This window comes from Trachypithecus francoisi, unplaced genomic scaffold (genome assembly GCF_009764315.1).
Source record: "Trachypithecus francoisi isolate TF-2019V2 unplaced genomic scaffold, Tfra_2.0 Lachesis_group10, whole genome shotgun sequence".
Lineage (NCBI taxonomy): Eukaryota > Metazoa > Chordata > Mammalia > Primates > Cercopithecidae > Trachypithecus > Trachypithecus francoisi.
In genome coordinates this window covers 53,952,366-54,522,820 of record NW_022681455.1, presented here as the reverse complement: position 1 = coordinate 54,522,820, position 570,455 = coordinate 53,952,366, and the positions used below count along the sequence as shown (strand labels likewise).

General features: G+C 36.7%; 2 protein-coding genes, 1 long non-coding RNA gene and 2 pseudogenes across 17 annotated transcripts; 2 read left to right on the top strand and 3 right to left on the bottom strand.

Moving 5' to 3' along the window:
• Positions 1-102,485: 102,485 nt before the first annotated feature.
• Positions 102,486-187,552, bottom strand: TINAG (tubulointerstitial nephritis antigen). Of its 4 annotated transcripts, XM_033217489.1 has the most exons (12): positions 187,359-187,552; positions 186,420-186,728; positions 175,086-175,149; positions 174,339-174,428; positions 168,736-168,850; positions 151,687-151,810; positions 147,355-147,505; positions 144,375-144,555; positions 142,871-142,916; positions 139,300-139,423; positions 111,671-111,716; positions 102,486-102,845 (listed from the first exon to the last, which is right to left on the bottom strand). In XM_033217489.1, the coding sequence occupies exons 2-12, from the start codon at positions 186,718-186,720 to the stop codon at positions 102,711-102,713; spliced, it is 1,377 nt and encodes a 458-aa protein (XP_033073380.1). In that variant the 5' UTR covers positions 186,721-186,728; positions 187,359-187,552; the 3' UTR covers positions 102,486-102,710. The 4 variants fall into 4 exon arrangements, with proteins under 4 accessions (XP_033073380.1, XP_033073379.1, XP_033073382.1 ...); XM_033217488.1 differs by lacking the exon at positions 187,359-187,552 and having other exon boundaries at positions 186,420-186,962; XM_033217491.1 differs by lacking the exon at positions 187,359-187,552 and having other exon boundaries at positions 186,645-186,962.
• LOC117087381 lies at positions 145,670-146,227 on the top strand (annotated as a pseudogene).
• Positions 187,553-233,977: 46,425 nt separating the features above from the next.
• Positions 233,978-496,934, bottom strand: MLIP (muscular LMNA interacting protein). Of its 12 annotated transcripts, none has more exons than XM_033217478.1 (14): positions 488,911-489,078; positions 382,614-382,769; positions 379,643-380,035; positions 366,232-367,803; positions 355,445-355,516; positions 344,050-344,115; positions 343,883-343,966; positions 343,688-343,747; positions 334,593-334,637; positions 313,748-313,792; positions 300,861-300,989; positions 269,027-269,230; positions 243,225-243,278; positions 233,978-234,302 (listed from the first exon to the last, which is right to left on the bottom strand). In XM_033217478.1, exons 1-14 carry the CDS (start codon positions 488,971-488,973, stop codon positions 234,300-234,302), a joined length of 2,946 nt encoding a protein of 981 aa, XP_033073369.1. In that variant the 5' UTR covers positions 488,974-489,078; the 3' UTR covers positions 233,978-234,299. The 12 variants fall into 12 exon arrangements, with proteins under 12 accessions (XP_033073369.1, XP_033073376.1, XP_033073378.1 ...); XM_033217477.1 differs by lacking the exons at positions 233,978-234,302; positions 488,911-489,078 and adding exons at positions 241,621-241,803; positions 496,855-496,934; XM_033217479.1 differs by lacking the exons at positions 233,978-234,302; positions 488,911-489,078 and adding exons at positions 241,622-241,803; positions 420,560-420,725.
• Positions 496,935-500,352: 3,418 nt separating this feature from the next.
• On the bottom strand, positions 500,353-511,120 carry LOC117087378. Its single transcript, XR_004438784.1, has 4 exons — positions 510,963-511,120; positions 508,608-508,792; positions 506,980-507,085; positions 500,353-500,534 (listed from the first exon to the last, which is right to left on the bottom strand). It is a non-coding gene; the product is annotated as an uncharacterized LOC117087378 (long non-coding RNA).
• LOC117087377 lies at positions 501,147-503,206 on the top strand (annotated as a pseudogene).
• Positions 511,121-570,455: the final 59,335 nt, after the last annotated feature.

Below are 570,455 nucleotides of genomic sequence, written 5' to 3'. Positions count from 1 at the left end.
ATGTATACCCTGGTTACAACACTGTTTACTTCAAAGCAAATGAGATTATGAGTAAATCATTTTCCTGCTTTTAAGTAAATCATTTTTCTGCTTTTCACTTTTGCATATTTCAAAACGTTCTTCATTGAATCTATATATTTTTATTATCATAAGTGAATATTGTGGCAGGATAAGCTATCTTCATCCCATTTATAGACAAGGAAAAGACAAAAGAATGAGTGTTTTTAACAATATAAACTTGGGAAGAGGAACAGATAACTCTGTACCGTAATTTCAAGAAGCTATGGAAATACGGAGAGGTTAACTCTGCGGTGTAAGATGCTTTAATTTTTTAATAAAAATATTTAGATTTCCCATGAAAGAAAGGCAAGCTGCCATTCAGGATCAAGCTGACATTATTGACCTTCATTTTTCTTGCTCCCCGGACTGTAAACACCCTCACTCCTACCTGCATTCTACACAAGGGTCAAAAAAATAAAAAATAAAAAATAAAAAAATAAATCATGGCTGTGACAAAGTCTTCAAGGTTTTTATTTCTAAAGAGAATAGGGGAAAGTTGACAGGGAATTGGGACATAGGTTGGGGGATATTTGTGGAGGAAGCAAGGAAAAAATGGAAGGAATCAAATGTTTCAGCATCGGGGAAAGGGAACAGATGTTCTCATTGGAGGTGGGGAAATGATTGCTGCCATTTTAGAGGAGTATCTTTAAGAGATGGCTGAATGGCCTTGTTTTTGATGACTTAGCTGGACATCATTTACTCTAACTAGAATTTTACCCAGCATCCCGTTTGACTTTGGTTAAAGGGGGCAGGGAGGCAGATTTTGCCTGTGTTTGTGTTTTAGAGCTATAACAACGAAATACCAAAAACTTAGTGACCTAATACAATACAAATTCATTCTGAGTTACAGAGGCAGAAGTAAAATAAAACAAAACAAAAAAATCAAAGTGTGGGACAGGACTGCCCTTCTCAAGGGAAGAATTCTTCCCTGCCTCTTTCTAGTGTCTGGTGGCTCCCAGCAACCCTTTGTGTTCCTTGGTTTGTAGCTGCATCACTCCTATCCCTGTCTCTATGGTCACATGTCTTTCTCTGTGTATCTTTGTGTCCTCTGTTCTTCACATAAGGATACTAACATTCATTGGATATAGGGCCCACCCTAATCCAATATGAGACATAATTGAACCCACTACAGACCAGAAAAAGAAACAGGGTATGGCCTCTACCTAAAGTTGGACCATCAGAAGCATGAGGATAAAATCAGGTAGCTTAAGCAGGGAAATCTACTGTGCTCAGTTTCTACAGCAGCTCTTTTCCTAATTCCTTGATGAAGGTGATGAGGTAACAAATACTTTGACTTGTTGCCCACCTGAACACATCATCAGAAAATCCATAGCCACCTTCTAGAGTATCCTTTAGGTCAGTGGTTTTCAAACTTGAGCATGCATTAGAATCACCAGAAGGGCTTATTAGAACACAAATTGTTGGGCTCCACCTCAGAGTTTGATTCAGTAGGTCTGTAGTGAGGTTCCATGATTTGCATATCTAACAAATGTTTAAGTGATAATGCTACCAGGAACCATATTTTTGGGGCCGGAACTTCCCAAATTGTAAAGTGTATATTTATTATGTTGAATTTATGTTAAAATAATCCACGTGATTTTTTAGGAAGTGGCAACAACTATCAATGATGAATATGGATTAATTTAATCCTACATTTAATCATATTGATGGAAAATACAAAATTAACTTGAGGAAAAAATCTACATGAGAGAATAGTAAGATGCTAAATTTTTAAAATATACTTCCTTCAGAAAATAGAGGATATGCAGAAAAAAGGATATGACTTCTTTTTATCTGTATTTGTTACCCACAGAATGATATGCAAAGCAATTTGCATCCATGAAATAAGTAATTTACTAGGTAGAGAGAAGATTCAGAACAAAAACATTAAATATGTTTATAAAAAAACCGAGGGACAAAATAACAATAAAAACTCCACTCAAATTAGTTATCTGAAATGACAAGTTGAATTATTTATGAATGTAAAAAAAAAAAAAGAAAAAGAAAAAGGAATTAGTGAAAATGTGACATGGAAGTGTGATCCAAGGGTATATTTATAAAATTTAATATGTAAAGGCAAAAATGTGAAAGAAGCAACAATCAAGAAAATAAAATGAATTTTTCCTTAAGGTGACTGAAGAATCAAGTTTTAAGATTATAAGAGGGCAAAAGAAGAAGACATGAAAAGAATATTTCTTTTTTAGAAAAAGTAATTTTATTAAATTTCAGGAGGGCAACTGTTATATAAGTTTCCAGAGAGCAAACAAGTTAACGACAAACCAAATAAAATTAGATTATCTTCAAAATAGAATATATTAAAATTCATACCTGTTATTGATACAGGAATGCTGGGAAGGGAAGAGCATGGTCCTTTAAATAATATGGAAGCAAGGGAAGGGAAATGCTGGCTATAGGAGAGCATGGTTCCTGGGTAGGACTCCACCCCCACAGACCTAGGTGAGGATAGGCATTTCCTCCCCAAATGTTGCATTTCCCAAGACCACCCTGGCCCACCATACTCCCATCCTGGGCCTATAAAAACCCAAAACCCTAGTTGGCAGACACACAAGTGGCCAGACATCCATAGAAATACATCGTCGGAAGAAGAAAAGCTGCTAGTCGTGGAGAGTAGCACCCCAGCAGAAGAGCACACCAACACCACCAGCACTCCCGCAGGCCATTGACCAGGTGGAGTTTGGCCAGGGCAGTTGGAGGAGAGCCAGGGCTGTGGGGCTGCTGAGAGGCCCAACTCCAGAGGAAGACCTTCTCCATTCTGGCTCCCCCATCAGCTGAGAGCTACTTCAACTCAATAAAACTTGGCGCTCATTCTCCAAGCCCATGTGGGATCTGATTCTTCTGGTATACCAAGGCAAGAACCTGGGACACAGAAAGCCCTCTGCCCTTGTGACAAGGTGGAGACTGTAATTGAGCTAGTTAACACAAGCCACCTAGGCCGGGCGCGGTGGCTCAAGCCTGTAATCCCAGCACTTTGGGAGGCCGAGACGGGTGGATCACGAGGTCAGGAGATCGAGACCATCCTGGCTAACACGGTGAAACCCCGTCTCTACTAAAAAAAATACAAAAAAATTAGCCGGGCGAGATGGTGGGCACCTGTGGTCCCAGCTACTCGGGAGGCTGAGGCAGGAGAATGGCGTAAACCCGGGAGGCGGAGCTTGCAGTGAGCCGAGATCGCGCCACTGCACTCCAGCCTGGGTGACAGAGCAAGACTCCATCTCAAAAAAAAAAAAAAAAAAAAAAACACAAGCCACCTATAGATGGCAAACTAAGAGTACCCTGTAACACACGCCCACTGGGGCTTCAGGAGCTGTAAACATTCATTCCTAGAACCTGCTGTGGGGTCAGAGCTGGAGCCCCACAGCCTGCCTGTCTGTATGCTCCCCTAGAGGTTTGAGCAGCCGGGCACTGAAGAAGCAAGTCACACCCCCATTGCACACCCTGCAAGCAAGGGGAACAAGGGAACTTTTCCCATTTCATTATCAAGAGACAAGAATTGTGATGTAAGAAATCCCATTACTGGGTATATACCCAAAGGATTATAAATCATTCTACTATAAAGACACATGCACATGTGTGTTTATTACAGCACTGTTCACAATAGCAATGACTTGGAACCAACCCAAATGCCCATCAATGATAGACTGGATAAAGAAAATGTGGCATGTATACACCATGGAATACTATGCAGCCATAAAAAAGGATGGGTTCACATCCTTTTCGGGAACATGGGTGAAGCTGGAAACCATCATTCTAAGCAACTAACACCAGAACAGAAAACCAAACACCTCATGTTCTCATTCATAAGTGGGAGTTGAACAATGAGAATACATGGACACAGAGGGAAACATCACACTAGGGCCTGTCAAGGGATGGGAGGCTAGGGGAAGGATAGAATTAGGAGAAATACTTAATGTAGATGATGGGTTGATGGGTGCAGCAAATTACCATGGCACATGTACACCTATGTAACAAACCTGCACATTCTGCACATGTACCCCAGATCTTAAAGTTTAATTAAAAACAAAAAATTATATTCAAACAAGTAAATAAACAAAAATCACTGAAGTGTGAGAACCAATTAGCTAAATTATTAAATGAGGAAAGAATCAAGTATATAACACTGAAATGTACTTTAAGGGAAAAAAAATTTTGAAAGACTCAGGACAATAAGAAATCATAGTATTTTTAAATGGGAAATAATGACAAAAAGCTGGGATAAGAAAAGAAGTTAGTAAAGCGTTTTTATGTATCATTGTTAATGTAAAATATGTATTAGTAAATAAAACTATTTTGAAGGGAATTATAAAATGAAAAAATGTGGTATAATAAAATCAACTATTATCTGAAATAAAACTCCAATTATTTCAAGACATCTTAGGATATGAGAAATGAAGCAACCATAAAAACATGAAAAATGCAAGTGAACTGAAAGTGAACTGAAGTCATAGTTGATGAGCCACACACAAAAATCTACAAATGTATTATGGCTGAAATAGTACTCACTAGAAAAATTGTAGTCTCAAGAAATTTCATAAGAGAGGGAATGGAGAGAATGCATTAACTATGCATTTAACCAAATTCAGAGGAATATAGATTTAAAAATGGGGTTAAAATATGTGTTAAAATTTATGAGTAACTAGACATAAAATTTAAATAGGTTATGGAATTTCCAATCCAACAGAGGAAGAAACAACAACAAATTAGTCATCTATTGCTGCATAACAAATTACCTCAAAAGTCTGCAGCTTAAAATAACAATCTCTCAGATTCCATGGCTCATAAATCCAGGTATGGTTTAGTTGAGTGGTTCTGGCTCAGAAGCTCTGAGGTTGTAGTCAAACTGTCAACCAGTGCTGAATCACCTCATATGGGACAGAAGCTCCATTTCCAGGCTCACCAACTTGGTTGCTTGGAAGCCTCAGTTATTCACTGGCTGTTGGACAGATATTTCAATTGTTTGTCATATCTACTGCATTGACTGCCTGCGTGTCTTTAGCACATGACATTTGGATTCTTCCAGTGAGTGATAAGAGAGAAAGAACAAAGATCGGGGTCTGGGGAGAGAGAGAGAGAAGAGTGCCCAACCTATTATTGGAGGTGATATGCTGTCTATTCTCCCTTGTTCTGTTCACCCCACAGACTGATCCTGGTTCACTGTGGGAAGGAACCAAACAAGGTTGTAAACACCAGGAGGAATCATTGGGATCTTATAGGTTTACTACCACAATAAGCAACCACAGAAGTTTAGTAATTACTGTAAAAATGGGAAATAATGAAAAGGAGACAATAGACCTAAGACACGGAAAGCAAAAAGGAAGGAAAGAAGGGAGGGAGGGAGGGGAAAATAAAATGTTAATTAACCACAGAATATGTGAATAATTGAATTTTTCCAATGAAAGACAAACATTTCCTAATGGATTAAAAAAGAACATTCAGCTATGGGTTGCTTACAATAGAAACATTGAAACTAAAACGACACAGAAAAGTCGTAAATGAAAGGATAAATCTACGTATGCCAGGCATATGTTAAGCAAGCAAATAAAAAAGACAGGAAAATGTAAACATTAGGCCTTTAGACAAGGCTGAACTTGAAGCATTAAAAAAGATAACATTTTATATTGGTAAAAGGTTTAGTCCTCAGATCATATATAATAATGGTAATATTAAACTGAATACATAGAATTCACATAAATACTACTCCTAATATAATAGTTCTTCTTGATACTTCTACCATAAATCTTATAAGTACAAAGAGAGCCAGATGAAGGCATAGAGTGAAAAATATTAATGCACTTCTCCCAGTGTAGAGCTAGACCTCAATAACAAATGACACCAATATCTAACACCTTAGAAAGTTAAAGCAGTCATGTAAACTGAAAGTGAACTGAAATCATAGTTCATGAACCACACACAAAAATCTGCACATGTATTATGGCTGAAATAGTACTCACTAGAAAAATTGTAGTCTCAAGACATTTCATTAGAGAGGGAATAGAGAGAATGGATTAACCATGCATTTAACATAATTTTGAATGCAAACAGTAGAGAGAAAACTGTAAAATAAACAAAAGAGGGTAGATTTTAACCTCTATGAGGACAGGGATTTATTCTCTATCTTATTTGTTACTATATCTCCCGCACCTAGAACTATGTCCAGCACACTCAAAATAGATGGAATAATGAAACACATAGAAATTAATTAGTTTTAAAAGTTTACCTTAATAGAATCAACCAGAAACCAATATAATAAACAATCTTTCTGCAAAGGAAAGAATCCAAATATCAAAGGTGTAAATAAGAATTGAATACATATAAACATATCACAATCAACTTTTAAATTTTAAAAAACATTATGTGAAACAAACATGTACAAGAAAATAGAGGCTGTTATGTTTAAAGTTTGTTTGTAAAACATCTGTATTCAGAATCATTAGGAGAGCTTGTAAATCTCTTCCTGAAGATTCTTATTCACTGGGTGTATGGTGGGACTTAGGATTCAGTATTTCAATAAACTTGCCTTCTACCCCAAGAAATTCCTATGCACATTTAAGTTTAGGAATGTTTAAATCTGTGTGGATGTTGAAAACCTGAAAGGGAGAGGAACAACCACCACAAGAATGGAAAATAATCTACTGTGATGATGTTCAGTCCAAGAGGAGTCAACAAATGTCAGCATAGGCAAGAGATTGCTCACAAAAGGGGAAAGAAAGATATGTAAATTGGCTGTAAACATGGAAAGATACTCAACATCATTAGTCATAAAGAAAAATGCAAACTGAATCATAGTGAAATACTGCCACCAACCAGAATGGCAAAAACTGACAAAACCAAGTGTTGGTAAATATATAAAATATTTGGAATGCTCATACATTACTGGTGGGACTATAAAATGTTTATAAGCACTTTAGAAAACTGTCAGTATCTAATAAAGCTAAATATATGCCTGCTATACAACTAAAAAAACTAATTCTAAAGATATACTCAAAAGAAATGAATCTATATCCCATAAAAGGCACAAAAAATATTCAAAGTTTCATTCATAACATTCAAACATTGAAAATAGCCATCTAGAAAGAAAAGGATAAAGTGTGGTGTATTTATACAACCGACAATTAGAGTAACTTTTTTTAAATGAACAACTGCTGCATGCAATACAGATGAATCTCAGACATGTTGGACAAAAGCCGCATACAAGGACATGTATATGAAGTTCATATACAAGCAAAACTAATCTCTAGTGATTAGTGTATAGTCTGGGTACAGTGTATAGTGTATAGTCTGGGTGTAAAATTATCTTATATATAGTACTTAAGATTTATATACCTTACTATAGATATGATATATACTTCAATGAAAAATATATTTTAATCCACAAATAGTACATGTATTAACTAAAAATTTCTTGTTAATGCTGTTTCAAGATACTTAATTTGTATTGCCATTAAGTAGTTTTCTATCTATATTTAACAAACACTGCCAGTTTCTTCTCTTTCTAGCCAGGTAAGTGTAGGAAACCTACTTACTAATTATCTGCTATTTCACTACCTTGATCTATTTTCTCTGGGAATTTTTCTCTGATTCTCAGCAGCTTAATGAGCATTTAGAGTTTTAAGTAGTCTGAATAAATTTGTCTAAACCAAGGCATCACTTTGAAGTTCAAAAATCCATTGAATGACTAAGCATTTCTATGTCATCCAAAGAGTGTGATTTAAATTGTAGCAGAAATGGCAATCAAATCTAGTAAAGCAATGTGACAGACAGAAAACTAATCTAATAATATCTTCTCATCACTTTCTAGCAGTGCCAGATTAAAGTGATCTCCAATGCCTTCATTACACAAGACTCTCCCATACTCTGAGGAGCCCAGGAAACCAAGGATGTTGGCCTAATCTTTTGTTCTAAGTGAGAACGTTGTGTGCCCTTTGCCATTACTTCACTGAAGACAAATATACAGAAAAAAATACACTAATTTCATTCAAGAAGATTGCCAAAAATATAATTTGTATGATAGATTCCCCTGTAATATACATTTTAGGATAAAACAGTCGTTTTACTTAGACTGCCGTAACACTACCATAGACTCAGTGACTTAAACAGATTTTTTTTTCTGAAGGCTGAAAGTTTGAGATCAGAGTGCCAGCAAGGTGGGATTCTCTGCCTCCTTGCTGTCTACCCACATAGTCTTTCCTAGATGCATGTGGGGAGACAGATCTCTTTCCCTCTACCTTCTTATAAGGGCCACCAATTCTATTAGATTGGTACCCCACCCTTATGGCCTAATTTAACCTTAATTACCTCCCCAAAGCCTTTTCTCCAAGTACACTCACTCCAATATATGAATGGATTTTAAGGAGACATATTCAGTCCATAGCAACAGTGTAGTAGTTGAAAGAGGGAGCTCTGGAGTTAACCAGATTCAGACCACCAATCTACCATCTCTTAACTGTAGGACCCTAAATTCTCTATGATACACTTTTCTCACCTGTAAAGTAAGATAATAGTACCAGCCTCATAGAATTATTGTAATTAAATGAATACATATACAACTACATAGCACATGGTAATTATTTTTATTTAAAAAAATTTAAAAATCTCAAAAGCTTTTGGCATATCAGTGGTTTTTTTCGTTACATGAATAAATTATACAGTGGTGAATTCTGAGATTTCAGTGTACCCATCATCAGACTGATGGATGTTGTACCAAATGTGTAGCATTTTATCCCTAGCCTCCCTCTCACTTTCCCCTTTCTGAGTCTCTAAAGTCCATTATATCACTCTGCATGCCTTTGCATACTCATAGCCTGTCTCCCACTTGTGAGAACAGTTTTTGATTTTCCACTCCTGTGTTACTTCACTTAGAATAATAGCCTCCAGCTGCATCCAAGTTGCTGCAAAAGACATTTCATTCCTTTTAATGGCTGAGTAGTAATCTATGGTGTATATATGCCACATTTTCTTTATCCACTCATTAACTGCTGGGCACTTAAGTTGGTTCCACATCTTTGCAATTGTGAATCAGGCTGCGATAAATATACATAGCAGGTGGTACTTTTTCAATAAATATTAGCTTGTATTATTAGGGTAATCTACATCATGTAGGAAAATCTCTTACAAATATATTTGAGGTGTCAGATAGACTTGATTGTATTGTTAGGTTAAACTTGTTTTAAAAATATGACCTTGTAGCAATGCAGTGAAGTTAATATAGCAATGGTTTTCATTTTTATGTCAAATCAGCAGCATCTGTAAATATGTTATAAATGCAAATTATTGAGTCCCACCCAGACCTATTTAAGCAGCTCTCTGGGGGTGAGGTCCAACAGTCAGCATTTTAACAAGCCCTCTGGGTAATTGTGTTGCACACCAATATTTGAGAAACACAGTAAAAATGTGAGGCAGTCTTCATAGAGAAGCACTATTTGGTAAATCCTTGGCATAGAACATTGAGCTTCCTATGACTTAGCAACTTGATGTATTATTCGAATTAAAATGAATACAGGAAGGATACAGAAATGATAAACCATGAAATAACTGGAACATAATTTCATGCTACTGATGAATAATGAAGAAACAGACATCTATATGCAAATAAATAAAGCAAATTTGCTTAAAATAAAGGCTTTTGTTTTGGTTCCCAGCAATTTAAAAGTGAAATCTACTTCAGAGATGATAGTGTAACTTCTGGTATCTCCCTCAAATCTTTAGAGTTTATTATTTAAAAAAGGAAATGTCACATGAAAACTGTACCTCTACAAGATTTTTGCAAGCCATTTATGTTTCAGGCTAACCTCTCACTTAAGGGCAACCGCATTTGATAATATAGTTGTGCAAAGCACTTAAGAACTAAAACCTACTTTTGCACGATCCTACTTTATCTCTGTATTTGGCTTTGTAAATGTGCTTCGCTTTGTTTTCAAATGGCATTATGTCATTTTTCACTTGGAGAGTTGATAGTGATTGATGGAAAGCATTAAATTAGAAAGACCTGGCTAGAGTCCAAGTTGTCATCCACAGCAGCATCTCCAAGGCACTAAAAAATGAATTTTAAAAAAGTCAAAGCCATGAGTCTGTTTCATAGATAAAATGAAATGGATCAAAGATTTCAATGGCCTATGGCTTGCCACAATTCAGCATGAAAGTAAAGAAGTGATTCATTGTTCATATTAATCATATCAAGTTATTCATCAAAAGACCCTCTTATGACCAGCATATCAAGAGGCTTCATTGTTTTTTATTGTTTTTCTCACTTAATATACTGGAGAAAACTCCTCACCATTAATTCAAGATTTCTTAGTTATTCACACCTAACCTAGGGCCCTGGTAGTAAAAAGACTTTTCAAAATTAGGGGCGGGGATAAATGAGTGAGTGGGTAAAGGGGTATAAGAAAAGTGAGGGAGCAAAAGAAGAGTGAAGGTGGGTGGAAACCTTGATGTGAACCATCTTTAATATTCTACAATTCCGGAGAATAATTTATTCTGTGCAAATGCGATAGAATCTTCTTGCCATAAACGAATGGAGATACCAGTTTATGCACTTTCCACCCATCCAATGAGTCTTTGCCAAAAAGAAGCAAAATATTGTGATATGCAAAGAGTGGATATTCAAAAAAAGGCTTGGTTATGAATTCAGTAAGCAAGAGACCAGGAAAAAACTCTTACCTCCCTCTACTGATGTCTGAAGAGATATCTTACATATCTCAATTGGGTTTCTATAGTATTGTAAAGGGTTTCCTAAGTGTTTGAGTTACTGTCTTATTACTACAGTACATTTGGTGACTTGTAATAAGCACTTCATTTACATAGGAAACAAGATATCCTACAAATGTTTAATTAAAATTTTATTGCAAATGGAACTGAGGTTAGTGGTTTATCAAAAATGTATTAAGTTAGTAGTTAACTAGATTATGGCTTTAAACACATGTGCATTATATAACGACATTTGTACCAGGATTTCGGAGTTACTGTGTCATGCTAATGGATTGATCATCCTAACCATTCTAATTCTAAAGTCCAGTGGTTGAAACATCAGTTTGATTTTAAATAAAATTCACTAACCATAAATATCACATATAAATCAAAATGGTTTGCTTTAGTTAACAACTTAACACAAAAACATTACTGAGATATTAAACTCACAAGAAAGAAATTCATAGTGGAAGTAAAACTGCTCACAGCCTATCATTTTACAATAGATCATTTAATTTTAATCAACTAAGACTTTCACTAATATGTCAAAAGACATAAAGATGGGTCTTTCAATTTTTAAATATGAGGGGATTTAAAATGTCCGGAACAATCCTTTGTGAAACTCAACTTCCCTTGAAAACTTTACAATTTAAAAATACTGCGGTAGTAGTTAACTCTTTCATTCCCAAAGAAACCTCTTTCTTAACCTTGAAGTTTTTGCCACAAATATTTCTATTTGAAAAAATAAAATTGTTATTCCATTATATAAAACATAGTTTTAAACAAAGCATGTACTAATTTTACTAAAACTGTCCAAATGAGATTCTATATATAGAAAGAAAGTATTCTGAGAAAATGAAGGTCTAAGAATACAATTTAATTAGCAACAGGTAATGTACAGAATATTCTAAGTCACAATAATTTGCAATCAGGAAAACCTTGATTATAGTGCTCAAATCAGATTTTTAGATGATTTCTTACTCCTCAAAATAATTTCCCATGGAGGCTTTACTATTTGACGTAAAAATTTTAAGTATGCATTATACATTCAATATTGTAGGTTTCACATTGCTGCTGATGTTGCCTTTTGAGTCCTCAACCAATTTTCCAATAAGTAATAAAAGTGATTATCCACGCAGCTTTGAATTCAGGCTGCCTGGGATTGAATCATGTTTTTTTTCCCAATGAACCAGCTACACTGCAGTGCAGGTTATTTCTTTAGTTTCTTTATCTGAAAAGTAGGGGCATATTGGTTATCTATTACTATATAACAAGTTACCATAAACATAATCGCTTAAAACAATGCACATTTATTATCTCATAGTTTCAGTGGGTCAGTAGTCTGGGCACGGTTTACCAAGATCTTCTGCTTAGGGTCCTATTACGCTAAAATGAAGGCACTGGCTAGGCTTCATTCTCTCCTGGAGCTCACAGTCCTCTTTGAAGCTTACTTAAGTTATTGGCAAAATTTTGTTTTTGGGGGTTGTATTAGCTTGTTTTCACAGTCCTAAAGAGATACCACTGTATAAAGGAAAGAGGTTTAATTGACTCACAGTTACGCATGACTTGAGGCAGGCCTCAGGAAACTTACAATCACGGCAGAAGGCACCCTCTTCGCAAGGTGGCAGGAGGGAGAATGAACGCAAGAGGAACTACCAAACACTTATAAAACCATCAGATCTCGTGAGAACTCACTATCGGGAGACCAGCATGGGAGAAACTGCTACCATGATTCCATTACGTACACCTGACTTCTCCCTTGACATGTGGGGATTATCGGGGTTAATGGGGATTACAATTCAAGGTGAGATTTTGGATGGGGACACAGCCAAACCATATCAGAGGTTGTAGGACTGAAATCCTCAGCATCTATAGACTGCCCCCCACATAGGCAGTACACAGTGGCTATTTGTTTCAAGGCCAGCATAAGAGCATATCTCCTACTTCCAGTTTCTTCTCTCAGGGACAGCGTAAGTCCTCTTTTAAAGGACTCACCTGATAAAAGTCAGGACCACCCAAAATATTCTTCTTTTTTATTAACTCAGAGTCAATTGATTAGAGACCTTAATTGCCTCCTGAAAATCCTTTCACCTTTGCCATATTCTATTGGTTTGTTGACAAAAAAGTCAAAAAAGTAAAATATTTGAAGAGATTTATTCTGAGCCAAATATGAGTTACCATGGTCCATGACACAGCTTTCAGGAGACCATGAGAATATGTGCCCAAGGTGGTTGGGGAACAGCCTAGTTTTATACAGTTTAGGAAGACATGAGACATCGATCATGTAAGTTGTACATTGTTTTGGTCTGGAAAGGCAGGACAACTTGAAGCAGGGGCTTCCAGATTTAAGTAGATTTAAACATTTTCTGATTAAATCTAAATGGCCATTGGTTGAGCTAAACTGTTGTCTAAGACCTGTAATGAATAGAAAGGAATGTCTGGGATGGTAAAGGGATATGGAGACCAAAGTTTTATCATGCACATGAAGCCTCCAAGTAGCAGGCTTCTGAGAGAATAGATTGTAAATGTTTCCCTTCAGACTTAAGGTCTGCATTAATGTTAATGTTTGTCAGCTTTTCCTGAACTCCAAAAGGGAGGAGGCTATAATGAATCATTTCTGACCCTCCTTTCATGACCCGAACCAGTTTTTCAGGTTAGCTTTGGAATGCCTTGGCCAAAAGGAGGGGTTCATTCGAATGGTTGCAGGAAGCTTAGAATTTTATTTTTGGTTTACAGGTTAAAAGTTATAGATTCTAGGTTGGGCGCAGTGGCTCACACCTATAATCCTAGCACTTTGGGAGGCCAAGGCAGGCAGATTACCTGCAGTCAGGAGTTCGAGACCAGCCTGGCCACCATGGTGAAATCCTGTCTCTACTAAAAATTTTTAAAATTAGCTGGGTGTGGTGGCATGTGCCTGTAATCTCAGTTACCTGGGAGGTTGAGGCAGGCGAACTGCTGGAACTAGGGAGGCAGAGGCTGCAGTGAGCCAAGATCACATTATTGCACTCCAGCCTGGGTGAGAGAGTGAGACCCCATCTCAAAAAGAAAAAAAAAAAAAAAAAAGAAGGACAAAAAAGTTACAGGTTCTACCTGCAATCAATGAGAAGGGGGTTACACAAAAGTGTGGATACCAGAAAGCAGAAATTACAGGGGGCATCTTATAATTCTGCCTATCGCTGTCAATAAAAACAATACATTCCTCTTTGGGCTGATTTTTTAAAAAGCTTATTTGTATAAAGTAAGTAGAATAGTTCATGATGCATAATAAATATTACTTATTACTCTTTTTAGTTTGCTAGTCATTTTTTCAGAAGCTTTGAGTGACTAAAATGGTGGTGTTACTGGGGGAGAATATAAGCTGAGTGGAAAGTATAGGTTGTGAGAGAGCCTCCAGTATTCACTATACTCCATTTGCAACTTGATAGTAAGTGTGTTCTGTTACCTTGCTCATAGAAGTAGTGGAAACAACTGTCAAATTCCCATAGCCTTGTTGCCAAAACTTGTGATGTTCCATGGTCTATCATATCTTGAATATTATAAATATTTTGCCTACCAAATATTGAGATATTCAGCGAAAGTTGAAGATAGGTAGGTTATAATATGGGTTATTCTATATCCTTCACATCTATGTTTTTCTCATTGTTTTTATGTAGGATTCAGAAAATTTTTCTAAGGAAATAATTGCTGATAATATGAATAATAAACAATACTTTATTAAAGAAAGTGTACTAAAAGCAACAACAGTATTTCTGATTATCTTGCTTTTCTTCCTACATATTCCTCAGAAAAATCTTCTAATTATTTACACAAATGCATCATTTAACTGGCATAGAATAAACAAGCTACGGTGATGTCAATTTTTGCTTTGAACAAAACGAAAGTGTTTTTCTTTCACTGAAGGCCACAGACAAGTGAGGTGGAGATAGAGGGGGAGTGGATGTCACATTCTCATGTTACATGAATTAAGTATAATTTTTTTTTTTTTTTCAGACGGAGTCTCGCTCTGCCGCCCAGGCTGGAGTGCAGTGGCCGGATCTCAGCTCACTGCAAGCTCCGCCTCCCGGGTTCACGCCATTCTCCTGCCTCAGCCTCCCGAGTAGCTGGGACTACAGGCGCCCGCCACCTCGCCCGGCTAGTTTTTTGTATTTTTTAGTAGAGACGGGGTTTCACCGTGTTAGCCAGGATGGTCTCGATCTCCTGACCTCGTGATCCGCCCGTCTCGGCCTCCCAAAGTGCTGGGATTACAGGCTTGAGCCACCGCGCCCGGCCAATCCTACCTCTTTGACTTCAGCTCCTACCACTTTTTGCCACATTCACTATGCTGTCAACATTCTGTTTCTCATTTATCTGAACGGTCCCCAGGCCTCCAATCAAATGTTACTGCTTCAGAGAGGTCCTTTGTTATCACTCTATTCAAAATTGACCAGCTCCCTCTCTTCTCTCACCAGCGCTTTCTATCAACTTACCTTTTTTTTCTTTTTCCTTGTTTATTATTCATCTCTCCCTGCTAAAATTTAAGATCCATGAAAATGAGACCCTTTCTCTCTCACTCACTGTGGCATCTCTTAATCTCCAACAGCCAGACCAGTGCCTGGTATGTAGTGATTGCTACTCAGTAAGAGACCAGAAAAAATAGAATACAAACTATAAGTAAATATACAGTTAAGAAAACTTTCCAGAGTTGAAAAATAATCTGGTTATTCAGACTGAAATTTCTAGAGAGAGAGAGAGAAAGAGAAGGAAAGAAGGAAGGAAGGAAGGAAGGAAAGAAGGAAGGAAGAAGGAAGGAAAGAAGGAAGGAAAGAAGGAAGGAAGGAAGGAAGGAAGGAAGGAAGGAAGGAAGGAAGGAAGGAAGAAGGAAGGAAAGAGAGAGAGAGAAGGAAAGAAGAAAGAAAGAAAGAAAGAAAGAAAGAAAGAAAGAAAGAAAGAAAGAAAGAAAGAAAGAAAGAAAGAAAGAAAGAAAAGAAGGAAGGAAAGAAAGAAAGAAAGAAAGAAAAGAAAGAAAGAAAGAAAGAAAGAAAGAAAAGAAAGAAAGAAAGAAAAGAGAGTGAGAAAGATCAGCAAAGAATAAAGACAGGCTTTTCTCAGTCTTTTCAACTGCAATAGGAGCCCAACAACTGTGGAACACTATGGATAGACTAAAAAGAGATGGTGGTGTTTTAAGGAATTTATAATGAGCTTAATTTTCTTTAATATATCAAGGCTACTGAAAGAAACTCTCAAATATGTAGTGGCTCAGGCAGGTTACCACGATTTCTCTTTAAATGAAAAAAATAAAATAAAATGAATGACTAAAAAATCAGAACCTAAAAATAAAAAAAAGACTTATTTTTAGTTTTTAATTTTTTAACTTAAGAAACCCTGTTGAACTACATGTTGTAATGTACATTTTGTGGCTTCCTAAAATATGACCTAAAGTACTTTTCTCAGTATTTTATCTTTTCCTGCAACTTCTTTTGCAACCAAGAATTTCTCATTATATAAACTTTGTTTCAAATGCAATATATTGCCAACCATGGCAACCAATTAAAACAATAATTGGTTGTATATAGTTCCAAACTTGAACTATTTTTGCCATTGCAACCTTAGTGGAGGGAATAAAATCTGTTTCTCTCTTTCTTCTTCCTCCACATTAAGAAGAGATAGATAGAGCTCAGTAATGGCAATTTTCATTATCTAAAACTTTAAGTGATAATTTTCATTATCTTTGAATGACTTCAAACACAAAGATTTTTCATTTTAACTCAGGAAGACTTATGAATTACACTGTGACAGACTCTTTGTGTCATCAACAAGCCTTTGCAAGGAAATTCACCAAAATGTTAGTGTTACTGCTAAATGACAAAATTATTCATGTTTTCCCCCTTTACAAATTGTTGAATTTTTATACTCTGTGATTATCATTGCATTTATGTTCAGTTGAAAGGCCTTATAAATGGTATAATTTTATAGATACTATTTTATCATCGTTAGGTAGAAAATGCACCACAAGAGACTTGATAGAAAAGGTACCAACGTGTTAACAGTAGTCAACTCTGGTTGTATAGATAAGTGACTTTTTTCTTTCTTTTAATCTAATTTTTTTTACATTTGTTTTCTTCATGAACGCATGTGTTAACTTTATATTAAGAATGATTAAACCTTGATTTTAAAATCCAGGCATCACTGGAAAAGTTAACATAGCAATCTGCAATCAGCTGCTTTATATCCCAGTGAAAATGAAGAAACCAATAATGGAATTAATAAGGGCAGAGGTGGGGGAGTAGCAAGGAAGGTAACTATAAGGGAGAGAAGGACATTAACCCACAGGAAGTTTCTATAAGTTAGGGAAAAGGATAGGGAGTGCAAATAATAAATATTTGCATATTTACCATAACCCCATCCCCCAGAGACATTTTTCTTTGCATTATTTTAAACATGATTGAGCTATTTGCTATTAAATACTTTTCAATTTTGGTTAAGGCTGACTTGATTTTTCTGTAAGTCAAAACAACATGAGCTGCAACCACTGTCAGATTAATATTTTAGAAATAAATGCATTTTATAAATAAATATCCATAAATGAATGAATGAATGGACAGTTGTTAAAGAGATTTCACAGTTCATTCATTTATACCCCAGCCATTTAATACTTACTATTTGGCACTGGAGTACAATATTAAACAATATAGATGCATATTTTAAATACTAGTATAAGTGTTTGAGTGGAGGACCAGATAATAAAAGATAAGCAAATAATGATAATTTTATATATTGATAAACTCTATGAAGAAAATAAAAAAGATTAATACAAGATGCAAAATGGAGGAAATTGGAATTTGATAGGAATCTAGGGGCCATCTACATGACTCCTGAGTTACATGTTTAGTAAATACTGATTTGGTGAGAATTGATCATGTTCAATGCAGCATACTAGGTGAGAGGAGGGTTGATGAGAGAAAGTTACTGCTCTGTGAGGGCCCACAACCTAATAATCTAGTGGATTCACAGAGCATGTATTTTTTAATGCGGTGGTTCCTAAAGTGTGGGTCTCCAGACCAACACAATCAGAATCACCTGGTGCTTATTACAAATGCAAATTCTTGAGCCTCACCCTAGAACCACTGAATCAGAAATTCTAGGGATGGCCCAGTTGTCTGTATTTTAACAGCCCTCCAGGTGATTCTGATGCACACTAATGTTTGAAAACCACAGCCTAGCCGGGCGCGGTGGCTCAAGCCTGTAATCCCAGCACTTTGGGAGGCCGAGACGGGCGGATCACGAGGTCAGGAGATCGAGACCATCCTGGCTAACACGGTGAAACCCCGTCTCTACTAAAAAAAAATGCAAAAAAAACTAGCCGGGCGAGGTGGCGGGTGCCTGTAGTCCCAGCTACTCGGGAGGCTGAGGCAGGAGAATGGCGTAAACCCGGGAGGCGGAGCTTGCGGTGAGCTGAGATCCGGCCACTGCACTCCAGCCTGGGCGACAGAGCGAGACTCTCTCTCAAAAAAAAAAAGAAAGAAAGAAAGAAAGAAAGAAAGAAAGAAAACCACAGCCTACTCCCCACTCAGCTGAACTTGTTAATTAGAACCAATATTCTCACCCCAGCTAACTGAAAATTAATTACAATGGAAATATGTTCCCTTTTCTCCCTCCTTATCTAGGACTTCTCAGAAAGTCATGGAAAACGCATATTGGCTCCAGTAGTCTATAAAAGCATAGTCTCTTCTCCTAATCTGTAGGGAAAAGCACAGATTTCCTTTCACAAATAACTGCAAAGTGACTGATTACCATGCTGCAAGAGAGGCCGTGCAGGAGAGGTGAGAAAACTCACTTAGTCTCAGCACACTGGCTGCTCAAAGAAAAAAGAAAGAATTGTTTCTTAAAAAAAACCCAAACCAAAAGTAGAATTATATGCTTTGTGTTGCTTAGAAAAAGCATGGCTCTTTATATGATGTAGATGAATTCATCTCAAGACAAATCACTCATTCTGGTAGTTGTTCGTGCTTACTGAATAGCTATTTGATGAAAAATATATGGTAGAATATAATTTTTTTACTACAAGTAACTATATCAGAAAAATTACTAAAATGTTGGCAAAGCAAACTCAAATAGTCAATATTTATTATACAACTTACACTTTGTCTAAAGAAACTTCTGCATTCTTGCTACTGTTATGGTTGGACTATGTGTAAAGCTGCTAGTTTCTCTCTTCAATTGTAGACATTCTCTTTACAACCACTGAGTTATTAGTAGTGCTAGCAACAACTCTCTAGATAAATAAAGGTAGAAAGGTATTTCATTCTCCCCAGTGATAGGTCTTTCCTATTTTAAGGAACGAGGGAGAGGAAGTGAGAGGAAGGAAAGACAGAACAGGAAAGTATCCTGTCAGATACAGGGGCTAATAAAACACCATATTTCAAAGCAAAATAAAATTCCAATTAAATGTTTCTCAGTGAATAAAATAAGGACCAATGTCAGGATTTTCTTATTTTAGGTTTTCAGATTCAGAAAGACATTTAAACTCAAATGATTACAAATAAAATGCTAGGAAGTTATATTCACAAATATAACCACCCTTATTGAATTTTCAAATCACGATTTCAAACAAAATCCAACCAAATTTTCAATTATGATTTCAAAATGATCATTTGTCATTCAGAATAATACTTAAAAGTTATCTATAAATTAGGCTCGATATTACTATAGTCTTACTCTGTTATTTTCAGCATCCAAATAGTTCTAAGATTTTGTGTTAGATTCTAGTTTTAAATATTATACCTGCTATGCTTCCAAGCAGTCCAGAAGAGGACACTTAACCAGAATTATCACCGTCTGTCCAACTGATAGGCCTATCGTGAGCTTATTATTACTCTCGGTGAGCTGTATTCTTTCATGTCTAAAACGTGTTTGTGCAGAAGCCAAACCAATTACACAATTTCAATCCCAAATTGTTCCAAATTTCTGGTAAATTAGAGTGTAGAGCAGGTACACGTTTTATTCATTCACTCACAGAGGTACAATATTCTGGTAATGCTATATGAAATCTAGTTTAACAAAAAACATAGTTATTCAATCAAAATAATATGCAGATAATAAAAGTCCTTTGATGTATAAAATACACGCATAATATAAAAGACATTTCAATCCTTTTGGGGAAAGCACTTGTAAAATAATACATTCATATACACAGCAATTTGGGACAAATTAACAATATATTTTCATATTTTATAACATCTCATTGAAATACCTTGATTCTCTAATAAAACTAACAGAAAATGGAACCTGGTACAGAAAACACAAAATTATAAAAGATAGAATTTCAGCAGCATATACAATAACCAAAAATAATTGTCAATGAGGTCTCAAAGGAGTATAAAAAGGACAATGTAATTAAAGCTTGTTTGAGGAGTTAATCAGTTAAATAGGTATTTTGTTAAAAAAATGCAAATAAAATACATATTGAAACAATGAGAGATACAGGGAGATCACTACTAAGTTAGAAACATTGTGCATTCATGCTTTTGGAAAAAAATATCTTTTGCACCTCTGTCACTAACGTACCCTGGCAAAGCATCATTTTGGTTACCAGCAATATGACTAAGACCATCTAATGTGCACCCTAACACTTCTAGAGGAAGGAGAACAAGGGAAGAAGCTTATTTTGTATCTCTTAGCAAGGAATATTCAAGGCAGGCTAAAGCTTGAGAAAAAGCAAGAATTATTTCATGGGTTTTAGGGGGTATTGCTGAAATGGTAAAGGAGCTATATCAGATTGTCAAATGTCCGTCCATAATGAAAAACATAATTAAATAGAACAAGTAAAATCTCTGAAAATCCACAAGTCTAAAATAGGAAAATAAATATAAAGCATATAAATAGTTATTATAATGCAAAAGAATGGCAACTCAAATAATATATAGACTCATTAATTTTAATTAGTATGGGAGCATTTGAGTATTGTGTTTCTACTATTAAGTACATTTTCACTCATCAAGTAGAAACCTTTCTCTACCAATTGAATAAATAAATGATAACAGGAAACTCTATGGTAAATACTCCTGAGAAATGTGGCAACTGTATGAAAAACGTGTCATTGTACACACAAAGACCAGACAAAAAGGAGTTAGCAAGGTGTTCCCAAATAATGGCTTAAAAATGTTCTCAAGAGGAGAAGTAATTATGCAGACTCAATCCTTTGTCTCCTGGTTAAATTATTGGTAATGACATATTAATAGGTCAAACATTAATTTTCCATTATACTAACAATCCGAATTAATAGAAGAGGACCAAACAGTGGGGATGTAATACTGGCAGAGTAAAATTTCTCTAAACAATTTTGGGAAAGGGAACAGGATCTACAAAGCTAAAACTCAGTGGAAATGTCTGGGCTCAGGTAGTTCTGTGGATGTAGCAAGTAAAGATGAGAAATTAAACAATGCCCAGCCTGGAGCATTACTGTCAAGGTTTGGAAAATACAACTAAGTCCATATGCCAACAAAGAATCAGTTGATCATCCAGAACTTGCGACTTCAGCTGCAATGAGACAATAATCTTTTATTTTCAGCTTGGAAGATGGCTACATCCTTAGGAAATAAACAATATGACTGATGAAGTTATTGTAACCCCAAGAGGACCCAAGAAGAAATTTAAGAGTGAACATGTTAACAAGAATGAGAATAATAATAAAAATATAATGAAAACAAGTCTACATCCACTGTATTGATAATTTTGTAACTGGGTTAAGTATAAATCTTTAAAAATTTTGAGATAATTTCAAGTGTTTTCCTGCTTTATTTAAGTGACTGAAAGTCTTACATGTGATATAATGTACTTATTATTTTAATTACATGTTTGAGAAATCTAATTAAAGTGTTAATATTTAAATAACTGGATAATTTTGCTTTTTACAACTTTTGATATTTTTTTCTGAATTTAAGCATCAAAAGAATACCATTTAATAGCTATATAATATTAAGACATTGAGCATTAAGTAAAGTAAAAATAGTTTCAAATATATCTCACCATACATAAGATAACCTAGTGGACATTAAAGTGAATACTTACATGTGATAGGTACTGTTTTTGATGACTTCTCATATTTTCTCTCTCAGTTTATCCTTAACCTTATCACAGTTCTATGAGTTTTACAGTGTTGTATTTAATAGATGAGGAAACCACAGCACAAACAGATTAGGTGATTTGTCCTAGGTTACACATCATGCAATCCCAGGCTTCACTTGTTCCTGGACTTAGCCGATGGTGCCCACTAGTTACACTGCATGTAATGAACTGTACTGAGTCACTGTTACATTTAAGCTTGAATTCTTCTCTGTAAAGTTGAATTTATGTATACTGCACCTTTTTCAGTCTATATCAAAACAAGACATTTACACAAGTGACAAGTGGGCCTTGTATTCTATTTAGTGGATCTCCCCTTCACTCTGTTGAAAAGAATAAAGCAAGACATCACTTAAAATTAAAATTTTTGAAAGAAAGTCTCTGAAGAAAATGTGTTTGCCTGATCCCGTAATTCATATTTTGATGATAGTAATAATGTATAAAGTAGGCAATGTTTTGAGTTTAAAATCATTTCAAAACATTAAAAATGTTTTTGCCCTTATTCAAAAGATGAAGAAATACAGAGACATAGTTGTTCTGAATCATTTAATATTCTTTCCAGAGTTTCTCCATTTATTTGTATTTTTACAGTTGCAAACAAGGTGAAGAGGAGGATGCAATGAGTCAGGCTGACAGTTTTGGACAGGATAAGTTCTGTCCTGCCTTGCAGCAATCGCCACAAGCACAGGTTTCCATCTTACTGTTAACGTCCCACTAGAATTTAATGATCACCCACTACAAAACTCACTCAGGACTTGGATAATGATGAATAACTAGAAAGTATGCTTAAATATTTCCTAAATATCTGGACTGCTACACAACAAAGGCATTTCATTACCTCTAAAAGTAGAAATACGGTATTAAAGATAAATTCAAAAACAAAATGGCTTTAAAATCTAAGCCAGTCTCCTGAATTAATGATTTCATAACACAGTCACTTTGACAGGTATGTTTAAATTCCACATAATGAACCTGAAATACGCTCTAGAATAAATGAGGATAGCAATGTCTCCATTTCTACTCTTATATTCTCAAATTACCCTCCAGTCCCAGAGAAAATAGTCATCTTTCTTTACAATGCTGCTCTCAATTTCTATTTATATTCCTTGATGTCATCCAGTATCCTTTTTGACCTTGTTTTTTCAATTGCTTCCTCTCTGTATTTTATTAACTTATGTAAGAGAAGTAATCCACTGCTGGCAAAATGTTTTCACATATACTGAGTCCTCATAACAATCCTAAAGTTACAAATAATACCAGTCCCCTATATACAATATCAGGCTTAACTGTATGTTTCCTATCATCCAAGCTCTGTGGACACCAGAAACCAATAAAGAGGAAATTCAGTTATTTTCTTGCCCCTCATTACCATTTCCAAATCTCCATCAGGGTTCTTGTCTGGTAAAATCACTATTGTTTCCTTCTTTTCTTTTTTTTGCACTATCATCTGCCAAACACAGGGACTTACGGTCTACATATGGCCAAGAGTCATTTATTCCATCTCTAGTTTCACAAGTGTTTTGGGTGATGTCAAAGACTATGATGAGGGCTTATTCAGCAGCCTATCTTTATGTCCAATGACCTTCCCCAAATCCACTTACACAGCCACACCCTGGAACTTATCACAACTCAAATCTGCTACACTCCTGAAATTTTTCACAGAGATACAATTGTCTCTATACAGCCTCTTCTCTTCCTTAGTCATTCTACACCGCAGTCACAGCAGAGCTATATCATTTGTTACAAATCTATCAATGTAGTTCTGTGTTCACTCCCTTCACTATGCAGTCTTGGTCCAAGACCTAGCTCTTTAAGCTTCATAACCCTATTCTTCATTCTACCCACCATACCAACCTTGCAATCCCCAGAGAAGACCACTTTCTAGTGATTAAAGTTTCTTCTGGAGAAAAGAACCTATTAGGGAGAATTGATGCTACAAAAAATAATAAATAAATCATAGCTAGGTCTTAAAAGCCTCCTGGGCAACCCTCTACACATCTTTAGGTAGTATCTACTCCATTCCCCTCCGTTGCTATTCCAAATTTTCACATTTCTCAGAAAATCTTCACACCGCCACATCCTCCCTTAACCTCAGCAGGTGAAATTGCATTCTATTTTGCCAAAAATATTTAGGCAGAACCAAAATTTTTTTATTCCTCACTAATATGATTTGCCTATGTCCCCACCCAAATCTCATCTACAATTCCCACTTGTCATGGGAGGAGGAACCCAGTGGGAGGTAATTGAATCATGGGGGTGGCTCTTACCCATTCTGTTCTTATGATAGTGAATAAATCTCATGAGATCTGATTTTTTTTTTTTTTTGAAACGGAGGTTTGCTCTTGTTGCCCAGGCTGGAACGCAGTGGTGCCATCTCAGCTCACTGCAAACTCCGCCTCCCAGGTTCAAGTGATTCTCCTGCCTCAGGCCTCCCAAGTAGCTCAAGTAGCTAGGATTACAGGTGCCCACCACCACACCTGGTTAACTTGTGTGTGTGTGTGTTTTTTTAGTAGAGATGGGGTTTCATCATGTTGGCCAGGTTGGTCTCAAACTCCTGAGCTCAGGAGATCCACCCGCCTTGGCCTCCCAAAGCACAGGGACTACAGGCATGAGCCACTGTACCTGGCAGATCTGATGGTTTTAAAAATGGGAGTTTCCCTGCACAAACTTTCTCTTTTTGCCTGCTGCCATCCATGTAAGATGTGACTTGCTCCTCCTTGCCTTCTGCCACAATTGTGAGGCTTCCCGAGCCATGTGGAACTGTAAATCCATTAAACCTCTTTCTTTTGTAAATTGCCCAGTCTCTGGTATGTCTTTATTAGCAGTGTGAAAACAAACTAATACACTTACAAAAATCATCTATGGCTATATCCATTATTTTCACCTATGTATTGAAAGACATATCCTCTGCTCCTGCTTCAAGCTAATTATCCCATCTACACATCCAATTCCATCTCTGCATTAACTTATTCTTTGTCTTAACCTGGATTCTCCCAAAAGCAGAGCTTGAAATAAAGGATTTTGTACAGATCGTTTCTTGGGATTATGCCCAGAGAGAGACAGGATATGAGAAACAGAAGAATGAAACAGAGAATAAGGAAAAACAAGTGCAAAGATATAATTTTAAATTGGTCACCCCAACAAGCAACTGTTTCTTGTTCATGTGCAATATTCTCAGAAGTCTTGAGAAATACAAGAACTGTCCACCCAGGGGACAAAAGTTAAAAGTATTTGTCTACCAACTTCCATCTCCTATTGGTCAAAGGTGGTCCCACAAACATCAGTTCCCTAATATATATTTCTGAAATTTTTCCAGTATCAGACTAGATGGTCAAGAGTCTACTGAAGATTGCCTTGTGAAATTTCCACAGGTATTTGAATAATATTCATTATGTGGTCTCTACTAATAAGCACACATATACATACACATACATGTTCCTCTTGTGGTTCCCCCATTACTCATCCAACTAATTGCCTAAGCCATAAAACTAGGATTATCCCTGATTCTTCCTCCCTTGTCAGTATTTCACTCCAATATTTCACAATTTCTCACTGATCCTTACCTCCTTGATATCTTTAAATTAATCCCTTCCTTGTATTTCTTCTACCACTGTATTATTTCAGGTTCTCATCACTTTTCACTCTGATTACTCTAATTTCTATAGTTTTGCTGGCTTCTGCTCAATTATCTTTTAATTACTTTCAGTATGAGGTCGTTAAAGGTCCAAAGCTGAGCTCCTGAGACAAAGATATAAGTGCAAATAGTTTATTGGTGAATTATTCCTGAAGGCAGAGTAAGGGAGTAAGAAAAGTAAAAGAGGAAGACAGTTATTAAAGGATGCATTTATGGCTGTGGGTAACTGAGGATCCCTGAGATTTTCCACTGTGAACTTCTGAGGAACCATGTATAACATATTTTTGAATTCTTCCTACCAAAGGATGTAGAAGGTGATGATTGCTCTTGGATTGTGCTGTGTGTAGGGTAAACATGTGATCAGGAAAAAAAAAAAAACTCTTGGGCAAAAAAGACTTACTTTTGTCATTTTGCTATTTGTTTCCTATTTGCCCTGCAGCTTTTTTGTCCCCATTTCCCACATTACTAGCTCATTTTGTGTTTAGTTGTTTCGGTAATAAAACATTTAAATTTCTTTCTAATTTACTTTAATAAATATTCTATAGCTATTGTCTTTGTGGTTATCATGGGTATTACATTTAACATCCTGGAGATATAACACTGTAACTTGAATTTATACCAGCTTAACTTCAACAAAATACAAAAACTCTACTCCTTTAAAAGCTCTGTCCCCTTTATTGCAGCGCTATTCACAATAGTAAAGACTCGGAACCAACCCAAATGTCCATCAGTGATAGACTGGATTAAGAAAATGTGGCACATATAAACCATGGAATACTATGCAGCCATAAAAAGGGATGAGTTCATGTCCTTTGTAGGGACATGGATGAAGCTGGAAACCATCATTCTCAGCAAACTATCACAAGGACAAAAAACCAAACACTTCATGTTCTTTCTCGTAGGTGGGAATTGAACAATGAGAACACTTGGACACAGGAAGGGGAACATCACACACTTCGGCCTATTGTGGGGTGGGGGGAGAGGGGAGGGATAGCATTAGGAGATATACCTAATGTAAATGATGAGCTAATGGGTGCAGTACACCAACAAGGCACATGTATACATATGTAACAAACCTGCACATTGTGCACATGTATCCTAGAACTTAAAGTATAATAATAAAAGAAAGCTCTTTAAATGTTTTAATCTTTTAAATCACATAGAAAATGAAAAGTGAAGTTATAAACCATTATTACAATACTACTTGCTTTTATAATTGTTCATGTATTTACTTTTATTAAGATTGTTATTTCTCTATATGCCTTCTAGTTACTGTCTAGTGTCCTTTCAGTTCAACTTGCTAGGCTCCCGTAAGCATTTCTTATGGGACAAGTCTAGTGGTAACAAACTTCTTCAGCTTTTGTTTATCTGCAAATGCCTTAATTTCTCCCCCACTTTTGAAGGACAGTCTTACTATATATGGGGTTTATATATATATATATATATATGTCTTACTTTTTTTCTTTTTGCACTTTGAATAAATTGACCCACTGACCTCCTGACCTTTAAAGTTTCTGATGAGAAATATGTAGATAATCTCATTAAGAATATCTTGCTTCTCTGTTTTTAAGACTCTGTCTTCATTTTTCAAATAATTAATTATTATAGGTCTTGGTGTGGGTTTTCTTTTTTGAGTTCATCTTGCTTGGAGGTTGTTAAGCTTATTGGATGATTATATCAATGTCTTCTATCAAATTTGGGGAGTTTTCAGTCATTATTTCTTCAAATATTCTCTCTGCCCACTTCTCCCTTCTCCTTCTGGAATTCTCAAAATATATATATTGTTCCATTAGGTCTGTTAGATGGTATTCCACAGGTCTCTTAGGCTCTGTTCATTTTTCTTCAAATAATTTTTGACATGGGCTCCAAAACCATTCAATGGGACAAAGACAGTCTTCAATAAATGGTGCTAGAGACACTAGATATTCACATGCAAAATAATCAAATTGGGCCCTTACCTAAAATCATATAGAAAAATTAGCTCAAAATGCATCAAAGGCCTAAATGTAATATCTAAAACATACAGTAAAAGCTTCATGAGTTTGGATGTGGCAGTGATTTCTTGGATATGATACCAAAGACACAGACAACAATAGAAAAAATAAACAAATTGAACTTCATGAACATTTTTAAAAATTATGCATCAAAGACACTATTGACAGAATAAAAGGTGATCCACAGAAAGGGAGAAAATATTTGCTAATCATATATGTGATAAGGAATAAATAACCAGAGTATACAGAGAACTCCTAAAACTCAACAACAACAACAACAACAAAACAAACAACCTGATTCAAAAATAGGCGAAGGATTTATGTAGTCATTTCTCCAAAAAAGATATACAAATGGCTAATAAGCACATGAAAGGATACTTAGCATTACTAATCACTAGAAAAATGCAAATTAAAACTACAATAAGATAGCACCTCACATTATGATAATGAGACTAATGATAAGAGCCTCATCAGAATGGCTACAAAAAAAAAAAAAAAATCCCAGAAAACAACTAATGTTGGCAAGAATGTGGAGAAGTCAGAACCCTGTGCACTACTGGTGAAAAGGTAAAATGGTACCACTGCTTGGAAAACAATATGGTGATTCCTCCAGAAATTAAAAATAGAATTATCAGATGATGCAGCAGTTTCACCTCTGGGTAGATATCCAAAAAAATAGAAGACAGGGTCTCAAAGAGATAACTGTATACCCATGTGTATAGTAGCAATTTTTACAATAGCCAAGACATGGAAGTGACCCAAGTCATTATCAACAGATAAACTGGTAAGCAAAATGTAGTATATGCATAAGATGAAATATTATTGAACCTTAAAGAGGAAGAAAATTCAAACATATGCTACAACATGGATGAACCTTGAGGACATTATGCTAAGTGAAAGAAACCAGTCACAAAAAGACAAATACTGTATGATTCCACTTCTACGAGGTACGTAGAACAGTCAAAATCATAAAAACAGAAAGTAGAATGATGGCTGTCCAGGGTTGGGTGGATGTAAGAGAATGGGCACTCATTGTTTAATGGGTATAGAGTATCAGTTTTACAAGATGAACGTGTTAGAGAAATGGATGATGCCAATGGTTGCACAGCATTATGAGTCTATTTAATACCACTGATCTGCATACTTAAAATAGTTAAGATGGTAAATTTTATGTTATGTATGTTTTACTAAAATAAGAACATTTAAAAACACACTTATTATGTACAATAGAAGCTGTAAAAGTTTCTGTTAGGATTTTGGCAATGTTTAGCTGAATACTGGGCTTCAGGGTATCTCACAAGGCTGCAATCAAAGTTCAACTGGGGCAGAATTTTCTTCCAAGAGCATTCATTACAGGCAAGATTCAGTTCAATGTGAATTGTTGTATTAAAGATCTCAGTTCTTCGCCTGTAGTTCGCCAGAGGCTACCCTCAAATTTTGCTCTGTGGACCTCTCTAACACGGCAACTTGTTTCATGAAACATGGAAAGATACTCTGCTAACAAGATAGAAGTTGGGCCGGGCGCGGTGGCTCAAGCCTGTAATCCCAGCACTTTGGGAGGCTGAGACGGGCGGATCACGAGGTCAGGAGATCGAGACCATCCTGGCTAACACGGTGAGACCCCGTCTCTACTAAAAAATACAAAAATCTAGCCGGGCGAGGTGGCGGGCGCCTGTAGTCCCAGCTACTCGGGAGGCTGAGGCAGGAGAATGGCGTAAACCCGGGAGGCGGAGCTTGCAGTGAGCTGAGATCCCGGCCACTGCACTCCAGCCCGGGCGACAGAGCGAGACTCCGTCTCAAAAAAAAAAAAAAAAAGCAGAAGTTAAAATTCTCTGTAATCGAATAACGAAAGTGACATCTCATCACTTTTGCTGTATCGTATAGGTTAGAAGCAAGTCACTAAATCAACCCGCACTCATGGAGAGAATATTACATGAATGTGTGAACCCTAGGAGGTAGGATTATTGAGGGCCTCTTAGAAACTACCTATCACACTTTTCTAAATTCCCACCACATCTCTAACAGGTGGTTTTCAGTGTCATCATCCAGTGTACATGTTTGTATTTTAAAAAAAGAATCATGTTATTTCTTTTTTTTTTAATACTTTATATTCTAGGGCACATGTGCACAACGTGCAGGTTTGTTACATATGTATACATGTGCCATATTGGTGTGCTGCACCCATTAACTCGTCATTTATATTAGGTATATCTCCTAATGCTATCCCTCCCCACTTCCCACACCCCATGACAGGCCCTGGTGTGTGATGTTCCCCTTCCTGTGTCAAAGTATTCTCATTGTTCAGTTCCCACCTATGAGTGAGAACATGCTATGTTTGGTTTTTTGTCCTTGCAGTAGTTTGCTGATAGTTTTCCCTTCAGAAACTGGCAGAAGACAGGGATGCCCTCTCTCACCACTCCTATTCAACATAGTGTTGGAAGTTCTGGTCTGGGCAATCAGGCAAAATAAGGAAATAAAGGGTATTCAATTAGGAAAAGAAGAAGTCAAATTGTCCTTGTTTGCAGATGACATGATTGTCTATTTAGAAAATCCCATCGTCTCAGCCCCAAATCTCCTCAAGCTGATAAGCAACTTCAGCAAAGGATCATGTTATTTCAAACCTTTGTGTCTTTGTAAACTTGCCTTCTGTCTTGAGTGGCCCCCTAATCTGATCACTTGACTAACCTCTCTATTTTTTTCTTCATTTAATTACACTAGTTAAATTTAAATGCACTGCCTTTGTGTTCTCATAGCACCTTGTTCAAATCATACTGTTGCTCTTAACCCTGGAATCTAGTTGTTTATTTACTCATCTCATTCCCTAAACTATTCATCTCCTGAAGCTCATATTCTTACTACAGTGTTTGAACCTTAGCACAGTGTCTGAAACATTATGATTGCTTAATTAATATATCTGGGGCAAATGAATGAGTGAGTAATATTTTCATCTTATAGATTAGGGAATTAAGACAAAATAAATCAGGGGGTTATTCAATATCTCAGAGCTTATAAATTAGAAAGCCAATTTTCAAATAGACACTCTTTATTCTATACAGAGAAAGATGGATCCTGACTCAGTTTGATATTTGTATTATAGTCCCTATTGTTATTATTACTATTAATATTCTATTTTATGTCAACTGACTTCTTTTCCTTTGCACATAAGCAAGCTAGGGTCTCCTATAATTAAAGTAAGTTGGAGGTAGGAAGAAGATATTTTCTTGACCTCGATGTTCTTCTAGGTTACATTTTAATTTGTTTTCTTATTCTCAAACATCCTCAGATTTATCATTATAGTTTTCCAAGTTTCATTGCAACTCCTATTTTTTGAGCTTCATCCTCACCATTTTGTTAACAGCTGTACTAAGTTGTCTAGTGGTTATATGCATGTGTGTATGTGTGTGTGTTATTGTTGTTATAGCTGTTGTTGATACTTGCTTGTATGTTTTCACTGAATTCAGTTTAACTCTGGTTATTATTGACATTCCTTCTTGAAATACTTTTTTCTGTGGCATTAAGATTAGTATTTCTCCCACCCATCCAACCACCCCCTTCCTCTCCTACCATTTAATACCTCTCACTTAACTTGGAGGCCTTTTCCAAAACTCAATAATCATGTTGCTTTCATCTCATCTCAATGCTTCAAGTAGATATTTTATGATAATTTCTCAATTTATATTTCAAATAATACCTCATTTCAAAATTATACTGTGTATAATTTCATAAAAGACCTTTTTACTTGAATATTATATTATCAGCTGAAACTCCTTAATTCTATTTTTTTCAGCTTCCATTCTACCAGTAAGCATACCTCTTTTCCATACTACTCAACACTTGTTTATGCCCTTTTTTGAGTCTGGTCTTTTAAATCCTACAATGCTACCTTGTATAACACTCTGAGAAACTGATGACAGACAACTCATCCTAAATTATTTATCATTCTCCTTTTTATAACCTTCAGTGGTTATCAGTTTGTACATGATTACATCCACTTTTCTTCATTCCTTAAAATCTCAGTGTTTTCATCTGCAAAGGAGGGGAGTGATATACTCTAATTCCTGAGATAGAAGACTAGATTGATATAAAATAGACATCTGGCTCATAGTAAATGCACAATAATACATAAACTATTTTTAGTTTCTAAAATGCAGTTTCTACTTCAGCAGTCAAGTCTATTTACTGTCTTATAAATTTGCCTGGCACACTTAGGCTTCAGTGACTTTCCCTACATAATTACTTCTATGACATTTTATAGTCCCCTTAAATAATCAAATTCCAGTTATTCTTCAAAGTAATGATCTCATTCTGCCTCCTCCTTAAAGCCTTATCCATTTTGCAGTGAATGAGCTCTTCTTCCTCTGTAACCATTTAACAGGTAAAGGTATTGTCTGTAGCACTCAGTTGACTCTTAGCAGATTCTGTGCTTTGTTACAAATGGTTCCAGAGTATGCAATTTGTCTCTCTACCTAAGCTTCAAGAGCCTAAGCTTCTTGAAGGCAGGAGGAAATGTGTATTCTCTTTATTATCTCCTGTTCTTTAGAACAGAACAATTATCTGGCTTATCTGTCACTTGTCCCTACATGCCCCAAATGCTCTAGTCATCCTAGTCTCTTTGGCAAATCTGCCATGACATACTTACATATTCAGTCATGATGTTCCTACAATGTCTTTCCTTCTGTATTCATTTGAACTCTTTCTTTCAAGTCTCATCTTCTCCATGAAGTCTACTTAAATATTTCAATCCCCATATTCTTTCTCTAATAAAATCCTACAGTTACATGGTCACTACAAGGGACATGACATGTACTTCTGAATCCTGTGTGGCATTTGACACTCTGTCTAGGACTTAATAATGAATATTTATTGGTTGGTTGATTGATCAATAAGCATAATTTTCCTTTTATTTTATCATACTTTTATTTTATAAAAATATAGCCTAACAACATGTAAACTATTATTACCATAAAGAGTAGTCAGAGAGAAGACTATGTTCTAGGCCTATGGTTAAAAGGTGTAACACATCCGTTTTCTCATAAGGATGCCAAATTAACATATACTTTCTTAAAAGATGTTAAGTCAAAATATATCTTACGTGGGTAAAACATTTCATTAATGTGATATAAATTATTTCCCCTACAAATATACCAAACACCTAAGTTTTATATATGTGGATTTTACTTTATAAGGACAATGTTTTCCCGAACTGCACTGTTACAGAGATTTGCTTTCCTTCTAGGTGAGTCATCTTTTCATAATGATTCATAATCTTTTACAGAGTCCCTTAAAATCAGAATCTCTTTCATAAAAACAAATTTAAGGGGAAAAACACTTTTGTGCATTTCCCATCAATTGTAAATAGATTCAAAGTGGTTGTTGAGATACATGAGTTTGACATCATCCTTAGAGACAGAAGGATAAGGGAAAAATATGAAACAAACTTTTGTGTGCCAATGGTCTTGCTATTCATTTACTCATTTAACACCACATGAATCTTAATATAAACCGCTTCTGAAGGTTCTCATTTATAGGAAAACACCTTAGAACCCATTAGAAAGGAAAGAGTTATCTAGCCAATAATGAGATATGCAGAAAAGTGTCAGGAATGTCTAATTCTTTGTTTGCAATAGCAGCAAGACTATGTCAAATCTATTGTTATTCTAATCTAGAGCCATGTTGTATAAAGCAAGGTTTGGCCAACTATAACCGATGGACCAAATTCCTCTCTTTCACCTGTTTTTGTAAGTAGTTTTATTGGTACACAGACACATCCATGCATTTATATATTGTCTACAGCCATTTTCACAATACAGAAGCAGAGGTGAGTGTGTTCAACAGACTCAACAACATCTAAAATACTTACTGTCTGGCCCTTTATACAAAAGGTTTACCAAACTGTACTTTAAAATATATTATGCAAAATTCTTAATCTGGGGATTACCTGATGAATGCACGCTATATCTATCCTTATCAAGAAATGTGGAGAATCAGTGAAAAGGACAATGGGACTGAAAATGTCCATTTGTAATGAATTAACTAGTAATGCTTATCAAACATACATGGCTACTGTTGTAATTTCTGGTATTATCATTATTGGTCAAATTTATTAAGCTTCTATTATGCGCCAAGACCTTATATGCAGTATCTCATTTATTCCACAAAAAAATCTTTGTAACATGGATACTATTTATTATAATGTCAATTTTTGAAATGATGAAACTGAAGAGCAAAGAGCTAAAGTAACTTGCCCAGAGTTACACACTAAGGACAGGCAGGAGTCAAAAAACGAATCTATTCAAATCTACAATTCATATTTTAAACTCTATGTTCAGTAGACACCCTGCAAACTGGGGAAAGAAACAAAGGACTGTAGAAAACTCAATTTCTGCCTGATCCTGAAGTAAGCTGTCTAAACAGTTGTTTATATTGCAGACAAAACAAATATATTTGGAGAGTAAACATATCTGATAACAATAACTTAAGCATACCCTTAAAATAACCCTGTATGGTAGATGCACCTGAATATGTGATCTGAGCTAAGGAATCAGGAGTGGCCAACCTGGAGATTTGTTCCTTGTCCATGAGGAGCATCTGAGCCTTCAATCCAACCTGTGGAACACAGGCCATACAGAGGATTAGGGCCCTGAGTTTTGGGTTAAATGAAGGCTGTCAGTTGGAGGTCATTAAAGGGAAGGTATTAAGTGAAAATGCTACACAAACTGCATGCTGTTTGTAAGTGGTTGTCATTTTCCTGCCCAGCCCGCTGCCACTCGGCTGTGCCATTATCTTGTACAGCCCACTACCACTGGACTGCAGGAAGGCAGATACATAAGTCCCACCACCAGTGGACTGTATATAAGGTGGATATCTTGTCCAGTCTGCTACCACTGGACTGTTTCTTTATGTAAGACAGTTCTCATATCCTGCTGTCTGCTACTGGACTATCTTCCCTGTATATAATCCCTTAATGAAACCCCATGTCTTGTTAGCTCGCTTTGGGTCTCTTCTTGGGTGTCTTGAACCTGATGCCTTCCTTATTGAGGTTAATAGGGATTCGACACATCATCATACATTGACTGTGGGAGGCACTTGAGGCATTGTAAATTTATTATCCTATCTAATTTCCATATCAACCTCAGAACTGAGCTCCATTATCCACCACTTTTTACAAATGAAAAGAGAAAAGATTAGGTCACTTGTTGAAGGTCACACAGAAAATAACAACAGGTTCTCTGTTAAATCACTCTATAGTGTTCTACCCAATAGTCAATAAACAATACCTACACAACCAAAGCTTCAAACAACTTTTAAGCTTCTCACTCGTAAATATTAGTAGATATCCAAGAAACATTAGACATTAAGGAAATATTCTAACACAAAAACAAGAAAACAAAAAGGAAGTAATCAAAGAGAATGAGGGAGCAAGATGGGGAATAGAAGTCTCACTGATTGTCTTCCATCCCACAAGGACACCAAGTTAACAACTATATACAAAGCGAAAAACACTTTCCTAAGAATCAAAAAATAGATGAGTATGCATCACCAAAAATCAGGTGAGTGCCTGGTTTTAACTCTGTATCCCTGAAAGAGGCACTGAAGAGATAGAAAAAACAGTTTCAAATTGTCAACACCACCACTCCCCCACTCCATCAGTAGTGGCAGTGTGGTATGCAGAGTATCTCTGGGTACTGGGGGAGGGCACAGTAATGGTGAGGCATTGGACTCAGTGCTGCTGTCCTGTTAGAGCAAAAAGGAAAAGTGGACCATACTCTGTTGATGCCTGCCCATGGAGAAAGCATTTAAACCAGCCCTAGCCAGAGGGGATCGCTGATCCCAGAGAACCAAACTTGAGTTTCTGAAAACTTTATTACCGTGGGCTAAGTGCTTTGTGCTCTAAATAAACTGGAAAGGCAGGCTAGGCCATAAGAACTGTAACTCATAGTAAAGTCCTAGTACTAAACTGGACTCAGAGACAGTGGATTTGGGGGGCATATTACCTACTAAGATATCACCTAGGATGGCTAAGAGAGTGCTGGCATCACCCCTCCCATAACCCTAGTCTGTACAACTCATGGCTACAAAAGAGAACCAGTCCTTGTGTTTGAGGAGAGGAGATGGAAGAGTGGGAAGAACTAGTCTTACATCTTAAATACTACCTCAGCCACAGCAGGAGAGGGCACCAGTCAGGGTTGTGAGAACCACAATCCAGGATCCAGCTCCTGGATGACATTTCTAGACATACCCTGGGCCATTGCCTTGGATGAAAAGGCCCAGTACTGGCATCACCTATTAGCTAAAGAGCCTTTGGGCCCTAAATAATCAGCAGTGATAACCAGGTACTAAGTTGAAGGCCTTGGGTGAGCCTCTGAGACTTGCTGGCTTCAGGTGAGACTCAGCACATTTCTAGCTATGGTGGTTATGGGGCAGAACTCCTTCTGCTTGAGAAAAGTAGAGTGCAAAGTAAAGGGGACTTTGTTTTGCACCTTAGGTACTGATGCAGAAGCAGGGCAGGGAGGTGCTGGGAGGAGAAGGGCTAGTGCCTGGCAAGGGCTCAACCCCCGGGCCTGTGCCCATGGACCTAGGTGAAGATGGACGCTCCTGCCTTGGTGCCCAAATGTTGCATTTCCCAAGGCCACCTGGCCTGCCATGCTCTCATGATGTGCCTATAACAACCCTGAGACCCTAGCAGGCACACACACAGGCAGCTGGACATCAAGAGGAGCATATCAGCGGAGGAACACATGGGCAGCTGAATATCAAGAGGAACACAGCGGCATAGGAACACGCCGGCATAGGAACACACCAGCATAGGAGCACACCACCACAGGAGCACATCACCACGTCGGCAGGTCATGTGGTGTCGACAGGCGGAATGACATGGAGTTTGGCTGGGGCAGTCGGAGGAGAGCCTGGGCTGCCAAGTGGCCTGACCCCAGGGGAAAACATGTACCTTCTGGCTCCACAGTCTGCTGAGAGCTAATTCCACTCACGAAAACCTTGCAGTCATTCTCCAAGCCCACATGTGATCCAATTCTTCCCATACACCAAGCCAAGAACCCTGTGATACAGAAAGCCCTCTATCCTTGCAATAAGACAGGGGTCTAATTGAGTTGACTAACAGAAGTTGCTGATGGACAGCTAAACTAAAAGAGCACCCTGTAACACATGCCCACTGGGGCTTCAGCTGTAAACATTCACCCCTAGACACTGCCATGGGGTCAGAGCCCCAGAGCCTGCCCGTCTGTATGCTCCCCTAGAGGTCTGAACAGTGGGACACTGAAGAAGTGAGCCATACTCTCATCACACACCCTGCAAGGGGGACAAGGGAACTTTTCCCATTTCAATACTAGCATGGCCACAGGGGAGTAGAGCACCAAGTGGGCTCTTTGGATCCCTGATTTCAGGACTTGAATCTTGGACAGCATCTTTGGACCTGCCCAGGGCCAGAAGGGAGCCCAATGCCCTGAAGAGTGACTTCCAGGCCAGACAATATTCACCACAAGCTGACTTCAGAGCCCTTGGGTAGCATCTTGGGTTGTGCCCTCGGCCAGAAGGGAGCTCACTGTCCTTGGGCCTTAAGGGAACATCAGCAGTAGTGTGGCAGTATTCCATGTGACCTGGGTGGCAGTGGCTACAAGGTGAGGCTCCTCTGCCTTTGGAAAGGGTGGGGAACAGTGCGAAAGATTGTGTCTTGTGGATTGAGTGCCAGTTCAGCCACAGTACAATAGAACACCAAGTAGATTTCTAAGGTTTTTGACCCTAGTCCCTGTCTTCCAGATGGCACCTTGGACCTCGGACCCACCTGGGTCTTGGGGGAACTTGTCACCCTAAAGGGAAGGACAGTTCACAGTTTTGGCAGGTTTTTCCACCTGCTGATTGCAGAGCCCCATGGCCTTGAGCAAACATAGGCTGTAGCCAGGGAGTGGTTACAGTAGACCTTGAGGGAGACCCAGTGCTGTGCTGGCTTCAGGTATGACTCAACATAGTCATAGGGGTGGTGGCCACAGGGGTGTTTGTGTCACTCCACCCCAGCTTTAGGTGGCTCAGAATAGAAAAAGACTCCATTTGTTTGGAAGAAGTGGAAGAAAGAGACCAAGGGTCTCTGTCTAGTAATCCAGAGAATTCTCCTGAATCTTGTCCGAGAACATCAAAGCAATTTCTCTACAGGCCTGCAAGAACCAGTGTTACCAGGTTTGCGGTACTCCCTAAAGCAAATGCAGCTTCGATCACAACACCCAAGTTTTTTAGAATATATGGAAAGCATTCCCAAGAGATACAGGTACAAACAAGCCCTAACAGTGAAGACTGCAGTAAATCCATAACTTATCAATGTCCATTCACCAAAGAACATCTACTAGCATCAACATCATCCAGGAAAATGACCTCACCACATAAACTAACTAAGCCATTAGTAACCAATCCTGAAGAAACAGAAATATGTAATCTTTTGAACAGAGAATTCAAAATACCTGTGTTGAGGAAACTCAAAAAAATTCAAGGTAACACACAGAAGGAATTAAGAATTCTATCAGAAAAAAATAAACAAAGATATTGAAACAACTAAAAAGAAGCAGAAATTCTGGAGTTGAAAAATGCATCAGAGTCCTTTAAAAGAATAATTGATCAAGCACAAGAAAGAATTAGTGAGCTTGAATACAATCTATTTGGAAATACACAGTCAGAGGAGACAAAAGACAAAAGAATAAAAAACAATGATGGACACTTACAGGATCTAGAAAATTACTTCAAAAGGACAAATCTGAGTTATGGGCCTTAAAGAGAAGGTAGAGAAAAAGATAGAAGCACAAAGTTTATTCAAAGAGATAGTAATAGAGAACTTCCCAAACCTAGAGAAAGATATCAATATCCAAATACAAGAAGGTTATAGAACACCAAGCAGACTTAACCCAAAGAACATTATCTCAAGGCACTTAATAATCAAACTTCCAAAATCAAGCATAAGGAAAGAATCCTAAAAGCAACAAGAGAAGAAAAACAAATAACATACAATGGAGTTCCAATATCTCTGGCAGGAAACTTTTCAGTGGAAATATTACAGTCCAGGAGAAATAATATGTCATATTTAAAGTGCGGAAAGAAAAAAATACTTTAGAATAGTATATCCAACAAAAATATCCTTCAAACATGAAAGACAAATAAAGACTTTCCCACGCAAACAAAAGCTGAGATATTTCATTAACACCAGACCTGTCCTACAAGAAATGCTAAAGACAGTACTTCAATCAGAAAGGAAAGAATGTTAATTAGCAATAGGTAATCACTTGAAGGTACAAAACTTACTGGTAATAGTAAGTTCACAGGAAAACACAGAAACATTATAACATTGTAACTGTGGTGTATAAACTACTCATCCTAGGTAGAAAGACTAAATGACCTGATCAAAAATAATAACTACAATGATTTTTCAAGATGGGTAGTACAATAACATATAAATGGAAACAACAAAAAGTTATACAGCAGGACAATATTAAGGCATTGAGTTTTTATTAGGCTTCTTTTTGCTTGTTTGTTTATTCAAACAGCATTAAGTAGTTATCAGGTTAAAATAATGAGCTATAAGATAGCATTTGCAAATCTTGTGGTAACCTGAAACCAAAATACAACGGATATACAAAAAATAAAAAGCAAGAAACGGAATCATATCACCAGAGAAAATAATCTTCACTAAAGGAAGACAAAAAGGAAAGAGGAAGAGAAGGCCACAAAACAATGAGAAAACAAATAACAAAATGGCAGGAGTAAGTCCATACTTATCATTAATAACATTGAGTGTAAATGGACTAAACTCTCCAATCAAAAGACATAGGGCCGGGCGCGGTGGCTCATGCCTGTAATCCCAGCACTTTGGGAGGCCAAGGTGGGTGGATCACCTGAGGTCAGGAGTAAAACAAAAGAAAAGAAAAGAAAACAAACAAATAAAAAAGACATAGAGCGGCAAAATGGATAAAAAAACCAGATCCATTGTTCAATTGCCTACAAGAAATATCTTACACCTAAAATTGCACACATAGACTAAAAATAAACGGATGGAAAATCATATTCCAGGCCAATAGAAACCACAAAAAGAGCTGGAGTAGCTATACTTATATCAGACAAAATATATTAAAATATACATTATAGCGGCCGGGCGCGGTGGCTCAAGCCTGTAATCCCAGCACTTTGGGAGGCCGAGACGGGCGGATCACGAGGTCAGGAGATCGAGACCATCCTGGCTAATATGGTGAAACCCCGTCTCTACTAAAAAATACAAAAAACTAGCCGGGCGACGAGGCGGGTGCCTGTAGTCCCAGCTACTCGGGAGGCTGAGACAGGAGAATGGCGTGAACCCGGGAGGCGGAGCTTGCAGTGAGCTGAGAGCCGGCCACTGCACTCCAGCCTGGGCGGCAGAGCAAGACTCCGTCTCAAAAAAAAAAAATAAAAAAAAAATAAATAAATAAATAAATAAATAAATAAAATAAAATAAAATAAAATATACATTATATATAAACATGTATATCATAATAATATGAAAATATATAATATGTTATTTCAAGACTAAAACTGTAAGAAGAGACAAAGAAGGTCACTACATAATAATAAATGGGCCAATTTAGCAAGAGGACATAACGATTCTAAATATATATGTACCCAACATGGAGCACTCAGATAAAGAAAGCAAATATTACTAGAGCTAAAGAGAGAGACAGGTTTCAATACAATAATAGCTGGAGATTTCAACATCCCACTTTCAGCATTGGACATATCTTTCAGATAGAAAAAACAATAAAGAAACATCAGGCTTAATCTGCACTACAGAACAAAAGGACCTAATAAATATTTACAGAACATTTTATCCAAGAGCTGCAGAATACACATGCTTTTCCTCAGCACATGGATTATTCTCAAGGATAGACCATATGTTAGGTCTCAAAAAAGTCTTAAAAATCCAAAAAATTGAAATAATATCAAGCATATTCTCTGGTAATAATAGAATAAAGCTAGAAGTTAACAAGAGGAATTCTGGAAATTATACAAACACATGGAAATTAAAAATATGCTCCTGAGGCCGGGCGCGGTGGCTCAAGCCTGTAATCCCAGTACTTTGGGAGGCCGAGGCGGGCGGATCACGAGGTCAGGAGATCAAGACCATCCTGGCTAACCCGGTGAAACCCTGTCTCTACTAAAAAAAAAAAAAAAATACAAAAAAACTAGCCGGGCGAGGTGGCGGGCGCCTGTAGTCCCAGCTACTCGGGAGGCTGAGGCAGGAGAATGGCGTAAACCCGGGAGGCGGAGCTTGCAGTGAGCTGAGATCCGGCCACTGCACTCCAGCCCGGGCGACAGAGCGAGACTCCATCTCAAAAAAAAAAAAAAAATGCTCCTGAATGATCAATAAGTCAGTGAAAAAATTAAAAAGGACATTAAAATTTTTTTGAAACAAATAATAATGGAAACATAACAGACCAAAACCTATTGGGATACAGCAAAAGCAGTACTAAGAGGAAAATTTATAGCAATAACGTCCTTGCACCAAAAACAGAGAAAAACTCCAAGTAAACAATCTAACAATGCACCTTAAAGAACTAGAAAAACAAGAGCAAACCAAATCCAAAATTAGTAGAAAAAAAGAAATAATAAAGATTAGAGTAGAAATATATGAAATTGAAGTGAAGCAAACAATACAAAAAGACCAGTGAAAGAAAAAGTTGGTTCTTTAAAAGGTTAAAGAAAATTGGCAAAACTTAGCCAAACTAAGAAAAAAGAGAAAATATCCAAATGAATAAAATCAGAGATGAAAAAGCAGACATTACAACAGATACTGCCTAAATTCAAAGGATCCTTTGTGGCTAGAGCAACTATGCGCCAATAAATTGGAAAATCTAGAATAAATAAACAAATTCCTAGACACATAAACTCTTCCAAGGTTGAACCAGAAGAAATCCAAAACCTGAACTGACCAACATCAAGTAATGAGATAAAAGCTGTATTAAACATTATTCCAGGAAAGAAAATCTCAGGACCTGATGGCTTCACTGCTGAATTCTATCAAACATTAAAAAAAGAACTAATACCAATCTTATTCAAACTATCCTGGAAAATAGAGGAGGAAGGAAGATTTCCAAACTCATTCTATGAGGTCAGTATTACCCTGATACCAAAACCAAAGACACATCAAAGAAAGAAAACTATAGGCCAACATCTCTGATGAATATTGACACAAAAATCCTCAAATAATAGCAGCAAATTAAATTCCACCATACACTAAAATGATCATTCATCATGGCCAAGTGGGATTTATCCCAGGGATGCAAGCATGGTTCAACATACAGAAATCAATCAATATGATACATCATATCAAGAGAATGAAGGATAAAAACTGTAAGACCATTTCAATTGATGCTGAAAACCATTTGCTAAAATTCAACATTGCTTCATGACAAAAAAAAAAAAGCCCTCACAAAACTGGTTATACAAGGAATATACCTCAACATAATGAAAGCTATATATGACAAACCCACAGCTGCTATCATCCTGAATGGGGAAAAGATGAAATCCTTTTCTCTAAAATCTAGAAGACAACAAGAATGCCCACTTTCACCACTGTTCAGTGTAGGACTGGAAGTCTTAGCTACAGCAATCAAACAAAAGAGAAAAAAATAAAAGACATCCAGATTGGAATGGAAGAAGCCAAATTATCCTTGTTTGAAGATAATATGATCTTATATTGGAAAAACCTAGACTGCACCAAAAAACAATTAGAACTGTTAAGCAAATTCATAAAGTTGCAGGATACAAAATCAACACAAAAAAATCAATAGCATTTCTATATGCCAACAGTGAATAATGTGAAAAATAAATTTAAAAAAATCTCATTTCCAATAGCCACACATGAAACTAAATGCCTAGAAATTAATCAAAGAAGTGAAACATTTCTATAATAAGAACTATAAAATGCCAATGAAAGAAATTGAAGAAGACACGAAGAAATGGAAAAATATTTTATGTTCATGGATTGGAAGAATCATTATTATTAAAATGTCCATACTACCCAAAGTGATCTACCCAAAGTAAGATTCAGTGCAATCCTTATTGAAACACCAATGACATTTTTCATAGAAATAGAAAAAAGAATCATAAAATTTACATGAAAGCACAAAAGACCCTGAAAATCCAAAGCTATCCTAAGCAAAAAGAACAAGACCGGAAAAAAAAAAAAAATCACATTACCTGACATCAAATTATACTATACAACTATAGTAACCCAAACAGCATAGTACTAACATGAAAACAGACATATAAACCAATGAAACAGAACGGAGAACCCAGAAACAAATCCACACACCTATAGTGAACTGATTTTTGGCAATGGTGCCAAGAGCATGCACTGGGGAAAAGATATTCTCTCCAATAAATGGTACTGGAAAAACTGGATATCCATATGCATAAGAATGAAACTAGAACCTTATCTCTTACCATATACAAAAATCAAATTGAAATGGATTAATGACTAAAGGCCTCAAACTCTGAAGCTACTATAAGAAAACATTGGGAAAATTCTCCAGGACATTTGTCTGGGCAAAAAATATATTAAGCAGGACCCCATAAGCACAGGCAGCCAGAGCAAAAATATACACATAGGATCTCATCAAGTTAAAAAGATTGTGCACAGAACAGGATACAATCAACTGAAAGAAGAGACAACCCACAGAATGGGAGAAAATATTTGCAAACTACCCGACTAGCAAGGGATTAATAACCAGAATATATAAGAAACTCAAACAACTCTATAAGAAAAAGCATAAAAATCTGATCAAAAATGGGCATAAGATTTGAATAGCCATTTCTCAAAGGAAGACATACAAATGGCAAACAGGCATATGAAAAGATGCTCAACAGAGGAATGCAAATCAGAACTATAATGAAATATCATCTCACCCCAGTTAAAATGGCTTATATCCAAAAGACAAGCAATAACAAATGCTGGCAAGGATATAGAGAAAGAAAACATTTGTATACTGTTGGTGAGAATGTAAATTAGTACAAACACTATGGAGAACAGTTTGAAGGTTCCTTAAAAGACTCAAAAAGAGTTACCATATGATCCAACTTTCCCACTACTGGGTATATACCCCCAAAGCAAGGAAATCAGTATATTGAAGAGATACCTGCACTCCCACGTTGAAGCACTGTTCACAATAGCTATGATTGGGAAGTGACTTAAGTGTCCATCAACAGATGAATGGGTAAAGAAGATGTAGTACATACAGACAATGGAGTACTATTAAGTCAGAAAAAGAAATGAGATTCAGTCATTTTCAACAACATAGATGGAACTGGAGATCATTATGTTAAGTGAAATAAGCCAGGCACAGAAAGACAAACATCACATGTTCTCACTTATTTGTGGGATCTGAAAATCAAAACAATTTAACTCATGGATGTAGAAAGAAGAATGGTAACCAGAGTTGGGGAGGGTAGTTGGGGTTGGCTGGGAGGCAGGAATTATTAATCGGTGTGAGAACACAGGATAATAAGACCTGCTACTGATAGCACAACAGGGTGACTTTAGTCAATAAGATCTTAATCATACATAAAATAGCTAAAGTAATGTAACTGGATTGTTTGTAACACAAAGGATAAATGCTAGAGGGGATGGATAATCCATTCTCCATGCTGTGCTTATGTCACATTGCATGCCTGTATCAAAACATCTCATGCACCCCATAATTATATATACCTACTATGTACCCACACAAATTAAAACTTCAAAAATTTTTTTAAAACAGACAGTGATGAAAAATTTTAAAGTACCAATAATTACTATACAGGGAAAGTAAGAAAAGATGTTTTATCTATGAAACACAAACAGGATGTTAATTTTTCAAAGGGGGGTATCCAAATCACAAGAACTAGGTTCTGGAAAATAAAATGTGAGAGAACAAGTTCAATAGGAGAAGTAGAACAAATAAATAATAACAGAAATAGGGGAATGAAAATAACAGAGAAAAGTAATATTACAAGATTAGAGACACTCAACATGCATTAGTATTGCCAGAAATTATCAAAGAAATAATTTAAGACAGTTTTTCAGAACTGATGGATATGTTTCCAAAATGAATAGGGCCCACTGAGTGACCAGCAGTGAAAAAAGACCCACATTAATAGACATGATCACTAAAATTAATAGGATTAAACATAAATAAAACTGGAATACTTCCACAGAGAGAGAGAAAAAAGTGAGTTCACATTTAAAATACTTTAAAACGGAATAACACAATTTCTCAGCAACATCAGAAGCTTAAAGAAAACTGAACAAGGTATTCTTTATTTTCTGCATGAATTGTAAATTCTGAGAGTTATGTTAAAAATTTCCACTAGGATTTTCATGTAGCTAGCTTCTCTTTGTGTAGCTAACAGTTTTGCCTTGACTGTTTTGATCCTATTTTCTCAGTTATATAAAGTTTTATCTGTCATTTTTTCATGGTTTGTTGTACCTTAGCTTTTTCATTATATTATGTATTCTTCTTGTCCTTTTTAAATCATCGCACATTGAATTCAACGTTAATATTAGTAAGGTCACCTCTATTCTGCAAGTTAGTACATTTTTTAGAAGTTTTGCCACTTCATAATTTTCAACAGCCTGATTTATTTTTAGAAATGTATTAAGAATACTAAAAATATTTAAATATATTTGACCATATATTTCTCTGGCAATATCAAAAACTGAAAAGTGTCCATGATAGTTCTCATATTCCCCAACACTCACCAAAAATTAATGAGAGCTTTAATTTTAAGTTTCATAATAAAGTGTTCCTATTGACTTATTAAAAAAATAAGAACTGTGAAAATATTTCAGCAAGTGGGAAAAAGATCTTATTATTGTTTTAGAATAATGATTCTGGAACTAATGAATGTACATTGTACATTTGAGAATTGTTTTTGGAGGGTGTGGCAATTCTTGCTAAGTGATTGTAATAGTTACGGGAGAGATGATAATTACTTGATCTAAGACTGTTCGAGTGGGAATTGAGAGATGATTAATCGGATAATAGGCCAAAGAAGGTGGAGGTGGGAGGCTGTCTAAGATGATGTTGGGATTTCTATCTTGGTTAACTACGGGATGATAATGGCATTAATTATCGTAGAAAATAATAGCAAAAGATAATGTTGTTCATATGCTGATTTGAAGTGTCTCAGGAACCAGCACTTTACCTTACAGATTCAAATAGAGGCTAGTAAAGTAATGAATCAGTCTGAATGTAAAACTTTCCTCTAGTCCTCCTTTGACCTAGTACCTGGATTCAGTAACTAGACTTTTACCCAACTGATCCTGTTACTAAGTACCCATTAGACTTTCCTCCAATTTCGAAGATTAAGGTGCTTCCTCTAATCTTCACAGTTCATTGAAAATATGCTACCTATTAATCTCCACTGTGGTCTGAGTGTTTGTGTGTCCTCCAACTTCATTTTGAATCCCTAACCTCTTAGGTGATAGGGTTAAACAACCAAAATATAGTGATAGTATTAAGGTGAGAGTATTAAGAGTGGGCCTTTGGGAGGTGATCAGAGGGATCTACCCTCAGGAGTGGGATTATTGCCCTTATAAAGAACCCTGAGAGAGCTTGTTTGCCACTTTCATCATGTGAAGACACAGTGAAAAAGTACTATCTGTGAATCAGGAAATGGGCTTCACCTAACAACAAATCTGCCAGTGACTTGGTCTTGGGTTTTCCAGCCTCTAGAACTGTGAAAAATAAATTTTTGTTGTTCAGAAGCTACACAGTCTAGGATGTTTTCTTATAGAAGCTGAAATGGACTAAGACAGTATCCTAATCCTAACTCCTCATTTTTATCAATCTCTTGTTATCTCCTGACCAGTATCAGTTAAGATTCTTGCATGTAAGCAACAGAAGCCAACTTGAGCTAACATGTGGTATTCAGTAACATAATAATAATAGGTACCATAAAGACTAAGTAGGAAAGCCAGAAAATCAGACTTAGGAAAGGGTCGGACCCCAACGGAGGCCGTGCAATGAGAACCACACCGTAGAGCCAATAAAGCGTTGATTAGAAACCAGCTTCTGTCCTGCTGCCATGATGCTTCAGAACACTGCAGCCACTGACGCAGAGACTTGGAACCCCTGCTCCAGGGGGCAGATGCCAATATTGCTCTGTGAATATTATCTAAACAGACTTGCATCTTTCCCTCCAGGTCCAAATGCCCTGACAGGTGTGTGTTGTGGCTATGCCTAGGCCACATATTCGTGTCTTTGATGTCTGGTATGGAAATAGAGATGACTATCCCTCTTTCACTTCCTTAGTGAAAGGAGCACACTGTGTCCCACTAAATTATTCAACAAGTACTTATTGAGTATACACGGTGCACCAGTTCTAAGCACTGGGATACAGTAGTGAACAAAATAAACCAAAATCCCTGTCCTCATAGACTTGTAGGATGACAATGAAAGGAAGTTTTTGCCATATGATTGCCCAAAGCTTGTTTTCTAATCTGCTATGAATTAGTGTTTGCAAAGATTCAAACTCCAAACAAATGACTGATTTCTGAACTCCATGTTTCCTAAAAATTGGGGTTGGCTGCAAGGTTTGAGACACTATCTAATAATGGATAAGTCCTAAAAGTTTGGAAAACCTAAAAACCAGCCATTTAACTCCTCAGCTTGGCACTTAAAACAAGTTTAGTCCGTTTGACTCCGACACAATGTCTCATGTCAATCCTATGCTTCTGTTTAACTTGTATGATATGATTACAGTTTGAACTAGCCAGACGTATTTCTTTTGAATCTTTGACAATTTTTCAGTTCTTATTTTATATGTACAGGCAAATTAAATCAAATATTCTACAAACTGATCCTTACCTACGGAAGTTCAATCCTAGAGCTTTCTGTGAGAGAAGCTCTCAGCCATCCCTCACTCAATCTTCCAACTGGAAAGAAAAGTGCAGTTGGTTTGTTAATCTCTTCAGAATATTTAGGGTCCTTTACACAGTTATAAGAGATATGAACCCTTAAATATTATGTGCAAGGGTTTCTAATCCCAGTCCCCTGCAACACAAAAAGAGGGAAGCTGAGGGGCTTGATGCTGAAATCCATAATTAGCAATGAAGTATTCCACAAAAAAAAAGATACAAAGAAGGAGAGTCAACTATAGACTTAGTTATAGTATAGACTTAGTCATAGTAATAATACTTCAATAATGCTTAAGGGGTGAGTGGCCTCTGGAGACTGGACTATGAGCCTAACCAGCATGGATACTATGATGGTTAATACTGAGTGTCAACTTGGTTGAGTTGAAGGATGCAAAGTATTGATCCTGGGTGTGTCTGTGAGGGTGTTGCCAAAGGAGATTAACATTTGAATCAGTGGGCTGGGGAAAGCAGACTCACCCTTAATCTGGAGGGCACCAACTAATCAGCTGCCAGCGAATATGATGTAGGCAGAAAAATGTGAAAAGGCAAGACTGCCCTAGCTTCCCAGCCTACATTTTTCTCCCATGCTGGATGCTTCCTTCCCTCAAACACAGGACTCCAAGTTCTTCAATTTTGAGACTTGAACTGGCTCTCCTTGCTCTTCAAGCTTGCAGATGGCCTATTGTGAGACCTTGTGACCATGCCGGTTACTACTTAATAAATTCACCTTTATAGGTGTGTGTGTGTGTGTGTGTGTGTGTATTATTATTTCTGTCCCTCTAGGGAACCCTGACTAGTACAGATACCTTGTCTACGTGGGGAAAAGCATTCCAACTTTGAAGCAACTCAATTTACGAATGAATTTCTGGAAGACAGTCTTTCACCATTCTTCTTTTCAAGACTGGTCTTACAAAAGTTCTTGCCTTTACAAAACAACCAAACCCTTCAAAAGGAGAAAATAAGTGTTTCTCAGGTCCAGATGTCAAAATAACAGCAAGGTCTCATTTTTTTGCTTTTTTTTTTTTTTTTATTATACTTTAAGTTCTAGGGTACATGTGCATGACGTTTATATCATGTATAACTCCCCAATGCAATCCCTCCCTCCTCCCCCCTCCCCATGATAGGCCCCAGTGTGTGATGTTCCCCTTCCCGAGTCCAAGTGATCTCATTGTTCAGTTCCCACCTATGAGTGAGAACATGCGGTGTTTGGTTTTCTCTTCTTGTGATAGTTTGCTAAGAAGGTCTCAAACTGTGACTAAACCTCATCGCAGAAGAAAATATCAGTCTCCTAGGAAACCTACGTGAGCCAGAATTGTCATCACTCTTTAACTGCTGAAGATTTTTCTATACAGCTCACAAATTTTCACCTGCAGTAAAATATTACTTTGAAAACCTTTATAAGCTACTAAAAAACAAGGTAAAATTTAAAGCGAGTGCATTAATTTATTAAACAATTAATTATGGAGAGCCAACTACAGGCTAAGAACTGTTCTGGCTGAGTGTACAGCACTAATGATACTGACCAAGCCTTTGCTTTCTAGAGCTAACAGTAAATGGAGAAAACAATAAAGCAGACTTCAAGAATGAGGAGGCATAAGTTGGGGGTGCCACATTAGATAAGGGGGAAAGAGAAGGTGTCTCAGAGATGACACTGGAGCAGAGACTTGTGAAATGAAGGAGGAAGCCAAGGAGTCCAGTCAAACAGATATTGTAAGGGGATGGAGAGAGTAAGCCATGCGAAAGCTTTGTAGCATCCACACCTTGGTGCATATGATGCTGGTAGTTATTGAGAGTCACCTGGTGTAGCTCTAGCACCGTGAGTGAGCAGGAGGAGGCAGACATCTCACCTAGGGATGTAACAGGGCCAGAGCATTCAGGGCTGTGTAGACACAGTAAGAATTTGGGATTCAATCTAAGTGAAATGGAAAGTATGGCAGTGGAGTTTCAACAGGTAAGTAATAGAATCTGACTTTCTTTCAAAAGGCACCACTCTGTTACCTCTGTGCAGAGATGTGAAAGATCTCCTAAGATGTGAGAACATTCCTGTAAAACAATGCTATTATTTGCTAGTTAGTTATCATGATTAATTAGTTAATTAATTTTGTGGATCTTCCCTTTTGTACATTTTTGGCATGAGGGATCCTAAAGCTTACATGATGTTCTGTTGATGCCAACAATAAGGTAAAGTATCTTGGTTTTTTTCTAAACTGTCATTGATGTAATTATTTTTTATTCTCCCAAAATTCTTGTGTTTGAACTCTAGACCTGATCGGATTTTAAATAAGTTAACAGGAAAAAAACCCACAAAATTCTGTTGTATGAATACATTCCCTCTAAATACTAGATGTCTCTTATAAATCCTGATGCAACAAAGCACTTTTCTTTGTATTCAACTCTGAAAAAAGCATCAAAAATTTTGCTGACTTGTGATCTGAAAAGGAAAGAATAACAGATCAATAGATAAAGAAGAGATACTTTCTAAAAACTTCAGTAGACATGGGAGGGGCACCTCTATCTTTTGTGTGTGGCTCTGCTCTTCAACAATCAGTTCATCAGATGCTCTGACCGAAACTCTTAGAGCTCAGTTCCCGGGATGGATCATAAAACACAGGTCTAAACTTGTTAGCCTTAGCATTCTACTGGCCACAGTGATTGGTCCAGAGGAGGTCACATGACTCCAGCCAGGCCAACCAAAACAGATCTCAGGAATTATGGGCAGCTGAGAGAAAGTGTGCCTTTGCTTCCACTGAACATGAAGATGCAAATTGACTAGAGTTGCTGCACTAAGGCAAAGCCTCTTTACAAAAAAAAAAAAAAAAAACAACTCAGAAGTGGAGCTGGAAAACTGAAAGAGAGAGATATCAGACCTTGGTGTTATCATTTGAAACTTTGCTTTGAGTTATACCTAAAGGTAGTCTTCTCAGCATCTCACTTTGTGTGACCCATAAAATATATATTCTTGAAGCTACACTGGGCTAGGTTTTCTGTCACTTGAAACTGAAAATATGGTAATCGATGTATATTGAGTGCAAATAATCTTGAATGTGAATGATAAATTCAATAATACGTAACACTAGATTTCAGATGTTTTTCTGTTAATATTACGACCTGTCTTTTAATCTAGCGAATGGAAAAAATATTCTAAGATTTATCTAAATACGGAGAGAAATAAGAACTTAGAGACCTAGTCTTATAGTGGAGTACTGGGAAGTGAACAGGAAGAAGTGAAATGGGATTGATATGGGCTTCATGGAACAGAAAAAAGGGGAAAACTGAAATTTTCAAGCTAACCAGAAAGTCCAATAAGCATCAAATTATAGAGCACAGTAAGTCAGAATATAAACAGGAAGCAAAAATCCAAACAGACCCTTAAACCAGTACGAGAAGGTTTAAAACTTGTATTAAAAGGGCCAGACTTGAAAAAGGTGCCCAGGGACTTGGGGATTAGCTGAAGCGATTTTTATAGGTAACCTTTGGAGTCAGCATAGGTGGAGAGGGAGTTAGTGAAGGCAGTGAATAGACAAGAATATACATGACAAAATAAAATATTCAGTTATGTATCCAGGCCAAGTAAAATACTCAGAATTCAGTAGACCTTCAAATCCCCAAGGCAACATGACTTTGAAAGGAGAAATATCTTCCTGTGGAAAAACATTCCGTGTTAATGGCATGGTAATTCTCTATGACCTGCAACTGAATCACTGAAAGCCATCAAAGTACAAGATGAAAGTTGTATTTCTCTGCTTCTCTCCCACGTATCCCCTCCTACCCTAACATAAATGTGTTCGGCATCGACTGGTTCACAGTGAAAAATGAAGACATGAACTAAATTTACTGTAAATGTGCATGAGATAAAGGAAAAAGGTGAATACTCAGAAGGTATTGCTACATAGAAAGAACCTTGAAGCTGTGAAAAGAGCTACAGCTACAGGTCAAAATAGACTCAGACACAATTGTGAGATGAAGGTGCTTAGCAAAGTCGTTCTTATAGTGCATCCTTGGACCAGCAGCATCAATATTACCAGGAATTTATCAGGCAGAACTACCAACTTAGAAACTCCAGGGAGGGGGCTCAGCACTCTGGTTTAACAAGGCCCTCAGATGATTCTGAGTTACACTAAAGTTTGCCACCTACTGCCTTTTCCCAGGCTCCCTCAGCAGAAGTCACTGAAGCCCTCCCTCTAACAACTCAAGCATAACCATTTTCTGAGCACATAATGACCCCAGGAGAGAGAACAGTAGTAACCCCAAACCAAAACATGATGAAGTAAGTCTTCAGTTATTTTTGGCTTCATAAATCCTGGACTTTCTGTAACACCAACCTGTCTACATGACAGTCCCTTGGATCAAGACAGGTAAAAATAGGCAAGTAAGTAAATACGGTATTGATACAAATTTTATAAAATTGGACTACTGCATAGAATTTCGTTAATATATTAAAACTTGGTCTCACTAGCCTATGTTCTATACACCTAGAGAAGAACTAATAATATAAAGTACCTATAAGAGCACCACCTCACTATATCAGGAACACAACAAAACAATAGATAATAGATTCAAAATACCTTCAAAAGGTAAATTTTGATTCATCCAAAATACTTAAGATAGTTCATTATGCTACATATTATTTATTGAAATGTTTATACCTGTTTCTGTCTTTCAGATTTAAAATACACCAAAACGCACTCATAGAAAAAAATGATTCAAGTTGAAAGAGAGTGAAACTTCTTGTGTTCTTGTGATCATAGCAAATGCCCTCAAGCAAAAAAAAAAAAAAAAAAAAAAGTTAAAAAGGTTTACAAATGAAAAAGCAAGAAGAAGAAAAAAAGATGAATAGAGTCATACTAAAGGAAGAAAGAGTCTTCAAGGAAGAGGTAAGAAAACTAAAATTAAGTTTCTTCTTGGGTATATTTTATTTTCATGAAAAACAAATGTTACTGACAACCACCACAAAAATATTTGGCAGTGTGGTTGATACATACGTAACTGTCTGCATTGTATAAAGATTAAGACGGGCATGTGTTAAAAATTTTTATTTATTTTTAATTCTAAGTAGCAGTATATGTTGGAAACATGTTAGAGATTTAAACTAGAAACAATACTAACTACACTGAAAGCCACAACAGTCATCATAGACTTTTGTTTTGTGAAGGATATTAATGGACATGGATTCAAATCTTTACACCAACGCAGAAACTCCTTTTCCAGCCTCCACGGTAAGTGATCCCAAAGCCTCTGGTTGAACATAGTCAGAAGAGGCAGTGTGACCTCTTTTTAGTAATACAAATCATCATAAAATTTTGTTTTAATTTGATAAAAATGCCTTGTCATATCACTTGTCAACAATATACCCATTTTAGGCACCTCTTACAGTTTGATCATAAGCTGACTGTCCTATAAGATGATACATAGAATTAAAAGAAATATTCTGTTTGCAAATATTTTATTCCTATGATTCATTTTATTTTCATGCAATTCAGCCATAAATGGCCATAACTTTGGGGTATATATGTGACTACCCAAGGGTTGCTGGTATTTTAAAAGCACTAATAAATATGTTCAAACTAACATTCTCTTTCCTGAAACCATATTTTAGTTCAGTATTCACCCAGCATCATGAAATATAAAATGTTATTCATATATTACGTTTCCAGATAAATAAAAATACCCTTATTGATAATAACACTAAATAACTTTAATGGCACTCTTTATGAATGTAACAGTCATAACTATGACTTTGAAATGTCTGCTAAGTCAGCAAAGAAACAGCCTACCCTATGAAGGTGAGATAAACTGCTAGCTGCCTCCCCATAAAAACAAGAACAAGCCATCATTTTAAAGCAGAATTTCTCTTTCTTAAGAAGAATACATTAATAAATAATGTCTATTTAATGAGAGTAAGGAGCGTTTTTGTCCAATAGGAAGAATGTAATGTTAACTTTTACAGCCTGAAATACTATAATCACTTTGGTATGTAGAACTAATCTTGGAGGAAGGGCTAGAACAATTTGCTTAAATAATTTTGGAAGAGAAAAGGTCCAAGACTTCCAGTCATGCTTCATGAGATCCAACATCAGGGGGCTAACTGTGTGAATGCATTCATTCATTCATTCATTCATCCATCCATCTATCCATTAAGGGCCAAACAAAATCTAGATGCTAGGAACACAGCAGGAAACAATGCCCCTGCCCTCATGGCTCCCAGCTAAGTCTGCTGATACAGAAGGACGCCAATGATGCACTTGAATGGAAGTAAGTCTGGCGCTCAACCTAAGGTCCAGAGTGTACAGGAGGAGAGATGATGTTAGCACACCAGCCTCCCTGGCATAGAGGCTGTGTTTTGTGGAGCAATAACTGGTATATCTTAACAATTCAGTGCTACCTCTTATTAAATCAAGAGCTTTATACTGATGTAGTGCAGTCCAATTAAATAGAGGCTATTAAAAGAAATGGAAATCTTTTTTTAATGACTTAGGTCATCATTGTAAAAATTATAAATATTATAGCAGCATAATATTATCACCTGGAGTCCTGATACTTAAAGATATTTGAAACTGTTTATGTTGGTGGGCAACATAAACCTTCTCCCCCTAAAATAATTTTCTGATTTCTGTGTCTTAGGAATCTACAAGAAATGGAATAGACAAGGATGACCCATCATTTGCATAATGACCTTCTTTGGTTCCACCACATTCTACATTTCTTCTTATTCACAATGTTTACTGCTCTCTGGAGAAGGAACCTAATTTTCCTCTAGTAATTTTGATGAATGGCTACTGGCTGTTGGGGAAGACATACATAAAATTAAAATATAAAGTAAAGGAAGCTTGAACTATTGGGAGACATCTGTAATCCACATGATTTTCCTTTTACGCTATAGTTCTGAAATGTCAGAAAGGAGGCAGGGCCTCCAAATGACAACATTAGAAGCCGACTTTATGGCTTTTTGTCCCAATAAATCTACTCAAATTTTGGAATGCTATCATTTCTGGTAATGGTAGAGAACACGGAGAAATATTTACATAGGACGGAGATCATGTCTAAGAGTCTTAGTAAAATACTATTTCCTTGAATTAGCCTTGAAGCAGTAAAATCTATTCTTTTGCTTGTTTGGGGTTTTGTGAGGAATTTTTGTTTGTTTTTCAGATTTATTGAGGTATAGTTGACAAAAATTGTATATATTCAATGTGTACAATGTGGTGTTTTGATATAGGTATACATTGTGAAATGATAATTATGATCAAGTTAATTAACATATCCATTATCTCACATAGTTACCTTTTTTGTATGGTAAGAATATTTAAGATGTATTCTTTTAACAAATTTCAAGTATACATGTATTATTATTAGCTATAGTCACAAAGCTGTTCATGGTATCTCCAGAACTTATTCATCTTGAAACTGCAAGTTTACACACTTTGACTAACATCTCCCTAACATCTCCCCATTTCCTCCATCACTTGACTCCTGGAAACCATCTTTCTTCTCTCTGTTTCTATGAGTTCAACTTTTTTAGATTCCACATGTAAGCATGTGAAATCATGCAGTATTTGTCTTTCTGTGTCTGGTTTATTTCACTTAGCGTAATATCCTCCAGATATATCCATGTGGTTGCAAAGGCAGGATTTCTTTCTTTTATTAAAGCTAAATAGTATTCCATTGCATACCACATTTTCTTTACCATTCTTCTGCTCAGAGATACATAGGTTGATTTTGTATCTTGTTTATTGTGAATAATGCTGCAAGAAATGGGATTGCAGATATATCTTCTATATACTGATTTAATTTTCTTTGGATATATACCCAGAAGTGGGATTGTTGGATAATATGATAGTTCTGTTTTTAATTTTTTGAGGAACTCTCATATTCCTTTTTATAATGACTCTACCAGTTTACATTCCTATCAACAATGTATAAAGTTTCCCTTTTCTCAATATCCTTGCCAACATTTATCTTTTGACTTTTTGATAATAGTACTGCTAAGGGTTATGAGCTGATATCTCATTGTGGTTTTAATCTGCATTTTCCTGATGATTAGTGATGTTGAGCACTTTTTCATATACAATATCTGTTGGTTATTTGTGCATCTTCTTTTGAGAAATGTCAGTTCAGGTCCTTTGCCCATTTTCAAATCAGGTTTTTTGGTTTTTGTTTGCTATTGAGTTGCATGAGTTCCTCACATATTGTGGATATTAACTCCTAATTAAATATATAGTTTGCAAATATTTTCTGACATTCCATGAGTTGCCTTTTAACTATGTTGATTGATTTATTTACTGTGCAGAAACTTTTTAGTTTGATGTAGTACAATGTATTTATTTTTGCTTCTATTGCCTATGCTTTTCATGTCATATCCAAAAAGTCACTGCCAAGACCAATGTCATGAAACTTTTCCCCTATGTTTTTGTCCAGGAGTTTTATGGTTTTAGATCTTACATTTAAGTTTTCAACACATTTTGAGTTGATTCTGTGTATGATGTAAAATAAACATTCTTGTGTTTTTGTTTGTTTTGTTTTGTTTATTTGTGGGTTTTTTTTCTTTTCTTTTCTTTTCTTTTTTTTTTTTTTTTGCATGCAATTATCCAGTTTCCTCAACTCCATTTACTAATGATACTATTCTTTCCCTATTGTGTATTCTAGGTAACTCTGTCAAAGATTAGTTGACCATGTGCATGTGGGTTTATTTCTGGGCTTTCTATTCTGACCGTCAGCCTATGTATCTATTTTTATGCCAGGACCATAGTGTTTTGTGTACTAAGCTTTGTAGTATATTTTAAAGTTAGGCAATGTAATATCTACAACTTTGTTCTTCTTCCTTTAGCTATTTGGGGTCTTTTGTAGTTCTATATCTATCTTAGAATTATTTTTTTCTATTTCCATGTAAAATGACAATAGAACTTTGATAGCAATTACTTTAAATCTGTAGATCATTTGGGGTAGTATGCACATTTTGACAATATTAATTCTTCTGATCCATGAACATAGGATACTTTTTCACTATTGGTGTCTTTTTCAATATCATTCATCAACATTCCATCGTTTTCAGTGTATGGAACTTCTACCTCCTTGGTTAAGTTTATTCCCAAGTATTTTATTCTTTTAGATGCTATTGTAAATAGGATTATTTTCTTAGTTTCTTTTTCAAGTAGTTTCTAGTGAGGGTACAGAAAAACAATTGATTTTTATGTGTTAATTTTGTATCCTGCAACTTAACTTGTGTATTAGTTCTAACGGTTTTTTGGTGGAATCTTTAGAATTTTCTATATATGTAGTCTATGATCTAAATTTAAAATGATGTCATCTTCAAACAGAGACAAATTTACTTCTTTATTTTCTATTTGGATGCCTTGATTAATTTATTTCTTGTGCCTAATTGCTCTGACTAGAACTTCCAGTACAATGTTGAATAGAAGTGATGAGAGTGGCCATCCTTGTCTTTTTCCTGATCTTAGAGGAAAAGTTTCAATTTTTCAGGCATATTGACTTGCACTTTTATTTATTATTATTATTATTATTATTATTATCATCATCATCATCATCATCATCATCATCATTGTATCATTGCCTCGCTTTGGTGTCAGGGTAATCCCATACTCTTAAAATTAGTTTGGAAGTGCTTCCTCTTCAATAATTTTTTGAAAAAATTTGGGAGGGATTGACCTTAATTCTTCTTAAAACTTTTGATAGAATTTACTCATAAAGCCACCCAGTCTGGGCTTTGCTTTGATGGAAGATTTTCAATTGCTGATCTAATTTCCTTACTAGTTATTAATCCTTTCAGATTTTATATTTCATCATGCTTCAGCCTTGGTAGGTTGTAAGTTTCTGTGAATTTATCTATAGTAAAATGTATTCCTAGGATGTAGCTGAACATCATTAGGATAACGAGGTCAAGACTTTAGAATTTAGAAACACCTCTGCATTTGTTTTCTACTTCAGTATCCTATTAAACAAAAAACAACATCAACCCCACCCCAAACACCTCCAACCTTTGTGCTAGACTTTCGGATATACAAGCTCTTAATTTTTCTTTGATATTTCTCTTTTTCTTCAAAATTATCAGACATTGCTGAATATTTCCTATGTTCCCCTCTTGCATTAGTGCCTTCTTGTCTGAATTCACCTCTCACTTCTTCCAGATAAATCAACAATTTATTTAATGTAGGATTCTAAGTCAAACTATTTAGGCAAAATCTTCAACTAACTTCATACTTGAAGTTATTTAAACTTTAAGAGCTGCATAACAGCTGTTTTAGTTTTTTAAATCCATTCTGAGAACCCAAAGGACAGAGGCTGAGAATTTTTAAATTTCAACCACCAGCTAGATGATGTGCTCCTAAAAGGTGGACCATTAACACTTCACATCAAGGCCTATTCTGGTGAAAATCTAAAGTGGGACTATTAAACTAGATCACTCAAATATCTAATACTGACACCTGAATCAGCAAGCTGCATTTCTATAAATGCTAAGAATTTATATTTTAGTAAATTCAGCTGATCTAATTGAGATATATTACCTTAGGGTCTTAGGAGGCTTTAGCTAAACAAATTATTAAAAAGTTGGTAAACAATAATAACATATATGTGTAATAAATAAAACTGATTTAATAATTTTATTAATTTCATAAATATTTACAGAAAACCTAGTTTGTACAAGTCATTGTTTATGGTTCTGAGGGTACAGAATGACCTAGAAAATGTTTTTGATTTCAAAAAACTGACATTCTTGTAGGAGAAAATTCAATAAAATAAATTAAAAATTTTTTAGATTGTGATAAGGTTTAAGAAGTATATAAAAAATGGATAGCAATATAGACAGGAAGTAGACCTAAGAGTAAAGGGCTCTATGAATAAAGCTATTGAGGAAGGCATCTCTTAGGAAGTAAACTTTAACTCAGACCTGATTAAATTTTAAACTTTGTACCAGCATTTGGTTTAAACCAGAAACATTTTGGTAAAGAAAAGGTTTAGAAAAAACAGAGTATATAAGTGAGAGTAATAAAATTAAAAGAAAATGAAAGCAATTTATAGGATACATTTGTGCTATGGTATAAAGAAAGTTGAGAATGTGTTTTTTAAAGCAGACTTTATTATATTGGTAAGTATTCACTGGATATGATTGAAAGCTCTAGTGAGTAAGTTATTACAGGAAGATACACTCTGTGCACTCTAAAATGATAGAAGGAAGATAAAAAGCAGAAGTCTTATTAAAAATCACCTATCTATATTTTCACCCAGCATGACCCACATTTTCTGTTCAAATCACCTCCACAGAGGAAAATAGGATTTGTCATGCTGGATTAGATCATTGCTCTATTACATGTGCAATGCTGATTCCAGCATGAGTCAAATATTTGTTGCATCAGACGAAACTAAAAACTTCTAAAACAAGTTGTCATACTTGCCGTGCTTTCAGCTGCAGGCAAAATTCCATGTAGAGCTATACTTCAATCATTGAGCTCCTATTTTAGATATAAGCCTTTTTTTCAAGAAGTTTAAGACACTATATTTTATAGAGACCTCAATAAATATGAAATATGGTCACATCTTCCAGCTTCAATTCTCCTGCTCCAAACACTTCTCTTTATCTCCCATCTATATTCATTTTGTGCCATGGAAGACGGGAGAAAAAGAGGCAGTAAACAACTATATAGTTCCATAGGATATGGTTGAAGCAACAACCATGTTCATCTTTTAGGCTGCTGCATAGAAATTTTCTTTCTACTTCAAAGAAACCTCTGGATGTTAGCTTTACTCTATTTTACAAATGATACATTGTATGAATTGTTATGGTCCATGAACCTGCAGGAATAACTCATTGTAATGCTTTAAAACTTTTTCTAGCTAATGTGCTTAAGAGTCAGTATAGAGCCTACTCATATAAAGAGATGGTTAATTATGCATAGAATATTTTCATGCTGCATGTAGGGATTGTATCTTATATATTTGTCCCAACTAGGCTTGCTTTATATTCCATATTCCCTTGCACATTGTAGGTGCTCAATAAATGATTAGCCTGTCAAATTTGTCTTCCTAATTAAAGAGTTTAGGCCATTTACATTTATTAGGATAACAAATATATTTGGTTTTGTTATATTGTGTTATGGTGCACTTTCTATTTTTACTATGCTTTTTTATTCCTATTTTTCTTTTTCTATATTGATATTTCTTGTTATTTTTCCTTTTACAGGTTTGCAAATTATAAAATACATTACTATATTTCAGTGTTATCTTAAAATTTTAAACATACATTTAACTTAACAAAATGTACAGTTAGTCAACATTCTTACTAACAGTGCAAACAATATATGGACAGTAGAATGCTTTAACTCTTGTCATCCATTCTCCATTATATCCTAACAGCTAATCGTTTAGATTTAACATTTTTAGTCTTAACTCCAGAAATTAGGAACAATTACTAATTTATACAGTCAATAATTATTCACATTTACCCACAAAGATTTCAGTTTTTGTTAACCATTCCTTCTTGCATTTTAGGCCTTCCTTCTGGCACTATTTTTATTCTTCCTGAGGTACATCTTTTAGCATTTCCTTTAGTCTGCATATGCAGGTGACAAAGCCATTTTTATTTGTCTGGAAATATCTTTATTTTACTTCTATTTTTAACTATAGTTTAATTTGTAATAGAACTCTAGCATTTCTAGATTATAAGTGTTTTTGCTCAAGGTTTGAAGTTATTTCATAACTTCATTTTTTGGGGCTTCTAATACTTTAAAGAGGTATCTTTTAAAAAGATAGCTCCTCCATCAGTCTAATTGCTTTTCCTTTGTAGATAGCCTACTTTTTCTCTCTGCAGCCAGATATCATTTCCTCCACATCTCTACTTGTTTATTCTGGAATTTAGATTAAATAATCACCAAAATTTGTCATTCTATTATCCATGTGATTTACCGCTTTTGGACATTTCCCATCTCTTTTTCTAGCTTTTCTGGATTTCTTTTCAGATATTTTATCCAATTTAGCCTGGGTACGGTGGCTCATGCCTGTAATCCTAGCACTTTGGGAGGCTGAGGAGGGTGGATCACGAGGTCAGCAGTTCAAGACCAGCCTGATCAACATGGTGAAACCCCATCGGTACTAAAAATGCAAAAATTAGCCAGGTATGGTGGCACGTTCCTGTAATCCCAACTACTCAGGAGGCTGAGGGAGGAGAATCGCTTGAACTCGGGGGGTGGAGGTTCCAGTCAGCCTAGACTGCGCCATTGCACTCCAGCCTGGGCAACAGAGTGAGACTCTGTCTCAAAAAAAAAAAAAAAAAGATATTCTATCCAATTTATTAATACCTTCAATTGTGTCTAACTTGCTATTTAACTTATTCACTATTCTCTATTATATCAAAATTGTATATTTAATATTTTAACTATTTTTCAAAATTATCAGGGTAATTTTGATAACTTCATACTTGTATCATATGTTCAATATTAATCTTTATTTGGGGCTATCTTATTTCTTCTGATAATTATCTTAATATTATCTAATTATAATCTTTTTCTTTTATTTTAGATTTTTAGGCTTCTAAGGTTAGGGTTTGATTCTTTTGTTTGATGTTTTTGATGTCTCGTTCATTTGGATTTGTGTGGCTTGTGTAAATATACAGCACAGAATGCTGTGCAACCATGAAAAAGAATGAGGTCATGTTCTTTGCAGGGGCATAGATAGGGATGGAGACCATTATCCTTAGCAAACTAACATAGGAACAGAAAAACCAAATACTGCATTTTCTCACTTATAAGTGGGAGCTAAATGATGAGAATACATAGGCACATAGAAGGGAACAACACACACTGGGGCTTATTGGAGGGTGAAGGTTGGGAGGAGGGAGAGAATCAAGAAAAATAATTAATGGGTAGTAGGCTTAATACCTGGGTGATGAAATAATCTGTACAACAAACCTCCATGATACAAGTTTACCTATATAACAATCCTGCACTTGTACCCTTGAACTTAAAATAAAAGTTTTAAGGAAAAAAAAAGGAGATCCTCATTAAAAAAAAAAAAAAAAAAAGTTTATTCTCCTATTCAAAAACAAGGACAAATGGGCAGTCTCATCATTGCCCTCTGAAAGGCAGCTTTTTAAGCCACTGCAGTTGTCATCTTCTGTGGGTCAGGTATGATACAATGTGCAGAGATGTTTCCTATTTGACTGCCTGGAGTTTGTCACCTGTGTCCAACCCAGCAGGCACATCACTGGATCTCTACATGCTCTTGGCATTACTTTACCTCTCTGGGTTTAAGTTTTCTCTTTGTTCCAAACATCCAAGTATTTCCCGTACTCTCCTGCTAGTTGAGATATTTTTTTCTAAACAATTGTTTTCTAAAAATATGTTATACCTGTGTATGTGTATATACCTATATATGTATATGTGTGTGTATATATATGTATGCACATAGATATAAAAATCTGTATTTTTTCCTACATGATTTGGTCAATAGGAAACAAAGAGCCAATGTTCCAATTACGAGCTTAAGCCTCATGTGGCATTGTCCATCTCTACTTTTTTTCTTGGACTCCAAAAACTACCATGTGAAGAATCTTGAGCTAGCCTGCTGAAGCACCAACAACCACATGGATCTGAGTAGTGAATTCATGCTAGCCAAGCTGCAGGTGTCTGAGAGAACACAGCCAAGATGAGCAAGCTAAGCCACAGATGACCTGCTGGCTGAGTACAGATACCTGAGTGAGGCATCGTGGGTCTTCAGCAATTTTATTATTATGTGCTATTATGCGATTTTCTTTGTGTTTATTTTGCTTGGGGTTTGTCAGTCTTCTGAGTATGATGAATTTACATTGTTCATAAAATTTAGAAAATTTCCAGCCAGTATTTCTTCAGCGTTTTTGGCTTCTACCTTTTTCTCCTCTCCTTTTGTACTTTGAATTCCACAGATATTAGCCCACTTAATATCAAATCACTGAGGCACTATTTTTTTATTCTCATTTATTTGCTTAATTTTGAATAGACTCTTCTCATGTCCACTGACCTTTTATTCTGTAGAGTCTAGTGTGCAGTTAAAACCACCCGGTGATTTTTTTTCTTTATATATTTTGACTTTCATCTCCAGAAATTCCATTTGGTTGTTTTTATTATCATACATTTCTTTCTTCATTATGTTTATATTTTTCTTTCAATGCTTTAATTTATGGATGGCATTAATAATAACTATGTTAAAGGCCATGTCTATTAATTCCACCCTCTCTGTCATTTCTAGGTTGTTTATATTAACTAAATTTTTTCTCAGTTTTGAATCACAGTTTACTACCTCTTAAAATATTTAAAATGTATTTATTGAATATCAAACATAGCAAATACCACCTTGCTGAGTGTTTACATATATCTGTGTTTCTTTAAAGAGTATAGAAGTTTGTTTTGGCAGAAAGTTATTTGTAGATAAGATTAATGCTTAAGAGTCTTGTGTTTTCAGTCCCAATAAAACGTGGATAAAGAACACGAACAGACACTTCTCAAAAGAAGACATACATGTGGCCAAAATGCATATGAAAAAAGCTTAACATCACTATTCATTAGAGAAATGCAAATCAAAACCACAGTGAAATACCATCTCACACTGGTCAGAATAGATGTTATTAAGAAGTCAAAAAAGAATGGGTGCTGGCAAGGTTGTGGAGAAAAAGCAATGCTGTGCACTGTTGGTGGGCGTGCAAATTAATTCAACCATTGTGGAAAATAGTATGGAGATTCCTCAAAGACCTAAAAATGGAACTACCATTCAAACCAGCTATCCCATTACTGGTTATATATCCAAAGGAATATAAATCATTCTATCACAGAAGCATGTGCACACATATGTTAATTGCAGCAGTATTCACAATAGCAAAGACTTAGAATCAACCTAAAAATCCCATCAATGGTAGACTGCATTTTTAAAATGAGATACATATATACACCATGGAATACTACACAGTCACTAATAAGAATAAGATCATGACCTTTGCAGGAACATGATAGAGCTGCAGGCCATTATTTGTAGCAAACTAATGCAGGAGCAGAAAACCAAATGTTCTCACTTGTAGATGGGAGCTACATGATGAGACCACATGCACACATAGAGGTGAACAACACACAATGGGACCTATTGGAGGGTGAATGATGGGAGGAGGGAGAGGATCAGAAAAATAACTAATGGATACTAGGCTTGATACCTAGATGGCAAAATAATCTGTACACTAAACCCCCATGACACACAATTTACCTACATAAAAAACCTGCACATGTACCCCTGAACTTAAAATAAGTGTTTTTTTAAAAGACTTGTTTTTTAAGTACTGTAGTCTGAGTAGTCTTTATTCTAGGGAAAATTTATACCCACTAAAACATGACACTTCCATGACCTCTACTGATTGCCTAAGTTTTCAGTGAGCTTTCTCTATTTTGATTGGATTAAATTTAAGTATCTCCTAATTCTGTATAAACTTGAGAAACCGATCATCTTATAACTTCCCGACATTTGTTCTTGCCAAGTCTCCTGAACTTTTACCCTAAGTATGCACAGATTAGTGTTCAATCAAAGATTCAAGAAGACTGGCATGTAGATTTCTGGAGGTCTTAGTATGTATAACTACCTCATTTCTGTTTCTCTACCTTATAAACTCTAGCTGGTCCAGCTTCTTTAACTTTACTCTCTGTCTCCTCACTTCAGCAAGAGCCTCATGCTCTGCTTGGACTTTCCCCAACACACACACACACACACACACACACACACACACTCTTTCTCTCTTCAAGAAATTGCCTTCAGACATAAAGTTAAAGAGATAATAGAATTAATTTTGTTTTTCTTTTCAAGAGAAATATTCTTATACCATCTGTTGTCTCAATATCTGAAAACAATTATTTTGTATATTTCGTGTAATGCTTTATTTGTTCTGGATTAGGAGGTAGGTTCATACCAGTTTCCTTCTGTGCTAGAATTAGACAGCTTCTTGATGCTGGGCTCTTCTGCTAGATAAGCGCTTACCTGAGATTGAGTACACACAAGTGAATCCACGTTCACCTATTTTCCTATATTTACCGTCCTCAAGTAAATATCTGAAAAATCTCAAGTCCTTGGCATGCTGAACACCAAGAGTCAAAGTGATTCCACCATCACTTCCTCTTGCTCAGACCATCATTTCTGTTCAATGACCTGTTTACATCTTTAAGGAGTCATGAAACTCAATATGGTAAGGCATGTCAACAATCAGGCATTACTATAGAATAACAAGACAGGAAGTTGGTTATCATGCTATGGGTTTCCAAAATACTACAATGGTCAAGGAGTTACATTTGAAACCAAGTTCCCCCCAGGTGTTTGCACATTTTCTCTGGGGACTCCAATATTCATTTATTGAATAAACAAACTTACATTAATCACCTCTTTTTAGCCTCACATCTCTCTCACTGTGTGTTGATTTTTACCTCCCAAAATGCCAGAGTTTCACTCACGCTTGGCTCCCATCTCTTTTATAGTTTCTTACGGCATATTCTCAGTAGCTGTTTGCTCTGCTTGTTTCATTGGTCATTGTATTATTCTCACTTAATATTCTGGTCATTTTAATTTAATATTCTGGTAATCACTTATTCACTGATGATTTTCAACTTATCATTTTCTCATTGCCTTTATGAGTTAATTTCTTTTGTGTATCTTTACATTGGTGTGTGAGGATAGTGAGGGCAAAAGGCAGATATTTTCACTTAAACATCTTCTGAAGTGTTCTCATTGCATACTAAATTCTTTTTTTATAATCGATTTATCTGCCTTACAGTCTATGTAAGTATAGTATATGTTATAAATCTGTTAAGTTGTCAATGATTGTTTCATATTTTATGAATATTTCTAATGAACATGTCTGGATTGAAAGTAGGAACACATTTTATCCAGATTTCTAGAAATAAAAATTATGGCCCTGATTTTTTTCACAGTATAACTACACAATTTTTTACCCCTATGGAATGTTGATTCTTTACCTGTAAAGAGAACTTAGACCATATTCTCTTGATTAAATTTTCTCTAAAAAGTCTTCAAATTTTATAAGTATCTGAAAAGTTTGTTTAAAAAACCTATCGATATAGGCATAGGAAATTGTAGGTAGTTTATATATATATTTTTTTCTGTCTGTTTTGGAAGCTTTTATGGAACATTGTGGGGTTTTGTACACATATTTTTTACGTCAAGACTTCATATGCAAGGAGTTAAATCTCTGGCTAATTGTGGACTTGTCAGAGTGGAAGCCAGACTGCAGCAAACTGAAGACTGAATAGTTTGATACAGTGGAAGCCATGAATATAGATAAGTCTTTCAAGAAATTTGATTATGAAGAAAATGTAAGAATAAAGAGAAGTAGATGGAAGGGGATGTTGAACTTTTTTTTTTTTTTAGAACAAAGCATACTTGAGCATGTTGATATGCTAATATTAATTCACCACAAAAATGGAGAGATTGAAGATGCACAAGAAATTATTATAACAGCTAGAACAAAGTCCCTGAGAAGGTTAAAGAAAATAAGATCTAGTTTACAAATGGAAAGATAAAACTTAGAAGAAAGGAGACATATCTCATTAATTTTAATAGAAATCTAATAGCAAAAAATGATGAAAGGATTAATCATTGACTGACTGATTGATTTCGATAACTGGAAATTGAGAAAATGCAGGCCATAGCTTAATAGCTTTAAAAAACTTGCACTTGTTCCCCTAGTCAACTTGCAGATTGACCAGGAGTTGGCTGGGATTAAGCTAAAAACCGTTAGAAATTATTTCAAACCAAATCTACAGAGCAATATTTGTAAAATGAAACTAAAATACTTTTTTTTTTTATTATTATACTTTAAGTTCTAGGGTACATTTGCATAACGTGCAGGTTTGTTACATATGTATACTTGTGCCATGTTGGTGTGCTGCACCCATCAACTCGTCAGCACCCATCAATTCGTCATTTATATCAGGTATAACTCCCAATGCAATCCCTCCCCCCTTCCCCTTCCCCATGATAGGCCCCGATGTGTGATGTTCCCCTTCCCGAGTCCAAGTGATCTCAGTGTTCGGTTCCCACCTATGAGTGAGAACATGCGGTGTTTGGTTTTCTGTTCTTGTGATAGTTTGCTAAGAATGATGGTTTCCAGCTGCATCCATGTCCCTACAAAGGGCGCAAACTCATCCTTTTTTATGGCTGCATAATATTCCATGGTGTATATGTGCCACATTTTCTTAATCCAGTCTGTCACAGATGGACATTTGGGTTGATTCCAAGTCTTTGCTATTGTGAATAGTGCCGCAATACACATACGTGTGCATGTGTCTTTGTAGTAGAGTAATTTATAATCCTTTGGGTATATACCCAGTAGTGGGATGGCTGGGTCATATGGTACATCTAGTTCTAGATCCTTGAGGAATTGCCATACTGTTTTCCATAATGGTTGAACTAGTTTACAATCCCACCAACAGTGTAAAAGTGTTCCTATTTCTCCACATCCTCTCCAGCACCTGTTGTTTCCTGACTTTTGAATGATTGCCATTCTAACTGGTGTGAGATGGTATCTCATTGTAGTTTTGATTTGCATTTCTCTGATGGCGAGTGATGATGAGCATTTTTTCATGTGTCTGTTGGCTGTATGAATGTCTTCTTTTGAGAAATGTCTGTTCATATCGTTTGCCCACTTTTTGATGGGGTTGTTTGTTTTTTTCTTGTAGATTTGTTTGAGTTCTTTGTAGGTTCTGGATATTAGCCCTTTGTCAGATGAGTAGATTGCAAAAATTTTCTCCCATTCTGTAGGTTGCCTGTTCACTCTGATGGTAGTTTCTTTTGCTGTGCAAAAGCTCTTTAGTTTAATTAGATCCCATTTGTCAATTTTTGCTTTTGCTGCCATTGCTTTTGGTGTTTTAGACATGAAGTCCTTGCCCATGCCAATGTCCTGAATGGTACTACCTAGGTTTTCTTCTAGGGTTTTATGGTATTAGGTCTAACATTTAAGTCTCTAATCCATCTTGAATTAATTTTCATATAAGGAGTAAGGAAAGGATCCAGTTTCAGCTTTCTACTTATGGCTAGCCAATTTTCCCAGCACCATTTATTAAATAGGGAATCCTTTCCCCATTTCTTGTTTCTCTCAGGTTTGTCAAAGATCAGATGGCTGTAGATGTGTGGTATTATTTCTGAGGACTCTGTTCTGTTCCATTGGTCTAGATCTCTGTTTTGGTACCAGTACCATGCGGTTTTGGTTACTGTAGCCCTGCAGTCTAGTTTGAAGTCAGGTAGCGTGATGCCTCCAGCTTTGTTCTTTTGACTTAGGATTGTCTTGGCAATGCGGGCTCTTTTTTGGTTCCATATGAACTTTAAAGCCGTTTTTTTCCAATTCTGTGAAGAAAGTCATTGGTAGCTTGATGGGGATGGCATTGAATCTATAAATAACCTTGGGCAGTATGGCCATTTTCACGATATTGATTCTTCCTATCCATGAGCATGGTATGTTCTTCCATTTGTTTGTGTCCTCTTTTATTTCACTGAGCAGTGGTTTGTAATTCTCCTTGAAGAGGTCCTTGACATCCCTTGTAAGTTGGATTCCTAGGTATTTTATTCTCTTTGAAGCAATTGTGAATGGAAGTTCATTCCTGATTTGGCTCTCTGTTTGTCTCTTACTGGTGTATAAGAATGTTTGTGATTTTTGCACATTAATTTTGTATCCTGAGACTTTGCTGAAGTTGCTTATCAGCTTAAGGAGATTTTGGGCTGAGACAATGGGGTTTTCTAAATATACAATTACTAAAATACTTTTTAAAGATAAGTTATAACTGTAAGTGCTTATTTTATAAAAACAAAGTTTTATAATTATCGATCACGCTTCTACCCTAGGAAACTAAGAAATAGTACAAATTTAACCAAAAATAAGTGTAAGGAAACAAAAATGAATGAAAGTAAATTATATAGAAAATGACAATATTAAAAAAAACAGTGAAACATAAACTTGTTTATAAAGATCTGTAAAATTTATTAAACTCTAAATAAGATGTATTATAAAAAAAGGCACAATGCCAAGTTATGAATGATACCAATATTAAGAATGAATGAATCAAGTTATGTCACTAAGATTGTGGAGAAGGAAGCCTTGAACTCTCTCCTTCCCCGACAAACATACTGGTTCCACAGCAATTCACAGATATAGTCTTGTTATGAGAAAACAGAAACCAATTTAAAGGCTCTTGTACCCCAGGAGAATGTGAAACCAGACTCACTGTAGCTAGCAGGGAGATTTATGACATCTTCTTCTAGAATCCCTACTCCCTGCATAGCACCATACAATCAGGAAGAGACCTCCTAGTGCCCAGCTTCACCCAGGAGAATGAACATGTCAGTATGTGTGTCTGGTTCCCCATATTTCCTAAGGGGCCTCCCCAGAGGATTGGCTTTTGTCTTGCCAGTCTTGGAGCTCTGATAGGTGTGGCATAGTCTAGTCACTCAGGGTAGGGTAGAGATAGCAACTTGAGTTGATAAATACAGTTGATCCTCCCTTCTGCTCAGCACAGAGAAGGGAGATGAGAAATTCCAGCTCTCAGCTTCCCTTTGAGGAGGAAAAAGTTAAACTCTTTGTCTAGCACCTCAAGTTTCTCAATGACTGTCCAAATAATTAGCAACTGTCTCACCAGTCCTGGAGCTCTGATGGGTCCAGCACAATGTAGCTAGCCAGGGAGAATGTAGATAATGGCTTGAGATAGTAGATAATCTTCATCCTTGCCACTGCTCAGCACCGAGAAAGTGGATAAAAAAATCTCAGCTCTCAGTCTTCTCTTGGGTAGGAAAGAGTTTATCAGTACATAGAGTATGCCAATTTATCTGAGGCTATCCATGAACTAGCATCTATCTCACCAGTCTTGAAGCTCAGATGAGCCACTACAGTCTAGCTTCTCAGGGAAGACTGGAGATAGAGGTTTGGGCTGCTACATGCTATAGCTCCCCTTCTGGCTCAGCAGAGTGAGTGTACAAAAACCATAGCCACATACTTCTTCCTAGGGAGGGAAACAGATGGTAGAGTCCCCCAGAATCTCTGACAAGGCGTACTGATAGGGTTTCTTCTGTACAAAGCCAGTTCATAAAGACTTGGAGAGGGGCCTGTTTTGGTAATGCACAGAAACTAGTAAAGAAAAAAAGAAGAGTCAAGAAAAATGAAAACTTAGGGAGAAATGTTCCAAAGAAAAGAACAAAATGACCTCCAAAAATAGGTCTTAATGAAAGGAAGTTATATTGTTTACTTGAAAGATAATTAAAAATAACTCATAAATATGTTCACCAAGGTTAAAAGAACAATGCATAAGCAAAGTGTGTAAGATGACATATTAAAAGAGCTGATAGAAAAAGCTGCCAATCAATAATACTATAACAATACTATATTAGGCAAACTGTCCTTCAAAAATGAATGAGAGATGAAGACTTTCCCAATCAAACAAAACCTGAGAAGTTCATCATCTCTGACCCTGCCTTTAAAAATGTTATAAGGAGTTTTTCACTTGAAACAGAAAAATGCTAGACAGCAACATGATAGCACAGAAAAGTATGAAACTCATTGGTAAATATAAATATATAGACAAATACTGAATATTATATTACTGTAATGATGGGAGGTAACTCACTTTTAATTCAAATGTAAACATTAAATACAAAAGTTGTTTAAAAAACTATAAATAAAAATATGGTAAAAGATATACAATATGAATAAATAAAAATAGTGCCAACATTAATATAAAGTATAGGGAGAAAATAAGTTAGAGTTACTGGATATAATTGAACATAAGCTGTTATCTGCTTCATATGAACTATTATAAAATATTTTACTTAAGTGCCAAGGTAACCATTAAAAAAAACCTATAGAAGGTACACACATACATAGACACACACACACACACACACACACACACACACAGAAATCAAAGCATTTCAGATACAAAAAAATCAACAAAATACAAAGAGATCGAAAGAGAGAAAAAGAGAAACAAAAGAACTACAAGACTAACATAAAACACCTCACGAAATGGCAATAGTTACTTTTTTTCCTATCAATAGTTACTTTAAAGGTAAATGGAATAAATTCCCAATAAAAAGTCATAGAGTGGATGAATGGATTTAAAAAAGACTCAATTGTGTGCTGCCTACAAGAAAAATTACTTTAGCCTTACGGACATAAGTATGCTAAAAGGGAATGGGTGAGAAAAGACATTTTATTTAAATTGTAATGAAAATAGAGGTAGGGTGGCTATACTTAAATCAAATAAAATAGACTTTGTGCCAAAAACTGTCATAAGAGATAAGAAAGGATGTTTTACAATGATAAAAAGGTCAATCCACCAGGAAGTTCTATAAATTATAAATAGATATGTATCCGACAGCAGAGCATCTAAATATGTAAAGCAAATGCTGACAAAACTGAAGAGAGAAATAGAAAACAACACAGTAATAGTAGGAAATTTCAATATCCTGCTTTTAATAATTGCCAGAACATCAAGACAAAAAATCAATAAGGAAAAAGAGAGTGTAAATAAAACTATAGACCTATGAAACTAACAAACATATACAGAATTTTGAAAAATAAAAAATTCACAAACATATGGAAATTCATAATGCTCTTGAAGGACCAATGAGTCAAAGAAGAAATTAAAAAGAGAAATCAGAAAATATCTTGAGATAAACAAAAATTAAAATACAACAACCAAAACTTATGGGATGCAGCAAAAGTTGTACTAAGAGGGAAATTTATAGTGGTACACGCCTATATTAAAAAAATAAGAAAGATCTCAAATATACAACCAAATTCTAAATCTTATAGAACTAGAAGAAAAAAGCAAACCAAGCTCAAAGTTAGCAGAAGGAAGGAAATATAAAGATTAAAGCAGAAATTAATATTTCAGTCAAGCTAGTTGAATAAGCTCTAGAGATCTGCTCTACAACATTGTACCTACAGTTAACAATAATGTATTATACACTTAAAAATTTATTGAGAAAGTAGATTTCATGCTATATGTTCATATCACAGTAAAAAAATAAATGAAGCAAAGCAACTTGGATATAGAAACTAAAAATATTAAAATAATAAAAGGAAATGTCACTAACAACTTTGAACCAATAAAATTGATATAATAATTTAGTTGAAATAAATAAATCCTTTCAAAGACACAAATTTCCAAAACTGACATAAAAAGAAATAGAACATCTGAATCACCCTATATCATTGAAGAAATTGAATTATAATCTAGCTTCTTCTCAAAAAGAAAATGAGGCCCAGATGGTCTCACTATTAATTCTATCAAAAATCTCAGAAAGTTACAACAACTAACAAACTCTTAGAAAATAGAGAAGGAAGGAATACTTCTCAATTTATTTTGTGAGTCCAGTATTACTCTGATATTAAAACCACACAAAATCACTACAAGATATCACAGATCTTATTAATACTCCTTATTGTTACTATGCCCCTTTTTCCTAATAAAGGAAACTATGGCTTAGAGTAATTTGCCCAAGGTCACACAGCAGGTCACTGGCAAATTTGGGGCTAAAACTCAAACAGTCCATGTTATTAATTCAACCCTTCAGCCACTAAGCAGCTGCCCATATTCTACTAGGTATGATTTCTAATTCCTATCAGATTCCAAATTTGATACCCTATAAAATTACTATTTCTAAAACTATCTAGCATCTTGATGCACTTCACAGGATAATTGTTTTGATTGGGTATATAAGTGATAGGAATTCCTTAAAAAGTCAGAAATTTTACCATAAACATATATTTTATTGCAGCTATAAATACTAGCAACTCTTATTTTGGTTATAAATCTTTAAAGAAATTAAAGGATTACAACATTTTTAAGAGTAAAACTTTGTCTCATTCTCCAAACTCTTAACCAATACTTGGCAAGAATAATAGAAACTAGAGTTGGAGAAAAATTTCAAGAGCAATTAGCTCATCTATTCCATTCAATAATTCCTTCAGACAATCTGGCTAGGACATTTACAGTGGTAGTTTTTTTTATTACTATTGATTCTGAAATTTTAATAAGTCAAAATTTCAATCAAAAAGTAAAGATTATCTGAAGTATGACACTTATCCCATGTTCTCAATCTAGCAACATGAACCTTACCACATCACCTACACACATGAATAATGAGGATGTGAAAAAGAAACTTAACTTTGTAAAATAATTGCAATTCATAATGTGTTTCTATGCATATTATGTTATTTGACACCATGCTTTGTGAGCTAGGTATCTGTTTCCTTCAAGAAAAAAAGCAGAGACTTGACCAAGATCATATTAGAAGTAGAATTCTCTTGCACCACAGTCATCAAGGAGCTACTGCTGAGGGAAATGACATATAAGCTGAGTCTTGCAAGATAATCAGATTTTACTAGTAAAAGAAAGTGAATTGGGGGAATAGTATTTTTAAAAGATGATCTTAAGTACTGGGGAGAACATAGGCATTTTTGAAGAATGATCAGTATAATATTGCCTGGACAGGTCTTAAGGAGCTAATAAATGTACCTAACATATGTGATGATAAAATTGTTGTTAGCCCTCTGGGTGTGTTCACATGTAATGATTTATTAAAATGTATGATTCACTTTAAAAAATAACGATTTTGTGGTAAGTTTTACAATTTAAACATCCCGACCCAAATTTTGCTAGCAGGGAAATTAAAAATGTGTTTGAGAAATGCAATTATAATTTTAATTATAAAGTTTTACTAAAATACAATATGGATCAGTATTGATGCTTTATGAATATGTAATCCGATGTGTCAGATTACTGTCTTTCTACTAGTCACATTTCTAACAGAACGTATTTAAAACTGTGAAAGCTTTCAATTTCCTTATAAATGTGATCAAAGGAGAAGTATTTCAATAAAAGCAGAAATTTTATCAGTAACAAATTAAGACGAATCACGACACACTGGGTCTTCAAGCAACATAAATCAAATATTTATCTTGATTATTGAGAATCAACTGTTGTAGCCTATTTGTATAGGGAAATAAATATTAATATACACTTTGACATTAAAGGAAATTTTAAAAGTATCAGGCACAATTTCTAGTCCTAATGTGGAACATGGACTAGTTTAGTACTGAAATCTCTCCACAATTCTCTTAGTACTGCCTAATGCTGGAGGATACCTCTCCCCACCCAGCGCTGGGATACAGCACTGGTCCCATGCAGACCTGCCCTGGCTCCAGGTCTCTCCTTTTTTTCTTTTTTTAAATCAGATTTATGAAGCTAGGGCCCTACCTCAAGACTCGACATTCCCCCTTTCCTACACTTTCTCTTTTTCCCTACTAGGAGAAAATGGTTAATGAGAATTGTTACACAGCCTTCACTCTCCTAAGTTATTCACCCCATCTCAAAAAAAAAAATCAGATCCTGGCTAACACGGTGAAACCCCCATCTCTACTAAAACTACAAAAAAATTAGCCGGCCGTGGTGGCGGGCGCCTGTAGTCCCAGCTACTCAGGAGGCTGAGGCAGGAGAATGGCGTGAACCCGGGAGGCGGAGCTTGCAGTGCGCCAAGATCAAGCCACTGCACTCCAGCCTGGGTGGCAGAGCGAGAGTCCGTCTAAAAAAAAAAAAAAAAAAAAAAAAAAAAAATTTAAAAAATTCAGAAAATTGAATAAAATAAATGCCTTTGCCCATGAGTTCAACTTTTTGTGCAATGGACGCCTTTGGTATTCTAGTGAAGACCATGGACCTCTTCTCAGGATGAGGTTTTTAAACGTACATAATATAATTCTGAGTATGATGAGGAAGCTAGTTATATTGAAATTTTATTATTGAAATAAAAGTATAATATAATTATATATGTATTTCTTCATTAATATATTAAATGGCATATCTAGTGAGAGATCTAATAAGGCCATATTTTCAAAGTAGTGATGAACATAAATGATATTTTTAAGTACAGCAATAACTTTAATGAGCTATCAGGATACCCACGCTTCTTTGGGTGACAAAGTCACAAGCATTGCTTAATTTTAAACAAGAAGTTTGTTGTTTATATTCAAAATTAATGAAGTGGCTAAATTCGAGGTAGATGCTAGTGAAAATGAGGATGCAATTTTTTTCCCTTATCTAAGTTCCTGGACTCCATTAATTATCTCTATGCACCCAGGTAAGAGCCCTTGTTAGCATGTTTGCGTGACATAAAAATTAGAAATTTATACATCACAACTGCTGGGAATCAGCAAAATGTCCTTTTAAAAACAGAAATTTTATAATCTGCCTTTAATCCAGGATATAAAAGTTACCTTGTCCCAAACTCTGAAAAAGTTGCTTAAATTTTCAGCCCACCTTCCTGTAAAGTACAATCATAACTATCTTGCAAGACTACAAAGAGCTTGTCACCTTGTCACCTAGTGACAGCTTCTCCTGGTGAAGCTGACGCCTGGGACTAGGAGTCCATCAGGACTTCTAGAATCTCCTTGTACTGCCTGATGTAGACCACACCTACATTTAGAACTGTCTAAGCTATGGTCTAAAGAACATTACTTACTTTTGTGCTCCCCTGATATAGTACCTTATTTATATTTCTCCCCTGGCACTTACCATCTATAACTTGTATATGTCCTTTGAAGTCAGCTTGTCCTTTACAATGTAAAGAAAGTTGATATGTTTGTCATTCCACATTCAGTGTGTAGTCTGACAACTCCATCACAGAAACTCCTGTGTGTTTACCTAGGGTTTAATCTCTTATGGCTACTTCTGCCCAGTCTCTGTTTTAGATGAAGTTTTAGCTTCATATGCATCCCATCCTCTTTCCTTCCTTTCAGTGCTGACTTCAGTGAGGAATTTGCTCACTTTTTTGTGATCCTGTTCTTTTGTCTACCCTTCTCAAAAAGGGATACCAACTGCACACAGAGCATTTTGTAGGTACATTGGCTGATACTTTAGGGCAACAAAGGAGTTCCATAGCTACGTGTTGCATAACCCCCTCTTCTTATCAATCTTCTCCTCATATCTCTGTTTTTCCATGCCTTAACACCCTTGGGCTCTGCTAGAAAACTCAATTCCTTTCCATGTTACAGGTGAGGAATTTAATTCTTCATCAACTAATGAGTGCAGGGTTCACTTTTGTAGAGACAAAGACTCATTAATGGCTTCTCTAGCAAAGGACCTACTTTTTCCTTTATCAGCAAAGAATAACTGGCAGATACATTTCTTTATCCCTTTCTTCATCAGCTTCTGCCTAAGAAAAAAGAAGAACAGGTACATGTGGTTTTCCACTGTCATAAATCCTGCTACTCATCTCAAAAGGCAGAAAGTGGTAGGGTGAGTTTTGATTTTCAATGAAGTGTTCCTCTACTGTGCTTGCATGACAGTTGCTTGGTGGACGATCTCTGTCAATACAGTCCTAGCTCCTTGAGGACAGTCAGGGACTTTGCAACACATAAGTTCCTCTCTGCATAGAAAGGTACTTTGCAGATAATGTTTCTTGAGAGGAAAATGAAGGAATGGGCGAATGGATAAATAATGAGGGAAGATTTTGTAGTATTGCATGTTCTGTGCATATATGTTTGATACATGTGGTCTGTGTCAGTGCTAGTTTGTGAGATGGTCAAGGTCCAAGTGAATCACAGGCCAGTAATGTGGTCTGGATGAGCTCTTCAGTGTAAACACCTCCTAAGTTAATATACATAAATGGTAAATACGTATAGAGAACTATTAGGAGAAATAACAAAGATGCATAATCATACCAAGCTCTCGTAATACAAAAGATCTAGAGTTTCCTAGTATATCAAAATGATTAGGCATATGAGATTTAAAACAAAGGAAACCCAGGTGCAAATCCTGACCTGTCACATACAAGTCATGTCAAATGTGTTAAATCACTTAGCCCCATGTTTCTCATCAGTAAAATAGTTATCATTAAGGAAGAGGTGTTGTGAGAATTAATAGAGATGTATCAAGTCCCTTATCTTACTTAACATAGTGCTGGCTACATTACCAAAACATATAATAATAACCTTCTTATAATATTTGCCATGGCAATTGTTATTAAATCTGAATAATAACAACTAAGTTACTTGAAGATAAGAAATGTGCTGGCACTAATCTAAGATTTTCTTCAGCTTCAACTTGGAGAACTTGTTAAGTCTCCTGATAATCTTTGAAGTCAAATGAAATTTTGTAACTGACTCTCATCCCAGTTCTTCTCAGTTGTGTTCAGGAGGTACAAACTAAGCCATCTGAAACATCTGTATTTCAATGACATCGAAAGAAAAAAAGTCCACCATGTCATTAGCAAAAAAAAAAAAAAAAAAAAGTCTGATTAATCCTAATGTAATCCAATCCATGGCACATTTATACAGATTTTATTCTAAATTGTGAAAAGGAGCTGATTGTACAGTTCAGTATAACTTTTTTATGCCAACCTTGGGAAAATGCATAAATCATTTCAATAAATCACATGTCTTAAAATTATATCAGAAAAATATTGAAACTTTTTCAAGACTGTTAAATTAAAAAATATTGAATTCATTGAGTGGACTGTGCTTTGATAAGGTACTCGCCAAAACTGTGATATGACTTTCGACACTTTTGCACACTGCTGTGCAAATTTTAACTGGGACTCAGCCGTCTTTTCTGTCTCAGAGTTAGTGAATGCCAAACCCATAGTGATGAGTATTTTTGGTCCTGATTGAGATTTCTTTGGTCTACAGGGTGCTGTGTCCACTTTGTTCTTTTGTGCTGAAGGCCATATCAACAACTGTGTGGACCTTTTAGCTCTATATAAATCCTGAACCCTGTGAGAAATAGAACTTCATCAAAGGGCAAACAGGAGCCCATGCTGTTCTCTCTCCTCATGTTTACGGGTAATCAATGTCCATTTAGTTGCGTTTTCTAATGCATGGTGTCCACCTAGTTGCGTAAAATGAAGAATATTTTGTATGTATGTTAGTAACATTTATTGAACTCTTTCTGGTTTCTGAAAGTTGGAAAGGCAATCTTTAAACATAGAAACTGAAAAAATTTGTAATTGTCAATAAATAAAATCTTTTTCATATCAGGAACACATAAAAAGCTGTATGCCTAAATAAATACAATTTAAGTGTGTCAAGTCCCCAGGAAATCTCTGTATCATAGTTGAAGTGTAGAATATATCAAACATAGGAAAGAAACTACATTGGATGGTAAATGAAAAGCACTGCAGGCAACTAGCAACTACTCCTTGTTCACAGTATATCTGAAGGGAGAGACATCTATATTATTTCCCCTACAGAAACAAGGTTGAAACATTATTTTCTAGTCCAATAAGCATCCATACATCCAATAAATACCTGTTTGAAGAGAAAAAGTAGAGAGATCCAGGACAGGATTTGAGAGATGGATGATAGAGAACGTGGGAAGAAATTTGTCTATCCCCTAAAATAGAAGATAGTGGTTATTAGTCAAAACACAAGAACAGATAATAACATTAAAAAATGAGAAGTAATGTGAGTTTACATATCTGTTCACATGCTCTTCTATTAAATATTCACCTTAGTGTGAACAAACAGGAAATGGCAAGCGGGAACAGATGACACTGTGTATGGCCTGAACATTAACATGGGTAATCTTAGTAACCAATAGAGTTACATTTGATAATATGTAACATATTTATGAAGAAATACATAATGATACCATGGTATATCACTAAATATAAATATTTTTATAAGAACAACACATGTTAGTTTCACCTGTGCCATGAATATTTTCGAAAACCAAATCTACATTGGTTGTTGAAAGAGTTCCTATCCACCCATCCCTACATGGCCTAACAATAATGTATTTAAATATCAAAATGAGGTCCTTAGGGGCTAAGGAGTGATGAAAATTAATGCATTTTGAGGATCAATTCAGAGTTTTTTGAAAAAGGCTCAATTTCAAATATTTAATCTGTAGTCTCCTTAGGTATGTCTATTTGACTTGGCAAAATGTAGTAGAATGCAGCATAGACACAGAAATTAGGTGGATTAGGTAGAGGTGAAAAGAGTCAAATAGTTTATTGATTGTTCTTTTATTTTTTCTTTCTGCTACATTCTTCATTTGCGGGTCCTCCTCCATTCCATTTCTCAATCTGTAGGACTCCAACCTTTTTAATCAATGCCTAGTTTGCATGTCTTCTCCATAGTGAGACTGTCCTTGATGAACCTCATTCCGCCCTAAATGATAATCATTTTTTTACTTTGTGGAGCCAAATAATTTTGTTCTGAATACTTATTTGAGTTATTATTTTCCCATCTTCACTTTCACAAAGTCTTTGTACACCCAATATTTAGAGTTATCGCTGAATCAATGTTTACTGAATAGGCTGGATAAAAATCAGTGGAAGGACTTATAGCTGAGCAGCAGAAAATTTGAGCTATTCCCCATCACCATATTTATTTTCCATTCCACACTCACTCAGCTCCCTTTTCTTCACTCTTACTCCTTTCTTCTTTTTTCATCCTTACCATCTGTCATTTTTTTTCTCTGTTTTATTCTGCTTTTTATTGGAGTTTTTCTTTTTTTTTTTATTATACTTTAAGTTCTAGGGTACATGTGCATGACGTTTATATCATGTATAACTCCCCAATGCAATCCCTCCCTCCTCCCCCCTCCCCATGATAGGCCCCAGTGTGTGATGTTCCCCTTCCCGAGTCCAAGTGATCTCATTGTTCAGTTCCCACCTATGAGTGAGAACATGCGGTGTTTGGTTTCTCTTCTTGTGATAGTTTGCTAAGAATGATGGTTTCCAGCTGCATCCATGTCCCTACAAAGGATGCAAATTCATCCTTTTTTATGGCTGCATAGTATTCCATGGTGTATATGTGCCACATTTTCTTAATCCAGTCTGTCACAGATGGACATTTGGGTTGATTCCAAGTCTTTGCTATTGTGAATAGTGCCGCAATAAACATACGTGTGCATGTGTCTTTGTAGTAGAGTAATTTATAATCCTTTGGGTATATACCCAGTAGTGGGATGGCTGGGTCATATGGTACATCTAGTTCTAGATCCTTGAGGAATGCCATACTGTTTTCCATAATGGTTGAACTAGTTTACAATCCCACCAACAGTGTAAAAGTGTTCCTATTTCTCCACATCCTCTCCAACACCTGTTGTTTCCTGACTTCTTAATGATTGCCATTCTAACTGGTGTGAGATGGTATCTCATTGTAGTTTTGATTTGCATTTCTCTGATGGCGAGTGATGATGAGCATTTTTTCATGTGTCTGTTGGCTGTATGGATGTCTTCTTTTGAGAAATGTCTGTTCATATCCTTTCCCCACTTTTTGATGGGGTTGTTTGTTTTTTTCTTGTATATTTGTTTGAGTTCTTTGTAGATTCTGGATATTAGCCCTTTGTCAGATGAGTAGGTTGCAAAAATTTTTTCCATTCTGTAGGTTGCCTGTTCACTCTGATGGTAGTTTCTTTTGCTGTGCAAAAGCTCTTTAGTTTAATTAGATCCCATGTGTCAATTTTTGCTTTTGCTGCCGTTGCTTTTGGTGTTTTAGACATGAAGTCCTTGCCCATGCCTATGTCCTGAATGGTACTACCTAGATTTTCTTCTAGGGTTTTTATGGTATTAGGTCTAACATTTAAGTCTCTAATCCATCTTGAATTAATTTTCGTATAAGGGGTAAGGAAAGGATCCAGTTTCAGCTTTCTACTTATGGCTAGCCAATTTTCCCAGCACCATTTATTAAATAGGGAATCCTTTCCCCATTTCTTGTTTCTCTCAGGTTTGTCAAAGATCAGATGGCTGTAGATGTGTGGTATTATTTCTGAGGACTCTGTTCTGTTCCATTGGTCTATATCTCTGTTGTGGTACCAGTACCATGCTGTTTTGGTTACTGTAGCCTTGTAGTATAGTTTGAAGTCAGGTAGCGTGACGCCTCCAGCTTTGTCCTTTTGACTTAGGATTGTCTTGGCAATGCGGGCTCTTTTTTGGTTCCATATGAACTTTAAAGCAGTTTTTCCAATTCTGTGAAGAAAGTCATTGGTAGCTTGATGGGGATGGCATTGAATCTATAAATCACCTTGGGCAGTATGGCCATTTTCACGATATTGATTCTTCCTATCCATGAGCATGGTATGTTCTTCCATTTGTTTGTGTCCTCTTTGATTTCACTGAGCAGTGGTTTGTAGTTCTCCTTGAAGAGGTCCTTTACATCCCTTGTAAGCTGGATTCCTAGGTATTTTATTCTCTTTGAAGCAATTGTGAATGGAAGTTCATTCCTGATTTGGCTCTCTGCTTGTCTGTTACTGGTGTATAAGAATGCTTGTGATTTTTGCACATTAATTTTGTATCCTGAGACTTTGCTGAAGTTGCTTATCAGCTTAAGGAGATTTTGGGCTGAGACAATGGGGTTTTCTAAATATACAATCATGTCATCTGCAAACAGGGACAATTTGACTTCTTCTTTTCCTAACTGGATACCCTTGATTTCTTTCTCTTGCCTGATTGCCCTAGCCAGAACTTCCAACACTATGTTGAATAGGAGTGGTGAGAGAGGGCATCCCTGTCTTGTGCCAGTTTTCAAAGGGAATTTTTCCAGTTTTTGCCCATTCAGTATGATATTAGCTGTGGGTTTGTCATAAATAGCTCTTATTATTTTGAGGTACGTTCCATCAATACCAATTTATTGAGCGTTTTTAGCATAAAGGCTGTTGAATTTTGTCAAAAGCCTTTTCTGCATCTATTGAGATAATCATGTGGTTCTTGTCTTTGGTTCTGTTTATATGCTGGATTAGTTTATTGATTTGCGAATGTTGAACCAGCCTTGCATCCCAGGGATGAAGCCCACTTGATCATGGTGGATAAGCTTTTTGATGTGCTGCTGAATCCGGTTTGCCAGTATTTTATTGAGGATTTTTGCATCGATGTTCATCAGGGATATTGGTCTAAAATTCTCTTTTTTTGTTGTGTCTCTGCCAGGCTTTGGTATCAGGATGATGTTGGCCTCATAAAAAGAGTTAGGGAGGATTCCCTCTTTTTCTATTGATTGAAATAGTTTCAGAAGGAATGGTACCAGCTCCTCCTTGTACCTCTGGTAGAATTCAGCTGTGAATCCATCTGGTCCTGGACTTTTTTTGGTGGGTAGGCTATTAATTGTTGCCTCAATTTCAGAGCCTGCTATTGGTCTATTCAGGGATTCAACTTCTTCCTGGTTTAGTCTTGGAGAGTGTAAGTGTCCAGGAAATTATCCATTTCTTCTAGATTTTCTAGTTGATTTGCGTAGAGGCATTTATAGTATTCTCTGATGGTTGTTTGTATTTCTGTGGGGTCTGTGGTGATATCCCCTTTATCATTTTTTATTGCGTCTATTTGATTCTTCTCTCTTTTCTTCTTTATTAGTCTAGCTAGCGGTCTGTCAATTTTGTTGATCTTTTCAAAAAACCAACTCCTGGATTCATTGATTTTTTGGAGGGTTTTTTGTGTCTCTATCTCCTTCAGTTCTGCTCTGATCTTAGTTATTTCTTGCCTTCTGCTAGCTTTTGAATGTGTTTGCTCTTGCCTCTCTAGTTCTTTTAATTGTGATGTTAGAGTGTCAATTTTAGATCTCTCCTGCTTTCTCTTGTGGGCATTTAGTGCTATAAATTTCCCTCTACACACTGCTTTAAATGTGTCCCAGAGATTCTGGTATGTTGTATCTTTGTTCTCATTGGTTTCAAAGAACATCTTTATTTCTGCTTTCATTTCGTTATGTACCCAGTAGTCATTCAGGAGCAGGTTGTTCAGTTTCCATGTAGTTGAGCGGTTTTGATTGAGTTTCTTAGTCCTGAGTTCTAGTTTGATTGCACTGTGGTCTGAGAGACAGTTTGTTATAATTTCAGTTCTTGTACATTTGCTGAGGAGTGCTTTACTTCCAATTATGTGGTCAATTTTGGAATAAGTGCGATGTGGTGCTGAGAAGAATGTATATTCTGTTGATTTGGGGTGGAGAGTTCTATAGATGTCTATTAGGTCCGCTTGGTGCAGAGATGAGTTCAATTCCTGGATATCCTTGTTAACTTTCTGTCTCGTTGATCTGTCTAATGTTGACAGTGGAGTGTTGAAGTCTCCCATTATTATTGTATGGGAGTCTAAGTCTCTTTGTAGGTCTCTAAGGACTTGCTTTATGAATCTGGGTGCTCCTGTATTGGGTGCATATATATTTAGGAGAGTTAGCTCTTCCTGTTGAATTGATCCCTTTACCATTATGTAATGGCCTTCTTTGTCTCTTTTGATCTTTGATGGTTTAAAGTCTGTTTTATCAGAGACTAGGATTGCAACCCCTGCTTTTTTTTGTTCTCCATTTGCTTGGTAGATCTTCCTCCATCCCTTTATTTTGAGCCTATGTATGTCTCTGCATGTGAGATGGGTCTCCTGAATACAGCAGACTGATGGGTCTTGACTCTTTATCCAGTTTGCCAGTCTGTGTCTTTTAATTGGAGCATTTAGTCCATTGACATTTAAGGTTAATATTGTTATGTGTGAACTTGATCCTGTCATTATGATATTAACTGGTTATTTTGCTCGTTAGTTGATGCAGTTTCTTCCTAGCCTCGATGGTCTTTACATTTTGGCATGTTTTTGCAATGGCTGGTACCGGTTGTTCCTTTCCATGTTTAGGGCTTCCTTCAGGGTCTCTTGTAAGGCAGGCCTGGTGGTGACAAAATCTCTAAGCATTTGCTTATCTGTAAAGGATTTTATTTCTCCTTCACTGATGAAGCTTAGTTTGGCTGGATATGAAATTCTCGGTTGAAAATTCTTTTCTTTAAGAACGTTGAATATTGGCCCCCACTCTCTTCTGGCTTGTAGAGTTTCTGCCGAGAGGTCTGCTGTTATTCTGATGGGCTTCCCTTTGTGGGTAACCCGACCTTTCTCTCTGGCTGCCCTTAAGATTTTTTCCTTCATTTCAACTTTGGTGAATCTGGCAATTATGTGTCTTGGAGTTGCTCTTCTGGAGGAGTATCTTTGTGGCGTTCTCTGTATTTCTGAATTTGAATGTTGGCCTGCCCTACTAGGTTGGGGAAGTTCTCCTGGATGATATCCTGAAGAGTGTTTTCCAACTTGGTTCCATTTTCCCCCTCACTTTCAGGCACCCCAATCAGACGTAGATTTGGTCTTTTTACATAATCCCATACTTCTTGCAGGCTTTGTTCATTTCTTTTTCTTCTTTTTTCATTTGGTTTCTCTTCTCGCTTCATTTCATTCATTTGATCCTCAATCGCTGATACTCTTTCTTCCAGTTGATCGAGTCGGTTACCGAAGCTTGTGCATTTGTCACGTATTTCTCGTGTCATGGTTTTCATCTCTGTCATTTCGTTTATGATCTTCTCTGCATTAATTAGTCTAGCTGTCAATTCTTCCACTTTTTTTTCAAGATTTTTAGTTTCTTTGCGCTGGGTACGTAATTCCTCCTTTAGCTCTGAGAGGTTTGATGGACTGAAGCCTTCTTCTCTCATCTCGTCAAAGTCATTCTCTGACCAGCTTTGATCCGTTGCTGGCGATGGGCTGCGCTCCTTTGCAGGGGGAGATGCGCTCTTATTTTTTGAATTTCCAGCTTTTCTGCCCTGCTTCTTCCCCATCTTTGTGGTTTTATCTGTCTCTGGACTTTGATGATGGTGACGTACTGATGGGGTTTTGGTATAGGTGTCCTTCCTGTTTGATAGTTTTCCGTCTGACAGTCAGAAGGACTGTCTGTTGGTCTGTTAGAGATTGCTTGAGGTCCACTCTAGACCCTGTTTGCCTGGGTATCAGCAGCAGAGGTTGCCGAAGATAGAATATTGCTGAACAGCGAGTGTACCTGTCTGATTCTTTCTTTGGAAGTTTCCTCTCAGGGGTGACGCCACCCTGTGAGGTGTGGGGTATCAGACTGCCCCTAGTGGGGGATGTCTCCCAGCTAGGCTACTCAGGGGTCAGGGACCCACCTGAGCAGGCAGTCTGTCCGTTCTCAGATCTCAACCTCCGCGTTAGGAGATCCACGGCTCTCCCCAAAGCTGTCAGACAGAGTCGTTCGGGTCTGCAGCGGCCCTGCTCTTTCCCCTAATGGACTGCAGCTGTGCGCTGTCCGCAGAGGTAGAGTCTACAGAGACAGGCAGGCTTCCTTGAGCTGCTGTGAGCTCCACCCAGTTCGAGCTTCCCAGCGGCTTTGTTTACCTACTTAAGCCTCAGCAATGGCGGGCGCCCCTCCCCCAGCCTTGCTGCTGCCTTGCGGATAGATCGCCGCAGACGGCTGTGTTAGCAGTGAGGGAGGCTCCGTGGGCGTGGGACCCTCCCGGCCAGGTGTGGGATATATTCTCCTGGTGTGCCTGTTTCCTTAAAGCGCAGTATTGGGGTGGGAGTTACCCGATTTTCCAGGTGTTATGTGTCTCAGTTCCCCTGGCTAGGAAAAGGGATTTCCTTCCCCCTTGCGCTTCCAGGTGAGGCGATGCCTCGCCCTGCTTCAGCTCACGCTGGTCAGGCTGCAGCAGCTGACCCGCACCGATTGTCCGGCACTCCCTAGAGAGATGACCCCAGTACCTCAGTTGAAAATGCAGAAATCACCGGTCTTCTGTGTCGCTCGCGCTGGGAGTTGGAGACTGGAGCTGTTCCTATTCGGCCATCTTGCTCCGCCCCCGGAGTTTTTCCTTTTTTATGATATCTTAGAAATAAGTTTCAAATTTAGTATTAATATAACTTAGCCTTCAATATTTGGCTATTATAACAGAGTTTTCTCTTTCTTCTTAAATTTTTAAGGAATATAGAAAATAAATGTTTAATATTTTTTCTCTATTCTCACTTTTCCTGATCAACCTCATAATTCCAAGACTTACAGTAACGTGTAACTCAGGTTATTTTAGTTTTACGTTAAGTGTAGCTAATTTTTTTCTATTTATTCATAAGTGGCCATCAGAATCTATGCACACTTTTTTTTTTTTTTTTTTGAGATAGTCTCTCACTCGCTCTGTTACCCAGGCTGGAGTGCAGCATGATCTTGGCCCACTGCAACCCCCTCCACCTCCCAGGTTCAAGTGATTCTCCTGCTCAGCCTCCCGATTAGCTTGAACCACAGGTGCATGCCACCATGCCTGGTTAATTTTTGTGTTTTTAGTAGAGATGGTGTTTCACCATGTTGTCCAGGCTGGTCTCGAACTGCTGAACTCAAGTCATCTGCTCACCTCAGCTTCTCAAAATGCTGGTTTTACAGGCATGAGCCACCACACCAATTCAGATCTACATATACTCTCAGTTAATCCTGAGTAATTATCATTCCTTGTAGATGAATTGTATCTCTAAACATAAATTACCTTGAGCCATGTGTATAAGTCTGAAGATTTTAATCTTTATGGAAGAAGAATAAATAAGTAAATGGAAGATTGTTGATTTACATTTTTACATTAGCTTAAGATTTCGAAATTGAAATCAAATAAAAGCATTCAAGAAACTCTAGGTTTTTTTTTGTTCTTATAGACTAAATGATTTGGCTCTACTCAGTTCTTACATTCAAATACATTTCAAAATAATTTTTACTTTTTTCCATTGGAAATAGATTATTTTCTCCTTATTTATAACAATTATTTACATTTCAAAAGACAATATGGGGTAGTGACCTATAATTTTCTTTTTGAACCATCAATTTGCTTGTTTTTGAGAAAGAGACTTTTGTTTTATGGAGGACACATTGCTTAGACACAAGCATAAGTCATATTTCTTTTCAACGCCAAATATTTTGAAAGTCATTTTTTATCACAATGTTCCAATATGATAGAAAAATGAATTATTTTCCTTATTTTATAGAAGAGCACACTAACTCCCAGAGAATAAAGTGACCCCACCAAAATCATGTAGTAGGGAATGCGATAAGGAACTTTATAATTCCTAAACAAACATTTTATGATATCTCATTTCTTTTTAGCCCTTAAAAGCAATGTTAAACATATATGACTATAATACTTTGTTTTTTCCCTTCTAACATAGTTCCCTTTGATCCCTACCTGTGATAAAATAAGCATTAAGAAATATTACACCAGTCCAATAGAAGAGGAAAGAAAAATACACAATATATTTCTTCTTGGTAGAGTAGAGGTAAGTTTCTTCTAGTAGGATACATTGAAAAACATGAGTCACCTGGATATCCTTGCTAATGTTCAATCCAATTAATCTCAACATATGCACTTACAGAGTATTGGAGAAGGTAAAAATTAATTCCAGTACAGTTACATCTGCAACTATCTTTTAGAATGCCTTATTTTTTTGGATTGTTCAGGGTCCTTGGTTTCTGGACCCTTACCTAGTTTAAGTAGAAAAGAATTGATTAAGCCATACTGGATGCTCACAGAATCATTGAGCTTCATACTCCATTGCCAGGAGCACTTCTTACCACAGAACTGGGCTGAGGAGGATTCTCCTGACCCTAATGGCACCAGAACAACTTTGATTCTGCCACAGTTGAGATTTGTAATTCAAGAAGCTGTCACATTACCTACTACCAGCCCCAGAAATACCATGCTGAACTGATTTGATTAGGAATTTGTCACTGCTGTCAACCATGCAAACAGGAGTCTCTGATTCTACTCAGACCAGCAAAGTACATTTTCCATGTTGAGCCTGTTTCTTCATATAGCTGAATTACAAATCAAACTTCAAGGAAGTTGCATCTCATTGAAGGAACCTAAAGCATTTGTCTGGGAAGGGAAATTGGGGAATACAGTTTTATTAATTTTACCTTTATTGAATGAATGCAGCATTCAATCCAGTATGTTTACATATAGAGACCTCTTAAAACGTGAAGTGAATTTTCCAAAGATTTTGGACCTCTCTGAATGATAGATGATTACTACACCTTTGCGAAAATATCACTCTTATTTGTAAAAATCTATAGAGCAAGTAAGGAGAAAAAAATAAATCCTAACCATCCTCTAAGTTTTTTGCATGGAGATGTCTCATAGCTTATTGATTTTTAGGCAGTTTCCTGTAAAGAAGTTCTCAGGCAAGCTTTATTTTTTAACTGTAAAGTTAAAAGTGTTCATATATCTTAGTTATAGTTGTTTGGAAAGGTAATCAAAGTAGATTTCTGAGATTATGTTCTTCAAAGAGTTAAAGTATCATTGGAATTAGTTGAAATACATCTGTTTGACAGTGACATGATTAATGAAGCCTGCTACTCTCTGTGCTTCTTTCAGAGTTGAACTTTCATTAGACTTAAGGTACGTTTATAAACATTGTTTGTTTTCTTTTAATGTAGGCTTTCTAGCTTTTGGGGTTTTTGTGGTACAACTTTTTCAAAGGATGTTATTGCCAGGTGGCTTCAATAGCTTCAAGTTTTAGGAGATATTCTTCATCAATAAAAACATACTCTTTTGCCTTGGCTAATCAATCTAACCTGTAATCTATTCTCTTTTCTACATATTTTGTTTGAGTTACATAAAGTTAAATAACCAGGCAGAGAATGTTATCATCCAGATGTTATCAACCATAGGATCACACTAGCAAAACTACTAGCAAAACTTTGTTTTGCTAAAATTACAAAACTATACACTAGCAAAATATTGAGCAACAGAGTACATTTCCCAGCTTGCCCATTTGTACAATTTAGTCTAGTTTTGCCTTTATAATTAGATGAATAACCTTGAACAAGTCATTTAACCTTTATATGTTGTAATTTTCCACAGTGGTAAAAGGTAACATTAATAATACATGACTCTTGTTTCCCAAGAATGTTAGTAATATATAATTAGTAGCATCTGTACCTGTTCTGTGTTTCTTGCAAGAAATGTTATGGAATAAATATTAAACTGTGGTCATTTTTGAGTTGGTGAAGGTCTACTGTGTTTTGATCAATCCTGCACACTTTCCCCCTTTATTACGTAACAACACTGCCTGACTTTGAGAATAGTTTCTACTCTTGCTTTACCCATGTGATTCAGAAGGGTTTTCTAAACACAGCATGTCATTCTCCTGTCCAGAGTTGTGAACATACGCTTTGGGCCAACACTGCTACCATTTTCTACTTTTCTGCATCTAGTCATTCGCTCAAAAGTTTGAACATGATTGAAGCCACACCAATAAGAATCCTACTCTGAGACTGCTGCATGCTGAAAGAAGAGACACTCATTCTTTTCTCTAGGGCAATGTTTCTGAAATTTTAGAATCCTTCAGAATCACCTGGAATGTATGTTAAGACACAGACTTGGGTGAGGTGCCCCAGATCCAGAGTTTCAGAGCAGATCTGATGTGATCCTGGGATTTACATTTCTAATAAGTTTCTAGGTTGCTGTTGCTGCTAGTCCAAGGACCACACTTTGAGAATTATTCCACTGTGATCACTAAGTTAGAAGGCTGAAACCCTGAAGCCACGAGTGACTAATTCCCCTGCAATATGTATAAAGCCTGCTTATTATTATTTTCATCATCATCATTATTATTTGTTGTCTGTAATGAGGCCAAAGCTCAAAGAGTTGCAGAGAAAGACAGCAATAAAGAGGTGAGTGAGAGAGGGTATGACAATGTCAGCACTTAGGTTCTGCATCCAACTGACCCAGGCACAGGCCTGGCTCCACCTCTATTTTTCCCAGTTACATGAATCAATAACTGTCCTAGCTAGCTTACCCTAATTTGAGATAGCTTTCTGGTTTTTGAGAGCAAAAAAATTTACTTTTACCCAGTTTTCAAAAAATAAAGGAAAATTTAATTTAATAACAGTATCATTAAATGATACAAATTTCATTCAAGAAAGGTCCCAGAAAAATGCATCGCATTTGGCCTGTTTGATTCTTCAGGAAGATGATGTTCAGGCATATCTACCTATCTATCTATCTATCTAAAATATTATTTAATATAAATATAAAATACTGTTTTATATATAAAACAATATATATTGTTATGACAGTATTTTATATTTATATAAAACAATATTAAATATATATACAATATTTTATACCAAAGTCATTTGTCATTTTTCAAATAGGCTCATCATTTTCATGTGTCACACTCTAGAATATATGAGATAGTACAGAGTATCAGTTCACTGATGATTGGTTTCTTAAGAAATAGATACACATAATTATTTTGAATTACCATTAAAGATGGTATTTAATTGCAGCACAGCTTTTTCTATGCACATGACTCTCAATTGTGTTTTGAAATAGCTCATCAAGGAGTTCAAATTATAATAATATAGGAGCAGCATAATATCTCACTTACTTATAAACATACTTCCAGCACTCTTGCTTGGGCAATACCCATACTGGGGAGAAACTGTCATTTCTGTGTTTGTACTATTTATTTTACTAACTATTGAGTGACTCCAACAACAGAAGCTATTCACAGGTTTAAATTTGTTTCCAGAAAATGAAGTAGGAAGACATAGAGTAATGCTGAGAAGGTGCAGGAGAAGAATTCTGATGATCCCGCTAGGTAATTAACACAATAAGTAATGCCTTCTTTGCATGAGCTCTCAATTCCCCCATAGAGCCAAAATCAAAGTCTTTTCATCTTTTATTTCGCTCCCATTTCTAAGGATCTTTTCTTTACACTTCACTGAAAAGTCCTTCATTTCTCATTAATGCTTTAAGTACAAAGCTAGTTCTGGTGATGATATAATCTTTCCCAAGTCTAAATTAGGTTTCATACAGAGCATTACAAAGTCAAAAGGCAGAGCTCATACTGTTCTGCTATTTTACTTAGTGTTTATATGAACGAAGAAGCATGGCGTTTCAGAAGTTTGATTTTTTGTCTTTTCTTTTTTTAAAATCAACCTTTTATAGTTGATTTAGCACTTTTTAGACCAAAAATAGCAGAAGTGGTCAGTTTTGATTATTTATGTCATTAGATGTTTTATTCTTGCACAAATTTCAAAAGAATACATAGTTTCATCAACATGAAATATTTATAATATTTATATATGTAGCCAAGGAATGGGCCATCTAAATTTCAGTAAGAATTGTCTGTGTATTTATTTGCATCATATTGGGCTTAAATTCCTGGTGTATTAAAACCCAATGTTTTTGTTTTCTTGGTATTTTTATTAATTATAATTATTTCATTCTACAGATATTACTGATATTAAACTTGGCCAAACACTGGAAGCTCACCACAACCTTGCAGCAGCTCATTTACCTTGTCTGTGATTAAAAATACTGGTTATTTATCAGCAAGCATATATTAAATATCTGTTGAGAACAATCACTCAATTAAGCATTATTGAGGATGCAAGTATCCTTTCTCCAGAAGATTTCAAACAACAATGTTAATATACACACACACATGTATTTGTGTGTGTATGTGTGTATAGATATACACATGTCCATATCTACATACACATATGCACACAAATACATACATATAACGTATGTTTTCATATTTTTATAATATGATTTAATTTCTATTTTAATTGTCCATTCAGTATTATAAGCAAAAATATATGATCTTAGATAATTCTTGGTTAAACATTGCCATTTCTATTTCAAAATGAGCTAACTGAAGTTTTATTTCTTCCCTGATTGCATTCTAGGAGGCAGCTAATTCCTTGGACTTATTTAGCATTCACTGGATCCTAGCAGGGCAGGGGGAGCTCATTATCTATACCCAGTCATACTGGCATCTGCGAACATGATGCTACTTCTCCTGTCTGGTTTAGGGCAGAACCATCCTTAATCCATTGCAATTGTCAATCTCTAGTCTATTTTACTTTGTCAAATTCATTCAAGCTTAGAGGCCACTCTTACCGTTTATTTGTCTGTGTTTGGTAAATAGCAGCCTTTCAACCTCTTATGTCACTTTAGGACTGTGGAAAACTTGAAATCATATCGACTTAGCACGTCCAAATGTGATCTCTTAGTTTCATACTTATTACCTGCTTTTCCTTATTCTTCTCCATCTCCATAAATGACAGCATCATCAACCTATTTCATCAAGGAAAAACCTAAAATCTTTCTTAATTATGTCCCCATTCTTCCTAGTTTCTTCATCGCTCCTTCCTTAGTTACTGTGCTGATCTGCGTCCATTACCTCTTATTTAGACTAATGAAATAGCTTGCATACTGGTTTTTGCCTTCTCTTTAGTCCCCTAGAACCTATTTTCCACATAGCAGTCACTAAGATAATAGTTGTTCAATGGCTTCTCATTGCCTGAGAATAAAAGCCAAGTTCCTCACCATGGCCTTTATGGTTGGCATGGACCTGTCCTCTGCCACTTCTCTAAACTTACCTTAGTCCTTTCCTCCTCCCACCCCATGACACCATATGTCACCCCATTGTGCTCCTTAGTAGTCTCTCATTTCTTTTAGGATAAAGGCAAAACTCCTTAACACAGTCGATACAGCCCTCTACAATTGGTCCATTGCCCACATTTCTAGCCCCCTCCCTGCCACTCCCTCTCACTCACTTATGAATGAATCTGTATTTGATTTCTTTCAGATAACTCCTCCAGCCAGACCTCCCGAAAACGTTATTAATTGCTCACTATGCCTTGCTTTCTCTGGCCTACTCCTACCTTTCTTTCAGGTATCAATCTAAGCATTCTTCCTGAAAGGGCCTCCACCAACTCTCTGAACCATACCAATTCCTCCTGCTACAGCTACATGTAGTCCTGTGAACTTCTTCCATCATAATATCCCTAAAATTTATTATAATTATTTGTTTAATATCTATTTTCTCATGCCAGACCAAAAGCTACGTAAGAGTAGGGCCGAATTCTGACTTTTCGTCCAAAATATCCCCAGTACCTAGCAGAGAATGTAACACAGAACAGGCCCTTGATAAATTCCAACTTCAGTAAAATTCCAGACGTACACATGAAAAAGATTTCTACCTCAAAAGTTCCAAAAAAGACTGTGTGTGAGCATGGGCACACAGATGTATGCACATGTGTGCACATGCATATGTGTGTTCTCACCATAAAAGATACTGAATTATTAAAACCATTGGCAGCAAATTAAAGCTCAGTCCCTCTTGCTCACTGCAACAAGCCTGAGAATCCTGGAAGACAGGCACTCCCACTGCCATCTCCTAAAATAAGATCATAAATAATTACTTCCAGATTTTGTCTGGCAATTGGGAACCCTCATTCTCTACCCCACCTCCCTGCCACTGGCATTCCTTAGTGAATTACTTAAAAACCAGAGGAAAGTAGATCTCTCTCTCTTTAGAGACCTCTATGTACACAGTACTCATGGGTCCTAGATCTTCCAGAGCAGTCGTAATGTCAACTAGAACAACTTCCTATCTCCCTAAGTACATTTGTACATATCCAACCAGGCATCCTGATGGTTGGTTCAGAAAATGTGGACGCTGGCCTCACACAGGATGACTTGGAGGGCGAACTGCTTGCTCTTAAGCCACCTACAGGATGTGATTGTAGGGAGTGAAAGAACAGATTCTAAGACTTATTTGAAACATCTTGTTCTCTTCCTTCTGCCTTCACTGCATTTACCATCATGCTAGGATGAGGAGAAAAGTCCAAGGTTAGTAAAGGAGCTATTTACTCCTTTACTGTTTAAATTATATTGTATTCAGCTGCAGGAATGCCTCCTAAATTAAGCGAGAGACTGTATGAACAGCTCTTAACATACCGGTCAGTATACAGCAAAAGTTCAGTAAATGTTAGTATGATTAATATAATAATTTAACTGCATATGAATAAATAAAGGCATAGAGGTTTAGCAACTTCCATAAGGTTTCAAAGCTACTGTACCTGGTAATTTAGTATTCATAAAGAAGATTGTAGCCCAGTTTTATGTGTTTCACAAGTGTCTTTCACTACTGCATTAAAGTAGGAAAAATGTTCTTATTACTTCAACTATGTCATCATCTTAAGCATTAATCATTTTAAGCATATAATCTTTTTAAGCATTGTTTGTATGTATGTCAACATATAAAATATTCTATCAAATAATAAAAATGAGATCTTGTCTACCTGTGGAACTATTTCAAATCTAAACTAATATTTATATCCTAAGAAAGATACCTCATGCCATATTAAGTCATAAACCAAAAGCATAAATTAGACTGATTTGGTTAAATGCTAAAAAGATTGTAAATGGCAATTACCCACATTATTACAATGATATGACTAAACCTTATATTTTAGGCAAATATCTCTTCACTAGTAACATACTTGTTAATTAACATCCCAAAATACTAAAAATCCTTAAAGAGAAATATAACATGCTATAGAATTTGAAACAGAATTTTAAATGGGAAAGTCATTTACATCTTGGGTAACATTTTGCTACTCTATTTCCTTTGTCTCTGTGGGAACCTGGTTTGCTAAGAAAAAAAATCTGTATCTTGCAGTTCTTGAAAAAAAGAATGTTTTTACCTAAAATTAATGAACTACCACTTAGCAGTCTGGACACAGTGAGTGACCCGTCATTTAAAACATCGCTTGTATGAGTAAACTAGCCCCTGAAGTAGCCTATTGTGAATTTTTCAGTTTCAAATAGATATCAGAGACCTAAACAAATAAAATATGCTTCTTGCAACACAAAGTACATCAGTGTAGTTAGGTAATCAAATCACATAGTTTGCATTTATACTATTAAATTATTTCTACATTGTATTTGGAAACTTACTGAGCAGAGATGATCTGAGAGAGTACATGAGAAATCAAATGTAACTAGAACTGACACAACTTTTCTCCAGGCTTAGCTATTCAGAAAATATGCTTTCTTTTATTAAAAATTGAGTAATGACAATTATAAAGAGCTACAGGAAGCAGTGATTATACTGAGGAGATCATTTAGAGAGCAACCTACATAAATGTCTAGACTAGAAAATAAGAAAAGCTAAGGATTAATGAGCCAAGAGTCCAACTTATGAAGCTTGAAAAAATTGTCAGAATAGATTCTAAGGAATTTGAAAGATGATAAAAATAAGTCATTAATTAAACTGAAAACAAAGATACAATAGAGAGTATCAATAAAACTAAAACTTATTTCATTGAAAAGAAAAATGAATGGACAAATCTCCAATGAGCTTGTTCAGAAATTAAGAAAAAGAAGGAGAATTCCCAAATTAAAGAATAAATAACATTAGAAGTAAGGGCGAGAAACAAATTTAGATCCAGCAAGATTAAAACAATATTAATAATACTATGATATAATTATGTACAATATATGATCTTAATATATTCTAATAATATGAAAACTTACATGAAATGGGCAAATTTATATATCTAATATATATATTACATGTGTGTAAATATGTGTGTATATACATATATGTGTGTATATATATATGCCTTCTCACTAAAGAAGAAAAGATAGCCCGGCAAGACTTATGTAAAGATATTTAGTAAGGAATTTAAGATTTTTACTTTCAGGAAACACCACGTCTTGGTGGTTTAATGGGCTATTGAGTATGCTATCAATAAACAAATTATTATGACCTTACATAATCTCTCCAAAATAATTAAACAAAAGAGATAAAATTCCCCCAGCTCCTTCAAATAATCTTACTATCAAAATCTGGCAAGGAAAGGATAAAGAAAAAAAATCTTTAGGAACAACGTGTAGCGTAACTACTTGACTCAAGAAAAACTCACTTGCCAAAATTGAACACTCATTAATCAATTTTTTGTTTGTTTGTTTGTTTTTTCAGACGGAGTCTCGCTCTGTTGCCCAGGCTGGAGTGCAGCGGCACCATCTCGGCTCACTGCATGCTCTGCCTCCCGGGTTCACGCCATTCTCCTGCCTCAGCCTCCTGAGTAGCTGGGACTACAGGCGCCCGCCACCACGCCCGGCTAATTTTTTTTGTAGTTTTAGTAGAAATGGGGTTTCACCGTGTTAGCCAGGATATCCTGCCTTAGTGATCCGTCTGCCTTGGCCTCCAAAAGTGCTGGGATTACAGGCGTAAGCCACCGCACCCCGCCTCCATTAATTATTTTTAAAAAGAAGAAGAAAAAAGTCCCTAGCCATGGGATGACTGGTCTTGTCTCTTAACAATTAATGTCATTTTAAAAAGGTGGCCTAAAGTGATATAACTATCAGTGAAATGTATCATTCTGGTTTTGATCTGAGTTTGGATAAAGCAACTAGAAGAGAGAGCTTGAAATGTTCTCCGTAGGTAGAAATGATAAATGTTCAAGGAAGTTGATACTCTAAATAACCTGACTTGATCATTACACGTTCTATGCATGTAAGAAAATATCACGTGTACTCTATATGTACAAATATTATATACCAACAAGAAAGGAATAGTTAAAAATTAAAGAATAAAGAAGACAGGGAGATTTAAATATGAAGTAAGTATAAGATAGAAGACTATTGATGTAAGATAGAGATTATTAAGTAAAAAATAACAGATTTCAAAAATGTGCAATAAGATCTTCCAAAATAGTGCTTGATTTCTTGTCTCTGTCTCTTTCTGTTTCATTTTGTGTCTCCCCACTAAAAGCATAATAAAATATCATTTTATACCTGAGAGAAGGGAAAACATTGAGAGATTGGGAAATATCCATTGTTAGAATGAGAATTAATTGGAACAAATGTATTACTGGTACCCATACAAATTCGTTAGCAATTTGTCATTATTTTACAAAAGTCAACATCTAGATATGGTATAACACAACAATTTTATTATATGCATATATTATACATATTAATATATGTATATATGTCATGCAGTAATGATTGTTAAATGTTGTTATGCATCAAAATCACTCAGAGGGCTTATTAAAGTTTTCTGTACCCCTTCCCAGAGATTTTTATTTATTAGTTCAGGTTGGGACCCATGAATTTGATTTCTGATAGCTCATGGGTGGTTGGCATCAATGCTTCTGATCCCAGAAACATACTTGTAGAACCACCACACTCAAGAAACGTATTCATTTGCCAAGAGATACATATGAATGTTCATAACAGCTTTGTTCGTAATAGAAAATAAATCTAGCAGCAAGCTAAATGTTCCCTGACATGGAATACCATAACAAATAAACCATAGTTATATGCAATGACAAGGGTAAATCTTGGACAGTTAAAGAATATTATATGCAGAATGACTGCAATTTTGAAGAACTAAAACCAAGTAAAATTAAACAATAGATTGTTTAGGTACTATAAATATATAATAAATCTACTTAAAATGATAAGCAAAAATTTTGGATGGTGTTTCTCTCTAACTGAAGCAAAGCAATGGAATAGGTAAAGAGAACCCAGGTAGGTAAAACTGTATCTATAGTGTTTTATCTTTTATTTGCCAAGTGTTCCTTTTATTATTATGCTTCATTAGGCATGCATTTGTTAAAAATATTCTATTATATACAATAGAATAAAATCATTTTAGAAGATTGCTACAGAAGATACTATGAAATACTAAATATTGGCCAGTATGAGGCTCTCTCAATCAGTCACTAATACAATAAGACAAGCTTTTACAGATAAAGTGAATTTTTCTTTTAAACCACTTTGTTGAGGTATGATTGACATACACAAAGCTGTACATATATAATGTATGCAACTTGGTAAGTTTGGAGATAAGTATATACCCCTAAAATCATCACCATAAACTTATCCATCACATCCAAAATTTTCTCCTGCCCTCTTATTTAATGGACAGGAACATTGGACCCACTGGAAATGATTATCCATGGAACTATAGCTGAATTACCTATCTGCTATGGCTCAACAAAAGCTGGCAAGTCAGGGATCATTACTCACAATAGCCTGTGTTGAACAAAGACTGAAACCTTGAGGTAACTTATTTACATAAATGAGTCCTGGGACAAAGTGGAAAATGTTCTCTCTCATACTTTCATGGCATTAACATGGCAGAGCATTTGACTTTATAAACCAGTGCCCTGTCACAAGAAATTTCAAACGGGCTCAGATCTAAGTTATAGCCAGCCTAAGGTTACATTCTGATAGTGGCACCAAAGGTGATTTACAGATAAGGATAAATGCATACTGCTATATTAAAACTCAGAGTACTCCAGCTTCTCTCTAAAAGCTCATTATGTAACTTTCTATTTAAAACTATATCTAGGCCAGTATCTCCCAAAATGCATTTTATAAAAGAGTAGTTTGTGAGTTAAGAGAGGGCAGAGATTGTCTGCCTTGGGGGTCTCCTGTTATATTTCAAATACCTAGCACAGTAACTAACACCCTGCAGGCATATAATAATATTGACTAGATAGTGTGTGATGTTACAGGAATTTTTAGGAGAAAAGAGTCTGCAGTCATATGTGGAGCCATTGTGTATAATTGAACATGGTGACCACCACAAAGGATGCATGGTTGATGTGCGTGAGGACTGAAATCCAGCCGTGCTAGACTTGCCGAATTGCCCAACAGCCTACCTGTGAACTGTGCATCTTTCAAGTAGAGAATACAATACAAATACAACATGTATAGCTTAAATTCAATATAACTAGACATTTTTCCCCTTATGATCTCAGAAGACAAGTGTATTAGTCTGTTTTCATACTGCTTATAAAGAACTGCCAGGGACTGGGTAATTTATAGAGGAAAGAGGTTTAATTGACTCACAGTTCCAAATGGCTGGGGAGGCCTCAGGAAACTTGAAATCATGGCAGAAGGTGAAGGGAAAGCAAGGCACCTTCCTCACAAGATGGCAAGAAGGAGAGGTGCCAAGCAAAGTGGGGAGAGCTCCCTATAAAACCATCAGATCTCATGAGAACTTACTATAAAATAGCATGGGGGAAACCACCTCCATGATTCAGCTACCTCCACCTGGTCTCACCCTTGACACATGGGAGTTATGGGGATTAAAATTCAAGATGCGACTTGGGTGGGGACACAGAGTCTAATCATATCAACAAGTCTTTCACGGAATAACTTGAGAAGCATGGAGCTAAACTGCTTGCCAGAGGGTGGAGGTTATACAGAGGAGATGTATAGAGAGGCGAGAGTTTTTGCCATTTTTTTCTAACTAATGGGGCTCTTACTGGTGATGTCTTTGAGGAGAAATCTCACTCTATTGAATTTACCTATCAATTACTTTCTAAACATTTCTATCACATATAATATCAAAATAATCACAATAGTATTCTTGGCTAGAAATGGAGAAGCCTTTTCCCTTCATTCAGTCTTCCATTCTTGACAGTGTTGGGCTGGTACTTTTTTCCTTTCTCATTGACGTCTCTGGGAAAGAAATGTCTGTGTGTTCTTTAGAAGTTTCCTTTCTGATATGGTGACACCTGAGGTATTAATGCTCTTCTCTCTTGACACATTTCATAAAATGATCGTTTGTGAGATACTACTCTCTTTTCCTTCCCTTTTTTCCCTTTGAAATTAAATCAACTTCCACCCAAAGAAAAATAAATGTCCTGAGATGAGATTATCATAATTGTTTTGATAGGCAATTGATGTAGGAGTTAAGAAGAAATTACTTAGGCACATAGTGAGGATATGGAAGTCCTCAGTAAGGTTTTCCTTTAAATGAAAAGCAGCCCCAAATCATTTTCCTTTCTAACAAAGAGCAGCCTATAAAATCGAGCTGCAGACATAGATGTTGTGCCAATCATGTTCAAAATGGTGGCTCCATCTTTCCCTCTTATCAGCCATGTGTATGCACCTGTAATCCCAGCTACTCAGGAGACTGAGGCAGGAGAATCACTTGAACCGAGGAGAGGGAGGTTGCAGTGAGCCAAGATTGCACCATTGCACTCCAGCCTGGGAGACAGAGCAAGACTCTGTCTGAAAAAAAAAAAAAAATTAGGATGGGGTGGCCAGCCTTCCCCACATGCTATGTAAACATTACACCTGATCAAACCAATTTGTGGGCCCTATGTAAATCAGACACCGCCTCCTCAAGCCTGACTGTAAAATCTAGTGAAAAACTCTGCCACCTGCTGACGTTTTCCCTTTCGGAAGCCACCGTCTCTCACCAGAGAGAGCGCTGTTCTCCTTTCTCTTTTTTCTGCCTGGTAAACCTCTGCTTTTAAACTTCTCATATGTGTGTCTACGTCCTAAGTTTTCTTGGTGCGAGACAACAAACCCCAGGTATTTACCCCAGACAACGTAGCCACTTCACAATGATAGTAAACTTCAGACAGATCTCTATGAACTATTGTGAAGAAAGTGGAAAAATACCTTTTCTTGCATAGATTGATATATTATCTATAAGTCAAGAGAGATTAACCAAACGAGATGTGTAATAGCAAGCATTATAGTACTTAAGACATAGGCATTAACTAAGGGGCCAAGTCCATAAACTATTATTTATAAAGCAACTTTTGATATAATATTCTTTTTTGTAATCTTTAATTTCCAATATCTACATGAGATGAGTCAAAAATTCATTTTCTACATTTACCCTTTACTTTATACCTCACCCTTATCCTATTTTCCCGTGTATCTGGTGAAGGGTTGGGGTTGACCCTGACAGCTCAATTTTAGAACCTCTGATACCAGTTGTCTTTCAGCTGAGTCAGCCAATGGGAAGTATTGATGAGCATTTGGATGGCATGAGAGAGGGGGAGGCCACAATGTTTCTCCAATTTCCTCTCTGCTTCAGCTGGCAAATTTGGCAGCGCCATGTCTTTTCATGGCTCCAGTTTCCATCAGTCATGCTTACAGCTACTGGTGGGATAACACCAGCCCCTAGATTCCAGTTACAGACCTTTGAATTTGCTTTGTCCCTCAGTCTAGAGGTGATGGCAGCTTTCTACTGTTGCTCAGCTCTGGGTTGGCTCACCATTCCCCATTGCCCCCCAGATTCCCCACTGCCTAGGTAAGCAATTTCTTTCACTACATTCCTTCTGTTCAAAACACTTACAGAGGTTTCCTTTTTAATGATTGAACTGCAACTAATAAACTTCATTCCATTTTATGTATTTTTAAGATAATTTTTGATTATTCGTTTTAAAACAACTGGGGAAGCTTATCTGTTATTTAGAATAAAATGAGATCATACAAACTTCATGAAGTAGAGGAGGCCATACACCCTTATCTTCAAGGTTTTTCATACTTCAGTTTGTGGGAGGAAACCATCTATGCATCAGTTAAATTAATTCTGCAAATGTTTACTCAATCCCTAGGGTGGGGCAAGGAATATACTAATCATTAGTTTCTGAAAGTTGACTCGGAGCCCTTGAATAATAAGTAAAACTAAACAAGCTCTTTAAAGTTGTAAAAATGATAACACTATTCAAGGGAAGACACTGATTCAACAAACCTCAATAATAATATTTTCCCTATTTCATTGATACACTTCTGTCCCAACTAGTTTCTTTATCTTCTTTAGGTCTGTAATTGCTAGATGAACACACTGTGTGCTTTCCTATGGGTCTTACTAATGTGGTATTTTCTTTTTCTTTTTTCTTTCCCTTTGGATTTAATTTCCTCACCATTTGGTATCATTAGAAAGTCAGGACTTTTTGAAACAGCAGAACCTAAGCTCACAAACCACAAAGTGAAAAATTAATTCCAATATCTATCATCCATTTGCACAACAAAGGTAAAAGGGCATCAACGTAATCCCATGTTTTTTATAGGCATGTTAGTCATCTGGCATTTTAGTGCATTAGAATTTATTACTTCAGCAGTCTTCAGCATTAAAAGCATTTTAAAAGTATTTTAACATCCACTGTAGACACTGTTGGTGCCCTGCCCATATTACCTCATCTGTACCATTTCAGTGGACATCAAACTACCAGAACCTGCCTTTCTTTGCTTGTGAGTTTTTTCTGACACTGGAACCTGTTATTCCCCCTCTTTTGCCAGACTAGAAAGAACAAGAAATCCATGGACCCCAGGAACAGTCCTCAACCAAAGAACACTTCTTTCCTCAGGTGTTATGGATCTGAAGAACGTAGAAAGAGTCCTCAGTGGGATAAGAACTAGGTCAATATACCCTTGACTGTCCACCATCACTAGCCCATATCATTCCTCACTGCTTTCTCAGTGTTCTCTTCATGGCCTAAACAAATTGTTCATGCTCAAAACTTTGTCTTATGGGCTGCTTCTAGAGGACCCCAAACATAGAAAAAAATAAATTATTTCTCAACTCTTTGGGGAAATGTCAGCCATCCCCAACAAGGTGACTCACCTTCATGCATATTTTCTAGGGGAGAACCAAGTGACTAAATGCTGCTTCTGATAAAGCTACAGTGATTAATGAAGAAGTCAACAATTGTAACAACACTTCACCTTTCTGTGCTCCATTCCCTCACATTTTCATCATGTCTAGCTTCTCTAATCAGTGTATCTTTGGACACAATAACAGAATAAATATCCCAATGATCAAAATTAAGACGATAGTGACCAGAAATTCAGGCCATGGAGAGCTCACCCTTATAATTATAATCAATTGTGTTCACTTACTGATCAGCTTTGCTTCTGCGTTTATTAGTTTTCCATTTAAGATGTCAGTGAGTTATTAAAAGATTATCTCCTTTCTCAACCATTGCTATGATGCTATTTTTGTTTCTCTGACTATACAGAACTAAAAATTACATGCAAATGAGTGCCAATTTAGCTTACTTTTTAGGATTTCAAGCAGTGAACTGTGATAGAAGTATATTTATGATAAAAGTGTATATACACTCTTTCTGAATCATGGCATCATGTTGCTGTTTTGGGGTGGTAAATCTTTTGTTATCTTTCCAAATACTGTTTTGCAGCTGATTTTAATAGACTTTACATAAAATATACCAGCTTCCAAAAACAGGGCTGTGTGTATGTCAGAACTGTACTTCTATTGTTAGCCTCCAAGCTTTTCCATTACTTAACATCTCCACCTCACAGGCCATTGCAGAGTACAGCAGAGAGCAGTTATCTCCTGTGGAGAGTTGCTTTTCATTTTGTGAACAGATTACAAGGTAGGTTTAGGCAAATGAGAGGAAACAAAATGTTAAGTTATTGAGATAAACAACTTATAATCTATCTCCACTGCTTAAACAAAACATAAGCAAGGCTTGAACTAAGAAAGTGTTATTTGGATGAAAAGAAAGTTATAAAGATGGCAGATTGCTGAAATTCTAATTTGCTTTTTGTTGTCTAAGATCCTTATTGATCAAAGAGAGAAACCGCACCATTTCTACAAATGAGTGCTAAAAACTGTTAAGACATATGCCATCACACTGTTTGTGAACAATTAAAGGCAAAAGAGACGCCATCATGACAGAAAAATGAGGCAACCTGGCAACTTTAAAGGCACTTAGGCACTCTGCTGTCCTTTATTGGTGTTTTTTATGCTCAGTAATATGAAGGAAGCAGAAGCATAGACCGGGGGGAAAATAAGAAAATAGATAGATTATGTTAACACGGTGAAGAGACAAAGATTCCACTGTCACCAAGAATGTCATATTGCTAAACTTCAATTTAGGGGGTTACTTAAAGGCATGGCCTTATGGAAATTTAATGATACGTTATGGTTCATCGGAACTTGTCAGTTGGCCCCAAGCTGCGATAATCAACTTTTCAATGTCAGACTCATTTACTCCTCGAAGAATCCTGAAATAGCCATTCTCTCCCCATGACTTTCCCCAGGAATTGGCAGCAATCTGCAGAAAAACAAACAAAAATGTTGAGAAACATATTTAGGTATTAAAAAAAAAAAAAGCCATAGGAAACTCATTTGTCACTTTAAATGTCTTTGATTTATCATAGACTATAATTATCAAGAACCTACCTATTTTTAAATAATGGTTGTATTATGTATCAGTTACACTAATATGCAGGCATGTTGGCAATAGCCAGAATTGATATGACTCTTCTGAGTTTCCCAGAGTACTAAGGTAACATATGCATGAGCTTTTGAAATGCCACATCAGAAGATGTCATGCAAGCTGCAGTTAATGGAGTGTCTACTATGTGAACAACAGCCTGTGCTAGGTGCTGGAAGACCAAAGATAAATAACACATTAACTTATGTTCAGGAAGTTTCTAATCTAATGAAGAATGACCAACATAAGGCAAGTGCTAAGGTGGAAATAGGTACAGGGTATTTTTGAGGTCAGAGAAAGGGCATCTCATTTACTTGGATGGTTCAGGGAAGACACTGTTGAAGCAGTGTCACATGGGATGCATATTAAAGCCTGAAAATAAATTCACCAGATATAAAAGGAGGAAGGGAGATCCAAGTAAAGGGAAACAGTAAAAGCATAAACACCAAAGCATGAAATAGCATGAAGTAGTGAAATGAAGCAATAAAACTGTTATAATTAGATCATGAGACAGAAGCAGAATGGTAGGTTATGAGGCTGGAAGGGGAGGAAAGAACATCCATAATGAGACAATAATGGGAAAGACGATGACAAGCCATTGAGTTGATTCCAGCAGGAAAGAGAGGTGGGCAAATTCATGCTGTAATTACATTATCCTATATGATATGAAGTGGATAGATTTAAGAGGGTAGAGACAAGAGGCAGAGTGACTAGCTAGTAGACTCCTGTAATAATTCAACTGGATAAGAGAAAATAAAATACTTGAGAAATCTTCAGAAAGTAAAATCAAAAGGAATTAGATTTGTTTTTAAATTCCTCTTTCTAAAATGCAAAATGGTTGGATGTTTGGAGTAAGTCCAAAATGACTCCTGGTTTAAAAGCTTGAATGAGTAAGTGTGTGATGGATCTAAAATATCAATGGAGTACATGGAAAATATCATAAAGGCCAAAGGACACACAGAAGGGAGTTAGTTCCACAACCAAATGCAGCAGAAAAGCCCAGTAAATTAGCGGTTTCATCTCAACAGCTCTCACATTCACCTCCCATTTACCTTACACTGTGACTAAGAAAATATCTCAAGGCATAAGGTGTCGAATTGAGCTTTCACTGTTTTCTACAATGTAAGAGAGGGGCAGATTGACTCAGCATCAGAAATTGTCATGACATCAACCTTAAGAAATAGTCAACTTTTAATCAGCATTTCTTTTTAAGATTTGGCTCTTTGCCTCCTTAATCAACCCTGACAGTTTAAAGGAGCACTCTCAAAACTACATCTAAAATTATAAATTCAATTTATTAATTCAAAGATGAAATGGACTTTGAATAGCTGAGACAGAAACAGCATCAATGTGCATGAGAGTTCTAGCACTAGTGAAATACACTAAATGCCAATTTTCATATTTTTTAGTCAGTTCATATATCTATATCTATATATCAAATAAAATTAGTCACAACCTAACAAATGGCTAGGAATAGTAATATTTGCAAATTCTTGCAAATATGATATATAACACTGTGCCCATTCTCACTGGAATGTCTGAAGATTATTATTATCCAAAATTTCATAATTACATTCTTGGTAAATATGGGAAAGGTATATAAAGATTGTATAAGCAAATATGAATTTATGTGCTAATGAGAGCCAACCATAGGTTTGCATCTTCCTACTCTCATTTTTTCTATTTTAGCATTTATTTTGTTTGTTTCTTCCAAATGCCTACATTTGTTTGTATTTCATTATAAAGGAAATGATGGCAATGCAGGGGAGAAAATTTCTAAAGATTTAACTTTTTATCTTTTGCATTGAGATACATGATTACAGTCACATGTGTAAAGTGTATTAATCTTAAGTATACAATTTAGTAAATTTATACATGTGTTGATGAAGTTTATGTTCATGTAATCTCCTCTTAGATTAAGATCTTAACCATTTATAGCACCCCAGAAAGTCCACCATGTTGCCTTCCTGTCAACATCCATCCACCCTCCCCTCCCCATCAGGTTTTCCTATAATTGATCTTTACAACAATGGAATAATGCAAAATATATTGAGGTTGACTTTTTTTTTTAGCTCAAAATAATGTTTCTGGGATTCATCTATGTTTGGCATATGTAAGAAATTAATTCATCTTATTACTGTTTACTTTCATTGTGTGACTATACCACAGTTTATTCACTCTCCTGGTGATAAACATGATGAACATAAGTAGCTGCTCCATTTACACATGTATCAGTAGTGTAAGATTCTATTTATTCCAAATCCTCATCTATGCTGGATATTATCAATCCTTTTAATTTTAGCTCACTTAGTGTATATGAAGTGATATTTCATTGTGGTCTTAATTTGCATTTCCTTGATAATTAGTAACATTGACCACCTTTTCACATGGCTGTTCAGGCCATTTGGATATCCCCTTTATCTAAAGTTTCTGTTTAAGAGTTTTGTTTTATTGAGTTACCTTGGTCTTCCTATGTATTTGTAAGAATGTCTATGTATTGTATATGTGAGGACTTGTCAGATATCTTTCCAGATACATAGATAGTTATAGATACATTTTTCTTTTTCTTATAATACTGTCTTTTAAATAGTTGTTCTTATTTTAATGTAGTCTGATAATTCATTCTTAAAAAGTTGATTTTGTGCCCGATTTAAGAAAGAGTTTTCTAATAGATATCACTGTCTTTTAAATAGTTGTTCTTATTTTAATATAGTCTGATAATTTATTCTTAAAAAGTTGATTTTGTGCCCTATTTAAGAAAGAGTTTTCTAATAGATATCACAAAACATATTTGTCTATGTTTTCTTTGAGAAACTTTATTGTTTTGCAATGACATTTAGGTCTCTGCTCCATCTCAAATTGTTTTTGTCTGTATTTAGTAACGAAGGGATCTAGGTTTTTTTTTTTTTCATATGTATACAAAGTTTCTGTGACCTATGCATTGCCAAACCATAGCTCGTGAACCAAATATGGCTCACAGAGCCCCTTAAAAGCGGATTTAGAAGTCAGAAATTTTGTTTTCCCTAATGATCTTGAAGATGTAAGGTACTCTGTTGAGAGAGGATCTGTAAAACTCTGTGTGAGGGAGCTACATGGATGGAACTTCAGGCATCCTCTAAGATCTGAGAATATCCTCAGTCAGCAAGAAAACGGGGACTTGGACCTACAACCAAAAAAACAAATCTACCAACAACCACGTGACCCTAGAAGAGGGTCGTAAGCTCCAGAAAGGAACACAACTCAGACAACACTTTGATGGCATCCTTGTGAGATCATGAGCAGAGGATCCAGCTGGGTTCGCTAGATTTCTGACCCACAGAAACGCTGCGATAATAAATGTATGTTGTTTCAATCTGCTAAATCTGTGATAGTTCGTTACACATTAATAGAACAGTTAAGTGCTGAATTTTATTAATGCATTTTCTGCGCCAATTAAGATATTCAAGCCGGGTTCGGTGGCTCACGTCTGCAATCCCAGCACTTTGGGAGGCAGAGGTGGGTGGATCACCGGAAGTCAGGAGTTTAAGACCAGCCTGGACAACATGGTGAAACCAGTCCCTAACAAAAAATACAAAAATTAGCCAGGTGTGGTGTTTTTTGCTCCTTAACTCTCATAATTTGATGAACTATATTGGTTGATTTTAGTACTTGAAACCAACTTTGCATTCCTAATCTAAGTTTCACTTATGGAGTGTTATCCCTTTTATATATTTCTTAATTATAATATTTTGTTTGGAATTTTATGCTCATGAGAGATATTAGCCTACAATTTTTCCTTTTTGTCTCATCTTAAACAAGTTTTGGTATTGGTGTTACTGCTTCATAAAATAAGTTTGGAAGTAACTGTTCCTTATTTCCTATTCCCTGAAAGGATTTGTTGTAAAATTCGTTTCATTTATTCCTTAAATATTTGGAAAAATTCACCAGTGAAGCCTTTTGAGCCTGAGTTCCTCTGTGAGAATAATTTAAATAGGCTCAATTATTTTTCAAATTGTTCCACAACTGTTTAGGACACTTTCATACTGTGTGGGGTTTTGATGAGTTTTGTTTTCTGATAAATTTATCAATTTCATCTATATTTTCAATTGTATTGGTATAACTTTTTAATAATATCCTCTTATTACCTACTTAATATCTATTGAATCTGCAGCAACGTTCTCTTTTTTCATTTCTATGGTAATTTGTCTCTACTCATTTCTTTTTCAGTCTTCCTAGACATTTAATCTTTCTCTGCAAAGAATCAACTCTTTGTTTTGTTGATTTTCATATATTATAATATGTCTGTTTTCTTTTACTTTTTTTTTTTTGCTCTTCTGTTTATTATTTCTTTCATTTTATCATTGGTTTAAATTTTTCAGCTTATTGAATTATTCTTTTCAACCTTTTAAAAAATACGTGCATCAATTTCAAACTTTCTTCTTTTTCAATGCATGCATTTTCTGTTACATTCAGTACTGCTTTAGCTAAATAACAAAAGTTACATCGTGGTATATTCTGTACAATTTCAATTTTTAAAATTTATTGAAAGTGCGCTATGGACCAGTATGTGGTCAATATTGGCAAATAATTTCATATGTACTTAAAGAGAATGTATATTCATCAATATTTATATGTAATAATCTATGAATTTCAATGACATAAAGCTGGCTAATAGTTTTTTTCAATCTTTCATACCTTTACTTATTTTTAGCTGCTATTTCTATGAGATACTGAGACGTGTTTAAATATTTGCCTACTTTTTTTTCTGTAACTTTTGGTGTATGTTTTTTTGGAACTGTGTTATTTGAGCTTTTGTTTGTCTAAAAATGTCTTAATTTTGTATTTATTTTGAAGAAAAATGTCACCATGTATGAAATTCCATGTTGGCACGTTATCTTCATCATCATTATCAATATTATTATTTTATCCAGCACTTTAACAATGTCATTTTGTAGTCTTCTACTTTCCTTTTATATTGTTCTTGTTGAAATGCCAGCTGTCAGTCAGTGCTGCTTTTTTTGAGAGTAATGTCTCATTTTAAATAGTGACTGTTTTTAAATTTATGGTTTTTTTATCTTCAACTGTTTGATCATGAAATGTTGGAGTGTGATTTTCTTGCCATGTTTGCATTCATGAATTCAGGAACTCATTTTTTATTATAATTTAAGTTCTGGGATACATGTGCAGAATGTGCAAGTCTGTTACGTAGGTATACACGTGCCATGGTGGTTGGTTGCACCCATCAACCAGTCATCTACATTAGGTATTTCTCCTAATGCTATCCCTCCCCTAGTCACCCACCCCCCAACAGGCCTCAGTGTGTGATGTTCCCCTCCCTGTGTCCATGTGTTCTCACTGTTCAACTCTCACTTATGAGTGAGAACATGCAGTATTTGTTTTTCTGTTCCTGTGTTAGTTTGCTGAGAATGACGGTTTCCAGCTTCATTCATGTCCCTGTCAAGTATATAAACTCATCTTTTTTTATGGCTGCATAGTATTCTATAGTGCATATGTGCCACATTTTCTTTATCCAGTCTATCATTGATGAGCATATGGATTGGTTCCAAGTCTTCGCTACTGTGGACAGTGCTGCAATAAACATGTGTGTGCATGTGTCCTTATAGTGAAATGATTTATAATCCTTTGGGTGTATACCCAGTAATGAGATTGCTGGGTCAAATGTTATTTCTGGTTCTAGATTCTTGAGGAATTGCCACACTCTTTCACAATGGTTGAACTAATTATAGATTGAAATTCTCCATCTAGATTTTTCTTAATTTTTTAAAATAATGGTTATTTTAAAGCCTGCATCTAAAGTATCATCTATTGCTTCTATTGATAATATTTTTCCCTTGGTTGCTGGTCACATCTTTGTGCTTCACTTGTCTCATTTAACTCAAACAAATCATAGCATGCCTATTACAAACCCAGTCCTCACTTTATGCCCAAACCTACCAAATACTCCTAGGCCAAAAAATTTTCTCCAGATTTAGCACTCTCATTTTTTTAAAAACAAAATTTTGGAAAAATCCTGATACTTTCTACTTATGTAGTAGAATCTGTGGCTTGCTCCTATCTATTACATTTTACTTAGTAGTGAGAGACATCCAGTATTTTTATAATAAAAATAGGTTTATGTCATAGGACTATTTGTAAATACTTTGAAACATCCATATATAATTGTGAGGAAATAAAACTTTCCTAGATTTCTCAGTGCTCTTGAATAAAGTTTCTGCTTCCCTGACCCACAAAACATTGTATATAATATAAAGATAGGGAACGTTTTCTTTCACTTCTCCTAAAAATATTCTACTCTTCGCATACCTTGAGAATTAGATATGTAGCCGTTCATTTAGCTTAATGATCTGATCTGAAAGGATAACAAAACTTCTTTTATCTCTTCTAGAGGTTCAAAGAGAGCAGAGACAAGGTCCTAAAGTAAGCTGTAAGGTGTCAGAAGTATGGGGACATTATCTCCTTCGGTATTTACATCTCAAAAGAGATGCAGCCCATCATCTGGAGACTTTATCTGCTGTTTATCCGGCCCTTGGAAAGATATGTTTATGTTCCTAAAGTTTATGATGAGAACATAGAATCCTCTTCAACTCATCATAATGGAATGAAAGATTTTTCCTTCCTGTTGGGAAAGGAGGAATCTGCTTGTCTCTCTCCTGTAAACAAATGGAGAAAATCTATTGTTCCTTGTCTCTCATTTATGAGATATAAACTGCTACCTGTGTAGACAAATTTTATTGAGTCTTATCACATCATTGTAGGACTAAGGTGTGGGGGATGCATGCTGCTATATTACTCTGGTAGTCGATCTAGTTATGAGTATCTGTTAAGAATTCTTTACTTCTGACCCAGGTGTTACATCTCTAGCTACGTCTGTATCTATATCTATATCATCGATATCTGTGGGATAATATCTCAGACCTTTCACAATTCTTTACAAAATGGTACAAGAGTACTTAAAGATTTCATATTTTAATTAAACCACTAGTATGTTTTATAAAAAATAAAATTATTTTAATTACTTGATTAGTTTTTCCTGAATGCATAAAGTTATTCATTTGCTCATTCAATGAGTATTGTTTATATTCTCACTATGTGCCAGTCACAATACTTTACCCTTGACATATATTGGTAAATAAGTCAAATATGATCCTGACTCATGAGGAGAACACAGTTTAGTAGAGAAAAAAGCCTCAACTAATGTGCAAAATATTATAAATTTTAGTCTGATTCTTGTATTTCTACTGCTCACATTCAACAATTTATCAAACAAATCACAACAAAAAGAAATATTACCCCTAGCCCCATGAAATAAAATTTTCTTTGAAGATGTTTGATAAGTAGTAAATTCAGAATTGACAGTAAGTACAACAATGTACTTAAAAGAGATAGTGTACATGTATGGGTTAAATATATGAAAATGAGTGAGTACATAATCATACTCAGTGAGTGTGTGTGTGTGTACACATGTACACTACTTAGAGGTATGGCTCTAGGGTGGGAATGATCAGGTTGAGGATGAAAGGATCACAAAACGTTTTCCTCTGCGCATTCGTTCATATTCACTCAGCAAATGACCATCAAGTGCTATATGCTAAGAACTGTTGTGAGTTAAATACATTAATCAAAGAACTTGGTTTTGTCTCTAAATATTACATTGTTATAAGATTAAATAACTGTTCAAATTTATTTAATAAAAATCCTATGCAGCAACTTAATAATAGGTATTCAAATAACATATCCTAGTATATAACTTATTTGTTTTAACTATTGGACATTAATGTTGATTGTTGGCTACTAATTATTTTATTTTAATGAGAAAAAATAATTTTTAAAAGCTCAGTTTAACTATAAAGAAGAACCCTTCTACTTAAAAGCATAATACCTCCATATATCAACAACACAAATATAAGGTATGAACACATAATTGAGTGATTGAATTCTGTGATTGCCTTATGAAAAAATATACCAAGAGTCATTCTGCTGAGTACAAGTTCTAGCACCTAGTGTTTTGCAAGCCAAAATATGCCCTCTAGTGCGTACATTTAAATTTAAATTCCATGGTAAGTATTGCCATCTAGACTTTATTCTATCTGCATAAAAAGGTATATAATATTAGGACTTTGGACAATTGACCAGCCGGTTGCAATAAACCGAATATTTGATGTAATATGTTCCAATCTTCTTCAAATAGTTTCTTGCCTGAAACTTTCTGTTATTTTGAGACTAGATATTGGTTCTTTCTTAGTAAAGACACATGTGTATGTTATAATTGGCAAAAAGAAAAAAAAGCCTTAACTTATAGGATGTATATACTAACATAACAAAAGCATCAAGTTCATTGCCATATAAATATATATGAGGGAAGTTTAATCAATACTTTAAGTTTAATATAGAAGATAATAGAACAAAAAGTTACCCTGTTGATTCTCAACTTGGGGAAAAATAAACACTGATTTTTCTTTTATAATTTGAAATACTAGGAGTTGAGGAAAACTATACATACAATATAAATGTTTATAATGAGTTTTGTGTTGGTGAAAACACTGATGTTATCAACAATATTACACAACTGAGGATGTGACTAAATAATACAAAGCAGGCAGAGGAACAGAAGATTCAAACATATTCACTTCAGAGCAGGAATTCAACTGGAAAGAGATACATACCCAAAATTTTTCTTTCCGCCCTTGTGCTCCTCTCAGTGTGCCCCATCTACAATTAATAACAATAATAAAGATTGGTATGGTTAAAATATTTGGTTTGCTTCTTGAGAGAATGCAGATTAGTGTCATTCCTACATATTTTGTGTTTTCTCTCTGTCCCATCCTGTTTCACAATGGAAATATCACTATTGCCCTACAGAAATGTGCTTGTATAGTTTTCTTCTTTACCATAACATTATTTATGTGCACAGAACAGACTCATCTATATATAAATGGCTTGAAATCAAACTCATTGATCACAGGAGAGAAAGACTAAGGCAACTGGGGTACAAAATTTTTAAAAGAACTTAAAAGATACTTATCCTCAATGATAGACTGGATAAAGAAAATGTGGCACATATACACCATAGAATACTATGCAGCCATAAAAAAGATAAGTGCATGTCCTTTGCAGGGACATGGATGAAGCTGGAAATCATCATTCTCAGCAAACTAACACAGGAACAGAAAACCAAACACTACATGTTCTCACTCATAAGTGAGAATTGAACAATGAGAACACATGGACACAGGGAAGGGACCATCACACATCAGGGTCTGTTTGGGGTTGGGGGCTAGGGGAGGGATATCATTAGAAGAAATACCTAATGTAGATAACTGGTTGATGGGTGCAGCAAACCACCGTGGCACGTGTATACCTATGTAACAAACCTGCACATTCCGCACATGTACCCCAGTACTTAAAGTATAATAATAAAAAAAGAAAAATTAAGATTAAATTAAAAAAATAAAAAAGAAGGTACAACCATATTACAGGAGAAATTAAAAGTCATACATTGATAAAAATATTTGTCCTCTTTATGTCTAGTCCCTTGAAACTCTACCAAACAAATCTACCACTCTACCTTAAATGGCATAAACTTAACATTTCTAGGACTACTGTTATAAACCATAATGGAAACACAGACAATTTTGTAGAAGACGAAGTTTATGTCAAAATATTTATATATACATATTATTTTATAAGGTGGCTTTGTGCCTAACGTAGAATTTTTGTAAACACATGTGTGTATGAATACAGAAGCTTATATTCCCACTACTGGTCCATTCTGAATATAGCACTTAACAGCTCATAAAAGACCTAAACCTGCATGATTTCATTTTTCCTCATGATTAAATCCAGCGAAGTAGGTATTATTAACCTGTTTTATTTACCGAGATAATGGAGACTTGTCCAATATCATACACTGGGAAGTGTTGAGCCAAGACTCCAAGTCTCACATTCTTCTTAATACATTATATTGATTTTCTTTTACAGACATATAGGCCCCATTTGCAGTGTGTACTTACTTTCATGTAATTTGGTGAATTATGAGTGCATAATTAATTCTGCCTACATATTACCCCATTAACCTAAACTTAATATTCAAACTTCCAACAGCTGGGTTCCTTTAAGCGAAACTATGGTCTGCCATTACAAAACAAACATACCTAGGAGAGATACAAATTTTCAACATGGTCAGTTTGCAGAAGGCTATTTTTAATAGGGTACAGAATAGAATGATGGCATCACAGCATGGCGGTATTGCCTAAAGATGACAAGTTTATGGTAGGGCTCTTGTGACACACACACACACACACACACACAAACACAAATCATATAATCATATAATGTATTTGGATCCTTTGGCATGAGGGTGAGGGAAGAAAAAGTGATTTGGGGTGTGCAAAAACACTAAAGAAAAATTTTGCTTTCTCCTGTTTCCGATAGAGACTAGGAGTGGTATTTGCACTGACTGCCATCTCATTTTATTCTCTGCTGCATACAAGGGTACAGTGCTCCAAATGTTCTGGGTGGTTAACTATGTAAGTTGAAACTGGTTCAATTTCCAAAGACATTTTCCAGTTTTATAATTGCATTTATGTTCTTGTAACTTTTCTTTAAACAGCCATCATCACTGAAAAAACTTTACCAATCCTAAGTGCCCCAAAATATTCAAAGTCCATTACCTTCTTCAAGTAGTAGATCACATCTGATATCTTCAAGCATTCATTTTCTACCCATTTATAAAAGCTGTCATAACAATTTCAGAAAGACTTTACCACTCAATCAAACTTCCTTGTGGGTGGTCTGGTTATCATTTATGTTAGCTATTCATGCAAAATACAAAATCCAAGACTAAATCAGAAGAATCTAAGGGATCATTTAACTCTAAGATTAGAGGCACAGGAGGGACCCAATATCTGAGATCCCACCAGTATGGTGAGAAGGTAGAGACAGTCCTGCTTAAGCCACCATGGAGCCTCCTACAAAAGAACTCCCAATCAAGAAGGAAGGGTTCAGGCATGACAAGCTGGACTCAGTAACGAAGCCTTGAACAAAACAGACAAGTAGCAGTTGAGTATAATTTGTTCTCTCTCCCTTGGGTCTGTCCAAGCTCAACTACTACACTGGACTCAGCTGAGGCTGGAGATGGGAAAGGGGCAAGTCAGGCTTGTCATTAAAACCTCAAAGAGCTATTTTAGAAAAAGTTTGTATATTCTATAAAACACTTTAAGAGTACTTAAAAAGAGGATAAAGCAAAGTGATAAAGGTTTCTTTCCTACTTTATAAGATCTTTCAGACTTCTTGAGCTCAGTGCATTGAGGATGGTGCATGGGAAGAAGAAGAAATAGAAAAGTCATACAAAGTAAAAGAGGAACTTCAGAATGTAGTGTATACTTTTTATTATTTTAGTATTACTGAATAAATGAAAAGTGAAATAAAATCCCTTAATATGGAAACTTTCAAGAAGTACGAACTATTACTTTTACTTTTGTTCAACTGCCATTATTTTTCATTATGTTTCTATATATTTTGTTACAATTTTCCAAACAATAATTTCAATGATGTAAAAGACAACAACAATCCTTGCAAGTCTTTCAGCTCTTTAGAGTTTTTCTAAGTTTCTTTTCAAGAAACGTGTTTATTATGTATAATTTTAAGATACTCATTTAAAACATCAGTCATTCTAAACCCAGAGAGAATAGCAGCGTTCAGATTGCTATATGCTTTCTCAAAATGGGCAGCCAAACCAATTATCCAAGTCATTGACTGGAGGTGACAGAGGAAAAGGAAAGTAAGGTAACTGAGTCTAATAGTTTCAGAGACTAAAGTGCGGTATAAAAAAATTAACAAAAGGTGTTAAACTTTATGAAAAATTCAAATGAAAAGAAAATATCACACATGGAAAATACCACCACAGAAGCTATTGTGCAGTTAGTTCACCTATGTTACAGCCTCTGTGTCAAATGATGAGCAAAGTCCATTCATCACAGGATTTAACATTTGCACTGCAACCTTCAGCTATCTCTTCTCTCCTCTATCTTTTCTAGACAGTTTCTAAGATGGCAATCACATATTTCATAGAGTTGCAATAATGGGATCTTCCATTAAAAAAAAAAAAAAAAAGATTTGTGGGTTGTTCCCCAATGACCTTATAGCAAATTCCTGTGCTTAAAACCTTTATTTAAACTAAAATAAAGGTTAACTAGTGCAAAACAAGAGGGCTACTCATTTTATTCACTTACAGGAAAGAGTTCCCATCTTGAGGGCATTTTTTTCCTAATATATGTATGTTCCTAAATTGTAGTACTATTCCTTTGCTTGCTATTATACCAACAGGTTGAAAATTCTACAAATATGCATATATTTTCACAAATGTTCTCCTATAAGTCAGTGGCTGTCTCTGAGGATGAGGATCTTCATTATATTCATATTTGCTCTAAATGTAACTATGTGTACTCTATTTCCTTTTACATTTACCTCTTCATTTGAAGATTACTTACAAACATTTGTTTAGACAGACCAGAATCTTACTTTACTGAGGTTATTTATTTATTTATTTATTTTTGAGACACAGTCTCACTCTGTTGCCCAGGCTGGAGTGCAGTGGCATGATATTGGCTCACAGCAACCTTTGCCTCCCAGGTTCAAGTGATTCTCCTACCTCAGCTTCCCGAATAGCTGGGATTACAGGCAATTGCTACTGCACCTAGCTAATTTTGGTATTTTTAGTAGAATACTAAAAATTTTATTTTTTATTTTATTTTTATATTTATATTTATATTATTTTTTACTTTTATTAATTTTATTTTTATTTTAGAGACGGAGTTTCACCATGTTGGCCAGGCTGGTCTTGAACTCCTGACCTCAAGTGATCCTCTGGCCTTGGCCTCCCAAAGTGCTGGGATTACAGGTGTGAGCCACTGTGCCCGGCCTACCGAGGTTATTTCTATACCTTTGTGAGTATAGTGGGTTCACAAGTTTGAGAGATCTTAATACTGGCTATTTCTTTTTTTTGTTTTTGTTTTTGTTTTTCCTCAAGGAAATCAACTTAATACGGTTCTTTGGAATTGTTTCTACTTCATTAAATTGTTTCAATTATTTGTTAAGACCCATTAATACCATTTTCCCTCAAAATTTAGTAATATCTGGGAATACGCTGGTTTTGAAAAAAAATCTGGGCAGCCCTTAGCCCATCTACCACATTCCCTAAGGATGCATGAGTGCTGCCTGAGCCTTTCTGTCTCCCTGAATTGAGACTGGGTTTCCATCTCTCACTCAACGCACATAATTATTTAAGCTCTTCCTTCAGGACAGATTTTATATGCCTACTTTTCATGAGTTCCAGAAACACTACTTTTTTATATATAATATGAAAAGTCTTTATGGAAAGACCATAAAGTTCCTGCGGAGTAAGGTATTAAAACCCATAAAACAGTGATTTAAGATCTTATACTTCTACGGTTATTAATATTTCCATGCATGTTCCTTTTAAAAGGGATATTGTTCTTTTTAGATAAGTGTGCTAAACACTAAACTTCCCTAAACCCTATTTTAAGTTATGCCTAGATAGTAAAATTATTGGAACAGAATAATTTGCGTATGACTTTAAATGATTTTTTTTCTTTTCCTTGGTTTTGGAAGATTTTGCCAATGAGGCCCATACACCCAGTGAAGTCAGATTAGATGTCATAAATAAGAGAGGGTTGAAAATATAACTTTATTAAAGCAATATTTATATTCCCATAAGTAACCCTTTTAAGATAAGCACAGAATCTCTCCTGTGTACTACAGCTGTTAATTTCTACTTTTTTTCAACAAGTTACTGGTTAGCCAAAAAAAGACACATCTTTTGCTTTCAAGAAACTGTCAATCTAATGGGAGTGATATTGAGGAATGAAAAACAAGAATATAAATAAATAGAATTATATAAGTGTCACTTTAAAAAAGAAGCATATTTTGAAAATTACTACAAGTTAACAGATGAAAACATTAACTCTGTGCCAGAGGCAAAGATGACTTTCTTCAGAGTAGAGTAGAAATTTCTTCTTGACATGGGAGTGTAGAATTTACAGCAAAATCAGCAGGTGCAGTCATAGAGCCATGAAAACTTCACCTCTGCCTATTCCAAGAGCAGCACTTGGTCCAATGTGACTGAAGGAAAGGGATGGGAGTGGTGGGGAATGAAGTTAGGCAGGTGTGGCTCAGGCCTCCAAGAGTATTCATGGTTACCAGACTTGGCATTTACAAAGTTGGTGATAAAGAGCCATTTGAATATGGAATGTGACATGATCTAGCTCTGGTGTTAGCGTAGGATATAGTCTCCAGGGAGAGCAGGCTCTAAACAAAAGATTAATTTTGCAGTTCAAGAAAGAAATAATGAAATTCTGAATAAGAATGTGAGACCCATAAAGTAATGATGTTTGTTCTTTTAACAGTTGTATCCTCAACATCTAGGACAATGACTTTCACATAGTTGACCATAAATAGATATTTGTTGAGCCAGTGAATTGAAGTACCTTGGCAGAGGGAATGAATAAGAGGGAACAAGTCTGAGAGCTACTTAGAAGATAAAAGTGATGATTTGTTGGCCAATTTATATGGAAAGAAAGGGATGAGAAAGAGTCGAGGTTAGCAACAGCATTTCAAAGTTGAATGAATAGGTACATCAAATGTGCACTACTTGAGGTACACATTTGTACACTTCAAGTAGTAATGTACTTGTACAATTACACATTTGTATAATATTCCATATTTTACAGAGATGTGTTTCTGATTATCAGGTTAGTTTATCATTGCCTAAGACAGTGGTTACAGAATTGCTTCACCTTCTTTTGGATTTTCTCTGCTGATATGGCTCTACACATAAACGTTTAAATTAATGGGTTTTCTGTGTTTCTGACAAACAATAAGGCTAAGAACGAAGAAAAACTAATTTCCAAAGAAATTCTGAAACAATCTTTCACTACAGGAATTCGTCTGTGATGAGAATAATTATTTCCTAACTCACATGGTAAGAACACATTTGCTTAGGGATTGGATTCCTTAAAGCCAGCCTCACAACCATGTAAGAATCTGGAGTTAGAAGAAAAAGAAAAATAGTTTTATTTTATTATGATGGTAGGTATATTACACTGTAGCAGAATGACCCAGACCAAAATGTTGCAATATTTTGGAAGATTTGCTATTTCTGGGATCTCTGCATGTACCCAATAGACTGATACTAGGGATTCAAATTCATGTTTTCTGAGCAGACAAACTCTGTAGTAGTGAATATAGATCCAGACAGATTTAAAAAAAACAGTTTTAAAACAGTGGACATGTAAAGACATTTTATGCGGGACACCATACTTGGACAGGAAATTTTGGAGCAAAACAAGGAGCAAATATATCATATAACCTGATACAGAACTCCAAACCTTCTTATTAAGGAAATGAAAGTCAGATAGGCTACCAGGATAAAGAAACCACTAGATGGGCTTCAAGTCAATAACAATGATATGACTACACTGGATATAGGATTTTGCTTTTAGAGGTAAGACTGCAGATAGAGTCTTAGTTCCCATTACACAAAGATTTGAAAGATAACTACAGGAAGAATAAGGCAAAGATATGCAGGCTTTTATTTTTTTTTTTATAAATGTTCTACCTGAGATCTTTAGGAACTTCATTTTTAAGAAAAGCTCATGCCTAGTAAATGAAGTGGTATTGAATATGAGAAAGTGCTAATTAATGCTACATTAAAGATGGATAAAAATAGACTCCATGGGAAAGCAAAATGAAATGTGGGTATTCCCTACCACCCCTTAATTTTCTACTTGAGCCAAATGTTAATCAACCTAGGATTCAATATATCTAAGATCAGGTACTTTTATCGATATGTTCTGCCAGGAAGCTACAAATTTTATCACAGATTGACGAGCAGATGATGGTTCATGAAATCGCATTTTTTGCATGAAAATATTAATATCATACATGATCCTGTGTACCTAATGTTAATTATCTAAACAACACTATACCATGCCTACCATATTCCTTATATCCTGATGTATCAGGAAGCAAGAAGATTACAAGTGTAGTATCACATGTAATTTGACCTATGAAAAGAAGTATGGAGAAAATTGATAAATGTGTGTGCCCAGTTCATACTCTGGTCAGAATGACCTGCTGTAGAACTGAGAGAACTGTCCTTCTGTATTTACTATGCTGACAGAATATGCATTAAAACATCTACACATCTACAGCATTGTGACATGTGCTGAGCAAAGAGAGAGCAAAGACCAAAATCATATATCATGATCAATGATAATTGACTAGGGCAATATCTTATGAAGAGAAACTTTAAGGGAAAACTTTATCCCTTTGATATTAGGAATAGAAATGACTTTTTACCTTCTCATAGAATCTTAGTACTGGACGGAGACTCAGAAATTATAGCATACTCTAAGGGTTGGCCAGCTATGGTTTACAGGCAAAATCTAGCCTGGGACGCCCGTTTTTGTTAATAAAATTTTATGGAATATCCATGATCATTTATTTGCATATTGTCCATGTCAGCTAATGGTAGAGTTGAGTAGCCAACACCACATGGCTCACAAAACCAATCAGGCTCTAATTCAATTTATATATTTCATAGATAAAGTGACTGAGACTCAGAAGGTTAAATAACATTTCAAGATTATATGCTTAAGTGGCTAAATTATCGCTAGTGTCTTAGAAGCAGATAATAACACAAGCAATAAAAATTAGGACTAGAAAAAGGCAGAAAAGAGTAGAATCATTTCTAGCTGTGGTGAAGAGGAAAGGCATAACAGGCCTTCGATAATCTGTAGAAGATGCCAGGGGAAATGAATGTATATCTGAAAGAGAAGAGCATCAAATAATGTAAGGAGCCGGTTTTCATGCATTCACAGAGAAACCATGAAAGTTTTGGAAGAAAGAGGGATTGTAGGCAGCCATAGGAAGATAAAACTAGTGATAGTGAGCAAGATATATTAATAAATGGAAAAGTGTGGGATTGGACGTAGGGAAAACACTTGGGTCATTATAGCAATATTCTAACCAGGGTTTCATTTATCACATCCAAGTTTCATTTGTATCAAGAAATGTAATGAACACAATTGTTACATTGATGGGAATGGAGAAGAGTAATATTTAATGCATTTATCTTAAGGATCAAAATAAATCAAAGTTGTCACTTAATGCCACAGTTAGTACTCATGAATCATGCAAAATTTGTTTTTTCTGCAACTGTTTCCTTTTTATTGTAGCACAGACTTGGGCTGACTTTCTCTTTGGTCTTATTGAAGTAATCAGTAATATCCTAGATATTTCTATGCAGAGAAGACATTGCAAATTGCCATAGCAACATATGCTTTTTAACAAAACTCTTGGTTCATTCATTCATCAGAATTCTCTCTCTCTCTCTCTCTCTCTCTCTCTCTCTCTCTCTATATATATATATATATGTATGTATATAAATAACCCAGCAAGTGCTCTCTTTTTCATGGGACAACCAATCCATGTTTCAGCTGACAGAGGGAAGTCAGAAGCCACTTTACTCTTAGCCCTGATGTCCTCTCCCTCCACCCCCACATCTCTGGAAATTCACAAACATAAACTTTCTGAATCGCTATGTGAATTCTATTGTATTTGATAATTTGAGAGCAACACCTATGACAGAGGTATTAGATTATAAAATAAAATCAACCAAAAAGTATTTAATAGCTAACTTTGGAAGGTAGCACTGTACCAGGGCCTGATAACATTTTATTTCACAGGCATCCCCAAATCTGAAGCCTATAGACATTAAAACTAGTTGAGGCCAGGCGCAGTGGCTCATGCCTGTAATCCCAGCACTTTGGGAGGCCAAGGTAGGCGAATCACCTGAGGTCAGGAGTTCGAGACCAGCCTGGCCAACATGAGGAAACCCCATCTCTACTAAAAATACAAAAATTAGCCAGACATGGTGGCAGGTGTCTGTAATCCCAGCTACTCAGGAGGCTGAGGCAGGAGAATCATTTTAACCCAGGAGGCGGAGGTTGCAGTGAGCCTAGATCATGCCATTGTACTCCAATCTCAGCAACAAGAGCAAAACTCCGTCTCAGACAAAACAAAACAAAACAAAACAAAAACAAAAAAACACCAGTTGAAAGCCATTTTATAAACCTGCTAAAGCATAATCTCAAACTTTGTATAATCCATTGCTCCCAGATCTCTATAAATCTAATGAACTGCCTAAAATTCCCTTCCTTAATTGAACAATTGTTCATGTACCACATCTGTCTTTGATATTTCCGAACTAAAAAAGTTTTGTTTTCTACCACAGTGATTAATGCAATCCAGTAGAAGTTAAGTGTAAATGACCCAATTCCTACCACTTATGTGGCTTTCTTAGAATAAGTAGAATCACATTATCTAAGATCATAAAAAATTTTATCGCATTTACCAAAGAAATTGTTTCTTCCTGTCATTACATTTCTCTTTTCTTTACTGTCTTTATTCATCTACCTGTGAAATCAAGGTAAGGTGGGTCAAAAATTAAATAAATAAATAATACATTTAAAAAATAAATGTAAAAATTTTATCACATCATAGATAAGTATTCATTAATACCATAATTGGAATCAATGTAAATTCTAATTTTTAATCTGAAAATACATTCAGAGTAACAAAAAAGTTAAAGAATCTTTGAATTTTAAAAATTAAAGAAAGTATAAAGTGAGCATAAGGGGGCAGACATACTGTTTCATTTAATCCTCACAATAAGACAGAGGGAAACTTATTATCCCTGTGCAACAAATGAGAAAACTCTGATGCAGAGAGATCATACGACCTGCCTGAGATCACCCAGCGAGGACAGAACTATCACTGGAACCTAAGCTTGACCCCAGTATCCTCATTCTTTATACTATAAGGCGTTCCTTCACAATCAAGACTAGTCCTACACTTGACCTCAAGTCAAGAGAGTCTCTCTCTCTCTCTCTCTCTCTCTCTCTCTCTCACACACACACACACACACACACACACACATACAGGTTTTGTAAGTGACATTTTTTTGGAATGTAAAGATAGCTTTCTAAGAATTCTTTTAAAAACAACACTCCTACAATGCGTTTGCCTGAATAAAAGGAAAGCTCTTCCTTCTTACTGTTGTTTTTCACCTTGTCTTGCTTTGTTTTGTAATAAGTCAGTTCATAGCAATAGCACTTACAGAGTGGAACGGACCTGATCAGTGTTTGAGATGATGAATCAATGAAGGACCAGTGTCAAACAAGACAAAACAAATGGAGCACAAACTGTTCTGTCAAGTTGATTCAGTACTGACAGACAAGGCAACATGATTCAATCAGCACTGAAAACAGAAAAAAAATAAAGCCCATCTATCAGTTTCAACATCCCCAGGGTCCTCTGCACCTCTGCTCTTCTGACAGTGAGTTCAGCTCAAAAGTTCCCAACAGTCCTGTGGGACCTCTCAGTGGCTTCCTTGAGTGACTGATTGATGGCTGCAACAAATCCGAGGGTCATAATTTATTTTATTTTATTTATCAAGGCTCTCCATGTTATTCATCTCCATATCTCCAGAACTAACAGGATGCCTGGTACACAACCATCACTGAGTAAAATTTGTTGAAAGTTTGAATTAAGAATAAATTTGAGAGTATAAAAATAAATGAAATAATTTATATTTCATATTATATATTTCATGATTTATAATTTATATTAGTTGCATTTTTTTCACTTTGTAGTAAGGTTCAAATATTTTTGGAAGTCATTCAACGTAACAGCCAAAGGATTTTCTTAGCCTTCATATAATTTTTGCTTTTCACCACCTTTAGTACATACACAATATAGAAATGTATTAATGCCAAATAAACCCACATAACAGAAATCATATTTGTCAGGGCTTAAGGCAGGCATAAAATAATATTGTTATGAAACTTGTGCATGCAATTGTAACAGCAGACACGAATTCAAAGATTCAGCAAGAAGAACCAACTGTCATTTATTATTTTCTTTTTCTTCAGACTTCAATGGGCATTTTTTCAGTCCTGGTTTTATTTGACATCTCAGCAACATTCCACACTACAGGCCATTCCTGCCTTCTTAGGACTCTCTTTCCCCTAGGTCTGTGTGACATCATATTCTCCTTCTTTTCCTCTTCCCTGTTTGGCCATTTCATTTTCATTTTCTGATAATCTTCAGTAACTTAAAAACTTCTGGAGGCAATTATAAGGCAATTGTCATTGAAAAAATTCTGATTAAACTATCTGGCCCTAAAGCTATATGGGGTAGTATTATTTTATTTCCTCAATGGTTTACCCTATAATCATTTACTTAATCTAATTTTCAACTCAGATTAAATTTATGTGCTTCCAGAAAATTAAATCATAAGGATTGGTGAGTTGGTTTTAATAATATCATGATGGCAATAATTATAATGATGATATTTATATAGTAATAGTTGTTGTTAACTCTGTGTATAGTGCTTCAATTATTTAACGCTGTTCTGACTGCTTTCCATACACTAACTCAACACCATACTCCTAGTCCTAACACAGCCAAAAATATTCCTAAAGATAAAATTTATAATTTTAAAATGTACTTTAATAGCAAGATTCTAATGTTTTAGCTCAAAAATCCTGGATTACGTTCTAAGTTTTGAAATGTATTTATATAGTATACATATAGAGATTATCATATATATGTGTGTTCCTACATTCTAAAAGTTCCAGACAATTTAGTGAGCATGAAACAAGCTTCTGGATTTCTTTTGAGTTGTTTTAATGTGTATAACGGTGCATTTCTTTCCATATCGATAGACCAAAGTTCTTTTCCTTTCTAAATTTTACTAATTTTCTCTCTCACTGAATGTCATCTATTTGCAAGCAAAAGGTGATGTTCTAAAAATTATGTGAGAGTTACTACATATGGGAAGATGAGTAAGCTCATGAGGAGCAAGCATATTAAGTGACTTACTTTCAAACACCAGCCTTACAGCTCATGTTTCAAATTTGTCTTACAAACATTACATATTGAAATAGCTCTTGAATTCTGGGGCTATCTTGCAAGTCGTAAGAACCAGGAATGTTCAATTCAAAAATGTCAAATATCTACTTTATTACTTTTGTGATCAGAAAACAGTAAACATTATTTAAAAATATATGAATATATTTCATATATTGTATATCATATACCCACATGTAGGCTTCAAATGTGTAATAAAAAATGTACAAGCCTTCAAAATTTCTATTTAAGAATCCTTGAAAATTAGCATTTCTCTAAAGAAAACAAAATGCAGGGTACTTAATAGTAGTTTTTGAAAAGTAAAACTATTTATATTATCTTCTTTATAAATTAAAAATATATATTCAATTTAAGTTGTTCTGAGGTTTTTGTTTTGTTTTTAATCTCACTTGGAAAAATAAACAAGAAAATCACTACATAAATTTGAAAAAAATGAGAGCAACGAGGCAATGCGTGTAATACCTAATAGTAAAACTAAGTGGAAGATGTTGAATTATAATAGTGAGTATTTTGAACAAGATACCCCAGAATCAAACCCTAATAAATTTATGTAAGAATTTAAGAAGCAATAAAATGCATTAAAAGAGTGAGGAAGAAGTACATTATTAATTATGCCGTATTGAAGCTTTTAGTTCAGAGTTTGAAGAAAAAAAAATTAGGGTTTCACCACACATCATATGCCCAAGTATCTTTCAGGCACACTTTTGACATAATTACATAATAATTTAATAATGTATAATAATAATAATTTAATAACTATATTTAATATTTTAATTATTTGATTATTATTACTTAATAATTACTTTAATATACAACTTATAATTATATGTTATATATAATACATTATAATATATGTTATATATTATAACACATATGTGACATAATATTTAGTATAATATATAACTTTCAAAAATCTAGAATAAAAGTTAAAATATTATACAGGTCAAAACCATAAGAAATAAAATTATGAAATTGAACAATAATGGAATTTAGTCAATATTCTAAAGGGATATTTCTTCTCTGTGGACTCAATGTTTGTGTCCCCTCAAAATTCATATGTTGAAATCTTAACTCCCAATGCAACGGTATTAGGAGATGGGACCTTTGGGAGTGATTACTTGATGAAGGTAGAATTCTCATGAATAGGATTAGCCCCTAAAAAGGACCCCACAGAGAGCTCCCCTGGTCCTTTTGCCATGTGAGGACACAGTAGGACAGTCATCTATGAACAAGAAAGCAGGCCCTTCATCAAACACCAAATATGCTGATATGACAATCTTAGACTTTCCATCCTCCAACACTGTGAGAAACAAATGTTGTGTAGGTCACACAGTGTATGATATTTTTGTTACAGCAGTCTGAAGGAACTAAGACAGCTTCCAATGCATAATGAGTTCATACACAAGTTTTTAAAGCTAGTACTCTACTAGAAAAATTAACAAAGAACAACAATAAAGAGTTCACAGTAGAGAATATTCAAATGAATAATTGACATGTTCGCCTTGAATTCTAGGGCCATTTTCTACTCCAGATTTCACTTGTACCATCTCTACAGCACCTGCACACGCTCAGGTAGGGTTCTTCTCTTTGCTTGTATATACCTTTATGCCATTCATTTCTAAACCAATGAATTTACAATATTACATGTCTATGTAGCTGCCTCCACTATTAGACGATGTGCACTTCAAGGTCAGGCAAATTTATGTATGTATTTCCTGGAGCTCATCTCTGCCAAAGTGCATCGGGAAAATATTCCTTTTACTTTTTAAATACTATTCAGCTTCTGCTACTAGCCTTGCGGTTTACTGAAATCCTCTTTCTTTTCTTTGGTCACAGTTTCTGGATTCAAATTTATCTCAAAGTAGAATGACTCAGAACTAGGATGCTGAACTGAACTGCTTGCAAATGTGAAAGAAATATTGTTCTGTTTATCGGGAACATCATTTCACAGGATATAGGGAAAAGAGATGTCACATGAACATATCTTAGAATTTACACTGTAAACCAAACAATGTTGCTACAAAGGCATGTAAGTTAATATAGAAATAATGGAAGAATGTGAAGAAAACTCAGAGACAGTGAAGAAAGCCAGGATAGGCTCCAAGATCAATAAGTAGTCATCATTAAATAGAAGAATATCCCCCTGTCTTAGCTACCTCTTAGTATCATTTTTTATTGATTCCTCTTTGCTCTACACTTACCCATAAGTTCCTTCAGATTCCTTTCATATGTCATATTCTATCTCACTGTGAGATTAGGCATTTCCTGCTCATATTTCCTGGAGCAGGCTTCTGTTTTCATATATCATTTATACTTTCTATTTGCCCTACCACATTGCACAGTAGGTGCCACTTTTTCCTGGCAACCTTTCCTGGTCCCCAGATTTGGAATTATGTGCCTTCTTAGATAATGCACGTCTTCACTGCTCAATGTATGTTCCTATCCTATCTCCATCTACACACTTAAGACATTAGACATTGGCACTTGCTTCTCTCTCTCTCTCTCTCTCTCTCTCTCTCTCTCTCTCTCTCTCTCTCTTCTCTCTCTCTCTCTCTCTCCATGCTGAGGACAGAGGCACTATTCTATTGATATTTGTATTCTTAAAGCCTACCATAGTACTTGACATATATTATGTGTTTTTAAAGAGTTTCTTGTTGAAGAAGAAAAAAGCAAAAATGTTTTAATCTATATATTAAACACATAGTTCAAAGCAAGTAAGAATAGAATTTTAGATATTAAAAAAGCTGCATTTGTTTTTATCATAAAGAATTTTCTAGTAAAAGCGGGAATACAGCAATTGCTTGAGAAAACCTCAGAGGTGACCAGATTTTGAGGAATATTGACACTGGATTGTACATACACACACACGTACGCATACATATACGCGTATAAATACAGTATTCATAGACCATTAATTTTGAAGTCAGATAACCTAAAGAGTTGTCTTAACATTCTCAGTCTCTTATTTCTGGCAAAATGAAATAATTCCCATCTCATAAGGGTTTTAAAAGTATGAGGGTTGTATTTTGTGACAGTTCTAATACACTTGTTTAGTTTTAGTTCTACTGCAGTGATTATGGGTATAGTTGGTATCAAAAGCATGTATTACTTTATTCATAATTTTGAGACAAGGTCTCTATGTTGCCCAGTCTGCTCTTGAACTCCTAGGCTCAAACAAGATTTTTGCCTCAACTTCCTAAGTAGCTGGTACTACAGACACACACCATTGCACCTTGCTGTTCAAGCTTATAAAGCAGGGATTCTCTAAATTTCTCTGTGAAGACTCTCTAAAGACAGAACATATAATCTCAGAGACCCTGAGAGATATACACCAAGGTAACTCTCTATAAACTTAAAATTTGAATCTCTAATGGTTTTTTTCATTTAAAATTTATGCAAATTTGGAATTCTACTCTAAAATATAACTCTATTAAAATGTTCCTATCAAATCTTTTCATTTTCCAGTCACCTTTGCATTTGGGCAGAGCCACTGAATGAGTTCTAGCCAAGGGAATATGAATGGAGTTGTGGATTGTTTCTGAGTTAAGGCTTTAAGAAGTGCATTTAAGAAGCCTTCCTTATGCTCTTCTTCATTGTCCCTATGCTGGATGAGATCACAACATGTGACCCTCACAGATGATAGATCAAGAAAATGGAAAGAGCTTCAAAGCCCTGAAACCATATAATGAAGAGTCACCCAACAACTAAAATCACCCATCTTAAACTATTATGTGAACAAGAAATAAACTTCTATTCATATGTTTGAATTATCAAATATTTTGAGTCTATTTATGGTAGCTGCTACTGTTATTCAAACCAGTGCACCCCACCAAAAAAGAAAAGTGCAAGGAAGAGAGAAGTCTTTTGCAATCGAAAGACATTCTAACACCTGAATTAAATGTTTTTGCAAAGTCTATACTAATTATCGCACATTTATTTGCATTTGCTAAATAAGCATAGTAGAAATGTTCATTTAACTGTCTTAGACTTCCCCATGCATTAAGAACCTCTAATTAAAACATCTGCTCCGAATTGATCAATTTGCCAGGAGTTAAACATAACATAGCATGAAAATTCAGACTTAGCATTCAGTTGTTATTCAAAAAGACAGAGGAAAAAGAAAAGATAAATGGGGTAAAACAAGTGGTGGCCCCAATAAAACTATGTCAAATAATTTGTAATTGCCCCAAATAATAATTTATGATCTTGGATTTCTTAAAATTTATTCGCATGGCAAATATGGTAAAATACATTAAAATTCAATACTAATGCATTATTTTATGCTCTCCTAAAAGGCAAATATATTCAATCGAAGCTAGATAGACAGATGACAGGTAGATAGACAGATAGATAGACAGATAGATAGATAGACAGATAGATAGATAGATAGATATCAATGGTTTATGACTACAAAGTATGGCAATGTATTGAGGCACCTACTGTAGAAAATCACGGCTTTTAATACTTTATAAAACTGTATTCTTAACCTGTAAAATGTTATTTCCTTATTATTACATAATTACTTTTTTATTTTCTCATAATGATTTTAAAAATCTAATAAATAAAAAAGAAACTAAAGAATCCTAAAATCGGCTGGGCGCGGTGGCTCAAGCCTGTAATCCCAGCACTTTGGGAGGCCGAGACGGGCGGATCACAAGGTCAGGAGATCGAGATCATCCTGGCTAACACGGTGAAACCCCGTCTCTACTAAAAAAAAAAAAAAATACAAAAACTAGCCGGGTGAGGTGGCGGGCGCCTGTAGTCCCAGCTACTCGGGAGGCTGAGGCAGGAGAATGGCGTAAACCCGGGAGGCGGAGCTTGCAGTGAGCTGAGATCCGGCCACTGCACTCCAGCCTGGGCGACAGAGCGAGACTCCGTCTCAAAAAAAAAAAAAAAAAAAAAATCCTAAAATCATTGAGATCAAAATTACCATGACAAATGATTATGTGAACAAAAAATAAACTTCCATTAATATACTTGAATTACTAAATATTTTGAATCTATTTTGGTTCAATCATTTTTCTATCATCTCCAAATTCCTCAATTCTCTCCTTTTATCAGTCTTATGTCATTTGTCACTCTTTCTGTCATTTTAGTAACATAACAATATTTGAGTTGATGTGTTATGCATATCCTAAACTCTTTTTTCTTTTCTGATTCTTTATTGCACCCATTTGGAGAATCATTAGTCTTGGATGAACTCATTTTCCCATTTCTCTTTGCATACAGCTGAGCAGTTGACCACAATTGCAGAAAGCACACACAAGAGAGCAGAATGGTATCATTACTAATGCCTAATGATCTCTTTGGGTTCCCCTGGTCATCTTCCCCTCCTAAACACCTAGATGACCATGGCAAACCATCTAATTTTCCTCACATTTCTAAATATACATTCCTCTCCTCCCACCACATCTTTTTTCTACAGATAACCCAAACTTCTAGTTCCTAAAGATGAAAGAGGCAATCCAACAGAAAATTTTCTAAACTCACTACTACTCTAAACACCAAAATATATCCAACTAACCTTATTTTCTCTCCAGATATAATAGAATTACCACTTGGTCCCCTCTCTAAGACCAACCTCTATGCATGCTCTTTAAATCCCAACCCTTCCAGGCTTCCAGCTTTCTAAGAAACCCTACACTAGCAACTCTCTCCTACTTTTTTCTTTTTAAACCTCACTGGCCTCTCCTACTCTGTCTCTGTAAATTCATATTTTTTCTAGTCAGTAAATAAATATTGAATTTTCCCATGGCTTAGTCTCAATCAGTCTGTCTTCCTTCTTTTTCTGGGTAGCCCTATCCATGCTCAACTTTTCTCTCTCCTGTGAGATCAGCAAATCGGCTTGTTTTCTCTGATATCCATTGGCACTTTTACGTTTCAAAAACATCTCAAAACTATGAAGTCCTACAGTAGACTTTTTATCCATCTCATTGTATGTCACCATTCCCCATCAAGCCATAATTCTAAAGGTGGATCACTCTTGACTTCTCCCTCCCCATACCCCATTACAAACTCACATCATGTCTTACAGCTTTTCTCCCTAAATATGTCTTTATCCATTCATGTCTTCCAGCTCTTCAACCATCTTACCCAAGTCCAAACTCTTATCTTTTACTTGTAATACTGAAATCTGCCTCTATGTCTCACTCCATACACTCAGAGCAATCTAAATAATGCAAACAAAGATTGTGCCACTTTTCTACTTAAAAAACTTCAATTACTTTCCTTTGCTCTTTGTATCTTTAACCACATACTTAACATCCTTAACAAAAATCTGTGATATGGTCTGCAAGTCCTGCCTTTTGTGATTCAGCAAATACAATCGTCCTTGTGTCCACACAGTGTTGTGTAGTCTTCTATGCAAAGGGACTTCACACAAGTTGCTCCCTTTGCATGTTTCTATACAATCCATAAATCTCAGCGCAGACTACTTCCTCAGTGACATTTCTCAGATCTTCAAAATTGGGCCAAATCTATCATATGTCCTCTTACCACTTTCTACCCTCCTTTATAAAATAAAATTGCAAAAATTCACTCACAACTTCAGGCTCTACTTCAATTTCTAGTTCTTTTTCTATTTCCACCACATCTGCAGTTTCTTTCTCCACTGAAGTCTTGGAATCCACCCACAGTAATCCCTGAGGATTGGAATCAACTTCTTCCAAACTCCTGTGAATGTTGATATGTTGAACTTCCATGAATCACACGTTTTCTTTTTTTTTTTTTTTTTTTTTTTTTTTTTGAGACGGAGTCTCGCTCTGTCGCCCGGGCTGGAGTGCGGTGGACGGATCTCAGCTCACTGCAAGCTCCGCCTCCTGGGTTTACGCCATTCTCCTGCCTCAGCCTCCCGAGTAGCTGGGACTACAGGCGCCCGCCACCTCGCCCGGCTAGTTTTTTGTATTTTTTTAGTAGAGACGGGGTTTCACCGTGTTAGCCAGGATGGTCTCGATCTTCTGACCTCGTGATCCGCCCGTCTCGGCCTCCCAAAGTGCTGGGATTACAGGCTTGAGCCACCGCGCCCGGCCGAATCACACGTTTTCTTAATGGCATCTAGAATACAGAACACCTTCCAGAAGTTTTCAATTGACTCTGCCAAGATCCATCAGAGAAATAATTATCTATGGCAGGTATAGCCTTATGAAATGCATTTTTGAGTAACAACACTTGAAAGTAGAAATTACTTCTTGTTTCATGGGCTGCAGAATGGGTATTGTGTTAGCACACATGAAGACAACATTAATCTCCTTGTACATCTCCATCAGGGCTCTTAGGTGATTAGGTGCATTTTCAATGACAAGTAATATTTTAAAAGGAATCTTTTTCTTTTTGAGTAGCAGATCTCAACAGTGGGCTTACAATATTCAATGAACCACGTTATAAACAAATTTGCTGTCATCCAGGTTTTATTGTTCCACTTCTAGAATGCACGCAGAGTTGATTTAGCATAACTCTTAAGGGCCCTGGGGTTTTTGGAAGGTAAATAAGCATTGGCTTCAACTTCAAGTCACCAGCTGCCTTAGACCCTAAAAAGAGAGTCAGCCTGTCCTTTGAAACTTTTATACCAGGCATTGATGTCTCATCTTTAGCTATAGAAGTCCTGGATGGAATCTTCTTCCAGTAGAAGACTGTTTCACCCACATTGAAAGTGTGTTATTTAGTGTAGCCACCTTCATCAATTATCTTAGTTAGATCTTCTGGATAACTTGCTGCAGTTTCTCCATCAGTACTTGCTGCTTCACTTTGTACTTTTATATTATGAAGATGGTCGCCTTCCTTAAGCCTTATGAACCAATCTCTGCTAACTGCAAGGCTTTCTTCAGAGGCTTACTCATCTTTGTCAGCCTTCCTTGAATTAAAGAGAGTTAGGGCCTTGCTGTGAATTAGGGTTTGGCTTAAGGACATGTTGTGGCTTGTTTGATTTTCTTTCCAGTCCACTAAAACTTTTTCCATTTCAACAATAAGACTGTTTTGCTTTCTTAATATTTGTATACTTGTTGGATTAGCACTTTTAATTTCCTTCAAAGTTTTTTCCTTTGTATTCACAATTTGGCCAACATTTTAGTACAGGAGGGCTAACTTTCGGCCAGTCTCCAACAACATGCCTTCCTCACTAAGCTTAATCATTTCTAGCTTTTGATTTAAAGTGAGAGATGTGTGACTACTCTGATATGGTTTGGCTCTGTGTCCCCACCTAAATCTCATGCTGAATTACAATCCCCAGTTTTGAGGAGGGGCCTAGTGGGAGGTGACTGGATCAGGAGTGGATCTCCCCCTTACTGTTCTTGTAATAGTGAGTTCTCATGAGATTTGTTTGTTGAAAAAGTGTGTAGCACTTGCCTCTTCTCTCTCTCTTTCTCCTATCGCCATGTTAAGATATGGCTTCTCCTTTGCCCTTTGGCCACGATTGTAAGTTTCCTGAAGCCTCTCCAGTCATACCTCCTGCATAGTCTATGGAACTGTGAGTCAATTAAACCTCTTTTATTTATAAATTACCCATTCTCAGGTAGTTCTTTATAGCAGTGTAAGAACGGACTAATACATCTTCCTTTCACTTGAACCCTTAGAGGCCTTTATAGGAGTATTAATTACCATAATTTTAATATTGTTGTATCTGAGGGAATATATAGGCCTAAGGAAAGGAGAGAGATGGGAGAACGCCCCTTTGGTAGAAGAGTTAGAACATACACAATATTTAACAATCAAGTTTGCCATCTTATATGGGTGGTTTTGTGGCACCCCAAAACAATTACTATAACAACACCAAAGATCACCAATCACAGGTCACCATAACACATGTAATAATCAAAAAGTGGGAAATATTGTGAGAATTACCAAAATGTAACACAGAGACTCAAGCAAGCACATGCTGTTGGAAAAAAAATGGTACCTTTAGATTTTCTCCATGTAGGGTTGCCACAAACTTTCAATTTGTAAAAAAAAAACATAGTATCTGTGAAGCACAAGAAACCAAAGCACAGTAAGATGAGGTAGGACTGTATACCTTCAGTAAAATTCTGCTCCACAAACAGGAATGACAAGATGAAAAAAGGTCAATGTTTATACTAATTCTTTCCTGTAGTTTTCTAAAAATTTTGCTGTTGAATTTATTCATTTAAGTTATTGCACTAATTCCTAAAATTTATAAGCAAAAGTAAATGGCATTAAGGCATTACAACCAACTTGAGACTTGGGGATTAAATAAAACTTAAACCCTCAGTGGAAAGGGACGCAGAGCAAATTCTAATGGGCATAGAGATGTGGAATAGGACCATAATATGGAGAATACTGGCTGGGATAAAAATCTAAAATACCATATTTTGTTGATTGTAAAACACAATTTTTTGACATTTTGACATCTCTAAAATTGGGATTCATACCGTAATCAATGGAGTTTCTTAGTTTAATCAGGAATATTTTCCTCTTTTTATTGGTATATAAAATAAGGCCATATTTCAAAATAAATGGTGTTATTTACTCAATTAAATGCATTTATAGCCACAGCATCAAAGATGAGGATGACAGGGTTTTTGAAAAGAGAAGAGAGAGGAGGGAAATAAGGCTATTAGGAGTAAATATATGTGTTACAGGTTTGTATCTACCTCCCACAGTCCTGTGAGTTACATGTATGCGAATATACAGCCTTTATCACCCTATGCTAGAATCAATTGTGAATGTATCTGCCTCACCTGCTAAACTCCTTAAGAGGAGGACTACAAATCAGTCCTCCTTGTATTTCCTAGTTCTGAGCACTTGATAGAAGATCAAATTCATTTGTTCAATAAGTTAAATCTAATTCACCTTCTACAGAAAGTGCAGCAAACAGAATTTGCTGTGATACATTAGTTAGGTAATTCTTAGGAGTATATTAAGTTCTCTGATAAGGAATATTTACTCACTTGAGCTATTTGATGACTCTAATTCATTAATGCATTAATTTATTGAATGTAGTAATCACCAAATCAGGAAATCTTAATGGAGAAATGAATTAAAATCTAACTTCTCCAGGGCACCTACCAACACTCAGGTGACCTAAGATATTTGTAAAATTAAAAAGTATATATTTTCCAAAACTAATTTGCCTACTAGCAGACTTAGCCTTAATTGTTACATGAGTAAAGTAAATTTATAAAGATCCCAATTTTCTAGGAGTTTATAGAAGTGAATTCACTATTGCAACTGACACACTAAATGTGAATATACGATAGAGGATTAAATGTAAACACATTTACATGTTGTTCAAACTGAGCATGAGTGAATATAATATTAGAGAAAAGAAAACATGACCAGTATGATAAATAGGTGGTAGAAATTATAAATGATCAGTTCTAATAAATCAAGGGAGACTCCAAACAGTGAATGCAATTTTAGTTCTATGAATAATAGAAAAGTATAGATCAATCACTTAGTGTGTGTTAGAAAATTTTTTCTAGATCAAGGATGCCCCTAGACTGGGCAAAAATTGATAATGAAACATATATAGGAAGAAGTTTAGAAGGAATTAGACTTTTGAATTTATTGGAAATGGAACTTAGGTAGAGCTGAATTTTCAGTTACAGTGACACTGTTAAGACATTTTATTCCATTTACCTTCCTGAAAAGTCCCTGAACAATTAAGAATGGAAAGGCACAATAAAATGGAATGAATATTAAGACTTTAGTGATTTCTATCTTTAATACATTCAAACAAATGGCCGTAATTTCAAAACACGACTTTGAAGAATAAGAAAAAAACCTTTTGTTCTGTACCAAAGTTAAGAACGGATGCTGAGACGGCACTCACCACAACCATCCCCCTGCACCACTGGACCTGAATAGGAAAAACTTCCCCTTAGAAGTACATAACACAGTCTAGAAACACCCCTTAAGATTTTTGTAATGAGGACCATCTGCAAGCTAATGCAATCAGATGTCAATCCCTTCCCGCACTACCCACTGGAGGTCAGCTGAAAAAGAAATCCCCTACTAGAAGTCAATTGGGTTGTCAAAGTCCAGGCCAGCCCTTCGGGGCTGATGGCTAAATGATGCAGCAGGGTGAAGTTAAAAAAAAAAAAAAAAAGGAAAAGAGTAGTAGTAAGGGATTCATTATAAGTCCCATGAAACTATCTGAGCTGTGAACTAAGGGCAGAACTCCCAGGATAACAGAAAAGTTTGATTTGACGAGCACAGGTTCAACATTTACAAACTTTAATCAAAGCTGAAGAGTGTCTCAACTCTCTCCTCTAATTTCTCCCTAATCTTTTTTTTTTTTTTTTGACAAATAACTTCTCCATGTAAAGATAAGTAACAGCAAAGGAAAACTAGTCCACAACATAAGGAAAAACTCATTGATTCATTGAAAAGAGAAAACATTAAGTGCATTACTGATCAGCAGATCAGTACCATATTAGGTGGTTTGGCTACATCAGTAAATAATACAGACACCTGCTCTCGTGGAATTTCATTCTAGTAAAGAAGACAGACAATACACAATCAACATGAAAAAACTAATTAAATTATACATTATGTTAAAAAGTGATAATTGTATAAAATTTTTAAAAATAAAGCAGGTAGGGGGATCAGGATTGCTGGAGCAGAGGGCAAGTCACAAATTAAATAGGGCAGCCAGGGAGGACGTATTAAGAAGGTGAGACCTGAGCAGAGACTGGGTGGAGACACAGACACTAAAGAACTGGATAAACAGTACAAGAGCATTTTAGGCAGAGGAAAAGGCACTGGGGTACATGTTGCTGAAACATTAAATAATCACTAGAGCAGGAAATCAAGGTACAGATGGGTAGGAGTTGAGATCAGAAAGTTAATGGGAGTGGGAGTCGGCGAGAAGGTGAGTCCTAAGAAAATACTGGCCCTTATAAGTCATTGTGAGAAATTCGGCTTTTAATCTGATGGAATTGGGAATATATTGTAGGATTCTGAACAAAGAATAACAAGATCTAAAGTTCTAAAAGGAAAACCCTATTTTCTATGTTGAGACTAGACTGTCAAGGAGCAAAGATAAATGCAGTAAAATCTGTTAGAAGCTACTTCAGTAATCCAGGGACAAAATAATAGGTAATGGTGGCTTAGGCAAGGGTGATGGTAGTTCAGATAGTGAACAGTGGTTGAGTTCTGGATATAGGTTGAAAGGGCCAAGAGAGGTTGTGACATATTGAAAGTAAGTTGTGAAGTAAAGGAATAAAGGATGACTCCAAGGCTTCCAGCAGAGAATATGGAAGAACAGAGCTGCCATTAATTAAGACAGAAAAGACTGATGCTGTTTAGCAAGAATAAATGGAGAAGATCAGGAGTTTGGTTTTGGAAGTGCTGAATTTGAAGCATTTACCTCCCTAATAAGGTATCCAGGTGAGGATGTCAAATAGCCCATAGAATGTATTAGTCTGGAGTTCAGGAAAGAGGTCTGAGCTGAGATATAAATTCAGTTGATGTCAGCTTTTAGATGGCACTTAAAGCCAGGATGAACTCAGAGAATGATGAGCTCACCAGAGACAGAGTGAGACTAGAAGCAAGAGAATAACCAAGACCTGAGACTGGGGCATGTCAACATTAAGAAGTGTAGAAGTACAGAGGAAAAATACAGCAAAGTACACTGCAAATTTGTGGCCAATTAGAAAAAAATCAGATGAAGAGGATGAGTAGGTCTGGGATCTGACCAATGAATTTAGCAATGTGGATGCCTTTGATAACCTTGAAATAAATATTTTTTGTGAAGAGTATGGGGGTAAAGAAAACATGATTGATGTAGTGTAAGAAAGATTGGAAAGAGAACTGCAAGTGATTCCAGGCATATCTTGTAAGGAGTTTGCTGTAAAGAGTGAACACAAATGGAGTGTGGAGGAAGCAGAGTCCAAAAAAGTGTTGAGCTTTTTTTTTCTTAATCTGAGAGATAACAACACTATTTCTATGGTGGTAGAAATAAAAATGATTATAGAGAAGAAAAAGGAAAAATTGCTTCTTCATGTCCTTGAATAGTTAAGAGGGCCTAGAGTCTAAAATAAATGAAGAGAGATTTAGACTAGAGCGTATCCTTTGTTGAAGAATCAAAAATATCTCATTTTATTGAATTGTATTAAATTCAAGTAAAGTTAGCCTGAATACCAATATTTTTAAATGCCATATCCTATACTGTCTTTCTATTTTTGTTTGTCAAACTTTTCACTGAGAGAGAAAGAGAAGACTTACCTGACATGTTTTTTTACCAAATATGATAATAATGATCTTTGAGCATTAATATGACATAATTTGGGAATTTTTTTTGAGACAGAGTCTCACTCTGTTGCCCAGACTAGAATGCAGATTTAAGCTCATTGCAACCTCCACTTCTAGGGTTCAAGCAATTCTCGTGCCTCAGCCTCCTGAGTAGCTGGGATTACAGTCTTCTACCACCATGCCCAGCTAATTTTTGTATTTTTTTAAAGAAATGGGGTTTCACCATGTTGGCCAGGCTTGTCTTAAATGCATGGCCTCAAGCAATCCACTCACCTTGGCCTCCCAAAGTGATGAGATTACAAGCATGAGCCACCACACCTGGCCTGATTTGGTATTTTTTTACTATCTTCTTTTTAAGTTGTTAATTTTAGTAGAGAGTATATCTTCATTTTATTAAAAATGACACATTTTTTAAAAATTGAGGCAAGCACCTTGTTCCACATAACCTTAAAAAGTAGGGTAATAGGAAGCTACCATACCATAGGCTTCTAAAGACAAGTGATGCTGAGTAATTGAAACTATTCAGTTTTATAACCCTACTGTAACGGAAAAGTGTTTCTTTCAAACCTAGTGTTTGAAAGAATGTTGAGAAACTGGCATTTTTATATACTGCTAGTGAAAATATTAGCAAAATTTTCCTTTTCAAAAAATTTGAAGTACTGCACTATCTTGTTTTCCTGTAAAATCTTTTTTCTTCCTACCTTCCTTCCTTCCTTCTTTCCTTTCTTCTTTCTTTCTTTCTTTCTTTGTTTCTCAATAGTTATATACCTAGGAGATTCATTAAAAATACTCCAAGATTTCAACTGAAGTTATTGTCTAGGAATGGTGAAAACATTTACAAATACACACACACACACACACACACACACACACGCATGTTACATTTTTTCCAATTTGTAGATTCAGTATCCTACATTAACATGAAACATCACATTCTTCAATCCTAAGATACACGTATTTTCACATTCATGAAATCAACATGTCACAAAATTAGTATTATCTTAGCTTCGGAGAAATGTGATAATTTTGTAATTGAAATATTAGAGTATTTAAGATAAAGGAGGGACAACGATTAAGCAGGCATCACACAGGATAGCTTGTCTACATAGCTTAGAACTGAAAGGTGTTTCAAAGATCAGTAAGGAGAAGATAACAATTTGATTGTAGGTGAGGTTGTTTTGTGTAGGCTCAGTAAAATTCAGTCATTAAAGACATGTTCAATGGGAATGAAGTTATTTACCATAATATGCAATATGAGAAGACTGAGAGTTTTAGATGGAAAAGAAAACTTTGTAGCATTTCATTAGGATTAGAGTGAGACATTATGAGATGTTTTAGTCAGAATAAAATTGAGAAGGCACTGGGAAAGTGGTCTCATAACCACACTGTCTTTCAGAGTACAGCCTATCTATAACATTACTCTTGAAATGCCACCACCAAATTTTGAACTTCTTTCTTGCCCTTGCATAGATTAATATATTAGCCGGGCGCGGTTGCGGGCGCCTGTAGTCCCAGCTACTCAGGAGGCTGAGGCAGGAGAATGGCGTGAACCCGGGAGGCGGAGCTTGCAGTGAGCCGAGATACTCCGCCTCAAAAAAAAAAAAAAAAAAAAAAAAATTGATCAATCTAATTTCTACAATTCTCACATAAATATAAAATAACCTTACATTGAATTATAGGTGACCTTACTTCTCTTCCTGCTTAATCTTTGCTATTTGCAATTCTATTCAAAACCATCTCCCCAAGCCGTAATACGCCTTGGATTTGCTCTCTTCCCTTGATTATGCCACATGTAGAATTATTTCGATAATATATTTTCCTTGCCCTTAGAACAGATTCTTAAGGACATAGTCACAAGAAGTGAGAGATAGGAAATGATCATTTTTTCCTAGAATGCTGAATTAGCCTTTTACTGGACTTTAAAATAATGACTAAACAGTGGCAAGGTTTAGATCGTTTTTCAGTTGTATCACAATCTCTCCTACAAAGGGGATTCTACATTGAAAACACTGCATATTCTTATTTTCAGTTTCATTTACCAAAAGAATTAAATGAATTTTTTTAATTGCCTTACCCAGTAAGTTTGACTGCATGTGTCTGAAGCTTTCGATATTTTTCTGACTCTTTGTTTGTGCTGGTAACATGCCTGTATATCCCTGTCTTATAATGGAAGAAATCCTCATGGACTTGCATTATGGCTAAAATAAAATCCAACAGAACAAATGGCACAGTATTAAAATACCATCTTTAAAAACCACCAGAAAATTTCATGGAACAACCAATGGGTAAATTGCAAGGAGCTGAAGCTAAGAACGGGCTGTGCAATTCAGCCTAATTTTCCTTTCCTATTTAATTTAATTAGTTGCAATATTTTTTGTCATCCTATAAAAACAAGTTTTAGCTATTTAGAATATTAAGTACACACTATGCTTTTAAAACGCCATCTAGTCTTAATCAGCAGAGACACTACTACCAAAAATTAAGCTCTTGCAACAAAAGTACACTATACCTGGTCAGTGATTACTATTTCTCCGTTAACCTTGTGCTTTACCACAAGCCTCTTAAAACCCCAATTAAGCTAGCAGAGCCTAGCAAACTGGGCTTAAAGCTATTGTCATTAATCCTTATAAGTAAATACAAATATTTCTTTTGTGAGTTGGAATAAAAAAGCAAACTCCTGGCAAAATAAAACTTTGACAGAATTTCATCCTCCCAGCTCTGGAGAGATAAGCAATGTTGTATACTTTAAAAAGTAGAGCTTATACTTTAGAAAGTTCTCCTTCATTCCCTCACCTAGATTACTTCATCTCTCCATTGTGTGCTGCTTTGTTGAAGGGCTTTGGCAATTCAGGGTGAAGACTTTAAACTTCCCTTGTAGAAGATATGAATTTAAAAAGTTTTAATTGGGCTTATATATGTATAGCTTGACAACTGTGTACAATACCTACTTGTCTTAATTTGACAAGCATTTTAAATAAAACAGGAAGTAAGGTAACTAGTGTTTGACAGATCCTTTAAAAAAGCTTATACTCCAAAGTTAAATATAACTTTTCAATGTTCCTGTTTTTGTTTCATTTTTTAATGTTCCATGCCCTTTCTGATGCTGTACAAATAGTCGCAAAAGAGGTTAAAACTTCTTTATCTACTCTAAAACACATTCCTATAGGGTTTTAAGAATTTATGTAACTGTACTCTATGGAGATCTCTGCTTTTGTTCTCTATCCATCACCTATACTTACTTTTAATCCTACAGATTTTAGAAGAATGTACACAAAGTTATTCATTCGGGGTTCTACTGGCTTTTACATTCTTTCGTACTGAGACAGGGGAAATGCTGTATGCCAGACCAGGCAATAACAAGCAGGCAATCATGTAACATTTATAGCAAAAAGAGTCAACCAGCATTCTATCCATTTATAAAAATGTGAAGATATTGCTACTGGCTTTTCTTTTCTGTAGAACCATTCACTCTTTTAGGTCTTATGATTCAACTTTCCTCTAAGCATCATGAATAAAATTTACTCATTATTCCTGAAAAACACTGCCAACTAAAGAAAAAGGATGAGAAGCCATCATAATTACCTGAAAGGTGGCTTCTTTCTGAAGTTTCTGAAACCAAACAGGCTTGATAAATTCATGAATATATAACTATGTAAGTTATGATCATGCAATTTTACTTTTGGAAAAGTGCAGCAAACTCATGATACAGAATTATAACACGGATGAGAGGCTTGGTTGTTGCTCATTTCTTGCTCCTGGCTTAGGCTGGTGGGAAGCAGGTTCTCAAGAAACCTTTGTTACATGAATGTTGAATAACTAGCATTTTTGTTTTATTGCTTTGAGATGTTACGCCTTTATTGTTGATTCATTCTGTGAAATTTATGAGTATTTCAGTAATAGCCATAAAATAAACCTAAGGTATTTAAATTTTCTCAATTTTAAATAATTACAATTCAAAATTGTTTGACTGATTAGAAAAAGAAGGAGAGAGAGAGAGGGAAAAAGGAAAAAAAACACTTGAAACAATAATACAATGACTTGAAGATTCTGAAAGGTTAAGTAAATTGCCCAAAGTTATTGAAATAGCAAATGCCAAATTTGGGATATTTTAGCGTAACCTTGACTCCAAATGCCTGTGATCTTTTAAATTTGTCACACAAGCACCACTTAATGGAGCATGCATTGAAATTAGAGATTAATTCCCTCACTCTTCAAATTACCAACAAATTACACAGCTGTAAGGGGGAACAGAAAATTTCTCTTCATTTGTTTCAGGTTTTGGGTAACATCCCATAATTTTTAAAAATTCAATTCAGGACATGTTTATGTAGGCTGTGGTTTCTCAATAAATGCTAAGTGGTAATAATGATCAATAAAAATTCATCCAATACAATTATAAAATCCATGATTCCTGCATATATATATTTAACCAATACTAACTAGATCAGTGTTCAGAAAAATTAAAATTGGCAACAGTTCCTTAAGTATGTACCAAATGTTTTACATTTAATTTTGGCCTATTTTTTATTCCACTGCATTGATAATATATTCCAGGCCCTTCAGTATTCACAACCTAAATTTTCATTTTAGGCTTCGTTGGATTGATTCTTCCATGCACTTCAAGCCAATGTTTGCACAGGGAATACACTTTGTTAATTTACCCTTATTCAGGCCATTGATGCAAAATAAAATTCAACAGGCAAGCAGAATAAATTATTACAAGAGATGAGATAAATCAAAGGCAATGTACAAGTGACTATATGATTTCATTATTTACTGTTACTCTAAATAAAACATTTACAAAATTGATCAAAATTGAAAACCTTTTGTAAAATGCAAAATTACACTAGTTTACTCAATTTATTTTGAGATAATAGAAGGAAAATATTAATCCTCAATTTTTTCAATCCACTACCTAATCCACTTAAACTGAAGATAAGAAAACTGTATGTATGATTCTTAAATATGACTGAATAAATAAAGCAAGCTTCATTACAAATTAGTCAGTTGGCACTTCATGTTGGACTTTTGTTGGTCCATGATCATTTTGGAAAAACTTCGGAGTCATTCATCAAATGCGTCATTAATATTTAAGAGTTCAGTTTATAAATGAGTCTATCTTCTGAAAATAAAATGGCAGCTAATTAAGATATAGGTAGGCATACTTCTCATAACTGCACTCATTTTAGAACTATTGAAGCCTTTCGGATACTCTTTTTTTTTTTTTTTTTTTTTTTTTTTTTTGAGACGGAGTCTCGCTCTGTCGCCCGGGCTGGAGTGCAGTGGCCGGATCTCAGCTCACTGCAAGCTCCGCCTCCCGGGTTCACGCCATTCTCCTGCCTCAGCCTCCGGAGTAGCTGGGACTACAGGCGCCCGCCACCTCGCCCGGCTAGCTTTTTGTATTTTTTTAGTAGAGACGGGGTTTCACCGTGTTAGCCAGGATGGTCTCGATCTCCTGACCTCGTGATCCGCCCGCCTCGGCCTCCCAAAGTACTGGGATTACAGGCTTGAGCCACCGCGCCCGGCCGGGATACTCTTTAAGTAAAAGTTTTCTTTCTTTTATTGAACTCCTATTACATGAGCTCAATGTAATGTTGTTTATTAAAGGAATGAATAAGAAAAAAACATATTTCATCCAAGCTCACCTTGAACTGGTCCGTTTTGCATGATTTCTTTCATTATCCCAGTTTCCTGGATGGAAAAATATGAATGAGCAATATCATTGTTATCAGAGCATACTAAACCTATTGACTGGTGTACAATGTTAAGTGTTTGCAATTTACTCTCAATCGTACTTTGACAAACTCACGTATATTACACTACATTAATGAAATTGTTAAAGATGAGATGCACTCAGTTGTTTTAATGACATTTATCACTAAACAGTAAATTTGGAGTGGAGAGAAAATACAATAGCCTTTCATGATTATCAAGAAAAAAATAAACAAGGTAAGTTAAAACAGTATTTAATTAGTGGAGATTAATAGTACCTCTAATTTTTTTCTCACAAGAGCTATCCCAAATGATTGTTTAGTTAGATGTCTCAGTAACCTTAGTACAAATATTTCTATGATATCTCCTAATGTATAATGCACCCCTCTGTAGGGAGGCAGGGCACTATTTCATCCATTTTTCTGTGCCTTTGAACACAAAGTACATGCCAGAAACTATGACAGGAACAAATATTGACCCTGAACCTATACTCAATTTATTTACATTTTGGTTGAATGACACTACTAATTTCATTATTATATAATAAGATCCATTGTAGAGACAAGCACAAAGTGTTATTATTGCAAACATAAAAGGGAAATTAATTCTGCATGGAAATCAAGGAAAATTTCACAGATATGAAGTTTTTACCTGGGCCTTGACATTTGTTTGGCATTCTAGATGGAAAGACTTAATCACCATTTGCATCAGAGGAATTATCACCTAGCTAAGTGGAAAAGTATAACAGAGCATGGTGTACCTGGGGAACAGAGACTAGTTTTACATATTAGGAGCATTATGGCTGGGTAGAGTGGCAGATGTTGGCAGGACATGAGTGTATAAAAGTAGTACGTCAAAACCAACTCATGAAAGGCCAGTGGCTATGGTTAGAACACTGAATTGTACTCTGGAGATAATTAGGAGGACTGGAGATTCACAGATTCTGAAAACGAGAAGGCTTGGGGAACATTGATATGATGAAGTAAATTTGCCTAGGCTTTTAACAGACAAACTAGAATCCAAGGGAGTCTTTTTTATATCAGACCCATGACCTCTTAAATTATTTTGTTGAGTGAGGCAAAGGATTGATAAAATGAGCTAATAACACAAAAAAGTCAGTAAAGCAGAGTTTAACTTAGCTTTTAATTGTCAAGTTCAAATATATTTATATACAGATATTATGAAACATAATTTTAAAACCCTATTTCCTTGGACGTTTTTTTAATTTCAGCCAATTCTTTACACTGCTAATATTACAAAGATAAGACATCATACCCAAATCTAAAGTCCTTAAAAATATTAAAAATTATACATGAAAATATAACATTTATTTTAAAATATAATAGTTTTAAGTAGTTTTTAAATTGTTTTAGCTACAACAGAGCTATATACGTTCAAGAAAGTCAACTATTCTTGATTCTTGCCATTTTTACTTACACTGGAAGAGACTCTGTATGGAGGAGAACATTGGTAGATCCTGTTAGATTTTTCTACGTTGTTGGGACATGGCTTTGTGGCATGCCGTTTTCCTCGCCCATCAGACCTGCTTGCCATGGCACATCCATTGTTGGTAGCATTTTGGTCTTTGAAAAGTGGATAGCATGCATGGGATACCAGTCTATGAGGAATAAGCAAAGAAGCAAAGGTAATATTTAGGAGAATGTTATAATTTCCTGTTTATATTTAATCTTACTGAATTAAACATTTATAAATTATTCTGGTTACTTATATGCATAATTTTCAAAATAGTGACTGGCTCCAACACAGAAGCTCAGTGACGTTATACTCTTCCCTACCTTCCTCTTATTTCTTCATTATAATTTTAAAAATCTCACTTTGATCAACTTTTAATAAATAATTCTACCTGTAGTATAGAATTTCCTGAAGATAAAAAGTGGTTGTCAATATTAAGTATGTGGTAATATTAATAGGGGAAGGACCCCATTCAACCTGTATATATAATTATAATTTGGAAGAGCTCAATTTAATATAAACAAGACATTGAATCTGACTACTCCCAGATGGAATATTAAAATTATGTAAGCTGTAGCTTTGAAGTTTTTATTTTGTTTTGTTTTTGTATTTTTATAATTTTATTAAGTTATAGATATGTTCACATAATACAAACTATTACATATCTGTAGCTTGTGGTACTTTGGGGGAAAATAGTATAATATTAATATAATATTAAAAGTTAATAAAGTAGAAAACTATCAGACATGTATTATCTAAAAGATAGAGAAAATGATTTTGATTTCCGATTTTGAAACTAAACATAGCAAAGTACAAATTATTTGGCACCAATTCAAACATAATAATATTGAATAAAAAGGTAAATTGTAAGGGAAATAAAATCATGGTAATGGCATTGTAGATACTCTGTGCTGAAATGACCTTAGAAGTATCCACTAGGATTGGCTCATGAAAATGTAATAGTTTCCAACACAGTATGAGAAACTGAGGAAAGAACAAGACAAAAGCAAAACCATTGAAAACACTCAAACAACCTAAAAAATATTACATTAAATGCGTTACATTTGTATTAAATGATGAGTGCTGTGGACTGAATGGTGTCACTTTAAAATTCATATGTTGAAGCACTTATATCCAATGTAATGATATTTGGAGGTAGGCCTTTGGGAGATAATTAACTTTAAAGGATGTCATGAGGGTAGGGCCATCATAGATGTGATTAATGACCTTATAAGAAAAGGAAGAGCCTTTTTTCCTTTCGGCCGGAACCGCCATCTTCCAGTAATTCGCCAAAATGACGAACACAAACGGAAAGAGGAGAGGCACCCGATATATGTTCTCTAGGCTTTTTAGAAAACATGGAGTTGTTCCTTTGGCCACGTATATGAGAATCTATAAGAAAGGTGATATTGTAGACATCAAGGGAATGGGTACTGTTCAAAAAGGAATGCCCCACAAGTGTTACCATGGCAAAACTGGGAGAGTCTACAACGTTACCCAGCATGCTGTTGGCATTGTTGTAAACAAACAAGTTAAGGGCAAGATTCTTGCCAAGAGAATTAATGTGCATATTGAGCACATTAAGCACTCTAAGAGCCGAGATAGCTTCCTGAAACGCGTGAAGGAAAATGATCAGAAAAAGAAAGGAGCCAAAGAGAAAGGTACCTGGGTTTAACTGAAGCGCCAGCCTGCTCCACCCAGAGAAGCACACTTTGTGAGAACCAATGGGAAGGAGCCTGAGCTGCTGGAACCTATTCCCTATGAATTCATGGCATAATAGGTGTTAAAAAAAATAAATAAATAAAAGACCTCTGGGCAAAAAAAAAAGAAAAGGAAGAAACCAGAGCTCTCTTTCATCATGTGAGGACACTGTGAGAAGGTGTCCATCTGAAAGCCAGAAAGAGAGCTCTCACCAAGAACCAGATCAGCCTGGTCCTGGATTTTGCAGCCTCCAAAACATCAGTGTTTGCTGCTGAAGCCACTCAGTCTACGGAATTTTGTTACAGCACACCAAGCAGTCCAATACAATGAGATTTAGTTGGGTCTCAATGATAATTTACATTTTCAAGCTCTTAAAGGGCTGTTATTTTTTATCATAATGTAAAATGCAAGCCAACCAAGTACTAGTACACAAGGAAAGTATCAGCCCAAGTTGCCCGTTCGAAGTACCACATTTTAGGCAAAACATATGAAAAAATTTAAAGCAATTTATTGCAATCCATCAGAATCTGACATCCACTATTTTCTATAGCATCTACCTGGTCCTATAGCAGACCCAGAGCACTGAGTGGATGATGAAGAGCAAGTGAGCGGTACGTGAGCGGTACATATATACACCACTGTTTATCAGCTGCAGCTTCTTTAGCTGAATAACTCAGCTTTTTAGTAGATCAGCTCTTACAGCGGACACAAGGATGTTATATGGGATCAGCCTACCTGAAAGTAAGAAAATGCAGCCTTCCATTTTTCATCAAATGAGGTGCAGACAATGAACCATACTGATGAGTTGAAACAACTGTAAATTATTTTCTTATATTATTATTCTTATTTTTAGCCTAATTTTACCTGATATTATCTATTCCTCAATCTGGTAACTGAAAAGCACAGCAGAGAGATCAGCAACCGTGATTACTTTATTCTGTCTGTGGGGACTCGGCTCAGAGCAACAAGAAAAAAATATTTACTTGAGTCTTCAAAAGTAAAATTCATATTAATTTAGCTAGAAACGTACACATTCTTCAAGTGTTTCTAATAGCTCCTAATCTCAATACATAACAAATATAGTATATATTTAAATGTAGCATAATATTTATATTCATGTAGATGTAGTATATATATTTTTAAGTACATTTTTGTAAAAATCTTGGGATTAATTATTTTCCTTGTTCTAACACAATGCACCACTCATAAAAATCCTAGAAACACATGTTGAGCAGCTATTTACCCACGTTTTCTCAGGTACCACCAAGCCCTATCGATGCTTCCACTATTGCATCCATGACGGTTCTTGGCACAGCAAGAGATCAAATTCTGAGGGGATAGATTGGCCGTGTATCGGCCCTTAGACTGAATTGCTATTCGGTCAGCAGCCACACCTGTTTCAAATAGAATATCAATTAATATTCAAATGGTACACGGTATTTCTAATAAGATACATAACTCTTTTTGTTTGAACCCTAACGTAGTTTTTAAAACTGTGTGTAATTTATAATTAAAGCCAAAGAGCATTAATGTATTTATGTGTTCTAGCCAGTTGAACTGTGTCATACTTTCAGTCATAATTTTTGTCCTATTTTGATATTACTCAATTGTCCTATTGACTTCAAAGATTTTTCCAGTTTCTTGTTCCTTTGATGTTCTATATATTCCTGAACACTCCTCATTAGGTAATCTGTCAAGTGAAACTCTTGGAGGGCAAGAGCCATATGTTCCTTATATTTCTATTTCTTGTACCTAAAATAGTATCTTGCATATAGTCATGGGAAAAAACATATTTTCTTTCTTTCTTTTTTTTTTGAGACGGAGTCTCGCTGTCTCCCAGGCTGGAGTGCAGTGGCCGGATCTCAGCTCACTGCAAGCTCCGCCTCCCGGGTTTACGCCATTCTCCTGCCTCAGCCTCCCGAGTAGCTGGGACTACAGGCGCCCGCCACCTCGCCCAGGAAAATACATATTTTCTAAATGAATTTAACTAAACTGGGGCAATCAAGAAAACTAACCATAGAAATATTCATTGGAAATTCATCCACAGTCATCTGATATATTGGAATAAAACTGAATCCTTTGTTTTTAAACTGGTATCTAATTTAACTACCCAGGAGACCATACTTAAGCTAATCCAGACTAACATGAATCAATCTTATACAGTATCTAAAGGCCACGTAGCACACTTTTGTGTTCATAACATAAATGAAAATTATTATCTTAATCTTGTTTTAGCAGACATGGAATTCAGCTTGATTATATATATATATATAAAATGAAGTGAATATATTTATTCAGTTACAATTATTAACTGTTGTAACTACTATTAACTAATACCACTAGTTACATATAATATAGTTCATTATATATAGCTATATATGTAATTATGTATATACAATCTAATAGCTATATATGTAACTGATGATATGTAATGTCATATACAACTAATAATATAGTTATGACTATCATATTATTAACTAATATCATTAGTTATATATATACACACACTTTTTATTATTAAAACTTCTATTCATTTGTTATATGATTCCCTAGAATTGTAATTGTTATTGCTTCATTCCTTTCCTCAACACATTTATTAAACACCTACTAACTGACAGGCACTGTAGCACTGGAAATTACAATGATGAACAAGAAACAAGGGAGACATAGTTCTGCCCTCTTAGAATAACAGACCAGGGAAACTAATCAACCAGTAGCAAAATCCTACAGATGCCATCATTTTGATCATGGTACCAAAATAAACTAATGTGAGTGATTAGATTATGAAAAAATTGGGGTGGTACCATTTTAGTACAGACTTTTTAGTTAAAAATCTGGTACAGTCTTGTTGAATATCTGGTACAGTCTTGTTCAGTCTTGTTCTAAGTGAGTTTCTTACTCACTTTTAATTAAAGGCAACAAAATAATAACCTTTCTTATATTCATTCACTTTTCTTAGTGAAAGTTTTAGCCTTTTTTCTCATCAAAATTGTCAGTGTCCTGACATCCCTCAAGGTGCTAATTTAAAATTTTTCTAAAATAATTCATTTAATTCATTTACATATGTATCTTTGTATACACATGGTTTTAATGTAACTACGGCATATTACAATGCTGTAGGGCAATTGCTGGCATTCTTTAGTTGCTCAATATGTGTTAAATCTATAACCTCCAACTCCCTACTAAATTCCAATCTACTATTGCAAATAGTAGGATATATTTCATAGGAGGAAATGGCATTATACGACTTCTGATAGTCTCAAGAAAATAATTCCCCATTTCATTAAAGAAAGGAGAAATTCTTTGATGCTTTGACATTCAGCACAGGGGTTTAGAATGAAATTGAAATTTTAAAAAATGGTATAACTGTGTTTTCATTCAGAAAATACTTTTATAGTGTAGAGAAAACAGTAATCCAGAAGTTAGAAGCCTGGTCTTCAGGATTATTTCTGATATTTCTCATCTTTTGGCCTCAGATAAGCCACTTTACCTATATGGGCCTCCTTTATAATACTAGAGGCTTGAAAAAGGTGACCTTTAAAATCTCTTCCAGCCTCACAAATCTGTAGATTTCAAATAAAGGATAAGTGTTTTAAATCATCATGTTACGCAATATGTTGCTCTTATACTGACATTTCTGAATCTCAATGATGGTTTAGCCAAAATTCACTTGAAATATTTAGAAAAGGTCAGAAGATTTAAGAATGACTCAGTGCAACCAATTGTTTTCCACTCTCTTCTTAAAAACTCTCAATGGACAGTACCTCTGAGACACACTCTATTCTTTCCCCTGCTTATTTTATTCCGTCTTCAAATGTATGTGAAACACATCACTCCCACTATGCCAAACACCTTTATCTCTTCGGCCTCTGAAAAATAGCTTGAATTTGATTGGATTACACAACTTTTAAAAATAGATGTGCCTATTTTTAAGAGTCTTATTTATTCCATTTTATAGCTTTTAGTTTCTCTGAGAGATAATCTTTTTTAGTAACTAATACTTCTCGACACAATTTCTTAGATCTTTACGATAATTTAGTTCATATTTTTCTTTATTTAACACAAAAAATTGCCCTAATTTATCATACTGAATTCACAGGATACAAAACTATGTCCTTTGGAATCACAAAAGGAAACCTCTCTCTGGTGTTCCGTGAATTAGGTAGGGGAACAATCCTGACTTGGTGCAGTGCAGAGGCTATCTGCGGGGTTGAGACCTGGGAACACCAAAATATATCCTCCACTCTAGCGAGTTGCTTTCAGTATTTCACCATGAATGTTTTTCCTTATACATCTTCAGAAATACTGGCAGAATGTAAATTTTAAGCAAAATTCTTATAGATCACCCACTAGGTGTAACACATTAACCACATGAACACAAAATGGCAAACGGTTTATTATATTAAACCTTTCTCCACCCATTTGAAAGAACCTTAATCTTCTTTTTATTATCTGGCCTTAGCTATCAATAGACAAACAAATTTTAGCTCAGAAAGGTCTGCATGTGGGTCCCTGACACATCAAGTACAGCATAAGATAGCCAGAGAGGAGTGTGGACAGCAGTGAATTAACAAATGTAGCCACTTGGGGTGAGCTTGGCTACCATTTGATTCTATCAAAGGCATTTCTGGAGTTGTCTGATTGATACCCTGGAGCAATGATACTTAGACACAAATGTCAGCATTTCTCTGTCCCAGGCTATGCTGCCTTTCACAGCTGGCTTCTCGAAGAGGCTATGTACTTGTTCACAATCCTTCAATGGCTTTAAACTGTCTTTGAACACTGTTGAAATTACCTGCAAACCCTAGAGCGTGGTTTTATTAAGATAATTGAATGACAGCCAATCATCATGTTAAGTTTCATTTAATTGCTAAAATATATTCAGCATTCCTTTGAGGATAATTTTGGAGACCTAATTTGAGGGTTAGCCTGTAACTAATTTATTGGATTTGTGAATTTATATGAAAGTAACTATGAAAGAGTCATTGCTTATACTTTATGAGTAACAGTAGACTTAATTTGGAAGCTATTCTTATTAAAAGATCAGTTACATTACTTTTGAGTCAGAACCTATATATTTGCTTAAATTTATTTAAAATGAAATAAAATCCATTTGATCCATTATTATTTAGGTTTAAAGTCTTACTTTACATCAAATTAGATTAAAAACTGTTTTTGCAAATCGTATAAAGAGTAAAGAATATGAGGATTATGTGGGTGTGTCTACATGTATATTAGAATTATAAATAATATATGAATGAAGAAGAACCTTAATCCTTTTATTATTATCTGGTCTTAACTCTGAATAGACAAACACATTTTAGCAACTTTATTTTGTCACTCTTTTGATTCACTCTCTATTTAAAATTGCACCCTAAAAATAAAAAACAACTTTTAGACTAAAAATGGGATTTTTATATAATCTTTAGGTTGCATTCTTCAGTCACAATGAGATTTTATTTGATCATATGCTAATATTTAAATATTCTAATTGTTAAAATTGTTTAATTATTATCTCAGTCTCTAGAGCCAAAAGGAGTAGCTTATAAGAAAGGAATTAAAATGACTTTATTACTTGCAGTGGAAAATGCCCAGGATGCAGCACAATTTTTTTGATCCAATGGGCCGTGAGTCCATCCAGGCCATTTATAAGAAGCAACAAAAAACTCTGGAAGGTCAGTTGTTGCAAGTAAAGGAGCCTAAAGAGGAAGAAGAGGTACATTTATGAGATTTTCTCAAATATGTCTCAATAGGAAAATGTCATGCCCTTTTATAAAGTTATAATTACTTTTTAAATTATTTTATACATCCAAGTTTCCAGATGAACTATAGCTACGTGGGATTTATATTTCACTATATGGTTAAAAATAACAATTCAATATGGGGACTCATAACCTAATACAAAGTCATGAGAAAAACACATAGAATGGTTTTTCTGGGTTACTACTCAGTGCAGTAATATCAGCCAATGTTTCTATTACCTTGAATCAGAGTTTTGCTCATCCGTAGGAAAACCACATGGTGTTATTCAAATTTGTCCTCATAAGGAACATTTACTTCTCTGTCTCTCCTATTTTAAATAGTGTATGTGATTCTGAGATGAAATTAATTTTGAAAAAGTACATTTATGATAATTATTTATGATAATTATATATTGTATGTTCCCCGAGGAACACATCAATTTTACACCAGCTATTAGGAAATAAAACTGGATGAATTGGTTGATATTTATAAAATACTTGAAGACTAAAAAGGACTTCAGGGCCTGGCATGGTGGCTCATGTCTGTAATCCCGGCACTTTGGGAGGCTGAAGCGGGTGGATCACAAGGTCAGGAGTTCGAGACTAGCCTGACCAACATGGTGAAAACCTGTCTTTACTAAAAATACAAAAAATTAGCTGGGCGTGGTGGCGGGCACCTGTAATCCCAGCTAGTCAGGAGGCTGAGGTGAGACAATTGCTTGAACCTGGGAGGCAGAGGTTGCAGGAGGTTGCACTGAGCCGAGATTGCGCCACTGCACTCCAGCCTGGGCAACAGTGCGAGATTCCATCTCAAAAAATAAATAAATAAATAAGAAAGAAAAAAAGGACTTCTGGAAGTGTGTAAGAGCAACTGTGCAAAAGTGTGATGTCTTAGGAGTCCAGGTTAAAGCCCTGGCAAAGTCAGTTTTGGCTGCCATCTTTCCAAGAAGTCAATTAAATTGTATGAAACTTGTTCTGTTCATTTCATTAAAAAAAATCTAGAACCCAATAACCTGTTATTTCCCAAACTTTCTAAAGAGATGACTTTCACTTCCAAAAATAATCAGGCTTAAATCAAATAACGATTTGTTTATTAATGTTTCATCAGTTGTTTATATATGTTCACACGCACACACCAATCACTTCTGAGCATTCTTTAAAGTTTTGAAAGTGTTTTAATGTTTTAATACTCATTATTTTATTTTGTCTTCTCAATATTCCTGTGTGATATACTCGCGGACAAATATTATTAACTCTTTTTTATGAATGAGAAAACTAACTTTTAACAGTTAAAAGGCATGTTGAGTCCCTCAGTTAAACAAGAAATGCTCCTAGGACTACACTCAGGCTTCAAAATTCTTAACTTGCATCATTTCTGTTGTTTCCCTGCTTTATCAGAAATAAATGGCTAATTTGCAGCAGAAGTAAAATGTTAAAAATCTTTACCAATGTAAAAGTTTTATGATTGTGCCTTGAACCAATCATATTGCTGATCTGGTTGGTATCTTGCATAAAAAAAAAATTACTTCTGATAAGTACATAATAGCTTCCAGGACTAAAACAAGGAACGTTTAGAATTTACACATCTGCTTGAAAAGGTTTTCATCCAAAATAATTTATAAATTTGTATTTTACTAGGGGAGTTCAGTTTTGACTTCAAAAACTATTACCACCTGATAAGAAAATTATTATATCCTGAGGTCCATTACTGCTATTTAGATGATGGAAGAAAGTGCCCAAAACACCAAGCAGATCATTGTGAAGTGCTTGCATGATAACTTCAAGTATGGTATCATAGACAGCTAAGTGATTTGGGGGTTTTGATGTCATTAGATGGACTGCATTGCAGAATCTTAGGGTTGGGGCAGAATACATTTATTGCTCTGGGTAGATAATTTGAGAGATACAGACTCACTTTTGAAAGGTGCCTTCCTAGCTGGGGCAGAAATATACATATCTTAAAACTCATACTCTCCAATTTTGTATTATTTGTTTGTCAGTGTGCCTTTAAGTATTTATAATACTAAGTTGCCTCATGTTTTCAGAAAAATAGGTGGAGTGTCAATTGTTATTTTATCACTTTAAAATTTCAATTTAATGACAAAGCTAGGATATTTTCCTTCTATTCTACTGATACAATAAACATGTAACTATTACTTTAAACACAATTCAGCAGGGTTCGGTTATTTAGAAATTGACCTCCACATTTGAAAACCTACCAGAGTTCTTTGCATATGGGAGATTCTCAATAAATTTTTAATAATAGTAATGAAATACATATCTATCAGGTAAAAGTATGTTTTCCTCCATAGGCACATTAAGTTAAATTATAATACCAGCATGCATTTGTTGCTTTTATGATTTATTCTTTAAAAATGAAAAAATATAAATGGTGAATCCTTCTCAATAAGACAATAGTGAAACAACAAGCAAAATAACATTTTTATTAAAAACTTATTTACCAATCCACTAAGCCAGATCAATTTATGAAGATCATCTGTTGGATTTTCAAGACTTTTACCATTTATTTATTACTGTTTTTACTAAAAATGAGCTCCTAGGATTTGAGGCCCAGCAGGTATGTATTTTTTTATTTGCCTCATGATATCAGCTAATCTGATACTATAAAACCACAGAAAATTTTCTATTTCATTATTTCATAATTACTATATTTCTCTGTAAAGTAAATTGTTTAGAGTTTGTAAATAAAGGTAAGCATCACAGAATAACAACTGTAAGGAATTGGTAATAGAAGTTTGGCTTTAATGAATGATACATTTGTTTTTAATTTATTTTGCTTAGTAAAGCAAAAGAATCAAGAAGATCAGCTGATAGTGACAGAAATTCCAAAATGACACTGGCTTAAGTAGATAGAAATTCATTTTTAAGAAAGACTTACATGATTTCATATAGATATACTTAATTCTTTTAATTGTAATGTTGAAAAATATTTTAATCAGGATCTAACTGTATTTCCAAATCAGTATTAGCCAAATTTGATGTTCAGTGTGAACAGTCTCCCTGCTTCAGTATTTCCATTTAAAAATGAGAAATTAAAGACATTGTGGGCAAATTTGAGAATTAAATACAACAATAAACACTGGAGAATTGTAAAACATTTGCATTTAATTAAATTAAAATCTCTAAAAGAGTGGTGGAAATGTAATCATAGCATAGCTTGAGATAAACTGATCAATTTTCTCAGGAACCTCAGAATAAATTCTAAACATTCTTACAATTGAGTCTATATCTACACAATATCCTCTGCGTGCATCAGCCCCTCTATTTGTAGTTGTATTTCCCCCCACCCATTTAAACTTGGATGCTCACAGTGACCTGATAACCAAATGAAGCAACAGAGAATGAAATTCTGTTATGACTTTTACAATCTAAGGTCAGTGGCCATGAATACCAAGAAATTTTGGAACTATTTGATACTGGGGATGAAAGGGCTAATTTTCTATTTGCTAATGACTAAATGAATTTCTCATCTTCAACAATATTTGTCTTTATGCCTTACCTTTAAAAGAGGTATTCTTTGATAAGTCTCTAGTTTTTTATTATATATTATATATATGAGTAATATTTTAATAATCTACTTCTTATAAAGATCAATATGTACAGTAATTGCCTATTTCCCAGCCCCACCCCGCACCCCCCTCAACCCCCCTACCCAGGCTGCTATCACTAAGTTCTACCCTGTGAAATGTAAGGAGAAGCATCATTTGGCAGCTTCTGAGATCTTTCCTTAAGAGACAGCTGGCACTTGACTTTTGCTCCTTTGTCTTGATCTTTTGTATTTTTCTGCTGGCAGAAATGTAGGCATTACAGATGGGCATAGAGCAGTCCTGTTGAACCATTACATGACCTTGGAAATAAAGGTGCTGAGCAATGGAGCAACAAGAAGAATGAAGTGTGGGTATCCAACACCACAGAGTACAATTCCAGCACAGGGCTATCCACTTACAGATTTACTGGTGAGAATTCAGTTTCTATCTCATTTAAGCAACTGTCATTTTGAATTTTTGTCACTCTCAGTTGAGCCTAATCATAACTAAAACAGCACACATAATTGCCATTGAAGTTGCTAGGGCAATGTCGTATTTCATTGAACCCAAGGCATCATCTAATGTAAGAAAGCATCTCAATTTCAGATGTGTTAACGAGTGAAAAAAAAATGCATCTGAAAATGGATGAACTGTGATATTTCCTTAAAAGAGTTCATTAGAACACTAGTTCTGAGGAATTTTAACAGGTAATTACAAAAGGAGTGAATAAAATCGTTCTGAGAAACACCAGTTTTGAAAATTAGATTTTTGTCTTCACTGCATTATTTTTTACAAACTGCTAATGTATATGAGCTCTAAAACATGATAATAATGTTCATGATGTTAAATGTTCAGGATTTGGTCCAATGCAAAATATTTTATTTCATTTACTTCATATCATTTTTATTGTGAAGCAGATCAATTAACTAATCTTTTTTTGTTTTTTCTTTTTTGAGACAGAGTCTTGCTCTGTCGCCCAGGAGTGCAGTGGCAGGATCTAGGCTCACTGCAACCTCCACCTCCCGGGTTCAAATGGTTCTCCTGCCTCAGCCTCCCGAGTAGCTGGGACTACAGGTGCGCACCACCATGCCTGGCTAATTTTTGTTTTAGTAGAGACGGGGTTTCACTGTGTTAACTGGGATCTTCTCAATCTCCTGACCTTGTGATCCACCCACCTAGGCCTCCCAAAGTGCTGAGATTACAGGCGTGAGCCACTGCGCCCGGCCGAACTAGTGTTTTATGGAACATACTTTAGGACAAGACAGAGTCAGACATGGAGAGGCCAGAGAATAGGTGCCTGTACTATGAACACACCAAATGATTTTAGGAATCTACTTTTTAACAGCCTAAAATATTTATTCATAGAGAAGAAAATAATACATTTTTACATTTATTTTTGAAGATCTGTCCTCCAGTGAACAATTAGGTTCCACTGTGTTGTTCAAGCCATACTCAATTTTACCACAGTGTTATTCATCAGACTGTGACTAGTACAGAAATACCAAATTGAAAACGTGAAAACTGATTTGAGCGATAAAACATTCATTCTGCTACAAGTGCGCGTGAATAAGGAGTGAGGCCAGGTGTATATTTTCTGAAGTTTACCGAAGGGCGTGAGGTTCGATTCTGAGAGGCACAGAAATAGTAAGAAGAAAGAAACACAAGTTTGACGCTCTTTGAATTTTAAAATTCTTAGTTCAATGACAGCAAGAACAACTATCATCCTACTGTGTCCTCAGCTTTTCCCTACATGGATGAAAAAATTCTGAGATGAGCTGAAGGAAACATGTACAAACACAGACTGCACCATAACATCTGGTCCTGCCCCTTTTCCTCTCTTCTACTGCACCATCAGCCCTTCCTGTATTCCAGAAGCCTGATGCCATTTGCCTTACAGTCATGTGTGTGGGAGCTAAACATCAATTTTATGGAGAAAATCGTCATTGTTGCTCAATATTATATAAAGCATATAACTATATAACTGTGTTTTTCCCTTTTATGCTCAACGTTTTGGTTTCTACAGAGGCTTCTGTTTATATATGACATATGGTATTGCAATCAAGTAGAAGATTTTTTCAGACAGGGTTATTCCCAGTCAAATCAAAAATTTCAAATCCCAGCCGGGCACCGTGACTCACATCTGTAATCCCAACATTTGGGAAGCTGAAGCGGGTGGATCACCTGAGGGCAGGAGTTCCAGACCAGCCTGGCCAACATGACATAAACCCTGTCTCTACTAAAAATACAAAGATTAGCCGGGCTTGGTGGCAGGTGCCTGTAATCCCAGCTACTCAGGAGGCTGAGGCAGGGAGAATTGCCTCAGAAATCAGGAGGCAGAGGTTGCAGGGAGCAGAGATGGCAGCACTGCACTCCAGAGTGGGCAACAGAGCAAGACTCTGTCGCAAAAAAAAAAATATAGATAGATAGATAGATAGATAGATAGATAGATAGATAGATATAGATAGATATATACACACACAAAATATATATATATATCTAGATAGATATATACACACAAACATACACACACACATATTCAAATATAATCAAATATATATATATATATTCAAATCCCATGAACAATAAAAACTAAACTTGGAAAATTACTTTAATATTTTCAAAGATATTTCTTATGCCTCAGTACTTGGCCGTCATTGAAATATATTTCTGAAAGGAAAAAAAACTCCTTATATTATTACTAATGACTAGAGAAAAAAATCCAGGCTGTCAACTGCTATGTGTTATCTAGAGAATAATAAAGTATCCAGATGATTAAAAAATTTTTCCATTTCTCACCTCAAAAATCATTGGTTTTAAAACACTTTTTATTGGCCGGGCGCGGTGGCTCAAGCCTGTAATGCCAGCACTTTGGGAGGCCGAGACGGGCGGATCACGAGGTCAGGAGATCTAGACCATCCTGGCTAACACGGTGAAACCCTGTCTCTACTAAAAATACAAAAAACTAGCCGGGCGAGGTGGTGGGCGCCTGTAGTCCCAGCTACTGGGGAGGCTGAGGCAGGAGAATGGCGTAAATCCGAGAGGCGGAGCTTGCAGTGAGCTGAGATCCGGCCACTGCACTCCAGCCTGGGAGACAGAGCAAGACTCTGTCTCAAAAAATAAATAAATAAATAAATAAATAAAACACTTTTTATTATAAAATAAAGTATTATTTTACTGTAACTTCCAACAAACTATAGAAAGTATAACACTTTTTTCTTTGTTAGTTAATGCCAACATATTCATATATATTGGATGACTGAGAAAGGATGCTGTTCTGGTTAGCTATGAGGTTGACTCAATAAATTTTAGAACATTTTACTTACAGCAATTTGATATTATATAATATAGTACACCAATAGGTTTTAAATGCCATACTAGCCTTCTTAATATTTTAGTTGTTTCCAAATAGTTCCACCTTACACATAATACCTGTAATAGCTTTAGTAACCTAATTAGTCTCCTTGGGGAGTAATAAAAATTTCAAAATTGTTAAAGAAAAAAATTTTAATGGAGCCAAGCATACAAATGAAGTCTTAATTTTCATATTTATATGTGAAAATAGTATTTTTTCACAACATTTTTAATATTTATAATAAGATAGAACACAGTGAAGCTTCTTGGTGCTATCTCCACCCCACAATTCACAAGCACTTGAACATTATGTCTGGAAAAACAATCAGGTACAGAGTTGATTTGATTTGATATAAGAGCATCATAGAACTCTCAGTTCACCAGAAATATATAAACTCTATCAGAGCCAATAAATCCAGGCCTACACCTTTCTTTATAAAAGAAAATGCTCCAAATAATGAAGGTGTTACTAACTTAGTCCTTACAACATTAACTTGTCTCAGAACACTGCTATTCTCCCAAGGTCAATACAAGGGAGAAAGAACATCTTTATATATTACATAATAACATTTATCTAATACTTTACTGTATCTAAGTACTGTGCGAAGCATTTCGCATCCAGTATTTCATGGGACTTATGCAGCCCTGTGAACTAGATACTACAACCATTGCCATTTTGTGCAGAAGGAGACTGAGGTAATAAGTGAAGGAGCCAGTAGACACGTTACGAGAATAATGACTTAAGCTAAGGAATGAAGACTGGAAACAGCCAGGGAAGGAAAAAGCTTTCCCAGGAATTCAGGATGACTCATGGCTTATTTTTCCCATCCAGGGAAAATAATTTCCCGAATCTAAACTCTTACCCAAGCAATATGGCCAAGGAGATGTTTATGGATGGAGGTGCATGGAAATTTTCAGTATGCTTGAAATCATACCACTGTTGGCTACTGCCCACCCTAGCTGTATGTATAGTCTATCATACATTGAAAATGATTTTTTTAAAGTTGGGGAAAAGTGTGTGTGGGGGGTGAGGGGGATGCACCAGTAATCGAGAAGAATTCCCACAAAAAGAAATTCATTGTCATGGTAATTAGAGGCAGTTTGATATCATATATTGGGCTTTTCTATGTAGTCAACAGCCTAAGAACTAGTTATAAAACTAACTGGTAGCTATAGCTTTCCAAAGCTTCCAGTTCAACTCAGTTCATACTTACTTCACGTTCTTCCTGGAAACACTTGCTATTATTCCTGATTCTATTCTACCTGGCCTCATATTAAAACATCTCTAACACTCAGAAATGTAGTCCTAACTCCTATGCCCTAGAAATAAGATGCATTTCCTTGACTTACATCGTAAGTGTAATAGAACTCTTACTGGTTCAGCTGAATTTTTCTTATTGCTTTCCTGGAATTACTCGGCAATTCCAGGCATTGTAACTTTTGCTGTAATTCAAAGCACTAGGTAATTAAAATTTTTCCCAACTCATCATTAAGAGTTTTAATTTAAATATCACCACAGTGACTTTTATGCAAACAAATCCCAGGAGCCAATAAATGATTTTGAATTAAATTTCCTTTTCTTTGCTATGGTGAGTCGAAACTTGAGAGAGAAATGTAACTCATTTTCTCTAGAACATATGATATTCCAACCTGCGGAAATTAGTTTACAAAGGATGTATTAGAAATACTTTTCAGGAAATATATAGAGACACATAAATGAGTGTGTGGCCCACCGTGGCCCTCAATAAAAGCAAGTGAAAGAGCAAACCTTATAAAGGTCTGTCCTCTTTTCTTAAATAATGCTGCCTATTATTTTTTCTCACTCGGTAGGAACAAAAATGAGAAATAAAACAGAAAAAAAAACCTTTTTTTCAGTTCATCATACAGTTAGGTCACTCAGAATCATAAATCAGAGCCACATCTCTAAAGATTTAAGTCTTATGATTGTAGGGGAGACCCAGAAGTATATCAAAGCTGAATATTTCAGAAAGTTAGCTTTGGTTAAGAGATTAAAAGTCTTTTTACTACTTTGAACCTGAATTGGCCAACGCTATATTGGAACTCTACTAACTGGAGTAAGTAGAGTTAGTGGTTCCATTTACCATTGGCCAATTCAGGAACTCTAATAACTTTTAGGGGAACGGATTTTTTAGATGTCCTGTCTATGCAATGTAAATAATTCTGTGGTGGCTCTTAACCTCTCTCAATCTTGGCGTGACTTAACTTCTTGACCTCAATTTGCCTGTCTTTAAAATGTGAGTAATGATAGTATCCACTACATCATGTTGCTGGGGAAATTAAATGAGATCATGTATGAAACTGTAAGTGCTTTAACACACAACTACTTAATAAACACCTGTTATTATGTTCTCTGATACTAGTTATAATTTAGAGGGCCCTGCTACTGGAATCTGAATTGTAACAATAACTCAGGTGATCACATCACTCAAAAGCAAAGTACATTAAACATTTGAAGAGAAACCTGTGCATTTACAACTCATCCAACAGCAAACAACAATCTTGCTTGCTAAAGCTGCTGAGAGCTTCCAGGTAGCTGAGACTGGATGTCTTCATTGGAGGGTGGAGAGGCTACACTCCAGCAGCCTGGAAGCTCCACTCTACCCTGGGCATTCACAACAAGCCTTAAATACAATCAGCATCTCAACTGGAAAGTGTATGTGCCTGGAGAACACCACACATTGGGTGGTAACACTGCAGATTTGTAAGAGGTTGGTAAAAACAAGAGAGGTAGCAACCTGTTTGTACAAGATACCTATTAGCAGATGATAACACCTCTTAAAAATGAAAGGGAAAACCCAACAAGATAGTTCAAAGCATAAGAATGTTAGAAAACATGAGGTAATTTTACAAAGAAGTTTGCCAGGTCATCAGGCAAAATTTGAAGATATTCTTTTAACAGAAATCTTGAGGATTTTTGAGGATCAACCTTTACTAATCATCAAAGCATATATGTCTAAAGATACCAACATTTATTTTATTCCACTATGATAATGGATATTCCTATAGACAGGACAAAATAACTGTGTTTAGGTAAAAAAGAAAAATTGGAACAATGACCTGCTGAAGCATTGGCACACTGAATAAACAATAATCTGAAATTTGTATTTGTGTGAAGTCATTAGCAACGTAAATGAACATTCAATTGTTCTTTTTCTGGATTATCAATTTTATTTTATTATTATACTTCAAGTTCTGGGATACATGTGTAGAACGTGTAGGTTTGTGACATAGTTATACATGTGCCATGGTGGTTTGCTGCACCCATCAACCCATCATCTACATTAGATATTTCTCCCAATGCTATCCCTCCCCTAGCCCCCAATCCACTGACAGGCTCCAGTGCATGATGTTCCCCTCCCTGTGCCCATATGTTCTCATTGTTCAACTCCCACTTATAAGTGAGAACATGTAGTGTTTGGTTTTCTGTTCCTGGGTTAGTTTGCTGAGAATAATGGTTTCCAGCTTCATCCATGTCCCTGCAAAAGACATGAACTCGTCCTTTTTTATGGCTGCATAGTATTCAACAGTGTATATGTACCACATTTTCTTTACCCAGTCCATTATTGATGGGCGTTTGGGTTGGTTCCAAGTCTTTGCTATTTTGAATAGTGCTACAATAAATATATGTGTGCATGTGTCTTTATAGTAGAATGATTTGTAATCCTTTGGGTATATACCCAGTAACAAGATTGCTGGGTCAAATGGTATTTCTAGTTCTAGATCCTTGAGGAACTGCTCCACTGCCTCCCACAATGGTTGAGCTAATTTACACTCCCACTAACAATAAAAAAGCATTCCTATTTCTCCACATCCTCTCCAGCATCTGCTATTTCCTGACTTTTTAATGATTGCCATTAACTGGCATGAGATGGTATCTCACTGTGGTTTTGATTTGCATTTCTCTAATGACCAGTGATGATGAGCTTTTCTTTTTTTTTTTTTTTTGGCTACATAAATGTCTTCTTTTGAGAAGTGTCTGTTCATATCCTTTGCCCACTTTTTGATGGGGTTGTTTGTTTTTTTCCTGAAAATTTGTTTAAGTTCCTTATAGATTCTGGATATTAGCCCTTTGTCAGATAGATAGATTGCAAAAATTTTCTCCCATTCTGTAGGTTGCCTGTTCACTCTTATGACAGTTTCTTTTGCTGTGCAGAAGCTCTTTAGTTTAATTAGATCCCATTTATCTATTTTGGCTTTTGTTGCCATTGCTTTTGGTGTTTTAGTTATGAAGTCTTTGCCCATGCCTATGTCCTGAATGGTATTGCCTAGGTTTTCTACTAGGGTTTTTATGGTTTTAGGTCTTATGTTCAAGTCTTTAACTCATCTTGAGTTGATTTTTGTATAAGGTGTAAGTAAGGGGTCCAGTTTCAGTTTTCTGCCTGTGGCTAGCCAGTTTTTCCAGCATCATTTATTAAATAGGGAATCCTTTCCCTATTGCTTGTTTTTGTCAGGTTTGTCAAAGATCAGATGGTTGTAAATGTGTGGTGCTATTTCTGAGGCCTCTGTTCTGTTCCATTGGTCTATATATCTGTTTTGGTACAAGTACCATGTTATTTTAGTTACAGTAGCCTTGTAGTATAGTTTGAAGTCAGGTAGCATGATGCCTCCATCTTTGTTCTTTTTGCTTAGGATTGTCTTGGCTATATGGGCTCTCTCTTCATTCCATATAAGATTTAAAGTAGTATTTTCTAATTCTGTGAAGAAAGTCCATGGTAGCTTGATGGGAAGAGCATGGAATCTATAAATTACTTTGGGCAGTATGGTCATTTTCACAATATTGATTCTTCCTATCCATGAGCAAGGAATGTTTTTGCATTTGTTTGTGTCTTCTCTTATTTCCTTGAGCAGTGGTTTGTAGTTCTCCTTGAAGAGATCCTTCACATCCATTGTAGGTTGTACTCCTAGGTATCTTATTCTCTTTGTAGCAATTGTGAATGAGAGTTCACTATGATTTGGCTCTCTGTTTGTCTGTTATTGGTGAATAGGAATGTCTGTGATTTTTTCACATTGATTTTGTATCCTGAGACTTTGCTGAAGTTGCTTATCAGCTTAAAGAGATTTTGGGCTGAAACGATGTGGTTTTCTAAACATACAATCATGTCATCTGCAAACAGAGACAATTTGACTTCCTCTCTTACTGTATGAATACACTTTATTTTGTTCTCTTTCCTGATTGTCCTGGTCAGAACTTCCAATACTATGTTGAATAATAGTGGTGAGAGAGGGCATCCTTGTCTTGGGCCGGTTTTCAAAGGGAATGCTTCCAGCTTTTGCCCATTCAGTATGTTATTGGCTGTGGGTTTATCATAAATAGTTCTTATTATTTTGAGATATGTTTCATCAATACCTAGTTTATTGAGTGTTTTTAGCATGAAGGGCTGTTGAATTTTGTCAAAGGCGTTTTCTGCATCTATTGAGATAATCATGTGGTTTTTGTCATTGGTTCTGTTTATGTGATGTTTGGATATGTTGAAGCAGACTTGCATCTCAGGGATGAAGCCAACTTCATCATGGTGGATACGCTTTTTAATGTGCTGCTGGATTCGGTTTGCCAGTATTTTATTGAGGATTTTCACATCGATGTTCATCAGGGATATTGGCCTGAAATTTTCGTTTTTTGTTGTGTCTCTGCCAGGTTTTGGTATCAGGATGACGCTGGCCTCATAAAATGAGTTAGGGAGGAGTCACTCTTTTTCTATTGTTTGGAATAGTTTCAGAAGAAATGGTACCAGCTCCTCTTTGTACCTCTGGAAGAATTTGGCTGTGAATTTGTCTGGTCCTAGACTTTTTTTGGTTGGTAAGCCATTAATTACTGCCTCAATTTCAGAACTGGTTATTGGTCTTTTCAGGGATTCAACTTCTTCCTGGTTTAGTCTTGGGAGGGTGCATGTGTCCAGGAATTCATCATTTCTTCTAGATTTTCTAGTTTATTTGCATAGAGGTATTTATAGTATTTTCTGATGGTAGTTTGTATTTCTGTGGTATCATTGATGTTATCCCTTTACCATTTTTTATTGTGTCTATTTGGTTCTTCTCTCTTTTCTTCTATATTAGCCTGACTAGTGGTCTATCTATTTTGTTAATCTTTTCAAAAAACCAGCTCCTGGATTCACTGATGTTTGAAGGGTTTATCATGTCTCTATCTCCTTCAATTCTGCTCTGATCTTAGTTATTTCTTGTTTCTGCTAGCTTTTGAATTTGTTTGCTCTTGCTTCTCTAATTCTAATTGTGAGATTAGGGTGTCAGTTTTAGATCTTTCTCATTTTCTCCAGTGGGCATTAAGTGCTATAAATTTCCCTCTAGACACTGCTTTAGCTGTGTCCCAGAGATTCTGGTATATTGTGTCTTTGTTCTCATTCATTTCAAAGAACTTATTTCTGCCTTAATTTTGTTATTTACCCAGTAGTCATTCAGGAATCGGTTGTTCAGTTTACATGTAGTTGTGCAGTTTTGAGTGAGTTTTGTATTCCAGAATTCTAATCTGATAGACAGTTTGTTATGATTTCCGTTCTTTTGCATATGCCGAGGAGTGTTTTACTTCCAATTACATGCTCAATTTTAGAATAAATGCTATGTGGTGCTGAGAAGAATGTATATTCTGTTGATTTTGGGTGGAGAATTCTGTAGATGTCTATTAAGTCCGCCTCGTCCAGAACTGAGTTCAAGTCCTGAATCTCCTCGTTAATTTTCTGTCTCATTGGTTTGTCTCATACTGGCCGTGAGGTGTTGAAATCTTCAAGTATTATTATGTGACAGTCTAAGTCTCTTTGTAGGTCTTTAAGAACTTGCTTTATGAATCTGGGTGCTCCTGTATTGGGTGCACATATATTCATGTTAGTTAGTTCTTCTTGTTGCCTTGATCTCCTTATCATTATGTAATGCCCTTCTCGGTCTTTTTGATCTTTCTTTGTTTAAACTCTGCTTTATCAGAGATCAGGATTGCAACCTCTGCTTTTTTTATCTTTCCATTTACTTGGTAAATATTCCTCCATCCCTTTATTTTGAGCCTATGTGTGTCTTTGCATGTGAGATGGGTCTCCTGAATACAGCACACCAATGGGTCTTGACTCTTTATTCAATCTGCCAGTCTGTGTCTTTTAATTGGGGCATTTAGCCCATTTACATTTAAAGTTAATAGTGCTATGTGTGAATTTGATCCTGACATTATGATACTAGTTGGTTATTTTGCCCATTAGTTGATGCAGTTTCGTCATAGTGTCAATGGTCTTTAAATTTTGGTATGTTTTTGCAGTGGCTGGTATCAATTTTTCCTTTCTATATTTAGTGCTTTCTTCAGGAGCTCTTATAAGGCAAGCCTGGTGGTGACTAAATCCCTGAGCATTTGCTTGTCTATAAAGGATTTTATTTCTTCTTCTCTTATGAAGGTTAGTTTGGCTGGATATGAAGTTCTGACCTGAAAATTCTTTTCTTTAAGAATGTTGAATATTGGCCCCCACTCTCTTCTGGCTTTTCGAGTTTCTGCAGAGAGATCTGCTGTTAGTCTGATGGGCTTCCCTTTGTGGGTAACTTGATCTTTCTCTCTGTCTGTCCTTAACACTTTTTCCTTCATTTTAACCTTGGTGAATCTAACAATTATGTGCCTTGGGGTTGCTCTTCTCGAGGAGTATCTTTGTGGTATTCTCTGTATTTCCTGAATTTGAATGTTGGCCTGTCTTGGTAGATTGGGGAAGTTTTCCTGGATAATATCCTGAAGTATTTTTTCCAACTTGGTTCTATTTGCCCCATCACTTTTAGGTACACCAATCAAATGTAGGTTTGGTCTTTTCACATAGTCGCATATTTCTTAGAGGCTTTGTTTATTCCTTTCCATTTGCTTTTCTCTAATCTTGTCTTCATGCTTTATTTCATTAAGTTGATCTTCAGTCTCTGATATCCTTTCTTCTGCTTGATTGAATCAGCTATTGATACTTGTGTATGCTTCATGAAGCTCACATGCTGTATTTTTCAGCTCCATCAGGTCATTTATGTTCTTCTCTCAACTGGTTATTCTGGTTAGTAGTTCCCGTAACCTTTTATCAAGGTTCTTAGCTTTCTTACATTCGGTTAGAACATGCTCCCTTAGCTTGGAGGAGTTTGTTATTATCCACTTTCTGAAGCCTACTTCTAGCAATTAGTCAAATTCATTCTCCGTCCAATTTTGTTCCCTTGCTTGCAAGGAGTTGTGATCCTTTGGAGGAGAAAAGGCATACTGGTTTTTGGAATTTTCAGCTTTTTTGTGCTGGTTTTTCCTCACCTTTGTGGATTTATCTACTTTTGGCCTTTGATGTTGGTGACCTTTGGATGGGGTTTTTGCGTGGGCATCCTTTTTTTGATGTTGATGCTATTGCTTTTTGTTTGTTAGTTTTTTTTCCTACCAGTCAGGCTACTTTTCTGCAGGTCTGCTGGAGTTTGCTGGAGGTCTACTCCAGACCCTGTTTGCCTGGGTATCACCAGCAGGGGCTTCAGAACAGCAAAGATTGCTGCCTGTTCCTTCCTCTGGAAACTTCATCCCAGAGCAGCATCCACCAGATGCCAGTCAGAGCTCTCCTGTATGAGGTGTCTGTTGACCCCTGCTGGGAGGTGTCTGCCAGTCAAGAGGCACTGGGAGAAAGTCTGTCCCTTAACAGAGTCCCTCTGGAAGCTTCATCCCAGAGCAGCACCCACCAGATGACAGTCAGAGCTCTCCTGTATGAGGTGTCTGTTGACCCCCACTGGGAGGTGTCTCCCAGTCAGGAACCCACTTGAGGAGGCAGTCTGTCCCTTAACAGAGCTAGAGCACCATGCTGGGATATCCACTGCTCTCTTCAGATCTGGCAGGCAGGAACATTTAAGTCTGCTGAAGCTGTTCCCTCAGCTGCCCCTTCCCCTAGGTGCACCTGTCTCAGGGAGATGGGAGTTTTGTCTATAAGCCACTGCCTGGAGCTGCTGCCTTTCTTTCAAAGATGCCCTCCTCAGAGAGGAGGAATGTAGAGAGGCAGTCTGACTACAGTGGTTTTGTTGTGCTGTGGTGAGCTCCACCCTGACTGAACTTCCAAGTGGCTTTGTTTACACTGTAAGGGGAAAACTGCCTACTCAAGCCTCAGTAATGGCCAACACTCCTTAACCCACCAAGCTCCAGTGTCCCAGGTCAACTTCAGACTGCTGTGCTGGCAGTGAGAATTTCAAGCTGGTGAATCTTAGCTTGCTGGGCTCTGTAGGGGTGGGATATGCTGAACAAAACCACTCAGTTCCCTGGCATCATCCCCCTTTCCAGGACAGTGAATAGTTCTGTCTCACTGGCATTCCAGGCTCTACTGGGGTATCAAAAAAAAAAAAAAAAAAAAACTCCTGCAGCTAGCTCAGTGTCTGCCCAAATGGCCACCCAGTTTGGTGCTTGAAACCCAGGGTCCTGGTAGTGTAGGCACCTGAGGGAATCTCCTGGTCTGTGGACTGTGAAGACTATGGGAAAAGCATAGTATCTGGGCCAGAATGCACCATCCCTCACAGCACAGTCCTTCATGGCTTCCCTTGACTGGGGGAGGGAGTTCCCAGACTCCTTGCTTTTCCTGGGTGAGGTGACACCCTATCCTGCTTCTGCTGACCCACGGTGGGTTGCACCCACTGTCTAACCAGTCCCAATGAGATGAACCAGGTACCTCAGTTGGTAATGCAGAAATCACCCACCTTTTGCGTTGGTCTCGCTGGGAGCTGCCAACCAGCTGTTCTTATTCCACCATCTTGCCAGACTATTCAATCATTCCTAAAGGAGACTATGTCTAATTGGTAACAGTAAACTTGCAAAGCCCACATGAAACTTTTGAGGGGTTTAACAACCATTTGGGGAAAGGACTTTTTATTTTTGTGACAAAATTATGACTCTGAAAGCTCAAAACATTATTTTAGTGATTTATAATTGCTTTTAATGCACACATGAACACACTTACACAAATACGTGCACATACATGAATCAGAAGGAACACTTACTGTCATTTCATTCATGCTCAGGAGCATGGGACTAGGTGGCAAAGTGCCAAGGCGAAATTTGAAACCATCTTCTAAAGTCATTCCCCAAAATTGGCTGTAGTTCTGTGCTGTCCATCTGCCTTACAAATGAAGAAGAAAAATATATACAGGTTATGTGACATCATTTTTACAAATACATGTTCCTTTGTATTTCTGAAATTCAACAGCAGCAAATCTCACAATATGAGAATTATTGCAGGCTATTGTTTATATAAATGATGCATTCTTGATTATTTTAATAATCAAGGGTATGAGATACTCTTCCTAAATAAGGTACATTTCAAGTATTTTAATGATTCATATGAGGAACATAAGACCATATTAATGTAAGTTAATGCTAAGAATATGAAATGTTTACATACTACAAAGGGATTAAGTGTTAATAAGGCCAATATATGTAGTTTGCTTTAAATGCCATTAAATGCATCTTAGAAAGAAGCTTAAATATACAGAAATGTACTGATACATTAAATAGGTTAATACATTTTCTTTAAAATTTATATTTGAAAAGAAATTGACAAAGTAAAAAAGTATGCATGAATAATGAAGGACAAAATAATTATAATTTTTAAAAATGACATCAGTGCTAATTTTTAGATATTGAAATATTCTATTATGTATTAAATGAGTTCATTTGTGTTAAGTGCTCCTTCATCTTAGTTATTAATAATAATAGAAAATCAGTTGATGTGAAATTAGGTAACAAAAGTGCATATTTTCGTAGAGACGTATTTTGTGCTCTTAATTAGAAAAAAAAATTCTCTTCAAAATTTAATATTGAAATTTGAAGACAAACAAAATTTTTTTACTAGATGATAGTAGATAAAAAATTAGAAAGATGCAAGTAATTTAATCATTGCCTATTCTGAATTATCTACCACTTGAGGTCAATATATTTTCTGTACTTATGTCAAATTTAAACCCTGTCCTACTATGTTTATCACCAAAATCGTTTATAATGTGATAGGCTCCTATGAATCATTGAAAACACAACTTAATTTTTAATAATATACCTCACAAGTTAATGCTTTTCTTTAGTATAAGATGTGTTAGTTCATAAAATCCTTAGAAACTTAGCTACAATTTAAAGTGCAATCTTCATTACCCAAGGAATCTTAATAAGAGAACCTCTGAATATAAGAGATATTGTAGTATAATTCAAAAGGCTAACAGGGCAAAATTGGGCAAAACTGTGACATCAGTAAAGTATGTTTTTGTTGCCGTATGTTAGTAGTTTTCAAACATCAGGTCAGAGATGTTCATAGGCTATTTAATTAAGCACTCAATTTGGTTAGTAGGGTGATAGTTTAAGAAAATAAAATAGAAGATAGGAGAAATAATAGGAAATAGAGTTTATTACAAATACTAAGGGTAATAAACTCTGTGCGTGTGTCTGTGTGTGTGTGTTGATGCTTGTGCATGAGTGTGTGTACTAGATCACAAAGTAAGATGTATGTTCTACTGTGAGATATGCTCAAAAGTGTGAAAGGTATGACTAATTTATAACATCCTTCTTGACTTAGATTCATAATTTTCACTTTAATCCAATTTAGCATTTATTGAACTTTCTTAATTGATCTGTCATATTCTCTAATAAACACTGAGAACATAGATATGAATAAAGTTTTCTACATTTAAGAAGCTCATACCTTAAGTAAAAATACAAAGATAGAAATGACTTCGGCGTGTGTCATCTATCAGCAGTAGATCAAAAGATGATCAAAAGATTCAAACATAACTGAAAGAGTTGGCAAATTTTTTACATAAAGCAAATTTAGTTCTCTATTTGGAAGGATGAGAATGAGTTTGGTGACCACATATGAAAGAAGAGAGCATTTGTTTAAAGTAAAGGTAACTCTTGAGCAAAGCATACAGGTTTCAAGTTGGGTGGCATGTGTAGGGAATGACAGATAAGTTAAATGCTTAAACTAGGAGAGAGGATAGGGACACAGGGGCTGAAAATGGTATAAAAGATACGGTAGTAAAAAAGTTTTTGGGCCAACATATTATTTATGCTAAGGGCAATATATGTTTCACAAGCAACAGGGTTCCATTGAGAATTTCTGGAAACAGAGACAAGTTAGATAATTCAAACTAGGCTTGATAAAGAATGCATTCGAATATAGTCTAGAATGGAAGAAGTAAATATCTAAGAGAAACTTTTAGTGTGGGAGTTAGCAATACCTACTGACTGAGAATAAAAGGAAGGAAGAATTAAACTAACTTCAAATTTTCAAGTTGACCAGATATAGCAAGATGCCAGTAACTAAGAATAGGTAGAAGTTGATCACTGCAGTTTGGGGTGAGCGGGTTTTGAGAAAACAGTGAAAAATGAAAGCCAACTTATCCAGTAAACCAAATTTTGAGTTCATAAGAAAGAATCTGTTTCTCTAGCCTTTGAACGTAGGCTGGCCTAGTAACTTGCTTTACCCAATAGAAAGCAGTAGAATTGTGATCTTGAAACTTTCAAGCATAAGCTTCAAGGGAGGACTGGGGCAGCTTCCACATATGCCCCATCAGAATAGTAATTATGAGAAGAGGCCAAAGCTAGCCTGCTGGAGAAACGTGGCCCAATCAACAATCAGCACCAACCACAAGATGTAGTGTAAGGCCATTACAGACAATTCAACCTCAGTTGAGGCTCTATTGACACGGGAGTAATTCCAGAAGAGAGCAGCAAAAGAGCCTCAGTTGAACCTATTCCAAATTCTGATGTGAAAAGATGAAAAGTTTATGGTTTTAAAATGTTGAATCTTGGAATGATTTGTTACGCAGCAGCAGGTAATTGAAACACTTATATATCTCCCTTTATTCCACTAACTTGCTGATTATTACTTGTGCCACTAATGTAGCACTTATATTCTCCCCTATTATTAGAAATCCTTTTATAAAGGTATGGCAGTGTTGGCTCCTCAACTAGATGGTAAATTCCCTTAACATAGAAATTATTTGTTTTTTTGTTTTGTTTTGTTTGAGACAGAATCTCACTCTGTTTCCTAGGCTGGAGTGCAGTGGCATGATCTCAGCTCATTGCAACCTTCACCTCCTGGGTTCAAGCAATTCTAGTGCCTCCACCTAACGAGTAGCTGGGACTACAGGCCCATGCCATCACACCCCGCTAATTTTTGCATTTATGGTGGAGATGGGGTTTCACCATGTTGGCCAGGCTGATCTCAAACTCCTGATATCAAGTGATCTGCTTGCCTCGGCCTCCCAAAGTGCTGGGATTACAGGCATAAGCCACTTTGCCAGGCCAAAATTATTTATGTGTATCCTCAGCCATGCCACCAGTAGAACATATGTTTTATTAATATCAACTGATTACATTAAAAAATAATACAGAGAATAAATAAGCACTGAAGTACATTGCATAGAATAAATAAAGACTTAGATCTAAAATACTGTCAAGATATGGGAAAGAAATATTTTAAAGCCAAGATTGCATATTTGGTGTAGGCTATTTTTAAAAGCACTTAATAAATACTGAATGATATAATATGATTATATTTTTACACGTAAAAACAATTTGAGCATCATGAAGAGAGAATAGCTGAGAATTAGAACTTTCTTTTAAATTTAAAGACTTCCCCCCTTTTTTGCTCTGGTAAATTAATTTTAGTTTTATTTCTTGTCTTTATAGCTTGTTCCTTTCACTTAACTTTTTTTCCTTTGGTTTTTGTATGTTTCCTTTTGCTCCAATTATACTTCATTTTCTACTCTTTGAAAGTTATGTGATGTCTAATACTTGCTACTAAAATACAAAGCCCATGCCTCTTAAGTAGCCCTAGGGTATGCTCAAAATAAATAAATCATGGAAAGAACATTCTTCCTTCCAAGGAAGATATTAGGTTGATGCAAAAGTAATGGTAGTTTTGGCCAAAACCACCATACACTTTTGCACCAACCTGATAGCATTCCCAACAACCTCTGTACTCCTAAGTGTGTTTTATTAAGTGTATCACATTGATTTAGACTGTGGTTTCTCATGTACTTTTAATAGTGGAAAACTAGGCTCCTCTATTTTGGTTTCTTGGAAGCGTATGTTAATTAGGTCTAGCATTTGAACACTTTTAGGAATCTGATTCAATTTTTCAAGATGGCACATACTCTCATGTTCTTTGAATAATTTAAATATGATTTGCCACAGAAAATTATAATTGGTTTTCCCTAGAAATACTTAAAATGTCATCAAGTTATCTTCTAAAATATTGATTTCACACAAACACACACACTCACACACACACAGAGGAACTGAGAATGGTTTTAGGATATTAATATCAACAAATGTGACTTTCTATATGTTTTGTATCTTCCAAGAAAAAACTTTGAATACGTTGAAATTTAGTATCCCCATTATGCTGAGAAACAACATGTTATATGTGGAAGGAGATTATACTTCCATTTTATAAAAATACATCTGCAGATTATTTCACTTTTCTAATTGCTCAATAATAGATCTTTTTATGTGAAGTCTTTTCCAGAAATGTGGAAGATGTTATCAAGGATATATCGAGATTTGATCAATGGCAGGGGAGAAATCCTGAAGCAGATACCAGCTGGCCTGTTCTTCTTCCTTTTAATTCTATAATAAAAGTCAGTGTTGGTGCCTGTATCATTTTCTTTTTCTTTTTCTTTTTTTTCTTTTTTGACAGGGTTTCACCCCCGATGCCCATGCTGGAGCGCAATGACGCAATCTCGGCTCACTGCAACCTCCGCCTCCCAGTCTTCAGTGATTCTCACACTTCAGCCTCCTGAGTAACTGGAATTACTGGCATGCATCACCATGCCCAGCTAATATTTTCTGTGTTTTCAGTAGAAATGGGGTTTCACTATGTTGTCCAGGCAGGCTGGTCTTGAACTCCTGGCCTCAAGTGATCTTCCCACGCGCCTCGGCCTCCCAAAGTGCTGGGATTACAGGCATAAGCCACCTTGCCAGGCCAGTGCCTACACCTTAATTTCCTCTGTGTAAATGAAGAAGCCATCTAATTTTTCAATCTGTACGAGAGCATCAGTTATTTCCAATGTTTCAGTGTCAATCATCCCTATCTTTAGTGTACTATTAAAGTAAAGTAGCTCAATCTGTCTTTTGATTCAACTGTAAGTGACATTGGCTAGATACCCATCATTTCAGTGAAATTATTTAGATTGGCTTGTTATTTGAATATCATCCTTGTAAGGTCAGATTCTACCCATGATAGCTAAGCATGTGATTGACTTGGTGAGGGCAGCAGCAGAGGAAGAGATGGTTAGTATGAATAAATGAATTTTGCTGACTTCCTGATTTTGCCTAAATACTTATCCAAAGTAGCTTTACTCCACTTCCCTTACCTACACCATGACACTGCTCTTTCCTAACTATGCTCTAGATTTCTTATTTGATCATTTTAATTACTTAATGTTTACCTTTGCATTCCAGTTTTACATGCTTTCTATCTCCCTTTCTATTTCTCTCCCACTCTTTCTCTTCAAACAATGAATGACCATTTATAGAAACCAAGCAATACATTGAAACCTGCATAGTAAATGGCAGTGTCAAGAAGCATATAAAGCAAGATTTCTCTCACCCATAGTCTCCTTTATTGACCTTTTCAATTAATTCTGGACGAACAAGGCATACATGCTGGGAACATTTCCATTGCTGTCCTGAGCATGTGCTGTAAAGATATGATGATTACAAAAGTGGCTTGGTCTTTATGAAGTATATTTCAATTAGTAAAAAGAGTTATACATTGTTAAGGCATAAAACATAATGTCTTGATTAATGTTAGCCATATGGTTATTTGATTCTTGGCAAAAATAAATTGTAAAACATACGTTAGCTACCATTCAATATGCTGTAATCCTCTACTCCAGGCAATTAACAAATGATATGATCACACATCCATTGAAGTTTGAAAACATAAGCCAAATTGGACAGTAGATTCCATGTACTTGTGTTTGGAAACTTTCTGCAGACTAGTCCTTTCAAAGCATCCTGTTTTTATATAGTTATTGTGCTCAAAAAACACAATTTGTCCGTAGGGTATCAGAATATTATAATTAAGAGGTACATTTAATGAAGACCTGTTGTATGATGAAGACCTATTGTCAAGAACATCAACCTCAAACATTAAAAGATATTCATGATTAAATTTTCAAAATCCCTTAAAATTAAATATACTTATACAAAGTTACAGGTATATGATGTCTTATGACATATGATTCTGTCTATACATACATAAATACATGCTTTGTTACACAAATATTTCTTTTATTTGAAGAAAACATACACACACAGTAGAACTCAGTTCTGCATCACTTAAATTTATTACCAGGAGTTGCAGTTTTCTTTAATTACTGATCCCTCTTCATAATGTTGACCATCTTTGAAGCAACCTGTCAAAGTAACGTGTAAAGAAATGAAAATCCTAAACTAAGTAATAAAGTGCATTAACATAAAATGTAATCAAAAATCATAGTTAGCTTTCCAAATATGCAGACATGTTTGGTGCCAAAAAAGCTGACAGAAATCCATGTCTGGTTTGTGTTAAGGTTTGTATATCGAAATCTTCTGGGCTTGTTTCAACGCTTTTATCTTTAAACTGCATATTATGTTCCAACAGGGAGGATTTGCAAAGTATGAAAACAAGATTACCAAGGAATTAATCACTATGCTTAAAAAATAATTAATGCTTTTAAGTAAGTAAGCAATATAATAGTATTTGAATTGATTTATGGCATTTCTCATTTAAAAAAACAACTAATTAAGTCTCACAAGTGCTTATAATTAATTGGATATGACTGGAGCAAGTAGCCCATAGCTTTGGACTCAAAATACCAGGTCACTTCATTGGATTTACCTTACAAAGACAAATTCTATTTTTTTCTTTAAGATCTGAATAAGAGAAAAAATTCATGAAATCACTAAGATTGTAGCCATTTGCCTTCCAAATCCAAATGTTTTTTAACTATTAACTGAAACTGGTTATTAACTGCTTTATGAGATTATATGAACTACTCAAAAGAGATGACTGATGAATCATTATCATATAAAAACCATTAGTAACATATTGTAAAAATAGTGCTCTGCTTAAAAATTTAAATTCCTTTTGAAAATATAATCTGCTTAAATTCAAAATTAACACTAAATTTGCAAAAGGGACTCAGCATTGTCTGGTGAAATTGTTTTTGATAGAAACATGTAATTGATATTTTATGCCAATGGCCTCTAATTAAACAAAATGAATTTTAACCTTTTATTCATAAAAGCATAGGGCAAACTATAGGTTTAGAAAGATTTCCAAGGGACCTTGTTAACTTCCAGCCACAATGTTACAAAGCTAATATTTTAATAGAAAATATTTCACAACTGCCCCTCCCCTGGATGTTTTGCAGTCCAATATTCTACTTAATGAATCTAATTATTTATGTATTTGCATCTATGCATCCCTTTCACATGGAATTTTCATACTTTACAATCATGGGGGTAAGAAAAGGAAACCACCTGTCTCCTGACCACAGTTTTCCTAATACACAAACCCGAGATGTGGGAAGATTGAACTTTACATCAAATGCATGGTTTTAATTGCTGCATAAGATTAGACTCCTTTCATAACTGAATCCAGAGTATGTTTCTAATTTAAAGAGATCCTAAAATTGTTCATCACCCAGAAACTACAGAAAATCCATACAACAATCAAAGTTTTCATTCAAAGCCAAGAGAAGTACTTCCCTGACCATTCTTAAAAACTGAGCATGTGGAATAAAAACAAAGCTGATTTATAATCATACCTCATGAATCTTGAGTGTTCAACATATGGATTCCATGGATAAATGGAACAGAGGTCTCAAGCATCCTTAAGGAAAAAAGACTGTCCCTTCTCTGACTTACACTCAGCTAATAATTTTGAAGTCAGGAGAATGCCGTCACCAAGCCACCCCAAATCACTAAATTTAATGTTGACAAAATTCAACACTAAATTTAACGTTAATAAAAACTCCATTTCTTGGTTATCTTTCCTTAATGTCATGTAAGAGATAACTATGAGACACTGTATTCACTTTAATCTTGCATGATAATTAATCTCTTTAACAAAAGGCATAATCGGTTACTTCAGACCCTGGTCAAGGTGTTGACACAGTAAAGCATGAGCCTATATACAATACCCAGAAGCAGTCCACTCACTCCTTTGCTACAATCCTTCCGAACTCCAACGGATCCCTCATTTCTCACACAGCATTTACAGAGATCTTCAAAAAATACACATCATGTCATTTCCTACTTAAAGTCTTCAAGTCATTTCCCATCAAATTGAGAATAAGACCAAACTTCTTACTGTAACCTGTAAGGCCTTATCCAAAATGTCTCCACCCTAATCTCTGCACTTATCACTCCTGTTGAGCTGACTGGAGTGGAGGTTCCCAGAGGGATGAAGGATTAGCATAATAGTAGTGAGGATAGAGAGAAGTAGGTGGATATAATTTGGAGGTAACTCAAAGGGAATCACTCATGGATTGAGTTTGGTGAATGAGGGAAAAGAGGAATCAAAGATATCTCATCAGGACTTTGGCTTGAGTAATAAAGAAATGGTACAGCTACCACTAAAATAAGAAACAGACTTGTGTCAAGAAATGAAGACTGCTACCGTGTATATTTTAGATTTAGATAAAACCTAGGCTAGACAACCTAACAGAGATATCAAGTAGACAGTAGTTTATAAAAGACCAGAGTTAAACCAAGGCTGGAGCATGAATTTGGGAGACACAAACATCCATATCTACTTTTTCAAACCCAAGACTAAATAAGGGTCTTTTGGAGAGAGTGTATGTAGGGAAGAGAAAGTGGTCCAGGACTGAGCTCAAAACACTGTGTCTGACAGACATTCAGAAGAGGAAACTGGGAAGGAGTGACCTGTGAGGGAGAATAGAATTGAGGAGAGGGTGGTGTCATGAAAAACAGGGTTAAGAAAGTGTTTCATATGCTCTAGGTGGTCAGCTGCATACAGTACTGTCAAGAGGCCAAGAACAAGAAAACAGACATCTGAATATTGCATTTAGCAATGTAGGAACTGCCAATAACCGTGCCAAGAGAAATTTCAGTGAAGTAGCAGTGAGTTGACATCCTGTAGGAATGGGTTGATGAGAGACTTGGAATAAGAAAGTAAATTTTTCTTTCAGATATTTTGTCATAAAGGAAAGAAGGGAATGAAATGGTAGCTGTTTAAAGACATCCAGTTAAGGGAGAGCTTTTTCAAAGTTGGGAAAGGCAAAAACACATTTTGGAAATTAATGGTTAATCCACATGTATTAGCCTGTTCTCACACTGCTAATGAAGACATACCCGAGACTGAGTAATTTGTAAAGGAAAGAGGTTTAATGGACTCACGGTTCCACATAACTGAGGAGGCCTCACAATCATTGCCACAGACGAAGGAAAAGCAAAGGGACATTTTGTACAGTGGCAGGCAAGAGAAAGCTTGTACAGGGCAACTCCCATTTATAAAACCATCAGATCTCATGAGACTTATTCACTACCACGAGAACAGCATGTGAAATACCTGCCCCCATTATTCAATTACCTCTCACCGGGTCCCTCCCAAGGCAGGTGAGAATTATGGGAGCTACAATCCAAGATGAGATTTGGGTGGTGACACAGCCAAACCATATCACCAGGAGAAAAGAAAACAAAAAAATGATGCTTGAGGAGAAAGAGAGAGCAAGAAAGCGAGAGAGAATGGTAGATATGGAGGTATTGAAAGACAAAAGATGGGATTCAGAACTCAAAAGGGGGAATCAATTCAAGGTAAGCAGTAACCCAGATTACTGTAGGTTGAAGACTGTGATTGTGGTGATGTGAAAGAATTCCTGTCTGGTAGCTATACTTTCTCAGTAAAATATGTCTAGAGCTCCTAAGAGTGAGTTAATTAATTGGTTACACACACAGCATCTTGACCAACAGAACAAAACAAAACAAAGCCAAAACTAATGACTGTTGAAATTAAGGCAGTTTTTGCAACTTTAACAGCATTTAAAGCAATATTAGGCAAATCATATATTTGGAGAATGAAATAGTTTATCTTCTTGAATTGAGAAAAGATGATAATACATTGTCTATAATTTATTTTAAAATAATTCATTATAGTATATTATAAGTATCTGTGCTGGTCTAAACTTCATTTCTTTTTTTTTTTTTTTTCTTTTTCTTTTGAGACAGAGTCTTGCTCTGTCGCCCAGGCTGGAGTGCAGTCGCGCAATCTCTGTTCACTGCAAGCTCCGCCTCCCGGGTTCATGCCATTCTTCTGCCTCAGCCTCCTGAGTAGCTGGGACTACAGGCACCCACCACCGTGGCGGCTAATTTTTTGTATTTTTAGTAGAGATGGGGTTTCACCATGGTCTCGATCTCCTGACCTTGTGATCCACCTGCCTCAGCCTCCCAAAGTGCTGGGATTACAGGTGTGAGCCACCGCACCTGGCCAACTTCACTTCTTGAACTGCAAAAAGATAATGATATGTTGTCTATAATTTATTTTAAAATAGTTCATCATAGTGTATTATAAGTATCTGTGCCGGTCTAAACTTCACTTCTTGAATTGTGAAAAGAGAATGATAGGTTGTCTATAATTTATTTTAAAATAGTTCACCACAGTGTATTATAAATATCTGTGCTGGTCTAAACTGTCGGAAAGGCAGTTGCTTGCTCTAATCAGGAATCCACCCCCCAGGGCTGTTCAGTGGCATTCATTCTGAAAGACCAGACTTTGAAGCAACTGCTACAAGTTCTTTCATTACCCATATTTTGATCAACCCTGGAGTATTAGTAAAATAAATGTCAGAAATGGGTTTTATTGTTAAAATTCATGACTTGTTAATCAGCATAATTGTGATAAATAATTAATTCCCATTGGTTAAATTCTAATTTTTTTTTTTTACCTATGAAGCTAACCCAAAATATTTAAAAGTTACATCCCACTCTTGTATCCCATAGTTTATATGTATCTCTTAAACTCAAAAGCACCTGTACTCTTAGACTTGGTGCTCTAAGACTGATATTTGTCCTGTGTACTGTGTCCAGCCAAGTAGAAAGGAAGAATTGTCATTCTCTGATAGCCACTGTACAGGTAACAGAATCCTACCTCTGTAATGTTATCACATGTGCCTCTAATAAATTTTTCATGCAGCGTAGATGTGGGAACACCTAAAAGGACCAGAACTGAAGACTTTCTGAAGCTTATAGAGGTTTAATGAATTGGTCTGTGTCATATTTTTGTAACTGTCAGTATACGTAGCAAAGTATGGACTGTGATTTATCTTCATTGTAACATAGTTAAGGAGGTTGTGAAGAAGTAAATAAACTTCACCGAATTCAAACATGTCAGTGACTCACACACATTTTTTTACCATTGTGAACGTATTGTGCATAATCAAATTAGCTTAGGTCTGTTTACAACAGATGGTCTACTAGACTTTCTCCTTAAAATCCACTACACCAAAAGGTTATGTCTAGAAAAATCCACTCGAGCTCTGTTTTCAACTCTATCGTTGGTTCTCCATATCTGACATTTGAAATTTTTTACGGTTTTTTTTTTTTTTACTTTGACAGGGTCTTACTCTGTCATCCAGGCTAGAGTGCATTGGTGGGATGATAGCTCACAGCAGCCTCAAACTCCTGTGCTTAAGGGATCCTCCCGCCTCAGCCTCCCATGTACCTGGGACTACAGTGCATGCCACCATGATTGGCTAATTTTTATTTATTTTTTTATTTTGTTGGTAGAGATGAGGTCTTATTGTACTGCCAGGCTGGTCTTAAACTCTTGACCTCAAGACACCCTCCCACCTTGACCTCCAAAGTGCTGGGATTACAGGTGTGAGCCCCCACACCCAGCCTGACATTTGAAATCATTTACTGGAAGTTACCATCAGGTATGGCAAAGAAAACACAGGAAGAAGATATTTACCAGTATGTTTTACTTCCAATTTGTACAAAATGGATATATTTATGTTTTTAATCCTGAAGATAATGTACATAGTTTTAAATCCTTGATTTAAAGAGCTCTTAGAACAGGCACAATAAGAAGAACTGAACAATACCCATGTAACTAAATCTCTGAAAAATAATATCTAATAGGTCAGTGAGTGATCATAGAATCTCAGAGGAGAGTTGCTTTATACGTGCAAACAATAGTATAAATAATATACATTGTATTTTTATCTTAACTAATTTTGCACATTTTTTCAATATTGTGTAGTACTATTTTCTTTTCAAATAGCTACTTTCAAAAGCAAGATAAAAGAAAAAAATTATCTGTATTGGAGCACTTACAGTCTAATATGAACTTTTTGCTACAAAATAAAATGATTAATTACTTCCTTTCATAGTGAATAGAGTAAAAACTATACCTGGAATATAAGTTCTACATAAACTATGACCCTAAATTAAAGTCTTGGCAAAATTCTACCTCTCAAGCAAAAACGGATATTGAAGAAGTAGCAACTACTTTTTGTATGAGCTGTATGTCTCAAATAAGAAAAGCTCGAGTACATTTCAGCACATTAAAAACATTACAACTCATACTTTTAAACTGAGACTTGAAAAAATTTAAATTGCACATTACTACACAGCTAAGCAAAACCTCTCTTTGATGGTTGGCATGGCCATGTGACTATATTCTGGCCAAAGAGATAAAACAGAGGTGCTCGTCTATGCTTTAGAATGTCTTCTCAAAATGTGGAAACTGTAACTTTATTGTCCAATTTTTTATTGGTACTCAAATATTACTTTTGGAGCGTGAAGAGCCAAACTAGCTCATGACTACAAGGGCCATTTTCTAGCAATGATGAAGCAGAAGGCTGCATGCAGCCTCATCACTAATGACAAAGTGAATCCAGGCAAAATATCTTATGTGTTAAAAATATTTACTTTAGTTAGGGTTGCCATCAATCTGACATATTCTTATATAGTACACAGTTTTAATCAAATAAACGTTAACCATTTTAATATACTCAACTTTCCTGGGTTATATTCTTGTCTACATATGGCATACAAGTCACACAATGCTTCCTAATTGTTTCATATACCTAAGTCTCCTTACCCATGTAGAGCCTAAGTTTCTCAAGGCCTGGGACTTTATAATACTCTTTTCTTATGACCCTCAATGCTTACTACAATCTTGGATATATAAAAAGTTTTAAATACTATCAATTACTCCTGTTAATATTCCAACATCCAAAATAATATAGAAATTGCACATTTAAACCATAAATAATAATACTTTGATACTTTCTAAATCTTTTAAAACTACTTTATGTATGAAAAAGTATACTTATGAAAATATTTTATTTTAAATCCTATGAGGAAATTATTATTTAATTCAACAAATACAAAATTTGAAATAAAATTAAAATCCTCTAAATACCAATTAATCTAAATTCAACCAATATTTACTAGGCCTCCCACTTCATGGCACCATAATTAGTATATGATAAGTTAATCACCATGTTTACTCTCAAGAAGTTGCTGTTTAATTAAAATAAAGTAATATTCTATTAAACAATGTAGAATTAAATGATGAATGAGTTAATACCTGAAAGGTGCTTAGAAGAGTTGTTGGCTCCACAGTAAGTATTCAATAAATCTTAGTTTGTAAGGAGGAAGAGTATGTTCAGTAAGACAAGAAAAAACATGCTACTCAGGGTATGTTACAGAAGGGTCTGTTAATTAAATATGTAGTGTGTGCAGGTTCTATGAGGGGTGAATTTCCCTTGACTGCCCAATCTTGTCACTATTAGAAACTATTGAATAACAGGAATATGATCCCTAACTAATCCTGGGCACAGGGCTCCTTATGATGTCTTATGTTTTCTCATCATGTTACTAATATATATTAACTTCACCTATTATTTTAAGGTTCATACCAACACGACAAAATAGAGAAGTTAAAATTAGCATTTTAAAGGTGTATTTTCTATTAAACATGTATTTCCTATTTTTAAACATGTATTTTCTATTTTTCAATGAAAATATACCTTCCATTTTCAAATAAATTACCTTCTTTCAATCCCAAAATACCGGCAATAGCAATGGCCCAAGGGTCCATGTACAGTTGTGTAAGTTGTATATTGAGCAAAACTGAGGTAAGTTTCACTTACAGAAACTACAGACATATTCACCCCTGGCAGAAATGAGAGAAGTGGGTCAGAGAGAAAATAGTAAGGGGTAAGGTATGTTGGAAAATGGAAAATACACATGTTACCAAAAGTGGCATCCACCACTCATCTCTCTAACTAATGACAACCTCATGCAAGACCCTGGACCCAGAATTGTCAGATTTTTCAATTTTTCAAGAGTAGCTAAACATCTGGATTTTTTAATAAAAAATCCTGGTTTTTAAATATTTCTAACTCATATTAATGCTATTTTCTGTTGGTTTTATTTTTTCTATGTAGATTACCACATTATCTACAAATAATACAAGTTTTACTTTTTATCTTCAGATTGTTTTACTTCATTTTTTCTCTTAAAGCATAACAAATATCTCCCTGTTAAATGTAGCAAAAACAGTAGAAATCCATGTTTTATTACTAGTCTTAAAGGGAACATATCTACATTTCTTCATTATGTATGATGTTTACTTTGGAGTTTCGGTGTAGACATCTTTACTGTGATAAATACATTTTTGTTTCTAATAACAGAACTGAGAAAAAATTGCCACATAGGATATGAGCTCTCATGAATAAATAGCATTTATTCATAACAACAGTCAACCAACTATAAAATATATTTTTAAAATATGCAATACAATGTTTGAGCTCTGGAGTTTGAAACAGCCTGGGAAACATGGAGAAACCCCATCTCTATTAAAAATGCAAAAAAAAAAAAAAAATAGCCAGGCATGGTGGTAGGCACTTGTAGTCCCAGCTACTAGCTGAAGTTTTTTGAGGAACTAGAAAAACTTATTCAAAAACTGTTTATGGAAGATTAATGTCTATGTGACCTAAGTCATCTTCAAAAAAGGGGTTGGTGAATAAGCTGACTTGCGGTACCGGATATTAAGTTGTATTACAAGGTTGTGGACAGGAAAAAGTAAGTCACAGAAAGAAGAAAGACAAACATTAATGAGCCTATGAAGAGAAGTTCAAACCTACTAAAAATTAGAGAAATACAAATTAAAATGACAATGAGAAATCATGTTTTACTGATTATATAAATAAAGGTTACTTCTCTGCATAATATTAATTGTTAGAGGTGTGTCCCCATATAGTACTAGGGGACCATAAACTAATGCAGCTACTTCTGAGAGCCATCTGGCAGGTTACCTGCATACCTGGGACCCAGCAATTCAAGTCTTGTTGTATCATGCAAGTCGATAAGAAGGCATGCATGAGGCTGTCCATCATGGACTTCTTTATGATAGCAAAGAGCTGTCGACAACCTAGGTGTCCACCCACCGTGGAGGGAACAGGGAGTTAGATGAGATGAAGGGACATCACAGAGAATTAAGCATCAGTCGGAAGCCACAGACTAGTCCTAGTAGTCCGTGGAGACATGGAGACAGTCTTAAAACATGCTGCTGTCTGAGAAAGTCAAGAAAGAGAATGAGGTCTGTAGCATAATATGGTCTATATAAATTAATAATTCAAGCACACAAAACAAGACTATCTGCTGTAAAAGGGTACACAAACTTTTTTTAAAAGGAGGTTACCATTGGAGAAAGATGGGAATGGCTCATAAAAAATAAAGGAAAGGAAAGGAAAAGAAAGGAAAGGGAGAGGGAGAAGGAGAGGGGAGAAATGAAAGAAAGAGAAAGACAGAGAGAGAAAAAAAGGAAAGAAAGGAAGGAAGGAAGGAAGGAAGGAAGGAAGGAAGGAGAGAAAGAAGAGAGAGAGAGAAAGAAAGAAAGAGAGAGAGAGAGAAAGAAGAAAGAAAGAAAGAAAGAAGAAAGAAGAAAGAAAGAAAGAAAGAAAGAAGGAAAGAAAGAAAGAAAGAGGAAAGAACAAAAAGAAAAGAGGAAAGGAAAGGAAAGGAAAGGAAAGGAAGGAGGAACTGAGACAGGAAGAAAGAAAGGAAGGAAAGTCTGGGCGCAGTGGTTCATTCCTGTAATCCTAGCACTTTGGGAGGTCAAGGTGGGAGGACAGCTTGAGGCCAGGAGTTTTAAGACAAGCCTAGGAAACATAGCAAGAACCCATCTTTACAAAAAGAAAAGAAAAGAAATTAGCTGGGTGTGGTGGCACACATCTGTAGTCCTAGCTACTCAGGAGGCTGAGGGAGGAGGATTGTTTGAGCTCAGGAGTTCGAGGCTACAGTGAGACATGATCCTGCCACTGCACTCCAGTCTGGGTGACAGAGCAAGACTCTGTTTCTCTCTCTCTCTCTCTCTCTCTCTCTGTCTCTCTCTCTCTGTCTGTCTCTCTCTCTCACACACACACACACACACATACACACAAAAGAGAAAAAAGGAAGGATAAAAGAAAGGGAGAGAAGGATGGAGGGAGGGAAGAAGGGAACGCTGTTTATAGGTAAAATGTAAAGACTGAGGATTAATAATCATTACGTGGAAAATTTAAAATAATACATATGTAAACACATAAAGAGACATTTCCTCAATTTTACAAGCAAGATGGCATTATTGAGAATGAAGGCTACGGCATCTGATTTTTTTTTTTTAACAGAGTCTTGCTCTGATTTTTTAAATGACGTCTGGGTATTGAAATAAGAATTCCAAGCCCCTAGTTTACCCTAAAATGTCTTCTAACTGGGATTTCTAGTCACCATCACCCATTTACAGTAGTGTGACGGAGAAGCCTGATTAACCCTGAAGTTCTGCTGAGGAGATTTCATACAATGAGAGACAGAAAAATAAAGCCTCATCTAAGTGTACTTGTAGAATTTTGTTTTGTTTTTGTTGCAGAGTTTGATTGTATCAAATGCTCAAAATCTATAGTCATTCTCCTCCAATTAGATAAATATAATGAATACCATCATCCTCCTTATGTTGTATTTATCCATTTAACCTTAGACTTTTTCAACTACTCTATGTGAATTCCTCCTTTCTTTTTAATAATTCTAAAAGTCCCAGACTGGAAAAACAAATGAAGCAAAACAAAAATACACATGAAGAATATATTTGGTATGACTTAGGCAGAGCGAGTGACTGACTTTATTTTATTTTGTCCTGGTTTTAATAGCATTACTAATACCACAGTTTCTAATGCTCGTGCATCCATTAGCCCCTTGAAATAACAACTAAAATCTACGGATAGTAGATTTGTGACTTTGTACTTACTATCACAAGATAGTAAATCTTGTGACTTTCTTGAGACTCTCTAAGAGGTTACACACAAAAAGTCTTGAGAAAGCTGATGTCAATACAAAGGAGAGAGAGAGAAGAGTTTTAAGTAATCCTTATATAAGTTGAGTGAGTGTTCAAAACTCACTGGTCAGGATTCTGATCAGCACTCAGGACTGTCAAATCAGAACTTTCCTGAAGGTGCTTGTATTACACAGGAACCCCACATCCAAACCAAAGCACTTTAACAATCCAAAGAAATGTATTTTCTCAATTGCAATAATCATTTTTATTTCATTGAAAGAAGGAAAAAAAAAGAGAGAAAGTTTGTCAGATCTTGTTGTTATGAACAAGGATAATGTCGAAACACATTCCCAAGCCTACCTTCTAGATACCAAGGCTGTGTGTGAGGAGGCCATTCTTTCTCTTCATGGCAAAAGGACTTGTAGTCAGGACAGCAATCAGAATTTTCTCTGTCACAGAATTTATCGCAGTAGCACAATGCATTCGCCTCATAGAACTCAGTGACACAGCCATCATCTCTGTCTTCACAACAGCCAAAATTTCTACAGTACTGCCCTTGGAAAATGGCTCTTTTGAATCGAGTACCTTGAAAAACGGTGTGATTCCTAGTGAAATAAGCTTCTAGGTCCACTTCTCTTTGAGGTAAATACTGCTTCTCCATCCAGATTTCTGTAGTAAGATAAGAGAAGATTAAGATCTTATATCCAGTCCACATTCTCTGGAAGTCAGGTATAGCTTCCACTTTCCGTTATATCTAGTACCCTTAGCCTTATGGGCTTCTCCTTGGAACCTGAATTCTTGTCATCAAGACACTTCAGCCTGAAGCCTGAAACTGATCCTTTACTTGAAATGAGTATACTTGTAGTTAAACATTAATCAAGAATTTCAATGTTTGACCAGGATAATGTATGTTAGAAATAAACTATTGTTAGTCCCCCAAAGTTAAAAAAAACTTATATTTCATATAATGTAGAAATTTTGCATCATCAAAATATCTACATAAAATCTTATGCATAGAGACACATTGAATATTGCATGCCTCTCAAAAAATCTAGGTTCTTAAATCAAAAGCCTCCTTAGAATATACATGACCCAGATTATGGCTAAAATAAACACTGGCAAGGTGCAGGAAATTCAAAAGTCAAAAATGCAATTATTCATTTTATCCGCTTGCATTGCAATGAAAATGCAGGCTGTCATGAGGTTGCCTGCTAGGATCTGTCACATCAATAACAGTTGTTCTAAATCATGCCCAGTCACACACTGGTTTGATTTCCCATCTGCACCCTATTTACCTACCAGAAGCATTTTGATTTCAAGGCTTAGCGGAACCTAATTCAGCAAGAAATTCCCTGAGGGTGACCTTAGTTCTCTCCACCTGAGTCCCTGCTTAGCGTAAATACTGGGAACTTTCAGTATCTTGAAGGAAGCTTATACTCAAGAAAAGTCAGTATTCAGTGTGAATGAGCCATGCGGGGAGGGTGTTGTGAAGGAAACTGGAAGGACAAGGTGTCATTAGTGTTTTTATAGAGCTGTGTATTTACACTGGTTTTTGGCTACACTGTATTTATTCATTAACTACAATAACTTCCTTTGGATTGGGGATAAGTAATCAGTAGAGGATGATTCAGCAAGAGTTGCTGGGTGGACTAGTGGAAAGCACCTGCCTTGGCAATCAGAAAACCCGGACTCTGGTCCCTGAGCTACTGTTTAATTGGTTCTGTAACCTTGGGTTCACCATTTACTTCTCTGGTCTTCAGTTATATGTCTATGAAATGGGGTATTCCTTTCCCAGGCTATTTCATAACTCCAACCCTACAAACTTGCTCCTTGACCTTGCTCTATATTTTATTTAACTCACACTTTTGTCTTCATTGTGTCGTTTTCTTCTGGACCTTCCTCTCGGGCTTTAAACCAATTGAGTCTCTCTTTCTTAAAAAAAAAAAAATTCTACATTATCTTGATGTCACTATCCATAATGACCCTGTCTCTTCAATCCAACACCTGCTGCCTCCACTTCCTTGCCATCTACTGAGTCACTAAATTACTGCAAAATACTGCCTCCATTCCCACCTGCTTTCACCAATGACCTCCTACCAGCCACTCCCCCATGGGTCTGTGTTTATCCTTGTCATACAGGTGTCTTATGCAGCATTCAAAGATAGTAGATGTTAAGTGTGCTCACCAAAAAAAAAAGAAAGAACAAAAAGGATGAAAGAGAGAAGGAGGGAGGGAAAAGAGAGAGAGAAAGAAGAAAATTGAAACTATGTGAGGTGATGGATATGTCCATGAGCTTGATTGGGGTGATTATTTTACAATGTATACACATATCAAAACATCAAGTAGTTCACTTTAAATATATACAATCTTTATTTGTCTATTATACCTCAGCAAAACTGCAGGGAAAAGAAAGGAAGGCAGCATAAAAGTTAGACTGATGGAATTCAAATGCTAGTTCTGCCACTGACTAGCAGCATGTCTTTGGGTATGTGGTTTACTCTACACTGCAATTTGCTCATCTGCACATTTGGATAATAATATATATTACCACATCAGATGGGTGGGAAATTTAAATGCGATAACAACACAAAGTACTTAGCACATCACACATGGTAAATAAATGTTAATTTTCATTAATAAGCATACCCACTACCTAGAAACTCTTCCTCCCTTGCTTTCTATGCTTTCATTCTCTTCTGATTCTCTTCCCATTCTTCACAATGCTACCAATATACCTGCCCACTCTTGGATTCATTTCCTGCCCTTCTCAATGATCATTTGAAATTTACTTTCACTGACATTCTCAACACTCCTGCTTCCAGTCCTCACACCTCATATTCCCTCAAACTTCCAACATGAATCTGTTTAAAAGCTATGGGCCACAAGATCATATTCAAGGTGGACCTCCAACTTTATCTCTCTGAACTTAATTTATATCATTTATACCTTGCACACATTGATCCTGTCCTCATACTGGATTTCTTGCCCATTCCTCAAACATACCATGGACACTTCTGTCTCAGTGCCTTTGCATTTGCTGCTTCCTCTGTCTGAATCATGCTTTCCCAGATAACCGAATAGCTGTATCTCTTTCGACCTCTCAGGGAGGTCTTTCCCACACACTCTATACAAAATGACAAACCCTCTTCCACCTCAACATCCTCTATCCCTTTCTCCGTACTTATCACATTATACTATAATTTTATTCATTGGCTTTATTTTCTGCATTTCCCCTCCAAAATGTAAGGTCTACAAGATCAGATAATTTTGTCTATTCTGTCATGGTTTTATCTCAAGCTCCTAAGACAGTGTCTAACACATAGTAGATGCTCAATAAATATTTATTCAATAAATAAATAAATTCTGCAATTTGCATTTTTCCCCTCTACCTTCTCTACTGAGGGCTGCTGGAGATGATCTACTAGACCATAAAATTGGTGACACCATAAATTTTGGGCTATTTACCTTAGCAGAGCTCTTACATGCTGCTTATATTTCTTTAATTTGTCTCTTCTTTCCCTTAGTGACTACTACAAATCTCTTTGCCTAACTCATTCTCTCATTTTCTAGAGCTGACCGTTTCCCACAGGTTGCCAAGAAAACAAAAATAGCAAATGTTAATCCCACACTTTCCTGTCATAAAAACCATAAACCTGTCTACATTTGCAGCCATCTTCCTTTCTTCCTTCCAGACTCTGAAGATAAGGTATCAGGGTTCCCAGATAATTCTTCCATCTATGATTTTCAGTCTGACACCATTTATCTCTTCCTTCCCTTACCTCTTAGGTCCCATACATCATCAACCTCCCTCCCAGCCAGTTCCTTCAGTCCATTAGTAGGATAGTAGCAGACACCATTGTCACCCCACTCATATTCTCACCATTCTTACTGCTTTAGTACAAGCTAGTTAGAACTACAGCTATATGAAGTATTTATTGGCCAAAGCCCACTCCTCCTTCTCCCTCCCCTACTCCCAGAATAACAAGCTAGATATGTTGAGGAATTAAAACCCTCCCCCAACCCAGAATCAAACTTTATTTTATTTTTAATTGAAAATTAAAAATTGTATAATTTGTGGCATACAATTTGATGCTTGTATGTATGTATACATTGTGAAAAGACTAAATCAAGCTAATTAAAATATACAGTAGGACACATACTTATCTTTTTCAAGCATACAGTTGTCTCTGGGTATCCATGGAGGATTGGTTCCAGGACCTCCCTACAGATACCCAAATCTGCAGACACTCAAGTCTCATATGTTAACTAGCAAAGCATCTGCATATAACCTACTGTATATCCTCTTGTATAATTTAAATCATCTCTAAATTACTTACAATACCTATTACAATGTAAATGTTACATAAATAATTGTTACACTGTATTTTTTAATGTGTATACATTTTTTACTGTTGTATTGCTCTCTTTTGTAGCTCTTAAAAATATTTTCAATTTGAGATTGGTTGAATCCATTGATGCAAAACCCACAGATACAGAACACCAACTATATATTATTATTATCTATAGTCACCGTAATTTACAATGGAGCTCTGAAACTTACTCCTCCTAACTGAAATTTTGCATCCCTTGATTGACATTTCCCCAATTCCCTTGTCACCCAGCCTCTGGTAACCTCCATTGTACTCTCTTCTTCTACCAATTCAACTTTTATAGATTCCACATATAAACGAGATCATTTAGTGTTTGTCTTATGTGTCTGGTTTCTTTTATTTTACATCATGTTCTTCAGGTTCATTCATGTTGTCACCAATGAAAATATTTCCTTCTTTTTAAGGCTAAATTTCGTATATATACCACATTTTCTTTATCCATTCATTCACCAGCAAACACTTAAGTCAATTCCACATTTTGGCTATACTACTGCAATGAACATGGGAGTGCAAATATCTCTTCAATATATTGATTTCATATCATTTGTAAATATAGTAATTAGTAGAACTGCTAGATCATACGTTAGTTCTATTTTTAACTTTTTGAGGAACTTCCATACTGTTTTCCATAATGGCTGAACTACTTTACATTCCTACTAATAATGTGTAAGCATCCTCTTTTCTCCACTTTCTTGCCAAAACTTGTTATCTTTTGTTTCTTTGATAATAACCATTCTAATACATGTGAGGTGATATCTCATTGTGATTTTAATTTGCATTATCCAGATGATTAGTGATACTGAACATTTTTGCATGTATCTGTTGGCCATTTGAGTGTCTTGTTTTGAGAAATGTTGATTCAGGCCATTTGCCTATTTTTTAATGGGACTGTTTTCATGCTATTAAATTGTTTTGAGTTCCTGATATATTTTGGATTTGAACCCCTTATCAGATGTGTGGTTTGTAAATATGTTTGCCCAATCCATTGGTTGTCTTGTCACACTGTTGATTGTTTTCTTTGCTGTTGCAGAAGCTTTTTAGTTTATATAATCCCACTTGCCTATTTTTACTTTGGTTGCCTGTTTCTGGGGTCATATCAAAAAAATTGTTGCCTTGACTAATGTCACCGAGCTTTCAGAAGCAACCTTTGAATAATACCTAAAGGATCTGGCATATAAACATGCCCATCCCCCATCCTTGGTTGAGCAATCTCTGCTATCCGCATCTACATAATCCATGTTTTGAGATAAGAATAGGAGTTCTATAGTGAGAGGGATTGACAATTGTACCCTCACCAGTTTATTTATATGATTAAATACGGCAGTTTATCAGTGTCTGGTAGGTATATCTACTGATTATAGTATCTTGCTTTAACTCATTCACCCACTCTAAATTGACAAAAGCTTTTAAAAATTTCTGCAAAGAAACTTCACATTGAAAGTGACAAATCTGACACAAATTCTACAAATAATGTATTGCTTTAAACCAGTGGTTTTCAACAAGGGGTTGAGTTCACACCTTAAGAGAAATTTAGCATGTCTGGAGACAGTTTCATTGTTCAGACTGGAGAGATGCCACTGGAGGCAAATGGGTAGAGGATAGGAATGCTGCTAAACATTCTAGAATACACAGGACAGAACCCATAACAAAGAATCATATGGCCCAAAATGGCAGTAATATCATTGTTGATAAATGCCGATTTAGATATATCAAAAAAAATTTTGTTTAATTAACAAGACATCAGATAAAAGCTAAAATTATCAAACTTATTTGCTATTCTGATTTATATAAAGGTTCATAAGATGGGCCTCCAATAAGTGGTTGCTTTGAGATATTAACTAATGATAGCAATACATATATACTGGGGCTGCTCCCTCAAAAATTTTGTGTGCAGTACATACATGACTGAAAATATTAGAGTCCATCATGCCACAACCTCCTCCAATTTGATCATTCTCCTTGGGTGAGGTACATTTTAGGGGAGAAGAAAAGTGCTGCAGTCTCTCTTATGATTACTTTTACTACCTCCATTGCACAAGAAAGAATGGAGGAGATCAGCAGCCTCCTGATTTTATGTTGGGAAGAATGAAGCTTATCAAATTACCTTCCTGACATAAGATCTTAGCTAGATGCTGCGAAAATGGACTGAAAATTGGAAATTACAGTCATGCTTATAATTGGCAGTTTTCAGGTATGTTTAAATATATAAAAATGTAAACCTTAAAGAGGAAATACTATGTTCTGCCAAACCACTCTCTCTGATCTGTGTTTTTTGGGGGACATAGTACAGTCCCTTTTTCAATGTAGAGCAAAGTGGTGTGTGTGTGTGTGTGTGTGTGTGTGAGAGAGAGAGAGAGACAGAGACAGAGACAGAGACAGAGACACAGAGAGAACAGGAAGATAGGCTTTTTAAAAGCAATTCATTGGATTGGCTTAATCTCCATCACAAGAAATTTATTACTTTAAATTATGGAGTGTGCCAAAATTTTATTCGGTAGCAAGTATTACTTGGTAAGATAGATTAAGTAATATTAACTCACTTATAAAGGTCAAGGCTTGATCTCTTCAATGTCACAAGAGATCTAGGATGGTTTCATGAAGCAGTGAGATTTGGTGGGCAAAAAAAGAGTAGGGAAAATGCTTGCTGAACACCAAGTGCTCATTCCTCATACATGGGGCCATCCATTAATTATTTGAAGCTACCTTCTTATTTCTATTCAACTGAGTTAATTCAAATTTTAGAATAAATAATTTTAATAAGACATAAAAACAGTCTCTGACTATAGGATGCATTTATCTTTGAATTAAGCTGCTGTGGGAGACTGAAAGATTATGCACATTACAGTTACAATATACATCTATATGTAGACATATAAATGCCTATATTATACACAATACACATTATATATTAGTGTGTATATATAATCTCATGTGATCGTTGCAACAGTCTGTGATGGCAAACAGTATGGATACTATTCTTATTTTAGGTTTTACAGATGAAGGGCTGGCTCAAGTGACTAAGCAGTGTCAAACAACCAGTAATGATGTGCTTGACAGCAAGCTCAGTGAGCATTTCCCTGCCCCCTCCTGCATTTGTTTCTGTCTACAAATTTACCCTGGCCTTTTGTCTGAAGTCTGGTCTTAGCCCATGACAAGAATAAATTTTCCAGAACCTTTTCAAATCCAGGTATTACTCAGGTAGAGGGAGTATGGGAAGGGAAGTGGGGGGCAAAGGTAAGGTCTAGGTAAAGATTGTGGAGCTTTTCACTGATTGGTTGTGTGTTATGCACTCAAGTGAAACTCCACTCTTCTCTGGAAGTTTAGTAGTTAATGCAAATTTGATCTCTAATTATACATGGCTGAGAAAATTGAAAATAAAATGAAGAACTTAACAGACTCGTGAAATGGAAAAGAGGATCTTGCAATAGCTCCCAATTGACAATAGTTCAGGATGCTGGGCCTAGGTCCAGGCTTTTTGCAATTTTGCTCAAGGCCTTCTAACCTCTCATTATAACTAAACGGGTACTTTGGGTTCTACTTTCGTCTTGTTTTTGACTTTTTTTTGCAATAGCAATTTCAACATCTTTTTCCACTTTTTATTTCCCAACACAGAACTGCACAGTATGGTGATTTATGTAGTGTGCATTTGCAAATTAAGACAGCCTGGAGAGGACATTTGGTTTAGACCATCAAGCACCAAAGAAAACTTCTAATGGGCCAAGATGATGCATCCATTTAAGTCTGGAAGGAAGAGAAAGAGAGGCCCTGATAAAAACCTCATTTCACTGCCCACCTGATCAATCTCCACTCTGGCTCAAGGGCCTCCCACAGAGATTATGTTGCCAATTCTTTGCCTCAATGTAGACAGAGGAGGAACCATTCAAACTTGCTAGTGACAAAACCCCAAAGAAACCAAAAAGTAACAAATAAAAAATGAAGGAAAATGCATGAAGGCAAAGAAACTAGCAACAGACTAAAATGGAGAAAAAGCTAACAGAAAAAAAAGTTGTTATGGGGAAAAAATCTGTGCATATAAGTAAGAATATTTATTTTCACATCAAAAGTCTAATTTTAATATGCTTAAACAGGAAACATTACAGGAAATACAAAAACATTACTTCTAGAGCTAATAACAATTTTTAATTAGTGCTTTATTTCACAAGAGGCACTTGAAAATAAGACATAGGCCTGCTATGTCATTCTCTTAACGTGCTCCTAGTAGTATAATGTTTTCAGGAAAGAAGTTTATTTCATTTACTCATTCGTTTATTCAAAAAGCATGTGTTGAACTCCAAATGTATTTCACGCCCTATGCTATATTCTGGGAATATAATGATTAATGAAACCTGATTCTAATCCTTAAAGACCAAGCCAGTACAGCCAGAGATGCCAACTTACAAAAAAAATCATTGCATTGAGCCTTGACAAGTGTTATTACTGGCCTATGTAGAGGGCAAACAAGGGCACAAAGAAGAGTAGTCAGTGCTTCCTGGTAGCATTAGGGAATACAACACTAAAGAAATGACATTTCAGTTGAATCTTAAAGAGTAAGTAGGATATTTGCCATGTAAAGTAGACAGAATTTCTAGACAAGAAACAGAATATAACATGTAGCATATTTGAAAAGGTGGGAGGGGCCAGATCATTTTGGGCCTTGAATGACAAGGATATAGTATAAAGTATATAGACTTTACTCTAAAAATGGAAAAAAATGTGAGTCATTTGTTTTTGCTCTCCCTTTTTCTTTAAATAACAGCACATGGCTTTATTTGGGGATCTGTTCTTCTCCCACTTTGCCAAAGTCCTGGTGAGACCATCAGTAATCAGTCCTTACCTTTATCACTTCCCAGAAGTGTCTGCACATGACATAAGCTAAGCCAATCACTCTTTCCTGACCATTTGAATCTTCAGTGGAGTGACTAGTATACAAAGCAGAAGGAGCTGGGTCATTCAGACACCAGCACTTCCAAAATTGATCATGAGTTATAGACCAAGATCCTTGATCATTCAACTTTTCCTTAATTTCTATGAGTACTAGTATTCTTCTAACAAGTTCCTTTTTTTTCTTTTGGTTTAAATTGACCAGAGTTTGAGTCTGCTTTTTGCAACCAAAGAATACTTGAAATAGAAAGTTATCTCAGATTCATAACGAGACAGGGATATGGTCAGAATGGCATTTTTCAGTGGATCATTATGTTACCAGAATAAAAGACACATTGGATGATAGTGAGATCGAAGGCTAAGAGATGAGTCAGAAAACTATGCAATAGTCTAGGCAAAAGATGATGATAACTTGTCCTTGAGAAGTGGTTCTGGAATAGAAAGTTAAATAAGAAAAATATTAAGTGGGTCATACTTCCATAATGTCAAATTGGCTATGGAGATAAAGGAATAAGAGTTGCCTAGGGTGAGTTTCATTTTTCTTTCTTGAATGACTACATAGTAACTTTAGCTTAGGAGAAGCAGTTTAAGGCACAGATGAGCTCAGTTTGAAACCTATTAGGTTTGATATTCTAGTGGGTTGCTCAGATGGATATGTCTAATGAAAAACTGACTTCTGTCATTGCTATAGTTTAGATTTGGAAGTCATCAACACATAGCTGATGGTAAAAGCCATGGAAATGAATGATATTACCCATCATCAGCCAGGACTGAAGCATGACTTTGTCAGTAAGATGGTTGAATAGTCTAAATGCCCTTGTAAGTCTTCAATAAAGAGTTTTATTTTAATTTTAGAACTTTATGGGCTCTATCATAAGTTTGGTTTTAAGAAATAATTTCTCTCATAAACTATTTGAAAATTGCAACCATCCTTGTGTATTTGTCTTATGACAGACATCGTGGTATAATGGAATGATCCTTAGCTTTGGATTCAAATCAAATCAGATTGAAATCCCTTCCTAGCCATGTGACATTGGTCAAGTTAGTTATTTTCATATTGGCTTGGTTAACTCAAATAGCAAAATTGGAAGTATAATACCAAACTTAGATAGTTGCTTTGCGGATTAAATAACATAATGGATGAGAAAGTACTGGAATCATGCAGAAGCTCCTTTACTTGCAAAGGAATATTTTCCCAAAGGTTGATTTTAAATTAATGAGCTTCAAAGTCTGAAGGGACTTGGAAGGTTTTTGTGTCACATGTTTTGGCATGTGACCTCTAGAAGCATTTACCCTAAAAGGACTTAAAACCAACCATAAGCTTCACCTCTTTGCTGATATATGTTCAATTAGGAATAAGGAATCTTTTGCAAAACATGACTGTTTTATCTACATACAAAGATGTGCCAGGCAAAATGGCTGACTACATGCAGCCAAGAGGAACATCTGCCACTGAGGGATGGGAGACTGGTGCACTCTGAGCAGATCTTTGGAGGGGAGACCTTGAGAATTGATGGGGGGTGGACACAGATGCCAGGCTTAAAAGGGAGAGAACTGGGAACCTGCATGGGGCTACCACGCTCTGAGACTCATTCCTGGCCCCCAGTGACTCCTGGGGAAAGAATGAGTTGGAAAGGCAAGGAAGGACCCACTCTCACCATGGACTTCTGGAATCCTGGCAGCGAGAGACCCCCACACCCTCCATAGACTCTTGAGCTGCCAGATAGAGCTATTTAGAATGGTGGTAAGGGCAGGACTCCAGCCTGTGCAAAGCCCAGAAGGTTTGGTATGGGAACATCTACAGGGAGAATGTTCAAGGATGTCCTTCCCCCAAGGCTCACCATGCAGACTTCAGTCTTAGTGGAACTTTTGGACCTGAACAGAGCAGGGTGATCTTGCCCATGAGATGGCAACCAGTCTAACCTGAGGCCCTACTGTCTGCTGGCCCCTCCTGGGATCCTAGCCTGGCTGAGCCTACTTACAGTGCAGCCTCAAATGCCCAATCAGGGTGCCTCCCAGAGGCCCACCACATCATAGCTCTTGTGCTGGCAGACCATACCTGACCTTGAAGAGTTCCAGCACAATGGCCCCCATCTATGTGCACCAGCCCACTGGCAGCCTCCCCCAACTGAAGCCTCCCCCGTGCTGCTTTGCCAGCACACACTTGCCCACAGTCACCCCCCACAGCAATTTGTCAGCACACATGGGTGTGGGAGGATCTCACCTCCCCTTCCCTACCAGGATGCATGGGCATGCTCACCTTGCAATGCCATTATTGCCAACATGAGCACACCTTGCCCTCTCCCAGCCTTGCTGTCATTACCAGCATCAATGCATGCACACACGCAAAGACCAGTGGCCTGCCCCTGCCCTGCACCACCATTGCCACCAGTGCAGACATGCACACGGACAGCAACAGCCCGGCCCCTCAACTCTGTACCACCACCACCACCACTGGGGTGAACGCAGGCATGGAGGCCACTAATGATCCACGCTTTGCACCAACACTGCTGCTGGTGCAAATGCACACATGGATGCCAGCAGCCCTGCCTTCCTATGCTGCTGCTGATGCCTCCGTGAACACTAGCATGGAGGATGGTGACTTCTGAACCAGCTAGGCCCTGCCCTAGCAGGTGAGCGAGCTGCCCACCACATCGCTGCTGCTGCTGCTGGTATGTGTGAAAGAGCATGGATCCTATTGCTACCACCCAATGAAGCACTTCACCTGGCACTACCCATCAGAGGATTATGGTCAATGGTCGAGGAACACTTTGGCCCCTCTAGCACAGCAGGTTCCTAAACTTAAGGGACCTTGAGAACAAAGCCACAGGCCCAATACAAGTCCCCCAGAGTTAGGGTATGCAGTCCAAGAGTGCTAATCTGAACCTTTTCCCCCTAACATCTTCTAGAAATCAAGCCACTTGACTGAACCCACTTAATACCACAAGCAAATCCCCAAGGAAATCAAATAAGATAAAAACATTGATAAACCCACCCAAAGGATAGGAACTTCAAAGGCTGAAAGAACATCAGCCCACTAAGATGAGAAAAAAAATCACATGAATTCCGGAAACTTAAAAAGCCAGAGTGTCTTCTTATCTCAAAACAAGTTCCCCAGAACTAATTCCCTAGCAATAGTTCTTAACCAGGCCAAAATCATTGAAATGACAGAAATAGAATTCAGAATGTGGGTAAGAAGGAAGATCAAGATTCAGGAGAAAGTCAAAACACAATCCAAGGATTCTAAGCAATATAATAAAACGATATAGAGTTGAAAGATAACGTGGCCATTTTTGTAAAGAACCAAACTGATCTGATAGAGTTGAAAAACTCACTTCAAGAATTTCAGAATATAATTGTGAGTATTAACGGTAGAATCAACCATGCTGAAGAAGGAATCTCAGAGCTTGAAGGTCAATTCTCTAAAATAGCTGTCAGATAAAAATAATGAAAAAACAATAAAGAAGAATGAACAAAACCTTCCAGAAATATGGGACTATGTAAAGATACTAAATCTATGACTCACTGGCATACCTGAAAGACAGGGAGATAAACTAGACAGCTTGGAAAACATATTTCAGGATTTCATTCATGAAAATTTTCCCAACGTTGCTAGAGAGGCCAACATTCAAATTCAGGAAATGCAGAGAACCCCTGTGAAATACTACATAAGAAGACCATCTTCAAGACACATAGTCATCAGATTCTTCAAACCTGAAATGAGAGAAAAAATTTTAAAGGCATCTAGGGAGAAGGGGCAGGTCACCTACAAAGGGAACCCCATCAGGCTAACAGTGGACCTTTCAGTCATAATCTAAAAGCCAGAAAAGATTGTGGGCCTATATTCAACATTCTTAAAGGAAAGAAGTCCCAACCAATAATGTCATATCCGGGCAAACTAAGCTTCATAAACTAAGCAGAAATATTTCAGACAAGCAAATGCTAAGGAAATTTGTTACCTCCATAACTACCTTACAAGAAGTCTTGAAGGGAGTGCTAAATATAGAAAGGAAATACTGTTACCAGCCACTACAAAAACACTGAAGTGCAGAGACCAGTGACACTATAAAACAACCTCCAAAACAAATCTGCAAAATAACCAGCTAACAACATGACAATAGGATCAAATCCGCATATATTAATACTAACTTTCAATGTAAATGGGCTAAATGCACCAATTAAAAAGCACAGAGTGGCGAGTTGGATAGAGAAACAAGACCCATGGGTATGTTGTCTTCAACAGCCTCTCTCATATACACTGACACCCATAGGCTCAAAGTGAAGGGATGGAGAAAAATCTACCAAGAAAATGTAAAATAGATAAAAAGCAGAGATTGTTATTTTAATCTTTAAAAGTGGAGTTTCTTATTTTAAACCAAGAAAAATCAAAAAAAAAAAAGGAAGGACATTACATAATGGTAAAGGACTCCATTCAACAAGAAGACCTAACTATCCTAAATATGTACACACCTAACACAGGAGCACTCACATTCATAACACAAGTTCTTAGAGACCTATGAAGAGACTTAGATAACTATACAATGATAGTGGGAAGACTTTAATACCCTACTGACAGTATTAGGCAGATGATTGAGGCAGGAAACTAACAGATATCCATAACTTGAACTCGACACTTGACCAAATAGACCTACTAGGTGTCCACAGAACTCTACACCCCAAAACAAAAGAATGTACATTCTTCTCATGTGCACATGGCACATACTCTAAAATTGATCACACAATTGTACATAAAATAATCCTCAGCAAATTCAAAAAAACATAGGAACAGAAAACTAAACACCACCTGTTCTCACTTATAAGTGGGAGCTAAACATTGAGTGCATAGGACACAAAGTAGGGAACAACAGACACCAGGGTCGGCTTGAGGGTGGAAGAAGGGAGGAGGGTGAAGATCGAAAAACTACTCATCAGGGACTATGCTTATCACCTGGGTGATGAAATAATCTGTACACCAAACCCCAATTACATGCAATTTATATAACAAACCTGTACATGTACCCCCGAACCTAAAATGAACTTAAAAAAGAAAAAAGAAAATTAATGTAATTCACCACATTAACAGAATAAAGAAGAACAAATGTGTAAATAAGATCAGACACTTTCTCAATGATCTCTACACAAGTGAAAGGGAACTCATGGACATATGATAACAGCATTTATTGCCTTGTCACTGGTTTTAATGTGAGAATTTGAAGGGGCTTTGAACCTGTGGAATCATCACTAACTTGGGGAAATCATCCACATGTGTGTCATTAGCACACTCATAATCTCACTCCAGTACTCCTAATCCAGTGTTTTTCATGCTGGCTGAAGATTAGAATCACCTGGAAGTAAAAATTGTAAAAAAATAAAAATTCAACTCTTCTCTGTATCTCATCTTAAGAATCTGTGATTTCATTTGTATAGAACAAGATGAAATAGGTTGAAAAGCAACTATTGCAGTTACTCAAAAATTTCATTATTCCAGTCACTTTTTCCTCATCTCTTCCCTATTAATTTCAATAGTACAGACATAGGGCCTTCATGTATTATTTCATGATTTGTGATATGTCATTTGGATTTATTCTTATTGAAAAATGAGTTATCCCATACACTTGTACAATAGCTATTCATTTCCTCACCACTTTTAACTTATAAAAATTATCACTATTTTTCATCCCACCATGCCTTTTCTTCCTGGCACTTATTTTGTACTTATCAAGCACGGAGTCATAGAAGGTGTTTCTTGAGTCATAGGAAGAAGCTGCTCTCCATGTGTCAATTTTAAGGTCATTTGTGTTAAATCACCTTAACTATCCTGAAACTAACACATGGAGAACAGCTTCCTGTAACTCAAGAAACACAATGACTAAAATGACCTAACATTATTAGTAACCCATTTATTGGTGGTGAGCACTTTTAATTGCCATCTAATTTTACTCAAATAGTGAGACTTCATAAATTGAAAATATATAAGTTGAAAAGCTTCCATACCAGATACACAATAGGCACTCAATATATATTAGTTTACTCTTCAAATTAGTTCCTTGATTTGCCCCTCCCTTTCCTATCATTCACCTTTGGATAATAAGTGCATTAAACAGATCTTGTGTAATCTTAAATTCTAATTCCCAGAGGGCTATTAATATTCAGTAATCATATTTCTTTCTTTTGTAGAATAAAAAATCATTTGTATTCATGAGTGGGAATTCTCAGGGTATTTTCATCCCATGTGCTCACAGAGATGATGATAACAACCCATTAAAAAATGTTGATGTTCAATCAGAACAGAATGAGGAAAATGAGATGGAATACACTACATGAGACGGATGCACCTGGGTTAAGGAAAGCATGATGGTCTGGACAAGGACAGGGCCTCTTGTTTCTCACCAGAAGCAGGCACCTTTGGGCATGTTATTACAGAGATGGCATGTCCTTTCCTCCCCTCCATGAGGCGGGAACCATAGCTGACTAGAAAAGCTGAGTCATTTTGAGCAACTGTCCTAGTGAACACCAGAAGAGAGAAAGGAGAAGTGTTTCCACTCTCACAAGCAAACAAAGGGAGAATGAAGACTAATACCTTTTCTGAAATGTTTCAGAGTTCCAAGGACCAAAAAAATAGGGATGCGGTGCAAAGTGCATTCCTTACACAATACAGAGGGATGTAAATAACATGTCTGAAATGATCTCATTTAAAACAGTGTGGTCAAGAAGAGAGAGTTTGGGATTTGGAATCCGAAAATTGAATGTGGGTTCTGGCATTAGCCTTATCTTTTGACGTACTTTTTTTAGAGGTTATTTAATCTTTCTTTGACTCAGTTTATGGGTGAAATTATAATGAGTATACTGGTTGAGTATATTTTCTCACATTTAGGTTATTCGTATGAAGGACATCCACAGTCTAGACCACATTAGTTTGAGCCAAGCACAACATATTTCCTTATTTCTGCATCTCTTTCACCATGGTGCAAACCTCGTGCTGCTGAACTCAGAGTCTTAGTTTAGGCATCTAACAACTAACTGTTAAGCAGTAACACACACATTTATCTGAACAAGAATAGGAAACAGCTCAAGCACACTGCAAGTTGAATTCATATTATATTCTGTCATATTTTACCCCCCCCAAAACAACAGAATCTGCAGAATATGAAGTCTGATTCAATCTCGTAAAATTTCCATTACCAAATACCTTTTTCATCTTCTGTTTCCAAAGTAACAACATTCAGATTCATACAATAATGTACTATTTATTTTACATTTGTGTAACCAAAAAGCCCCTTTAGATTAACTTTTGAAAACAACTCTTAATTTGAGTTTGAGAGATCACTTTAAGGGAGACAGAAGCTGGGTGCAGATTTTTAGTATTTGTTTGGCTTCTCTGCTCTTCTACGAGGTTGAACTTGGCTCCTCTACTTTTCAGGCAGGGAACCGTGATGCCTCACAATATCAGGAGGTGGGGGGAAAAAGAAAGTGGCTTTATAATGTATGGTGATATTTAGGTTCACTTGCATAGTAAATGCAATTTTTAAAGCAAAGGGCAAAGCTTCCTGGAATTCCATTGCTTTCTTAAAAAATAAATAAATAAAATAAACCATTACCAGGAAAACAAATATTCCCAGATCTTTTTACATCTGAGTGTTTAGAATCATCCGTCACATGGCTTCACTTATGGACTATATTTTTTAAAATTTTTGGCTCTAGTCTAGATTTTGCTTAGAATTCTTCACACATATTTTTAACTACATACTGGACATGTCCACTTAAATATTTTTCAGTTATCTTAAATTCAACATTTCTGAAACTGAATTCACATTTTGCCCTTTCCAGTCCCCTTCTTCTTTGTCCACACACAGACACACACACACACACACATACACACACGACATGCACACAAATTCCTTCTATGTTTCAGCATTTCTTGGAATAGGCTAACTTTATTCTGCAGGAACAAATAACTCTAAAATCTCAAAAGCATAGCATATAAAGTTTATTTCTAGCTCATACAAGGTCTTCTCTTGACTGGGCAACAATTCAAAGCAGCTGTGCTCCATGGGGTTACTCAGGGTTCCCAGCCGTTTTGATTCTGTGACTCTACAATCTGAACACATGGTCTCCCTGCTTCTTGCCAAAGAAGAAGAAAAAGACAGAAGAATGGTATAGGAATTTCCATCGCTTCTTCCCAGAAGTAACATGTGTCACTTCCACTTCCACTGAGTGGTTTCTCCCAACTGCCAGGGTGTTGCCAAGTATCGTTTTTCCATGTGCCAGAAAGAAAGACTAGGAAACAAAAACTACACAGCATTGTATTTGGCCAAGTTTCCTATTTCAGATTCCTGGTTCACAATCTGTGATTTTTATCCGTCTTTCTTATCAATCCACATCCAATAAAATACCATTGATAAGTGGATACCATTAATTCCGCTTTTACCACATCTCCTTAATTAGTTCATCTTTCTTCATTCCCACCTTCACTTAAATTCATACTGTCATCATGTCTCTCTTTGATGATTGCAACAACTTTTACCGGGTCTCCCTTCTTTCCCTAGAATCAATTATCTACACATCAGTAATAGCGATCTCTTAAAAGTACAATCGTGCTGATTTAACCTCCTTCTTAAAACCCTTCAGGAACTCCCCTTTGCTTTTTAAAAAAAAATGTCAAAACCTGTAACTGTGATTTATAAGACCTTTTATTCCCTGTTATATCCCTCCTTCTCTAACTTCATCTATTGCAAATGTATACATTGTAGTGGGTGGTGTGCTGTGCCACCCAGACTCCCATCCTAGTCAGGTCTACATGTCGCCAGCCACCAGATGTTGCTAGTGGCTGATGGCTTATAGCTGAAACCCTTTTCTGAGAAGTACCATCAACAAAAAGAAACTGTCACACCCATGATTACTTCATCTTGGACTTTTATCCAAGGTCAGTGGAGGATAAAAAGGACTTCTTCTCACCTCAATTTGGGATAAATGTGAAAGGCCATCCCAGCTCCAGAACTCACTATAGGGTTTTCTGAGATCTCTATTGTAACTGCATCCCAGGCCAACTTCTACCACTGTCCAACCCTGTCTTCTTTACTCCCTGATGAGTGTTGTCCTTGGAAGAACTTCCAGATAATCTTCTTCACTGAAATCTCTGTCCTAGAGTCTGTTTGCTGGGGAACCCAAGGGGTGCCTCCCTCTCCATGCTACAGCCATTTGAAATACACCATCTAATCATGTTTGTGTGTTTGTTCCTGTCCAGACATTTGCATGCGTGGTATCTGAGGCCTGGAAGGCCAATCCCACCTTCCTAACTTCATTTAGGTCATTCCTACTTATCCTTTAGGACTGGGTTTAAACATGACATCCACAAAGAAGCCCTCTCATCAATCCCATATTAGGCACTGCATGTATATCCTGTCTCCCTCATCCCTACTCAGACTCAGAGAAAGTCATTCTTCTTATCAAACCACATTAGAACTTTCTGTGTAGTGGAATCATGAATATCCTCAGATATGCAATGAAAATTCATTTAGGGTGATATGATGGACACATGATTAAAATCTATGACCCCAGTTATTTGGCTGAGGCTCAAAGCCCAGAATGCTTAGCCCCTTCTTTCTGGACACAGGCCTTTTCCTACTCTCCAAGCTCATTGACACCACTGATTGACCTAAGAAACTTTGGGTCACCTGAATTCTGAATGTTGACCTTGGGAGTCTAGAGGGCTACCTGGCTTCCTTCTGCTGCTCCCTCATCCACCCATAAGGGAGTCCGTTTGGGTGTGGCAGCAAACCAAAGGCTAAGATTCTTCCAGGAGTCTTCATCTCCTACATTACATCTTTCTCTCCTGTCACCAAGCTCAAGACTGCAATGGCTGGTTTTCCATGCTCTTTCCTTATATTCTGAGAATTCCCTAGCCCTGGCACTACCTCTTCAATCCAGCCTTTTACTTAGCTCTTGGTGTTCTAAGGAAGGACAAAGTAATTTAGAAAATTATTTTCTGTCTCATGACCTATTTTAGAGTTACTGACTCCCCAAACAGGTCACAAAAGTCAGCTTTAATATTTAAGACAAATTAGTGACCTCTTTCCTGAGCAGTATCTTTCTTCTCCTTCTTGTGGGAAAAAAAAAAAACCCTGGTGGCTCAGCTTAGGAGAAGGCTGCAAGAAAACACACTTAGGAAGGTCATGACAACATGTGAGTTTAATATTTGCAAAGAATTGTCCTTCATTTCTCATTGTAGCTATTCACGTATCCGCTACTCTAGAGTGGGTTTTCTGTCAGTAATAAGCATTTTTATTTATCTTTGCAAACTCAGTGATGAATATAGTGCATAGCACGTCAAAAGAGCTCAAACATTATTTGTTGAAAGACACTCAAAACATCTTTACCTCCTACACCAGATCTATTAAGATTCTTCTCCTTTGCTAAAGAGCTCCATCTGGTTCATCTCTTTTAACTCATACCTCTACTCACTTTTAGTTTCAACAAAAATTTATTTCCTGAGACACCTTTCTTCTCTGTGTTCACCAGTAATCCATACATTTGTATATTTACTAGAAGAAAAATAGGCTAGATCCTCAAATATACTATTATTTTTGGTATTGATCTGATATGTGGTATATATTCTAATTGCTTTTTTGATATTTATTGATTATTTTTCATCTTCTTTAAGGATTGTTCCAGCTCTTTCATTAAACTTTAAACTACAAAAAATACGAAATAAAATTATTTCTTCTATGACTTGTCTTTGTCATATATAAAAATTTCTGCACATAATTAAAAATGTAATACTAACTAGCGTGCAAAAATGTGTAAGTAAAAGAATGAGATTTTAGAATTATACATAATTTCAGGATATTGATTTCAATTAGGGATTGACACACACAATAATTTTTTAATTGGGCTAAGGCTAAACAGCTATAATAATAAAAATAACAGCTAACTTTTATCGAGCTATTACTCCAAGCCAGACAACTTGTTTTATATGTACTACGTCATTTAACCTTCACAGCATCTTACAAGGTTTCCACTAATTTTGTTCCCTTTTAACAGGTTTACAACTGAGACACAGTGAGTTTAAATAACTTGCCCAAAGTCACACAGTTGCTAAGTGTCGGAATCATGATTTAAACTTAAGAGAGTTTCATCTAGAATTCATGTTTTTACCTATGGACAGTACTTCCAACTTTCTAAATAGCTGAGTAATCTTTTGGTTGTTGCCTTGAAACACTATTTCTACTATATATACTAATTGTCTAATGTCACCAAAGAGTTATGACTGTCACACTGAGATTGTTTAAATTGATCCTAAGAGTTGAATACTTGATCCCCATCTGGAATCCTCTACTTTAATCCTAGCCAAACACTTCTTATACTGTGCATTCACAGAAGTTCCCACAAAATGTTCCAATTACTCTAATGAATCACACTTTTCAATATGTCCAAGCAAGCTAAAAGTGAACTGGAAAGCCCATGTATACACATCATTAGAACATGAACAGGCTTGTCAGGAGTAAAAAATGCTGCAGGAAACAGACACAACAAAAGCTTTGCAAAGAAATTCTTTGTCTCTAAGTGCTACAGTGGCCAATCAGATTTGCATGCTGTAAGCTTTAATATCCTATCAGTCTGTTAAGCTTCATTTAGTTATATATGCAAAATCCAACTCATACTATTTTCAGCAAAAATGAGCAAATTTATTGGAAGGGTGTGTGAAGGCAGGGAAGCAAGTGACCCTTTAGAACTAATGGAATGAGTGACTTCAGGCCCTTCAGTTTAGGCCGTCTCATCTCTATTTCCCTCCATGCATTTCCCTCATTTGTCTCTCTCACTGCACATCACACCTCTCAGTTTACCTATATCTGCTGTGGAAGATAGCTATGAAAGCTTCTGTGATTATTCAATATCCAGCCACCTATTTAGAGAGATGGAATTAATTATCTCAAATCAAATCCAAATTTCTAGGGGAAAAGCTTATTGGTTCAGCCTGAGTTATATGCTCATCATGACCAATTAAATGTTGACCAGGCTAGATTTTTGAGCTAGGGTTTCATTTCTGCACAGTTTCACTGTGGCCTGTGGGCTGCATAAGAAGTGTGCCTACACCATAGCTCTCATAATGGCTATGTAGATGGTAAATCAGTGTGCAGGTGGACTAGTTGGAGGAATTTCTAGAAAAGTTAGTATGTGATAAATGATCAGATGTTCACCTCAAACAGGGAAGAAAGAAAGTATAGCTATAATTTTTTTAACATACGCTGAGTATGTCATAGGTCTTGAAGGCAAAAAAAAAAAAAAAAAAAAAAACATATTTCTAAATCACAATCTCAAACACCCAGTTGAATTGAGCATGAATGGGTATATATGTGATATACTCCTTCCTTCACTTGGACCCACAGTTTGGCTGAGTATGAGTAAGGCAAAAGAAAAATAAAGGATAAAGACACATTTGGGGCTTATTCTTAGTAATATAAAGGAAGAAACAGAAAACTAATATTTATTGTGTATGATGTTACATAAGCTCTTTTCACTTACTATCTCATTTAATTCTCACTGCAACACTGTAAAGTAGGTATTATATCTCCATTTCTCAGATGTGAAAACAAAGGCTCTAAAAGATAATTTTCCCCAAATAAATTCTAATAAGTCGAAAAGAGTATTTAAATCTAAGTCTATCTTATTCCAAAGCTTGGGCTCTTTTGTTTTCACCACAGAAAAGCATTTTAGAATATGAAAAAAAAAAAACAAAACTCAAGCACAGAAGAAGTTTGACAGCAAAATATAAAACGTAAGTAACATAGTAAATCATATAGATGAAGAAAATATTAATGGTATCTGGACAAAGAACAAAAGGGGAAAGCTCCAGATAATAAAGCTCATAAACCAGTAGAGGAAAAACAAGATTTATCACATAGGTAACTGTGTGCATTGATGAAATCTGGAAAATATACTTTTTTCACAGCTGAAAAATTCCATTGCCCATTTTCTAGGAAAATAGTATCATATAAATCAGGACTTGAAGGTTTTGGTTAATGAATGGTTTGTCAGTGAACTGTGAAGTCCTGACTACAATTCCTTGGGCCTACAGGTCAGGGTCAACAAACTCACTCAATCGTTTTTACTTAGTTTAATATTGGTTGGTACTTATTAATCAGAGAATCTAAGAGTGTAAATGCCAAAAGGGTTTCTGAAAGATCATTGGTAGGGAGGTTGGGGGAATCCTCATTTTATAGACGAGAAAACTGAGGCCCAAGGAGGGGCAGTGACTGTGACAGAAGAGGATGAAGCTGTCAAGTGTTGGGAAATGAGGTCCAGAGAGTCAGGGCTGAGCTTAGGGCAAGGCCAGTATGGCCCCAAATAGAGGCCAGTGCTAGCAAGCAAGGGGCCTCTTGAACCCATGGGCCTTCATATGGTCAAAGAGGACTTTCCTCATATCATCGGCTGTGGGTTTAAAGTCAGTTATCAAAACATAGCTCAGAGCCTCCAGATGTACTCAGACCTAATAATATAGTCATGTTCAATTGTTGTTCAGGTCTGAGAATAGTTTAATATTCTTATTAAAAACACACACATACACACACACAATTAGAAAGTTTGAGTTCACCAAGGCCAACCTCCTCCTCAACACAGACATCATTGCCACATTAGTAATCTAGTCTCTCAAACCCTTCTCCTGATGGAAAGTTGTTACTCCTATTTTCTGAAACTTTGATAATGCAACAAAACATGATACCTTGAACTCTCTCACACTGGCACTAATTCAGCCTTCTAATTCTACGGTGAACAAACCTAGATGTAGTTTAATTTTAGTTCACATTGGTTCAGAGCCACCTACCCATTCTTCCTTAAATTTATTAACTCTGTATGTAATCCAATTAAAACGAGAACGAGAGAAAGAGAGATTTGTTCATTGTAAATTCAATTCATTCTAGCTTTACTTGGGATGCAAATGTTTGGATTTAGTGTTGGTCTGCTTTGGTTTGGTTGTTCTAATATCACTCATCCTTATATAGGATCTGTGTGAATTGAGATGAGGTTTAAATACTGGAAAAACTCAGAAACCCTTTTCCACGTTTCTGATATGTACCCTCCTCGTTAGCAATCACAAGGCCTTCTTCACAGATGCAGTTCTCTCTCTGCTAAGCCTTCCATCCTCCTCAGCCTGGAGAACTTGTCTTCACCCTTCTGTCTCAGCTTCAACCTCCATTCCTCACTAAAATCACACCCATCTCATTGCTAACCACTCCTGTGGTGTCTTCTGTCTTGCAGCAGTGTGAAAGCACATGGGGTCACTGATAGTAATGCCCCCAAGTGCCACTGCAGCACAGTGCCTGGCACAGAGTAGATGCTCAACTACAACAACCACAAATTTGTGAAATGAATCCTTGCAAAATTAATTAATAAACCCAAAACAATCTTTCTGCAGCATCCCCATTGAAAGCCACTTCTGCTACCTGAGTCAGCCAGAAGTTTTTCTTAAGTAAATAACATTCAACTCCAAGGTGGCTTAGTATCTGTGTGAACTTAGGTCATGTTACTTAACATCTTTGTGCCTTAGTTTTCTCACCTGTGAAATGAAATAAATAAATAAATAAATAAAATAATTTTTAAAACCCATAGTAAATAGCGAGATAATATAATTAAATAGACAACTTAGCGTAATGTATGGCACAAATAAAGAATTCAATTAGCATTAACTGTTATTATTACTGTGGTAGTGGTAATATTACTCTTATGAATGTGTGATATACTTAGAATTTACAATGTGTTTAACATTTCCTTTTTTCCAAGCTTACAGAATTATTATAAGATGAATACCCTTGTAAACACCCAGGCCAAAAATCAGAACTTTGACAGCCACACTAGACTGCTCTGTACATGTTCCATTCTAATCACAGCCTCCTGTCTCCCTCCAGGAGTAACCTGACTTCCGTAGTCATTGCTTCCTTGTGTTTCTTCATGCTTTTGTCATCTAATTTTTTATTTATACGTCCTATTATTATCTTTTTAAAAACGTTTTTATAGTCTATTTTAATCTATAGACTCCTTCTCCATCTCTTTCTCTGTCTCTTTTTATTACAATAAATATGCTGAAGAGCTCAAGTTTTTTGTCCTATACAGTTTCCCACTGCCTGCATTTTGTTAATTGCATCCTCATGGAACCATTCAGCTCCTTCCTCTATCCCGTTTGGCTTGGAAACTGGCAGCTACTTGCAGAAGCTTGATCAGACTCAGCACCTATCCATTCAATGAGACTCTAGGGTTATGGTGTGTTTTTGAATCAGGAGGCACATTATGTCCATTTTTCTTCCTTTTTTTCTTTTTTACTATTGCCTAAACTTTAGACTTTATTTGGATTTTCTTCCATTTTGAAGTTTGTTGCCAATTATGCTCAATTTCTAGATCCCCCCATTCATTCAGAATTGCAAAAATGATAATATTCTATTATTTTATGTATTACCTGAAATAAGTTTATAAGGAGATGCTTTTCTTAATTATCCATGTTACAAATCACATAGGAAAGACAGGATAGGGCTCTTATTCTTTCATTTTATTTACCCAGTTTTCAAGATACCTAATTCAAAACTAATTCAAGATAATAAGTTAGTTTTCTGACATATTCTGACATGATAAATGTACTTTTTAATATTTTTATAAATGCATGGGTTTCCTTCCATTTCAGTTTCATCCTTATGGAAACTTAAGTTGTTCCATCTTTGGTGAGTGAAAGTCTCTTCAAGTTGGCTTCTGCGTCCTTTGACATGACTCTGGTGGTCTTTGATAGCTTTCTTGCTCGTCATGTACACCTTTGCCCCAGAATGCAAATCAGCCATTTTGTCCAGAAATCCCTGTTCTCTTTTGATGGGATATCGTATTTGAAAACTGAAATCAGGGTATGTAGATACGAATTGATATTGGGTCAGCCATCGTTTCTTGGCATCTTCAGTGGACAAATCTTGGTATTTGTACTAATATTCCAATACAAACTCAGAATTGCAAGGTTTTTCGTTTTCTGTGTTGCATTTATATATCCTGTCTCTCACACTGAGAATCTGAACCTCTAAGATCCAGGGGATAATAGAATTAAAATATTCTACACTTACTCACTTGCTTTATCCCACATTACACACAGATAAAGTTTCAGAGTAACAATACCAATAATACTGTTTTCTAATGTGATTATTAAAATAGTTAAAAATACTAAAACTTCTACAACTAATATTATTATTAAAAACAGCTAAAACAAGTTTTTCACATGCACTCCCCCTTCTTCTGCCATTTTGTAAATGATTTGCTACATCTGCATTCTCAAAGGATAAAGCCACTTCAAGTTTCATATGGCCTTAATCATACACCTAACTACACATGCAATACTTAACCACTTCCATGTTCTTAATCCCACATCACTCTAGTCATTTCTGGCTGTCTGAAGCTCATTCACTAACACATTGCATTCAAAAGGGAACCTAGTAACAATATCTCCTGAGTTATTGCATGTTGACCAGTTTGTGGATGCCATTTATACTTGAAGGACAGTTTTGTTGAATATAAGTTTCTTGAGTCACATTTTCTTTCCTTGAGTATGTTTTATATGGTACTACATTTTCTTCTGGAATTCGAAATTTTCCAACATGAATGTTGAAAGCTCAGAAGATAATCTAATTTCCTTTTTCCCACAAGCTATGTGTTTTTCTTGCCCAGACATACAAAGAGATTCTTGGTGGGCATTTTCCTTTGAGTTGTTTTTATTTCTTTAGTTTCTTTCATTACAACTTGACTAAGATATAATTCATGTACCATAAAATTCACCCCTTCAAAGAGTATGACTCAGTGGTATTTTAGTGCATTCACAAAGTTTTACAGCCATCATTACTACCTAATTTTTTGATATCTTAATCACCCCAAAAAGAAACCTCATAAGCATTAATAATCACTCTTCTTCCTCAAGTCCCTGGCAACCACTAATTTACTTTCTATCTCTCTCTTTGGCTATTCTACACTTTCATATAAATAGAATCATACAATATGGGCCTTTTGGGATTTCCTTCTTTCACTAAACATGTTTCCAAAGTTTATCTAGGCATATATTAGCACTTTATTCCTTTTCGTTGTCAAATAATATTGCAGTGGATTGATCAACTACATATTGTTGAGTCATATATCAGTTTATAGATATTTGGATTTTTTCCATCTTTGGCAATTATAATAGTTTAATAATGCTACAATTAAAACGTATGTATGAATTTTTTATGTATACATGATTTCTTTTCTCTTTATTATATATATAGAACTGGAATTGCTGGATCAAATGTTAACTATATGTTTAATATTTTTTCTTCATGTTTTTAATTTTAAAATTGCTTTCTCTAAGTCATTTACTGGCATTTCTCATTAGCTAGGGACAAATCTTTACAAATGGTTTATATAAGATACTTTAGGATGCAAGTAGCAGAAACTCAACATAAAATGGCTTAAGCAAAAACAGATATGGTGGCTCTAAGGACAGTTAATTGAGAAACTTAAAAACATTATCAATAATCAAAGTTGTCTCTATAGTTCCACTTTGTCACTGATTTCTCAATGCTACAAAGTGACTGCAATATCTCAGGTAATCTTGCATCAATGTAAAAAGGAAGAAAAGTGAGCTATTATTTTGCTGTATCTCTATTTTTTATTGTGGTTTTAAAAGTCACACATATCATGAGACCTACCTTCAACAAATTTTAAGTTCTACAGTACATGTGCACATGCAGGTTTGTTACGTATGTATACATGTGCCTTGTTGGTGTGCTGCCCCCATTAACTCGTGATTTACATTAGGTATTTCTCCTAATCCTATCCCTCCCCCCTCCCCCCACCTCATGACAGGCCCTGGTCTGTGATGTTCCCCACCCTGTGTCCAAGTGTTCTCATTATTCAATTCCCACCTATGAGTGAGAACATGCGGTGTTTGGTTTTCTGTCCTTGCAATAGTTTTCTAAGAATGATGGTTTCCAGCTTCATCCATGTCCCTACAAAGGACATGAACTCATCCTTTTTTATGGCTGCATAGTATTCCATGGTGTATATGTGCCACATTTTCTTAATCCAGTCTATCATTGATGGACTTTTGGGTTGGTTCCAAGTCTTTGCTATTGTGAATAGTACCACAATAAACATACATGTGCATGTGTCTTTAGAGCAGCATGATTTATAATTCTTTGGGTATATGCCCAGCAATGGGATGGCTGGGTCAAATGGTATTTCTAGTTATAGATCCTTGAGGAATCACCACACTGTCTTCTACAATGGTTGAACTAGTTTACAGTCCCACCAACAATGTAAAAGTGTTCCTATTTCTCCACATCCTCTCCAGCACCTGGTATTCCTGACTTTTTAATGATCACCATTCTTACTGGTGTGAGATGGTATCTCATTGTGGTTTTAGTTTGCATTTCTCTGATGGCCAGTGATGATGAGCATTTTTTTCATGTGTCTGCTGGCTGCATAAATATCTGCTTTTGAGAAGTGTCTGTTTAGATCCTTTGCCCACTTTTTGATGGGGTTGTTTTATTTTTTCTTGTAAATTTGTCTAAGTTCTTTGTAGATTCTGGATACTAGCCTTTTGTCAGATGGGTAGATTGCAAAATTTTTCTCCCATTCTGTAGGTTGTCTTCCTCAAGATTGTTTTGGCTATTCAGGGTCCTTTGTGACTCCACATGAATTTTAAGATTTTTTTCTGTCTTTGTAGAATGTGTTATTGGAATTCTGTTAAGGATTGAATTGAATCTGTAGATTTATTTGAGTAGTATGGACATTTTAGCATTATTGTCTTCCAGTTTATGAACACAGATGCCTTCCTATTTATTTTTATCTTTTAAAATTTATTTTCCAATGTTTTATAGTTTTCTGTGTCCAAATCAATGTTGAATAGAAGTGGCAAGAGTGGGCATTCTTGCCCTAATCTAAGAGGAAAACCCTTGTTTTTAATTGAAGAGGAAAAATTTGTATTTTTGTACCATTTAGTATGACAGTAGCTGTGGGGTTTACATATATGACCTTTTGTTGTGTTTCGGCAAATTCCTTCTATTTGTTGAGTGTTTTAATCATGAAAAGGGTTTGAATTTTATCAAGTAATTTATCTGAACCTATTGAGATGATTACCTAATTTTTAATCCTTCCTTCTGTTAATGTGATGTATCATATTGAATGAATTTTGTGTGTTGAAACATCCTTGCAATCCGGAGTTAAATTTCACTTGGTTGTGGTATATAACCTTTCTTCTTTCTTTTCTTTTTTTTTTTTTTTTTGAGATGGCACCTTGCCCTGTCCTCACCCAGGCTGGAGTGCAGTAAGGCTATCTCTGCTCACTGCAACATCCTCATCCTCCTGGGTTCAAACGATTCTCCTGCCTCAGCCTCCCGAGTAGCTGGGACTACAGGCGCTCGCCCCCAGCCTGGCTAATTTTTTGTATTTTTAATAGAGACAGGGTTTCACCATGTTAGACAGGATGGTTTCTATCTCCTGAACTCGTGATTCGCCCGCCTCCGCCTCCCAAAGTGCTGAGATTACAGGCTTGAGCCACTGCGGGTAATCTTTTTAACGTGCCATTTAATTCAGTTTGCTAGCATTTTTTTTGATGATTTTTGCATCTGTATTTATCAGGTAGATTGGACTCTAAATTTATCTTCTTGTAATGTCTTTGTGTAGATTTGACATCAGGATAAGGTTGGCCTTATAAAATAAGTTTGGAAGTGTTTCATCTTTAATTTACAGAAAAATTTGAGAATGATCGGCACTAATTCTTTAGATGTTTGTGAAATTCATCATTGAAGCCACTTGGTTCTAGGTTTCTCTTTCTTGGGAAGTTTTTGATTACTGATTAATCTTCTTAGGAGTTACAGGTCTATTCAGACTTTATATTTCTCTGGATTCAGTCTTAATAGTTTGTATATTTTATGAATTTATTCATTTTCTCTAGGTTGTCTAATTTGTTGGCATGTTATGATCATTTGTATTTTTGTAGGATCAGCTGTAAGGTCTCCTTTTTCATTTCTGGTTTTATTTATTTGAGTTTTTTTTTCTCTCTCTCTGTCTTTTTTTTTTTCTTCTTCTTTATTTAGCCTGGCTAAAGTTTTAATGATGTTGAAGCTTGGGGACGGGGGGTCGGAGCAAGATGGCCGAATAGGAACAGCTCCAGTCTCCAACTCCCAGCGCAAGCGACACAGAAGACCGGTGATTTCTGCATTTTCAACTAAGGTACTGGGGTCATCTCACTGGGGAGTGCCGGACAATCGGTGCTGGTCAGCTGCTGCAGCCCGACCAGCGAGAGCTGAAGCAGGGCGAGGCATCGCCTCACCTGGGAAGCGCAAGGGGGAAGGGAATCCCTTTACCTAGCCAGGGGAACTGAGACACACAACGCCTGGAAAATCGGGTAACTCCCACCCCAATACTGCGCTTTAAGCAAACGGGCACACCAGGAGAATATATCCCACACCTGGCTGGGAGGGTCCCACGCCCACGGAGCCTCCCTCATTGCTAACACAGCAGTCTGCCATCTAACCCCAAGTCAGTAGCGAGGCTGGGGGAGGGTTGCCCGCCATTGCTGAGGCTTAAGTAGGTAAACAAAGCCGCTGGGAAGCTCAAACTGGGTGGAGCTCCCAGCAGCTCAAGGAAACCTGCCTGTCTCTGTAGACTCCACCTCTGGGGACAGGGCACAGATAAATAACAACAACAAAAAAGCAGCAGAACCTCTGCAGACGCAAAAAACTCTGTCTGACAGCTTTGAAGAGAGCAGTGGATCTCCCAACATGGAGGTTGAGATCTGCGAACGGACAGACTGCCTGCTCAAGTGGGTCCCTGACCCCTGAGTAGCCTAGCTGGGAGACATGCCCCACTAGGGGCAGTCTGACACCCCACACCTCACAGGGTGGAGTACACCCCTGAGAGGAAGCTTCCAAAGTAAGAATCAGATAGGTACACTCGCTGTTCAGCAATATTCTATCTTCTGCAACCTCTGCTGCTGATACCCAGGCAAACAGGGTCTGGAGTGGGCCTCAAGCAATCTCCAACAGACCTACAGCTGAGGGTCCTGACTGTCAGAAGGAAAACTATCAAACAGGAAGGACACCTATACCAAAACCCCATCAGTACGTCACCATCATCAAAGACCAGAGACAGATAAACCACAAAGATGGGGAAAAAGCAGGGCAGAAAAGCTGGAAATTCAAAAAATAAGAGCACATCTCCCCCTGCAAAGGAGCGCAGCCCATCGCCAGCAACAGATCAAAGCTGGTCAGAGAATGACTTTGGCGAGATGAGAGAAGAAGGCTTCAGTCCATCAAACTTCTCAAAGCTAAAGGAGGAATTATGTACCCAGCGCAAAGAAACTAAAAATCTTGAAAAAAGAGTGGAAGAATTGACAGCTAGACTAATTAATGCAGAGAAGGTCATAAACGAAATGACAGAGATGAAAACCATGACACGAGAAATACGTGACAAATGCACAAGCTTCAGTAACTGACTCGATCAACTGGAAGAAAGAGTATCAGCGATTGAGGATCAAATGAATGAAATGAAGCGAGAAGAGAAACCAAATGAAAAAAGAAGAAAAAGAAATGAACAAAGCCTGCAAGAAGTATGGGATTATGTAAAAAGACCAAATCTACGTCTGATTGGGGTGCCTGAAAGTGAGGGGGAAAATGGAAGCAAGTTGGAAAACACTCTTCAAGATATCATCCAGGAGAACTTCCCCAACCTAGTAGGGCAGGCCAACATTCAAATTCAGGAAATACAGAGAACACCACAAAGATACTCCTCGAGAAGAGCAACTCCGAGACACATAATTGCCAGATTCACCAAAGTTGAAATGAAGGAAAAACTCTTAAGGGCAGCCAGAGAGAAAGGTCGGGTTACCCACAAAGGGAAGCCTATCAGACTAACAGCAGATCTCTCGGCAGAAACTCTACAAGCCAGAAGAGAGTGGGGGCCAATATTCAACGTTCTTAAAGAAAAGAATTTTAAACCCAGAATTTCATATCCAGCCAAACTAAGTTTCATAAGTGAAGGAGAAATAAAATCCTTTACAGATAAGCAAATGCTTAGAGATTTTGTCACCACCAGGCCTGCCTTACAAGAGACCCTGAAGGAAGCCCTAAACATGGAAAGGAACAACCGGTACCAGCCATTGCAAAAACATGCCAAAATGTAAAGACCATCGAGGCTAGGAAGAAACTGCATCAACTAGTGAGCAAAATAACCAGTTAATATCATAATGGCAGGATCAAGTTCACACATAACAATATTAACCTTAAATGTAAATGGACTAAATGCTCCAATTAAAAGACACAGACTAGCAAACTGGATAAAGAGTCAAGACCCATCAGTCTGCTGTATTCAGGAGACCCATCTCACATGCAGAGACATACATAGGCTCAAAATAAAGGGATGGAGGAAGATCTACCAAGCAAATGGAGAACAAAAAAGGAAGGGGTTGCAATCCTAGTCTCTGATAAAACAGACTTTAAACCATCAAAGATCAAAAGAGACAAAGAAGGCCATTACATAATGGTAAGAGGATCAATTCAACAGGAAGAGCTAACTATCCTAAATATATATGCACCCAATACAGGAGCACCCAGATTCATAAAGCAAGTCCTTAGAGACTTACAAAGAGACTTAGACTCCCATACAATAATAATGGGAGACTTCAACACTCCACTGTCAACATTAGACAGATCAACGAGACAAAAGTTAACAAGGATATCCAGGAATTGAACTCATCTCTGCACCAAGCGGACCTAATAGACATCTATAGAACTCTCCACCTCAAATCAACAGAATATACATTCTTCTCAGCACCACATCGCACTTATTCCAAAATTGACCACATAATTGGAAGTAAAGCACTCCTCAGCAAATGTACAAGAACAGAAATTATAACAAACTGTCTCTCAGACCACAGTGCAATCAAACTAGAACTCAGGACTAAGAAACTCAATCAAAACCGCTCAACTACATGGAAACTGAACAACCTGCTCCTGAATGACTACTGGGTACATAACGAAATGAAAGCAGAAATAAAGATGTTCTTTGAAACCAATGAGAACAAAGATACAACATCCTAGAATCTTTGAGACACATTTAAAGCAGTGTGTAGAGGGAAATTTATAGCACTAAATGCCCACAAGAGAAAGCAGGAAAGATCTAAAATTGACACTCTAACATCACAATTAAAAGAACTAGAGAGGCAAGAGCAAACACATTCAAAAGCTAGCAGAAGGCAAGAAATAACTAAGATCAGAGCAGAACTGAAGGAGATAGAGACACAAAAAACCCTCCAAAAAATCAATGAATCCAGGAGTTGGTTTTTTGAAAAGATCAATAAAATTGACAGACCGCTAGCAAGACTAATAAAGAAGAAAAGAGAGAGGAATCAAATAGACGCAATAAAAATGATAAAGGGGATATCACCACCGACCCCACAGAAATACAAACGACCATCAGAGAATACTATAAACGCCTCTATGCAAATCAACTAGAAAATCTAGAAGAAATGGATAATTTCCTGGACACTTACACTCTCCCAAGACTAAACCAGGAAGAAGTTGAATCCCTGAATAGACCAATAGCAGGCTCTGAAATTGAGGCAACAATTAATAGCCTACCAACCAAAAAAAGTCCAGGGCCAGATGGATTCACAGCTGAATTCTACCAGAGGTACAAGGAGGAGCTGGTACCATTCCTTCTGAAACTATTCCAATCAATAGAAAAAGAGGGAATCCTCCCTAACTCAGTTTATGAGGCCAACATCATCCTGATACCAAAGCCTGGCAGAGACACAACAAAAAAAGAGAATTTTAGACCAATATCCCTGATGAACATTGATGCAAAAATCCTCAATAAAATATTGGCAAACCGGATTCAGCAGCACATTAAAAAGCTTTTCCACCATGATCAAGTGGGCTTCATCCCTGGGATGCAAGGCTGGTTCAACATTCGCAAATCAATAAACGTAATCCAGCATATAAACAGAACCAAAGACAAGAACCACATGATTATCTCAATAGATGCAGAAAAGGCTTTTGACAAAATCAACAGCCCTTCATGCTAAAAATGCTCAATAAATTCGGTATTGATGGAACGTACCTCAAAATAATAAGAGCTATTTATGACAAACCCACAGCTAATATCATACTGAATGGGCAAAAACTGGAAAAATTCCCTTTGAAAACTGGCACAAGACAGGGATGCCCTCTCTCACAACTCCTATTCAACATAGTGTTGGAAGTTCTGGCTAGGGCCATCAGGCAAGAGAAAGAAATCAAGGGTATTCAGTTAGGAAAAGAAGAAGTCAAATTGTCCCTGTTTGCAGATGACATGATTGTATGTTTAGAAAACCCCATTGTCTAAGCCCAAAATCTCCTTAAGCTGATAAGCAACTTCAGCAAAGTCTCAGGATACAAAATTAATGTGCAAAAATCACAAGCATTCTTATACACCAGTAACAGACAAACAGAGAGCCAAATCACGAATGAACTTCCATTCACAATTGCTTCAAAGAGAATAAAATACCTAGGAATCCAACTTACAAGGGATGTAAAGGACCTCTTCAAGGAGAACTACAAACCACTGCCCAGTGAAATAAAAGAGGACACACACAAATGGAAGAACATACCATGCTCATAGCTAGGAAGAATCAATATCGTGAAAATGGCCATACTGCCCAAGGTTATTTATAGATTCAATGCCATCCCCATCAAGCTACCAACGACTTTCTTCACAGAATTGGAAAAAACTGCTTTAAAGTTCATATGGAACCAAAAAAGAGCCTGCATTGCCAAGACAATCCTAAGTCAAAAGGACAAAGCTGGAGGCGTCGCGCTACCTGACTTCAAACTATACTACAAGGCTACAGTAACCAAAACAGCATGGTACTGGTACCACAACAGAGATATAGACCAATGGAACAGAACAGAGTCCTCAGAAATAATACCACACATCTACAGCCATCTGATCTTTGACAAACCTGAGAGAAACAAGAATTGGGGAAAGGATTCCCTATTTAAGAAATGGTGCTGGGAAAATTGGCTAGCCATAAGTAGAAAGCTGAAACTGGATCCTTTCCTTACTCCTTATACGAAGATTAATTCAAGATGGATTAGAGACTTAAATGTTAGACCTAATACCATAAAAACCCTAGAAGAAACTCTAGGTAGTACCATTCAGGACATAGGCATGGGCAAGGACTTCATGTCTAAAACACCAAAAGCAACGGCAGCAAAAGCCAAAATTGACAAATGGGATCTGATTAGACTAAAGAGCTTCTGCACAGCAAAAGAAACTACCATCAGAGTGAACAGGCAACCTACAGAATGGGAAAAAATTTTTGCAATCTACTCATCTGACAAAGGGCTAATATCCAGAATCGACAAAGAACTCAAACAAATATACAAGAAAAAAACAAACAACCCCATCAAAAAGTGGGCAAACGATATGAACAGACATTTCTCAAAAGAAGACTTTCATACAGCCAACAGACACATGAAAAAATGCTCATCATCACTCGCCATCAGAGAAATGCAAATCAAAACCACAATGAGATACCATCTCACACCAGTTAGAATGGCAATCATTAAAAAGTCAGGAAACAACAGGTGTTGGAGAGGATGTGGAGAAATAGGAACACTTTTACACTGTTGGTGGGATTGTAAACTAGTTCAACCATTGTGGAAAACAGTATGGCAATTCCTCAAGGATCTAGAACTAGATGTACCATATGACCCAGCCATCCCACTACTGGGTATATATACCCAAAGGATTATAAATTACTCTACTACAAAGACACATGCACACGTATGTTTATTGCGGCACTATTCACAATAGCAAAGACTTGGAATCAACCCAAATGTCCATCTGTGACAGACTGGATGAAGAAAATGTGGCACATGTGCACCATGGAATACTATGCAGCCATAAAAAAGGATGAGTTTGCATCCTTTGTAGAGACATGGATGCAGCTGGAAACCATCATTCTTAGCAAACTATCACAAGAACAGAAAACCAAACACCGCATGTTCTCACTCATAGGTGGGAACTGAACAATGAGATCACTTGGACTCGGGAAGGGGAACATCACACACTGGGGCCTATCTTGGGGAGGGGGGAGGGGGGAGGGATTGTATTGGGGAGTTATACATGATAAAAGTGATGAATTGATGGGTGCTGACGAGTTGATGGGTGCAGCACACCAACATGGCACAAGTATACATATGTAACAAACCTGCACGTTATGCACATGTACCCTAGAACTTAAAGTATAATAAAAATAAATAAATAAATAAATAAGTTTTAATGATGTTGTTCATCTTTTCAAAACATTAACTTAGTTTCATCTTTTTTTTCCTTTTTTTTCTGTTCTGCACTTTATTTATTCCTGCTCTAATCATTATTTACTTCTTTCTGCTAAGTTCAGACTTTGTTGTTTGTTCTTCTTTTCCTAGTTTCTTGAGGTGTAAAGTTATTATTGGAGATATTTCTTTTTTAATATAGATATTTATCACTATAATTTCCCTTTTAGTACTGTTTTTGATGCATCTCATAAGTTTCAATATTTTCTGTTTTCCTTTTCATTTGTCTCAAAATATTCTTCAATTTTCCTTTTGATTTTTTTCTTTGATCCATTGGTGGTTCAAGAGGTGATTTTTTTTTCACCTCCACGTATTTGTAAGTTTTTTCAATATTCCTTCTGCTATTGACTTCTAGTTTCATTCCTTTTGTTGGAAGAAAATATTTGGAATGATTTAAATCTCCTTAAATTAGTTAACACTTGTTTTTGGATGTAACATATGATCCATCCTGGAAAATGTTTCATGTGCACTTGAGAAGAATGGGTATTCTGCTATTTGAGGGTAGAATGTTCTGTATATGTCTGTTAGTTCCATTTGGATTATAGTGTTATCCAGATATTCCATTTCCTTATTGATCTGTCTGTATGTTCTATCCATTATTAAAAATGGGAAATTGAAGTCTCCTACTATTATTGTGTTTCTGCCCATTTCTTCAGTTCTGTCAGTGTTCACTTCATCTATTTAGGTATTCTTATATTTGGTACCTGTATAATTATAATTGTTATAATTATAATTGTTATAATTCTCCCTGGGGAATTGATGCTTAAATCATTATATGATGATCTTCTCTGTTTCTTGTGAATATTTTTTTTGACTGAAACTCTATTTTGTCTCATGTAAGTACCATCACCCCTTCTTTCTTTTGATTACCACTTGAAATTAATATATTCTTTCATATTTTTGTCTTAAGCCTATCTGTGTTCTTTAATCTAAAGTAAGTCTGTTATAGATAGTATATAGCTGACACTTATGTTTGTTTGTTGCTTGTTTGCTTTTATCAAGTAAGCCCCTCTATGCCATTTGATTAGAATGTTTAATCCCTTTATATTTAAGGTAATTATTGATAAGGAAGGAGTTAGTATTTCGATTTTGTTGTTTTCTATGTCTTTTAGCTCTTTGCCCCTCTTTTCCTCTGTTGCTCACTTCCTTTGCATTTTGTTGATTTTTATTGTTGTGACATACTTTGATTTCTTTTGTATTTTTCTTTGTGTGTCTTCTATAGTTATTTTTTGTAGTTACCACAGGGTTTACATAAAACATAATTTTTTCATGCGTTTTATTATTTATTTATTTGATGATCTGACAAGATAATTTCAAATGATCTGACTTTGAGTTCATCATTCTTTCTTCTGCTTCATCAAGTCTCTTGTTGATCACCTCTAATTCATTTTTCAATTCAGTTATTGCTTCAACTCCAAAATTTCTCTTTTGTCTTTTTTTATACTTTCTTTTTGTTATCTAATTGTTACCTTTCTATCAAATTGTGTTCATATATCCTTCTCCTGAACTTATTTAGCATCTTTATGATGGCTATTTTGAATTACTTGTCTGGTAACTTATATACCTCCATTTTCTTAGGGTCAGTTTTTATGGATTTACTTTATTCTTTTTACTGGGCCACTTTTTTTCTATTTCTTCATGTTTCTTATAACTTTGAATTGATACCCATACATTTGGGGAAAAAAATCCACCTCTCTTAGTCTTTACAAACTGGCTTCATACGGGAAAATACTTTTACCACTCACATTGGCTAGAGATTTTGAGACCTTTCAGACTTTTTCTGTAAACATATCTTCTCTTGACTTGTGCATGTATATTCCTAATTAGAGGAATGTGCCAGCTTCTTTTATTTTCAGGATCTTATAATCTCTTGTTCCTGTTGGTGTCCATCTGCTGGACACAGGCTCTCTGAAGAAGTAGCATGCTGGCCAATTCTTTTTGTTGTTGTTGTTCCAAGTGTCCCCAAGGCATTCCAGGTCCCATCCATACTCTTACACTGAAGAGACAGAAATCAGCTCCTTAGACAATTTCTTTAAAAGTTGGAATGTTGAATGTACATTCTCCTCTTCTCTATTCTGCTAAGGGAGAGATTGTCATGCTGTGTCAGGCTCTGTCTACTCTGTAATAGACCCTCAGGACCAGTAGCACCCTGTATAACTCTTTTTTTATTCCCACTGACCCCCAAATATCTGGATTATGCTAGGTGCCATCAGTGCTCCAAGACAGAAAAGAAAGTTTCAGCCCCTTGAACACTCCCACAAAAAGTCAGAACATAGTACATAAAGCAATAAAGCAGAGTCTTCTCTCTTTCTCCACCCAGAGGAGCTAATAGCTTAGAGTTTTCTCCTGATTGCATAATGCTGGGCTAGGGAAAGGAACTATGACAAAAGACTGCCACAAGTTTTTCTGTTATCTTTGATGAGACTTATTCTATGCTTGTCAGGGTGCAGGAACCTATTAACTGGCTTCTTGATTTCTCATAAAAGGAATTGGTTCATGTATTGTTCTTAAATTTGTGTTTCCATGGGAGTAAAGAGAATATGGACCTTTCTATTCCACTATCTTGCCTACATCACTGTCCTATTATGTCTCTTTTTAAGAGCTACGAAATCCTTCCTAGAAACCCCTAAGTAGGCTTTCTCTTAAATCTCATTGACCAAAATTAGGTCTCTCAGACAGCCCCCTTGTTAGGTAAATCAATGACATTGTGTCCCACTGGCACTAGGAACTAGGACAACTAAATTTTAATTTTGCAAATATTGCAAGGATATTTATTTCTTTTGTATCATAAAATAAATGAGTTCTGAGAAATTGGCAGGAAGGAAAGATAAATAGAACACTAATGGTGTTAACATTGCAGCAAGGCTGTATTTTGTGGAATTTCTGTCTATATAAGCAAAAATTCTTAAGTTGGCAAGAATTGACATATCAGGACTATGTGGAGGTCCAACCTTGCGTGAAAGAAATAATACAGTGCAGCTAGTGTGGTCTGCTCACCAGACCATTCTTCTGGTACTGGGGCCTGACTTTGGGACATCCCTCTAGGCATGGATCTCTGAGCGTCTTAGAGTACCTGGTTGACCCAAGCAAAAAATAAAGAGTCAAGATACTCTGCATGGGAGAAATGGGGACAAGGGCCCATGCAGTTCCTTGTGCCAACTCAGGATGCCCCATTTGGGTAACACTGCCAATTCTGGCTCATTGCAGTAATCAAAGGGGATTTTAGACACTTTACAGAAGGCACTCCAAAGCTAAGGGCCCCTTGAAGTACAGAACCCTGAGCATAAACACTACTTGCCTGAGGATAGAAGGAGTACTGAGAATCTGAATTGGTTCAGATTTCCAGAGAGAATGATAAATGGGGAGGAAAAATAAGAGCACAAAGGAAAGTGTTGTCAAAGGGCCAAACTGCAACACTTCAGGACAGGGGTGGTAACAGGTTTCAGCTGGAACATAAGCTACTACCTTCTGATTATGGCTGCCTAGAACTCTGTGTGGAGGATTCTGAAGCCAAAGCTAGACTCCATAGCTCAAGACCATGATCAGAAAAATATTTTAGCATGAGTATGGGATAAAGGGTAGGGAAGACTGATATTAAATGCTTGCCATTCTGACTGAGAAGAGTTGTCTTAGCCCCTAACACCTTGAGTTTCTGTAAAAGCAGGCATATCCCACCACACTGGTGTTCATTAGTCTGTGTTAAAATATTCAAAAGGTTAGATCATTCTGGAGCTATCAGAAGGAAAAGAGCATGCTTATAATTCACCTGGTAGTTATCAGGTACAGGAAGGTGTCTATTTGTGTGAAGGTGTATGTATGTGAGGAAGGAAAAGTAGTTGTGCAGTGTGTGTGGTGTGTGTGTGTAAAAGTATGTGTGTGTCGGGAGGGTGTATGTATTAGGAAGTATGTTGGGAAGCTCAGAGCCTGGGGAAATGTGACTGGATTAAAACGAAAGAATGATTTGACAACCCATCTATTTTCATTTCCTTGCCCAACCCCTAGCCCTGAATCAGGGAAGTTGCTAGCAGACTGTGACACTTCCAAAGCCAGAAGCCTGAAATGACTGCCTAATCAGCTGTCATGTCCGAGAGTTGACTAGGAAGTGTTTTCCAGGAAAGCCTTCTCTGAGATTGTGTCTAGCTGGCTCTGACAGCAAAAGGAAGCTCTCTTTGTTGCAAATATCTGAAATTATTTTCCCAGGGGAGTACAATAAAGCAGAAGCTTATCAGGTGTACAAAGCATATTTTTTAAGTTAAATTCCGGCTCTAGGCATAAATGGAAATACAATGTGAACTGAAAGGACAATTCAGCCAGCTGCAGGTTTCCATTTATATCTTTTATTAATTGTAGAGATAAAGCCTTCACTTAGGAAATGGCCTGACATGTAAAATTTTTGTAAGCCTAAAAATGTATCTTATGTAACCAAAATGACTTTGGGTTTTAGAGCTGATTTGCAACCTTGGCCTCATATATTCTGCTCTATTTAAGTCCTCTCAAGTAAGTACAACTTTCACATAGCCAATAGAAACTAAACATTTTTCTAGTCATTTTCCCAGAAAGTCAAGCTTACTTTTAGTGAACTGCACATTTCAGTGTTTCTCTGAATGTTACTGTCTACCGCTAAGAGTAGTAAGTATTGATTACCTTCACGATAGCTTATTAATAAATACATGACGGCCAACTGAGACTCCAAAGCAGTTCCAGTCTAGTGAACACCCACTCCTTTCATGTATAGGCTGGCCCTCAGATCTGAGACCTCCACAGCTGTACCAGAGACTTGAACAGGATAGAGGACCATCAAGATGAGGGATCAGTCCCTCAGGGGAGTGTCATATCAGAGCTCAGGATGTGGTCCAAACTCAAGTTGTTGATATGAAAGGGTCCTGGCAATGAGGGAGAGTCCAAGTATGTTCGTGGCCAGGAGTAGCTGAGAAGATAGAAGATCTGAGTAGGTGAAAGGGGCTAAAGAGTAGCCCATCGTGGGAACTCTGTTTCCAGTTGTCTCACCTTGGGCAGGGAAGGCCTGAGGAGCAACTCCAGAAGGGACCAACACAACTGTTTTTTGGGTTGGGTTTTGGGGATTCTTTTGTTGTTTGTTTTACTGTGGTGATTCCAATTTACTGAAGTTTTGTTATATTTTCACTTTCTTTAAAGTAAGAAGGCAAAAAAAGTTGTGGTAGATTTTTAGCTGAAAATTTTGGCTACTACTTTCTGAGGACTAATGGCACTACTTATTATTATTGTACTTCTTGATGCGGCTCTGAGGAAAAGAAGCTTTCTATTTAGAAAAATCAATAAGCTATTTAGATGGATAGAAGATTTAAGAAAGAGATATTAAAACAGTTGCATAAAAATTAAGAAGCAATTTGTGTACAGAATGAAGCTAAGGAGAGAGAAGATGAGAGAAGAACTCCAAACAACAAGGTGGATATGGAAGATGCCAATTTGTCATAAATGACTCATTCCTTTGTAAGAACTAGGAAGTCTAAAATCCAATTTAAATAGTCTGTCATTTGTTACCATGTAATAAGTCTTCATCTCTCAGTTATCACCATAGCTCACAAATCGCCAGTAAAACTCTAGCTTATACCTTGGTGGAGGGGACTTGTAGGTAGGGATTCTCAAGTAAAGGGAATGTGATCCACACTTTGGACATGCTAAGAGTGTTTCAGCATGATACGAAGTAGGACATGAATGTTCCATAGAAGCTAGAAATTTGCTCTGGAGAATGTTAAGAAAAATATAATCCTTGGGAATTCACTTAAATCTTGGAGAGGACATTGAATTTATCTTAGCAAGCAGGGATGTGTTAAGCCAGTCTTAACTAGAGGCAGTATTCTACATGTTACTATTGAGAATGATTTAGGAAGTGTATTCTGAAGTGGTGAACAAATCACATTAGGTTTTCTCGATTCTTCAGGGAATAGGGTGATATAACAGAAGTGTTCAATATTAGAGTGGTAAAGCACTATCACTTACAGAAGAAGAGGGGAAGAGCAGCTGGCATGCCACTGAAATGGATGTAATCTCTAAATCCTCTTCTATTGTGATGGAGTGTCAAGTAAGGCAGAAGTTTGAAAAGAGAAATCAAAAATACAGAACTATGTCCATAGTTCAAGAAACAGTCTCCTTAAAGCAGATTTTGTTAATTTAGGAAGAATTGCTTGAGTAGTGTGGTGCCCATCAAGACTGTCTGAGAGAAGTGGAGCCTAGTTCCCCAAAAGGAGTTTTGTCTTGCATAAAGGAGGCTTGGGCAAGGGGATTCAGAGGATAATATCCAAACGTAGTTATTCAGAATTCCTGCTTGTTGGGCAAGTGGAAACTTGAACCGTTAATCTGAAAAATCAGACTTGAAGCTATTTGCAGCCCGAGCTGGTAAAGAGGCTCCCACCTGTCACAATCTCCATTCATAGCTCTTACTGATGTACCCTTAGAGAAGGGAATGTGATTTCCAAGGGAGTGTTAAAGGTTTGACTCATGGCAGAAGAAAAATGGGAAAACACTTGTAGAGGAAAAAGACCTTTGGAGCAAAAAAGACCAAAATTCTAATCCAATTCTGCCACATCTTAACTTTAACATTTAATCTCCCTTATTATTACTCCTGAGACAATAATGCAAGCAAAATCTGTGAGCAGTGATAGGACTGGAAACTTAGAAGAAAGTATACATTTTTGTTTGCTCCCTTTTATGGAAATATTATTAGTTGTGTGCAAAAACAAATTTTGAAAAATAGAATTTTCTCTCTAAGATTACTGCCTTAGCATAGAATAATGAATGCAGGCTTCAGTCATTGTTGGTATACTTTCCTAAATTCTGTTGAACCTACCTAATATTAACTGAACACCATTTCTTAAAAGTTCAGAGCCTGGCCTACCACACATTCTTCAAAATCTACTTCTTTCTCTAATCTTAAATGACTTAAGTAAAAGGTTTTACAAACTTTATCTGATCATTGGAAAAGAGAAGTAAGCTGCTAACTTTAATTTCTCCACAACTTCTGCTATTTTTAACTAAACTAGTATTGATTTAAAAAGAAAAACAAAAAGACTGAACTGTGACTCAAAAGCAGAGTTGACAAAATCTCTAGAATTTCTACTCCCTTAAGTGACTTAACTCAGCTCAAAGTTGAAAAGGCTTCTAAGCCTGTGAGAAATATTATCCAGTTCTATTCACATTATTATCAGAACCTTTTGTCTCTCTCTTAGTACTTCCACAGAACATATTCTTGGTTAAACTTATTTTTTAATTGAGTTTTCCATTGTTTTAATTTAGATATTCTGTTCAGTGTTTTTAAATCACAATCTATAGCCCCCTGAAAAAATCTGTCTTTTTTATTTTCCTTCTCTTTTTTTAGCATTTATGAGTCTTCCTCTGCCTGTCGTGTGGGTTTATTTTTTGAATTTATCCCCAGAGTTTCCAATTAAGGAAAATATGGACTCAGGTGCTTAAGTGATGTTGAGCAATTGCATATACATCTGTTAGAAAACTTTTATAAGAAATGAAAGTCTTTTTATTAAACTATAAAATGAAGAGAAAAGCCTATTTCTAGTCAGATAAATTGAAAATAATACATTTTAAAGTATGAAGGGAATATAACATTTAATTTTACAACCTACCACAGGAAAATATGAAAGTTTCCCTAAATGTACTATCTATTTTAAACAAATCCAGAAATATTGTCTAACTACTAGTTGATTATTCTAAGACCTCTGGATTTACTCTAAGCAAAACAATCTTTTCTTATAAATCAAGTTATCATCTCACACCGTTGATTTAATTTCTAATTGATTCACATGTAGAAATCTGCAGCAGTCTAGTTAAAGTATAATTTTTATTCCCTGTCCTAATTGCAGATTTTTCTGCTTGCCCAATAGATAAATTCTGAGAATATTCTGAGAATATTCCCTTGTTACTTAAGCTTTCAATTCTCTCTTTGTTTCTGCACTTTACTTCAGAGACTAGGAAGAACAATATTCAAAAGACCTTCCATTTTCACCAAATTAAAATTTCACAAGAAAATAATGGGTCCCACTGGTGATGTGTAATAAAAAGTCCGAAAAAAACAAAAGCTCTATAAAGAAGGAAGTCACAGCCATAGTCACGTAAAGGTTAATAGTCAGGCTTTAGAATTACTACTCCAGTTTCCTTTCCTTTAAATTGAATGAAGTCTGAGGACTGTTCAGCCTTGTGTCCTCAAATTTCTTAGCGGAAATAAACTACAGTTGTTGCCCAATGTAATAATAACTGGCTTCCCTACTTACTTCCTCACTTCCTTATCAGTGTTTCTGATGATCATCTCCCAAATAAACTACTTATACTAAATCCTTGCCTTAGAGTTCACTTCTGGGAGAACCCAAATAAATATTTAGTCTCAGTACCTGGCGATTCCACATCATCTGTCCTCATCTCCTTCCTCTTCAGAAACATACATAGTGCCCCCAAGTGCCTCCTTAGTGCACTGAATGCACTGCTCACCGACCTGAAAAATCACTAATTCATGTTCCATGTTCTCCACACAATCAACATAAAGACTCTGTTTTTTACTGAGAAACTGAGCAAATAAATTAGAACATGATGTTCAGATGCAGCAATTTGTAGAAATAACAGAGTAGGTAAATCAAAAGACCTTGTGCTAGGTTTGTCATTTACTAATTTGGTGACCTCAGTCAAATAACCTGTTGAGCTCAAATGTTTCAGCAATATGTGAAAGTTTCAGAATCAAAATGGAGCCACAAACATTTAAAAACAAAAATCTGACAGAGCCAGAAATGGCCATGAAGAGAGGGTTCTCCTGCTACTATGCCTGATAAAAGCTATTACAGAAAACTATACAAAATCACAGTTTTGTGAAAAAGCCATGGGAACGTTATACAAAAAAAATATATTTCTACAAGGACAGCAACTGCCTATCCAACCTTGAACTAGTGTCACTGTTATTACTGATATTTGTAGCTAAGGATAATTATTTCAAAATTATCACGTAATTCTCATTTTTTTCATTTCAAAATCTTTGTTGTCCTTTACTTCCTTTAATATGCATGCAAATGGTTTACTATAGCATATATATACCCATTGCAATACTCTATTCTCAAATAAATTTCTTTTTCTTTTAGGGACCTCTCTCTGTTATTTAGGTTGACAAATGAAATGAAGATAATAATACTTGACTGAAAATTGCTATGAGTTAAAGGGTATACAAGACTTAGAGAATTAGAAAACATAGGATGAATAGGACACCACATCAAGCAACCTTCCCATTTTAAAAGTTGCCTCCGATGACATTGGAGCCTAATGTTTCAAAGCTCAGACCTTCAAAGGTGGAGAGATACTTGGGGATATAAGAGACCTAATGCATTGCTGATGGGAATAAAAATTGGTGCAGTTATTCTAGAAAGCAATCTGGAAGGATTTCATCAAATTAAGTACATGGGAACTTTAGATTTAAACAATTCTAGTCTTGTGTATATATTCCAGAGAAATTCTCACAAAGCTCCACAAGGGGCCACATGCAAGAATGTGCATCACAACAGTCGGTACAGGAAGGCAACCTGAGAGACCAAGGCTGGGCAGGTAGATAAATAAAATGTGATGAGACTCCACCACGCAGTTGTAAGAACACAATATAATATATGTCTATAGAGCAATGTGTATAAAGCTTTAAAAACAGAGCTGAGTGGAAAAAAAAAAACAGAATATAAACATTACCATTTACATTTATTAAGTATGTATGCAGACAAAACAGTGTACATCTTCAAAACATATATGAGCAAAAGATATACATTAAATAAATAAGAATGTGTGCCTGTTGTGCGAAGTCAGAGAACCCAAATGGAGGGACCAGCTGAAGCCATGGCAGAAGAAGATAAACTGTGAAGATTTCATGGACATTTATTAGTACCCCAAATTAATACTTTTATAATTTCTTACACCTGTCTTTACTGCAATCTCTGAACATAAATTGTGAAGATTTCGTGGACATTTATCACTTCCACAGTCAATACTCTTATAATTTCCTATGCCTGTCTTTACTTTAATCTCTTAATCCTGTCATCTTTGTAAGCTGAGGATGTATGTCACCTCAGGACCCTGTGATGATTGCGTTATCTGCACAAATTGTTTGTAAAGCATGTGTGTTTGAACAATATGAAATCTGGGCACCTTGAAAAGAACAGGATAACAGTGATTTTCAGAGAACAAGGGAGATAACCATAAAGTCTGATTGCCTGCAGGGCCAGGCAGAAGAACAGAGTCATATTTCTCTTCTTGCAAAAGCGAATAGGAGAAATATCACTGAATTCTTTTTCTCAGCAAGGAACAGCCCTGGGAAAAGAATGCATTCCCAGGGGGAGGCCTCTAAAATGGCCACTCTGGGAGTGTCTGTCTTATGTAGTTGAAGATAAGGGATAAAATACTCCCTGGTCTCCTGCAGCTTGCTAGGATTAGGAAATTCCAGCCTGAATTCTAGTCAGACCAGTTCTCTGCTCTTGAACCTTGTTTCCTGTTAAGATGTTTATCAATGACAATGCATGCACAGTGGGACATGGAACCTCATTAGTAATTCTAATTTCACCCTGGCCTTGTTATCTTGCTCTGCCCCCATTTGCCTTGTAATATTTTATTGCCTTTGAAGCATGTGATTTCTGTGACCCACACCCTATTCATACACTCCCTCCCTTTTGAAAATCGCTAATAAAAACTTGCTGGTTTTGCGGCTCTGGGTCATCACAGAACCTGCTGACATGTGATGTCACCTTGGGAGACACAGCTGTAAAATTTCTTTCTTTTGTGCTCTTTCTCTTTATTTCTCAGACCGGCTGACAGTTGGGGAAAATAGAAAAGAACCTACATTGAAATATTGGGGGCTGGTTACCTGATATGTGCCTACAGCACGGAAGGGAAGATAGAAATTATTATAAATGATGAACATTAATCAACAAGCATACATAAGGGGGGGCTTGCCCAAATTTATGATAGAAATCTGCCATGAGCTGAGAAGTGTAATCATGTCACCCTTTTACACTGGAGATCCAAAACTGACGGCATAAATGACTACACAAATGATTACGTAAATCGCTTCATCTTAGAATCAGATTACTTGGACTTGAATTCTGCTGCTGCCACTTACTAGCTTAATTTAACCACTTGGAGGAGGCTGTTCTCACAAAAATAAAATATGGAAAATAATATTACCAGCCACACAGGTTCATTGTGGAGGTTAAATTAAATTCATGTAAAGCACTTGGTGTGGTGCATTGCTCATAATAAGAGCACAGTGAATGTTAGAGATCATTATTAATAATCTACAGTGATGCTTCATACCATTTAGCAGGTTGATGGAGAAATGTTTTTTGCTGGGGGAAGGAGAGATGAGCAGATGGCTTTATTAAGTCTCCTTTGCTTCTCTAACACCAACAAAGGAGACATTGAGAAGTTTATATTTCCAGTTGTCAAATAATAGCTGAAAATGGAACATTCTAAAATGGCTATTGGAGAATGAAGGAGCCTAGTTGCTCCTCTATAGGCCACTCTCCCTGCTTGGGTTTGAGTGATGGGATTGGGTGAGGAAGCTTGGTTTAGGGACACTGGCTCACAGCTGGCTCCACTGAGAACATGGACAATGTGCAGAGTGAATGAAGCAGGTTTTCCCAAGACTTCTTTACCATCAGGGGCTCACTGTCCAGACTGCTGTTCTTTCTTAATGTGTGTTATCTTAGGCTTCCCAGATGAGCAGAAGGAAATCACTCAGAGGGTGCTAAGACAGACTGCTGGGGATGACAACTGGGAAATAAATAGAAGATGGCCAACATGGTGGACACACAGTGTGCCTCTAGGGGGCTCTCAGGACTGTCATCAAGTATGGGTTTGCTCTATGGCCTCTGCTGCTCTCAGAATTTTTTATACAAACCAACTCTAAAGTAGTTTTCACAAGAATCATGTGGTGACAGGCAGAGAGACAATGGTATCCCAGGCACTCCAGTAACATGATGTTCATCAGAACTGGGCTGCTCCTGGCACACAGTCTGTCCCAGCAGCACCGAACCCCAACAGAACAGGAAAGTAATGTGTGTCATACAAAATACCAACTATCTCATGTTCAAGATCTCACCAGTGAACCTCTGAATATCAGCATCTTCTGAAAGCTAATTAGTTACTTTAAAAGTTGTGATTATTTTCATGTAAAAAGGTTAAGAAAAAGGGGAATAAAAACCTGACACAGTTAGTAATGTATGCATTAAATAAAATACGTATTGAAAAATAGTCACAGCCATTCTTCTATTTACCCATGATTCTTCTTTATTTGGCTGCCAAATATAGGGGCACGTTAGTATTGCTGTCAGCTTAATATTAAGTAGAAGGCATTAAAGGCTTGAACAGTGGTGCAAAAAGCTGTAGGTAAATCTCTCTTATGCTGGCTGTTAGCAGAGCACTGTGATGCTATATAACTGCAGCAAACTTTTTTTGGTTCTGCTGCACTGCAGCTCATAAAGGGAGCACTAATTCTGGAAAAAAAAGAAGTTAAATCTAGCAAGTGTTAGCACCAGCATTCCAAAAAACTTCAGCAGCCTGTGTTTTCAGCCTCTGCTCCAACTTCATTACTGTAAAATAAGAGAATATAGTAGTCAGGTTAAGATGAATAAATGTTAAAAAATATGACTGAAAATTATACATTAATATTTGGTCATAGCATCTCCTACAAAAAAAAATGGTTTATACTACAATAAGAAAAGCTTATTTTTATGCCTTAAGTAGATCCTTCCTTGTTTCACTATTAATGGCATAATAAAGACACACAGCTGTACCTTTACATCAGACTCCAATCTCTCGACAGTTCAGCAGAGCAGTTCTGGCCTCCTACAAAGTACCATGATGGTTTTGAGGGGCTGGGGCTGCCTTAAGGAAGAGCACTGCTATATCTCACTCACACCCTCACCCTTCCATTACTTGACTGATGACTTAACTTCACTTTAGCATTGACTGCATCATTCCCTAAAATGCATCATCTAACAAGGAGGTTAAGTGAATAGAGATTGAATTAAGTCCCAGCTTTTGCAAAAGGGAAAATTACAAAAGACCAAGACCAATTAACCTGTTGCTTTTTTTCATATATTGATTTGCTTGATCTTACAATTTTGCTATGTGATAGAGGAGTGATTCCAATAATTTCTTTACCCATTCAATCTCTCTGTTCCTATGTGATAGGTTTGGACCATCTGGAAAAGATAAGATAAACTTAATTGAGTGGAAGATGGCTACTGGCAATTGTGAAGGCAGATTATACAAAAGAAAGTATAAAAGAAAGCATTAGAGATGAAGCAAGAAGAGAAATTTAGTTCTAAGACATAACCGATAGAACAATGTGATGGAATAACACCAATGGAGGAACTGACCAGAACTTTCTATTTCCAGGTTCCAACTCATGACTAATATGGGAGCCTTTCTACAGGCAACTGTCTGTGTTTTGCCCTCAGCCAGATCATGAGGTGAAGAAGCAGTGGTGACTTAGAGTTGGCTCCTATGTGCAAGCATATGTCTTGGCCAAGCAGCTAAACAGGATTGTGAAACGTGGTTACAATCTGCATTATTAGGAGAAAGTACATTTTAGACTAGAAGAAGGAGACAGATAAAAAAGTGCTAACAAAGGGGGTGGCTCATGACTGCTCTGGTTTGTTCTGGTCATAGAAAATCAACAGGCAAAAAAGTAAGAAGTAAACTGTAGCTTTCATTATCTGAAATTCTCTGAAGCCCTAGAATGAAGGGAGGAAATGATTCAAGTACATCTCCTCATTAATATTTCTAACAAATGAAAATTATCATTATTTTGCTTTTTCTGAAAGCACTAACATGATTTTTCTTAAAGTACCAGCATTTAGTAGTAGTTAATTTTACAAGATGTTTAAGGAAATTATCATCATTTGGCTAATACTTTTTAAGTGCCATGTATTTTATACACTAAGCACTTTACATACATTTAGGCAGATCTTCACAATCATTTGATTCCATTTTACAAAGAATAAAATTGAAGCTCAGAAAGATTCAATATCACATCCAAGGTCATAGTGCTCCAAATTAAGCCCCAGTTTATTCCATGCTTTCTATTTGCTTTTGTTGTTCACATAGCCATTACTTAGTTTGTCTTAGTCAAACTAAAACATACACTGAGTCTGGCTTGTGAAATGGTGTACTCTGTTACCAGGAGAGGTTCAATAGAAGATATATGAGCATATATTATGTAGATGGGATTATAACATTAAATAAAATATTGGAATAAATGCCTTCTAAGTTCCCTCTCGAATATAAAATTTTATTATAATAGGAATCATTAAATCAGATTGAAGCACCATAGGCAGATCATCTTCTGACACCATGCCGGCAAGTTTAGCACTATGTCTCAGCTCTTCCCGAACGCACCAGCACATCAAATAAATGTTTGGCCCCACGATTTAGAAGTCAGTTGGAAAAGATGTACTATGCTATGACAGCTACAGCCATCATTTTAGACACTTTGTGAAGTTTGTACTGTGGTTTTTTGTTTTGTTTTGTTTTTTTGCCAATCTCAGTATAGGTAAAGAGCTAAAAAAAAAAAAAAAAAAAAAAAAAAAACTTGGGAATAACGAAGGTGGACATGTAAGAAAAATGAGAATCATCAACAAATACATCAATTCTATTTTCAAACTAGCACCTTGGCAGTTAAGGCTCAGTATTTTGTTATATTGCCAATGAAACAACACACTTATTTTGGATATAAGAAAACATAAGTAAGAAAGAACTTAAGATGCTTTGGAAGTCATAATCCTGGAACACAGTCAAACTCAAAATCTTGTTTTTTTTTTAATTCAGAGTTAACTGTGGGTAATAAGTAATATATTCTTGTGAAACATTAAGCCAATGTTACAGAAAGCATTTTTTAAAGGAATGTGCTGTGTGAGTTGCTTTTTCATTCCCATTAAATGCAAAACCAAATATGCATATTCTTTACTGCAAAATGAAAACAAAATAACCTACATATGTGTTCTTGTGAATATGAAATCAGGATGCATGTATTGAGAACGAAAAGCCATTTCCAAGAAATGTGTATCATAATATGATTAAATGCTGCATGTTCATTTTTTTCCTGAAAGATTTCAAATGTTTTGTGCATTTATGTAACACAATTGTTACATAATTGTTGAAAAAAAGACAAAATCTGGTATCAGAGTTTATTATCCATAAGCCAGAAGGTATAAAACGTTCAGTAATTAAGGTCCTATAAAGGCAACCTCATAGATAAGGGATGCAGGTACAATGGATTCTAGAGAGTACGATGTTGAATCTGGGGTCAAAATCATGTGATGTCTGGATGATGTGAGTTCCAAATAATTATTAACCCTGATCTTATTGTTTTGTTTGTTTCTCTTGGAAACTAGAAATAGTCTTCCCAAGCTACCACACAGAGGAGTTGTAGGTCCTTTTAGTTCCTGACTTCTGCTCAACTTGACGACTCACTACAGTATCAAACCTAACTTGAATCTATTGAGATGACTTTGAAGGAGAGACCCCAAAATAGTCAAACAACCACTTCTATAGTAGATTTAACTGAGTTTCTAGAAATGAAAAATAAATGAGAGCTGTTTCTTTTTATTGGCTACTTCAGAGCCAGACTCTCCCTGATTTTAATTCTGGTTCTTGCCAACCAAGTGTAAGAACAATTGGAAATTCAAAAAGAAAGGCTTAATTCTTGCTGCTGAGCATAATGGGAGAGATTTCCCTCTCCCTTCTTTTTCTTAAAGCATTTACTTTAGAAAAGTCATCATTGTAAGTACTTTCTCCTCTCTTTGAAAGGTATATAAGTTCTTTTGAAAACAGGTGGGCCTTTTATCAGGCCCTGAAAAGTTTCTTTCAAGGACTTGAGAACCATTTCCTTTAAATGTAAACAGTCAAGAAAGACAGCATCCCTATCTGCCAGTTTCCAGGGAGGGTAAGACTCTAACTTTAGTACAAGCCTGGCTCAAAGTTATAAAACGACCCCATGTCGTAAAGATATGCGAAGTTTACTTTGCCTTGTAAAGCCAGACACAGATTGTCATCCCAAATTCCAGGTGAATTTAGGATGAACTATGTATAATTAATGATGCTTTCATTTTTCTTACTTAAGGACCCACTTAACTATTGTTGATCTTGAGAATATGTATGTAATGGGGTCTATCTCCTTGGTGATATGAAGTCTGAGATTTCTTCTTGTCTCTGCAATCTCTTAGCAGATTGCCTATGATGCACATCACATTCTGGTTCAATGTTTATTCAATAACAAAAAGGGTTTTATTTCTCTACTACCCTTGTGAAGGGAACTTCTGGGTTAGCAGAAAGGTTTTGTTTTGTTTTTAAATTACATTTCCTCAACACAGGTTGGAGGCTTACAACACAAGAAAGTCATTTTGATGGATCCATTGCTACCAAATCTGAATATAGGAATATCCTTTCCTTTATTATTTCCCTGACCACCTGATGCCTGGGAAAGGTGGCTATCTACTCAGGTACCTGTATCAGGTGTCTTTATTTTTACAAGACAAAGTTACCCTGGCCCTGTAGCCATTTGTGTAACAATGCATAGGAATCTTCTTTTAATCAACTGGTAATAATATCCAGATTCCAAATTCTCTCCTGAGATTACAACCTTCAACTCTCAGCAATCCAAGATGTATCAAAGCTTCATTTTGAGAAATAATGTTTTGGAAAATTGCCTGAAAAGAAGAGAGTGGGCCTTTTCTCTTGATAATTTTATTTTTACCCTTAAATCAAACCAGAAAATGAGAGTGGTTTCCACAGGCAAGTAATTTATTTTCTCTTTTCTATGTTCTCACCCGGAGAATAAAGTCAGAGGAATGGGATGGCTGCTTTATACTATTAGAACCTTAGACATCAGTGGTGGTTCTGAAATTCAAAATAAAACAAACTCAGAAAGCTTATATACTACCAAAGTGGCAAATCAGTGATAGTCACCTCTCTAACAGAATTGCTATCTTGTAAACCCTTAAATGTTTATCAAAAATCTGCAAAGAGAAGGAATAAGAAAACACAGGAATTTGCCTAGTATGTGTTTTATGGGCAGCTAGTGAATGATTAGTTCTCAAGTTGTGTTAATAACAAATGAACCTGAAAGGTCAGAACCAAATGAATCTAATCATGTTTTGGGAAATCAATTGATCTTCAATTTGAAAATAAAATGCAGGAGTCATAGGGCTGTATGTAGCAGGTAATACAAAAAGGAGCAGTCTGTTTATATCTCATTCTGCAGTATGACATTCACAAATAAGTCTGCAGAAGGAGAAGCAGGTTATGGAGTTGTTGTGGATAAAAGAGTTGCTGAACTCACAAGATGAGAAATACAATAAAAAAAATTGTCAGTACTAGAATTTAATTTTCTCCTAAGTAACTCAACTCAGAAATCATTTATCTTAGTCAACAAGTATGCTCTGCCTGTATGGTGTTAAATATTCACTTACTTAGAAATTACTGCACTGGTGTGAACAGTAAAAATCTCTGAAAGTATTCTTCTTTGAAAATCAGTTAGATAACACAATGGTCAAATCAATTATTTACAGATCTCATCTGCTTGTATGGAGGTTCATCAGTGACCATGTATTTTAAGTGTTATATAAAGTACAAATAAAACATTGTTTGGAATGCACTAAGCCTCCAGACTCAGCTTGCACCAAATACTATGTCAGCCCCATCCTAAGCAATTTTCAAACCTTGTATGGAATGTGAAGGCAAACAAAAATAAAGTATTAAATTTTGCTAATGAAATTACAGTGAATCTCAACATAGAACAGATCTCTTAAAATTAATCTATCACAAATTAAAGCACATGTTATTCCTTTAAGCCATTGGACAAGAATTGTTGTCACCCAAGTTTTTAGCAATTGAAATCATTCACTGGAACATATTCTTTTATGATCCTCCTACTTTTACTTTCTATTTTGTGTTTTCAAGGTTGAATGACCGATTTATTTGATTGGCCTTCTTAGACTGCCAATGAAGGAGCTATAATTTGAAGATCTCAACCTTTAGTGCATATTTGAATAATCTGAAGAGATTTAAAAATATACCAATACCTTTGTAACCTGTAAAGTTTCTTGATTTATTAATTTGTCTGGAGTGGATCCCTGTCATATGACAAGGAAGTATATTTGTCATTGGTGTGTTTCAAAAGCCAATTACAGGTGATTGTAATGTTCAGCCTGGGTTGAGAACCACTGAGCTAGATGATAAGTGGAATTGTTTTTTTGTTTGTTTGTTTGTTTTTTGAGTTCGTTCCTTTTAAATGAACTTTAGAAATGATGTGAGTTATAAAAATGATGGGTAAATCAAATCAGATATATCTAACATCTGTTTGTATTTAAATGAATTACTGAGTTAATTTTAAAAAGGTAGTATCTACAAATAGCCTGAGTTGATTCAAGAAATGACAATCTGGTAGCAAGCAAGACAAACTAATGTCTTTAGGAAATGAAAGAAAAACCAAGGGGAAAATTCTGAGATACCATCAAGGGCTCTTCCATAATTCTTGATTTGCACTGTGTTTGTAACTGAAATGGTTTATTCCTTTAGGTCATATACTCATAAGAACAGAATTGCTTTATAAAACTGATGTTTCTTGGTTGTGGTTGAAGGTAAATAAATAACAGAGAAAAGATTTGGGGAAAATATCCGGGTCAATACGAGTCTGACCACATATCATAAGAAGTTGTAAAAAGTTGATAAATTGCTCCAAAATGTGCCAATATTACTAAGAAGTGAAATACAGCACACTGGAAGCACAAAATGGCCTTTTGCTTAATTATTTACATTTTTTTACAACTATCCCTCACAAAGTTAAACATCCTAGCTATTTGACTTTAGGCAATAGATTAAGTTCCTGCAGCTTTAGTTTCCTCATCTCTAAAAAGAATAACAATAGTACTTAAGAATGTTTTATGAAAATTAAGTAAAACAAAGTGCATAACACTGTTTGTAATGCATAGTAACCTCTCAATAGATTGGGAATTATAATAATTCTCAATGCTGCCAAGACTGCATGGAGGCAGATATTATCAGAACACACTCCTCATAGAGTAAACTACTACAATTTTCCAGAACAGCAATTTGGCTACATGTGTTGAGAGTCTTCTCTCACAAAGTTAAAGTTCAAACTCTAAATGACATTTTTCATATATTCCAAACCTGAATCAAAATCATTTTATGGCAATCTTATCCACTATCTTAATTTTAAGTTTTGTCTCCAGGGTTGTGATAATCGGTGTGAAAAAATGCAAATACTACATCTATACCATTCTCTTTGGCTCACAAAGGCTTTTCCATTACCTAGCATTCAGTAGTTCTCAATTTGTTATCTGAACTGACTGTTTTTGTAATTTAATAACCAATTGATTTTCTTTTTTTGTGTGTAGAAACACTCTTATTGTGTAGATATAGCCTATGTGAACTTGAACCAAAATTATTGTATTTGAAAGAAATACAAAGTTTCCTATTTTTTATATTCATCTGAAATGTGCAAAATTGATTTAATCATTCTTATATTTCTGAACATATATATTTTTCTAAATTTTCACTATTATACAATTTGTCACCATCATACTGAAAGAGCTAACACATTTGACAAAAAGTTATTAACTTTAATATATAAAAAGGGAGTTTACTACTCAACAAAAATATATCACCATACCAATAAATGCGTAAGATAGTGCAAAAACAAAATAGACAAAAAATAAAGACAAAAATAGTAAGAAATACAGAATTTTAACATGCAAGTTAATATTAAAAAGTAACTTTCCCTTTTAATTTGATAAGTATTTTAAAAGGTGATTTTAAAAGAGAAAGAATTAGATCATGTAGATAGAAATATAAATTAAAAATAGAGAAATTTGGATAAATATCTTTATCTAAATTAAAAATCCTAATTTAGATTAATTTAGACACTAGACAGAGAATAATAGAGTGCTCAAGAGGCACAGACTGTAGGCCGTCAGATTTGGATTCAATTTCTGATTTTAGAGACACTTCGTAGCTATTTGACTTTAGGCAATAGATTAAGTTCCTGCAGCTTTAGTTTCCTCATCTCTAAAAAAGATAATAATAGTACTTAACTTAGGAATGTTTTATGAAAATTAAGTAAAACAAAGTGCATAACACTGTTTGTAATGTATAGTAACCTCTCAATAGATTGGGAATTATAGTAATTCTCAATGCTGCCAAGACTGCATGGAGGCAGATATTATTAGAACACACTCCTCATAGGGTGAATTACTACAACTTTCCAGAACAGCAATTTGGCTACATGTGTTGAGAGTCTTCCATATGTTCATATTCATAAAACTAATAATCCTATTTTTACAATATTATCTTAAAAAGTAACCAGAGATGCGGTCAATGATATAAATGCATACCTATTTATAACACAACTTTATATTTTAATGACTAATGCTACAGCCAAAAGTCACATCAGTCTTATATTATGACAGAGCTTTTTAAATTTGCAGAAATAGGGATGCCAATTTAGGAAAAGTAGATAATACGCCTTAAATTACGAAAAATATGGCTTGGAAAAGAAAATTCAAATTATACGTGGAATTTTATTATTCTTACTTCTCTTTTATGTTATGCTTGTTTCTTCCTAAACTTGGAGGCTGCAAAATTAAGCATACTTCTTTTGTAAGGGTATTTTAAATGAATGTATGAGCTCACCCAGTCCCTTCTCAGAGATGAGTTTTTTAAAATCACTTTTTTTCTCCCATTTTCCACTTTATCCGAGGGGATGTAGAAGAAGAAAACACCATTCAGTTAGTCTTGCTCTTGATGAATACAAAAGCAAACCATGAAGAAAACATATCTTTACAGAATTTTTGCCTTTGTTTCTATGGTATAGCATTTTAAAAAAAAAAAAAAAAAAAGAAGGTTGTTTGAACTTACTTTTTACTTATCAGCTCAAAACATTAAAATAGATAAACATTTACATGAAATGTAGAGGCTACGATTGAGCTGATATGCCTTTGTCTAAAAGCTGCATGCCATATATAAAATTCACTTGGGGAAGGTGGGGTTGGTGGTGCTCGGTAAGTCTAGCACTCACCTTCCTATGAACTGAAACTGAGATACCATGAGATACTGTGAGTCTGACCCTGAAAACAAACCATATGGATTATGGGACATCCATTACCCTCTAGAGAAAGAAGATAACAGTGATTTCACACATGAACCCAAAAAGGGAATCACAAAGACAGACACTCGAGGCAGGATTTGGTTTGTTGGTCCAGGTATATCACACACGGGGAACTCTAGTGCTAATTTCTACGTTGAGAGTCAGCAAGAATTTACTTATTTCACTATCAAATCCTTCTGACCGACAGAGTGGAACAGTTAGTAATAATTTTTTCTTTTTTTATAAAAGCACAATTTTGTTAACATTAAAAAAATTAGATTGGTTTATTTCTACAATCACACAGAAATGGATAACTAGATGTCCAGTCCTATCTTACATTTACCTCTTTGGAATCAAGAGCTTCATGTTCAGGAATAGCCGTCATTGGATGACTCAGCTTCACAGAAAAGATGCCCAGGATATGATCAGGTGTAGAAGTGATAAAAAAAAAAAAGTTAAAAAATTTCATTTAAATAGATTGACAATGACATAAATATTTTATTGCAGATAATAGTGGATTCTACCAAGTATAAACATTAAGATTCAATTGTCACTAAAAGACAAAGGAAGATATTTTGGCAGAGAGTGAGCACTTTCAGTATAAGACCACATCTTATTTATTTTTGTGTCACACATCAACTCTAACAGTGCTTAGCATATAGCATAGGCCCTCATTAATTATGTATCTAATGAAGGAACTGTCAAAATGCACTAACAGATTTCACAGAGAGGAAACAAAGTTAAATTTATGTTTCACCCCTCACATATAGGCCTCTAATTGAAAAGCTCCAAAGCAACAGCAACAAATCATGTTCAGACCCACAGTAAATGTAGATGCATCTATAGACAGTACTTACTGGAAATGTAAAATATTGTGCTTTATTGTGACTATTAATAATCTCAATACACACGAACTTCATAAACATTGCAATCTCACTGGGTGATGTTATTATAATGTAATTTATATCATAGTGACACTTTTAACAGAAGAGAAGTTCTCTTTTTATGTGGGAATTTTTATTACTGCATGGGTCTTCTGAGAGCTACATGTAAACTTCATAAGATAGAAGAATGTCATCGATATGCAAGAAAGAGAGAGACAAACTAAGAGACACACACAAAGAGAAGGGGAGAGCAAACATTTATAATGAAATCTCTTTACCCTCTTTTGGTATTAACCATTTATCCTAACTCCAGCTTTAGAATAACCACAGATCCAGTTTGACAGTAACATTTCTTATTTCTGCCATCATTCTGGGCAAACCAGGGTTGTTGAAATGATTGGACCCCTTTCACTTTCAACAGGGTCTTGCTTTGGGTAAAAAGTCTACGGACAGAGACCAGCTCTTAATCCCCTAGAGCAATTTGGAGGAGGCCAGTAATTTAGCCTGCCCTGGGGAAGACTCTAACTGTGGCTGCTAGAGAGGGTAAGGAGTTCTCCACCTGACATTTCCTCAGGTTTGCCTTCGTCCCAACAGATATTCAAGGATGGAACCAATTTTTGTTTAAAGTTATAGCTTCACCAAATCCAAGCCCTTACATTGTATTCCCAACTATAAAATCCTTTGGGTATCATAGCAACAGGACTCCTTCTAGCTGCCTGAGACCATTGCTTTAAATAGAAGCATGATCTGGCCCTAGAGCCAACTAGAAATCTAAATAGCATTCCAGAAAGCAGCTGGAAGCACCTACTTTTTCCTGTTCATCAGAGTCTCCTGAGATCCTACGTATGGCTTAGGATCAGACTCTAGGTACTGCTTCAAACTTCAAACTCAAGTGATTTATCCTGGAAATAGCACCGTCATTGGTATACCTAGGTTAAGTAGTACAATATCTATATGAATCATCAGAGTTTGTACAATGTCAAATGTCCAACCTCCTAATCTCCTAAAACAGAAAAGAAGAATCATCTTGAAATTTTAAAATCTTGGTAATATCCCAATAAAGCATTCAACTGAGATTAGAAAAGCAATTGAGTAATTATGTGATGCCTACTGTTATATTCTATTCTTCCTTTCCAATACAGGTATTCAGTAATTTTAATCCATTTTATTTTAATCTTGAATTTCAAAAACTATATGTTGATTATCCTAGTCAATGAAAGAGAACAGAAAATGATCCTAATTAACTGGTAATCCTCAAATCATTTATATTTAGCTTTGGAATGCTTTCTTCTGTTTATGATCTTTCATCACAAAAGGTTTGCCTTTTTAGTATTCTTAAGCTGACTAAAAATGTGATATTAATGTGTTGTGAAGAGTTATGGATTTAGTCATAATTTATTACATACTCACATAATAAATTCTTTATATGGGTTTGTTCGTTTAGTTTTCACAACAACCTGGTAAGGTGAGCACTGGTAATACCCTGTTTCACAGATGAGGAAATGAAATCACTGAGAGGTAGGATAAGTTGTTCAAGGCCCAAAACTAGTAAGTGGAACACCCATGCTGGAATCTAGCCTGAGAGTGAGCAGAGACTGTGCTCTCAAAGCAAGTGTGATGTGGCAATATGCCTGTGGGAAGATATGCAGGAAAAAGAAGTGGGGAAGACAGAGAGACAGGGGAAGGGAATGGAGTATGACATTTAGCAAAGGGAAAAGCCAGACACTAAAGTCAAGGGGGTCCCATTCAGAGACCAGCAGAATCTCAGGGGTGGCTGGTATAGCTATGAAAGGCCACACAAGAGACACAGTATAATGGAGCTTATATGTCAGATGAGGAGTCTGAGCTTAATTTTCTTAGGCAGTGAGAAGTCATTCAAGTACTTTAAGTTGGGGACATGTGTGGTCATGCGGTCAGATTTCTCATTTAAAAAAAGTCACTGTGGCTGATGTGCAAAATATAAAAATACGTGGATTGGAAGATATTTAAATAATGCATGAGAGATATGGCAGCAGGGCAGGAAAGTGGGGAGGGGAGGGAGGGAGCGAGGGAGAGAAGGAAGGAAAGGAGGGAGGGAGGGAGAGAGAGAAGAAAAAAAGAAGAATTTATTAAAAATATCATCTCAGAAAATACAATTGACTCAAGTTTTCTGGGTAACTCTAGCCTTCCTACTTTCTAGAATGAACAAAGAAGCAGAAGGTAGATATGCTGCTATTTTGTTGATTAAGGAAGAAAAACTGGGAACAGAGAGAAATATTGAATGCTAAAACCTCTGCCGAATGCAGAGACTTTGTAATGCATGAGGACTAGAAATGTCAAATGGGGGGGACAATAACACATAGTATGAACATTTTGCCAGTCAGAATGGAAACAGTGAAACTAAGCATTAAAACAAGTTCTGGCTGGGCGTGGTGGCTCACACCTGTAACCCCAACACTTTGGGAGGCCTAGGCGGGTTTATCACAAGATCAGGAGTTTGAGACCAGCCTGGCCAACATGGTAAAACTGTGTCTCCACTAAAAATACAAAAATTCGCTGGGCATGGTGGTGTATGTCTGTAATCCCAGCTACTCAGGAGGCTGAGGCAGGAGAATTGCTTGAACCCAGGAGACGGAGGTTGCAGTGAGCCAAGATCGTGCCACCGCACCCCAACCTGGGCAACAGAGCAACACTCCATGAAAAAAAAAAAAAAAAAAAAACAAACTAGTTCTATGTAGGTGAATGGCTTGCTATGCAGAGAGTAGATGAATATTACAGGGCAGAGAGTCATCCAAGATGGCATACTTGATGGTAAACGAACGACATGGAAAACAAACTATTATGTTTCCTCAAAGAAAAAAATAACTAAAAAGTTACTAATATTAGCATCAGAGCATTATTCAGCATGGAAAGATGAATGAAATGGGAAGTTCAAGTGAAATGAGACAAAGCATACTTCTATCCTGGATAGAAAATCCTGTCCTAGATATTGTATAACAGATTAACTCAACCTTTGTTCCCTCACCACTGTTGGAAAAACACATTTGAATAAAACGTTCAGTTGATTTTTATTACACTTTTGGTCACAGCTGCCACCAAACTAACATAAAGCCTTGTGAAGAGTTTGTTACCAGTGTGGGGCTTTCTCAAAAATATCACTGCCTCTCCCGAGGAAATATAAACTATACCCCCAAAGAGATAAAATCCCCTCAGACCAACTGAAGAAATGAGAATGTAACAACTAGAAAAAAATATGCAAAATGTGGTTAAATCAGTCAATTAAGTCTTTAATGTACACAAGAAATGGAGTTCAGAGCTTTAGCTTTTGTGAAACAGTTCTCCCTTCTTGAGTGGAGATAAAGTATGTTTTCTGTAGTGCCAGAAATTATGAAGCTGAGGGAGTGTTACAGGAAGTCTTAACATTTTAAAATCACCATGGGTGCCATACATTCCATCCAGAATTCACTTCTTTGGGATTGCTTTTGTGTTCAACTACATCCTCTTGTCAACCTCCTTCACACCATTTGTCTTCAGTCATCTGTACCTTCTGCTTCTGTCTCTCCACTTAGATTTGTGAACTACTAAGATCGAGCATAACCTTCTCAATACTATCCCTCAAAAGCAGACATTACAAATTATTGTAGCAATACCCACATCAAATCTGTTTCATAAGTATAATGTTGTCATTACGAGACTAGATGCCATTGGAAGTCATAGATTATAACTAAAACTAACTTATTGTTAGTTGTTCTGTACTTAGCATAGGACCCAACCACCACAGGGTAGACACTGAATGAGTATTGAATAAATAAATTAATAAGAGAAAGGGAGAATTAGATGGCTAAAGAAAAGAAACAGTTTCCTGACTTGTAAAATTAAAGAATTCTGAATTAGTGAAGCCTTAGGAAGTATTAACTGAATGCCTAAAAGATATGCTTCTTTGTATGAGATTTTGAAAACTGAAGATCCTTCAAGTAGAGTTATCACACAGGTGAGTTCTATTTGATCCTCATATTTCTTTTGCTTTAAAAAGAATTAAATTTAGTTATCAGTGTCTAAGTCCACAGATTATACATGCAGGTTTGTATTTCTGGTTTCTCTTGAACTATTCAAAGATCTTCCAACACTAACCTTGCAGTTTTGTGACTCTGGACAGTAGCTTGTGCCTTTTAGATGAAGCTAAAGATCTCCATGTAAATACAGTCCCCACCACTCCTATGAGGAGGCCAAAGGTCAGGGGTTACCTATTATCATGATTATGTACATAATCATGATTATATACATATCTTGATAATATGTTATAGGTTATATTTATTATCATTATATACATTATATATTTGTTTCCTTCACTTTGGAGATATGCCTAGCCCAATAAAGTATTTGTGTTTTTAATCCCTGATTTACAGCATAGCACAATGCGCTAGAGGAACCCAGGAAATCTTGTAAATTTCAGATTCTGGCAGGGTAAGTGTGGAGAGGGGCCTGAGATTCTGCATTTCTGACAGGCTGTCAGCTGGTGCTGATGCTACCACAGGTTGAATAGTAAAGCCATTGCCAATATCTTTGTATGAATTGATGAAATGAATTTGTTTCAAATATTTATCTATTTACAACTAAAATTAGCTATACTCAAAATGTCCTAATCAATTCTGATACATTGGAGTTGTATAGTTAGATCATTTACCACATATCTGATTATTAAGTACCTGCTAATAGGTCAGGCACTTGGCTAGATGTTAGGGATGTCACAATCAGTGAACAGACATTGTCACCTGCCTTGAAGACCACAGTCTAGCAGGAGAGACAGATAGTAATTATATAATCAGGAATATATAGGTACAAACACAAAATAATATGTTAGGAAGTAAAATTACTGAGTCTTATCAGGGTTCATAATAGATGAATCTAACCTAAACTAAAAGGATGAAGGCATATTTTTCCCAGAGGCTGAAATTTCAGGGATGCTACCTCATAGGAATAAGAAGCATGAGGAGTATATATGGAATTAGTTGCTGAGAGGAAATTACTCACAATTGGGATGATTGAAAAACAGGGAGAAAATTCTAGTGGATGGATAAAATGAGTGAGAGAGCGATGTCAGAAATGGAGGATAGAGAATTACTGCGAGGAATTTGTATGCATCAACTTCACTTCAGTGTCATCTGTAAGCCCTTGAAAATGCTTATTAAATGAATGAACACTATTAAATATAAGTTTTCCTGCAAAGTACATGATCTCATTCCTTGTTATGACTGCGTAGTATTCCATGATGTATATGTACCAAATTTTCTTCATCCAGTCTATCATTGATGGACATTTGGGTTAATTCCACGTCTTTGCCATTGTGAATAGTGCTGCAGTGAACATACACATGCATGTGTCTTTATAATAGAATGATTTATATTCCTTTGGGTATATACCCAGTAATGAGGTTGCTGGGTCTAAAGGTATTTCTGCCTCTAGGTCTTTGAGGAATCTCCACACTGTCTTCCACGTGGTTGAACTAATTTGCACTCCCACCAACAATGTGTAAGTGTTTCTTTTTCTCCACAACCTTGCCAGCATCTATTATTTTTTGACTTTTTACTAATACCCATTCTGACTGGTGTGAGATGGTATCTCATTGTGGTTTTGATTTGCAGTTCTCTAGTGATCAGTGATGCTGGGCTTTTTATCATGTGATTGTTGGCCGCATCATCCTTAGTGAGCTAACACAGGAACAGACAACCAAATACTGCATGTTCTCACTTGTAAGTGGGAGCTAAATGATGAGGGCACATGGACACATGAAGGGGAACAGACACTAGGGCCTATCAGAAGGTGGAGGGTGGGAGGATGGAGACAGGCAAGAGAAACAACTAAAGAATACTAGGCTTAGTACCTGGCTGAGGAAATAATCTGTATGAAAAATCTCCTTAAAATACATTTACTTATGTAACAAACCTGCACATGGACCCCCAAACTTAAAATAAAAGTAAATAAACGTATTTACTTTTATAAACATATATATAACATATAAACACATATATAAACATATAGATATATATGTTTTCCTCATTTCCCCAAAAGATCGCAAGCTGCTTGAGAATAGGTCTCATCATATTCTAGCAGTTGTGCACCAAACACTAGTTGATTGGTTTTACTGCTCACAGTTCTATACCCTGGAATAAAACATAGGCAATGCTCTGAGTTTTTTCTTTATTGAGACCAGTTCATAATACTTGCTATGTGGAGAAAGCTCCTCTCTATGATAGTTAGAAATATACCTCTCATATCAGAAAAAGAATTGGCTGTATGTCTTAAAGATTTAAGCTGTATTAGGCCAAATACAAAAAATTTATTACAACATTTATTAATATTTATTTTTAGGATTTAAATATTTACTTTTAGAATTTAAAAGTAGAGCATCTATTTGTGGCGATGCCCAAAGGTTCCCAAGTTTTTCTATCTAATTAATTCCCTTTGTGACATGGGGAAAATCACTTTGTGTCTGGGCTTTAGTTTTTCATCTTTAAAGTCTGGGCCCTAAATAGATGAGTTTCAGTTCCTCTTTTACTTGGATAATTCATTGGTTCCATGAGGCTTAAGCAAAAAATCTACTGATTAATAAATGATGCTATCTCAGAAATAAAGGTCTTCTTTATGGCATCTCCTGCACCGAGCCATAGCTGAAGTAGAAGTTATGCCGATGGGGATAGTAAAATGAACTCCCCAACCTTAACCGGAATCCTTAATGTTGGTTCTTAGTTCTGCTCATTTATTCCTTGTATGAACTGTTACAAACTATTAAGTTCACAACATTCTTTTGTGTATTCCCTTGGTTATTATATGTTCACTTGATAATAATGTTAGTTGATATATTCTATTGAAATGCATGGTAATTGTTTCTTAAGCCCACCAAACACTCACTGCTGAATGTTGGGCATTAATATTGTTATACTGGAGTCTCAATTCTAATACTAATAAGACAACATAGGAATTTTCTGTCCTGATCTTTGTAATAGATCTGAAATATAGCTGAAAATTCCCAAATTATACTATTTTAATTCTTGGCCTTTCCTCTTCCATCCCGAGAGATAAAGACTTAGGACATGTTAGAATTTCTTCTTCCAAACACCACTTTCTAGACAGCAGTGTAAGGGAATTTTTGTCTGTCCATTATTGTATATCCAGTCTGTTTAAAAACAAATACCACATCCTATTGTTGACTTACATTTTTCATCTAGACTTGTTTCTTTCTCAACTAGAAAACCACTTCCCTAAGGGGATTAACTACACCATTCACTTTTTTCAGTGCACAGCTCCCAGGTTATAATGAAAACAGAGTAAAACGTGTATTCCAACACCATTTTAGGTCTCAAAACAAATCCCAGAAGTTGAAATTGGAATTGACAAGGAAGCATATTTGTTGTTCTTTTTGTTTATCCTTTAAGAGAACACTTTGTTACTTAGCACCACAGGCAAAACATCATTTTCAATTGTTTTCAATATCATACCAGTCTAGTACAATCATAAATGAAATGCCTATTTCTTCACAAAGTAAAATATTGGTGGAATATTTTTCTCTCTCCATTTTTTGTCTTCTATAGATTATAAGGCATACTGTACCTTTTATTCCAGTGTGACATAACATCGAATATAAACAGCTATGTATTAATACTCTTGACTTCATAAATATTTTTGGAATCCTGTCCCTGCCTTATTCACATCCAAGGTCTTCCTAATTTGCTACCAGTTACCTCTAAGTTGCAGGAAATCTATCCCAGATCCCAGGTGTAATATCAACAGATGTCAATCAATGTGTTGCAAGGATTTGGAAGAATATTTAAGAAAAGAAATAGGTATGACTGTGATAGGGTCAAGCCATCCCCTCTCACCTTAGACCCCCTACCAGATCCCATTCCACTCTCCTCTAACAGTACACCCCCAAGAGCATCACTAAGGATGTGGGGGCTGAAAGTTGGATGAGGAGGGAAAGGGTATGTGGTTGGTGGGCAGGCAGATGAGCTAAGGACTGTATGTCAATAGGTAACAGAAGGATTTATTTCTATATGGTGCCTGCCAGCCACGTCTTCCTGGCATTGGGCCACATTCCTCCATTCCCACACCTTCCTATGCATTGTTTCAAACCACACTTTAAAATTATGTAAGCTTTTCCTAACCCTTTTACCATCTCTTTTATATATAATGCCTTCAAACTGTCAGTACACCCAGTGTTTTCCTTCCACTTCCACTCCTTGCCCTACATGGTCTAACTGTATGGTCCTGCCAGGCACTCTAACTTGGTCTTAGATTGTGGCCATTCCTGAGCCACCTGATGAAGTCTAAAATCTTTCTTCTGAAGAATCTGTCTTCTTTTACTTCCAGCTATGTTCTTGCTAGAACCACAAACTAACAGCTATGATCGTTTTTTATTCAAACTTCAAACGATAAAATAAGTGAGGTATTTACTGATTGCTAAGAAGCCCTTAAAAAAAAACTCTGCACCATCAGTCAGTTTCAGCCATCCCAGAGTGAGATCTTTTGAGAATTAGAAGAAAAATGCTCATAGTACTGCCAAATTTGCCTTCGATATCACCTGGGATTTTATAAACTGTCAAAAGGTCATTCAAATATGGGATCATTAAAATATATTCTCAGGCATTCAAGGCCTTGGAATATTTGCTAAATAAAAACCTATCTCAAAAACTTTCTTGGGTCAAGGACTTAAAGAAAAAGAAAAAGACACGCAGGAGGATGCTACAGGAAATAAGGGAAGAAAGGGTAATAAAGCAATCTGATTAAGTGTGCTGTTGCCATAAAAACAAAACAAAACAAACCATGAACTACTATGAAAAAGAAAGAGAGAAACTATAACCATAATATGCCAGAAATAAACACCTAGAATTGAACACTATCCATATGATGGGAGGCAATGGAAGGGACCAAATGGACTTGTCTTACTAAAAGAAGATACAGATATTGATACAGGCATATAAATACGAATACAGACCTTAAGTTAAGGACCATCAACAACAAAACAAGGTTGAATACATTTTAAACTAGTAAATTAAAACTACACTTTTCCAATAAAAAACTGAAAAGCAGAAATAACAGATAAGTTACGAAAAATGTGATAATATGGCAGAATTAAGGTTATGTAATGAGATAATCTCAGGTATGAAGAGAAATCTCTCAAGATAAAAAAAAAATCAAGATCAGAAAATATCTGGACAAGAGAAATACACACAAACAAAAGTTATACAAATTTGAAAATCAAAGTAGGAAAAAGATTTGTCTCTCCAATATGAACCAAACTACAACTTGAATAGTAATTTTATTATCTTAAAAGTGGAATTCAAGAAGAAATGCTATAAGGGACAGGAAAAAGATATTATATACTGATAATAAAATCAATGAACCAGAAAATATGACTATCATAAACATATATTCCTAAAAATAGAGCCTCAAAGTATTAAGATTTTCCAGTGTTGGACTTCTAATGCTTTGAAAGCAAGTTGTGGTCTTACACTTCATTTGAATGCCTTAATAAAGCTAAGAAAGTGTTTGATGTCTAATGGTGACTAGATAAATATTTTTATAAAACCTGAAGAAGGGCTCAACCTCACAGTCATATCCTTGCTCCCCAAAAAGAGATTTCCATTTGATTCACAGAACTTATGGAACATATGGCTTATATGAAGGCAAATGGGTATCATTACTTGATGGCTGTAAGTTAAATGTCTGAGTTGTGCTTTCATTAGTCACACATCGGCAAACTTCAACAAATTTAGCAATCTGAAAGAATTTTATGCTCATATTCTGGTGAAAGGACTAAAACAGTGGTCACATTAGGCAAGATAAAGCAATACAGAAAAATTTTGCCCTGAAGTTTCAAAACAAGAGACTCCTTGGCTATGCAAATATTACATGGTGAAAATAGATTTTGTTGCATGGGATACGTAAAAGGATCATAAAACACATTAAGGCAATGAGACAATTAGGTTGAACTATATGAAACTGATAAAATTGATATTTGTGTAGGCAAAAAATGATTGAATAATGGCAATTTCATGTGATGCAACCTAAAGAAACTTTTTAAAAAAAAACAAATAATAGCTTTTCAAGAAGGTTAGACAAGCAATTTTGTTCAAAGGTAGACTAAATATATATTTTTAAAACTCAATTTGCAAAGATAAAATGCTTCTATCCAGGTTTTCATTCTATTTCAGGGTTAATAATGCATGGGTCACAGCTGCCTTCTCCTACCGCGCATTTGCTCAGCTGAGACTATTGTCCTAACCCTGAGTTACTTGACTCTCTCCCACCCTACCGCCCACAGTCAATGTCTGACTGGTAAAGGGCATAAAAGGGTAGCTCATTTGCATCAGGTGTGGATAACTTTGCAATTTATTCTCTAGAACCTTCTTCCTATGAATTAAGCCAAGACTGGCCTTGTATGGAAGCCATTTGCTCAGCTCTTTGCCCCTCTCAATTTGAATCCACTCCTTTCTTTACATGAAGCTTTTCTGAAGAACCCTCCCTCAACAAATAACCAATATCTGAACCCCTGTCTCAGGCTCTGCTTTAAGGAACCTGATTTAAAATATCACACGAAGGAGAAGGGACAGGTGGCAGATGTGCGTGGTGAAATACAGAGAGCTCATTATCCCTTAGTGCCTCCATCGGAACAAGGTGCAAATGGATGGCAGTTTATTTTCTCTGTGTCCATAAAATACAAGCATAGTCAGTACATTCCAAAGGCCAGCATGTTATTTTACAAGAGCTTTAAAAATCATGTTTCTCAAAGTATACTTTTCTTCACTAAAAATGTTATCCTGCCTATGTGCAACAATACATCTCTTTCCAATTATCAAATTCCTAATTTCTTAAATGATTTTATTTTAAAATGTTACAATGAAAAATTTCAGCTAGATACTACATGTCCAATGCCAGACAACACATGAGCTCAGGGCAGGTGTTCTTGCTACTAAGATTAAGCCAAAAAGAGAAATATGAATAAGAAATTGATTGCTCTCAGTTTCCTGGAAAAAAAAATTAAAAGTCAACTGTTTTAGGATTAAATTAAGCATACTTTAAGACTGGCAATTAGATAACCAGAAACATGCCCAGTTTCAAATTCCAGCCTGTCATTAAGGCATGTATTCGGTTGAAATGCTCTTTTTGCCCTCTAGTGGAGAACTTAGCTAAAAATGATTGATACTTCATTTTGCAAAATCACTTCTCTTAAAATATCTGCTCATTGACATTCATTTTTTAATGTTAAAAATCCAATTAATTTGCATTTAGTCATTTTGAACAGAATGTTCTTTGTGAATGTATTAAACACATTCATTCATTTTGAAAACAATTTGGCGTCATCTAATCTTAAAACATTTTTAAAAACCCATTCTAAGTTCAATAAAGTCTTTTTTCCAATTCCAACAATCTCAAATATTTTATATTTTAAATCATTCTTAATAGCTATCTAATCTCCATTATCTTTAAAACTTGTCAGAAAAGTTTTAGCATTGAGAGCAAAGCTCTTTATTTCTATGATGATTGAAAATAAATCACCCTGGTCTATTCACACAGACTTCTAATCATACATACAGGAACAAACATTATTAATGAGGAGGTTTGAGGGATGTTTTTGCCTCCAAAATTCAAGATTACTTTTTTCAATAAATGTGGCTGCCTCAGTACAATTTTGTCAGAGTATTTGATGTTTAGTGGTTCTCTTAGCCACTAACCTTTGCAAAGTGGACAGTTCTGCCAAAAGAATGTTGGGGCCTGGAGATGAAATGTGAAAAGCATTATGGAATTCATCAACCCAGGCTCTGCCAGTAACTCATGCCAAGGCCTTGGGTATGTCACTTTGCATCTTTGGGCTTCAGTTTTCTTATCCGTAGACTGAAGGAAGTCAGATGGCCTCAACAGTCAGTTCTAGACCTGATTTACATATGTAGTGCTACGTTTGACCAAATGGAAGCCTGTGCGTGATTCCGGGGTGGTGGTGATGGTGAAGGTGGTAATGCTGCTTTATTGATAGATGTTAGGGAGGTGTCTCAAAGAAAATTAATCAAGCATCAGCTTTTAAGCTATTCTGCAAAATTTTGTGCAAATTATACTTTCCGAACCTCAGTTTCTTCATATGGAAAAGAAACAGTAAACCCTACTTTATGATTGTTTTTAAATCTAAACAAAATGCTGCATGTGAAGAAAGCGGCATGTTGCCCACTTTTTCTAAATATGTCCCTTATAAAATTTCAGTGACTCCTCAACTCACTCACTGCTTTTTTTTCCCCAGTTCAGATAACTCATTATGCTTGGGAATGTGGAAGCTATCTAGTAATCTTAATTATTGCTAACTTCACATTATAGTTTCTGATTCCAGTTGCTTCTTCAGTGCTCTGGCCTGCTTTCATTTTCTCAAATTTGCCCTGCTCCTTTTCTTTCTGTCTATGCTTGCTGCCCTCCTCTAGCTGGAATGCCCAGCCCATCCCCAACCTTCACTTCTTTTCAGGCCTCAGATTCAACACCATTTTCTCATTAAGTCATTCCTGATTCATCAGACTGGATCAGGACCTCTGACATATATACTCATACCTGCCCAAATGTCTTTTGCATGGCAGTTGTAACAGTTACCAGTAAGTATTGAATTTTTTTCTTCTTTAATTTCTGTTTTCCCTATGTAGAAAATAAGGACCTAGAAAAGGCCCCCATGTCTCTGTCTGCTGGCTTTCCAGTGCATGGCCAGCACAAACACAGCGCTTTGCACATAACAGATACTCAATACATCTTTATGAAACGAATAAATGTGTTTCGTCAACTTCCAGACTCCTGAGTTCCTAGACTTTATGTTGGAATAAAAAGGTTGCAAAGTCTATGCTTTTTGTTTTTAGTGAGAAATTAGGCTATTAGTTAGTCAAGGTTTTGATAACCTTGAACCAAATCACTTAATGTTCTTTTCTAATTTTGAAGCTGTGTACAATTGTAGACTGCTTATCTCAAAGAGCTGTTTCTTTAGTCTTAACGCATACTCATAAAAGATTTTTCACATCTTTAGATTTAAATATTTACAGCATATATTAGAAAAATAAATTGTTATTTCAAAACCCTCTCAGCCTTTGAAGCAGTAGGGGAAGGTTAGACTTACTTTAGATTTTCCTTTCTCCAGATAAGTTATAATCTCTATTAACTCTTGGTGATTGATCTTTGTTTAAAACATCAGAAGAAACTTCTGGCAAAAAATATGTCAGAGGAGCTACTAAAAAAAATCAACCCATGCTTGAAAATATGCCTATAATATTAATATTTTGGTTTTTATTGGATTTCTGCAGATTTACAAGGTCAATTCTCTGAGTAGCAATGCAGTGATAACACCAATTTACAGGTTCTCAAAAATGTTAACAATATAAACTTTACACATGTACTAAATTTGAAAATAAAAAAGTAGAAGAAAAAATGTACAAAGAAAGTCAACCTTCAATGTTTACAGGGTGAAATATCCAAGGAGTTTAAGGAAAGAATGCTGCTGGCCTAGGAAGCAGGCTAAATCCAGCTTGTGAAGGGGCCTCTCCCACCTACCCACTCTGGACATGAAAGTTTCTTTCCTTTCTCTGTCCTCCTACCTCATTCACATACCATCAGACCACCATGAAAACTCACCAGAGGTTCCAGAGTAGGTATGCCAACCCCTAATCCTCTATGATGGGAAAACAAAAGGAGTTAGCTGTCTATTGCTATTGTTTTTCATTTTGCCTATTTCCTACATGTGAATTTCTCATTCAGAATACATTTTGCTAGGTTGGCTCCCTCATTATTCTAATAGATGATTCACCCTTGCCTTATTATAAGTGGAGTGATTCTTTACATAGAGAAGACAGAAATAATGCACATAACTGAACTGAAAAGACATCCATTTGCTCACTCTCCTCCCCTTTTCTCATTTCAGACAAGTTATATTCCTTCTTTATTCTTAATCTACAATCTCAAGAGCAGTTGCTTAGAAAAAAGGATAAGAAAAAATGATCAATAAATATTCTGTTGATATATCATAAAGGTAAAATGTATTATAAGCAAATACTTCGTCTTTTTTAGCAAAAACATAATTCTAATATAAATAATTGCTATAATTTAAAATCTCTTTATGAAAAGGGCACTTTAATTTTTTAAAAAAGGAAATCACAAGAAAGTATATGTTGGCAGCTATGGTATTTTTTCAAAGAGAAAGGACTTTTAATAATTGAAGTAGTATACCAGAAAAAGTTATACACCTTCTGATTCAGTAAGTCTATGAATACTGAATGTGTAAAACTCACGCCCAATTGTAAACATTACAAGCACGTGGGGAGAATTTTGATTAACAGCTAAACCCAGTATTTTATAACTTATTCTAATAAAAAATTCCTAAGCTAATATACTAGATACATTACAGTATATACTATATATATATATATATATATATAATAGTATATATACATATACTCTCTCTACACATATTTAATTTATGGTTGTGTTTCCTTTTACTTATTAGGAGTTATATGAGGAAAAAATAATTATAATCTAGTACTTATGCCAATACAGTTTTTCTTTTAAAGATTTTTTATAGGAAAGTTCATTTTCTTGCTGACTCATTAGACAATTTAAAAGGCAAAAAAAGATCACTTGGACACAGGAAGGGGAGCATCACACACCAGGTCGTATTGTGGGGAGGGGGAGTGGGGAGGGATAGCATTAGGAGATATACTTAATGTAAATGACGAGTTAATGGGTGAAGCACACCAACATGGCACATGTATACATATGTAACAAACCTGCACGTTGTGCACATGTACCCTAGAACTTAAAGTATAATAAAAAAATACAAAAAATATAAATAAATAAAAATAAAAAGGCAAAAAAAAGAAACGTCTGTTATTATAGTGGAAGCATAGCATTTTCTATGAGGTAAAAACTTTGAGATCACCCAGTTCTTGAGATTTCTAAATTTTTTAAGTTGTAAGCAGGCTTAAAAATCTGCATTTTTCTTTTTTATTTTATTTTCTTATTTTTTGAGACAGAGTCTCACTCTGTCACCAGGCTGGAGTGTGGTGGCATGATCTGGGCTCAGTGCAACCTCCACCTCCTGGGTTCAAGCGATTCTCCTGCCTCAGCCTCCCAAGTAGCTGAGATTACAGGCGCGTGCCACCATGCCTGGCTCATTTTTTTGTGTTTTTGGTAGAGATGGGATTTCACCATGTTGGCCAGGATGGTCTCAAACTCCAGACCTCGTGATCCACCTGCCTCGGCTTTCCAATGTGCTGGGATTACAGGCGTGAGCCACCGTGCCTGGCCAGGAATCTGCATTTTTCTAAAGCTCTCCAGATAATTCTGAAACAAACAGCCCAATCTGAGTCCTAAAGTTAGGGTTTTGAAACCAAACTAAATGTCCTACTATTACAGCTGAAGAGACAGAAACTCGCAGGAAGAGAGTGAAATGTGTGGCACAGTAACATTTATGTAAATGATGTTATATGCACACAAAATAACAATGCAACTTTTGAAAGAAAATGCACAAACAGATAGATACACATGACATAGTTTAGAATATTTCTCTAGGGGCAGAAAGGAAAGAAGAGTGGGAAATGGGAATTAAAGGAAATACGTATGTGAATAAATCAGAAAGCAATAAAAACAAAAAGCCGTAATAAAAGGAAAAAGCTATTTAAGATGAGAGTAATGGCCTACTAGTTATATTGATGGATTGTTTCTTCACTTCTGCACCAAAATTCTACTATAATAGCTAGATGCTAAAAAATGTATAAAGCTGAATACTTAAGATGGAATATGAGTTTTACTTTCATATATCACTTGCTCCCATTCTATAACAGAGATTCTATAACATGTTAGATGTTGGTCAGGCTGGTCTTGAACTCCTGACCTCAAATGATTGGCCTGCCTTGGCCTACCAAAGTGCTGGGATTACAGGTATGAGACACCGAACCCAGCCTCAAAACTCTATTTAAAACATAAAATTCTTCAAAAAATAGAACAAAATTCTATAACAGAGATTCTATTTTGTTGCTGTTGTTGTTTGTCATTCCACAGTTAAGAAAGCTAAAGCAAGAGTTTGAATTACTTTTTCAAGTATAGGCATACAAGTCATTGATTTTACAAAATAAATTCAAGAACTGATACCTCATTACAAATAGACTCTGCAGATGAATTTTAACTTGCATTTCACTATAAGTAGAGTGACTTTATGCTTACTGATCAAACAGGACACTTCTGATAAAAAGAGGGGGCACTAAAAATACTGAAATCATACAATTTTAAAAATATTTATTGACTGGAAGGATTTATTATAGTGGTAGACATAAATATTTCTTTTCAAAACACTTTTTTTAAATTTTCTTATTATTATTTTAGACAGAATCTTGCTCTGTCACCCAGACTGGAGTGCAGTAGTGCAATCCCACCTCACTGCAACCTCCACCTCCTGGGTTCAAGTGTTTCTCCTGCCTCAGCCTCCCTTGTAGCTGTGACTACAGGCATGCATCACCATGCCCAGTATTTATTTATTATATAAAAAATAAATATATATTTTAATTTTTTTTTGTATTTTTAGTAGAGACGGAGTTTCACCATGTTAGATGTTGGTCAGGCTGGTCTTGAACTCCTAACCTCAAATGATTGGCCTGCCTTGGCCTACCAAAGTGCTGGGATTACAGGTACGAGACACCACACCCAGCCTCAAAACTCTATTTAAAAAATAAAATTCTTCAAAAAATAGAACACAACATTATATACATATATAATGTTTTTATTCGTGTGTGTGTGTGTGTGTGTGTGTGTGTATGTTTAAATGACCCAGACTCATCAGAACACATGATCATCTACATAGGAGTATACATTTTCCTGTCTATATGAGAGATCTTAAAGGTTGTGCCTTGACCTCCAGCAATGACAACAGCCTGGGGTCTACAAGGCAGAGTGCTCAGGCTACGAGGGGTTCTGGGCCAGAAGAATGGAGAAGTAGGAGATGAACAGCCTGCTCTGGCTATGAAGTGAAAGCGATAGTGGTAGTGATTTTTTAAGAGACTACTCCAGATATAAATACTGAAATACACAAATGGAAAGGCTAGAGAAATCTAGAGCTAGCCCTTGCATAAAAACACACAATAGGATTTAATGGCAGTGGAAGAAAGGGGAGAATCTACAGTACATGTGAAGAAATCTGTCACACTTATTTATCTCTTTCATGAGACAGAGCAGACTTGAAATAAAATAGTGTATGGTTACAAACAACACACAAAGATCACGCATTTTTAGAAAACTAAAAGTGAAACAAAATGGCTCCACTGTCACAAACTTGGCACCAAACTCATTTTTTTTAAACGAAAGAAAAATATCCTCAAGGATGGCTGTGAATTTTCTCCTGGGGCTTTAAAGCTGTCTCTCTGTCTATAAAGATCCTATTTTTGCTTGTAAAACCTCTCAAGCTTTCACTGTAAAAAGAGCCTTCTTGCTTAGGAAATCTCAGCCTTGCTTCTGCCAACAGATCAGAAAAGTCATCCTGATTGTGAAGGCTTAGTCCTCACTCCTCTAGTTTCTATTCATAGACTGGCTATGTGTTTCTCGTTTGTTTGCTGGTGCAAACTGGCAGAGTAGAGACTCAAGGGAGAAAGCAATAAGTGATAATTTCCTGTCTACATGGCTTGTAGCTATGCTAAATAAAAGGGAGAAAACGTAGTTGAATAAGAAAAGAGAATAAAGTGCATAAAACTGAGTAATTAAGTGGGAATATTGAAAGTAGGCCAGAAAAATTGGAATTTTAGGGTGACTTATAAAGAGAGGTATACCTTGGAAATTATGAGAGTAGAAGATAGAAGAAATGAGAAAGGGTGAATGGAGGAAAGAAGAAAAGTCATGGACAGTGATAAGCTTTCTACTTAGATACTTTATGTGTGTGTTAGTTTTCTCACCTCAGGGCCAGGTAAGTAAGCTGAGACACATGTGGCCACATATTTATGGTGCGTAGGAAGAATATTATTTTTCTAAATGAGTTGAATTTTTAAAAATAGAAAATAGACTCCAGTAGGCCTTAATCTAGACATAAACAGGTATGTTGTACATGGTACTTTGCTACCTCCAAAGATAAAAAAAAATTTAAATGCATTGTAAAATGGGGGAAAAATGGACAAAATGACTATAGTAGATTAGATACAATTTTAAAATAGTAACCCACACACACCGATACATCTTTCCTCTGTACCCTTTCTTGTTTCAGCAATATACATAGTCCAAAGCATAATATATCAAAAATAAAGAAAATATCCTGAAGACTTTTATTTTGTTTTTGTTTGTTTTTTTGACAGGGTCTCACTCTGTTGCGCAGTCCAGAATGTGGCGGCACAATCATGGCTCAGTGCAGCCTGGACTTCCTGGGCTCAAACAATCCTCCCACCTCAGCCTCCTTAGTAGCTAGGACCACAGGTGCATGAAACCATGCCCGCTATTTTTTTTTTTTTTTTTTTTTTTGTAGAGACAGAGTCTCCCTATGTTGTCCAGGCTGGTCTCTGGCTCCTGGGCTCAAGCAATCCTCCCACCTTGGCTTCTCAGTGTTGGTATTACAGGCATGAGTCACCACTCCCATCCCCTTAAGTTTTAACAGCCAAAGTTTTGATCTGCAGGAGACTGGACTTCAAAATTAGACAATAAACATAAAATTTTGTGAATATATATGTATATATGTTTATACACATACATACAACATAAGTCATTGAGCCACATATATCCTCTCAGTCCTTAACATTTAAGGGGAAACCATCCTCTGAACTTCAAACTACCTGCTTCTACTTTTCTTTGCCTCAGGGCTCTTTCTGGGATTGATGCTGCCCCAACCCCTCTCCTCAACTAACGACTGCCAGAATTTCCCTCTTCCTCCCCTCAGAGAGCAGGGCTCTGAGCTGTGTGTCCCTACAGCAGCTCCCAGAGTTCCCCAGTGATATAAAGCTCCAGTTCCCCACAGTGGTCACCTGCTTGCTCACACACCCTTTATTATATGCCTCTCCTCCTTGTCTCAGTCCCCACTCCCCTAATAGGCATTTCCTGGAACTACCTCCCACAATAACTACTCGTAAGTGACAGCCTTCTCAGAGAAAACCAAAAGAAGGTGCAATCACCCTCATTATTGATTATTCACAGCAGTTATGTCCTTAAAGCCTCCATGAGCATGGAATTCGTGAATACTAAACCATTTCTCCTGGGGAAAACCTGGATTAGGTTATTGCAAGTCTCTGGTTACATTTCCATCAACCAATCAATAAATAACCTGTTTTATGGGTGTTGTTGTTTAAAGACACATATTTAATATATTATTAATTCATTAACACCAAACTCATGGCCAACAGTACTATAACTTAAGCCTAAGAGTAGCTTACCTAACATACTTATTTTCTCTTTAAGACACATCACAGCCTTCTTGAGCGTAGGAACATTAGAAAGCCCTTCAACACTGTGCTTAGCAGCCATTTTAAACAGAAAAATTACCAACAAAACACACAGAGATGCAAACAAAAACATGATACCACAGAGAACAGAGAAGGCGAAAAGGACAGGTTTTTTTTTTTTTTTTTTTTTTTTTTTTTTTTTTTTTTGAGACAGAGTTTCACTCTTATTGCCCAGGCTGGAGTTTAATGGTGTGATCTCGGCTCACTGCAACCTCCGCCTCCGGGTTCAAGCAATTCTCTTGCCTTAGCCTCCTGAGTAGCTGGGATTACAGGTGTGCGCCACCACACCCGGCTAATTTTTTGTATTTTTAGTAGAGACGTGGTCCCACCATGTTGGTCAGGCTGGTCTCCAACTCCTGGCTTCAGGTGATCCATCCACCTTGGCCTCCCAAAGTGCTGGCATTACAGGCATGAGACACTGCTCCCGGGTTTTAAAAGGGACAATTGTTTACAGCATGACAACAAGAAATAGAGCATTGCCTTGTTCAACCTGAGTTGGGAACATAGAAGATTCTAATTTTTCCCTCTTCTGTGAATTTCCACAAATGACTAGAAGAGCAAACACAATGAGTGCTGATTTGGGGTTACAGATAAATTTTAGTGAGTAGATGAACTCACAAATGTGGACTATTTTGGAGTTCCCTACGGCAAAGGGGACATGAACAGAAGAACAGAGAAAGATATGTAGGGCATCCAAGAGAATGGTTCTGAGATAGCTTCACAAAGTTCACCTTGCTCTCAGCAAGCAGGTAATAATGTTCTCCCATGTAAGCTGTAGGGACAGAGAAGAAGCTGACTTACAGTTGTTAAGGACACACCTTGCTAGTGAAGTAAAAATGATGTCACCATGTATTACTCGACTCACGGTTGTATAACAGAAAGGAATGAGAACACCTCAGGAGAAGGTCGGATGCCTCCTGCCTCCACAACCCCACCCTACCTATGCTCCCAACACACTCCATCAGATCTATGGAAACCGGATATAGCCTTCAATAAAAGAAATATCCTCAATTGAGTGATGTTATTCTAAATGAACTGGTAAATCTATAAGTTGATTCAGATTTAGTCTTTACTTGACGTAGAAATAATCATAACAATTCAGGCATCTGGGGCTCCTGGTGAAAAAGTTAGGTAATTGTAGAAATTGTTCATCATTAATAGATATTTACTACCTTGCCTATAAGGTGGGAAATAGCATATTATGTCACACCCTAGATAGACACCAAGACAAGCACAACAAATAAATACAAGATGATCTATAATATGCACGAGATGCCTTGACACAGCAAAAGAGTATAGAAATTGAAGGGAGAAAACAAATCACTTTGAGTACTGATGCACGGAGAAATGTCACAGAAGAGGAAGGATAATTTAACACGAACTTAAAGTACAAGAATGGTTTGTATAAGAAAGGAGAACATAGAAGAATATTTTATATGGGAAAATGCATGAACAAGTAGAACAGTAAGGAATTTCCAAGGCATGCCTAGAGGAAAATAAGAATATCAGTTAAGTAAAGTAAAATAATAATAATAAAGACTAGTGTGAAAAAATATAAGAATGCATTCAACCTGGTGAATGACTCAATATAAGGACAAAACAGAAAAAACGAAAAGCATAACAGATGAATCAAGTTTTAAGTTTGGGGTCTGAGAATTGTAGTTTTAATAACAGAAGTAGAAGAGCCAGTGCAAAATTAGTTTGAGACAAAATGAATGATGAGTTTGAGGTGACAACATGACATCCCAGGGGAAATGATAAGCAAGCAGCTAAAGATACGAAACTGAATCTCAGGGGAGAAGCAGGACGGGAAGTGTGGATTTGAGACTTATCAGTACTAAGATAATCACTAAGGCCTGTGAGTGAGTAAATAGCTAAAGTGAGGAAATTAGAAAGAAGAGGTAGAGGAGCAAGAAGTGTCCACAAAGAAAGCAAAGAAGGAGCAGTCAGAAAGTTAGAATGTGCGTATTAACCCAAGAGCAGAGTGAGGAGAGAAATGCAAGAGGAAATGATCAACTGTGTCAGGAAATTCAGCTGAATTTGCTGACAACAGGTTTACCCTTGGCAGCAATTTCAGTAGACTGGTAGAGGTGAAAGTCAGAATGCTTTCAAGAATGGGCTAAAGAATGAGTTTATAGAAAGGGAATGGAGATAGTGGCTATTAACCACTTTGAGAGAAAGAACATTTTGAAACTGATAGATTTGCAGCATCATCAAGGAAAAGGATGAAGTACTCCTTTTGTATTGTTTTATTTTGTTTTTTAGGCTCTGGATACAAAGGGGAGGAATCCAATGGAGAAGAATGGACGATTTTGGAAAGCAGTAAGAATGACAATCCCAGAAAGCTTAGTGATAATAAGACCTAACTTTTATATGTTTTTTCATTATCTTCAGTTACTTTTACACATATTTGTCAATTTTATTTTCATAATACTCTAATAAGGTAGGTACTATTATTATTCCTATTTTAAAAATGAGTAAACGGAGGCATTCAGAAGTTAAATGACTTGCCCAATATCACCATGTAAAAAGCATTGGGGCAAGAAAAAAACTCAGACAAAGGAACTAGAGGCATCATTTTCTTAAGTGCTGGGCTATCTCACTTTCAAGGATAAAAGAATTTTTGCAATCTATCCTTCCATCAAGGGCTAATATCCAGAATCTACAAGGAACTTAAACAAATTTACAAGAGAAAAAACAAACAACCCCATCAAAAAGTGAACAAAGGATATGAACAGACACTTCTCAAAAGAAGACATTTATGAAGCCCACAAACATGTGAAGAAAAAGTTCATCATCACTGGTCATTAGAGAAATGCAAATCAAAACCACAATGAGATATGATCTCATGCCAGTTAGAATGGTGATCATTAAAAAGTCAGTAAACAACAGAGGCTGGAGAAGATGTGGAGAAAGAAGAACTCTTTTACACTGTCAGTGGGAGTGTAAATTAGTTCAATCATTGTGGAAGACAGTGAGTCTATTCCTCAAGAATCTACAACCAGAAATACCATTTGATCCAGCAATCCCATTACTGGGTATACACCCAAATAATTGTAAATCATTCTACTATAAAGACACATGCACACGTATGTTTATTGCAGCACTATTCACAATAGCAAAGACCGGAACCAACCCAAATGCCCATCAATGATAGACTGGATAAAGAAAATGTGGCACATATATACCATGGAATACTATACAGCCATAAAAAGGGATGAGTTCATGTCTTTTGCAGGGACATGGATGAAGCTGGAAACCATCATTCTCAGCAAACTAACACAGGAACAGAAAATCAAACACTGCATGTTCTCACTCATAAGTGGGAGCTGAACAATGAGAACACATGGACTCAGAAAGGGGATCATCACACACTGGGGCCTGTTGGGGGTTGGGGGTTCAGAGAGGGATAGCATTAGGAGAAATACCTAATGTAGATGATGGGTTGACGGGTGCAGAAAACCACTGTGGCACATGTATACCTATGTAACAAACCTGCATGTTCTGCACATGTATCCAGAACTTAAAGTATAATTAAAACCAAAAAAAAAAAAAAGAAAAGAAAGTAAAAGGAATGACCCCCTTCATGAGGCTGCAAGGAAGTGAAGAAGGCAGTTGTACTGTTTTATTCCAGGATGAAAAGAAAGTACCTGAGCATCCTTATAGGATATGATGTTCCCAGTTATAAAGTTCCATCTTGAAAGTAAAAAAGTAAGGGACGGATTAGGATGAAGATTTAGGACATGAGGAGTTTGATGAAAATTTAGAAGAGAAGAGCGCACACTGCAGACTCAGCAGAAGAAGAATAAAACCTGTTGAACACCTATTGTAGCCCAGTTAAAGAGGGACTCTAAAGATTGGTAAGACAAGTTCAGCATGGTTGTCCAGAGGGAAGGATGGGAAGATTTGAGTTTGGAGATAGCCCAGTAGGCAAAGCTGTAAGGTCAGACTTGAGAATGATGTTAGGGTATTGGATAAAAGTTAATTAAATAAGAGATTATGTCTTACAATGAAAGGCATTAAGTTATTTCAATCAAAAAGAAAAAATCCTGATAAATTAGTATGCTATTGACCCAGTATCTAACAAACAATGTTTGTAAACATAGACATCAAATTGGTAATTCATGTACTTTAATAAGATAGTACAGATTCAAGACTAAGGAATTGAACATTCCATTAAAAATGTTGTATTCCTATCTTATTATTATTGCTATTATTATTTTGGTTCTGAATGGTTCTTTATTCAGTATCAATAAACCTCACACTCAAAAAGACAAAATCTATTATGAGGATTATGTGGACTGAAAATAGTTGTCCAACTTCACACAGCTTTTGATCTTCTCAGCCTAACTAAACAAAGGCTGAAATATGGATAAAATAGAGTCTATCCTTGCTGAACAGTTCCAGAAAACATTCTCAAAATATCAAAAGAATGAGCTATATCATGTAATTGATATCTGTAAATTAAATCATAACCTTATTATAGATGACAATTTATAAGAAAATGGTAATATTATTATCAGAATTATTAACTCAGATAACTAAATGGATTTCATGGCTGTTGGTAAATATTAAATCAGAAAGAATTTCAAATAATATGAAATAATTTTTAAAATATTATACTTTCTCTCATATACTTATTTTCTAGTCCAAGAGTGGGACACAAACAAAGGTCAGATAAATGTCATATTGAATGTTACCCAAAAACATTTATTGGCAAAAAATTGATATTATAAAATTTGTTTAATCAAAATTGATGATTCAGTTGCCATAGAAGCTATTAAATATAAAAATCTATTTTTTCCTTATGTAATAGTGTTATAGTGCTTGCTTTTAGATGACTGTTTGCATTTAGACAGGGTTTACCGACATTTTTTTCTTTAAAACTGCCTCAGGCTCCAAGAAGTATTATCCAACTACATTCTGGAAGATGATTTTAATTGGTTTCTAAGTATAGAGGTGTATTAATTGGAGATAGATATCTTGTAGAATAAATGCTTTTAAACAGGATTTTGAATTTCACAAAAAGATTTAATTAAAGTTTAATTGGTCAATTATTTTAGGAAATTTTCAGGGTCTGAGCATCTGTGCTAGCCAGGATGCCCTTAACGGAAGAGCAAAGGGCACTTATATGTAAGCCCCAAATAGTTTAACTGCTTGTTCCTAGAAAACATTTATGACTGAATTCCAAAGTCAACTATAAATATTTTTTACTTGTTTTGTATCATACACACTCAGACAGACAGACAGACACACACACACACATTTCAGGTACAAAACACTTCATTATTTTTTACATATCCCATTACTATACACAGTGAAGCAGATAGGTACATTTTACAGTAAAATGTGAACATTATTTTGCAGATACCCACAATAATTCTAAGTCATTTTTTGTCCATTGACTCTAATTATAAGTGCCTCCTCAACAAGGCACTGTACTTTAAGGAAGCTTTTTAGGAACACTGAACTAAGACTAGAATATAAATTAACAATGGCATTTTGTGAGGTTTTGAAAAATGTCTTGGAATTTCCACCATGGAGTTAGAACATGGAACAATGAAAAATACAAATCAGTGAATGACTCTGGAAAAATATATAAATGGTTATTATTTCGCAAGTTCAATTATTATCTGCTTATAAGGTAATATGCTTTCACACAAATATTTAATATTCTTTATACATTTAGATATTTAATATTTAAATATTCCTAACACATAAGTTTCCTCCACATTTAAGTTTTAAAAGTCAAGTGTAACGAGGGTTCACAGCACAGAATAATCCTTATTTTGGGGAGGAGTTCTCACCTTGTTGCATGCATTGTGACTGAGGAGAGTGTGAGAATTATCCTGTTCATCACTCAAGGAGAAGGACAGATGACTGAAGGGTCCTGGGGCAAGACAGTCAGCCTGTGAGAGGGTCTGTGGATGCAGCAGTGACTTAGCAGGAGGATAGAGTTTAGTCTGATATAAAGGATGGAGCGAGACAGCCTTGGGAGGGACTGTTACATCCTGGGGGGAAGAAGAAAGGCATAAGAGGATGTTAGTGGAAACAGTCAAGCACGTTTGGAATCAGGTCTATGATAGACATAGGTCAGAATCTCTTACCAGTAAGAAGAAAACTTCTTCTTATGAGGAGGTGTCCCTCATGAGACACCTGCTTTCAGTGTATATTGTGTGTCTCTTTCAAAAATTCCTTTCATTCCCCACCCCCAGCCTCTTCGGCAGAACAAAACAAGTGCCTGCAGAATGTCTCCTGAAGCGTACCAGGTTTATTTTTGAAAGTATTAAGGGGAGATATGTGTAAGGAAGAAGAGAATCCATCCAAAGGAAATCCATCCAAAGGAACATCGTCATGGAAGAGGTAGGTAGTCATGGAAATTAATTTAAAGATGCTTGTGATTTTTTTGTCTGGAAGAAATCAGGGAGTCACAGGGAGGGCATTGTGCAGAATATTAACATGTGAGGGCAGGGGTAGAAGTACAAGGTTTAGTTCATGACATAGTAAGTTTCGGAGTTGAGTTTGCCATGGATAAGGAATCAGGGAGAGGTGGGTCTGGAAAGAATGAATGAGGTCTTTGATTCTAGGCAATGTGTTGTTTTGGAGAGAAACTCGTGGTGCGACAAAGAGAGGAGTGCAACTACAAAGAAAGGAGGTTATGAGGCCTAAACTAGAGTGACTCTTTAACATGGAAACAGGATGAATGCCTTTGAGGAAGTAGGAACTACTACATGAGGCCATGAATTATGTGAATGGAGCAAGGAAATCAAAAGAGTGTGAAGTCTTGAGGCTACAAAGAAAAGTTGCAGAAAGGGCCTACATACAGGTATGTGTCTTCTACAAATCCAGCAAAACAAATATATATTATCTTATTTTACCCACTCAGCACAGGCATACATTTATTATTTTTAAAAGATAGCATCCAGCAAAGACATGGAATCAATCCAAATGCCTATTGATGATAAACTAGATAAAGAAAACATGGTACATATACACCATGGAATACTCTGTTACCATAAAAGGAACAAGATCATGTTCTTTGCAGAGACATGGATGGAGCTGGAAGCCATTATCCTCAGCAAACAAACGCAGGATCAGTAAAACAAAACACATGTTCTCCCTTAGAAGTGGGAGCTGAAAAATAAGAACACATGGATACATGGTGGGGGAACAACTCATCCGAGGGCTTGTCCAGGGTTGTGGGAGGAGGGAGAGCATCAGGAATAACAACTAATGGATGCTGGACGTAAGACCTAGGTGATGTGTTGACCCATGCAGCCAACCACTATGGCACACATTTACCTATGTAACAAACCTAGACATCCTGCACATGTACCCTGGAACTTCAAAGTTGAAGAAAAAATAAATACTTAAATTTAAAATTTAGAAAGATAACAGCCTCTTTACAATATTCTGTGTCTTGTTTGATTTTTTTTATTTGACAATTTTGGAATTGTTCTGTATCAGTACACGGCAGCTATTTGTTTTCTACCAAGACACATTACTGAATTATAGTACTGATTGTAATTGTCGTTCACTTGATTCTCTTAGAAGTTTTGGGTCTATCACGAAAAAAAAATCAGTTCATCTAACACAGTGATAAATTTGTCTCCTCTTTGCCAATTATTATAGTTTTCATTTCTTCCATTTGTCTAATTTCATTGGCTAATGCCTCTAACATTGAATGGAAATGAAATGAAAGCCATGTCAGTGGGTAGCTTTAATGGAACATATGCAGTAATTGTCCATTAAAGATGATTCTGACTTATAATTTTGTTTTATTTCTAAATCAAACATTTCATTGTTTTACCAAGTAATCAAATTATTAATCAGTGTGAAAGTGATTAATATGACAACTGAGTAGCAAACACAACACTAACTATGTGAGAAAAGGACAGTGTTATTATTGATAGTTGCAGGTGCTTAGGAAAAGTGGTTTGAACAGTCTCTGGTTTATATTCAGGCTTCAGTTTTTTCTTGGAGGTTGTAAAAATCAATTCTCAGGTTGTCAGGGGGCAAGCTCATGGTGATCCATGGAAAGCAACAGGTTCACCAAATGCGGTTATCTGGTGGAATCAAGTTCTATCCAGTCAAGAGGAAAATGTTAGCAGAGAGTGTGCTACTCTGTGTTTTGTGCTTCTAAGTTTACCTTTGCCAATCTCCAGCTCTTAGGAGTAGGTCAAACATGAATGTTTCTGTAGGATCAGATGCTGTCCTCACTCTATCCAGGCAGCTGGGCAGCGAGGGAGAGCAGAGTCTTACCAGCACTTGGACAGGCAAAAGAGAGCTAAGAACCTTGGCCAAGCTCACTTGAGTACTGTCAGTTGGTAATACAATACAAAGGTGAAAGGATTCTTGGTGGTGACAGCTTCAATATGTATGTTTCAATCTGTGCTAATTGCCTTCTATGTTTGTATACATTATTATCCCGTGATTCTCTTTAGCATAATCCTGGGTATTTAATTTGTCTCTCTCCCATGTTCGATCTCCTGTTTCTGTTTTTCTTTTCTTTTTTTTCTCTTTGAGATGGAGTCTCGCTCTGTCGCCCAGGCTGGTGTGCAGTGGCCCGATCTCGGCTCACTGCAAGCTCCGCCTCCTGGGTTTACGCCATTCTCCTTCCTCAGCCTCCCGAGTAGCTGGGACTACAGGCACCCGCCACCTCGCCCAGCTAGTTTTTTGCATTTTTAGTAGAGACGGGGGTTCACCGTGTTAGCCAGGATGGTCTCGATCTCCTGACCTCGTGATCCGCCTGCCTCTGCCTCCCAAAGTGCTGGGATTACAGGCCTGAGCCACTGTGCCTGGCCTCGATCTCCTGTTTCTAATAGCCTGTGTCTTACTTTTTTTTAATTTTGTCTCATATTTACTGGACCCTAAAGGAGCTTCCTGGGAAAATGGAGTATTGGAAGCCAATTTCCAATAACTTGCATGTTGAAAACTGACTTTCTTCTACTCTTACATTTGGTTGTTTGAATATGAAATTCCAGGTTGGAAAATAATTGCTTTCAGAATTTTGAAAGTACTATTATACTGGATTATTATATTGTCCAGCGTGGTTTCGAAGTCCAGTCATTTTGATTTCCGATTATTTGTAAATGACACTTTTTGTTGTCCTCTCCCTCTGGAAGCACACAGGATTTCTTTTTGTCCTCAATAATCCGAAAATTCCCCAGTATGCGCTTTGCCGTGGGTATATTTTCATCTACTTTTGTAGGAACTTGATGCCCTTTTTCTGTAACATTTTGGAAAATTTTCATGAATTATTTTATCATTTCCTTCTCCTTTTCTTCTCTCTTTCTGGATGTTGGACTTTTTAAGATAGTCCAATTCTCATCTCTCTTCCTTTTGCTCATCAGCTTGAGAGGTTTAGTTAAGTTGTCCTCTGTATTAGTTTGTTCTCATACTGCTATAAAGAACTATCTGATACTCAGTAATTTATAAAGGAAAGAGGTTTAATTGACTACAGTTCCACAGGCTGTACAAGAAGCATGGGTGGGAGGTCTCAGGAAACTTATAATTACGGCCAAAGAGGAAGCAAGCACATCTTACCATGGCGGAGCAGAAGAGAGAGTGAAGGGCAAGTGCTGCACATATTAAACAACGTGACCTCATGAGAACTGTTTCACTGTCATGACAACAGCAAGAGGGAAATCTGCCCCCATGATTCAATCACCTCCCACCATGTCCCTCCCGCAACACGGGAGATTACAATTCATCAAGAGATTTGGATGGGCACACAGGGCCAAACCGTATCATCCTCCAACTAAGGTGACCCAGGATAGAGAAGTTTCCCAGGAGTGAGACTTTTAGTGCTAAGACAAACTGTGGTGAGTTAGTCACCCCACCTCCACCTTTTATAATGCATTCTTTGTTTCCACAGTGTTGTGCTTAATTTCCAAGAGGTCCTTTTATTTTCCAAGTATTCTTTTTTTTTCTTTTTTTGGTATTGTGTTTTGATTTTATAGAGGCACTATCTTATCTATCTGTAAAAATATTGATGTTCTTGAGTTTTTCTCTCTAAATAGTGTTTCCTGTGTTTTTTGTTTGTTTATTTCTTGTTTGGTCATTTTTTGGGGTTTGGTTTTCTGTTCTTATTTCATATTGGAGGTCTTCCTTAGGTATCTGGATATCTTTAATTATCTGCTAATATTTTAGAGTCAGGAATTAAGAGCACTTTGGAAATTCTGAGCACATGGATCCAGCTATTTGAGTTTCACTGTACAGTGTAACCCAATCTCAATAACTCGAGAGCTTTCCTCTTTGTATTGGTCAGATTCCTCAAAAAAGACATTTTCAATCTCCTGGCTAGAAGGCAAAGGCCTGGCTACAAAGTGTTCTGATATGTGAATGGAAGAGATAGTGCATGTCAGGGTTAATCCCTCATAGCATCACTTAGTCTCCTGCTTTCAGAAGAGCTCCACTGCTCTCCACTACGCTGGGAGGCCCCAAGCCAGAAATCCTGTTTTCCTCTCTCCAGTCATGTGAATTATTCTCTTAAAATGGGAGTTAATCAGTCATAAAGAAACATGAATTTGGGGATAGCTACTTCTTAAATAGCTTTTACCTTATCTTCCTTTTTTCAGCTACCATTTCTTTACTTTCCCTTCAGAGGTATCAGGCACCTCCAAATCCTAAGCCTTTTGAGAACTCTAAGATAGAAATGGAATCAGTACTTGGCTTTCTCCCTGGCCAGCCTAGGATTTCGCTTTCTTGGGTTGCTATGTCAGTTTTTCCTCATCAGCATGTTTTTCTGCCTCTAAAATTTTATTGCTGTGTCTCCTCTTCTTACTTCCTATACTTGTAGATTATATCTTTATAATACATCTTTACGATAATTTTAAGGAAATATTGGAAGGAGCATATTTAGAGGCATTGTTCAATCCACCATCCCTTACTGAAAGTCCTTAAGAGTTCTGTTTTGTTCATTTAGTAAAGATGGCACTTAAAGTCTAAGGAGACAACTACATTATTTTCCACTTGCATTAAATCCTACTTGGTAAGGACACAGCATTCTTTAATGTTCCACTGAGTTCTGTTTCCTACTAAATTGAGATATCTGCATTGATATTTATAACTGAGTTGGGCTGAAGTTTCCCTTTCGATGCAACTTCTGTTGGGTTTTATAACAATGTTGCACTTGCTACATAAAATGATATAGAACATATCCTTGCATTACTATAGTCTACAACTCTCTGCTGTTAGAGTTGTAGTCATGGACTGCATAATGACATTTCAGCCAACAACAAACTGCATATATAATGGTGGTCCCATGAAATTGTAAGACATTTTTACTGAATCTTTTCTATGTTCAGATATGCTTAGATACACAGATACTTACCATTGTGTGACAGTTGCCTACGGTATTCAGTATAGTACTGTGCTGTACAGGTTTGTAGCCTAGGAGCAATAGGCTATACTATACTCTATAGCCTAGGTGTGTAGTAGGCTATACCATCTAGGGTTGTGTAAGGCAAAATCTATGATGTTTGCACAGAAAATAATTCTCCTAACTAGTACAGCCACTGTGGAAAACAGCATGGAGACTCCTTAAAGAACTAAAAGTAGAACTACCATTTGATCCAGCAATCTCACTACTGGGTATCTACCTAGAGGAAAAAGTCATTATTTGAAAAAGATACTTGCACACACGTTTATAGCAGCACAATTCGCAATTGCAAAATCGTAGAACCAACCCAAATGCCCATCAATCAATGACTGGATAAAGAAACTGTGGTATATATACACTGTAGACAATGGAATACTAATCAGCCATAAAAAGGAGTGAATTAACAGCATTTGCAGTGACTTGGATGAGATTGGAGACTATTATTCTAAGTGAAGTAACTCAGGAATGGAAAACCAAACATCGTATGTTCTCACTGATATGTGGGACCTAAGCTATGAGGACGCAAAGGCATAAGAATGATACAATGGACTTTGAGGACTTGGAGTGTAAGGGGGTCGAGGGATAAAAGACGAAATATATGGTGCAGTATATACTGCTTGGGTGAGGGGAACACCAAGGTCTCACAAATCACCACTAAAGAACTTACTTATGTAACCAAATACCACCCACACCCCAATAACTTATGAAAAAATAAAATAATAATAATAATAAAAGAACTCCCCTAAGGATGGATTTCTCAGAATGTATTTCCATTGTTAAGCAACACATAACTGAATTTGTTCCTTAAAAGATTGTTAGAATTTCCCTGGGAATCTATTTGTGACCTGGAACTTTTTGAGGGTAACTTCATTTTTTTTTTTTTTCAGTTTTTCTTTTGGTAATTGGTTTACTGGAATTTCATTTTTATATATTTCTAGGTATTTTTGCTCTAGAGTATTTATTTCCTATAGATTTCCTAATTCACTTGCATAAGGGTGAGAGAAGCAGTGTCATATTTTGTGTCCTCTATATTCTTAGTTATTTTCATGTCTATTTTTCATTTTGTATTTTATATTTTCTCCCTTTTTACTGATCTGTTTAGCTAACAGTTTGCTATTTTACACTTTTTTCGATGAATACATTTTAGTATATTTATGAGTTCTACAACTGTTCTGCTTTCTAGCTATTTATCTTTTTCTAATCCTATAAACTCCTTTTCATTTATTTTCTTATGCAAAGAATAAGGATTTTCTCCTTAAATAATGTTTCCTCTAAATATTTGTTTTATTTTTGTTTTTAAATTTTCCAAATTGTATGCTTACTTGGTTGGCCTTTATTAATCTTCTTATTTATTTAGCATTTTTACATTATAAAATTTCCTTTCAAGGACTATTTTAACTATATCTTGTAAGTTCTAATAGACAATAATTTGAAAAACAATGATTGTATTAGCTTATTTTTCCAGATAGAAACTTTATTTTCTATTTTTTCAAGTTATATCTTCTTTTTATTATTTTAAAGGGCTTATTTTTAATATAATTACAAAGTAATATAAGCTTATTATAGAAAGATCACAAGACATATGCAAGCCAAAAACACAATATTAAAAATACTCTCAATCTGTGAATCCAAAGAAATTTTTCAAAGACCCTTTTTTCAGGTGATCACATTTTGTGACTTCAAAGTACATTACAAAGCCACAGTAATCAAAACAGTATGGCACTGTCATAGAAGCAGACTATGGACCAATAGAACAAAAATAAATCTACCCATTATGGGTGGACAACTAATCTTTGACAAGGTGAAAGGATAGGCTCCTCAATAAATGGTGTGATGAAAACTGTATGTCCTCATGCAGAAGAATGAAACTGGATCCTTATTTCACACAATATACAAAAATCAACTCAAAATGGATTAAACACATAAACATAAGACCCAAAACTGTATAACTACTAGAAGCAAACAAGAAAAAAAGCTTCTGCTTGAGATAGTTGTGGGTAATGTTTTTCTTTGTTTGTCCATTTTTTGATTTGACAGCAAAAGCACAGACACCAAAGCAAAAATAGATAAGTGGGATTGCAACAAACTTAAAAAAATCTCTGTACGGCAAAGGGAACATTCAACAGTGTGAAAAGGCAACCTACAGAATATAGGAAGAAAATATTTGCAAACTATATATAAGACACTAACATGCAAAATATATATATTAAAAAAAAACCTCATACAATTCAATACCAAAAAAGCACAAATAACTCAATTAAAAAATGGGCAAGGGACCCGAATAGATACTTTTCAAAAGAAGATATGGCAATGAGCATATGAAAAGACCAACAGGTATATGAAAGGGCACTCGACACCACTAATCATCAGGGAAATGCAAATCAAAACCACAGTGAAATATCATACCACACCTGTTGGAATGAGTATTAGCAATAGGAATGAGTGTTGGCCAGAATGTGGAAAAAAGAGAACACTTGTACACTGTTGGTGGGTATGTTCATTGGTAAGTCAGTAAGGAAAATAGTATGAAGGTTCCCCCTAAAATTTAAAGTATGGCTACCATAAAAATCCAGCAATTCCACTTCTGAGTATATCACCAAAGGAAATTAAATCAGTATCTCGAGTTATCTGTACTTTCATGTACACTGCAGAACTATAGCCAAGAAATGGGAATAACCTAGATGTGTATTGATAGGTAAGTAGATAAAGGAAATGTGGCATAATACATAAATACATATAATGGAATATTTATCAGCCTTAAACAACAAGGAAATCCTGCCATTAGTGACAATATGAATTAACCTGGAAGACATTATGCTAAGTGAAATAAACCATACATGGAAATTTATATGTGAAAAATTTATACCTAACTTATATGTGAAATCCAAAATAGTCAAACTCATAGAAGGCAGAGGGTAGAATAGTGATTACCAGGGGCAGAGGGGAGGGGAAAATGGGTCAGTGTTAGTCAAAAGGTACAAAGTTTCAGCTACCAAAGATGAATAACTTCTGGTGATCTAATGAATGGCAATATTAATGTAACTAACAATAGTGTACTGTATATTTGATTGCTAAGAGGGCAGATGCTAAATATTCTTACCACAACAATAATAGTATAATAATGGTAATTGCATGAGGTGATAAATATGCTACCTTGATTGTGGTGATCACTTCACAATATATGCATGTATCAAAATATCAAGTTTTTATCTAAAATATATACAATTCTTAATTGTCAATTACACCTCAATAAAGCTAGAGAAAAAAGAAGAAAAACACAGAAATTTTATTCTGAATTTCCTCTTTCATCAACGTTTCATGAAAAAGCAAAATTTTCCATTTACAAATGTCAGAAACTTTTAATGTTTTCTAACTTTGTTATTAATTTATAAATATTTTGTGATCAGATAAATTTGTTTATATTATTTCCATCTTGGCAATTAATAGGCTTTCTTTTTTAGCTTAATGTATAGTCAGTTTTTGTGAGAGTTCCACAGATATTAAAAAGAGTAATATTTTGTTTTGTTTGCAGGATAGAGTCTTAATATATGTAAATTAGATTAACTCGGGATGATCTACTTTTACCTAATTTTTATTTAAACTACGATAAACTGAAAAATTGTTAACAAAATATTTTACCAATAATATATTTTCACTTTTTTCAAATCTTATCTCCTGCTTTTGCCTTATGAAGGTTGACGTTATATTTTGACTTTTTCATATTCTAATGACTGTATTTTCCTTGTAAATGCCATCTTTTAGCATTATAAGGGAGTCTTACATGTCTTGCTTAAGGAACTTTTAGCCTGAATTCAACCTACCCATTTTACAGATTATGCTCCTTTTTTTTTTTTTTTTAATATGTGGTAGGTACCTGGAATACTCTGTCATTTTTCAACTGTTCACTACACTTTGTTTTAAAAGCCTCAAGTTAAATATTAATATTGTTTGTTATTCAATTTGGAGGGTTTTTTTTCCTTTTGTATTTTATTTATTTCTGCAGCAAATGAATTTCCTGGATGAGACGTTTCTCCAGCAGGTTCATACAGGGAAGGGACCATTACCTGGGATTATCTTTGTGCCCAGGATTTGGGGTGTAAGTTGGTTTAGCCTTTACTTCTAAAATAATGAAGACTATCATCAGCTATACAGTACTTTCCATGGCAACTTGTCTGTGCCCAGGCTTCCACAGAAAGATAGAATATTAAACCAGGAACTTCACTTGTATTTTTCAAAAATGAATATTCCTAATGCATCTTGGAGTTGTTACTTTTTAAAATAATTTGAGGTAACTTGAGAATCTCTGAATGATCCCAAAGATTTTCATAGTCCTTCTCATGAAGAGAGTTTTATTATTGTAAAGAGTCCTCTACATGTGTGTGTGTTTGTGTGTGTATATCTCCTTTGTCATTATAGGTTACCTATAAATGTTGATATAACTGCAACCTCATAGTACCATCATTAATGTAGCCCATTGCTATTATACCTCCAGAATTTTCTCATAAAACAGTGCTTTTACTAAAGAAGTCACTTACTTTAGAGAACAAATTTTTTATTATTTATTTTTCCCTTAAGAATCCAAAATGTCACTTTCTGTATATTTCATATATTTCAAATGACACTTTCTGTGTATTTCATATTTAGAAAACAAATGTTATAAATGAGACTATTTTAAAATCTATACTTTGATCCAACTTCATAATAAAACTCCCATATTGGGAGTAATTGGCTCATTACTCACTTTTTTCAAATCTTCAAAGGTGTTTTCTATGCGTTTTCTAATGGCATTTAATTACAAAATTATAAATTTCAGTTCATCATTCTATTGTTATTACTCTGGAATAAATACTTCAGCAGGAAGAACACATGTATCCCCAGCTGAATTGGGTTTTCCATTTCTTCCCTATTTAGATCCTTCAAAAGAGAATTTTGTCATTTACTTCAGTAAAACTTTACACATTATAATATTGAGTACCTTGTGTCTTTAAACAGTACTGAAAATTGCACAGCTGCATGGCCTTGGATGCCGGTTTTGTTAATGTCTTATCAAGTATGATGCCATAATGCAATTAGTTAAAACTCAAGGCAAAAATATAAACTTAAGGATAGGTATATTCATAATAAAAGCAGATATAAAATTATATTCTAAATTGTTTTAATCATTTCAAAAAATAACCTACTTCTTATCAAATTCAAGTAGATTTTCAGGGTTTAAAATTGATACGTATGGCTGATGACAAGCTTATGCTAGACATAGATATGGTGTCACCTCTGCTATTTCTTGTTGCTTATGCTTGTATCAGCAGTGGTATAGTCAATCTAGATTATTTTGCATATTTTACAGAAGGATTTTTTTTAATAAAGTCATTTGCTTATTTTAAGATGACTATTTTCATTAAAAATAGTAAAAAATGATAAATCAATCGTATGTCTAGCTAACTGGGCACATACAGTGTGATAAGATACAACAGACTTAAGGAATGGTCAACTGAGGGCTCACTGTCCATCACCCCAAGTTAGAAAGGCCTGACACTTTTTTTTTTTTTTTTTTTTTTTTTTTTTTGAGACGGAGTCTCGCTCTGTCGCCCAGGCTGGAGTGCAGTGGCCGGATCTCAGCTCACTGCAAGCTCCGCCTCCCGGATTTACACCATTCTCCTGCCTCAGCCTCCCGAGTAGCTGGGACTATAGGCGCCCGCCACCTCGCCCGGCTAATTTTTTGTATTTTTTAGTAGAGACGGGGTTTCACCAGGTTAGCCAGGATGGTCTCGATCTCTTGACCTCGTGATCCGCCCGTCTCGGCCTCCCAAAGTGCTGGGATTACAGGCTTGAGCCACCGCGCCCGGCCAGGCCTGACACTTTTGCAGGGAATCTCATTTAGAATATATATGAGTTGTAACGACCTAGCACTCAGACCTACAAAGGAGACCCGTGTAAACACATATAAATCAGCAAAGCTTAGAATCTTTCTTGTTCTTTTGTGTTCGAAGTTGGCAAACGTTTTCCTGTAAAGTTCCCATTAGTAAATACTGCAGGCTTTGCAAACCATAAATCTGTCACAATTAATTACTCAATCCTAACACAGTAACATGAAAGCAGCCTTGAACAATAGATACATAGAGTCATGCCCTGCATAACGATGTTTTGGTCAGCAGAACATACATGTATTGGTGGTCCCATAAGATTAACATGGAGCTGAAAAATTCCTATTGTGGAGTGATTGACCCTGCCTAGGCTAATGTGTATACTTGTGTTTGAGGACAAAAAAAAAAAAAAAAGTTTAAAATGTAAAAAAAAAAAAAAAAATCCGGAAAATTTTAAAATAGAGAAAAGGCTTACAGTTTAAGGATATAAATAAAAAATATTTTTGTACAACTGCTCAATGTGTTTGTATTTTAAGTTGTGTTATTACAAGAGTCAAAAAGTTTAAAAAATTCAAGTTTATTAAGTAAAAAATTACAGTAAGCTGAGGTTATTATTGAAAAAAAAAATGTGGCCAGGCATGGTGGCTCACACCTGTAATTCCAGCACTTTGGGATGCTGAGGTGGGCAGATCACCTGAGGTCAGAAGTTCAACACCAGCCTTGTCAACACAGCAAAATCCCATCTCTACTAAAAATACAAAAAATTATGTATGATGGCGTGCACCTGTTGTCCCAGCTACCTGGAGGCTGACACAGGAGAATTGCTTGAACCCAGAAGACAAAGGTTACAGTGAGCCGAGATCGCATCACTGCCCTCCAGCCTGGGCAAGAGAGCAAGACTCCATCTCAAAAAATATATAATTAATAAATTTAGTGTAGTCTAAGTGTTTCTAAAATCTACAATAATGTACAAGTAATGTCTGAGGCCTTCACATATACTCACCACTCATTGATTAACCCAGAGCAACCTCCATTCATGGTAAGTGCACTATACGGGTGTTCCTTCTTTTATCTTTTATATTGTATTTTCACAGTACACTGTCTATGATCAGATATGTTTAGATACACAAATATTTACCATTGTGTTACAATTGCTTACAGTATTCAATACAGTAATACGCTGTACAGGTTTGTAGCCCAGCAGCAATAGCCTATACCACATAGCCTGGGTGTAGTGGGCAACACCGTCTAGATTTGTGTAAGTACCTTCTGGTGTTAGCACAACGACAAAATCACCTAAAGATGCATTTCTCAAAACATATTCCCATTGTTAAGTGGCACATAACTGAAATAGGCAAGGCTGTGTTTCAATAATACTTTATTTATACAAACATTGGTGAGCCAGGTTTGACCCACAGACCATAGTTTGTGACCTCTGTTTGAGATTTGTTTCAAAACACACTAATGACATCTCTATCATGTCTAATCTGTGCCCTATTTCCACCCCACTGAATTATATTGAGGTTAGTACCTAATACTTTAGAGATCACTATTCTAAATGATTCTTGAAAATAAACATCACTCTATCCTGCTTTAGTATGCAATATATGAATCTTTCAATGTTCTAGTTTTTGGCAGATGTACAGGGATTATAAAACAGTCTTGGACATGTTTCTATCAATGAGATAGGTAACATAGTTATTTCTAATAAAATGCTTTAGACATTTTTCAGTCACTTGAGAATTGTCCTCTTTCAATGTAAATATACATAGAACTAATTTTTCAAAAAAAGGCTTTACTGAGGACCTGGATTTTTGAAAAGAATTAATTATTTTTGTTGTTGATACTATCATATTCTACAAAACTTCAAGAAGACAGGAACTTATGAAGCAAGTAATATCTTTGTTCATTAGAGAAAAATTAGCAGACAAATATGCAGTGAATAAATTAATTTAGCTCTGCTTAACTGACAGACACATCAGAAAATTAGTGTTATAGCCATATCTGATGCATTTGGTGCTCTAGAAAAAGCCTACTTTCTACTCAACCATCAAATCATACTGTTTAACTTCAAAAGCTGTTTTCATTGCAACATCAAAGGCATTTTAAGGCATTTTGAGCTCTTCTCATTAAAGCCTGCACATCTGAGATGTTTTTGTTCCATCCCGGCATTTTAAAGTCACTTCCTTTCCTGTGGTTTGGAAGTGAAGGGTGCAAATCCACTTTCTCTTCACTCATACTGTCCCCTCTTCACACTGTAGTTTTTGGTCTGAGTACAAGACACCTTTGTGAACTCAGAGTACCATAGGTAAAATTACTGGAGCCTTTCACTCCATCCTGTCTTCCATCTTCCCACCTCTTTGGTAAAGCAACATTTATTTTTAAATGCAGCATTTATTTTCAGCTTTCCTTTGCTGTCTAGAACCTATAACAATTTAAAATCAGAGCCACGGCATTTTTGCTACATTTTTAATTTAAATCAACACCTTGTTAATAAAATCATGAAAAGTAGTAATATTTTCTTAAAGAGCAACCCCTTTATCTAAAGACATTTCAACACTTTACAGACAGCATCACAGAAACCTCATGTTACTAAGAAATAAGAGATTCTGATGATCTACATTTCACTAAGACAAAGCCAATATAAATTGGTTTTGATTATATGGCATATCTTCTTGCTTAGAAACCCAAATTTTGGAGAATCCATATGCATTTTTAAAACACGTATTTAAAGCAACACATCTATTTTGAATCCTGATTTGAACCAAGAAAACTCGAACTTGTGAAGTATGAAAAATTTAGCATATGCTTAGCTATTTGAAATCCTCTATATAAAAAAGATTTTTAATAATCACAACATAATTTCAAAGATAGAATTCGGATAACTTAGGGCTTAAAGTGTATGGTTGTCTGACAGCGAGTTTCACAGAGCAGATGGCATGGATCAGCATGGAAGTATCTGATGGAGGTACACTCAAGGGAAAAGAAAGAAAGCTACTCCATAATCAATCACAGTGAGCAGCAGAGGACTACAATGCTGAGTTTTATGTTTTTCTATACATATAGTTTGATTCTGGTCTTTCATTTCCCATCTGGAGGTGTTTAGGAGACAGGAGCAATTAAAATTGAAGAAGTAAAAAAAAAAAAAAAAAAAAAAAAAACATAAAAAATAGGCTTCTACAATTGTTCATAATGGAAGAGAGAAAGAAGACAATATATTCAATTGACCCTTTAGCAGGAAATCAACTCCTTTCTTCCAAAATTGCAGTGATTCTAAAGGAAATGATAACAAGAAACATTTAAGTGTTTAGAGCCCTTTGATAGTGAATACTTCATTTAACCATTGCAGTAAAATATCATTGTTAACAAGTAGATATGTAAACAACTGAAGTGTCTGTTGATGGATAAATGAATAAATAAAACGTGTTAAACAATGAAATATTATTCAGCCTTAAAAAGAAAGAAATCCTGCCCTTTTCAATAACATGAATGAACTCCAAAGATATTACGCCAAGTGAAATGAGCCAGTCACAAAAGGAAAAATATTGCATGATCTCACTTTAGTGGAATCTAAAATAGTCAGAATTACAGAAGCAAAGAGTAGAATGGTGGTTGCCAGAGGTTGGAATGGACATTTGGTTGAAATGGATGTTTTATTGTTTTGAATCTATTATCGTCTTAATAAGGGATTTAAGTGAAAAGGAAAACTGGTGTTTAAAGGGTATAAACATTCAGTTATCAAAGGAATAAGTTCTGGAGAGCTAATGTATAGCATGGTGACTACAGTTAATAATATTTTACTTTTTACTTGAAAGTTGCTGAGAATAGATCTTATGTGTCCTCATCTCTTCTCCCATATACATACACAGAGTAACTAGTACGTTAATAGTTACACTGATTAATTTGATTGTGGTAATCATTACACAATGTACACATATATCAAATCATCACATTTTACACCTTAAATATGTATAATTTTTGTCAATTATACCATAATAAAGATGAAAGCACTTGGAAAAAATTTAAAGAAATTATACTTTAAAAAATCACAAATATACATTAGTATGGGTTCCATTAGAAATGGTGATTAGTAGCCCCATTTTTGTAGGATAAAATCAGTTCAGTAAGGACTGGTTTTTTTCAAAAATCACAAGAGCCTATGTTGTTGCTATTGAATTCTATCATCGTCTTTTTCTCTTTTTCAGGAAATAGGAAAATCAAAGGCTACAGTAACTAGCCACCAGGATAGGGTTCCTCAATGATCAGAGGACCCAAGGACCAGACGTGTCACCTCTGTTGCAGTAGGAGGCCACAGAATGTGCAACCTGAGTGTTAAGTGGACAGCTTTGAGTGAGGAAGTACACAGGGTGCAGAAAAGGTCACAAATAGGAGCAAAAAGACAGAGACCAAGGTCCAGAATATTGAGAACTTACTAGAATCTAAGCTCCATGAGGGAGGGATATTGTCTGCTTTATTTCCTGGGGAATCACCCAGGCCTGTTGCAGATCCTGGTACAAATGTTAAATGCCTGAATATTAAGTGTAAAGGAAAGGAGCTAAGTAGACAGAGAAGTAGCAGCACCATTCAGCATAAAACCACAGCACGCACTACTCAGCACTGCGGAAACCACATGCTTGTAAATGTTTTCTAGTTTTGTCTTTCTCATAGTCCTGTGTTCTGTGTTCCTTCTGTCAACCCAGGCAGCTAAAGATTAATTCCATCCTCGTGTTTCTGGATTAAAATGTTAAAGCAGAATTGAAAAAAGTAAGGAAAAAGTAGAGTTTGGGTTTCAAAATAGATTTTGGAAACCCATGGCAGAGTTAATACTTTGACCAAAAATAAATAAATACATAAATAAATTGGGTTTCAAAAGCCTAGGACCTAGGACATCAAAACTCTGGAAAAGAACATAATTAATCAGAGTACGAATGTGTGAACTGTGCTGGGACTGAGAGCAGGCGGATGGAGGGAATGGAGGAAAACAAGAAGATCAGAAGCCTCAGTAGCACTAGGCAAGGTCCCTGTGACCACTGTCAGCACTGAGCTGACTCCCAGGGTGGAAGTGGTGGTGGTGAAGATAATCCATGATAAATCTGGGGAATAAGAGATTAGAGAGAATTTTTCCAGCAATTGCCAAGTAAATCTAGAATAAATGGACCAATTCACAAGTTCCCCTGTGACTAGTCTGGTGCGGAAATCATAGACTAGAAATGGCTGCTGGGTGTGTCTTAACAGAAAGCCTTTTACAAAGGGGACTTTTACAGAGGGGACTCGGACAGATGTCATTTTGAGACATCTCAAAGGAGATTTTCAAAAACTAGCTGGATTTTAAAACTGTAAGAGATGCTCGGAGCGTAAGAGCTGTTCCATTTCAGAGAATGGCAGAAAATTATACTAAGTGAATAAATGTAAGTTGCTTGAAAATGTGTTACTTGACTGCTGCCTGCAGATTTGTGACTTACTGTAAAGAAATAGGATTATCTTTATGAAAGCACATAAAAAATAAATGGCTATGGTCTTCTTCATTCCTATGGCAGTCGGGTAGTCAAAGTACCATATCTTTGTTAGGAAAAGAGAATAGACCCTGGTTTTATTATTTTGGTGTAACATTTTCAAGTGGAGATACAATGCATATAAACATCAGCTAATGACTTTATTGATTCAAAAAGCATGTAGATATCTTTGAATTTAAAAAAAACTTTCACAATTTTGAAATTCTAAACAGATTCATACATACAAGACATGCTGGGGTTTTTTTGTTTTATTTTGTTTGTTTGTTTGTTTTTCTGAGACGGAGTCTCACTCCATTGCCCAGACTGTAGTGCAGTGGCAGTGGCGCCATCTCGGCTCACTGCAACCTCCACCTCCCGAGTTCAAGCAATTCTCCTGCCTCAGCCTCCCAGGTAGCTGGGATTACAGGCATGTACCACCATGCGCGGCTAATTTTTGTATTTTTAGTAGAGACAGGGTTTCACCATGTTGGTCAGGCTGGTTTGGAACTCCAGACCTCAGTTGATCCACCCACCTTGGCCTCCCAAAGTGCTGGTATTATAAGCGTGAGCCAGCAAGCCTGGCCTGAGATATGCTTTTATTATAGCATTACAACTTTTTGGTGTTACAAAATCTATACATTTAGACACATCAAATGAAGCGTTTATATTGTTCACATTTAAGGAGTATTATATTTTGAAGTGATCTTACAGTTTTTAATATATTGACCTTTTGTTCTTTTGAATCTATTATTGTTTTAACAAGGGATTTAAGTGAAAAGTTTGATGTTCTACAACTAAATTATTTTCTTATACAGAGCCTTTGTAAGTCCCACATCACTTCCCAGAGAGAGATTTAAAAGGCAAAAATTATCCCCAAAGTTTATTGCAAGGATTAACCCAGAGTCTTTTATAATTATGAAATACATGAATGAAACATGGTGTCCTCTGCGCTCAAAGAATGCTGAGACAGTAAATCCAGAAACAGGGAAGTGCAAAGGCATGTTCACTTTCATTAATAAAAGTATCTTCATTTAAATTTTAGGTTGCCTAGTTAGGCTTCTTATTCAGTATATTTGCAGCAGAAATAGTTGACAAATCTACCAATGTGAAAAAGCAATAAAAAGTAACTTAAGTAGCAAATGCCAAGACCCTTTAAAAAACTACTAAGTATGTATGTGTGTGTATTTAGTCATCTTTTGCATACACACATATATTTAATTTTGAAAATAAATTATCTCTTAGGGGTTTTAATTTAAGGCAAAGCAAAACAAAAATATAGTTATTCAAAGGGAAATAGTGGCAATAAATCATATTGATGATTTTGCAATACAAATAGGAAGTGAATAGAAACTGACTTTTAAAGAAAGGGGAAAAAAATAGTCTCTACCCCAGATTGCTCTATCCAAATGGCAGGGGCAAGGGCAAGCCTGTGCTCATGCACACACACACACAAGCACATCATAGTAAACCCTATAGAGGTGGGTATTTGTCATGATGTTGACTTCAACAATAAATTAAGATTTTCCATCTCTCCAAACTTGTGACCTAAATAATACTTGTTTTACCCCCTCTTTTTTGAATTATCTAATCATCAAATATCAGGAGGGTTCCAATAGTATTTAAAGACATAAATACAGAATTTCAGGATACAAGGAGTGCATTGTACTCCACTCTCATTGTGCAAGTGAAGACAATAAGGTCCAATATCAGGAATGACTTAATCCAACAATATGGATTTTAAGAGTTATACAAACCATCTGACTCTTTTTTTTTTTTTTTTTTTTTTTTTTTTTTTGAGGCGGAGTCTCGCTCTGTCGCCCGGACTGGAGTGCAGTGGCCAGATCTCAGCTCACTGCAAGCTCCGCCTCCCGGGTTTACGCCATTCTCCTGCCTCAGCCTCCCGAGTAGCTGGGACTACAGGCGCCCGCCACCTCGCCCGGCTAGTTTTTGTATTTTTAGTAGAGACGGGGTTTCACCGTGTTAGCCAGGATGGTCTTGATCTCCTGACCTCGTGATCCGCCCATCTCGGCCTCCCAAAGTGCTGGGATTACAGGCTTGAGCCACCGCGCCCGGCCTAAACCATCTGACTCTTTCAAATTTCTCTTTTAGTTGATTGTCTTGGAGCCTAATAATTTGGGAAACATAGTAAGAAAGAAGAAATGTCTAGAAAGGTGAAAAGCCATAATTTTGCCGATATATCTGGAATCAATGAAAATGTATGTTCCCTATCAAACAGGGTTACCATGAGTAGAAGCTACATGGGAAAATATTTGGAATATGAGGAATTCCAAAGATAGAGTTTTACCTTCTTTTTGTATGTCAAATAGGGAAAAGTTCTTAGTTAAAACACAAAAAGAAGGCACCTAATCAATGTTGGTTGAACTGAATTGCCCTTGGCAGGCATAAAGTAATGAGCTTCATTATTCATAGTACTGGAGCAGAGAGAGCCAAGAGATGTTCTAGTCCAGGGTTGCTCAATGCCAGCATTATTGCCATTTGAGGCTGGATAACTCTTTGTTGTCGGGGAATGCACTGGGCATTGTAGGACTTTTGGCAGTATCCTTGGCCTGCACCTACTAAATGCTAGTAGCACCCCACTTTCTCATTGTAAAATCATCTCTGGTTGAGAATCACTGATCTGGTTCCCTTCCCTCATTTCACTGATGAGATTCAGGTTTCACAAATGCACAGAGAAGAGGTGATTAACCACAACGTCACAGCCAGAATACACACTTCAAAACTGTTTCTGCAAAACCAAGCTGCCCTAGCTTTCCTTTGGTTCTATTATACATAAAAATGAATCAAGTCATCAGATCTTGACTGAATGTGTTTTTTGACATGGGAAATTTAAACTAGCTTGACTCTACCATGCCCTGCAGTGGGTCAGTCTTCAACCACAAGTAATTCGTGGAGACCTAAGCTTAAGAGAGAGAAAAACAACTCTATTTTTCTGAACTTAACCCAGTGTAATAAACATCATATAATTATGCTTTCCTTTTGCAGATAAAATATGCTAAACCTCCCAAACTTCTTTTCATTTATTTTTATTTTTTTCGGACAGAATCTCACTCTGTTGCCCAGGTTAGAGTGTAACGGCGTGATCTTGGCTCATGGCAACCTCTGTCTGCTGGATTCAAGTGATTCTCCTGCCTCAGCCTCCCGAGTAGCTGGATTACAGGCACCTGCCACCACGCCAAGCTAATTTTTTGTATTTTTAGTGGAGATGGGGTTTCACCATGTTGGCCAGGCTGGTCTCGAACTCCTGACCTCAGGTAATCCACCCACCTCAGCCTCCCAAAGTGTTGGGATTACAGACCTGAGCCACTGCACCAGCCCTCCCAACCTGAAATAAAAATAATTAGACAAGTCAGCTCCTGATAAGCTGTTTATTTACTACCAAAGGTAGTTTTTTATTTTCAAGAGAAAGTAAAGTTTAAAAAAATTAAAGATCTTATGGTTCATAAGGAAAATTGATATTTGGATGCCTGAGCTACAATAGATTAAATTCCACTTAGAATGCCCTTATGTGAAAATTGGAACATTATTTTTAAAAACTCTAAAACCTACCAGTAATCCCATCCCCAAAGAAACACCCAACTTTCAACTTACAAACTTAGTATAGGCTTCCCTTTCCATGAAGTCTTTGAAATAGACAAAAATACATTTCCTTTATAAAAAAATTCTTGGGGTTTTCTTTCTATACTTTTATTTTAAATGATTTGCATCACTAGCTTGATTCTGTTCTCCACAGGCTGACCTTCACAAGCTGTCTTTTGTTTTATTTTAGTGGAATTCAAAACACAGTTTGATTACCAGCTTTAGCTCTTTGCTTCTCCTATGCCTTCTTTTGGTTGCTCTTCTCTTTAGGATTTATTGTTTTTCCTGCCTAAATTGCTTATTTTAAGATATTTTATCTTGGATCACAGAGAGGAAGAGAAAGTTCCCAATTATCTTCATATAACTCATCTTCAAACTTATATATCTTGTCATATTTTAGGTTTGCCCTCATTCAAAATCTGTCTATAACACACATTTTAAAATGCATGCCAATAGCTCCAAGGTTGAGAGATTGTAAAATGTTTTTAAACACATTAAACTTAGTGTCATGCGCGTCCGTGTGAAGAGACCACCAAGCAGGCTTTGTGTGAGCAATAAAGCTTTTTAATCACCTGGGTGCAGGCGGGCTGAGTCCGAAAAGAGAGTTTTAAAAACTCTAAAACCTACCAGTAATCCCATCCCATCTTTTCGGGCTGAGTCCGAAAAGAGAGTCAGCCCACCTGCACCTAGGTGATTAAAAAGCTTTATTGCTCACTCAAAGCCTGCTTGGTGGTCTCTTCACACGGACGTGCATGACATTTTGGTGCCGTGACTCTGATCAGGAGACCTCCCTTGGGAGATCAATCCCCTGTCCTCCTGCTCTTTGTTCCATGAGAAAGATCCACCTACAACCTTGGGTTCTCAGACCCACCAGCCCAAGGAACATCTCACCAATTTTAAATCGGGTAAGCGGCCTCTTTTTACTCTCTCTCTATCCCTCAACCTCTTTCTCCTGTCAATCTTGACACCACACTTCAATCTTTCCCTTCTCTTAATTTTAGTTCCTTTCCTTTTCTGGTAGAGAGGAAGGAGACGCATTTTATCCGTGGACCCAAAACTCCGGCATCAATCACGGACTCGGGAAGGCAGCCTTCCCTTGGTGTTTAATCATTGTGGGGATGCTTCTCTGATTATTCACCCACATTTCAGAGGTGTCTGACCACGCAGGGACGCCTGCCTTGGTCCTTCACCCTTAGTATCAAGTCCCACTTTTCTGGGGGTGGGGAAGAACCCCGACCCCTTCTCTCCTTGTCTCTACCCCTTCTCTGCTTTTCTGGGGAGCAAGAACCTCCCGACCCCTTATTTCTGCACCCTGACTTCTTATCTCTGTGCCCCAACCCCTTATTTCCACAACCTGACCTCTTATCTCTGTGCCGCAACCCTTTATTTCTGTGCCCCGACCTCTTATCTCTGTGCCCCAACTTCTTATCTCCATGCCCCAATCCCTTTCCTGCTTTTCTAGAGGGTAAGAACCCCCGAACCCCTTCTCTCTGCGTCTCTACTCTCTCTTTTCTTTGGGCTTGCCTCCTTCACTATGGGCAACCTTCCACTCTCCATTCCTCCTTCTTCTCCCTTAGCCTGTGTTCTAAAGAACTTAAAACCTCTTCAACTCACACCTGACCTAAAACCTAAATGCCTTATTTTCTTCTACAACGCCGCTTGACCCCAATACAAACTTGACAGTAGTTCCAAATAGCCAGAAAACGGCACTTTTGATTTTTCCATCCTACAAGATCTAAATAATTCTTGTCGTAAAATGGGCAAACAGTCTGAGGTGCCTGACATCCAGGCATCCTTTTACACATCAGTCCCTCCCTAGTCTCTGTTCCCAAAGCGACTCATCCCAAATCTTCCTTCTTTCCCTCCCGCTTGTCCCCTCAGTCCCAATCCCAAGGGTCGCTGAGTCTTTCTAATCTTCCTTTTCTACAGACCCATCTGACCTCTCCCTCCTCACCAGGCCAAGCTAGGTCCCAATTTTTCCTCAGCCTCCACTCCCCCACCCTATAATCCTTTTGTTAGCTCCCCTCCTCACACTCAGTCTGGCTTACAGTTTCGTTCCTCGACTAGCCCTCCCCCACCTGCCCAGCAATTTCCTCTTAAAAGAGTGGCTAGAGCTAAAGGCATAGTCAAGGTTAATGCTCCTCTTTCTTTATCTGACCTCTCCCAAATCAGTTAGCCTTTAGGCTCTTTTTCATCAAATATGAAAAACCCAGCCCAGTTCATGGCCCATTTAGCAGCAACCCTGAGACACTTTACAGCCCTAGACCCTAAAAGATCAAAAGGCCATCTTATTCTGAATACACATTTTATTATGCAATCTGCTCCTGACATTAAATAAAGCTCCAAAAATTAAATTCCAGCCCTCAAACCCCACAACAGGACTTAATGAACCTTGCCTTCAAGGTGTACAATAATAGAGTAGAGGCAGCCAAGTAGCAACTTATTTCTGAGTTGCAATTCCTTGCCTCCACTGTGAGACAAACCCCAGCCACATCTCCAGCACGCAACTCCAAACACCTGAACCGCAGCTGCCAGAGGTTCCTTCAGAACCTCCTCCCCAGGAGCTTGCTACAAGTGCCGGAAATCTGGCCACTGAGCCAAGGAATGCTCACAGCCCGGGATTCATCCTAAGCCATGTCCCATCTGTGCGGGACCCCACTGGAAATAGGATTGTCCAACTCGCCCACTCGCAGAGTCCCTGGAATTCTGGCCCAAGTCTCTCTGACTGACTTCTTCCCAGACCTTCTTGGCTTAGCAGCTAAAGACTGATGCTGCCCCTCCGCCTCGGAAGCCTCCTGGGCCATCACAGATGCTTTGGGTAACTCTTACAGTGGAGGGTAAGTCCGTTCCCTTCTTAATCAATACGGAGGCTACCCACTCCACATTACCTTCTTTTCAAGGGTCTGTTTCCCTTGCCTCCATAACTGTTGTGGGAAGAGCTTCTAAACCTCTTAAAACTCCCTAACTCTGGTGCCAACTTGGACATTCTATTATGCACTCCTTTTTAGTTATCCCCACCTGCCCAGCTCTCTTATTAGGCCAAGACATTTTAACTAAATTATCTGCTTCCCTGACTATTCCTGGACTACAGCCACATCTCATTGCTGCCCTTCTCCCCAACCGAAAGCCTCCTTTGCATCTTCCTCTCATATCCCCTCACCTTAACTCACAAGTATAGGATACCTCTACTCCCTCCTTGGCGACTGATCATGCACCCCTTACCATCTCATTAAAACCTAATCACCCTTACCCCACTCAACGCCAATATCCCATCCCACAGCACGCTTTAAAAGGATTAAAGCCTGTTATCACTTGCCTGCTACAGCATGGCCTTTTAAAGCCTGTAAACTCCCCTTACAATTCCTCCATTTTACCTGTCCTAAAACCAGACAAGGCTTACAGGTTAGTTCAAGATCTGCACCTTATCAACCATATTGTTTTGCCTATCCACCCTGTGGTGCCAAAGCCATATACTCTCCTGTCCTCAATACCTCCCTCCACAATCCATTATTCTGTTCTAGATCTCAAACATACTTTCTTTACTATTCCTTTGCACTCTTCATGCCAGCCTCTCTTCGCTTTCACTTGGACTGACCCTGACCAGTGAAACCTTTATATCCTTCAGGAAAGGTAGAACGGACTAATGGTCTTTTAAAGACACACCGCACCAAGCTCAGTCCCCAACTTAAAAAGGACTACAGAATACTTTTACCACTTTCCCTTCTCAGAATTCGGTCTGTCCTCGGAATGCTACAGGGTACATTTGAGCTCCTGTGTGGACACTCCTTACGCTGAACCCCCTTAGGCTCTCTCTAATTAGATGTCCTAGGTCCTCCCAATTCTTAGTCCTTTAATACCTGTTTTTCCTCCTTCTCTTATACAGACCTTGTGTCTTCCGTTTAGTTTTTCAATTCATACAAAACCCCATCCAGGCCATCACCAATCATTCTATATGAGAAACGCTCTTTCTAACAACCCCACAATATCAATATCGCCTCTTACCACAAACTCTTCCTTCAGCTTAATCTCTCCCACTCTAGGTTCCCACACCACCCCTAATCCCACTTAAAGCAGCCCTGAGAAACATCGCCCATTATCTCTCCATACCACCCCCCCCAAAATTTTCACCACCCCAACACTTCAATACAATTTTATGTTATTTTTCTTATTAATATAAGAAGGAGGAATGTCAAGTCTCTGAGCCCAAGCCAAGCCATCGCATCCCCTGTGACTTGCACGTATACACCCAGATGGCCTGAAGTAACTGAAGAATCACAAAAGAAGGGAAAATGCCCTGCCCCGCCTTAACTGATGACATTCCACCGCAAAAGAAGTGAAAATGGCTGATCCTTGCCTTAAGTGATGACATTACCTTGTGAAAGTCCTTTCTCTGGCTCATCCTGGCTCAAAAAGCTCCCCCACTGAGCACCTTGCGATCCCCACTTCTGCCCGACAGAGAATAAATCCCCTTTGACTGTAATTTTCCTTTATCTACCCAAATCCTGTAAAACGGCCCCACCATTATCTCCCTTTGCTGACTCTCTTTTCGGACTCAGCCCACCTGCACCCAGGTGATGAAAAAGCTTTATTGCTCACACAAAGGCTGTGTGGTGGTCTCTTCACATGGACACGCATGACACTTAGTATTCATATTCAAAGAATATCCCCAATTTTCGTGATGTTCTCCTCTGTGCATTCTACCTTGATCTCACGTCTCATGAGCCAAAACAAATGTACAGCACAGAAAAGAAAATCACAAGCCAATATCTTTTATTGCATTTCCTAAGCATACTTATTAACAGCCATCACACAAAACATTTTAAGGCAGTTGCAGAATTGAAACTGTGTAGAGAGGGAGGGAGGGGATTACTGTAAGCAGTGTATCTGGAGAGGGGCACTAGTTTCATCAAAAATATCTTATGTATTATAAGACAATTTGGTACATAAACTGGCAAATAAAAATGTCTTTAAGATTCTCACCCACATGCCAAAGGTATGTGATTGTTACCCTCTATGGTTCTATACACAGGCTAATCTTGTTTCAAAATTTGAGGAGAAGGTTTGAGATAGAGACTCTTGTGAAACAAAACATATGAATGCACATTTTTTTCTTACAAACAAACAATTTTCTTTAAGAGATGGAGGTCTTGTTTTGTTGCTCAGGCTGAAGTGAAATGGCACAATTATAGATCACTGCCACCTCGAATTCTTGGGCTCGAGCCATCCTCCCGCCTCAGCCTCCTGAGTAGCTGAGACTACAAATGCATGCCACCACACCTGGCTGATTTTTAAATTTTTTGTAGAGATGTTGTCTCCCTATGTTTCCCAGGCTGGTCTCAGACTTCTGGGCTCAAACAATCCTTCTACCTTAGCCTCCCAAAGAGCTGGAATTACAAGCATGAGCCACTGCACTCAGCCAACAAACAAAATTTTTTAACTTTCTAATCTCAGAATAACATTTATTTTGGATATTATTTACAATTATTTTTACATAGATGTCCTCTCTCTCTTTGGAAATGTTGTTTAATACTTTCAGATAAAACCTATAAAGAATTTAAAAATTCTATTTAACAAAGACCTATTTTTAAACCAGAGTGTACTTTGTATGAGAGGTTCTAAATATGGCAGTGGCTAATCTCCCTTGAATAAAAAACATAGGAACATCATGTGTTAACAAAACATAGGACATATCTGCATAAAACTTTCAAAAGGTCATTGTTTTCCCAGTCCATTGGGATATGATCAGACACTACATATCCACCAACTATTTGTTAAGCAAATAATGCTTCAGACCATTATAATAGAAGTGACAAATAGGTCTTCTTTGGGTGTTGGCTGTTTTAAAAGCAAATAAAAATCTCTTTCAGATTTTTACTCCTACATAAGGCAACTGAAGAGGGGCATGGAAAAGAAACTCCCGTTAACTGACAACTGCAACAGAATAATCTAAAGCATAGGTTACAATTTTCCAAACCTGATGTATACATAAAATTAAGAGAAAAGAAATGTCAGAAAAAGGGGGACGCAGAGGCGCTGGAAATTCTATGTATGAAGAAGTGAGCCTATCTAACTATATTTTGGAGAAAAAGGCAAATATTGTCTCAAAAAGATAATTTTTAAAAAAGATATATACTAAGAAACTAGTTTATTGTGCTGACAATAATTTGTCTATCATGTATAGAACATAACTTGTTTATGCTAAATTGTCTATTATCTCTTTCACATAAAGGAAGAAAGCAAGGCAAAATAGAGAAAACTCAAAAGGATTTCACTCCTTAAATAAATAACAACAACAAACAATGGCAAAACTTAGAGAAGCCAAATCTGTGTTCATAAATCTTCCCAAAGCAATGTAACACTGCAAGAAATTGCAGCTTTCCTCTCGTTAAAACAATCTAGCAAGCCACTTAGTCATTTCTACACCTAAAAAGGTTCATTTAAACATTTACCCCAAAATATTTCTTAATAAAATGTTAGCAATGACAAAATATAATTTTACGACAAAAGAATATGGACCATCTTGATTGAGAAACCAATGTTGAAAAAGTGGTAGTTTGTGGCAAAGCCAGAGTTTTTCAGAGAAAGTAAAAGGCAGTATTGTCAGTTTCGCCTTTGACAAAGGTATTTGCCCTGTAATATTAACATGTGGGTGACATAAGGAAGGGAAGTTGAAGGTCACAGTTGAAATACAACTTGATGAATCATTAGATAGAAACCTGAAAGTCACTGACATAATCATGAAAGTTGAATGTCAAGCATAGTCATTTTGGTAGGGAAGAAAGGCAAGTCAGACGTCCAAAAAAACTCAGAAGAAAAGCGGAATGAAATACTACAACAAAGAAAATTCTCTATAATTACCCTTTTATGTTCTCTGTGAGGTAGCATGGAGGAAATTCTCTAAATGGTCATCTTCATGGAAAATATGTTCTCTCTCCCATTTAAACAGAGTAGAAGAAAAATAAATTTTAAGAGGCATACATGCTGGAAAGTGTTATTTCTCACAAATGGAAAAAAAAAAGAAAAATATTTGGGGGAAAATCAGATGAAACAATATTCTCCCTTTAATTCTATCCAAAACCTTTTTTCATACAATTCCTTAGATCTTTAAGAAAGTAACAATACACCTAATTATATGAGTTGCATTATTAATTTATAAAGAAAGAGAGAGGATTTTTACATAGCACTTTATATAAATGAGGTGAATTATTGCCTTTTTATATTAAACTGCAAATCTTCAATGAAAACCTCTTATCCAATTACACATATTAAATGATCAGAAAACAATCAATATATTTTGCAAACTCATAAATAGTCAGAATAAACTAAATACCATTCAGCTCTTTAGTATCTTCATTCTCATCAGCAAATTGCTTTTCTGAGCCTGAATGTCTTCTGCATGCCCGTTAGTCCAATGAATTTTGCTAATTATTTTCCAACACTACCTTTAGTTATCAATAAAAAATATGCTTTAAACACACCACCATAGTTTTTAAATCCATAGATTTATGGCAAAGTGTGAGGACATTTTGTAATAACTGAAAAGCACCACAAATTGGCACAATAATAAATTAATTGGATAATGAATGAAGATTAATCATTAATTAATAATGAATGAAGACTATTTCAGCAAAGCATAATCTTCATTTTGAAAGTTTTTTTTTTAAACCATCTAATATGTAATGATGCTTCCTGGCCTATGCCACTTTGATGTAAAAGTTGTTGGCTAGTAAGTTTCGATTACTTGATTATGTATTTGGTTTCAAACTTGGCTGTTAGAACTCAGCAGCTGTTTCCAGGCAAATTTTCAGCTCACAATCAGGTCAAAAGGCTGCCCAGCTGCACCTTTTTGAACTACAGTAAATACATTTCTGTCTAGTCTCATTATCATCTTTAATGTCTGACATTTTGTAACAGAGTTGAGAAATCATATTTTATGGCAGTGAAGCTTAACAGTCCCATCCAACATCTCCTGTCATGTGGAACTGTCCCCAGTACAAGGCAGATTAGTGAACGTGAGCTACTTGCATTTGGCCCAACTGTCTGGCTAAAGAATTTTCCATTACATGGGTGGATGAGATCAGCTGAGTTTGGAACCATTCAATTTATTCTGTGGCAACAGTGTAAGAGAAGACAATAGTGACTAGAACTGAATTTGAGTACACTTTCTTCTGTTGAGGTTCTGATGAAGTAGCAATGCTGAAATTATATATTTTATTATTCAATTTATTTTTGAAGTAGATATAAGCATCTACCCTTGAGAGCTGTTTTGGTATCTGTCTCCATTGTAGATTCTGGACACAATGAGATGATAGTTAAAGCTCAACATAAAAAGGCCAGTTGATAACGCATGCCATTCCCCAGGTGTTCAGTGGCCCCAAGGTTCTATCTTATCTTTCCCTTTCATGCCAGGTCAATGAATAAGGCCAGGGGACCTTTGGAATTCACTTTTAAGTGGTATGCTAGGCTTCTTTCAATTCTGACAATGCACTGTCTGCTATTACTTCTCATGTTCCACATTCAAATGGGGATACAAACCAGGACAAATTGGTTGAAAGAAAATATAAATAAGATTAGGTCTGTGGTAAGTTAAGATTTGCAAAATAGGTCAAATTTTCAGCCAAGTATTTAGAAATAAATAGATTTATGTTGTGATGTAAAAAGAGCTTTAAACTTACTTTATAGTCAGAAAAAGCAATGAAAAGAAGTGGCAATTATTTTTAATGACAAGAATTTTCTGCACTTGAAAATGGGATTTATCATTTCGGTAGATTAACTCTACTGAAGATTAACTCATACAGGTAGATTAACTCGATATTCTACAAAGAATCTTGCTTGAAGTAAAATGCATGAATTTATACTCACACAGAAGAATAAAGTTGTTATTTTCCAGCATTGGATCATATTTTGAACAATGTAGGTTACATGGATAATATGTGAAATTTAACTGTTAGTGGTTTGATTTTCATATAAGTGCTAAATTATTTTTATAAACATTTTATAATTATCCCATACTGCCTAAAACTTCATATTAAAAGCCACTAAAATATTAGTGTCATGAAAGCAATAGATATTTCATAAGTCCTTTTGTTAATGATAAAAAAATGTTTTCCCCACAGGAGTTTCCATTTCTGTTATGTGTGGAATTAGTGAAGGCAACTTTATATATCAACAAGATTTTCCTGTTTAATTTAATTTGAGGTCTATATTTTATTCCACAAAATTAAAATATTGCCTCTAATTATCATTTTTTATCATATCAATGCCTTCTAAAAAATTCAGACTTACCAAAATCATAGCCTTCTCACAAAGTGTATATAAATCAATGGAAAATATTTTCATCTGAATTTTGTAAATAAAAACTAGAATTTATCATAAAAAGTATTTGTAATGAACTTTTCCAAGGTTACATAGGGATTTCAGATCCAGTTAGGGTTAATCATAGATTTTAAGTAATGCAAATTTTAGACTTGAAAGGATCCTTAAGAGGTACCTAATCTGAACACCTCATTTTATGCATTAAGAAACTGAAGCCAGCCGGGCGCGGTGGCTCATGCCTGTAATCCCAGCACTTTGGGAGGCTGAGGCGGGCAGATCGCCTCAAGTCAGGAGTTTGAGACCAACCTGGCCAGCATGCCGAAACCTTGTCTCTACTAAAAGTACAAAAATTAGCTGGGAGTGGTGGCAGGCACCTGTAATCCCAGCTACTTGGGATGCTGAGGCAGGAGAATCGCTTGAACCCAGAAGGCGGAAGTTGCAGTAAGCCGAGATGGCACCATTGCACTCCAGCCTGGGCAACAGAGCGAGACTCCATCTGAAAGAGAGAGAGAGAGAGAGAAGGAGAGAAGGAGAGAAAGAGAGAAAGAAAGAAAAGAGAAAGAAAGAAGAAAGAAAGAGAAAGAAAGAAAGAAAGAAAGAAAGAAAGAAAGAAAGAAAGAAAGAAAGAAAGAAAGAAAGAAAGAAAAAAAGAGAAAGAAAGAAAGAAAGAAAAGGAAAGAAAGAAACTGGGGCCTAAATAGATGAAACCACTTGCCCAGGGTCACAGAGCTAACACGTCAGATAAGAGATTCTTTATGTTTTATAAATATAAATTTAAATATAGTTTATATTTTCAAGAATATTGTAAGTTATCATTTTCAAACTAAAAGTTTAAAAGAGCATAACACCTTATATTCCTCTATAAATCTATTTTATTATGGATTATAAAATATGATGATCTTACATGTCCTGACTGTATTCAGAAAGTTTTTTGAACATCTTACATTGCTTATTAATTTCATATTTCAATCTCTCAATAAAATATATAGCCCATACTATTTTCTGCATTTTAATATGACAAATAAAGATTTAAAATCTCTGCTATTCATTATGAAGTTTTATATTGCATACATGTATATTTTCATGTTTTTCACAAATATAAAGCACCACTGACAATTCTCCATTATACTTCCCTCAACATATATAATATATAAGGGGAATCTAGTATAGACTTTTCAAACATAAACAAAATGAACAACAAATCCTAAGTATGACTTGAGCCCTGATTCTGTTACTATTACTGCCCAATCTGGGAGACTGCACCGTCTCTTTCTTAATATGAATCTAAACAGGACTTTTGTCAACTTTAATATATCAAATCTAAAATATTCCATCTCTTCAAAAAGAAGCAAGATTTCATTTTATTTTTTGAGACAGGGTCTTGCTCTGTCACCCAGGCTGGAGTGCGGTGACATGAACACTTGCTCACTGAAGCCTCGACCTCCAGGGCTCCAACAATTCTCCCACTTCAGCCTGCCAAGCAGCTAGGACCACAGGCACATGCCACCATACTCAGCTTTTTATTTTTTTTTTTAATTTGTTGTAGAGATGGGATTTTACCATGTTGCCCAGGCTTGTCTCAAACTCCTGGGGTCAAGCAATACTCCTGTCTTGGCTTCCCAAAGTGCTGGGATTACAGACATGAGCCACTGTACCCAGCTGGAAGCAGGATTTTAGAAATAAGAATGCCACACCTATATGACCCATCCAATCAGTGATTTCATGATGTCTTTATAGAGAGTAACATCTTGGTCCCCAAAACAATACCAGCACTAAATAGACAAGTTTTAGAAAAAAAAAAAATACATTAAAATGCTTCAAAATATTATTCTTGAATTATTTAGGAACTTCTACTTATTATGTAAGCATTTTCATTACCAAATATACTCCAATCAAATGAACATGTTCTTGCACATACTATATTCATAGAGACATCTTTATTTTATATAGTCATTTATCAAAATAGCAAACATTTTCTCTTGTGTACGCTCACCTGTTCAGAAAAGAGGTCACTGTTATCTTCCAAGTATTTACTGAAAGGGTTGGGTTCATAGACTTCCTCCTCTTGTTTCAGTAATATTCTGGATTTTACAGGTACTGGGCGAATTACTCCAGGCTTAGTCTTCATGAATGTCAAATAAATATTTAAAAAATAAGAAAAAAAAACTATTAAAATGAACAAAGATGTGTATTGTTAAATCATTCAATGTTGTTCTCACAGAAAATTTTTTTTTAATTTTAAAATGATTTCACAAATGCATAAAAACAGCCTGAAGTCAAATGATTTTACTTAATATAAGTTTAGTTAAAACTTAACAGTAATCAGTTCATAAAGATCTACTCTTGTAACATTCGAAATGCAAACATGTTCTACCCTTGCTGGTGCATTTGGTCAACAAATATTTCATTTGCTAAATATTTATTGAGAGTCCTCTCTGTGTCAGGCAGCATTCTGGGCATGATAGTATAGATGACTTTGGTATATCCACCAAGCCCATGACAACTTTCTGTTTCTGGAAACTGCTCAACCTCCATGCCCCAAAATCTACAAAGCTGGGCCCCCAGATGCCATGTTCATATTATAAACTGGGCTGGCTTTCTGACCTAAAAGAGTGGAGAATGGGGCCGGGCGCGGTGGCTCAAGCCTGTAATCCCAGCACTTTGGGAGGCCGAGACGGGTGGATCACAAGGTCAGGAGATTGAGACCATCCTGGCTAACATAGTGAAACCCCGTCTCTACTAAAAAATACAAAAAACTAGCTGGGCGAAGTGGCGGGCGCCTGTAGTCGCAGCTACTCGGAGGCTGAGGCAGGAGAATGGCATAAACCCGGGAGGCGGAGCTTGCAGTGAGCTGAGATCCGGCCACTGCACTCCAGCCTGGCAACAGAGCAAGACTCTGCCTCAAAAAAAAAAAAAAAAAAAAAAAGAGTGGAGAATGGGTGGCAAAGAGATTGTCTCTCCCAATAACATGGAACAGGGATTTAAACTGCTCTGCAGTAACTGTGGGAGACTGAAATTAAAGTATGTCACGTAGAAGCTACAGGAAGGCCTTAACACAACCTAAAAGGCAGATATGCTGAGATCAAGAAGGATAGAGCAAAGTGCATGGAGGGGCAGCCCAGAAAGGAGAGACACCAGAGGGCTTTCCAGAATTTACTCCCCAAACATTCCAGGGGTCTACATGAATTTCCTGTCCTGAGGTTCTTTCCTTTTCTTCTACACTAGATTCCCTCCACACACACACCTTTTTATTTAACTCAACTTTACTTCTGTAACTTGCAATCAAAATAATTTTAGCTAATACATCAGTCACTCAAGATTCTTAAGCTTGTATCCAGTGTCGATTTGACAAAGAGAGACGGGGGAGAACTCTAGTTTGGGGTAATTTCAAAATGATGTTTCACAAACACCAAAATCTTGTTACCCTGTAAAATGTCACAGAAAGATTGATGTTTGCAAAAACATCCCAAACAATAATTTAATAAAATGCTGTGATGCTCTTTCTGTTTAAGCACTTTGCTACAATCATTCTTCTCAACCCCATTTCCTTTTGGAAAATGGTAAATTAGCTCTTTTCAGTCAATTCTGATGTTCACAAGTTAAGCCTTAAGGGACTACATCTATCTCTCTGCTCTATAAAGCACCTGATATATTTTGAGTCTTGAATAAACATAGCTCTGAAATACTTTATTCAACAGATATTTGGTCTTTCATGTATTATGACAACTGGGGAAATACAGATTGAAACAAGTCTCTATCTTCCCCAGACTGAGAAATATCTCCCACTTAAGAAACTCTGATTTTTCTCAAGGGGAAGAATGAACAAGTAACATCTAATTGTGCATGAAGTGATGCCATAGATTATACACATGAGAACAATATTCTTCCATTAAGCGCTGAAAAAAAAAAAAAAGAAAAGGTCCAGGCAGTTCCCTATTTGTATAGCCACCTATAATTACAGAGATGCCTGATACCTGGGCCATGATCCAAAGTTGTCCACACCTCTGTCTCTTTTTTTTATTTGACTTCCTGCTTCATTTCTTCTTTCTTCTTCTCCTATTCCTGCACTTTCTCCTTCTCTTCTACTCCCTTGTGAGGCAGAAAATAAATGCAACTCCAGGACTCAGGGGCTACAAGGCTCTAAAACCAATATGGTACTTTAGGGGTTAAGCTTGATGTCACTATGCAGAAAGATGAAACCAGGGAGAAAAAATCTAACCAGGAGCACTTCGGATGGCAGGATAATCTCTGCCAGAGAAACATGACTGCCTGGGTCCCTTTATTGCAAGCAGGCAGATGTTTGGGGTTATCCTGGCCTAGAGCCTTCCACTCAGATCATCTGTCTTGGGATCAGTCCTTTCCAGGGTGACATCAGAAGACAGACTCTTCTGCTTAGTTGGATATCAGATATATTCAGTATCAGAGTCTGTTACTGATGCTTCATATTTTCTTCTCTACCAGTTTTTATGCTCTTTAGTTCTTATGAGTTTCCTGGATTTGATGGTTGTCTCTGACAATTAGACAATGATTTTTCCTACATTTCCTCCACTCTATCAGATTTTCCACATGTTCTTTTCTTGGACCCTGTGTTCCCAGGTTTGGACTATGTGAAGACTCTGAGTCTTCCTCATTCTGTTTACTTACTTGGTCTTCATATGGTTTCCCTGATTTTTACATTGTATAGATTCCCTTTTTCTTTAGTAGTGTTCTTTGCTGCTACAGCCTTAATTTGTTGTTACCCAGTAATCAATACTTCATAGATACGGAAGCCAACTCTAGGCAAAAGATGACTACACGTAGTATGCCTTTGACATTGTTCATACTTCTCATCCTATAATCTTTAATCATACCTTTCAAACCCAGCCGTCTCTCAGTGTTGGTCCAGTTAAAAATCTAACCTTAGTGTCCCAATTCTGAACCTCATGCACTCTCCACAGACCTTGGTATACTAACAAGTCATCTGCATGGTAGCCTCTGCACCTTCTTCATGCTTTTTCATGTGCTTCAAAACCAGCTTCAAAATCCTTGAGGACCCATTGCAGCTAATGACACTATCATTGTCTCATAGACACAGGTTTTATATTCTATCAATATAGAATCAAAAACTGAACTCAATATTTTAGATAGATCATCTCATCAATTTCTTATAAATTCTGTGGGGGATTTAAAAGTAATAAGTCAGATGCCAAAGTCATGCAGTTAACATGCGAAGTTAAGGTTTAAATCCATGTTTGGTCCAATCATCATGCCTGTGATTTTTATCACTTCTGTGCCCATTCCAGGGAGGAAGAGCAACATCATAGACTAGATAGAAGCTTGAAATCATTGTTAAATATCCACCTCTCTGTAACTTATCCTGTCTAATCAACAACAAAGCTCCTGTAATTTTTATATTTTTTATGCCTTTAAAATATATTGTTTCTCTGTTTTATTTCCACTGTCAACTGTCTCATCCTTGATTTTGGCCATTGTTAACTCATTCTGTGCCATTTTACTTTGTTTTCGTCAGCCATCCTAAATACTCTTAGAACATTTAGGACCTAATGTTTTCTAATGTTTTTAGTTCCTGGTGACTATACACATCCACACATCCACTCTCTTCACACACACACACACACACACACAGACACACACACCTCTTCACCACCTCCTAAAATACTCCATAATTTGCATGGCCAAGACATCAAATTTCCACTGTGTCTCTGGATTTGGTTAAAAATTTACTCTCATGAAGCAGCATAATACTGTAGAAGGAGAGCAACATGGACATAGATTTTAGTTTTTGCAATGTTGTTAATAAACTGTATTACCTTGGAAAAGCCATTCAACCTGTGTAGAACTTCTGTTGAAGGGTTGTAATTCTAATACATGACTATGTCCTTTAATAATCGGTAATGACACATTTTATTACTTACCTTTCTGACCCCTCAGGAATTATACCACACAGAATTACAGCAAAAGGCTTATTTCTGCATATTCAAATCCATCATCCAAACAAGGGTCTCAAAGTGCCACTTAGAAAGCCTATAAAACAGCGTATGTGAAGCAACTGGCACTGTTGTCATCACACATAAGTCTCTCTTGGAATATTAGTTAACTTCCCCTCGATTATTCCTCATACCTTGTTTCACAATGTCAAATGGTGATGCAATCTACATTTGTAACAAAAAGTTAACTAATGTTCTATCCAATTAAGACATTGTCTGCTAGCACTTTGACCCTTAGAATGAAGGCTGTAGACCAGTATCAGCAACATCTGAGAACCTGTTATGAATGCCAAAGCTCAGTGCCCGACCTAAACCTACTGAATCTGAATCTGCATTTTTACAAATCCTTAAGCAATTCACGTACACATTAAAAGTTGAAAGACACTAGACTTGAACTCAATACATTAAAATGTGCTACTCATGTAGAGATAGGTCTTTCTTAGTGTATCATTCCAGAGACATCCATTTGGCCTTGTCTTCTGTCTCCAGACTGAAGGAGGGGCTTTAAAACAGACTATGCTTTATTAATTCCTAATCTATATTTCATCTTTGCATGTAGTGATCTTTGCTGATAACTTTGGACTTCAAGTAAAGGTTCTCCTGAACAACTTCTCTAATTCCAAACAATCTAATTTGTTACATTTGTGTCCAAACAAACACAAAGGAAATTAGATTTATCAAGTTTGGGGAGTCTATAAAACTGAACTACTGTTAGATTGTCATTGTTCAGCAATATTTCAACTAAACTAGCCTTAAGAGGCCCTTCTCTCATTTTTATCTACTATAGAATCCATAGAATAGTCAGACTCATGACTGATAGACACGAATGACCCTCTAATGATGCCAGAAAAAGCAGTTTTGTAATTTTCTTTCCAGCCTATGTGGAAAAATAAAAAAGGTAATGACTCTCATAGCCAGCACAAAGGGCACAAAAAGAAAAATGAGAAGATTCTCCAAATCGAAAATATCAATTCATGAATATACTGAAAATTGATTTACACTGGGTATAGACATTTTTGAAGTGCCTGAAAGACAAAATAACTGTTTTGCAACTCTGAAGCACACCTCTACCAAATGTTCACTGGAGACATTTTGCCAATTAAGATCTAGTCTATGTCAGGAACTATAGTGTCTATAAAGATAAATAAGATATATCCCCTGTTTTCAGAGGCTCACAATCCAGTTGAGTAAATCACAAGATGACCACAGTGTAAGTTGAGTCATGTCACTCATCTCCTAAATGATGTCCATCAATTCTACATCAAGTCATGTCAACTCTGCTCTGAAATCTCTCTAATGCCTTACCTTTTTACTGAGAGTAAAGTTCAAAGCCCTTGTAGTGCCTACAAAGCAATGCCTATAAGGGTGCTGTATGACCTGATCTTTCATATCCCTAACCAGCCTCTCTTTTTCCAGTCTTATTTCCCAGTACTGTCCCTTCTATTCCTCCACTCTTTCTACTCTAGTTTATACACTATGATACTGCCTCCTCCAGGAGTTTGTATTTGCTCTTCCCTTGTCTGGAACTCCCTCATTCCTTCTTTTTCAGTTTAAACATCACCTTGTCAGACATATCTTTTTAATGAGCCATATAAAATAGCAATCTCCATCTCTCTTACCTGCTTTATTTTCTCCACAGCAGTTATCACTACCTGACATCTGTTTGTGTTTATTGTTTTTCTTTCTCCACTAGAATGTAAGTTCTGTGAAACCAGAGATCTTTGGTTTATTCACTCTTATATCTCCAACATCTAGAATGGTGCCTGTACCTGGTTGGTGCTCAATAAAAACTTACAGAATGAATAAGTTAATTGACAGGCAGAAGCTCAGTGTGTTCACTATAATTCAATATGGAGTCAATAAGAGGTGCTGATTCAATAGCAAAGACGTGGAATCAACCCAAATGCCCATCAACGATAGATCGAATGAAGAAAATGTGGTACATATATACCATGGAATACTATGAAGCCATAAGAAGGAATGAGATCATGTAATTTGCAGGGACATGAATGGCTCTGGAAGCCATTATCTTCATCCAACTAACACAGGAACAGAAAACCAAATACTGCATGTTCTCACTATAAGTGGGAGCTGAACAAAGAGAACACATGAACATATGCTAGGGAACAACACACTGGGGCCTGTTGTGGGCAGGGAGGGAAAGCATCATTAAAAAATGCTAATTCACGCTGGGCTTAATACATAAGTGATGGTTTGATAGGTGCAGCAAACCATCATGGCACATTTTTACCTATGTAACAAACCTGCACATCATGCACATGTACTCTGGAACTTAAAATAAATTTTTTTAAAAAGTGGTGCTGACTGACTCCTTGAGGTCATCCATTATTTTTCCTGAATTGGCTAACTTTTTGAGCACAATATAATTCACAAAGAGGGAACTTTGAGGGATAGAAGAGCCATATGGCATTTTTCCAATAGACGATGAGAAGAAGGAAAGTGGGTTGGTGAGTTCCGCCCTCAGGAGAAAGAGTAGAAAGCTAAAGTTATCAACTACAGAAAAGTCAAGGAAAGAGTCCACTTTAGGGACTTTACAAGATTTTAATCTTCTTCATTTAAAAGAAATTATTGTTTTTCTCCCTCCATTCATGGTGATATGCAATAAAACTCTTAATACCAAAAGACAACAATGTCATCTTTTTTAGAGAACTCAAGAGTGGAGAGTGGGGAGGAGAAAAGGATATTATATCTGATGCTAACATTAGTCTTGAGGACAGAAAAAATTCAAGGGAGTATATGGGTTCCCTGAAGCCCAGTGGCAGATTTTAATGGGCTATAAGACACTCGTCTAAGCCTGCTATTGATTTCTGTTTATAATCTATCAAGTATACACTCATACTTGAACACTGTCACTTGGGGCACTATATAAACAGATACTATTTCCATCCTTTGGAACATATAATCAGAATTCTATGACAGCAAGTTAGTATAGCCTCTGGGCTAGATACCAAAGTTGAATATTAACTACCAGCACTGACCTAGAGAATCGATTACCAATATTTTTAAATAACGGGGTTTTACAGCGAAATCTTTCTTTTTTGGAGAGAGTCTCACTCTGTCTCCCAGGTGATCTCGACTCACTGCAAGCTTCGCCTCCCAAGTTCACGCCATTCTCCTGCCTCAGCCTCCAGAGTAGCTGGGACTACAGGTGCCCGCCACCACACCCGGCTAATTTTTTTTGTATTTTTAGTAGAGACGGGGGTTTCACCATGTTAGCCAGGATGGTCTCAATCTCCTGACCTTGTGATCCACCCGCCTCGGCCTCCCAAAGTGCTGGGACTACAGGCATGAGCCACCGCGCCTGGCCAGCAAAATCTTTCTTAAATTAATAACTTCAACTAATACTAATGGACTGATGTTTTTTAATTGCCTTTGACTATAGAAATAAGCTCTAGGGTGGTGTGATAAAGAAAAAAAGAAATAACGGATAAGGTGCCAGCTTTCAAGAGTTTATTTTGATCTTTCTGGAGAGATAAGATATGTAACAAAACTGCAAGAAAGTAACAAAACAACATACAGCAAATTCTGTGAGTCTGGCTGGAAATTTTACTACTTCAATGGACTCAAAAAGTTTGTGAAAGTGCCATGGTTGTTTTTGACCCATTTGCTGCAGTTTTGTCTTCATTCTCCAGTGCTTTTTTCTTTGTCTTTAGAATTTCCATGGCAAAATACTTTGTGCAAACTCAATACATTCTACCAGGCAAAATTGTGGACAAAAGCAATATTCTCTAAATTATTTACCTTATTTACTTATTCAGATAATACATGTTTATAGACCCTAATTCTTGTTTTAAACAAACATTATTATATACTTGAAGCAAATACTTAAGCTATGTTTTCCCCTTAACCAAATATCCTAAATCTCAAAACACTATGGCATAGGGTAAAGCTCCCAAGATTGGAAAAAGCAAAAGAGATTTTTATACCACTTATTACCAAGCAACTATTGACATGGCATTCTAGATATTTAAACTTCAGTTTTTTCATTGGAATAATGGAAATAACAATTCCTGCCATACTAACTCAAAGGTGATTATGAGAACCTAATGAGATAATATGTATGACAAAACTTGGTAAAGAAAAAACAGCATAAAATACATTTGAAAGGAAAAACAGAATATATACTTTGCACTTATAAATATGGCATGTTGACTCTAAATGACCTAGACTATTCACAAAAGTACCTACTTGATGTGTTCCTCCAAAAAATGTTTTATAATGATTACAATAGTTTTATAAAAATAAACATACGTAAGGCCTCAATAATTACAGGCTGCATCTCACGGCTCAAGAAGTATTTCATGGAATATACACAATACAGATTTGCCAGATTGAAATATTTCAATGGCTAAATAAAAGATAATAGCATGACTCAAACCTGAGTGGGCATACCTGATAAATGCTGTGGCACTTAAGTATGTTATGTCAAGGAAAAACTGGTCAAGGAGAAACTGTCTTTGAGCTTGAAGGACACATCGGTTCTACATAAAAGCTTTCAGGGCTGCATTTTCTGAACAACAGAGGCCTTAAGGGCCCTCAGAAAGATGAGTCACGCACCACTAAAGCTGGACGCATCAGCTGACATTCAGAACTAGGAACAAAGTATTTGCAAGTTTAAGCACTCTTCTTAATAGTGTTCCAGTAAATAGCATCTTGCTTTTACCTGTATATAGCCAGGTGACTTATTTTTAAAATCTGTTGTTTTGTGCTCTCTAGATTAAGTATTCCATCCTGGACAACAGTGAACATTTTGTAACGGCATGAAATTTCAAAAGCAAAAGGCAAATATCATCTAAACCAGGCTCCCCTACTGCCAAAGAAGACCAGGGTTTACCTACCTTGGGGAGCCTAACTTGTGTGTTATCTTATGCAAGGAAAAAGACCCCGCTGGCCTTTGTTAATATCTTTGTGATGATTCAGCTCAACAGCTAGGAAAGCTTTGTAAAGGTTTAACCTAGATCCTAGATATTTCCTTTCCTTTTGCTCCTTTTAATATGCTACAGGAAGCACAATTCACAGCTGTGAAAACTTCAGTACTCTAACTGACCCTACCCAGTCTCCTCTTCAGTAAGTACTCACATTTTCCAGGCAGTGCAAAAACACTAGGCAGAGTCAGACACAGGAGGTACCCAGTGAAAGTAATGCTTCCATAGAGGCCCTGTTTCCAAACTCCTTAATTCATCCTTTCTTATTTTCCTTGAATTATCTAAAATCAATAATAATGATTCCTTTTCCAAAGCTACACAAGGCAAGGATGAACACTGATGCTGGTGATCCTAGATAATCTATTTAACTCCGTAAGCCTCTGTTTCTTTTTCTGTAAAAATGGCTGCACATATTATCTCTTCATCATTTCACAGATTTTATGTGCAAAAATAACCTCTCCCTGTCTATAGGAGTATACTGACGACTCCACATTTTATGATATGTGAGCCTTACAATAATCTTTTCAGGTTGACAGAGTCATTATTCCAATCTCCAGTGAATAGGTGGGAATTTCTGATATTTTCATCTCTAATTTCCTTTCCAGTTCTGATCGACTGCAGTGCAGTTTAATAGGAGAAGCTAAGACTGGTGAACTAGCTTCACATGGGCTTCCAAAACAGTCTCCCAAGCCCAACTCTAAATCATTTGGCTTCCAGAGTAAACAACGGAAATATTTTAAGAGTAAGGGTCATGGCTCTATTTCTTCTTTCCCTTTGAATTCTGAATTAGTACACTTGCAATAAAAGCAAGCAAACAAATCAGCCAAGTTAAAAATTTGAAAGCATGAAAAAATGATACATCTTTAAAAAGTTAAATCTCAAAAGCAATTTGAGAATTGCATTAAGCTTGTGGTACCATAGCAATTTGTCATATATTTTCTCTTCAACACACGTACTACATTTACCTCCTAAAATAGGAGTCAATTTTAACTATTTACTGTTGGTTTTACACCAAACAAATATTTGTTTATGTAATTTAACTATAAAATATCATATATTTCCATTAACTTTGTTTTTATGTGTTATATATGCATACATATTTACTCATATAAACAAAGGTGTACATATAAACAATGAGAATTACCTCATATGTCATCTATATGTGTACGTATATTATAAACACATACCTATATAAAAATATAAATATATATCTCAAAGTTTTGTTTATCAAAGGCATTCTTATTTACTCATATTATTCAGAACTGAAAGAGTTCATGATGGCAAATATTGAAAAATTCATTGATAAAAATGAAAAAATTATAACTTTATAGTGTTACTTAAGTGTAAAAATATTCTAAACCCTTAGTGAAGTACATGCCCTGTAACATGTCTTACATACAATCATTTTCCACTATTTATTCCACTCTCAGGTAGTATTAATATAAACACAGGGTTAATGTCATGAAATAGAAACCAAAGTTATTGAATTAAATAATTATATCAGTACAAGACATGTTCATTTTTTAAATATGATATGCTTGCTTGATAATAATCCCTTCACAAACCTACCTATATCTCAAGGGCATTTTGAGATTAAAACTTAATTTAAAACTTGGTTAAGAAATGCCTTGAACGCCTTAGAGAAAAAGACTTAAGTAAATGAAAGAAAATTATTATAAAAGTCATTCAAAGCAATGCTTTGTAGTTTTGCCCCTAGAGAAAACAAACAACAGGATTATTTTATTGGGCAAAAAGTAAGTGTGTTTTAATTACATTCACAAAGAGTTGTTTTACTATATCTCATTTTATAAAATCATCATATATATATATGTATGTGTATATATATATATATTGCCACTTTGAAATAATTTCTTAAAGTATTAAACCAAGAACTTACATGTATGTAAAATATACACTTATGCATGTATATATAGTCCACCAACATCTAAAATCTGTATTTTATATACTATACTGAGTGAAACTGTATATGACAATGTGTAAAACATTCTTTTTTTTTTTTTTTTTTTTTTTTTTTTTTGAGACGGAGTCTCACTCTGTCGCCGGGGCTGGAGTGCAGTGGCCGGATCTCAGCTCACTGCAAGCTCCGCCTCCCGGGTTCACGCCATTCTCCTGCCTCAGCCTCCCGAGTAGCTGGGACTACAGGCGCCCGCCACCTCGCCCGGCTAGTTTTTTTTTTTTTTTTTTTGTATTTTTTAGTAGAGACGGGGTTTCACAGTGTTCGCCAGGATGGTCTCGATCTCCTGACCTCGTGATCCGCCCGTCTCGGCCTCCCAAAGTGCTGGGATTACAGGCTTGAGCCACCGCGCCCGGCCAAAACATTCTTTATTTCCATAATTACTCTAAATAAACAAATATATCATTTTAAATATTAAAATAATTGTAGTAATATTTCCATATATAAAGTGGGAAGTCATTCAATCTCATTATGTTATTGCAGGCTTGTTTCCATGGCAACTCCTTCAACTTCACTATGTTAGTAACCATCAATTCACAGCCTGGAAGGGCTTGGAAAGTTCACAATAGAATGCTCTCACTGTTCAATTAAGAAATTGAAATCCAGACTCCCAGACTTTTGCTTACCCACTGTCAGCCAGCTAGTTAATGTCAGAGCAGGAAGTATAAGGTGGGTCTTCTGATACTCATCCCAGATTCTTTCAAGTATACTATATTGCCCCCCGCCCCCTAGTGTTCTAAACCAACTGAAACTAATGCACACACACATTCAAACACATGCCATATACACACTATATGTATAAACAGCAGTATACCCAATGGGATTGATTGAATCAGGCTATTTTAAAAGTCAAACAATGCTTTTTATGATTTCTCAGTATTACAAATAAATATATTGTAATTATTTTTATTGGCATAATAATGACAGGACGATTTGCTGGCTGTGGCTACAAGACACCAAAACAATTTCTTTAAAAGGGGAATATCAGTTAATGTTTCAAATTGTTTTACTATAAATTTCCATTAATTTTAGTGAAGATATCTATTATTCAGGAATTTACAGTTTTAGATAATAAACATCCAAAGATATTAAGAAAATCTTTGACCAGTGATATATAGGAAATTTATTTCATGACTTCAATTTGGTAACCACTGTAAGAATAAGAAAAACAAAATGCTATAAGAGAAAATAATTCTCCCATTTAATCAAATTTTATCTTCAAATAACAGATTCTAGAGTCTGGATCTGTCTGCCCAATGTAGTCACTAGCCCCACTCTTGAGCTCTTGTAACTAGGCAGTATTGAGATTTGCTTAAATGTAAAATATGTAATAGTTCAAAGACTCTTCCCCAAAACAGTAATGTAAAAAAATCTTGATTTTTATACTGCTTATTCATTGAAATGATAATATTTAAATAACATTAAGTAAAATATTTTATGAAAATTAACATTACTCGTTCCATTTTACTTTTTTAATGTGGCTACTAGAAGTTTTAAATTACATATGTGGCTTACATTTGTCATTCATGTTGTATTTCTATTGCTCAGCACTGATCTAGACCATTTGCATGCTAATTCTCCTGTGTGAAATATCTATTTCTTAAATCCAAAAACAATCCTACTCAATCATGACCTTCTCCTTAAACACTTTTTGGATCTTTTCCTTTAAAGAGTGAGCTCTCTTCTTTAAATTCTAATGACATCTTTCACCTGACCTCACAATCTCTTCTAATGCCTCTACTTGGATGTAAGTTACTAGCAAGTAAAGTATATGTATAGTTTTACGTATGTTTGTCACCTGCAAAACAACCACCATGGAGCTTTTGGAAAGTATCAGTAAAATTTTATTAGACAAGTAAGTGAATAAAAATATATGTAGTAAATGTATTCTTTTTTTCACTTTTACTCAAGTAAAGCTCTCTTGAGAGATCAGAATTTGCAGAAGTAGATCTGTGACTTAGAAGATACATACCAGCTGACTCTCAGATACTGTAGAAGATGGTGAGGAGAGATTTGCCTGCAAAACATAAACATGGTGTTTATTTAGTGAAACTCATAGTTTATTAAAATATTTATGTGTTTAAGTATTTTGAAGTTTGTTTAGTATTAAAGAATTATATGTCCATGATAGGATTTTGAAAAGTATAAAGGAAAAGGAAAAATATCATTATGCCACCAAAGAAATGATTTTTAATATTTTTGGTATATTGCCATAAATATTTTTCCTATGTATTTTTATTCAGCCCACATAATAGTGAATATGATGTTTATATGCTGCTTTTCCTTCTCATTTTCTTAACATAAGCATTATAACATGACATCAAAAATTCTTCAAGGTTACATAACATTTCATTCTTTGTATACTTCACATTTTAATCAAACATACCAGCGTCATTGCTATTTCTATTTATTTAAAGCAAATTGAAACAAATAACATATATTTCTTTAAAGTATTGTTATATAAAAAGTAAAGCATAACAAAGTTTTTATGATTTGAGAATAAAGATGACTTGGTTTTTAGAATTGTTTAAAGAGCAGATTAATATTGTTTCTTTGTCATTGGCTCCTGTGTTTCAATCCTTTCATCTGAATTTAGTTTCTTTAATTTTTAAAAAGGTTATCTCATTGTCATAAGAACATTTAACATGAAATCTGTAGTCTGAACACGTTTGTAAGTGCACAATACAGTATTGTTGGCTATAGGTGCAATGTCATATGGCAGATCTCTAGAACTTATTCATCTTATTTAACTCAAACTTCATGTGATTAGTAACTTCCCATTTCCCCCTGCTCCCTAGTTTCCTTCTTACTAAAGTAAAGGTTTTGGTGGTTTTTTCAGATCTTACTGTCTTGGATGTTGTCTGAAAATGTTTTTTATCATGTTCTCATTCTTAAGTGAGAGTCCAGCTGGACACACAATTCCAGGGCAATAGCGGTAATAGCATTTCTGTCTTTTGCAGGTGCTGTGCCACAGACTCTGGCTTTTGTTGTTGTTGGCCTAAATTATAACTTGGAGGATCAACTGTCTTCAAATTTGGTTAACATTTAAAGTTTATCTCCGTGACATTCTGTAATTTCACTTTGATGTGCCTTGGTATAGATTTCTTTTTATTGTTTTTTGTCTTGGTATGTTCCTTTATTCTCAGCATGCATGTCTTCTGAAAAATCCTACATGACTATCTCTTCAAATGCCGCCATTCTCCCATTTTATCTAATCTCTTGTTATTGAGATTCTATTAAATATAGTAATGTGCCACACAATGATGTTTCAGTTGATGATGGACCTCATATATGACAGGGTTCCCATAAGATTGTAATGGAACTAAACCTATTCCTGTCACCTAGTAACGTCTTAATGATCTTGACTCTGTGTAGGCCTAAGTTAATGTGTATGTTTTTGTCTTAGTGTTTAACAAAAAAAGCTTAAAGAGTATAATAAATAAAAAGCAAAAATTTGAAATAGAAAAAATTTATAGAATAAGGGTGTAAAAAATATTTTTGTACAGCTGTGTAATGCATTTGTATTTCAAGCCACATGTTGCTACCAAAGAATCAATAAGTTTTAAAAATTAAGAAACTTATAAAATAAAAAATCTACAGTAAGCTAAGATTTATTGTTGAAGAAAGAAAAAACATAAAGTTAATGTAGTGTACAGTGTTGTCTACAGTACTGTACAGTAAAAACCTTAGTTCTTCACATTCAGTCACCACTAACTCATTGATTCACCCAGAGAAAACTCCAGTCCTTCAGACTCCATTCATGGCAAGTGCACTATACAGATACACAACTTTTTATCTTTTACGCTGTATTTTTACCATGCCTTTTCTATGTTTAGATATATAAATACCATTGTGTTACAATTGCCCACAGTATTCAATAGAGTAACGTGCTGCATAGGTTTGTAGCCTAGCAGCAATATGCTAAACCATATAGCCTAGGTGTGTAGTGGGCTATACCATTTAGGTTCATGTATACACGTTTTTTTTGTAAATTCGAGACGGAGTCTCCCTCTGTCACCAGGCTGGAGTGCAGCGGCACAATTGGCTCACTGCAACCTACGCCTCTCGGTTTCAAGTGATTTCCCTGCCTCAGCCTCCGGAATAGCTGGGACTACAGGTACGTGCCACCACACCTGGCTAATTTTTTGTATTTTTTTTAGTGGAGACAGGGTTTCACCATGTTGGCCAAGATGGTCTTGGTATATACACTTTGATGCTCACGTAATGATGAAATCACCTAGTGATGTGTTTTTCAGACCGTCTCTCCACAGTTAAGTGAAACATGACTGTATTTTGGGCCTTCTGAAATCCTCTCCCATTTATCTCAAACTAGTTTTTATATTTTTGTCTCTTTATACTGTATTCTGGATGGTTTTTGCATATAAGCCTGATAGTTAACTTATTTTTATTTAACTGCATATTAGTATGTTTAACATGACAATTGAAATTAATGTCTTAATAATTGACTTTTCACTTCTAGAAGTTCTACTTGGGTCTTCTTCAAATCTTGTCTTATAATATCTATAACTCATTGTAATGTTTAACGTTTTAAATATATTTATATGATAGTTTTCCAGATTTGTTATAGTCCCCCCTCGTTAAATACCATGTTGCTTGTATTTGCTGATTCTCCCTCAAGTCTCTCCCTCATGATGTTCTTTAGTTATTTTGTGTGCTTTTTAATTTTCTATTTTGAGTAATTTTGGTAATTTGGATTTCTTTAGATATCCAAGAAGCCCTGGTTGGGAAACCATCCCTGCAGTACCTTTGCCCTCACTGGGGCTGTAGGAGTTGCACAGGTTCTGGACCAGTTACCATTATATTGCCTCATCCTGATTTTCCTATATCTCAAGGTGGCAAGTCCCCCACATTATCACATACTCTCCACATTATCATAGGTTTGGAGTCCCATTTTCTCATGGGTGACTTTTTCTTATCACTCAAGAATGTAGAGTAGGGGTTATTTTTTAAATTATCTTTTTTCTCTTTCATGCTTCGTAGTCAATATGGCCTTGTAGGTTATAGAATTATGCAATAGATTCCCACACATATCTTAAACTTGTTACACAGTGAAAGTTACAACCTAAGCTCCTGGGTCCTGGCCCCTAGGGTCTGATGTACACATGTTCTATGACAACTTTAGGTTCTTTTTAGTATTCTAACCTTGATATGGTCAAGCTCTGTGTCCCCACCCAAATCTTATCTTGAATTATAATCTGCATAATCCCCACATGTTGAGAGCAGGAACTGGTGGGAGGTGATTGGATCATGGGGGCAGTTCCCCAATGCTAATCTCATGATGGAGAGTGAGTTCTCGCAAAAGCTGATGGTTTTATAAGGGGTTCTTTGCCTTTTGCCTACACTTCTCTCTCCTGCCACCATGTGAAGAAAGTCCTTGCTTGTCCTTCGCTTTCTCCCATGATTGTGAGTTTCCTGAGGCTTCCCCAGCCATGAAGAACTGTGAGTCAATTAAACCTCTTTTCTTTATAAATTACCCAGTCTCAGGTAGTTCTTTATAGCAGTATGAAAATGGACTAATGCAAACTTGGAAGTCCCACTTCATTTATGGCATCCAGGGATTAGTTATGTTTTATCAAGCATTTCTGCATTTACACGGGAGGCTAAACTTTCATAGCAGCCTAACCTTCCATTTCGACAGGAACCGGTCAGCATACAGATGAATAATTATAAATATGCTTGGTTAAAGTACAATAAGTTATGTTCCTAAAATATTTCTATTTTTGAAATCGCAAATATTTCAGAGCTTATTTTGACATATTATTTTAATCTCTGAGAGATCAAAAATAACTGAAAACTGAAAGCCTCATGGTTCCATGTTATCAACAAGTATGAATCACCAAACGATAAGGCACATGAAGTACTTTGTACACAGCATCTAACATTGTTTGTTTTCTGCGTTTTGACTCATGCCATTCTTATAGGTGCCACTGTTTGCTGCCATTCCTGGCTGCTTGATGGCAGTAGGGTATCTTGGCTAAGTGCTCCCCTTACCTAATTGCTGTGGGCCAGGCTAGTGTGCACTGAGGTTTAGGAAAATTGCCCTTCAGAATATCCATCATGGTGTTTTTGTCAGTTCACCTAAAGTTTCATTAAACCTCATAATCGAATACAGCTAATAATAATGATTTCTTCTATAATATTAGGTTTTTTACCATTTAACCATTTTTTCTTATTGCACTAATGAAGGCATTCTCTATTGATCCCCTAAGTTAAATGAATAGCTTCTGTGAAATATGCTGAATTTAATGCATCATAACTGAAAAAAATGGTTAAATTTTTACCTCAATCATTACGGGAAAGAAGTTACATATTAACAATACAGTATTCATACAGTTGTATTACTAATATTTTTCAGTATATTGTATTAAATAATACCAAATTATTATCATAGGGAAAAGAGAGAAAAGGCTCAAACATATTAATTAAATTAGGAAAACATCTAAATATCTTTTTATCGAGTCTCTGTAGGTCCCCCAAATTCCCTCATTGGGAATCGTGATATAATAATAAGATGCTTTAGACACCCCCAGACATTTTTATTTCATCCAGTATTATGAATTCCGTATCACTGCTATCAGAAACTTCCCAGAGAAAGTGCAAAATTAAATGCAAACCACAAAGTGGAGTAGATATGCATAATACTAATACAGAATTGTCCTTAGTAAAGAGGAAGAATAGTGACTTATATGTTTTATCACTAAAGTAACCAAGTTTTTTCAATAAAGCCAATTACGTCCAATCCTTTGAGAAGCCACCTTGTGCATGTCTAATGCAGGTTAATGCTGTTTATTAGAAGTTATAGCTATACTTATGTCATTAATATTGTAGCAATTATTTTCCAAAATGTGAGGAGAGATTGTGTGGTGAACTAAGCAGGTGATGGGAAAAGATTGCTACATTTGAACACCTGCATCACCTGAATAAAGGTGGAGAAGAAACTTGAAATACCTAAAAATAAATTTGAATTCGATTTGAACAACGTTAAAATTTTGGTCATTCATATCTCTCCAGGTTAACACTAACTGGGAAGAGTAACATTTGAGGTAAGTATAAGAATGGCTCTTGTGTGAAATAAAAATTTATAATCTATATTCTACAGCCTTTGACATTGTTTTAATCATAGAAGAAAAAATAATGAGAGAAAGAGAGAGATGGGCTTTAGCCATTACTGTATCCTTAAAAAAAAAAAGAAAAAAGAAAGAAAAACTTAAAAAACTAACAGAACAGTCAAAAAAATAATGAAGGTAAAAAAAATTTTATTTCAAAAAAATCAATTTAAGAATTAAGTTATATGGAAACTAAAAGAATTAGAGACTAAGTAAAGGTAAGGATTTGAAATCCATTGAAAGATAAATTCCTACACAAGACACCACTTGTCCCAAGCCAGCTTTGGAGAAACCTTTTCATCTCCCAAAGACTTGACGCCAAAGGCACACAAAGAACAGCCAAGCTCCTTATTCATCATCTAGATTTCTCATTCCTTGCAAACTGCACCATTTCACATTCATGACAGGTGTCTTTTGGTCGGCATCACTCTAACAGACACCATCTTGGGGGCCTGGGGGAAAAATCAAGCTGGATTCAATAAAAAGTGTCAAACAGTTGCCTTTTCTTTCTGTATTCTGATACTCTACTTTTAGCATGCTTTTTTCCCTTTCAGTATTCATGTCCCTTCCACCTGAATATAATGTCAGATTTGATACCATTATGATGCTTCTTTTCCCTTTTTCTCTGTTGGCTCTAACTGTCCTGAATCTTCCTTTCTCAAAACTCAGAGAGCGCTAATCAGTGATAACATGCTAATTGAATTACGTTATTTCTCCCAGTCAAGACTAATGTACAGTTAAGTAGAAAGACAACACTCAAAATACGAATTGGGCAGTTAGTTATTACTGAGTGCTAAGCTTAGCATTGAGGACATATAAAATTATAAAATGATAAAGACACTGTCTTACTCTTAACCTAGAGAGTGTTCCTATTATTTGTACATAAGGCACTACACAAAAAAATGAATCCATGTTGAAAATCTATGTTGAAAATATATCAAAGGCCATTTGATATATTATGACACATCATGTCTTCCTTACTTTGAACTGCTTATTCTTACTATCTATAGCACTTACCCTGTCTAAGAGTCGGAGGTTGCAGTGAGTCAAGATCGCGCCACTGCACTCCAGCCTGGCAACAGAGAGAGACTCCGTCTCAAAAAAAAAAGAACTTACCCTGTCTAAATATCTCACTAAAGACCATTTTCTAAATTAGTAATATATCCCCCATAATATATAATATATATAAGGAGTAGATATAGAAATTTTTTTAAAGTTTGATTCTTTAAGATAGGAAATGATGATTCTAACTTGTCATGAACATAGTTGGTAGACAGAACAAGTGGGCGTAGGTGACCAGTGAAAGTCATAGTTTATATGTGCAAATAGGGAAATAAAAGATCAGATCAAGGGGAAGTTTGTCTGAAATAAGGCACCTTCCCATTTGATGAAATCTGAAATGGCAAGGAAAAGGATACAAGCAGAAGGTTGTCTCATTCACTCTTCTCTGCCTCCTCATCTAGCAGAATGCAGAAGACTATCTTCCATTTCCTCCTTAACCCTATCATACATACATATACTGCAGAAATATTTCTGAACAATTAGAAAAGGAAATAAGTAATGATCAGTCAAGTGGAATTTCTTGCTTAAATTGTTCCCAATTCTTCCTACACCTCATCAAATCTCTGGCCTCATCCTACAGCGAAGCAGATCTGGACCTGATTTGGATTAATTCACCTCTCGTCCTAAGATCTATGACTGCATTATTGCACATCACCTCTGAAACACTCCAGCATAGCAACGTTTCCAAGCATAGCAACAAGAAGAGTGTGTGAGCTGGTGAAACTGGAGATGACCTTTATTTGAATATCTGTATATATAGTGGAAAATATTATTAATAAAGTTTGACACATTTTTCAATATATTCTGATATTTTGGAAGGAATATACTTCCATTGTAATGATATTTTTCTGTCTCTCAAGCTCATTAAAATGAGATCTTACCTGTATGCTATCTAATATTTAATAACTCCATCTCAGATATTTCCTCTGCACTTAAAAGTAATTTATAAAATGGAGAGGATTTATAAAATAAGTTGTTATCAATAGAATGTGATTCCAACTAAGAGTTTTTGATGCATTAGTAATAGGACCAAATACTACCCTATTTTCAGAGGTTGTTCTTTATCAAGAAAGCATACTATGGTTTTGAATTATATAAATGTGACACATTTATACTGGTAGTTAATAAAAAATAATAAACATTTAGAAGGTAACATATAATGCAAAGACAAAAAATTCCCTCTACAAAGTTCATAGAATGAAAATAGAATGAAATCGAATTTTAATAGATAATTCATCCCTGAGGGCTGGAGCAAGATGCTAGAATGGAAACTTACAGTGTTCTTACCTCCCACAGGAATGCCACATTTTAGCAGCTATCTGCACACAGAAAACAACCCTCTCAAGAACCAAATCTGGTGAGCAATCTTATACCTAGTTTTAACTTCATATTGCTGAAAGAGGCATTGAAGGGGGTTGGAGAGACAGTACTGAATTGTTGATGCCACCCTTCCCCCCAGCTCCCCAGTAGTGGCCATGCAGCACAGAGAATCTGTGCACTTGGGAAAGGGAGAGCACAGCAACTGGGGGACATTACATTGAACTCAGTGCTGCCTTTTAACAGCAGAAAGCAAAACTATGCTGGGCTCAGCCAGTGCCCAGAGATGGAGAGAGCATTTGGAGTAGGCCTACTCAGACGGGAACTGCCCATCCCAGCAGTTAGAAGTTGACTTTCTTGGCAAGGCTCACCACCATGGGCAAAAGTGCTCTAGGATTCTAGGCAAACTTGAAAGTCTAGGAAATAAGGACTGCAATTCCTAGGCAACTCCTAGTACTGCACTGAGTTCAGAGCCAGTAGACTAGGGTGGCACATGACCTAGGGAGATACCAACTGGCATGGCCAAGGGAGTTCATGTGCTATTTCTTCCCCAACTCCACACAGTGCTGCTCACAGCAACAAAAGTGACTCCTTGCTTCTGCTTAAGGAGAGGAGAATGAAGAGTAAAGAGGACTTTGTCTTACATCTTGGAGATCATCTCATCCACAGATGGATTGAGTACCAAGCAGAGCTATGATGCCCCCATTACAGGCTCTAGCTCATGATGTTCCTAGGCATATCCTGGGCAAAAAGAGAACCCACTGCCTTGAAGGGAAAGACTAGTCCTGGCAGGACTCATCACTTGCTGACTAAAGAGCTGTTGGGTACTGAATAACCAGCAGTGATACCCAGGTAGTACACCATGGGCCTTGGGCTCTGAGATGGGCTGACTGCAGGTGTGACCCATCACATTCTCAGTTGTTGTGGATACAGTGACAGACTCCTTCTGTCTGAGAAAAGCATAGGGAAAAGTAAAGGGAACTTTGTCTTGCACCTTAGGTACCAGCTTGACCACAGGGAGGTAGAGCAACAAACAGGCTCTTGGGGTCCCTGAACCCAGGCATAGGCTCTTAGACATCATTTCTGGACCAGCCCTGGGCCAGAAGGGAGCCCACTGCCCTGAAGAGTGAGTCCCCAGCCTGGAAGCATTTCCCACAAGCTGACTAAAGAGCCCTTGGGCTTTTAGTGAACATCAGTGGTGGCCTGGCAGACTGCCGTCCCTGCCCATGTGCTGGTGGTGCTGGTGGCCACAGGGAAAGGCTCCTCTGCCTGTGGAAAGGGGACGGAAAAACAGAAAGAACTTTGTATTGTGACTTTTTTTGAGTGCTAGCTTAGCTTCAGAGAAATAGAACTTCAGGTAAATTTCTAAGGTTTTTGACTCTAAACCCTGCCTCCCAGACAGCATCCGTGGAACTGCAGAGGGCCTGTGGGAACTTGCCACAGGGGTATATGCATCTCACCCCCAGTTCCAGGCAGCTCAGTACAGAAAGAGAGACTTTATTTCTCTGGGGGAAAGTAAGGGAATAAACTAAAAGTCTCTGCCTGACAATTCAAAGACAGGCATAAGCAAGCCCAAACTGTCTAGACTACAAAATATACCTAACTCTTCAATGTTGAGACACTGACAAACATCCACAAGCATCAAGATCATCCAGAAAAACATAACCTCATAAAACAAACTAAATAAGGCACTGGAAACCAATCATGGAAGAACAGGGATATATGACCGTTCAGACAGAGAATTCAAAATAGCTGTGTTGAGAAAACTCAAAGAAATTCAAGATAACATAGAGAAGGAATTTAGAATTCCATTAGATAAATTTAACAAAGAGATTGAAATAATTAAAACAAAATCAAGCAGAAATACTGGAGTTGCAAAATGCAATTGACATACTGCAGAATGCATCAGAGTCCTTTAATAGCAGAATTGACCAAGAAGAAGAAAGAATAATGAGCTTGAAGGCAGCTAATTTGAAAATGTGCACAGTCAGAGGAGACAAAAAAGAATAAAAAACACACTTTCAGTATTTAGAAAATAGCTTCAAAAGGGCAAATCTAAGAGTTATTGGCCTTGAAGATGAGGTAGAGAAAGAAACAAGGGTAGGAGGTAGGAGTAGAAAGTTTATTCAAAGGTACAATAACAGAGAACTTCCCAAACATAGAGAAAGATATCAAGTACAACAAGGTTATAGAACACCAAGCAGATTTAACCCAAGGAAGACGACCTCAAGGCATTTAATAATCAAGTTCCCAAAAGTAAAGGATAAAGAAAGGATCCTAAAAGCAGAAAGAGAAAAGAAACAAATAATGCACAATGGAGCTCCAATATGTCTGGCAGCAGACTTTTCAGTGGAAACATTACAGGCCAGGAGATAGTCACATGACATATTTAAAGTGTTGAAGAAAAACAAAAAAAAAAAAAACTTTTACCAAAGAATTGTATATCTGGTGAAAATATCCTCCAAGCATGAAAGAGAAATAAAGATCTTCCCAGAAAACAAAAGCTGAGGGATTTCATTAACACCAGACCTGTCTACAAGAAATGCTAAAGCGGGCTCTTCAATTTGGAAGAAAAGAATGTTAATGAGCAAGAAGAAATCATCAGAAGATACAAAAACTCACTGGCAATAGTAGGCACACAGAAAAACACAGAATATTATAACACTGTAATTGTGGTATGTAAACTACTTTTAAGTAAAAAGACTCAATGATGAACCAGTCAAAAATAATAACAACAACTTTTTAAGACATAGTATAATAAGACATAAAAAAAGTTAAAAAGCAGGGACATGAAGTTAAAGTGTAGGGTTTTTATTAGTTTTCTCTTTGTATGTTTGTTTTTTTATGCAATTAGTGTCAAGTATTGTCATCAGTTTAAAATAATGAATAGGATGGTATTTACAAGCCTCATGGTAACCTCAAATTTAAAAACATACAACAGATACACAAAAAATAAAAAAGTAAGAAATTAAAGCATACCACCAGAGAAAATCACATTCACAAAAAGAAAGGAAAAAGGGAAAGAAAAAAGAGAATACCACAAAACAACCAGAAAACTAATAACAAAAGGGCAGGGGTAAGTCCCTATTTATCAATAATATCATTCAATGTGTGAGAACTAAACTGTCCAATCAAAAGTCATAGAGTGGCCGAATGGATGAAAAACAACCCAATCACCTGTTGCCTACAGGAAACACACTTAGCCTATAAACATACTCACAGAGTGAAAATAAAGGGATGGAAAAAAGATATATTCCATGCCAATGAAAACCAAAATAGAGCACAAGTAGCTATACTTATATCAGCCAAAACAGATACCAACACAAAAACTGAAGAAGAGACAAAGAACATCATTATATAATGATAAAAGGGTCAGTTCAGCAAAAGGTTATAATGGTTGCAAACTTGTATGCAACCAACACTGGAGCACCCAGATATATAAAGCAAATACTATTAGAGCTAAAGAGAGACATAGACCTCAATGCAATAATAACTGGAGACTTCAAAACCCCAATTTTAGCACTGGACAGATCTCCCAGACAGAAAATCAACAGAGAAACATCAGACTTAATCTATACTATAGACCAAATGGACCTAATAGATATTTACAGAACATTTTATCCAACAGCTATACATGCTTCAACACATGTTTCTCCTTAGCACATAGATCATTCTCAAGGATAGACCATATGTTAGATCACAAAACAAGTCTTAAAACATTCAAGAAATTAAAACAATGTCAAGCATCTTCTCTGACCACCAGGAGATTAAGCTAGAAATCAATAGTAACAAGAAATTTGGAAACTATACAAACACATGGAAATTAAACAATATGCTCCTGAATGACCAGTGGGTCAATGAAGAAATTAAGAAAGAAATTGAAAAATTTCTTTAAACAAGGGATAATGGAAATGCAAAATACCAAAACCTACAGGATATAGCAAAGCAGTGCTAACAGGGAAATGTATAGCTGTAAGTGCCTACATAAAAACAAACTTTGAATAACCTAATAAAACAGCTTACACAACTAGAAAGGCAAGAGTAAACCAAACCCAAAATTAGTAGAAGAAAAATAATAAATATCAGAACAGAAATAAATAAATTTGAAACAAAGAAAGCAATTCAAAAGATCAATGAAACAAAAAGTTGATTTTTGAAAAGATAAAGAAAATTGACAAATCTTTAGACAGACCAATAAAGAAAAAAAGGGGAAGAAACACAAAATCAGTGATGAAAATGAAAACATTACAACTGAAACTACAGAATTTTTTTTCCTCATGCACTTTTTAAATTATTTTATTTTACTTTATTTTATGTTAAGTTTCAAGATACATGTGCAAGACATGCAGATTAGTTTCCCATCTAAACGTGTGCTGTGGCAGTTTCTACACCTATCAACCCATGACTTAGGCATTAAGCCCCACATGCATTAGCTATTTATCCTGATGCTCTCCCTCTCCCTACCCTCCCAAGAGGCCCCAGTGTGTGTTGTTCCTCCGCCACCCTGCCCTTGTCTATGTGTTCTTATCGCTCAGCTCCCACTTATAAGTGAGAATATGTGATATTTGGTCTTCTGTTCCTGTATTAGTTTGTTGAGGCTAAAGGCTTCCAGCTCCATCCATGCTCCTGCAAAAGACATGATCTTTTTCCTTTTTATGGCTGCACAGTATTCCATGGTGTATATGTACCACATTTTCTTCATCCAGTCTCTCATTGATGGGCATTTGGATTGATTCCATCTTTTTGCTATTGTGAATAGTGCTGCAATGAACATACATTTGTGTATGTCTTTATAACAGAATGACTTATATTATTCCTTTGCGTATGTACTCAGTAATGGGATTGCTGGGTGAAATGGCATTTCTGGTTCTAGGACTTTGAGGAATCACCACACTGTCTTCCACAATGGTTGAAATAATTTACATTCCCACCAACAGTGTAAAAGCATTTCTGTTTCTTCACAGCTTCACAAGCATCTGTTGTTTCTTGACTTTTTTAGTAATTGCCATTCTGACTGGTGTGAGATGGTATCTCATTGTGGTTTTGATTTGTGTTTCTCTAATGATCAGCAATGTTGAGCTTTTTTTCACGTTTGTTGGCTGCATAAATGTCTTCTTTTGACAATTATCTGTTCATGTCCTTTGCCCACCTTTTAGTGGGGTTGTTTGGTTTTCTCTTTTACATTTGTTTAAGTTCCTTGTAGATTCTGGATATTAGACCTTTGTCAGATGAATAGATTTTTAAAATTTCTCGCATTCTCTAGGTTGTCTGTTCACTCTGATGATAATTTCTTTTGCTGTGCAAAAGCTCTTTAATTAGATCCCATTTGTCAATTTTTGCTGTTGATGAAATTACTTTTGATGTTTTCATCATGAAATCTTTGCTGGTGCCAGTCCTGAATGGTATTGCCTAGATTTTCTTCTAGGGTTTTTATAGTTTGAGGCTTTACATTTAAGTCTTTAATTCATCTTGAGTTAATTTTTGTATAAGGTGTAAGGAAGAGGTCCAGTTTCAATTTTCTGCCTATGGCTAGCCAGTTTTCCCAGAGCCATTTATTAAATAGGGAATATTTTCCCCATCACTTGTTTTTGTCAGGTTTGTTGAAGAGCAGCTAGTTTTAGATGTGCAGTCTTATTTCTGAGATCTCTGTTCTGTTCCATTGGTCTATGTGTCTGTTTTTGTACAAGTACCATGCTGTTTTGGTTACTGTAGCCTTGTAGTATAGTGTGAAGTAGGGTAGCATGATGCCTCCAGCTTTGTTCTTTTTGCTTAGGATTGTCTTGGCTATACAGGCTCTTTTTTGGTTTCATATGAATTTTTAAGTTTTTTTTTTTCTAATTCTATGAAGAATGTCAGTGGTAGTTTAATGGGAATAGCATTGAATCTAGAAATTACTTTGGGCAGTATGGCCATTTTCACAATATTGATTCTTCCTATCCAGGAGCATGGAATGAAACCACAGAAATTTAAAGGATTTTTAGTAGCTATTATGAGCAACTATATGCCAATGTGTTGGAAAATCTAGAGAAAATTGATAAATTCCTAGATACATACAACCTATCAAGACTGAACCATGAAGAAATCCAATGCCTAAACAGATCAATAACAACTAATGAAATCAAAGCTGTAATAAAAAGTCTCCCAGTAAAGCAAAGCCCAGGACGCAGTGGCTTCACTGCTGAATTCTATGAAACATTTAAAGAACTAATACGAATTTGACTTAAACTATTCAAAAAAAAAAAAGGAGAAGGGAATACTACAAATCTCATTCTATAACAAGACCAGTATTACCCTGATACCAAAGCCAGAAAGATACATCAAACAAAGAATATTGCAGGCCAATATCTCTGATGAATATTGATGCAAAAATCCTCAATAAAATGCTAGCAAAACAAATTCAACAATGCCTTAAAGAGATTATTCATCATGATCAAGTAGGATTTACCCCAGGGATGCAAAGATGGCTTAACATATGCAAATTAATCAAGGTCATATGTCATATCAACAAAATAAAGGACAAAAACCATGTGATCCTTGATGCTGAAAAAGCATTTGATAAAACTCAACATCTCTTCATGATAAAAAAAAATAACTCTTAAAAAACTGGGTACAGAAGGAGTATATCTAAACATAATAAAAGTCATATATGACAGAGCCACAGCTAGAATCATACAGAATGAGGAAAACCTGAAAGCTTTTCTTTTAAGATCTGGAACATGACTAGGATGTCCACTGTCACCACTGTTATTCAACACATAACTGGAAGTTGTAACTAGTGCAATCAGACAAGAGAAAAAATAAAGGGCTCCTAAATTGGAAAGAAAGAAGTCAAATTATCCTTGTTTGCAGATGATATGATCTTATATTTGGAAAAACCTAATGACTCCACCCAAAACTATTAGAACTGATAAATGAATTCAGTAAAGGTGCAGGATACAAAATTAACATACAAAAAGCAGTAGCATTTCTACATGCCCACAGTGAACAATCTAAAAAAGAAGTCAAAAGAGTAATATCATGTACAATAATAGTCACAAGTAAAAGCAATAACCTAGGAACTCACTTAACTAAAGAAGTGAAAAATTTCTACAATGAAAACTATAAAATGCTGATGAAAGAAATTGAAGAGGACACACACAAAAAATGAAATATATCCCATGTTCTTGGATTTAAAGAATCAATATTGTTATAATGTCCATACTACCCAAAGTAATCTACAGATTCAAAGCAATTCCTATCAAAATATCAATGACATTCTTCATAAAAATAGAATAAACAATCCTAAAATTTATGGGGAACCACAAAAGACCCAGAATCACCAAAGCTATCCTGAGAAAAAGGAACAAAACTGGAGGAGTCATTATCTGACTTCGAATTCTACTACAGAGCTATAGTAACCAAAACAACATGGTACTGGCATAAAAACAGATGCACAGACCAATGGAACAGAATAGAGAACCCAGAAATAAATTTGCTCACTTACAGTGAACTCGTTTTTTGACAAAGGTGGCAAGAACACACATAAGGAAGATAGTCTTTTCAATAAATGATGCTGGGAAACCTGGGTATCCATATGCAAAAGAATAAAACTAGACCCCTATATCTTGCAATATATAAAAATCAAATCAGAATGAATTAAATACTTAAACCTAAGACCTCAAACTATGAGACTGCTACAAGAGAACATCAGAAAAACTTTCCAAGACATTCTTCCGGGCAAAAATTTCTCCAGTAATACCCCACAAGCACTGGAAACCAAAGCAAAAATGGACCAATGAGATCACATCATGTTAAAAAGCTTCTGCCCAGCAAAGGAAACAACAAGCTGAAGGAATAATCCACAGAATGGGAAAAAATATTTGCAAACTACTCATCTGAGAAGAGATTAATAACCAGAATATATAAGGAGTTCAAACAACTCTATAAAAAAGTATAATTGTAGTTTAAAATGGGCAAAAGATTTCAGTAGACATTTCTCAAAAGGAGACATCCGAATGGCAAAGAGGCATATGAAAAGATGCTCAACATCACTGATCATCAGAGAAAGGCTAATCAAAACTACAATGAGATATTATCTCACTCCAGTTAAAATGGGTTTAATCCAAAAGACAGGCAATCACAAATGCTTATGAGCATGTGGAGAAAAGGGAACCCTCATATACTGTTGGTGGGACTGTACACCACCAATTAGTACGGCCACTATAAAGAACAACTACGAGGTTCCTCAGAAAATGAAAAAGAAAGAGCTACCATGTATGATCCAAAATCCCACTGCTGGTTATATACCCAAAAGAAAGAAAATAAGTATATTAAAGACGTATCTGCACTCCCATGTTTGCCACAGCACTGTTTACAATATCTAAGATTTAGAAGCCACCTAAGTGTCCTTCAACAGGTGAATGAATAAAGAAAACATGGTACTTATACACAGTGGAGTACTATTCAGCCATTATAAAGAATGAGATCCTGTCATTTGCTACAACATGTATGGAACTGGAGGCCATTACGTTAAATGAAATAAGCCAGGCACAGAAAGACAAGCAACACATGTTCTCACTTATTTGTGGGATCTGAAAATCAAAACAATTGAACTCATGGAGATAGAGAGTAGAATGGTTACCAGAGGCTGAGAATGGTGGGAGTTGCTTTGGGGTGGGGAGGTGGGGATGGTTATCGAGTACAAAAAAAAATAGAAAGAATTGACAAGACATGGTATTTGATAGCACAACCAAGTGACTACAGTCAATAATAATTTTATCGTACATTTTAAAATAACTAGATGAGTATAATCAGATTATTTGTAACACAAAGAATAAAAGCTTGAGGGGACAGATACTCCATTTTCCATGATGTAATTATTATGCATTGCGTTCCTATATCGAAATATCTCATGTACTCCATACATACCTACTATGTACCCACAAAAATAAATATATTAAAAATTTGTGTAGAAAGGAAATCTATTTATTTACCTGAAGGAAATAAACTTTAAAAATGATTGTCAATAAGAAATAACTCTCTTATACCTTATTTGATATATTATGAGTTAATGTACATTTAAGCACATGATTTAAAACCCTGGAAACAGTAAATCACTATCATTTTAGATGTTAATATGACCAAATATGAAATTATTCTTTCTAAGTTTAGGCTGAAGGTTATTGGGCATGAAGAAATAATTTGGAGCCAGGGTATAAATATGAATGGATAAAATATGTAAAGAATGCAAACTATTTCCAGTATGTACTTACACTTCTACAAGTACATAGAAGTATCAATGGCAGAAACTTTGACATGAAGAAAACTTGGGTTGGGTTTTGCCTACTCTGACTTCTCAGACTTGTTTTCCCCCTCTGTATAATGGAGATTTTAAAATAAGAATACCCACCTCATAGGTTTGGTATACGGTTTAAATGAGATAGTTAAGCTTTATTTTCAAGGTAAGAGCTCAAAATATTAGTTATTATTATTGTTGAATTTAGCATCTTTTTAAAATAATCGAATGAAATATTGATGATAAATTAATCAATCCTGCAAGTGACCAAAGGCTCACTCCCTATTCAACATATTGTTAGCCTAGTTTCAATTCTATTACACTTAAAAGAATCCCAATTAAATTATTTTAAAATAGCCTGCATTTTAAGAACACCACAGACTGGAGAAAACCTTTACTTTAATTAGTCTGAATTAGTGTTGCTCTTACTGCACCTGGCTCATTCTAAAAACAGACTGTATGAAATGTCACAATATGTGCAATAAAGACCCAAAGAAGGAAACATTATTGTGAGTTGATTTTCCTTGTTTCTTTTTCTTTTTTTTTTTTTTTTCCAGAGAAGACAGTCTTTCACCAAAGGCCTATAAAGCGGAATTAGCCATACACTTTCTTATTATTTTATTAAACCATTATAATTATCCCAGGAAAACTGGAAAACCTACGAATACATTGAAAACTAGCAAATTTGTCAGTTGGTTTTAACATCAATAGGTTCTCTGGCTACCTCCTCTCTATTTCTATAATAAAGTATCTTGCTCATTTACTATTTTAACTGTTTACTATCTGTCTTTTTTTTTTTTTTTTTTTTTTTTTTTTTTTTTTTTTTTTTGAGACGGAGTTTCGCTCTGTCGCCCAGGCTGGAGTGCAGTGGCCGGATCTCAGCTCACTGCAAGCTCCGCCTCCCAGGTTTACGCCATTCTCCTGCCTCAGCCTCCCAAGTAGCTGGGACTACAGGTGCCCGCCAACTCGCCCGGCTAGTTTTTTTGTATTTTTTAGTAGAGACGGGGTTTCGCCGTGTTAGCTAGGGTGGTCTCGATCTCCTGACCTTGCGATCCACCTGTCTCGGCCTCCCAAAGTGCTGGGATTACAGGCTTGAGCCACCGCGCCCAGCCACTATCTGTCTTATCATTGGAATATATGCTTCAGAAATTGGCATCCTGTCATTGTGTTCACTCCTCTCACCCCAGTGACTCCTCAGTGAATGGTACTTGGTAGACACTCAATAAATATTTGTCGAATCAATGAATAGAGGTGGAAAACTGAATACCAGGGCTAGAAATAGTGACTAGCTTTTCTACGAGTCTTGATCCATAGATTTTATACTATATCTTTTTAATTTTATTTTTTAACTGACAAATAATAATTGTACATATCCATGGGATGCATAGTGGTGTTTTGAGATATATAATGTGTAGTAATCAGATATACTACATTTAAAGAGCCTCCACAAATAGGAATTTTAGGTGGTCAGTACTAACTTGTTCAGGATATCCTCAAGTGTAACAAAACTTTTTTTTCTTGGCTCTAATTTATGTCTTCCCTTTATTCAACCTCTTCTGTGGTATAGGAGTTGGTAACCTGCATGATACCCGCCTTTGAATTTAATCTAAGAATATCTACAAAGTCAAGGACTCACTGAGTCCCAGCAGGTATATACTCTGAAGATGACAACTTTCTCCAAAGTTTGAAGACAGATGGTGAAATATTGAAATGTTACAGAAATAGACTTCTCAGAGTCGCATTTTAGTTTTCATGGGAAAGAGAGAAATATATAGTGATAAATTAATTAATGAAATAACAGCTAGTAAACTCATACTTAAAGTGAGACATCCCATAACTGAGTCAATACGAATATTAGAATTTTTAGAAGAAAATATTACACTGTCATTCTTTTTAAAAAAATCAGAACATATTGTATTTAAGACATACAAGATAAGCTCTTGTTCACTCAAGACTAAAGCTTATAGCTAAAGTGGACTTCTGCTCTAAAATTTAATCTTTTCTCCTCAAACTAAAAGTATCAGACATCACTTAGTAAATTGTAATAACTACAGCTGAATATGTACAAATATGACTAATCCGAGAGTCGGCGCCAAACTAGTTTTGACCTTTCATTGTAAAATGATCCCTTATGATCTTCCAAAAGACATGGACGTATTTTACGGGCCACAAACAACAATTCAAATGTCATGTTGTAAAATAAAGTAAAAACAAAGCTTCTTACTCAAGAAATGAATTTTAATTAAGGTCAAGAATCTTATCTGAATTAGAGTTTATATTTGTTCTAGCCTATACTGAAGCTGTTTGACGGTTCACTCTTAACTTTGAATGACTTAAATGCTCTCACAACATTAAGGACATGAAAGTTAACATGCTTTAATTAAGTATGATAATTGATTGAAAGTAAAGAATAATTTCAAATAATTTCTAACTATGGAGATTGAAGAAGCCGCTCCAGAATCATTTCAATTGCTACCAAATTAACCACTCCCAGAGAGGAATAGATACTGACAATAACTCTCTGAAACTATTGAAAACTAATCTAATTAGAGACATTTTGCTGAAAGGCAAGAGTAGGTAAGACAAGAAGGTGAGTGAAAGAGCAAAAATTCCAGTGACTTTTTTGGGGGTCTGGCTCTTGTAAAATGTATTAGTCACAAAAAGTATAGAAACACTTTTAGGAAACTTTCTTTTCTTGTACCCAATAACGAATCAAGGAATTCAATTAAATCAAGATACTTCTAGTCTTCCAAAGATAGATAAGAGGAAGAGAAGAAAGGAGGTGTGAATAAAGGAAAAAGGGAAAGGGAAAGGAAAAGCTTTTAGTTATTGAGCAATTCCTTTGTATCAGGATTGCATTAAGGGCTTTTTATAGATTAGCTAATATAAATCGTAATAAGAAAATTATTAGTATCCCCATTTCATAGATGAAGAAACAAAGGCACAGAAAGGTAAAATGATGAGTAATTTTCCCAGAATCAGATAGCTATCTAAAAGCACACTGATTTTAAACTTGGGTCTAGTCTACTAAATGCCTTTATTATTTTTAAGTATTACTCTCAATGGCTTCCAATAATAATGAAAAATAACAGTGAAACTTCCAGAAAATGGTCTAAGCAGTGTTCCAACTCACATCCTCTGAACACAATTTTCTGGATGTTATAAAATTTAGTAATTTCACCCAGTTTATTACTTTCCTTGGGGAGATTCAAATGGAGGAAGAACTGTATAAATTACAATGACGATATGGCACAAAATACACATTTAATAACTATTTACTCTTCATAATTATGATAAAAACTACAAACGCATAACTTAAATGGAATAGTTGACTAATTTGTTTTAGACTTAAAACTAAACACTTACTAAGGAGTTAATCTTATTTCTACTAGAATACATTTGGTCAGAAGCAGAAGTTGACCACATGATGGAAAATACAATTATTAGGTGAGTGAATACTGGAGTTGGGATGAGGCTATGCATGTGTATGTCTAACACACTCAGAGCCAGCTACTCATAATTATTTGACTTGAATGTGAGTCTATATCTATCCATGATCAATCTGTTTTTGCTCAAAAGTGGAAATTGGTTTATTTGTTAATAATTTAAATGCAGGAAAGCAACAAAATAGTCAAAGTTGATTAAACTGGCAATCCCATTAGAAATGGACAAATCTTAATGTTTCAAGTATATGAGTTGACTATTCTATAAGCATAATAAACCATTACAAAAATGAAAATGTCATCTAAGTGTTGATAACTAGAAAATCAGGAAGCAGGTGTGGCAGTTCTGTTTTATTTAGCTAAACTAATCCAACTAGATCTCAGTTAAGAACAAATTTACTTGATAAGCATACCTGATGTTTTATCTCTGACATAACCTGATTTTCTATATCTGAGCCAATCACATCATCCTACCCTTCAACTTATTAAAAAAATCAATTAATTATATTTAAATTACTGTATAATTGTGTTCTCTCCAAAGCATACACAGGCACCCATTTGAAAAGCAGTGTGTATAATTATAAAGGTACTTACATATTTGGTTTCTCGACCAGCTGCTCTTGGAAGAGTTGTGGGAGTCTGTATGAAAATAAAAACAATTATACTTCTGAAATAATAAAGTAAATAATAATAGACTCAACTTCTGGAATGTGTTCACCTTCTTCTCAATTGAGACTTTCTAAACATTGCTCTCTCTATACAATATCATTTTTTGAAAATTATTTTATAAAATGATATCACTTGATTATTCTTTTCACTGACTTTATCTATCAACTTTCTGCTAATTTCTCCTTATTTATTGATGATGTTAACTCATAGATCATAATAGTTCTTTCCTCACATTTCTCCTGTAATTTTTGCCTATTTCAAAACTCAAGTAGAAATCTCTGTCTTTTCAACTTTTTGAGCTCCTCAATTCCGAAGATGTTCTCATCTACTCCATTTCAATCATTCACTCCCAGAGATCTCCTTAATTTTACCTTCGCCAGTAAAACAGAAACTCTCAGAAATTTCAATTACAAATGTCCCACACTCAGACCTCTACCTCTTATCCACCATCTTCATTTCTCTAGTGCTGCTAGTACAACATCCACATCGTTGGGACTTCCAAATCACTGACCTTCATCAGCTTTATTCCGGCTTTACCTCTTAGCTCGTATTATTTAATATTATAAGTCATTTTAATACTTTTATTTTTTTATTTTCCTCTCTTCTGGTGACAAGTTCACTTCCAAAAAAAAAAACTCAACCCTAAATTGGCCTTGCCATCCATTTTTCTCCATACTTGTATCTGAGATGCAAAACATTGTTGGAGAAACTCTCTCAAACAAATTAATTAATTTTATTTTAAATTAATAATTATCAATTTCAAATATGCATTTGGTACTGCCCCAAATTTTTCTTTTGTAGGCCCACTTTCTGAGATGAAATAGCTATTTGATTGATTCATCCACTCAACATATATTTATTGTGCATCTACTGTGTGCCAGTCACTGTTCTACACCCCTGGGACTTATTGGTAAACAGAAGAGACAAAAATGTCCCACCATTGAGGAGTTCACATTCTGGAAGAAGAGAAATAAGCAATGAAATCATAAATAAGTAAATTATATGTTAGAAAGGAATAAATGCAATGAAAAAGAGTAGAAATAATTTGAAGCCTAGGGCAATATATGCGCTTCCAGATAAAAATTTATTTGCTTCTATAAAATACCTCATATTTTTCTGGACCACCTAGATGTTAAGGAAGTCAAGAGTGCTGGGAGCTTACAATTTTAAATTAGATGATCAGTGTTGAGAAGGTGACATTTGAAGGAGACTCCAAAGACTTGGAGGAGTAAGGGAGTTGAGTATGTGGTATTCTAGACAAAGAACATTCCAACAAGAAGGAACAAGTGCAAAGTTTCTAAGGTGGATTTTCTCCACTGAGAATTGTGGATAGAAAACTGGAAGTAATCTTTCCATAAAGGACAATAAAAAATCTGACCAATATATTGAAAAATATTTAATCAAATACATCAATGAACTAAAAAGAGAGTGAATAATTTCTGGGCAAAATCAAAAGAGGATGGGAACCTGAAGAGAGAAGTTCAGCATTTCAGAACTGCTTTTGCCCTGGGGATGTTTGCAAATAATGATGAGTTGCTTGAGAAGCTAACCCAAACTTTTGATATCTCACAGGTATATATAGATAAAAGTCAACCAGGACTTGCCAAGAACAGATTGGGTCCCTAGGAGTAAGAGTGACCCAGAAGACTCACATAGTCTTCAACCTGGTATCAAATCATCTGAAGATGACTGTCCAGAAAAAAATAATCTCAGAACCTTAAATTAAATTCAGGTAGTTTTTTCTTGCTAGTGCTCCCAGTGTCTGACAGAAACAAAGAAAAGACTTTCTATGGAAAGGTAATATCATATGAAGTCTCCATTTCTATTAAGAAATTTTCAAATAGGATATCTAGCATACAATCAGATTCAGATACACAAAAAGGCAAGACAATGTGAATGAGGATGAGCGGCAATAATAAACAACCAAAAAAAAGACCCAAAGAGATTAAGAAATGTGTCTTTTCAGAACCAGACTGAAAACAACCATACTTAACCATGATTTTGGAGATAAAGGCAGAAAATTTTTCACAGTATGATAGAAACTATAAAGTGATCAGTGATATAACTGATTTGAAAAGAAACTAATGTGCTAAGACAGGAGCATGCTTGACACATCCAAGGCACAGCAAGGAGGCTAGTGGGCTGGGATGGAGTGAGTAAAGGAGAGAGTTGGAAGAAAAAGGCAATCACAGAAGTACTGGGGCACCAGACCATACAAGCCCTTCCAGGACCTTGTGAGGACTTTGCTTATATTCTGAGGGAAATGTGTAAGCACTTCTGGCTTTAAACAGAGGAAGGTCGTGATCTGACTTATGCTTTAAAAGGTTCTCTGCGTTTCATGTGTTAAGAATAAACTATTGTGAGTCAGAGGTATAGGGACAAAACTCTTGTACTATCCAACAAAACACGGTGGCTCAGTAGTGCAGAAGCCATGAAATAATCATAGTCAACATATTCTGAAGCTGTAGAAACAGGATTTCTATAGAAGAGATGTGAAATGTGAGAGAAGGAGAAGAATAAAACATGACACCAACGTTTTTGGCCTTGAGCAAATGAAAGAGTGAAATCCTACCAATGGAGATGAGAAGGCAACATACGGAGTCATTTTGTCGGAGAAAATCTAGATTTTATTTGTCTGCATATTGAGGATAAGACATTTGTTAGAAGTCTAAATGAAAAGGAAGAGTAGATATTTGGAAGTCTGCAGTTTGAGAGAGAATCATGGACTAGAAATAGAATTGTCAGCATATATGTAGTTAGTTTTCATAACATAAAACAGGGTGAGATCACCAAAGGAATGAATATACAGAGAAATGAGAAGTTTGAGGACTCATGACTAGAGCATTCCAACATTAACAGTTTGGGAAGAAGAAGATGAACCAGCAAAGGAGACTAAGAAATAATAACAAAAAGGGAGATAGAGGAAAAACAGATAGAGTATGGCATTCTAAAATACTCTAGAGGGAAAATGTATCAAAGAGGAGGGTGTGAGCAACTGTCTCAAATTCTGTTGCTGTCATCTCAACTCAGGACTAGGTTTATTGCAATGCAGAGGACTTCAGGAACCTTGGAAAAAGTGGTTTTGGTGACATAAAAAAGGAGATTTAAGAGGAAACTGGAGAAAAGGAATTGAAAGTAGAATATATAAACTTTTTTTAACTTTTTAAAATTCATCCCCATCACACCTTCTCCCCTTAATCTTAGTTAATGATCTTACATTTTACTTCACTGAAAGGTGTTAGTTATGAAATAACTAAAGATATTGGTTATAAAATTATTTCTCTTCCACCAAACTACAAACATTCTTGCATCTGTAGCTGTCATGTCCTTTATTTTCCATCCTGTTACAATGAAGGACATTTCCAGCTTATTATCAAATGGTCTTAACACATTTGGGCCACTATAACAAATATCATTGACTGAGTGGCTTATAAACAACAGAAGTTTATTTTCCACAGATCTGGAGACTGGCAGGTCTAAAATCCAGGCACTAGCAGATTTGGTGTCTGGTGAGGGCCCACTTCTGGTTCATAGATGAGGCCATCTTGCATGTCTTTACATGGTGGAAAGGGTAAGAGGTTTCTCTCAGGACTGTTTTGTAAGGGAACTTATCCCATTCATAAGGTCCCCATCCTCATGACCCAATCATTTCCTAATGGCCCCATCTGCTAATACCTTCATATATTTCAACATATGAATTCTCAGTAGGTGGGTGGGGCACAAATATTCAGACCTTTATTTCCCCTTCTTCTCTAGAATTAGTACTTCTTTCTCTGCTGAGACCAATGCCACCATATGCAAATTTGATCTGTCATTTTCAGCTTCACAAAACAAAAAATTCTTTCTTGACCTTACTACCAACCTAATTTCCTTTTCCTTTTAACAGCCAAACATTTCAAAATAGTTGTTTTGTTTTGTTTTTACATATTCTATCCCTGCTTTCTCATGCCACAACACATTTAAACATCAGAGATAAGATCAATGGGGTGAAGTGAGGGACTACTAAAATCTGAGGGTAGGAAAAAGAGGTAACAATGAAGACAATATCAAAGTGGTCCTTCAGCCTTCGGGAAGAAAATAGTTAACTACAGGTTTCAACAACTGGCCAGCTTCTGATGAATCTTTCCCTTGATCCCTTGCCCAGCAATGATGACCGGGACAGCTATTGGAAGAGAAGAATATACCATAAGCAGTGGTGCAGGGAGGCAGAAAGGAGGGTCAAGGTCACCAGGGTGGAGAGGAAGTGGCAAGTGGGAACTGGGTGATACTATGGCGCTTCTCCCTTCTGAAGCACATGCTTCTCCTGCTCTTAAAGAATAAATAAATAAACCTCACCAGAATTGGCAAGTGCTAGACTTGGGATTCAGGACCTGCCATCCCAGGAACCAGGCATATATACACCCAACTTAGCTGACATGCTCAGGGAAATTTGAGTTTCCATGGAAACATAATAAGACATCTGAAAAACTTAAATGCTATAAAAGAAAACAATGGTTCCTCTATTCCACTCCTAAGTATTTACCCAAGATAAGTGAAATCATATATCCATACAAAGTCTTGTTTACAAATGTTCTTGGCAGCTTTATTAGTAATAGCTCCCAATTAGAAATAACCCAACCATCTATTAACTGGTGAATAGATAAACAAAGGATGGAACATCCACACAGTGGACTACTAATCAGCAATTAAAAAAAAAAAAAAAGAGCTACTGATCCATGCAATGATATGGATAAATTTCAAATGCCTTCTACTAAGTAAAGGCTAAAGTGACTATAGACTATATAATTACATTCATATGATATTCCTGAAAAGGCAAAAGCATAGGAACACATGAAAAGATAAGTGGTTTCCCAGGACTTGGGTTGGAGGGAAGCATATACTAAAAAGGAGCACAGGGAACTTTTTCAGTTGATGGAAATGTTTTGTTTGGAATGAGGTAGTAATTATATGATTGGATTCTTTTTTTTTTTTTTTGAGACAGAGTCTCGCTCTGTCGCCCAGGCTGGAGTGCAGTGGCCGGATCTCAGCTCACTGCAAGCTCCGCCTCCCGGGTTCACGCCATTCTCCTGCCTCAGCCTCCCAGGTAGCTGGGACTACAGGCGCCCGCCACCTCGCCCAGCTAGTTTTTTGTATTTTTTTAGTAGAGACGGGGTTTCACCGTGTTAGCCAGGATGATCTCGATCTCCTGACCTCGTGATCCGCCCGTCTGGGCCTCCCAAAGTGCTGGGATTACAGGCTTGAGCCACCGCGCCCGGCCATGATTGGATTCTTTTGTCAAAACTCAGAACTGTAAACTAAAAGGATGGAGTGTACAGTGATTACATTATGCCTCAATAAATCTTATTTAGAAGAAAAAACTACGTCAGCTTCAACAAAGAATGTAATACAGCAATTGAAGGAAAGAATAGATACTGAACAAAATCTTGAACTGGAATATTAGATCAAGGATTCTTCTTGAAGGAATTAGAAAATAATAAATAGAAAAATATGAAGAGTAAGAGACATGAAATACAGAATCAAAAGTGACAAAATCAGTATTATAAGAGTCCCATGTGGGAATAAATGTTTGCAAAAATAATGATTAAAAATTTCCGAGAATGTAAGGGAAAGAAAAGATCGAAGACTTCATATGAAAGGTCGTAAAGGGTAACAATCAAAATACACAAGAAAAAAATGCATACCTAGATACATCATAAAAAATATCTGTAAGATCATACATAAAGTTTTAAAAGCTTATACAGCAATTCTGTAAATGATCACTCTATAGTAGAGGAACAAGTATGCTGACAAAATAATTCATAAGTATGTTGTTGAAGAAGAAGAAACCTAGGGGGAAAATGTTGAAGAAAGAGGACCTACAATTTTATTTGCAGCAAAACTATAATTTAAATGAAAAGGCAAAATAAAGATGTTATTATGGACAGAGCTCACAAAATCTACACAAAAAGATCTTGCTTTATACAACTTGAAGCAGGATTCCAACAAGAAAAACAATAAACCCAGGAAAAAGCTTTGAATGTGTGCAAAATAAGGATCTAAATCAGAAATAAGTATCTAAACAAAGGAAAGATCAAGAAGTGTTCAGACATAAAGTTCAAAACAATACTAATAAATTGTATATGTATGTGCTTGTGTTTTTATATACAGGTTGATTAAAAACAAGTAGAAAGTGAAAAGTGCTATAGTGCTTACAAAATGTTGGGGAAAGACATTTATACATTTTTAAATTGATACAAAATTAAGCATAATAATTGTCTTTAAGAATGTACATGTAACTACCAGAAGTAACAAGATATAAAGTAAAATTTTCAAGATGTTTAAACTAGTAAATATCAAAATTGCCTAAGGAAAGCAGAAAAAAAAAGAGAAATAAAAACATTTTAAATAGAAAACACGAAATAAGATAGCAAAAATTCACCCTAACATAACAAGAATTGCAATAATTATAAGTGTCTTAAGGTCCCTAGCAAATAGAATCTGATTGACTAAAAATTATATCCAGAAATACGCTGTTCTGAAGAAAATTAGACAAAAGGGTATGAAAAAAAGTAAAGTAACAGTAAATGATACATCTAGGAAAACAACAATTAAAAATCATAAATAGAAAGTCACTATATTAATACTCAAGAGGAAAACCTTAAGTTAAAAAATGATTATATATGCCGATAAAGCTTCTAAAAACTCAAAAACGAGAATGAATGCCAACACACAAGCACCAGCAATATGGTTTCAAAATATACAAGTCAAATCTAATAAACACTCCTTTAGTATCTTTCTCTGACCCTTGGCTGCAATCAACATAATTATATTCGAAACACTCTCTTCTTATAGCTTCCATGATATCACACTGCTCTGACTTTCCTCTTACCATAAAAGCCTTTTCGTTATCATTTACCGGCTCTCCATCTCCTTTTTCAGACCTGTGCTGTTATGTTACTTGGAGCTCTGTACAGGACACTTACAATGTCTATGTGCAAATGACCCTCAAATATCTCCGATCAGCTTCAAACACACAGGTTTAAGCTTTCTTGATAAGCACTTCAAACTCATCCTTGTCTAAAACTGACATAACCCTCTGCCTGCCACTATACAGCTCTTCCTTCGTTGTTGTCTATCCTCAAAGCAGAGACCTGTAGTTCATTCATAATTCTTCTCTCTCCTTCACTACCCGCACCCAAACTCTCGGCAAGCCTCAAACGGTCATGCTTCTCTCTAGCTCTATTCAGACCCACACTATTCAGACCACACCACCACTGACTGTTTCCCTGACTGCAGGAGCCTCCTCACAGCAGCCCTATTGATCGTCTTCTATAGTTTCATGTTATTCCCACCATGGTTTTATGTCTCCCCACTTTCTTTGGAATAAAAGCTTCATACCATGGCAAATAAGTGTTTAAATTACTGTGCTTAACCCAGTTTCTCAACATCATTTGCACTGTTCATCCCTAGCTCGGTGTACAGCAAGCACATTGGCTGTCTTCTTTATCTTCATACACACTAAGCTCTTTCATGCTTCAGGAAATTTACACATGCCTGTTTCTGTACCTGAAAGCTATTATTCCTGATCGAAATTTCTGTTGCTGGCTCTTTTCCACCTTTGGGTCTCAGCTTGAATTCTACCCCTTGATCACTACATTCAAAGCATGTGCCTTAGGTTACTCAGCCTTGCTTATGTTCCTAGTGCCTTGCAGTACAAAACTTATGGTAGGTGCTTAATAAATACCTGTTGAATGAAAAATTGCCTTGAATGAAGTGGCCTAAAATACCGGGTTTTTTTTTTAACACCATAAGCATTAAATATTTGTTAAAGAAACCAGTAATGTAGATTATTATTCATATATAACTTCTTAAATCCCATTCTCATTATATTTAATATAATACAGGTCTTTTACATGTTCAACAAATGAAATAAGAAAAAATATATATTTTAAAATTGATATAATATCTTTGACAAATCAAAGTTTTAGATTAAAAGGCTTAAAGGATATACAACAAAATAGACTTCAAATACAGAAATTATAATTATCCATTTGTGGGTCCTCTGTTAAAATATAATTAATATGATAATAATTGATTACTGGGTTTTATATGTCATTACTAACGGATATTTATTGATAATATTCCAATTGAAAATTAGGATTACTCTTCTCGTTATGTATAGTTCTGTACATTTGAAAATTACTTTAGATGCACAGTGTCCCATGTTTTAAGAAAGGACAGGAAAAAAGTATACTAATTCCAAGGAAATAAATAAATAAGGCTGACCAAAAAAAAGAAAAACAGTAACTAATAACTAACAATTATCAGTAAAGGAAAAATCATAGGCATTTTGAAATTTGGATGAGTAGAGCTTAAGTGTTTGAAAAAAATAATTTGGAGAAATGTAGTATTTTATAATAACAAATGAAAATAACTATTTTATAAGAAGGAAATACGTACACAATTACAACAATTAATAGTTTAGTAGTACTCTAACAATCTAAAATATCCAGTTTTATTTCCCTTTGAGTCAAAGAATAATGAAATAAATTCAATCAGCAAAAAGAAAAAAATTCTAGAAATAATACTTCTGTTAAACCTCTTAGACTAATTTTACTTTAGTCTACTTCATTTTTTACTTCTCTATTTTCAAGTGACTATAAATTCCATAAATATTGAATCTATAATTTGAGTGAGAATGAGCCACAAATTATACATTCTAAATGTCAACGTAAAAAAAAATAGTCTAATATGTTGGCTTTCAAATTGTTTTGAACTTGACCCACAGAAATAGATTTTACTTTGCAACCCTGTATACACGTACCTTGCATTATATGTGTACATGTAATCAAATGTCAACAAAACCTACACATTACTTGAAACCAAGTCTAATATTTGCTATCTTTAAAATTCTACAAAAAAGACTGATTGCTATTCACTAAATTTATTTCTCAATTCACTATTGGACCTTGATTGCAGTTTGGAAATCATTGATCTAATAAATCTTACAGTTCCATAAATTATATTAAATACATACATACTTTGACTGTGTCAGAACCCAACAATGTCTTTGGGGACCTTGAAGGAGAATCAGAAGAATGCTGAAAAAAAAGGAAGGAAGGAAGAAGAGAAAAGGAAAGAAAAGAACAAGCCTGTGAGGCATCATACTAAAGTAGAGGAAAATGAAGAGAAGCAAAGCAAATGTTTGAATTGCACATTCTAGTCTAAGGCATTACCATAGACAAGGAATCCTGTAAGACCTTATCAATGGTAGCACAGAGCTCTTCAGTTTGCTGCCTGAGCTGTGCAGGGAAATACAGCTGGAAGAATTGAAACCAGGTACTGGGTTAGCAACAAGTTTTGGGATTGCATACCAAAAGCAGGGGTAATCTGAAGTTATTACCTCCACTGGTGGTTCTAATGTGTTGTCCTTGGAGACACTTTCAGTCTTGGCTGGTTCATCTAGTGCCTAGTGATAAATGAAATAGTTCTTATATGAGGCTTCTAGTCATATAACTGGAGTAGAAAAGTCTCTTCAAAGAAAGCCTTGTATGTATTAATATTCCAAGAAAAAATATTTGAAGTATTTGATGAACTATTCTTTAACATGAAGACATTTTTCTTTTAGGTCTTAAGTTTAAATCTTTAATCCATCTTGATTGAATTTTTGTATAAGGTGTAAGGAAGGGGTCCAGTTTCAGTTTTCTGCATATGGCTAGCCAGTTTTCCCAACTTCATTTATTAAATAGGGAATCCTTTCCCCATTGCTTGTTTTTATCAGGTTTGTCAAAGATCAAATGGTTGCAGATGTGTGGCATTATTTCTAAGGCCACTGTTCTGTTCCATGGGTCTATACATCTCTTTTGGTACCAGTACCATGCTGTTTTGGTTACTGTAGCCTTGTAGTATAGTTTGAAGTCAGGTAGCATGATGCCTCTGGCTTTGTTCTTTTTGCTTATACGACCAATTTGGCTTCAAACTCCCTGTCTCCCTAATGATGGGAACTTGGCAAAATCTCTATTTCATTGTTTTCTCCTCTGCTGGGTCTAATGGGCACATTCAATAGTCATCCAGAGATTTGGGCAGAGTTTATCCACAACCTTTAGGGCTCCATTTGGTACTCTCTTTTCCAGATTCTCCCCTCACTTTCTAGTTTCTGTATGACCTTACACTGTTCTCTGTTTCCTCATCTAATAAGTCTGCTGGGTTGTTGCTGAATTTTCACTACTTCATTGTGACCAGACAAGGGACCACCTATAAGGTGAAAAACTATAAAATCTAGAAACCAACCTAGTGCCATATTTTTCTTGCAAGTGTTGACTCTATTGCAGTTTCTACCTGCCTTGGTCATGCTTCAGTACCTTCATATAGTTTTTTATATTCTTATCCAGAGATTATCATTGTTATCTGTAAAACAGTTGGTCCAATACAAGCTACTTCTATATTTGCAGGTGCAGAATAAGGCAAGCTAATTTAAAATTAATTCAAATTTCGATTTTCAGCACATATTTTCTTTATCACAGAGATTGTATAAATTAAATCTCAAACCTGTCTCAGGGTAGGCTCATGACTAAAGGTCATTTTTTCCTACCCTAAGCCTAGATTGCTATAAGAAAATGTTATGACCATTCACAGTGGCTCACACCTGTAATCTTAGCACTTTGGGAGGCTGAGGCAGAAGGATCACTTGAACCCAGGAGTTCAAGAATAGCCTGGGCAACACAGTGAGATCCCATCTCTATAAAAAATTTTAAAAATTAGCTGAATGTGGTGACATACACCTGTAGTTTCAGAAACTTGAGAGACTGAGGCAGGAAGACAGTTGAGGCCAGGAGTTCGAGGCTACAGTGAGCCCTGATCACATCACTGCACTTCAGCCTGGGCAACAGAGTAAGACACTGTCTCTAAAAATATAAAAATAAAAAAGCAGGATTGTCATTTCCCTTTGAAAAATAAAAATGTTATCATTCTTCTTGCAACTGAGAGTGTAACAATTCAAAAATCTTGACTTCTTAATGGGGATGCAATTCCCATTCTCTATCTTACCAGAGCATCAGCACCATGATAAATATTCTGAATTTCAGCCTGCTTTTAGTATTTGACCCTTGGGGATTTCCCCTACCCCCTTTTGTGTGTGTGTGTGTGTGTGTGTGTGTGTGTGTGTGAACTCAGCATTATCCTGGGTTGAACACACACAAAATTGTCAGTATTTAGCTGAAAAACACTTGCCAAGATGGCAATTTCATGTGGTTTGACTTGTTTTTTAATGCATTTTTTAAATTGATCCTCAATTATAGGTATTTTACAACAGGAAGTTTTTCAAGCAATCTAGTTTCAGTATACTTTCAAAGTTTGAAAATCTACAGCCAGAAAGGTTACAGAAAAAAATATATGCCATGAGTTCTGAAGATAGTTATAAAAGAGGTTACCAAAAATGCAATAAGCAATTGTAGGCACAATGCAGTTATTTTCCAGAGAAATATCGTCACTTGAATATATGTGTTCTGGTAGATTTGTAAACAGGCAAATGAAAGACTCAGTTCTCTATTGTCATGTATCATATAACTTTTTAGAATTATAGGTTCCCCTCTCCTATTATTTAGATTTACCTCCTATTTCTCATTTCTTTATTCCCATTCTGAGGTAGATATATCCTGATAGAAGGTGTTATGCCAGTTGTGAAACCATGGAATCCATTGCTCATCAAAATCTCTTTTCCCCCTTCTAACAACCAGGGATCTCCATCCAGAACTATTAGCCTTGACCAAGAGGTACGAGGTCCAGATGCTAGAACTGCCATTTTGGCACGGGACATACCCCCTAAGAATTGGGAATTACCAGGTCCAGATGCTAGAACTGCCATTTTGGCATGGCATATACCCCTAAGAATTCAGAAAAGTGACTTTAAAAGATAAAATTTTACTATTCCATGTTTCAATAGCTCATACAGGTAAATATTGTCTGGAAATTTTTGTTTTCAAAATCCACTTTTCTGTATTAAGTAACATAATTTGGAAGGTTTTTTATGATAACCTAATAAAAACATTCAAGATTGCTTCTTTCTTACCATAACAAAAATCTATATTGTGCTTTCTTCATTCTTTAAAATTATGATTAATCATGAGAAATGATTGGCAGGGAACTGAAATTTTCACAAAAATAACTCTTCACTGGTGTTCAGATGGTTTAATATTTTCCTGGCATGCTGTTTCAATCATCTCCTGTTCACCTTGTTAATGGTGGGGAGGTTCCTTTCCTTGTGTTACAGGGATAGATGGTTACATAACCCTTGACACTATACAGATAAAATCCACAACAGTTTGTTAGTCACATATACTCACAGTCCAGGGAAGGGGGACATCACAAAACATGTAGGGCCACATGGACGTCGCAATAAGGAACAACCAGGGGTTGTGGGTATCCAGAGAGTAATGTGCCCCTGGTTCCACCAAAGGATATGATTGGCTTGTTTGAACTGGAACCTATTACTAAGGTATACTCAGGAATTGCACCTGGTCAGTTGGATAAGGAGGGTTGTTTGGCTAAAGAACCGTATCTGCAGGAGCGGAGTGAAGAGGGGAACTTGCAATTAGGCCATTTGAGGCTCTCTCAATGCTAGCAGATGTCAAGGTAGCACACAATATTGGGCCTTAATTTTAGGTTTCACACCACATGTGACCTCTACTAAAGTGAAAATTATGGAGACAAAAAATGTCAGAAATTAAAGATCAGGACTAAGAGCCAGCTCCTCAGGAGGGGATTCTGTTCTGTCTCTCGCTCACCATTCCAACAATGCCTTTCCTATGCTCCTCACTCGAAGGCTGCTCTTCAACCACAAAGAACCACTTGAATTCTTTGAACTTGCAGTGATCTTTTGAACTACATGCAATTAACTCTTCCTAGATCCACTCTCAGTTCACTTAGAGAATTCCTATTCATCCTGAAGATCCAAATCAAACTCCTTTATAACATCTTTCTTGGCCTAACACTAGGCAAAGTCAGCCATTCTCTGTTTGGGGCACCATATCACTTTGCACATATCTTAAGTATATTGTATCATAATTACTTTTTAAACTATATCTCTACCCTACTGGGCTATTTGTCCTAATAGACTACAGAAAATATGATATTTATCTTTGTAGGCCCAGGATAAAGAATATGATAGGTGCTCAGTAAAGGTCTTTATGATGAATCACTGGGTAAACCAATGAATAAATGAAGTTAAGTTAAATTAATAAATGAATCATAGAAATAATATGATTTAAATACTCCCTGGTAAAATGCTCTAGAGAAGTGATTTAAACTCTTTGAGTAACTTAATTAACAAATAAACTGTATCTTTCTCTATATTACAGTTAAATTTGTTTACCATCAAAGATTTGAGCATATAATCAATGCTAGTGCAATGAGATTATTTCCTTTTTCAACCTAAACCAAATAAGATTAACATTTTGATTAGTCTGTGGAAACTTACTGCTGGCAAACATAACTTTTATTAGGTTACTTGTGATATTGACATTCACTCAGAGAATGACAGAACTATCTACTCAGGTCCGTTGGAAAACTATAGAAGATAACTTGTGCTAGGTCAGTAATGCTAAAATTTTGAAATGGTACAAAATACTCAGACTGTGTTTTAAAAATTGGATGGGGGGCTTATTTTGAACTTAAATAGTCTTGAAATTTACTAGAATTGATTTTTTTAATTGACTGTGAGTTACTTGTCAGATGTATCATTGTGATATACACTCCTTCTAGCTTCTTTTCCTATTGTCCAAAAATTTCTCTTAAACACATATTTTAAATCTCCATTAGTAAGAATTCTGACCAGAGATTGCTTTTTGGCAAGCTAGCCTGCAGGAATATATTGTTTCTCTAGACTTATTCATTTTGGGTAAAAATCTCTTAAAATATTATCTAATAAATTATTGCTATTAAAAATGTACATTTTCTACCAAATTGGACTACAGAAATTGAGGCATAAATGGAATATTCTTTGAGCTCATTCATCTTAAAGAATTCTTAACAAATACAAATAATCAGAAATACTATCATTAGAAGTGCCGGTAGTTTGTTCAGAAGGGCCAACTTTGGGGCCCAGCTTTTGAAAAGACACCAAATAAATCTCATAGCAGAAAATAGCTTCTGAACTTAACACTACATTAAAATTCAGAGACAAGAAATGTGAAAAAGCACTGTAAATCAAAGTCCTTGTATAAAAGTATGCCAATAAACTGTAATAGGTATTCCCAGTTATGAGTGCCTCTGATGAAACTGCAAACACTTTTTACTCAAATATATTGAGTTAGTCTAATTTGCTCCCTTAAAATATACGATGAAGTTCTAAAAATCAGGAGTTGGAAAGTAAACTGCCTCCAAAGGAAGAATGATCTAACAGAATCTGTAAACTTTTTGTTATACCTAGACTATCTATTTGATTGAATTTCAAAATTTTCATTCCTGAGTTATTAGATTTTAGTAATGATCAAATCAACCCCCCAAAATTATGTTTACCCTAAATTCTCCTATACTTTGTTAATATGACCTGCTATTTGGTAGAATAAATCCCCCAAGGACTACAAAATACCTACTGGACTAATACAAAACCATTTGTAGGATAGTAGATATTGTTAGAAAAATGAATCTCACTTTGATTGTCTAGTTGGGGATTCAGGTCTGAATAACATTCACCTCTGGAGGAAAGGAAAAAAGGACACTGCAAACCAAAGGAGCTTGCAGATATATAAAGTAGGGTTACTTTAAAGATCTAGGAATATTTGCCAGTAAAATATTTTTACATGATTGGTTTAAAAATATCAAGAACTGAAGAAACTCTGCTTGGTGATTTTACTCCCAAGAGCTTTGGAAAGTTAAATGTTTGTTCCTCCTACAGAGAAGGGAGTTTTTGCAAACCATTCCAACGAGTTTCAAACACATTCCAGCAAAGCTCAATGGTAGGAGAATCTATACTTTTTTTGCACTTAATTAAGGATGGCAGAAGGGTGTTCTTTATTTCCAGAAGCACCTCCTTCACTGTAATTTGCCTCATCTCTTTCAGTAGCTCAACGAATTGAGCTGGTTTGTAATCCATCACTCTCTCAAGTCATCTCAGAGCCACATTATTTCCCATTTTCTTTTAATTTTTCCACATAAAAACAAAATACTCTTCTTGCTCTCATTTAATGAAGATATAAATATATCTTACCAAGTAATGAAAACAAGTGTTGTAGGCAGGGATCCCATATCAACATCCCTCTCAATAATTCACTGTAGTTAGCTGATGTCACTGTAAAGTAGGGAACAGGGAAGGCTGAGAGCCAATCAGAGCTCCTCTGAGGTCCAATTTAGCAACTTAGTAACCTTGATGCTTTAGGGAATTTACTTGGCTTCTTTGAGCATTAAATTCTTCACAGAGTTGTGAAGATGAAAGCACACTTAGCCCAATATCTGATACACTAGAGTATTCAATATGGTAGTCATTGTGATTGTATTGTCTAATCTTCAAAAGGTACTGGCTTACTTCCCTTCTAGCAGAAGGCCATTCTATAAGCTTTTCCATGGAAGTAGAATTGATGAGGCTTATTCTTTCCTAAAGAAAGACCCTTTGCTATTGTTGTTTTGATTGGCATACAGTAGTCTACTTTATTTTTATATGCTTAAGAACCTGTGGAATACAATTGGAAATTGTACAGACCTATATGGCCCCAAACTAAACTCATTTATTCAATGAATGTTTAGTAAAGAATATAGTATATCTATCTCCTCAAAAAGTTCAAGATAAAGGAAGAAAGCAGTAAATATGCATAATTAAATACAATTTGATAATTTTTTTAAATTACGCACACAGTAGACAACTACCTGAGAACCATCTACCATAGATTTGAGTCCTGGACTCTTCTCCATTTTTAAAGAAATTGGGAACACATTTGCCTCTTGTACTAAAATCTAAATTAAGCAATGTTTCTCTAAACTAGCTTAGTGCTAAACTAGCAATAAGGTTTTGTTAAATTGTTAAGACATAAAGAAATTTTTTTTTTTTTTTGAGACTGAGTTTCACTGTGTCACCCAGGCTGGAGTGCAGTGGCGCAATCTCGGCTCACTGCAACCTCCACCTCCCGAGTTCGAGTGACTTTCCTTCCTCGGCCCCCAGAGTACCTGGGATTACAGGCATCTGCCACCATACTTGGTTAAATTTTTCTTTTGTATTATCAGTAGAAACAGGGTTTCACCATGTTGGTCAGGCTGATCTCGAATTTCTGACCTCAGGTGATCCACTCACCTCGGTCTCCCAAAGTGCTGGGATTACAGGCATGAGCCATCACACCCTGCTAAGACATAAAGAGATTTTAAAATAGTCTCACCTAAGGACACGTTTAATAAGATTGGAGTTTAGCAACTCATGCTTTAAAAAATTAAATAGGCAACTTAGCTGGGTGTGGTGGTGTGTACCTGCAGTCTCAGCTACTCAAGAGGCTGAGACAAGATGATTGCTTGAGACTAGCAGTGCAAATCTAGCCTGGGCAACATAGCAAGACCCCATTTCAAAAAATGAAACAAAAAATCAAAGAGGCAACTTAGAATAAATAGACTTGACAGCTGACAGGATATATCACAATTTTACCTTTCTCTTTTTATGCCATCATTTTTATTAGTTGTTAAAATAACTAATTTTATATTCCTTGCACCAAAAGAAAGATGTTTACCCTATAACTTTCCATTTAAATAATTAAACCTGTAATTATTTTTTGTTATATATAAAACTGAGCTGCTCCAGAATTCTTCTATCAAGTACACACGTCTTATGAATCAAATGTATCATGAAAATGGCAGACAGTAACGCCATTTATTAGGAACATTGTACCTAGCCCCAGCCCTAATTTTATGCTCAGAAATACTTATGAGGAAGGAAACAGAGAATTTAAATTACTTTCAAGGAAAAAATTTATATTTTCATGGAAAAATATTAACCATTGGTAAGACAATAAAGATGCATATTCTTTGATTTATGGAAATACTTCTTCATTCAGTCTCTCCTCATTTAACAATTACATGATAAAAATAATAATCTATTTACTTGGAATATTAATATGTGCCAAACAGTTTAATTTTAACTTTTTACCTATTGCTGTCAGACTCAGATGATAAGAAGAAAAACTACTCAATGAAAGAGATACCTTTAACATTCTCTCAAAAAGACAGCAATACACACATCAAGACTGATATGGTTTGGCTGTGTCCCCTCCCAAATCTCAACTTGAATTGTAGCTCCCAGAATTCCCATGTGTTGTGGGAGGGACCCAGAGGGAGGTAATTGAATCATGGGGGCTGGTCTTCCCCTTGCTCTTCTCATGATAATGAGTAAGTCTCACAGGATCTGATAAATTTATTAGGGGTTTCTGCTTTTGCTTATTCCTCATTTTCTCTTGCTGTCACCATGTTAGAAGTGCCTTTGATTCTGAGGCCTCCTTAGCCATGTGGAACTGTAAGTCCAATTAAACCTCTTTTTTTCCAGTCTCAGTTATGTCTTTATCAGCAGAGTGAAAACAGACTAATACAAAGACTAAAAATAAAGTCCATATCAAAGTTATTTTATCTACAGACCTTAGTACATTGTTGAACATAATGTAATAAAGTCTATGGACAGTCACAATGTAAAGTAATCTGATTACTTTATAATCATTTGTATTTCATCCTCATGTGATTCTTGGAGAAGATGATTATTGGCAGGAGATTAAGCCAAAGACCCTGATGAAGCCAACACAATAAAAATCATACCTTACATTTCTCTCTCCCTATAAATCCTTATTTAAGACTTAAGCTACAAATGCTTCCTTCTTAAAGGTTCACAGGGGAAAAATGATAGAATATGGAATAAGATATAAATTTAAATTTTGATGCAGACAATAAATTACAGAACAGAAGTACCAGAAACCTCATGTTCTCTGCCAACAAAGTGTACTCTTTTAAGAATGATGGGCTTCATCCAGGGTTGATTAAAACTGAAACCAATCCAGTAATCCAATGAGAGCTTAATGTCTCATTACAAGGGATGCTTGTATTTCAATTCGGAGAAAATCTTGTTTTTAAAAATAGCATTATTTTTAAAAAGTAAATCTGGTTTCTCATTAATTATACTATATGCTGTAGAACAGAATGTGGCATAAGATACCCACCATTGGTATAATCCAATTGGAGAGAGAATTGTTGAAATAGCTAAGACATGAATTATTTTTGTTCGCTCCAGCTTCAAGGCATTCCACAGCAGGGACCCTAACCAAGTATTAGAATGAATCTACAACATGACCCTACCCCTGAACTGTGGTGTTCTGTGTTACATCAAAGAGATCTCAGAAAACCTTCTGTGATTTAAAACATTGCAAGATTTTTATTCTTCCATAAATAGAAGAGTTCCTCAAGATTATAGTCCTAATTTTCTCACTCAATTCAGAAATAAATCCCTTTGATGTCAACGGCATTAAGATAAAGTCTATTGTATATGCAGATGGGTGTAAAGGATTAAATTGTCAGATTGATTTTTTAAAACTATAACACCGAAAGGAGCAATACAACATCATTCAAAAAATATCATTGAAAATGGAGGCAACTCATAAAATCTTTAGATAAGGCTTTGATATTTTAAAATTCTTACAAAGTTTCTTATTGAGGAACACATAACATGGGAAAGCCTGCAGAAAATATGTGGAATAATTTAAAGGGCCTAAAGAAAAAAAAATTCACATCATATCTGAGACCTTTGAATAAGTTAAATGTTTATGGTCCAAAAACTATACTAGCCAAGAGACAATAACCTACATTAGTACTTATACAATAATTCAGCCCCCTCTGGAATAACATTATTTTAAATTTAGATGTCATGTTTATATTTTTGTACTAAAAATAGAAATAATTTTCCTACACAACGTTTTATTTAAAATTTAAAACACAAAATCTTTTGCACATGAACTTGTATAATAGGTTAAATATACATCAATAACACCATACACATTTATGAAATGGGTTTCTAATAAAATTGGAAATTAAACTAATGACTCTTCATCTTTACTGACTAATGAATACATTATAAACTCTATAATTTAGTTAATTGGAAGAGAATTCTGGAAACAATCCTAATGGACAGAGATTCTGGAAACAGTACTGACATCTAGTCTTATCTCACAGAAGACTTTCAGAAAAATTACCTTTCATTTTTCTAAATAGGAAATTTACATAGTAGCAGAACATAGTTCCAGGAGACTGTGACTAGATGAGGTGAGACAAGTATGAGGGAAGGATGAGGATGAAAGTAGGCTCCTCAACTCCTCTTTGTCTCACTGCTGATGGAGAGTGATTCTCCCACATCTGTGAAAGCACACGCTTGTGACAAGTTTCCAGAAATAGTCATCCAAAATAGGCAGAGAGTCTGTGGTGTGGGAACTCTGCCACCATCTCCCAACATTATGGACCTAGAGTGTGGAATAAGGGGCAATGGAAAAGTGTCCCTTTCCACAACCTCCTGAAGTCTCCTGAAATCCGTGTTGTAGTCCCGTCTCATCTTTTAACAGGCAATAAGGGGTAGAAATTCAGGAGAGATGCTAGGGAAAAAGCTGCAGATTTTCCTGCAGCCTAGTGAACCTACAGTTCAAAGCACTTACATATACAGAACATAGATTGGACACTACCTGTTTATAATTTGGAATTAATGTCTACCTATACACTACTTATCCCACTAACAATTCCTACTTATTAGATAAGAGATCATACAAAGGTTTTACTCTTCAGATCATGCTAAAAGAATAAGAATGTAGATTTATAAACCAGTGATCAAAATACCACCTGGTTGGCAAACAACATTTCGATAAATGATAGTAACAGTCTTGAAGCTCCATAATTACACAGAAAAAAAAAATGGACTTAGTGCATTGAGAAATAAATTGACTAAATACATAATCATAAAAGTAATATATGAAATGGATAATTTCACAGACTCGGTAACTCATTTCACTTGGATTCTGATATCAATCCTCTATTTGGCTTTCATATAAACATGCATAACATGCTTATTAAACAAGAGGCTTTAATTTAATTTACCTACTTATGTAACAACCTATAATTTTATTATTAATGACCCTTAATAGCAAAGCAAAAATCTCTTGGAGCCGTGTGAAAGCAGTTGGGTCACTGACAGTCATCTCAGTGTTCCCTTCTGTTGATGAAAGTGGGACCACTGGCTGGCAAGAATGGATGTGTGAAGAGGTTTAGTCCACAATGGAATCTATGAGGCTGAGTTGAATGCTCAGCTATAATATCTGAGTATCAGTATAGTACAATGGTGGAAGCCACTGTTAGTCACCAACTCTTTACCAGTCAACAACCAATGTGGCCAACTGTTCACAAATAATCCCATTTTACCCCAATTCTTTTGATCAATATGGATAGATATGAAAGTTCTTGATATGAAAGTTTTTGAATATAATAATTATTTAAAATTCCAAAGAACAAGGATTTATCCAAATCTGAATCAAGTTTCCCAAAGCAGCTTGACAGTGGATTAAACATCTCTAGGCTCATATTCAGCCTCTAGTGATAAATTATATTCACAATATATAATATAATTGTATATATCTCCTACAATTATATTCACCAAAATGTTTTCACCACATCATCCTAAACTGAGAACGGAATGTTATTTTAGTAAAGGCAGAACTTTAAAACAGAAATCTTCCCAACAGAAATTTTAGAAAACATTTAAAAAATCACGTTAGAAATGTAAAATTCACTGTTTTTGAGCCAACACTGACCTTCTGTTCCAAAAGCAATGTGTTTGTAGGGATTGCTGCAAAAGCCTTGTAGCTTGACTTGGTCTTGTATTGCTAGAATGGGCAACCAGAAAGCAAGAGTAGAGATGAAAATGGGAAAGAATATGACATAATTTTCAGAGAGTTCTACCAAGTTAAATGACACGTTTTCAAATGAAGAAAATGGTTATTATGCTGAACAACTTGTTTCTGACAGAAACAATTAGCTTACCATGTTAATATTTTATTAGAATGAGAAGCAAAGAAATGCCACAGTAAAATATCAGCCTAGAGATTACAGGCAATTATATGCCACTCCATTTCAGAACTTAAAAACTTCCTTTACACAAAGTTATATATAAATTTTTCATTAGCAGCATTCCCTCATAGGAGTACTATTCTATACAAGAGGACAGGAGGTGGTTCTGCTTGATCCTCAAAGGAATGTTTCTTTTTAACAGTCTCACAATTAACAAATATTATGCCAGTAAGTGTAATTGAGCTCTTGATCATTTTCTTGCATCATCCATAAAAACAAAGATCAAAATACATAAAAATTAGCAGCCATTTTTTATGCAAGCAGCAAAGTAGTCAATAATTTGAGCATAAACAATATCAGCAATGTAACTCCATAAAAAAAACAAAAAGTACACATTCTTGATCTTAAACTCATTTTTTAAACCTCATCATCCCCTGCACTTTCTAACAGTTATGTTAATGAAGCAAATGTTTAAATTTCCTAAGTGTTAAGTACAACTCAGAATAAAATAGTTCAGTGTTGTAGAATATTTGGGGGAGGGGGCGAGCATGAGGAAGCTGTAGAAATCAGGATAAATATGCATAATCAAAAACTCAGTTTTGATACTGCTCTGGGTCTCCAGTTGATTAACTGAGTTCAAGTCTCCTGTCACTTCAGATGCCCTTGTCTCAGGCAGCTTCCCCAGTGGCCAGTACCAGTGAGGAAATTGGCACAGAGCTCCAGGCTATCTTAGTGTCTTCAAAAGAAAACCAAAGTGTGTGCAGAAGACAGCGTCATCAAATAAAATTAAGCCTTGGGTTTTATAGATGTAATTGAAGGAAACTTCATTAAAATGGGGTGGTGAAGGTAAGAGACTGGCACATTCATTTTCCTTAGGAAAAAGTTGAAGTTGTGAGGAATCAAAGTGCCAGACCCAGAAAAAGAAAGTCAGCATCCAGCTAACAGCAGGATGCATTCTCTTCTTTACTGTTTTCTTTCTTTTCTTGGTATACTGAGTTAGAGAGAATGAAAAATCCTGCATGCCAGCAAGTGCCATGCCAGCATTATCACACTAGCCAGATAATCAGTCACCCACAAACACACGCTCACTTACACACTCTTATTCATACACATGAATATATACATATATATATATATGTACTCATACAGACACACACACACACTCTTTCACAAACACACACCCAGCTAAAACTGCACAAGAGCTCAGAAGCTACACACTTTTTCCCAAAAAATGTACTCTGAATATTTACTTATCTTCCACTTTCCCTCCACCATATAGCTCTTCTCCCATAGGAAGAAGCTATGTGGCTTTCTGCAAGTCTCTCAACCCTTAAGGAACCTACTCTCCCATCTTCTACATGAGAGGCAATTGCTGGAAGATGTCTCAGGTCACTTCAAGCCCTAAGTTGCTACATTGACCCTGCGCTGCTGTGGTCTCTAGATAAAAAGATATTTGAATAAGAATTGAAATTGAAATACCATCTTTCCATGGGCAATAGGAGCTGACATTTATTATTATTACTCAATTTTACAGAAGCCCTATAACTAGAGAGTTATTAAGAAAAGCAGAGGTCAAATGACTTGTCCAAGACCACGCAGCCCATAAAGAGCCTGCCTGTGTCCAATATACATGCTTTCTCTATAATATTTTCTTCCAAAGAATACCTAAGCGTACATGTAATGCAGAATAAAATATACCATCTCACTCTATGATGTCTTCATGAACAGTTAATTGTAATTATAGTTGCAATCATAATAATAACAATATCTAGCAATCACTATGAGCCAGGTACCATTCTAAAAGCTTCATGTGAATTAACTCACTCAATTGTCACAACAAAGCTATTAGGTAGATACTATACTATCCCCATTTTATATATGGAAACTGAGGTAGAGAAATGTTAAATAACTAATCAAAGGTCACCAGCTAGTACATGTAAGTCATGGCTGGAATTCAGACACAGGCACTCTAGCCCAACAACTATGCACATATATACAAATGCCCTTGCCTCTCATTTCAGGATGTGCAATCATTTACAGTGTTTGTTCTCCTATCCTCAACTTCCCTAAAGAATATAGCTGGGAAAGCCTGTACAGAGACACATCTTGTTATTGCACACAAAATATCACAGAATCTTACAATAAGAAGTGATACTGAAGGTGATTTGGTTCAACCCACTCATCTGACGCATGAATCTCTGTTCTGTTTAGTAGCCAAATGAACACTTGCTTGCTTCCCAAGGCAGCACATTCAGGACTAATTGTTAGAATTAGTACAAAATTCTCCCCTACATTGAGCCAAAGTACGCTTCCTACTAATTTATCTCATTTGTCCTGTTTCCTCCCTCTTGAAATCATGGCTGATGCCAAGAGCTCTTTTCTACATAATTATATTGCTTCCTTCACCAACTCCCTGATACTCAAGTGAAGAATTCCACTACCCTCATTGCTCTCCTCTGATAATATTCCTTAAAATTATAAAAAGTGTTTAACTAGATGTGTTTTTAGCACATAGTAAAATATAATCATCACTTCCATGATATTGACAATAAACTCAATTAATGTAATGAAGAAAATAATTGGGATCATCTCCTTAGTTTTTGTGGAAAGTTTTAAAATATGCAAGAAAGGAGGTTGGAGTTATTTCACATTGTTGGATCACACTGAGTAGGCTATCACCTAAATTCCTAATCCTTTCATCTTTTTTCAAAACATTTGCTGTTAATTCCATCCTATATTTATGCTTATTTATACTTTTTTAGACCCAGAAATAGGGCTTTAGGCATTATCTTTACCAAGTTTTATCTGATTAGATTGGGTTTGTCATTGTAAGCAATGAAGATAAGAATTTTTGGATTATTTCATGAAACATTTTGTTAGGTGTGTCATTTTTATCTTTACTCAAATCATATACTAAGGACTAGGAGCTCCTACCACTGGGTTCTCCCAACTTGGTGGACATTAACTGATCCTGTAAATCTGTTTATGGATGTTCAACTAACATACTTATTCAAGAAATTTTTCTCTTTCTTTTTCTTTTTTTTGGTGGGGGGGATGAGTGGGGGAACAGAGTCTTTCTCTGTTGCCTAGGCTGGAGAGCCATGGCGCGATCATGACTCACTACAGCCTCTACCTCCTGAGCTCAAGCAATTCTTCCACCTCAGCCTCCAGAGTATCTGGTAGTACAGGCATGTGGCACCCAGCTAATTTTTTTTTTTTTTTTTTTGTAGAGATGGTTTCTTACCATGGTGTCAAGCCTTGCCTTGAATTCTTAGGTTTAAGCCATCCTCCTGCCTCAGCCTCCCAAAGTGCTGGGATTACAGGTGTAAGCCACCATTCCTGGCCAAGAAATATTTATTGAGTACCTACTACATGACATGCACTACTCCTCTAAGACATACGTACCCTATCCTTTTCAGTCTAAAATTCCCATTTGTTGCCAAAAAGGACATGTTTTGAGTCCACTCTTCCCTCTGGGTTCTCCTAACAATATATACTCGATCTAAATATGAATTTTTTATTCTAATTTGGAACACATTTCCTCTTAAGTATTTCAAGGCTTCCAGGTGCTAAACCAAATTCATTCATTTTCCTTTTTGGCTTAAAATTATTAATAATTCTAATGTGGAATTACAGGGTTAGAGTAAACATTAGCTAATCATAGGAGGTAAAAATGATGGGCCTAAGCCTAAATCTGGCAAACGATGCAATAATACCTATTGATTCTCTCTAATTTCTAATCTATACTTTCAGTTAACATTCAATAAATATTTCTTAAATATCTTCTGCATGGTGCAGGTCAATGTTTAGGTTTGGAAAACAAAATGGCATTTTATTACTTATGTTTACCAGAGCTAATCCTGTTTATAAGCAATGCTAGTTGCTAGCTGCAATATAAATGCTGGGATAGAAGGTAAGGATAGCAAGAACACATTCTACCCCTTCAGAAAATATTTTCCACTGAAGTCATATATCCTGTTGCTGATGCCTAAAATTCCACCACAGGTTCTAGTAATAAAGATCCATGAGGTCTCAAAGTGAACTGTTAGTTGCCTTGAGGATCAGGGGTTTGGACTCACAGTTACACTTTAAGTGCAGTAAATCAGGGGCCCCTAACCCCTAGATTCAATTGTCACAACAAAGTACCTGTTAGGAATTGGACCAAACAGCAAGAAGTGAATAGCAGGCAAGTGTGTATGGCCATCTAAGCTCTGCCTCCTACCAGATCAGCAGCAGCATTAGATTCTCATAGGAGTGCGAACCCTATTGTGAACTGCGCAGGCAAAGGATCTAGGTTACATGTCCCTTATAAGAATCTAATGCCTGATGATCTGAGGTGGAATAGTTTCATCCCAAAACCATCCCCAACCCCCCAATCCATGGAAAAACTGTCTTCCATGAAACCGGTCCCTGGTGCCAAAAAGGTTGGGGACCGGTGCAGTAAATGAAAGAAGTGTGGATTATATAAACAATAGGATGAGGAAACCATGGTGAAGAGCCTCACTACCATCATGTCCAACTTCTTCCAGAAGCATTCCTGGGCAGAGATGAGAGCATCACTCTACATGTACACTTTCTGCTCCTCAGTGATCATGTCTGTCTTACCTGAGTCAGAATCTCCTTGACATCAGTTCTGAGATGAAAGCTCAACCAATCCCTAATCCAATTCATAGGAGATTGCCCAGACACTTCCTTATATCGGATTACTAGCAGAGCACAATCTATAATGATCCTGATAATGGAAAAGCTAGAGGTAGAGGATACAGCTGTCAAAAACTGCCTGGCAAAGCAGATAGGCAAGGTAGCAACTGAGAAAACTTCCCAGAACAAGTCCCTTCCCAGGACTCCTCTGCATCCCTCATTTATTTTTTTGTTTCTCTAACACCTTAAATGCATAATTTTATTTCATTTTATTATAATATTTTGCCATCCCTATCTGCCTGCTAGAACTTTTAGGGGAGAGATTTTATATTATTTGTCCTTTTATTTTCAACACCTAATACAAACCTGGCAGAGAAGAGATGTTCAGCAAATATTTGTTGACTTGAAATATCTAATTGAAAATTACAATAAGATTCAAAGACATGAAAAAACACAAATCCTTAGTGCTTTGTTTATGGTTCAAGTCCTAGACAAGCTTTGCTAATTAAAGACCCTCTTCCACCACTCCAAGCATGCCCTGAGAACATTTCTAACACAGATTTTTGAAGTCATTTTTCTTCATGATGTGAACCTGTAACATATGCTGCATTATCTTGATCCCTGTTTTTTCCTTTGACAATTCTCTTGAGTTAAACTGCACCCTCTCCACAATTAAAATGCAAATCCTGGCTGGCGCGGTGGTTCGTGCCTATAATTCCAACAGTTTTAGGGGCAGAGGCAGGCAGATCATCTGAGGTCAGGAGTTCAAGACCAGCCTGGCCAACGTGGTAAAACCCCATCTCTACTAAAAATACAAAAATTAGCCAGGTGTGGTGGCAGGTGCCTGTAATCCCAGCTACTCAGGAGGCTGAGGCAGGAGAATCAACTGAACCTGGGAGACAGAGGTTGCAGTGAGCCGAGATTGCACCATTGTACTCCAGCCTGGACACCAAGAGCAAAACTCCGCCTCAAAAAAAAAAAAAAAAAAATCCAAATCCCCCCAGGGAGTGTGGGGGTTGGAGAGGAAGGCAAGCTTTTGTCAATCATTGAACACCTGAGTGTGAACCATTACTAGGATCAATTCAGAGAGGCTAGCTGGAGAGAAGCACAGGAGTGGCATACAGAACTGCTCAGTATAGAGGCCGAGTGACAGCATAGCTGAAAGAAGCCTGAGAAGTCAAGGATTCCCAAGAACTTTGTGAAGGAAGTGGAGTAAATGACAGTGAGATAAAAAGAGAAAAACAAAATAAGAAGGCACGTAAGTCTAGTTTCAGCTGATTTTTTTTCATTTCACATAGTGGCTCTGATGTTTGGTGAATGTTGGTTACTCTACCTACAAAACATAATGGAAATCTTATTGTCACCTTCACTGCTATAACTTGACCATAGCCACCATCATCACTCACCTAGATTATAGCAATAGACTTCTAAGTTCTCCCAACTTAAACTTTCACCCTCTCATGGTCTATTCTTATTTAGCAGTGAGATAGTTAAGACTGTCACTTATCTATTTGAAACCCTCCAAAGACTTCCTATCTCACTTAAATTAAAAATCAAAGACTAAAGAGTAGTCCACAAGACTCTCCTACAGGATCCGGCTCCCACCTACATCTCCCTCTGACAACCTCAACAACCTGTTCCTCACTGCTAGCCCAGAATATGTTCTTTGTACCTGTCAAGCACTCTCTGGCCTCAGAGCATTTTCCTCGCTATACTCTCCTAAGGAGTCACCTCCTTGGATGTTACCTTCTCAAAGAAACCTATCCCAATACCCCAGCATAACTTGTGACACCATCCCTTCTCTATTTCCCTTGAGAATCAGGGCTATCCATTTCTCCATGACACATACGATCTTCTGACACACACGATAATTTACTTATTTGGAGGGGTTATGGTTGATTGTTTCTCTTCCACCAAAGAATATAAAGTGTCTTTGAATAGGCATCATTGCATATTTTATTTGTTGCAATATCCTCACAGCTTTGAAGAGCACACATTTTAGGTAATCAATACATATTTATTGAATGAGTGATTTTCTTGAACCCAGATTAACTATTTTAGCTCATGCAGACACATTCCGTATTGCTCATTTTCCAAATTACATGTGGTTCTGCAGAAATGGAGAAAGTCACATACAGACTGCTGCCACTAAGTTTTCAGTGTGATGTATTTGGGGATGTTTTGATGTCTTAAAGGAAGGAGACGTTCGTGAATAAAACACCAGTTATAAAGTTTTATGAAATATAAAATAGCTCTCATCTTGTTCCCTAAATAAGCTATGTGTCCAAATAGCTCTAAGCCCAGGGCAGGCCCATCAATGCAGACTCTTTATCATTGTAACTAATCTTCAGACTATCTTCAGTAAGTGGCAGACTCTATGAGGCTTTGATATAATGCTTATCCCAATTTCCATACGGAGCACCATAATAATTCACTAGGATAAAAATTTAAATTATTTCATAAATGAGGGCAAAACAGATTGGGGACCCAGACACAACTCTGGGTGAATTTTGTAATATCCAGTCTTTTCCAAGTGAAAAAAAATGTCTCAGGCAATACAGATGTTGATCCAAAAGTAGGCCAGGCATGGTGGCTCACGCCTGTAATCTCAGCACTTTGGGATGCCAAGGCAGGTGGATCACTTGTGGTCAAAAGTTCAAGACCAGCCTGACCAACATGGTAAAACTCTGTCTCAACTAAAAATATAAAAATTAGCCGGATGCAATGGTGCACACCTGTAATTCCAACTACTTGGGAGGCTGAGGCAGGAGAATCACTTGAACCCAGGAGGCAGAGGTTGCAGTGAGCCAAGATCACACCACTACACTACAGCCTGAGCAACACAGTGGGACCTGTCTCAAAAAAAAAAAAAAAAAAAAAAAGGGCAGGCTGAGCAGCATTCAGACCCATCCTGTCTAAAGCAATGATTATAATGTGACATAGTATTTTAAACTACATCCGAATTTAACATATCATAGCGATTATATCACACAAATGCAAGCAGATTCAGAACCTTAAGGTTTTATCTACGAAAAAGAAATATCAAACACACTTTATATCTGAATTTAGCTCAGCATACTATGATCGATCCATTTTATTTTAATATCAAAGAACAGTAGGGCCCAGACTTTAAACTAATATCCTTCAAGCATTCATGTTTTAATTAGATGCCATCTGTATTCTATGATTCCTATTATTTCAGAATCTGGGAGTGAGTAAAGCTGACCTAAATCTAAAGTTCTTTGATTTCAAAAAGAGCCCTGTGCTCAGCTTAGCACCACACTGGAAGGAGCAAGACAAGAAACAACCCATGAAAGCATATAAATTCTTCAACATCACACAGCTTTTGTCTATTTCTTTCTGTCATTCTATAAAATAATGTTACCAATTTAAACACTAGTCAAACATCAAAAGAGATCGGTGTAGGACTTATCTATTCCACATCCATTTTAATACGTTTTTTATACTCAAGATACTATTTCTGAAAATAATAGATTGCAATAAAAAAAAGTAGGCCGACTTTCTGATTTTTACCTAAAGAGATAATATAGCAAGATGCAAGGAGGAAATAAACATGAAAAAGAATAGCATTGACTCATAGTCCATACTATTCTATTTTTGCAGAAGTTATTATAAATTTTACCCATGACAAGAAGCTTTATTTTTCTGTTCAAAGAAATCGATTGATATTTTTACTGGCAGTTAAATTATAATCATTCTTCTTATTTTCCTGTTCATCAAATTTACCTTGCATTTCTTTGAGTTTTCTTTACTTGGAAATGTTTTACAAAGTAAAAAGCAAATGATGAAAATTTTTCAATGTTGGGTGCAAGAAGAAAGCCCAAAAACAATAGGTCTTCAATAAACAGGCCTTTAATGTATCAAAAGCCCTTTGGGGCTCACCCTCTTCCAACTCTCTGACTATATGCAAAACAGGAGAAAGCATAAAGTGCAATGAAACACACACAGAAATGCTTTGAAAAAGCTTCTAGAGTAAAATCACTTTTCACAAAACAAAAAGAATAAGTATATGGCAGCCTGGTGTAAAAAATGATAGTTAATGCACTCAGGAAACAGTAACGATTAGATTGTCAGTTCTTTTTAAATACTCTACAAATACATTTTATAATCACATATATGTATTTAAAATATAATAAACAGGTCAATTTGCCTCAAATAAGTAGGATTTTCAATTTAGAATCACAGAAAAAGTTAAATTTTATCCATCTCATTTGCTTTGAATGTTTAAAATGCAAGGACTTAATCTCCAATACATTTTGTAAATGAACCCAAAATTATATAAATTGGGAACTCTGGTTATAATTCTTTAATAATGGTTTTCTTCATGAGAATTATAAAGTCAGGCTAAATCGCTAACATGAGTTATTTCTTTGTAGCAATAAATTGTAGTAAAAAAGAACATGGCTTCAAGAATCAACAGACTTAATATTATATAAATGTCAGCTCCATAACAGACCCATAACCGGGACAATTATTCACTGAACTTCAGTTTCTTGGTGTACAAAATAGGGAAAATAGTATTATCAACTTCATATAGTTATAAAACTTAACTGATGTAATCCATTTTAATTAATTTTTCAACTATTTTATATACTAGCATAGTTCCTGACTCATAGAAAGCATTTGATATTGCTATTATTACTATCAGATTATAAGGCCTATCGTCTTACGTCTCCACACACAGCCTTCTGGGATCATCTGCTGTATATTTGGTCAGGTTGTTTTCCATTTCTGAAATGCCAACTTCTTTCCTCTTCATTAAGTTAAATCCTATATATTTCCGACAGGCCTGACATTTTTTTATAACTTCCCTTACTAACCATGTTCCATCACATTACTCCTGTTATATTGAACTCAGTTGATGATTATTTATAATCTGACTTATACATTTAATTTTGCCTTATATTGGTTTTCTAGCTGTATTGTAGTTTTCATAACTGTATACAGCCTCTCCAAATTGTGTATGTTTTTTCTACTGATTAAAATTGAATTGTTCCCAGACAAAAAAAAAAAAATCTCTTACTTCCCTTTAAAAGAAACCACACACACGCCAAAGAAAGCTAGTGTAGTGGTACACACATAGTAGGTATTTAATGCATGCTTTTGACTTGAATTGTATTGTGACATCATTTACAAGATAATGAGGGTCACTTTATCCCTTCAACATGGCATTCATCATCTGTAAAGTGACAGTGAAACATACTCTCCATGGTATTTCAAAGCTCTAAAACTACATTATTTCAATGTACTGAGCTGAAAATCACCACCCCCTCTTATGCAGGCACTTTAATTGTTTTATTTTATTGATATAACAGCTATCAAATTCTGGGTGTGAGTGATCCACAATCTGAATTACTTGAGAATAGTTGGGAAGCCAGCATGCCTTAGTGTAGAGTTGCCTTCTGCTAGGAGAATGGGCTTGACTATGTCACAGGCCTGGATCTAAGATAATATTCCATTTTATATTAATCCTGTCTACTATTCCATTAGTACAGGATATTTGGATGGATGCTAGGGTACCTGTTAATAAACCATCAGAAACATATCATAGTCCTGAATCTCAACTATTTTCTTTTAATTCTGTCATTAGGGCCAATGGTATAATAATACTCTTGGAGTCATAGATATAAGATGTTAGGAAGAGAAAGAGGATTTTCAAAATCAAAGAATTTGACTGAAACACATAATTCTATACAGATTATAATTCATTTACACATTCAAATATACCAAGTCCTGGTACCCTCTTGCACTTTTTCTTCCTTCTTGTAGGAGCACAATTAATACTATAATTATTGATTTCTGCCTTGGGGGGAAAAAGATTCTTCCCTGTTTCAAAATAAGCATGCACCATGCAACATGCAAAAAATACCTTTGATTTCTTATTTTCTGGGCCTGTTGACATGGACAATGCACAAGGTGAAATCAGCTCCTCTGTTCTTGTTAGAGATATGGGAAGTGATGGGGTTGAAACAGGTGACCTGTGGTTGGGGGTGCTGCTTTCAGATTTCCCAAGTCTTGAAGGCAGGGTACCACTGCCACAATGTGGATGCAGAGCTGAGGGACTGAGCTGGGGCACCAGGGTGGGCAGATTGGCACGAGGGAGAGAAGAGGACCTCAAGTTGGGAAGAGAGGCAGAGCTAGCACTGGAGATAGGGAGTGAAGGAAGAGCTGAAGGACTCAGCTCCTGGCCACATAGTTGGGATGATGCTCTTTTAGATCTGTTTATCAGGCTTGAAAGAGCTGGGGAAGGATGGAAACATTTCTCTGAAGAAGAGAACATAGCTCTTTGATTAACAGGAGGAGACAGAGAAGACAATGCAGATGAGGCTAATGTAGAAGGGTAGGTGTGAATGTTTCTGGGGTTTTCTGGACCCCTGAGGTCACCATCCTGTTTACTCTTCAAAGAGGAAAGAGAAGAGCTTGGTGGAACAGGAGGAAGACCCACAGAACTGGATGCACTGGTTTGTAGCAGGGAAAGCATGGTATTGTTCTTCAAAGTAGGTGATGGTGTTCTCTCTACATTCATGGAAGCAAGGCTGCTACTAGGCTGTTTTGTAGGAGAGAGGGAGGGGGCCTGAGAAAGTGGAGTAGACTTGGTGAAAACAGGCAGGTGAAAAGATTGCTGGGTCAACTCAGAAACCTGGCGTTCCCCTTGATCTGGAGACCCGGCTCTCAGGGAACAACTTGAGAGAGATTTTTTAGGCGTGGGTGGGGTCTGCTTTGCTTTTTGATCGAGTGTGAGTGAGGAAGAGGCCGGGGAGCTGAGAGAGAAGGTGGGACAGGATGCAGGGGAAAAGGGTCTTTGGTGGGAAGGGTTTGACTTGAGAATGGCAGTGAGAAGGGCAAGCCGGGAAGGCACCGGGGATTTTACCCCTGACTTTGAAAGATTTCCACTAGATGACATTTGGCTGCAGATGGTGGAAGAAGAGCCGTGGAAAGAGGAGGTAAATTGTTTGGGGCTCGGAGACAGTGAATGCGTGACAATGCGGACTGGTATGTACAAGGCTGAATTCGACTTCAGAGAGGCACTGGAGGACGGTGGAGGAGAAGAGGTTCTCGGACTTTCTCCGCGACTAAGGACATGCGAGGTTAAACTTGTCTTCTTGAGAACTTCAGAGGTCAGTCCAGGCTTTGGATCTGCCGCAGTTGAACTGGGTAAGTTAGAACCTGATAGTTGAGTGGAATGGGGAAACAGTAACGTCGAGGAGGTGCCCTTCGATGCAGAAAAGGGTGTAGAGTGAGCGGTAGTTTGAAAATACGTAGCTGATTCTTCCACCACGGCCCCACTGACATCCAGCCTCCTACTGTGGAACTCCTCTAGGACAGAGGCTCCCTCGAGGTTAACTGGGTCGGGTGGTGCGTTCGGATTAGTTGGAGAAACAAAGGAGAAAGCAGGTGGTTTACAGGCAAGCTGCTCAGAGGTAGTGGAAGAAGAAGTTAACTAGAGGAAAGAGAAATAGACAGATTGAAATAGGACATTATTTCTGGAACGATCAAAATATTCTTGTCACTTGTGCGATTATGCAAACAATTTACACAAAAAGAGGCAACTTAAACCTCCATAAAAAATGAAGGAAATTCTGTTTTGCTAATGAGGCCTTGCTTTGAATTTGAAATAAGATACAAATAAGCTGTGAAGTATTACATCCTATACCTCATTTATCCCACAGAATGAAATCAATATAAAATTATATTGCATAGTTGGAAGATAATTCGTCGACATCATCTAAAATAGTTATCTTAATTTTGAATTGTGTGATTTGGAAAGATTTAAATCACCATCAGTATAAATTGCAAATTTCACTTTGGAAAACTATTTTCTTCTATTGTAAGAATATAAAGCATGATATTATAATAACGACTACAAGCCTTAAAAAATTTTTAACACACTTCAAGGGTTTAAAATTCTAAGAGTTTCTACTACTTAACTCCTACATGCTGTGAACTTGGAAAAGTGCCTAGAATTCAAAAGATGCGACACCCAATATCAACACAGAATGATAAATTGAGGGAGTGAAAGCTAAGCCCAAATTAGACAGGAAGTTTTAGCTTATTTTTCCTAATTATTTGCCAGAATGAATATTTAACATGAACATACAATGAATATTTAACAAATGATTTGGGTTATGCTGGAAGAAATAGGCTCTCTTGTATCAAAAGAGGCCAGAACACTTTACAAATATAATCCACCTGAAACAAGGAAACCCACCAATCCAAATAAAGAGGAAATGAAGAAACTAAATAAAGAGGAAATAAAGAACAATTCATCATTTTACAAGAGAAGCTAGGGAGAGCCTGTGAAACAGCTGGATGTAGGTAGCCTTGTACCATTTTAAAAATCATCTAGTACTTTAAGATAAGAACTGAAGTTATAAATATTTTGAACACCTTTTAAACAGAGGTTTCCCTTAAAAGTCATTGATTTGATTATGTCAATATATAAAAGAAATATAAACATGCATGTCTAATAAAGAATTTAGGGAATATCAATCATTTAAAATTTCAATAAATATTAAGATTTACATGTAGATGTTGCATTAAGCATATAGCAGGAAAAAGTATATAAACATAACAATCAAACAGCAAAATCTTTACAAATAAAGTAAAAGATATTTATTGATTTTGCTTATAACATTTTCAGATTTCCATCAGACCTAATGCAGAGGTTTTCATGTCATATAGTTTTAATCTCTAAAAAATTTAAAACTGGCAGATTCAAACAACTCATCCCAAACTTCCAAGTTTCTAAGTAAACATACCCAAAATAGTCCTTTCTTTTATATATATATATTTATATGCATCCTTGCAACATGGAAGAATACATACATTTCTTGCTACATAAATAATACCTGAATATTTTAGCATAACTCAGAATATGAGAAAATCAGATATAATTGAAAATCAAGCAGAATTGAATCAAATGGAGGAAGAAAGCTTAGCAATTCACTCTTATAAGTTTTACTTAGAAACAACTCTGCTTAGCCAATGTTTATGTAACTGATTCATGTGGTTAGAGATATATTTAAATCCAAACACTACTAGCTGGGCAGCTGAATGTTTTTGTCACTACAAGCATGACAATGTCTTATCTAGAGTTATGCAATCATTTGTAGTTAAATATGTAATTAATGTTTAAGAAATTGTTCTCTTAGGGTAAATAGTATATTCAGATTTTTTTTTAACCACAAATGAAAAGTCTTCTCTAATTGCTTCCTATGATTGATCTCTCCTAATGAAAAGAATATAGAAACATTTCTAGACTGTGTAGTGTGTCTTTGCATGTTGTACTATGCCTAGAATAGCTGTTTGGTAAAGAATTCTGTAAATTAATAACGGCAGTCACAAAACTCTCATTACCTTTTCAGTTCTGCTGTTTCCAAATAACTTTAATGTATATGACAAACTCAATTATTTACCCTGATTATTCACCAAATTATTACTATGCTAAGACCATAGAGCTATAATCGTTAGGATCTCATTCAGAGGAAAAGATTAACCTTTCCAACTTCCTCAAAACTACGGCTTCTAATGACCATTCTACTACATTAATTAATATTTTACCTAATATAAGTATCTCAGAATTTTATTTTACTTTCTAATATATTTAAAACATTGATTTTTGAGGAACTTCTAAGAGAAAGGCTCTGAAAAGTCTAAAGATGTTTACCATGTTTATATTAGTCTGCACATAATTTTTATTATATTTTCTTACTTAATATATTAATAAGTATATGCAACATATTCATTTCTAACTTACAAATATACCACAATATTATCCTAATTTGTACTAATATAAAAATGTAACACCATATTTTCTAAAATTCTCAGGAGTGAAGGATTCATTTTTTAATAAAAAGATTGATTTTTTTGAGTTTTCCTAATTAATAAATTTTTAAAAAGAGGAAGTAAAAGCATGAAAATATGTATACAGAAAGAAAAAATGGGCACCTGTCAAATTCTCAATCAGTAGCTCAGAATCAGTCCTTCATTTTACCTCTTCCTGTAAATCCCTTTTTTAGTGATCCCAAATTTCCCTATTGGTATCTATTTAATACAAATTATTTCCATCTCTTCTTCCTCTACCATTCATAACCCTCTATGTTGTTCTCAAGGTTTGTTACTGATACTCTAACTCCTTCTCCCTCAAAGCTGTTCTAGGTCTTCTTTACCATTTATTTTTTACCTCATCTGTATTGATTTCTTTGCTTTAAACACCTCTCTAGACCTACCAATGACCATGTTTTCCAGTCCCCAGAATTATGCTGGTTCCTTGAGTCCCCCTTGACATACACTCTCTCAAAAGTCATTTTCAAAACTCTCTTCTCCTAGAAAGGCTATCTGGAACTCTGGAAAACATTCACAACAATCTCACTATCAGAAGATGCAATGTGCTCCTATCATTATGTAAGTAGATGATTCTAATCATAAATTCACCCTCAGATCCTATATAATAGAGACCATCAATTATTTTAACAACCAATCTCTATCATAGAACTGCCTTGTATTTTTACTGCCTGTAAATCTAAAATAAACTGCTCCTGTGTATATTCAGTTTTCCCTGATGTTTCTATGAGATTTCAAAGCATTTGAATAAAAACCGAAGTGACTGACCTGCTACCTAGTATCCTGAATACTTTCTGAGATTCTGACAGCACCAGATGTGGATCACATATAGCTGTGCTCTTCCTCCTGAATCTGTACAGCTACATGAGGCAGAAACCCCAGATTCTCCCTTGTCGTCACATACCAATTGTCATATTATGGCAGCTTGGCCTCCTAAACTTACCTATTATTGATTTGTCCTATTCTCTCTGATGAACGCTTGTAATGCTACAGGGCAGATTCTCAGCCTTTCTTATCTGAACACATTAAATAATCTTTTCTGGTGTTCTTACTTCTAGTTCACCCTATTTAACCCATCACCAGATTGAACTTTTAAAATCTGATCACCTATGCTCAAGACCTCATCATTGTTTTCTTTGTGTCTACCATGAACTAAAGGTATTTCCTTCATGACAAAGCCCTTCTCTTGCTATCCAGTCTCACGCCCCTCATCCCCTATTTTTTAAGTTTCAGTAATACTTTGTTCAATCTCAACCTTCTTGCCAGCATTGCCAGCATTCTAGCTATTATGGTTTCTTGCCAATCAACTTGGCAAACCTTTATTCTTAGACCAATCCCAGCAACTGCCATTATGTTTCTAGACCTAGTCTACTAGAAGTTGCTATAAGAAAAAGAAAATTGATACCAGTTGTTAATTGGCAGGACCATGGCACCTGTTTTTCAAACTGCATCCGTACAAGGGCAGCAGCCCCAGCCGAGTGGGTCTGGTTTCCCCTGTACTGAATTTCCCTGCAGAAGGGGAGGCTTTCTCAATTCATGTATGGGCTGGGTGAGTCACTGTAGATTGGTTAAAGCACGGGTTCAATGTCTGTAGTCTCATCCCGGCCCTGCACCTCTCCATTTTTTGGTTGGTTGATCTGTGTTTTCTTTTTTGTTGTTATTGTTTGGACCTTGGCTTCCTCTACTGTTCTGATGAACAGTTTTCCAAAAACTTAACGTTCTCTACAAACCCTTAACCTACTGTTTCTCCCATTATGCTCAACAGATGGCCTAGATTTCTTTACTCCAAGGAAAATTGAGATTACCAGGAAAGCGAATTTTGGTCATATCACCTTCATTCCCTTTCCCTCATTCTAAGGAAAGATGAATGAAAAACCTTTCGCTTTTTAAAAGGTGAATTCTCCTTGTCTACTCTGAATCACAGCAACTCTTGCCCCCTTAGAAATCTCATTTCATCAGTTACTCCTCATATCCTATGTACTTATCCTTTTTAATTTTTTCCTAGCTCCCTGATCCTAACATAGATATAAAACAGAAATTCTCTCAATCTTTTAAAAACCATGATAATAAATATCATGGTGGTGAATAGTAAAAGTACCCACAATTCTCTGTTCTTTTGCATTCATTCCATCATAAACACAAAGTCTTTCGTTACACCTTTTAATCTGGATAGCCAAATGACTTGTTTTGGCCCATACAATATTATCAAATGTAATACAAGAAACAGTATCTTGAAAAACACTTGTGCATTGAGGCTTACTGTCTTGTTGAGTGCAGAACATTGCCATAATATGAATGAGCTCAGGCTAGTTTACTGGAAGATATAAGACCATATCTCAGCAGACAACTACTCAGCCACCAGACAGCTAATCAGCCACCAGCTAACCCCACAGCCAATCACTGACATGGATAAGTCACAGCAAAGACTAACTGAATCTAGCCCATATCTGGAGAACCACCTAGCTGAAAACAGCCCAAATTATTGACCAAGAAATTTTTTAGCTAAATAAAATATTGTGTTTTAAAACGCGAAATGTTGGCATGGTTTGTTAAGCAACAAAAGCTAACTGACAAAAACAAATATATACATACATATCCAAAGCTCTTTCTGGATCTTATATTTCCCATAATTACAGGCCCATGTTGTTTTCTTCTGAGTCAAGTCTGTACAATATAATCACTGCCTTGAGTTTCTTATTTCTTGTAGTCAACACACCCAAAATGACTACCCAGAGTCCCAGCCTTGTAGAATTCCTTCCTTTTAAGTGTGGGTGGAAATGGTTACTTGCTTCTAACTGATAGAATATGACAGAGGTGAAGGAATTTTTCAAATGTAACAAAGGTCCTTAATCAGGTGACTTGTTAATTAAAAGGGGGGCTTATCCTGCATGGGTGTGACCCAATCAAGTGAGCTCTTTAAAAATAAAAATAAAAATAAAAAAAGGTCTTTGGAATTAGAGACTCAAATCAACAGAGATACTTTTTCTCTGTTGCTGGCTTTAAGAGGCAAGCTGCCATGAATTCCACAGCCTCAAGGAAATCAACTCTGCTAACCTTACTGACACCTTGATTTCAACCTGGTGAGAGACCCTGAGGAAAGAACATGGCTCAGACATATCCAGACATCTGAGCTACAGAAACCAGGAGAAATAGGCAAATTTGTGAAGTCACTACATTTGTGGTAAGCTGTTATACAACAGAAAACGAATACACTTCCCACTAACTTCTTAACAGATTCCTCCTCCACCCTTACATGGAAAACTGTTATCACTACCATCTACAATAGTTTATTTTTCCTAAACCCAACAGGCACTTGAATCGCTTACCTTTCCTGATTTCTTTTCAAAGTGTGACTCTTCTAATCTCTCCCTCCTTTTCAGAACTTTTATTTACAGCCTCTATTTCATTACTCTTTCCTAGTATATTTCCTGTCTTTTGATGAGTCCTTTTCATATTCCTTCTCATCTTCCACCCTGTTCTTATCAGCTGGTACTTCGTTCTCTATTACCTTTCTGGAATACCAAAAATGTATTCATCCCTCAAGTTTCAGCAACACTGCCTCTGCGAACCCTTTCTGATGGTCCAGGCTGACTTAGGCATCCTACCCATAGACTTCCCACTGTTTTTTGAGCATGCAACCTTTTGTTGTCATTATTTCCAGGTACGTACACTTTTTAAATTCCTTAAAGGCAGATCATATGTCTATGTACCTCTAGTGTCTAGTGCATAGCCTACTACCTTCATACAGGAATAAAAGATAAATAAAATGTCTAGTAGATCAAGGAACAGAAGGATGCAGAAGCAGAAACATAGTTTCTCCTTGAAGTGGGTCTGATCCCCTCCCTCAGCAATTGCCCCCTTTTATTCTGCTCTAGACTCTGGGCAGTGAGGATGGGCAGGTGTAGGAAGAACATTGCCTCTGACCTCTGATTCAGTCATTACCTCCCCAGCCAAGTTCTGACATCAACAAGTCTTAAGTTTTGACATCAACAAGTCAGGAGACTCTCTTCTTAAAAGCCTACATCATCTTTCTGCTGGAATTGTCAAAGTGACTTGATTTTCCAGATATGTTCTTCCTTTGTACCTGGTTAATGGTACAAATTAATCCACCCAGAGGAAATAACAAGCTACCATTCAGGGACTATAGGGATTCTGCCAGCATCAGAGCAGAGCCTGGAGCTTCTCACTGATTCATAAAAATTCTCCTAAGTGCATCTAGCTTCATTCACTATGAAAGGTAACAAGATAAAAGGAGGGAATCATATAGTCACCCTAAGCAAGAAAAGAAATGGAGAGGTAGCAGTGGGAAGATCACTGGAGAAAAGTTGTTAAAAAAAAATAAAATCACTTGGTCAGGGATTTGTCCATTGCCTAAAAGAATGTAGGGCCTCTAAATGTTTAATCCTACCCAACTGCTCAAAACAATTATATGACCAAGAAGGCCCATGTAGAATCTGAATTACTACTTAGTCACCTCTCACCTATTCATGCAAGGTCAGGCCCCAGGTGGCTCTGTTCTGCATGCAAAGAGCCATCCAGCTGATGGTCTTGAACACTTTACCTCCCAGATTCTTAATATAAACGTGCCATGTTTCAGCAAGTACTTTGGCATTCCAAGCTAGTCCTCCAGCAGTTAGCTGAATCCAACATGAACGTTTAACCTCCCAGCTTCTTTCAAGGTTTTCAACCTCTAAATCTCTGGGGTCAGAAGCTATAGATTATTTGCTTCAGTAAGAGCAACAGCACTAACTCTAAGGCAGGAGTCCTAAGTGCTCTTCCATACTCTATTACCATTTTCTTTCAGCTTTGAATGCTCACTAACAGTGTTTATGTAACGTCTATTCTCTATTTAATAAACACAAGATCATGTGAAAAGGAGGATCATTCATTCATTTATTCATTCATTCATCAGACACTTTTTAAGCACCCACAGTATTCCAGTCATTGTATTAGGTGATGGGAAGCAGAAGTGAGAAAAATATTTTTTGTCAAATTCAAGGGGTTCAGGAATCTAGTGGGATAAGAGAGACATATGAAGGCTATTGTAATACAGTATACTGGTATGAATAGGGTATTTCATTATAAAGTTGAGACCTGGGGTATATGGAGGGTTTCTATGTCTAATGCCCCATCCAAATAACTTACTGTAATCCCTTTTCTATGAATCCATGAAATCTAATTATTTAATAAACATATGTGCTAATGCCCAAATTCCTCAGAATTTCATGTCAGGACCTCCATTATTTAGCCCCAGTCAGTTCTTTTGGTCTTATTTTTATGTTCCATGTTCCTCTCCCCAGTTCTTACTTCTGAGCTACATTTGAAAAAGGTGTGAAACTCTCCTTCTCCATGTTCATTACTTTGTGCCCCAAAAAAACATGCTGCCATCTCAGACTTCTTAGATACAGTAACCCATTTATTGAGAGCCTACCACTGGCCAGGCACTATTCTAGGCACTTTGCATGGATTATCTCATTTAATCTTCACAAGTAAGGTTGATACATTATCAACTCATTTTACAAATGAGAAAACTGAGGTTTATGATTTCAAGTAACTCACCCAGAGGTTTACATAGCCAGTAAATTGCCCATCTCATTTTGGTTTTCCCACATCACCACTCCAATGCATGACCTCCCTTTCCTTACCCCCCATCCATTTCTCAACCTGATTTCTGTCCCCATAATCTCACTCACACTGTTCCCATCAAGGTCACCAAATGACCTCCTAATTTCAAGATTTAATGAACTCAGGGGTCCTACTTTATTTTACCTTGTTTTGTATTCCACTATAGACTCCTCTTTTTGGAAAGTCCCATTAGCTCCCACTGCATAAAACCACTCTCTCAGACTTCTTTGGTTCACCTCTTAGATAGAAAAAGACACCTAGGTTTCTCATTGGCTCTCTTTTTTCATAGCTGCTTTTATACTTTCCTGTTTCCTGACTTGAATCTTGTCTTCTTACTTTAACCTTCTTTCCCTGAGTAAATTCCCATCACTTTAAGTTATGTGGCAAATATCTCCAGTCTCCCTTCTCTCTCCTGTGTCTAGGATTCATACTTTCAACTTCTTTCTAGATACCATGATACAGTGCCACCAAGGCATCTCAGACTCCACATCAGATGTCTAATCTCTTCCCATCCCCTCCCAAGACCTGTTATGCATTCTTCAATTAATGATGCCAATATTCATCCAATTTCCTAGGTAATAAACTTCATTCATGCTTAATGTTTCCCATATATTGTCAATGAACAAGTTCAGCTAATTCCACCTCATAAGGCTCTCTGTTTATTCCGACAGTCACCATCTTAGCTCCAAACTTTATCATACATCTTTCAGATGAATCACTGTGTTTTATGTGTATTCACTTCTCCTTTAACTCTAATACTACCCCTAGAAAATTCTTAGACTTTTACATGAACATTAAAGTTCCTTTTATTCTGAATTTTATTTAAGAGGATTTTTATTCAACAGCTTATTTTATATAACGTTTACTTTTGACATGCTTTAAAATTATTGAGTGATTTTTTTTTAACGTAACATACCTTTACTTAAACATGCCACTTCAAAGGAAGCACTTGGGGAATTATCATTCAACCCAATTATTTATATTGACTATGTCCAAGATAATATGCTAACCACTGTAGGGGACAAAATGTTGAATAAAACTGAATTTAACACAGGCTTTACCTGTAAAAACTCTACAATATGTTAGGGGATATAAGACATGTATCTAAATAGCTATAGCACAGCCTATGATAGTTATAAAATAGGTACAGAAAACAAAACTATCAGAATTATGTCGGGAGAGAGTTTGCTTTCACCAAGAGAACCAAAACAGTTTCATGAAGGTGTCGATATCTGAGCAAGGACTTCACAGGTGAAAAGATATGTGATCTTTTGAATATTTCATGTTTTTTCACTCACCTTATTGAACTCCCTCTATGTGTAAGGCACTGCATTAAATGCTAGGGATACAGAAATTAACAAGAGACCAGAACTTGACTTCAAGTAGTTTTCAGTCAGTGAGGAAAAAAGATAAAAGTAAATTATTACAACAGAATGAAAAGAAATTATAATGGAGAGTTTTCCTCCACTAAAAGCTATAACATAATAAAGAAAATCACAAAGATGAACAAGAACTAACTCCTTTCCAAAGGGAACATCTTTAAGAAGGGATGCTACTGGAACTGAGCTTAAATTATCAAGTAGCCTAGGTCAAAATGGAGAAGAGCTAGGGAAAGAAGGAAACGTTTGACCAGAGGAATCAAGGGCTCAGAGATGGGAAGATATGAAGTATGTACTTTGGTGATTGTTCAGGAGAGCTGAAAAAGAGAGCTAAAAGATGTAGATAGAAAAAGACACCTAGGCTAGGTTGTGGAAAGGTTAAAGGCCAGACTAAGAAGTGAAGACATTTCTTAGGAATAGCTTCTCAATGACTAACCAATAGATCTAACTTATAGACAGTTCTATATATGGATTCATTTTCACCAGGCAGACTAGAAATTTACTTACTTGACTGTATTTCTGATTAAAAACTTGATATTGTTGGCATCAAGCAGCCCAATCGTGTAATTTTTTTTTAGACTTTGTACATTACAGTTCACTATATTAAACTTGCAGACTGCTCTCCTTGGGGCTCTGATCATTTCTTCTTAGTTTACACTTGTGGCAATAGTCATCTTATTTTTATTTCATGATGACCTACTGTTTACTCAAATGGATTATTACAGGAAATGGAAACAAGAACAATGGTAATTGTTCAAATAATTGGTAATTCATCAAACACTTTAGGACATAGTATTCCACCATTACTGGTAATCATAATCTTCAGCCACAATTAATATGAGGTTGAGCTCTGCTTTTTTATTTGGAGCTCTAATAACATGAACTATAACCTGCTCCTAAAGAACCTTTTTTGGAAAAAGATTTTAAAGGACGTATTCAGTCTCTAGATTCACTTCTGTATATTTGGACACACAAAAATAAAAATAAGTGGCCAATTCAGAGGAAAAAACTATCAGTTGGAGAAAACAGTAAATCAAAGACCCAACAATTGCTTTGTTAATTTTTTTATTAATACATTTTCTTTTCAAAGAAGTCACCTAAAACTATCCTCCCCTAACAATGGAAATTTCCACATTTCTACATCTCCAACTACTTCATTATCTTTTCTGAGGCAAGAAAGAAATATTTAAACCTATCACAGCATATTGAGAATACCTTTAATTATATGATTATAGTTTGTTCCAATCCTAGCTGAGAAAGAACTTCAAGAAGAAATAAATGTTTTAGTCCAGTAAAAAATGTGAGTACTGTAGTGTGTGTCTTTTATTACCAGAAGACAATATAAGAAACTAGATGCTTGAAGATAATAAAAATGCAGCATCAGAAACTCAGTGAAGCCTACAGAAATAAAGATGGCGTGGCACCAAAACTCCAACGCCTATTCTGCCATTTTGCATTGGTCCTGTCCTAGTAACGCAAAAAGACCAATATGCCAGTAAAAATGTCCTTTAAACTACTTTGGGTTGACTGCAAATGCCTGATCTATTAGATCCTAAACAGGACGTCTGGGTACCAATTCATGGTCATTGTCAAGAAGTTAGAGCTCTGCATCCACTACCTACTCTCAAAGCCAGCATCTGCATTCCTAACATTCTAACTACACTTCGTCAGTCACCTTATATTTTCATTATGGCAAATAGCCAGTCAATGGCAAATTATTCTATTTTTTATCTTCAAAATGCCTCCTTGTCCACATCCTTTCTTTCCTGCCATCACAGATGTGGGTCTTCACCTATTGTACCAGACTCTCTCTACCTTAAAAGAACCATTCAATCTTGCCACTAAGTTTTGGAGTGGTATATTTTCCCCCTCACTGAGGTCAGCCCCACCCTAGGGGCTTCCAGGACCACAAAAGATGTTTTCCTTAGGATACACAGGGGAAAATTATTTTTCTTACTCTTATTTCCTAGTTTATCCTTTTATTAGTCTTTTACCAATTTAAAATCAATGGATCTACCTCTAGTGTCCAATTGTTATCTTTTCACTAGATCTTTCTTATGTCTGAAATATGCTTCTTGATGGACCCAGCTCACCAAGCACACTCTCTTGACTAAACAAACTCCTCATATCAACCTTCTCCAAGAATTACTTAAAAGAAAGAGGTAGTATTCTCCCAAATTTACTCCAACTAAATGTTTTACATTTTCTCTTCAGCCAATTCAGAGCATAATTGCTTAATCCTTTTTATGTTATAGATTTATTATCTATGTTTATACTATGATGATTCATTACCTGAGATAATGATTTTTTAAATATATTTTTCTTTGAAAGTTTTGTCTACCTTAAACAGGATGGCCTTTGCAGACCGCCCAAGACAAAGGGTGCATAAACACTTATTTTTTTCCTTATGGACAGCAGGAAGACAAAACCTACCTGCCTGTGCTTTTGCTGAGGGGCGATCCCATGAAGCATTTCAGGATGTGATGAGGCCTTGAGATCAGTTCCCTGTGTTTTGGGACGCACTACATCAGAGACCAGACTGGAAGAGATTGCTAGAGACTTGGGCCGGACAGCTGCGGTGCCAATCCCCCCTGGGGGGCCTTGTTCAACTTTTCTGCTTGTAGCTTCATCTTCCCCTTCAGAGTCCACAATAAGGACATATTCAGCTTTGAAGAGGTCACTTTGCTGCATTCCTTGAAGTTTGTTTGCTTCAAATTCCCTTTCTTGTAAAATCGTTCCACTGACCTCTGAAGGACAAGTCAATGTCGCTTGGTCTCTCTCTTGTTGGCTCCCAGCATTCAAGGTCAAGTAGTCATTGGATTTAGACTGTAATAGATGTAGAGATATAAAAGCACTGACATTACTTTAATAAATGCTTCTTTTTTGGCATGTACACTGAAAAGTTTAACCACCTTATATTTTCAAAAATATATTAAATTAGGTTGACATAAGAAAGAGATTGGGTTGAAGTTAGTGGTTTATTTTTACTAGCCCACTAGCCCACCTGTTTTTCCTGGTCTAAGCCCAACAATTTTGGGATAGTAACCAACATGAACAAGCAAACCTAACTGTTTTCAAGTAAGTCATGATACAACATTTTAAAGAGAGAGGGGGGAGAGCAATGTTTTCCATGAAGACATTTATGAAAAAAATGGGGATTGGGCAAGGGTTTAGTTAATGGTGAAGCAACCTGTATATCCTTTAAAAGCCAAGGGAGGAAGGAAATCCCCATTGAAAGGTTCTAAAATAATACAAAATCTCTCTAAAAATCTGAAAGGAAAAATAAAATTGGAACAAAATGCATACTCAGACAAAACAATCTAAGTTAATTAGGGAGAACTCATAAATAGAACACCAAAAAAGAAGAAGTAGATATTTTTAGTACAAAGCATTTTTCACTGTTTTATTTTGGATTTCTAATTCTCAGTCTTTTCCCATCCAATTTTCTGTGAATACATACATTTACAAGACCAGGATCAAGATAGCTTTATCAAGCTACCAAACTTCTTTTTCTAAAACTATGACAGCCATGTATACTAAGATTGTGTTTAAAAGACCCAATGTCAATTTTCTTATTTTTGTAATTACACTATGGTTACTATTATTCTTTTCTCTGCGGCTTTTGTGTAAGGCTAAAATTATTTCAAAATAGAAAGTTAAGCCACTAAATGAAAATAAACTAACAATTTCAACTCTGGTCGTCAATTTAATGCGTCCTATATGTGCATGTGTTGTATGTACGAAGACAGAAGTCGAATCACTGATTAAATATAACTAAAAAGTTGATTTTATACACCCATCCCACTTTATTCAGCTGATAATGATGATATAGTCAGAATAAAACACAAATTGCTTCTGATTAAAATTTCTCTGCCCATCTTTCCCTATTTACTCTGATTTTTTTTCATTGTATTTATCACTATATGGGATTTTATTACACACTTTTCATTTTTTTATTGCCTGCCTTCCCCATAACAAGTAAGCTATATGAATTGTCTTTATTCAGTTGGAATCCAATCACCAAGAGAACAACATATGTTCAGTAAACAGTTGCTAAGAATAAAAATGAATGAGGAATTACACTATTTTAATGTTGAACTGTCTAAAAGATAGGGTGAAAAAATCTTTAATCTTTTAAAGATGCAGTTGTATGTATATCATTGCAATCAGCAGATAAATATTATCATCTTAGGAAGCTCTGGAGGCTTGCAACCAAGGTTGGTTTATGTAGCTACAGTTTCACACCACTCATAGGCCCTAATTACAAAGGATCTCATTAATAGTATGTAAATGAGTGCTGTAGGAAAGAAACTATCTAGAAGTGCCATATATAGTATTCATGGCCCTATTAGTCTTTGAAAGAAGATAGCAGCATTGAAAAAACCCCAGGATCATGGAAATATTACTACTTTCTAGATAAGATGTTTCCTTGCAGACAAGGTGAATCTGATTATTTTATCCCTTTTTAATTGTGTCAAGAATAACACAAAGTTGCCCCTATCTCATTTTATTTATAAGTAAGCAATGTTAAAATACATTTTACAGAGAAAAACATTTTTACTCAAAATTTTATTATTCTAACACAAGTTATTTTCAAGTTTTTAAAATTTGTTTAATTTCACTTCCAGTCCTGGTTTCATTTTAGATAGGTGCAGTCAAGATATGAACACAATATTATATCACCTAATATTGTAAGGTTAACATTTTCCATGGAATTATCTAATTACCATCAGCATAACTTTGTCAAAGTGATATATTATTACATTCTTAATTTTTCTGATTGTTAGATATTAGGCTTTTTAAATTTTTCTCTAATTATTTTCCTACATAACATTTTTCTTCTTTTGTAATATTTTCTTGGGATGCTTTTCAAGGAGTTAGATTATTGAAAGGTTATGAACAGTTTTATAACAGTAGATAAAGGATTTCCACCAAAATTGTATAAATTTACAAAACCAGCAGGAAAATGTAAGCATGCCACTATTTCCACAACTCTCCCAACATCAGGTATTACATTTTTTAATGTTTCTAATTTATTACCTGTAAATAATAACATCTCACTGTTTTGTCTTATATTTTCTTTTGAGATAAATTTAAATATTTTTACATTTTGTTTTTATTTTCTTAAGAAACATTTGAGAGAAGGTGCCAGTAGGCAGAATTTGTCATGTTAATAGCAAACAATAGAATGTCAAACTGAAAAAAATTGAAGATAATGCATTAGAGAGAACATGCAATTTGATAACATTTATGCTTCTGTTGCATTATTATATATTTTTTAGTCAAACTTAGAGTCACAGTCACCTTAATTTAAGCACAGGAAATATATACAAATTTCCAAGTCATCATTATTGAAAATTTAATATAATTGTTTGAAATAAAAAAAGAATAAAAATAATCCTACCCTATTTACAGTTTCTGGACTCTTATCACTTGATTCTTCTGGAATTTTAACAAGGAATTTAGAGGTGTCAGCCAACTGAGTATGGGTTGGTAGTCTTCTGACAGTGGGGACAAATGTGAAGATCAAAGGTTTGGCTTCAGAACCACCAGCAGAGACCTATGAGACATGTAGTTAATTAGACTTTCGACCTTGTTAAAGGTTTATCTTGACTTTATTCTCCATATTACATGATATTTATCTCATTTATTTTGATGAATTGCCTATTGTACTGTGATCATGTATGTGGCTGCCAAAGTAAACACCTATAAAAATAATCATAATGAATCAGAACATTTTTTATGATACTATTTACCGGAGAAAACAATACCACCCCGGGGAGATCCTGTTGTAGGGGATGGCATAAAACAGCAGGTTGGCAAGCTGATCAGCTGGAATCTCACAGAGCATCTCTGCCTCAGTGGGGTCAACACAAGCTCATTATCTGTTCTGTTTCAAAACTGGCTTTCATCCATTTAACCCTGGGTTAGCACATTCAACTTATTACCTCATAATCAATAAGCATGCAAGAAAATTCCCACATTTATCATTAACAAAAATGCCAAAATACAAATTTAAAGTAGAAAGTAGGCCTATCAGAATACCAATGCTACTCTTAAAGATATACCTTCTCCTTCATTTATTCTTAACTTACTCAAAAATAATTGTATGAAGCATTTGCTGTGTGACAGGTACTCAGGAGGCAGGAAAACAACGGTGAACAGGAAACAGTAGACTACTCACAAGCAGAAAAAAGACATGCACAGACTACTAAAGGAACAGTGATGCAGGGTGTCTACCCAACCCAGGAAGCTTCATAATAGGCAGCACCTAAAATTTAAGTCCAGGTGAAGAGGAGGCTAGGGAGATCCCAAGCTGAGAAAAGGAGATAAGTGGAAGCATCGAAAGCAGCAGCAGCGAAGAGTGTATCAAGCTTGGATTTTGTTCGGTTGAAATTGTTGATTGAAAAATGACATAGTCCTATTAGAATTGTAGATAGATGAAATCTAGTTTTAAAAGTCACAAGCGGTCGGGCGCGGGAGCTCACGCCTGTAATCCCAGCACTTTGGGAGGCCGAGGCGGGCAGATCACCTGAGATCAGGAGTTTGAAACCAGCCTGGCTAACATTGTGAAACCCTGTTTCTATTAAAAATACAAAAAAATTAGCCGGGCGTGGTGGCGGGCGCCTGTAGCCCCAGCTACTCAGGAGGCTGAGGCAGGAGAATGGCGTCAACCCAGTAGGCGGAGCTTGCAGTGAGCTGAGATTGCGCCACTGCACTCCAGCCTGGGCCACAGAGCGAGACTCTGTCTCAAAAAAAAAGTCACAAACCTAGACTCAAGAATAAAAAGCCAAAAGCATAAGTTGAGGACCAAATGGAAAGGGAGAAAGAGAAGACAGTACTGTAGATTTCTCTTTTAAGAAGTTTACATGAGAAGTAAAAAGAGAGGTTGAGAGTAATTAGAAAGCAAATTAGAGTCAACAGGGTGCTTTTGTTTGTCTTATAATAAACTTGAACATATCTATATACTATGGGATGGGTGAGAGTAGAGAAGGAAAGGGTAGCAAAACCCTGAAGAAAGAAGGTGAAATAAGTTACAGCAACAAGAGGAATGTGGTCTCCTTTGAGACTGGAGAAAATAGACTAACATGTGGAAGAGCTCACAAACGTGGTAAAGTGGTGGAAATGGAAAGAGTGGGAAGGTGATGAGAACCACTTTTGTTGTAGAGAAAATTGTATGTATTTCTCATGTACAACATGATGTTTTGAAATATATATACTTTTGGAATAGTTAAATCTAGTTCATTAATACAGTTCCTCACGTAATTAACATTTTTGTGGTGAGAACACTTAACATCTATTATCTTTGCATTTTTCAAGAATACAATATATTGTCATTAACTATAGTCACCATGCTGTACAACAGATCTTGTGAACTTATTTCTTCTATCTAACTGTAATTATATATATTTTGACCAACATCCCCTCAAGCCCCCTCCCTCTTACCGACCACAGCCTCTGGCAACCACTATTTTACTCGTTACTTCTATTAAATCAACTTTTTAAAATTCTACACATGAGTGAGATCATGCAGTATTTGTCTTTCTACAACTACAACTGGCTTATTCTACTTAACATAACATCCTCCATGTTCATCTGTGTTGTTGAAAATGACAGAATTCCATTCTTTTTATAGCTGAATAGTATTCAATTGTGTATATGTACTACATTTTCTCTATCCATTCATCCATTGAGAGAAACCTAGTTTAATTCCATATCTTAGTTACTGTGGATACTGCTGCAGATATCTCTTCCATATACTTATTTTATTTCCTTTGGCTATGTGCCCAGTAATGGGATTGCTAGATCATATGGTAGTTGTATTTTTAATATTTTGAGGAACCTCCATAAGATTTTCACAATGAATGTACCAATGAACACTCTCACCAACTGTGTGTAAGTGTTCCCTTTTCTTACATTCTCACCAACACTTGCGCTTTGTTTTTCTGGTAACAGTCATTCTAATAAGAGGGAGGTAATATCTCATTATTTTGATTGGCATTTCCCTGATGATTAGTAACAATGAGCATCTTTTTCGTTACGAGCATCATTTTCATTCATACCTATTGGCATACACCTGGTGGCCATTTGCATGTCTTCTTTTGAGATATGTCTATTCAGATGTATTGCCCATTTTTTAATTGGATTGTTTTCTTGCTATTGAGTTGTTTGAGGTTTTGTTTGTATTTTTTGGTTACTAACCCTTTATTAGATGTATAATTTACAAATATTTTCTCCCATTCTGTAGGTTATCTCCTCACTCTGTTGATTGTTTCACTTGCTGTGCAGAAGCTTTTTAATTTGCTAAAATCCTATTTGTCTACTTTTACCTATACTTTTGAAGTCATATCCAAAAAATTATTGACCAGACCAATGTCATAGAACTTTCCCGCTATGTTTTCTTCTAGCAGTTTCATAGTTTCTGGTCTTACATTTAAGTCTTTAAAAGGTTTTGCATATGGTTAATGACAGAGGTCCAGTTTCATTCTTATGCATGTGGATATCCGTTTTCCCAATACCACTTATTGAAGAGACTGACTTTTCCCCATTGTGTGTTCTTGGCACCTTTATCAAACATCAGCTGGCTGTAAGTGTGTGGATTTATTTCTGGACTCTCAGCTGGAATGCTCAGTTCCATTGGTCCATGTGTTGGTTTTTATGCCAGCATCATGCTATTTTGGTTACTATAGCTTTGTAGTAGTATACTGTGAATTCAGGCAGTGTGATCCCTTCAGTTTTGTTCTTTTTACTCAAATTGCTTTGGTTATTCAGGCTCTTGTGTAGTTTCATAAGAATTTTATGATGTTTTAATTCTGTGAAGAATGTCATTGGTATTTTGATAGGAGTTGCATTGAATCTGTAGATCACTTTGGGTGTTAGAGGCATTTTAACAACATTTATTCTTCCAATTCATGAACACAGTATATCTTTCCATTTACTTCTGTCTTTCTCAATTTCTTTCATCAATGATTTACAGTTTTCAGTGCAGAGATCTTTCCCTCTTTAGTTAACTGTATTGCTATGGATTTTATTTGTTGTAGCTATTGTAAATGGGATTGTATTCTTCATTTCTTTTTCAGATAGATGACTGCTAGATACACTCCTGATTTATGCATGTTAATTTTGTATCCTGAAACTTTATTGAATTCACTTATTAGAGCTAACAGTTTTTGGTGGAGTCTAAAATGTTTTATATATAAGATTCTGTCATCTGCAAACAAGGTCAATTTAACTGCTTCCTTTCCAAATTGGATGCCAAACTTTTATCTCTTTCTCTTTTGCCTAATTGCTCTGGCTATGACTTCCAGTCCTAGGCAGAATAGAAATAGTGAGAGTGGCATCCTTGTCTTTTTCCAAATCTTACAGTAAAACCTTTCAGCTTTTCCCCATTCAATATGTTAGTTATGGATTTGTCATATAGGTCCTTTATCATGGTGAGGTGCATTCTGTCTATACTTAATGCGTTGAGAGTTTTTATTATGAAGGAATATGAAATTTTGCCAAGTGCTTTTTCTGCATCTATTGAAATAATCATACATTTTATGTTTTTAATTCAGGTAATGTGATGTATCAGATTTATGGATTTGCGTATTTTGTTGAACCATCCTTGCCTCCCTGAGATAAAACCCACTTGATCATGGTAAATAATCTTTTTAATGTGCTCTCGAATTCAGTTTACTAGCACTTTGTTGAAATTTTTGCATACATGTTCATCAGGGATATTGGCCTGTAATTTTCTTTTCTTGTTGCATTATTGTCTGGTTTTGGCATCAGGGTAATGCTAGTCTCATACAATGAGGTTGGAAGTATTCCCTCCTCCTTAATGTTTTTGGAATAGTTAGAGGAGAATTGGTCTTAGTTATTCTTTAAATATTTGGTAGGATTCAGCAGTGAAGCCATCAGGTCTGGGCCTTTCTTCAATGGGAGATATTTTATTGCTGATTCAACATTCTTACTCATGATTATTCTGTTCAGATTTTCTATTCTTCACAATTCATTCTCGGTAGGTATGTGTCCAAGAGTTTATCCATTTCTGGCAGCTTATCCAATTTGTTGGTATGTAATTATTTACAGTAGTGTTTTATGATCCTTTGTATTTCTGTGGTATAAATTATAATGACTCCCTTTTATTCTCTGATTATATTTGTCTAGCTAAAGATTTGTCAAATTTACCTTTCAAAAAAACCTATTCTTTATTTTATTGAGCAATCACTTTTGAATAGTTAATTTTCATGTTAAAATCAGTCCCTTCTAATCAGAGTAACACTGCCTTGCCACCTCCATTCCTATGTCAGAAGAAATATAACATGTCCTGGCAAGTCCCTCACTCCTTATCCCTTCAAGCCCTGCCACCTTTCTATGCCTTGAACCGCTCAGACCTTATGCCCTTATGAGCATGTCTTTTAACTCAGTTCGTGTCAGTGCCCATGAGAAACCCTGGGCTCTGTGTCATCCCTCAATTCCTGTATACTATGCACATTCCTAGTTTTGTTCCCATCTTGCACCCTGCTCCAACTCTCGAAATCTTTTCACTGTATACCTTCTGGAATTCAGTGAGCAATTTTTAAAAATCTTACATATCTGTATCTTATTTTCAAAATACTCCCTTCACTTTCTAGTTACAACTAAAACATGGTTCTCTCTGAATGACTCTATTTCAATGATAAATGTTTTCTCTCACACTCCTGCACCACTGGGCCTGGAAGTAAAAGAGGTGTCCTCCTTGCTTATCTTCACTGCTTTCAGACTATTCTTCTCTCTTGCATAAAAACTTCCAGCTTTGAATCTCATGTCATCAGTCTATACCCTTCACAATCTCTTTTAGTTGCAGTTATCTTCCCACACCCATATTAAATGCTTCTTTCCTTAAAGATTCAGTTTCTGGCTCAATGCGACTCTTCTTAACCCAATGCTTTGTATAATACCCAGTATTATAACCCAATGGATAATTATTATAATATTGTAATTCCTTTGAAAGAACACATTCCTCAACACATCACAGCCTTGAGCACATCACATCCCCCCATATGTCTCCACTTCCTGGGCCGGACACAAACACATCACAGCCTTGAGCACATCACATCCCCCCATATGCCTCCACTTCCTGGGCCCGACACAAACACATTAAGAAAAACAACACCTGGAGAAGCTCCAATAAGGTTACAACTGTTTGTAAAAGTGCAGGAACCGATAAGAAGGCTGCTAAAAGCATAACTTAATATTAACATGGAAACCAATTGTAATGCTGTAGCCTAGAGAAATGCCTTGTTCCTCTGTAACCTGACAAGTCCTGTTTACCTCGAGCTATAAAAAGCAAGCGCATGCATTGTTTGGGGCCCTCTTGTATGTTGTAGAATGGAGGGACCAAGTTCGAACTTGCATTAAAGATCCTTGCCGCTTGGCTTTGACTCTGGACTCTGGTGGTCTTCTTAGGGGAATAAACGGTCTGGGCATAACACATTGACCTCTACTCTTCCTTGCGTCTCATATCCCTAGCCTAGCCGAAGAGCTGCAAACCTTCCATAATTTGTTTCTTCATTCTCTGACCATCACTTTCTATTTCTCCATACCATCCCCTTAGTCCAACTCTAACGTTTTCTAGCTCTACCATGATTTAAATCTACTGATTCTTCCCACATTATTTTCCCACATTTGTCTTCTTAACCAGCTTCAAAAACCAAGCTGACCACAGTTACTCTTTTGGATACCCCTCAAATCCCTTGTCCTCCTTTATATCATCATCCTGTTTGAGTGCATTACAGCCCTCACTAAATCTAACCCCCTACCTACTCTATTTCTGCAACAGGAAGGTAAACATGCCTGAGGGAAACCACACAACCACACTGACTGATCTCACTTCACATATACGACTCTGAGCCTCAAGAAGGCTTTTCAATGCTGCCCAACAATCATACTATACTTTCATAGCCCATTCACTCTCCCACTGGCCTAGAAAACTCTTTCACACTTTTCCCCCTTTCTTCAAACCTCTAACATCTCTCCAGCATTCTCGCTTGGAGCTGATGACTTTGTTTCCTATTTCATTAAGATAATGGAAGCAATCAGAAGAGTATTTTCAGGACCCCCAACACCACATGTATTCACTCATCTGCATCTCTGCCCTTTTTATGGCGTTCAGTCCTACCACTACGCTCCTAGTAAAACCAACCCTCACTTTAACACTTTGTCTTCTACTTATTTTCATTTATTGAATGAGGTCTTATTAAATGCCTACTATATGCTAGGCACTATTCCAGGGGTTGGTACCATAATAGTGAACAAAGATCCCTACCCTCTTGGAGTTTATATTCTAGTGGAGGGAAACAGACAGTAGACAAATAAATACACAACATATGTAGTACAATCTTCATAAGTGCTATGAAGACTTGCTATAAGTCTATTGCAATAGCCCATAGGAGAAAAACTGGTGAATTGAATGCAGTGTGCCTCAGTAATAGTGGTAAGAAGTGTTAAGATTCTGGCTACATTTTAAAGAGAAAACTTAAAATTTGTTGAAAAATTGGAGGTGGAATATGAGAGATACACAAAAATCAAGATGGGTGGAAAACTTTTGAACTGAATAACTATAAGAAATGAGATATTATTCACTGAAATGGGGGAGACAATAGTTGAAGCTGGTTTGAGAATACAGGTCAAATTTTGTGTGCCCAATATACATCCAAGTGGAAATGTGAGTATGTGAGTCAAGTTTAGAAGAAATTCTGTGCTGGGGATAAAATTGCTAGGGTTGTTAACCCATAGCTGATATTTAAAACCAGGAGACTACATGAGATCAATAAAGGTGTAAACACAAACAGAAAAATAAAAGGCTTAAGGCTGAACCCTACAGATGCCAACATTGAGTGATCCACCAGCTGAGGAAGAACTAGCCAAGGTGGCCTGGGAGTTTTAAGGAAGATTTTAAAAGGCTGAAACATCACTGACAGTAGTGGGAAAGAGGGCTGACCAGAAACAAAATTACTGACAGTCTATACTGAGGACTCAGCCCAAATATAAAACCAGGAACAGTGAGGCAATTTGCTTGACTGTCTGATAGTCTCTCAAGGAATGCTGAACTGCCTACTATAGGAACAGAGGAAGCGCATTATAGCATTGCTAGTTTATGTTTGGAGCTGGTTTTGGCAGGATGTGGCAAGTATAAGGAAATTAAGGGTACTGGTGAGAGCAGAGCAAATGATTGACCATGGAGTTCAGTTTGTATGGGTAAGGAGGAAGAACCCTCAAGCTGAAGGAACTAGAGGTCTCTGTGCTCAGGAAACAAAGTTAATACAATGATGACTGTTTGAGAGAATGGATGGGGTCATAATATGATATGAGAGTTTACTAACTTAATAATTAGAAGTATGATAATTCCAGATGATTCTAAATTCCAGGCTTTGGCATTAAGACTGAGTATATGAAAGGAAGGGCACTGAGCTTGTGAAGATCAAGGAACTGTGAGACAAGAATGTTGACAAGGTTTTAAAAACTTTAAATGTTCAATATTCTTTTCACCTTTAAAGATATGTGTCATTATTTCCTCATTGTAGCCATGTCAAAATTCCTGGGTGGCACCTTATCATCAAAAAGTAATAAATCACGACTTTATTTGTAGGAGGAAACACTAGATTCCTCGTGAGATTTGAGGAGCCCACTTGTCTGATCAGCAGTATATAAAACAACAGACTTTCTAGATGTATTATCTTCTAGGGCCGTTTCATCACATGAGTAATCTCATCAATATCATGATAGAAAGGAGAGTGGTTTTGGCAAGGAAATTGCTGAAGTAGTTCAAATAATCCATCCCATAATTTCATTTGAGCAGGAAATAAAGATAATCCTTTAGGAGTAAAGAGATGAAATTGCAGCCTTGTCCCCAGGTTCTATAACTAGGCCTTCCCTTATCTTGCCATGTCATGACTATAGGTCTATCTTAGGTTCCATCCAAATAAAATTTAAATAATAATATATGAAAGGTTTTATTATAAGCACCCTGTGGTTACAAAAATGCATATAATCATTATAAGCAGTAAGTAGATTTACCTTCTAAAGCATATATAATGACGAAAATTTACTTCTTCAAACACTTTGCACAATTTGTATAATTCAATGCTACTTAAGTATCTAAGATACAAATACAGCTCCACAACTGGTATGTCACACACTATGGACTTTTTAAAAGTTGACAACTATAACTTTCAGTGAATAAAGTAGAAGCGAAGTATGAATGAAAACTGATGCTTCAATGAATAAGGTATGCTTTTACAAAAATACTGTGTAAAACCTTTCTAAACATAACCACATGCTGACAATAAAGGCAACCAAAAAGAAGAAAACCTATTTCTTTCTAATTTATTGTTATATTTTCCTAAAAAAAAAATCCATATCCTATATAAAATTTCCTCATCAGTACAGGGAAACAATTTTTTGTTGTTGTTGTTGAACCAATACGTGATGTTATTCGAGAAAACACAGAAACAGGAAATCTAATCAGACTAAAGACTTATTCATCTTCCTGGGTTACCGTTGGAGAATAACAAGATGAGAGATAAATTCCTGTCCACACACATATCTTCAGAAGAATAATCACAAAAAGGGCAATCATTTGGTATTCACTTTTAAGCTAACAGTACAATGTTAGCTCTTTTCACCGCCTTTACCTAGCATCCTTAACTTACCAAGGATCTAATACTCATTTGCAAGGAATTTCAGTTGGAAAAGAATTTGAAATTACACTAACTATGCAACGCAACATTCAGATAAAGAGCCACATGTTAGCCGGTAGACTATTTAATCCCTTGTTTAGGAGAGAACAAAATAATATTTGCTGTTTACTGCATACTGTGGCTAAGTTCCAATGTAGCCTAAGAATGAATTGCTATGGTGATGAAAAATCATTTTCCACACAAAGCAGCAACAGATGTATGTTAACAGCATTGCACTTGTTAATTGCCAATTAACACTTTCAGTTGTCAATGTTATTTAAATATCTTTGTTTCTATCCTTGGGAAACTATTTTAATCATAGAAATATGAGATAAAAGGATTAAAATCTGTTTCTAAATATGCTTTGAAACGCTCAAAATCTCTAAGAACGTCATCTTCTCACCGGATAGCCTAATAATTTGAGAAACTGTTTTCCCCCATGCCACACAGGCTAACAGCTCCTTTGCTCAGTTTTGCGCTGTAATGCCTTCCTTTCTTCTATTTTCCTAAAACTTATCTTCCTTCAGATGTTGACACCCACACTCACAGATGGCCTCTAGCCTCCTGTTAAGGCATTACAGGGTATCTTAGCATTATCACCATGCCAAGGGCAATCCTGAGCATTTTCTTTGCCCATTGAGCAGTTTTTTCTTTATCAGCTCGCCCTTTTCTCTAAGTGAAGATAGCATTTCATTTCAATATACAGACAAATTTATCTACACCGGGCAGCTCTCCCTCACATCCGTGCAGCAAATACCACCAGCACCGTACACTGCTTTTAAAAGTTACTGAAAGCATTAAGCAAAGACTTCCTTTTACCTGGGGTGTGGTCTGAATGCTCCCTGATAAGATGCAGGAGTTCATTTGGAAGTAATTGTTCCCGCAGTCACTCAGAAGCCCCTGTTCTGAAAGCATTGATTCATCACATAAGGGAGCGAGCAAACCAGTGACTGAGGTGGGAAGGGAGCCTCGTACTAAAACAACACATACACACTCACGCAGAAAGAAGAAATTCTAAAAAGAGGTAAAGCAGAATCATTCCTAAATTGAGGAATTGTGTCAGCTCCAAAGAGTAGATTTCTGTTTTGACCATTTTTAGATTTGGAACATCACGAGAGGTCATACTAACTGCTGAAATGGAATCCACAGAAATGAAAAAAAGAAAAAAAGCCACTGATATGTGTTTGCCCTTTTTTCCTTTCATGCATGTATTCCAATTATATATTCTGTGAAAGGAAGAGAAAAGCCAGATTGTGTAGCAATGAGAAGCTGATTGAAGGGCCCTAGCATCTGCCAATCTCAATAATCAGTTGGTCACACTCATAGAGAACGTTTAGAGGTATAAATACACGCAAACACTGTGTTCAAATAAAGAACTAGAAAACACACAGTTATTTCAAAATATCGGTAACTTTATCCTTAGTATATAAATTGTAAGCAACAATACCGGAGCATCTGTAGTGACTGAAGTTATGCTATTAACAAAATCACCTCTAAAATAAAGCTTGGAATCAAATCCTTGTCAAAACAAAATTTCATTCCAAGCTTCCTGGAAGACAGTGAGAATCCTGACTGCAGACAAACCTTAAAACTTCATATGTGAAATTGATAGGAGTTTTCAGCTTTCAGTATTTCTATTTTCTAAGTATTGATTTTTCTCCAAATCTGTGATATCTACATTTGTACTTTGGCAGTGAAAAATGTTGTATCCAAAGGACTAGATATAGATTAAAGGCTATGGGAAGGAATTATTATTTTAGAAACCTAGATTATGCCTCTTCACATCTTCAATGTTATCAAAAGCCTAAGATTATAGAAACATAATGAGTAAAATAATTGCTGCAAGTGATTCTATTAGCACAGTGGGAGAAACTATTCCAAACAACATAGACCTAGAATATGGTCTAAATTTCTGAATATAAGTGCTGTGTTGTAAAAAAAACTACGTGCCTTCTTCTATTTTACACATATTTATGGATACTCAAAAGAGAATGTAATCCCCTCCTGCTCTCAAAAAGCTTATGGTTTGAGAATATAAAACAAGTAAACAAATAACAGAGATACAAAGTGAAAAAAGAAAACAAGAAAAAGCCCTATACTGCAGTTCTTCTTAAACTACTGCACACAGAAATCCCGTGGGGAGTTTGTTAAAATGCACTTTCTAAGTGTGGCGATCTGAGATGTGGCCTCAGATTCTGCAATTCCAAGAAGCTCCCAGGAGATGCCCTGGGAGCCACACCCCAGATCTGCAGCTGGTGTGTTACACTTTGAGTAGTAAAGACAGAGGAATTTCAGAGAGCGATATTACAGCCACCTGGAGTGCAGTAATTCAAGATGGTGGCAATTCAAGATGGTGGCACTTAGAAGGATGGGGAAAGGGAGCCTATGAAGGTGGGATGGAATAGCACTTATTTCAGGCAGAGAGAGAGGGCTGGATTGAAGGCACCTATCAGGACAGCAAGAGCAGAAAGTCATAAAGCACAGGACCCTGGAGTCAGATCATCCACTGGCTGTGGGCCCTCAGACAAGTTACTGAACTTCTTAAAACTCAGTCCTCTCACCTGTGAAATATGGATGAGAATAGCTCTCATTTCATAGAGTTCTTGTGAGGATTACAATTAAATTCAGCATGTAAGATTTCCACAGATTCTTCGCTCTGTGCCAGGCAGATTCTTAATGCATGTTACTCCTATGGGTATTGTTTTCTAGTGTGATAAATAACATAAATGAGAATAAAGGCAAGTAAGACAAAAAAGGTAGGTTAAATCTAGGTCATCAAAGATCTTGAGTTAAGATGTTTTACCTTTATTCAGTGAAGAACAGAAATGGAAATATCCACATATATACATATATGAATATATATGTATGTAAATATATATGTATTTATTGATACTACCCTTTGGTGTTTTGATTTATATATATAAAGATATATATATAGGAAGACATAAAATTATATATATATATATAAAAACCAAAACACCAAAGGGTAGTATCAATAAATCTTAGAGACCACTCTTATCCCAAAGTTCTAGAGTGGTTCCCCAAGAAGAAGTGACAGTCCAGATTTTTGTCAGTGGTCAATCAGTTTATTCCAAGTGGATTCAAACTGCTATGAAACTCTTCTCCTATGTCTCATTCTGTCGTTTCCTCTCTGATCTTTTCTTTCTCTCTTTCCCTCCCAAAATCATAAAGCAATACTTACGCAAGTTGGCATAATCAAATTTAGAAGAGAAAATACTTCAGCCTCTACTCTTCCCTGCTCAGATTCTTTCTTGAATCATTTTACAACATGAAAACCAATTAAATCAATGTATTATTTTGACATTTTCCTCTGTGTCTTATTGGTAACTTTCCTCTAACCATTTTCTTTCCCTTGTTTTATTAACTAATAATTTACAGACTGTTTCTTAAAATAATAGAAGTCATAATTTTTACTTAAAAACACATAAATGGTCATGCATTATAACAGCATGCTTCAGCCATCTGGATAGTAACCACATATAGTTTCAAAGAGTGCATGTATTTTGGATAATTTCTATAGAAACCATTCTGTATTTAAATAGAAAGTGATGGCACCTGATCAAAAAACGGGTCCTAGTCTTGGATGACAAAAGAGTGTGTAAATTACCTGGGTGGAGAGGAGAAGAGAGTCTATCCACTAATTACAACAACTTTTCTATAGACAAAGAGTCATCTATGGTCTGCCCAACACCCTTAAGTATTTTATAATCACAAACTTTTAATGATCTCTCTCCTACTAAGAAACACAAACTGGTCTGTGGAATCATCTTTTTTTTTTTTTCACAAGAAAATAAAATTTGTCAAAGTTTGCAATAGATGAATAAAATCCAAAATTCTCTTTAAAATCTGGCATTATTGATGGCTGAAGCAGACATCCATCGCCCTTATTACTAAACAGATATTACTGTAATACCTTTCAGTCAAAAGACTCTAAGATACTGCTTTTAAAATAAATAATACAGAACAAATAATCTCTCTTCCTGACATGCGAAACAAATTTGAGAAAAAAAATAGATTAGTCCACAGAAGTTTGCCAAGAAACATGTAAGTGATTAAACAGATCCAGCTGCCAAGGCTATTCAGACATCCATTTGTCAGTTTTTATGCCTCGGGCTTGATAACAGAAGGTACTAGAAGTCCCATTTATTTATCTTAATAAACATCTATTGAGTACCAGTCACGATTCTAAGCTCTGAAGACATAAAATAATAAAGGCTTGGAACATGTTCTCAGCATGGCTTATAGTCTCATTAAAGAGACACCTTCACTCATGACGGGAGCAGTGAGTGAAGTCAGAGGAGGGTGACAAGTCACGTGCTGAACACAGTCTGCATAGGCAATGCGTGTCAGGTTGTTTTCAGGGAGAGTTCACTCTTAGCTTCTGCTAGGTCCTAATTCTGGCAAACACTGGGACACTTCTGCTCAACCCTTGGTGGTATTTTTCCTCTAAAGATGGGAATCATCAGGTGCTTGTATTCGTGTCTCTCAGGTAATGGGTGATTCCCGAGATCTTAATCAGGACTAACCTGATTCACAGGCTCAGAATTGAGTATGCAATATTTAAAGTGAGTCCTGACATCTCATCAACGGTATGTGAAATTCCATTACAGTCTAAATTTGGCTGCATCTGTATTGGACACAGACTTCCACTTCTGTTATTACTGCTTATAGTAGTGTACCACTATAACTTATAATATACTGCTATAAGTGTATAGTTATACTGCTTACTCTTCTCCTTGGGGTATATTCTCCTAGTTTAAAAAGATATTAGTAATCCTTAATTAAAGTAAACCAAAAGCTTCAAAGTACTGTTTGACCTAACAAGATATTCAGAAGAAATGAGTAAGCCCCATACAGGGTAGAATTTGAAAGAGGCACAGAGACAATGATAAGAAACATTTATCCATTAGGAATAAGTGTATGTGGTTCACTCTCTCCTTGTCGAATTACTTTCTTAGCTTGGTTTCAGGCAATCCATTTCCTTTCAGTCCTTTTCCTATCCCATGGACACTCTTCTGTGTGCTTTGTGCCATCTGACCCCTCAGCTTTGAAGTAGCCCAGGAGTCACCACTTGGTGATCACATCCAGTTACTTAGCTGTAAATAGTATTTATAAGCCAATGAATTCCAATTTATTTCCCTAGCCTGGATGGCTTCTCTGGATGACTTCACTCACACAATTAACATCATTATTGGAACAGCTCATAGATATCTGAACACCAGCACATCTGAATCTGAATTAATTGCATTTCTTTTGAAGTTGTTCCCCACCTCCCAAAATTTTCCTCACTTCTTCCAACAGTTTATATCTGTTTCTAGTTGCTTCGGCTAAAAATCTGAGTTCATATTATTCTTCTCGGTTTTTCAGAATAGCTTATCAATGTATTAGTAAATCCTGTTGGCTGTCCCTTCAAAATAAATCCAAAAACATGAATCTATCTCACGAATTCTACTTCTAACATCCCAGTAGCAGAACCTGCCATCATCTTCTTTCTGAATTATTGCCTCCTAACTGCTCTTTCTGCTTCCACTTTGACTGCTGAGTGGATGCTCTGATGAACCATCCATATCCCCTTCAGGCTAAAGGACTTATTCCCCAACTGCTGGGAGTGCTGTAACTGTGATCAGCTGTCAGTCCTCTTCAGGAGCTCCTCTCAGCTGTAAAAACAAAAACAAAAACAAAAAAAAACTCTTGCCCCAAATCACTCTGCTTTCTTAGGGGCATTGGATGGCTAGTTGATGCATCCATATAAAGTCCTGCCCCCCTCACTCCAGCTTGAAACAACTCTAGAGAGGAATCCATTCCAGAGCTCCTCATGAGGTCAGTTAGGCTTTGAGACCACCCTGTAGCCGTCTCTCCTTCTGCCTCCTTCTGCCTCCTTCCCATCTCCTACAGGTATAGTTCCTGGGAGCACTCCCTAATAAACTTTGCATGCTAATCTCTGTCTCAGAGCCTGCTTCCTGGGAACCCAATCTGTCATATCTTCCATGTAGCAGCAAGAATAAACCTTTTAAAACAGAAGTCAGGCTATGTTACTTCTCTATGCAAAACCCTCCACTAGATTCCTGTGTTACCAGGAGTATCAGTTCTCATAACAACCTATAGCCCAATGATCTTACCCCTACCACTCTCCCCTTTTCTCCCACAACTCCAGACACAATAACCTTCATGTATTTCTAGAACATGCTAATCCTACTCTCCACAATGTTCTTCCCAAGCTGGTTACCATGCCTTCATTTCCTCATGTCTCTGCTCAAATATCACATTAACAGTGAAACATCCCTTACTACCTTATATAAAATTGCAACCCCATACCTGCTCCCCTGCCAGCACTCTCTACCCTTCTTAGCCCATGTTATTTTTCTCCAAAGGACGTACCAACCTCTGATGCTTGTTTCTTCTCTGACTTCCTTCATCGGATTTTAAATACCATGAGGGCAAGGATTTTGTTTCGATTACTGCTATTTCTGTGGCACTTAGAATAGTATGTGGCATGTAAAGACACTCAATAAATACTTGTCCAATGAACTTCTTGACTGAAAGTGAACTCTTTATTGCATAAACTTATTTTTTTCTAATGAAAAAGATAAGTTTGGTAAACTTTGAATTGACTGTTCAGAAGAAAATGGAATCAACCTAATCTTCTCAAGTTTCCTAGTTCCACTGAAATAGGAAATCACTCGCATTCACAGCCCTTACAAAGAGTCAAATGTATAGGGGCTAAAGAAAGGAGCAGGACGCAAGTAACAGCAGTCAGATCCCGTCTTGTAAATCGCACCCACAAATGCATGCAGCAAGAGACAGCAGGATTCTCAGAGCTGTGAAATGTTCAGTTGCTTAGGTCAGAAGCAGAAAAAAATAGGTTCTGGTCTCCTGATTTTCTACCAAATAGCTGTGAGGTCTTGGGTGAGCCACTTATTTTCTCAGGAGCAATTTGTTCATAAAATGAGGTTCTAGATCAGCATTACCCAACGTGCCCTTCTTAGAATATCATCCTTGCCAGACAAATGGTGAGCAAGGGATTTTGTCGTCAAATAAATTTAGGAATTGGTATATTCCATATCCTATATTTGGAGGAGTCTCACAGTCAAAAGGCCTTTTAAGCTGTGTTTAGCCCATGGTTTTCCACATTTATTTGGCCACAGAACCCTTTCCTTTCATAATGCACGCTGTCATCCCACTCACAGTGTGACAGAAGTGCTGAACTGCACAGTCCACAGAGCCTTCTTTTAGCCATAATATTTGATGACTGTATGAAAAGAAGACAGTTTTGGGGAAAAAAGGGGAGTTTCCACAAAATTACTAAATAAAATTCTATTTGTCGTCTTGGCTGGGAAGAGAGCAGAATGAGCTAGATGAAGATCAGGAGATGTTCTCTGAGTTAGAAAGCAAGGAAGGAAGGTGGTATATATTTCAGGTCTACTAAGTATAAATCCAGTTGTGCTAACAATAGTTGCACAAGCAACATATTCAGTGGCACAGGAATATGAACTGAATAAATGAATGATAGATTGACTGAAAGACCTTAAAGTATATTCAAGAGGTACTAATAAGGCATGTAGCAAACAGTTGGGAATACTATTTAATAAAAAATGTTCAGAGATTCCATAGTGAATCATTTTTACATATGTCATAAAGGAAACAAATTCTAACACATGATATACTTCATAAAATCTTGTTTCTAAGCAGATAGAGTGATGCCAGCACGTTTTGAGGTGACAGTATATTCCATAAAGGAACAAAACAATGTAATATTTACTTATAATATGATGTTGGCATAATCTGACTTTTTCGTTTAAAATAAAAGGGGAAGCAATAGCATCCTATTCCATGCTTTTGATATATTTACATATGAAGAATGCTTTCAAAAGTTTTTATCATATTTCACAGAAAAAAACAAAACTTTATCTATATTACTCAGTTTTGACCAAGATAAAAACTGTGTTAGAAAGTGTTATTAAAATGCCTTAAACATAAGAGGGTTTAATTGATTACTTTAAGAAGTGCTAAACTTCTTCCACTCAGGCTCAGCTCACCAGGGCAAGTCACAAACCTCTCTAGCCCACAAGGTATCATATAATAGAAAAGCACAATGATAGCCAACGTTTTGTCATTAGAGTCACATATTTCAGAAGCAACTGCATTTTAAATTAGTTTCCACATACTTGGGCAACATAAAGAATAGGCTAAATATAAGTATAAAGATAAGCATATCAAGAAAAGAACTACTTCTTAGAATACATGCTTCATATTTAATTTTAGTGCTTCATTTCTTTTCATTTGTACTTTATGGAAATACATGACTTAGCAGAATTCGTGAAGGCAGATGTCAGAAAGCCAATTTTTTTTAGTTTAGTCTTGGGCTACCTAACCGTGATTGGAAGAATTACATAGAGAGGAATACAGGAGTAGAGCCAACCAATTGTGTGTGTGATACAGAGTCAAGAGCATGGGCTTCAGATCAGAGAGCACTGATGTGGCATCACATCGCCGTCTGTACTTTCTAGCTGGGTGACCCAAGGCAAATTAGTAATCCCTCTGAGCTTCATTTATTTATGACCATAGATTTCATCACACAAACTGAAACGCTTTCAAGAGTGAAAAGGGGAGCACTATAAATTATTGCCCTGGGATAGAAGCATATTGAGCAAACCAAGATATAATCAGCCTACTTATTTGCAATATTTAGATAATATCTCACTCCATTAGGGTTAAAATGGCATGACATATGTTATCTTAGAAGTCTGACACATACATGTGTTCAGTAACAGTTATTTCCTTTCTTCTCACATATAGAAAATTTAGAGGTTGGGACAAGATGAGGGGCTTGTTGTGTTACCTTTTTAAAACAGAGTAAGATTAAGTAAGGCATCTTCTCCCTCTGCTTTGAATGCTGTCCCATAGCTCTCTCCCTAGTTAATTCCTGTTTGCCCTGCTGAGCTCTAAGAAACTCAGAGATTCCATGGTGAATATTTTAATTTACATCATGAGGTTAACATAATTTCTGACACACAACACACTTTATAAAATCATTACCTAAAGAGGGCTTCCCTGGCTCCATGGGTTAGGTACAACCTCCTGTTGAACCCTCTAGCACTTGTACTTCTACATGGTATTTGCTGCTTTCAAATTACATGATTATACAGTGAATTCTTTAGTGTCTGGCTCCTCAGTTGGAACATAAGTGCCACTCTCAGGGGAAATGTATCTGTTTTGTTTCCTGCTGTATCCCCAACACCTAATACAATGCCTGTCACATAGTAGGAGGTCAACACATGTTTATTAAGTAAATGAATGGTTGCATGCTTTATACTAGATGTATGGAGGATTCAGAGAGGACAGGAGGGGTTTCTGTTTCAAGGATTTCAGGATCTGTTGGGAAATGAGAGTGATTTAAACACTATATTAATTTTGTCACTTTAAAGTGTCACTTTGAAGCTATACCACATATAAAAATAGCAACCGAACCTGAATGCCAAAGCTTTGGATGTTTTAGGAATCTATGAAGGAAGCCAGCATCAGAGGGTTGTGTGAGAGGCCAGGGTACATAAAGAAAGATGAGAAAAGCATCTCTGGTCTAGATCACTCCTCCCACTGTTGGCAACCATAGTCTGTCACCGTGGCTACCTTAAACAACCCACTCAAACCAAGAGCAGATTTCATCCTACACATAGACACCATTTAATGAGTTTTATGTGATGCTGCTCTTGATATTTAATATATTATCTTTTATATTTCTCAGAAGCCAGCAAGAGAATTATGATGTCCACTAGACAAGTAAGAAAAATGAAACTCAGGGAGATTAAATAACTTGCTCAACCAGCACATGAGACAATGGGATTTGAACTCAGGTCCACCTGGCTAGAACCCAGGTTCACGTTGCATCTTGTTTGCTCCCTTCCTCTTCCAGCCTTACTTTAGAGATATACATTTATAGGAAGGTGATAAGAAGGGTGGAAATACAGAGTACATAACAATGCAGTAGCCAGCCAGGATCTTCTTTCTAATACGGTTCCTACCCAGGAGAATTGCACTCTGAGGAATACTTTTCTCAGGCTTCCAGTATCCATTCTCAAAATATGGCTGTATACTCTGAGTTTCCCACTGTTCACAGCTGTTATTCTCTTACTATAAAAGCAATGTATGCTTATTTTGGAATATAACTTTAAAATAGAAATGAGATAAAGAATATCAAAGAATACAATTAAATTGTCACTGGCATGCATACTAAAGCTACATACTTTTCAATATGGATAGTACAACATAAGCACAGGAAATTATTGTTGAATGACTACATATGGTTACCATAAGTAGTTAGCAAACAATATTTATGTTCCAAAATATCCAAGGTAACATGTGAGCTCTAAGATGGTATTTTATAGCATCTACTTACTAATTCTACTAATGGAAACAATGGAATTTAGAGTCAGAATTGGGTTTAAAAACATAAATCTACTTATTGTTCATGGATAATTCTATATAACTTACTTAAATTCCATGAACTTTCGTTTCTATTTTTATAAAATGGGCATAATAAAAGCATCTGAACCTCATATGATGGATGTAAAAATTAAATTAGATGACATATAAGAGTCCTAGTGTGTGGCCTGGCACATAGCAGATACCCAATAAATATTCATTTCTCTCTTTCTTTTTAGGATAAAGTAAATGTATGAGACTGAACAAAAATTTCTAATTGATAAGAGTATGAGAATATCACCATGTTTACTTACACTATTTCCTCCTTTTTCTCCCCTTAATATTTTTACCCCAAAATAAAATAGAAAGGCAGTTGCTAAGAATCTTGACCCTTGTCTACCATCATCCAAAAGATTTTTACAAACCCTATGACTCTTGTCCACAATAGCTAAAAATCTTACTCATCAGAAGTTACATGACAATCAGTGGCAAGTTAATTGATCTAAACATTTGCTCTGTATCCTCTGGAACCAATCACCATTTAGACTGAAGTGTTGTTTTGAATGAAGATACATATATATTTGTAAAAAATTAATTGAGTGGGCGAAGATTTGTAGGTGGATCAAATTACACTGGGATGGTCTTTTCTCGTGATTTTATGTTTGACACTTAGTAATTTTCATCCTGGGCAAAACAAAACAGCTGATGGCCACAGTTTGCCAATGTGTTTTCCCAGTCTAGGAGGTGTGCTGGGGACCCATACCATGCAATCATCCATGAAGGCAAGAATTAATGATGCCTGTTTGGATCACCAGTGTATCCCCAGTGCTTAACATTCAGTAGATGCTCAATATATATTTTTGAATGAATGAATGGTTGTGTGCCTACCACAGAGAAAATAAGACAGTGCTACGTGTCAAGTTTAAAGGAATAGTAGATAAAGGACAAAGCATTTTTTAGTTTGTGGTAAGTCAGTAGCTGCAAATACAATATAATCCCCTCACTAGCACTTCTCTGACTAACCACATTAGTTAATAGAAAGCTTTCTAAGACAGACATGACTACTGTTTCAAAGGTGAGATATTAAGAAGCAACATAGAAAACATTTTTAAAAATTTTCTTCTCATGGCATGTAATAAAGCAGTAACATAGGATGGAAGAAGGAAAAATTTCAAGTCACTAAAATAATGCATTATATAAAGATATTTTGTATACCATCAAAGAGAAACTGAAAGAGCAACCATCTTACCAGAAAAAAAGCACTTTATGTACTTATCAAGCTTGTCCACAAATTAAAATAAAGACACTACCAAACACAACAAAGAATGGCTCTATCATTTCCACAAATAAAACAGGTTATCTAACACTTAGAGTTTTTGTAAGAATTAAATAAAATTATACATGGGATGTCTCCAACATGATGACCACCATGTGAAAAGCTTTCAAAAGAGATTAGTTATTATTGTTGTAGCAGCATATTATAATCCTGAGTTTCCAAGGTAACTAGAAATCTAACATTAAGTACGTATGTAAAACCAATGCATGCCAGTGACATCATCATCATTTAAAAATTTCATAAAAATGATTACTGAATGTACTCCAAAGCACTTTTCTTTAAAATCGACATTTTGATTTCCTTTTTTCTCTGATCAACTTTTATCATTTTTTTCTTGCCTTTACATTTATGCCTTTACATCTCTGCATATTATGAAGCTGTATTCTCAGTTATGATTTTGTTAAGTGATAAGTAGAGGAAAGCAAGCCTATCCCCTTCAAATCTGCCTGTTCTAATTACCAATTCTAAAAACATAAATACTTTTTGAGAAGTCTTTGTTTTTGAACATCACAGGACTATTTTATTTAAAAACCTCTCTGTGATATCCCTGGTGAAAACATTTTAAGAATCACTTCTCAGTCTTTTGAAAGTGCACATAGGCATTAATAAATCTGGTTACCTGAAAAGGGTTAGAGATGCTGAGCAGGCTGGCAATCTATAAGTCTTAGATTCCAATATGCTGCCCATACTCTGTGGTGCACAGTTATATATATATATTTTTTTTTTGCAAATCAACATGTGACTGTGTAGGAGATAGGCCAGCCTTCAAACTATGTGAAAATAGCTTTGAGATATTCTAATGACATTCAATTGAGTAGTCTGTAGGCATAAAGGAATTTGAGACACAAAAAAAATCATTGTTTCAGTGCATAGTTATTAAAATGTTTTGCTATAAAGACAGAAAGCCTTCTTTCTTTTTGGAGACATTTACTAAAGTCCACAATGTTTTCTGTTTTCTCAATAAGGTTACCAGTAAAAATGCGGTAAATTTTTCTTCAAGACTTCAAATTGAATTTAAATTATTTTTTAAATAATAAAATTTCCTGTCAAAGCTGACATGGGAAAGATACAACAAACTAATTCCTTTTCAAAACAACTTTTTTTGGTAAAGAAGAATAGATGATCATCAAGCACATTTAACAGTTTCTATGAAAATGTATCTGAGAATTTATATCAGAAGAATAAATGTGGATTTTTGCAAAGTCATTACTTTTTAAAGAAATTTTTGGACATTCTAGACTCTTAAGCATGAGCTTAGCAGCCAAACTGAGCTTCAAGCTTCAATCCCAGTTTTCCCACTTAATAGCAGTGAGACCTTGGACAGATTTCTTACCCTCTCATTGCCTCGATTTTCTCATCTGCAAAATAGGGATAGTAAGAGTAGCTACCTCATAGGGTTGTGGTTACATGAGTTACATAAGCTTTTGGAACAGTAGTTGGCACATAGTAGGCACAGAATAAATATTAACCCCTATTATCAGCTATTATTCACAATAGGATTGCCATACAAGTTTTAAACAGCTCGTTCACTATTTTCCACCTTTCTCTACCCATTCCCACATCCTCTCTCAACACTCTAAAGATAATCAATGCATGACCTCTTGCTACTCAAGTAGTTGACTTTCTCTTTCCCTGAACTTCTGTGTTCTAAATATTGTTTGTCCCTTTCATCTTCAAGAAAGTCTTTCTCCTGGTCTTCCCTGACACCATCCTGCCCTGGTTCTTCTCCAGTGACTTCCCTGCTTCCCCTCCTCCTTCAAGAGAAAGACCCAGCTGATCACTCCTGCAATCCCAGCACTTTGGGAGGCTGAGTCAGGAGGACCACTTGAGGCTAGGATTTTAAGACCAGCCTGGGCAACAGAGTGAAACCCTGTCTGTACAAAAAAAAAGAAAAGAAAAAAAGAAAAAATTAGCCTGGCGTGATATGCACATATAGTCCTAGCTATTTGGGAGGTGGAGGTGAAGGAGTTCTTGAGCCCAGAAGTCCAAGGCTGCAATGAGCTATGATCGTGTCACTTAACTCCAGCCTGGGTAAAATTTTGAGACCCTGTCTCTAATAAAAAAGAAAGAAAAAAGAAAAAGAAAAAGAAAGAAAGAAAGAAAGATCCCCAAGCCTTAACATCTGGAATCCTCCTCTTTCCATTGCCTGAGGTCTCTCCTCCCTGACTCTCCTCTCTCATGTTCTCTGCTCTCATGGTTTCAGTGCTCATGAGAACTGGCTGATTTCAATGTGCATGTCCAGGTCTGTGCTCTCTCCTGACTTCCAGCTTCTCCTCTTTGATGTTTCACTTGCTGACTCTAATATGAGCAACCATGGTGCAAGTCACTGGATTGGGGAGTTTGACAAACATGAGTGTGAGGCTGGGTTCTGCCATTTACAAGTTGTATGACTTTGGTCAGTTGTCTTCCTTCCTGAAAATCTCCATTTCCTTATATATATTATAGGCCGTTTATAAAACGTATCTGTTAGGTTCCATTAGATAATGCAATAGATATAAAGCATTTGAAATAATGCCTGTTACATAGAAAACCCTCAACATATTTTAGATGATTATTAATACTGACCTCCAGCTAAATATGCCCCAAATATTTTGACATTTCACACACATGTATAAAACAACTCTTCTTCTATATAATTTCTAGAAATGTTTTACTGCCACCATCATTTTCAAGACACTAGATTTTAGCTTTTTTTTTATCATTTTGTCTCACTTGTTTCCATCATCTGAGTGGTCCTACATTTCAATTGCAATTTTAAAATAACAATAATTTTAAGCTGTGTATGTTGCTGCCTAGTTGAAGGGATACTCTTCAGCCTCCTTTATTAGTACATATGGCCATGTAACTAAGTTGTAACCAATGAGAAGTAATTAAAAGTAAGTTTCTTTAAAATATGTGACATGCCCTTCTTTATCTCACCCTCCATTCTGCTGTCTGGAATTTGGATGTGATAGCCAGATCCCTAGCAGCCATCTTAGATCCTGATGATAAGGGCTTCACTCTAACGAAGACAGCATTCTGAATAAATTGACAAGAAGAGATCTCAAACAAGAACAAAACTAAATTTCTGAACATTTTTTTAATGTGAGAATAAAGCAAACATCTATTTTGGGGTTTTCTCTCTTTTGCACAGCCAGATCTAATCTTAAGTAAATTAACAACAATTCAATTTCTAACTCTTCCCTAACATGTAGCCTTCTTGGTAGCCGGGCCAAGTTCCTCACAGTCACACTACCTGCTTCGGCTCAGTTGCTTCATTTCCTGTCCTTCCTGTCTTCTTACCCTCCACTATCTTAGGTCAAGAGTTCAGATCTACCAGGAGTCTTCTCTAATTTTGAAGTGCTCAGCTCTCTTCATCTAAAAACACTGTAGCACTTACATTCTGTCCTACAGCATGAATGACCCACATGGAATAGTCCTGTCTCTTGAATTGTTTGCAAAATCATTAACAACTGGGTGTTGCAGGTTGGATTATCTGGAGATAGATGCAGAGACAAAATTCAGGGTGCCAGATATTTATGAGAGAGCAACTGGTGGGAAGTAAAAGGAAGAGGCAGGATTGGCAGAGGGAGAAGTTGGATGATGAAGCAGACCCAACGGAGCCTGGGCTAATTGGGTAAGGAGCTTAGGAGCTCCCTAACACTTGGTATTAGGAAGTGCTGCCCGTAAGTGCTTCCCATATCCAGCCAAAGTAGTCAAGGCTTCACCCGCTGTGGGCTTCCCTGTGAAGGTAACCTCAGTGGAAAGCCTCTCTGCAGATGAGGTTGACCCTGAAGGAGGTGACAGCTGGATGCTACCTGCCAACCACACCTTCCACAGCTCAACAGCAAGACCTTTCTCAAAACGGAATCTGGGCACCACATTTCTGTGTCTGCCATACTATGTCAGCATTTTATGCTTCTCTTTCCAAAGTACTAATTTTAATAATAAACCTATAGCAAGTATTCGATAAATACTTACAGAGCTCTTCAATTGAATGTATTCCAAGCTTGGTATAAGAAATATAATCTGTACAAAGTTCAGGAGATAAATTTTCCTATGCCCCCCAGAAAAGTCTTAAAAAGTTCCAAGTATCTTGGACTGCAGGCATGCACTACCACACCCGACCAAAAAATTTAACAAGTTCCTTTGTAAGAACAAATCTTCTCAAAACATTTCCCTTCTGCTTCCTGGAATTGGTATTTACTTTGCATAAGATATAAGTTTTTTGTTGTGCAGAACATGCCTTTTTTACTTCACTTCATACATCGCCTACCTGCTAGATGCTGCTAGGGCCTCCAGTCATACTCCATCTGAAGTAGCAGCAAGTGGGAGGGACCTGCCCATTTGACTTGCTTATTATGAGGAACACCGTGCTCTGGGGGAAATATTCTAAGGAAGAAAACTTGCGATTCATCTTGAGATCATGAAAGCAAATTCATGAACAAACAAATTCACGAATTCAAACTGAGAACAGAGATTCTGACTCTGCAAACTCTGACTAAACTTGCGCTCTTGTTTCCACTCTTCTCTCATAAGCCCTTTCACTTGAAGATCACTTGGGGGTCTCTAAAGATCTCATAAATAATTTATCTCTCCCCTTTGTTAAGGGGCCAATAGAAAATGTCATTAGAAATCAGACAGTTTTCCTGTTTCCCGTACCCTTCTTTTTTACTCCAATCACTCTATCCATCCCCAACTGCATTCTAGTTACAGGAGGAGTCAGAAAGGGATTGGGAGGGAAAGGAAAACCCAGAATTGAATGAGGTCCTAACTCTGGTCATCCGTAAATAGGACAGCAACACGGGGGAAAAAAGCACCAAAGATAAATAATGGTTATTATTATTTTTAAAATAATGAAAATAAGTGAAAAGTCAGTCTAAGGTGGGTTAGTGAGACCCACCTTCCTCTCACTTTGTCCTGACTCCTTCTGAGTAGAGGGAGCAAAAGTCTCTCTTCCCCATTATGTATCTGAATTGTGACCAATACATTTACTTTAGCCTCGAGATAAGCAAGATGAAGTAATCACAAGGTGAGTTCGCTTTGTGTGACTGCCTGCTGCAAGTCTTCCTATATCTCTGTCTACCCACCGCTTCCCAAAATACATCTTTATGGTAATTTAGCCCCTTTAAGAATCACTCCCATCTGTTCTCTGCTATGACGATAGTTACTTCAAGAGATAGCTATCTTTGCTAGCTGGCTGTGGAGCATGGTGGTGATGGTGGTTGACACACAATCTACAGAAAACTCACCCAAATGTAATCCATTTGTAAATCATCACTTGAGTGTTTTTGAAATGTTTGTGTTTGGAGGTTGTTTTCTTCATTTCCCTGAGCCAGAAGGCCTTGTCAGAAAATCAAACTTCAAAAGTGACAAACTGCTCTGATCATATAAGGGTGGTTTAGTTGCTAGGGAAACCACTTTAAAAGGAGAAACAGATCCTTTTTGTGAATTTATAACTGAGAGAAGAAACAGATGCTAAGTTTCTGAGTGAGTCTAATTTACTTTAAGACACATTTGGGGTCGGTGGGTGGCAGCAATGAGGGTTATATTTTTTAGAACATAGACATAGCAAATTCTCCAAAATTTAGGAAACCTTGGTGTAGCACAGAAATTATGGGTGCAAAACAAGAATATCTGTCTTCTTCTTAGCTTTGTAAATTAAAAAACAGTCAGAAACAAGACAAATATTTTTTCCCAGGACACTTGTGGGATATGGGAAAACTGCCAGGACTCACCACCAAGCCCCACACAAGTAAAAGCTTCTGACAGTGCTGATGGTGTGATCTTAGGAAAAAAACAGAAATTTCTTGTGAATACTCTGCAAATATTTGCAAAGGAGTTGTCCAGAATAAAATAAAAATATGCAGACTGAGGCTGTTTTATGCAAAAATGGACAAGGAGAAGACCTAAGTTTTCTCTCAAAATACTTACCCATACCTGCCAATTGAGCCTCAACATGTAGAGCTTCATTTTTCTTATCTTACAGCAAGTTTCAGATTCTTCCCTGAAAATGAATTTTGATACCAGGGAAAAGGAAAAACCTAGGCAGTAGCAGGAGTGGCTTCTACAATAAGATAAGAGAATTCAAAGTTGGTTGTCAAAAAAATATTATTATTATTGCTGTTATTAATATTATTGTCATCATCATTATCATTACTATTAACACCATCATAATTTATTATTTCTATCATCACCAACATAATACTTATAATGCTTATCCTCTTCATCACCATTACCACTTTAAAGTAAAAATAGCTACTCTTCTTTGGATATTTACCATGTGTCATAAATTGTAAGTGTTTTACATTCATTATCACACAATTCCCAGAAGTTGGCAGACTCTTTCTGTAAAGGGCCAGAAAGTAAACATTTTAGGCTTTGTGGGCCATACTGTCTTTGTCACAGCTCTTCAGCTCTGCCACTGGATGACCAAAGCAGTCAAAGAAAATACGCAAAGAAATAGGTGTGCCTATGTTCCAATAGAGCCTTTAGCCTGGTGGGTCACAGGGCCTGTAGAAGAGGGAATAAGTGTGCCTATGCGGATGCACAGTAGTAATGGGTCATGGTTGCCTCCTAATTTCCAACAGAGCAGTCCGAAAGTGCTTTCTGGACTAGCCATAAATCATTTTGAAAGCACCAAATGCTAAATGACTTGAATTTGAAATTTCACATGTGTTTTAAAAAGCCCCCTCGTTTTAGCAGCTAATGAGCTTTTTGACCTTAGACAACACTTGTGTTGCCAGACTCCAGATTTCCCATCTGTAAAACATAGCTGCTTGCCTAGATCCATGTTTTTCCAACCACAAGTCACGACTATGAGTGAGTCCTGTTTGGCATTTTTAAAATGAATTAGATAAAAGAAGAATAGAAGAGAGCAAAATCAAATTTAATAGAAAATACATTAATAAGCATTATTTCAGAGGCTCTGTTTCAGATATATATGAACACACACACACTGTACTTGTGGTTCACAAATTTGAAAGTCACTGGACCAGATGACCTGAGAGCTCTGTGCAGCTTTAAGATTCAATAACTTGAGCTGGGCACGGTGGCTCATGCCTGTAATCCCAGTACTTTGGGATGCCGAGGCAGGCAGATCACCTAAGGTTTGGAGTTCAAGACCATCATGGCCAACATGGTGAAACTCCATCTCTGCTAAAAATACAAAAATTAGCTGGGCATGGTGGTGCACGCCTGTAATCCCAGCTACTCGGGAGGCCCAGGCAGGAGAACTGCTTGAACCCAGGAGGCAGAGGTTGCAGTAAGCCAAGATCGTGCCACTGTACCACTCCAGCCTGGGCTACAAGAGTGAAGACTCTCTCAAAAGAAAAAAAATAGATTTAGTAACTCTGTAGCCCATCCTCCCTGCAATAAAACCACTCAAATCACACACTGAAGTGATGGAAAGTCAATGGGACTATAATTCTTATCAATCCTCTCAGAAACTTAAGTCTTGCAATTGTTGAGAAAATTTAAAACCATTTTAATTTAAATAAACCATTTTAATATTAAAGCCATTTAAATATTATTACATTATGAATTATATTATAATGCTATTTATGTCATTATAATAATACACTTATACCACTATTTATATATTAACAGTAGTGATACTTTTGCTACACTGTGGGTATAATTATAAGTATATTTAAATATATTTTATTGGGAAAATATGATCAATAAAGAAGTATGTTCTGCAGAACTCGCCTGACTTTTATGGTACTACTTGCCTATCTATGAATAAAACAATAATATCAAATAAGATGTCAATAGCCTGTCAAACATGGGACCATTGTGAAATGATCTGAACTTGTACCAAGATATATAAAAGGGGCAAAACTTTCTAGTTCTTGTTTTCATTTGAGGGATACAGTATATGCTATTGCTAGGCCAATAATTATGATTTGCATTGAAATTGCAATTCACAAGTATGTAGAATGATTCAGCCAAAAGAACTCAGCCCTTTTGGTTCCATTTAAATCTGGAAGCCCTAGAGGAAACACTACTCATTTGCAGAAATTGTAGTGCCAGTGTGTGTGATATATTGAACGAAAAGGACAGGAAAGACACTTCAAGCATTCACCTTCTGATATTGAAACCCATCCTATTTTTAATCCTCTCTCTTGGGTATTTAATTCCAGATCCTAGTCAAGTCATGCTGTAAAAACTATCCAGGTTGACAAATTATCTGTGTTCACTTAGCTGCAATTTCCCTTCTGAAAACCATCTTCATGAATTGGTATTCAAAAACACATGCTTGGTTTAGAGACAATCTTGTTGAATAGAGAAATGACTCTGAAAACCAAAGAATTAATAGCAGAAATCATAAAATTAGTTAAGTACAAAAAAGTGAGACAGTAAATACGAATGTTTAAATGGGCTGAAAGTTTACAAGTTCTCACACAACAAGTGTTGGTATAATTAAAAGAGATCTGTAACTGGAGGTCTAGGGTTTAGAAGGATCATGACAATAGATCCTTGGAACTCGGATTGAGCTCAGGGAGCTGTTCTCAGACACTGAGGATCAAGTCATTGCTTGCTTTTCACTGCAACTGGGGAATGGCTAGATTTACTTGGCAGTAATAATGATCATTTTAGGAACTCAGTGATTTTTCTCCCACATGATCTTGAAAACCCACCTTTCCTTCTATCTTATAGGCAAGACTAATTCAGTCTCCCGGCTAGATTCCTTGAATATAACTTTCCCACTCACCATTTTATCCCACCTTCAATTACCAAATAATTTCTCTCAGACAATATTAAGTGAAATGCCTATATTGGATATGCTGATACTCAATAGGAAAAGATAGTCTCCCTTAAAAGGAATATAGAGTTCGTAGTATTTAATTTTCCATATTTAATTAAGTGACTTTAGAAATGTTGAATCAATTTTGTAATTTTATGAATAGAAGGTGCTCTCAGAAATAAAATCTCAATGTATGACAACACACTATAGGAAATATGGGTACAATTTATGAGGGCTCAACTTTCGCTCATCAACCAAGAGTTTCCTCTACAGAAGCAGTTCTCAATTCTGGGAGATTTTTCCCCCCAGGGTACATTTGGCAATGTCTGGAGACATTTTGGTTGTCATAAAAAGTGGGAGAGGTGTGCTCCTGGCTGCTGGTGAGTAGAGGCAAGGGATGTTTCTAAATATCCTACAAGTCACAGCACAGTCCCTAGCAACAAAGAAATATTTGGCCCAAATGTCAATATTATTAAGGTTGAGAAACACTGCTTTACAGTATTTCCGCCATAAAAAAACATGAAAAATGATTAGAACAAGGATAAATTTTTGTCTGTACAGTTGACTTACTCATTAGCAAAGTTATTTTGTCCCCTACATTAATCTCAAATAAGTGGGATTCAAATTCATGCTAAGCAAAATTACAAATCACTACATGAGTCCATGGCTCAGAACTTTAGGATTGCTTATGAATGTCAAAATTATGCATGCCAAAATCCACTGTGCTGTGTGAATGTGTGTGTGTGTATGTCCCCCTCTCTCTTTCTTTGTCACACACACACAGATACAATATTTAACATAGATAGAATGCCCTGCATACGACCGGTGCTCACTACAATATGAAGGCTGGTTCTCACACCAATATTTACTGAAATGGAGAGGGTCAAAATGACTGTCTTGAAGTCAGTAGGATTAATTTCTGAATAACCAAGGCAAGTTATTCTAGACAGAATGTGAAAATAAGTTAAAATGGAAAGCCTAGAATGTCTGTCAAACTTGCTAACTAGTTACGGAGGTAGGATTATCTTCCCGGGAAAAACTAAGTAATTTCTAAGTTTAGCAGATTCTAACAAAGTAAGTATCTTCCACTTAACTATTGTGCTTAACTTTTCTATCTCAAGACATCCTGATAAGATAGCTGATGTACTCCATACAGCTGTCTGGGCATTTTCTGTTGGAAGAGTCATGGTGGGGGCATTATCACCCATGGAAAAGTTGAGAAGAAAGCCTAAATCTCACAGCGTCAAATTCTCTCTGATGCTTGAGAGGCAGTTTAAGAACTGCTGCTTATGCTTCTTCTGTTAATATCCAACAGCATAAGAAAGAAAACGAGAAAATGAACAAAACTGATCAACAGAAACAAAACTGATCAATAAAAACTGATCAATCCTGCAACTCATTTTAGTTTCACTAAGAATGACACTTCCAAATCAGAAACAAGGCTATTTAAAAGGGGGAGAGGTACTGTCAGAAAAGATTAATGAACAAATTGATTGTGGTATATGCAGACAATGAGGACCCCACTGCTATGAGGAGGTTCAATTCAGAGACTTAAGACAGAGGTGCTAAATCAAGTCCAGTTTCATTCAGAGAGTATATTGATGGCCTAATTTTGTTATAGTACCATAGTTTTGAAAATGTTCAAGATCAGCAGCAGTTTAGGCTATACTTTAGAAACATTCTGAAGTAAGTTCAATACAAATTTTAGTTTAAAAAATAAAGTCAATATTTGGGCTCAACTCAGGCTTTAGAAAATTCTTCACATATATTTGGCATTATGGGATTTTGTTTTTTTGTTTTGTTTTGTTTTTGAGATGGATTCTGATTCTTGTCACTGAAAGGCTCAAAGGGTCAGGTATAAGCATTCTGTAAGAGGGATAGTCTTAGAGCTTTGTCATATAAGCCATCCATCAGATATAGAACTGTCCTGAAACCCAAGTCTTTCAGCTAATCTGTCATTGCTCAAAATCAAAATGTGTATTCAGCCACATTCTGTACTCCTTGAAAAGAAAAAGTACAGCTTTGAATCCTGGGAGTAAAATTATCCCGTGGCCTTGGGATATAAAACTAATCAGGTAGCATAAAATACCAGGTGGCCCAATATTCAAACTTAGCAAAGGTAATTCCCAGTGGAATTTATATCCTGAAAATAGGTATTTTAGCCTTGCTGAAATGTTATTATTGTAAAGGGATTTTTCTTTTTTAATGATTAATGTTAGGTAACCCAGCACGGCTACGTATGTAGAGAATGTCTACAAATTTGCATATGTCTTTTAAATCCTGAATCAATTTATTAATTCAACTAAAACCCACACCAAAAATAAAAGAGGTTTATTTGAAAATAAAGAGGCTAATGTTGTACTTTGTTATAGGAATAAAGTATTTAAAAATCCACCAGAATTATAAGTCTAAATATTTTATTTCCCCCTTTTATTCAGGTTCCACTAGAAACAGTAAAAACTCTTTGCTATAGGCCTCAAAAAATGTTGAACTTGAGGGAAAAAAAGGTGGCCTCCAAGGTTTCTGGAGTATGGACTTATCAACAAAATAATTTGAGCACATACTTCTATAGGAATATCTATTAATTTATTTATTCACTATCATGCACATGTGGTCCTGGACAAATGTATAATGTAACACATGCACCTAAATAGAAATTTAAAAGGTGAAAATAAAAAGACAGAATAATAATTTTCTCCATACCCTAATGGATTACCTGGCACAACCACTGAGATTTGCTTACCAGTTATGAGACCACTGTAATAGGTATAATAAGCTATTCAAACATAGTGGTTTTTTTTATGACTTAAGCTTTTTGAGCTTCACAGAAACTGATAAACAATGGCCACCAAAGTTGAGAAGCCTGTCTGCTGAAACACCTAAGAGACAGATGTGCTTTGGAATGTTCTTTGACCCCTCTGTAATTAAAAATATGGGCTAGAGAGATATGGGGATGAGGGACATTTCTCTTCTAAGGTTAAATAATGACACAGTCTTTGTGGCTGGCCACGCTCTTTGACCTCGTTCAACTCTGGCATCAAGATTGTCTCACCTACTACAAAACCCCAGGGAAAGCTAAGAAGGGTAAAATGAATCAGTAATTTCATAAGTTACTGTATGTGTATGCTTCGATTTATCCGTTGGTGCTCCCACTTAGGCCAGACCCTCACTTCTTCCTTCCCTGAACCTCCAGCATCTGACTTTTGACATATTCAGGAAGTTTAATGCCTCAGAGACCTAAGCAGAAGTTTCTTGCTTTTCCTTGGCTTGTTCTTCAGAAAAGACAAACTATTTTACTTCAATTCTGAAACCATCTTGCATAAACCAAATGTGTCAAGTTTGGAAAACACATAAGCATAAGAATATGCAAATTTCCTTTTGGGAACAAGAACTAACTTGAAAATGATACCATGGCCCTTTCTGAAGACTCCAGAAGAAAGCTGCTTAGCTCAGTAAGTTACATTAAATCATGAGTAGGTTCAGCCTGCCCAGGTGTTCTCCTTCTGGACACATTCCCCAGGTAGAGCTTTAGGCTCTGCAGAAAGCCTGGTTGCTGCCTGGCAGATGGATCTTCTGGCAAAACGCAAGAATCTCAAACAGTGGAGGAGTCGAAAAAAGAGTATCTTTCCCATAAGCATCATAAAGTATCTTGTGTTTTTTTTAATTTTTCTTAATCAGTTCAATAAATGGCAGCATCATCCAAGCAGAATCTACTTTATTTTATTTAGACAAAGTAATGTTCTCATAACCCACGCAGGTCCAGAGCTTGGATCCTCTTCCTTCTCACCGCCCCTCACGCATCTGAGGGAAGTGGCCCCCAGAGGAAGGAGAAGGTGTGCAAGTGAGGAGTCACCAAGCTTTCAAAGATGTCCTGAATTACTGGAAATTTTTTAGCCCCTCTATTAGATTCATTCCTCTTTGCTACTATTTTTTATCCCTGATTTCAGTGGGTTTTTTTTACATTTTTTTTTTTTTTGCATCAAATTACATTTCTTTCTCTTGAAACAGTTTCCCTCTATGAAACCACCCACTTCAATTTAGTCATTGAGTCATCAGAATGGACTCATTAATAGATAAAGACAAACAATCTGAATCCAAGGCTATTTGCTATAAATGTGAAACTTGCACCTTTTCAGCAGTTTACACACCTAAGGCAGATTTTGTAACACCTCCTTGCCTTCTACCCTCATAGTCACTGAAGAGGCACAGCTATAGGATTTTTTGGCTTTGATGCCATATCAGAATAGACTTCCAGAAACCACTCCCTACTTCCGTATACTCATAATGTTCATATACTCATCATTTGTTCAAAAAATTTTGACTGAGCACTGGTTAGGTGCCAGGTGTTACCCCAGATCCTGGGGACACAACAGTGAGCTAAACACACAAAAATCCCTGCCTTCATGTAACCTCTATTTTAGAAGACAGGGATAGATGATAAATAAAATAAATTACATAATATCTTAGAATATCGTGGTCGGCCGGGCGCGGTGGCTCAAGCCTGTAATCCCAGCACTTTGGGAGGCCGAGACGGGCGGATCACGAGGTCAGGAGATCGAGACCATCCTGGCTAACATGGTGAAACCCCGTCTCTACTAAAAATACAAAAAACTAGCCGGCGAGGTGGCGGGCGCCTGTAGTCCCAGCTACTTGGGAGGCTGAGGCAGGAGAATGGCGTGAACCGGGAGGCGGAGCTTGCAGTGAGCCGAGATTGCGCCACTGCACTCCAGCCTGGGCGACAGAGCGAGACTCCACCTCAAAAAAAAAAAAAAAAAAAAAAAAAAAAAAAAAAGAGAATATCGTGGTCATGCTGAGAAGGAACTAAGCATGGAAGATATGCACAGGGAGTACCAGAAGATAGAGGTGAGAGCACAACAGATTTAAATAGGCTGGACAGAGAAGGCTTCCTTGGAGGCGACTTTTAAGAAGAAGATTGAAGGAAGTGAAGAAATAAACTATGCAGAGAACTAGGTGAAGATACTCCAAGAAGAGAGAACAGCAAAAGCCAAGACCCAAAGGTGGGAGACTATCTGACATCCCTGAAGAACAGAGGTTGGTGTGACCGGAGAAAATGACCCTGGAGAAGAGCCACAAGGGATGTGGCAAGATTCTTAAGAAGCGGCCAGACTGCTAGGGCCTTGTTACCCACTATAACGGACTTTGGCTTTTATTCTGAGTGAAATGGGAAACTGTTGAAATATTCATAGCAAAGTGGTGACATGATCTCACTCCCTAGCAGCAATGAGCATATTAAGCACCCGAATCTTGGTTTCTTTATGCCCCATTCCCCTAAAATGAATGAGGTTTCCTACAGAAATTGCTGATTCCAAAGCTCAGTCAATAAAAGCACAAAGTAATACCAAAAATTAAATATACACACATAAATAGGTGGCGTAAGAAGAAAAAGAATCACTGTTCAATTGTGGACACCTTAGGCTGGAGGGGTCTTTTAGACATTCAAGAGAAGATGCTGAATATGGAGTTAGATATATGAGCTAGAATTTAAACACAGAGTAACATCTGGAGATGTAAATGTGGAAGTTATAAAGATACAGAGAGCCTGTACAACCTTGAGATTGAATCATATTACCTAGCTAAGGAGTAAATGTAGATAAAGAATCAATGAACACACATGCAGCGGTGGTAAACGTGAGGAGGATGAAGGCTGAAAAATATGGAGTATTCATAGAAAATAACCAATAGTTCAGTTATTCCAGGACACAGGACACACAAATCTGAGCAGTGGAAATTCAGGCTGTCATGGCAGGTCCAGGAGAGAATACAAAGGGCCTGGAATGCAGCCTTAGGAATTTCTTCTTCAGAATTCAGAAGAAGTGAGAGCAGCAGATGTAGACTCAGCAGTCATCAACATAAAGCAAGCTGGAGCTTCATAGCCTGATGAGACTGCTCTGGGAAAATAAATAAATAAATGAAGGCCTTGAGCTGAGGCTAGAACTCTGGTAACTCTGGAACTATTCATGTAGGAAAATGAGTGTGAATAGATGCTTGTGTGAGTCAACCACTGGTAGGCAGCTCGTCACACAATGACCTTTTCAAAGGAATAGATCTGTGCTTGGCAAGCTGAAGGCTTCTCACAGGACACTGCAGCTGGGCTTGTAAAGCTGTTAAAGCTCACTCTACTGGGCTTCCACCCTTTAATCTCACTGATTCCTTTTGTTTATTTGTAGCCTAGCTACAAATGAGAAACTTGATCTCTTCAAATATCCCCCAGAGAATTTTGACATGACCAGAGATGATGAAGACAAGCATGATATCATGATAAACATGAAGTTTACTGTGTGCCAAAGTACTTTCTCATGGAGTCCTCACAAAAACTTTTTGAAATAGGTATGACTATCATCCCTATTTAATAAGTAGGAATTCTGATACTTAAAAATGGTTCACTAACCTCTCCCGAGGTCGTACACCATGCAATAGCTATAGCACTCAGGCACAGGTCTTTCTGACTCCATAGCACTGAGGTCTTAGCTATTGTCATACAATGTTTCTCAATGCCTCTCAGAGGTGCCACTTGGAACCTCAGCCAGTTAGAAATGGTGGGGCCGGTGTCAGGAGAGAGGAGTAGGATGAAGATGTAACTGTCACTTGGTCTGGCCTTGTGCCTCAGTTATCCATTTAAGGAACTCTCAGTTGAAGCCCATGACTTACTAAAGATGAAAAGCCTGTTATGGATGCAATTTCTAGTGAAAAGCTACCTGCAGGGTGAACACAGTAGATTTCAAATCTGGTCTATCTACGCTTTAAGAAGGGTCTTCAAGAAGTGGAGGTTTGCTACAAAATTGGAATACATTCCTAGAGTAACACCTGGGATCATCTCAAAAAACCTTCAAGTCTCGACATATACAACTTTTAGATAGAAAGTAAATGAAGCGAAGAAGATTTTGCAGAAATTCACAATGGCCGAATTTTTGAAGCTTTTATCCACCATCTCATTTGCTCCCGTGACTCTTAGATTAAAATGCCTTTACAATAACAGGGATACATTGGGAACAGTCAAAGCTGTGCTACCCTGGGGGAACAAGCTAAAACAATGCAATGAAAATATACTAATCTTCCCTATTTGAGGAATTCAAAAAGAAAACATAATTCCTGAATTTGCAAAGAGTACTTTTCTCTCCTTGTTAACCCAAATTAAAAAGATTCCAAGCTATTGCATATGTACACATATCCACCTGCTTGAGGTATAGAAAAGCGATTAAGTCACCCTGGAATGCATTCATGGTGGATTAAATAAATACCCTCTCCCTGTCTTATTGCACTTACATCTACGTAATGTGACCCTGAGTGCAAGAGCAGTGCCTTGCAAATAAAAGCTGCAGGAACGTTCAGTACCCACTTATTATTCCATCATCATAGGCTTGACACACCCAGCAGTAAATGTGATCATGTTCAGCACCATAAACAAAATTGTTATCATCAATTACTACTGTGGATAATTCATAGTTTCCAGGGACACTACCGGAAAAAAAAAATAATAAATGAACCTTCAGGTGTGGAATCTTAAGCTTCAACTAAAGAGTGTACAAAAACTGGGATGCCAGCTTAGGAAAGAGAGAAGGGAGGGGTGATGGGGGGAGCAAAAAAGTTCAAGGAAGGACAAAGGGGAAAAAGTAGAACTGTGACTTCTGTAATTCACAGTCATAAAGCATAACTGAGACTATGTTAAGAAACCAGAATTACATGTTGAAACCTATTTCAAGATCAATTCATTAAAATCATGAAACATTTTTACATTCCCGTTTGTTCTACTTAAAATTATTTTTAAATTAAAAAATATATAATCTCAAATTTAGTCTTAAAAAGTTGCAGCTTAAATGCAAAGCAATTTTTCAGATTCATGACACTCATTCCTACCCACAATTTAGTTAAATTATTTCCCATTATATAAAGTTATAGTAAAATCAACTTTTCCTGGAGCAATTCTGAAGTTGAGCATGCTAATTAGTCCATAGCTAATTTAACATCTGTTGTCTGATACCATTATAAACAGCCATGCCACCTAAAACATAACTAGTGCAATATGAAATAAGAAATACAAAGACAGTACACAGCTATCATTGATGTTAAATGTATAACAGGGTGACAATATTGAGGAATTGTACTAATGTCATAGAACTCACAGAACATTCAAATCCAAGGTACCAGCTGCACATGGAATCCGGTGCCACGTGTCAAACTAGCAGATGTCAAGAAAGCAGTGGTTGTAACGACAAGGTCAGTGTCAGCCAATAGAACTCATTGACAGACACTCGCCTGTGTCAGCTGCTGATATTGATGAGCTGCAAAGATGACAAAGCACGGTACAAATTATGCCCTCCTTCCTCCCTGCTTCCCCAACAACTCTGGACTGGAAATAGCAATGCATCTGTTATTTCAATCCCATCTGAATATATTAACCTATCTTGACCTTATCAGTGATCTAAGAGAAACTCTTTGCCTGAAAATTGAGGGAAGCTCTATTTTAAAAGTTAAAAAAGGACCTAATCTGACTTGGCTACAAAAACTATGTCACATTTAATATGTTTATTAGTACATATTAATATATGCATAAATTACATGACTTAGGGTTGACAGAAATACCTTCAAATAGAAAGCCTTAAGTAAGAAATTCAAACTTACAATAGCTTCTACATTAAATTAACTGGTACTCTCAAATAAATTCAAGCAGTGTTAGTGGATATACCAGGAACTAAAGAAATAAAAATGAAAAATTCTATTTCCGTTCTCACTTATAGCCTTATGAGAAAAAGATATAGACAAATACAAAACATTACACATGAGTTAACTGCTTTCTAGAGAGTTATGAAAACAATACTATAGTATTCTACAGCTGGGGAAAATATATTTGCAGTAATAAAATCAAGAGGGGATTTACAAGTCAAAGTATATTAAGTGCTCTATAATTCAGGTTTTTAAAAATAAAATCATTTGCAAATCATATGAGGAGGAAATTCACAGAAATACAAATGGCCAAAAAATGAAAGATATTCAGTCTTCAGGAAAATGCAAATCAAAATCATAATGAAATATGATTTTCTACCCACCAAATTGGCAATACCAAATGCTAGTGAGAATATGGAGCAACAGGTCCCTTATTGCTAAAGGGAGGATAAATTGGTAAATCTCCTTTGGAGAGCAACTTGTCAATATTCCAGAAAAGGTGAATATGGATACATCGTTTGATCCGGTTTTGCTGTGTCCCCACCCAAACCTCATCTCTGAATTGTAATTCCCACGTGTCGGGAGAGGGACCTGGTGGGAGGTGATTGGATCATGGGACCGGTGTCACCCATGCTGTTCTCATGATAGTGAGTGAGTTCTCACAAGATCTGATGGTTTTATACATGTTTGGCAGTTCCTCCAAACTGGCCAAACTCCTACACTTAGCCCAAGAAATCGTGTACATGAATATTTTATTGATGTTTTGCATGAGAAGAAATAGGAAAATAAGAAAATAATCTAAATGCCCACCAACAGAGGAATAGATAAATAAATATATTCATTCTGTGAAATAGTACAAAGGAATGAATTACCTAGAATTATATGTATTAACATACCTGTATCTCAGAAACATAATACTCTAAAAATAATCAAATTACAAAAGAATAACTACCATGTTATCATATGAGTAATGTTTCAAGAAATGCAGAAGCAACTATATATAATTTTATATATAGTTATAATGAGAATTAGAAACACTAAATCTAGCACAGAAAACGCTAGGCAAAGTTGGGGAGAATGAGACAGAAAGAGCTACACAAGAAGTTTCAATTAATACTGAAAATTCATTATTTCTCTTGGTCATGTGTCTGAAATATTTTTAAACACAAGTAAATAAGCTGAAAAATGTGACAGAAGCACAGATGAAAAAACAAACAGTCCTACTTAATAAAGGACAAAAGTAAAATGAGTAAAATGATGGTGAGTAATCATGGGCATCAAAAAATCTGCTGGGGAGAGGTCAGTGTCTTACAATTTTCTGATAAAAACGTGTGGACCCCAGCCCAGTGCGGTGCCTTACGCCTGTAATCCCAGCACTTTGGGAGACCGAGGCAGGTGGATCACCTGAGGTCAGGAGTTTAAGACTAGCCTGGCCAACATGGCGAAATCCCATCTCAACTAAAAATACAAAAAAAAATTAGCTGGGCGTGGTGGTGGGAGGCTGTAATCCCAGCTACTTCAGGAGGCTAAGGCAGGAGAATCGCTTGAACCTGGGAGGCAGAGGTTGCAGTGAGCAGAGATCGCGCCATTGCACTCCAGCTTGGGCGACAAAAGCAAACTCTGTCTCAAAAAAAAAAAAAAAAAAAAAAATTAAAAAATTAAAGAAAAAAAACATGTGAACCCCAACATTGATTGATAGGTTCCAGTGCTCTTCTTCTCATTTTCTTGCACTGAAACTCCTAACTGAATCCAGTTGCTAGTACCAAATATTCTATGTAATTTGCACAAGCATTGAAGGCTCCCCTCTTCACTGCCACCACGGAGACCTGCGGGTATTTTAGGATTGTGAAGGTAACACCTCCCCCAGGATGGTGCCAGGAAGTTCCCAGAGAGACTAGTGAATAAACTAGAGGAGTGCAGAGTGACGCATCAGGGTCAGAGGGTACTGGGGGCAGATGAGAAGGTGAGAAGGCTGATCTGAAAAATAAAACAATAAAATAAAACGGTCCTTGGCTTGAGTCTTGAAGGGCACTTAGGCAGAATCACAAAATCACGAATCTTAGAGCTGAAATACAGTTTATTAAAAAAAATTCTGTGAGGTCAGGGTGAGGATGGTGAGGGGAAGGGGACATGAAAGAGGAGAATCAATCATTCACCCACAGAGATAATGGGTGATGAAGATATTCTTGCCCAGTAATTTATCTGGCTCAAGTTTAAAAAAATAACTATACTTGAAAAGTTTCCTCTGGCCCTTTGGGTAGTTGGCTTTTATATAGATGTATATACATATATACACACAGACATATAACATTTATATAGTCTATTTTATAGATTAAATATTAAATACACATTTTTATATAAATTACTTAAATAAATTTATGTATTTTATAGAAATAAATTTACATATGTAACAATTTTATACATAAAAATATATTTTCTCAGACAAAAAATGTATATGTATTTTTATCACATGGGTTTAGTTATATGTAAGTGTAACATTGAATTATTCACTGTATAATATTGAATATGATCATTTATAATTATTTTTTGAAGCTTAGTCCATTGATATTAAATAGAAAGTGAAATTATTGTAAAAAAAGGACATGCACATTCAAAAAGCGTTTTACAGTATAAAATTAATGAGGTCTGATCAATTGTCAATCTCATTTTCTGTGATGAGAGAGGTTTAGGGGTTTCTAAAACTGGGGTGGGGGGTGAAGATCGAGTCTGTATGTTTATATAAACATATAATTTTTTGTTTGAGAAAGTATAAGACTCCTGGGAAAGTCCAGCACAGGGGAGGGGGTTAAACAAGATGTCTACAGCTCTGAATAATACAGTAATGTACATTTGCAGGTTTAGAGTCCAGAGGAGGTAAGGGAAGCAAAGGCAACCAAGAAAGAGTTTGTCAGGACTCTCGAATGAGGAGAGGAGGGGCCCAGTGGAAAGGTTCTGGCGAAGGAGTATTAGGTTTGGTAAATTACAGCATGGAAGCTGTCCAGCGTCCAGGTGAAAAAGCCCCACTTCTGATGATGCCAGAGGAATTTCTAAGAACAGGATGCCTGGCACTCCATATTCAGCTCCTTCCCATCCTGTGCTATGCTGCAGTCCACCTCCACTAACTCTAACCTCCAGTAAAAGTCAACTCTGTAGGACAGTTTTGTGTAGCGGTAGTTGGAGGAAGGCAGTAAGAGGGACAACTGATGCTATGAGATTAGATAACATAAAAGAGGAGGCAGGACAAATACAGGGATGATGGAGGATCCATTAAAGGAGGAATGGGGAGCAAGAGGTGATACCACGCTGAGGATACTATTGCTTTCAGTGAATCTTTTTAACCATTCTGACAGCCATGGACTCCCACAATATGGTGGGGGGAAAGGAATCAAGTTCATTTATCTGGAAATTAAAGGTAAAGATGACATATCAGAGGTAAAGTGATTTAGAATGGTCAAGACATCTGATGTGCCCTACTTATATATGTGAAAGTCTGGATCAATAAACAGCAAAATGTTTACAATGGTTTGCTCTGGATAATGAACATACGAGTGAGTATCAGCATCTTTGTTTCTTTTATAACTTCCAAATAATACACTATAAAACTCAGAAGGAAAGAATAAAAGCAAATTCATTATTAAAATAGAGAATGAGCTCAAGCCATCATTTTAAATGTTTCCCACCCATCTTAAATTAAGAAAACATACCCCTACGGCAACTATATCCTTCCCATGCTTGCATTAGAGGTGCTTTACCTGCGTAAGCCAAATCTCACCCAGCTAGCGACATGGCATAGGAGTAGGTACTCAACCTAAACAGATTCACCCATGAGGATTGTCCAGCTGAAGTACTTGCATTTTTTAGTTTTCATCATACCTGATAGAAAATATAATATGTAGTGAAAACTCCATTTCCTAGATCCTGCTTCAGTATATTAGGATGCCTCATTAAATTTTAATTTCAGAAAAACACCAAATAAGTTTTTAGTGCAATTGTCCCTTCAAATATTTAGGATATTTATTTAATATAGGTATGTCCCAAATATTTTGTGCAACATACTTAACACTAGAAAATTATTTGTCGGGCCGGGCGCAGTGGCTCACACCTGTAATACTAGCACTTTGGGAGGCCAAGGCGGGTGGATCATGAGGTCAGGAGTTCAAGACCAGCCTGGCCAACGTGGTGAAACCCTGTCTCTACTAAAAATGCAAAAATTAGCTGTGTGTGGTGGTGGGCACCTGTAATCCCAGCTATTCAGGAGGCAGAGGTAGGAGAATTGCTTGAACCCAGGAGACAGAGGTTGCAGAGAGCTGAGATCACACCACTGCACTCCAGCTTGGGTGACAAAAGAGAGACTCCGTCTCAAAAAAAAAAAAAAAAAAAGAAAGAAAGAAAGAAAGAAAGAAAAGAAAAGAAAATTACTTGTTGTATATCTGAAATTCAGATTTAGTCTATTTTTCCTCCTATATTTTTGTTAGCTAAATCTGGCAACATTTTTTTCTTTTTTGAGACAGGGTCTCTCTCTGTTGCCCAGGCTGGAATGCAGTGGTGCAATCATGGCTCACAGGCTCACAGCAGCCTCAGACTGAAGCAGTCTGCTCACCTCATCCTCTCGAGTAGCTGGGACTACAGGTGTGTACAATCACGCCCGGCTAATTTTTTGTAGAGATGGGGTTTCACTACATTGCCCAGGCTGGTCTCAAGCTCCCGGGCTCAAGTGATCTTGCCTGCTTCAGTCTCCCAAAGTGAGGGGATTACAAGCATGAGCCACCATGCCTGGCTGCTGACATTACTCTTTGTATGCCTATGTTTCTAAACTCTTAACAAGTGCTAGAGGATTGCTTAAGCTATTACTGCCTGTGTGATATTTTATAAACATAAAATTTTAGGTAGAAATTAGAGAAAATGAACTGATTACAAATCCATTTTCAAACACTGTTAACCTAATCGATGACAGTAAGAAGCAGTAGGTGAACCTCCTGCCCATCAAGGGAGGTAAATTGGGCCAGTTGAAACATTTCTACCAAAATGACAGTAGGTCTTGTGGGCATACAACCTATTCAGGTCATCATTTCATTTTTCTGTTAAATTGCTGAGTGAAAATGAGAACAACCTGAACCACAGCAAAGTAGTATCTAGATATAGAAACTTAATTTTGACCTGCATGGAAAGCTATTTTCTCATCCATGAAAAATGCTCCATAATCCCCAATAATAGTTTAAATAATTCAACTATATGTCTGGCGAGAAAACACGCATCTTGAGCCATGTATTTTGAAGGTAAGTGCTCTTGACTGAGCTTTATCATCTGCTTCTTAAAGAATTTGCTTGCTTGCAGACTTTATAAATGGTATGCCAAGACCAATAGATGCTTTAAGTTTATGCAGCTATCAATCCCAGTACACACTGACACATGGCATCTGCCTCTTTTTTATGTTAATAAGATACAGAGTTTACAACTTCTACAGAGGGCGCAGTTAAAGCCCCTGCTCTGTTTAATTTTTTAAAGAAAAAAGTTGATTTGTTTTTCTAAGACCACCAGAGCGGGCACAAAAGAACCAGCGAGTAGGCAAGTGTAGGAGCAAAACTGCAAGTTTATTTTGGTCACCTAAGGTGTGGGGAAGAGGTCTGTCTTCCTCTGGCAAAGAAGGCCGACAGAGTCCCCCGGTGGGGCTCTCAGACAGAGTTCCTGCAGTCCCGACATCCCAACAGGAGTGGAGGACTGAGGAAGGCCGCGCATGGCATCCTGCGCAGATCTGAGGCCCACTTTTGAGCCACCAAGTGGCTCGGGAGACCCGTTCAGGATGGAGACGTCCGCCTGAAGGTAATCTCCACTTTGGCTCCATGAGCCTCCAGTCTGTCTCTGCTGGTTCCAAAGGACGCTTTGAAGCCAGGCAGAGATCCACTTCCATTTCCATTGTGTCCATTGTGTAAGTAAAGAGGAAACAAACGGGAAACCCCCAGTCCAAATTTCCAAAGAGCACCGGCCTCTCTGGGGTAAGTGCCCTTGTCTCCTCTTTACCTCCCTCGGCCAGAAATCCTGCGCAGGTCCGAGGCCCACTTTTGAGCCACCAAGTGGTTCAGGAGACTCGTTCAGGACTGAGACGTCCGCCTGAAGGTAATCTCCACTTTGGCTCCATGAGCCTCCAGTCTGTCTCTGCTGGTTCCGAAGGACGCTTCAAAGCCAGGCAGAGATCCACTTCCATTTCCATTGTGTCCATTGTGTAAGTAAAGAGGAAACAAACAGGAAACCCCCAGTCCAAATTTCCAAAGAGCACCAGCCTCTCTGGGGTAAGTGCCCTTGTCTCCTCTTTACCTCCCTCGGCCAGAAATCCTGCGCAGGTCTGAGGCCCACTTTTGAGCCACCAAGTGGCTCGGGAGACCCGTTCAGGACGGAGACGTCCGCCTGAAGGTAATCTCCACTTTGGCTCCATGAGCCTCCAGTCTGTCTCTGCTGGTTCCAAAGGACGCTTTGAAGCCAGGCAGAGATCCACTTCCATTTCCATTGGGTCCATTGTGTAAGTAAAGAGGAAACAAACGGGAAACCCCCAGTCCAAATTTCCAAAGAGCACCCCCTTAGGGTGCCTCCTAGCCAATTTAAAAACCTTACAGGTCGAACAAGACCTTAGGAGGAAGCGGTTAATTTTCCTTTCCACTGTGGCGTGATCGACCTCAGCAATTTCTGCCAGTGGCTAGGCAAGTGGTCTTAAATTAATTACATACAAGGCTTTTGGGCCTTATGCTCTCGTCCCGACCTGCCCTATACTCCTCCTTCTCTCCCCGCTCTCTCCAACCCCTCCCTTCCTGCCCAGACTCCTCCTCCTCCCCCCATCCAGACTCCTCCTTCCTCCTCCTTATCTACTAGTAATCCACTCGGTCCCGTGCCTCCTTCCGGGCCCCCAACTGGCTGTCTTGAGTCCCCTATCTCTGCCCACACCCTCCTACAGTGTTAGCACCTTTGCGAGAGGTGGCTGGGGCGGAGGGGGTAGTCAGAGTACATGTCCCTTTTTCTTTTTTTCTTTTTTTTTTTTTTGAGGCGGAGTCTCGCTCTGTCGCCCGGACTGGAGTGCAGTGGCCAGATCTCAGCTCACTACATGTCCCTTTTTCTTTTTTTCTTTTTTTTTTTTTTGAGGCGGAGTCTCGCTCTGTCGCCCGGACTGGAGTGCAGTGGCCAGATCTCAGCTCACTACATGTCCCTTTTTCATTGGCCGATCTTTCCAAAATTGAGAAGCGTTTAGGTGATTTCTCAGCTAATCCTACCATATACATAAAGGAATTTAGATACTTTTGTCAGACCTATGACTTAACTTGGCATAACCTCCAGGTTATCCTAACCTCTACCCTAAACTGACTGAGGTTCTAACCCAGTATACTCGGTTAGATCCGGCCTCCCCCACAGGGGCCACCATTTTGGCGTCTTATTTCATTTCTCAATCAGCTCCTGACATTCGTAAAAAACTTCAAAAGGTAAAGGATGGTCCTCAGACACCAATACAAGACCTGGTTAAATTAGCCTTTAAGGTCTATAACTCCAGAGAGGAGACGGCAGGCTCGCCTCAAACAGAAGTTACAGCTCCTAGCAGCGGCTTTACAGCCCAGTCGTAACCCCAGGCCAGAGAGTACACACTCCGCAGACTCCAAGGCTACGAAAGGAGCCTGCTATAAGTGCGGCAAGGCAGGACACTATGCCAACAGGTGTCCGCAAGGTCCCCGAGCCCCAACGCAGCCTTGCTATAAGTGCAAGGCATCAAGACATTGGGCCAGTGAATGTCCTAACCCTCATCCACCAGCAACCCCCTGCCCTACTTGCTAGCAGGGAGGACACTGGAAGTCTCATTGCCCCACCCTGAGAACAGGTGCCGCGTCTCCACGTGACCCCCTTTCCTAGGATTCTGGGAGCTCCTTCCAGCTCCTACATCTGGACGACGACGACAACTGAAGGTGCCGAGACTCGGGGACCCCCATCACCCTCGCCGAGCCGTGGGTAACTCTCCTGGTAGCGGGTAAGACAATCAATTTTTTAATCAACAGCGAGGCTACCTATTCTGTTTTGCCGTCCTTCTCTGGACCTAGCCTTCCCTCCAATATCTCTGTAGTAGGAGTAAGCGGAAAGCCATCCACTCCACAAAAACTCCACTCCTTAATTGCTGCCTGGCCAACAACTACTCTGCGCACTCGTTCCTCATTCCCAGCTAAAAAGGGCCCCTACCGAAAGCAATCAGTGGAAATCAGTTTGGCTTTCCCCCACTCGCCTCAAACTTACTAAATTTTCTTAACTATCTCATACTCCTCAACCTTGCTGGGACCTTCCTTCTGGGTTTTGCCCCTATTCCAACAAATGCTTCCATTCCTCATTCCTATACTAATACTGTGCCTTATTTTATTCTTCATCCGTATGTCCAAATGCCAACCATGGGCCCCGACCTTAACGACGCCCCTTAACAGCAGGAAGTAGCCAGACAGACCACAGCGCCCCTTATCACTATTACCAATAAAAGGTTGGACTGTTTGGACGAACGGAGGCAAGATGGTGCACTTCCGGGTTCTTCTTCACCAACTTTTCCCTTCCCGCGCGCGCAAAAATGCAGCCAGCGCCCAGGGAGGGTGCAGACCAACCGGGCATGCGCCAGGTGACGTCAATCCGAAGAGACCAAGCTTTACCTGGTCGCACCTGCGGAACACCCCCCCCACACACACGCCCGTGCCCCGCCTATTGCCCTCCCACTCCTAGAAAAGCCGCTCCGGACAGACCCCACGCACGGCCTTCCTCAGTCTTCCACTCCTGTCGGGATGTTGGGACTGCAGGAACTCCGTCTGAGAGCCCCACCAGGGGACTCTGTTGGCCTTCTTTGCCAGAGGCCGACAGACCTCTTCCCCACACCTTAGGTGACCAAAATAAACTTGCAGTTTTGCTCCTACACTTGCCTACTCGCTGGTTCTTTTGTGTCCGCTCTGGTGGTCTTAGAAAAACAAATCAAAAGTGAGTTTGGTATGTTTTTCAAGCAAATTATCTTGAAACACATATTAGGTGTAACTATTAATAATTATGTGTAACTATTTTGAATATTAAAGCTTTGAATGTAGTCTGTTTTTCATAGATTTGCCAGTAATGGTCTAAATCAGAAGTCTGTAACTAAGATGCACAGACCATTGCTGGTCTGCCACCTATTTTTTTTTAATGAAGTTTTATTGGAAAACAGCCTTATCCTTCCATTTACCTGTTGTCTTTTGCTACAAAGGCAAGGTTGGGTATTTGTAGCCAAGAAAACCTAAAATATTGACTATTTGACCCTTTACACAAAAGATTTGTCAACTTTGCTTTAAATAGACATTTACCAGCAGTCAAGGGAACTGATTACTCCCCTGGGCTGATCTACATATTTTTCAGATAGGATGGCAGCCTTGATTAATTAGGTTTTGTATAGCAGAGAGATATAAAGTCTAAAACACTGCAGAACTACAAATATCTGGCAAAGCAACAGGCAAAGTAAATTTGATGAAAGAGACTCCTTCAGTATTTATCGTAACACAAGACGTTCTCAGTGGATCATTCACCCTAGTCCTTTGCTCCTGGACTAGAGCAAGGAAATAGTTATCCAGTTGCTGTAAGAATCAGGTTAATGATCCAAATCCATTTTTATTTCTTTTCTCTTTTTTTCTTTTCAAAACCAAAAATCCTTTAAAGTTCTAGCCTCTGGCAAATCTCACCCTCACCCCTAGAAAACACTGACCTAAATCAAGCCTAGAAACAATACCAACAAGTCCCCATGATCAGCTGATGTATTTTCACTGTGGGAATACAGGAGATGAATATTTTTCATGCAAGGCTATTTGGATAAAATTGTATTCAGGCTTCAATTTTGGTGATGCCTCCACAACGCTATGCAAAATGTCTTCTTTGAAGCCTGGAAGAAGCCACCCAGAGCAATCTATTAGGCTGCTCTCCCTTTCCAAGAGGAAATCCTGCAAACGGTGGCTACAGACACGCCTCATTTTTAGAAAATGTGAGCATTATGTTGCATTTCCATTAATTAAACCCCACTTGCAATGGCCTACATGCACTTTCCTTCAGAAACAGGTTCAATAGTCTTTCCAAATTATAGGTCCAGAGTCTTCTGCAATACAGTTGCGGAAGGAGGAGCAGTGAAGATACCAAATGTGACTCTGTGTAGACAGAGCCCAGAGATAGCAGTCTGGTTTGAATTGGGTCTACACATGGTCTACACATTGCCAATGTTTGCACAATCAGCATGCCTTTTAGTTAGATGTATGCTTCTTTGGAGTGGCTTTGGGAAGGTTAATAGAGATTATGATAAATGGCCTTAGGTTTCCTCATCCCGACCCACTCCTTGGCACATCTGTTGATTTTAGGCTCGTGGGGAAGGAGAGGATTGGAAGTTGCAGAGACAGGCAATTGTTTCTCCAGAGAGATTATTTCATCATTTCGGAGAAACATATCATCCTGATGCTTATCAGAGCAATAGGCTTTAGTAGGTTAAAAGGCAATGAAATAATTCACCCTAATATTGAACAACAGTGTTAATCCAATTTAACTCCTTCATGCTTTTTGTACTATTTGTCAAACATAAAAAGAAAATAAAATGGTTCCATAATGATGAAACATACATATTCAACACCCTCTACTAAGTGTAGCAAAACTTGAGTCAAAACTGGAAGTCTTAGATTGGTTTTGAACTGACCTCTGAGGGTGTCACCTGGCAGATCAGAGAAGTTTCTTGGAGATAGCAGCTTTGGTGCTGGGAACCTAATCACCGGGAAAACTACCTTGGTGACCTGAGAGACCAGGAGGCCATATGGAATAAGAGAGGAAACTGCTCTTTGTGAGATATCTCTGAGCTGATATCTGAACTTGCATCCTGACTATAGACCCATAGAAATGGTAGTTAGAAAAAATAGCACTTTGACTTTTTTAAAACATTTACAGTCTGGAAGCATGTATGACAGAATCTCTAAATAATACAGTTACTAACAATAAGCACTAATATCTATTGTTAAGCATTGATATCTATCGAGTAAATGCTATGTGCTAGGCAATGTTGGTAGGGATTTTCAATATTTGATAGACTCATATTAGCAATGCTATTTATAACTACTGCATAATTAAAAGTTGCCTTGAAGAATTTGATCAAATTGGTAAAAGTTCTGATGGGGTTATGAAAATTCAACTAACCAATCACAAATCCACCTAGACACTGTAGAGAAAAGCAAGGACAAATAACCATAAATCACCTTGAATAAAAATTCAGCAAGAAACACATAGGCATTTCCCTGATTATTATTCAGGGTTTTAGGATTTTTTTTTTTTCTTTTTTTTTGAGATGGAGTTTTGCTCTTGCTGCCCAGGCTGGAGTGCAATGGCACAATCTTGGCTCACCACAACCTCTGCCTCCCAGGTTTAAGCGATTCTCCTGCCTCATCCTCCTGAGTAGCTGAGATTACAGGATTGCGCCACCATGCCATACTAATTTTGTATTTTTAGTAGAGCTGGGGTTTCTCCATGTTGGTCAGGCTGGTCTTGAACTCCCGACCTCAGGTGATCTGCCTGCCTCAGCCTCCCAAAGTGCTGGGATTACAGGTGTGAACCACCGTGCCCGGCCAGGAATTTTTTTTCTCAGACAAATGCAGCAGCTGTTCTTTTGCAAATGAAGTTAGAAAATTTGAAATTTATTAGCCAATTTAAGAATTTCTGTCCCTATCACTTCCCTTTACTGACTGCTTTCGGTGTACCAGGTGTTTCGCATCTAGTGTTTCTAATCCCTCACAGACATTCAGGCTCCATATTTTCCCCCATTTTAAAGGCAGCAAAACTGAATCTTTGCCCAAGTTAGCATAACTAACAGATGACGCAGTTGGGCTTTGAACTCAAGACTGGTGTCCCCATGGTTGGCCTCATTTTTGATGCCACTCAGACTCAGCAGCTGTGTGAATACTTTGTAGCATGCAGTCGTTTCCAGTGTTAAACACAAGAAGATACACCCATTAATTTGCATAAATTAAGCCAAACCCCAGCTATTTTCACTTATTTTCTGATCTTCTTACCACAAAATATCAGTTATGGATCTTTCAGGAAGACAATGGAACTAAGATATTTACATTGTAATCAAAAGGTCTTCGTTTTTTAAAAGGAGAATATGAGAGCCAACAGAAAAAAAAAATCATCTCGTTAATTTTATTTTTTCTCAAGAAAAGAAAAGCAATCCCATGCTCACTCACCTCCCACACCAAGTCTGGAGGCTTGTAGTGATTAGCAACAGAATTTCCCCATTCCAATTCAATTCACACATCTGCAAGGTGTAGGCAGGTTCCAGGGCTGAGCACTCAGAAGTGCTATAAAATCAATTACATATTTCTACCTATCACAACAGGAACATACTGGGAGCCATTTATCAATAGTGCTTCAAAAAAAACCACATCATTTCAAACTAAAAAGATAACAAACGTGGTAGATATTTAGCTTTTAAAACTGTTGAAAAACATTACCCAACAAAATGCAACTGGAAAGCAAAAGAAATCACTGTAAGGTAAATCAATCTCAAAAAAGTAAAATTTACATTGGTTTAGCACAGATTAAAAATGTGAATTCATGAATACTAGCCCATTGCTGCTTGCAATAATTTTTTATTTTAAATTGTGGAGTTAATACCTGATCTGATAAGCCTTGAAAATAAGTAATTAAATATAACAAGTGAACTGAATGTGGATATACCTTCATTTAGTTGTGTCTTTGCAAGAGGAGTTAAAATTTCACATTCTCTTGAAAATTTGAGATTTCAGTTATGTTAAGAATTGCAAAGATTCATAGTAATTTGAAACTTGTGAGCTGTCCTCTAAGCTAGTGGTTCTCAAAGTCTCTTTCTGAATCAGCAGCATGGTGTCACCTGAGAATGCGTTAGAAATGCAAATTCTCAGGCCTCACCCCAGACTTACTAAATCAGAAACTCTGGAGATGGGGCTCAGGAGACCATGTTTCAACAAGCTTTTAGGAAATTCTGAAACATGACAACCACTGTTCTAAGATCCGTAAACTTGGGTGATCTAGTTTACAAAAATCGATGAAAATACATGTGTTTAGGACTAACTGATAAAAGTAAATCACAGCAATTCTCTACTTGTGGAAACTAAAAGTTTATTTGCAAAATACTTTGTTGTTGTTTTTCCATAATAGACTAAATGAATGTATTAAAATTCTCAGTCTAATTCACAAAGCCAATTCAACTTATAAACTTAGTGCTATCATACGAAGAATACTATTTAATAGGTATCCTAATGGAATGTCCTTTCAGAAAAGTTAACTATGAAAACCTGAAAGCTGATACAAAAACGTGGTCAAGGTATAGGAAGGATCAGCTTGCAACTGCAAAAAGGAACTCCAAGTTGCACCCCCAGCTCTCCTACTCCCACTTTCAGGCCAACCCCACTGGCAGGGAAGGACAGAGTTTGAAAGTTGGGCAAGACTTCAGGGGAGGAGTTGCAGGGAATGGGTCCCATCAGACAGAAAAGGGTGAGTGAGGACTGTTGCCATGGGACTTCTGATCATGTGGAGCAATGTTGAGGGAAGGAGGTGGCAAAAGTCTCCAGGGATTTCAAATCTACTGCTTCCCACAAGAAGCTGACAAAGTCAACAACAGTCCCTGAGACAGAAGAAGAAAAAAGGAATGCTTGAAAAGTATCTCTTTGTATCTGTAGGCCATTTAATCCTCAGGCATTTGTAAGCAGGGAAGAATGAAATTTGAAGAGCTTTGGTTCATCAATCACTCAATACATTTACACAAAATATTCACAGAGGGAAGGATAGCAGAATTATTTCTGATGACAGACTCTTACAAGACTTGTTGTTTCTACTCTGCTTAATGATATCACAGTGGCAACTCAATGTAAATCACAGTAAGCTTCAAGCAGCAGAATCTTGGGAAACTCCAGAATACTATTACTAACATTAATGAGTATTACCATAAGCAGTGCCTCATTTCACTCAGAATATGGCAGACTCTACAGAAGCCAGAACTATAATAGTGTCATTCTGAAACAGAGAAGACAGATGCCTGAGTCATGGGATTTCCAAGTTCAGTGGGAGTATTCCTCTATCTCCAAATTGTTATAGGACCAACAGGTTTGTATGCCCACTGCCCAGTAACAGACCCATTACCCTAAGACAGCAGAAATGCAGCAGGGAAAGGGTTAATGATTGCAAAGCATCAAGTGAGGAGATGGAAGGAGATCCTCAAATCTATCTCCTCTGGAGAAAAGAAGTTCTAGGGAGGGTTTTTAAAAGGTTTTTTGAGCATGAGGGGCTGGAAAATTGGAGTAATTGATTGGTCAGGGAAAGGCGGATGAAATCATCAGGATGTGAAAACTGCATTTTTTGATGAGTCAGTTCCTCATGGGGTCCTTCAGATCAGCTGAGTCGGTGGGGTCTTTTAGATCAGCTGGTATCAGTGGGGGTCACTGGAATCAGCTGGAATTAGTAGTTGTATCAGTATGCAAGACCTTTTCGCCACTAAAGCCTATTGCTCTAGTAAACATCAGGATGATCCATTTCTCTGAAATGATCATAGGGAAAACAATGTTTTATAATGTTCAAGCTGTTACCTGTGGAACAGTTAAGGGGAACTATAATTCTGTAACAGGGTCTACATGATTGTGAGGCAATAGGCACCAAAGAACTATGAAGAAGCAGGTCAGAGAGCAAGCTGACTTCATGACTAATGTCTCATGTGCAGTAAGCTTGGTTTATTTTCATTTATCTCTCTTTTTTCTTGACAGATTTTATGAATTTTATAGGGGCAGTTCCAAAATTACAAGACATGGCTCATGAAGTCAGATTTTTTTAAAACAAACATATATTTATAGGAATATTACCTCCAAATATGTTACCAGGGACAGTCTATATGTTTACTTAATGTTTCTGCTATCCCTCAAAATATTTTTGAAACTTCTCTCTTTGAATTAACTTTAAAATCATTTATATTTTTAGAAAATCGGTTCCATTGCCTTAAATTTATACCTTTAAAATAAACCCTAAACAGGTTAACTCACTATTACTTTTAGCTCTTTCTAAAAATAAAATCCACTATTGAAAAACAATGATTTATCATATGTCTCAAGAGACTCAAAAGACTAGGACGCTAGCTATAAAAAACAGAGAAAGAATTCTTCTCTAGGAAGTTTTTGAAATTAGCAATACAATGAAATATGAATATAGCCTATGAAGATAACTTTGATAGAAACAGTATTCATGCATATTCAAGTTTGTCATGTTCATTAAAACATATACCACTGTTACAGCAAAGCAGATGCATGCGAAGCAGATATATCATCATAATAGAAGACCATATAGTACTTGATATTTTATTATTATAAATTTATTATTTTATGTAAACCATTTCTCTCCTCCTGAAGATCTTTTAAAAAATGCAAATGTGTAGGAGAGAATCAATACATTAAGTCACCTACATTATATAGACGTGGTTCTTAACTCTATCCGAAGTGTTCATCTTAATTCTATCTAAGGGGTCTATGAAGAGCATTCAATGGGTCCATGATGGGAAATATATTATGTTTTGTTTTTATTAATTTCTAACTGGAATTTAACATTTCTTTCAGTTACGAATGTAATCAATCAACCACTATAGAATTAGCACTATCTGTGACATTGATACCTACAAAAATCATAAATATTTTATATTACAAGTGTTGCATATATAGCAAAATATCACTTGTTCTCACCACTGCTTTGAACTTGCAATAGTTCTTAGAACTATTTCTGAATCTTGTACTATGCACATAAAAGCAATATGCTAAAAAGAAGACCATAGACCCCTCAAACTGCCAAAAGAGTGCATGCTCAAAAAAGATAAAGAATCCTTACCTTACATAATGAGTTAACTTATAATGTTTATTTTCTCTTTGACCAGGCAACCAAAAAAAAAATCCCAGGATACCATTTTACCTGTGAAAAAGTTTCCACAAGGTTGGAAGGCAAATTTTTCATGTAATAAATTTGACATGTCTTGCCTTTTCCGGAAACAAAAACAGAGACATGGTTCTAGAGGCACATTACACAAGCTATCAGTTTGGAAATCATTGACTGGATACACTAGTATGTTTCTGTAGCTAAAATGTAAGCAGAGAATCCATGCTTAAAGAACTGGATTGTTACCAATCCATTATCTGAGATATTAATCATGGGGGGAGGTGGGGAAATAAAAATACAAAAATATCTAACATCATATCAAACTGTGCTAGACCATCACGATTCTAAGGCTCTTTGAAAATTGAAGGAGAATAACAAAAATGATGAGCGAGGCAGAGAGACTGACTTATGGACAGCTGTCACAGTAAACAGTAAAGCAGTCATGCATGGGTACCAGGAATGGCCCACGTTTAACACTTAACAGGACAAACAATTATTTGGTGTGCTTTACCCCTAAAAGTAACAGAGAAGGGGAAAAATGGAAGGAAGTGAGAAACTATACAGCAGACACACTGTGACAAAAATGTTTAAACCCTTAGCAAAAAAGATTGTTTAGTGAGCCAAAAGGAATCACTTTTGAACTTAACCACTCCATATTTTCCCAGGTTGTTTTCCCTATAACTTTCCAAAGAATTACATTGACAAAACTTTATAGTACCAGAGAGAAACAGGAAATAGTTTAAGCTTGTCTTGTGATTCAGTCTATTATGCTCAAATAAAATATACAGCTGATTTGAGTGTTTTTTAAAGAAACATATTTTCCTTAAATTTTTGAGTGAAGTTGGCCCTCCATATAGATGAGTTCTGCATCCCTGGATTCAACAAACTACAGATCAAAAATAGTCAGTAAAAAGATGTGTCTGCATTTTTTTTCTTGTTATTATTTCCTAAACAATACAGTATAACAATTCTTTATATAACACATTGTATTAGGCATTATAAGTAATCTAGAGATGATTTAATGTACATAGGAGGATATGCATAGATTATATGTCAATACTACACCATTTTATATCAGGGACTTGAACATCCTCAGATTTTGGTATCTGCAAGAGGTACTGAAACCAATCCCCCTTGAATGTCAAAGGAAGGCTGCAGTTAAATTTTGAAATAAGAAGCATTATTTCCATCAAGCAACTGTAAGGGTCTTCAGCAGAACATGTATATGTTAATGTACTTGTTTTAATTTGCTACCTGTGCACATTCTAATGAGAAAGATTAATCATTTTATTGGGAGGAAAAGCATACCATTCTCTGAATAATACTGAAATTATCTCAAGAAACAAATACATCTCCTAGATCTAACAAATAAATGAATAAACTAGTATAAAAATCAAATAAATTTTAAGTGAAGTTGCAACCTTGGACTGCAGATGTGGAGACACAGCACAGATTCTTAAAACACCTGGAGCACCATTGAACATGAATAGAGTGACCTGCAGATGTATCCCGGTACTAGTCAAGGCAATCAGCCCTAGCTGTGGGTGACAGTACGAATGTAGAGCACATCTGTAAAACTGTCCTTTTTTCTAGAATGTTTCCCCATCTGACTTCTCAGAGTTGACATGTCTTTCATAACTACACCACCTGACAATGAATTAGAGCACACATGGCCCAGACAAGGTTAATCACAGAGATAGACAGTGGAGGATAGCAGAGCTCTGGAAAAAGCCAGATCCAGAATCAAATTCTGGATCAAAGTCCTGGCTCTGAAATTGACTAGCTAGCTGGTGAAGGGGCAAGTTACCTAACTCTTGAAGTCTCAAATATATCATCTATCAAATGAAAATTATATAAATCCCATTTCATAAGTTGTCATGGGAAACAAGGTTAAAAATACATTCACAGTGTTTAAGACTGCTGTTTAAAGTGTCTGATAGAAAGTACTCCATTATTTTCTTCGTCCATATTAAAGTATTAACTTCTGACCTAAGCTAGACTCACAAGAAATTTTTTCTGGAATTCTTTTTTTTTTTTTTTTTTTTTTTTTTTTTTTTTTTGAGACGGAGTCTCGGTCTGTCGCCCAGCTGGAGTGCAGTGGCCGGATCTCAGCTCACTGCAAGCTCCGCCTCCCGGGTTTACGCCATTCTCTCGCCTCAGCCTCCCGCGTAGCTGGGACTACAGGCGCCCGCCACCTCGCCCGGCTAGTTTTTTGTATTTTTTTAGTAGAGACGGGGTTTCACCGTGTTAGCCAGGATGGTCTCGATCTCCTGACCTCGTGATCCGCCCGTCTCGGCCTCCCAAAGTGCTGGGATTACAGGCTTGAGCCACCGCGCCCGGCCTGGAATTCTTAAATTATGGAATGGATTGTTGAAATCCATCCTCCTTTGATGGCAGGGTGTTAAAACATAAAATCCAGGAGCCACTAGTGGTCTGTTGTCAGCCACATGACAACCATATTTTTCAGTCAGAAAGAAAGAAGCTGGGTGGGGTGCAGTGGCTCACCTGTAATGACAGAACTTTGGGAGGCCAAGGTCACCTGAGGTCAGGCGTTCGAGACCAGCCTAGGCAACATGGTGAAACCCCATCTCTACTAAAAATACAAAAATTAGCTGGGCATGGTGGCGGGTTCCTGTAATCCCAGCTACTCAGGAGGCTGAGGCAGGAGAATCACTTAAACTCAGGAAGCAGAGGTTGCAATAAGCCGAGATCACGCCACCGTACTACAGCCTGGGTGATGGAAGGAGACTCAGTCAAAAAGAAAGGAGAAGAGGGGAGGGGAGGGCAGTGGAGGGCAGGGGAGGGGAAAGTAGGGGAAGGGAAGGTAGAGGAAGGAGGGAGGGAGGGGAGGGAGAGAGACAGAGAAAGAGAGAGAGGAAGGAAGGAAGGGAGCTGACATGAAGAAAGAACTAGAGATGGGTACCCAGAGGAGAACCTGGCCAGTATAAACCCCGACTTTAGATGTTCCTGAGGGTTTGTGCATCCCTAGCTCGGCTGAGACTTGGATTTTCAATCGTGTCTTGATGTGTAGGTCAGTAAATACTGCTTTAGCCTTGAGTATATAAAGTTTGACTCCCATCACTTGCACTCTAAACTGATTACTACAGTGAGTTTTGTGGCATCCTGGATTTCCTCAGTCTCCACCTACAAGTGTTCAATGTGTACACAGAAGAAAGCTTTTAACTTTCCTGCCTTTGTGCTGTGAATATTAAAATACAGAATTCACTTCAGGCCATGTGCCCTTCAACCTAAGAGAATCTCAAAATGCTGGTTGTCTGTTTAGAAGAGAGCAGTAAAATTTAGCCTTAACTTGGAGAAAGTGACCAAATTTAAAGTGTGAATTAGAATAAGGTGATAACTCTAAAGAAGTGAAACTTTTATTTCTTTTTCTAAGTAATCTGCTACATTAAGGATTCTACAGAAGCCATGGAAGGTTAATTAGGGACAATTCTAAAGAAAAAATTAAATAAAGTGCCAATTTTGGATTTTCCCCTTTGTTTTATTTCTGCCTAACTGTGTATTTTGTTGAACTTGTTGGGCATTTAATTAATGGCAACTATCAAACAGTATGTCAAAGTCAATTTCTGTCTTTTTATCAATTTCAGTATATTTGATTAATTCATTTGTGAATATATACAATATACTGAATTAATCTTAATGTCATGCTAAAGATCAAATGCCAACTCATGAATTTTAAAATTCATGATAGTTCTCCCATTAACCCCCAAAAGAGACTATGCCTTGATAAATAAATGCCTTCAGTAAATTACAGTGTATTTGTTTTCCACACAAATGTTGGAATTTCACAAGTTTTCTCAAATATTTTCATGTGTCAATGCCACTGATAAAGGCAGAAAAGCTTGGGTAATTTAGTTTGGAAATAACTGTCATGGCCTCAAAATGGGAATGAAAGTAGATTTTTTTTTCCTCTGGATATCACCCATGTTGAATATTTTGGTTTAAACTAAATCCTCACTTCATCAAAGTAATCTCTTTTTTTACTTAACTCCCATGTTTTTTGGACAAAACATCACTTCCTAGTTAATATTTCATTGATTTGTGGTCATGTGTTATCTTCTTTACTTGATTGGAATGGCATTGAAGGTTGTGAATGTGGTTTATATATCCCTGTAGCTTCCCACAGCACCTGACTCAATATCTTGTACATAATGTTTGCAGAAGTAACAACTCACCTGTGAAACCAATCTATTTCTCATTATAATATAATGCTGAGAGTAACGTCTATTGCCTTCCCTCAGTCAGTATACAGAGCAATCTAAATACCAGAAGTTCACTTGCCCCAAATATTCAGATGGTTCTGCATACACATGCGCACGCGCACACACACACACACACTGCTTAGAATTTCTTTCCTAAATGAGGAAGCAAAAGTCCATCTGCTATTTACACATCAATTTGAGTTACTTTAGTCAAATTTTGTGTTTCCTAAAGCCTCAGGAATTAGGATAATGAGGGTTTTATGAGCCAAATAAATAATACATGTTTAATGCTGACAGAAATAAAAATGTGTTTATTATTTTGAGAAGGACACCTGGCTGTGTGTGTGCACATGCATGCTCATGTGTATTCTGATACACAGAAATGTTTAAGTCTTTGACCTAATAATTCAAATTTTGAAATTTTTTCCAAGTAAATAATTTGAAATTATTTTTAATGAACATTCATAACAGCAGCTTAAAGGAAAAAACAAAAACATTTCAAATTGTCAATAGAAAAATCATTAAATAAGATTTAAGCAGAAATTTGGTTATGATTCTATACCAAAGATAAATGTAAAAAGGATATGTAAAATAATATTGAGTGGGCAAAATAAAATACAAAATTATGTACACATTTTTATGTATTTGATGTATATACATATAATGTATTATGTATGAAAACTGGAAGAGTTTGTCAAAAAAAAGACTACATATAGTTAACAGAGTCAAAAACCCATTTTCTGCTATTGAAAAGATTATTAAATAAGTAAAAACTATCAAATTCACAGAAAGTTTGATATAAGGACATGGAGAGGTGAATGAAAGTTTGTGTTGACTAGGAAAGTCAGAGGTGGCCTGGGGTGATGTTCCAGAGAGGAACTGGGTAGAGCATGGGAAAAATAGCTGGAAACACAAGAGAGTGGAGGGCACCAAAATCCACCCAACCACTTCAGATGCTGTCTAAGATTGACCTGCCTGAAGCATCCCAGAGAGGCAAGGGTCTTCCTTAGAGGAGATTTCATAACCTCATTCAGAATTATTCATAAATCTCACTGGTATATTTTTCCTTGTATTTTCTCAAATGCCCTTGTGCTGTTGTTTAAGACTTTCGTAATTGCTTTTCCTTGGAAAGAAATAATGATGTAGTTAACATTTATCCTTGGTGCAAATCCCTTTATATAGTTAGTAATATCTTTGAATAGGCATCTAAATCCTTCTTAAAAGAATGAGAACTCTATCCTTCCTTGATTATGTTTAATTAAAGGTGGCTTCAATGTAATCAGAAATGATAATTCTTCACAATTTAGTCCTAATGACAATAGGAAACACATAAGACTTTATGAGGTACCATTCTGGATGTTTAGCATGGATCAGTTGATTTTAGCCACACAGCCTACCTATGATGAAGGTACAGCTCTGTCTCCATTCAGATAAGAAAACCAAGGGACAAAGAAGTTTATTGTCCAAGATTTTACAACTTTGTTCTAACAGAGCTAGGATTTAGACCAATAATCTAAACGAAGAGCCAATCAATCACATTTAACACTGTCTCCATTAAAAATCACGAGTCTAATACTGGAAACTAAGAGAACTGTAAAATTCTGCCTTGAGATCAGTTTGTGTTTTCTGTGGTTGTTGTTGTATGTTGGTAGGTTACTCTTAAACCAGGGCATTAAAAAGAGAATTCTAATACTTAAGTACACTACTAAAATTTGTAAAAAGCCATTAGTCTAAGGAACAATTAATATACATATAAAGGAAGATGAATATATAAATTACATATTCATATATATTGTGAATACATATATTATATGCAGGGGACCCCCTGATAGGCAGCTGCTTGCCAATTCTAGAGTCCCCCAAACCTAAACTCAGAAGTAACAATCTGGTGTGTCTATACAGTTTAACTCCCTAATGCTTCAAAAGTTATCAATTGCAGAAGATAAGTTACTTGACTTACTGTAATTGTAAATTAACTTCTTTGTCTTAGGTGTTCCTGACTCTTACTTTTCCTCATAAATTTCCTTTAAGAATACCAGGGCTGCAAGCTGACCTTGATTCCCATGGCAGGGGTGCGGTGGTGGGGGGGTGTTTAGGGGGTGGAAGAGATACGTTTATTCTTGTAGTTACCAAAGTTTGAAGGGCTTTTGAAAGAGACTTTGAGTCTCAAGATTCTTGTATCACATAGTTTCCTTTACTGTGCCAATAAATTAAATAAGCATATCGTAGGCATTGATTGTGCAGGGGAGCAAGTCAAAGGGTGACAAACCTTTATGAACAGCTAGTGGTCTAATACTGTGAAAATCTTCACACTTCTAATGCTCCCTTCCCAAAATCAAATAAATCTAATCACAGGCCCTGGGTGACAAATAAATGTGTACCTGTTGTTAACTCTTGACCCTGGGGATTGAATGAAGCTAAACACACAAAATAAACATAGGAATGAAAATTAAACGGAGTCTATCATTTTTCAGTCTCTTAATTTTAAGTCAAAATTATTCCCACACATCTGAATTATTTCCAAACTAAAACCAATAATTTTTAGTGGTTGAGATCATCAATACTATAACCCCAAACAACAAAAATTCAAACAAGAATAATTTCTCAAGCAGGTTTAACTTGTTTCCAATTAAACACTAATTGGAAGTTCTTGATAAAACAAGTTATTTAATTTGAAGCCATAAGTGTCCTTTCTAACTCTTAGATTGTACCAATTAACTTCAACATAGAATTCTAAAAGTACACAGTGAATCTCTAAGGACAAATATCTGCCTTGAGCAATAAAATTTGGAGCAAGATTTTTATTACTATACATACTGAGAAAGCCACCACACACACACACACACACACACACACAAGCCACTGACCTAGTTCTGCCTACCCCCATCCCACTCCATCTAATCATGTCTATTTTTAAAAAGCTTAGACTTTTTAGAATGAATCTACCTTGGACTTACCATAACAATATTTGACCTGATAAAGCCAAATGTTTTAAATTGTTTAATGCCTATTTGTTGTACATTTACACCTCAAGGGTAAGCAAGAAAATTAAACGTATGTACAGAATTAGCACACCATTGTCAAATCTGCCAAATTCATAATATTTTTATCACATCCAAAATGTTTCCTGCAAATATTACAAAACAAATAAGTTTAAAGTGGAATTTTTTCAGCAATTAATTTTTAAAATACACATATCCTCCCCCTCCCTATCAACACACACACATTGGTGCAGAGAGTATTCGGAGTACTCAGATTAAAAGAGAAACAAGGTAATAGAGGAAAAGGGGGATCTGAGAGATATGGATAAGTAGAAAAAGACCTTACAATTTGACCTTTGACACACCCCACCCTCATTTTTTTTTTTTTTTTTTTTTTTTTTCTGAGACAGAGTTTTGCTCTTGTTGTCCAGGCTGGAAAGCTATGGCACGATCTTGGCTCATGCAACCTCCGTCTTCCAGGTTCGAACAATTCTCCTGCCTCAGCCTCCCAAGTAGCTGGGATTATAGGTGTACACCACCATGACCAGCTAATTTTTTTTGTTTTTTTAGTAGAGAGGGGGTTTCACCAAGTTGGTCAGGCTTGTCTCAAACTCCTGACCTCAAGTAATCCACCCACCTCGGCCTCCCAGAGTGCTGGGATTAAAGGCATGAGCCATTGCACCCAGCCCAATTTGACCCATATTAATTCTAGCCCTGCACATTAATTGATTTATTTGACAAACATTTACTACACGCCCACTTTGTGATAGGCACTCAACCTGATCTCTGTCCAAAATATATATGAAAAGGCTGTCTTAAACTTGACTTTTTCCTTATGTTTTGTTTTTCAATAATCGTGGATAATTTCCTTTTTTATTTTAAAAAATTAAAAAATAGATATTAAAATTAAGCCAGCATCAGAAGAGGCTTAGAGCAGAATTCTGTTGGGGGACGAGTAAGTGCCACCTCAGTATTCCCTGTTCCTCACCTCTCTTCTTTACCTTTGATCCTCCCACACTTCTGGGAACAGAAAATGACAGAGCCCCACTTTACAGAAGGCAAGTAAATGAGATTATAGCAAAGGGTTCAGATGTTGAGTTTTTAAATAAGGAAATAGCCCAATTTATTTTAAAGGCACTTTGATGGCTATTGACTTGGCCATATTATGTATAGTCTATGGAGAGGATACTTGGCAAAAGGCCCTTAAAACATCCCAAACATTAGTTAAACAGAGTAGATGAATTCAAACAATGTATTACAGAAAGCTTTGTCAGAACTTGAAAACAGGGAAAAGTGAAAATTGAGGGTGGGCTAATAAGGACATCGTGAATGGAAAATGTGTTAGGAAGAACAATTCATTTAGGAATAATGAAATAGATATTGTTTGGATTGGAAGTAAGAAACACTACAAAGGAAAAAGAAAAAATCTACATACTGCTAATATAGAAAACAAATGATTCTCTATTCTGGTCCCTCTTTGCCCTGTCACTCAGATGGTAAAGGAATAGAATGTATGTTTCCGTATGCTATTACCTTTTTGATCACGAAGGTGTCTAATGTAAAATCAGGTCAGCTGGAAACGATTTCAGAAACATCCTAAAATGAAATGTTTAAAATGTGTAGAGGGAAAATAAGTACATTTCAAAGCAAGGACTTTTAAAAGGCAATGGTTTAAAAAATATATGCAAGCAACTTGAGAAAGTAATGGGATTGGCACAAATCCCTAGGCAATCCTGGAGCTATAACCAAAATAGGACTTCTAAACTAACCCTTGCTTTATCTTCCCACCCATGCTGAGATTTTCCTAATAAACCCTGTAATACTCGGATCTCTTCTTTAGTCTTTTACATCTTCATTGTTAATATTATTACAAGTTGCATCCATGGTTTACACTAATTCTTCAGTGTAAACTCCCTGAGGGCATGGGTAATATATTCACTTCTGCATCCCAACACTAGCACGGTGTTTAATACACAAATGGTCTCATTTATTCAATACCACTTAAATTCAATTTGTATGTCCTACTTCTGGAATTATATAAATTCTTCAAAGATCAGAGCCTGTTGCCTGGCATGAAGCTTTGAGCACAATGAAATAACAATGATAATGATTATTTGCTGATTTTATCCACTTTACAATTAGGGAAGGACATACACTAGTGCATTTAATCTTCAAGCAATCCAGCAAGCCATGGTTTTATTTGCATTTATTGATAAGGAAACAAGCTCACATTTTGAGGAACCAGCTCAAGACAACTCAGCTGGTTAGTGCAGTCTAGCACTCAGCTTTCTCTTGATACAGTTTTGTCTACTGCTGATCTGGTCCATGTCCTCAAGAAAAGTCACTCAGTTAACTTGGCCATCTCTATTTCCTTGCCTCCATCTCCTTCCTGAGCCAATTGTGTTTCTTTTTTTTTTTTTTTTTTTGTTTGGATGAGTTTTCTTTTTTTTTTTTTTTTTTTTATTATACTTTAAGTTCTAGGGTGCCAATTGTGTTTCTACTTGCACAGCAAAAGCAAGTCAGAAAAATGGCTCAGATGGGTGAAATTAACAAATTGTTGGCTGTTTCTAGAGTTCCAGACACTTCTCCTAGATATCTCAACTCCTTTGAAGCTTTTGTAAGCTTTTTACCATTGTCCATATCAACTATGACTAGATATGTGAAATACAAACAGATTTAAAATTTTTCAGCCAAAAAAAAAAAAAAAAAAAACGGTAAAACTTGAAACCTCTGTTATGTCCCTAATCAAGATCCCAAGATCTCTCTTTCCTATTTGCCTCCATCTGATTTCTCCCTAGGGCATAGCTGGGGGCTGTGCATTGATCTCTGTGTATCTTCTTTCTTTATCAAATGTATATATATAATTTTTTCTCATTTGTCTGTTTTCCATCTTCATACTGTGATGGATCCTCCTTCTATCCTTTCTAACCCCCTTTCTGCTAAATTATTGTCCTATTTAAATACCTTTTTTTCTCGATTCCATTTTACATCTATCTAGTTCCAAAAATAAGAAATTAGAACAATTGTTATTTATGTAACCCTTGACTTAAAATGTTTCCTACCCCCATTCCATAGACTTTCATTTTCATCTAAAGATATCTAAATGTAACTAATAGGTATATTAGCTGAATGACAGTAAATGAGATAGTGTGGTTCACGTCAGAATGCACAGTGGGAGTCACATCTTACAACTCTGACCTCCACACATAATCACTAAGCATGTAGCCAAAGAACATTCTCACCCGACTGTGATTTCCTTCCTGTTTTCTCTGACTCTAGCCCCATGGAGACATTTAAGAATGCTGGTTGTAACAGTGAAAGGCCAAATTACAACACAAGTAAATAACTTCTCTACTAAGATTTCTTATATCTCAGTTGAACTTGTCATGAAGAAAGTGTTGCTAAAATAACTAGGATACAGGAATGTCATTTAAGAATGAAGCACTTGAGAATTTTGGCAAGAATGCCATATATTTAACACATAATATTGTCATCTTTAAAAAGTAGAGTAGATAACTATAGCTTTCAGCAGCTCTGAAGGTATCTAGACGTTCCAGGGAGAGTACTTGAAGCTATCTAAGATCTCTCGGGACACATAGTAATTTGTCATTTCCACTTTCCCACTGCTCTCTCTATATTTATAAAGTGAGTTTAAAGGTATTATATACAGGAGCCTTAAATTTACTATTTTAAAAATCTTTCATCAAACGTCTACTTTTGTGGCTAAAACTTTAGGAGAAATCACTACGTGCCTATGCTGAATGAAAAGGATCTCATTTTCCGTCAATCAAGGCTCAAAATATTTTGAGAACTAGAAAGGAAATAACCATTGTAAAAATGAAACTAAGTTTAGCCAGTATAATAGAGTGATTATTCCATTCATAAACCAAATTAGTAACTAACAGACAAAGTTAGACATTTTCCATGGCCCTCTTTTTCTCTTTAAATGTCCATTAGCTAAATAACCAAATGCTATTTTTAAAAATGCTAGCCTTTAGATATACCAACAATACTAATCTTGTTATTTATTATGGTCAGCAGGGAATTAAGAACAACACTCATTAGTGAATCTAGGGTTGTTCACTCATGAGTTGTGTGACTTTGCACCTTCATTTCTATATTATTTTGATAAAGTGAGAAATCTGGAGATGATTCTTTTCTCATCCCCATATTCCAAAAGTTTATGAATTGTCATCAAATTTTAATTCACATCCTATTTACTTGAATATTTCTCCTCATCGTATATTAATTTCTCAATTTGGAGAATAGAGAGGAAGTATCAATAAGAATTAGCGGTAGTATTGTAATAGTATTATGGCATGCACACAGGAATGCCTGAGTTTTGCAAGTCACCTAAATTCCAAGGAGTTCTGAGGGATCCACATACACAAAGACAAATCAAAGTAACATTTTGAGCGCCAGATTCTTCAGTGAAAGACTGAGTAAAAGCCTGAATTAATCTGAGCCCTAAGCGTAGTCTTTTACTTTATCCAGAAAACTAGAAGCAGCACATCTGGGTTGAAAGGAATATAGGGAAGAAAGGGAAGGAAGGAAAGCATGCAAGCTAGGTAGGCCCTTAGACAAAAGTCTCTGAATACACTGATTCAAATCTCTCTCTTTGTCTTGAAAATGTATACCCAACCAATATATAAGTTTCTAAATGATAGTACAGCAGATCTGCCTTACAGACTTGTATAATTTACTTTTTTGTTATTGATGTTGTTAAAACTATCCAGGTTCAACTACGGAGGTTTAAGCTTGAATTTACTATGGTGGAAGTAGAAGGTAAGTCAATTTCCACGTATCTTTTTTCTGAATTACCTCTTTTTCCTCTCTCTATCTCTCTCTATCTTCCTCTAGATAATTGATTTCTACCCCAACTAATCATGAATTACAATAGTCTTTGAGCCAATATCTGATATCTGATATTTGTTTGAGGGTCCAATGTCACTAACAATTTTTTGTATGAGATATGGAAAAGAGAGCTGTTTCTTCTCATCTAGAACAACGTGGCTTCAATTCCTAGTCAAATTGTTTGGTGCTTATATGAAATGTTACTTTCTCAAGGAGAATTTTATTAGCCTTTTGACCTGAATTAAATGGTCTGTGTTTTATCCCTCCCTTTTATAACACTAATCACATAGCTACTTGTTTAAAGACTGCCCTTCCTATTAGAATGTAAGCCTCATAAAGTAGGCAGATGGCCATAAGGCCATAGAGCACATCAGTGCTGGTTAGATAAAGGCTACCCTTTCTCCAGACAGATGCAACCCTGTGCCATAGTGCTCGGCTTATCAAGTGGAATGCTGCCTGCATTTCGGTTCCCACCAAATGCTTGGTGGTAAACATGCAAAATCACACACAGTGACCAAAATGCAGAGATCACCTCTTTGTTTTTACCACTGTAACCCCAGTACCTAACACAAAGTCTGACACCTGGAAGATGCTTAATAATTATTTATCAAATTGAATTTTGATACTTGAAAGGGAAGTAAAGACCCAATTATAAACACAACCTTTCCATTCATTTGCCCAATTAATTCTCCTACATGTTTTTCTATTTCCCCTAAAATATACACATACACACACATATAATATCTCTACACAAAGTATAGATTATATTTTTCTAAGCCTGTGATCCAAAATTATTTGACTAATTTGACTTCTAGAAAGTCCGACTACTATAACTTAGCTTTATATTTAAAGTTTCAGGGGTAAAGTGGAAGAAAATATGCAAGTTAACATAGTGTATTATTACAGGTCAGATTTTCTTCTCCTGTTAAATACTATCAACACATTTGTTGAAACTTTATTCTCTATTTTTGCCTCTCTGTCTCAGTTTGTAAAGGTCTCTTGCATTTCTTCAATAAAACAGGAGTTCTATTTAATGGCAGAAATTTCATACTGTATCTTGGAATTCTTAAAGCAAAACATTTTACTACATTCAGAAAAAAATATTAATCCAATGTTTAAAAAGAAAAACAAAATTAATTCCCAACAATCAGTTATCTCAAATGGAAAAAACTGCCTTAAAAAAATTAGTGGACTTGCCTTGACTTGATGTGGTCTAGCGGAAATGGATTAGTATTTGTCATAGATGTTGCAAAGAGATTTCTGCAGAAGGAGGAAAGTCTGAGAAGGTCTATATTCTCAGCATTTCTAAGAATACAGGTTCTGCTATAACAAAAAGCAACTACTATTCCCCCTGAATGCAAATATGCAGGCATTTTATAAGTTTATTAACCCTTACAGACAAAAGAATGTAATAAAATTTCTAGCAAGATAGTTTGTTTTGAGTTCACTGTAATAGTTATGAAAAGTCTGAGACAAGTTTGGTTTATTTTTGTATCCTGGGGCAGTAGTCATACACAGTTGTAACTACTGAACTTAGAAACCTTCCAAAGTTCAGACTGCATGATTATAGTCCCAACTTCCCATCTACCCAGTGTAGCAGCCATATGGAATTGTTATGTGTTGTGTGTTAGAACCAGGGTTTTGTGGATAAATGCCATCTCTGGTGCCAACTAGCTGTGCATGTCCTTGGGCAAGTCATTTAATTTCTCAGTGCCTTGTCTCCTGATCTGAAAAATTGGGATAGAAGTAGTACCAAAGTCACCTGGGCTATTGTGAGGAGTAAATGAGTGAATACATATAAAACGCTTAGAACATGTCCGACAAAGGCAAGCATTCAACAAATGTTAACTCTATGCCTTTAAGCAATTTTCTTTTCTTTTCTGTGACTTACTTTTCTCATTTATAAAGCAAAAATAACCCTACTATCTTAGAACATTGTAAAAATCACAGTAGAGATGTAAAAAATGCTTTGGAATATTTTAACTTCTATGCAAATATCAAAAGTGAATTAAACTAATATTATGAACTACTAAGAAATTTCTTTTCTTTCTTCCTTCAATTGAAAATACTTTTTAAACCTTCTTCTTCACTCTGTAAGAGAAATGTTTCACTAAAAAGAGCTAGGAATGGTACATCAATGTAGATAATAGCTGTGGAAATAAAGGCATCCTTGCTGGCAAGCTTCTAGAGATGGGTTTTAGCATTTTTCTGCATATAGAAGATTGGGGCTTTTTCAGTATCACAGAGTGAACTAAAAACACATGACACGAAAATATGAAAGCATTCTCTCAGAAGTAGAAGAGGTCTGTCACTCTTGGGTCTCCTACTGTTTACTTCTGCAAGTATTCCCTAGTGCATCAATTGATAGAGCAATCTATCAAAGGTGCAGGGAGCAGAATGACCTCTAACAAAAGGAGAAAGCAACATCTTTCCAAAAATGAGGAAGGGAAGCTAGAAGACATTAGCAAAAGCCTTATGAATTGCTCCCAAAGGTCTGCTTGACCTTTCACGTTCAAGCTGCTGTACAGCGTGTCCTATTTCAGCTTTTCATGAAACCTTTCAATTCCTCAAACTTGGTCAACTTAGAGCCAAAACTTAAAGATGAAAAGGCAAAGCCATGCACTTAGGTCAAGAAAAGGCCTACCGTGGTGCATGATGGATGAGTTTTAGTTCAAATAATTCACAGAAACAAAGCTGCTGGGTAGGATGCTTGTAAACATGATGTGTCCACAGTATGATGACTCTAACAAAATAATTTAAGCAAATATTTTTAAAATTAAGATGTCATTTTAAAATTTAAAAGTGGAATATGGTTGTTGTAGAAAAGTTTTAAAATATTAACAAATATATAAATATGTAAAATGCAACAACCATCTACATGGTAATAACTCGCAGATAACCCACATCACATTAGACCTTAGATTCTAAGCTTCATGAAAGCAGGAATTGCCAATAAGAGTAAGCAAAAGAAACATGATCTCTGCCCTCAAGGAGTTTAGCAGGCACTCCTCCGTCAGGTCTTTACTGAAATGTCACCTTCTCAGCAGTCCCTGATCACCTTATTATAAATTTCCTTCCAATATTCCCCACTTAATTTTTCTCTACGCTACTGTTCGCCTTTGAATATAGTATATATATTTTTAATAATCACATTTATTATGTGTTCCATGTTATATTTTTTGTTTATTTTATTGTCTCTCTCCTGTCACTCAAATGTTGATTTGCTATGATATTCCCAGAGTTTAAACAGTGCCTGAAACATATAAGGCAACTAATATTTGTTGACTAAATTAATGAATGAACAGGGATTGAATGAAAACATACTTCATGTAGTTTTTTCTGAATAATTAACTATGTGCCCAATAAGAGAGGACTAGTTAAATAGATTGATATTTCCATTAAAAAAGGTATTTTGAAAATATATTTCTACATTTACTAGCATGTAAAATTTCTACCATAAATTTGTTAGATTTTTGAAAGCCACATTATGAAAACATATATACGATATAACCTCATTTTCAATATACATACACGTATTTGTATGTTTATATTGATAAATAATCCCTGCTATGTGCCCAGGATCAGGTTACATATTGGGGACACATAGAAGGAAACAGTGTACTCAGGAAACAGAGGTATAAAAAAGATAGTGATGAAACAATGTAATAAGCACTGTAACTAATATACTTATGTGAATTACTTCTGCCTTAGGAGAGGTCTGGCTCCTTGAGAAAATGTGTAGGAAAAGGTGGGAAACAGTTATCTCATTAGAGGAAAGATGCTTTATACAAGGACACTGACTTTAATGGAAAGCTGCCAGGGAAACTGTTATCTTGCACATGACAATGCAACGTACTATTTACCATTCAAAAGCAAAGCATGATTTCTATATTATTCATGATCACAATGAGATCTTGCAAGTGAAATATTGACTATTATTGCTTTGATATCTTTAATCTAACCCTGAATATGGATAGAAACAGAGTGAAAATTCAGTGAATTGCAAAAATGTATGTTTCTGCTTTCAGTTCACATTCCATTACAGGATGCTATATCTGGTACAGTACTGGATCTCAAGGAGACCTGTCATTCTTTTTTTTTTTTTTTTTTGCCTTTTTTTCCCCACTGTCCTTAATACACGAAAGAAAGCAGAGACTCTGAAACTCAATCTGACACAATCCACCCTGTTTGTCATCAGTACGATGTGTCATTTGCAAGTTCATCCAGACTCTTCCATCCACTACAGGGTGTGGAGCAGCTAAGAATAGCTGCAGAACTTGACTCTAAGCTGCTTGCCGGGAAGCACTAAACTTACCGCATGACTCACTGTGGGATGTAAATTCTTATGAGAGCACTGATAAAAAAGGAGTCTTTCAGCAAGAGAGCCTTTTTAATGGGTTGCTAAGAACTTTCACTACTTTGGTGTTTTTGTGAAAAAAAAGCAAACTTGTACATAGGCCACATTCCTGAGCACCAGTGAGTGGCACATGGGTACATTTCTCCCTTGTGGCTCAGATAGCAAATTTGGATGGTTTCCATTAAAGAAAATCTAAACTCTGAATTATGCTTTGCTCATAAACAGCACCACAGGTTTAGATAGTACAGCCAGGGTTTAAACAGCCTGGGAGTGCTTGTGCATGCTTCATTTCAAGTCATTCCTGTATTATTTATTATATTAGCCATTAGTGCACTTAGTCAGACATCTCAAAATCTCCCACCTGGATGCAATTCTCAAATAGACACTTAAAAATCTGGAAATAAAATAAAAATTGTAACAGGGAAATTTTACTCAGCTAGGCACTGTGCTAAGCCCTGTACATATATTTTCTAATCTAATTTGCACAATAACTCTACACAGTATATTAGATTAATATGACTAAATTAAATTCAGTTACTTGCCCACAGTCACAAAGCTAGTAATCATGATAGCATTCTGCAGTTTGGCATTACTTTCTTTCATTTTAATTTCCAAACCACCTGCTATGGTAAATCAAGAAATTAATATCATGTCACTTGAACTTTATAATGAGATTTTGTACAAGTCCCTTCCTATGTAAGTAAGACTATTAATTTAAACTTTATATTGCATTTTCCCAGAATGAGAATTAGGAGAAAAAAGATAACTTCTCTAAACCATGAAAGAAAAGACATCATAAATGCTATTCATTCTCATATGAAGTGTAAAGGTAGAAAAATATAAATATCTCTTTAACATCCCAAAATTATGGTTCTGAGCATATTCTTTTACCTTATGAAATAGCTGACATTTGACTGTTTTGAACCACAAAATGGGAATTTCACATGGTTCAACCCACTACATAACATAGTGGTGCTTAAGGTTTGGGTATCATGGCCAGGAAGACCTAGGTTCAACTCCTGCTATTGCCACTTTCTAGTTCTGTGTTCCCAGCACACTAGCACTGCTCTTAGTCTTATGTCCTTTCATTATAAAATGGGGCTAATAAAAGTGCTCACTTTTGTGAGAAGATGATGTACAAAGCACTTAGCAGTCAACAATGCTCTGAAATGACCACCGTATTTGTTATTCATCTACTTTCAAACCGACCCAACAATTTTCCTAATCCACATACCACCTTGTTACAATACCTCAAAGTAGACCAGCATATTAATATGAGACCTCGGCTGCGCGCAGTGGCTCACGCCTGTAATCCCAGCACTTTGGGAGGCTGAGGCAGGTGGATCACGAGGTCAGGAGATTCGAGACCATCCTGGCTAACACGGTGAAAACCCGTCTCTACTAAAAATACAAAAAAAATTAGCCAGGCGTGGTGGCAGGCACCTGCAGTCCCAGCTACACAGGAGGCTGAGGCAGGAGAATGGCGTGAACCCGGGAGGTGGAGCTTTCAGTGAGCTGAGATCACACCACTGCACTCCAGCCTGCGCCACAGAGCGAGACTCCATCTCAAAAAAAAAAAAAAAAAGAGAGAGAGAGACCTCATTCACCACTATTCCTTTATCCTGTAAAATAAACCTCAGATTCATTTTAGAAACCAATAGATTCAGCTTTGCACTCTAATTTAGTCCCTCATTCTAGAATTTTATATTTATAATTTGTCACAATGTTTTCTCATATTTCTATCTTGGACTATCTCCCCTTTTCAATAAGCAGTATAATTTTTTCCTTATAATTTCTCTCTAAAAAAATCAGTGCAAGAAGGGCATTCTTGAATGTGAGCTAAAACTAATTATTATAACTCAGAGATTGTTAGGACACTATATATAAACAATTGTGACAATGTGTGTCCATTTTTATGTGGATAATTATGTCCCCTTTTCAGTTATTTTGTGTAAAATAAAAATAGATCTCTGTGTCTTTTCAAATTTTTGCTAAAAACAAAAATGCTAATTCTCTAAAATCAGTGTTATTAAACATAATCTAAACCTTTCCTTTCCTTACCAGAGTTGCAGAAACAATTCAGTCTTTCTCAGTAGATGGTTGAACAATGGATAAACATACTTAAAAGTTTCTTCCTGATTTTCACAGGAGTTTAATGTGCTTTCCTGATGTCATTGGTCATGGTCCAATATATCATCGTCGTCCTGCAACCATCCAGGTAGATGTTCATCTGAGCCTAAGAGGATCATATATTTCTTCTCTGGGACCCAGTAATAGAGCAAAGGGTTATGCCTATGATCTCAACTAGGCAAGTCAGAGTTCTCACCCATAATTTTGTAACTTAACACTGTTACCATTATCTTTTCTATCATAATCCATGAGCCTACCTAAGAGTGAGGCCAACACAGAGAAGTCAGAAGAAGAGAGAAAGCAGAGCAGCAGTAAGATGGAGAAAATCAGACACTGATTACATCATTTTAGCCTCTGAATTGATCAGCTCTGCCTGAAGTCCATATACCCCTGTTCCTCCAGTTATACCAACCAATAAATTCCCTTTTTTAAAAGGTAATTTGAATTGTATTTGTTACCAGCAAACAACAATAGGAAACATGTAAAATGCTCGCCATAATGCCAGTCCATACTAAGTGTTCTAAACTTTATCTATATTTATATAGCCCAAAAACTGTGTTTTTAAAAATTACAAACTTTATGGTTAGATAAAACCATCAAGCTCTTCCATTCCTGTTCCCTCACTTTTTAGAGACACTGAGACCCAGAGAGGTTAAAGTGTTCCTCACAATCAAATTGCTCTTTATTTGCACATCTGGGATCAGAATCCCAGATTTTCTTTTTCCTATGTGTCATATTCTCCTAAAATTATCTACAATATAGACACTATCAGGATTAATTAAGGTCTGGGAGGGACATTAAAAGTCTCAAACACTAGGTAAAGAGAAAAAAGCAGTCTCCTTTAGACTGAGTTTAAGAGTTTTGTATGTTTGGGCTTTGGTACATTTTTCAGACAACACTAAAGTAATAATCAGTACATTTGAGTTTTCCATTAATGTTACAATGACCCATTCCCTGCCTTTGTATTGAAAGGAAAAATAAAAGAAAAAAATAATATTTGACGTGGCATATTTAGATTAAAATTATTAAACAATTTAATTCAAAGAATGCATTGATTTCAAGCACTCAAAAAGTGCTCTACAATGTATTATAAACAAAACAAAGATGACGAACACATACTTGCTACAGGATAGTTCTTCAAATATCATATTTATACTAATACTTATATATTTATAATATACAAATATTTATACTAGTAGACTGCTTGAGGTCCAACAAGGAGGTTGAGAGTGGGGAGAAGGGAGTGGAGCAGGAAACACAAAAGAGATGGAAACAAATTCCTCCTGAAGCACTTGGGGAGAACTTCTTGAAAAAGCGCCTTGAGCTAGTTTTACTGATGGGTTGGATTTCAAAAGCCTGCATTGGAAACATCTGCAGTACAAAGACATTCCAGATGTAGTAAACAGCACGAGGACAGAGAGTTCAGAGTATGTTTTGTAAACACAGATGGACCTGTGAATTCATGTGAAAGATAAGTGTATAAAAATAGTTAGTGTTAGGTGAAGAATATCAGGAGAAGAACCTCCTGTCTTTAATAGGCTTTCAGAATTCTCAAAACCTCAGAGTGTAGGGGAACAATACCATGATGCCCATACAGCTTGCCAGAATACAAAAACTGCACTCAATTCTCTATTTTAAACAACTGGGGCAAAACAAACTTCTCTTTCACGATTTTATGTTTCATCAATAAAAACGTTGAATTTAGTTATAAAGATATGCAATCAAGCAATGACCATATTAGGAAAAATGGAAATCAAAAACAAAAAAAAAAACCCCAAATTATAAACAATCTAAATGTCTAGCGGCAGACTGTCAAATAATGATAATATCCAAACCATAGAATACTATCCAGACAAATTAACATTGTGAAGAATATTTAATGAGAACAATAATGTTCAAATATGCTGTGACCCAAAAAAGAGGACTAAACACTATACGCAGAATGAATTCGTTGTGTGCAAATGTGTATATCTGTACATGTACATGTATGTGTTTGTGTAAAGCAAGAAGATGATATACCAAGGCATTAGTCATGGTTATTCCCAGATGGTAAGGTAAAAGATATTACATGTGTTTTCATTTTCTTTCCATCGATTACTTGTGCTTCAAGCCTTTATTATAGAAACATGTATTACTTTTGTAAAGTAAAAATAATATGTATATGTATATACTTAGGTATGTACAAGGCTTAATCCTTTACATGAGGGAAGGTGAATTTAAAGTAGACACTAGGGCTTCAGATGTTTATTTAAAAGAAAATTAATAAATCAATGAAAGGATGTTCTTTTTTTCTGTAACAAGAGCTCCCATGTGAAAAACCCTCTCTACCCACTATGCAATGTAATCAAATCATGTAATCAAACTTAAATTTGTCGTTTAAATTCTGAGACAATTATCAAACTGTCACCAATATTTCAACCAGAGTACATACAATGTTGAACTTTAGCATAATAAAGTTTTACATAACATATTTTTAGATAACCCAAAGAAAGGGATTAAACTCTTAATTTCCTTTGGATATTACTTCACAGTGATATTCCAAAACTATTTAATGATTACTTCATTGAAAACACAATGTCATGAGATTATTAATTATATGCAAGATGTAAATTATGGAAGAGCTCAATTTACATATTGTGAATAATGCTTTAAAGATAAGACTTAGAATTGGAAATTGGGGGTAAGCAGTGGTGTTTAGCTGAGCATACAGAACCCATCTTGTAGGGCAAGAAAGCATCCCTCCAAAATAAAGTTGTATCTTAATTATGCCTGATCCTCTCACTACAAGTAAATGGGGTGTTTCCCAATTTGCTTCCTTTCATCTAACATTAATCTTTGTGGGTGATGAAGGGTAGAGTGCTACTGATTGTAAAACAAGTACCATCAGCACCAATCTAGCATGTGTGTCAGTATTTCTGCAGCTTAATAACAAACCAGCAATAAGTGACACCAAGACTTACTCATGACACTAGACCACTGACCTAGCAGAAGTGTGAGCATGCAGGTGGGTTCACATTTACAAAAAGATTGTGCAGCTATGCTTCTGCTTTTCTGCTCTTTATATAAAGCAGGTGCTTTCAGCCTTCACTGTATGTTGGGAGGCCTGAGGAGTATTGTTTAAATATTGATAACAGGGCCCCACCCACAGAGATTAGCTTTCCACTTATCTTTTGTGGGCTTTAGGTATTTCCTGAAAATCCTCAGAGGATTCTAGTTCATTAGCCAAGGTTGAGAGCCCTGATTCAGTGTTAGGTTTATATATATCCACATTTAAGACATTAATGTCATATCCTTTTTAAAAAACAGGAAAGTCTAAAAGTAGCCAGATGACCCAGGACAATATCAGCATTTTTATCTCAAGTGTGCCACCAACACTCTCTATCTCTGACTTCTTCTCAAGACCAGCCTTGAGTACTGAGTCCTAATTTTGAGGAGTAGGTTGCAAACACCAAAAATTCAACTCTACTTAGAAATTTCAGCAAGGGGGATATGATCTAAAACTCAGCCAATACAAGACTCCTCCCCATTCTACACTTTCCATCACTAACAGCTGTCACCAATCTATTCCCAACCTCCTACCCACAGATACTTCACACATAATAATATCACCAGAAGCGCAGGCCAGAGCCTTCATCTGTGCCCTGTGGAACCACTCTGCTCTTGAGGGGAAACATATATTTAACCTATGCCTCGAACATTCCTTTTAGCTCCTCCCCAATAACTGGTGGTTGCCCCTTCCCTCAATGGTTTCCTTTCCCATAAACATCTTTCTAATAAAGTAGATTGAAGTCAGTTGCAGTTATGCTCCTTCATGAGCACATGCCCACTGGAAACTGGGTGCATGCCCAAGCACCCCTCAACCCCTGATACCCTTTATAATCATTGTTCTCTGCCATCTCTGAATAACCTCTGCTCTCTCAAAATGCACATTCACCCCAAGCACTGAATCTTCCCAGTCCTGTATCTGTCATTGCCTGGCTACAGGACCATCACCCATTTTCCATAATGATTTCAGCATCTTACTTCTCATGAGACTCATTCCTTTCTCTATCCCTTTAGTATGAGTGCTGATAACCTTTCCAGAACCCTGGCCTCAACTTGGAACCTGACCTTTGCAGCAAAAATGGTTTTGATTTCCATTGTACTTCAGCCACCTACTGACAGACATCACCATCCCACAGGAAACAGCTCTTCTCTCAATGCCTAAGTCTAGAAATACCTCTCCTACAGTACTACCTCCCTTCTCAGGACACTCTCATGGTCTTCTTTAATACAGAGCTAAGCTTCCTCAAAGAGGGGTCCCCTCTCTCATCAACCACTTACTATATAATTCCTTGGACAGTGTATAGCTAATTAAACCAGTAGAGAAGTTAAGAGCACAGTCCTGAGTTTGTGCCTTACATATAGTACATTGTATGATCTTGGAAAAAATATTTCATCTCTGTAGACTATTGGAAAGGGGGACAATGCAAACCTCTGCTTCATGGCCATTGCTGTAAGGATTAAATGGTCTAATGCAATCTATGTGCATAGCACAGTAACTGTCACACAGTAAACTCTTAACACATTCTAGCCTCTTCTTGTTGATAGTTTTCATTATTATCTGGCTTCTACACCCACAGTCATTTGGAACTGCTTAGCTGAAGTTCAACAATGACATCAAGTCAATATGTCAGCAAGTCTCAATCCTCTTCTCTCCCCAAAGTTCCATTCTTCCTGGGTTCTGCTTGACTCTGCATTCTCCTACTTCCCTGCCTGCTTATTCTCTGTCATCATAGATTTTTGCTTCAACCTTCAAATGCAGCCATTATTTTTCTAAAGGGGTACTTAATTCTCTCTATTAGTTAAAATTATTAATTATATGCACTTACTGTTCTAGCTCCAATTTTGCATTTCCAGTTCCCTGCTGGGATTAAATTAAATTGGCAGAAGCTCAGCCTAAATGCCTGCAACGGAATTTGTCCCATATCCATACAACTTGCTCCTCCACAATAAATGGGAGAATCATCCTCTTACCTCAGGTTTATATCACTCATCCCTCTATCTTCCTCTCTCTCTTAGTAGCCAATGAAGTGTCAAAACCCACAAATTTTGTTTCTATGACACCCATCTTTTTTCCATTCACTGAATATGTCTTTTGTTCAATTTCCCAGCACCTGCCTCAAGCAAAGTTTCTGATCCATCTACCATGTAATTTTGACGCTGACCAAGAATTACAGCTTCAAATAAATCATTCGAGGATCATGAATATCTTGGTCATGAGTAACTTTCATGTGAAAGACTCCGCAGCTAATCACAAGTGCTGTGAACTGTTTCATTACTATATTTCCAAACATTAGAGTTATTTGGGTTGAGATAATTTACTTTTTTGTTTTCAACCTAATATAAAGCACTTCCAAACTTTCTGCCATTTGTTATTACTTTTCTCCCTCAGTGAGTGCCAAATTAGCTCAATTTTAGTTAATTTGCAAGTTCTGACAATCAAGGCCATCCTCAGCAGCAAGCAGAAAAATGTCTGAATGACTAGATACAATTTCACGGGACAAGAAATTCTGTCTCTGGCTCATTGGCAATGAGATATCACAGCCAGGGTTTATTCTTCTGTGATCATGATAGTATATGAAGAAATCAACAAAAGAATGTTAATTCTGACAATTTATAATAGTGAAATAATTAACACAATCTTAATGTCAAATAATAGTGTATTATTTAAATGATGTAGGGAACAGTTGTGCGATACACAACCATGGAGATATTAAATATGGTTTATTAGCATGTTTAAAGGTAGAAAATACCATCATACATTAAGAAAAGATACAGTTTGAAACTTGCACCCAGGATAGTTCCATTTCTTTATATGAAGAATGTATATCACGAGTAGCAGAAGAAGTCAGAGAGATGAGATTGTGGGAATATTTTTCTTTTGTTTAACTTCATTTTCTATATAGTCTATAATGATAATGTATTAAATTATAAAAAGAAAAAATGAGTTTTCTTATCATTAGAAATAACCATCAAAAAGTAATGTCCATCCCTTTTAGGATAGTCTTTATTGGTCAAATTTAAAGTTAATATAAGTTAGGTTAATCAACATTTATGGAAAGGGTATTTTGATGGACTCTTGGGGGAAAAGAGATACATGTTTCTGAAGACACTGGAACTCAGGGAAATATAGCCACCAGTGGCTGGGCTGAACAAAGGAAGAGGAGAATGAAAATATTATCTTCCCCACTGAATAATCTTACCTAGACAGAAGCTGGTACCAACAACTAACCTTAAAGAAATGCAAAACTAGAGGTCTGTATTAGTCCATTCTCACACTGCTGTAAAGAGCCGCCTGAAACTGAAATGTATAAAGAAAATAAGTTTAACTGGCTCATAGTTCTCATTCTTGCACTGCTATAAAGAACTACCTGGCCAAGTGCGGTGGCTCACACCTTTGGGAGGCTGAGGCCAGCGGATCACGAGGTCAGGAGATCGAGACCATACTGGCTAACACGGTGAAAACCCGTCTCTACTGAAAATACAAAAAATTAGCCAGGGGTGGTGGCGGGCACCTGTAGTCCCAGCTACACTGCAGGCTAAGGCAAGAGAATGGCGTGAACCTGGGAGGCAGAGCTTCCAGTGAGCCGAGATTGCGCCACTGTACTCCAGCCTGGGCAACAGAGCGAGACTCCGTCTCAAAATAAAATAAATAAAACTACCTGAGACTGGGTAATTTATAAAGAAAAAAGGTTTAATTGGCTAACGGTTCCACAAGGTGTACTGGAAACATAGCTGGTGGGGAGGCCTCAGGAAATTTAAAATCATGGCAGAAAGTGAAGAGAAAGGAGTTACGTTTTACACGACCAGAGAAGGAGGAAGAGTGTAAAGTGGGAGGTGCTACTCTTTTGAACAACTAGATCTCATGAGAACTCATGCACTATCGCGAGAATAACAAGGGGAAAATCCACCCCCATGATCCAATCACCTCCCAGCAGGCCCCTCTTCTAACACTGGGAATTAAAATTCAACATGAGATTCGGGGGAAGACACAAATCCAAACCATATCAAGGTCTCTGCTGAATATGCTGTTATTCTCTTAAGTTTCATGACAAGTCTACCAGCATTATAAAATAGGTCATGACGATTCACAAGAAAATTAAATTTACATTTTTGCCACTAGCATGTTCATTGAGAAGTGTAAAACTTTCAAAATTTGATCATGCACAGTGCATCACCGTTCCTCATGAATTTCTTTTTTTGTAAAGGAGTCTCACTCTGTCACCCAGGCTGGAGTGCAATGGCGGATCTCAGCTCACTGCAACCTCCACCTCCTGGGTTCAAGCGATTCTCCTGCCTCAGCCTCCTGAGTAGCTGGGATTACAGGCACCTGCTACCATGCCCGGTTAATTTTTGTATTTTTAGTAGAGATAGGTTTCGTCATGTTGGCCAGACTGGTCTCAAATTCCTGACCTCAAGTGACCTCCCTGCCTCGGCCTCCCAAAGTGCTGGGATTTCAGGCACAAGCCACGGTGCTGGACCCTTTCTTCATGAATTCTACTGAAGGAAGAGGTATCATGAAACAATTTGAAGCCAAGTTTAAAATTACTATGATTAAAGTAAATATAACATTTTTAAATAAAAATCTAGAATTTTCTACATATCAAATATTAAACTTCAATATGAAATTTTACTCTGGTTCTGCCTATTGCAAACTGAAAGCAAACTGATATGCTTCATCAGTGCTAGAGAAAAACCTTTAGATAAAATTTTCAAGCAAGAGCTCTTAGTTCCCTCTGTCCTTTCCATTGGTCAGCCCTTGCTATTTCCAATATATGTGACATTAATTTCACTGACCTAACACCCACCTAAAGTCTTCATAGTGGAAGTAAATTAAGTAATGGTTGTATAGTAAACCTTCAAGTCTTCTTTTGAAATAAGGTGATGTTGAAGAAAAAAAAAAAAAGTCTACCACTACTGGAATAGATTGCTTTCAAATATCTAAATATTGGCAAAAACAGTCATATGTTTGACCTACCTATGTGTTTGAACAATAATAAACAAGGGCCTATTTACTTGAAATATTTCCTAAACATTGCATTATTTCAAAAACAAAAAGACAAAACCTCAAGAGTATGTTTTAAGTAGTACTAAGAGATCTTGGGCACAGAGTGCCCCATTTGGGCCAGAGCAATCAGATTTATATAGGAAAAGAACGTGGTGCCACATCACACAAATAGAATCCAATCCATCATGCTTAAAGATGGCAACTCAAGGCACATCAGTGGAGGACAGCTGCTTGACATTCTGATTCCATTCACTCTTAAAGAACTGTGGTAGATTTTAAAATTGATTGTGGCTTTTAATTCTTGAACCAGAAACCAGAGACCATGGTAATTGGCACATTTGTCAAATTTAAGGACTAAATACTTAGATGACCAGACTGTTTACTGTGTTTGCTATGAATCACCAAGTCTGCACCAGCAACAGAATGATAAGCGTTCTTTTTACAAAGTCTGAGAAGTTTGGCTTGTTTTCTATTTGCAAAGGAATAAAGAAGCACTAAAGTCATCATTTCTGGTACACTTTAAGATAAAGTAGCAAACCACAGCTTCCCATAGATCTGACTCATCTTGGTTCCACAGCCAACACCCCACTCCAGTCAACCTTCACCTCATGCTTTTGAGCTGAGAAAGCCTCTATCTCGCTCCCTGCTTTCATTTTCTCCTCATTCTCATCCATTCCACAACTGTTACCATGACACACATTTTCTATAATGCCTCTTCAGCATTTTGGCCACTTGACATTCCCTTAAATTAGTTAAGACTGTGGGCTTCCACTACTGGATCAAGATTTGTTTCCCCCATGTCACTCACAACTTCTTTCACATGCTAACTCCTGTCACTAGTTGGCATCCTATTCCCTAATTATAAGAGAGGCCCCAGCCCATCTCTGTACCAGACATAATTCACAGTGTTAATTCTGAGCGGGCTGATTCCCCTGGCTCAGTTAGCTTTACACAGAAGTGGGTAGAGAACATACTTGGCACAAAACATGGAAGTCATCAGGCTGTGGGTGGAACAGCTTTCTTTAGAGAGGATTGAGGGTGGCAAGAATGAAAACGTGTAGGATAAATCCAAACACCAAGATAAATTACATAGATGACATGCTGTGTTAGCTCCTTCATTTCAGCTCAGCTTTTCAAGATGGATCATTTCAATTCATTACATCTTAACTAGCCACAAGGGGAATAGGTAAATGGTGCTCTTGTTCATTTAAAACATCATTTTTACTTTAAAACAAATACAAACGTATCATGGAATAAAGCACAGTATTCACACTCATTTGTTGATGTAAAATGAAGACATTATCTAAGAAGTACCAGATGGGAGAAGACGGCCTTAGGCTGTACCTAAGTTCTTTGGGAGAACTTGTTCCCACTGTTCTGACTTAACTGCTAAAAGGAAGCAGCACTGAGTCTAAAGAAGGTTTGAGGATGTTTGTAGGAGTGTCGTGAGGTGCTCCTCTGGCAGAAATCTCAGAGGGAATGAATAGTAAATCTCTGAGAGTCTTGAGACTTTTGCCTGCACCTTATCCTAAACAGACACAACTGTGTCTAAATCTTCCCAGATGTCACCTTAACTCCCTTTATATTTTATGTTTCTGTTACTACTCATGGTTCCTTCCCTACCTCCCAAGTCAGCAAATATTTCATTACTAAGTGATGATGATGATAATGACGATGGTTGCGGTAGTAATGAATAGATTCCTACGTTTCCAAATTTCAAGACATTGTGATATATGTTATTCGACTGATGTTAGCTTTATTAAAGAGGAACTTTATTCCTAATTTACACATGTGGAAACTGAAGGAGAGATTAGGTATATTGTCCCTGGTGATGATAGTCTTAGAACTCCATATCTGCTGCCCTTTCACTGTAAGACTCTGTCTACAACTCCTCTGTCCTTTGTTTCCTCAACTTGCTTAGTTCATGTCACAGAATACTGATTTACAGATGTTTTATAAATGTTCTTACGTAATTTCACATTTTATCCTAACTAGACCGTGACTTTCTGGTGATATACCTTCTGTTATGATGGAATCATGATTTTAAAAAGTATGTTTGGTACCTTAAAATCAATTGCTAGGGAAATAAGCTGAAAACTCAGTTATAAATCTGTAAATATATCTATTAAAATCGAAGAACAAGATGAAGGGAGAGAGAAGGAAGAGAAGGATGAGGAGGAGGAGAATGTAGAGCAAGAGAAGAAGAAAGCAGATAGGAACTGCTACATCCCTCTTCTACTGACCTAGCGAAAATCCCAAGAGATGCTTTAGGTAATAGGAGAACTTAGTCCAGACAACATTTATTACATCTAGGGAGAGTCTTGTCAGTTTTATTCACAGAAAGGCTATGAGTAAAAGCCAAAAGCTGCATAGACTGTTGGGAAAGAAGTTGAGTAAAACCCTTGGGGAACTGCTGGTTTCTGGATTAAGATTTATTCCTTTCTTATGTAGAAGAACCTAATACTGTTAAGGGATCCACCCTACCCCCACAAACCCTATATGAATTGGGAAAAATTGACCTGATCCCAGCAACAGGGAAAAATCCTAACTTCTAAGTTGGGGGTTCTCACTAAGTGGTACCATCCTCCTAGTGGAATGTGAACATATGTGAGGACATTTTTGGTTGTCATAATAAGCATTTGGTGCCTGAGGTCCAGGGAAGCTAAATTAGCTACAAGGTATAGAACGACCTATATAATCAGGAATTGTACCAACCAAAATGACAATTATGGGCTGACGAAAAAAAACACTGGCCTAAACTAATCAACAGCAAAATACTTTGCCAATGACAAACATCCTTGAATAGGTACTTAACCAATGATATACAAATGGGAAATCTGCACATGAAAAGATGTTCAACATTATTGGCCACTAGGGATGCAAGGTCAAGTCATGATGAGATACTAGTATATGTCTATTAGGATGACTATAATAAAAAATACTGAAAATATCAAGTGTGGATAGGGATGTAGACCAAGTGTGGATAGGGATGTAGGAACTCACATGCTTTGCTGGTGGAAATACAAAATATTTTGGCCACCCTGGAAAAACAGTTTGGCAGTTTCTGTGAAGTTAATCATATATGCGTCAGAAAGCCCTCTCCTAATTATTTACCCTGGAAATGGAAAACTTATATTCACACAAAATCCTATACCTACTAAACTGTATCACAGCTTCATTTATTAACTGCCAAAAATCATGAACAATTTAAATGTTCTTCAGTTGGTTAATGTTTAAACAAACTGTGGAACACTGATACAATGCAATACTACTCAATAATACAGAAACTAAGTATTGGTCTATTGAGGCATGGAACAATATTGTTATGACATTCCCAAAAAGATAAAACTATAGTGTTGGAGAACAAATCAGTGGTTGCCAGGAGTTGGGGGTAGGGAAAGATAGAACTAAAAAAGGGCAGTTTGAAATTTCATATTTTGTCTCCATGACAGATTTTTTGTTTTTAATTTCAACTTTCATCGTAGCTTCGGGTGGTACATGTGCAGGTTTGCTACATGGGTACAGTGTGTGATGCTGAGATTTGGGGTATGATTGATCCCCTCACCCAGGTAGTGAGCTTATTACCCAACAGGTAGTTTTTCAGCCCTTGACCTTCTTCCTCTCTCCCACCTCTAGTAGTCTCCAGTGCTTATTATTCCTGTCTTTATGTCCATGTGTACCTGTTCTTTATTTCCCACGTATGAGTAAGAACATGCAGTATTTGGTTTTCTGTTTATTCATTAATCCTATTAGGATAATGGCCTCTAGCTCCATCCATGTTGCTGTAAAGGACATGTTTTCGATCTTTTTTATGGTTGCAATGTATTCCATGGCGTATATGTACCACATCTGCTTTCTCTAATCCACCACTGATGGGCACCTAGGTTGATTCTACACATTTGTTATTATGAAATAGTGCTGTGATGAATGTATGAGTGCATCTGTATTTTTGGTAGATCAAACTATTGTCCTTTGCATATAAACCCAGTAATGGGATTGCTGGGTCAAAAGGTAGTTCTGTTTTAAGTTTGGAGAAATCTCCCAGCTGCTTTCCACAGTGGTTGAACTAATTTACATTGCCATCAACACTGTATAAGTGTTCCCTTTTCTCTGTAGCCTTGCCAACATCTGTTACTTTTGACTTTTAATTATAGCCATTCTGAAGACTCTTGAGCAGTCACCATGTACTCTCTTACCTCAAAAAATTCTACTCTTTCATTCTGTTTTATTTTCTTTTTCTATTTATTGTTAACTGAAATTACCTTGTTTATTAATTTGTTGAGTGGATTATCATCAGTCCTCTCACCATCCATTACCTTAATGCTGGTCCCATGAAGACTATGATCTACTGTATCCTCAGTACCTAAAATAATATCTGACACATGGTAGATTCTCAAAGGATATTTTAATAGATTAATGAATTACTAATGAATAAGGTAAATAGTCTGATGCACATTAAGTGCTCAAAAATGATGAGAGACAATATCTCAACCTCTACAATTCTACAATATTCAATACAAAAATATGACCTGTTAACAAGTACCTGTGCTCTTAGAAATCCTTTCTCAGGCCAAATATATTGGGTTTGCATAGCCATAGTCACTGTCTACTGAGAAGACACTTTCTGATTTTTAAATTCTCTAGCTCTCTGTAGGTGGAGAATTCTGCAGTTATTATTTGGTGCTGATCTAAAATGTTTAACATTATAGCATGGCTGAACATTTCGGCCTACAACTCAGCACAACAAAGAAAACATGCAAAGAAATGAACATAGATGATGCTTGCTTCTACATGTTACATTATCTCTATTCTTTTCAACTTCATTTTACGGATTTAAAAAAATCAAAAGACGTTAAGTGATCTTAGTGAAAACTTAAACTTCACTGCTCTTAGTTTTCATGTCTTGCTTATTTAGGTCAGAGAATAAACAAGCATTGTGCAGTTTTACACATGAGGCTAGCTCCCATTTGCTCATTTGAAACCAGATTCACAGATGAGTACCACATCAAAAATTTCTGATCTGTGTATTCATTCCATCTTTAAATCTGAGAGACACAATTGCCCACATTTGCATTATGCCAAAGGTGCACGGTGTCTTTCATTTTGAAAGACAGGAGAGTTCTGGCTTTGAGATCAGACTTGACCATTAATACATTTCAGTAATATTCATCCATTTTAATCCAACATACTTATTCCTCTTCAGTTATTTTATTTGTGTTTGTTTTTAAATGGCAGCTCCCAGCGTGATTTTCAGAGAAGAATGATTTAAAGTTCATAAAATGTCATCACACATTTCCATTTTCTCTAGCAAATTACCCAGGAAACCAAGATGAAAGTCAAACTTAAATTACTTAGACTTTTTACAAAACATGACATAAAATTACTAGAAATTCCAATTTCCAAAGATCTTATGTAGTTTTGCTCATACCTTTCTTTAGTGAAACTTTTATTGTTCAAAAATCCAAAGGATGGCAATCTTAAAAAGTTAATTAAATTGGTTATATAGATTTCTGTGGAGATTATGTTTCTCCCAGTTCAACCAGAGAGAAATTTCTCAATAATAAACTCTATGTCTATTAAATTATATGATGTCTTTGGCAAGTATGTGCTCAAAATCTTTGCTAGTTTTCAATCTAATTTCCTTATATAAAAAGTAAATGTGGTTACTTACACATGTGATAAAATGATAAAATAGAAAACAATTTTAATTTGAGTTATTTTATATAATAAAACTGATTTGTTTGCTGGATAAGAAAATTAGATTTCAAAAAGAAACAAAAGAAAATGATATATAATACATGCTAAAAAATTAGAGATTGGTAATGAAAACAAAAGTTCAGGAGACTTTTTAAGGACATCTGAAAGCAGAGAGCATCAGAAAGAGTGGTTTTCTAGACATATGGACTTCAAGGATCAGTACTTGTTTTTTAAGGAATCATCATAACTTCATAAATATAAAGAAAAAATTTTAAAACCAAAAAAAATGAGAGATGATATAATCTCAAAAGAGCAGAGCTTTTAATAAATTGAATAAACATAAATTATTCTATTAAAGAAATTACAATTGTTCTTATTTTCCTCATTTACTCTAGAGTGAGTAAAACCTCATCACAGACAAGCACTAATCCGAACCATTTTTGACATCATCCTTGTAGAGAGCCTCAGGAATGAACAAGGTGCTTCTGAGATTTGATTTGCCTGTCTTAAGAATCTCTTTTCAAGAAGTTTCAGGCCTTCTGATCAAACATAAGTGGAAACCTCACTGTGAAACTAATAACCTTAATTTATGCCAAAGTCGTATCAGAGAACAAATATCTACTGATGGATTAGTCATCAAAGGGCATACTGAATAGTCTAGTATGTCCCCTTACTCAAGATCTTTTTATGGGTACTCATACCACAAGTTAGGACCTAATCCAATCTGTGGTAAAACACTGAGGGCATTAAGGAGTGAGGTGAGGTGTGAACAAATATTTTCTGAACTGCATATATATTGATCTAGGTGATTCTGTTATTTAATCTCATATTAAACACAAAAATATTGTCAGTAGATATTATTAACAATACTGAGATTACAATACACTAACAGATTTGAAGTTGACTGAGGAGAAATTGCCAAAGACAACCCCACAACTGGAGGGCATCAGAACTGGAATTAATTGTTTGAATCCAATATGATGCCTTAAGCACTCAGCACTGGCAACTTTGTTTTTAACATTACTCACAATCCTCTCCTGTGAGGACTCATATATCTCTTTTCTAAAATAATCATTTTCCTGTCAAAATGTAACCCTAGGGTGCTGACCTTTGCTTTCTCAACAAATCTGATAAACTTCTGCAAATTTTTAAACACCTCCCAAAGACTAGCAGACTACTCCTTCCCTTAGACATCATTTCACAACAGCAATGCCTTTACCAAAAACCATGATTGACAACCCAAAGTTGTCAATATATTTGGGTAAACTTATAACAGCAGCTTAGACTACTCTACAAATACAAGTCCATTAGCCCAATATTTTTCCCATTAAACAGTGTTATTGTTTGGAGACATCTATTAAGCCTCTTTCACAGGCTTTAGATCTCTCTCTCTCTCTCTATCTCACACACACACACTCACACACATACACACTGACACACAAGCATCTACTCAGTTTTGGTGTCTTGTAAACATTCTTTGACAAGCAATCCCATATACAGACCCATTTAATTGTGCTGGATTACAGAGTCCAGAAAAGCCACAGAAGATTAGCAAGAGTTCAGATACCAAATATGTGAATTGATGCATGCAGAGCTGCAGCTGTATGATGTACCCCTGGCTTCTTAGGGTTGTAGAGACACTGTGAGCATTGTCACCAATCCTTCACAGAGTTTACATAGAAGTTTCCATCAAAGAAGAAAAAATCAGCACATGACATGTAAAAAAGCAATACAAATGGTTAGAGGCCCCTTCTGACTGCCCAAACTCTGACTAGTCATAGTCCCATGTGTGGACCAAGGACAAGATTCATAAATATCACAAATACCTACTGTGTTTCTCAAAGGGTAATGCTGCAAGAATATTTTTAAGTCCTGGCATTGTCCACAAGTTCCCAAGAAGGTATATGTGTTTCTCCCCTAATCCCAACACCCCAGTTATGAAGTATTAATTTCCACTTGGTAGTCACTCAGTAGAACATATCAGAGACCCTACTTCTCTCATTCCCCATGCCACAGCCAGCCTGGAACCTTCCATATCTTGGCTATTGTGAATAATGTCACAACGAACATGGCCTGCATACATCTCTTTGACCTACTGATTTCATTTCCTTTGGATATATACCCAGAAGTGGGATTGCTGGGTCATATAGTAGTTCTATTTTTTATTTTTTGAGGAACCTCCACATTGTTTTTCATATTGATTGTACCAATTCATATTCCCACCAGAAATGTACAAACGTTTCCTTTTGCCACATTATCTCCAACATTTATCGCTGGTCTTTTCTGATTCCCATTAACACTATTGCTGATCTTTCTGGGAATAGCCATTCTAGAGCTATTGTGTGAAAGAAAAAAGTTTTCTGCTAAGTTGTCAATAGATTTGGGTAAATTTATAACAGCAGCTTAGACTACTGTACAAATACAAGCCATTAGCCCAATATTTTTCCCATTAAAACACTGGCAACTAATTAGAATTACAGGAAAATAAACTGTCAAGACTTTTGCACATGTTATTTCTAATAATAACCCTTTGACATAGGTAATATTATTATCTTCATTTCATAGATGAGAATTCTGGATCATAGACTTAAATGTACAATGACAAACAATAAAGCTTTAAAAATTAGGAGAATATCTTCAAGACCTAGGACTAAGTGAAGAGTTCTTATACTTGATACCAAAAGCATGATCCATAAAAGAAAAAAAATAGGTAAATTGGACCTCAGCAAAATTAAAATATTTGCTCTGCAAAATATTCTGTTGAGAGGATGAAAGACACGCTATGACCTGGTAGAAAATATTTGCAAATCACATATCCAACAAAGAACATGCATCTAGAATATATTTTTTGAAAAAACTTTCAAAACTTAATAAGAAGAAAACAAAACAAAACTCCAATTAAAAACTAGGCTAAAGATCTAAACAGACACTTCACCATAAAAGATATACATATGACAAGTAAGTACATGAAAAGATGTTCAACACCCTAACAATCAAAGGAATATAAATTAAAACCATGATAAGATACCACCACACACCTATCAAAACAGCTAAAACAAAAAATAATAATACCAAAGCTGGTGAGGACATGGAGAAACTGTGACACTCATACATTGCTGATAGAAATGTAAAATGGTACAGCTACTCTGAAAAATAATTTGAAAATTCCCTTTAAAACTTACAAAAAAAAAAAGGACTTACCATATGTCTCAGCAGTAACACTTCTAGCATTTATCCCAGAGAAATGAAAACTTATTTTTTACACAGAAATATATACACAAATATTTGTACCAGCTTTATTTATAATTGCTAAACATGGGAAACCACACAAATATTCCTCACTGGACAAATCATTAAACAAACTGTGATACAGCTATAGCTATACCATGGAATAATACTCAGAAGCAAAAAGAAATTGCAGATCCTCACAACTTAGACTCACCTTAAGGAAGTGATGCTGAGTCAAGAAAAAGCCAAAAATGCTTGTATACAGTCAGGCACCACTTAATGACAGAGATTCATTCTAAGAAATGTGTCCTTAGGCAATTTTGTCATTGTGTAAACATCATGGAGTAAACTTACACAACCCGAGATGGTATCATCTACCATACATAGCAGTAGGTTATACCATATGATCATATCTGGGCTATATGGTATAGACTGTTGATCCTCGGCTACAAACCTGTACAACATGTGACTGTACTGAATAGGCAATTGTAACATAATGGTATATATTTGTGTATCTAAACATAGAAAAGGTACAGTAAAAATATAGTATAAGAGATAAAAAATGGCACACCTGTGTAGGGCACTTACCATGAATAGAGCTTACCAGACTGGAAGTTGCTCTGGGTGGGTCAGTGAGTGACTGGAGAATGAGGATGAAGGCCTAGGACATTACTGTACACTACTGTAGACTTTATCACTGTGCAATTTACACTAAATAAATAAAAATATTTTTTCTTCAATAATAAATTAATCTTAGCTTACTTTAATTTTTTTACTTTATGAACATTTTAAATTTTTTAACTTTTTGACTTTTGTAATAATACTTAGCTTAAAACACAGATACATTGTAGAGCTACACAAAAAATATTTTCTTCATATCCTTAGTCTATAAGCTTTTTTCTATTTTTAATTTTTTTAACTTTTTAAATGCTTTTATTATAAACTAAGTGAAAAACACACACATTAGCTTAGGCCTACACAGGAGGAGCAAGATCATTAAGATGTCACTAGATGACAGGAATTTTTCAGCTCCGTTATAATCTTACAGGACCACCATCATATATGCAGTTCGTCATTGACCAAAACATCATCACACAGCACATGACTGCACTGCAAAATTTCATTTATTTAATATTAGTGAAATAATATAATTATACTTGCTGATGACATTGTTGATGAATGTAGATGAAGAGCAGATTATTGATTATCAGGGATTTCATGTATGCTAGGTTTACACACTAACATAGAAATCTGAAAGAATTATTTAACATTAATTGAAGAGAAATTATGTTAGATATTCTCTTTTTGGTTTGTTTTTCATTTGCATTCAAGACCAGACAATAATAGTTGACCAATAAAGTAGGTCCCCAAAAAGTGGTCAAAATTTTGGCAAGACAGCTTTTTATATGTGATATAAAAGTTATCACCTATCTAATTACATTTCTAGTGACATTTTAACATGTAATCCAAATATATTTCCCTATTTAAAGAGAAATTGTTTTAGCAAGTTGTTGAGTAAAGTTATTAACAAGATGTTAGGTAAATTTAAAAGAATGCTAAAGTACTATTACTTACTTAAAGTCTGTAGTAGTAAGATTTTATTTCATTCCATGATGCCTAAACAGTAGTCCAATTTTTCAAGAACGAAGAATAATAACAGCCTCATGAGGTAAATGTCAGCTTTGATTATTTGTTTATTACACATTGGGGTAAATACAAAGTATGTGTTTCCTCTGAGGGGAATAGGAAATCATTACAAAGGGTGATGGGGAGCTGAGGTTCTGGGCCTGTCATGAGAGGGATATAGATGAGAGTTAGGAGAGTAGATCTGGACTCAGGCTGTCCTGACGCCAACTCTTCCACTGGCTTGCTATGTGTCTTGTGCCACAGACTTAAGACTTAGTTCTGGCCAGGCACGGTGGCTCACGCCTGTAATTCCAGCACTTTGGGAGACCAAGGCGGGTGGATCACGAGGTCAGGAATTTGAGAACAGCCTGTCCAACATGGTAAAATCCTGTCTCTACTGAAAATACAAAAATTAGCCACGCAAGGTGGTATGTGCCTGTAGTCCCAGCTATTCTGGAGGCTGAAGTGAAAGAATTACTTGAACCCGGGAGGCGGAGGTTGCAATGAGCTGAGACTACACCATTGCACTCCAGCCTGGGCAACAGAGCGAGACACCATCTCAAAAAAAAAAAAAAAAAAAATTAGTTCCTCCAACTGCAAAATGGGAAAATAGCATCTACCTCCAAGATTTGTGGTGATGATCGCAAACTAAGCACTTTACCTGCTTCTTAGAACATGGAACATGTTCTGCCTATTATCTATATCATCATTATCATCAGGCAAGATTTCTCAGTTTATCTTAAACTATCAATCAACAGGGATTTGGTTTTCAATTCTGATGTTACATTAAAAAATTTAATTAAAGATGTTTTATAAAAGTAATGTCCTGAAATATTTAGACTACTGGATCAAAACATCAATAGATGTCCTATTATTAATGGTAAGACATCAATACAATCTGAGTAATAAGAAAAATGTCAGCATGCGTCTTCTTTTCGAAATGACAGAGAGCTTATCCCTTCTCACAATTATTGATAGATACCAATCTAAAATTGTACCTAGAACTTTAAACACATAAGAAACCAAAAAATGATCCCTCTTCGGGAGGCCAAGGCAGGTAGACCACTTGAGGCCACAAGTTGAAGACCAGCCTGGTCAACATGGCAAAACCCTGTCTCTACTAAAAATACAAAAATTAGCCAGACATGATGGTGCACGCCTGTATCCCCAGCTACTCAGGAAACTGAGGCAGGAGGATCTCTTAAACCTAAGAGGCAGTGGTTGCAGTGAGCCAAAATTGCACCACTGTACTCCAGCCTGGGTGACAGAGTAAGATTCTGTCTAAAAAAAAAAAAAAATCCCTTTTACTTCTTGAGTATTATAAAAACAAACCCAAACCAAATGCACAAAAGTTCCAGATATTCAAAAGTACTCTGCTCTACCTTATCCATATTGTGTATGGTTGTTATTGCAGAGTGTGATGCAGGAGAAGCTATCCCTCAGCAGAGGATTTTGGTAGAATATGAATAAAAATCTAAGCAAAATATAAATTCCTTCAAAATAAACATGAAAAATTTCAAAGGATAACCCAATTTTTATTGATTTCATAAGCATTTCTGTAATCGTAACTGCCAGTGGTAAGGAATTTCACGATATCTGAAAATATCTAATAGATACAAAAAACCACTTTTATATTACTTAATTTTCACAAGGGAATAGTGAATATAACCTCTCATTGGGTTTTACTGGGTTATTCTCGAGGCAAAAAATGAGGCCAAATTAATCATCAAACATAGTATGAAAAAAATAGAACTCTCCAGTTCTACTTTCACCTACTCTCAGAAAGTTCCACAGTCTCCATAATTCTGTCATTGCTCTGTGAACTAGTACTTTAGCTAAGTGACAGGAGACTGCCATTCTCCTCCTGTCACACTCTGTTGATGCTTTTCCAATGCCAAAATCTGCAATTCTGCCACCAATGCCATGGCTGCCTACCAATGGCCACACTATAGGGAGTAAGCTGCCAGCAACAAGCATGTCGGCATTTAGTGCTTTGTATATCATACAAAGATTTCATGGAAAATTTGTACTGAGCATGACTGATGAGGTTGAGTTGGAGGTCAATCAGAAGGTGGAGGCAGTCGGCCATGCTCAGGGTCTCTCATTTTCCATGAACAAAAAGCATACCTCATCTGTCTCTTCCTTCAGGACAAGTCCCTTCCTGAAAAGTTCTTCATTGTCTCTTGAAAATGGTCTGTGAAAGTGCCAAACTACCAGCTCTCCAGCTGTGGCTGACTCTCAAGGTGAATTTAATTTAGACTTAGCTTGGAATCCCTGTCATAACAAATCAGATAAAGTGCACGTGCATGCACATGCACACACACACTCAGACACGTAAAACCCATCCTAGACAGTTCAAATAAGGTTTGAGTACCACTTTCCACGTATCAAGCTTACAAGCTGCCAAGAACATACAGTTCCTAACCTTGAGGAGCCTGCAGTCTGCTGGTAGCCAAAGTGGTACAGGCAGAAGGATGCAAGCACTCCAGGCTTCCATAAATCTGCTCTTGGATAAGGAATAAAGCACAAAATCAGATGGCCTTGCATTCCTCTCTGACACAATCTCATCAAGTCAGCAAGATCATAAAAATGTGAGGTAATGGTACAATTTTTTTAAAGAAAAAATTACTCTGAGCTATTTGAAATCTTAGTAAAACTGAAAAATACAATTTAACCCATAATATTGTTGCCTTTATTTGGTTTGTTAAGATTCTAGGGTTTGGCTAAGAGAGCTGCACAAATATATTCACTAGTTTACATGTTAACGTTCTATCAACATGCATGATCTATAAAAGAAGCATTCCACTTTGCATAACATCTGTATTTCTGTGGAAAAAAGGAAAATACTGTCCACTATACCAAGGCCTTTACATTTCCTTGTATCATGTTATCATAGATTAGTAACTAATTCCCCTACTATGTCCACTATTTTTACTTTTATAAACAATATTGCAATAAACATCATTAAACCAAATATTTGTATATTTCTTTGCTTCATATAAATGTCTAGAGTAAAATTATCTGGCCAGTAGGTATGTAAATAATTAAGGTCTCAACACATACTATACTCCAGAAAAATGGTAGCAATTTATAGTCCTATCTGCAGATGAGACTACGTATCTTTTAGAAAAATTCTTAAGTAAAAAACTTAATTATTGGAAGTGTTGCTTTCCTAGGAAAATATCTTACGTGCAAGGAATAAAAATGCCAGACGAAGGTAAGAGGCATATAGTATGATACCCTGAGCAGAAAACAAATAGTTGCTGGGTTTAACATTTATTTGAATCAGATTGTGCTGTCGATTGTGTACTTATGTTCTTCTTTTGAATATTCTGTGCACATACACATATACCAGGACCCCTTCCCTAATCCTTCTTCTTCTTACCTGTATTCTTCACCTCCTACAAGAATCCCACACTGACAAATCTAGCAGCTTTGGGTTTTTTTATTTTTTCTTTTTTTTTCTTTTTTTTTTCTTTTTTTTTATTTTTATTTTTTATAAATTAATTTTATGAAGCACGTATTAGGTATGGTCCCAATTATTTGTACCTCACAATTTAGCATTTATTTTTATCTCTATGTAATATTTGCATTCATGTAATGTAATTATTCTCCACTGAGATTAGGCCATAACACCTTTCAGAATAGGCACGATATTTTAAACATTCTTGTTTTTGAAACTTCACCACTTCACAGAACAAAAATACAGTTAAAAGTTAATAAAATTTTCATGGCACACTTCCTAGTGGGAAGGTAAGCATTGTCTCTTGACTGACAGTTGCTTGAAATCATATGTGGCTTTTTTCTGAAGGAAACAATCCCCAGTCACAAGTCCAGGGTTTCTCCAGACCCAAGAAGTAACTTGTATACCACTGTGATTCTCATTTCCCTAATGGCTACCATACCACTTACTGAATGCCTACTGTGTGCGGGTGCCTTTCAAATATTTCCACATTTTTAGTTCATCTGACAGCTCTGTGAGACAAGTCATAGCCCATTTTACAAATGAGAAAATGATGGCTCATTTAGGTTAAACACATAAGAGCCCAGATTTGATTCTTACCCCAGAGTCCCAGCGTTTAACCACCAAAATTACTATGGCAAATGATTTTCTTATGCTAAGAAAAAGAGTAAAGATTATAACCTGTCATACAAGCTGAAATTTTCAAACTTTCAGAAATGACATAATTTTAGTTATATGATCAGAATTTCTGGTATGCCAAATAACATAACTTAAGCAATGATTTCACATAGTAAATTGTCTTTAGTCCTGGCCCATTTTTGCTGCTACAACAAAATCTGAGACTGGATAATTTATAAAGAACAGAAATATACTCCGGGAAGTCCAAGATCAGGGTGCCAGCAGGTTCTGTGTCTAGTAAAGGCTCATTTCGCATTGATGGTGTCTTCTAGGCATCCTCACATGGTGGAAGGGACAAAAGGCAAAAAAAAGAGGAACACGGTGTCTTCACATGGCAGAAGAGCAGAAGAGAATGAATTCATCCCCTCAAGCCCTTTTATAAGGGCACTACTCTCATCCACTAGGACTCCAACCTCATGGTTTCATCATCTCTTAAAAGCCCCACCTCTTAATACTATCAGTTGATGATTAAGTTTCAACATCTGAATGTTGGAGGACACATCCAGACCATAGCATCTCTCAAAAAAGAATAAAGATGTTCCACAGCACCCATCATTTATTGAAACGATTTTCCAGCACAAATGGAGCATTGAGAGCAAGCTTTTAAAATAAATTGAGGGGCTTCTGGGTCAAGATCACTAATGGAACACACATGTTTCTTTCATATTCTTCTCTGGACACTATTAAAATGAGAGTAAAGGAATTTTAAACCATAAACCCACAAATATAAGAGATCTGGCAGAGAGAAAAATCAGTATGAAAAAGCACATTGTAAATTTCTGGAACATGAAAAGGAGATAGAGGTAGACGGCCAGATGAAGATGAGCTGCCAAGAAGAGACCTTAGTATAAATGCCTTTGCAAACCCTGGAGGGTGCCAGAGTCAAGGAAGACAAATTCCACAAAGGCATGACTGTAAAATAGGGTTGAAAAGAAGGGGATTCATTGAAAGTCTCTAAAACCAGCTCTTTCTTTTCCTTTCCCACCCTATGCAAAGACAGACCAGCAGGCAGGAGGTCTACAAGCTGCAGGCAAAGCATTGCTGGGCTGAATGAATGAATAAGCAGAAGCAAGTGGCATGACAAAATATGTCAGAATTCTAAGACTAAAAGCTGAGTTCAAGTGGAAAAACAAAATAAGGATGAAAAAATGTTTTATTTCCCATATATTTCCTTCACATTCTAAATTAATGCCCCACTCTCTGTAATAAGCATATTAATTCATGCTAACATTTTCTTCCTTCAGCCTCCCACTATGGCATGATGTCCCCAGAGAAATTATAACAGGTTCAGGAAAGCAATCCTATGAGCTCTCTCAACTGCTCCTAAGACGAATATCATCAAGTTAGTATTTAAAATCACGAGGTAGTCTCTAAACTGCTACACTCTGACAGCTATAAGGTACTAGGCCTATTTTGGAGACCAAGCTCGGGGGGACATCTTCCCAGAAGCTACCCAGGCAAGAAAATACACATTAACTGAGAAGAAAATTAATAAAAGGACCCTTGAGAAATTTTTAGGTTGTAAATAATAACAAAAGACCAGCAACTGAACTACAAACATCCTCTAACCATTTTTTTTAAACCATCTCCTTATTTTCTTGAAGGTCATGTAGCAAAATAAAGCAGATGATTCTCTAATGTAATTCCATCACTAAAACCACAGTCTATTTGTCATTCCCTTAGGAGAGCCATACTTGGGACAGAACAACTAGATATATAATTGTAATTCTCACAATGAGAACCTAGAAAATATTTCGCCACACGTACAGTATGCTATAAATGTCACTGTGAAAGCACAGCTCGGTTAAAGCCTGCAATCCATCTATCTCCTTTCTGTTATTCACCATCACACAGAGCTATATCAAAAGATCCATTCAAACAGTGAGTCTCAGACTTACATTATCAGCAGACACTGCTTTAATTAGCAGTGGTTTTCAAAGGATTGGATGGCTTCGAGAACTTGATTTGAACCATAAAGTAGAAATCTGGATCCTTATCAGTTTCACTTCTCAACTCTCAGCTCCCCCTCTGGGTTCCAATAGACACAGCCCTCATTTTTCTTAATGTAAGAAAGAAAACGAAAATGGTGGCTAGAGTTTGGCAATACTTGTGCGTCCACTTTTTCCTCAACCACCAGTGATGCAGAGGGGCTAAAATTAAGGTTGCAAAGGGACTAAGATATCTGTGTCAGGTACGTTGCAGGGAGTGGTAAGAATGACAAAAAGAGAATGAATAAGAGCCAAATAAACCATTTTTAAAATAACATTTAACACACAGATTTTATGTATGTGTGTGTGTGTGTGTGTGTGTGTGTGTACATTAATTTTTATTCCAAATGAAAACACAGCATCCACTTTATTTTGGGTTAAGTGTGAGAAAATATAATGCTTTATTTTGGGTATTTCAATACAAACATTAAGGCACTGACTGGCTACTTTTTTTCATCTATTTCACAATATTTGCCTATGATCCAATTCCTGAATCTTGGTTATTTCTTGGTGAAAACATAGAAAAAATATGAAATTTAATTCATCAGTACCAAACTGCGGACTTTCTCTTCTAAAAGGAATGTTTCATCTAATAACAAGGACTTCTCCTTTACATTTGATCAGTGATAATATAAAAATACAAACTATTTCAAAATTCCTAATGCTTGAATAAACAGGCATCATTTGGTATGGAAAGAATTTAATAAATCCACAGCCAGAGAGCACTTTCGATAGATGTATAAAATGCTGAAGAGCATAGCAATCTTTTCAAATCCAATCCAACCTTTCACTTCGTAGATAAAGAAGCCAAAGATTAAGTGATTTGTGAAAGGCCATATAAGCACAACTTTAACTGTAATACCAGTCTCCTGGAATCAGATCCAACATGCTCCTCACCATACTAGTTGGCACTTAGGGAGAGATAGAAAAGCTCTTGGGAATAAGAATCCTTGTCACCATCAACACACACATACACACACACACACACGCTGAAGACACAGGTTCTTCATTTAAATTTTCATAGGTATGTCAATTAAACACCTGTACACACTCACTTTTCATTTTTCCAGTCTCTCCTCATTCTGTCATTATGCACATTAGGACTTTAATTCTGACTGCTTAGCATTTCCCAATGATCCTCATGGTCCACCACTATCATAGCATATTTCCTGTCCTCCCCCTTTTTTTTAAATTTCATACTATAGATTCTTCCGCAATTTTTAAATTTTTGTTATTGGTTCAAAGGAGAAGAGGCCAGAAAGAAGTTAAGATGGAATTATTTCTTATTCAAAAGAGATTTAAGTTTTTCAACTACTTAGTTTTTCACTTTGGTCTGCCAAATGATCAGGATTCATGGTTACTATTTACTACTATACTCCACCTGGGGTAAGACCAGAATTTTTTAAGTACTCATAATGCTTAAGGGTTGTCTCAGTTATTTGGAGAACATTATCTTAATCATCAAATCTCTAATATCTGGTGCAGAGAGACCAATCCTATAATCCCCTTACTGACATCTCAGAAATGGCTTACCTCCCTAAGAAAGGGAAAAATTAATTAATTTTACTAAAAATTCAGGAGTGACACAGGGTTCAGAAACTCAGAGAATCCTGGTTCTGAATTCCCTCCAGTTGCCTTCCAGTTGAGGAATGCTTACTGAAAAACTTAACATAAAATTTTGGTCTCTACTGCCCATCTGTTTTGTGAAAATAATTATTTCCACAGGGTATTTTAGATGTCAACAATGGATGCCATCTCTGGAGAAAAGTGGATAATAAATTTAAAATATGCCAATGATGAATGGGCCATTGTGGGAGATGTGCCAAGTGGAGACGTAGAATGCACAGTAGGCAACACAAACACCTTGGAGAGGGCAGCTGCAGCCTTAAAGATACTGAAGTGCCTACTGTGGCCCAGGATGATGTCACCGATAAAATCAAACGTGAGCCGGCAGTTTAGGGGAGTTAAGGTATGGGGGCAAAGCAACTCACGTCCTCTACGATCAAAATTGTCCCTCAGACAACATGAACATCTAAGGCAACTTTATCAGTTGAATCCAAAACATAGCAAGAGTCATTGGTCGGTTCTATGAGTAGCAGAGACATGGGAGGAAGTTTTCAAAATAAATGATGTAATGCCAAAAATAAAATAAAATATCATTGTTTGCATGTTTTTATCTATCTTTCTTTCATTTAAGTCATCACCAAAATTAGTTTATTAAGAATGAATGCAACCAGTTGTGGTATAAAGATACATACATCCAGTACCTTACTGCCAGAGTTTTACTACTTATTACATTTAATTGGCATTTATTACTTATTTCATTATATGCAGTTGCTTTGTAAGGAATAACATATAGAGCAGAAGCAACATTCAAGCCATACTGAAAGTAATATCTAAATAACACATCAGAAACATTGGCAGAATAGATGACTTGTTTTTGGGCATGTCAGGGCCTTCTGAGTGAGAGCCTATTACCAATAACTCTAGTTAGACACAATTAAAAAGAGAAATAAATATATAAGTAGATATTATGGCAGAATAAAACATGTTACAGGCCAGGTGTGGTGGCTCATGCCTGTAATCCCAGCACTTTGGGAGGCCGAGGCGGGCAGAGTGCCTGAGCCCAGGAGTTCGAGACCAGCCTGGGCAACACAGTGAAACCCTGTCTCTACTAAAATACGAAAAAAAAAAAATTAGCTGGGCATGGCAGTGTATGCCTGTAGTCCCAGCTACTCGGGAGGCTGAGGCAGGAGAATTGCTTGAACCCGGGAGGCAGAGGTTGTAGTGAGCCGAGATCGCGCCACTGCACTCCAGCCTGGGCAACAGAGTGAGACTCCATCTCCAATAATAATAATAATAATAATAATATTACCATGTTACAGCATAAAATACTTTACAATCATTCCCATTGTTAAGACATTCTGAAGAATAATTATAGACTTGCTACGACAGGTCTGTGTGAGAAATTGGGGTGCCAATGGTTTGTACACTTAGAATATTTCTGAGTGGCTAAAAACTATCATTATTATATCATAATGTACTTAAAAATAAAGCATAATAGTTGCCTTGAGGGCTAGGACTTTCTTTATCACATATGTTCCCACTGTAGCCCTTAGTACTCTGTCTTATTCAAAATAAGTACCCAGGGATGTATACTGATTTGAAAGTCTGTTTTGTTTTTTCTGAGTACATTGCCATCCAATAGGCACTAGGTTGCATCTCTGAAGATGCTCACCGACAACACTCAAACCTGTCATCAGATAATGATATGAGGAATTAGAACCCAGCACTAACCTCATGTTTTTTGTTTGTTAACAGATTTCTTCTTAGAAAGTAATTAATTTTATTTGTATTAATGAAGCTATGAATTAATAAATAATTTAGGCTGGGCATGGTGGCTCATGCCTGTAATCCCAACACTTTGGGAGGCCGAGGTGGGTGGATAACCTGAGGTCAGGTGTTCGAAGCTAGCCTGACCAACATGGTGAAACCCCATCTCTACTAAAAACACAAAATGAGCAGGGCCTGGTGGCGCATGCCTATAATCCCAGCTACTCGGGAAGCTGAAGCAGCAGAATCGCTTGAACCCAGGAGGAGGAGGTTGCAGTGAGCTGAGATCGCACCATTGCACTACAGCTTAGGCAACAAGAGTGAAACTCGAACTCACAATAAATAAATTAATTAATTAACCTTATTTAAAGAACTCTCCTTCACTGAATTATCACAGAATTCTAAAATGCATAGTTCTTTGTAGTTTCACATTTTAAAAAGTTTTTCTCATTTATTTTCTTTTTGTTGTATTTAAAAGTAAGTAGTATGGGCTGGGTGCAGTGAGTCACGCCTGTAATCCCAGCACTTTGGGAGGCCGAGGCAGGTGGATCACCTGAGGTCAGGAATTTGAAACCAGCTTTGCTAACGAGGTGAAACCCTGTTTCTACTAAAAATACAAAAATTAGCCAGCCGTGGTGGTGCACACCTGTAATCCCAGCTACTCCGGAAGCTGAGGCAGGAGAATCACTTGAACTCAGGGGGCAGAGGTTGCAGTGAGCTGAGATCGTGCCATTGTACTCCAGTCTGGGCAACAAGAGTGAAACTCAGTCTCAAAAAATAAATAAATGAATAAAATCAAAAATAAATAAGTGGTATGAACCCTTTTTTCTGAAATCAAGAAGAATGTTTTATTATGAGATCATAAGTAAATTTACATATCATTGGATAAGTCTTTCTCCCTCAAATTCAAAATAAAATTTTCAAATATAAAAAGTAAATTTTAAATTACTTAAAATATAATTTTTCAGTTCCTATCTAATGTAGATACAACCTGTTAAAGAAAAAAAAAAAAAAACTAATGTGGTCGGGCACGGTGGCTCGCGCCTGTAATCCTAGCACTTTGGGAGGCTGAGGCAGGCAGATCACAAGGTCAGGAGATCGAGACCATCCTGGTGAACACAGTGAAACCCTGTCTCTACTAAAAATACAAAAAATTAGACGGGTTTGGTGGCGGGCGCCTGTAATCCCAGCTACTCATGAGACTGAGGCAGGAGAATGGCGTGAACCTGGGAGGCGGAGCTTGCAGTGAGCTGAGATCCCACCACTGCACTCCAGCCTGGGTGACAGAGCAAGACTCTGTCTCAAAAAAAAAAAAAAAAAAAATTAATGTCAGATGACCTATTTTCTTTCTCAGTCTCAAAGAGTTGCCTTTTTACTCAAGGAAGCAATATTTATAACAATTAGAAATTGACTACTGTGTTGATTTGATTGTACCAAGTTTCAATATAAAATAAGTTGAATCATATACTCTTCTTACCATTATTTTTGTAATATTATTGAACATTCATTATTTGAGAAGATAAAATTGTCTCTTGAGACATATTATGCTAATGCAATAGAAATTATTAAATTTATGCATGAGATCTGTTTGTTCTTATAATCTCTTAGAGAAAGAAACCATTATTATATCAGAACGCCCTGAAGTATATGATCATTTTTACTATAGTAATATATGATTTGTTTTCCTTTTCATTGTGAAATTTCAGTTGAAGGTAAATATAAGTAAAATTCTTTGTTGATGCATTTATAGTCTAAAAGAAGTTTAGAAAATAGTCAAGACTTGTTGTCTTAGTTTTACTTATTTATTAAACATAATACACAGAAACTAGTACCTATTTCTAAAACTATTCCAGAAGTAACTTCATGTTATAGATACAAATATACCCAACTTGAATGTATTGCTTTGTCTATCACTATTCCAAAAATGTAACTCAAAAATAAAATCAGACTACAAATTCATATGCTAACACATCATTTCTTAAAGTATGTTGCAGAGAACACTGCTAGTTCCTCAGAATATGCACAGCTATTGCACACACATTAAAATGTATTACATTGGTAGGTGAGTTTAGGAAACACTGGATTAACCTCACAGTCTTTAGTATGTTACAATACAAATATGAGTCTCCGAGGGGAAATGTGCCGTATAGTACATTTCCTGCTTAGTGTTTTCTGAATATTCTTGAGCACAAACCAGAACCACATTTTGTGACGCACTTTGGAAAATCAGAATTCCCAGGAACAGAGTTTAGAAAATACATGATAGGAAAAACAAAAGATCCATTCAGCCTCAACAGCAATTATGGTGGAACTAACCAAACTGAAACGTATTGTAACAAAATACTTTCCTCCCTTCTTCCACCTCTCTACCACTTCCCAGAAAAATTAGCTTTACTGTCATCTGACTTAGCAGAATCAGTGACTAAGATATTCCACATGGTTTAATAGATGGTATTCAAAGGGGTGGAAATGTCCTTCTAAGTCCATGTTAATTGATTTTTTTCTTCTCATGTTTGAAATATTGGAATAACATCAACCAAATTATGAGAACTTTCACTTGGCATTGGTAGATTTAAGAAATTTTGAAGAATTTGATATCATTCCTTTATTTCTGATTATGTATTGATTAACAGATGTAAAAGAGGCGCCTTCAATTGGTTCAGAACCTAGCAATCTTTTAGTCAGCAAACAGCAATAAACTCAGGGCAAAAATCAATACTTAAAAGTAGCAATTCACTCACCTAGGGTAAGAAAAGATTTATATTGGGTGCGTAGCAAAGAATCTTGCTTAACTTTTGTCTTGTCTTTGTCTTTGTCTTGTTTAATCTTTGTATGGAATAAACTGACAAATTTTTAAATTCTGCAGACTGGTGACTTTCTTACTTATTTACTATAGATCTTACCTTAGAAATTTTTTCAAATAAAGTCAATAATGTTCATTGCTTAAGTGTGTGACACATACTGTAACACTGTTCATAATAAAGATCCTTATGAGAAATACAGCTTTAATTTTAAACAAACGTATAACATGATATTATAATGTACACATATTTAAATATTTTAATGGGAAAAATATTGTCTTCTTTTAAAAACCAGACTTTTACAAACTTTACTATTTGTAATAAATAAATTGAATAAATTTCAGAAAATAGTGAACTCCTCAAGAACACATTTTTCAACCATCTTCAGCAACCTAGCCAGTCATACTGTGTTTCATTGGTATTAACATGAAACATAATGCTCGATGAACTGAAGTTTTTGGATATTTATTCACGTAAACAGCGAAAATAACTTTTATGGGAAACTCTCAAAGATACATCAGAGATTTTCCAACTCTCTTAAATAGAAAATACTGAGCATAGGCAAAACTTTTCTTGATAACATTGTCATCGGATCTCCTGTATCTGAAAGGTGTCAAGTTCCTTAGCTCTATTTGCTTGTACACTTAATTACCCCAGACACTGGGCTTTCATGTGTTCCCCCTACTCACAGAACAGCCTCTCTTCTCAGTGCAGGTGAATGTTCTTATGCCTCTGATGTGCCGCCATATTTCCCCACAATCTTTGGAAGCCAATCTGAGGCTAGCCCTAGGCCTCTGCTACAGAGTAATGTTCATGAGTTTTGTGACAGCTACTTCCTCTAAGGAAAGGTTTTTGCTCACTTCTAGATTTATAGCTGTATTCAAAATAGAGTCAGGCATGCACAATGTCTGACTTTCCAGAAAGTGAAATGCTAATACATCGAATCACTTCAAATAAGAAGAATCCATCTTCACTTTGTGCACTTGCCCGATGTCCACTATGTTCACTTGCAAAACTTCCTGTAAAAGACTGCCAGGAAGCTCAGGGTCAAATTTCACACTAATTCATAGCAACTATTTATTCATGTATTTATTTACTCCCTATCTGGTTCCATAAAGGTTTTATAAACACTAAGCCTTTATGCTTACCATATCTGGGTTTTCTTTTTACTTTTAAATACATTTTAACTTTTTTCTTTCCATATTAGTAAACTTTGGGCATGTGCTTTTTAAGTGAATCAGGTCAAAAACAGTCTAAAAATAGGTTTAGGCTAGGGACTTCACATACATTATAGTTTTTATTCTTCACAAAAGCCTTCAGATTAGTTATCACTATTCCCTATCTTACACATGAATTAACTGAGACTCAGAAAGATTAAACAAAACCCATGGTCTTATGTTTGGTACTTGTGGGCAAGATTTTTCACCAAGCCCTTTCTGATTCAAAATCACTGGTTAGCTCAAGGACACATGGCCTTTCCAAATAGTCAAAAAGCAAAATACTCTGTGGCCATTACCTGTCTGGACAATCACCTAGGGCAGAGGTCAAAAGTGGGTACTGAAAATGATGACCTGATTCCTTTAAGAAAAGGTTGTATATTTTATTCAATATATTACTTTAAGATCTTGAGATTCTAGTACACTTCAGGAGTTTTCAACCCAGTATGGTTCTTTTTTTCATTTTTCTAGTTTTAATATCTTGAATAGTCCATAAACCTCAACTTCACATGTCTAGAACAATGTATTACCATGAATTTGGTCTCATTATGGGCTACATTATCTTACTTTTTTTATTTATGCTGGTATTAAAATTAGTTATGACCTGTTCCAATGTTAACTCTGTAGCCACAGTAAATTTACAAACATAGCTACCTATGCTCATCAGATGAGCCATGGACAGCACATTTAACTCAAGGTTATAGTATATTTTGTATTTCAGCAAATATAAGTGAACATTATTAATCATTGACATTTAGTTGCTTAGTATCGAGGCAAAATTACTTTTATAACTTCTATAGTAAAAAATTTTATCCTTATACTAGAAGTTCATTAAACTTAATAAAACATTAACATATTCCATAGTATTTATTTTTCTTGGCACATATTCCTGGTATCTCTGAGAAAAAAATGGACTTTGAACACTTGCTAAGCTTCACATACATAAATAAAACAATCTTCCAGTGCTGAGGCAATCACAATGAGAGGTCAAAATAAATGGATTCCAGTTTTTAAAATGAAGGTAAACCACATCATTTAACTAAATCAAATTTGCCCTCATTTGTGTAATGGCATTTTATGTATAACTTTATTACATTGTTTTCAGGAAAGCCCATGGAACTCATTAATTTTAAAGTTATTGACCAGCAAAACATGGAAACAGAGGCTGGCTAGCATAACTTTTCCAATCTATGACAGTTGCTCTACTACCCTGTCAATTTCATTATAAATCTGTGTGTGCTAGATCTCATGTCTTACCGTCAGTTTCTCCTCTAAATTCTTGTTTAATAAGCTTCTTTTTTCATGCTTTCCAAGTTCCATATTGAAAGAGAATGAGAAGGAGAGAAAGACTGAGAGACAGAGGTTCAGATTCTGTCTAGAAAATGATTCGACGTGCTTACATGTTAGATATTGCAGGACATTCCAAGTTGTGAGAGCCTAGGACACTATCAGAGAGCCCTAGCGATAATTTCTGGTTAGCTAGTGTTTCCATTTATAGATGTTCAAACCCTATAAACAGAGCACTGAAGAGAAGTCAGGCAGCTGGCCTTAGATAATGATAAATGTCCCTAGATATAAAAGCAAACTCTTCAGCAGAATACTCCAACAGGTTAGGCTCCCTGAACCAATATAGATGTATGTGACAAAAAGCCACGATCAAAGAATTCATTAACAGTTGTTGCAACAGAATAAAATATACTCTAGAATACAGGCTTAATAAATCAGTTAAAAAGAACAAATGTGATAGTCAGATAGCAAATAAAATCAGCAGATCTAGGGCTTCCAAATTCCAATTTGCATCCTAGTAGTATAGATATTTATGTATTACTTTGTAGATTTTTTAAAATGTTGCTTAAAGAGGAAGACCAAAAGTATAACTAATTAAAACTATAAAGACATGCAAACATATATTCAAGGGTGTTGTCAACTTTATTCCATGGAGAGTAGACAAAATGATGTTTAAAAATACCATGAAATAAAAGCGTTTTTCTTCACAAAAACGGATTTGGTTCTCCATTATCCTGGCTTTTTCACTGGGAGCAAAATTATGGTATAGAAGATAAAACTCATTTTTTCAGTGGAACAAGTATTTTCAGCTTTCTTTAGAAAATGTTATATGCCTTAAAGAAAATTAATTGGGCAACTTAATAGTAAATAGTTCTCCCTGTGTTTTGCAGCAAAACAAAATATATGGATGGTAATAGAAGAATATAAATGGAATTCAGAGTAAACTAAGACTACTTCTCTATGGTGATTTAATCCCTCATCCTGTTTAAAACATCCTTTTAACACTTGTTTTTTTGTTTTGTTTTGTTTTGTTTTTTACTTTAACTCAAATTCCCTATCAGCTTTTCCTTCATAGGAAAACATTTCAGAAAATGTGTTGTGAAGCTCTATCCTTTCAAACGATTGCAGTCAATCCTCTGTTGTCAGGCAGGGTTGCTCCAGAATTTATTCTGCATCCTGATGGAAGGGTTGAAGACTTCAGAAGTGAAACACTGAGTAGGCAATAAACCTATCCTTCAGGATGATAAATTCAGAAACACTATATTAGATTCATGGGCAAAAGGGGCTTCCCCTTTTGACTCAAATCTAAATTCCAGAAAGGAAATTATTTATGCTGGTTATTGTCCTAACAAGTTGGAAAACAAAAAACTTAAAGATTGATTAACCTGCAAGATTAAGATGTGTCAAAAGCAAGGCAATTGTTAAAATCTTAAGTGAACGAACTTCCTAAACCTCTCTAGAAAAAAAAAAAAAAAAAATCATGCTGTGACTGCAAAAGGAAACTCAATTCATGCTCAGCATGCGAGTTTAATGCCTGAAGACTAAATCCAGGATCCGGTTAGGAGGAAAAGGAATGGTGTGTGTGATGCAGAGTTGGTTGGCAGATGAGAATATGGTAGTGATTTGGAAGAGATGTGCGAGGCATGAAAAGTTTTAGTTACACAAACATGTGCTAAGTACCTATAATAGATAAAGATTATCCTAGGGGCAGGTAGATTTTTTAAAAATAAAATAATTGAAAATAATAATACAATTTTAAAATACAATCTCTGGATTTTGGCCCTCAACAAACTCACAACTGAGGTGCGACTGGATAGTAGTAGGATAATAACCCTCACATAGCACAGTTCCTTGGCATACTCACCGTGTGCTAGGTACTGCTTTAATGCTTTCCAAGTGTTATTTCAATTCACCTTTAAAATTACTCTAGAGGGTAGATATTATTATCTTCCCCATTGTTATGGGCTAAATTTATGCCCCCAAAATTCATATGTTGAAGTTCTCATCTCCCAATACCCTAGAATGTGACCGTATGTAAAGAATGTTCTTGAAAGAGGTAATTAAGGTTAAATGAAGGCATTAGGGTGGGCTCTAATCCATTATGAGTGATTCCTTCTAAGAAGAAATTAGAACACAGGCACTCACAGAGGGAAAGCCCTGTGAAGACTCACTGAGAAGATGCCCATCTATAAGTCAAAGAGAGCAGCCTTAGATGAAAACAACCCCGGTGCCGCAGGGTAAGCAGCAGCTACCGTGAGAAGAGTTTGGTGGGACATCTCACACCATCTTGCTGGCACAGCCTACCAAAAAGTCAGAAGACAGAACTTAGGCTGACTATGAATCTGTGAACAAATGCATGGACAGCATTTGTAAAATAAATGAAGAATACCTGAAGAGAAAGATCCCAGCAGCCCCACTGTCACATTGATATCATCAGTTGTTTGATTTTATGGACAATCTGGCAGACCTCAGCTGCCTGGTTTAGCGAGCTGATAACAAGACATGCCAGCCTTACAACAAAGATAGGGTTAAAGAGAAGATCTACATGCTCCTGGATCAGCAGGCCTAACAGACCAGGACGTAATTGAGTTAGAAGCACTAGGGGAATGAGGGTGGGCTTCACAGGTTTGTACAAAGAACAAGCTGTAGTGGAAGTTTAGGATTGCAGTGTTCCTGTTTCCATTTGGTTACACTCTAGCCAGGATTGCATGTGTTAGATAAATGTGAGGGTCCTGTTCAACCTGAAGCTCTTGTTGTTCCCCTTTTTTACTTTTACTTTTTTCTTTTTTTACTTAAACATTGTTTGTGATGATTTGGATGGAATTTGTTCTTGGTCAGTTAACGTTGGCCCCAATCCTCCAAACTGTCCATAACATTTGCTGTACTAACTAGTCTTTACAACGAAGTTAGAGGTGGAAAAAATTTTTAAATAAAAAATAAATTTACAAATATTTATTAAAGGAAGAAACTAACTGTGCTGACACTTTGATTTCAGTCATCAATCCTCCAGAACTTTGAGGAAACAAACCTCTGCTGTTTAAACCACTCAGTCTGTGGTATTCGGTAGGGCAGACAAATCAAACTAATATACCCATTTCAGAGTTGAAAAAGCAAGACACAGTTACACAACTAATAAGCAGCCATCAAGTCCCCTAGCCTAAGCTCCTCACCAGCCACTATGCACTTTAGCTTCTCTTCTGAACAAATCACTTCCTCACAGGTGTAGCAGGGGACTGGATAAATAGCACCAGCACTGTGTGGAGAATGCTTTCTCTTCCATGCCTTTTCAGAGATATGTTTGAATATGCTTTAGATACGATTGAGGTACAGAAGCTTTCTTTAGATGAAATTAAACCCAGGCAAAAGCTAGCTCTCATCTACTTGCTGGTCAAACAGAAAAGAGATTGAGCCACTCTGGTCTCCTTTCCATTTGTCAGTCACAACAAACATGTTCCTTCTTTTGGAGCTGTCTTCCTGGAGTGCTCTCCCCACAGACAGTCACGTAGCTCCCTTCTCACTTCATCCAGGCCTTCCCCGTCACAAACAGCAAACCCATCACTCTTTGTTCACTCATTTGCTGTGTTCTTCTTCATAGATCTTACCATCTTTGTTATTAATTATGTCACATTATATGTTAAATTTATCCATATGAACTTCTTTGTAGTTTGCCTCCCCTGCTAGAGTATAAGCATGAAACTGTGCTTTATTCATCATATTATTCAGGCACGTACAATGTAGTGTGGGCTAAATAAATACCTGTGAAACAAAGGAGGGCAAGAGGAAAAGGAAGGAAAGAAAAAAGCAAAAAAGGAAAGGAGAATGAGAGGGCAAGCAGGGGAGAAAACTGATCCAATGAATGAGACTTGAGACACTTAATACATAATTGTTTATAAGACTTTTGATATCCTACTCACATAACCACTAAAGGAGAAAGAAATGCATTTAGGAAGCAGGGACAACTGAATTTGTTTGCAGATTCTGCTACTGTCTAGTTGGCTCATTTTGAGCAAACTGCTTACTTAATTATCGGAGTCTCAGTTCCCTGTCCCCTAAATAGAGGGATGATACCAATCTCGTGTGTTGTTACAAAAATTAAATGTGGTACATTTTGTGTGTAAGGAACTTAACAGAATGTTTGGCACCCAGTGGGTCCTCAGTAAAAGCATGTGACATTATTTCTCTAGCCTACATGATATTTATGTAGGAAAAAGGTGACTTCAAAGATACTATCCAAACCCTAATAAGTGTGGCAAAAAAATTAACTAGACCAGGGATCCCCAACCCCTGGGCCATGGACCAGTGCTGGTCTGTGGCCTGTTAGGAAATGGACCGCACAGCAGGAGGTGAGTGACAGCTCAGCGAGCATTACCATCTGAGCTCCGCCACCTGTCAGATCAGCGGCAGCATTAGATTCTCATAGGAGCGTGAATCTTATTGTGAACTGCACATGTAAGGAATTCAGGTTTCATGCTCCTTATGAGAATCTAACAAATGCCTGATGATCTGAGGTGGCACAGTTTCACCCAGAAACCATCCCCCACCCCTAGCCCCATCTGTCGAAAAATTGTCTTCTGGGAAACCAAAGAGGTTGGAAACCACTGAAACAGAAAATAAGAGCAAATATTTACAAGTTATTTATCTGATAAAAGATTTGTATCCAGGATACATAAAGAATTCTTGCAACTCAACAATAAAAAGACAAATAACCCAATGTAAAAAAATGGACAAAAGATTTGAATAGACATTTCTCCAAAGAAAACAAATGGCCAACAAGCACATGGAAAGATGTTCAACATCACAGTGATTAGGAAGCACAAAGCAAAACCAGGAGATAACACTTCACACCTATTAGAACGGCTAAAACAAAACACAAAAAATAACAAGCATTGGCAAGGATGTGAGGAAATTAAAACCCTCTTATATTACTCCTGAAATTATAAAGGGGCACAGCCACTTTAGACAACTATGTGGCAATTCCTCAAAATGCTATACATAGAATTACAATATTACCCAGAAATTCCACCACTATCTATATACACAAGAGAAGTGACAACCTGTGTACACACAAAACTTCTACCCAAATATTCATGACAGCATTATTTGTAATTGTCGAAAGGTGGGAAAAACACAAATATCTACCAGTATATGGACGGTAAAACAGATGTGGTATATCCATACAGGGAAAATTATTCAGCAATAAAAAGGAATTAAGTATTAATACATGCAAGAGCAGGGATGAACCTTGAAAATACAACAAGCAAAAGAAGCCAGTCACGAAAGATGACCTATTACATGATTTATTTACATAAAATGTCCACAATAGGCAAATTCATGGAATCAGAAAGATCATTTGTGGTTTCCAGTGGTAGGAGGGAAGGCAGAACAGGGAGTGACTACTAATGGGAATAGAGTTACTCTTTTGGATGATGAAAACGTTATGAAATTAGACATTGATGATGATTTTGTACAACTTTGAAAATATACTAAAAATCACTGAAGTGTATGTACAGTGTAAAAGGATAAGTTTTATAGCATATAAGTTATATGTTAAGAAGGCTATTATTTAAAAAAAATTGACAAAGGAAGATTTGTAATTCCTTTTTAAGCTGGAAAGTTATTATTTTTCCCAGGAATATAATACACACATAGGGTCGCTCCAAACAGGAAATTAAAATGTAAACTGCAGTAGCCAAGCAAGAATTCCATTCAAAATGGAAACAAATGACTGCTGGCAAATAATATTTGGTTCAAGATATTCCCACCTCTTTTCATTCTTTTGTATTCAATACACATGCTTCCCAAATAAGTGCCTGATGAGTTTGTGCCCGTATTCAGAAACTGGAGGAAAGTGGAACTTACAGCAATTAAAATTGCTTGTTCATGTACTGGATCAGAGAGCCAAATGTAAATTAACCTTAATAGTGGTTAAAGTTGATTTAACTCAACTGCCATTTTAAAAACTTCCTTCTCCACAAAAAAAAAGCACAGATAGATGCTCTACTGCTGAAACTACACAAGGTAGAGAAGGCATAAATGAAAACAAATGCTGTTTCCTTTTGAAAGAATGGCAATCTGCCAAACATGGCATAGACAACCCAGGATCTTCCCCATTATATGCTCTAAGGATAAATACCTTTTTACTAAGACAGGGGTCCTCTTCTGGGACAGTTGATGCTTTTATACGGGTTTCTTATCATTCCACGTAGCCCATCCAGAACATGAGTCTGTTATTCCCCCCTTGATCAATTCAGAAGCCCATGTAATCTCCACACCCATTTAATGATTGACCAGGATACCATACTCAGCACATGCGTCAGGTACCCAAGAGCCTAATCCAAAGGTAGCTCAGACCAAGCACTGAGCACTGATCTCAAACAGTTAATTTCTGATCTGTTGGTGTTGCTCTTAGTTCAGAGCTTATGCCTTTGTCTCTAGAAAGTTGTGTTCCAATTGGTAGTCACAGCATTGGGGAGGCAGGGGGTGGAGGCAAGCAAGAGAATGGTTCCCAGCTCTTTCTGGTTGTCTCAGCATCCTTACCTGAATCTATTTATCAGCTTTGGCAGCTGCAAACTCTCAAGGAGCAGCTGTCAACTCTTCTACAGGAAGACTTTTAACCTCCCATCACCACCCTTTTTAAGGCATCTGTTATGGATTCTGTAGGCAAGCAGTACTGAGTTCTAAAAGTTGTGGTGGGTACTCAGAGCTTGTGAAAAGATAATGTCTATAGAGAAATTTCTTAAAGTTGAATTTGTCACTATATAATAAATATTGTTTGTAAGTTGAAGCTGCCAAGCCGATAAAAAAAAACCAACCCCAAAATATCAGTAGATGATAATTATGATAATGACAGCTTAACAAACTTGTACCTTTGTAATTACTGTTCTTCAGTGAAACATAAACTATTTCTACTGGAATGTGACTTTTTGTCTTCTTTTGATACTGGTTTTCCCCTTATTTTGGTTCTGGGCCATATTTTTTGAATGACTGTAAAAAAGACATTTTATTCCATCTAAGGGAGAAAACAGGGTCTTTCTAAAATTACTTCTGAGGTAGAGTGTTTTTAAAGCATTAGAAAATATTTGAATCAAGTGAGAACTGTAAGAACTTTGAAAAGGTTTTTTTTTTTAATTTGTGCATCATCTAAAAAATGCAATTCCTTTATTGGAAACTTATTGAAAAGTAAAATGTGAGGTTTTAAAAAACTGCTGCTATTAACACTGATGACAATTTCTACATAACAATAGTAATTAGGATATAAAACTAAATTCATACCTTCAGAGTTTATAAAACAAACTGGCTAAAATCAGTTGAGAATCAAGTCCAGCATGTTCCATTTTCTCAACTACTATATAATAACACGTTTTCAAGGGGCTTTCAATATATTTTCTCTTGTGCATGATTACATCCACAGAGGTACGTGGTTGAAGAGGTTTTGCTCTTGCATTTGCAATAAATATATTTCTAGGCCCTTTCAACTTCCTAGTAGTTCCTAGTAGCCACTTTCTGTATATCTGTCTGTCTGTCTGTCTCTGTCTCTCTCTCTCACACACACACACCATTACTATTTCAGGAGTAAAAACAACAAACCAAGATAAACTCACAAGATTTTAGGGAAAAGGACTCAGAAACAGAATTACAACGTGTGTTTCTAACTTTGGAAAGGAGTTCCGGATTTAAGTTTTCCTAGGTTTTTATGACTTAATCAACACAACCAGATTCAACACCCAGCTCACCCCTCCCCTAAACCCAGCAGCTTAACTGTCATGGTTGTGTTGACATGATAAATCATTTCGCCCCTAAAGTAACAACTCCGTGCCCTTTGAGACAGTGTGCCCAAAATGTACTTTCAGTTTTATCAGTTGAAATTGTAACATGTTCCAAAGCAATCTGCACTTATACAGAAAGAATGCTTACCTTTCTACTGACTTGGAAGCAGCTTGCAGGAGAGTAATCCATCAGGGAGGTCAACGGCCACATTCCCAGAACAGCTGACCCTGTCAGTCATCGGAAAATACTGTTTACTCTGTAACTAATACTGGATACCAGGCACAAGAGGCACAAACCAAATTTTTAAAAAAGAGTCAGGCATAAACCTCATTCCCACTGGGACCACTTCACAAAAACAGTACTTGCTAAGTTCCCCCCAAAATATTGCTTTATAAGAATGTCTTAGCAATAGTGGGAATTCTGAATCAAGTGTTCAAAGTTTTGCAACATACCCAACTATCCAATTTTTAGTGTACTGATGAAAATTCTTTAAGCTTCCCTAAGGACATAAGTGGTAGCGGAGTAAAATGTAACTGAAAATTGAATTTCTCTTCTATTTATGTTGACTGGATTTTTTAAATAAAATTGAAAGTCCTTCTGAAGTGAAATGTCAGTTACTCCAGAGAAGGAAAGTCGGAATTATGCAATAGCTGTGCATGATAAGGCTGAACAAACCCCACAGTCAGGCAGGACAATTGCCCTGCTTCCTAGCCACCAAAAAATGTCCAGAGAGGGCAGACTTCTGCTGAATCTTCCTCAGTTCCCACAAATTTTCTTCGCTAATTACTCTCAACAGAAGTGAGTCTGTGTTACCCCAAAGGCCACTACTTCGATGTCTAGCCTCTGTGCAAAGGGATCCAATTTTGGGCTCTGGCCCATGTGGAAGTTCCATTTAAAGCATGGCCAGGGAAGAGACTCAGAATTTGAAAGGCAAATTATTGCTCATTTACTTGACTATCTGTGGAAAATAAATCATCTCAGCTTAGCTTTGTCATCCCACCCGGTAAATCATCCCACCTGCCTTCTATAGTGTATTTTTAAAAGAAGGAAGATATCACAATGATTTATTTGCCTTTTGGGATCATTCACATTGTAACTCAAGGTACCCTAGTAACTCGTAACTGTGGTACACTGAGTTTCTGTGGTTTCAAAAGGTTCCGGGAAGAAGCTCAGCTACAGTAAAACAAAAACCAGGTAAAACCAGAGTTGCCTGAGTTGGAGATGAAGTTTTGTGAACTCTCCTTATTACCATCTTAAAATCCCTTCCTAGGGAGGATTTTATTAACCGTTTTCTATACCTGCAATGTATGAAGAAGCATGATCAGGACTGTGCCTTCACTGCCTTTACCCCGCCTTTCATACAGCGACTCAGCCAACCAGCATAATGAAAGCCCCGCTCTCACCTTCCTTCGGAGAGACGCACTGGTTTGGAAACTACCCCCAGTGTTCTCCTTACTTGTTGCAAGTAACAAGAATCCCCTTGTTAAATCCTCCTTGGTTGTGGTAATTGGGTTAACACCTGCCAAGCAATCAAAATCATCCATTGTGTGGATCACACCACTATTCTCTTTCATGATTCCCACTAGTTGAGTTGATTGATGTTGGTGATTTCTAAGTGAATGCTCATGTAAAAAATAATGTCATTTTAGGACATTATTTGATTATTTTCTATCCAGTTCAGTAATATGATAATCCTGGGTCAAGTACGTCAACATCCCTGTGTGGACATTGACAGCTTTCAGGAGTTGAACACACAGTCTACTGTCAAGAGTTTAGTTAGAAATGAACAGAATCGCATACACCACAGCAGGCTGAATGTGCTAAGTGCTGAGTTAGGAATATAAATGATGTGCTTCAAGAGCCAAAGAAAGAAAAGATGATTCTGTCTGGGGACATTGTTCATGATTTCACACAGATGTTAGATTTGAGCTGGGCCATCCTAATCCTTGCTGCTAAAAGTGATCTTTGGATATCAACATTTATGTCATGTGAGAGCTTATTAAGAATTAAAAACTTGAATCCCACCCCAGACATACAGAGGCAGAATCTGCACTTTAATAAGGTCTACAGGTTAATCATATGGGCATTCAAGTTTCAGAAGCACTGATTTAACTATTTTAGAATTGCTAGAGATATAGAAAGACGGACATGTCAGGTGTACACAAAAATAATGAAAGCCAGTAGATGTAGAGGATTAATAGAGTGCCTACGGAGGATTTACGTCTGTCACCTAACAGTAAGGGTAAAAAACACCACAACCACTTATTAGGACCCAGTGACTCTGCTAAATGATTGATTATGCTATCTCATTTTGTGCTCTCAACAATCCCAAGAGCTAGCTCCATCGTTTCACAGATGAGAAAGCCAACACTAACAAGGGTTAAGTAATTTTCCAAGTCTACAGAGAGAGAAAAGAGTAGAGCCAGGATTCAAAACTGATATTTACTTCCAAACTAGACCTTTCAGCCACTACCTACTCTAAGCCTCGCCGGGAAAAAATCCCAGTCCTCATCAACACTCCCCTAGAGAACAAGAGGGCCTGAAGCCCACAGGTAGAGCATCCCAGGCAGCCCACACTCTATTCTTCCTTCCATCCCTCTTTCTTTCTTAAACTCCTACACCTGATTGAATAAGAAAGGAAGACTGACAATACTGTTTTGGTGACTAAAGTAATTATTTTTTCATTAAAAATAGAACTTTTGGGAGACCCACTCCTGGGCAACCTCCATTCTCAGCATGAGGAAGCTTCCTCTCTCTTCTTTTTTTTTTGGTCTATTAAACTTTCCACTCCTAAACCCATCCCCAATAAAATTAAAAAATAATAATAACTTTTTATTTTATTACCAACTAAATTTATATACATCATAGAAAATTTGGAAAATACAAAGAGAAAAATTTAAATTATCTGTAAAACCACAACCCAAATATACCACAGTTAACATTAAGATATATTTCTGGCTGGGTGCAGTGGCTCAGGCCTGTAATGCCAGCACTTTGGGAGGCTGAGGCCGGCAGATCACGAAGTCAGGAGATCGAGACCCTCCTGGCCAACATGGTGAAACCCCATCTCTACTAAAAATACAAAAATTAGCTGGGCATGGTGGTGTGCACCTGTAATCCCAGCTACTCGGGAGGCTGAGGCAGGAGAATCGCTTGAACCCGGGACGCGGAGGTTGCAGTGAGCCGAGATCAGGCCACTGCACTCCAGCCTGGTGAATTAGCACATTTTTGGAAATGTCTTTAGTTATCATGTATTACTACTAGAATATTATAGTGTACATAATGATTGATGTATTTCCAAAAACAATAGATATTTTATCAAGAGCTTCTGTTGACACACTATAGCAAGTAAGAAGCATAGGTTATTCATGGACATAGAATCACAGTGCTTCACTGATTTAAAGACCCAAAAGTAAAGCCATCTTATATAGTAATACTTGATTGCAGGAACAGAAACTGACTTGAGAATAAATAATAACAATACTGTATACTATAAGGCACAAGAATATCTCATGGTACTCAGCCAGGCTTCATGAGGGCTACAACCAGAAACTAGAAAGTCATCATCAACCAGTTCCTCTGTTAGATCCCATGAACTCTTATCTTTTTCTTTCTTTGTATATCTGCTTTCGTCTTATTTTCCTTAAAATCTGTTTTCTTTGTGCAAGTGGGAAAAGATACCTGCACCTCTAGTCCAAAATGTTCATGTCTCTCAATCCCAGGCATGCATACAAACTGACTTGCTTTCTCTGAATTTCCAATGCTAAATTCCCAGAGGAGAAACTCCAATTTGCCCGGCATGAGTCAGGTGTCCATCATGATCCAATCTGCAAAGGGTAGTGGGAGATTAGAGGGGGCGGTGGGTGAGGAAGAGAGGAGGAGACCCAGCAGAGTCACATATTCTCAACAAAAGGGAGTTGAGGAGGCATCATTAAAAGGGTCTACTAAAAACTGGGAAAACAAAAACAAACCAAAAATATAACTAAAAAATGTTTATATTTCCCTGGATTTTATCCCAATCTCTTTTCTATTCTTATATTTAATAATATTTCCTTCTAGGCTTTTCTATATATAGTACATTTTTTTTGTGATAATGATGTATACACTTTATACCTTAATCTAAGAATTCTTCGTATTACTGTAAAGTCTTGAAAAACATTTTAAATCAGTAAAGCACCAATACCATTCCCACTTCATTGGAAACTCAGATTATTTCCCATGATTTCAAATAAATCTGAGATCACCACCTTTGTGTGCAGAAAGCTATTTCTCTATTTTGAGTTACTTCATTAAAACTGTCTTCCAGCGCCGCCCTCCTGCCTCGTGGCGCGGGGTCTCGTGGGCCCTGCTCCCGCCCTCCGCTGGCCTGGCCGGGACAGGAAGCGGTGCCGCAACCTCTGGGCATGGTGCGGGGGGCGGGCACTGGGGCCCAGGGGGACATGGTCAGGAAGCCTGAGAAGCACAAGTCTGACCAACACCTCTACGAGGAGTATGTAGAGAAGCCCTTGAAGCTGGTCCTCAAAGTAGGAGGGAACGAAGTCACCAAACTCTCCATGGGCAGGTCGGGACACGACTCCAGCCTCTTCGAAGTCAAAAACGATCATGACAAACACAAGGACAGAAAGCGGAAAAAGAGAAAGGAGAGAAGCAGGTTCCAGGGGAAGAAAAGGGCAGAAAACGGAGAGAGTTAAGGAGGATAAAAAGAAGCGAGATCGAGACCGGGTGGAGAATGAGGTGGAAAAAGACCTCCAGTGTCACATCCCTGTGAGATTAGACTTGTATCCTGGGAAGCCTCTCACAAGCTCTTTAGCCAAACAAGAAGAAGTAGAACAGACACCTCTTCAAGAAGCTTTGAATCAACTGATGAGAGACAATTGCAGAGAAAAGATCCAAGTGCTTTCTTTTCATTTCCTGTTACTGATTGTATTGCTCCTGGCTACTCTATGATCATTAAACACCCAATGGATTTTAGTACCATGAAAGAAAAGATCAAGAACAATGACTACCAGCCCAGAGATGAACTAAAGGATAACTTCAAACTAATGTGTACTAATGCCATGACTTATAATAAACCAGAGACCATTTATTATAAAGCTGCAAATAAGCTGTTGGGCTCAGGGATGACAATTCTTAGCCAGGAAAGAATTCAGAGCCTGAAGCAGAGCGTAGACTTCATGGCTGACTTGTACAAAACTCGAAAACAGAATGATAGAACAGACACCTCACAGAGTGGGGAGGAGGGAGGCTGCTGACTGAGAGAGAGAGAGAACTCTGGAGATGCCAAAGCACATGCCATCAAGAGTCCCAGCAAACAAAATAAAAAGAAAAATAACATATGCTTGAAGATAAGTTTAAAAGCAATAATTTAGAGAGAGAGCAGGAGCAGCTTGACCGTATCGTGAAGGAATCTGGAAGAAAACTGACCAGGCAGCTTGTGAACAGTCAGTGCGAATTTGAAAGAAGAAAACCAGATGGAACAACGATGTTGGGACTTCTCCATCCTGTGGATCCCATTGTAGGAAAGCCAGGCTACTGCCCTGTGAGACTGGGAATGACAACTGGAAGACTTCAGTCTGGAGTGAATACTTTGCAGGGGTTCAAAGAGCATCAAAAGAACAAAGTCACTCCAGTGTTCTCTTTGAATTACGGGCCCTACAGTTCTTAGGCACCGCATTATGACTCCACATTTGCGAATATCAGTAAGGATGATTCTGATTTAGTCTATTCAACCTATGGGGGAGACTCTGATCTTCCAAGCAATTTCAGCATCCATGAGTTGTTGGCCATGTGCCAAGATGGCAGATAGTTTACTGGATGTTTTAACAAACGGAGGACATTCCAGGACCCTACAAGATTTGGAGATGTCATTGCCTGAAGATGCAAGGCTGCACTAGGACACTTGACACAGCAAAAGAAATGGAGATTATAGAAGTAGAGCCACCAGGAGGTTTGGACTCCAATACTCAAGACAGGCTCATAGCGCTGAAAGCAGTAACAAACTTTGGCATTCTAACTGAAGTTTTTGACTCTGACGAAGCTGAAATATTCCAGAGGAAACTTGATGAGACCACCAGATTGCTCAGGGAACCCCAGGAAGCCCAGAATGAATGTTTGAGCACCAGACCCTCTCCCAACATGATCTGTCTCTTGGGTCCCTCATACAGAGAAATGCATCCTGCTGAACAAGTGACCAGTAATCTTAAAGAATTTGCACAGCAAGTAACTCCAGGTGATATCGTAAGCACCTATGGAGTTCAGAAAGCAATGGGGATTTCCATTCTTTCCCCTGTCATGGAAAACAACTTTGTGGATTTGACAGAATATATTGAAGAGCCTAAAAAGATGGATGTTGCTGACTGTGGACCTGGTGGAAGTTGAGGCCGCCTGGTATTTGATTATATATTATGTACATACTTTTTCATTCTTAACTTAGAAATGCTTTTCAGAAGATATTAAATATTTGTAAATTGTGTTTTTAATTAAACTTTGGAACAGTGAATTTGAATGTTCCAGAGGCTGGACTTGTATTAGGTAACAAAGCTGGACCTGGGACTCATACAAAAAAAAAAAAAAACTGACTTACAGATGCTGAATTTTACCAGAATGAAGATAACAAAAATTGTCCAAGTTCTTGATAGATACTGCTAAATTTCTTTCCAAAAGAGTTGCATGAATGTGTCTTTCACATATCCTCATCAGCATGATATTATTGTATTTTAAAATTTGCCATAGTTAATAATAATTTATTGTTGAAATAACTAAAACAGTAGAATTGGAATGTTCTTAACACAAAGAAGTAATAAATGTTTAAGGTGTTGGATATTGCAATTACCCTGATTTGATCATTACACATTGTATGCTTGTATCAAAATATCACATGTACCCCATAAATAATAAATATGTGCAACTACTATGTATCTATAAAAACTAAAGATCACTTTTTTAAGTTGCTATACTGGAAATTTAAGATAGAAGTAACATTCACTGGCTTTTATTTTTTTTAGACGGAGGCTCACTCTGTCACCAGGCTGAAGTGCAATGGTGCAATCTTGGCTCACTGCAACTCTACCTCCTGGACTTAAGCAATTCTCATGCCTCAGCCTCCTGAGTATCTGGGATTACAGGTGTGTGCCCCCACACCTGGCTAGTTTTTGTACTTTTAGTAGAGATGGGGTTTTGCCATGTTGGCCGGGCTGGTCTCGAACTTCTGGCCTCAGTGCTCCATCCGCCTCAGCCTCCCAAAGTGCTAGGATTACAGGCATGAGCCACGGTGCCAGACTTTAATGGCATTGTTAAAGCAACATCAGTATAAACATGGTTTCTTCTATGTAACTGTTGAGGCTTAATCACCACACATTGGCCAATTACCATTAAACCTCCTTTAGCAGCCAGGACTAAACATGCCATTCTTCCTTGGTACCACCATTCATTCATCCGACAAACATTAGTTGACCACCTGTTAGCTGCCAAGCACTGTTTGAAACTTAGAAATAGAAATATATAGCTATATGGTCCCTGTTCCTAAAGGTACTGTTACATGAAGGATGGCAGCCCTCATGGAAGTAGACACAGTAGAGAAGAATCACTGCATCCCACTCAGGGCTTCCCTGCATAGCCCTGGAACTCCCTCAGTGATATACACCCAACAGGTCCTCAGGTCAGCTCTGGTCCTTCAGAAAGTTCCAAGGAATGAGGGAGGGCAGCACTCTGAACACATTTCAACCACAAATCTCAGGCCTCCCTAGCACTTCGTTTTTCCTGCTTAATGAAAAAAGAATGCCTAAAAATGCATTATAAGAATGGATGAGGCTGGGCGCAGTGGTTCATGCTTGTGATCCCAGCACTTTGGGAGGCAGAGGTGGGCGGATCAATTGAGGCCAGGAGTTCAAGACCACTGACCAACAGGGTGAAACTCCGCCTCTAATAAAAATACAAAATAATAGCCAGGTGTGTGTGGCGGACATCCATAATCCCAGCTACTTGAGAGGCTGAGGCAGGAGACTTGCCTGAACCTGGAAGGCAGAGGTTGCAGTGAACCAAGATCACGCCACTGCACTCCAGCCTGGGCAACAGAGTGAGACTCCGTCTCAAAAAAAAAAAAAAAAAAAAAAAGAAGAAGGGATGAGATGTTCCTTTGGAATTTATTCAAACATATCAAAGTTTTTTAAACCCAACTATAACATCTGGAGCAGACAAAATCTACACTCAGTAGTAGATTCTTATGATCTCTCTCTCCCTCCCTCCCTCCCACTCACTGACTACAGTTTATTAATATAAATGTTGCTCCCAATTTGAGAAGTTCATTGAGGCATAATTTAGAATTAATAAGCTCAGGCAATAGTATACAATTAATGTACTTCCCAAGTTAGGCAGGAGTTTAATGTCACCTCATAAAACCAAGTGTTTGTGATTATCAAAGTACCAGCTGTGAACTGATCAGGAACACAATAGGAATTTTGTTAATTATCATTACCCAGAGGAAAACAATTAGTTTCTTTGTAGGGAAACAACCACTGAGGTTGATAAAACTCAGAATTGGTCTACCAGTTTTGGTCGTCCTATTTCTAAATATTATAAACTCATTAATGCATTAGCAGATTGCATGTTAATCTTCATGTCCATAAATTAATTGGAACACTAGTCACTGGATAATTGGTACATTGTTTTTAGGGGGCATAAAGCAACTGCCAAACCCCAAGGTAAAAAGGGCGACTGAAACACCTTTGGAGAAAATGATGTGATCTAGCTTTCTTAAGACTTCAAAGGTTCATCAAAGTCTTCTTTAACCCATTATCCTTTCCTTTAAGCATGGCACATAGACTTTCCTTCTCCCCCACACCTTGCAGATAAATCTCAAAATCGTCAGATCAGAGTAACAGGGAGTATTTCTTGGCCTCACTGAACAACTTGAGTTCAATTGCAGCCTTCTTTTCTCTAGAGCCATAAGGCATGAGGACCCACTGTCCACTTGGGTTAGGAACCACACTGTCCACAGGGAATGTTACATTTTGTTTGGAACAGAGTATGATACTTCTGAAATATCGAAGACAGTGCTAGGCCATTTGGGTAGCTCAAAAATGCAATAAGGGCTGGGCACAGTGGCTCACACCCTTAATCTCAGCACTTTGGGAGGCTGAGGCAGGAGGATCTCTTGAGCTCAGGAGTTCAAGATGAGCCTAGACAACATAGCAAGACCCTGTCTCCACAAGAAATGTTTTAAAATTTAAAAAAAAATGAGCCAGGCATGATGGTGTGCATCTGTAGTCCTGGCTACTTGGGAGGTGGAGGTTGGGAGAGCCCTTGAGCCCAAGGTGTCAGGGCTGCAGTGAGCTATGACTACATCACTGCAATCCAGCCTGTGTGACACAGCAAGACTCTGTCTCTAAAAAAGAAAAACAAACAAGCTAGAAGATGTCGAATGATTTATTGTTTTTAAATTGTTGGAGCTTTTAGGAAGCCTACAGATTACAAAGTGCAGGCAGACACAAGCATTAAAAAACAAGAATATCAGGAATTCTGACCCCAGGGAAAGATAAGCAGTCACATCCTTTGCACTAGGACGTAGAACTCAAGCCTAAACCTACAAATCTTGATTTTACAAATCTATCTCATGTCATTTTCATGCCATTAAAGACATTTATGTGTCACTAAACGTCTTCCAACAGATCAGCTTTACCGCATAGGTTCCAGTAAGAGGTTGGAAGAGAAAAGTATTTGAGTCCAATGTCTATATTTACGGCTTTAGGCATTTAGTTACATTCTTTGGGCCTCAGCTTCCTATCAGAAAAATGCAGATAAGAATAGCAACTTTGCCACAGTACTGTTTGAGGGATGAAGTGCAAAAAATGATCACTATACATCAGTATTCTCTTTGTGGAAGCTGCCATTCTCTAATTACTTTAGGTTGTCAGTAGATGAACAAACCTGAACAACAAACCAATAGCCAAGGGTCGATGGAGAGAAATTATTGTTGCAATTGAGTGAAACAAGTTAGTGGTGTGATATATGTAATGACTGGCATCATTGCCATTGTGCTGCATACTAATTAGGTATAAATAATAAGCCATGGATATAAATGTCTGTAATTAGTATTGCTTTTACAGGAAAGTTCAATTTTTCATTTTTCTCTTCTCATTTTGTCGATTCTTCGTATCTGTAATCAGCATCAATATCAGCAATTTTTCAAAATACAGCTTCACTGTAATCACTCATAGGAACAATCACCCATATTAAAAGATAGAGCCCCTTGCCCTTGAACCAAGATGTTCTTACTTCAGTGCTAGGTGTTTCAATTCATGGTTCAGCCAGGAACCTTCTCCACTGGGGTTTGCAGTACTAGAGGCAGTAAAACATTTGGACCATGAGGTCACTTCTTCTCCTTTGAAGGCAATGGAGGACTGTTCACAGCGTAAAGTAAAAGAGGAAGAAAGTCAATATCTGTGGAGTCACCCCCAGGTATACGGCACTGCTAGATGCTTTTCAATTTTGTATCTACATCTCCTACCATCCTCATAAGGTAACTATGACATTATCCCCCTCTTACATGTGAGCAAGTTATACCTAACAAATGTCAAATAACTTATCTAAGTCCACAGCTAGAAAGGGCAACCCAAGAGTTTGAATTGAGATCTGCTCCACATAAAATCCTAGCCTGCTGTATTAGCAAATGAGTCCGAGCAAAAGCCCTGAACTCAAAAGTATGTGGGTGTGTGGCCCAGGAGGGCAGAACCCAGGGAGAGAGAGCTCTGAAACCTAGGAAGTGAGAGTTTTGAAAGAGATGAAGAGGATCAAGGATTAATCAAGGAAAGGGGAGAGGGGCAATTAAGTCAGTTCATGATCACTTTCACTATAAAAGTTTTGCTCTGGTAAAGGCAATGGGTGAGTTCAAGGTGTATCAGCTGGGCTTTAATAGTGGAAGCAGAGCCACTATGAGCATTATGATAAATCCATAAAGGATTTACCATAGGAATTAGAGTTTACACAATTGTGGGAAAAGCAAGGAAAGGAAAGGTCTGGAAGAGGGAGTCGGAGGATGGAAAAGTCAGGAAGCACTGACTCGGGTTGGCAAGACAACGCTTTCAGAGAGACTTAAGTGAAGCACAGCCAACCTGTGAAGCAGGGCTGCGAGCAGGAGCTCAGGGAGACCTCAGGAGAGCTTTTGTCTTTGGCAGCTACTGCCTCTGTGGGTCTGAAATCAAGCATCCAGTGGTGGACCTGTAGTCTGGTCAGCAGGTCCTGTAGTCTGGATGATGAGAGGACCACCATGTGGAGGACCGTGAGGATAAACTGGGACTCACCAGGTACCTCTGCATCTATTCATCTCTGTATCTGGTGTACTTCCAATAGTGTATTTCCACTAAAGTTCCTCTCCTGACTTATGCTACAGGTAAGGGGTTCTCCTACTGTATTTCCAAGCTTAATCAGGCTGTCAATAGGCAAAATTCAAGACAAAGAGTGATGCAGGAAAATCAGTTAGGAAGCTATGTTATAAAAGTCCATGCACGATGTGACTAGTAGAGAGAGAAAAAATGATTTAAGAAACAGGAAAAAAATGCAAGTAGATTTGGCAATTCACTAAACAAATATAAAGAATTTATTTTTACGGTTAACTGTAGCTAAAATTAGAAATATCTCAATTGATAGATAAATTATAATTGGCAACAATGATTTACATAAGCATACTAATAGTCCAATTCTAGCATTACCAAAGGATTTTAAACCTTTGATAATATTTCCCATTGGGGAAACCCTTGCCTCTTGCAGCACATTGAACAGAAAAAGCCACTATTAAACTATAGTTTTTAAAATTTCAAATACGAAAATATTTTTTCATATGAAATGCTATCAAAACTTTATAAAAGTAAGAAAATTTCTTAGAGGTGATACATGATATTACTCACCTACAACAGGTTTCCTTGTGAGTGTAAAATATTATGCTAGATTTTTAGCAATGAAGATTCTTCTTGTGTTTGGAGGATTGAAGACCTATGACTCCAACAGACAAAAGAGTAAGATGTGCTTGGAATGCTTGCCTTCCAGAATATTTGAAGCAATTAAGCAATCTTGCTCCTATTTCCTCTAACTACTGAAAAATCAAATCTCATAAGAATCCCTGTTGATCCCCAAATCCATCCAACACAACTTATTGAGGCTCCCCTAGCTGACCCACAAAGTAAATAAGCCTTGAATGATACAAAAGAAAAGGGTCTTCTCCAGCTTTCTTAGGAAACAGAAAAACCAACAGCTTTTCAGGTAAATCCCGTGTGAGCATCAAAATCTTTCTCTTCTAAGTGACACCAGAGGCATAACATAAGGATCATTGGATTGAGAGTTTAGATGTCCAATGTTTCTTGTTTTGTCTCTGATACTAATTAGTTACTTCTTCTCACTGAGAATCTTTTTGTCATTAAAATGAGTGAACTAGGCCATATAATCTTTACCTTTTTTTCTTTTTGTTATCTAAAATCTTTTTGTTTGTTTGTTTATTTGTTTTTGTTTTTGTTTTTGTTTTGAGACAGAGTCTCACATCATTGCCCAGGCTGGAGTGCAGTGGGTGCTCTCGGCTCACTGCAACCTCCGGCTCCCAGGTTCAAGCAATTCTCCTACCTCAGCCTCCCTAGTAGCTGGGATTACAGGCACCTGCTACCACACCCAGCTAATTATTTTTGTGTTTTTAGTAGAGACAGGCTTTTGTCACCAAATCTAATAATGACCAAACAGTAATAGGCTCAATAAATTCCATCCACTCTCTGAGCAAAACATAATGCAGAAAGTTCTTGAAATCTTTGTCTACTGCTAGTCTGTCTACCAAGCACATCCCTTAAAGTCTCCATATGGAATCATATTTTGGTTTAAAGTTGGACAGTTTCGGCCGGGCGCGGTGGCTCAAGCCTGTAATCCCAGCACTTTGGGAGGCCGAGACGGGTGGATCACGAGGTCAGGAGATCGAGACCATCCTGGCTAACACGGTGAAACCCCGTCTCTACTAAAAATACAAAAACTAGCTGGGCGAGGTGGCGGGCGCCTGTAGTCCCAGCTACTCGGGAGGCTGAGGCAGGAGAATGGCGTAAACCCGGGAGGCGGAGCTTGCAGTGAGCTGAGATCCGGCCACTGCACTCCAGTCCGGGCGACAGAGCGAGACTCCGCCCCAAAAAAAAAAAAAAGTTGGACAGTTTCCTTTAGCCAGTCGTACTTTCTGGTCAGACATTTTATCAAGATCCCAAGACTCCTAACCATAAGCAACATTTCCTTTCATCTGTGGGTCCTCAGTAGTTACCTGCTTTTCTTGTAACATACCCTGTTTCACTTGAATGCCAGTAATAACCTTCTCAGATAGATACTGGGTGGGACATTATAGACATTTTCTAACAGAAGTTTCTGAGGGCCAAGGAAATTAAATGGTCAACCAATACCATTTGGATGTTTGTTAATATCAAGTCATCATGCCTCCAGACTCATAATCTTATGTTCCTTTTCTTATAATTTGCTGAAGGGATTTTTAGATTATAAGGTCTATCAGGGGCAACCATTTTGAAGGTTACAAACATTATATAAGATAATTAAAAACAAGATTCATAACACAGAGGTGCTTCATTTCTGTTCTCTGAAGCAAGCTATTGGCCAGTGTGAACCCACTGATCACATGGTCAGTTTGCATCAGTGAAAACAGAACTACGTCACTACACCTTGTCCAGAACTGCTATTGTGCAAGTTAACCAAATGTATGTAGTTCTATGTCCTGCACAGATGCAGGACTTTTCTTCTCGGTCACTTTGCAAGCTGGGGACTCCCAGCTAGCAACACCCTGCCTGGGCCTCGCTCTGCCACATTGGCATGCCCCAGCTTGCCTGTGTCATAGCTTGTAACCCCATTTGGTGATTCCTGAGCTTGTACTGCACCCAAGAAGAATGAGGATACACTGGACATTGAAGGGTGAGGAGGGCAGAGAATAATTTTATTGAGCAACAGAACAGCTCTCGGTGGAAAGGGGAAGCAGTGGGTGATTACCTTATCCAAAGGCGGGAAAGTCCCCCATGTGGCTGGGTTGTAGGCTTTAAACCTTCCACTTGAAGGTAGGGTTTCACCGGGTACCCACTCCTATCTGCCTAGGCATTTGGCTTCCTCCTGTCTCTATCAGCACTAGAGATAGCAAATATAAGTGTCTTCACCAGTCAACCAAGCACTTTTAATTAGTTAGGTGAGCATGTTGTAAAACAACAGAAAATGAAGACTGTAGTGAACCAGATACTACCTACCCTTACTCAGCTCCAGCAGACTGTTGCCGTATGGGAATGCAGGCCCAGGATTTCCAGATCTTCCCGTTTTTCCAGAAAAACTAGTTTCATCTGTGAAATCTCTTGATTGTTAAATGTTGGAAACTGATTCAATTTTTTATTCTGTACAGGTTAAAAAACAGGCCGGGCGAGGTGGCTCAAGCCTGTAATCCCAGCACTTTGGGAGGCCGAGACGGGTGGATCACAAGGTCAGGAGATCGAGACCATCCTGGCTAACACAGGAAACCCGTCTCTACTAAAAAAGACAAAAAATTAGCCAGGCGAGGTGGCGGGCGCCTGTAGTCCCAGCTACTCGGGAGACTGAGGCAGGAGAATGGCATGAACCCAGGAGGCGGAGCTTGCAGTGAGCTGAGATCCGGCCACTGCACTCCAGCCTGGGTGACAGAGTGAGACTCCGTCTCAAAAAAAAAAAAAAAAAAAAAAAAACAAAATAAAAAACAATACACCACTATCCATGGCTGTAGGTCAGAATAGGCCAGCAGATCACCAATATACAGTTTCTACTAAATACCACTGTTAATACAAGAAAAATATTTGCCTTATTGGTTTACAAGTTCCAGAAGAGTGGAACCAAAACTAAGTTCTAAGTAATTAGCGTCAGGTAAAATAAGGCTATAGCACAATTATCATGGAGAGGATGAAGACCAAAGTCCTGAGTAAAGTATGTGCCTAGATTTCCATCCTTCACGCCTGTGGTCCAGCCATATGCAATCACTTGTTCTTGAGTAAGTCATACACTCTGTCACTTCCAGGTCTTTGCACATGCAGGCCCTGGTGCCTAGATAACCTCCATACCTTCCTTTTGCTTTTATCAATCACCTTATCTTCATGCTCCAGATCCCAGGTCAAGTCTCTCTGTTCCAGCTAACAGAGAGCAACTCCATACCCTATCTGATGCTTTTGCAGTGCAAAGCTCTATGCTTTATCATTCACACAGTACTATTCTTGTCTGTTTTCTTGTATTTCTTCATGATGAATCCAGAAGCAACTTAAATGCAAAATCCCTCTTTTATTAGTATTTGTAATCTTAACTTCTAAAACATTGTATGGAACATAGTTAGTGAACAATATTTCTTAAATGAATATATGTGAAATCATGTAATAAAGATATATTTTATAACCTTTCACATAATTAATTTGAAAGATAAAAATATTATTTCAAGTAGAAAATGAGTAGCATTTCTATTTTCAGGTTACAGAACTTCCTGAGAATAGTTTATATTTATTTTTAAAATTATAAGCAAAAGGCAGGTCCTTTCCATTTCTTCCTGACTTAAAAGTAGATATGATGGCTGGATTGATGGCAGCCATGTTGTAATCAAAAGGAAAAGGCTTAGAGAATTAACACAGATGTCAGACCTGACATAGTTAAGTCATTAAGCCAACTCCACCATCCAATAATGTCCAGGATTCGTTTTTGATAAAAAATTAACTGGTTTTTTTTTTTTAATTCTAAGCTAAGATACTTTAAAGAGGGGCAGTATCTACTCAAGAAAAAAGCATCATTCTAGCAGGAAAGATTTATTCTGGTAAAGGGAAATAAAAAATAATTTTAGCATATGTGAATTAATGAATCTTCTTAAAAGAAAAAGCTGAGCTACATAAATTAAATTACTATTATTTACTATCTCTTCCAAACAAATGCACATACATACAAAGTTACTCACTAAATTGAAAGGATATTTTATTTCGGCAGAAAATAAGTAGCATTTAGAAATCAGGGTATTTGTACATAAAGCAAAGAATGGGCTATACAGTACAAAAAAACAAGAAGGGAAAAATCTACACAATTACATTAACCATTTTTTTTCCAGTGGAACATAATGAATGCAAACATCTCCTTGGTTTCTTTCATGCCATTACCTGTGAGGTTTTTAAAATACACTTAAAGTGAACATTAGGACATTTTTAATATGCCAGTGACTTCATTTTATTAATACTGCTTCCAAGTTATACAATCCCTAATGCAAGTTTCAGTTAGTATTTGCACATGAAAGACAACCTAAATGGAGTTATGTTTTCTTTGTTCTTTTGAAAACAACTTTGTTAAACTGTTAAACCGACTAAGGCACTGGTTTCTATTATTTTTCAATAATAGAAAAATATAAATCTCAAAAATATTAAAGTGTCTTTCTAGCAGAGTCCATAGGGTGAGTAAAAAGCATTATTCAAAGAGTCTGAATAAGGGAGGACATCGTCACTGACTCCATCTTCTGTCTCAGAGTCACCTCAGTCTTGAAATACTGGGTCAGTATCCTCAGAAGTCAAAGGACGTGTCAGGATAATCTGAGGTACCTTTGAGATAATCAGAGGCTGTCGACAAATGAGATGGAGGGATTTTCGAAAGTAAGGAGGCTAGTGGAAAAATAAGCCAAATGCCAGGAATTGCCATAGAATATGAGTAATCAAGTCAATGTAGTTACAGACAAAGCTGTGACAAAAGCATGGATAAAACAACGTGGCAAGTGTTTTAAGCGGCGGCGTGAAAAAAATGGATGCAATGAATCCAATTAGGGCTAGTAAGCCAATAAAACAGTGTTAAACACTTTAAGAGTGTCAGTCTAACTTTGATATTTTATTACCAACATATGACATGTGCATCATCTGTGCATCAGATGATACTAAGTGTTGGGGCTCACCTGTACATTAAAAGGCCTCGTAACAATTTGCATAGATTTTGGTACACTGTACAGGAGTCTAAAAACATTTTTTTTCTTTCAAACTATACTCTTTAACAGTCACTAAAGCAAAATGATTTAATCAGAATCCCAAATGCTAACACATGAGTGTGTTGTTTGCAAGCAGCATTTAGCAAGGCAGATTTCACCAAAGTGAAATCCTCATTAGTTTTGTATTATGAAATACAGACAAGAACCAGAAAAGGTCAGAGGACAGATATTCAAATCTTTGCCAAAAAGCCTCTTCAAGTTTAGCTATTCTATGGCCGCTATATACTGCCGGGACTCACTGTAAAGAAGAAATCTTTAGATTTCTTCTAGAAATCTAAAGAGATCCCCATTCTGGACGGGGATCGTCCAGAATGCCAGATTAACATAACATTTTAAAACTGCAAAGAGTGGGAAAATAAGGTCACATTGGGAATGCAGTCCCAGCACATTGAGCTTTTACTATCTTGTAGTAAAATGTGCATATGTATGCTCTGTGTGCCTGGCATTTTATTCATAAAAAAAAGCATGCATAACAGAGATTAGAACCACAGTGGACCTAATCTATGCTATAAAGGAATAAACAGATGAAAACCAATCTGGACGAGAAAATTCAGTGAGTCAGGCTCAGGAAATGAAAGCAAGTGTGTCTTATACTTTCTAACACACAACATGGCCAAATATTTATAGTCAAAGCTCTAGCAATTATTGCTTCTAGCCATTTAGGTCTCTGGTTTTGAAAGAACATTTTAGGATTACTGATTTTCCAGATAGTAGGAGGCAGTGTAGGAGACAATGTTTTCATCATAAAATGTGTAATATTAAACTATAACAAATGTACTTATTTAATCTCTCATTTCTAACTTCAGAAAATCAGAGCCGCCTTCCTATTACTGTGGGTTAAATGAGGCTTTATCACAAACGTAAGTCATTTGGAGTCCATAGCTCCTTGAGTGATATGTATAACTAAAAAGACCTGAGAATCACAGACCTAAATCTCATGTCCGGATCATTGAGAATAAAATCTAAAAAATTGAGTTGCTAAACGTAGATTTACTTCCAAAAGCCCTAGTGATAAATTTCTAGCTTTTTGAATATGTTTTGTGTATACTAGAAAGCCTGTATTTCCTTTCGTCATATCAAAACAATTTGACTGTTCTCTTTCCCGCGTGTTGCTACACTGTGAAACAGTGTGGGCTGTCCCTTTTCTCAAAGACCATGCTTTTCAAAAAGTGATCCAATGACCCCTTATGCAATCTTTGCTGTGCTACTAGTTAAGCAGCTAAAATATGAAGGCCACACTCCCCACTTGTAAATGAAAATGTTTAATGATAGAGGTCAGCAATCTGCATTTTAACAAAGTTTGAGAACTGGTCCTAGGGAATGTGACCACTCTACTATTTTTAGTTGTGATACTTAATTCAGATACTCCCATTAGGAGACTACCAAAATCTTTAGATAATATTTAATTTTAAAACTTATCCTTTATGTGGGTCCACTGACTTAATTCAGAGGGCTTACTTAATTTAGCTATTTATTGTTACATATATTGCCTTAAAAAGGATAAGGCTTAATTATATACAAAATTCAACATATGAGGCCGGGCATGGTGGCTCACGCCTGTAATCCTAGCACTTTGGGAGGTCGAGGCAGGCAGATCTCTTGAGGTCAGGAATTCGAAACCAGCCTGGCGAACATGATGAAACCCCATCTCTGCTAAAAATACAAAAAAAAAAAAAAAAATTAGCCAGGTATGGTGGTGGGCACCTGTAATCCCAGCTACTTGGGAGGGTAAAGCATGATAACTGCTTGAACCCAGGAAGCTGAGGTTGCAGTGAGCCAAGATCATGCCATTGCACTCCAGCCTAGGCAACAAGAGCAAGACTCCATCTCAAAAAAAAAAAAAAAAAAGAATTCAGTATATGATAAAGTTGGTATTGCAAATCACTAACGCAAAGATTGGCTTTTTATAAATCATGCTGGACAACTGATTAGCCATTTGGAAAAAGATAAAATTGAATCAATTCTTCACACCATATACAAGAATAAATTCCAAATGAATCAAAGTGTAAAGAATAAAACTTTACAAGTACTAGGGGATAAAGATGGATGAATTCCTCTATAACAAAAGTCTTTTTAACTGTGACTAAAAATTCAGATGTAATTAAAGAGTTGAGTGATAAACTTAACTAAATGAAAATTAAAGTTTTACAAGGAAAAAATATAAGCAAAGTCAAATAACAAAGTACAAGCTAGGATAAAATATTTGTGCTCTCTCTATACATATATTATATATATATATATATTATACATAATATATTATATTATAATATATTATACATAATATATTATATTTATAATATATATTAATATGTTATATATAATATATAATATAATATATAACATGTATGATACATAGTCTATAATATATAATTATATATAATATATAATATTTATCTAATATATTTAATATATTATATATTATATATCATATATATTAACATTATATATTATATTATAATATATTATACATAATATATTATATATTATATATCATGTATTAAATATAATATATTAACATTATATATTATATTATAATATATTATACATAATATATTATATATTATATATCATATATATTAACATTATATATTATATATCATGTATTAAATATAATATATTAACATTATATATTATATATCATATATATTAACATTATATATATATCATATATATTAACATTATATATTATATTATATACAATACATGATATATGATATACAAATATATATGATATATTATATAATATATAAGCAATATTGAATATCTCATAGATAAAGCATTAATATTCCTAATATAAAAACAAACTTTTACAAATTAAAGGAGAAAAATATCCTATAGACATATGGGCAAAAAATATAAGTAGACAACTCACAAAAAGATGTTTTAAATGGTCCTGAAGCATTTGAAAAGATGTTTCACTTCACTAATAGTAGTAGACACAAACTAAAACTACAATGAGATACCACTTCTCACCCGTCCCATTGGGAAAAATCCAAAAGCGTAACAATACAGTTCATTGCTGAGGCTGTGAGGAAACAGGTACTTTCATACATTGCTGTTGGGGATCCAAAATGATTCAAACTCCATAGAAGAGGATCGGACAACAGCAACCAAAATTACATATGCATTTGTCCTTAAACCCAACCATCCCACTTCCAGGAATTTATTCTAAAGATAGTCTTACAACTACAAAAATACATATGCAGAAGTTTATTCATTGTGGCAGTAGTTTGTAATTGCAAATATTAAAACTACCTGTGTGTCTAATCATAGGACATTGTTGAAAAAACTCTGGTACAAACACACAATAGATACTATGTCATGGTAAACATAGAATGAGAAAGCTCTCTATGGACTGATGTGGAATGATGGTCAAAAGATCTTGTAAAGTGAAAAATCAAAGCACCAGAGACTGTATGTAATACCACTATCTTTGTTTAGGAAAGAAGGGAAAATAAGAAAACATACATATATCTTATATTTACCAAAAATTCACCAGAATGAAAAGCCAGAAACAATTATTAATATGTTGGTTGCCTACAAAGGGTGAAGGTGACGAGAGTGCCATGGCTGTAGAAGGGAGGAATACTTTTCTGAGTATACCTTTCTGTAAGTTTTAACTTTTGAAAGCATGTTAATGCTTGACATATTCAAAACAATTAAGTCAGCAAGGATAGGAAAGGGAGAAACTGAAACAATGAACCCAACTGTGTTTCAAATGAATACTATAATTACAATGGAGGGCAAAAAATAACTACTTTGAGTAACTTACAACAGTTTTGACTGCACATCCTACAGCCCTCAGTCTTGGGCAGGGTAGGGAAATGGAAAAACTGGAAACTGGAGATGCTGAACTCTTTTGAGTAGCTTTGCATTTTTGTAGATATGGGTGAAGTCATTCTGAAACTACTTTAGATGTATTATGAGATTGAGCAAATGAGTAAATCTATTGATTTTAGAAGCCAAGATTCTCATTGTGAAAGAAGGTACATGCAAATATGGAATGGGGGAAGGCAAAAAAGATGAATTGAAATTGGAGGTATTGGTGCTCACTTATGATATCTAAAATATGCACATGTATGTGTATAAACATGTATATGTGCATATCATGTGTATGTATGTGCATTTACACATATGTAAGTGTATGTATATGCATGCATATATCTCCTGGCTCTGTTCACTTAAAAAGGTATAGAAGCAGAGATATTCCAGGAGCAAACAGCACAGCTAGTGCATGGATTTTTATCTCTAACACTATTCCCCCACCAAAAGGAACAAGGGGTTCTTGGAGAAGTGACTGAAAGCAGGGCTGGGGAAGCGTGATAAACCTGGAACATTTTGTTATACCAGAGGTAAGGATGTGCTCCAAAGAATAATGGACATATGGCACAGGCACACCTAGTCAGCTTGAAAGGATCCAACTGGCCAAATCTGGGATAATCCACGCACCAAGCTAAATAAGGATAATAATTATACACCACTTGGGGGAAAGTGGGGTAGAAAACAAAAATCCATGAGTTCATACAGATAATACACACTGCTATGGTGCGAATATATGTATTTCCCCAAAATGTATGTGTTGAAACCTAACCTCTAGAGTAATGGTATTACGAGGTGGGATCTTTGGGAGGTGATTAGGAATTAATATCCTTATAAAAGGGGCCTGAGGGAGTTCGTTCACTCTTTCCACCACGTGAGGACAGAGAGAAAGCACCATGTATAAGGAAAGAGCCCTTACAAGACACCAAATCTGCTGGTGCCTTGAACTTTAACTTCCCAGCCTCCAGAACTGTGAGTAATAAATTTCTACTATATATAGACTACCCAGTCTAAGATATTTCATTACAGCAGCTGGGACAGACTAAGACACATTCATCCATACATGAGGAAAAGACAGGGTCCTTGGTTAAACTAGAATGTCACATGCTAACTGGTAAACATGGAGGGATCTGAAGTGATCCTCATCATTTTGTTACCATCACAGCAAAGACTGGTTCAGGTAAGAATCCCAATAGATGCTAAATCTGAGGGGAAATTGTAATGAGGAGCAGGATATTTGCATGGTGTTCAAGTGTCTCTCCTCAAACTCATTATTTGCAAGGGAGGAAATGATAACTATTTACTGTTGGAGAAATAGGACAACATTCCTACTGTGTGAGGAAAACTAGTGTCACCAGGGAGGGGCAGATAGACATTGCGTGCCTCCAGATATGGTTGCCTGAGAAGCACACAATGTCACATATGCAATATCCTGGTCAGCAATGTAGAACCTGAATCTAATCATGAGGAAACATCAGACAAATTCAGAATACAGAAACTCCTGTATATAGAAAGTAGGGGGACTCTGTCTTCAAATCTGTCACTGTCACAAAAGGAAAAAAAAAAAAAAAACATTTAAAAAGGCTGTGGCAATGTTTCAGAGATTAAAGAAACATGACAACTAAGTGCAGTATCTGTCCCAAGACTGGATCTAGTACTGGAGGAAAAGGAAGCTATAACAAACATTGGGCCAACGAGACAACTGAAATACAAATTAAAGTATTAATGTTATATTTACTGAAATTGAGGACTTCCCTGTGGTTATTCATGAGAATGTACCTATATAAAAAAAATACTACTTAGGGATAAAAGACCATTCTATGTAAAACTTATTCTCAAATTCTTTAGTAAAAACAAAATATTTTATGGTATATACACAATATTATACACGTATGTATATATGTGTGTGTAGATATACATTATGTACATATATATGCATATGTGGAGAAAGAAAGAAACAGAACGGAGAGTGCACAAATGATTAGGCAAATTGACTAAAATGTTGACAATAGAAACTGGGTAAAGGGTTAACTGATGTTCTTTCTACTATTCCTATTCGAGTAACTTCTATAAGTTTGAAACTGTTTCCAAATAAAAAGTCAAAAATATACAGAGGCCTTTGTATTAGTCCGTTTTCACACTGCTATAAAGAATACCTGAGACTGTAATTTATAAACTGACTGACAGCTCTGCATGTCTGGGGAGGCCTCAGGAAACTTACAGTCATGGCAGAAGCAAAGGGGAAGCAAGCAACTTCTTCACAAGGTGACAGGAGAGAGAAAAGAGCAGGGGAAACCACCACTTATAAAACCATCAGATCTCATGAGAACTCACTCACTATCATGAGAACAGCATAGGGGAAACCGCCCCCACGATCCAATCACCTCCCACCTGGTCCCTCCCTTGACACATGGGGATTTCAATTCAAGATGAGATTTGGAGTGGGGACACAGAGCCGGACCATATCAGCCTTCAAGAAATGTTTGATGTCTTACTAGTAAGTTTCATGATATATAAAGCATAAAGAAAAAAAAAAGTGTATGGCAAAATACGTATTTATGCATTTTAAATGTTCATCTCTCAGTTGACTCATCTAAAGGTAGGTAGAATGAACAGAAGGAAAAGATTTGAATATGTAATTGGATTAGAAGATAAAGGTCAGACTATCAGGAGTAGTAAAATTAAAGTTAATGGAAAGTGTGGTCCTACCAACCTACAGGGAGGAAAAGAAAAAGTGCTTATGTCTCAGAAACATTCATTCAACTCCAGAAGACCAAGTCCACCAGGAAGAGTTACCTTTCCAAAGGATTACATTCATACACTGTTTTTTTCTTACATTCCAAATTGTTGACAAGTAAAACCCAAGATAATGTTGCACCTTTGAGCCCTCACATAATCTCTTTTTTATTGTCAGTATTTTACTTCTGCAAAGAGAGTCACAAATATCTGATAAACACATTCTGAAGGAGATCATAAATATAGATAGCAATGGGGTCTCTTTACAATTTCTTAATGACTCCTCTGGACATTAGTGTGATACATCAAGAGAAGAATTAAGAGACTAAATTCAAGTTTTATGACAAAATGAGAACATTCTCAATGGGAATTTAAAACTAAGCATTGCTACTCAAAGCGTAAATAAATGAAAAACAATCAGAAGAAAATCTTCTCCAAACTGCCTTGCTTATCCCCAGGTGACCTGGTAAGAACACTTTCCCTGAGATTTGATAGTTGCAAAAAAATTGTATCCTTTTTCTCCCTGCCCTACTATCTGTTAGAAAGGATAAGTCTGAGCAATAACATTTATCTTATATAAAATGCTAGGAGTTAAATACGGATTAAGTCCAGTTAAGACCTCTTAAAAAACCACCAACACTTTTAAGTGACCATGACTATAAGAAGTCTTTCTTTTTCTGGTAGATATTAAAAAACAAAAACAAACAAAAAAGGAACTAAAAAGGAACAATCATGCAAACAGGTAAATGAAACTCAGAGAAACAGGATGAAAGAATGACCAGCAGAGATGAAAGCTAATAGCAGCATAAAGAAGAAAACCCTTTAAAAGGTCAGAGAGTGAAATGAAAACAGGAAAAAAAAAAAATGTTAGTTCAAGACAGGCCAGCTGGAAGCAAATGTTTTTGGATTTTTATACTACAGACTTACAAAACAGCCCAGCCAATGCATGATGGAAGCCACTAATTTTAAAGCCAATATATTTTGTTTAGGAGATGCTGTGAGAACCCAGTGTCCAACAAAAGACATATTTGCATGGCCAATTTGAGTATACCTAAAGGGACGTCACTTAGTTTAAACCTCCCATTGTGAGGTTCAACAAATTGACTGGAAACGTATCTGAATTAAAAATGGAGAGTTCTGGGAGAATACCCCATCAGTGGCATTGTGAGAAAATATTATCAACTGTTTTGAATCATCACCAAGGGAAAGCATTTCATTTTGTAAGAAGTTTCTAATTTTTTCTACTATGAGATGAAATCTAAGAACTATATTAGGAGCAAGCAATATAGCTCTCACAATTTACTGAGTAAAACCTAAACAATATTTATATGATAAAAGTATTTATATATATATACACACACATATATATATATATATATATATTTTTGGAGACGGAGTCTCGCTTTGTCGCCCAGGCTGGAGTGCAGTGGCGCTATCTCGGCTCACTGCAAGCTCCGCCTCCCGGGTTCACGCCATTCTCCCGCCTCAGTCTCCGGAGTAGCTGGGACTATAGGTGCCCGCCATCACACCCGGCTAATTTTTTGTATTTTTAGTAGAGACGGAGTTTCACTGTGTTAGCCAGGATGGTCTCGATCTCCTGACCTCATGATCCACTCACCTCGGCCTCCCAAAGTGCTGGGATTACAGGCGTGAGCCAACACGCCTGGCCAAAAGTATATCTGTATATTATTAATAGGATTCGTTAAACCTAAAAATGAAGACCAACTCTTTTTCATAATGTTTTCTTTTTTTTTTAAGGTGTCTACTTTCACAAAATATTCCAGAATTCATATATGTGGTTTTTCATCATTCTCCAATACTGAAAACTGACTCATGCTTCAATCCTTTTAAATGTAACTTTCTTTCTTCTAGGAGATGGTCCTAATAAGAATGCTTCTTGAAATAAAGACAAGAACAAGATGTTATCTTAGTTCTAACACTCACGCAAAATCCAGCCCCTGTGAGATCCAGGATATCATCCCTCGGGCTCATATTAAAAAACAGTTCTAAACCTGACTTGGGCTGAATCGTTGCTTTGTATGTCTGTATCTTTTAAATTATAAACTTTCCAGAGTTTATGTAACCCAATGTGTTGCATATGAATATTACTTTCTAGTTTACATCTAGCATGTGTTCAACCTCAGTACTCAAATTCAATTTACCACCACCATGGATCAGTCACTCATTAACTCTGCTCATTACCTCTGCAGCACCTTCAAGGCGAGATCACTTATTCCTTCAGATTTGTTTTTTCCCTGATCCAATTCATTAGATTCCATACTACCTACAACCTACCCAATTAGGTAGTTAAAGGGTGAAGTCCAGATACACATCTGGAAACATTTCTGGGGCAACAGGATAGAGGCTGGTGCCCTAGGGATGAGCGTCCTACACTCTCCTCTCCACTCAATCCATCCCTCTCCTGCTCCCCCACAACACCACCCCTCATACCCCATGCACAAAATCCCAAGAGAGGAAACCTTGACCATACCCACAACAAGGGCAAGGCAACGTTTTGGTATTTTGAGACTAGCTAGGAAGGTTGATGGAACTGCAAAGCATAATTACATACGTGGGAAAACATTCTGGGTGATTATTAATTAATCAGGAACTGGGTATGAAAACCTTCAGAACATGAGTTTTTGGAGCCTCATAAATCAAGAAATCAAGAACCTTTTCTTCCCACTGTAAAAAGTGGTTAAGTGGGCTATGTTAAGAGTCAACTTACTATATAACTAACTACTTTTATAGTATTAATACTAGATAATTTTTCTTTCCTGAGACTGTAAAAAAACTTATAAATGTAATCTTTTCCTCTCTTCTATAGAAATTATTGAAAAGGTAAGTTATCTGAAAAGGCTTTTAGGCATTTACTTCATGGGGCCAATTAGTTCTTTTTCTACTGTTTTCCAAGCAGAAAAGATAGATTGATTGTTGCAGAGTTTCCTAAAGGCAGATACTAAGATGGATTTTGGATCAACACCTGTGAAGGGTAGGAAACAAAGACAGAGTCGGCAAAGGAAAAAGAAAGATTGCCATGCGGGCCCAAGAAGCCTAAGGCAACCCGACTGGGAGCTCAGAAGTGTAGGATCCAACAGAGATGGCCCCTTTAGGCAAAAGTGGCCGGGCAGCTATTCCTCTTTCCATCTCAGTCATTGGAGGTGGGCTGCTCGGGCTGAGGGCGAAAGAGCAGGTGTCTCTCTGCAGCTGAGGCAGACACAGAAGGCTATGAAGACCATTGGCTGCCTGGTGCCTGCACCCCCCACAGCTGGCCAGCAAGCCCATCCTTGAAGCAGAATCCAGCAACACACCTTCGTGTCTACAGCAGTGGTATTAACCAATTAGATCAGGGTGCTACTTAGTTGCCTCTCTTAAAGGCACTTGCAGGTTCTGATTTATAGAGACATGTCATTTAACAAAAAACATTTAACATCTGTAAACCAATTTTTAAAACCCAGGGAAAGTAATTCATGGGGAGGCCTGCCTTGAGCTTGTCCACATGTTTGTTAAGCCTAGTTTCTTCAGCCAAAGTTGGCAAGCATTTTCTCTGGAAAAACTACCATCACATCTGTTCCTTACCCTAAAGCTCTGCAGCTTGCTCGGGTTTGGTGATCCCCATAGCGAATGGCAGAAATCATCTGGAGGAGTGTCCATCTTTAAACATCTTCAAGAACTACAGAAACACAAACCAGAGTGATTTCTGGCTTGCTTATCAGCCCCTGGGCACAGACCAACATGGACAAGTGCTTTCCGGTTGATTATGTAAACAAGCTCCATAGGCCCCTCTCAAGCATCGCTGCCACGGCTGCCTAAGGAGAAACAACACTGCGAGGCGACATGCATAACAAACCCTCCTCAATCAAGCTGTCCCTAGGAGTTTCTTTCTTTCTCTAGCATAATCATTGTTCTCATCCAGCTACGGCAGGCACTTTGCTACGTTGCCATGGGGATTACACTGAAGATAATCACTTGTGAACATTTGCAGATCCTGACAACCCACTGGGGCCTGATGTTGCTTTGCCCCCTCAATCTGAACATGCTCATTGAAGACTCAGCCACTTGGTTCTTGATTTTAGTCCTAATGCTGACCCTCTTCCTCACAGCTGTGAGTCTTTGAACAAATCTTTTCCGAACCTGTTTCCTCAGCTGAAAATGGGGTGGGAGAATGTGTAGTTGGTACAGATGATGACTAACTCCAAAATTCCAGGGGCTACGATACTACTGCACACATCCAAGGGACACTTCTCTATCATGACTCTATTATCAGGCACTTTAAAATATTTCAAAGCACCTATTAAATGATGCCCAGATGCCCAGCAATAATAAAATTATATCCCAATGCAATCACTGGGTTTTTTAACAAGAGAATTATCAGTATACAACTCAGGTGGTGGGGTGGTATGAGGTTGAGATAGCCTACTTTCTTTTTAAATCAACCCAGAGTTTGCTTAAAACAAACAAAAACTTAACTTAGGTTATTTGAAAGTTCATTCAAAAAAAGCAAACTCCCATGAAGAAAAACCACAATGAAACTATTCTCAGCTCTTCTACTGAGGTGAGACTGACACCTGCTGGCCTCCTTCTCCTGTGCAGACACTCTCTGGAAAGAATATACTTTTGCAAGATTCTAATCCTATTTATGCAAATGTGTCTAGAATTATAGTTATTTGAAAAGAAATGCAAGAGCGCATTTATACAGGAGAGGTACTAAGAGCAAGATACAATAATATTTCAGTTATACGTTTGGAGACTAGGAGGAAGGCAGTGTAATATGGTGCTACAGAGCAGATGCTCTGGTCCCTAACTGGCTGCAGGTTCAAATCCAAGTTCTACAACTCACATTTAGGGTTGGGATTGAGGAAATCACAGGTCAACAATAAATACTTTTCTCTTTCTCTCTCTCTCTCCCCTCTCTCTCTCTCACACACACACATACACTCACACACACACACACACACACACACACGATTCAAAGATTCTTTAAGAAATTTGTTTCAAATTTTCATCATTTATAAAGCTCTTTAATCTGTTAGTGATAATTATGTGTTTATAGAAATCAAGGTGACTGACAATATAAGAGAAAATGAAAGAGAGAAACCAAAAATAAAGAAAATAAAGGGAGAGACAAAAAGCCGAAGATAGAGTCAGAGGTAGATACGGGAAAAAAGGCGAAATGTGAAGTGGCAGATCCAGGCATAAAGAAACAAATGCCTAGGAAGACACAGACAGAGAAATCTTGAGTACGGAAGCCACCCAGAAGATCGTTCACTTCCCCCAAACTAAAACTGCTCGATAAAGTAGAGGAAAAATGATCCAAGAGCATTTAAGCTGTTTGTCGGCTGACATATCTCATTTAGCTGGCTGGTCTCCTAAGCTGCCAATTTTCTCCTTGTAACTCTGTGGTAAGAAAGATTGTGCACAGTTCCTGTGGCTCCTCCATGAGGCAGCAGAACACTCTCTGTAATATTCTCTGTAATGAAAAGCACATGTCTGAGGCAACACTAAGAAGTCAAGAGTTTCATTTAAAAGGGAGCTTCTTAAAGTAAGAAGTCCCTTTGGATGTGTGCAGCAGTATCACAGCACCTGGAATTTCGGAGTTAGCACTGAACACTTCATTTTCTTATAATCTGTTTAATAGCACTGGGGTGATTATACTTGGGGAAGCAGGAAGGGTGAGATGTAAATGCAGCCAAGGCATGTATATGATGTCTAGGTGGCTCCACCTCAATGAACCCCAGGACAGCAATTGAGGAAGTGTAACATATTCAGCTGATATTAAAAATAAACCAGAATTAATCTAGATATGCTGAAAACTAGAATGAAATACGCTTCCTCTGCTATAATTTTTCTGCCTTTTGTTTGCAGTAGAAGTCAGATTTATCCTCTCTGAATCTCTGATTCATTATCCATAATATGCGGACACCAACAACCTACCCTATTTACCCTGAAGGATTATGAACATCAAATGAAATAATGTATCTGAAAACACTGCAAAATTTTCCAGTACTAAAAAATTGTGGAATCATAAAATAAAAAACATTCTTTCTGGATACGTGGCAGAGTAAACAGCCTTGGAGAACAGAAAGATAAGAAGCAAAAGCCATCTCCAAGCAGAAAAACTATTCCCAACAGGACCATGCCCTCACACTGGGCATTTGGGCAAAAGCTCTCGGAAGCCATGGTATGGAGGCTTAAGCACTGGGTTAGCCAATGGGAATATTAGTCACACAAAAGTTCCATCTCTGCCTCTCAGGGTTGATTTAAACAGATCTTCTATCCATTCCTCATTTGTACAAGCTGTTACCAAGTTGGTTTCAAATTACCAGGGAAGAAAAAGTGAATATGCCCTTCCATCCCTCAAATTGTGGATTAGAAGTGGTTATATAGGTGCTGCTGGAGAAGGACCAAATGAAGCTTCTCCTATGAATAGGTTCCAACCTTGGTCTTAGTTGTCACTCACCAACCCTTGGTTTTGTGTGTGTGACTCACAGAATGAGGATGCTGGGCAGGGATGCATTTTTTCCCAGGTCCCAGGCACCCCTGGCTCTCAAGTGAATATTTGATCCCAAAAAGTCAAACAGTGACCACACAGAGGAAATGAATCACAGTCATGTCATCACTTACATGCTTTTCCTGTTATTTGAGATAATTATGCTCTGTCACATGATTGAGTGAGTTCTTTAAAATTTAAAACTTTGAAAACCACATAGAACTAATTATTAATATTGTCTTAGAAACAATCTCCTAATTGTGCCTAAAAAACAAGTAGTTGGACAAAAAGACTCAGAAAAGTTCTTTCCAGAATGGTAATGTTGGTTTGTTTTTATTTCCCTAGTTATATGAAAGGTGGATCTAATCATGATTTTGTGACCTTGGCAGAGAAGTCCAAATAGAGAGCACATACTCCCAGGGTAGGCAAAAAGAAACGATCATAACTGCAATTTATATTTATTTTTTACCCAATATTTTTAACAGTTACAACATATATTTATGAAGTGCATAATGCCAAAATGCACTTAAACAATTTAAATATTTACATGATACATAAATATAAATTTTCATTAATATCAGTGCCCTATGCCCAAAAAACTTTGCAGAAGTTTTTTTTTTGGAAATACAGTTGTTGGGAACAGGCCCCCTAAAATCTGGCCGTAAACTGGCCCCAAAACTGGCCATAAACAAAATCTCTGCGGCACTATGACATGCTCATGATGGCCATAATGCCCACGCTGGAAGGTTGTGGGTTTACCAGAATGAGGGGAAGGAACACCTGGCCCATCCAGGGTAGAAAACTGCTTAAAGGCATTCTTAAACCACAAACAATAGCATGAGCAATCTGTGCCTTAAGGACATGCTCCTGCTACAGATAACTAGCCCAACCCATCCCTTTATTTCGGCCCATCCCTTGGTTTCCCATAAGGGATACTTTTAATCTAATATCTATAGAATCAATGCTAATGACTGGCTTGCTGTTACTAAATACCTTGCTAAATCTCTGTTCAGGGCTCTCAGCTCTGAAGGCTTTGAGACCCCTGATTTCCCAGTTCACACCTCTGTATTTCTGTGTGTGTGTCTTTAATTCCTCTAGCACTGCTCGGTTAAGGTCTCCCCAACTGAGCTGGTCTTGGCATACAATGAAGTATATTCTGCCATGCAAAAAAAAGTCACATGTTGCCTGGTAGTTTGGGTGATACTAAAGGCTTGGTTCTGTCGCAAGCTAACATGTGTCATAGGTTAATATTAAAATCCTTGAAGTTTTATCTTAAGAGCCACCAGTAAAATAGTGAAAATTCATTAATGTAATCAATTACAACTGATATAGTTTGGATGTCAGTCCCTCCAAATTTCATTGAAATATGACCCCCAGTGGTGGAGGTGGTCTGGTAGGAAGTGTTTGGGTCATGAGAGTGGAGCCCTCAGGAATTCCCTGTGGAACTGAGTGAGTTCTTGATCTATTAGTTCATGTGAAAGCTGGTTGTTTAAAGAGTCTCGTGCCTCCCTCCCCTCTCTCTTGCTTCCTTTTCCAACATGTGATATCCCTGCCTTCCCTTCACCTTCCACCATGACTGGAAGCTTCCAGGGGCCTCCGCAGAAGCCAAGCAGTTGCTGGTGCTATGCTTATACAGCCTGCAGAACTGTGAGCCAAACAAGCCTCTTTTCTTTTACAATTGCCCAGCCTCAGGTATTCCTGTATAACAAGGCACAACAGACTAATACAATAACTAAAACAGAACTAACGGAACCTGGTCTAGTGGCATTACGGATATCATTGTATAACACACATGTAACCTACACACAAAGCCAGAAAAATCCTAATGTCAATCATAGGAATTATCTTTATGTTTCTCGATAGAAGTGTGTCATAATGTTGTAGCCATGTAAAGCTAACTGGGAATTGAGTTTTTCTTCAATCCAAAGTCTGGGAAATTGATCTTCAAAATGGCAGTTAAGGGCATAAGAAGCTAACATGGCAACCACATCCTTGTCAAAAAAGTGCAGTCCTTTATATTGATCTAATCTGACAAATGTGAAGAATTACAGACAGAAAAGGTGGTACACCACTGGCTTAAACATAGCAGCAAGGAGCCATCTATGCCTGTTATGTGTGTAACTTACTGTGATTACGTGATTCACTTTCCGGAATGAGGCACGCTTCGAAGTTGACTCATCGGCAAAATCAGGTGAGCCAGGTTCTCAGACAGTGCTTTCCTAGGAGACAAAAATTAACTTATCAAGTTCCTCTTATTTTATTATGTCTGGCCTTGAATTTTAAATAAATAGAAATGATCTACATGGTCTTCCATTCACCTCATTCTGACAGAATCCAACCTCCAAAACTATGGAGATGTTGACTTCCTCCTGATTCAATGAATAAAATTAGGATGACAGAATCCCCTGGGCATGATTTGCTCTGTAAAGTGCTGCTAAACAAGGCCGTAAATTCCACTCCTCGGCTACTGCCAAGGACCAAAGCGAACAGAAAACGCAATCCAGAGGTCAACTGCAAGAGGTTTTCAAAATTGTTCCTTTATTAATACACAACTGATTAATACAAGGACATGAACAATAGGTTATTGCTACTTATCAACCTAATTGCCTAACACTCTTACTTACCCTGGTGTGTGGTTGACAAAAAAGTAGATCCTTTATTGGTCTCAGTGAGTCCTCAGCTTACTTTCTTCCCTACATTCTGCCCCTCACTTTGATAAACCATATCTACTCATTACCTTGGTAATCATTATGATACTCATGTAACCAATTTTGTTTATCTGGCTTTCCTTAATGTTCATATTTTTATGGATGAATTGATTGATTTGTTGATTTTAATGGGGAGACTTAGTGTTATGTTTGTATACAGATGAATTCAGACTAATGAGTAAAGTGGTCACGTGAGTATCATAATGATTACCAAGGTCAATAACTCCCAATCCAGCATCCTTATCAATACCACACTGTACATGTCTTACAAAAAGGATTTAAAATATCGTGGAGGTGTAATTGCCAGGAATTACTGTAGATCAGTGGTCCCCAACCTTTTTGCCACCAGGAACCAGTTTCGTGGAAGATCATTTTTCCATTGACCAGGGGTGGCAGTTGGGGGTTGGTTTCAGGAATAAACTGTTCCACCTTAGACCATCAGGTATTAGGACATTAGATTCTCATAAGGAGCAGGCAAACTAGATCCCTCGCATGCGCAGTTCACAATAGGGTTTGGGCTCCTGTGAGAATCTAATGCCGCAGCTGATGTGACAGAAGGCAGAACACAGGTGGCAATGCTTACTCTCCCGCCGCTCAACTCCTGCTGCACAACCTGGTTCCTAACAGGCCACAGACCAGTACCAGTCCGAGGCCCAGGGGCTGGGTACCCCTGCTCTAGATAATGCCTGCTGGAGTCTCCACCTAGCACATAATCCTTATTCTCTGAAATTTGGGTTTCATGTTTATACTCTGTCATCCAGACTCTGCCTCCACCACAGCTGACTGGACAAGCAGGGATCACCTGACCATGAACTCACCTGGCCATGGGATGGCCTGACGTGGGGGAATCATCTGGCCAGTGAAAATCACCTAACTAACAAGGATCACCTGTTCTCTGAAATCCAAAATTTACAAGCATATGAAAAAATGCCTAACAACACTAATCATCAGATAAATGCAAATTAAAACTACAATGACATATTATCTTATACCAGTCAGAATAGCCATTATTAAAAAGTAGAAAATAATGGATTTTGGTGAGGATAGGGATAAAAAAGAATGTTTATACACTGTTGATGAGAATGTAAATTAGTACAACCTCTATGGAGAACAGTTTGGAGATTTCTCAAAGAGCTAAACATAGAACTACCATTCAACCCAGCAGTCCTACTACTGGGATTTACTGGTATCTACCCAAAATAAAGAAATCAGTCAAAAAGACACTGGCACTCAGAGTTTAATCACAGCACTATTCACAATAGCAAAGTTATGGAATCAACCTAAGTATCCATCAACAGATGAATGGATAAAGAAAACAGTATATATACAGCATGGAAGACTAGGCAGCCACAAAAAAGAATGAAATCATGTCTTTTGCAACAATGTGGAGAAACTGGAGGCTATTATCTTAAGTAAAACAACTCAGAAACAGAAAGCCAAATACAGTGTGTTCTCACTTACAAGTGGAAGTTAAATAATGTGTACACAGGAACATAGTGTGGAGTAATAGACATTAAAGACTCAAACAGTGGGATGGTGGGAGGAGGTACGGAATGAGAAATTACTTAATGGATACAATGCATGTTACTTAGGTGATATTTATGCTAAAAGCCCAAATTTCACCACTGTGCAATATATCCATGTAATAAAACTGCACTTGTACTTCTTAAAATTTATGCAAATAAAAAACCAAAAACAAAAGCAAACAAAAAAAACTTTATACAGAGATAGTTCTGTAAAATCAGGGAAAACTGCAATTGTATTCCTCTTTTTTTTTATATTTTTTGTTGTTACTCTTTATAAAGATGAAAAATAAAATAAAATTATACAACAATTGTAAAATAAACCAGCGTTCTCAAAGGGCAGGTGCACACACCTCAGGGATATGCAGCCCCCAAAAAAGATTCATTGTAGTGCAGGAAAGAAATATTAGAATTTCAGTCTATCATAGCCTTTTATATTTCAATTTTTCTATAGGTGTGTCTTATAATTGCCACAATGTATTAGTGTAATATTAGGTATATAATTTATTTTTTTAAATAGACATATATATATTGGGTCTGCAAGCTCAAAAATGATCAGAGCGCCCTTTTGAAAAGCTTAGGAACCACTGAAAGTCAAGAGTGCCACTTTTTCTTGCCAGCCTTTTTCAATCCTAGAACACAGCACCATCTGGTGGTACCCTGAGATAATGCATGCATGATGTTTGAGTCGTTTTTATAAGAAAAATACTGTTGTCATTCAGATAACAAGACAAATCAATAATAACAATTCTAAATTAGTAATACACCATTTTAACTAAATCAAGAGCAACTATGAAAATAGTAATTCTATTGTTTCCTACTACTGCTTCTAGACTCTTCGGCCTTTTTTCCTAAGCACACCAGCTCATTAGCTGCACCCTTCTCCATACTTCATAGGTACCCCCCTTAAACCACTTTTCCCACTGACTTACAATGATGTGCTTACATGTCATTCTCTTTCTATTAATTATAAAGAAGCACTGTCTAGTAAAAAGATAATATGACCCACAAATGCAAGTCACACACATAACTTTCAATTTTCTAGTAGCCACACTTTAAAAAATAAAAAGAAATGGATAAGATGTATCTTAGTATACTATATATAATCTTAATTGTATATTGTGTATTATCTTAATACATTATATATAATATACATATATACATATATGACTTATCTTAATATATTGTATATAATCTAATGTATCTAAAACATCATTTTGATATATAATATATGAAACAATAATGAAATAGTTACTTTTCTGTATGAGGTCTTCACAATTCAAAGTGGGTTTTATATCTATAGCACGTCTCAACTGGGACTTGCCACATTTCCAGTGCACAATGGCTATGTGCGTCTAGTGTTCGCTGAATTGAACAGTGCAGTTCTCAAGGCAAGATCTAGTATCTTCTTGCACTTAGTGAATGTTCAGTAAATGGTGTCAAACTCCTGACCTCATGATCCGCCCACCTCCGCCTCCCAAAGTGCTGGGATTACAGGTGTGAGCCACCATGCCTGGCGTTTACTTTGTATCTTTTATCGTTAGTACATGGGGATAAAAGTAAGGCAATCTTCCTTTAGAACTCTGAGTATTAAATCTATGACATCAACACAGAATAAGTAAGATTGGCGATTGGCAAAAATAATCTAGACATAGTGGTCAGGGCCAACATGTGTCAATGTGCAGGCTGGGTACTATGTAACCTCACACAGTTCCAGTCAGGTGCACAACCTACAGACCATAACTGGCTACCTTGGGAGTGATTTTCTCTCAGGTCACGGAAGGAAGACAAACTCTGGAAATTAAATCTAGGCTCTACCAAGTATAAACAAAAGCTGAATATTATCAAGACTGCTGAGATGTCTGAAAGAAGAATGTGTGGCTGAAGGAGATGGGTCTCAAATCCAATCCTGCCTTCATGACTAGAAGGTAAATGCCTTTTTTTTACCAAGACCAGGCTCACGTTCTTTTGATCCCCTGTATTTTGCCCAATAGGCTCTGCAGTTCATGACCTGCAATCAATGTTCAATGATTTATTTTCTCTACTGGTGCTTTGCAAGAGGCAAATTTTATTTGGGCTAACAATAAATCACAAAATAAATACAAGGATCCCCTTTCACTATAAAGTACTGGAAAAATATCAGAAAACTGCTATTAAAACACTCAGTTGGCATGGGGTTGGAGCTCCATGTTCACATTTTAAACATGAATGGCTCTTAAGAAAGACAGTTTTATCCAGTTTGGCCTGATAAGTAATTTAAAGTAATCTGAAATGCTTCTGAGGAAATTTCCTTCTAAAGAGAGAAAAAAAAAAAACAGAAGTTACAAGTTATGATACAGATTTAAGTAACCATGTAATACAATTCAGAGTGTTAAAAGACATATCTTCTCTACCATACCTCTGGCTGTTTGCCTCTTCCTGGTATGGCAGGCGTTTTCGTTGCATTTTCCTTGAACAGCCTGTCAGTGAGAACCCCCTGAGAATATAGGAAAATTTTATCAAACCTTTCCTCCAACTCATACTTGGCTTCAGAAGGAAAAAAAAAAATCACTGGGAAAGAGTAATTGCATTTTCAATCACGGTCATTCAGCTGCAACTTCTAGAGTCAAGGCTAGTTAATTCTTATTTGCTGACATACAGGTCTTAACCAAGTTTACATTTCACCCACTACAAAAAAAAAAGGCAAGAACTGTGTGGGCTCATTAAGCCCTCATTACTTTTCAGACATGACACAGTGTAATTTGTGAAATGATTTAACTTCACTGAACCCAAGAGGTGAGGCCAGGACATTGGCTCACCACTTGATTTTTACCTTTCTTTTCATCATAACTTAGTCAAATCTGATTTTGAGACTATCTTTTCAAATCATAAAAATTAGCTATATTGGCCAGGCATGGTGGCTCATGCCTGTAATCCTAGCACTTTGGGAGGCCAAGGTGGGCGGATCACGAGGTCAGGATCAAGACCATCCTGGCTAACTCAGTGAAACCCCATCTCTACTAAAAATACAAAAAATTAGCCGGGCCTGGTGGCAGGTGCCTGTAGTCCTAGCTACTCAGGAGCTTGAGGCAGGAGAATGGTGTGAACCTGGGAGATGGAGCTTGTAGTGAGCTGAGCTCGCACCACTACACTCCAGTCTGGGTGACAGAGCGAGACTCCATGTCAGAAAAAAAAGTTACATTATCTCAGGAAGGAAAAAAAATGCTCCATAATCCATTCAAATCAAACACACATTCAGTGCTTATTTAAGCACATAGCTCTCTGCTCGGCCTTTCAGAGAATGCATATAAGATATAGTTCCTGCTTTCAAGGGGCATTCATTTTCTTTAGGAAGGCAACACATATAAAAATGGGCATGCACAGAGAGTGAAATAACAATCGAAGGCAGTGTAGACTGAGAGGCAGTATGGGTGGAAAAGAGGGCAGATTCTGAACCAGATTGTTTTGATTCAAATCCTAGTTCCACCATCCTATGACCTTGAGTCAATTACTTAACCTGTCTGTACCTCTGTTCCCACTGCAAAATGGATGTAATAATTATGCTTACTTCATCTGATTGACTGAGGTTAAATGAACTAAGAGAGACTTAGAACAATGCCTGGCACATAGTAGTTACTCAGAGAGTAGTGTTATTATTCTATGATTAAAAGCCAATTCATGGAACAACGAGTGCTTTATAAGCTCAAATGAGAAACAAATAGCTGTGGGTTAGTTGATCAGAAAAGGTTATTCAAAAGGTTATTCAGAGGAAATACAATGTTAGCATCTAGAATAAGAATTGAAGAAGAGAGCCTTATTCAATATAATCTCTCATGGAGAGAATAAGCCAGGAGAATTCAAAAACCAGAAGCAGGATATCCTAGTTACAGATATTTTTTTCATTGAAAAATAGAAGAAGATGAGGTTGAAGGATTGCAGAAGAGTTGGTCACCGGGACAAAGATGTTAGATTTTACCCTTTGGGCAACAGGAAGCCCCCAAGGGTTCCTGGACAGGTTAATTACAGAGTAAGAGTAGTATTTTTACAAGGTTAATTCTGCAGCACTTGTAAGTGAGGTGTGGAGGGGAAGAGAGACTCAAGGTAGGGAGGCCATTCATGAAACAATCACAATGATCCAGGTGTGAGGGGATCAATAAAAAACAGAAAAGAATCAGCACAGATGCTATTATGAAAGAATGATCAAGGGGCCTCAGTAGACCAGATCAGAGAGGAGAGACAGAGTTGGAAGACTACAGGAGTGACAAGAAGAAATCTCATCAGAGATTTTGGTCTCTTTTCCTACCACAATGGTAGTGACACAAACACAAATAGTTAAGTCAGGAGACCTGAACTCTTTTGGAGCATGCTGGAGGAAACCAGAATTCCATTCTTGAAATAAAGACTTTGGGGAAAGAGAAAAGCATCCAAAAAGAAATCTCAAAAGGACAGATGGAAATAAATTACTGCAGAAGAGAAATTTGGGCTTCAAAAATATGCTGAGGATCCTCAGCTCATGGAAGCCAGAAGAGTGGATGAATTCACACAGTGGGATTCATAGATACAGATGCTTATCACCTTATAGTGCGGTTATGTCCTGATAAGTCTGTTCTAAGTGGAAAATATCGTTAAGTCAAAAATGCATTGAATTCACCTAACCTACCGAACATCACAGCTTAGCCTGACCTACCCTAAACATGCTCAGAGCACTTACATTAGCCTACAGTTGGGCAAAATCATCTAACAGCAAGCGTATTTTATAATAAAGTGTTAAATATCTCATGTAATTTTTTTAATACTTTACTGAAAGTGAAAAATGGAATTACTGTTTACCCTCATCATCAGCTGGTTGACTGGGAATGGCAGCCCCCTTCCGCTGCCCAGCATTATGTGAAAGTATCCTTCCACCTATCACAAGCCCAGGAAAAAATCAAAATTCAAAATTTTAAGTGTCATTTATACTGAATGTATATCACTTTCACACCATCATGAAGTTGAAAAATCATGAGTCAAACCACCAAATGTTGGGGACTATCTGTACCAAGAAAGACATAGTAAAAAAAAAAAAAGTCACATGTGCAAGAGCATAGCTTCTTCAAGGAAAGGGTTTGGGCCTTTTTTCCTACCGCAATGGTAATGATGGAGAACTATGCAAAGTGATTGACATGGTTAGGTTCTATCTCCCCATCCAAATCTCATCTTGAATTGTAATCCCCATAGTTCCCACGTGTCGAGGGCAGGATCTGGTGGGAGGTGATTGGATCATGGGGGCAGTTTCCCCCATACTGTTCTTGTGATAGTGAGCTTTCACGAGATCTGATGGTTTCGTAAGTGTTTCACAGTTTCTCCTACGTGCGCATTCTCTCTCACCAGTTGTCATGTAAGACGTGCCTCTTCCCCTTCCGCCATGATTGTAAGTTTCCTGAGGCCTTCTCAGCCATGCAGAACTGTGAGTGAATTAAATTTTTTCCCTTTATTAATTACCCAGTCTCAAATATTTCCTTATAGCAATGTGGGAATAGACTAATACAGTGATGAGGGATAACAATTAATGCTGATGTTTTGGTCTAAATCAATAAACGTGTGGAAGGGAAGACTCTGAAGAAGTTAGGAGGGCAAGGAGTTCTGTAAAATAACAGGTATGCAATTAACACAGAGGGGCCCTTATAACTATAAAATTCTACACGATTCCTGTAATTTCTAGGTGTATTATTATGAATAACTTTAATTATTCCTTTTGGATTATTTTTCTTTTCCAATAATCCCTAGTAAGAATGTTTAACTTTTTTAAAAGATAAGAAAAAGTATTCTAAAAGCTTATAAGACATCTGTTTATAGGAATAAGAGTTTAACAACTTTCAAAGAAAATGTAGACACTATAATTTATATAAATATTTATAGAAATAGGTACACTCTATAAGGAATTTGCATACATAATTTATATAGCTAGTCTGTATAAAGGGATTCACATATTTTGCTATCTGCATTTTAAAAAATAAAATACATAATCTTTTTTATTTCTATTTTTAATAGATGATACGCTTAAGGCAACAAATTACTTCTTTAAAAAAAAAATAGGCCTAAGTTCTTTCCATAAATCTAAAAGTACTCAGACATTTCATTTATTTAGTCAGTCAGTGAGTGAATACTGAATGCATTGATAAGAAAAAATTAAAAAGACATCCTCTCTCTGCACAGAGTAATGGTAATTTTTTTTCCTCCTTGACCTCTTCTCCTTCATTCCCCACTGTCTAATACAACTTGGTTGTGTGTAGGTGTAGTTGACTTCTTTTTTTTTTTTTTGGAAAGAGAGTCTCACTCTGTTGCCTAGGCTGGAGTGCATTGGCACGATCTCAGCTCTCTGCAACCCCCACCACCTGGGTTCAAGCAATTCTCGTACCTCAGTCCCCCGAGTAGCTGGGACTACAGACATGTGCAACCATGCCTGGCTAGTTTTTGTGTTTTTAGTAGAGATGGGGTTTTGCCTTGTTGGCCAAACTGGTCTTGAACTCCTGACCTCAAGTGACCTGCCCATCTCAACCTCCCAAAGTGCTGAGATTACAGGCATGAGCCACCACACCTCGCCAGTATAATTGACTTCTACTGATCACTCATGACTGAGGGAGGAATATTACAACATAGAAAGCATAAAGCAGAGTGTCACATATCACCATCTTAAGACATCTTTAACCATCCCTACCTCTTGGAAATTCTCACCAGCTCTCCTCCTCCTCAGACCCTAGCCTCCTGCCATGTTACAGGGCTCCTCTCCTCTTTCCAGGAATCTTCCCCTGTATGTGTTCTTCCCAGGGACATGACCTGTCTTTCTGTCTCTTCCACTTGCCAATAAAAAATTCAAAAGTCCTTTTCTTTCATTATGCCCATTTAGTTCTCCAGCTCCTTCCTAGACATGGATTAGCTCGCATACTCTACATCTAAAGTCCTCAAATTTGAGCACATATTAGCATCACAGGAAGGGTTGTTAAAACCAATATTGTAAGGCCTCATCCCCAGAGAATTTGCATTTGTAATGAATTCTCTGGAACTGCTGATGCTGCTGGTGATCTCTCACACTCTGAGAGCCACTGCATATGAAAGGTCATTTAACAAGTTTTCCTAGCAGTAGAATCACATACATACTCCTGGCCTCATCATTACCCATACAAAGGGAAAACTGGAGCTTTCAAATTTAAGTCTTTCTCTATCTCAGACCTGGGTAAGACAATCCCCTCTTGTAATATTTTCTGAAAGTGGAAGCCATTCTTAAATGTTCTGACCTCTGTCCAGAGCATTCCTGTAATGAAGATTAATTTCATTAAACTTCATCTTCCTTCTTCCTCTTGTGTCCCACATCTAGGCAAGCTGATAAGAAAGCTTGGGGACTCCCTGCTTTGGCATTGATGGGAGATTCAAGCTATGCAATCCTCTTTGCAAGTGAACCCTCACCTAGGCTAGCATCAACAGCAATAAACACCCATTCCAGTCTCCTTTCCTAGCTCTTTCAAGCCATTTAGGATCTGCTTAACAGGCCTGCCCCGCTCTTCCTAGAGACCTCAATTCTGTAAGTAATAAATCTTTCCATAGCTTTTGTGTGTGTGTGTGTGTGGCATCATCAGTCCCAACATCTGAACCAAACTTTGGATTGGAATCCCTCCTGCTTTTATGGGATGATTCTTTACATTGAAAGAAGCTATGAAAAATCATTCTATGCAATTACATGGGTAGAATTAAGTAAAAGTTTACATATCAAATTTGAGGACCCTTCCCCTCCCCGTTACTGAAAATTGGGTACAAACATACCAGGAAGATTAGAGAATCTAGAATTCTATACCTACACTATTGAATAAATGTCAGAGTAAAAGTATTTTCTAATAATGTAAGGTGATCTGAATCTGGAAATTTATACTAGCCCAAGAAGAAAGTCCTAAGGATACTGATATAAAAAGATGGCCTTATACTGATATAAGATGACAGTCAGTCCCATTCACAGGCATGAATCTTCCTATCAGCTTTTTAATGTCCCATTTAAAAATGAGTAGATAGGTAATGATCACCCGGCATGTAAGGAAAGTATCTCATATGAAATACAGAAATCAAAGCAACTAATGGAAAAGAAAGCAACTTACAGGAGATAGATGCAACACAGAAAGAAAAAAATCTTCAAAAAATATCCCTAATATTCTGAAAGGAATAAGAGAATGTATTACATCCATGAAGTAAGAATAAGACACAAATAAAAATATAGGCAGAAGATAAAAGAGTTCTGAGAAATCAAAATTATGATAGCACAAATGTAAAACTCAGTAGAAGGAAGAATAAATCTTCCAGAAAGTAATATCTTCCAGAAAGTAAAAGACAAAAGGATAGAAAATGGAAATTTATTTAATAAAAAATAGAAAAATTAGGAAAGTCCAGTAGAACAAAGATCCAAATAATGGAAAATCCAGAAACAGAGAACAGAGGAAAAAAAGAGTAAATAGTTAAGAAAGTAATTCAAAATAATTTTCCCATAATTGAAGGAAATTAGTTTTCACATTGAAAGGGACACAAAGTTCTAATATAATGAATGAATATAGACATCAATGAAGGCATATCATTGTAAAATTTCAAAACAACAATAAAGCAGAGAAGAGTCTAAAAACACCAATGTTTTGTTCTTTTTGATTAAGAGAACAGTATTGCATCATTCAACAATACTAGAAGCTAGAACCCAAAATTTTAAGGGGAAAAGATTTCCAACCTAGAATTCTATATCTAAACTATTGAAAAAATGTCTAAATAAAATAAAAATATTTTCTTTTTTCTTTTTTTCATCTGAGGTGGAGTCTCACTCTGTCACCCACCCTGGAGTGCATTGGCGCGATCTCGGCTCACTGCAAGCTCTGCCTCCTGGGTTCACGCCATTCTCCTGCCTCAGCCTCCCGAGTAGCTGGGACTACAGGTGCCTGCCACCATGCCTGGCTAATTTTCTGTGTATTTAGTAGAGATGGGGTTTCACGCGTCACCATGCTCGGCTAATTCTTTTGTATTTTTTTTAGTAGAGATGGGGTTTCACCGTGTTAGCCAGGATGGTCTCAATCTCGTGACCTCATGATCCGCCCGCCTCAGCCTCCCAAAGTGTTGGCCTTACAGGCGTGAGCCACTGCGCCTGGCCAAAAATATTTTCTGATGATGTGAGATCTGAAAAAAAAACTTTTTTTGAATACATCTTTCTCAGAAGACTACCAAAGAACATGTTCAACCAAAACAAAGGAGTAAACTAAGAAACAGGAAAACAAGGGAACCAAAAACAGGCAATCCAACATAATAGAGAAGTTAAAAAAATCTGTAGGGAGATGGGGGGAATTCCCAAGAACATAACTCTGGACCAAGTCTTGAGAGTAACCAGGAGAGTTTAGGACAAGTTGGAAAGCACCAAGAGGAATTTTTTCAAGAAGATGACTAGACAAAATTTAATGTGGCTGACTAAATTTGGACAACTGACAGATAAGCATAGAAAACAACTAAGTAAACAATGAGTATTAACTCCAAGGAAAATAAAGTATTTTACAAGAAAGAAAAAGTAATCATAGTATACCAGTTGGTTTATCTGTAAATAGCATTTTATAGTCAGAGTAACATTAAATATTGATCTAACCAAAACTGTGCTCTGCTTCACTGGGAGAGCAGGAGAAGAATGGAAGTAAACATGTATGGTAGGTCAAAAGAGAAGCTATGAAGCAAAGAATATCAAGCAATACATTATGACTAAAACTACAAAAGTTTAGTAACAAAGTTGTAGCAAAAGAAGTAACAATATAAATCTGCTATATAGAGATATGGAGAAAAGATATTTTTAAGAACAGCTCTATTAGTTGAAAATGCTGCAGAGGAGTAGAAATTTGGGAGAATGGATAGGGATACCAGTGAGTGGCTGTTTTTTATTAAAATCCCTGTAGAGGGATTCCTGATTTCTTAACCTATGTGCATATGTAGTTTTAAATAGTTTAAATATAAAGTACTTATTCTCTTTAAAAATAATTTATCCAATAAAAAGATTACTAAATTAATTTCTTCTTACTCTTACCACAAATAATTTAAAGTGACATATCAAAAATATAGTATATAGTATATTAACAAAAAAGTAAGCACAAATATAGAAGGAAATCAAGAGAAAAGAGAAAGAATACAAGTTTCTTAAATAATTACCAAATTAATAGTAACACTTTTTTCTCTTTATCTCCTCAACTGAAAGAAATGAACACATAAAAGCTACTGTGATTTTGTGTGAAGTGTTTGTTTAGTGTTGCTTTTTTTTTTATGGGAAGGAGATCTCTAATTTTTTTTAATGTTAAAAAGCTGCTCTCATATTTCCAAAGGCTGAGAACCAGTGAGCTAGAAAATTGTTTATGACTCACAATTTTGAGCTGATCTACTTTTCAAAAGTAAATGCATCTTGTTAATGTTCACATATCAACTCTACTTCTCCCAAAGGACAACCGCACGAAATAGAGGCAGTTATTTTTCCTGTATGCCTCAGGGTGTTTTTAAAACATATATACATAAGTGGAATGTCTGCACTAATGCTACTAATCCCGGGTGCATTTCTGCAGATGGGGATTTCTGTGAATCTATTCCTCTGAGAAATAAGCATGTTTACATCTGCTATGTGTTCTGTTTGTCTAAATTATAGATGTAAAAGCCTAGGAAACTGGTAAGGATTTGTATTGTGGTTTTTTAAAAAATAATATTCAAATTACATTAGGTACACTATGAGCTCCTAATAGTATTCCATGTTTTGTATTTTCTAACATTCGCATATATTAAACCAGAAGCTTAAACTGCAAACACCCAAGTCATGAATTTGGATGAGAAAGTTCTCAAGATTGTTGGTTCTAAGTTGGTTCATTTTATTTTCTAATATTTGTATTTCTCTTCACAAATAGCTATGGTTTGCCCAATAGGAAATTCACCAAAATATTAAGGGACATTCTTAATTTCTTTATGTGGAATCTGCATTTTTTTAAAGAAGAACAGACCTGGAGGGAATGGCAGGAGCCGGCGATGACAACGGAGGGCCAAGTGGTTCTGACAAATAGGTATTTGGATGTTGGAGTCTGAGACGTGGCGAAAGGGCTGGGCTGAAGAGATACATTTGGGACATCTGCATTATAGAGGTTGCGTGTAAAGCCAAGGGGATTCCTATGGTCACTGAAAGCAAAAGAACACAGTGAAGAAAGAAGAGCTCAAAGACTGAGGTCTAAAGAAATGGAAAACTTAAAGGACAGGTAAAAGATAAGGGAGACTCCAGAAATGCAGGAAGGAAACAAGCAAACCATGATGCTACAGAAACCAAAGGAAGGTTTCAGGGTGTTTCATGAAAAAGGGAGTGTTGGTGCTTAGATTCACTAAGAGAAGGAGTAGAAATTGTCACTAAATTTGGCATATATATCAAGCACATAAATAGTGGTTGAGGTTGATAATCATGAATTGATAGTGCTATTATTCCACTGGACTGTGGTTCTCTCCGCCAAGGTTAGGAACTGACAGAGAGTAAAGAGTTGGGCTTATTCAGTGTTAGGGTTAGCCAGGCAAGTGACACAAAAGAAAGGTAGACAAAGGAATGAACGTTATTTACAAGAGAATAATTATAATAATAGATTATGGAATCTGGCCTGGAAAGGAACAAAGTAAAAACATATTTTTACCTTGGACAGGTTGATATTAAAAATAGCCTAGCAAGAGACATCTTTTATTATTTTTTCTTCATTTTTTATATTTTTTCCGTTAGGATAGATTTCTAAAAGTAGAATTATTAGATCAAATGGTATAATTTTTTAAAATTATTAATGCATGTTGCCAAATTGCTTTCAAAAAAGTTCATGGCATCTTAAACTGATCAGCAAAGTATAACATTGCTTGTCTCCAAAAACTAGTCAACTTCAAGAAAGCTAAATATACATAATATAAGGAGAATAATACACATGGTTTGATTGACATTAAAATTTTATCATCTCTAAAACCAAGCAAATTAGCTCCTACATTTCCTTTACTCTCCTCCTACCCGTGCATCCCTCTTCCTTGATCTTTTTTAGTTTCCGTTATAAATTAAGCTCTTCCACATTGAGTAATTCTGCTTCAACTCAAAATCCTTAAAGTAGCTATAAGTATTTTATTCAAGAGAAAAGTTGAGCAAAATGTCTTTAAAAATTATTATATGAACAAAACAACTGGTTTTATTGCAGCAGCAAATATTCTCCCTCTTCTCCCCCACTCCCTTTTCTCTCTCTCTCTCTCTCTCTCTCTCTCTCTCACACACACACACATACACACACACACACACACACACACACACCTTCCCATCTCTCTCATATTTTTGGTCACTAAGAATTTAAGAAAGAAACAACTACAAGTGACTCTCGCTCTTCTCTCCCTTGTAGCTAATTTGAGTCAGCATTTTCCTAACAGACCTAAAAGCATTTACAGAGATCCTTATGTCCAGAGCTTATTCCTAAGTGGAAGGAGAAAACAATCAGGATAGAAGCAAGGCAAACATGTCAGTCAGCCCATACATAGATTGCTGAAGAGTTTTTATAAAACTCAATACAATGATGTCTTCTATATTCATATGGTTTTCCAATAAATGATTACAATTTCTAGGGCTTTGTGTAACTTAAGAGAAAGACCCTTATTCCCTGGAGACTCTATCATGACCTATGGAACCTAAGGATGATAAGAGGAATAAGATATCATATGGCTCTAAATATCTTTTTTTTGTGGCAGGGGGAATAAAGTCTCACTCTGTCACCCAGGCTGGAGTGCAGTGCCTCTGCCTCCCATGTTCAAGCGATTTTCCTGCCTCAGCCTCCTGAGTAGCTGGGATTACAGGCCCTCATCACTGCACCCGGCTTATATTTTGTATTTTTAGTAGAGACAAGGTTCACCATGTTGGCCAGGTTGGCCTTGAACTCCTGACCTCAGGTAATCCACCTGCCTCGGCCTCCCAAAGTGCTGGGATTACAGGCGTGAGCCATGGCGCCTGGCCTCTGAATCTCTTAAAGAAATAGAAACTAAAATCCAGAGCAGTAAAGTACCTGGTTCAGGAAACACAGCCAATCAGTAACTAATTTCAGACAAAGCCTGAGTCACTGTCTCCTGAGCCAGTTCTGCTCATGCCTTCCTCATAGTAAGCAGATGTATGCAAATTGGTAGACAATGAAGATGTTTCTAAGTATAAGTGGTGAAAACATCAATAACCTTGCATCAGATGTTATGGTACAAGATAAATTATACTATCATACTAAGAAAATTTCATTTTTGAACACTGAAAATAACTAGTTGTATTAGTCTGTTCTCATGTTGCTAATAAAGACATACTTGAGACTGGGTAGCTTATAAAGGAAAGAGGTTTAATTGACTCACAGTTCCACATAGCTGGGAAGGCCTCACAATCATGGCAGAAGGTGAACGAAGAGCAAAGTCATGTCTTACATGGTGGCAGGCAAGAGAGCTTGTGCAGGGAAACTCCCATTTATAAAATTATCAGAGCTCATGAGACTTATTCATTACCATGGGGACAGCATGGGGGAAACACCCCCATGCTTCAGTTACCTCTGTCTGGCCCTGCTCTTGACACATGGGGATTTTTGCAATTCAAGGTGAGATCTGGGTGAGGACACAACCAAACCATATCACTAGTAGTTTCTAAATACGTGGTTCCAGAGAAAACAACTGTAATATTAATTAAATTGTATGTTTTGTTTGTTTGTTTGTTTGTTTTTGGGATGGAGTCTCACTCTGTTACCCAGGCTGGAGTGCAGTGGCACGATCTTGGCACATTGCAACCTCCACCTCCCAGACTCAAGCGATTCTTCTGCCTAAGCCTCCTGAGTAGCTGGGACTACAGGTGTGCACCACCATGCCCGACTAATTTTTATATTTTTAGTAGAGACAGTTTCACCATGTTGGTCAGGCTGATCTCAAACTCCTGACCTCATGATTCGCCCTCCTTGATCTCCCAAAGTGCTGGGATTACAGGTATGAGCCACCATGCCCGGCCAAATTCTGTGTTTAAATTCTGAGTTTAAACACACAATTAATACTTAATACCCATTAGTAAATTTAGGGTACTTAATACCCATTAGTAAATACCCTAATGCTTATGGGTATTAAGTATGTGTGCATGTATGTGTGTATACACACACACATCATAGCACACATACTTAATACCCGTATACATACACCAATGAGGCCACTTGCTATCTACATGAATGCTTCTCAGTGACAAGACGGCCACAAATTTCTGAGTGAATTGCTTTACCTTTAAGGATGGCTACGTTTGTTCTGTCACTTGTGGGATCCATGTAACCTTAAGTGTCTCCAGAGATGTTGCTAGACGCTAATGGAATGTTGGTAGAAGTAGAAACCAGAGAAACTGTCCTTTTCTTGTTGGTCACAGACAAAATATTTTCTTCAGATGTAGCTTCTTGGATTTCCCATGAAAAACTTTCCAGAGATTTGTTTGGTCGCTGGTGTTGATTCCAACTGCCAGGTACTGGCTCCTGCTTTGGATTTTAAGAGGAAAGGTAAGTGACATATCGCTTTTAAAACTATGCAGAGTGATGACATTCATTGAACAATATTTTCCCACTATATTGGTAAACACTATTCTAAGGCATAGAGAGCATCTTTAATCTGATATTTTCACTCTTCAAGCATTCTGAAGTTGCCAGCACTCTGACCCTCATGAATGGTCCTCCTTTCCACAGCTTCATCCTGTCTGTAAGAGAGATGCTTAGGTGCAGCTATTTTATTTATTTATTTTTTTGATGCATTCAGGTTTAAAGTTTGTACTGAGTATTTTAAAAATTTAGAATACAGGGTCCCAAAAAGAAGAGTACTGCTTAGAAATAGAATTAATTATTCCATTAAACTATTTGAAGAAGTAATTATTTGGGGGAATTTTGCTGCCTTTATCTGTAGAATTTTTAAACCTAGGGTTACCAAAATGGCATGCAATCTATTATAATAATCAGTAAACAGTTTTAAAAGCTGGGCAATGCTGAGAATAATGAATAATGATAACAATAAACTTCTTTGGGATACACAGAAAACCACTGTAAAGAAAGCACCTTTCTTTCCAAAAGGGCCTGCTTCATCTTAAAAGTGATGTCCTGTAAAAACAATACTACACCAACTGACTATATGCAATCTAAGAAGAAGATAAATGTCTAAGTCCTCTAAGATAAACTTCAGTATTAGATCAAGTGTTGGAAAGTTCAAACCACACTTAAAATATAAATTTAAAATGTTTTAAAAGCCCAACAGTGAGTACAGTGTGCATGAATAGTGTTTTATCAGGGGATTATTTTTAATTCCTCTGCATACAAATAGCCAATATTTTCACCATTACTTCACTGACATTCATGAGTATCATTACATGAATTAGTTAAATTATATTCTTCCCCCTCTCCACTCCCTTGCTGATACAGAGCCTATTTACAGGCCCATCTGCAGGAAAGCAGGTTTTGATGATACCATGGCAACATGCTGTCAAACCCAAAGGGGACCAGTCTTGAGAGAATGGAGAGAATCGATGCAACCCACCACTAACTAGAGGAAAAAGACTCAAAATGCTAGCTAGGCAGTACTACCATCTCCATACCACACTTTTTTAGACCAGAACTAGAAGTACATTTCCTTCATTATTATTTAATTGTATAGCTGCAAAGAGAAAGGTCTAGAACATTTTTTTAAACCTAGTATATTCTGTGTTAAAGGAAATATTCTCTTCTGTTCTCATGTGGGTGCTCTCTCTCCCCGGCTACTTCCTCTTGACTGACTCTTCCATTTTTCATTAGCTGATCTGTTTTTGCCTAGAAAAAAAGCATCATGAAAGTTTTTCTTTCCCTGTAATGACTTCCAGCAGGAACCTTGCAAGTTAGCTTTAAGAAGATTTCAGAAGCCTCTTAGGCACGTCCTGAGAGGACAGGCAGGACCAGGTGATTGCCCTCCTCACTAATATCCTACACGGAGTGCTACTGACACCAGACCCAGCTGAGGCTGAGGCTGAGCAGAGTTCAGAATACTTACGGAGAAGTGCCTATTAAAATAGAAGTGCAAATGTTCAGTTCCCTTAGTCAGAGAAGGGGAAAAAAAGAAAAGAATTCATTGATTTAAAAAAGTTCATCTTGTCATTTTTCCTTCAATGACATTAAATCATTGGGTCATATTTATAAAATACCTGAAACTATATTGTGCCTCAGAGGCACTGAAAACATCTCTCTGGACCTTAGAAGAGTCAATGGCATTTCTTCACTCAACATGGACTCCTTGAACACTAAGTGTGTGCAGATCCCCACCAGGTATTGGTGACCCAGCAGTGGCAAGGAAGCCAGGAAATGTGTATAGGCCAGTATCTTCCAACAATCCCACATCAGGCACTCTTATCAGTAGATACTCCTCTTTTTACGTGAAACACGTAAGTTGGGACTCAAATAGTAAAAGTTCAGGCTGAGTCCCACCTACAGATTTATTAAAGTAATATAGATTAAGCCTGGCTTTCAGCAGCAACACTGGTGATCTGTAACAACACAATAAGCACAATCCCAAACAGAGCTAGGGTCATAATTACTGTAACAGATTGTGGATGGCACTCAAAGCACTGAGTCTCTCATGCTTGAGAATTCCACAGCCAAGCCCTGCAGTGGCGCCTGCTGTATTCATTCACATTCCTTTCAGTATCAGATTAAATTCCAATCTCTAATACATTCCTCCAGCCCAGTTGTTTTTCAGCTAAAGACCATAGACTCCTATGAAGATATTTTTGAGAAAACAGAACTTTAAAAAAATTTTAAGGTTGTGCTTTCATCTCAAAGATTGCCATGCTGAAATGGCTTAAATTTGCTTAAATTCCAAAGAATCTGCATAAGAATCTCCTAGCAAAATGTCCCAGGCTGTCCCTCGCTTTGCTTTTATGTTTATGATCACATTTCCCAGGGAAGGCAAACACCATCACAAATGGTGGTTTTCCTTCCAGTTAAATGAGGGGAAAAAAATGATAAGAAAATGGAGCAACAAGTTATTTTTTTTATTTTTATTTTTTATTATACTTTAAGTTCTAGGGTACATGTGCACAACGTGCAGGTTTGTTACATATGTATACTTGTGCCATGTTGGTGTGCTGCATCCATCAACTCGTCAGCACCCATCAATTCATCATTTATATCAGGTATAACTCCCAATGCAATTCCTCCCCCCTCCCCATGATAGGCCCCGGTGTGTGATGTTCCCCTTCCCGAGTCTAAGTGATCTCATTGTTCAGTTCCCACCTATGAGTGAGAACATGCGGTGTTTGGTTTTCTCTTCTTGTGACAGTTTGTTAAGAATGATGGTTTCCAGCTGCATCCATGTCCCTACAAAGGACACAAACTCATCCTTTTTTATGGCTGCATAGTATTCCATGGTGTATATGTGCCACATTTTCTGAATCCAGTCTGTCACAGATGGACATTTGGGTTGATTCCAAGTCTTTGCTATTGTGAATAGTGCCGCAATAAACATACGTATGCATGTGTCTTTATAGCAGCATGATTTATAATCCTTTGGGTATATACCCAGTAGTGGGATGGCTGGGTCATATGGTACATCTAGTTCTAGATCCTTGAGGAATTGCCATACTGTTTTCCATAATGGTTGAACTAGTTTACAATCCCACCAACAGTGTAAAAGTGTTCCTATTTCTCCACATCCTCTCCAACACCTGTTGTTTCCTGACTTTTGAATGATTGCCATTCTAACTGGTGTGAGATGGTATCTCATTGTGGTTTTGATTTGCATTTCTCTGATGGCCAGTGATGATGAGCATTTTTTCATGTGTCTGTTGGCTGTATGAATGTCTTCTTTTGAGAAATGCCTGTTCATATCCTTTGCCCACTTTTTGATGGGGTGTTTTTTTTCTTGTATATTTGTTTGAGTTCTTTCTAGATTCTGGATATTAGCCCTTTGTCAGATGAGTAGATTGCAAAAATTTTCTCCCATTCTGTAGGTTGCCTGTTCACTCTGATGGTAGTTTCTTTTGCTGTGCAGAAGCTCTTTAGTTTAATTAGATCCCATTTGTCAATTTTGGCTTTTGCTGCCGTTGCTTTTGGTGTTTTAGACATGAAGTCCTTGCCCATGCCTATGTCCTGAATGGTACTACCTAGGTTTTCTTCTAGGGTTTTATGGTATTAGGTCTAACATTTAAGTCTCTAATCCATGTTGAATTAATCTTTGTATAAGGAGTAAGGAAAGGATCCAGTTTCAGCTTTCTACTTATGGCTAGCCAATTTTCCCAGCACCATTTATTAAATAGGGAATCCTTTCCCCATTTCTTGTTTTTCTCAGGTTTGTCAAAGATCAGATGGCTGTAGATGTGTGGTATTATTTCTGAGGACTCTGTTCTGTTCCATTGGTCTATATCTCTGTTGTGGTACCAGTACCATGCTGTTTTGGTTACTGTAGCCTTGTAGTATAGTTTGAAGTAAGGTAGCGTGACGCCTCCAGCTTTGTCCTTTTGACTTAGGATTGTCTTGGCAATGCGAGCTCTGTTTTGGTTCCATATGAACTTTAAAGCCGTTTTTTTCAATTCTGTGAAGAAACTCATTGGTAGCTTGATGGGGATGGCATTGAATCTATAAATTACCTTGGGCAGTATGGCCATTTTCACGATATTGATTCTTCCTATCCATGAGCATGGTACGCAAATCAACTAGAAAATCTAGAAGAAATGGATAATTTCCCAGACACTTACACTCCTCCAAGACTAAACCAGGAAGAAGTTGAATCCCTGAATAGACCAATAGCAGGCTCTGAAATTGAGGCAATAATTAATAGCCTACCAACCAAAAAAAGTCCAGGACCAGATGGATTCACAGCTGAATTCTACCACAAGTACAAGGAGGAGCTGGTACCATTCCTTCTGAAACTATTCCAATCAATAGAAAAAGAGGGAATCCTCCCTAACTCTTTTTATGAGGCCAACATCATCCTGATACCAAAGCCTGGCAGAGACACAACAAAAAAAGAGAATTTTAGACCAATATCCCTGATGAACATCAATGCAAAAATCCTCAATAAAATACTGGCAAACCGGATTCAGCAGCACATCAAAAAGCTTATCCACCATGATCAAGTGAGCTTCATCCCTGGGATGCAAGGCTGGTTCAACATTCGCAAATCAATAAACGTAATCCAGCATATAAACAGAACCAAAGACAAGAACCACATGATTATCTCAATAGATGCAGAAAAGGCTTTTGACAAAATTCAACAGCCCTTCATGCTAAAAACACTCAATAGATTCGGTATTGATGGAACGTACCTCAAAATAATAAGAGCTATTTATGACAAACCCACAGCTAATATCATACTGAATGGGCAAAAACTGGAAAAATTCCCTTTGAAAACTGGCACAAGACAGGGATGCCCTCTCTCACCACTCCTATTCAACATAGTGTTGGAAGTTCTGCCTAGGGCAATCAGGCAAGAGAAAGAAATCAAGGGTATTCAGTTAGGAAAAGAAGAAGTCAAGTTGTCCCTGTTTGCAGATGACATGATTGTATGTTTAGAAAACCCCATTGTCTCAGCCCAAAATCTCCTTAAGCTGATAAGCAACTTCAGCAAAGTCTCAGGATACAAAATTAATGTGCAAAAATCACAAGCATTCTTATACACCAGTAACAGACAAACAGAGAGCCAAATCAGGAATGAACTTCCATTCACAATTGCTTCAAAGAGAATAAAATACCTAGGAATCCAACTTACAAGGGATGTAAAGGACCTCTTCAAGGAGAACTACAAACCACTGCTCAGTGAAATAAAAGAGGACACAAGCAACAAGTTATTTTAAGCCTCATCAAAAGAACTCACAGCATTTGGCCTGCAATGTATAAATGTATTCCTCTAATCACATCTTTTTCATACCAATTTATTTTGTTTTATTTTACAGAATAAAAATGTGTTTTGTAGTGCACTGCTAAATTGGCTCATTCAAATAACAGATGTGTGATTAAAACATTCATTGTGAAAAAGAGAAAATAATGACAGGAATCATAGTAATGACTCGGATGATGGGCCATCATTTTCTAAATCAAAAGATTCAGGTTGATACACAAATATATTTCAACCTAGTTAAACAAGCTACCTGCAAATAAACGTTAACTGAGTCACACTATCTATCACTTTAATGCAATTCACTAGTTTTTAGAGAGGCAGCTTCACATAATTATTAAATGCACACTCTCTGAAGCCACATTTCCTGGGTTCAAAGACAAGCTCTAATACTTAACAGTTGTGTAGACTGTATGCCTCAGTTTCTCAACTACAAATCAGATGACCTCTGTCTGTGATAATTAAATTAGCAAAATATATGTAAATCACTTAGACTACACTGTGAACACAGAAAACACTTTACAAGTATGACTATTATCCATTTCGCACAGTATTGTCTGTCTAATTTGTACATCTGGTTTAGTTTTATAGTCATATAACACTTGTGAGTATGTAACTCATACAAGGAGTATATAATGAGTTTTATGTTTTTGTATATTATATTTAAATAAAAAGATTGTCTAGTCAACACAGGTGAATAAGAATTGTTTTTTTGTTTGTTTGTTTTTTGAGACGGAGTCTTGCTCTGTTGCCCAGGCTGAAGTGCAGTGGCACAATCTCGGCTCACTGCAAACTCCACCTCCTGGGTTCACGCCATTCTCCTGCCTCAGCCTTCTGAGTAGGACTACAGGCGCTATCCACCACGCCTGGCTAATTTTTTGTGTTTTTAGTAGAGACAGGGTTTCACCATATTAGCCAGGATGGTCTCGATCTCCTGACCTCGTGATCCACCCGCCTCAGCCTCCCAAAGTGCTGGGATTACAGGCTTGAGCCACCGTGCCCGGCTAAGAATTGTTTTAAATAATTGCATACACTACTCAAGTTTAAAAAAATCTTTTCCTAGCTATTGCTTATCCCAGAAGCCTCACATGTTGCAATGAGGATAGTATATTCTAGTTTCTGGGAGGAAGTGTGATTTTCCTATCAAAGCAACCTTGATAGATGATAACCAGGGATTCCTCACGCAGTTGCATTCCCCTAGATACCTCCCAAAGTAAACCAATTATGGGCAACCTATCATCCTACTGTGATTTTGAAATATGTTTCACTGAAGGGATCCACATAAGCTTCTAACAGAAAAATTTCTAGTGGAGATGGAAACTCCATCCCAGTCATCTGGGAGGAAATCAGCTATGACCAACACCCTGAATTGATGTCTTGGTCATTTGAAAAAACAGGTCAACTGATCCCTGCATCTTTTGGTTCCATCTCCAAAAGGCCCAGCTTAGTTTCAACTAGGAGCCTGGAACTATGTAGGAATGTGACTCCTCTGCTGGATTAAGAGGTGAGAGGCAGTTCCAAGGTGGGAGGCAGTTCCAAGGAAAAGAGAGGGATGAGGAGAAGGCAGACCCCTTACATTGGACCTCATATATCCCAAAATCACACTTAGTAAGCAATATTAATCAATATTGTAACAGCATGCTGATAAAATAGAAATACTAAACATTAATAAGAAAAGTAAAATGCCCAAAGTAAATGTTTTTAAGAATATGGCTAACAGCTTGATGCAGCAGCAAAACCAGATATAAGACAGAGAAGGAAATCAGAGAGGACCTTCTCTCTCTCTACAAACTGTGTTATGGAAAGATTTGCTTCTTCTCCTGGAAAATAACTAGACAGTTGAGGTTTTGCAAAAGGAATTTTAGTAAGTGACTAAGGTAAACATGACAAGGCAATAAAAGTACCAGTTACTAAAATAATTGAATACACACAAGGTAACCAGTATTTCAAGCAAAGATGGGTTTTAATGAGAATGGAATGCCGAATTTATCTAGATAGTGATAAAAGAGAGTTTAGCTTGCGATGAAATTAGGTGGATATCACCTGCAGGTATGAACAAGCTTCAGTCTCTCATAAAGCTACTTTTTCTGGCCAGGCGTGGTAGCTTACGCCTGTAATCCCAGCCTTTGGGAGGCCAAGGTGGGTGGATCACGAAGTCAGGAGATGGAGACCATCCTGGCTAATAAGGTGAAACCCTGTCTCTACTAAAAATACAAAAGAATTAGCCAGGTGTGGTGGTGAGCGCCTGTAGTCCCAGCTACTTGGGAGGCTGAGGCAGGAGAATGGTGTGAACCCCGGAGGCGGAGCTTGCAGTGAGCCAAGATTGCGCCACTGCACGCCAGCCTGGGCGACAGAGCGAGACTCCGTCTCAAAAATAAATAAATTAATTAATTAATTATTTTAAAAAGCTGCTTTCTCCATAATTAACAAATGCAAGAGCCTATCAGTGCTAGACTGCCCAAGTTGCATAGTAAGCCCATGCTTAGAGAACCAGCAAAGCAAGAACACATGTAGAAAATATGGTGGTCGGGCTGCAGTGGAGAAGGATTTCCTATTTTATAGAAATGTTATCACATTTCTAAAATGGGAAAAATCTAAACTTGGGTAGGCTTTTTCATGCATATTTTTTCAGGTTTACATTATTTTGTTTTGAATCATATGTGGCAGATGGGGATGGGGAGCACCATATACTTTTAGATGATAATTTAGATGTTAGTTTTCTGTGTTTCATGAGGAGCTGTGTGTACAGAGTACTATATTAAGTATATTTGCTGACAAAAGTGAGAAGACACTTGAAAGGAACTTACAATGATGTAGGGACCACCCCAGGCTACTTTTTTCCGCTTCTTGTCTATATTTAATTGTGAAAATGTTCAAACATATTAAAATGTTGAAAGACTTATACAATAGACACCATATACTCATGCTACAGACCGAATGTGCCCCCCCAAAATTCCTGTGTTGAAATCTGAGTCTCTCATGTGATGGTATTAGGGGGTAGGATTTTGGGTTGCTGATTAGGTCGTGAAAGTGGAGCCTTCATGAATGGAACCATTGCCTTTCAAAAATAGGCCTCAGAGAGCTCCCTTGTTTTTTAATCTGATCTTGATCTCATGCCTTGATCTTGGACTTCCCAGCCTACAGAGCTATAAGCATCTAGTCCCAACAGTTGTTAGAGAGACAGGTGACCTGTGTAAAGCATCAGGGACTGTCCCTCTGTTTCCATTGAGATTCCCATTAACTATCCACATTCATTCAGAAAACTTCTCAAGGTGTTTGGAGAGGCTGTTTCCTGGCCACCTTCTCACAGTATTGACACTTTTTCAAGTGAATCAACAGAACTCCATTTCCCACCTTCCCAGCTTTACTCCTTTCCCTTTTCTGATGAGGTACCTTAAACCAGGGTAATACATCCAGAGTGTTTGCAGAATAGTGAGCTTTCTGGAGTTCTTCCAAAAAAAAAATGTAATACCTAGGGAAAAAAATGTTTAGAAAGCCCAACACAACAATCACTTTGGGAGGCCGAGGTGGGAGGATCACGAGGTCATGAGATAGAGACCATCCTGGCCAACATGGTGAAACCCTGTCTCTACTAAAATACAAAAAAATCAGCCAGGCGTGGCGGTGCATGCCTGTAGTCCCAGCTACTCAGGAGGCTGAGGCAGGGGAATTGCTTGAATCCGGTAGGCGGAGATTGCAGTGAGCTGAGATCGCACCACTGCACTCCAGCCTGGAGACAGGGCAAGACTTCATCTAAAAAATAAACAAATAAAAAACCAACAGAACAATGGTGGAGGTAGATGAAGAAGAATGAAGAATTATTATAGGGTGGCCTGTGTTTGGTTTAAGTACTTGGTCAGTAGAGTCAGCTGCCTAGATCTCAGTCCCAACTTGACCACTTACTAGTTCTATGATCCTGGGCAAGTTACTTAATCTCCCTGTGCCTCAGTTTCCTAATTGTAAAATGGGTTCTTTTTCAAATACAGTGTACACTCACTTCCAGCAACATGACTGCTAGACATGAAGTGAAACCTTACCTTGCAGAGCTTACAGAAAAACCTGGAGAAAATTAACTGGCCAAGCACCAGGGCCTGAAGAATGTCTGGGCCCAAGTCAGGAAGGACACATAGGAGATTGGGTAAGAGAACCATGACTTTCAATGCTGAGATTCTCAAGGTTGACATCTACAGTGAGTAAAATAGAGCCTCTCCAACCTCCCTCACTCATAGAGAAAGCAAGTAGTAATATTCACTTGGTTATTTTTGCCTTGTCTCTGGTAAACTGATAGGAGTGGGGCAATCTTTTCTGTAAAATTATTAACTACAGTCTCACAACAAAATGGGCTTGGGTCTGGAATTCACACTACTTGTGTGGTTACTACAAACCCCCAATATGAAAATTTAGGTTAAAGAGATCCCTAACCCAAGTACTTCAAATTCAGAACCTCAAAGATTTCTCACAGGTAAAGGTTGAAAGAAAAAAAAAATTCAGACCTTACAATTAAAAACCAGAAAACACAAAGGAAATAAGTCACTTGAGTGAGAATCAGCAAAGTGATGAATCCCAAGAGTAGACTCACAAACACTTCCAATGCTGGAATTATCACTGAAAACAGAAGAAGTGAGACTTAGATCTGAAGAATTTATCTAGAAGGCATCAGAGAGAAATGAAGGGATGAAAAGATGAGGAAAAAGTACGAAAGCACAATAGGCAATTCAGAAAGAGGTGATTGAGAGAATGAGGAGGGCAACACTCAAAAGACAGCACCTGACAACTTCCTAATACTGATGCAAGATTCCAGTCCTCCCATCAGGAAGCCAAGCAGGCTGAATACAGAGAAATGACACTTAGATATGTTATCATGAAGCTGTAAGACACTAGAAGAGGAAAAAGACAATAAAAGCTGTTAGAGAGGAAAGATAAATTATCTACAAAGAATTTACAGTTTGATGAATAGCGAACTTCTCACAGAATAATGAAGTCAGATGCCTGTGATATAATATCTTCAAAGAACTGAAAGAAAATAATGGTCAATCCAGAAATCTAAATCCAGTGTTCAGAGCTGGTGCACAGTAGAACAGCTACAACAGACATTAAAATGTTGAGATCTCTGTCCTACTGGCTGGTAAAGAGCTGCCAACTGAGCCTGCCCTCTGACCAGGCACCCACCACATGGCTGCCACCACTGCCCCCTCCCTGGGCTATCCCCTATCTAGCAACTAAATGACAGTGAGCCATACAATGGGGAGCCTCCAGAACCATTACACTCTCACTAGCCCTCCTTCCTTGGTTCCCACTTGTCCCTCTCTGCCCTTATTTCATCCTGACTCAAGCAAACCTACTGCCCTGTGGAGAAGATGGCAGCCTTTGGACGGTGCAGGCAAGTGCCCAGAGCGTATGTGGTTCCCCTGGCTGCAGCTGCCCAACAAGCTGTCCTTGAGAGCTGCTCTTCTGTAGCCACTGGGGGGAGCTGCAGCCCCTGTGGATTTTGCCTCCAGGAAAGTTGGAAAGGGACAGGAGGACAGTAAGGTAATGGGGGCCTGCCAGCTGTCACACAGCCTGGGCTCTGCTAGTACAGCAGGCACTCCTATGGTGAGAATCTCTAATGATGGCAGATCCAGCCTATAAATTAAATCAGTAGTTACAGTCTTCCCACAGAGAACACACAGGACCCAGAGGGCTTACAAGTAAGCTCTCCTCAGTATTCAAGGAACACATAATTCCAAGCTTATACTAGTTCTTTCAAAGAAAGAATAACAGGAGACACTCCCCAGCTCATTTAATGAGGCTTGTGTAAACATGCTGTCAAATCAGACATGAACATTATACAAAAGTTAAATTCCAGGCCATTTAAGAACGTAGATGCAAAAGCTCTAAATAAACCATTAGCAAACCAAGTCAATAAATGCATAAAAATGATAATGCACATAATCAAGTTGAATTTATTCAAGGTGCAAAATTGGTTCAACATTAGAAAAACCTAGGAATGTAACTCACCACAATAACAGATTCAAAGAGATAAATCATATGGTCATCTTAATAGATGCAGAATAAGCTCCAGTAAAACTCAATAACCATTTATGACTTTTTCAACAATCTCTTAGCAAACTAGGAATAAAAGGGGAATCTGCATGATCTGATAAAGCATACCAATTTTTAAAAACATGCAAATATTTTGTGTAGTGCAAAACATTAAATGGATTCCCTTTAAAATCAGAAACCAAAGAAGCCTAATTGCTATTTTGGATTTATTGTATTGGAGATGCTTGGCAGTGCAAGACAAGAAAAAGAAATACAAGGTGTAAGGATCAAAGAATGAAATTTCTCATTATTTGCTAATAATATGATTATCTACATGGAAATCTGAAAGAATTTATATATAAAAAGCTAAAAATTAATGAGTTTACCAAGTCTGCAGGGTATAGGATCAATGCACAAAAACTTATTTTATAAAGCCATCCACAAATAAAAAGCGATTTAAAAGAAGATATAACTGGGGACTCTGCTTCTGATAAAAGCAAATCAGATGAATTTAATTTGCACTCACCATCCTCTTAAAATAACTAGAAAATCAGTACCAAATATATAATGTCTTGTAGCTCAGAGGGCAATAAAATAGTAAAGGGTTCACCACAAAAAAATATTTTTAAAATGTGGCAAACCACAGTGGTCACCAGCAATAGGGATTCAAAAAGGCAAAACATAAAAGGATGGGGAAAATCTTAGTGTGCTCTATTAATATCACACAAAGTAGACATTAAAGTAAAAAAAAAAAAAGACTTTAAGAGGCAATGAGGGACATTTCATAATGATAAACATGTATTTAATGAGAAAGAGTAAAGTTTAAATAATAATATGGACTCACACTGCTGCCTGATTCCATTTCTATAAAATGCTAAACCATATTATTTAGAAATTCTTAAACTAGCCGGGCGAGGTGGCGGGCGCCTGTAGTCCCAACTACTCGGGAGGCTGAGGCAGGAGAATGGCGTAAACTCGGGAGGCGGAGCTTGCAGTGAGCTGAGATCCGGCCACTGCACTCCAGCCTGGGCGACAGAGCGAGACTCCGTCTCAAAAAAAAAACAAAAAAACAAAAAAAAAAAAACAAAAAAAACAAACAAAAATTCTTACAGAAGTGACAAAATTGTGGAAGGACAGGAGGGAGAAAAGGAAGTGAGGCAGTTTTCTAAGGTCTGAATAATGATTGTGTTTCAAGTAGAGGAAGTGGGTTGTGAACAGACAGAGGCACTCAGCAAGCTTCAGGCAATGTTCTGTTTCTTCACCTGAGCAGTGATTATATAGGTGTTTATAATAATTTATTAAGCCATGCAATTTTTATGTATGTCTTTATTTTATAAGAACAAAGTTTAGAAATTGACACTTGTAACAGCTACAAAAATAAAGTTTTGCAGAAAATTTTAACTCTACGGAAAGGTAATAAAAAGGCCTAAGTAAGTGGGAAAACATGGATAGAAAGATTCAATTCTGTGAAGACATCAATTCCATTCAAATTATCATATAGATTTAATGTAATATACATTGAAACCCAAACATGTATAAATTACAAAATCAACCTGACAAGTTAATTTTGTCATTTATATGAAAGAGAGAAGAATGCATAAGTCAAGGTTCAAACAGAGAAGCAGAGGAAGAATATATATATACACATATATGAATATATACGTGTGCATATGTATACACAAACACAGAGAGAAATACAGAAACAGAGGGGCAGACAGGGACAAAGAGAAACAGGGAGAGACATAGAAATTCATTGCAAGGATTTGGCATACAAGATCGCAGGGGTTGGTTAAACAAGTTCCAAATGCATACAGAAAGTCGTCGTGAGCACAGTGAGACTTCAGAGGAACGAGCCACAGCTCTCATCAACAGGTGAAATTTCTTCTCTCTCCTGGGGAAACCTCAGTCCTGCATTTAAGGCCTTCTAACAAATTCAATCAGGCCTACCCAGATAATCCAGAATAATCTTCCTTACTTAAAGTCAACTGATTAAGGGCTGTAATTCCATAGGCAGAATTCTTTCACAGCAGCACCTAGATTATGTTTGCATAACTGGCCTATAGCCTGGCCAAATTGACAGCAAAAGCACCATCAGAAACAGACAAGGCATATCTACCAAAATAGGTAGACTTGACCCCCTAGGTGTCCAGGTTTATAACACTATATTAATTAGGACCATAGAATTCTGGGTGGACTCCCACTAAAGAGATACAGACACGTACTCTGCTGGCATGCCATGCTTCCTGTCCCAAATCCTGGCACCAGGACAGCCTCTTCAGATATGAAATGCTTACCTGATCAAGCATTTTGGGATTATACACACAAGCATGCACACACACACATTCCACATGGATTAAGAAATTAAAATGTTAAATGTGATTTTTTAAAATTTAGTAGAGAATCTAGGAGAATTGATTTATGACTTCAGAGAAGGGAAGGATTTCTTAATGCAAACCATAAAGGAAAGCATTGGTATATATGACTACATTAAATTTTTAACAACTTCTGTATATCCTACTCATCAAAGACATCACCAAGTTAAAAGACAGGTCACAAACCAGGAGACAACATTCGCAATACACTTGACGAAATACTTAAAATAAGAAATGCCTCTTATATAATGAGAACAATAAACTCTATAAAAGCAGGCAAGACAGGAATAGGAATTTCACAAAAGAGATTGTACCTATAATTCCTAAAAAGAGGCAACCTTATGAAGTCAGGAATTGGATTAGTCAGGAAATGCAAATTAAATATCAGGTATAATTTCATATATTGTGAGAGATCAGACATCATTTCACAAATATACTATGAAATATGCATATATGCATACCACCAGATTGATAAAAAGGTAAAGTCTGATAGTACTGACGGTAAGGAACGATATGTAACGACAGGAATTCTTAAACACTACTGAAGTGATTATTAATAGGAAAATACATTGAAAAATATCTTGGTGTAAAGATATAAATTGGGCATGCATATATTCTTCCACTCAGTAATCCTATTTCAAGGATTGTAACCAAAGAGAAACTCTTGCAGAAGCACTGCAGAAGCTGTGTTTAAGAATGATCATGGCCGGGCGCGGTGGCTCACACCTGTAACTCCAGCACTGTGGGAGACCGAGGTGGGCAGATCACCTGAGGTCAGGAGTTCGAGATCAGCCTGGCTAACATGGTGAAACCCCGACTCTACTAAATATACAAAATTAGCTGGCCATGGTGGCACATGCCTGTAATCCCAGCTACTAGGGAGGCTGAGGCAGGAGAATGGCTTGAACCCAGGAGGCAGAGGTTGCAGTGAGCCAGGATCATACCACTGCACTTTAGCCTGGGCAATGGAGTGAGACTCCATCTTAAAAAAAAAAAAAAAAGAATAATGATCATAGGCTGTGGTGGTTCACAACTGTAATCCCTGCACTTTGAGAGACTGAGGTGGGAGGATTGCTTTAAGCCAGGAGTTTGAAACAAGCCTGAGCAACAAAATGAGACTCCCATATCTACAAAAAAATAAAAAATAAGAAAAAGAATAATCATAGAAGCAGCATTCATAATAGAAAAAATCTTGATGTCAATCATGAGTAGAACTAATATATTAGCTTTGATATATTCATGCTACAGAATATTAAACAGTGGTGAACAAAAGGCCAACTACCAATATTAACATGATGAATCTCAAAAATATATGTGTAAGCACAAGATACAAAAGAGCACAGACTATATATTATATAAACATCAAAAACAGGCCAAATGAATGAGTCAATTAGTGGAATATGTATGTGAGTTAAAAGTAAAAAGAGAAGCAAGTGGTGGATAAAAATTCTGGAGACTCATCCTGTCTGGAGTATGGGCAGAGAAGGGTACATGGTCAGTTAAGGCAGACAGAGGAATTCAGAAACACTGGCAATGTTCTACTTCTTGAGATGGTGGGATGTATGTGGGTGCTTATTATATTTCTATTATTATTCTTTTAAACAAAGAATTAGTTATGTGTGCATTACATTTTTAAATAACTTTTAAGTTCAGGACTACATGTGCAGGATTGTTATATCGGTAAACTTGTGTCATGGGGGTTTGTTGTACAGATTATTTCATCACCGAGGTATTAAGCCTAGTACCCATTAGTTGTTTTTCCTGATCCTCTTCTTCCTCAAACCCTCCACCCTCCAATAGGTACCAATATCTGTTGTTGCCTTCTATGTGTCCATGTGTTCTCATCATTTAGCTCCCCCTTATAAGTGAGAATATGTGGTATTTGTATTTCTGTTCCTATATTAGTTTGCTAAGGATAATGGCCTCCATTTCCATCCATGTCCCTGCAAAGGACACAATCTCATTCTTTTTTGTGGCTGCACAGTATTCCATGGTGTGTATGTACCACATTTTCTTTATCCAGTCTACCATTGAAGGGCATTTAGGTTGATTCCATGTCTTTGTTATCGTGAATAGAGTTGCAAGAACACATGCATGCATGTGTCTTTATGATTAAACAACGTATATTCCTTTGCTTATATATCCAGTATTGGGATTGCTGGGTGGAATGGTAGTTCTGTTTATAGGTCTTTGAGGAATTACCACACCACTTTCCATGATGACTGAACTAATTTACATTCCCACCAACAGCGTATAGTGTCCCCTTTTCTTTGCAACCTCACCAGCATCTTTTTTTTTTTTTTCACTTTTTAATAATAGCCACTCTGACTGGTGTGAGATGATATCTCATTGTGGTTTTGATTTGCATTTTTCTAATGATCAGTCATGATGAGCTTTTTTTCATATGCTTGTTGGCTGCACGTGTGTCTACTTTGGCAAAGTGTCTGTTCATGTCCTTTGCCCGGTTTTAATGAGGTTGTTTTTTTCTTGTAAATTTGTTCAAGTTCCTTACAGATGCTGGATATTAGACCTTTGTCAGATGCATATTTGCAAAAATTTTCTCCCATTCTATAGGTTGTCTATTCACTCTGTTGATAGTTTCTTTTGCTGTGTAGAAGCTTTTGTGTTTAATTAGATCCCATTTGTTAATTTTTGCCTTTGTTTCAGTTGTTTTTGGCATCTTCGTCGTGAAATTTTTGCCTGTTTCTATGTCCAGAATGGTATTGCCTGGGTTGCCATTCACGGTTTTTAAAGTTTTGGGTTTTACATTTAAATCTTTAATCCATCTTGAGTTGATTTTTGTATATGGTGTAAGGAAGGGGGGTCCAGTTTTAATCTTCTTCCTATGGCTAGCCAGTTATCCCAGCACCATTTATTGAATAGAGAGTCCTTTCTCCATTGCTTGCTTTTTTCAGGTTTGTCAAAGATCAGATAGTTGCATGTGTGAGGCATTATTTTTTGGGCTCTCTATTCTGTTCCACCGATTTATGTGTCTGTTTTTGTACCAGTATCATGGTGTTTTGGTTACTGTAGCTCTGTAGTATAGTTTGAAGTTGCATAGCATGATGCCTCCAGCCTTGTTCTTTTTGTTTGGGATTGCCTTGGCTATTTGGGCTCTCTTTTAATTTCATATAAATTTAAAATTTTTTTTTTCTAATTCTGTGAAGAATGTCATTCATAGTTTTATAGAAATAGCTTTGAATCTATACATTGCTTTTGGCAATATGGCCATTTTAATGGTATTGATTCTTTTCATCCATGAGCATGGAATGTTTTTCCATTTCTTTATGTCATCTCTGATTTCTTTCAGCAGCGTTTTATGGTTCTTACACAGATCTGTCATTTCCCTGTTAGCTGTATTCCTAGGTATTGTATTCTTTTTGTGGTAATTGTGAATGGAATTGCATTCCTGATTTGACTCTCAACTTTATGGTTGTTGGTGTATAGGAATGCTAATTTTTGTATCTGATTTTGTATCTTGGGATTTTGCTGAAGTTGTTGGTCAGATCAAGGAACTTTGGGGCACAGACTATGGGGTTTTCTAGGTATAGAATCATGTTGTCTGCAAACAGAAATAGCTTGACTTCTTGTATTTCTATTTGGATGCTTTTTCTTTCTTTCTCTTGCCTGATTGCTCAGGCTAAGATTTCCAGTAATATGTTGAATACGAGTGGTGAGAGAGGGAATCCCTGTCTATTTCTGGTTTTCTGTCTAGCTTTTTCCTATTCAATAGTGTGATTTTGGCTGTGGGTTTTTCCGTAGGTAGCTCCTATTATTTTGAAGTATGTTCCTTCAGTGCCTAGTTTGTTCAGAGATTTCATCATGAAGCAGTGTTGAATTTTATCAAAAGCCTTTTCTGCATCTATTAACATGTGGTTTTTGTCCTTAGTTCTGTCCATGTGATGAATCACATTTATTGATTTACGTATGTGGAACCAATCTTGCATCCCAGGGATAAAATCTACTTGATGGTGGTGGATAAGCTTTTTGATGTGCTGCTGGATTCATTTGCTAGTATTTTGTTGAGGATTTTTGCGTCAATGTTTCTAGTTAGTGAGGAGTTTCTTCTCCTCAATTTTTTGTAATAGTTTCAATAGGAATAGTACCAGCTCTTATTTATACATCTGGTAGGATTTGGCTGTGAATTCATCTGGTCCTGGGCTTTTATTTTTTTGATTGGTAGGCTATTTATTACTGATTCAATTTCAGAGCTTGTTATTGGTCTGTTCAGAGATTCAATTTTTTCCTGGTTCAGTTTTGGGAGGGTGTATATGTTTAGAAATTTATCCATTTCTTCTAGATTTTTCTAATTAGTGTGAATAGAGGTGTTAATAATATTCTCTGATGGTTATTTGTATTTCTGTGGAGTCAGTGGTAATATCCCCTTAGTCATTTCTAATTGTGTTTATTTGGATCCTGTCTCTTTTCTTATTAGTCTTGCCAGTGATCTATTTTATTAATTTTTTTTTTTTTAAAAAGCAACTACTGGATTTTTGGACTTTTGAATAGTTTTTCTTGTCTCAATTTCCTTCTGTTCGACTCTGATTTTGGTCATTTCTTGTCTTCTGCTAGCTTTGGGGTTGGTTTGCTCTTAGTTTTCTAGTTCTTTTAGTTCTGATGTTAGTTTGCCAAATTGAGATTTTTCTGTTCGATGTGGGCACTCAGCACTATAAATTTCTCTCTTAGCACTGCCTTAGCTGTGTCCCAGAGACTCTGGTATGTTGCATCTTTGTTCTCATTAGTTTCAAAAAACTTCTTGATGTCAATCTTAATTTCATTATTTACCCAAAAGTCATTCGGGAGTAGATTATTTGATTTTCATGTAATTGTATGGTTTTGAGCTATTTTCTTTGTTTTAATCTCAAATTTTATTCTTCTGTGGTCTGAGACAGTGGTTTGTTATAATTTCAGTTCTTCTGCATTTGCTGAGGATTGTTTTGTGCCCTATTATGTGGTCAACTTTAGAATAGGTGCCATGTACAGATGAGAAGAATGTATATTCTGTTGTTTTTGGGTGGAGAGGTCTGTAGATGTCTATTAGGTCCATTTGATCCAGGGCTGAGTTCAGTTCCTGAATATCTTTGTCAATTTTCTGCCTTGATGATCTGTCTAATACTGTAGATGGGGTGTTGAAGTCTCCCACTATTATTGTATGGGAGTCTGTCTCTTTGGAGAGCTCTGAAAACTTGCTTTATAAATCTGGGTGTTCCTGTGTTAGGTGTGTACATATTAAGGATAGTTAGCTCTTCTTGGTGAATGGAGCCTTTAACATTATGTAATGCCTTTGTCTTTTTTGATCTTTGTCAATTTAAAGTCTGTTTCATCTGAAATTAGGGTTGCAACCCCTGCTTTTTTCTGTTTTCCATTTGTTTGGTAGATTTTTCTCCATCCCTTTATTTTGAACCTATGTCATTGCATGTGAGATGGGTCTCATGAAGACAGCATACCAGTGGGTCTTGGTTCTTCATCTAGCTCGCCAGTTCATGTCTTTTAATTGAGGCATTTAGCCCATTTACATTCAAGGTTAGTATTTACATGTGTGGATTTGAGCCTATCATCATATTAGCTGCTCATCATGCAGACTTGTTTCTGTGGTTGCTTTAGAGAGTCACTGGTTATGTATTTAAGTGTGTTTTTGTAGTGGCTGGTAATGGTTTTTTCGTTCCATATAGGGCTTCCTTCAGGAGCTCTTGCACGATAGGCCTGGTGTTGACAAATTCTCTCAGCATTTGCTTGTCTAAAAAGATCTTATTTCTCCTTTGCTTATGAAGCTTAGTTGGGCTGGATATGAAATTCTGGGTTGGAAAATCTTTTCTTTAAGAATGCTGAATATTGGCCTCCAATCTCTTCTGGCATGTAGGGTTTCTGCTGAGAAGTCTGCTGTTAGTCTGATGGGCTTCCCTTTCTAGGTGACCTGACCTTTCTCTCCAGCTGCCTTTATCATTTTTTATTTTATTCTGACCTTGCAGAATCTGATGATTACATATCTTGGGGATAATCTTCTTGTGAAATATCTTACTGGGGTTCTCAGCATTTCCTGAATTTGAATGTTGGGTTCTCTAGCTAGGTTGGGGAAGTTCTCATATATGATACCCTGAAATATGTTTTCCAGGTTACTTATACTCTCCCCATCTCTTTCAGGGACACTGATTAGTCATAGATTTGATCTCTTTACATAATCCCGTATTTTCTCAGAGGTTTTGTTTGTTCCTTTTTATTCTTTTTTCCCTATGCTTGTCTGACTGTCTTATTTCAGAAAGCCAGTCTTCAAGTTTGAGATTCTTTCCTCAACTTTGTCTATTCTGTTATTAATAATTGTGATTGAATTATGAAGTTCTTGTAATGTGTTTTTCAACTCTATCAGGTCAGTTACATTCTTTCCTATAGTAGCTCTTTTGTTTGTCAGCTCCTCTATTGTTTTATTGTGATTCTTAACTTCCTTGGATTGGTTTTCAATGTATTCCTAAAAACTCAATGATTTTTGTTTCTGTCCATATTTCTGTCATTTCAGCCATCTTAGCCTTGTTCAGAATCCTTGCTATCCTTGAGATAGCATAGTTGTTTGGAGGAAAGAAGGCACTCTGGCTTTTTGAGTTGTCAGAGTTCTTGTGCTGCTTCTTTCTCATCTTTGTGGGCTGATGTTTCTTCAATCTTTGCAGTTGGTGACCTTTAGATGAGGTTTTTTTTTTCTTTTATCTTATTTAATGACCTTGAGGGTTCGATTGTGCTATAAGATAGTCAATTAGCTTCATTTCTGGAAGATTTTAGGGTGCCAACACTCACTTCCCAACTCCTGGACTGTGTGCTCTAACTCTGGGGGACTTGTATCAAGTCTGACTTTGTTCTCTGGCTCCTTGAGGTTAGGAATTATCTGCACTATGGAAGCCAGGGTGCTCCTGGACCACTGGTCACTACATCTTGATGTGTGGTGTCAGCTAAGGGGTTTTGTAGTGTGGTGGCAGTAGGATCCATCCTTGTTTGCATGTGCCAGCAGCAGTGGGAGTGACAACCCAGCAGGGTACACACTCGTGGTCTGCAGCAGGGTACTAGCAGCTGCCAGGGTGCCTGCCTCCATATGGGCATTCACAACAGTGGTGGAGGCAGCATGGCTCAGGGGGGCAGGGGGCCCCTGCTGGTGACTGCCTACAGATGCACTGGGGGTGATGCTGGCATGGGGTCAGGGCACTGGTGGGCACAGGTCTGTGTGCATTCTCTGCGAACCACATTCAGGGGTGGTCACTCAGAGATGGAAAGAATCTGCTGTTCTCTGTTCCTAGTTTCACTCCTGAGGCAGTGTTGCTGCAGAGATGGGGTGCTGGTGGGGGTGGGGCTGGCTGGCTCTGGACCCACCCAGTCTCCATCTGCAATGGCAGTTCCTCTGTGGTGGTGATGGTGTGGAGTGCGCTCCCACCACAACAATGACAGGACAGGGTGCATGCATATATGCACACTGGCAGGGCAGGAAAGGCGACCCCCTTGCCCCCCTGCATACACACCCCAGAAAAGCAATGTATGGGGGTGTCCATGGGCCTGGGGGAAGCTGCAGTGGAGGAGGAAGTGGGCAGGCTAGTGCATGGCCATGGGTGCCACCCTGCTGGAGCTCTCTGCTTGTCAGGCACTGTCTGCCAGCACAGGAGTTATGATGCAGGCCCCCAGGGCATCTGAAGCTGCCTGGCAAGAAGGCATGGCCAGCCTGGGGCCCAGGGAGAGGCCAGCAGACCACGGGTTCTCAGGTTGGACTGGCCCCATCTGATAGGCAAGACCATCCTGCAGAGTTCAGATCTGACAGTTCCTCTAGGGCCAGAGTCTCTCCTGGGAGTAAATCAAGCCTAGGGGGATGGGTGTCGCTGGCCATGCTCTGCTACACACGCTGCTGCACTAAACCTTTGGGCTCCACATCAGCTGGTGTGCTGCCCCTACCACTTCTCTAAGTAGTCTGGTTGCCAACTCTGTGTAGCAAGTGTCTGTAGTGGTCAAGAGGATTCCTCCTGCCAGGATTCTAGAGGCCTGTGGCAAGAGTGGGTTGCTCCTTACCAATTCAATGCAGTCACTCTCGTGGAGTCACTGCAGGCCAGGAATGAGTCCTGGTACATGGTAACCCCATGCAGGGTTCCCAGCTTCCTCCACTTTCAGCCCAGCTTCTGAGTCTTCCCTCCGTTAACTCTCAGTGCCTTCCCTCTGAAGATCTGTTAGGAGTATTCGAGTCATCTGGGTCCCACAGTGGCAGCTGTTCCACCTGTCTGCATAGTAAGCCATCTTGCCCAGTACCCTCACAAATTTCTTTTCTTTTTCTTTTTTTTGTTTTATTTTTTGAGATGGAGTCTGTTGCCCAGGCTGCAGTGCAGTGGCATGCTCTTGGCTCACTGCAACCTCCGTCTCCCGGGTTCAAGGAATTCCCCTGCCTCAGCGTCTGGAGTAGCTGGGATTACAGGTGCACACCACCATGCCTAGCTAACTAAATTTTTGTATTTTTAGTAGAGATAGGATTTCACCATATTGACCAGTCTCGAACTCCTGACCTCAGGCAGTCCACCCGCCTCTGCCTCTCAAAGTGCTGGGATTACAGGCGTGAGCCACTGCTCCCAGCCACCCTCACATATTTCTTGATATAAACATAAGTTTATAGGTAAGGTGTATGCCTTAGAAAGGTTGGATGTTGGCAGGCTCCAGAGGAACATGCTAGAGAGAGCAGAGGCCTCCTATCGCATTCCCAGAGGATGGTGGGGGTGGTGGCCCCACTCCCAGTACAAATAAGTAGCCCTTTCACAAAACTATTTCTTTCTGACTCACTCCTACTGAGCCTGCCCTCTAAAATCAAGACCTCAGTCCCTGAAGCCAAGCTTGCCCATATTTAATTCCATAGCAACAGGAGTATTTATTCCACACATACCTTCTAGTGAAAGGAAGCCATTTTGCAATTGATTTGTGGCAAAATGAAGGTGATGTTCTAGCCGCTTGACATCACGATCACTCCCACACCTGTGCAGCCACCAGCAAACCTCAGCTGTAATATTCCAGGTTGCAGTTTTCTTCCACTTGGCTCCTTTTAGCAGCCCAGCTAAAGCCAGGTCTGAAGATATTTTATCCTCTTGGCATTTTTGCTTAACATGGATTTCAGATCAAGACACTTTGCCAGGGAGAACATGGGGTTTAAAGCCAAACTCCTCAGGAGGTTTTGGTCTTAATCAGAGTGTCTTCTGTACTTTATGAGATTCTCACCACCTGAATAGATTCCCTGTGATTCTGTTTGCTTTCCTCTCCAAAAAGCTGCAGAGAAGGAGTGAAAAATAACACATATTCCTAATCTTGAGATGTCTGAAGTGTGAAAGATACTTTTATGAAATAGTATTAAAGTGCATGAGAAAGTAACAAGAAAATAGGCTCAGTTCTTAATTTCCTTGTGTCGTACTTTTTTACTCTTAGCGAATAATGCCTTTGTTCTCAGCACAACCTCAGTTTCAAAAGCATATCATTTTGCCTTCCAATTTTCTTTCCTTTAATTTTGGCAAAAATTACTGGGAATAATAAACATGCCACTGTCTTCAAAAGTCAAAAACAGGTGAAAAAATTTAATTGACTTATTGAACAAGACTGATGTGGGGAAATGTAATCATAAAACAGTTTTATGTTTATGTTCTGTGCTTCCCCCAGGCCCTTGGTGAGAATGCAGGCTGTCCTTATGATTTTTCTGGTCACTTATAGCTACTGCAGACATCCTCAAAGCAGAAATCTGAAACTACGGGCCTTTATCAAAATCCAAGCGGGCACAGGATGTACAATTGTGCCTTCTCCCCTTCCTCCAGCGAGGCCTGGCCCTGGGCAGGACTCCAGTCCTGCAGAAAAAGCAGTGTCAGCATCTCTTCCCTTTCACTGCCAGCATTTCTCCTCTGCTTCTGCCAGATTTCTTGCCTGGTGTTGGACTGCCCCTCTGTTGTTGAAGAGAGAGGGAGGGGAGGTAAGCGGGGAAGGAAAGTTCTCCCAATTGGCACTATTGTAAGCTGGCTTCATGCATTCTGAGCCTGGCAGTGAGGTAGAGCTGTTTCTCTTGCTGGCGCTTTTGTGGAAGTTTTTGGCAATTATCAATGTGTGTCTTTCCCTGCAGTTCTCTTGACCCAGGCCTGTGTGTCTCTATCCCAGCTGGTTGTCTGAGGTTCCTGGGTATCTAGTTCCATCTTCAGCTTCCCTCTGCTGAGCTGTATTAGCCTCTCCAGGTAGCCCCCTTACACAGGACTTGAAGTAACCCCATGCTGCGTCTTTCATTTGCACCTGGATGTTATCCAGGGAAAAACTCCTGACGACCTCTGGAAGGTCTGGTCCATCCCAGCCCTGAAGCCTCTCTTCTTCACACCTCTGCCCAGCCAGTCTCTGGATCTTTACTCAGGAGAGCGTCAGTCTGCAGGCCATGCTGACCCTATAACTCTAAGAGGCACATATCTAGCTCTTTGGGGGTGGTCTATTGAAGCTTCTGCAGGGCTTAAAGATGGGACAAGCACCCCTCACTCCTCCTCCCTGGTGGGGGCTGCTGACTCACAGTACACTTGCAGCTCTTTGTACACAGTCTCCCCAACTCTCTCTTGTTGCCCAACATCTCACACCCTTGGTGCATGAACAAGGTTTAGAAGTCATCAGTCCAGCTCTGACCCCCTCACTTTTGACAAACCTTACAAAAGGGGATGGTCTCCCACACAAGTAACTTCAAAAAGGATCTCATACAAACATTTCATTTAACATCCTATTCCACCCAGTAAAGAGCAAGGTGACTGCATCTTTGTGCAGAGCAACTGGACATACAATATGAGACAAGAAATGACAGGGTGAGATTTCCTCTAAGGAGGAGGTGGTTCGGGCAACAGTATTTCAAAGAAGAGCATTGCATGAAGGCAAAAGTGAGTAAATACATAGGAGAGGATTTTTATTGTAGAGATGGGAGAAGGAACAGATGTTTGAAAGGAGGAGGGTAGGCTTTCACAAGTGAAATATGAAAATGAACAAATCTTAGATAAATAAATTTTGTGCAGTATACTTAGTCTGTGGGCCTCCTTTTATCCTTTCTAAATAGAATGGCCTATTCTGCTGATTTTACAAATATTATATATTTCCTAAGTAAAGAGATCATTTTAATTACGAGTAGTGACAGAAGAGGAAAAAGGTGCTCTCACTTAGGGCATGAAC

Coding starts and splice junctions, on each gene's coding strand:
- TINAG (XM_033217488.1), bottom strand. CDS start 186,774: ATGTGGACTGGATATAAGATCTTAATCTTCTCTTATCTTACTACAGAA. Junction 174,429..175,085: donor AAAGAAAACTGCAACTCCTG/GTAATAAATTTA, acceptor ATATCTTTACAG/CACATGCTCAGGACAGCAAT. Junction 111,717..139,299: donor CATGCAGTCAAACTTACTGG/GTAAGGCAATTA, acceptor TATTAATTGTAG/ATGGGGCACACTGAGAGGAG.
- MLIP (XM_033217477.1), bottom strand. CDS start 496,917: ATGTGGCCGTTGACCTCCCTGATGGATTACTCTCCTGCAAGCTGCTTC. Junction 380,036..382,613: donor GTCCAGAAACTGTAAATAGG/GTAGGATTATTT, acceptor CATCTATTACAG/TCTAAATCCAATGACTACTT. Junction 367,804..379,642: donor CTCAGCAAAAGCACAGGCAG/GTAGGTTTTGTC, acceptor TCTTTCCTCTAG/TTAACTTCTTCTTCCACTAC.